General features: G+C 40.4%; 16 protein-coding genes and 1 long non-coding RNA gene across 47 annotated transcripts; 12 read left to right on the top strand and 5 right to left on the bottom strand.

The window, feature by feature from the left end:
* Positions 1-70,098: 70,098 nt before the first annotated feature.
* LOC124859558 lies at positions 70,099-70,696 on the bottom strand. The gene is made up of 2 exons (XR_007036141.1): positions 70,256-70,696; positions 70,099-70,160 (listed from the first exon to the last, which is right to left on the bottom strand). It is a non-coding gene; the product is annotated as an uncharacterized LOC124859558 (long non-coding RNA).
* A 46,544-nt stretch (positions 70,697-117,240) lies between these two features.
* LOC124859624 lies at positions 117,241-126,581 on the bottom strand. Its single transcript, XM_047352514.1, has 3 exons — positions 126,436-126,581; positions 120,077-120,443; positions 117,241-118,074 (listed from the first exon to the last, which is right to left on the bottom strand). Exons 2-3 carry the CDS (start codon positions 120,397-120,399, stop codon positions 117,759-117,761), a joined length of 639 nt encoding a protein of 212 aa, XP_047208470.1. The 5' UTR covers positions 120,400-120,443; positions 126,436-126,581; the 3' UTR covers positions 117,241-117,758.
* Positions 126,582-127,671: 1,090 nt separating this feature from the next.
* marveld1 (MARVEL domain containing 1) lies at positions 127,672-129,234 on the top strand. The gene has a single exon (XM_047352515.1). It carries the CDS (start codon positions 128,011-128,013, stop codon positions 128,506-128,508), a length of 498 nt encoding a protein of 165 aa, XP_047208471.1. The 5' UTR covers positions 127,672-128,010; the 3' UTR covers positions 128,509-129,234.
* A 9,899-nt stretch (positions 129,235-139,133) lies between these two features.
* LOC124858648 (phosphoglycerate mutase 1-like) lies at positions 139,134-143,851 on the top strand. Its single transcript, XM_047350740.1, has 4 exons — positions 139,134-139,438; positions 140,209-140,483; positions 142,410-142,590; positions 142,776-143,851. The coding sequence occupies exons 1-4, from the start codon at positions 139,300-139,302 to the stop codon at positions 142,943-142,945; spliced, it is 765 nt and encodes a 254-aa protein (XP_047206696.1). The 5' UTR covers positions 139,134-139,299; the 3' UTR covers positions 142,946-143,851.
* A 1,286-nt stretch (positions 143,852-145,137) lies between these two features.
* Positions 145,138-172,862, top strand: slf2 (SMC5-SMC6 complex localization factor 2). Of its 9 annotated transcripts, none has more exons than XM_047352226.1 (20): positions 145,138-145,330; positions 148,377-148,505; positions 148,732-148,803; positions 149,952-149,997; positions 164,252-165,609; positions 165,714-165,796; positions 165,890-166,000; positions 166,106-166,273; positions 166,636-166,738; positions 166,854-166,941; positions 167,031-167,172; positions 167,285-167,372; positions 167,625-167,801; positions 167,934-168,028; positions 168,340-168,427; positions 168,515-168,619; positions 168,714-168,791; positions 168,911-168,997; positions 171,922-171,990; positions 172,090-172,862. In XM_047352226.1, the coding sequence occupies exons 5-20, from the start codon at positions 164,254-164,256 to the stop codon at positions 172,483-172,485; spliced, it is 3,234 nt and encodes a 1,077-aa protein (XP_047208182.1). In that variant the 5' UTR covers positions 145,138-145,330; positions 148,377-148,505; positions 148,732-148,803; positions 149,952-149,997; positions 164,252-164,253; the 3' UTR covers positions 172,486-172,862. The 9 variants fall into 9 exon arrangements, with proteins under 9 accessions (XP_047208182.1, XP_047208180.1, XP_047208178.1 ...); XM_047352224.1 differs by lacking the exon at positions 148,732-148,803 and adding an exon at positions 147,904-148,292; XM_047352222.1 differs by lacking the exon at positions 148,732-148,803 and adding an exon at positions 145,896-145,927 and having other exon boundaries at positions 147,904-148,505.
* Positions 172,863-174,954: 2,092 nt separating this feature from the next.
* Positions 174,955-195,730, top strand: washc2c (WASH complex subunit 2C). 3 transcript variants are annotated; one of them, XM_047352163.1, is made up of 31 exons: positions 174,955-175,112; positions 177,482-177,625; positions 177,757-177,921; positions 178,018-178,086; positions 178,770-178,943; positions 179,033-179,126; positions 179,203-179,264; positions 179,352-179,408; positions 179,500-179,592; positions 179,716-179,800; positions 181,789-181,848; positions 181,960-182,105; positions 182,199-182,277; positions 182,354-182,404; positions 182,486-182,680; positions 182,767-182,921; positions 183,012-183,122; positions 184,378-184,470; positions 184,541-184,645; positions 184,729-184,836; positions 184,922-185,094; positions 185,247-185,364; positions 188,425-188,847; positions 188,946-189,074; positions 190,551-190,643; positions 190,747-190,821; positions 191,039-191,098; positions 191,565-191,768; positions 193,421-194,116; positions 194,215-194,383; positions 195,098-195,730. In XM_047352163.1, the coding sequence occupies exons 2-31, from the start codon at positions 177,482-177,484 to the stop codon at positions 195,241-195,243; spliced, it is 4,332 nt and encodes a 1,443-aa protein (XP_047208119.1). In that variant the 5' UTR covers positions 174,955-175,112; the 3' UTR covers positions 195,244-195,730. The 3 variants fall into 3 exon arrangements, with proteins under 3 accessions (XP_047208119.1, XP_047208118.1, XP_047208120.1); XM_047352162.1 differs by having other exon boundaries at positions 182,764-182,921; XM_047352164.1 differs by lacking the exon at positions 191,039-191,098 and having other exon boundaries at positions 182,764-182,921.
* Positions 195,731-197,875: 2,145 nt separating this feature from the next.
* On the top strand, positions 197,876-220,110 carry zfand4 (zinc finger, AN1-type domain 4). 4 transcript variants are annotated; one of them, XM_047351461.1, is made up of 11 exons: positions 200,459-200,596; positions 204,095-204,226; positions 204,353-204,451; positions 207,111-207,186; positions 207,749-207,816; positions 207,912-208,098; positions 209,588-209,729; positions 210,205-211,410; positions 211,911-211,965; positions 214,036-214,153; positions 219,052-220,110. In XM_047351461.1, exons 5-11 carry the CDS (start codon positions 207,786-207,788, stop codon positions 219,185-219,187), a joined length of 1,875 nt encoding a protein of 624 aa, XP_047207417.1. In that variant the 5' UTR covers positions 200,459-200,596; positions 204,095-204,226; positions 204,353-204,451; positions 207,111-207,186; positions 207,749-207,785; the 3' UTR covers positions 219,188-220,110. The 4 variants fall into 4 exon arrangements, with proteins under 4 accessions (XP_047207415.1, XP_047207413.1, XP_047207414.1 ...); XM_047351459.1 differs by lacking the exons at positions 204,095-204,226; positions 204,353-204,451 and adding an exon at positions 197,876-198,196 and having other exon boundaries at positions 200,291-200,596; positions 210,208-211,410; XM_047351457.1 differs by lacking the exons at positions 204,095-204,226; positions 204,353-204,451 and adding an exon at positions 197,878-198,196 and having other exon boundaries at positions 200,291-200,596.
* A 7,159-nt stretch (positions 220,111-227,269) lies between these two features.
* On the top strand, positions 227,270-334,231 carry marchf8 (membrane-associated ring finger (C3HC4) 8). Of its 5 annotated transcripts, none has more exons than XM_047351195.1 (9): positions 227,270-227,288; positions 258,513-258,710; positions 283,080-283,133; positions 302,689-302,739; positions 315,000-315,079; positions 325,208-325,388; positions 326,239-326,374; positions 328,655-328,669; positions 331,097-334,231. In XM_047351195.1, the coding sequence occupies exons 2-9, from the start codon at positions 258,615-258,617 to the stop codon at positions 331,399-331,401; spliced, it is 918 nt and encodes a 305-aa protein (XP_047207151.1). In that variant the 5' UTR covers positions 227,270-227,288; positions 258,513-258,614; the 3' UTR covers positions 331,402-334,231. The 5 variants fall into 5 exon arrangements, with proteins under 5 accessions (XP_047207151.1, XP_047207153.1, XP_047207152.1 ...); XM_047351197.1 differs by lacking the exons at positions 227,270-227,288; positions 283,080-283,133 and adding exons at positions 227,361-227,654; positions 316,072-316,944; XM_047351193.1 differs by lacking the exon at positions 227,270-227,288 and adding an exon at positions 227,498-227,654.
* Positions 334,232-336,669: 2,438 nt separating this feature from the next.
* alox5a (arachidonate 5-lipoxygenase a) lies at positions 336,670-351,627 on the bottom strand. The gene is made up of 14 exons (XM_047350883.1): positions 351,339-351,627; positions 349,858-350,056; positions 349,692-349,773; positions 349,482-349,604; positions 348,830-348,936; positions 343,067-343,239; positions 342,299-342,445; positions 342,015-342,215; positions 341,852-341,938; positions 340,886-341,064; positions 340,595-340,716; positions 340,283-340,383; positions 339,765-339,935; positions 336,670-339,644 (listed from the first exon to the last, which is right to left on the bottom strand). The coding sequence occupies exons 1-14, from the start codon at positions 351,486-351,488 to the stop codon at positions 339,465-339,467; spliced, it is 2,022 nt and encodes a 673-aa protein (XP_047206839.1). The 5' UTR covers positions 351,489-351,627; the 3' UTR covers positions 336,670-339,464.
* Positions 351,628-358,530: 6,903 nt separating this feature from the next.
* Positions 358,531-366,772, bottom strand: slc25a16 (solute carrier family 25 member 16). 8 transcript variants are annotated; one of them, XM_047352529.1, is made up of 11 exons: positions 366,636-366,688; positions 366,400-366,490; positions 365,965-366,114; positions 364,116-364,208; positions 363,896-364,029; positions 363,711-363,774; positions 363,450-363,571; positions 363,287-363,350; positions 363,016-363,178; positions 362,826-362,894; positions 358,531-359,040 (listed from the first exon to the last, which is right to left on the bottom strand). In XM_047352529.1, exons 3-11 carry the CDS (start codon positions 366,059-366,061, stop codon positions 358,884-358,886), a joined length of 963 nt encoding a protein of 320 aa, XP_047208485.1. In that variant the 5' UTR covers positions 366,062-366,114; positions 366,400-366,490; positions 366,636-366,688; the 3' UTR covers positions 358,531-358,883. The 8 variants fall into 8 exon arrangements, with proteins under 8 accessions (XP_047208485.1, XP_047208488.1, XP_047208489.1 ...); XM_047352532.1 differs by adding an exon at positions 364,515-364,679 and having other exon boundaries at positions 366,400-366,682; XM_047352533.1 differs by adding an exon at positions 364,515-364,660 and having other exon boundaries at positions 366,400-366,682.
* A 1,864-nt stretch (positions 366,773-368,636) lies between these two features.
* tet1 (tet methylcytosine dioxygenase 1) lies at positions 368,637-420,869 on the top strand. Its single transcript, XM_047351720.1, has 12 exons — positions 368,637-368,972; positions 369,498-371,642; positions 398,126-400,301; positions 410,152-410,242; positions 411,863-411,956; positions 412,131-412,339; positions 412,432-412,582; positions 412,909-412,998; positions 413,128-413,265; positions 414,014-414,190; positions 415,510-415,654; positions 415,767-420,869. Exons 2-12 carry the CDS (start codon positions 369,666-369,668, stop codon positions 416,777-416,779), a joined length of 6,261 nt encoding a protein of 2,086 aa, XP_047207676.1. The 5' UTR covers positions 368,637-368,972; positions 369,498-369,665; the 3' UTR covers positions 416,780-420,869.
* Positions 420,870-424,308: 3,439 nt separating this feature from the next.
* Positions 424,309-435,295, top strand: eif4e1c (eukaryotic translation initiation factor 4E family member 1c). 2 transcript variants are annotated; one of them, XM_047350732.1, is made up of 7 exons: positions 424,309-424,391; positions 426,291-426,376; positions 429,836-429,931; positions 432,395-432,458; positions 432,887-433,000; positions 433,144-433,283; positions 434,245-435,295. In XM_047350732.1, the coding sequence occupies exons 1-7, from the start codon at positions 424,374-424,376 to the stop codon at positions 434,357-434,359; spliced, it is 633 nt and encodes a 210-aa protein (XP_047206688.1). In that variant the 5' UTR covers positions 424,309-424,373; the 3' UTR covers positions 434,360-435,295. The 2 variants fall into 2 exon arrangements, with proteins under 2 accessions (XP_047206688.1, XP_047206689.1); XM_047350733.1 differs by lacking the exon at positions 424,309-424,391 and adding an exon at positions 424,414-424,647.
* Positions 435,296-439,754: 4,459 nt separating this feature from the next.
* Positions 439,755-445,087, bottom strand: si:dkey-228d14.5 (uncharacterized protein LOC796266 homolog). Its single transcript, XM_047352369.1, has 7 exons — positions 444,787-445,087; positions 443,573-443,620; positions 443,434-443,496; positions 443,277-443,344; positions 441,901-442,031; positions 440,681-440,858; positions 439,755-440,247 (listed from the first exon to the last, which is right to left on the bottom strand). The coding sequence occupies exons 1-7, from the start codon at positions 444,849-444,851 to the stop codon at positions 440,054-440,056; spliced, it is 747 nt and encodes a 248-aa protein (XP_047208325.1). The 5' UTR covers positions 444,852-445,087; the 3' UTR covers positions 439,755-440,053.
* A 1,545-nt stretch (positions 445,088-446,632) lies between these two features.
* On the top strand, positions 446,633-454,722 carry zgc:110319 (uncharacterized protein LOC796111 homolog). Its single transcript, XM_047351872.1, has 8 exons — positions 446,633-446,775; positions 447,224-447,306; positions 447,418-447,553; positions 448,883-448,949; positions 449,041-449,152; positions 449,236-449,299; positions 449,514-449,688; positions 454,063-454,722. Exons 1-8 carry the CDS (start codon positions 446,711-446,713, stop codon positions 454,129-454,131), a joined length of 771 nt encoding a protein of 256 aa, XP_047207828.1. The 5' UTR covers positions 446,633-446,710; the 3' UTR covers positions 454,132-454,722.
* Positions 454,723-456,796: 2,074 nt separating this feature from the next.
* ccar1 (cell division cycle and apoptosis regulator 1) lies at positions 456,797-477,010 on the top strand. Of its 6 annotated transcripts, none has more exons than XM_047351518.1 (26): positions 456,797-456,880; positions 459,256-459,415; positions 459,931-460,115; positions 460,218-460,361; positions 460,706-460,738; positions 461,192-461,388; positions 461,532-461,658; positions 465,191-465,307; positions 467,389-467,581; positions 467,787-467,931; positions 468,043-468,198; positions 468,343-468,568; positions 468,877-468,990; positions 469,319-469,485; positions 470,246-470,456; positions 471,641-471,724; positions 471,846-472,034; positions 472,531-472,722; positions 472,916-473,146; positions 473,221-473,350; positions 473,471-473,559; positions 473,632-473,772; positions 473,872-473,992; positions 474,081-474,263; positions 475,751-475,956; positions 476,033-477,010. In XM_047351518.1, exons 2-26 carry the CDS (start codon positions 459,304-459,306, stop codon positions 476,108-476,110), a joined length of 3,771 nt encoding a protein of 1,256 aa, XP_047207474.1. In that variant the 5' UTR covers positions 456,797-456,880; positions 459,256-459,303; the 3' UTR covers positions 476,111-477,010. The 6 variants fall into 6 exon arrangements, with proteins under 6 accessions (XP_047207474.1, XP_047207478.1, XP_047207476.1 ...); XM_047351520.1 differs by lacking the exon at positions 456,797-456,880 and adding an exon at positions 457,022-457,158 and having other exon boundaries at positions 473,245-473,350; XM_047351519.1 differs by lacking the exon at positions 456,797-456,880 and adding an exon at positions 457,023-457,158 and having other exon boundaries at positions 468,046-468,198.
* Positions 477,011-492,593: 15,583 nt separating this feature from the next.
* stox1 (storkhead box 1) lies at positions 492,594-523,131 on the top strand. The gene is made up of 4 exons (XM_047352526.1): positions 492,594-493,179; positions 514,149-514,301; positions 518,964-521,571; positions 522,343-523,131. Exons 1-4 carry the CDS (start codon positions 492,867-492,869, stop codon positions 522,494-522,496), a joined length of 3,228 nt encoding a protein of 1,075 aa, XP_047208482.1. The 5' UTR covers positions 492,594-492,866; the 3' UTR covers positions 522,497-523,131.
* Positions 523,132-536,128: 12,997 nt separating this feature from the next.
* LOC124859211 (tripartite motif-containing protein 16-like) lies at positions 536,129-540,604 on the top strand. Its single transcript, XM_047351849.1, has 7 exons — positions 536,129-537,958; positions 538,071-538,166; positions 538,256-538,489; positions 538,580-538,739; positions 538,833-538,955; positions 539,341-539,477; positions 539,597-540,604. Exons 1-7 carry the CDS (start codon positions 537,560-537,562, stop codon positions 539,978-539,980), a joined length of 1,533 nt encoding a protein of 510 aa, XP_047207805.1. The 5' UTR covers positions 536,129-537,559; the 3' UTR covers positions 539,981-540,604.
* Positions 540,605-550,516: the final 9,912 nt, after the last annotated feature.

The following is a 550,516-nucleotide window of genomic DNA, read 5'->3' as shown; positions in this document are numbered from 1 at the left end:
CTCCCTCCTAGTAAGAGACATTTCACATTTAAGTTCCGGTTTCGTTTACTGTGCCACTTACCTGTGGTTTTTCCTTACAGTTGTTCCTGCACACCATACCGATCCATTCTTCTTAAATACACCTTTTTCAAACTTGTACCCATTTCCCTTGAGCGTGATTCTGCATGTGGGTCAGAGCCATACGTAACACTGTGAAATTTTCCCTGCTGAGCTGGGTCCTAGCATTTAACGGGGGCTTGTCAGGGATCTTAATGTAATCCTGTGACTAAAAAGTGGTAATTGTTTTGCTAACTCACGTAAGTGCAAGGCTTTTGTGTGCGGCTGCCACTTGTGCTGTTTGTTTTGACATGACACAGTTTGTTCTGGAGTGTCCCTCTCTTGATCAGCTGGAGCTTTGCCATAAAGATGATTTGGCTCGAATTACATCTAATTTCTCCATTTCATTCCGAAAGCAACTTCTTAAAAAGGAGTTAAAGAACCTTGTTGAGAAATTGGTAGAACTGGGACTTATTGTGTTTTCTGAGATCTCTGTTGCTGAATCTGCTATGACTTCTGCTGCTGTGGTACCATTGGCTTCCTATGATGAGGGGTTCAGAAATGTTTTGGGTAAAACTCAAGCAGTCTCACCAGTCCCAGATGCAGCTGCTGAGGCGGGTGCAGGGATTAAGACTCCTTAAACACTCCCTTGGTTTGATCCTATCTCTGATGCCAGTAGTTCGGCTGGGTCAGAAGCTGATGCCTGGGTTAGAGTCTGACTTGCTACATTGCAACTTGAGGCCAGAGAAAAAGCACAGCTTAGGGAGTTCCAACTGGAAGTCAAAAAGTTGGAAATTGAAGCTGAAATTGAAGCTGAAAGAGCTGTCAGTTGGAGCTTGAATCTCAGGCTAGGGCTACTGTCTCTGGTATTCCAGCAAACTCCCCCAGTGATTCTGTTGGTTTTTCCTCTGCTTTCTCACCAAAAAGACCGTTTGATATCATAAAATATGTTGCTTTGGTGCGTGAATTTGGCGAAACTGAAGTAGATTGCAACTTTTCAGCTTTTGAGCAAATAGCACAAGCTTTGCAGTGGCCATCAGAGGCCTGGTCTCTTTTGCGACAGTGTAAACTCCATGGTAAAGCTCAAGAGGTTGTTGCAGCCCTCCCTCTTGATGACACCCTAGATTATGAAAAGGTTAAAGCTGCCATTTTGAAAGCCTATGAACTTGTCCCAGAGGCTTATCGAATAAAATTGACCTAAAATTTAAAAGACCTAAAAATTTAAAAGACCTACATTTGTTTTTAAGAAAAGCCCCAGTCAGACCTATGTAGAGTTCACCAGAGAGAATGGGACCATTTTTGATAGATGGTGTTCTTAATGTAAAGTCTCAAACTTCCCCAACTTAAGAGAACTACAGTGCCTTGCGAAAGTACTCGGCCCCCTTGAACTGGTCAACCTCTTGCCACATTTCAGGCTTCAAACATAAAGATGTAAAATTCTAATATTTTGTGAAGAATCAACAACAAGTGGGACATAATCGTGAAGTGGAATGAAACTTTTTGGATGTGTCAAACCTTTTTTAACAAATAAAAAACTGAAAAGTGGGGCGTGCAATATTATTCGGCCCCCTTGCGTTAATAATTTGTAGCGCCACCCTTTGCTGCAATTACAGCTGCAAGTCACTTGGGGTATGTCTCTATCAGTTTTGCACATTGAGAGACTGAAATTCTTGCCCATTCTTCCTTGCAAAACAGCTCAAGCTCAGTGAGGTTGGATGGAGAGCGTTCTTCAGCAGTCTTCAGCTCTTTCCACAGATTCTCGATGGGATTCAGTTCTGGGCTTTGACTTGGCCATTCCAACACCTGGTTACGTTTATTTGTGAACCATTACATTGTAGATTTGGCTTTATGTTTTGGATCATTGTCTTGTTGGAAGATAAATCTCCATCCCAGTCTCAGGTCTCTTGCAGACTCCAACAGGTTTTCTTCCAGATTCGTCCTGTATTTGGCCCCATCCATCTTCCCATCAATTTTGACCATCTTACCTGTCCCTGCTGACGAAAAGCAGGCCCAAACCATGATGCTGCCACCACCATGTTTGACACTGGGGATGGTGTGTTCAGGGTGATGAGCTGTGTTGCTTTTACGCCAAACATATCATTTTGTATTGTGGCCAAACAGTTCGATTTTGTTTTCATCTGACCAGAGCACCTTCTTCGGCATGTTTGGTGTGTCTCCCAGGTGGCTTGTGCCAAACTTTAAATGAGACCTTTTATGGATATTTTTGAGAAATAGCTTTCTTCTTGCCACTCTTCCATAAAGGCCAGATTTGTGCAGTGTACGGCTGATTGTTGTCGTATGGACAGACTCTCCCACCTCAGCTGTAGATCTCTGCTGTTCATCCAGCTGATCATGGGCCTCTTGGCTGCATCTCTGATCAGTCTTCTCCTTGTTCGAGATGAAAGTTTAGAGGGACGGCTGGGTCTTGGTAGATTGGCAGTGGTCTGATACTCCTTCCATTTCAATAAGCTTGGGAAATCTTTTTGTATCCAAATCCAGCTTTAAACTTCTCCACAACAGTATCACGGACCTGCCTGGTGTGTTCCTTGGTCTTCATGATGCTCTCTGCACTTTGAACAGAACCCTGAGACTATCACAGAGAAGGTGCATTAATATGGAGACTTGATTACACACAGGTGACTTCTATTTACCATCATCAGTCATTTGGGACAACATTGGATCATTCAGAGATCCTCACTGAACTTCTGGAGTGAGTTTGCTGCACTGAAAGTAAAGGGGCCGAATAATTTTGCATGCCCCACTTTTCAGTTTTTTTATTTGTTAAAGTTTGACACATCCAATAAATGTCATTCCACTTAATGATTGAGTCCCACTTGTTGATTCTTCCTAAAAATTTGAATTTTATATCTTTATGTTTGAAGCCTGAAATGTGGCAAGAGGTTGACCAATTCAAGGGGGCCGTGTACTTTCACAAGGCACTGTAATTTTGTTGGAGGAGTTCAAGAACTGTTTGCCCAAATGTATTGTAATGCATGCAAATAAACAGAAGGTAGAATCTTTATCTGCTGCTGCAGTCCTAGCTGAAAAATATGTGCTTACACACAAAATGGTTTTTCAGTCTGTTCCCAGTAAAATTCCTTCTGTTAAGGTAATGAGTGACAAAGCCAAGCCAAGTAAAATATGTCCAGTCAAAGCTCTTCAAACAGGTTCTCAAAGAACTAGAGGTATGGCATGCTGTTTCCAGTATTTATCATCGTTAATCTCAAGGGGGTTTAGAGCACTGGCATCAGACGTTAAAGTCTATGCTGCGAAAATACTGCTTTGAGGTTGAGAGAAACTGGGAAGAAGGCAAAGTTTTTATGCTGTGTGCATTATCCAGCACCCCCGACAGGGACGCCAAGAAGGCCGGGTACTCTGCACTACCACTCGGCCCATAGGCTGAAATGATAGTCGGAGACCTCTCCCCAACCCGAAGGCGTAGGGATACGACCCTCTCATCCACTGAGGTAAACCCCAACACGAGACGGCTGAGCTGGGGGGCAACAAGCAAACCCACACCAGCCCGCCACCTCTCCCCGTGGGCCACTCCAGAGTAGAAGAGAGTCCAACCCCTCTCAAGGAGATGGGTTCCAGAGCCCACGCTGTGCGTGGAGGCGAGCCCGACTATTTCTAGTCGATATCTCTCGACCTCCCGCACAAGCTCAGGCTCCTTCCCCCCCAGCGAGGTGACATTCCACTACCCTAGAGCCAGCCTAAGCATCCAGGGATTGGGCCGCTGAGGTCTCCACCTTCGTCCGCCACCCAATCCTCTTTGCACCGGTCCCTCACAGTTCCCCCTGCAGGTGGTGGGCACTGGGGGACGGCCTCGCGTCTCTCGTTCGGGCTTGGCCCGGCCGGGTCCTGCGAGGAGCAACCCGGCCACCAGGCGCTCCACGACGAGTCCCGACCCCAGGCCTGGCTCCAGGGTGGGACCCCGGCTCCGCCGTACCGGGCGACGTCACGTGCCTCGATATTTCTTGAACCACTCTTTGTCTGACCCATCACCTAGAGCCTGTTTGCCATGGGACACCCTACCAGGGGCATTTAGGCCCCAGACAACATAGCCTCTAGGATCATTTGAGCACTCAAACTCCTCCACCACGTTAAAGTGGCGGTTCAAGGAGGGGTACACAATTTATATGTATATAATTTTTTTTATTTTTTTTTTTTTTTATTATACACAATGTATAGAATTAAAAAATGCATCAGCCTGTTTGGGGCCAGTTTTTTATGTTTGTTTGTATGTTTGTTACAGTATTTTATAGAAAAAAAAAACTAATCATAAAATAACTTATCCTTGAAGAAAAATACAAAGAAATCTAGAGCTTCAATTAATAGTTTCAACTAAGCAGAAAATTACCTTACAATCCTGAACACAAATCAAATCAAAGGTACGTGCAGAAACAGAACAGCGCATTGGCTTTTTTAATGTATCAGCATTATGCTGCTAGAAATAGATAGAGGGAAAGGAGGTTGAACACACAGAGAAAGTAAAAAAAAAATTATATTTTTGCTTAAAGCTGCTGAATGCTGTATAGCACAGTCAGAGACACATTTCCTGCTGTTTTGCCCTGTGTTCTGGAACATGTGCTCATTGAAATTAGGAAATGACTAAAGTAAAGTAATGATTTAAGCTTTTAGAAAGTTAGATGCTGCTGACATTTCCTCTGGGTGAACTGTGCAATTTCTTTATGCAATTGTGTCCTTTTTTATCATTTATTCTTTCACTTAATAAAAATGATAGACTAAAAATACAACTGCTTTTCTACAAGGCAATGCTTAGGAAATAGAAAATAGCTGAGGGTGTTCACTCACTGTAGACTTTATATTTCACTTCAAATGGTGTTCAGCCAAAGTTACAAATATTATTATGCTGTGAAATAGAAGACTAACAAAACAAAAACAAAAAAAAACACCTGTGTCCAAATGAAGAACATTAAAGCTTAAAAGATGGACATCTATTTTTTATCGTCTATTTTTAAACATTATTATATTGCTTGCTGGCAGCAACATAAAGTACTTGAAGCAACAGCATACTAAACACAGTTCACACTGCTAAAGTAATTAATGTATTCAGGCAGTTAATTCTTTTTTTAAAGTATGTCTGTGCCATAACTGCATTACAACCTCACATCTAAACAGATGGTTTAGGTTAGAAAATAAAATCTAGACCCAAAATAAATGTATTTTGGCCAGTTGTTGCTGGGCTGGACATGGACCTGTATTTATCTTGCCGCCACACACAATGAGAAGCATAATAAGCGAGGTAAAAAAATAAAAAATAAATCTTTAAAGGCATTGTTGGAGAATTGAAATAAAAATAGGAATCTTAGATTAGCAAACTCTCCACAATTATTATCCAACTACCTGCATGCCAGCCAGTTGGAAAGAAAGCCATTTCTGTAGGGTTTGGCATAAAACAAATAGCGAAAATGTGGAAAAGCACTGAGTGTGGTGAAGGATCTGTGATGCTGTGCTGTGGGCCTGTTTCTCCTTCCAAAAGCGCTGAACTTTGTTAGAACAAATGGCATCATAAAGGAGATTGGAAGAAAATCTTATGGTAACCTGAAAAGGAGCCACTAATGAATCCTTTAAAAGTGTCAATCCAAAATATATGATCAAATCTTCATATAAATGGTTCACCTGACACAAAATCAGCCTTCTTTTTGATCATCACTGACCTGAGACTTAAATTATTTGGAAAGCCTGTGGGGTGAAATAAAGAGAGGAAAGCATGAGAGGACCCAGAATATGATTTAGCAATACTGTGCAAAGAGGGATAGCCAAAGATCCCTCTCTCTATATACTCCAACCTTGTGAAATAATAGAGAAGTCTTGTCCTGTTGACAAATTGGCAAGTATGTCTAATGGGATATTTTCCCTGCTGAACAAATTTACTCAAATTAAAGGCTGGATTTTTCTAAGATTTTCAGTTTGAGATTATTATTATTATTCTACTATAAAAGATGAATTTCTTTTAAGACTTTTTTTTAACAGGGTTGTCAGTTTATGTCAGTGAGGTGATGTAAGGATGTTGATGTTCTTTTGCTACACAGCATGAAGACAATTTGATCTGGTTCAAAGAGAAAGTTATCAGTGCCAGAGGATTACAAAAATAATTCACCACAGGACCATCTTTAGACTCATTACTGCTGAGGAGGGAAATAATGACAAAATCATCCATAAATTTGATAATGTCGTGAAGGATACAAATCACTGATCCAGATAGACATTAGGTCTAATTGAACAGCTGCTATCACTGTTTTGTACTTTGCTACATTATTTTGATTTTCCCCAAGATAACTTTATTGTGTTAAAGCAGTGTATTCTGGTGCCTTGCTAAAGTATTCACACCAATGAACTTAATGAATTTACATATTTTGGCAGGTGACAATAACAAATTTGTTATGTTGGCATTTTAGACGATTACAAGTAGCACATACTTCTAAAGTAAAAGGATGCATAGTTTTTAAAACTTTTTTCAAATAGAAATGTGAAAAGTGTAGCATGCACGTTGTGATGGAAATTCTTTCAGTAGGCATTCCACAATGTATGACCTTTGGGTTACCTCACTCCCCTGAACCTCTGTGTTATTGGAGAAAGCTGTAAAAGTCATTATCAGAAGTTTAATGGTTAAGGCCATTTTTTAGGGTGATGCCTTTGGGAGAGTAGATGGTTGTTCCTAGGTAACCTTGTCACCTTTGAACCCGAGAAGGGTCTAGGGTCGTAAAACACAAACTCTTTGCAGTTGAGATAACACTGTCTTGTTCTGGTATAAATACTGTGTGTAAATGTTGATCGGGGCTCTGTTTCACTGACTAACCTCAGTGTCAGGGTCTTCAAACGCTGAATGCCTTTGAATAAAACTTATTAAGACAAAGTCTGGATTTTCTCTTGTTATGAGTCAACTTCTACCCACTTTGATAAGAAAATTCCACAACAATTTTAGCGTCACGAACAGGATCTAACGTGCCAGAGGAGACCGCAGGAGGGGGACATGGACGCCTGGCCAGCCTGGAGACGTTGTCCTCAGTCCACCTCCATATTACGGTAGTGGAGTCCGGGTGTCCGCCTGCGGCTTCTGGCTGATTAGATCCGAACAATTTGTCGTCAAATATATCTGGGTGAGAAGTTGCTCTGTATGATATAATGTATATTATTATTTTTATTACACATTAACCATCATCTCCTAACTAATTAATTAGGTTCCAGAGTTGCGAGAGGGAGGACATCAGCTGAGGGCCCGGTTACCCTGCAAAAGGAATGGCAGGGAGGTTCTCATTGGTAACAATGGGATAAAGCAAAACACAGGGTTTTGCGGGTGGTTTTTAGCAATTTTCTACACCTCATAAAGGAGAAAAGCCAGACGGCAGACGTGCCGCTGAACGGGTAAAAAAAAAAAAATGGTTCCGGAACCTTGAGGCATCAGGGGTGTCTCCTTCTTCATACTCTGATTTATAAAATAATGAAAGGAAAAAGTGGGGATGATTGTGTTAAATGTGCTTTAATTTGGAAGATAAGTTTGGTTTTTCACAGCGTGGAAGTTTGAGTGTAAATAAGTTAAATAGTTTAAAAAGTTTCAAGTAAAACAGTTGATGGAAAAATAAATAAAAAAAAACATAAGAAAAGATTAAAAAGCACAGAGTGCATCAATTAAGGGGTTAAAGAGTTAAAACTTTCCTGAAGGAAGTTTTGTTTGTCTTAAATATTGCGATCAGTCAGAAAAGAAGGTAAAAGTGAAAAGGGACATTAGAGATGTGAAAAGAAAGTTGTTTTAGAAAGGAGTATAGTGCATGTTGTGGAAGGAAGTGACAGGCAGGGGGACAACTGACTGACTGACTGATAATATTTCTTTGTACAAAATCTGAACCTATACTAAACTTTTCTTTTGCCTCTCTCACACACAAATACACACATATATGGGATTTGAGTTCAACATCTGCGTTTTTGAGTCTGGATTTTAGAAACCTGCCCTTCCCATGGCTACTCCGCCAGAGACACTTCTCCAGAACGGCCTGAAAGAGAGAGATCTGCCTTCCTGCATGTTGAAAATCGCAGTGTGACTTTCTACAAAAAAACGAAACTCAGAAGAAGTCTGGACCCACTGAGATAGACAAAGATCCATGCTGTTTGCAAGAGCCAGAAGAGTGATACACTGGATTTATATTGAAAGCATCTTATGCGGGCAGAAGAGAAACCGGAGCAAAGTTTCTTCTTTCTCCCTCCTGGAGAAGTTAAAGTGGACAAAGAATGATTGAATGTCTCACCAACAGACCTGGGAAGGGCCTGGTTGTTTTTGGACTGATAGAGGACTGTGTGCCATGACAGTCTGACTCTGGAGCGATTTAGAAACTGATGGGGGTAACGTACAAACACACACACATTTGCATAAATCTTTTCCTATTTTCTGCAATGAAGAACGCTTATTAACCGCTGCTCATGTGACGCTTGCTTGACGTTGACAGATATAGCGGGTTAAAATATTATTTTAGGGTTAGAAAAGTATCTTTAAAAGGGTGATAACTTAACTCATTTGATACTTTCCAGTTAATTCTTTTAGAGAAACAAGTTCTCTTTTGTCGTGGAATATTCAGGGTCAATTATTATAGTTATTAAAAGTTATTAAAAGCAGAGGAAGTTACAACATCTCCAAAACTCAGCAGTAACTAAGTGTTTCTATGTTATTCTCAGGACAGATCTCATGAAGGAGTATTTTTAAAACCCAGCGCATGCGTAAAACCTGATGGGCTTCTCCTTCAGGCATTTTCTGTTGTCAGAGTTTGTATCCCATAAATCTAATGGGTAGAGACCTCATTAAAACAGGCTTAGTTCTACTGCAGATGGTCTTCATACAGTTTCTGACACAGTACTTCCAGTTTGGTGCAGTTTTTTGTCCGCAAGTGCTAACTGACGCTTATGGAAAGTACAAATTCATTGTTTTTCATAGCAGCTGCTGGGAAGAGGTTATATTAGGTTTTTTTCTTCCCTCTTCTGATTCATGCAGCGTGTTGATTTACACTGTACCTTATATCAGGTCCTGACAAAAACTATGAAAGGTTTGGTTCTGCAGGTTCTTTTTTCTCCCTTTGGAGAAGGAAAGGACACCTGATCAGTTCTGTGTTGCACAGAAATATTAAAACACTTGTTGTTTTCTAAGATATCACCAGCTAAAAACTTTTTAAACTTTTGAGAGTAATTGGTTTTGTTAAACACATTTTCCATGGTAAAACAAACCTTTAAAATGAGTATGAAAAAATGGGGTTACTTAGAAAGAATCTGATTGGACAGTGGTACCACACAAAAATTAAACTAATCTCATGCCTCCTAAAAGACTCTGCATGAAAAGGCCTTCAGAACTGTGGAGTTATTTTCCACCACAGCAACACGTTTTTTTTAAGCATGCTTTTTCTTTATTTTAAAACAGATCTGGTTTTTGTTCTTGGTTTTTTTAGCATAATGTTTGTCTGAAGCTTCTTATGAACTGGGTTAGAAGCAAATATGATCTGAGGTAAATTAGGAGCTGTGAACTAGTGATTTTAAATCTGATTATTGTCTAAGCAGAAATAATATATTTAGCCAATCCTTCAATCTCTGCAGAAAGTTAACACCATTGTTCAATGCAGTAGTACTCAACTTGTGGTTCCTGGACTCCTGAAGCCTGTAAGCCATAGATTTTGGGTCCATGAAATTATAATACTTAATTAAAGGTAGGCTGATTACTTATTAAAATAGATCTAAGCCAATGATGAGTTCCAGTCATTTTGGTGACTTTGAAATGCAATAATACTCAAAAATTTCTACTCTGGGGAACACAGATTGGGGTTGAAGAGTTTAGTTTTGGAACCAAGGTTAGGATTTTTATAACAGAATCAAGACAAGTAAAATCCTTCATTTTAGGAAAAGAAAAGAAATAAAGGCCCTCTTAACAGTAAGAGGATGGTCGGCTCAAACTCAAGTCTCCTTGTTTGATTTCTTAGGGTTTAAAGATTAAAGGAATACATAGGAGTACAAAGGTACACAAGGTGATTTCAGATTACTAAGAGATAAAATATTGGAACATTTATCAGCATTTGGATTGTAAAAGAGGGGTTCTAGTAATAAGTTCTCCCCAACTCTCAAAATTTAAATAGCCAAATTAAAGAAAATGATGTTTGTTCTTTTTTGAAACATTATGTGGGGAAAAGTCCAGTTTGGAGACAAGCTTCTTATCTTAATTTCTGATTAAGTCAAACACTGCAGTTTTGTTTAGTTTGGGTATAACATGAAAACGTCAACGCTGACTTTTCTAATTTCCCCTCGGGGATCAATAAAGTATCTTTGAATTTGAATTGAATTAAATAAAAAATACTTCTTTGCATTTAACTTGAAATTCTGCAATACAGCTGCGATCAAATTGAGCCAAACAAAAAGAGAACTATAACAATAACTCTCAGGATTGTAGTTATTATTACAGAGTTACAGTACAAAGAATTAGCAAAAGGTTTCAGCATCAGTAAATTTGGATTCATTTAAGAGAAAACTGTTGCTGTGCTTCTAAATAGTTTGAGATTTTTTGGACTATGTGCACTCATTTAAAAAAAAAAAAGTATCCTGAAGATTATCATAACAACATTGATCAATTATAGCATTAAAAGATATGGCTGAGAAAACATATTCTGAAAAGAGATTGTTAAAAATTTCTTTGAATTCTTGAAGTTTAAAATTTGGCCATTTGTCTGTCTTTGATGTTTTGTCTTTGTTTTGATGGAATGAATGTTTGATTATATGTTGCATTAAACAATAATCCATGTTTAGAATAATGTTTCTAAATCCCAGATTGATTAAAACTTTGAGTTTTCAGGAGAGTTAAGAAGCAGCTTGTTTCTGAGGTAGGTGCATGTTAATAGTTTTGCAGTTTAAGTTACACTAATGTGGGATGGGATGAAGAAACTGTGGGTCCGCCCATAGGCTGCCAATTAGAGGTTAGTTCTGCCTGACTCCGCCCACCTACTAGGTTGGTTCATGCCTTTGTTGTCATGGTAACGCTCAGCACCTCCCTTCCTGAGTTTTAACATTGTTTAAGAGACAATAGAATCAAAAGGCTTGTAGTGATTGTTGCCTTAAAAACATGTTTTGTTTTTTTTTTGTATAATGATTAAGGATGTAGGATGACTTTTAGATTTATGTGTTTTATTACTAAAATGTTAATGAAATAGTTTAAACTAGTTTGAAGAATTAGTTTTGCATGCAGAATCATTGGTGATTTATTAGATTGAAAGTTTCCCTGGTACCATTAAACTAGTTGACAGTTCAATATATGCAAAAGTAAGGAATATATTTTTGATAAAGAATCAGAGTCATGCCTTTATACTTGGTGGGAATTATTTATTAGATACAATTTGTAGGGTTTATTCATCCGAATTACATTGGATGTCCATTAATCTAATACTCATCTTCTTACAAGACAAATTAGGATGATATGTGATTAATTTCTAAGTGAAACATTGACAAACTGAATAACTAAAGTTTGTGTTTAGTTGTTAATGGAACTGAATTGCAGTTAAAAACATCTGGATTTTCTTTATGTTGCTTTCATTAAATTCATAGTGACACATAGTTATGTCAGAATTAATTTTTTTGGTTCTAGGTAATGTGATCTTGGTTACTAAAACATTTTTGTACAAACTTTTTGCTGGATTGTCGCATGGGTTGGACCCTGCGCCAGAAGAGGGGAATGTCAGAATAAAGCAACATGGGGTTCCAAAAGTTTTAGCACTCATGGGAAAAAGGGTAGCTCAGACCTCCAGTGAGGACTTAGTGACAATACGAGAGAAACGTTGTACTTTGTTTATATAAATGGTGCATAGCTCCCTAAGACCACATTCTGAAAACCTCTCTGAAATTATGGTGTTGATTCTTTTGTGAAATTTTATATCTCCACAGATTAGACCATTTTTGAAATTCTTTGTGGGTATTCTGAAACTATGAAATGTTGACCTGTAATCAGACCTTCCTCAAACATCATGTCACATTTTTGATATTCAGAATATTTAGCTGCTGGTCATTGCTAGTATATCAGGTGAAGTCAGAAGATCAATTCTTTGGATTTTGTTGGATGTTTTGATGAAGTTCATGTAGTTAAGCACTTAGGTTTGAGAATGGGACTTTGAATTGAAAATTAGCCAAGCGTTGTGAAGGCTCTACCTATGTGAGATTGAGAAAAATGACACAGGCAAATCTCAGTCCTTTTGAAGTGCTGTGTGGCAGGTCTCCTAATTTGGACATGGAGATATTGCCAAGAACATTTTCTTCCACATCTTTGTGTGAAGATAGGATGTTGTTTTACTGTCAAAACCTGTCCACTGTGTTTTCTCAAGTTTCACAGATGGTGAAGGCTGCATTACCAGAAACAGCCACTTCCACCCTCCAGTCCTTTATTCCTGGGGACTGGATTCTGGTCAGAGAATCTAGGAGAAAACACAGGAAGTCCAGGCGCTGGAATGGCCCATATCAGATCCTACTAGACACCCAGGAAAGCTGCAGGAAAGCTGCAGGAAAGCTCCAGCTCCTCCAGCTTCATCTGGCTTCCAGGACAAGTCATCTTCCAACTGGATCATCCACAGCTGAAAGGTGTGAGGACAGCGGACCACCACAAAACAAAGAACTGTAAGCTGATCACTGGCGAGTGATTGAACAGGTGGTTGAAGAACACTGTTCTTACAAGGGCACAATAATCCCTTGGGCAGTGCAACGTTATTTCAGAATCTACTTAAGGCCATCGCATTGCCTGAAAGTTAGAAATCATAAGGTCATTTGCCTCACTGCACACACACCACAGTGAGAGATTCTTTCCTCCCACTTTGACAGCGAAACTGACTCTGAGGAGGAAATCTCGGATGCTTTTATCTAACTTTTATGTTTATTGCTTGATATTTATCGTTATGGTATTATTACAAATTTGAATGTGTTCATTTCCACCGTTGTTCAGTTGGACTATGGAAGCCTAACTTCCAGCAGGTTAGAGTTCCTGTTTCTAAATATATTTCTAGAGGAGCTTCCTACAACCGCCCACCTGTACCAGACTGGTAACAGGGCAGCTTGAAGACACTCAGAAGAGTCAGCAGGATTTTTTGTTTTTTTTGTTTTTTAAGTTGTGTTTATAATTTGTTAATTTTCCTTTAGTGGTGATTATCTTGTAATCAGAAGAAAGGAGTGTGATGGAAATTCTTTCAGTAGGCATTCCACAATGTATGACCTTCACTGACTAACCTCAGTGTCAGGGTCTTCAAACGCTGAATGCCTTTGAATAAAACTTATTAAGACAAAGTCCGGATTTTCTCTTGTTATGAGTCAACTTCTACCCACTTTGATAAGAAAATTCCACAACAATGTGTAGCATGCAGCCCATAAAGTCAATACTTTGTATATAAACACCTATAGCAGCAATTAAAGCTGCTATTCTCTTAGACTATATCTTTACCAGCTGACGATTCTTTTTTAACAACATAGCTCATGCTCAGTGTCAATAGACTTTTGGTGAACATACATTTTCAAGTTATACTTTGACTGGCCCACACAAACATATAAACAGCCTTTGATCTAAGCCTTTTCATTACAGCTCTTGCTGTTGGTGGAAGGTAAAAAATCCACTGTGGTCCCAAGTCTTTTGCCCCTTTATTACACTATATTATAGTTTCCACAGGGAAACTTGCTATAAAAAAAAATACAATCACAGACACAATCACGCTACAACAGTACCCAAAGAAAACTCAATCACATTTTATGTAATCTAAATAACAGCCTGAGTAATGAAAGATTTTTCCATCTGTTGGTCCTTGCTTTAGGCTGTCTGAATCTCTTTCCAGATGGTAGGAGCTCACATCTGCCATAAAGTGGGTCATAAGGAGAGTAGAGAATGTATTTGGCCTTTTTTAATAACTCCTTTTAAAAATGTTTATCTTAGTTCAGGTAATCTGGTACCAATAATTTTGCTGGCCACGTTTAGTATTTGTTTTATCCTGTTTTTGTCTCCCACTGATAGGTTGCCATACCAAGTTATAAAAGCGAATGTAAGGACAGATTTTATCATAGAATTGTAGAAAATGGTCATCAACCTTTTACTCACTCCAAATTGATATAATTTGCAGAGAAAGTGTGATATTTAATGTGTTTTTTTGCTGACTCGACTTTCACTGAACGTCAGCTTCCTGTCAACGACAACACCCAGGTACTTATAACACTGAACCCGTCCCCACAGCATGATGCTGCCATCGCCATCAATAACAGGCTTCAGTAGAACAAGCAGGGTTAGATTTTTAACACATAATGTTTTACATTTTTACTAAAAAGGTCCATTTTGATTTCATCTAGCTAGAGCTTTCTTCCACATATTTGCTGTGTACCCTACACAACTTGTAGCAAACTGCAAACAGGACATTTTTTTAGCTTTCTTTCAACAATAGCATTCTTCTTGTCACTTTCCGATAAAGACCAGATTTGTTAAGGACAAAACTCATGGTTGTCATTTTGAGATTTGAGAGAATCTCCCACCTGAGCTGTGACTCTCTGCAGCTTATGGATGTATTGTGAAAACGTCAAAATGTTAAACAGGCATTAAATATTCTGTACGTTTTATGACTGGAAAAGCGGATGTTCTGTACCCACTTTGACAACCAAGAATTTAAAGCAGCTTCCTATGATAGACTCGGGTAAACTGGATGGAAAAATATGAAATAATACCTAACCGAAGTTAAAATGTAGGTGCTATTTGTTTCTATAATTCAGTTAAGTTTACAAAATTTATAAAAGCGACAAAATGACAATGCATGGGTGTGGGGCTTGATAAATATTATGTTTAGATACCATGTTGTTGGTTTTGAGGTTTTATCCTTCTGACTGTTTAAATGTGAGATCTTTAGACATTTTCCTAAATGCTTTAGATAGAGCTCAGCCATTTTGCTGACTACATATTTTATTTAAATCTAAAATCACATTTATGTGGCAACAAGAATGTTAAAAAAATGTTTTTAAAGACTTTTGATGTCCAGATAATCACACAGGCTACCAGAATGCCAGAAAAGATTGTGAAGACACTAACACTACTTGCTCAATAATCAGGATACCCAACATCCATGACAAAGTACATCTGTACAATAACTCACTAATGCCTTTCGTAACATAGTTTGACTTTAAAAGTTGCTATAAATTAATAATTAATCTCAAATGGATGAACCATACTCATCCTTACTCTCCCTTCTCTAAGGTAGAATACTTATGAGACTTGGCCTTAATCAGAAGCTGTTGTATAAGTGAACCAGATGAAATGGGTTAATATATGAAACCATTATAACAGAAAAGTGACTTCACAGCAATTCAAAACAGATTTGGTTATGGTAAATGTAAAAGGCTGGAAAAGTAACTAAGTTGAACTCTTCACAAAGAGAGACACATAATCCTTTCGGTCACAAAACAGAATGTTGCTGTCATCCCAGTGTATGTGGGATGAAAAGCACTCCAAGGGCTTCAGTGTTCTGTTAATGCATCTCAAGACCCGAGGGCGGATGCTGCCATTTGTCCTAAAATCTAAGCTTGTTTTGACGTCTGTGTTAGAGCAGTTGACAGTTTGCTTGCGTGAGTCACAGGCGTTACTTCTTCTCAAGAAACAAAAACAAGTTGAAGCAGTTTGGCTCCGAGTCTGGAACAAAGGAAAATGACAAGAGTACAAATTGTGCAAAGTATTATTGAAAGTTTCAAAAGAGTAATTCACATGAAAGCTGAAGAGTTACAAACATGCACTGACGTTCAAAGCATCCAGAGCAAGTGCCGTCTTTTTGTACAAAATGTGACGAAGTCTCTATATGTCAGCTGATGGGCTTTTTGGTCACCTAGCTGAGTAAAGACAGAACAAAGTTACTCTGACTTTCACAACAGCTTTAGATTCAGACGAGTTTTTGATACAGGCAATATCGCTCCCCGCCTAGGACGGCATTAACTAGGCATGTCTGCCTGGAACAAGATATCCATTGCTTTTTGGCAGGACTATGTTTGAGAAAATATGGCTTTACAATTCAGGTGGGTAATGAAGCTGAAATTAGCGTCTGATTTGAATCTTCCAGTTCAGAATAAATTAAAGAGATTTTTCATTATGAAAATCTGTAATTATCTCTAACTCAAAATGTATGCTATACTGGTCAATCTGAACAGTTTTTTCAACACTAGATAAAATCTGTTTAAAAGAGTTTGAGATGTATAAAAAACCTTTATTCTATTTGGCAAAACACAAAAATCTGTTTTAAATTTGTTTGTTTTTTGACAGCACAACCACCTATGATGGAAACTAATGTAAAAGCTTTAATTTAGCTTTAACTGTTTTATTTTATTTTAGTTTATTTATTTATTTTTGCAAAATGTGTTTTGTCAGAGGAGCATGTCTATGTTTGGTTATGTGTGGGGCGGAATGGGGTGAGGAAGAAAGGGCTTGCCCAGGGTACCATTTAAGCAAGAACTGCCTCTGTGCAGGAGCATTAGAGTTAAATGAAATTTCATGCGTGACTGTGTTTAAAATCTCCCACAAGACAACACTGTTGCCAGTTTTAATCATTTGCACCATAACAATTAAGCAACAGCTCATCAACAGCAACATTTATGTGATTGCATCTTTTTTCTTGCACTTAAACTGCTAATTGCAAACATATTTTGCCAATCAGCCTATTTATTTAGAGATAACTGTTTGCCAACAAGCGATAAACAGGAGCATTCATCTAACAGCGAAACGAGAAGCTCTTGCTTTGACTTTTCAAATGCGTCTCAATCAGAATGTTTAGATTAAACTGCTCTCCCACAATCACAACCTCCAAACAGCTTTTCAGCCTCTACTTATTCAGAATTCAAATCACACAATTGAATTTTAAATTGCATTCCTATTACATGTTTGACTGGTGACAAAGCTCCACAGAATGACTTAGAGGAAGGTGGACAGTCAGGGACAGAGGTGTGACTGTTAGTGATTGGACCAGTTACCTTGTGGGTACAAATAGCAGGAGAATGTGAGAGTGAGATGGGCAGGGAGAGTGCATCTTTGCATTTCAGTCTCGGTCACACACAGTTTTCTATTAGATGACAGATGACACGCTTCACACCCTGCACCCTGCAGATATCACTCAGCCCTCCTTCCCTCCCTTCTTTCTCACTCACCTCTCCATCTGGCTGCTGCTCCATCCTAATTTTACCGCCTTCCCAGCAGCACCACCCCCTACATATATCCACCATTCATTGCTTGTGTCTCTTCTCTGCCCAACACTGGAGCTCCAACCAGGTATGTTAATGTAGTTAATCGGTTGACACCTGAGGGGTATCAGCACAACTTCCAAAAACTTCTCACTTACTTAATTTAATCAGCAATTTCCAGTTCGCCTCCATGCTCTGTGTGTGTGTGTGTGTGTGTGTGTGTGTGTGTGTGTGTGTGTGTGTGCTTTTTTCCTGAGCCACATCACCAACAGTTTGGCAGAAATTACCTACAATCACATTAGCTAGTCTCCCTCTCCATCTGCTGCGAGCATAAATGTGGGACAGAATTAGAAGCAAGTTTCCCTCGTGGTTATCTAACAACTGTGAAGCATCATTACAACACAAAGAGAAGCTCATACATTTACAAATAATATGTGTATATACAGGGGTTGGACAATTAAACTAAAACACCTGTAATTTTAGTGTGGGAGGTTTCATGGCTAAATTGGACCAGCCTGGTAGCCAGTCTTCATTGATTGCACATTGCACCAGTAAGAGCAGAGTGTGAAGGTTCAATTAGCAGGGTAAGAGCACAGTTTTGCTCAAAATATTGAAATGCACACAACATTATGGGTGACATACCAGAGTTCAAAAGAGGACAAATTGTTGGTGCACGTCTTGCTGGCGCATCTGTGACCAAGACAGCAAGTCTTTGTGATGTATCAAGAGCCACGGTATCCAGGGTAATGTCAGCGTACCACCAAGAAGGACGAACCACATCCAACAGGATTAACTGTGGATGCAAGAGGAAGCTGTCTGAAAGGGATGTTTGGGTGCTAACCCGGATTGTATCCAAAAAACATAAAACCACAGCTGCCCAAATCACGGCAGAATTAAATGTGCAGCTCAACTCTCTTGTTTCCACCAGAACTGTTCGTCGGGAGCTCCACAGGGTCAATAAACACGGCCGGACTGCTATAGCCAAACCTTTGGTCACTCATGCTAATGCCAAACGTCGGTTTCAATGGTGCAAGGAGCGCAAGTCTTGGGCTGTGGACAATGTGAAACATGTATTGTTCTCTGATGAGTCCACCTTCACTGTTTTCCCCACAACCGAAAGAGTTATGGTGTGGAGAAGCCCCAAAGAAGCGTACCACCCAGACTGTTGCATGCCCAGAGTGAAGCATGAGGGTGGATCAGTGATGGTTTGGGCTGCTATATCATGGCATTTCCTTGGTCCAATAATTGTGCTAGATGGGCACGTCACTGCCAAGGACTACCGAACCATTCTTGAGGACCATGTGCATCCAATGGTTCAAACATTGTATCCTGAAGGCGGTGCTGTGTATCAGGAAGACAATGCACCAATACACACAGCAAGACTGGTGAAAGATTGGTTTGATGAACATGAAAGTGAAGTTGAACATCTCCCATGGCCTGCACAGTCACCAGATCTAAATATTATTGAGCCACTTTGGGGTGTTTTGGAGGAGCAAGTCAGGAAACGTTTTCCTCCACCAGGATCACGTAGTGACCTGGCCACTATCCTGCAAGAAGAATGGCTTAAAATCCCTCTGACCACTGTGCAGGACTTGTATATGTCATTCCCAAGATTAATTGATGCTGTATTGGCCGCAAAAGGAGGCCCTACACCATACTAATAAATTATTGTGGTCTAAAACCAGGTGTTGCAGTTTCATTGTCCAACCCCTGTATATGTTTTATAAGGGCCAGAAAACACATTGCATTTGATGTCAGATTTCTAATATCTAGAGACAAAAACCTTACTTGCATTGATCGCGTTTGTTATGGTTCCCACCCTGTAACTGTCGGAGTTCTGGGAGTTTTCTGTTCACCTGCTTTATCTGCTACTGACCCCATCCAACCTCTAGATGACACCAGACACACGGTAGGAGCTGAGTCCACAGGTGTTCTCCATCAGACTCATCAGGAGAGGAGCATAAGAACCCAACGCAACCAACACTCCGGTGCCTGAGTGTGAACCTGCAGTGGTAACTCTAGCTGGCCAAGACAAATCTCTTTGTGATTTTTTTCTCAGTACTTACCTTCTCGTGTCCTCCTTCGCAGGTTACCCCCAGTTCTGAGCTTCTGTACCCAGTCTGCTTGTGCAGAAAACCCAGACTTCACAGATTACCTTCTCAGTTGGCTGCATTCGGGTTTCAAGGCTCGTCAGGCTTCCTGTGAACGAACCTGGCTCACGCTCCACCGTGCTCCCCTCCAAGATTATCCACCTGGTGCCACCTCAACCTCAAGTGCAAGTAAGACAGGATTACCTGGACCATTCACTTACCTGACATATTCCCGGAGTTCCATCCATCTTGCTTCTCCTCCCCCCGGCGGATCTCCAAATCACCCTCTCGGTGAGTTCCTGGATTCTCCAGCATTCAATTATATTTCATAATAAACTTGTTAAACCTTTCCTGTTTCTTGAGTGTATTTCTGCATGTGGGTCAAAGCAGCTAGAAAAACGATGACAGAAAACTCAGGCCAATCTGACCCAGCAGATACACTCAGGAGGACTCTTTCAGATCACAGCCTCCAGATCCAGTCCCACGGAAACTCACTTCGATCCCTCCTGGAACAACAACGCCACACAAACCAACAGATTGAACAGATGTCCTCATTACTCCAGCATGCTCTAAACAGCCTAAGCCCCGCTGCACCCGATGTCATTTCCCCCAACCCGGAGAAGTTTTCCGGTGAGGTTGGTAGTTGCAGAGGTTTCCTTTTACAGTGCTCCCTAGTGTTTAATCGTTCTCCACAATCCTTTCCCCATGACGATGTTAAAATCTCCTTTATTTTAGGACTCCTGACTGGAAAGGCATTAAGATAGGCTGAAGCTGGTTTTACCGATCATAATCGCTTTGGCTGTACTTAATGTAATAATGATGTTATAAGTGAGTTCAAGCAGACTTTTGACACCGAATTAGACCAGGCCATTTGTGGGCATTAAAACAAGGAAATAAACCAATTTCAGAGTTTTCTATAGAATTTCGTACTCTAGCAGCTGCATCAGGTTGGGATACCTGCGCTCTTAAAGCCGCTTTTTTCCAGTCCCTTGACGAATATTTGAAGGATGAGTTAATTTCGCCAAATGAACCCAAGACTCTAAATGAGTTAATAGCTTTAGCTACTCGAATAGATAATAGATTGAGAGATAGAAGAAAGTCACGTTTTGAAAGGTTTGCTGTTAGATCACAGGCACCTCAGAGCACAGCTGCAGCACCTCCCCCTGAACCACTTTCACCCTCCCCAGAACCCATGCAGATTGGTCGAACTCGACTCTCCCCAGAGGAATGCCAACAAAGAATGGAGTCCAAGCAGTGTTTATACTGTGGGACACACGGACACTTCATCGCCTCTTGTCCTGTGCGACCAAAAGAGAGGGTCCGCCAGTTGTAAAGGGGAACCTGACAGACCATCACTTCACCCCTACCAATAACAGATTCACCATACCAGCTACCATCTTGTTTTCCCAAGACTCACTCCACTTATCTGCTCTCATTGACTAAGGAAGTGAACAAAATTTAATCGACCAATGCTTGGTGGAGCAGACTCAGATCGACACAGAACTTCTTCCTTTCCCTCAATTGGTTTCTGCCATTAAGGGTAAGAACCTTCAACACATCACACACAAGACCAAGCCTTTAGAATTAATAATCTCAGGCAATCATCGTGAACTGATATCCTTCTTCGAGTTTCCTGTTTCTCAGAACCCCCTGGCTCCAGAAACACAATCCACTCCTTAATTGGTCAAACTGTCAAATAAGTTCCTGGTCCACTGATTGCCTCTCATCCTGTCTACATTCAGCTGTTTTGCCCAAACAAACAGAACCTGATCCTGGAACAGTTCCCGAGGAGTATATGGATCTAAAACAGGTCTTCAGTAAAACTAAGGCTCTGTCCTTACCCCCTCACAAGCCATAAGACTGCGCCATTGACCTTCTCTCCAGGGCTCCTCTGCCCTCCAGTCGACTATACAATATCTCACGCCCAGAACGACAAACTCTCGAAAAATATATTATTGAGTCCCTAGCTGCAGGCATCATTCAGCTCTCATCGTCTCCTCTAGGGGCGGGATTTTTCTTTGTGGGAAAAAAAGATGGATCCCTTCGTCCATGCATTGATTACAGGGGACTCAATCTTATCACGATAAAGAACAAATATCTTCTTCCACTCATTTCTTCCACATTCGAACCTGTACAAGATATAACCATTTTCTCCAAACTCGACCTCCGAAATGCTCACCATCTGGTCCGAATCCACCAGGGGGGTGAATGGAAAACAGCTTTTAAGACCCCCATGGGACATTTTGAGTATCTTGTGATGCCTTTCGGCCTCTGTAACGGTCCAGCCGTTTTTCAGGCCCTAGTGAATGATGTCCTGAGGGACTTCATCGATCATTTCATCTTTGTGTATCTAGATGACATCCTCATTTGGTCAAAGAACCTCTCAGAGCATGAACAACACGTCCACCTGGTCCTTCAACGCCTCCTAGAGAACCGTTTATATGTAAAAGCTGAAAAATTTGAGTTTCACAAGACATCTGTTACCTTCCTCGGATTCATCCTAGAGGGTGGTCAGGTTCGTTCAGACCCAGATAAGATTAAGGCTGTACTCGAATGGCCCACTTCTGACTCACGTAAACAACTTAAACGGTTTTTGGGCTTTGCCAATTTTTATAGAAGATTCATCAGAAACTGCAGTCAAACTGCAGCTCCATTAACTGCTCTGACTTCCACTAAAAACCCTTTTGAGTGGACTCCACAGGCAGATGCTGCTTTTTATAGACTCTAGGACAGTTTCTCTCAAGCCCCCATTCTCATTCACCCAAGCCCTTCAAAACAATTCACTTTAGAAGTTGATGCGTCTGACATTGGAGCAGGAGCTGTGCTGTCCCAAGTTTCAGACTCTGATGGCAAACTTCACTCTTGTGCCTTTTTCTCCCGCAGATTCAAACCAGCGGAGAGAAATTATGATGTGGGAGACCGTGAACTTCTGGCAATAAAACTGGACCTGGAGGACAGGTGTCATTGGCTGAAGGACACTGAACACCCTGTTGTGGTATGGACAGATAATAAGAACCTGACCTACCTTCAAGCAGCCAAACGCATTAACCCTTGCCAGTCTCGTTGGTCCCTTTTCTTTTCCCGTTTTAACCTCTCGATCTCATGCAGACCTGGTTCCAAGAATATCAAGCCCGACGCCCTCTCTCGATAGTTCTCCCCAGAAGACTCTGACGAGGAACCTGCTCCCATCCTACCACCAAGTTGTGTTGTTGGAGCCCTCACGTGGGATGTGGAGAACGTTGGTTACGTTCTGTAACCCCAGATTCTATGAGTATAGGGACAGCCCTTTAAGGCTATTGCTAGTGGGTTTATCCCTTCACGTGCAGCGCAGCACTGAAACCTTTAATCCACGCCCACCTGCTGTGTGAGCCACACCCCGGTCCGTATAAATTACGGTGAGACTGGGCAAATGGCTCCCAAATAGATTTTTCTTCAGCCATTCAGGAACCAGTGAGGCCCAGAGCTTAAAGGGCTGCGCCCATACTCATAGGGGTTACAGTACGTAACCAACGTTCTATTTCCTATAGGCTCTGCCCTTTAAGGCTATCGCTAGTGGGTTAAAGGCGAAGCAGGATGTAGTCTATGCCTCACTGGGTCCATCCAGACCACAACCTGAAGCATCTGCTCGCATGAGTGAAACCAAACTCAGCCTTCTGAATGCGTAATTACGCACTCCAAGCATCCTGCGCATCACAATGAAGAGAGAAGAATATCTCTGGTCAGGGAAAGGCTGAGATAACAGACTTGCTGTTGTAAATAGGAAAACGAAGGTTACGAACTGTAACAGTGTAACGATGAGCAGAGCAGGTCAAAAAATCTCCAGGAAGGAACGTGGAGACAGATCAGCAGCTGGATCATGCGTAATGATGCAGAATAACAGCCTCGTGTGCCACAGTCAACACAACAGAGGAGAATAACCTCTGTTCACACGGAGGCTTAATGAAATACAGCGGCAGTGACAATAACAGCAGAAGTCACGAACCGTGGCTGATAATAATATTACAGCACCCTGCGTCTGCATGCAGGAAGGGTGACTCAATAATAAACGCAACAAAATAATAATCATTCTGTCAGAACCCTGAGAACAGAATGAGTCATGGAGAAACCTGACACATCTCGCAGGTAAAAACGAATAAATGAACATGGAGATGACCATGAAGCTGCTGTGCAAATGTCTTCCGCTGTCATTCTTCCATGCAGAGCCGTGGAGGATGAAATCCCCCTCATTGAATGAGCTCTGAGATTCTCTGGAGGATCCAATTCAGAGGAAATATAAGCCTGTGAAATAGCCTCACACAGAAAAAGTGAGAGGCGCTGGACAGATAGAGGACGTCCTACAGAGTTTTTTTTTGTAATGCACGAAGAGATGCTGGGAGCGGCGCAATGCAGCCGTGCGCGCTACGTAACATGAAAGCGCGCGCACGGGACAGAGGAGATGAGAGGTGGCCTCCTCTTCAGAGTTGTGAGGAGGAGGATAAAAGCCATCCAGAATTATCACTTTCGATCTGAACGAACTCGTGATGCTTTTAGGTGTAAAAGCGGGGTTAAGATGCAGCAGAGCTGAGCTGCAATCTGCTCGTATTCTGAGACATGAAGGAGCGACAGAGAGCGCAGATAAATCGCTCACTCTCTTTGCAGATGCCAGAGCTGACAGCAGGGCTGTTTTAAAAGAAATAATTTTAAGTGGACCCTGATCTAAGGGCTCAAATGGGGTCTTTAACCAGTGCGCACAGGACAAGCGCTAAATCCCACTGAGGGACTAGGGGGCGTGACAAGCGTCTGTGTCTACATACACCCCGCAGAAAACGCTTTATCATCGGGTGGTTAAAAACCGTTCTGTCACCAAAACCCTCATGACAGGAGGAAACAGCTGCAGCATAAATTTTAATGGTGCTGAAAGCTAAATTTCTGTTCATCAGCTGCTGAAAGAATGACAGTACGCAGCCTAATAGACATGAAATCGGAACCACGTCTTTCTCTGCGCACCAGCGCTGAAAAGATGCCCACTTTGATGCGTATGACGCTGTGGTAGAGGCGGCTTGTGCGCCCTGAATTGTGCGTACCACATCGTGCGCACCACATCGTGCGGGAGACCCAGCCTCTCTAAGCTCTCCCGTTCTGCGGCCAGACCCAGAGACGCTGACCTAACTCTGGGACGCTCAAGATTGCCCCTCCTGCCTGGAGGAGTGCATCCTCTCTCCACGGCAGCTGCCACGGGCGACCTGACACCAGCTGCTGCAGGCTCGGAAACCATGGCGCGCTTTTGCGCTCGAGGGCTACGAGAATCACTGTAAGCTGTTCCTCTCGGAATCGATCCAGGAGCCGCGGGATCAGCGGAACTGGAGGAAAAGCATAAAGGAGCGTTTTTGGCCACGGGCTGTGAGCAAAGACGTCCACTCCTAACGGTGGATCCTCCTGTGGGCTCAGTGAGAACCACAATTGGCATTGTGCATTTTACTGTGTGGAGGAAAGATCCACTGCTGCTTTCCCAAATCTTCTCCAGATCTGAACAATCAGCTCGGGGTGGAGACTCCACTCCCCAGGACAAGGACCACCTCTGGACATGATGTCCGCTCCTCTGTTCAGGACGCCGGGGATGTACACTGCTCTGATGGAGAGCAGGTTCATGCGCGCACAGCAGCCGTCTGGAGATGTTTAGCAGCTGAGCCGAGCACACACCCCCCCTGGCGATTTATGCTGCTGCCACTCTGTTGTCTGTGTGGATCAGAACATGCTGATCCCGTAGCAGAGGAGCAAAATGTGTCACCTTCCACACTGTGAGAAGCTCCAGCATGTTTATGTGGAGAGACATGTGGTCTGGCCACTGTGCTCCCACCGCCTGAGACTGACACGTTCCTCCCCATCCCGACAGGGATGCGTCTGTGAACACTGAGACATGTGATGCAGGTCTGCTGAGAGGAACTCCCTCTGACGAAGATGCGGGGATTTCCCCAATGGGCCAGGTCGGGTCCCACTGAAGGAGGGACTGAGATCACCCGCCTCTTCTGACGCACAGGATCTATGCGCAGGCGGATGAACCATCTCGATGAGCCGCTGACATGAAACATGAAAGTCGCCATTGCTTCTCCTTTGGAGGAAGACGATTGCAGGAAGAGCTGGTGGACTGCGAGGTCAGGGCCAGGTTAGCATCGGAACCGAGGCAGCCCTCGCAGATGGCATGCAGGTCGTAGCCCATAATGTAGCTGGTAATACAAGCCAGCAAAGGCGGATAGTGCCGACGCTAGCCATTGGTCTTGTAGTATCAGTGCTACTAAGCTGTCACTGAAGAAAAAATGGGAGCCGTTTGTCCGGTCTCACCGTAATTTATACGGACCGGGGTGGGGCCCACACAGCAGGTGGGCGTGGACTAAAGTTTTCAGTGCTGCGCTGCGCGCGAAGGGATAAACCCACTAGCGATAACCTTAAAGGGCGAAGCCTATACGAAATAGAACTTGGTTTCCCAGGCCCTCTTAATTAACCAGATCCCGGAACTGGACCCCCAAATCGGACTTACGTCCCATCAACTGTCCCGTCCCGCCTGATCCAATGGTTCCATTAATCCAAGTTCTCAGCCCATCCTGGCTCTAGTCGAACCATCGCCCTAATCTCCAGAAGGTTTTGGTGGCCGTCCCTTCATAGAGACATCAAAAAGTATGTACAAGCCTGTGCTATCTGTCTAGAAACAAGTCCTCTAACCAACCACCCGCAGGACTATTGCAACCCCTTTGTATTCCTAAGCGACCCTGTTCACATATTGCCCGCGACTTCGTCAACGGACTTCCCACTTCTAAAGATATGACCACCATACTCACTATTATCGACCGTTTCTGTAAGACCTGTCATCTTATCCCCCTCAGAAAACTACCCTCTGCCATTCAGACAGCTAAATTTCTTTTAAAACATGTTTTCAGACTCCATGGAATACCTCTGGAGATCCTCTCAGACAGCGGACCTCAGTTCACAGCTAAGGTTTGGAAACAATTCTGTCCAGCATTGGGAGCTAAGGTGTCTCTAACCTCAGGATATCACCCACAGTCTAATGGCCAAACGGAGCGAATGAATCAAGAACTGGTATCCACCCTCCGTTGTTTACCTTCAACCAACCCCACAGCCTGGAGCCAATTCCTGCCTTGGTTCCCTTTCCAAGCTTCTCTGGGCTACCAACCACCATTGTTTTCCACTGACGAAAGAGATCTCTGTCTCTTCAGTATGTCATCACATCCGTAGATGCAAACATATCTGGACAGCCACCTCACAGGCCCTTCAACGCACTGCAGAGCAGAGCAAAAGGTTCGTAGACAGGAAACGGGTTCCAGCTCCCCAAAACCAACCTGGTCAGAAGGTTTGGCTCTCATCATGTAACATCCCATTAAAATCAATGTCCAAGAAATTCGCCCCCAGGTTCATTGGCCCGTATGAGATTGAGGTGGTTATCAGTGCTTCCTTTGAGTCTCCGCATTTACCCAACGTTCCATGTTTCTCAGATCAAACCCGTCATCACAAATCCATCCATCTTGCTTCTCCTCCCCCCTGGCAGATCTCCAAATCACCCTCTCGGCGAGTTCCTGGATTCTCCAGCATTCAATTATATTTCATAATAAACTTGTTAAACCTTTCCTGTTTCCTGAGTGGGTCAAAGCAGCTAGAAAAACGATGACAGTAACAGCATGTTTTGTTAAGAAACAATACACTGATGCTCACCTGGCTTTCCCTATTCCCATAGATACCAATGTCTCACCATGGTCCTTCATCGTATGACTTAATGTTTAATGTGGGGGTTTGTGTAGATGTCACTGAGGTAGATTACTTCGTGCAAACATTTTACACATGCTAGTTGTTTTTTACATGTGTTCCCTGCCAGTGACCTTGCTGTTTCACATACTGTCTCCTTCTGTTTTACTGTCAGAGCTGTCAATCACATAACATCCTCAGCTCCCTGCGGTGTTGCCACTGGCCTCCTCTAACGAGCTACACGTCAGAGTTATAGGACAAATGCCAACAGCCAAACTATCCTACATGAAGAAAAGCCATGACTACATATCAGTGCAGACAAAAACAATGCTTAGACTTTTCTTATAGTTTTATTTAAAGGACTGCAAGATGATGTCTGTATTGAAAACCATCCAATATATCAAGTTGCTGTCATGCTTTTAGTGATCATCCCATGTCAGTTAAGGCAAAGGTTTTTTCAATCTATTCTAATTCTTTTTAAAGTAAAGGGTAAACAAGGTATTTTTGGATTGAATTTTTAAAAAACAATTTGTGTATTCCATTCTGTTGTGACTATGAATCTGAAAATATTATTTAATATTTAATATTAATATTTTAATATTTTATCAAATAATATTTCAGTCTGTTAAGGGTTGTCCTGTGAATACCAGCCCAGTAAGACGATGGTATTAGGACAAAATAGAAAAGGGTGAGCCAAGCTCTGACATTGAACATGCACACACATAGAATGAATTCACACAATTTCAAGAATTTATTAACAAAAATAAGTCAACTCAAAGTCAAACATATTTCAATCAACAAACTCTTTACCATGCTAAAACAATCCAACTAAACTAACAAGCAGAATTAAAGAATAACGAAGACTAATGGGCTATGTATAATATAGACAAGTTGATTAAAGGTGATTGAAAATCATGACCGAAAGAGTGATGCAACATTACCATGCAATGTTTATGTTTGAGAACCAAGGATTATCTTGTAAAATCTGGAAGTGAAGTTAAGTTAGTCTTGGAACCAACTTAGGCAATAATCAGTACACCTTTAGACAATCATTCACAAAGCAAGATCAGATAAAATATTATTTTAATAAAATAATGTTTTAAAGAATGATCTGCTGAATAAAACCAACCTTCTGGATGACTAATTCTCAACGGTGTCTCATTAGCTGCCTTTATTTATTAAAATAATATTTTAAGAAATATTATTAAGGAAATGGTAAAATATTTAAGGAAATATTTTGGAAAAGAGCCAAATCTTTCTGGAGAAATGGGGCTTAAGTATGCAAGCACATGTTCTTAGCTGTTACCAGTTAAAACTAACAAAAGAAGCTGATAACTTAGCACCAGAATCAAACACACACCTTTAAAAATACTGTCAATAAAAGGGTTAAAATGCATAAGCAAGGACGGTGCATTATGATCAATCTTCTGTGTTTAAAATCACCCTTCAAGTAAAGTTTGTCTTAACTTTAAAAATACACAAAAACAGAACACAAAACTGAGCACGTGTGCTACAGATAGCCTGCTAGCACTAAGATGGCTGAGTTTCACACAAACAAAACCAAAATTCATAAAATGAAAAACGTTTAGATCATTTCATTCTAAATCTTTCTCTGCCCAAACTCCTAACCTAATGAACCGTGCTGAGGAGGAGTTGTCCAGGCGACGACGATGTTTGAAGAAACATCCACTTTGAACGAAGATTAGCTTCAGCTAACCTCCAAAGCTGTTGGGGGGGGCGGCTCGCTGTCGGGCCGACCAAGCTGCACGTTACCACGGAGATGCGGTCTCTGTTGCCCTCTTTGAGATCGGGAAACTGCTCCACTCGGCTTCGTAGAGACAGCATCTCTGCAGGGAATTATCTGTTCCCCCCCACTCCTCAGTTGCTGGAAGTCAGTTAAATGCATTTAACCTAATTTATTTTTAAAAGATCCTGAAAAGTTTGTACTGCATCTTTCATGTTGTATCCATGGCTGTGGGTCCCAACAATTCTCAAAATTAACAAACAAATAAGGTTTAAATTGATATAAAAAAAAAAACAAATTTGAACTGACTGAAGTTTTTTTTGAGCAGTTAAAAACTCTAAAATATATTGCATGGTGTGGCAAAGTCTTTGACCCCATACACATTTCTTTTATTTTTGCTTTTTATGTCACACTAAAATGTCTGAGGTAATCAATTCAATTCAATTCAATTCAAAAATACTTTATTAATCCCAAAGGAAAATTAAATGTTGTTATAGCTCATATTATGTAGGTTTCTTCAAAGAGCCATGTAGATGCTGATGGCTGTGGGCAGGAAGGATCTCCTGTAGCGCTCCGTCTTACAGCAGATCCGAAGAAGCCTCTGACTGAAGACACTCTGTTGCTGTAGGACAGTCTCATGAAGAGGATGCTCAGAGTTCTCCATAATGTTCTTCATTTTATGAAGAATCCGTCTTTCCACAATGATCTCCAGAGGTTCCAGAGGAGTCCCCAGAACAGAGCCAGCCTTTTTTATCAGCTTGTTGAGCTTTTTTAAGTCCCTGGTTCTGATGCTGCTTCCCCAGGAGATGATGGTAGAAGAGATCACACTTTCCACAACAGACTTATAGAAGATATGCAGCATCTTGCTGCAAACACCAAAGGACCTAAGCTTCCTCAAGAAGTACAGTCTGCTCTGTCCCTTCTTGTAGATGGCTTCACAGTTGCATCTCCACTCTAGTCTGTTGTCCAGGTGAACACCGAGGTATTTATACTCCTCCACCACCTCCACTTCTTCTCCCATGATAGAAATAGTGTTTGACTTATTCCTGTTTCTCTTAAAATCTACAATCATCTCCTTTGTTTTAGTCACGTTCAACATGAGATGATTGTTTCCACACCATGCCACAAAGCGGTCCACCACCATCCTGTACTCAGCTTCTTGTCCATCTCTAATCCACCCCACGACTGCAGAATCATCCGAGTATTTCTGCAGATGACAGGAGTCTGTCTTGTACTGGAAGTCTGAGGTGTACAGAGTGAAAAGGAATGGTGAGAGTACAGTCCCCTGTGGTGCTCCTGTGCTGCTGACTACCTGGTTAGACTCACAACCCTTCAGTCTCACAAACTGTGGTCTGTTTGTCAGGTAGTCTTTGATCCAGGAGATTGTTGAGGCCTCCGCCTGAGTCTTCTGGAGTTTCTGACAAAGCAAATCAGGTTGGATTGTATTAAATGCACTGGTGAAATGAAAGAACATGATCCTCACAGTGCTGCTGGCTTTGTCCAGATGACAGTGGGTTTGTTGAAGCAGGTGTATGATGGCATCTTCAACTCCAACTCCACAGCGATAAGCAAACTGAAGGGAGTCCTGATGGTTTACTGTTTGCTTACTCAGGTGGGCCAACAGGAGTCTCTCTAGGACCTTCATGATGTGAGATGTCAGGGCAACAGGTCTATAGTCATTGAGGACTGATGGGTGAGTTTTCTTTGGTACCGGAAAAAGACAGGAGGTCTTCCACAACACCGGAACCTTCTTCTGGGCCAGACTAAGGTTGAAGAGGTGCTGCAGAATCCCACAGAGCTGCTCTGCACAGGCCTTCAGGACCCTAGGGCTGACATGATCTGGACCTGCAGCCTTATTCCTATTCAGTCTCTCCAGTTGTCTCTTCACCTGACTTCTTGAGACACACAGGTGGAAGGGGGAAGCAAAGGAAGCATCAGCATCTTCTGATATGGTTGATGGCAAAAATGTAGAAGGGTCTAGGGCTGAGGTGGAAGATAAAAAATGTGAGGTGTTACTGGACAGCTGTCTGTCCTGTGGGTCAAAGGAGGGTGGGATGTCTGTTTGGCTGTGAGCAGGAGAGGAGGATGCTGAGCTTCTTTCTGAACTGAACCTATTGAAGAATACGTTCAGTTCATTGGCTCTGTCCAGACCTCCATCGGTCTGATCATCCTTCTGCTTGAAGCCTGTGATCTTCTTCATCCCTGTCCACACATCTCTGATATTGTTTTGCTGGAGCTTGCTCTCCAGCTTCTTCTTGTACACCTCCTTGCTGTCTCTTATCTTGACTTTAAGTTGCTTCTGTAAACTCCTCAATAATTTTCTGTCTCCCTCTCTGAAGGCTCTTTTTTTCTTGTTAAGCAGGTCCTTCAGGTCACTGGTGATCCAAGGTTTGTTTTTGGGGCATTGGGGCATCTCACGGTTCTGGTGGGGATGATGTTATCCACACAGAAGTTTATATAGTCGGTTACACACTCAGTCATGGCATTGATGTCCTCTCCATGTGGCTGGCACAGTGCGTCCCAGTCTGTAGCCTCAAAGCAACCTTGCAGAGCTTCTTCAGCTTCCTGTGACCATTTTCTCATAGTCCTCTTTATTACAGGTTGCCTCTGAACAAGGGGCTTATATTTCGAGCAGAGAAAAACAAGATTGTGATCTGATTTGCCTAGCGGAGGTCTTGCTATAGAGATGTATGAGTCCTTGACAATTGCATAAAACAAATCCAATGTTTTGTTTTCTCTAGTAGAGCAGCTGACAAACTGTTGAAACGTTGGAAGTGTAGCAGAGAGTGAAGCATGATTAAAATCACCAGAAATTGCCACAAAAGCATTGGGGTTTTGTGTCTGTAGCTTAGCAACAACTGAGCTGATGGCATCACATGCAGTGTCGGCAACAGCGGAAGGTGGAACGTAAACTGTTGCCAAAATAACACTGGTGAATTCTCTGGGTAAATAATATGGACGAAAACTTACTGCCAACAGTTCAATATCTGGACTGCAGAGTTGACACTTCACAGTAAAATGTCCTGGATGACACCATCTGTTGTTCACAAATACTGCCAGTCCACCTCCTTTACATTTGCCGCTCCTCTTTAAGTCTCTGTCTGCTCGTATGGTTAAAAAGCCCGGCAGAGAGACGCTGGAGTCGGGGATATGATCCTGCAGCCATGTCTCAGTAAAGCACATGATACTGCATGCCCGGTACTCTGGCGGGGTCCTTTGTAGGGCTTGGAGTTCATCCAACTTGTTTCCCAACGATCTCACATTGCCCATCATAATCGACGGAAGAGATGGTTTGAACTTCCTCCTTCTGTCTCTTCTCTTAGCTCCTGCTCTGCATCCACGGCGTCTCCTTTTCAACTCATCAGGGATTTGGGGTTGTAGTTGAAGTATTATTTGAGCTTTTGAGATATTAATCAGCTGCTCCCGGTTGTAAGAAACAACCCCGTTGCCATGGCAATGCATCATAACAAATGTCCAAAAATAGAAAGTATCAAGAAAAATCCTCCAAGCTGCACAGCATCCGACACCGGAGTGGACAGTAGTCCAAAAAAAATCAACTGTATCCACCACAAGAGGAATAGTTCCCAAAAAAGAATAAATCAGAATCAAAAGTAACAGAGCTACTCCAACCTGCTGCCACCTTGCGCAGCGCAATTCTAGAATGTTAATATCAAACAAAAACCTGAGTAAATACAAAAAGTCTTTTTCAAATAATAATTTTATTTATAAAAGGAACTAAGTTTCTTTTAATATCCAAACCAACCTTCCTGACCACATGACGTAGGCTAAAAGAGCTCACAAAGCAACATATCGGCCTCGATCTTAAGAATTTCCAGAAAAAACATGAGAAACAAATTCACTGACACCTATCAGTCTGGAAAGCCATTTCTAAGGCTTTGGGACTCTAGTGAATCACAGTGAAAGCCTTTGTCCACAAACAGACACATTATGAATCAGTGGTAAACCTTGCCAGAAGTGGCCAGCCTACCAAAAGAGTGCATCGACAACTAATCCAGGAGTTCATAAAAAACAATGAACATCATTGCTCAAAACCCACCAATGTGGGTGAATTAACATGATTCTGCAATGAGGATCAGGCTGCAATTCTTTCACAGCCAGTTATTTCAAATGACAGAGGCTAATTCTTGTAACTAAGGGTGGCATGAGCAGGTAATAGGTTTTTGGTGACATAACTTTTTCACATAAGGCCAAATTGCTTTAAATAGGTTTAGAAATAATCATTTGATAATGGATATAAAACATTTACATCTGACAAAAAAGCAAAAACAGAATAAATATGTAAGGGGAAAATACTTTGCCACAGCACTGAACTTATTCCATCCAGTAAAATTTGTGTCTGCTTGGCTTACTTCTTCCAGTGGGAAGTGCCTGAAAAATTTTTTTTTTAAAAGCTCTACCTTATTGTGGTCAGGGGATTTGAGTACCCATATGATCCCGGTGTTATGTTGTCCAGAGTTTCATTCCTAGGTATTCCCATTAGGGGAGGGGGCTGATTAAGAGGGATTCAAGAATCTCAGTTACTATGGCAAACTTTGCCCAAATTTGCAATACCAGTGTTCCCACGTAAAGTCAGGCCAAAGGGGGTTGGGGGTGTGAGTGGTTGTTGAGTCTTCAGGTCCTGAGGCTCAACTGGAATAAGCACAAAAAAAGCTAGAGAAAACCTTTTGACATCTGGGCCAGGTGCCTCAATATGGCCAAAACAGTAGCCACATGGGCCAGAATCAAAAAATTAAAAGTACTTGTGGGCCACCACATTTTAATTATTGTTTTTATTATTCTTACCTGCTAAACAACAAACTAAGCATGCTTTTCTTTTTGTCTGTTCTCAACAAAAATAACAGGACATGGGTTGGACAGCAGTTGTTAAAAAACAATTGCTGTATTTAACAGAACTAAATGACTGGCTGCACCCAAGACTGCATTTTAGGAAAAATCGCTGGATGGTTGTGATCCTGTTCACTATGAAAATTAAATGAAAGCAAAGCTGTACTTAAGCCCAAAAGGGTTTTGTGAAGTTTGAACTCAAAATAACATGCGCAAATCTAACTGAATTTTTCTGAGAATTTACATACTCTGTCTAAACAATCATTATGTTAATAATTTTGCTTTTCTAATGGGAGTTATAATTCTGGCCTTTCTTTTGCTGCTTGTTGAGTAAAACCTGGGTGGATTGTGGCAAAATGTATTTTTTGGAATGCTGGTTGCGTGTGTAGAAGCAGCGTGGTGAACAGCTGAGACCGAGTTTTGCGGTAACATCGTTTTGTGGAGTTTGTTCATTTTCTGATTCAACTGCCTTTAGTTTTAACTGTTTTTGGTGTTTATAGAAATGGTTTATATCAGATTTTAGACAAGATTCTACTATTTCTGTTGATACCACATTTGTTTATGTTTAACTAATGGAACTTGCAGTAAAGAAAGTAGAAGAAAACAAGAGTTAAATTCTGCCCCCTGTACTGGGGGTTGGGCTTAAGCGGTTAAAAGACTTTGTGTTGCATAAAACATTCTGCATTTAAGATTTTAATTCATCAGTGAGTATCTTGCCCTTATTTCTTTTTAATAACCATCTTAATCATTTCCACCATTGATAAGTTGTGGCCACACAAAATCATTCCAAGGGTGCAATTGGCACACTGGCTGCACATTATACACCAATGAGCTAAAAGGACATGGAACTTGCAAAAAAAAAGGAAAAAAAAGCATTTGTTTATATTTCAGGATTAAGAAAAAAAAAAAAAAAACAGGTAAGTCAAACAAATATAAATGTGTGTCAATTCATCTGGATGGTCTCTTGTTTCACCTCATTCATTTATTTCCCTTGGTTAATTTATCCTCTTTCATACTTAGTTACTGCAGCTTGGCAGTACATGACATGACTGATTGTCTGTCTGCAGAAGCAATCATTAAGATGTCTGTTTGCATTCCAGGTTCACCAAGGTAATCTGAAACCCGCACTGATACACACGGTTAATTTACTGCTACATTTTTAAACCTTGCTCCCATTTTATTTTCTCCTCTTTTTTTTCTGTTTACACAAGACTCGTGCCTCTCATGGATGCTCACACACACGCTCACCACCCTAGTATAAACTGCATCTTAAGGTGGTCGATCAAACATATAATTTTCCTCCTGTGCTGACAGGGGCCTCTCGCCAGTGAACAGAGAAAGCCACTTTATTGACTGGCGTCCAGAGGGCCTCAGCAGCTATAATAGTAATAAGTGAGTGGACCAGTCAATAGAGTTTCTATTAGTGCACTGCTCCCTCAGCTCCACGCCAGCACACACAGAAAGCTTGAGAAAGAAGTAGAGAAACAGAGAATGGGGGAGAGGCTTGGAATCCCTATGAAGGTCAGGAAGGAGCAGCAAACCCGAGGGAAATTTGCATGTACCAGAGAGAGGATCACGAGTGGATCAATACGAAGAATAAATAGGCACTGACACACAGCTCAGATATCACCTGACATGATGCAAACCACTGCTAAATTAATGTATATCTCGTGTGTAAAACACGCACGTTACTCTGTTACTGATTGATCAGTTGATAACAAATGTGATGTTATTTACCTGCAGAATCATGTTAGTATCACTTTTAAGCCACCACACTCATATGTATATATAAATATTATTGGAATGTGATAGATAATACATGGCATGCAGCCAGGCTTCCATCACCTTGGTCCTGCTTGCTTGAAGCAAACTTAGACTCATCTAAACGAGCAGCGAGATTCTCATTTTGCTTCGCTCTAACAGAGGGAATAATTGCCAAAGGAAACACCCTCATTCATCTATGAACATCTCATATAATACCACCTTTCATTAAATTAATAATGCTACACTGCTTAAGTAGACAAAGATTAATCTGACAGTCCAGGAGCAAGCAAGTCAAACATAAAAAGAACTGATTCAGCTCAATAGTTTGCAGTAAAGAAAATATGAATAAAAGTTTACTCCAGATGCTGCATTTTATGTTTAGTCCTAATGGAGGTCAGTCTTTAGATATGTAACTAAAATCAAAACTTGACAAGAAAAGGCAAATAATCAGACTACCCAGCTGGTTTGTCTGAGTTAACATATAGATCATGCAGAATTATATTTTATTCAGTCAGTCAGTCATTTTCTACTGCTAATTCCATAGTGGGTCACAGGGGAGCTGGTGCCTATCTCCAGCAGTCTATGGGCAAGAGGCAGGGTACACCCTGGACAGGTCACCAGTCCATCACAGGGCAACACACAAACAACCATGCACACACTCATTCATACACCTAAGGGCAATTTAGAGTTACCAATTAACCTAACAGGCATGTCTTTGGACTGTGGGAGGAAGTACCCGGTGAGAACCCATGCATGCACGGGGAGAACATGCAAACTCCATGCAGAAAGACCCCAGGCCAGGAATCGAACCCAGGACCTTCTTGCTGCAAGGCAACAGTGCTACCAACTGCACCACTTTATTTACAAAGTTTTTTTCTAGATTTACATTATTGTGCATTGTGGTTTGTTCCTTACCATTCTTTAATACTATTTGCATTTTCCTTGGTGAAAGTTAGAAGATTAATATGCACTGTTTAATCAAATAAAAGAAATATGTGAAAAAAAGAATTTCTGTCTAATTTTAGTTTATGGATCTAGAATTTAATCGCTGGCTTTTTCTAGTCACAGAACGCAGAGCATCAGTTATTGCTTCAACATCCAATCAGTGTAGTCAGTCCATGCAAATGAAAGATGCTCCAATCATGCTTTAGCCACAATTTCTAAATAATGTATGACTCATGCTGCTGTATGTGTCCTATGAGATATGGGCCAAAGTCAGCCAACTTTGCATCCCATGTAGTCCATGTGCTCCAAGGTCCAAGGAATGAGGCCATCTGCATAGGATTAAAAAAATGCTTCATGCAGAAACTCAGGACAAATCTGATAAAATTTGTTGGAGTAAGGCCAAGTGCTTTTTAGAGCAAGGTCGTGTGTTGCAGTTAGTAATGCCACTTCTTTATTTGGGACACACCAGTCACTTATAAAACCATTTTCCAGCAATTAAAATGGTTATTAACCTTTGTGCAATGCCAAACTGATCTACCCAGATCTACCCAAGTTTGCAAGACATCTGGTTGTTTAGAAAAACAATGCATACATTTTTTATTTATTCAACAAAATCTAAAGTTAGGTTTAAGTTATTAATCTAATCAATACTTTGTAGCATAATATATTACCGCCATTTACGTTAGTTAACCCTTTAACCCCTTTATAAATATAAATAGGACTTATGCAATGAATGGTCAAGATTTGACTATTTCCCTCAGTTTGCTTTGACTGATGGTGGAAACTAAGGGCCTGATCTTCAAAGATCCCAAATAGCAGGTGTTAATTTGCGTGTACTATAAATAAATTGCACATGCAATAAGTGGGTGTGTTTCGTGCGATTTTCAAACATTACGCCTGCAATGATAGCAGGTGCATAACAGGCGCAGACCGCCCTATTTAAACAAGGCCATTGCTACTGGCTTGAACAAGAGTAAACAGATCCTCTGCTGTGTTGCTAGAAATATGCAGAGATTGTTACGCTGCATCATTATAAATGATCCAGTTGCTGATTTTTTCCTTCTGTTCCGTTCGGCCCTTGCTTTACTGGACTATTACAGTTAGTTAACTTTGGTTGTGCTACTCACAGCAGGTTTGTCATCTGCCCTGACGAGATTATTTCTCTTATCTTGCTTGATTTAACTCCCAACAAATTGGCCAATCAAAATTAACAGTATAAAAGACAAATATGTCTGTCAATTAATTCGTCTCCCTTGATCTTTTAATTCTTTTCAGAGACTCGCCGGGTTCTGTTGTTTTTTTGAGAGTATATGTTTGAAGAGTTCAGAGTTTATCATAAACAGCCAAAATAATTAAGCCTGAACATAAAATTAGCAACATAAAAATAGATTGTTGTAGGAGTTGGCAATCTGTATGTTATAGCTTTGCTCATTTTAAAACATAGCCTCACATAACTGTCCTGCAAAAAAGTTAAATCAAACATTTATGTATGTAAAAATAAATTATTTTCGAATGATTTTACTAAATTTGTTTTGTTTGTCTTGCCAATATTTTAACGATGCCAATGTTTGTTTGTTTAAATACTTTTTTGGTGACAAAAAATAATTTTTTACTGCGTAAACAAAAGGCATATCTTTACATTTAATCAAACTTATCCAGCTCCGATTGCTCTACAAGACTGTCAGTGAAGCAATGTGTTTAGTTTAGTTTAGTTTAGTGACAAGGATAAAGCATAAACACTGTCTTTGTTACCACATGGAAAAGCTGCCTTAAAATAGTGATTTTTCACCTGCTAAGAAGTGATTTAGCATCCAGTTTGCAAATGAAAGATTTAATCTGTCTTATAATGTCTTTAGTTCTTTCCTATTAATTATATTATCAACATCAAAGCACAGTTGGTCTATTGGATGATGTGCGATTACAGGCTGTGCGCGCTTCATCGGTTATATGCGCATTTTGCCATGATCAGGTTTGTGGACGTTCAGCAGTTGATCATTGACAGCAATGTTACGCTGGAATGATGTTAAATGAAGTTTTGCAAGGAGTTTTACCATAGGAGAAATATCATACCTTTTTATTGTGATTGGCTCCAAATCAGAGCTTAGATAATCCTACATAGAATCCTCTATTTTCATCTGTTTTTATTATTTTTTGACACCCCAAATCTGTTGGCACATGTACAGAAGATTCTCTCTCCTGTCATCTGTCATTCTATCTATGCCTCCTTCTGGCCAAACAGACATTTTTGTGTCCCAGTTAGCAAACGTGCTAAATCCACATGCAAAAATTGCTCCCGTAAACTGTTTCAGGCTTTGAAAATCGCATTGCAGGTGCTGAGGGATGACATTTGCATATCCCCCTCCCATGAATTTGCACGTTTGGGTCATTATCATATATGTTTTGCATATTCATGAAGGCAGACACGCTAAAAAGTTCGCGCCCGCAGTTCCGCTGACTTTGCACATGCAATAACCACCTCATTTGTAGATCAGCTTTGCTGACGCACAGAGGTTTGCGTGCGGTTTTGTACACACAAACCTTTTGAAGATCAGGCCTTAAATCGGAGCTTTTGTTTAGTTTCTTCCAAACAGACAATTGAGAAGAAGGAATTTCATCAGGGGTCTCATACACAAAAAATAACATAGCCATAAATTAGTATTGCAACTCATTTATGTTTATCCATTTAAATTAATAAACAAATTGTATAAAAATATAAAACTGTCCAGCATGTTACATAATAAAAAACGCAAAAGGCAGTTGCTAGGAGAGAAGCAAGAAGCTCAGTGTGCCTATGTGAAACCTCTGCCCACCTAATATGAAATAATAATAATTAATTCAATTAAAATAACAACATCAGTATATGAAGTTGAAACAGAATCAGAATCAGCTTTATTGCCAAGTTCGTACATACAAACAAGGAATTTGACTCCGGTACACTTTGCTCTTTGGTTTTGTTTTTGCATTACAGAATATACATATTTACAATGTACAATATACACGTATATAAACAGGTCGGTTTTTACACTAAATCTTAGCTTTGTAATGATGTTGTGCCATGTTAAGCATGATCCAGGTGTCAGTGAACGACTTCATCTGGTGAAGTCAGTGTAATTTATCAATGCGATCCTCAGATATGAAGTTGTGTTTTAAGCTTCTAAGTCTGTATTTATGTTTGAGACTTGTATTTTGATGTGAGAAACAAAGTAGTAGAAGCTTTCACCACTTTTAAATCATTTGTTTGATGCCTTTGATGGACACAGAAGATAAAAGGGTGACAGACAAGAAAAGAAGAATTTGTTTGCAATGTGAAAGTATCACATGTTAACTGGTAACTAACTATTGTTAGCATTTTCTTTGGAGCTTTGTATTAACATTCTAATAAGCCTGAACCTCATTTGATAATTTAGACTTAAAAATCTACAACACTTAGATTGATCAAACCTAAACGGGAAAATTCTGCAATCAATGTTAATTCCTTAAAACACTTTTTGGGATTTATGAAAGTTTTATTTTATGTATGAAAACACAAAAAATGTATTTTCAAGGCTTTTTTTCAAGGTTGCATTGGGACCTGTTTAGAATAAGGCAAGCATACAATTCACAGCATATGGATTTGTCAAACCTGGACTGGAAATGGCTAAATAAGCCAAAATCTTTACAGAAAAAAAAACTATCTAAATGATTTTTTATGCTCCCTAGCACTGAAAACAAGAAATATGCTTGTCACAGAACTGGAGAAGGCAAATCAGCCATTTACAAATGAGCACAGACTGAAAAAGCTCCATCCCAAAAGCACATCTGAGTCAACATTGTGGTGTTCAGTTGGTACAGGGGACAAATTATATAGCAAAACAAAGAACAAAGGAAGCGACTCATGTTCTCAGCTTGAAAAAATAGACATAAAATAGATCTGAGCATTTGGAGAGTATGAATCATTATGAAGCTGCCATCACTCGCAGGCCTCTTGACCTTAAAGTTTTTAGAACAGATAACCAAAGGCTGACCAACACTGTCCATTATCAGCTATAAAATGTCATCTGAGATTTAAAGAAACAGAATCTTTCATTTCAGAGTCATTCCTCTTCTTCTGAAGTAAAACGTTGCTGTAAGTAAAAACCAATGAGCCAATGTGTCACAAAAGCGCTTTGGCAAAAACCAAGTTATTTTATATTTTATACCAACTGTGGAGTGCATGTGTTGTCCAATTATGTGAGGACTATAGAAGCAACACAGTGCTTTTCAACAATTATTTTAACTGCGCTGAATTAACATCTTCCGTCAGAAGCCATTTGTGTTCATATTACACATAATCAGAGTGGGGGGCAATGCAGCTGAATACAAACTTGAACTGAAAGGGGGCAAAATTAGGGAAGGCACAATGAATAACGATTTCACTGTGGCTTGAATTGATCCTGACAGTTACTGAGACCTCAGATGCTGCATATGAGAAGCTGTAAAGAGGGAAAAACAAATTAAAGTAACAGAAGCAACTTGAAATAATGTCCAAAAAATAAAAATGCATCCATCTGTATTGAAGCATGCCCTACAATGTTACACAATAGGCAAAATCCATCCACCTATCAATCCCTACAGAGCAGTAACTGCATTAGCTCTAATGCTATTGACCTAGATGAAAATCAATAGCAAATACCTTAACGGAACCTTGCTTTGATACTTGTGACCAGTTTAAGAATTGAACAAAACAACAGCAATGTGCAAAATAACCCCAAACGTAAAATATCCAGTGTTTTGCTAAATAATTTTCATTACGGGTCTCCAGAGTCTCTTTTCTCTTTTTTTCAGGCACACATGTACGGTACAGTTTCTTTCTTGCACACAGTGGTTTCTGTTTGTGTGTGTATGTGTACCCACAGGCGAATATATTAGCAGCTTAATCATGCAGTCAGAAATGGGAAAGGCTCGGATAAGAGGGACAAGTCAGAAACACTGACTTGGACCTTTCTCTCACGGTCACAACACATTTGGAAAATACTTAGAGCTTGATGATATGGCTTAAAAATCTGTTCATTTTGCAGATTTCTCTTATTTTAAGTTGGCTTGAAAAATATAAAGTGCTGTGACATGATTTTTTTGACAATAAAAGTCTTTGCATGGCTAGACTAATGTGTCATCAATCATATAAATGATACACAATGTAGGGATCAAATGTTTCTGTGCATGTCATTGGAGTTCTCTGTTTTTCCCAACTAATGGCCCAAAGCAAAAACGTGTTCATAATTTATGTGTTCCTAAATGTAGATGTCACGCTTGAGCTTAAAAAAATGTAAATATGACTTTTTTATAGGGGGATTGGTCCTATCCTTAAGGTTAGGATCAGAAAAACAAAGACGTTCGAATTGTTTAAATGTCTGTATCATCACCTTACATTATGTCAATATCAAAATTTGAGGAATTATAATTTTTAGTGTCACATTCATGTGCTTGCAAGGATGTGCAGAGGAGTACAACTGTGTGCGGCTAATGAAACACCTGAGCCTATCCACTTGCTTGATCATATTTGCTATCAGGGAGCAAATGCAATAACAAAAGGATGATCTTAAATTCTAAGTGACAACCAAAGCCTAGGGGTGTCTAGGAAATTAATGAGGTGGATAAAAGTCTTCACAGAAAAACAAAGGCACAGAGAGAGCCTATCTATGACCTCACTGGAGGATCAGTAAGCTTTTTCCAGCTCTGATGTGACCCCAGTAAAGCTTACATCACTGTCAGTGTTTTCCTGGACTGGTCAGAGAGCCAAAGTCCACCATAAGTAACTAATCATAAATCCCATCTCAGAATATCTGCAGCTCTCTCATCATGAGACACTAGCAGCTGTTGTGAACTGAACAGGAAAGTTGGGGCTAATTGTTGTGAGTATGAGGGTAATCCTCGTACTTTTGAGCGTCTTCCCAAAACCAAGATTGGCTTGGCAAAGAGATGGAGACATTGTGAGCAGCAGGGATTGTGTGAGATTTTCCAAGTGAGGGTAAAAGAGAGAAAGTGAGAAAAAAAATGGGGGTTGGAAGATGGATGAAGCACAGGCTGCAGAAAAGAGGTGGAGTAATGGAAGGATGGAGGTATAAGCCAGATGAAGCAGAGAGAGAAGAAAGAAAGATATGGACAGGAAGAGCATGCCAGTCCATGTGAAGTGTGTGCATGTACGATTGCTCTTGTATGTGTGCACCAGACTAGGTAAGCCTCCCTTTATTTGTTGTAAGGATTAAGCGGACGGTTCCAACACATGCACATTCTCAGGCTTAATGTGGTGCCAGACTCTGAGGCACACTCACAAGGGAGCGCATGAGAAAAAAAAAAAACTGTGAGCACAACGGCTGCGGAAATGATGAGCACATTCAACAACTCTAGTTGAAGGCTTCACCACAGGAATGGATGTGAAGACAAGGACAGTTTATTATGTAGTGTGGGATATTGTAAATGCCAAGACATGGTGTTGACACTTTAGGAGAGCTGTTATGTGATTGAATTGGTGCCCTGCAGAAATTTCAACTGGGAATCTTGTATGTCTCTTCCATTATGTCTGAAAATTTCTGAGCCTCCAGAAGGCAGGTCCGTGTGTTGCTGCTAGGTGAGGAAGCTCAAGCTAGTGTTCTGGAATTTCCTTATCAAAGTGGGTAGAAGTTGATTCATAACAAGAGAAAATCCGGACTTTGTCTTTATAAGTTTTATTCAAAGGCATTCAGCGTTTGAAGACCCTGACACTGAGGTTAGTCAGTGAAACAGAGCCCCAAACGCTATTTACACACAGTATTTATACCAGAACAAGACAGTGTTATCTCAACTGCAAAGAGTGTTTTATGACCCCAGACCCTTCTCGGGTTTAGAGGTGACTAGGTTACCTAGGAACAACCATCTACTCTCCCTGAGGCATCACCCTAACAAATGCCCTTAACCATTAAACTTCTGATAATGGCTTTTACAGCTTCCTCCTCTAACAAAGATGTTCACTGGAGTGAGGTAAACCAAAGGTCATACATTGTGGAATGCTTACTGCAAGAATTTCCATCACACTCCTTTCTTCTGATTACAAGATAATCACAACTAAAGGAAAATTCTTCAAAACCATCACCCCTCTCAGCTAACAGATAATCCAAAGCCATTCAATTTGCAAACTCATCGTTCTAATAGCCTGCTGCTCCGTAGTTAGAACAGTGAAACCTTCCTCAGATAAAGCAGTAAGATTAAAAGTGAACACAAAGGGATCAGGAACCAAAGATCCTGAAATAGTATAAGGATCAGTTCTGATAGGGCATCACTCAAATTTATGTCTGTTGATTAAAGCACATAAAACAGATATAATAGGTTCACAGGAGGAAATAAGGTGTACTTTCCTCCTGTGTAATACAAATATCTGGATCTTTAATCGGATTTCTATTACGCCGAATTCTATAAAGAGTTCCTGTAGACGCACACGTTAAATTAGTCTCACTAGAAAATCTACTAACATTTCTGCTTTCCCTTACACTATAATTCCTCACAGTTTCGATGCATCATTTGCCACCAAACATTATCAGTATGATCATAGTAGTCAGAAAAGTGATGAATCTCTCTCTTTCCAAAGAAAACAAATTATAAACACAACTTAAAAAACAAAAAAAACAAAAAAATCCTGCTGTCTCTCCTGAGTGGCTTCAAGCCACTCCAGTCTGATACAGGTGGGCGGTCGTAGGAAGCTCCTCTAGAAATATATTTAGAAACAGGAACTCTAACCTGCTGGAAGTTAGGCTTCCATAGTCCAACTAAACAACAGTGGAAATGAACACATTCAAATTTGTAATAATACCATAATGATAAATATCAAGCAATAAACATAAAAGTTAGATAAAAGCATCCGAGATTTCCTCCTCAGAGTCAGTCTCGCTGTCAAAGTGGGAGGAAAGAATCTCACACTGTGGTGTGTGTGCAGTGAGGCAAATGACCTTATGATTTCTAACTTTCAGGCAATGCGATGGCCTTAAGTAGATTCTGAAATAACGTTGCACTGCCCAAGGGATTATTGTGCCCTTGTAAGAACAGTGTTCTTCAACCACCTCTTCAATCACTCGCCAGTGATCAGCTTACAGCTCTTTGTCTTGTGGTGGTCCGCTGTCCTCACACCTTTCAGGCCGTGGATGATCCAGTTGGAAGATGACTTGTCCTGGAAGCCAGATGAAGCTGGGGGAGCTAGAGCTTTCCTGCAGCTTTCCTGGGTGTCTAGTAGGATCTGATATGGGCCATTCCAGCCCTGGACTTCCTGTGTTTTCTCCTAAATTCTCTGAGCAAAATCCAGTCGCCAGGAATAAAGGACTGGAGGGTGGAAGTGGCTGTTTCTGGTAATGCAGCCTTCACCATCTGTGAAACTTGAGAAAACACAGTGGACAGGTTTTGACAGTAAAACAACATCCTACCTTCACACAAAGATGTGGAAGAAAATTATCTTGGCAATATCCCCATGTCCAAATTAGGAGACCTGCCACACAGCACTTCAAAAGGACTGAGATTTGCCTGTGTCCTTTGTCTCAATCTCATATAAGTGAGAACAATAGGTAGAGCCTTCACAACACTTGGCTAATTTTCAATTCAAAGTCCCATTCTCAAACCTAAGTGCTTAACTACATGAACTTCATCAAAATATCCAACAAAATCTAAAGAATTGATCTTCTGACTTCACCTGATATACTAGCAGTGACCATCAGCTAAATATTCTGAATATCAAAAATGTGACATGATGTTTGAGGAAGGTTTGATTACAGGTCAATATTTCATAGTTTCAAAATACCCAAAAATAATTTCAAAAATGGTCTAATCTGTAGAGATGTAAAATTTCACAAAAGAATCAACACCATAATTTCAGACAGGTTTTCAGAATGCGGTCTTAGGGAGCTATGCACCATTTATATAAACAAAGTACAATGTCTCTCTCGCATTGTCACTAAGTCCTCACTGGAGGTCTGAGCTACCCTTTTTCCCATGAGTGCAAAAACTTTTGGAACCCCATGTTGCTTTATTCTGACATTCCCCTCTTCTGGCGCAGGGTCCAACCCATGCGACAATTCAGCAAAACGTTTGTACAAAAATGTTCTAGTAACCAAGATCACATAACCTAGAACCAAAGAGATGAATTCTGACATAACTATGTGTCACTATGAATTTAATGAAAGCAACATAAAGAAAATCCAGATGTTTTTAACTGCAATTCAGTTCCATTAACAACTAAACACAAACTTTAGTTATTCAGTTCATCAATGTCTCACTTAGAAATTAATCACATATCATCCTGATTTGTCTTGTAAGAAGATGAGTATTAGATTAATGGACATCTAATGTAATTCAGATGCATAAACCCTACAAATTCGAATTTAATAAATAATTCCCACCAAATATAAAGTCATGAAAATTTCAAAAAATCAGCCCCAAGCCACGCTATGACCGAAGATTCTGAAATTTAGTACACATATGTAACGTGGCAGGACCTACAAAAAAGTCTCGTGGAGCATTGGTCCAAACCCCACAGGAAGTCGGCCATCTTGGATTGAATTTGCCATTTTGACCCTGTTTTGGCCGTTTCTAACCCGCATAACTGAGCGAACTCCTCCTACAGCTTTTGACTTAGAGACTTGAAAATCACTCAGTATACTCTTAAGGGATTGCGGATCAAAAGTTATCAAAAGCTTTTTGATACATGAAACCGTGTGGGCGTGGCAACGCCTCAAAATATGACTTCTCGCCATAAAAGACTAAATTGACATAGCTCCTACAAGGAAAGTCACAGACACATGAAACCTTCTGGGATTGATCTGCCTCTAGGCCTCAAAAATATTCACTGATCAGATGCTGACATCATCGAAGCCCCGCCCCCTGAGAACAGGAAGTAGCACGTTTTCCTTTACATAGTCAATGTTTGATGTTCTTCACCTAATCAGTGTGAAGCTGTCCCAAGTAACAGATAACATGATGCTCTTAGACAGTCGACAGTACTTACTGCTTTAGCTGGAGAGTGGGGCTATGATGGCGTGGCGTATTATGATGTCACTCCATGGCCATACGTTTGGCTTTAAATTACACATGCATGGTCCGATTCACTCCAAACTGAAAATGCTTGATCTTTGTCAGCCCCCAAACAGCTCTATTGGATTACATTTAAATTTGGATCAATAGCGCCCCCTAGGACACTTCAAGGGCTATATCTCCTTCATACATCATCGGATCCACTTGAAATGTAGTATACATGATCATGACTTAATGATGGACATGTTGACACAGTCAATTGATGATGTTGTTTTAGCCCCACCCACAAACAAACAAGTGAGTGCAGCTTCCATCTGGAAGGTCAGATTTACTCGAAATTTTGAATGCTTTTTGCCAGACTGAAACTCTGCATGACCGAAGATCATATTACATGTTGCTCAAAGTGCCACCTACTGGCGACGTGTTGAAGTGACGCGGTGTCATCGTATGTAGGAGGCGATGCCAGGCTCCTGCGGTCGCTCGACAGCCCGAGTTGCGCTGAGGGGTGCAAGGGCCTTCAAAGCTGCTTGCAGGTTTCTAGTTAAATATTATAATTTTATGGACCCAAAATCTATGGCTTAGGGGCTTCAGGAGTCCAGGAACCACAAGTTGAGTACTACTGCATTGAACAATGGTGTTAACTTTCTGCAGAGATTGAAGGATTGGCTAAATATATTATTTCTGCTTGGACAATAATCAGATTTAAAATTATTAGTTCACAGCTCCTAATTTACCTCAGATCATATTTGCTCCTAACACAGTTCATAAGAAGCTTCAGACAAACATTATGCTAAAAAGCCAAAAACAAAACAAAAACCAGATCTGTTTTAAAATAAAGAAAAAGCATGCTTAAAAAAACTTGGTACTGTGGTGGAAAATAACTCCACGGTTCTGAAGGCCTTTTCATGCAGAGTCTTTTAGGAAACATGAGATTAGTTTAATTTTTGTGTGGTACCACTGTCCAATCAGATTCTTTCTAAATAACCCAATTTTTCATTCTCATTTTAAAGGTTTGTTTTACCAAGGAAAATGTGTTTAGCAAAACCAATTACTCTCAAAAGTTTTAAAAGTTTTTAGCTGGTGATATCTTAGAAAACAACAAGTGTTTTAATATTTCTGTGCAGCACAGAACTGATTAGGTGTCCTTTCCTTCTCCAAAGGGAGAAAAAAAGAAACTGCAGAACCAAGCCTTTCATAGTTTTTTGTCAGGACCTGATATAAGGTACAGTGTAAATCAACACGCTGCATGAATCAGAAGAGGGAAGAAAAACCTAATATAACCTCATCCCAGCAGCTGCTGTGAAAAACAATGAATTTGTACTTTCCATAAGCGTCAGTTAGCACTTGCGGACAAAAACTGCACCAAACTGTAAATACTGTGTCAGAAACTGTATGAAGACCATCTGCAGTAGAACTAAGCCTGTTTTAATGAGGTCTCTACCCATTAGATTTATGGGATACAAACTCTGACATCAGAAAATAATACCTGAAGGAGAAACCCATCAGGTTTTACGCATTCGCTGGGTTTTAAAAATACCCCTTCATGAGATCTGTCCTGAGAATAACATAGAAACCTTTGGTTACTGCTGAGTTTTGAAGATGTTGTAACTTCCTCTGCTTTTTAATAACTTTTAATGACTAGAATAATTTACCCTGAATATTCCACGAAGAAAGAGAACTTGTTTCTCTAAAAGAATTAACTGGAAAGTATCAAATGAACTAAGTTATCACCCTTTTGAAGATACTTTTCTAACCCTAAAATAATATTTTAACCCGCTATATCTGTCAACGTCAAGCAAGCGTCACATGAGCAGTGGTTAATAAGCGTTCTTCATTGCAGAAAATAGGAAAAGATTTATGCAAATGTGTGTTTGTTTGTACGTTACCCCCATCAGTTTCTTAATCGCTCCAGAGTCAGACTGTCATGGCACACAGTCCTCTATCAGTCCAAAAAAAAACAACCAAGCCCTTCCCCGGTCTGTTGGTGAGACATTGAATCATTCTTTGTCCACTTTAACTTCTCCAGGAGGGAGAAAGAAGAAACTTTGCTCCGGTTTCTCTTCTGAAAAAGTACAAAGATTGCCTTTAAGAGTTTTCCAGTCTACACCGAGATTATTGCAGTGCCTCCCTCTTGCAGTGCTTTTCCTTTTGACAAGAGTGTCCATGTGGACCAGCCTACTGTTCATATTACCAAGTTTTTTGTCGAGGGTTCTCTCGGCTTCTACGCCACTCTCCAGAGCTCCATCGAGGGTTCCAGTATTCTCCCAGCACTGTTCTGCAGTGATCCTCTGAGGGTTCCAGGAGCCCCAGCAATGTTCTCCAGGGTTCCCTTGAGGGTCCTATCAGTTCCACCACTGTTCCCCTGAGTTCAATGGCTTCCATTCTCCAGAGCTTTACTGTGGGTTCCACTCTCCTTAAGGGACTCTTTGAGCCTCCTGAGTGACCTCCAGATAAGGTTCCCCAAGGTTTCTACCAGGTCTTGGCCTCCAAAAGAGGCTTTCTAATGGTACTCCATGCCTCCCGGTCTGCCTCCTAAGAAGGTTCTCCGAAGGGTTCTCCCTGTGTCTCTGTCGACATCAAGACCACCCAATTCGGTTGATTATTTTTGTTTTTTGGTTTCTTTCTCCTGCCAATGGGGTTCTATTACTTCCTCATCCATGTCTTTATGGACCTTGCTTCGTGCACCACTGTTTAGTCATGTTGGAACTGAAGGGGATTGAAGGGAGCTGAAACTTTCCCTATAAAGTTAAAAATAATAAAATTGTCTTCATATGCCGGTGCAGTAAGAGTTCCTTTCCCTGGAACTAAGGAGCTAAACCTAACCTGTGAAAAAAATCCCAAAAGTGTAGCAGTGGTAGCACTGTTGCCTTGCAGCAAAAAGGTCCCAGGTTTAAATCCAGACCTGGACTCTTTCTACATGGAGTTTGCATGTTCTCCCTGTGCATGTGTGGGTTCTGTCCAGGTGCTTTGGCTTTCCCCACAGTCCAAAGCCTGAATGTTAGGGAAATTGGTCACTTAAGAATGTGTGTGTGTGTGTGTGTGTGTGTGTGTGTGTGTGTGTGTGTGTGTGTGTGTGTGTGTGTGTGTGTTTGTGTGTGTGTTTGTGTGTGTGTGTGTGTGTGTGTGTGTGTGTGTGTGTGTGTGTGTGTGCATGATTGTATGCCCTGTGTGCCTCTATGTTGCCCTCTGATGAAATGGCAGTCTGTCCATGGTGTACCCTGCCTCTCCCCCAATAACTGCTGGAGATGTAGGCCATTCAACCCAACACTCAGCCCAGATCTATCCAACCAACACCAAACACCCCCATTAGCCATACAACCCACCGCCACCCCACCACCCACAATCATGACAATGACATAAGCAAGTATAGACAATGGGTGGATGGATGAGTGGAATTGATTCATATATCAGACTTACAACATGTTTAATGTTTACAATTGATTTTACTTTCATTTGTTTTTGTTTATGATCCATTGCCTGTAAGTTTACAGCATCAGTTGTGCCTGCTCTCAATTAGATCAATGGAAAATTGTTTTTATTTTAATAATTAAAAAACAATTTCAGAGGCTTCCCAGAGACTCACATTTCAGTCGCTGCAGGCCTTCACTAAGCACTGATATGTGTTTACTGCTTTCACTTCAGAGTGCAAAGAATTCACCCTATAAAATTCTGATAGTCAGACACACCAATAGACTCCAAATATCTTCACATAGACACATATTCATGTCCCTGACCTATATATGAGCAATTTGCCAGTGCTGCGTCTCTCCCACTTAAGATTCCAAACAGAGCCTGTTTCTTTTCTGTTTCCTGGAGCAACAGTGTTTGTGTTTGTAAAACTGTGATATTGTGATAAAAGGATTTAATCAGAAGAGTAAAAAAAGTCTTCCTCTTGTGCTGCCAGGAGTGGTGGAGAATGTCTGGAGAAACTTCTACTTTTAAATAAGCAATAAAAATATGTTTGGTATAAATTATTTTGTGCAAAATAGGCCTTTTTTTAGTTTTGGCATGATAATTAATGATACTTGTGCTATAGGAGGCGCAGTTCTGTGAAAAAGTATTTGCACTTCTTACAGATTTTCTGTGCTTTTGCTTTTTTAATACACTGTAAAATGTTCAAATTGTCACACAAATGTTAACATCAGCCGAAGAGAAAAACAAATGTTATGATTCTGGCACGTCTGCTCTACCCTGTCTCCCTGGCTGCAATCAGCAGATTAGATGCACCTGGTGGCTGCTGCGGTGTAGTGCAATCTGTGGAATGCCTAGCACCTGTGTCTTCCCTGATATATACTGACTCTGACAAGCAGACGGTGCCAGATTTTTGAAAGCCATTCGTGTGAGTAGATATCCAGCGTTCCTTCCTGTCTGATCATTGTTCTTGACCTTGCCTTGCCTTTCGGATTTATGCTTCTGCCTGCTCCCTGTCAGACTATTTGGATTTTGGTTGTCGACCTTGTTTCCTGCATCTGGTTTATGCCTCTGCCTGCCCCTTGCCTGACGCCTCTTGTTCCAATCGTTGACCCTGTTTCTGTCCTTGGATTATTGAGCCAGCCTAGCCCTCAGATTATTCAGCCTGGAGTCACTTCTTACCGGTGCTGTGGAGATCACCGCCTGCCGCCCACTGAGGTTGCCCCTCTGGGTTTTAAGTTCCACTCAAGACAAAAGTGGCTGAATAAACCTTTTAAACTTTCAGTACTGTGTCTGGCTGAATCTTGGGTCCGCCTTTTTCTGATTCATAGCTGAAAAATCTGGCCAAAAATGGACCCATCGCCAGCACAACAGTGGCGTACCCACGTTGATGAGACCCTTTCCTGGTTGGGTTCCGGCATGGAGGAAATTATTTCCACATTACGTTCTGGCAATCTTGTCTTCGAGCCGCCACCATCACAAAGAAACCACGCCCAAGTAACACGGACAACAGCAGAGGTAAGGGAGCCATGCCTCTCTCCGCCTGAGATGTTCAGGGGAGACTCAGACCAATGTCGAGCTTTTCTAACTGTGAAATTAATTTTGAGCTTCAGCCGTCATCCTTTCCCACTGAACGTTCCAAGGTGGCGTTTGTTATATCTCTGCTGGCAGGAAAGGCAAAACACTGGGGGACTGCTGAATGGCATAACAGGTCTGCATCTTGTAATCTTTATGAAACTTTTTACAAGGACCTCATTCGAGTTTTTGACCCGGTCATTCCAAGGATGAGCTAGCGACCCGTGACTTTCCTTCTTCCCTGAAACAACTCGAGAATTTGGCTGCTCTCATTGATATTCGGTTGGCAGAGAGAAGGAAGGAGAAGCGCCATGAGAAGGGTCGCTCATCATTAACTCAGGTTTCTGCACACCGGTATGAGAGAAGGAGTCGGTCACCTCTCACTGAGGAAAATGATAATTGTGAGCCCATGCAATTGGGCAGAACCAAGATTACCCCTGAGGAGAAAGATCGTCAGAGAAGATTCAAGCTCTGTTTTTATTGTGTAGAGAAGGGACATTTAGCACTCAGGTGTCCACTAAAAGGACAGGCTCAGCAGAGGAAGGGAGGTCTGTACTGAGCCGAAGTCAACTATCTGCCTCCTCCTTCTTGTTTCCTGCCCATTTTCAAACCTCTGTTTATTGATTCAGGAGCAGATACTGAATTCATGGACGAAACATTTGCAAATAAGAACGGCATAAAACTTATTCCGTCAGCTGACACAAGAAACGTGCTAGCTTTGGATGGTCACAGCATGAACAATTCACATCTCAGGACGGAGGAGATTACCTTAACAGTTGGAGGTAATCATCAAGAAAAAGTAACTTTCATGATCATTAATTCACCTGAACTTCCTGTAGTCCTAGGGGCCTCCTGGTTGCAGAAACACAACCCTCACATCGACTGGAAGAAAAAAGAAGTTCTGGGTTGGTCTGAGTCATGTTCCACTGACTGTCTTTTGTCTGCTGCTACAGAGGTCAGTGTGGAGAATGAGGTTGAGGAAACCTATCCGGATTAATCCAAGGTACCGCAAAAATACCATGATTTAAAGGAGGTTTTTAATAAAATCAAGGCCACAGCTCTGCCACCCCATAGACCTTATGATTGTGCTATTGATTTGCTTCCTGGCACATCACCCCCTAAAGGCAGAACCTATTCATTGTCTGGTCCAGAGCACAGGGCCATGAAGAGTTATGTTGATGAGGCATTAAAGGCAGGGCACATTCAACCCTCTTCCTCTCCTGCAGGTGCTGGTTTCTTTTTGTTGGGAAGAAGGTTGGTTCATTGAGACCATGCATTGATTATAGAGGCCTTAATGAGATAACAGTTAAAAATAGATATCCCTTACCACTCATGAACACAGCTTTTGATCAGATCCAGGGAGCCAAGATATTTTCTAAGCTGGATCTAAGGAATGCATATCATCTGGTCCGAATCAGAGAAGGAGATGAGTGGAAAATGGCTTTCAACACGCCTACGGGCCATTATGAATACAAGGTCATGCCATTTGGACTTACTAACGCTCCTGCAGTTTTTCAGTCATTGGTCAATGACGTTCTAAGAGACATGGTGGGTCAATTCGTATTTGTTTATCTTGATGACATACTGATTTATTCTCAAGATCTGGAAACCCACAGAAAACATGTCAGAGCTGTTCTCCTGCGTCTTCTCCAAACCAGTTGTTCGTCAAGGCAGAGAAATGTGAGTTCCACATAACTACCACTTCCTTTTTGGGCTTCATCATTTCCCCAGATCAAGTGCTTGTCGACCCCTCCAAAGTTAAGGCCCTATTGGAATGGCCTGTTCCAACTGATCGCAAGCAGCTTCAAAGATTTCTGGGCTTTGCTAACTTCTATAGGAGGTTTATTAGAAAGTACAGCCTGGTTGCTACTCCCCTAAACGCTCTTAGCTCTTCCAAGGTAAAATTTGTGTGGAATAAGGATGCAGAGAAGGCCTTCAATAGGTTAAAGGAACTCTTCACGTCAGCTCCAGTGTTACGGTCTCCTGACCCAGAGAGACAGTTTATTGTGGAGGTGGATGCCTCAAGCACTGGGGTCGGAGCTGTATTAAGCCAAAGAAGTGAGGATGATCGTGTTCACCCATGTGCCTTCTTTTCAAGAACTCTGTCACAGGCTGAGCGGAATTACTGAAGACACTCTGTTGTTGTAGGACAGTCTCATGAAGAGGATGCTCAGGGTTCTCCATAATGTTCTTCATTTTATGAAAAATACGTCTTTCCACAATGATCTCCAGAGGTTCCAGAGGAGTCCACAGAACAGAGCCAGCATTTTTTATCAGCTTGTTGAGCTTTTTTAAGTCCCTGGCTCTGATGCTGCTTCTCCAGCAGATAATGGCAGAAGAGATCACACTCTCCACAACAGACTTATAGAAGATATGTAGCATCTTGCTGCAAACACCAAAGGACCTAAGCTTCCTCAAGAAGTACAGTCTGCGCTGTCCCTTCTTGTAGATGGCTTCACAGTTGCATCTCCACTCTAGTCTGTTGTCCAGGTGAACACCGAGGTATTTATACTCCTCCACCACATCCACTTCTTCTCCCATGATAGAAATAGTTTTTGACTTATTCCTGTTTCTCTTAAAATCTACAATCATCTCCTTTGTTTTAGTCATGTTCAAAATGAGATGATTGTTTCCACACCATGCCACAAAGCGGTCCACCACCTTCCTGTATTCAGCTTCTTGTCCATCTCTGATTCACCCCACGACTGCAGAATCATCCGAGTATTTCTGCAGATGACAGGAGTCTGTCTTGTACTGGAAGTCTGAGGTGTACAGAGTGAAAAGGAATGGTGAGAGTACAGTCCCCTGTGGTGCTCCTGTGCTGCTGACTACCTGGTTAGACTCACAACCCTTCAGTCTCACAAACTGTGGTCTGTTTGTCAGGTAGTCTTTGATCCAGGAGATTGTTGAGGCCTCCACCTGAGTCTTCTGGAGTTTCTGACAAAGCAAATCAGGTTGGATTGTATTAAATGCACTGGAGAAATCAAAGAACATGATCCTCACAGTGCTACTGGCTTTGTCCAGATGACAGTGGGTTTGTTGAAGCAGGTGTATGATGGCATCTTCAACTCCAACTCCACATCGATAAGCAAACCGAAGGTGGTCCTGATGGTTTACTGTTTGCTTACTCAGCTGGGCCGACAGGAGTCTCTCTAGGACCTTCATGATGTGAGATGTCAGGGCAACAGGTCTATAGTCATTGAGGACTGATGGGTGAGTTTTCTTTGGTACCGGAAAAAGACAGGAGGTCTTCCACAACACCGGAACTTTCTTCTGGGCCAGGCTAAGGTTGAAGAGGTGCTGCAGAATCCCACAGAGCTGCTCTGCACAGGCCTTCAGGACTCTAGGGCTGACATGATCTGGACCTGCAGCCTTATTCCTATTCAGTCTCTCCAGTTGTCTCTTCACCTGACTTCTTGAGACACACAGGTGGAAGGGGGAAGCAAAGGAAGTATCAGCATCTTCCGATATGGTTGAAGGCAAACATGTAGAAGCAGAAGGGTCTAGGGCTGAGGTGTGAGCAGGAGAGGAGGATGCGAAGCTTGTTTCTGAACTGAACCTATTGAAGAATGTGTTCAGTTCATTGGCTCTGTCCAGACCTCCATCGGTCTGATCATCCTTCTGCTTGAAGCCTGTGATCTTCTTCATCCCTGTCCACACATCTCTGATATTGTTTTGCTGGAGCTTGCTCTCCAGCTTCTTCTTGTACACCTCCTTGCTGTCTCTTATTTTGACTTTAAGTTGCTTCTGTATACTCCTCAATAATTCAATATTCAATTAAATAGAACCTGTCTGACAGGATAAAATAGGCATGCTTCAAAAAGCAACACATCATGCAGCAATCTGAACAAATTCAAGAACAGTTGAGAAAGACTGAGAAAGTCAATTATATTTATCAGTATGAAAAGGGTTACAATGTTATTTCTAAGGCTTTTGGAACTCCAGTTAGCCACAGTGGGAATCGTTATTAACAAACAGAGAAAACATGGACCACTACTGATCCTTCCTAGGTGGTTTGCCCCACCTAGGAAGGTGGCCAATTACTCCAAAAGTGCATCGACTTCACAAAAGATCCCAGAACATCTGGCTTTATTAGCCTCATTTAAAGTCAATGTTTATGTTTCAAAAAGAAGAAAGAGCCTGCAGTTTGAAGGCAAAAAACTACTAGCAAAAAGAACACAAATGCCCCTCCAGGCCTTGTGCATCCTGATGTAAAACCAACAAAGCATTTTAGAAAAAGAACATCATACAATTTCAACCTGGAAAGACTCACAAAGAGAAGACAGGGATGCAATTAGAAAAGTTTATTAGTGAATATTTATTTCTTTGGCACTCGGACCCCAGTGGAAGACGTGAATGTTGAGAATGACATGCGTTTGAATGAACATCTTAGGGTTAGATTTAGAGATGTCTTCCCCCCCTGAGATCCGATCCTGGTGGTGGAGTGGAGGCCTGAGGAGATTTGGAAGGAGTTTGAAAGCCAAATGGTGGAGATGGGGTGGTGGAGGGTCAGCTGCAAAATGGGGGGATCCATGGATGAAGATCTTTTAAAGCAGAGCCTTGAAGGATGATTGGCGGGGAGTAATGCAGACTTGGCGCTGATTGGTGGAGCAGAGCCGAATTCAGGAGTAATTAGACGAAGCTGGAGGTTATGGTGAGTCTTCCAAGTTGAATTTTCTTTTAAACTCCATTAGTCATTCATGGTGGCGGTAGTGTAATCGCCAACAAAATCCTGAGGAAGAATCTCCAGCTCTCAGTTTATGACCTTTAGTTCAAATGCACCTGAGTTATGAAGCAGGACAATGATCCAAAGCACAACAGCAAATCCACCTCTGAATGGCTAGGGAACAAAATAAAACCAAGGTTTTGGTGTTGCCTAGTCAAACTCTTGACTTAAAAGGACTAGCCGATTTAAATGCTGTGGTATGACCATGAACATGTTTGTTCCCAAACTTGCCAGAGTGGCTGAATTAAAATAAATGTCCTTTTGCCAGATTTTGCAAATGCTTGCTGGGACACAACCAGTAATTAGATTTGGGGGGCAGTTACTTCATCACATATAGCCAGGATTGCTTGGGTAGCTTTTTTCTCTTAATAAATAAAATCATCATTGGAAAACTGCTTTTCTACACTAGTAAATGTTTCAGTGTGCTGAACTCAGTGGTACTTCAATTCGTTCTGAGGTCCTAAATGAAGACATGCACCCCAGCAATGGCATTGGTGTCCGAAGGTACACCACAAATCATTACCTAGCTGAATTGCTCAATTGTTTTTGTAACAATGTATTATTTTCCAGAACTTATATCACTAACATCCAGGTTTTTCAAATACTGACACACATCCCTGTTGCACTCCAAGCTCGAATGTTAGTTGTACGTGTGTACAACATAATGACCAGTAATCTTTGCTTATAAATAAATATCAAATTATACTGAACCAAATACATTTTAAATATCTTCATCCCAAACTTTATGTTTTCATTCTGTTTTTTTTATGTTTGTATCTTTGCTTCAACAAAAATATTAATGTATCTCACCTGCAGTAGATAGTTTTTGCTTTTTTGTGTGCGTAAATCAAGATTAGTGGTCATCCAAAAACTGTTTATTTTTCAAAATTAGTTTTTATTGAGCTGTTGTCACCAAAATATAAATACATAAACAAATAAAAACATATTTAAATCACTAAAGGGTTCATATTTTAAATTTTGCCTGGTGATTAATCTTACCGCTTTCTAATATATTGTGACAGGTTATGATAACCATGTACTGACAGCAAGTTTTAAGGCCATTTGCAGGATACAATTTTTGTCCCAAGAAAAAGCAGATGGTGGGCATTGGTCATTTGTCCAACAAATATCCTTGGTCAATGCTGTGGTTCATTCTGTCTCACATTAATATACAATCTTGGTATTATAACAACACAGCATGGCCAACAAATACACTGTTTATGTTCTTTTGCAGTATTTTATTTTCCTTTACAATAATTAGAAAAGGGGACATTGGTTTATGGAAACCAGCCCTTTGACTATTCACTTGAACAATACAGCTGTTAGTGAAGGCTGGTGGTTTTATTCCAGTCCTTCTAGTGTCAGAGCCAAGTATTACAAGAACAAACACTTAGAAAAGTAAGCCTCTGAAAAAAATATTCTCACGGCCTTTCAGAGCATCACCAAAAAAAAAAAAAAAACGTAGAATATACTTTAATGTAGATTTTTTTTTTCTCACTTGCCTTTCAGGGCTTCCGTACTGAAGCTAATGGCTTGTCCAAGAGAGGCATAGCCCAAAACATGCCAATCTCCAAACTGTCATACTGATTTACCCAAAACGCTATTTTAATAAACTTTAAACAGCTGTTGCATTTGCTTATTTATATATTATATATTATGTATTATTATATATTTGGTTATTGACTCAGAAGTTGAAGATTCAAAAAGTGTCAAGGGTAGCAGTCTGATAGAAAAGTAAGAAAACTAAAGTGAAATAAGGAAAGATAGGATTTATATAAATCACAGTAATATTTGGGATTTTTGCACCCTGTTGAGATTATTTGTATGATATATATTATTTCATATGTATTATTAATATTTAAATATTTTATTAAATAATAATTTGGTCCGTTAAGTGTTGTCTGGTGAATACCAGCCCAATAAGGCTGTGGTATTAGGACAATAGAGAAAAGGTGTGTGTCAAGCTCTGACATTACTGAACAGCAAAACTCTGCACACACATGGAATAAATTGAAACAATTTCTTAAAATACAATAATTTATTAACAAAAATAATTCAACTCAAAGTCAAACATATTCCAATCACCATCTCTTTACTACACTAGAACAATCCAACTAAACTACCAAGCAGAATGAAAGAATAAGGAGGACGAAGGACTATATACAATATTAACAAATGGATCAAAGATGGTTAACTATAACCAAAAGATTAATGCTCATCCATGTTGCAACCCATGGCTAGAGTCCCAACAATCGCTTTACTTTTAACCTGAACAATGACTAGAAAGGTTTTACATATCTTGTTCTCAGTAGCTATTTCATGTTGGAAGATCATTGGTCTTTCAAGAGCCCCTTACCTCCATTTTCTTCTTTGTAAATAACTGCTTAAAATCAAACATGATGACAAGGTTCATAAAATAGCATTCTCATAAACCACGTTTTTTGGTTTGGAGTTGTTTCAAGAAGTTGGAAGATATCCACATTGGTGTTGACCTCTATCAGACTAGCCATTCAGTCTCCAGGACCAGGTAATGTGGATATATCCAATTTACAAGAGACTTATCTATTTCAGATGATATTAACTTCTAACCTTTGAACAGAATATCACTTTAGAAATAATGAACTATTCCTTAAAGGAGTACTTATCAAATTAAACAATTATTCACTTAAATTAAATCTTCGGTTTTGTGTGTTTCCCCTCAGCTAATAATAATTATAAATAATAATAAAGGTATCCTTTATTAATTGCTGAAATCTGCTCAGTTCTTGTTATATTTTTTGTGATGGCCAGCTCAGATTTTCTTATTTACTTACAACTGTATGACATGACACAGATATGATGCCTCTATAGCTCATCTGTCCTAGAAAAAACTCATTGGCCTTTGTAGAAGGTGAGCAGATAAGTCTCCTACCAGCACTTTACTAAAGGTGTTAATATTAATTGTGATAACTAAAAGTGTGTTACGTTGGCAAAAAGTAAGTTTAGAAACCAAAGCAATGATCAGCTGTTGTTATAACCCAACATAAAAAGAGTGAAATATAAATCTCTTCACTTTGTAAAGAAAAATAGAAAAGGTATTTAGTGATGCTTTTGAAGGTGTGAGGGTGAGTCAGTTACATGTGATGCAAGTAGGCTGCAACCAGGGAATAAAAGAGTCCTCTAATCCAAGGAGCTTCCTGGCCTTTTCATCAAGCAGAAAGAGAAGATGCGGAAGCGGACAGGGACAAGAGCCAACTGGCAGCAAAGGCACACAAAACATTTTAAACAATCTAGAATGCTTTTAGTCTTTTGAACAGATAATTTGATTCTTGCTCTCACTGCTGCCAATTCCCAGTGCAGCTATAGTTTTTCCAAATCCTCAAGGTCATGGTGAGGTTAATGCCACCGCATCAGAAGGATGGATTTGGATTCTAACTCGTCATCAGGCCAGTTTTTCAGGAACCATTGTGGATTTAAAATACAAACAGAAAGAAACGTCTGCCTCTCTCAAGGTTATTCCGGTATATTTGACTTAAACCTTTACAATGAGAAAATATTGCATAGAATAAAAGCAAAGTTTCTTTTTACCTCCAGTCTAAGCTCCTGCAATAACTTATATCTTTCACTGAGAGGATTTCTGTCGCCTCACAAATTCCTGAACAAAGACACAAATGATGGTTTGTTTATCTTCAGGGGTCACTACTTTTATGAGTGCAGGTTTTTGGCACAGAAAAAAAGAGGCATTTGTTTAAAATAGGGAATGAAGGAGCGGGATGACAAATGAATATGGAGGGTTCAGAGTGCCAAATTACAATAAATAAATAAGTCATGAAATAATTATTTATTATATTATTAATTAAATACACTAATAATTTATTAAATATAGAATAAATTATATGTGCCTCAAATAATTATATTAATTTCACATTAAAAGCATAAGTAATTATTTAATGATTTAATAAATTATTTCATGTTCCTTCTTTGGAAGCACATCATGAATTAATTTAAACTGTCACTGTTACTCTTCAACACGCCCTAACGTTCAATTGGTTAAACTGCACAGCAAGGCCAAAGTAATCGATGCCAGAAAATGGGTTGACACAGAACCTGCTAATACATTCCAATTCTGTAGGTGGCGCTATTTACCACGAATTAGGAACATAGGTAACAAAAGCTTGCCCGCGTAAGCATTTGGAGAAATTTGTTAATGTTACCCCCCACCTGGGCATAATGAGCAAGGTTTCAAAATCATGTCCAGAGCTTCTGAGAGAAGCAGCAAATATGATTGATGAAGCTTTAAGAAAAGCGGCACAGCCCCTATAACTCTGGCAACTAAAGAGCAAATGTGTCCAAATTCACAGGACATATTATCCATGATGAGAGGAATAAACACAGTGAATGACTTCTTGAAAAATTATTTGTTCCCATGTTTTAGAGGGGGAACTGATTATTTCAGATGGCTGAAATATTCTATTCCCCCCTGTAACTCTGGCAAACAAAGAGCAAATGTGTCCACATTAACAAAAGTAGTTGTGTATGATGTGAGGAATGATCAACCCAAAATATAAGGTGATTGGTTAATCCCTGTCCCATGGGATAACAAAACATTACAAGGTGTGAGCGTCAGACTGGATTATTCTGTTCCCCTTTGATGTTCCTATAAACACATTTTCCCTCTTTTCAAAAGAGAGGACATATGTTCTCATACGACAGAGACAGTATGTTTGATATAGAAATATGTAAAGTACTTAAATAATACATGTGCTAGAGTTGATTATTTTAGACAAAACATCAAACATTACCAATCAAAAATTAGCTACTAAAAATATCTTTCATGAATCCAGTATTTTGTCATATTTTACATTAGAACACGATTTACCAGAATAATAAGCTACACTCTCATGTCTTCAGGAAGCCTGACTTTTTACGTCCAGAAGAGTGAGTATCCATTGCTTTATATCAGTAATAAAAAAAGTATAAATAAACACAACGTGCTGGAAAACAGTGTTTGGTGGCTGGCTGATGTCCGTCAGGTTAAAGTGAACATGATACAAGTTGGAAAACACATGGATTCATTCGGCGAAACAACATGAAGCTGTGCAACAACAAAAAAAACTCACATGATCATGTTCATGTTGTATTTTTGTTTCTAGGAGCTGTTGATTAAAAAAATAAAGTAGCAACCTTGACATGAATACGTTTCATCCTTTTACTGACAAACAACGGAGTTTGGATGACTTCTGTGGACTTCAATGACCATCCGGTCCAACTCCTCATCAGATAAACTTGAATAAAGATCTGCATTTTTATGGGGACATAACAAAAACATTATATTAAACTTTACTAATAAATGTTAGGAAATAAGTTTCAATTGATGCCAGCTAATAAAGAGCAGTGAATTAAAAATGCCTCAGGCCGGTTTCCCTCAGTCGACGCCTTATGGTCCTCGTTGAAAAACAAAACCTCGCCACTATTTTGGGAGCCGGAAGTCCAGAGAGCACATAATCCTCCAGAACAACAGACGGAATATCAAAAGCTAGCCATCCTGGACCGGGTGTGTATTGTTGGGGGGCTATGTTACCAGAAACGAGTTGGAGACCCTCTTCTCGTACTCGTATTCGTCGTCTTCCATTTATCCGGGACCGGGTCGCGGGGGTAGCAGATTCAGCAGACACACCCAGACGTCCCTCTCTCCAGACACCTGCTCCAGCTCCTCCGGGTGGAGCCCAAGGCGTTCCCAGGCCAGCCGAGAGACATATTCCCTCCAGCGTGTCCTGGGCCGTCCCCTGGGCCTCCTCCCGGTGGTACGTGCCTGGAACACCTCCCGAGGAAGGTGTCCAGGAGGCATCCGGTGTAGATGCCCGAGCCACCTCAACTGGCTCCTCTCGATGTGGAGAAACAGCGGCTCTACTCCGAGCCCCTCCCGGATGGCCGAGCTCCTCACCCTATCTCTAAGGGAGTGCCCGGCCACCCTACGGAGGAAGCTCATTTCAGCCGCTTGTATCCGGGATCTCGTTCTTTCGGTCATGACCCAAAGTTCATGGCCATAGGTGAGGGTAGGAACGTAGACCGACCGGTAAATTGAGAGCTTCGCTTTTCGGCTCAGCACTCTCTTCACCACAACGGACCGGCACAGCGTCCCCATTACTGTGGCAGCCGCACCAATCCGTCTGTCGATCTCCCGCTCCATTCTTCCCTCACTCGTGAACAAGACCCCGAGATACTTAAACTCTTCCACTTGAGGCAGGAACTCCCCTCCAACCTGAAGAGGACAAGCCACCCTTTTCCGGTCGAGAACCATGGCCTCGGACTTGGAGGAGCTGATTTTCATCCCTGCCGCTTCACTCTCGGCTGCGAACCACCCCAGTGCGTGGTGTAGGTCTTGGCTAGAGGGGGCCAGCAGGACCATGTCATCTGCAAAAAGAAGAGACGAAATCCTCTGGTCCCCAAACCAGACACCCTCCGGCCCTTGGCTGCGCCTAGAAATCCTGTCCATAAAAGTTATGAACAGGACCAGTGACAAAGGGCAGCCCTGCCGGAGTCCAACTTAGTGCCGGCAATGCGAACCAAACTCCTGCTCCACTTGTACAGAGACCGGATGGCCCCTAATAAAGGGCCCCCGATTCCATACTCCTGGAGCACCCCCCACAGGGCATCACGAGGGACACAGTCGAATGGTTTCTCCAGGTCCACAAAACACATGTGGACCGGTTGGGCAAACTCCCATGAACCCTCGAGTACCCTGCAGAGGGTATAGAGCTGGTCCAGTGTTCCACGGGCGGGACGAAAACCACACTGCTCCTCCTGAAGCCGGGGTCCGACTATCGGCCAGACTCTCCTCTCCAATACCCTGGCGTAGGCCTTACCAGGGAGGCTGAGCAGTGTGATCCCCCTGTAGTTGGAACACACCCTCCGGTTACCTTTCTTATGTAGGGGAACCACCACCCCAGTCTGCCAATCCAGAGGCACTGTCCCCGTCCGCCACGCAAGGTTGAAGAGGCGTGTCAACCATGACAGCCCCACAACATTCAAAGACTTGAGGTACTCAGGGCGGATCTCATCCAACCCCGAAGCCCTGCCACCGCGGAGCTTTTTAACCACCTCTGTGACTTCAGCCTGGGTGATGAAAGAGTCCAACCCCGAGTCCCCGGCCTCTGTTTCCACCACGGAATGCGTGATGGCAGGATTGAGGAGATCCTCGAAGCACTCCTTCCACCGCCCGATAATGTCCCCAATCGAGGTCAGCAGCTCCCCATCCCCACTGTAAACAGTGTTGGCGAAGCACGGCTTCCCCCTCCTGAGGCGCCGGACGGTTTGCTAGAATCACTTCGGGGTCAACCGGTAGTCCTTCTCCATGGCCTCACCAAACTCCTCCCAGGTCCAAGTTTTTGCCTCTGCCACCGCCCGGGCTGCGGCACGCTTGGCCCCACGGTACCCGTCAGCCGCCTCAGGAGTCCCACAAGCCAACCACATCCGATAGGACTCCTTCTTCAGCTTGACCGCGTCCCTTACTGCTGGTGTCCACCACCGGGTTCGGAGATTGCCGCCGCGACAGGCACCGCAGACCTTACGGCCGCAGCTACGGGCGGCAGCATCGACAATAGATGTGGAGAACATGGTCCACTCAGACTCTATGTCTTCAACATCCCTCGGAATCTGGTCAAAGCTCTCCCGGAGGTGAGAGTTGAATACATCCCTGGCCAAGGGGTCCACCAGACGTTCCCAGCAGACTCTCACTATGTGCCTGGGCCTGCCATGTCTGTCCGGCTTTCCCCTCCCCCAGCGGATCCAACTCACCACCAGGTGGTGATCAGTGGACAGCTCAGCACCTCTCTTCACCCGAGTGTCCAAAACATGTGGCCGAAGGTCTGATGATACGACTACAAAGTCGATCATTGACCTCCTGCCTAGGGTGTCCTGGTGCCAAGTGCACTGGTGGACACCCTTATGTTTGAACATGGTGTTCATTATGGACAATCCGTGACTAGCACAGAAGTCCAATAACAAAACACCGCTCAGATTCAGATCGCGGAGGCCATTCCTCCCGATCACGCCTCTCCAGGTGTCACTGTTGTTTCCCACGTGGGCGTTGAAGTCCCCCAGAATAATGGAGTGCCCGGGAGGGGCACTATCCAGCACCCCCAACAGGGACGCCAAGAAGGTCGGGTACTCCACACTACCACTCGGCCCATAGGCTGAAATGATAGTCAGACCTCTCCCCAACCCAAAGGCACAGGGATGCGACCCTCTCATCCACTGGGGTAAACCCCAACACTAGACGGCTGAGCTGGGGGGCGACGAGCATCAGCGTAATGCAATAATTGCATTGTAAAATAAACCATATCTTTGAAAGGCTTTCTCACCAAGTTTTTTATTTAACAGACAAAAAATTTTATTTTATCTTGTAAATTACCGGTAAGAATACAGATTTGACCCACCCCAGCCCGCCGACTCTCCCCGTGGGCCACTCCAGAGTAGAAGAGAGTCCAGCCCCTCTCGAGGAGATGGGTTCCAGAGCCCACGCTGTGCGTGGAGGCAAGCCCGACTATTTCTAGTCGATATCTCTCGACCTCGATGCTCCTTCCCCCCCAGCAAGGTGACATTCCACGTCCCCAGAACCAGCCTAAGCATCCGGGGATCGGGCCACCGAGGTCTCCACCTTCGTCCATCGCCCAATCCTCTTTTCACCAGTCTCTCACGGTTCCCCCTGCAGGTGGTGGGCCTACTGGGGGATGGTCTCGTGTCTCTCGTTCGAGCTTGGCCCGGCCGGGTCCCGCGAGGAGCAACCCAGCCACCAGGCACTCTCCGACGAGTCCCGACCCAAGGCCTGGCTCCAGGGTGGGACCCCAGCTCTGCCGTACCGGGCAACATCACGTGCCTCGATTTCGTAGTCGTCATGAGGAGTTCTTGAACCGCTCTTTGTCTGACCCGTCACCTAGAGCCTGTTTGCAACGGAAGACCCTACCAGGGGCATTTAAGCCCCAGACAACATAGCCTCTAGGATCATCTGAGCACTCAAACCCCTCCTCCACGTTAAGGTGGCGGTTCAAGGAGGGGGAGACCCTCTTCAAAAATGTAAATTACTCTGTGATCAAAATCTTGGTCAAAAAGAGCAGAAATAATTCCAAGACCATCTATAAATTCTTCAATTCTTCCTGCCACATAATCTGGAAGACCGTCACCCGCGTCTAATTGTCTGGCTAGGTTCAAAATATCTCTTCAAATCATTAAATCATTAAAAACTTCACTCCTCAATTCCTCCTCAATGGGCGCCGCCATGTTTCAACTTCAGACCAGAGCAACTATCCTTCCTCGATTGGCCTAAACTCCACCCCTCTGACTTTGATGGGTGTGTGACAGTTTAAATTAATTCATGATGTTCTTCAGCACAGGAACATGAAATAATTTATTAAATTGTGAAATAATTGTTTATGCTTTTTAAAATGAAATCAATTTATTTATTGAGGTAATATAATTTATTCTATATTTAATAAATTAGTTTCCAGTTTATTTCCAGTTTTATTAAATTAACGAAACATTTAAGTAATTAATTCATGACTTATTTATTTATTTATTGTAATTTGGCACTCTGAACCCTCCATAAATGTATACTGAAGCTGAATAATTTAATTTGTAGAGCAGAAGCGTCCTCTCCGTGGGGCCTCAACACTTTGCATGCAAAAGTGTTGTGGGTAATGAAGGCAACTGGAAGCTGAGAAATGGATTAAACAGAGGAGAAAGAGAGAGAGAGGCACAGAGAAACCCATTTGCCTCTTATGTTGTTGCATTAAAAATTTCAGAAGAGCTAAAAGAGAGCGGGGCTTCGGGGTAAATAAAAAAGAAAACCTTTGAGACTTGACATTCTGCTCAGCTTCCTGTCCCCGGCACATGTACTGAGACGATGATGTCTAGTTTTCTAGTATTAAATGTCTAGGTGACGTTTTTGGTTGGTTGTTGATTCGTTGTCCCCTCATCATTCTGTGTAGGGATGAAAGTGGCACCTAAAAAAATTTTCTGTCAACTGGATCCAAATTTGAGGACTATAAAGAAATAAGGCTGCACAAGAGGCTGGATAGTGACATTGAAGTAGGTTTCTGATTCTGGATTCCTACGTCAAGGCCTATTTCATTTTAATTTCTTTTTAGGAATCTGCTGATCATTTCTAATTCCAAATCTAAAATTGTCATAATGTGTAGAAGTCGGACCCAAATGCAGAGCTTAGTGGAATAAAAATGAAAAAAGGTTTAATAATAAACAAACTTAAAGGGAAACTAGGCACTGAAACACGGGCAGGTGTGGGACATGAGCAGGAAGTAACAGGATCATGGAGACAACGGATATGGAGCAAGCAACAAACAGGCGGAACCAGTGAAGAACAATGAAAACTAGAGAGTATAAATGCTGAGGGAGGGTGGAGAATGGACCAATGAACACAGGGAGCTAATGAGGGGTAATCGGGAGCAACTGGTGAGAGAGAGTAAGACAACTGAAGGAGGGAGGCTACTTAACACAGGTGAGCATGGAATCCAGGGAAACAACAAAACATCTAAGTGATCAGAAATAAGTAACACTGAAATTAACTAAAGAACATAAACAGGGCAGAGCCAGATCTACAAGGACATAAAAAGTGACATATCTAACAGAGGAATCCAAGAGAGTAATCTAAACACAAGAATGAAATGAATCTAAACAACATGAATGAACTGAAATAGCAGCAACTGAAGAACATGGCAGTGCAGAGGAAGCAGATAAAACCCAAACTGAAAAACCCCTAACACAGGCAGATTATGACAAAATACAGATGATCTGGATTGGATAATTCAAAGCTGAACCGAGATTTGTTGAAACACAGTGCAAGATTTAAGAAATCAGTATTCTAAAAAAAGAATAAAACAAGGCTCTTAAATTATTTTTTGACATCAGAAACAATTTACTTTGGGGAGAGGGTGTAAACAGTTGTGTGTAGACTGGTTAAACCTGGACTAAAACATTGATTACACTTTTGATTACAGATTTGTGGTGCGTGAAACTTTCTTGTGAAAACAAATAATGGGGATACTTCGTTTTCTCAAAAAATAGTTAAACCTTTTCACATACCCACGATATTCTCCATCCAGAAGGAGAGGCTTGCCCAGGACAACATTCATGCAAGAACAGCCACTGCCTCAATTTGACACACTCACACCGTTGCCATGTCTGTTCATCTTCACTAAGGTTTAAGAGCTTTTTCCTGATTCTTAGTGGCTAAAATGAGAAAAACAGCAGAGAATGAGTCATTTTATTAATGCAGCTCTCATCCCTGTTCCAATCTTTGATTCAAGTACCTGTCAAAACACAAGGTTCTGCTTAAACCTCATAAGCAGAGGTGCACAAATGCTGTAGCTACCAAGATACAGAATTGCACAAAAAAGTAAAGCCCCTAGATTAAAGGATTTGTGTTTTAGAGAAAGCAAAAACATATTTAAATTTTGAAGCCACAGAGTTCAACTGATGTGTAAAACTAATCTGTTTCTTCTCTGGCCTCTTAGACATACACAAGTGCCCCTTATTACCCTTCAGCATGTTTTACATTCTCACATTTATGAGTAAATATTGACACATTTATTTCTAGCAGTCAGCCTCTTGTTCTCATCAAGCAGAGTGTAACCCCATGTAGACATGGGGCAAATCCTGGGCTCTTAGACAGATTAGTGGCAAGTTATGTTGGCACCTGGGTGAAAAGCTGCCGTAATTCTGAAGCTCTCTCCATCCAGCTGATGTAAGTTATGTCAGCCACAGCTAAGCACAAGATTTACTCTGTCAGTGACACATGAATCAAGCCCTGGCAAAACCGCATCACAACAGTGACCTATTACTGGAGGGCTGGACAGGATTGTGTCAGCACACAGGCTTAGGAGACAGACTGCTGAGATTGAAGAGTGTGTGAAGTGGGCTTTATCCTCAAGCGCTGCTTGTTTGGAGTTTTGTTGCCCTCAACTTGGAAATTTGGAAAAACTTGAAAAAGCTAAATGAATGCAGTTAAGTGTGATGCTTAGAAAGGCAATCGGGTCAAAATATGGGAGTGAGTGGCCTCACTGAAGTTTTCAGTGAACGATGAATATTCAGTGAAGAATGTGAAGTGAGAATCATCTACTCAGATGCTGCATAAAGTGCAGTGCATAAACTGACAAAAATATCAGGGTTTTATGCAAATTATGGCTGCTCGGTTTGACAAAATAATGCTCAATATGAGCCTCATCTGCACCCAAGGTAAAAATAATACTGAAGAGAAGCATCCAGGCTACACTGGGGAAATATCAGTCTCTGACAGATAAGTTGACCTTGTTTCAAAAGACAACCATGAAGTGTAGTTGTTTCTTTTCTACCCTTAAGGTTTTTTTTCCTGTAGTTCCTTAGCATTACACTGTAATTTTACACATTTTTGAATTTTCAAAAAGAAAAGAAAATTTTAAAAACTCTGCACTTCTCAATTATGCTCTTTTTTGTCTAGGTCTATCACATTAAATCTTAATTAGACACATTTAGGTTTGTGGTTGTAACATAATAAAATGTGAAACAGTTTATGAGGTTTGAACACTTTTGCAAGGCAACCCTCTAACCAAGACTTTGCAAAGCTATACTTTTTATTTACTATTGCAGACTCTTTTACTCTCAGAGTAAAGCTTTTCATCTTATGTATTAACCTGTTTTAAAACCCATAGAAAGGTGGTAGCATCCCTGTAGCCATCCTATTTACAACAAGTGCTATTATGGATCCTCATAACAATTTCTTATTAGCAAACCTATTAACTAAGCTAATGAGTCCTTATTCATTACTAGAAAAAAATTATTCCTAAATAATCCTATTCCTTACTAGAAAAAAATAAAGATATATACCTTAGATTCAAACAAAACAAGACCGGAGTCAAGGTTTCGAAATTTCCAGCTTACTGTAAGATAAAGTAAAGTTTCCAAAAGAAATCTTCAGCTACATTCCCTTTGTGAATGTTGAAGTGTGTGAGGTGCTTCTCAGAGACTAGAATGAAGAATCGGGAAAGGTTGATTCTAAGACTAAAACAAGCCCAGAGGCTATTCCAGATGCTTCATCTGAATAAATGAGTCTGTTTAATCAATAAGTCATCTACCCTCTGTGAAGCATACCACACAGTCATCCAAGATAAATACACTCACAGACATGGGATGTTATTCATTTTAAAGCAGAAATACAGAAGGTAACAGAAAGAAAAAAATTCTCATTTTGTCTTCCAGCTTAAAGCCGACCTTGCTTCAATTTATTTTTTTACAGAATAACAGTTTTCAGATAAATAAATAAAATAGCCCAGCTGCCTAAAAAGTGAAATTCTTACAAAAGTTTTATATCTGTAGATTCTCAATATTGATATTTCTTTGTATTTCCAAGCTTGAGAATACTGTAGAAAGATATTTATTTTTACAAATTATCACAAAAATGTGCCAAAAAGAAAAAAAATCTGGGGATCAGTTTCGATCCCTCCTTGCTTTGCATTTATTTTGCTATTTTGTGGCAGTTTGAGATAAGCCTAACTTAATAAAGTTTCCATTTTCTTTGAGATAAGCTTGAACAAAACTCTTGAGCTCTTACAGATCAAACATAAATGCACACTACATACGCATGGCCTTTTACAGTTTTCTTCAATGCTTTTAAACAGAAATGTAGAAGTCTTGAGCCAAAGCTTTAACAAACGAAGAGTAAGTAAAAAACGGGAAAATTTAAGAGTAGAATTTATAGTAGCTGACAGGTGCAAAGAGGTCTATAAAACTGCAGTCTGCATTTATTGTAGCAGATGTGGTCAGCCTCTGTTTACCTGGCTGCAGTTGAGCTTTCTCAATTCTCAATTCTGCCGGTGAGGATAAAAGAGCAACAAATAAAAGCCAAGAAAGTGTCTGAAACCAAAATCCTGTCATATACATAACATTTTCACATGCCTAGCAATTTGTACTGATGACAAAAACAGCGATCAACAGGGGAATTATTTTCGTAATAGATCTGACCCACATACAGAAGAACACTCCAGAGAGATAGATTAAGTGAAATGATGTTTTTATTGTGCCAACAATCAGGAAACGAGAACTGAAGAATCTTCAACTGTACGGAAAGAGGGAAGAGAACTGGTGAAAACAGGGAACTAAATGAGACAGAGCAAACGACAAGTAATTCTGATAGTCAGGTAAACTGCTTACTAAGTGGATGCGGTCAGGTCGCCAGGTGTAGAGGGATTCGGAGTCCAGGTTGTCGAAACAGAAATTGTTCAGATGATTTCTTTGGTGCCGTTTGAGCTTGGTGATTTCAGGAGAGAGTTTAATGTGCAGATACTTGCGTTGGAGGGTGGACAGGGTACACTTAAGTCTAGGTCCAGGAAACAGAGGAAGCAGGAATTTGCCAGCTTGGTCTGAATCCAGATGGAAACAGTTGCTAGGAGACGAAGTCCTCAGTACATAGGTAATCTTGTTCGTCCAGAAACTTCCGGACACGAAGTCAGTGATTAGCGAAGTAAATCCAAAGTTCAGGTTTTCAGCCTACGAAGGAGCATAAACAAAATTACTTGGAAACGAAGAACAAAGCATAGACTTAGTGTTGGCTGAGCTTGTTACCACTGAAGACAAAACACTCTGGCATCGAAGTGCTGGCAGTCTCCTGCTTAAGTACTCCTCCAAGTAATCAGTGGAATAAGTCGCACCTGTCACCCAGCACACCTGAGAACTCCAGCACCATCTGAAACTCTGAACACATGTTGCAAGCAAAAAATACACAAAAACAACCCAGATCCCGACAGGAATATAGACGATATGTTGTCCTATACAAGTAAACATGGTCAGCTAAATGGCTTAGTGTCTATATGCCAATAACAACATGTTGCTGCATGCTATATCATATCAACCCAGAAGAAACAACAGCTATCGATTTAACCAATAGAGTCAAATTAATAGAGAACAAAGCAATTAACTCTATAAACAACTTTTAGTATGTGATGTAACCAAGACATCATGTGAAGCTCTTTCTTTCTGTGGCCAAATCTGTGGGTGTGCTTCTAGTATGTCATCTAAATGAAGCTGTCCTTTATGTCCAGTTGTCCCTCAGGCTATCTATACCAGCCTTGGTGCAGTGAAATCGTCACGCTCCCAATGCAGAACCCTGTAGGGGTGTATTGAAATCAAGGCGACTCAATGTCTTTCAGACAGAGCTCCAGAGATCTCTCACTGTCAAATGAGCACACAGTGTTCCTCATGGACACAAACACACATATAAAGGCTCTAAAAAAAGTCAGAAGAAAGATAATAAAATTATTAAATTGTAATTGTGTAGCATTTGAAAACTTTCATAAACCATCAAAGTTTGAGCTGCGTAATAATTGTTTTAAGCTGGCATAGGAATTTCATCTAGAATTAAATGTCCTGCTTTTTTTGCATGATTTTTCTTTCTGGTCTCACCATGGAAACACTGACTCTTCTTATGCAGCACTGTGGCCAAAGAGCAACCTAAACCCAGCTTATTTGCCACCTGCAAGGTATTTCCATTGTGCCTCCAGATGAGTCCTTATTTAGCTCCCAAGTCAAAACATTACAAATTCAGTAGTGGCTCCATTAATGCTGTTCCTAAAGTTTTACTGGAGCATTGTTGTTGTTGTTGTTGTTGTTCCTGTTGTCAAAAGCATAAAAAAGGCATTTCTTTTCCCTACATTCACAGAATATCTGCAATAATCTACTATTCTCTTTGTCGGCGTGTGTAGACCAAACATTAAAATAATAGCTTAACTTTCATGATTAGGGTTTTATTTGATTGTTCTTGAATGTGACAAGCAATCATTTGCAGCAATGTAACATCAACACGTTCATATTATGTGAAGATCAAACTGGGTTTTTCTTCAAAAATAAATCCTTTAAATGATAAGTTTTTCTTTCAGTGCAAAGAAGCATCTTGTCTTAATGTTGCTTATGTGAATGCACCTGGCACCTCTCAGCATATTTTGGATGCTGTCTATCATGGAGCATTACAGTTCATAACAGGCTATACATGTCTCACTTATCACTGTACTTTATATTCTTAAGTGGACTTGGCTTCATTATCAAGACTCATGTATTGGTACATACATTTTCATCCAGAAAGCTATCCTTGGACTGTTCCCACCCTATTTATCCTCCTACATGACACTTGAACAGTTCAGCCACAGACTTCACTCTCAAGGACATTATCTCCTTGATTGTTCTGTTAGCATGATCAGAATTTGGGGGAGAAAAAAAAGCATTTTCTTACTCTGCCCCATCATCTTGAAACTCTACAGCAGGATCTGAAATTATCCGTTTGGATGTACTTTAAGGAAAATAGAGAAATCTTCCTATGAAACTTGCCATTTAAAACCTATGAAACCATCTATGTTTGTGGTCGGAAATTATGTAAAGATTAGCATAAAGCCTGGCACAGATGAAAAAGATGTAAAAACAGCATTTAGATGGACTACAATACACCATTGCTATTTTTGCTGATAGCAAGATGCTTGTTGAGGACTGGATTCAGGATATGCAATATTTCCTAGAGGCAATAGAGCTTCCACTTCATCTCTGCTTCCCCACTGTTGTTTGTCACCTTAGCAAGGAGGCCAGGAAATTGGTTTTGAATCTACCCCCCCAAACCAAACCAAACGCCCTATATGGCATTTGAAGAACTGAGACCAGAATATGGTGACACACAGGGCTCCTTGGACCCACTAGCTGACTTTCATGAGCGTAGCAAGGTGGTAAGCCCTTCCCCAATCGTGACAGCAAACTCACCCGGCTGTTCTTAAGAGGACTTACTGATGAAGAGGTGTACATGAGGATTGTGCCTTCTGAGTTTCTGAGAGCTGCAAGCAGAGCTCAGGAATTTGACAAAAAAAACAAAAAAATTCCAGTCTCTAACCAGGTCCAAGAAGACCTATGCTCAGGTCCAGGTTTGCAGAGCAATATTCCTAGATTCCAATCTGACATGGGCTCCCCAGCCTAAGTCTAGGTCTTCTGTAGATGGAGATACACCTCTCTCAGCTCAGTCTTTAAATGGCTAGAGCCCATGGTAACTGGGGCACCTATGGGCAAGCAGTAAGACCCCCTGCTGCAGGTGAATTTAACAGGGGAGGATGGAGGACAGGGCACCCCATTAGTGGGCCCTAGGAATGAGGGTGAGGTAGAAGTCAATGGAGAGAAATTGAGGGTGCTCATTGACTCGGTGTCTCTGATAACCAGTATTACATACAACTGCAGCCACCCCATCCTGAAGAAACAAAGGCCCCAGCCCTCTAAAAGTCTTATTTAAGGCACAGCCGCTCAGAGTGTGACCTACCATGGTGTCCTGCACATTAACCTGAACGTGTTGGGGCCAAGTTCAAGAATGTGTCAGCTTTTTTGGTCAATGATTGATAGTACTGCTCATCTGTCCCTCTGCTTGTAGGGACTAATGTTCTCCGTGCTTCCAGAAGCCACTTCCAAGCAATCTATGGTCAGCAGTTCCTTCACCAGGTCAAAGTGAGCCATCTAGAGTGGTACACTTCTCTGCTGGAGATTGGGAGGGCTGAACTTTGTGATGTGGATGACATGGTGGGCCCTGTTGTGTACACCGGTCAGACAGTGCATATCCATGGGGGAAAAGAGATTAATTTGAGGTGCAGAATAAATGCTGGCCCACAAAGAAAGACTTACAATGCAATGACTGAAGGCCACTCCTCCCTGCATCTCCCCCAAGACCTCATAGTCGTTAAAGTCCTTGTCGATGTAAAAAAAGGAAGTGCCCATATCAGAGTGAAGAATCTGTCACAGCATGCTACTATCATCAAACCTCATACACATTTGGCCAACGCTTCCCTGGTGGATGGTGTTGTGGACTTTTCAGACAAAAAGCGGGGCACGAGTTACAATGGCTGAAGTGAAGAGGCATGTCTGAGTCTCAACCAAGTTGCAGTTAATTGTGGAGTGGATCTGAGTGAAGCAGCAGTAGGAGATGAAGACTACCACTCTCTACTTAAAGAACTTGTGGAGAGAAATGCAGGTGTGTTCTCTCAGCATCCCCTGGATTATGGCTATACTAAGACAATGCAGCACATAATCCCTCTGGTCAATTCTAAGCTCCTTAGGCTCCCTTACTGCAGGATAGCCCCATCCCAGTGGCAAGATGTAAGAAATTTGCTAATTGAGTTGGAGGCGGCAGGAGTCATTAGGCCTAGAAAGAGTCCACATTCTTCACTGTTAGTGGTCGTGACTAAGAAGGACTGCTGAGGGAGTCTGAACTGACCCACAGAAGATCAGCAGAGTTAAGGACTGGGTGAGGCCCAAACACTGCAAGTAGGTCTAGCAGTTCTTGCAGGCTACTACAGGCGGTTCGTGTGTGGATACTCTGCTCTACCTGCTCCTTTATACCGCCTCACTGCTGGTGATCCTGGAAAGAAAAAGAGGGGTGGAAGAAAAGTGTGGCACCCAACCCACCCTTTTTGTTCACTGATGAATGTGAGAAAGCTTTCCAGACCTTAAAGTCAAACTGACATGCACTTCAGTGCTGGGCTATCCTGATTACAGTCTATCTCTCGTCCTCCAGACAGACGTCTCGCGGATGGGGGGGTTAGGCGCCCTCTTAGTCCAAGTCCAGCGTGGCGCAGAGAGGGTCATAGCCTTTGCCAGCAGTGGTTTTTCGTCCAGCTGAGACAAGGTACCCTGCTTACAAACTCGAGTTTGTTGATTGAATGGGCAGTGATGGACAAATCTATGGAAGTAAGTCCTGACAGACAGTAAGCCCCTCAAGTATGTTATGTCTTCTGTAAAGCTGGATGCTACAGGTCAGCGGTGGGCTGACCTGGTCATCTCGGTTGGCTGCTTTTGATTTTGATGTAAAGTATAGGAGGGGCCAGTGCAACGCTAATGCCGATGCACTCTTCTGTATCTCCAACCAGGTGGTCTCAGAGGTCCTGCCTGCCATGACGAAACAGGAGATCCGAGCAACGCAGAAGGAAGATCCTGTTATTGGACCTGTCTTACACTATAAGAGTCTGAACTGAAAACCAAGCTGCAGCGAGTTGTCAGTTGTGGCGGGCCGCTGTCCCTTCTTTTAAAGGAGTGGAGGAGGCTAGTAATAAGAAATGATATTCGAGATGATCAAAGGGGAGTATTGGAGTAGCCAGTACTGCCAGAAAAGCTGCGTGAACTGGTCACGTCACTTCACGAGGACTCGGGACATTTTGGTTTTGAGAGGACAATGCAGATGATAAGAAAGGGATTTCACTGGCCACACATCGACTAGAACTTTGTCGTGCTCGCCTCCACGCACAGCGTGGGCTCTGGAACCCATCTCCTCAAGAGGGGCTGGACTCTCTTCTACTCTGGAGTGGCCCACGGGGAGAGGCAGCCGCCTGGGGTGTGTTTGCTTGATGCCCCCCAGCTCAGCTGTTTTGTGTTGGGGTTTACCCCAGTGGATGAGAGGGTCGCATCCCTGCGCCTTCGGGTTGGGGACAGGACTCTGACTGTCGTATTGGCCTACGGGCCGAGCGTTAGTGCGGAGTACCCAGCCTTCTTGGCGTCCCAGTTGGGGGTGCTGGATAGTGCCCCTCCCGGGGACTCCGTTATTCTGCTGGGGGACTTCAATGCCCACGTGGGAAACGACAGTGACATCTAGAGATGCGTGATCGGGAGGAATGGCCTCCCCGACCTGAATCCGAGTGGTGTTTCATTATTGGACTTCTGTGCTAGTCACGGATTGTCCATAATGAACATCATGTTCAACCATAAGGGTGTCCATCAGTGCACTTGGCACTAGGACACCCTAGGAAGGAAGTTGATGATCGACTTTGTTGTCGTGTCGTCAGACCTTCTGCCACATGTTTTGGACACTCGGGTGAAGAGAGGGGCTGAGCTGTCAACTGATCACCACCTACTGGTGAGTTGGATCCGCTGAAGGAGGAGAAAGCCGGACAGACTTGGCAGGCGCAAATGAGGGTCTGCTGGGAACATCTGGCAGAGCCCTCGGCCAGGGATGTATTCAATACCCACCTTCGGGAGAGCTTTGACCAGATTCCGAGGGATGTTGGAGACATAGAGTCCGAGTGGACCATGTTCTCCGCATGGGGAAGCATGCCATGGCCCGGGCTGTGGCAGAGGCACCTTGGTTTCAGGAGGAGCAGTGTGGTTTTCGTCCCGGCCGTGGAACACTGGACCAGCTCTATACCCTCTACAAGGTACTCGAGGGTTCATGGGAGTTTGCCCAACTGGTCCACATGTGTTTTGTGGACCTGGAGAAAGCATTCAACTGTGTCCCTCGTGGTGCCCTCTGGGGGGTGCTCCAGGAGTATGGAATCGGGGGCCCTTTATTAGGGGCCATCCGGTCTCTGTACAAGTGGAGCAGGAGTTTGGTCCGCATTGCCGGCACTAAGTCGGACCTGTTCCCGGTGAATGTTGGACTCCGGCAGGGCTGCCCTTTGTCACCGGTCCTGTTCATAACTTTTATGGACAGGATTTCTAGGCGCAGCCAAGGGCCGGTTTGGGGACCAGTGGATTTCGTCTCTTCTTGCAGATGACGTGGTCCTGCTGGCCACCTCTAGCCAAGACCTACAGCATGCGCTGGGTCGGTTCGCAGCCGAGTGTGAAGTGGCTGGGATGAAGATCAGCTCCTCCAAGTACGAGGCCATGGTTCTCGACCGGAAAAAGGTGGCTTGTCCTCTTCAGGTTGGAGCGGAGTTCCTGCCTCAAGTGGAGGAGTTCAAGTATCTCGGGGTCTTGTTCACGGGTGAGGGAAAAATGGAGCGGGAGATCGACAGACGGATCGGTGCGGCTGCCGCAGTAATAGGGGCACTGTGCCGGTCCGTTGTGATGAAGAGAGAGCTGAGCCGAAAAGCGAAGCTCTCAATTTACCGGTCAATCTACGTTCCTACCCTCACCAATGGCCATAAACTATGGGTCATGACCGAAAGATTGAGATCCCGGATACAAGCGGCTGAAATGAGCATCTTCCGTAGCACTCCTTTAAATATAGGGTGAGGTGCTCGGCCATCAGGGAGGGGCTCAGTGTAGAGCCGCTGCTCCTCCACATCAAGAGGAGCCAGTTGAAGTGGCTCAGGCATCTATACTGGATGCCTCCTGGACGCCTTTCTGGTAGGTGTTCCAGGCACGTCCCACCGGGAGGAGGCCCAGGGGACGGTCCAGGACACCCTGGAGGGACTATGTCTCTTGGCTGGCCTGGGAACGCCTTGGGCCCCCCCAGAGGAGCTGGAGGAGGTGTCTGGGGAGAGGGACGTCTGGGTGAGTCTGCTGCCTCCGCGACCTGGTTCCGGATAAGCGGAAGACTACGAGTACGAGTCATGACAAAAACAGCTGAAACGGTGCCTGACACATACATGCCAGGCCCAGATGTTCCAGAGCCTGCACCTGCTTCTTCTTGTAGGAATTTTTATAAACATTTCAGTAACCCAATTGGATCCCAGTTATGAAACACATATGGCCAAATTAAATATTGTATATATTATTCCACTTATAGTTATAAACTTGATTCATTCGCAGTTTAAAAAAAACAGTAATATGATGTGCCAATTATCGCATGCCAACAAATACTACATACTGTATGCATTTTAATACACAATGTTGTTGATACTGCTGCTAAATATTTTTGTGAAACACGTTTTAATGTTCAATAGTATAATTATACTTTAAAGGCCCACCAAAGAAGAAAATATGGAGGAGGTAACAGGATTCTTGGGAGCCCACAGAGTTCGAGAAGGAGATGTTGGAGGCACTAAAGAACAAAGCACCAACACCAACTTCCTGCTCGGAGGATGAACATTTCTTTCTCTCTCTGCTTCCTCTCCTGCAAAAGGTGCCCCCTCAGTTGAAAGACTTTGTAAAATTTAAAATTCACAAATCACTATATGAAAATAGCACCATTATGCTTAATGTGGAACCATTGGAGCCTATTCAGTAGTTTTTGATTATTTAAAATAGATGGCGTCTTTTGCAAGGGAGGGAACAGACTTTGTTATGTGTCCTTCCCTCTTCCACCGCACTTCCTCCAAGCAAGGTCTTATCAATTCCTGTTGTACATATTTGAAATAGTTTTAAAATATGTTCGTTTGGTTTTTAATTGTTGTTTTGGTTGTATATAAAATAGTTTTTATTAAATTTTTTATTACCTAAAGATTTGATCTGCTACTTCAAGCACACCATACTTATCTTTCACATTATGTCAATTAGTTGAAAAGTTAATTTTAGAGACTGTAAATATTTACCTTTTATAAAATATTATTTTGTTCATATAAGAAAAAACATACCACAAAAGAAGCATAGACAAGAGTCAAAAAGTTGTTGGCAGTGTGTGTACTTCCTTTCACACTATAAAAAAAGGGAGCCAGAGGTGGGGGTTGCCTTTAATCTGTCATGCTTCCCATCCAGGGCACCACAGCACAGAGGGAAGTTTACTTCTTTTCACCCTATGCTGTAGGGGCCAAGCTTTAATGTGCATGTAGTTAACTTGTGATTAACCTGAAGCCAGATGCACCAAAAGTCCAAGCAGCCATTTTCCGCAAACAAAAGGAAGACAGGAGAATGGCACAAAACTATAAAACAAATATAGATACTAGGCTCTAGGCTCTTAGTTTAATGGATGGCTCTCAAAAGGCCTGTTGTGGGTCGGTCCTGTGGAGGACATGACTACTCCATGGGCTGCCATGGCAGTGCTCCCTCTACAGTGGTAGGCCATGAATGCTTCTCTTGCTTCTGTTGCATCTCTGGCTGAATTGTTTGCCCCCATCCGCTTTACACCTGGAAGTGGTTTTTCGTTTGCGCCAACTCCCCTCAGTGCAGGTACATGCCCATCTGCAGAAGCCCTAATGAAGTTGTGGAGAACAGAAGTGGCCTTCACACATTTCTCTGCAACGTTTGGGTGGATTTCAAGCTCATGGCGAAACATTTACCACTGTGCAGACCAAATCCCAAATGCATCCTCCACCACCAGCCGAGTCCGGGAGAGACGGTAGTTGAAGACACGATGCTCTGGGGTGAGGACACGGCATCCAGGGAAGGGCCGCATCAAATTTCTACACAGTGGGAACGCCTCATCTGCCACAATGACTCTGTGATCAGCTCAAGGTAGGAGCTGTTCAGGAGGCAGATTGAGTTTGCCCTCACGCAGAGCCTGACCAAAGGTGGAGTTGGCCAAGATCCCCCCGTCACTTGTTCGGCCATATCCCCCAACATCTATAATGGACATCCCCAACAGCGAGAAGGACAATGGAGTGGTCTCCGTAGTAGTTAAATAAAGATAGCCAGAGGTGGGGGAGTGCCTTTAACCTGACATGTTTCCCATCCAGGGCACCACAGCAGAGAGGGATGTTCTCACCGCTCTGCAAACTCCTTTGCAATGGATCTCCAATCTTCCGCTCCTGGCACAGCCATGAACTCTTCCACTAGGCAGTCCCAGATAGCAGTCACCACATCTGTGATGATGGTGGAGACAGTGGAAATACCCACACGGAAGCTGCTTGCAATGGTCCGGTATGAGTCACCGGTGGCAAGAAACCTGCATAAATAAAAATACAACAGTAAACATCCAACTTGTTTACTAAAGTTTCATTAAAAAAAAAAGTTAAAACTGAATATCTGTTTCAATAATATATTTTTTGCTCTTAAAAATACATACATTTGATCAGCAGTTAGTGTTTTGTGTTAAATGTATAGCCCTAGTGTTGACAGATGCACCTGAACAGCATAAAACATGTTTTGACACAGTATTGTGATGTTACAAGATTATAATAAGTACATTTTAAAAGGATAAATATAATTAGAATCAGCTTTATAGCCAAGATTGTGCACACAACAAAGGAATTTGACTATGGTACACTTTGCTCTCAGTGAAGAATTATTATTTTTTTATAATAATGGAAAAAAGGGTAGCTCTTCCCAACGCACGTCTGTTGACTCTTTGCTCACGCCAACTTCAGGCGTTTGACACTCAAATTGCGTTTGGTCTGAACGCAACATAAGTCTGAACAAGTTTTCTTGTCATAATTGGGTTTTCTTAGACTCTGAGATACACAACCACGTGGACAAAGACAGTGTTTTAACAGTTTATTTAGAAATACGGATAAAGGTTGGACTGGAACTAGGACTGGAGCTGGCGGACAAACACAGGTTCTCTCTGAAGGAGAAAAACAGAAGCTGGTAAACACTCTGGGTGGAAACGGAGAAAATGTCAATGTGTTCTTTAGATGCTGACTTACAGGGGTGGGGTTCTTGGCAAGACCGGGGGGAAATAAGTCCTTCGCCACGGTGGCTTGAGGCTGACAGGCTGTGAACAGTTTTCGGAGGATGAAGTGCTTAGTTTCTTCTCTTCCAGGAAACTCCACTATGGTTGGAGAGTTTTAACGTTGGAGGGTGGACAGGCAGGTTGATGGGTGGTTCTCAGGTGGCTCCTGAGAAGCTGGGCTTGGAGTTGGAAGCAGAGAGGAGGTTCAGGGCTGAGGTGTCGAGGCTGGAGTTCCCAAACTCTTCTGAACATGACACAAGTGAAAACGGAGACCAGAAAGGTTCCACGACTTCCTTCAGCAAAGGGTGATCTGCAAGGCAGGGGGAGAAAAACAAGGAGATCAGAAATAACTGCTTGGTAGCAGGACTGCAGAGAAGCAGAGGTCTAGCTGTTACCATGAGAAAACGAGCTGACGCCTCCTTCTGGGTTTCCACTCCATAAGTAGCCCAGCTGTTTGCTCACAGATGAGCAACACCTGTGCAGCAGCACCTACCAGTCACACCCTGCACAGAGAGAACACAGCACACAAACACAGCCTGCATGCAGCCTGTACACAAACCACTGTGAATATGACATTTCTGTTGTGTATTGTAGTGGTCACTAACTTGTGTTTTGCACAATATATGAACTGAAGGAAAACATAACGGTACACTATGTCAGCTAATGATGCTCAAGTTAGTGTCTGGTTCAAGATTTTTTATTGAGACTAAACCAAAGACCTGTTTTACAGCTTTTAGGTATTCCAGAATGCATTTCATAGATTTTTGTGAAAAATCTAGAATATTTCAATCAAACTGAAAAGGAATATTCTACACCGTGCAAAGAATCTATTTAAAACACACTTTGAGATTTACGAAATTTGTATTGTTTTTGCCAAAACACAAAATGATAGGTTCTCATGTGGCATCGGTTAAAAGTTGGAATGACACCCAACAAGCATGGCTGATCAAAGGTTGGATAACTCCGATCCTAAAGGGGCCCCAGACAGGAGCTACCCAGTCAAACTGCTGACCAGTAACATGCTACATAGAAATTCCTGTTAGGCATCTCAGCAGCAAGGATGAACAAATTCATGAGCAGGACCCAGAAGGAAATTGGTTCACCTGGGGCAGCAATTAGGCAGGAACTACCACAGTCTAATGGTGTATGCAATTATTTGTAATTTGTAGAAATTTACAGCACAACAAAAGTGCTGCAAAACTGAAAGTGTAAATATGCACATGGAACCCCAGCCCAAAGGTCCTGGGATATACATACAGCAGGTGTGAAGCCAGTATAACTATAGTGATGATTTTACACCTGAGATGTTTGTCTCGAAGTTTCATCATAGTTCCAGTCAAATCTTGGGACCACCACTAAAATAACTGAAAATTTGCTTGCTATTATCTTCATCTCCATACCCTGCCGTGATCTACACCTTTACCAAGTGTTCAGAAACCACATAAAACCCTTTAGCAATTTTTTTCAAAACCACAATAATAATAATATGATTATTTTTGCGTTTGTATTGTAAAAATATGATCCCAAAACAATTTGTTGGATTATTATTTTTTATAAAACTGCACATTTTATCTGACACATAGAAGATCTGGGCTGCATGGTGGCGCAGTTGGTAGCACTGTTGCCTTGCAGCAAGAAGGTCCTGGGTTCAATTCCTGACTGTGGGTCTTTCTGCATGGAGTTTGCATGTTCTCCCCGTGCATGCGTGGGTTCTCACCGGGTACTCCGGCTTCCTCCCACAGTCCAAAGACATGCCTGTTAGGTTAATTGGTCACTCTAAATTGCCCTTAGGTGTATGAGTTTGTGCATGGTTGTTTGTGTGTTGCCCTGCGACGGACTGGCGACCTGTCCAGGGTGTACCCTGCCTCTTTCCCATAGACTGCTGGAGATAGGCACCAGCTCCCCTGCGACCCACTATGGAATAAGCGGTAGAAAATGACTGACTGACTGACATAGAAGATCTCATAAGTGCAGACATTTATGTAATTGATGGCTGTGTTCTACTCATCAGTCCTTGTGAATCCTTAGAGTAAATTAAATCATGCACAGCTTAATATTAAAACAAGTGAAGTGTATTTAGGGAATCTTATGCTTTATTATTTACAAGAGTGTTAGGATGACAGCTGTCACAGGCAAAAATATAAGGCTAAAGGACCCAGAAAGCCTCCAACACATTATTAACTTGACAAGATTCATTTTTTCCAAACACTTCCTGTTAGTTGTGCGTTTATATCTGAATCTTAGTTCTGATTCTAAAATTAGAAGCTGTTATACTAACAGCATTGTCACATTCAGATCATGAATAAATTATTCAAATACATGCAAATGTACTGTGAAAATATTTTTCAGTCTCACTGGCATGTCTAATTAAAAATCAAAACAATAGTGCCATGATTAAAAAACATCCTTACTTTCATTAATGTATAAAAAACCTTTTCAATTCAATTCAATTTATTTATATAGCGCCAATTCTCAACACATGTCGTCTCAAGGCACTTCACAAAAGTCAGGTACATACATTCCAATTAATCCTAACCATTGAACAGTGCAGTCAGATTCAGTTATTTATTCAAATTGGATAAAAAGTTTTTTTGTCTAAGGAAACCCAGCAGATTGCATCCAGTCAGTGACTTGCAGCATTCCCTCCTCCTGGACAGTCACTGGCGTTGACTTTGCAGCAATCCCTCATACTGAGCATGCATGTAGCGACAGTGGAGAGGAAAAACTCCCTTTTAACAGGAAGAAACCTCCAGCAGAACCAGGCTCAGTGTGAGCGGCCATCTGCCACGACCGACTGGGGGTTTGAGAGAACAGAGCAGAGACACAAAGAGAACACAGAAGCACTGATCCAGGAGTACCTTCTATGGGAAGGAAAAGTAAATGCTAATGGATGTAGCTCCTTTAGTCGTTTCATCTAGAAAGAAAGAACAGATCAACTCTGAGCCAGTTTTCAAGGTTAGAGTCTGAAAAGAGAGCACATAGAGTTAGTCACAGTAAAAGCTCAGTCAATTGCCATGTCTAGGAGAGAGACAGGGTTAAACGCTGAAAGACAGGGCCATGTGGATCATCGGTAGAGGGTGAGAATTAAGTTGTTGCCAGCAGAAGCTTGGACGATACCCCTCTCCAGAAAGGTGTCACAGGTAGACACAGAGTCAGGCCAGTTGTAGCTTCTAGGAAGAGAAAAGAGAGAGAACAAAGTTAAAAGCTGAAATAACAGCAAATAAAGCAAAATTAGAGAGTAGTGTGAGAATGTAGCGAAGAGGGTGAAAGTGGTCATTATGTCATCCAGCAGCCTGAGCCTATAGCAGCATAACTACAGAGATAGCGCAGGATAACCTAAGCCACTCTAGCTATAAGCTTTATTAAAAAGGAAGGTTTTAAGCCTAGCCTTAAAAGTAGACAGTTTGTCCATCTAGAGCCCACTGATGGCCATTGTTATACTAAAAACCACAAGGATTGGGATACATCCCTCTGTCAGATTGACCATAACCATTGGAAAAGAGAGGGGGTCATACAGGTAGCAGAAATTGAGGGTGTGTTTGCACCTCAACCATAACTAAGCAGGTTTAGGCTAAACCTGACCCCCCTTACTCCATCCAACAGGGAGGGAAGAAGATGGAGGTAAAAAATATATAGTTAGAGTGGCTCAGGATAACCTAAGCCACTCTAACTATAAGCTTTATCAAAAAGGAAAGGTCTTTTAAGCCTGTCCTTCAAAGTAGACAGGGTGTCTGCCTCACGGACTAAAACTCCACAGGAGAGGAGCCTGATAACTAAAGGATCTGCCTCCCATTCTACTTCTAGAGACTCTAGGAACCACCAGTAAACCTGCAGTCTGAGAACGAAGTGCTCTGTTAGGAACATACGGAACAATCAGATCTCTGATGTATGATGGAGCTAGATCATTAAGGGCTTTATATGTGAGGAGGAGAATTTTAAATTATATTCTGGATTTAACAGGGAGCCAATGAAGGGAAGCTAAAGTAGGGGAAATATGATCTCTCTTTTTAATTTTCATCAGAACTCTTGCTGCAGCATTTTGAATCAGCTGAAGGCTTTTAACTGCATTAATTACACTTATCTTGAAGCATCAATCATCATTCAACACGTGTTTGTCAGTAATGATGGTGCCATGTCTTGGAAACTAGCGCGGAGATACCACCAGTAGCAGAGGAGGAGAGAAAATGGCAACAGACAAACAGTTTGAAAGGGCAAGTGTTGAGATCTGATTTTTCCCCTTTCTTTAAGCAAAAAAAACAGGTGCAAGGCAAATACTGCTGTCCTGAAAGAGGGAAGGAACACTGGCTAAAAATGACAACAGCTTTTCCTCCTCTCTTATCTTTCTCTGCCTTCTTTCACCCACAGATAGCACTCTGTAGTCATGAATTTTTTATTTTCACACTTCTGAAAGAGAAGGGCGCTGCTTCTTCTTCGACTCCTCTGCATACTAACGAGAAGCTCTTTGCTGTTTGAGCAAAAGAAAGATTCTTGTGAAGTCGATAGATATGATGTGGAATTGAGAGTGAGGGATGAAGTAAGGAAGTGATGGTAGGAAGCACCATCAGCAAAATCACATTTTTCTCTATGATTGCACAACCTTGCAGCTATGACCTCACTTCATTATAACAGCAGGGCAAAGTTAAGGTCTTCCCTATTTGGCGTAGTGCAAGACTTTTCAAAGACAAATTTACAGTGTAAAAGTTAATCTGGTTTTGCGGATCATGAGCTTTAAGATTCATGCACAGAATCACTGAACCCCCTTTTTGTAATGTTAACAGTCAGGACAGACAAGTGTTTCCCCCAAAATTACACAGAAGGAGAAAACTTTATACCGTATGTCAAAACATTCTTTATAAAACCCCAGAATAGTTTAAATATGCATGACATCCACAATTATAACACAAATATATAACTGCAACTATAAAAGTGCAATTTCCTATCTTTGTCATTTTGTTTAAAACATCAAACATGAGAAGTCTAATTGTTTGCCCTACCTAAATGGATAGCTTGGTATATTTTAAGTATAAATCAGGGACCTGTAGTGAGGTTCAATAGTTCTGAGAAACTGGTTGTCAGAATCAGGTGTATTGTAGATAAAATAGGTTTTGGGTGCATGTCGGAAGTGGATGATCGGGTCAAAGATTGGGATAAAAGTCTTGCCAGACGTAATCTGGGGAGGATGAAAAACATCCTGCAAAAGACTTTGAAAACCCTTTCCCTAATGTTTTGACAGATTGCTATAAATATTTTAGGTGAACGCACTTTTGCCTGATCAGGGGGGATAAATTGTTGAGGGTTTCAATATGTATTTAGTTTTTTTATTTTATTTCAGTTTAAAGTAGCAGGAGCCATAAAAACATATAGAATAGAATAGAATAGAATAGAATAGAATAGAATAGAATAGAATAGAATAGAATAGAATAGAATAGAATAGAATAGAATGGAATAGAATAGAATAGTTTCATTGCACTGAAAACATTCAGCCATCCATTAATTTTCTATACCCGCTTGTTCCGTACAGGGGGGATCCGATGCTTATCTCCAGCGGTCTATGGGCGAGAGGCGGAGAACATTGCAGTCCATCGCAAGGCAACACAAAGACCCACAGGACAAACAACCATGCACACACCAATTCATACCCAAGGGCAATTTAGAGAGACCAATTAACCTGACAGTCATGTTTTTGGACTGTGGGAGGAAACCGGAGAACCCGGATAGAACCCACGCATGCACAGAGAGAAGATGCAAACTTCATGCAGAAAGACGCCAGGAGTCGAACCCAGGACCCTCTGTGCAACAGCACTGAAATCAATTCAATTAAATTTTGCTGGCATTACTCCACATAACAAAATTGTAAAGTTAGTAAAGTTAGTTTATAAAAAAGTTAATACTGACAATTGTCAATAAAATCTATGAAATAAAACTAGTGAAAATGAGTGTTAATTACGTAAAACATAAAAGTAGTCAAACATTTATCATTTTTAGTTAACATTTTTGGTTAAAAATTAAAGATTCTGCACTGAGAGCTTTAAATGGTAAAATGGTAAATAGCCTGTGTTTTATAAAGTCTGTGTCATGATATGACATCTTTGACTTTGTTGTGGTCTTGTGTTTTCAACTTTTTATTTAGTTTGAGATTTTTTAGTCGTGTTTGTTTATTTCCCTTTGCTCCCTGATAGTTTGTTTCCCTCTACCACCTCCTAGTGTTTGTTGGTTTCTTCTCGCCCTTGTTCCCTTGGTGTTGCTTCACTTAGAATAGTTGAATTATTATTGTCATTGTGATTATTATAATTCTGTATCTTCCTTGGATTCTCTGTGTTTATTTATGTTAGGCATTTTGTTCCCTCTCCTAGTTTAGTCCCTTAGGTTTAGTTCTGTAGTTCTAGTTCTCCCTCTTGTTAGGTCAGCTTTAGTTATTGTTTACATCTTTGTTTGTCCTCATGTTTCCTGCTTGGTTCTAGTTAATTTAGTCAGTGTGGTTTTAGGTTTGTTTACTTTTGTAATCAGGGTTTCCTGTAAACGGAGACAGCAGAGCCTTACAATCAGTGCCACAAACATTATACAACAATGTATAATGTTTTCAATGCTTTACAATGTTCAGCATCCCAAGTGTAATGGAAACGAGTAGTTATACAATGTGTGTTTATTGTGTTTCTGCAAACACAAATAATCTTTACATGGTACGTTCTTCATCTTCAGCGCCGTACTTGTTGCTTCCATTGTCTGAGACTTTGACCCATTTCAACCCTCCCCCGCGTGATGTCACGATTCGCGCAGAAGAACCAAGTATTCTGCGGTGCCCAGGTTGAACTAGAGCTTGTGCTTTGAAATCTCTTTTCATTGGTGGAAACACGCGTCACCAGTTCAAAATCGGAAAAGGGCTACGAACTTTGTTGGTGGAAAAGGGGTACCATTTATGTACACATTCACACACTGACAGTGGTAAGCTACATTTTTGCCACAGCAGCCCTGGGGCAGAACTTTCTGACCACTATCAGCATGCAAGGTGGGTGAAGTGCCAAAGGACACAACAACTGAGACAGACAGAGTGGGTGTTTGAAACGGCAATCCCCGGGTAAATGGGCAATTAAAAGATTTGTGTCAACAATGCAGAGATCTTATCTCAGCACTTTATATGCAAAGTTAAAAAAATCTCTGGATTAAGAAAACTGTGTGATTTAAAGGACATCATGAAATAAATTGTCATAAATTTGGAAAATAATCTGCAGAAATCAGTATAAAATAGAAAAACCACATATAGGTAAAGATGTAGGATTTAACGTTTAACTTTATAGTAAATGTCTTCTAATAAATATTCTAAAAGTCCAACCCCCACTGAGAATAAAACTTGAAATTCAGGTGCTAAATGACCAACTTTGATTTTCTCCTGATCTCACACTGTGCTCTGCAGTATACCCTTTCTTTGATGACCACCTTTTTCTATAATCATAGATTTAGGAAAGCTCAGCAACAAAACAGAAAATGAAAATATGCAGCAGAGGTCTGTGAGTGGAGTCTTATCAAGACAAAAAAGTTTCATTTGTAAATGGCCTGCACTTGTATAGCACTTTATCAAATACCCAGAGACCCCAAAGCAATTTACACTACAATCAGTCATCCACACATGCATACACTGACAGTGGTAGACTACATTGTAGCCACAGCTACCCTGGAATAGACTGATAAAAGTTAGCCAGCCATACAACCAGCGCCACCGAGCCCTCTGACCACCATCAGCAGGCAAGGGGGGTGAAGTGTTATGCCCAAGAACACGACGACTAAGACAGACAGAGCCGGGGTTCAAACCGGCAACCCCCTGTTTACAAGACGACCCCCACCACTGCCACCACCGTTACCCCATTTGTATCATTTTTATTTTGATTATGATACATTTCTGGTCTTGAACTGTAGCTGAACATGTTGGTTTATTAGACTGTATAATGTATCTATCTAAGAGCCTTGTTACATTTTTGTCTTAAATGCTGTGATTCAATTACAATCAGGCTGTAAAAAACATTTTTCTTCATTTATTTCTATGTAATGTGTAATTCTGTATTTCCCCTCAAAATTTCCTTCTTTTATTTTGTTTTTACTCTTTTTATCTGGAATCTGCTCATTCCCTTTCAATGCTTGCTGTGCAAATTGTTAGTCTTTTTCCTGGTTTGCATGTGTTTCATAAAATATCCAAGGACATCCTGTTTGTGTCCAAGGACAAGACCAGCATGGAGCTGCCGAGTCTTAAAAGCTGTTTCCTTCTCTTAATTAAACCATGGACTCCAGCGGCCCTAACTTATTAAAGACACAGTGTGCAACACCAACCTACACACTGACACACATAAACACGTCCATACGTGCACACACATCAGCTGATCCACTCCCACACTTTCTTTAAGCTCACAGCTTCCCGTCCTTAAGCTACCAATGACTTAATGCATCTCAATATTTCACCTTCCACAGCTGCTTAGTGACCCACTTGCAGAGAAATAAATTATTTCCTGGGATCTTCTAGTAGTTGCATGAAATTATCGAAGAAGGTTCTGCTGGAAAACTATCAAGAGAAGATTATAAAAATAGCTTTATTAAATATTTGCTTTATTTACTAGGTACAGTGCACACAGCTAGAAAGAAGGTAGAACTGTTTAAAGGGGAAAACATTTAGCTTGGGAGCTCACGCTTGCTTACAGTACAATGACTTTGTGGTGCACAGATGAGTTTGGCTTTGTCAAAAATAAGTAAAGTGGGATATGAAAATCCCACATTTAAAGATGAATGGACAGAAGCATATGCTTTCCTATTAACTTCCGTAGGATGTAAGGACAGTCTGCCTTATATGTTCGGAATCATCTGGACTTATAAAGAGTGGAAATCTAATGAGATATTATGAAACCAAACACAAGAACTTCAACCAAAGCTATCCACCTGGGTCTGACAGTAGGACAAGAAGAATAAATGAACTGAGGGGACAGCATTAGCGAGCTGCACGGCTGATAACATGGTCTCTTACAGCACAACAGAGAGCATAAGAGTGTTCACTGCGAGTACAGTGGATGTTAGCAAAACACAAAAGCCTTTTACTGACTGGATAATGATCAAAGAGTGCATGGAAGCTGTGGCTGAAACACTTTTAGAAGGAAAAGCAGGACAAAAACATAAGGAAAAGGTTAAGCAAATTGCCATGTCTGCCACAAGCACAACAAGAAGAGCAGAACTGTTCTACCAAGATGTACAGACCCAGCTCGACTGTGTCATTCACAGTGCGTTTAATACTGGTACTTAAATTGGATTGCACTTTTCTGTTCAGTAAATGATTCCATGGGCCTCTGAATAATTGATCAGTAGTATAAAAACAAAAAGTCTAGTGTTAATTAAATGTTGAATAAAGATGAAAGAAAATATATTTGTCAGTTGATTTAAAATGTTCGGACCCCAAAGTGTTTGGATGATGGAGGTAGTGGACCTCCTGCTATTTTAGTTGGGGACCCCTGTGCTACAGCTATCTGTTCAAAAAACTATACTAATGTATAAACAACATGGGAAAGTCCTGCCATTATATTATTCCAGTAGGAGAGAGTTTCTAAATCCCAGACATGAATGTGTTTGGTGCTAATGTTTGGTGCGAAATGTTCTAATCAACCCCAGATCAAAAGCAAGAGAAGCTTGCTGAGAAGCTTGCTCAAGCTGATAAGCGAGTGTCATTATCCACAACAAAATATGGTTTGGATCGACAAGGAATGAAAGGCCACTCAGAGAAGAAAAGGCCACTACTCCAAAAATAACATAAAAACCCAGGCAATGAGAAGGCTGCTTTTATGTTTCAACTGTCCAGTACTTATAGGCTTTCGGCTTTCTATGATATCGCATTTGAAGCATAGGCAACACAGCGGAGTGATGTTTCCTTCACAGCTAGAAGGTCAATGACTTTAATTTAACTTTGGGTCTTTCTCTGTAAAATGATCTCAATGTGCATTTTGTTTTTATCCACCTCTTCCAAAAACATGCATGTTAGGTTATTTTGGGACCTAATTTCCTCAGATGAAGCTACAAAGTGATGCAGCTGTTAACACCATTCCTCTCGGCAAAAAGAAGTTGACTGGCAACATGTTTAGAGCATCAAATCTCATCTGTTAACCCCTGGAGAGGCACAAGTTCAGCCATTACCCTGAAAAAGAATGTCATGATCTTGAGGTGTTTGAGTTTATTCATGGATCAGTTTCCTCCGTGTTGTTTTTGTTTTCTAGTTGCTGTTGTTTTAGTTCATTCATTGGAGTTTAGGTTCTTAGTTAATTCTTGTGTTTAGATATTTCGCTTACTTCCCGTTCATCTATGTTAATTAGCCTCCCTCCTTCAGTTGCTCTTCATTCTTCCTGCCACCAGCTGCTCCACGTTTCATCTGATTAGCTCTTCTAGTTCATTGGTCATTTCTCCATTCTGCCTCAGTATTTAAACTCTAGTTTTCATTGATCACCACTGGGTCCAACTGTTTGTTTACCTGCTCCATGCCAGTCCCTCTGCCTATGTTCTGTGTCCAGCTTTTCCTTGTAGGTTTTTTCCATTTCTGCCATCATTAGAACTTTTCTACTCACCATGTGGCTCCCACTCTCCTGTTTGCACATTGTTCCTTCGAAACACCACTGCTTTATGACAATAAGGGGGTAAGACAACGGATGGGGAGATGGATAAAACAAAATGGAAAACATGCTCCTTGTTTAATTCAATGTGCTACCCAACCCCCATAACCCCAACCCACCCCCAACCTGTCCCACCGCAAACTTCAGCCCCCTTTTTGCTTGACTGTGGTGTCAGAAGATATGGGAAAACATTCTGAGAAGAAAACATTAAGCATTTTATTTTGAAAATAATCAGAGCTGAATCCTGCAATATTTATATAATCAATTACTTTTCAGAGCACTTTTGAAAAGACTACTGTATTTCCTGTGTGTAGCTTTTTTGCAGCTGATGACCTTCAAATGTGTGCCTAATGGCATTCAGAAATAACTGATACAAATCACAGCAGCATCCTGATAATGTCTCCCAGATACTTACATTTACTTCATCTTATTTATAACATTTCCATTTACAACAAGCTGAAGATTTCTGCTGATACAACAAAATTTATATTTAGGTTTGCAAAGTTTTGACACCAAGTGGTCCCATTATGATGGCAATACAGTTTATAAAGTTTATAAATTGTCTTACGGTTCTCATTACCTGCAGCTTGAGCAATAATGCAGGACAGTTTGCATGTGATTTAATATCATTCAGAAACCTTCAGTTCTTACAAATTAAAGCAATAAAACGCTGGTAACACTGACCCTCCAGTGGTTGCTCCTCCATGAGATTAGTGAGGATGAATAAATCTGCACCACTCACTAAAAACTGAAGGTAAGGGTTAGCTTAATAGTTTGGATCAATAGTTTCCAAAGATTTTACCATTTTCAGTTTTTGACTTGCTATTGCTTACCAAAGTTTAGAGGCTAAATAATTTTTACAGCCACAATCCTAGAAAAAAAGATAGATAGATAGATAGATAGATAGATAGATAGATAGATAGATAGATAGATAGATAGATAGATAGATAGATAGATAGATAGATAGATAGATAGATAGATAGATAGATAGATAGATAGATAGATAGATAGATAGATAGATAGATAGATAGATAGATAGATAGATAGATAGATAGATAGATAGATAGATAGATAGATAGATAGATAGATAGATAGATAGATAGATAGATAGATAGATAGATAGATAGATAGATAGATAGATAGATAGATAGATAGATAGATAGATAGATAGATAGATAGATAGATAGATAGATAGATAGATAGATAGATAGATAGATAGATAGATAGATAGATAGATAGATAGATAGATAGATAGATAAAATGGATGATTGGTTAAGAAAAGAGTGCTGAAGGTCACACAGGAGACAAGGGATGATGCTACATGGGAAACCAAAAGACACAGAAGGATGAATCATACGTTTACTGAAAACAAAAATAGCCACTGAGCTTCACGAGTGGATTGCATGAGGCGGCTGTTTATTTTTTTATGTGCGTTTGTGTCAGGGAGGCGCTGGAGGAGACAGCAGCATTTGCCTCATGATGAAGCCATTCAGATTAGGGTGAAGTGAGAAGCCAGCTCAGATCTTATGCAGCAGCACTGTGTGTGTCACATTGGATCTGAAGGCAGGAAGTTAAAAGGGGAAAAAGCTGGACAGTCACATTTAACAGCATCTCCGTCCAGCTGATTATAGAACCATAGAATAGGTCAGGCACCATATTTTTTTTTCCTGGAAGAAGTTACAGGTTCTGTAATAATCAAGGTATAAATAAAAGTCAAGACATGTAAATGCATAATAATTATAATGGTACTCATACTTTACTCGTACTTGTCGTCTTCCGCTTCATCCAGGACCAGGTCGCGGGGCCAGCAGACTCAGTAGAGACACCCAGAAAACTCCTCCAGCTCCTCTGGGGGGAGCACAAGGCGTTCCCAGGCCAGCCGAGAGACATAGTCCCTCCAGCGTGTCCTGGGCCGTCCCCTGGTCCTCCTCCCGGTGGGACCTCCTGGTATAGATGCCCTAACCAACTCAACTGGCTCCTCTCGATGTGGAGGAGCAGCGGCTCTACTCTGGTCTCCTCTTGGAGGACTGAGCTCCTCACCCTATCTCTAAGGGAGTGCCCGGCCACCCTACGGAGGAAGCTCATTTTAGCTGCTTGTATCCGGGATCTCGTTCTTTCGGTCATGACCCAAAGTTCATGGCCATAGGTGAGGATAGGAACGTAGATTGACCGGTAAATTGAGAGCTTCGCTTTTTGGCTCAGCTCTCTCTACACCACACTGGACCGGCACAGCGTCCCCGTTACTGCGGCAACCACACTGATCCGTCTGTCAATTTCCTGCTCCATTTTCCCCTCACTCGTGAACACGACCCCAAGATACTTGAACTCTTCCACTTGTGACAGGAACTCCCCTCCAACCTGAAGAGGACAAACCACCTTTTTCCATTCAAGAACCATGGCTTCGGACTTGGAGGAGCTGATCTTGACCCCAGACGCTTCACACTCAACTGCGAACAGCCCCAGTGCATGCTGTTGGTCTTTGCTAGAGGGGGCCAGCAGGACCACGTCATCTGCAAAAAGAAGAGACAGAATCCACTGGTCCCAAAACCAGACACCCTCTGGCCCTTGGCTGCGCCTAGAAATCCTGTCCATAAAAGTTATGAACAGGACCGGTGACAAAGGGCAGCCCTGCTGTACTCCAACATGTACCGGGAACAGGTCCGACTTAGTGCCAGCAATGCAGACCAAACTCCTGGTCCGCTTGTACAAGGACCGGATGGCCCCTAATAAAGGGCCCCCACCTCCGTACTCCTGGAGCACCCCCCACAGGGCATCTTGAGGGACATAGTCGAATGCCTTCTCAAGGTCCGCAAAACACATGTGGATCGGTTGGGCAAACTCCCATTAACCCTCGCGTACCCTGTAGAGGGTGTAGAGCTGGTCCAGTGTTCCACGGCCGGGACAAAAACCACACTGCTCCTTCTGAAGCCGAGGTTTGACTATCGGCCATACTCTCCTCTCCAATACCCTGGCATGGGCCTTACCAGGGAGGCTGAGGAGTGTGATCCCCCTATAGTTGGAACACACCTTCCGTTCACCATTCTTAAGATGGGGGACCACCACCCCAGTCTGCCAGTCCAGAGGCACTGTCCCCGACCGCCACGCAATGTTGAAGAGGCCTGTCAACCATGAAAGCCCCATAACATCCAGAGACTTGAGGTACTCAGGGCGGATCTCATCCACCTCCGAAGCCCTGTCATTGTGGAGTTTTTTTCACCACCTCGGTAACTTCAGCCTGGGTGCTGAAGGGGTCCAACCCCTTGTCCCCAGCCTCTGCTTCCACCAGGGAATGCGTGACGGCAGGATTGAGGAGATCCTCAAAGTACTCCCTCCATCGCCCGATAATGTCCCCAGTTGAGGTCAGCAGCTTCCCACACCCACTGTAAACAGTGTTGGCGAAGCACTGCTTCCCCCTCCTGAGGCGCCGGACGGTTTGCCAGAATCGCTTCAAGGCCAACCGATAGTCCTTCTCCATGGTCTCACTGAACTCCTCCCAGGCCCGTGTTTTTGCCTCTGCAACAGCCCGGGCCACGGCACGATTGGCCTCACGGTACCCGACAGCCGCCTCAGGAGTCCCACAAGCCAACCACAGCCGATAGGAACTCCAATGTCCACCACAGGGTTCAGGGATTGCCGCTGCGACAGGCACCGCAGACCTTACGGCCACAGGTACAGGCACCAGCATCGACAACAGTTGCAGAAAACATGGTCCACTTAAACTCTATGTCTCCAACCTCCACCGGAATCTGGTCAAAGCTCTCCTGGAGGTGCGAGTTAAATACATCCCTGGCCGAGGGCTCCGCCAGACGTTCCCAGCAGACCCTCACTATGCGCTTGGGCTTGTCGTTTCCCACATGGGTGTTAAAGTCCCCCAGCAGAATAATGTAGTCCCCAGGAGGGGCACTATGTAGCACCCCCGACAGTAACGTCAAGAAGGTCGGGTACTCCGCACTACGGCTCGGCCCGTAGGCCGAAAAGACAGTCAGAGACCTGTTCCTGACCCGAAGGCGCAGGGATGCGACCCTCTCATCCAATGGAGTCACTAGTGCCAATTACAATGGTAATTTAAAAAAAGTAAGAACTAGAAAAGTAGAAATTGTATAAGCAACCAGATTGTGCACAATACAGCCCATCTTTGGAATCCTTATATCAACTTGGTATTTTTTTTTTTACCCTGCTAAAGGTTGGTGCTGTGTTCATAAGGCAAGACGTACCATGGTTCCAGCTGCTTCAAAAACATGCAGCATATCCTCCACCACTCAATGGGTTAGTCATTCAGAGTGATGAATTCAGTCCCCCATTCTGTAATCCTTTAAGTTTTATCGTTATGCCTTGGGAACTTTTCTCTTTGGAGCTCAATGTGCTCAACCATCTAGCCCTTTCACTACCACCTCAAAATTACTCAAACTCCTTATTTTACAAGAGGCGACTAGCAAGTTTCTGACCCAACAGGTATCTGGAGTTGAGTGCAGTCATCTACTCTGACAATGATCATACCAAAATGCTTTGAAGGAGACCCATTACTCTTTATTGGATAGGTAAATCGCTAATTTAATTGTCCTTGGTATTTTTTTGTATTTGATTATGACATCAAAAGACAAATGAACACAGTAAGGTCTGCAACTTGTTTTTATTTTTTCTTTGAAACAAGTTTGGAGAGAACCATCTGTACTAGTTGCATCGTATGCATCCGAGTTGCATCCGTATTATAATAAAAAATAAACACTTCTTTCTATTCTTGACACAGTGGTTTGGGTGTGTATTGTTGTTTTTATAATGCTGCAAACATGACATGTCTGGATTTCATAGTTTTTGTGATGAACAAAGATGCAATGAAGCTTGTATTTATGTAATTTTAAAAACATCAAATATGCCATTTTCAATGCCTTACCAAAAAAAATCCTTACCCATTTTTTCACCCAAATGTTTAAGTGTATTTTAATGAGTTTTCCTGTTATAGACCAACACAAAGTACTGTATCAATGTGAACTGAAAGGAAAAGTGTTTTCAGCCTGTTGCGGCAGGGTTTTTTTCCAGGTGTCCGTGACCTGTGGGAGTTTGTGTTTTTTTCATTTGTGTATGTGATTGGATTGTTTAAGTTTGTCTATCATTGGCACTTATAGTATTCCACATTGGTTCATTTCTCGTGTTGAGTTTCTAAGTTCATTCTTTTGTTCCATCCTCTATGTATTTTGGTTTAGACTTTTATTTTTCTTAATCTTTTTTCCTTTGGTTAATAGACCCTGTTTATTAGCCAAGTCTCCTCGGCTGCTTAATTTTTTTCTCCCGACTCAACTCCCGTTCTGTACTATACAATGTTTCATGTCACTAATCACACGTCCACTGTATTTAAACTTTCTGGTTATCATGCCAGAGAGATGGTATAGTAATTTACAGTCACACATGGTATTTTTTTGGCCATAAAGTTCAATTTTGGTCTAATCTGACATGAGCATCTTCTTTTGTGTGTTTGCTGTGTTCACTACAAGTCAAACTTTATACAGAACTTTTTAATGTTTTTCCCCAACAATGGCTTTATGTCACTGTTCAAAGAAGGCCAGATTTTTGGCGTGCATGGCTTATTGTTGTCCTGAGAACAGATTCACACTCCTGAGCTGTAAACTTCTGCAGCTCCTCCAGAGTAATAATGGGCCTCTTAGCTGATTTGGTGTAGGAATACTATTTCAAGGCGCTGGATGCTGTGCCTATTAACTTTTTTTCAAATCTAAGTCACAGTAGCAATGCACAGAAAAGTTGAAGACCATTACTTTAACTGACAGATAATCAGACTCTGTATAATCAGAATGATACATGCAAATCAAGAGTTCTATTTTATTTATTATGCACTTTTCATTCCATACCGTGAGAGTTGAAAATTATGATGCAATTATGTGAAAGCTCACCACTCTCAATCATTTATTTGACAGAGAAATGGAGATAGAGGAAGATTTGGCATCAGTCACACAGGCAAATATCTGGAGATGAACAAATCAAGAAGGCAAATTGGAGATGTTTGGAGGGAACGGGGGGAGAAAAGTAGGAGCTGGGTTGATATGCTAAGCATACCAGTATGTTCAGCTAAGAGTAATACTATGTGAATGTCTGATATGAGGCAATGGACTCTGATGTAATGCGATCACATGGTGATGAAAGGACACCACTGGCATGGGTTGGCTGGTGTCACCTTGGATTAAAACTGCCGGACAGAGGCAACAAATCCTGTAACCATCAAAATAATGAAATTATTCCAAACAAACCTCATAACATCCAGCACTCTTCTGTGAATTTTAGTTTTGTCTGTTGCTCTTTGCAGGCCTTACTGCGATTGCTTTAATCACAGAGATATAATTTAATAGTCCATACCTCTCCCTGGTTAGTTCATGGCATCAGATTCAGTACTCAGATGGGGGATATATTGAGACTTTTTGCTGTGTCTCAAAGAGTTCCCCAAAATAACAAAAAGATTTGACTTATATTCAGTCCTCTCCTGCAGTTTTGTGCCATATCTCTCTCCCTGCTGGTCCTTTTTCCTGCTAAAACAAAACCTCACGTGAAAAACCTTCCAATCTGAGTGAGAGTCCACATTGCATGTCTTTGTCAGAAAGAACCGGCCTGGCTCATAGCATTAATACACGGTTGGAGTAGCAGTACGAGTATAAAAGTGTGTGTGAAAGGATCATCACAACCAGCTTTTCCTGTGCTTCCAATCTTGGATCCACCTCAGGAACACAAGGACTTTGTGTTCACAGAACAGGAAGAATGTGAAATCTGGGAAGACATGATTAGCCTTTGCTTATATAAATAGTCTTTGTCATTTGAGTGCTGTTTTGTCAGAGTATTACTATGCATGTAGTGCTCAGTGGCTCAGTGCCTCACCTCATATAACCTTTAAGGCCAAACAAAGTCAGTAGAACAATTGTTCTTGATATTAAGTACTAGCCCCATAACTGTTTTTTATATATATTCTAAAAGCTCTAAATGATTTATAAGTCTGTTTCATCCACAGACCTTTCGACAACTGGGCCTGAGGATATCATGTCACAGCAAACATCACAGCCAGTGAGTGGAGCTGCAAATGATTAATAACTTAAATAAGGTTTGATCTTGTCACTCCCTTTTTCAAAATTTAAAGTTACTTAGTTGTCTGTTATAAATGGAGCTTGATTTTTATAAATGCAGTTTGAAAAAAACATGAATGCATTAATGCATTAGAGACAGTAGCATAATTTTTTTATGCTATTTTGGCCATATGCTTTCAATCATCGTGCTCATTAAAGACACCACAACGTTCCTTCTTCTTGTATTTTATGACGCCATGCCTTTTAACAAGGTACAGAACCTGAGGAAGAAAGCAGGCCGACAGCATTATAGATTCCCTGTGGATTTGTACTTAACAGTGGCCATGATGTGCTTTTCTAAATTTTCTTTTTTTTAAGTGTATTCATACTATTTTTAGCACAGTTGAACTATAGTATTTCTGACAAACATACAGTTTTCACAATAGCCTCGTAGGGGTCACTAATGATTTGTAGCTTCTATACTCAGAAAGAGAGAAGAAGAGAAGTCAAAATAAGGAACAAAGTGGTTTCTCACCAGGAAATCGATGCAGTTTTTTTGTCCATGTGGTTCTTGATAATAATCCAAGTAGTGAAATCAGCAGATCTTCATGTCTGACACAGCGAGCAACATTGATGTTTTTCTTCTTCTGGTGATGATTGGAATTGCCTTTCTCTGATGTGCGTTCGGTGCCATTCTTTGACAGCTAGTGTTGTTGCGGCTGGAGTGCACAATAAGCCTGTTCATAAAATCTGGGCTTCAGGAGGACATCCACATAAAGTCCTAACGCCATGAGAACCAGGTGTGACTAAAATGCAGATCAGGGAAACTGAGGAAAAGTGACTAATGAACAGAATAAACACAGGGAGCTGAACCAGAACATGAAATGATTTACTAAATAAGTCTCAACCAAATACACAAACAGCACAAACCAAGAAAGAATGCAGGAACTCAACACACTGATATAGAAAGATCTTAAAAGTGAAAATACACATCTAAGTAAGAACCGAAATACAAACACACATCGATCATGACACAGTGTGAGATTCTGCTATTGCAATAAAAGATTCATTTATTTTAAAGCTTTTTGCACATCTCTACCAAGGATGGCAATAAATGTGAAGCAATTGCAATACTTTAGGGAGGAGGTGAATGTTTTTTTTAATGAACTGGGTTTTTTTTCTTTGTTGTCTATTACTGGCATACTAATAATGAATAAAGAGGAAAAAAAAACATTTAAAGATGAAATTCGACAGTAAAGTATCTTTACATTTGCCAGCTCGGTTTTGTCCTTCAACCTGCCCTCTCTCCTTTTCACACTGAGCACAGCTCCCATCAGCAGACAACCACAACATCAAGGTTTGACCTCCTGAATCTTCTCCACTCTCAAACCACACGAAGCTACAACTCACAAATACCCGCAGTGTGAAAATCAGATCAACACCCTGAGTTTGTGCTGGTGTCTTGTGAAGATTCACAGTTTTATGAAGCGCACACACATTCTCACACACACTAATGATACAGCTGAATGTTTCAGTGTAATTAAAGCAGATTCGGGGAACTGTGTTGCATAGGAATATTTTACCAAAGAGAGCTAACTGATTGATATACAGTCAAACAGAGCAGTGGGAATGTGTCACAGTTGGTTGATATTCTTGCCCTGAATCTGAAAGAGTAAAAACATCCAAACTCACTATTGCTAAGAAATCAGTCCAGTGGCAGAGATTAAAGATTAAATAAAGGTGTAAACATAAAAACATTTCATCCCCTTTACCTTAAACAGTCAAATCTAAATTCCAGGCTCAACAACCACATGCTTTCTGGAAAGGAGATGGTTGAGTTCCTTTCTTTTTGTTTGAAACACATTTGTATGAATAAAACATGCACAGTAAAAAGCATTTGTCCCTGACGGTTTCTTCCGGTTTTTGTTTTCTTTAAAAAAGCAGTAGCACTTGTGTTTAGAATAATTGTTCTGCTGCATAAATTCACAAAGAGGTCCCACACCATCAAACTAACAAAACTGTTAGTTTGACTATAGATATGATGAGCCTCTCATAGTTTTACACCAGATGTAATGGAGCACACTTTGGCTTTGTCAGCTTAGAAAATGCTCTTTTAAAATCTTAGCTATGGTCGGGATGTTTGTTTTTTGGTAGATTTCACAGTTCTTTGTGTCCATTTTGGTCTGCAGTGGTTTTGGCTTTGGGACTCTTCCACTGATGCCATTTCTGCTCCGTGTCTTTCTAACTATTAAATCATGAACACTAAGCTTAACTAGAGCAACTGAGGGCTGCAGTGTTTTCTTTGTTGGTTGTCCACTCTTGAAAGGTTCATCACTGTTTTCATGTTTTCTCAATTTATGGATAATAGCTCTCTCTGTGGTTTGCTGGAGTTCCAAAGCCTTTAAAATGGAGTCAAAGACAAAAATTCAATCTGGGAGACTCACCCCTCCTCCAGCTTCACCCAATGGCTTCTCCGTGTGTCTCGGCGCCAACCAATCAGCCACAGGTCTGCAATAATCCTCAGCCAATGATCCTTCAAGGCTCCACATTTAAAGACTCCCATCCATGGATCTCTCAGCTGTCAGACGAGCTTCGACCCTCCTCCACCCCATCGCCTCCATCGGATTCTCAGTTCCATTACCATCAGGCCTCCTCTCCATCACCAGTACCAGATCCTAAAAACGTTCATCAGTTCATGCATTATCAGCATTCATGTCTTCCTATGGGGTCTGAGCACCAAACAAATAAATATCCATCGTGTAACTTCTCTAATTGCATTTTGTGTTTCTTATTGTGAGTCTCTACAGGATTGAAATAGCTTTGTAACCCTTTTATTGATGTCAAATTGTTTATTTCTCAACTGTTTCTTTAGATCAGGTCATGATATAATATTTTTGAATTCTGTCTGACAGATTATATTTAAGTGAATTCTTGATAATACAGATCTGGGAGTGAGGCAAGTGAAATTAAAATCAGCTTTTCAAAGGAGAAACGTGATCACAGTCAGTTGAGTTGACTTACAGGATGGGAGGACTTTATTTTACATATTACCAGGTTGGGTTGGATACCTTTTTGTATTAACTTTGATAGTAAAATTCTTGTTAACGTAAAAGCAGAAGAAATCTGAAGGGGTCAAGTTTAATTTTTTTATGGCACTGGCAAGTAGTATAGGGACATAATTATTGAGAGTTTAGATTGTGATTGTTTTAATATTGAAAGGAGATTGCACAGGAGATCCATGTGTATTAAATATTTCATTGAAGACAACAAGAATAATTTATATTTAATAATTAAATGTATATGCCAGTAATGATTTATTTGACTCATTTCATTTATCTTGGGTATTCTTTCAGACCAGGCCAGCACGAAGATAAAAAGTATTGTGTTACTCTTCTAGGACAAAAAGCTTTTGTAACACTGCAATGACTAAGTGTAAACAATGGCAGATGAATAAAATGGTTATATAACAGCTGAAATAGTTATCTTCTGCATTACTGACTTTGAAACAAAACAAAAAAAATAACAATTTGGTATCAGGCATACACAGTTACAGTATCTTTATGTAATTTTGAGGACAACTTTATCTTTTTGTATCCAGGGAACATTTTGCTCAGGTGACCAGGTTCTGCATTAAGAGTGAAAAAAGAGGCAGAACTCACACTTGCTTGTATTAGCATAACCTTCCAACAGAGCGTGAACATGTTCTATTTTGCTGATGCCCAAATTATTTTTTTCAATTTCCCTAGACTGACTGCTGTTTAACATCTAAACCTGAAACAAGGTACCTACGTTTTTTTGACCCAAAGCCACTGGACGCACAGAAGGATGGATGGACAAACAGACACAGACAAGCAGATTGATGACACATTTGAGACCATACACTGCATGTATTGTATAAAAGACAAAACATTTTTTCTCACTGTCTGAGATTAAATTAGGCACAACCTTCTCTGTTTTAGGTCAGGCAGCATTACATGAAGTATTTTAAAGATCAATTATTCTAATTGCCAGAATAATTAGGGTCACATGTAAGCTGTAAGTCAGATGCTAAGATTACTATCCTAATGTAAAAAGGAGATAAGCCCAGATGATAATTCATCACATTTGATTTAACTACAGGCACACATGTGAATGCATTTTAAGGCAACTAAAACACTCTGCTTCTTTGTTTGACATCCTGGAAAATGTAAAAGAAATTCTGCAAGATATCAGGAAAAGAACAGTGTACCTCCACAAGTCTGATAACGTAGCCATCATACCGAACAAGATGGGTTCTGTGTACCAGAGATGAATGTGTTTTGGTATGAAATTTCTGTAGCAACTGCAGAACAAGTGTCATTTACAGTGAAACAAGTCCAGTACCAACATTGGACCACTCAGAGAGGAAGAAGCTATAACTCCAAAAGCAATATAAGGGTGTATTCACACCAAGAAAGTCCTTTGGTCCATTTATTTGGTCCGGACCAAAAGCTAACTTTATTTTTTTCATTTGTTGCTGTTTGTTTTCACATTGTACTTTTTGCAAGTGAACAATTACTTGTAAACAAAGTCACGCGGGTGACGATCATTGTTCCCATTGGACAGAAATGACGGGGGCGGGACAGAGCGCACACCCGGAAATTTAGGAAAACAGCTGTAGACGTGCTGCGTGCAGCACCTCTGTTCTGCATATTTATGCCGTTATTACAGCTGCAATATTATTGTGAGTCAAGAGCAGCTTATTCAACACAAATTTTGAGACGCTCCATTTATAATTTTGGAACCCCGTCGGAGAATGCGTGCTGAACGCAGACGTTCTCTACGTGCAACAAGCCAGTAGCGTTGCTAAGCAACACACAGCTTCTCAGGTATGATTACCTTACAGCACACACCTTTGCTACCGGCTACGGTGGCTTTTTATGTCCAAAGAGAAGTACGCTTTTTGTAGTTGGTTCGGATCGGGGCCGGTTTGTATTCAGACATTAAGCGAACCGCACCAGAGTCCGTTTGGAAGCGGACCGAGACCACATCAAAAAGTGGGTCTCTGTCCGGTTGTTTGGTCCAGACCAGGGTTCGCTTGAGTGTATTCACACCTGCACAAAAGGTCCGGATTCCGGACCAAGGGGGGAAACAAATTCTGGTCCGTTTAAAGCGGACCAAAAGTGGCAAGTGTGACTTTGTAAATGGACCTTGATTTTTGAAAACATGTTTTGTGCTCTATTGAAACTAAAATTTTACTATTTTGCACATCCTAATTCATTAGTGAACTATTTACAACTTGGGTGCAAATGGGTGTTCCAAATGGACAGTGGGCAAAAATCCAAGCAAACTGCCTTGAGAAGTTTGTTGCGGGATACCCAAAACATTTGACCCAAGTAACACAGTTTAAAAGCCAGTTCCACCAACTTGTGTGACAGTGTTATGAAGGTTTAGTGTCAATGTACACTGACGATGTGGTTATAACTGCAAGACTCCACAGCAGGCTAAAAATGTGTTAGACCGGCAAATGGTGAGAATCTACCTATTCTTTTGATAGAACCCAAACTGCCCACATTTGTTTCACAATCAAGCACTAACTTATTTTTGTTATCAATCAGAATAATTTAAGCAAATTCAAAACACATTTGAACACTCCTCTTTATTATTAAGGGCCAAAGATTTGGTATAGATTGCCTCGGGTAATGCAAAAGCTGACTGAAGCCTTGGTGAAATAATGGCCTAAACAAAGACAAATCGAGACCGTTCAGTATCAATGTATGCAGATGATGCTGTCAGAGCTCTCTCCTCTTGTCAAGGTCACTAATGGGGCTGTTAAGGTCACACAAATCACTGGCACTATGCATTTGGTTCAATGTTTGGGTTTTTGTCACTTGATGATGTGACTTGATTATGTGACCTTAATGGTCCTGTTAGCGGACTTATTAGTGTGGTTGTTCTGACTACAATTTTTAACCTTGTCACAATGATCAGTTCTGAAGAAACAACAGAAGAAATCCAGGCAAGCATTTAAGGTGTTGGTGTCCTGGGTGACTGAGAATCTGCAACAACGTTTTACTGTTATTATTTTTGCACCAGCAAGAAAACCTTCAATTTTTATTAATGTAAGACTGTTTTATGTTCTGTCCATTATCAGATAAATTACATATGCACAACAGTATGATTCTCTTTTTACTGCATAGTTGTTAGAGCAAAATATGCAATGTTTTCTGAATATTTATGTAAGAGGGTAAAATATGGAGTAAGGGTACAGTTAGCGACAAAGCTGCTCTGATCACATTAAGAAGCCAGCCTGTAATACATTTTGCAAAGCCTGATCTGACCAGAGCTGAAAAAATATGACAACTACTGATGGTGAAAATCCTCCAACCCTGAAATCACAATGAAGTGACAGCTTCTCTCCCCACTCATCTCACAACGTAAGCGCCCCACTGCCCCCGCCTTTCCCAGTAAGTGAGTAGTTTATGTATCCCACTGAGAGCTACAGAATGATAAAGTAATAGTCATAAGTAATGCAAGAAGTCATTAGAGCCATCTTAAAGTGTCGCAACACATCATGACAAGCCAGAGATGAATCAGGTCCCACCAAAGAGGAGAGGGGTTGTGCTGGTCGATGACTGCCTGTAATTTAAACAAAATTATATGGATTGAAAGCAACAACAGGCGGGGACATAAGGCCTTTGGTGGCTCATTGGTTTAAACTTCAGATTGAGAAGGATTGCATGTAGAAAATGCAAATATAAAGCCTTTTGTGAAGCTGAGACTAAATGATTATCTTCGGTTCTTCATTCTGACAAATTCTCTCTCACTAAAAACTCCTGCATCATATTTGACTTTACCTTTGCTGCTCTTTTGAACTGACTCCTCATACTTAGTTACTTACTCAGCTAATTTCTTCTTAAGTGACAGCCCCTCTGAGAAACTGCTTTCCAACATAATTGCTTTTTTTCGCATTTAAATAAGCCACTTTGAAGACCATAATCTGAATGCAAAGAGATAGACTGGAAGATATGTCTTATGGTTGCAGGATTTGTATTATTTTTTTGCTACACACACAGTCTTTCTGTTCTCGTGTCGGCTCAGGTTTAGAGGTGCTGCAGGGCTCTTTTTCTATTAAGGATCTCATTCGTTTTAGACCTGTGTCACGTCCTTCCCGGCAGCTAAGCCAACATCAAAGGTGTTGGAGGAAACACTTTTACTGTTCAAGCCCTTCATCCTCTCAAGTGCTGGTTTACAGCATTGGCAGACTGAAAACAAAATGACTCCCCTGATATTTTTTTCTGAAGAAAGTTTGCAATCATCAGCATACACACAATATTGCTATATCTAGTGGCTGTGGTGTATATCCTAAGATTTTTAATGTTAGTGCATTTCCAGTCTGCTGCTGTTAAGCTGAGTAATTGCAATACAGTACATGCAGAAGTATTAATACCCCCAGAACTTCTCCATATTTTGTCACCGCTGTAAGCACCAACTTGTATGTATTTTTATTGGAATAAGTTGAAGTTGAACGAAACAGATACATGATATGTTTTAATGAAAAAATACATGAATGTTGTGATATGCATTTGTTTTTAGCACTCCTCTGTCATTACTTTGTCGTACCAACTTCTGCTGAAATTACAACTGCAGGTTTTATAGGGCATCTGTCTACCAGCGTTGAGTATCTAGAGACTTAAATGTCCCCCATTCTGTTGCAAAATAGAATCGGTGGAGAATAAGATTAAACTTTGTTCTAAAGCATTATCTTGTAGGTTTGGCTGCTTGTTTTGAGCCGTTGTCCAGCTAGGCGCGAACCTCTGTCCCAGTCTTAGATCTTATACAGCACTGAATAGGTTTTCTTCTAGAATTACCATGTGTATTGCTCCATTTATTATCTGATTCACTGTCATCATTTTCCTTCTACTGCTGAAGAAAAGCAACCTCACAGCATGATGCTGCCACCACCATGTTCCATTGTAGGGATGGTGTCTGCCAAACTTTGTGTTTTGCATGCAGGCCAAAACGTTAATTGGAACAGAGCACCTTTTTCCAGATGTTTGTCATGTCCCTGTCGTGTTTCTTTTAACAGTTCAACAGTCTTGCCTTTCATATTTAAAAGTCAGTTTGAAGGAGTAAACTACTAATAGTTGTCCTATTCACAGAAGGTCCCACCTCAGCTTGGGATCTCTGTAGCTCTACCAGAGACACCATGAACCTTTTGGTAGGTTTAGCATGTTGTTTCTCAGTGGGTCTGTAACGGTGCCATACTCTTTTAATTTTAAGATGATGGTCTGAACAGAGATTCACAAGATGTTTTGGCTTAATGTTTTAAATTGCACACACATGGTATCTATTTACTAATAGAAGGCAGGTGGTGACATCGGGTTTTATTTAAGGCTATCAGAGTAAAATGGGCTAATGCAAATTAAGAGCATACTTTACAGATTTTTCCTTCCATATCAGTTATAAATCCTTCTGTGTTGATAAGTCATAAAAAAGCCTAATAAAATATAATGAAGTTTGTGGGTATGGCGTGTCAAAAACTTCAAGGGGGTTGAATACTTTGCAAGGCATTGTAGCTGTTTAAAAGGAGCCTAATATTAACTCCCAATACACTTTATAAGCCCACAGAGCTCTGAATAGCCTTGGGTGGTGGCGGTGGTTTCCAGATGTTTTTGTTTAAAAGGAATTATGTTCCAGCTTTATGTTTGAGGTATTTTCCCTTTTAACAACATATATTAGAGGCAAGTTATCTACACTGGCAGATCATTTTATCTCGTTCTAGTTTGTTACTTCTCCACTGAGTACTGATACAAATAAAATATGTTTTAAAACTGGCAAATAATAGTTTTGATCTGATGAAAACAGCAAAGAGATTATTATTTGAGATTATGTTTACAGTGACTTGAAAGTCAGTACATGTCTCAAAAAATTTGTATATCATGAAAGAGTTCAAGAATTATTTTTCCTTTTTAAGTTTTTAATTTTGATGATTATGGCTTACAGATAATGAAAACCCAAAATACAGTGTCTCATAAAATTTGAGAATTGTGAAAAAGTTAAATATTGAAATATGTTTATCAACACTCTTCGCTCATACACACTCCGTTGCTTCCCACAAGCATGAACCAAGCACTGCTGCAGGTGAGGAGTAACCACAATAAACTGCAGGGGAACTCAGTCAGAGCCCGCATGTGGAGGCTAGAGATGAAGGTCAAGCCTTTGAAATGGTTCAGCTGCCAGAGGAATAAAATCTGTTTTAACCAAGGTTAGAAATAAGCAGCAAAGGAGCAGCAGAGAAGAGTTTAGAGTGACCGTAATAAATTCCCTAAAGTCGCAGACAAAGCCTCACTCCAAACCCTCCCTTTCCGAATTTTTCCATTTTGTCAGCTGCATCCTTATATTTTTGCTTTTCACTCTATAGGTTGCCTGTGTAATAGACTTTTGAACTGCTTCAGAAGCTAATTTTGTACCTCTACAGTGCTACACAGAGAAATATGATGTCAACTGTTTTTTGCTCTTGTTTTTAGGTAAAGCTACATCAGTATACACCATATTGCCAACAGTACTGGGTCAGTTTACACACACACGTGAACTTGAGTAACCTCTCGTTCGTAACCCAGGGAGTTTAAGAGGTTGGCCCACCCTTTGCAGCTATAACTGCTTTAGCTCTTCTGGGAAGGCTTTCTACAAGGTGTAGAAGTAGGAATTTATGATTATTCTTACAGAAGCACATTTGTGAGATCAGAGACTGATGTTAGGCTAGAAGGCCAGTCTGTGATCTAATTCATCACTGGATTGCACTGATGTTGGAACATCCTAAAACTGGTCCCGCAACAGGGAGAGTATGAAGTTTTCTAAATTGTCTCGGTATGCTGAAGAACTAAGTGAGTTCCTTTCACAAGAACTGAGCTCATATCCTATGTGCATCTCTCTGCATTAAACTTTACAGTTGACACTATGAAGTCAGACAGAAGACAGAAGGACAGAAGGAAATAATTTGAACATGACTGCCCTGCTCAAGAGTGCAGTGGCAACATGCTTGTCCGACACTTTGCTTTGAACTTGCTAAAGTAAGGCTTGGGTACAGCTTCATTGGAACACCATTCCATGAAGCTCTTTAAGCACTGTTATAGAGTTAATCAGAAGACCAGACGAAGTTTGGAGGTCTGTAACTATTTATGCTGCAGAAAATTAGCAACCTATGGCCACCGTGTGCCTCAGCATCCACTGAAAGTGATTTTACATAGCCTAGCGCTTCATGGCCGCATTGCTTTCATTCTCAATCATTTCCACTTTGTCACAATACCACAAACACTTGATAGTAGAACATTTATACCTATTCCTTATTTGTATTGACGAAATTTCCTAACCAGATTTATTGCACAGGTGGCTTACTAGCACTGTACCACTATAACAATTCAATTCAATTCAAAAATACTTTATTAATCCGAAAGGGAAATTAAATTAAATTAACAGTAAAATACAGGGTTCACCGGGCTCCTGAAAGTGACCTATTTTTACACAAATACTTGCACTAGCAGTCTGCCTAGGTGTTGTATTGTATATACTGTACATGTGGCTGTGGGAGTGATTGGAACATTTGAGTTTAATAAATTGAATGGGTGAGTGAATAATTTTGGTAGTAACATGTGTATTATGTTTCTTACATGTGAACCCATCTCTATGTCTGAGTCTGCAAACACTTAATTAAAATGTCTTGGAAAGCATCCCTGCTGGCAAAATAATCTACAGGGGTTGGACAATGAAACTGAAACACCTGTCATTTTAGTGTGGGAGGTTTCATGACTAAATTGGACCAGCCTGGTAGCCAGTCTTCATTGATTGCACATTGCACCAGTAAGAGCAGAGTGTGAAGGTTCAATTAGCAGGGTAAGAGCACAGTTTTGCTCAAAATATTGAAATGCACACAACATTATGGGTGACATACCAGAGTTCAAAAGAGGACAAATTGTTGGTGCACGTCTTGCTGGCGCATCTGTGACCAAGACAACAAGTCTTTGTGATGTATCAAGAGCCACGGTATCCAGGGTAATGTCAGCATACCACCAAGAAGGACGAACCACATCCAACAGGATTAACTGTGGACGCAAGAGGAAGCTGTCTGAAAGGGATGTTCGGGTGCTAACCCGGATTGTATCCAAAAAACATAAAACCACGGCTGCCCAAATCACAGCAGAATTAAATGTGCACCTCAACTCTCCTGTTTCTACCAGAACTGTCCGTCAGGAACTCCACAGGGTCAATATACATGGCCGGGCTGCTTTAGCCAAACCTTTGGTCACTCATGCCAATGCCAAACGTCAGTTTCAATGGTGCAAGGAGCGCAAATCTTGGGCTGTGGACAATGTGAAACATGTATTGTTCTCTGATGAGTCCACCTTTACTGTTTTCCCCACATCCGGGAGAGTTACGGTGTGGAGAAGCCCCAAAGAAGCGTACCACCCAGACTGTTGCATGCCCAGAGTGAAGCATGGGGGTGGATCAGTGATGGTTTGGGCTGCCATATCATGGCATTCCCTTGGCCCAATACTTGTGCTAGATGGGCACATCACTGCCAAGGACTACCGAACCATTCTTGAGGACCATGTGCATCCAATGGTTCAAACATTGTATCCTGAAGGCGGTGCCGTGTATCAGGATGACAATGCACCAATACACACAGGAAGACTGGTGAAAGATTGGTTTGATGAACATGAAAGTGAAGTTGAACATTTCCCATGGCCTGCACAGTCACCAGATCTAAATATTATTGAGCCACTTTGGGGTGTTTTGGAGGAGCGAGTCAGGAAACGTTTTCCTCCACCAGTATCACGTAGTGACCTGACCACTATCCTGCAAGAAGAATGGCTTAAAATCCCTCTGACCACTGTGCAGGACTTGTATATGTCATTCCCAAGACGAATTGATGCTGTATTGGCTGCAAAAGGAGGCCCTACACCATACTAATAAATTATTGTGGTCTAAAACCAGGTGTTTCAGTTTCATTGTCCAACCCCTGTATATTCAAAAGAACAAACCCTAGATCTTGTCATACACTAAAGCGCTTTTCATTTGTTTTACTTGGAATATTTGTTTTTTTATTGCAGGGTCTCTGTAAAAGCATTCACACCTGCCATATTTGGTCCGCTTTAAATGGACCAGAGTTCGTTTCCCCTCTTGGTCCGGACATTTTGTGCAGGTGTGAATACATTCAAGTGAACCCTGGTTCGGACCAAACAACCAGACTCACGTCCTCTTTTTGAGGTGGTCTCGGTTTGCTTCCAAACAGACTCTAGTGCGGTTCGCTTCTGGTGTAAATATGAACCGGCCCTCAACCACAGGAAAGATACGCCTTTTTGGACTTTATAAGCCACTGTAGTGAAAGTTGTGAATACTGAGTGTTGTACTGAAGTCTTTTGCTTAGCAACGCTGCTGCCAACACACTGTGGGTCAGGGCACCAGAGCACATTGTCTCCTTCGGCTTACAGCACACGTTCACATTCGATGTTGTTCCAAAATTAGAAATAGAACATCGCAAAACCTGCATTGAATGAGCTGGTACAATAACTGCACAAATATGCAAAACAGAAATGCTGCAGGTATTGCTTTTCCGGGTCTGCGCTCTGTCCCGCCCTGGTCATTTCTGTCAAATGGGAGCAATGATCGTCACCCGCGTGGCTTTGTTTACAAGTTATATGCAAAAAGTACAATTCGAAAGCAAACTGCACCAAACAAAAAAAAAATTAAGTCAACTTTTGGGCCAGACCAAACAAGCGGACCAAAGGACTTTCCTGGTATAAATACACACTTTCTCATAGGTCGTGACAAGCTGTGACGAACTTGGTGAACTTTAAAAGAGGCTGTTACAGAAACTTGTCCTGCACTCGATTTCGTCATGTGAACAAATGTTTATGCATATGCTGGAGAAAACAAAGCTTGATGAAAGTTGAATTTTCCTATGCAGCATGAGGGCCTAAGCTGCCTGATTCAAGTCTGTGCGCCCATGCATGTTATTACATACATGTAAGCAAAAGCACAGAGTTAAATATATAAATGGTTCTGCCTGCAATTTCCTTCATTAACTGAAGGTTACTCTGTGTGTAGTGTGTCACGGGCTCAGCGGTCTCTTTTAAAGTGAATTATTCAGATTTGCTCCCCCTCTTAGTTCCAAGCCAGTGGAACATGTTAATATGAGATTAGTCCCACTTTACTCTTCAGATCTTTATATGCACATGCTCCTGTCACGCATCACAGTAAACAGTGCCCTGCAAGCAGAAGTCTGAATAAATCAGGATTGCTTGATGATGAAGTTGTTTAAAGCCAACAATAACAACCTGCCACATTCAAACATTTAAAGAATGTTCAAGAAACAGGAAGGGGTTTACAAAATGAGGGGTAAAGGTCAGTTTAGAACCTTTAAAATCAGAAACACGAAGAAGACTTTCTGTATTTCCGTGTGTGGGGTGAAACTCTGGAACATTCTGAATGTGGAGCTATGGCAGTGTCCGAGTATTAAACTTTTCAAAAGAAGGTAAAAGAAAATGGTTAAGATGAATATGCAAAGTTTAATATTACCATTACCATTGAATTACTTATTGTAAATATGAACCATACTAAGTAATGTAATTTTATGTATGTGCAAACATATGGCTATATAAACATTGTAAAAATCTAAAAATATGAGGTGTAGTGGATTTATGGGAATTATGTAAAATTGTTGTTGCTAATACACTTATGTAAGCAGAAGCAGGTGGAGATAATATAGTATATAGAAAAGGAGTGGAACAAAATTAGTCTATACTTCTGCTCACGTCTTGAATATGTATATATTTGTATGTTATGTCATTCATTTCTATGGTATTTATAAGTTATTACTTGTTCAATAAACTTCAGTAAAAAATGTGCCCAGTTGATGCACGAATGAATTAACTGTTGTTGTTCCACGCAGGTTGTACTGATTCTGCACTGTGCAGGTAAGCCTCTGTTAGCAGCTTTTATACATAAAGTTATTTAGGTTAATTAACTTGGTTTTAAAGAATTTAGCTGTTATGTCAGAAATAGTTTTCTGTCGTGTTGTCAGCTTTTCTGATTTACTATATATATATATATATATATATATATATATATAATATCTGCACCCTTACAGACATTTTTAGATTTCCTTGTCACCCTTAAATGTTTCAGATCATTGAAAAGATTTTGATATCATACAGATGTTAACTAGAGAAAATACATAAAACTGTTTTGAAATTATCATTTCATTTGTTGATGGAAAAAGGCTATCCAGTGGGAGCCTAGATGGTGCTGGGCTGTTTTATTGCCTTACAATCAAGCTCACCTGGGTTATGAGGCAGAACAATGACCCAAAGCACACCAAAAGGTCCACCTCTGGATGGTAAAAAACCAAACAAAATTAACGTTTGGAAGTGGACTAGTCAGCATCCAGACTTAAATTAAAATTAGATATTGTGAAAGAACTTTAAACAGGCTGTTCATGCTCTACACCCCTCCAGTGGGACTAGATTAAAGCAATTTTCCAAAGAGGAATTGGCCAAAATTCCTCCACTGAGATGTAATGGACTCAATGGGTGGCCCAACCAGAAATTAGATTTAAACAGGGGCCAGGTTGATTTGGATGGCTTTGTTTTCTGACTAAACGAAATTATTATTTCAGAACTCCTGTTAGTACTTGCTACGATTATCTTTGTCTGGTAATAAAATTTGTTTAATGATCTGAAACATTCATGTGTGACAAAATATGTACAATCTAATAACTGCAACTGGAAAAGAACAAGTGTTTCTAATTTGGGTACAGAAAAGAAACAGAGAACAAAAATCCACAGATTTATCCAGCATGACCTTTTTATAAAGGTGATGATGCTGCTTGAGCAAATGTTGGCTGGCTCTGCTGATCTTAACGGTTCAAAATGTCAATGTGGCCGAAACGATTTGATATGAAGTTATGTTTTTGCACAGCCAGGATCTACCCTGAAGGTAGCCAAGGATCACGCCAAACAGAACGGTCTGATATGGAAGCCAGTTGCGGCCTATTTTATATCAGTGGCCTCTGAAAGGTTGCATTTTTATTTCACAAATACAGCTGGCACCTCTAGTTTTCTCTTTAGAGTTTGAATATGTAATCTTTCTTCTACATCAGCCAAGGGATGTTCATATCTAAAGTTAAAAAAAAGTAAATGATGCAAAGAAAAACGGTGACGCCTCCTGTTCACTCCCTTGTTGAATCATGTTTGATGTCTACATAACCCTTAAAAAGGAACAGGAATGGAGTGGCGTGCCTGTGTTTGGAGACTGCACACAGCAGCAAGAGCCTGAGCCCAAAATAAGAGCAAGCCACTGACTGACACACAGAGCGAGGATAAACAGTGAGAGCTGTGCTGCAGTGTTGTGGTGTTTTACCTTGAATGAAGATGCAGAGTGCAGCTCCATGGCATTGTGTTTGTATGTTACATATCATTATCAGAGCACTGGGAGCATATTCTGTATGTATTATCGCACAATTACTGTTCCCTGCTCTAATTATGGTGCAGCAGGGATACATTCAATTCTCAGATCCTTCCCTATCTAAAATCTCTCTATACAACTTTTTTTGTCAGTCACACACTGGAACACAAGGACTTTTATTTTCTTCCTTAGAAAAATCAGATGTGCTCCCTGTGCACCTGTCAATCATCTCTGTTCTTCATCGTTTGTCTGCTTTGCATCGACTCATCTGCACAGAAAATGTCTGGAAGGTGAGGCTAGAAAAGCAAGCATTTATTTTTGACATCAAAGTTTACGTTTCTGTTGGAACAACCTCATAAAAAATTATTGTCAATCAAAATGACATTTACTCAGCTGATTCATATGACAAGCGGGAGGCTAAACCTAATTTACGTACAAACACCACAAAGCAGGATTTAATCAAAATGCAGAGTGGTTGCAAAGTTAATCTAGTGTGCTGCAGAGTTTAGGATGAACTGCAGGAGATTAGGCAGTCAGTGTTTGTCACATTTCAGTTAATTTACTTCTGAAAATGCTGAGAAAGAGAATTAAAGACACTTGGTGTTTAAATACCAATGGACTAATCAGCGGACAGCTGGACGATAAATGCTTCTCTGCCAAGAACCAATATGCTGCCTTATTTTTAAGCACCGTTTTAATTTTCTTTGTGTTTGGAGAGTTCCAGAACAAGAGGCTTACACCCAAAACAATGCACAAAAAAGCTTTTTATGAAAAAACCCATCTGTATTTAGAATTTTGAAATCATTTAGATGTTCATTCATATGCACATAACTCAGAAAATTGTTAGGATGTGCCATGTGCCTGAAAGGCATCAGTGTAGCACAAAGGAGTCAAAGCTTGCTGCCATAATCCTACTGTGCACAGAATTATAAGAATAGAATTAAAGAAGTCAGCACAATTAACTGGTTTCTGCACCTCCATTAGGATTTAACCCAGATTTGGATAGAAAACAATGTATTTTTCATTGTCAACGTCAAAGGTCATACACTTCCATGCAAAAGTAACCTTACACACATTTCACTGTATTTTATTCGGATATTATAGGACAACTCAACACAAAGTGGTGTATAATTGTAAAATAAATAGAAAATGATAAATGGAGCAACGCCTGAAAGCCAATTCAGACATCCAACTCCAGCTGAGCTGCCACTTCACATGTGATCACACTTACCAATTATGCCCTACTTTGCGTTGCATTATTCCATAAAAACGTTGGTGGTTGTAACATGACAAAATGTAAAAAAGTACAATGGGGGTGAATACTTTGCCAAACACTTTAATTTAAACTCTAGATTACATTTTTAAATATTTTAAACATCTGTTAATAATCATTCTTTTGGGTATCGCATCATAATCACATTTATGCTGTGTCTCTTTGGATCTAAATATCCCAAATATTAATGAGTCAGCTAGAGAAGATGTTCCTATTTTAGGCTTTCACTAATCTTAGATATATGGTTTTAATTGGCTCGTTAAAACCAGTTTTAGTCTCTTCATCATGCTTAAGTTAACAGCAGCCATGAAACTGTCAATATAACCAGGGGGACTAATGTATTTAACTACAGACAAGCAGTTGGATGGCAGTTTAAAAACTGCTGAACAGCAAGTTCTCCGTCTACACTGAGAACAAATAAGCATTAATAGCACTTATTACAAGTCAAAAATGATCATTTTGCAGAAAGGAAACACTGCCATCTAGAATATTAAAAAGAGATGCATGTATATATTACTGCTGGATCATCAGTCCACATCTGAATAGTCTAAATAAACCTACATAGAAAGTAATATTTTCTGTGCAGTGTGCTTATTTTAATACAACAAGGTGAGAAGTTCAGCTCATAGAGGATTACCTCTGAGATGCTCAGTTGCTTTTTGTGGGTTTGAGGGAATCAGCTGAGCTTTCAGCACCTCACAAATCCACCCCACATTGGCCTCAGTCCTGTCAGGGTTCCAGCCAAGCAGGCACTGCCAAGTCAATCCAGGACAGACAAAGAGGACAGTATCCCAGATTCAGTATTACCCTCTTTCTGCCATGTGGCCATATCTGGCCTTACAGGGCAGCTTTCATACTGAACAGAATCTAAAGGGGAAAATGACTACAGTAAAAATATAAAAATGTATTGAATTAATTGTTTGAAGTTGCTTGTTCAGTCAGAACATTGTATGAATTCAAATAAACTATACAACTGGTCGTTTATTACAGATTTCTAAAATCTTCTATATTTATTAAATAATCAGACCTTTAGGATCAGGTAACTTTTTCATTGGAAAAAGGCTAGAGAAAATCAAAAATTTGAGTTAATTTTACTCTTGCTAGGGTCTCTCTCTCTCAAAACTTAACCTTTTGCGCCATCTAGTGTCTTAAACCTGACATAGCTATGTGATAAACGCAGAAACAAACATGACCACTAGAGGGCATCATTTGTACTCAAATGCAGAGCAGTTCGAGTACCCAGTCTGTTATTTCTGGTTAAATAAAGTATCAAAATAAACTAAACAAAAAAGAATAAATGCAGATGTTTATTAGACAGACTGACCTGATTAGGCTTTTTATTAAAATTCAGTTTTTGATCAGATTCTTTATCTCTACTTTTTGACCATAACACATATTGTCATTAACCAACCTTAGATTACAACACACTGAACAGAACTTTCACTGTCAGAGCTTTTACCAATCCCTCATCATGTAACCATTATTATGATAAGTATATTTGGCGATTTTCTAGAAAAGAGTTTTTATTTTTATAACCATTGTGAGTCTCTGAGATATAGATAATTTAAAAGTCCAAAAGAATGTATTTTAAGATTTATTATGGTAAAAAAAATAAGTTCTGGGTCTATAGCTAACCTTTAAAAAGATGTTTCTACTCTGCATAAATTAAGTATTTGTCTAAGTTAACAGTTTGATTATGGAAGTGGTTGCCTCCCAAAAATAATGTCTGTCAAACTATTTCTTATTTTATTTGAGGCTGGGATAACAGTTGAATATGATATGAAATGATGAGAACATTTTAGGAGAAGCTTAAATCATTACTGTATTAGGTTTTTTGGAGTTAATAATAAAACAAAAACTTGATATCAGTGGAGGAAAACTCTAAAACATGTTTTTATTTTATTTTTTTCTTTGAACTCCAGGTATAAAGTAGAAACAGGCTGCAACTCTGATCAACCCAAATGAAATGCCTTCTTATGCTTAATATGAAAATATGAGCTGGTTGTAACCATTGTGCTCCTTGGCACAAAAATATAACTTTTCATTATGTGTCCCTTTTTTGTAAAAAGCAGATAAAATAACAAGTAGAGCAGCCAGTAAAGAGGGCAGCCTTATAAAACGTGTTATCTTTGATTTCAAGTTTTAAATTTTGTCAAACATTTAATCTGAAAATCTGACTCTTCTCAAATTCCTTTGCAGTTTATTAGTTCCGAGCCTTATATACTCAGGATGGTTATTATTAATAAAACATAAAATAACACAAAATTAAAACAAGGTGTGATGTAAAGATCAGGAGAGTTTTGATTTATTCTGCAACTAACAGTTTCCACATAAAGCAGTAAAAAGGCTGATGAAAACAGTGTATGAACACAACAAACAAATATCGTTAAAAATAATTTAAAAAAGAGGATCTCTTTATTTATTGCTGTGTTTTGTGACAGCTACAAATATGACTACTACACTAAAAGTAGAAAAGACAAATATAAAATGTGGTATAATTACTGAATGTTACAACTGTTGTAATAAATGGACAATGATAGACATTGAAAATAAAACAGATTTTATTGAGAGTTCAAAATAGAACATTACAGGTTTATAAAAAAGAAATTGTAAAAATCCAGCACTTTTATGAGGTTTGTTTATGATCGTTTCTTTATTGTTTTATGAACATTGAATGCAGAGCATTGTTTTTGTGTTTTTTTAGATTGTCTTACTGTTTACAACAAGGCTTTCAACACGTTAAGTTTTCAATAACAGCTTTGGTGATAATTCTTTTCAAAAAACATAAAAGTCAATAAAACAAAAGCATGTTTTTTCATTCCAACTGTCTTCTCTTCCTTATGCATAATTAGTGTTACTGGTGATGTGAATGTGAGAACACATTAAATACGGCCGATTCTGAGCATCAATCGTTATTTAAAGCTTTGAGTTAAATTAAATCAGTCTGTGCTTTAGGCTCAGGTGATCTGGTGGAACTTTGTTTCCAACAAGTGAGAGTACCGTCAGGGCAACACAAGAAAGGCCCAACATTGTGAAATACTCTCTTCTCCAAGTTTCATCTCTAACATTTAGAACTATATGTGTCCATGTTCTGTCCAGGAGTTTTACCTTTTCTTTCGCAGCAAAGTATTCGGTGCAGGTATCTCTCTGGATTACTCTCTCCTGCCCTCCTCAGTCCTGAGCTGGTTGTAGCTGCTCTGTCAAAGGTTCTGTTAGGGTTTTGGCTCTTAGTTAGAGCCGATTCGGCATCGGTCTCTCCTGATGTTGCTCCGAATGAGGTGTGTTTGCAGGACTCTGGACTTCTCTGTGTTTCGGCCTTTAAATCCCTCTCCTCGCCAGCTTCTTTCCCTTGTCTGCTTGAAGAGCTCTCTCCAATCCTGAGCAACAAAGATTATTGTTAGAGACTAGAATAATTATTACTGTTGAATGTGTGGAATCATATATGGTAGAGATGCACGATATATTGACATTAACATCGGTATTGGCCAATGGTAGTCATTTTTAACATATCAGTATCCGTCCCATAAGCAAAACTGGGCCAATATTAATAACCAATATTTATGTCCATTTTGTTGCCCCATCTGTATGTGTTTCGGGAGGGGAGAGGGTTGGCCATGTAGTAATTTTTTGGTCATGTGACAGCGATAGTGATCCAACTCAGGATTGATTACTTTTTAACTAAAGCAGAGAAGCCATGTCAGAGGTGTGGTCATTTTTTTCACGGTAGGGTAGGGAAAAACACTGCTCAAAAACTAAAGGGAACACTTAAACACAATATAACTCCAAGTAAATCAAACTTCTGTGAAATCAAACTGTCCACTTAGGAAGCAACACTGATTGACAATTAATTTCACATGATGTTGTGCAAATGGAATAGATAACAGGGGGAAGTCTTTTGCGATAAGTAAGACACACTCAATAAAGGAGTGGTTCTGCAGGTGGGGACCACAGACCACTTCTCAGTATCTATGCTTTCTGGCTGATGTTTTGATCACTTTTGAATGTTGGTGGTGCTTTCACACTCGTGGTAGCATGAGATGGACTCTACAACCCACACAAGTGGCTCAGGTAGTGCAGCTCATCCAGGATGGAACATCAATGTAAGCTGTGGCAAAAAGGTTTGCTGTGTCTGTCAGCGTAGTGTCCAGAGCCTGGAGGCGCTACCAGGAGACAGGCCAGGAGACGTAGAGGAGGCCGTAGGAGGACAACAACCCAGCAGCAGGACCGCTACATCCACCTTTGTGCAAGGAGGAACAGGAGGAGCACTAACAGAGCCCTGCAAAATAACCTCCAGCAGGCCACAAATGTGCATGTGTCTGCACAAACGGTTAGAAACCGACTCCGTGAGGATGGTATGAGGCCCGACATCCACAAATGGGGGTTTTGCTCACAGCCCAACACCGTGCAGGACGCTTGGCATTTGCCAGAGAACACCAGGATTGGCAAATTCGCCACTGGTGCCCTGTGCTCTTCACAGATGAAAGCAGGTTCACACTGAGCACATGTGACAGACGTGAGAGAGTCTGGAGACACCGTGGAGAGCGATCTGCTGCCTGCAACATCCTTCAGCATGACCAGTTTGGCAGTGGGTCAGTAATGGTGTGGGGTGGCCTTTCTTTGGAGGGACGCATGGTCCTCCATGGGCTCGCCAGAGGTAGCCTGACTGCCATTAGGTACCGAGATGAGATCCTCAGACCCCTTGTGAGACCATATGCTGGTGCGGTTTGCCCTGGGTTCCTCCTAATGCAGGATAATGCTAGACCTCATGTGGATGGAGTGTGTCAGCAGTTCCTGCAAGATGAAGACATTGAAGCTATGGACTGGCCCGCCCGTTCCCCAGAACTGAATCCGATTGAACACATCTGGGCACCACAGACTGTCCAGGAGTTGGCGGATGCTTTAGTCCAGGTCTGGAAGGAGATCCTTCAGGAGACCATCCGCCATCTCATCAGGAGCATGCCCAGGCGTTGTAGGGAGGTCATACAGACACGTGGAGGCCACACACAATACTGAGCCTCATTTTGACTTGTTTTGAAGATATTACATCAAAGTTGGATCAGCCTTTAGTGTGTTTTTCCACTTTGATTTTGTGTGTGACTCCAAATCCAGGCCTCCATTGGTTAATAAATTTGATTTCCATTGATAATTTTTGTGTCATTTTGTTGTCAGCACATTCAACTTTGTACAGAACAAAGTATTTCATGAGAATATTTCATTCATTCAGATCTAGGATGTATTATTTGAGTGTTTCCTTTATTGTTTTGAGCAGTATATTATCTTACTAAAGATCAGTCATCAGCTATAACAGCAATAATAAAATTGGATATCCAAATCTCCATATCGGTCCATCCTTAATATATGGCAAAGAAGTGGTTGTACCTGAGGTGATTGAAAGCTCGCAGCCATTGCGAGCCTACCACATCATTCCCGTTAGTCCTCAGCCCTCTTCGATGACCTCGACTCTTCAGCGCTATTAAGGCCTGAGCCAGTTCAGCATTGTCTTTGTGTACCCAAATGAGCTGGGCCCTCTGCCTGGCGTCATGATCTCCAGCTGCCCTAAACAACTTCTGGAGCTGCCACAGGTTCACATTGCTGAAAATGTTCCCTGAGCCAGGCTTTCTGTTTCTCCTTTTGGTTAGACCCCACAGGGAGGAAGAACCCGCCACCACAGAGGGAGAAGGGGAGGCGGATCTGGTATCCATCGTGAGAGATGTGGGAGAAGTGGCAGACAGTACACAGGCTTACTCTGTGGAGAAAGGAGGAGTTGGTTCAGATAAATTTGTTGAGGAAAAAGTATATATAAAACATATATAACAAGTTAGGAGACTTCATCAGATTCAGCTGCTTCTGGTACGTTATCAGTGACAGAGCAGCCAGTCCTGAGCCAGGAAATGGGAACAAAACTACACCTTCAATCCATGGAAAGAATTAAAGCCACAAGACAACAGCTGCCAGTTGGCTGAGAATCCCATGCCTGCCCTGACTCTTTAATCCTACTTGAAGGCAAGTGACAATCAGCACTTTAAAGCCTGTTACACTTCAGATGTTAACTCCGTCTCTCTTTACGCACATACTTTAGAAAGTGGGACACTCACAACTCAGTGATTATTGAATGGCAAAAGTCACACCTGAGCAACTGCACTTCTGCTGAAAGTGCTTTCTGCTCAGCTTTTCAGATTAAATATTTTAAAGATATGGGACACAAATTTAGCTTTTATGCAACAAGCTATTAGTCCACTAACTCAAGTCAATTTTTATTTGTAAAGCAATTTTCAAGCTCAATAAGAAATCATTTGTTTTAATCTGGATGAGTGAAATTTAAAACTATTATGGATGAACTGGCACAACACTGATAATAAAGTCAAATACATAAAATTTAAACAGGAACATAAAGAAAAACGAGAAATTAATAGAGCTTGAAAACTAAAAAAAAAAAGCACATAAGTGACAGTCATTTAAAACCCTTTACTATGCAAATAAAGAGACAAGAAAAAAAAGTTTAAGTTAAATATAGACCAGATTAAAAGAATGAAGTTTGAGATTAGTCTTAAAAACAGAGAAGGTAGGAGACTCTGTTACCTAAAGTGGGAGCTGATTCCACAGAAGAAGAAATTTGTATGTAAAGTAAGGTTGGTTCCTAAAAGCTGTATTTTATTGGTGTGCATTTTGGAAGGAAAATTGTACATAGTTTTCCAATCTTTTTACAAACAAAACATTCTGAAAATTTTGACTTGTATTAACTCTGATTTACTCTGAAACCCATCGATAAAATCCAGCGTCCCCAATTGCCTTCAGAAAAGACCTAATAAATAGAGTCCTCCTGTGTTCTCAATATCAATACAGCTGTTCTGTGAAGGCCTCAGAGGTTTGTTGGAGAACAATAGAGAAGGAAAAGCATCATAAAAACCTAAGAAACTCAACAGACAAGAAGAAAGTTGTAGAGAATGTTAAAGCAGGGTTAGGTGGAAAGAGTATAACAAAGCTGCACACTTGTCAAGACATGGACATCCACCTAAACCAGGGGTCTGCAGCCTAAGGCTCCAGAGCTGAAAGTAACTCTTCCAGCCCTCCACTGTGGCTATAAGTTTTACCAGTTCTTCCATTTAAAACATTTACATCAATATTGCGCAACACTTTCAAACTAAAGATACAAGCTCAATTGTTTCTGCTGTATTCATATTATGTTATTAAACAAGATATTATATACTATAAACAGGCCATCTTCCCTAAGGGTGCATGTGTGGGTTCTCTCTGGGTACTCCGGCTTTTTTTGAAAGGGTAAAGATGGTTTTTCTGCTTCAGAAAAACATCATATAGCTTGTGAGGAGAACATTAATCAGAGAAGCAACCAAGCAGGTATGTTTCAGGTGGTAGAATCTATTAGTTGTACGCTCCACAAATCTGACCTTAATGGATGAGTTGAATGAAAAAAGCCACTGCAGCCATTACTAGGTCCCATGTATGCGACATAGCAAATATGTGCTGTGCTCAGGTGAAACTTACATCTAAAAAGATGTGTGTGGTAGAAAACTAACGCTGCACATCAGCCTAAAACAGATCATCCGCATGCTGAAAAATGGTGGTGGCATTATCATACTATGGGGATGCTTTTCTACTGCAGGGACAGGTAAGCTAGTCAGAGTTAATGGAAAGATTGATGAAGCTAAATACAGGGCATTCCTGGAGGACAACCTCACAGAGACTTAAGACTAGGGTAGAGGTTTGCCTACCAGCAGGACAACCACCCTAAGATCTCCAGTGAAATGGTTTTAATCAAAGCACTTTGGTGAATTAGAATGGCCCAGAGTCTAGACCTACAGTAAAACCAGCTGAGAATCTGTGACAACACCTGAAATTTGATGACTTATTTTATTACATAAAATCTAAATAAAATACAATGACAGTTTATAGTCAAGTCAAGTTTATCTGTATAGCGCTTTTCAGCAACAAGGCACTCAAGGCGCTGTGCACAAGGAAAAACATTACAATGATACAGAAAATCAAACAACAAAGATAATTAAAAAAATAAAAATAAAATAAAGAGAATATAATGATGGATAAGAAAATGAAAGGAAAATTGGACTGAAAACATAACTAATAATGTTTAGATGGCAAAGTCAATGGCCACCCTAAACAAATAAGTTTTTAATCTTGACTTAAAGCAATTTAGTGTTTCGGCACTTTTACAGTTTTCTGGGAGTTTATTCCAGATTAGTGGAGCATAAGAACTAAAAGCTGCTGCTTCTCCATGTTTGGTTCTGGTTCTGGGTATGCAGAGTAGATTTGAGCCAGAAGACCTGAGAGGTCTGGGTGGTTGATACACTGACAACTGACAAGTCTGTAATGTATTTTAGTGCTAAGCCATTCAGTGATTTATAGACTAACAGAAGTATTTTAAAGTCTATTCTCTGAGCTACAGGGAGCCAGTGTAGGGACTTTAGAACCGGGGTGATGTGCTCCACTTTCTTAGTTCTAGTGAGGACGCGGGCAGCAGCGTTCTGGACCAACTGCACCTGTCTGATCGACTTTTTAGGCAGGCCTGTGAAGACACCGTTGCAGTAATCAATTCTACTAAAGATGAATGCATGAATTAGTTTTTCAAGGTCCTGCTGAGACATTAGTCCTTTAATCCTGGAGATGTTCTTTAGGTGATAGATAGTTACTGTCTTTATGTGCCTCTGAAGGTTTAGGTCTGAGTCCATCACTACACCCAGGTTTCGAGCCTGACTGGTGGTTTCTAGCTGTATTAACTGAAGCTGTGTGCTAACTTTTAAGAGCTCTTCCTTTGGTCCAAAGATTATTACTTCAGTTTTGTTTTGATTCAGCTGAAGAAATTTTTGGCCCATCCATGCATTGATTTCTTCTAAGCATTTCCCCAGCGCTTGAATGGGTTCATAGTCACCTGGTGACATCGTAACGTATAGCTATGTGTCGTCTGCATAGTTATGATAACTTACGTTGTTGTTTATTAAAATCTGAGTTAAGGGGAGCATGTAGATATTGAATAGAAGGGGCCCTAAGATGGATCCTTGGGGAACGCCACATGTGATTTTTGTGGTCTCTGTCGTAAAGTTACCTACTGACACAAAAAAGTCCCTGTCCTTCAAGTAGGATTTAAACCAACTGAGTGCTGTACCAGAAAGGCTGACCCAGTTTTCCAGGCGCTCTAATAAAATGGAGTGATCAACAGTGTTGAATGCTGCACTAAGGTCCAATGATACCAGCACTGTGGTTCTTCCACAGTCTGCATTTATACGGATGTCATTGAACACCTTGACAAGAGCAGTCTCTGTACTGTGGTGAGCAGGAAGCCTGTCTGGAAGACATCGAAGCGGTTGGTCATTGTTAGGAAGTTGTTTAACTGCTGAAACACAGCTTTTTCAATAATCTTACTGATGAAGGGGAGGTTTGATAGAGGCCTGTAGTTCTGTAGTAGCAGCTTGTCCAAGTTGCTCTTTTTCAATAGAGGTTTGATAATTGCTGTTTTTAGGGCCTGGGGGAAAACACCTGACAAAAGGGACGTGTTTATTATTTGTCTTAAATCAGATGTTATTACAGGCAAAGCTTTCTTAAGGAAAGCTGTGGGTAAAACATCGAGACAGCTGGAAGAAGAGCTTAGTTGCTGTACGATTTCTTCTATGTTTTTGTAGTTTATTTGGTGAAATTGGGACATTTTGTCAAAATCAGTTCTAGTTGGAGACAACATTGGTACTGAAGTTGATGTGGATGTGCTGACTGCCCCTCAGATCTTTTGGTTTTTTTCAGTGAAGAATTTAGCAAATTCATTGCAGGCCCTGGTAGAGTGGAGTTCAGATGCTACAGTTACAGGAGGGTTTGTTAACCTGTCGACCGTGGCAAATAATGCACGAGCATTGTTAATGTTTTTGCTGATGATCTCAGAAAAGAAAGACTCCCTTGCATTTTTCAGTTGTAGGTTATATCTGTATAGTCTCTCTTTATAGATAATATAGTGAACCTGGATTCCAGTCTTTCGCCACTTGCGTTCAGCTTTTTGACACTCGTTTTTTTCACTTCTGGCAGGTAGAACACTTCTCCATGGAGACATTTTCTTCCCAGAAACGACTTTCACTTTAATTGGAGTAATTGAATCAATGATGTCAGAGATTTTAGAATGAAAGTTGTCTACCAGCTCATCTACAGTGTTACAGGGCAAAGTGGAGGAAGAAGAGTAAATCTGGTAAAAGGTTTCAGCAGCACCGTCCTTAAAGATGCGTTTTCTTATCATGTCTCTTTGGCAAACTGAGTCATTTCAGATGATGCTTTCAAAAATAACAGAAAAGTGGTCAGATAGGGCAACATCAGTTACAGATACCTTGGAAACGTTTAGACCCTTAGTGATGATCAAATCCAAAATATGTCTCTGTTTGTGCGTTTGCTGTTTAACATGTTGAGTCAAACCATAATTTCTAAGAGTGTCACATAGATCTATTGCACTTCTGTCTTCAGGATTGTCCATGTGAATGTTGAAGTCTCCCACAATAATTAAACAGTCATAATCAACACATATCACAGATAAAAGCTCATTAAAATCACTGAAAAAGTTTGTTTTGGACTTAGGAGGCCTATAAATATTCAATAACATGGTTCGGACCGGACTCTTTACCTGGAGAGCCAAATATTCAAAAGAGTCAAATTTGCCCAGAAATACTCTTTTACACTTTAGTAAATCTTTAAACAAAGTGGCCACCCCTCCACCTTTTCTTTGCTGTCTGCTCTCACAAAGAAAATTGTAGTTCGGAGGCGTCGCCTCTATCAGAATGGGAGCTTCATTAAATTCATGTAACCATGTTTCTGTTAAAAACATAACATCAAGATCGTGGTCTTGTAATGAAGTCATTGATTAAAAATGATTTTCCTGACAGAGATCTAATGTTCAGTAAAGCCAGTTTATATGACTTAGTTGCTGATATTAACTCTGTGTCTGGTTGTACCTGACAGTTTATGGCTTTTGTTGATTGTTTATTACTGTCTCTTTTCCTTTTGGCTTTGTTCTTTCTGTCACGTATAAGCACAGAGATTTTACAACTATCTCCTTTTAGGGGCCCAAGTTCGATTATAAAAACATTAAAGTCCTTTAGAAAAAAATAAAATAAAATAAAAATAATAATAATCCTTGGGAGTCGCTGGTAAGGAGTAGATTAGTCCAATATTTCAGAAATTTTGGCTAAGAGATAAAAAGTTAGGAGTAAAAGAATGAAAGCAAGCAGGTAACTTAGGAGAAAAGCGTCTGAGCAGGCAGAGAGTGCTAGAAGGTCAAAAATTCAAGGGGTTGAAATACTTATTGAGACACTTTTACCATAAATATTTAAAGTTATAAGTATTTTAACCACATTTAACCACATTACTCAAGCAGAGACCATTTTAAAGATTTACATATTTAAACTAGCTCCTCATTATTCACTAGTTTGTTACTCAAAATGAGTTTGACATCCTCTTTTAGCTGAGCTGCAAGCTGCAGTCTCCCTGTGCCCATAAGGGTTAATTCTGTCTTTATTATACATCCAACTAGTTTCTCAACTGGGTCAATGATTGGAATCGGTTCATGCAACATTTCACACTCGTGGTTTATTTTATTCTTCTCTTATATGTAAACGACTCTCCTACAAAATATTTTAATGGTGTTTGCGGATATAAAATACTATTCAACACGCTCCTATCATACGGAAAGGATGAGAAATCCGAGTATCACATGAAAGAATTAAATAACACGCTCTTACCTGAAGATTCAGTCTATCTGTCAGACTTCCCTGTGTTCCTCTCTTTTTTAAACAGAAGAGAACCCGCACTGAATGCTGACCCACTGTGGTATCTCTGTTTGTGGAGCTCTTATTTGGCTCCTTTCAGCCGAGCGTCATTTATAAATCAATGACGTAAAAATAGACCAATAAGAATGGAGGGACGCGCATGCGCCCGCCTCTCCAGTCTGGTAAAAATTCTCCTTTCCACCAATAAAGGGTCTGGTGGGGAGGGAATGGAGCTTGGCTTCTCCCACTGGCCACGTAGGTCGTTCAGGTCGTAAGCACATTGACGTCAATGAGCCGGGCTGGAGCGAGGAGCGTCTGTCATTATGGGAGAAAAAAAGTAACATGTGAGGGTCCTGCGCCGGGATGACGCATGCAAGACTCATGAGTACTGGAGCTCTATCAACAGAGCCGGTATTATTAACACAAATCCCACTGGGGACCAGTTAAAGAAAGACAGATACAAGACTGATTCACAGATAAGGTTTATATACTTTTTATTTTCTGTTTATAAAGATTCCAACAAGTTGGGTCAAGTCTCTAGAAGATGTGATAATAATAAAAATGACTATTATTATTGTTACATGTATAGCCCACAAAATTAGTGTACCCCGCCTACCCGCCCATAGACTGCTGGAGATAGGCCACCAGCTTCCCACTATGGAGAAGGCGGTATAGAAAATAACTGACTAGTTTAAACAAAAATTTCTGAAAAGTAACTCCATTTTTATTCCCCCGTTACTTGGTTGGGCCTTTTGGTTGAGATCTGTGGAGGTGCAATGTAACCCCATGCTGCTTTGAAAGCGGCTACAAAAGCTTGGAATATTTCAGTCTGTGTAATAATCTATACAATTTTCACTTTCACAAATAATTAACAAAGAAAAAACTATGACATTCTAATTTTTTGAGTACTTGTAATAACAATAATAATAGTAATAAAAATGATAATAATAGGTGGTTTTGTGTATTTTCAGAGTAAATAAGGACAACTAAGAACACGTTTTTCCTCGGTGATCACCATTGTTGGCATATATTATTGTATCATTCATCGAATTTGGTTGAACGTAACCTTAGTGTTTCTTAAACTTGAAAACCCCATTTTCCAAGCATAGCTATCCTACTTTCCAAGGCGATGTTGCCACTCCCAGTATGACTGACGGATCTTCTCTGTTCTTCTGACGAGTCCGGCAGAGGAGGAGCGGGGTTTGAATTACAAACTGCCCCTAATGCATCACCCAGCCCCTCTAACACAGACTCTGCATTCAACAGAGGAAACGGAAAAGACGAAACATAGCCTGCAAGAAGGTTTGTCATTTCAAAACCCCGGGGCTGTGGAAAGAACGGAGAATCCCTCTTTATTCCCACACTTTGGCTTCTTTTGTTGGACCTTAGATCTTCCTTCAAGCTTCATTTAATTCCACCACTTTTTTGACCATCGTTTCTCCAGCTGTTTGCAGCTGGCAAAAAGCACCCGCCCTGTTCAGGGAAAGAAGAAGCTTGAGACTGAGCGGAGAGGGGGATCGAGAGATAGACAGAAAAAGGGAGAGAGAGATGGCACCCCAACTTCCCCAACCGCAGGTGAGGAGCAACATCTCCAAGTTCCTCAGGAGCTTTTTGGGAATCGCCCGGATTCTGCAGATCGTATTTGGAGCCGGGCTGTGGATCACAGTCGCTGCCAACAAGTATGAGGGCTCTATCCACTTCGTCCTGTTCGTCGCTGTCCTCTTTTGGCTGCTCACCCTCGCCTTGTTCCTCATCACCCTCCTGGGCAAGCAGGACCTGGTTCCTCTGCTGGGAGGAGAGCGCTGGCTGTGCACCAACCTGACGCACGACGTGGCCGCCGCCGCACTTTACCTGCCGGCCATAGGAGTCATGATCTACAAGACTGAACGCAACTCCTACTGCAACCTGGACAGGTACCAGCACTTCTGCCTGTATAAGGTCTACCTGACAGCGGCCGTGTTCGCCTGCCTGTGCTGCCTGAGCTACCTGCTGTCGGTCATCTATGGGGGGTGCAGGAAGAGCCGAGGAGAACAAACTGTCATCTGATGGCACTGGATCAGGTTGTGATGAAGGATGGAAGAGGAGTATCCACTGCAAGATGAAGAATAGTCCCCTTCACTGTAATTTTACTCAACAGCCTACTGTCTCCCTCCTGGCTGTTGTTGCATGAAAAGCAGCTCCAGGTACAGAGGTTGATCCCAAGACAGGGTTTGATTGGTTGGGGTACAAGTCACAATATTAGCCTAACAATTTTGTGGCTATTTACTGCCATTTCCATCAAAGACAACAGTGTAAACATTAATGCAGAACTTTGCTAGAGAAACATTTTTATATATAATTAAAAACTATTAATATACATTTTAACTCAGTCTTAAATCATTGAAATGCTGCAGTTTTATAATACTAAATATTTTTTATCTTCTTACTAGGGATTCATCGATGTGAATATTTGGGCTTGTATCAATAACAGATATTAATGTCTGTTATATATTTTCTGATGCCGAAACATCGTACATCCCTACTTCTTACACGTTTTTATATGATGACAAGCTCTGCAGATAAAAGACATTGACTCTCAGCTGTTTTTGTTTTGTCTTCAACTCAAACATCCAGTTTCAACTTCTCTCAGATTGCTGTTTACTCAACAAGGTGGCGACAATAACAACCTCCTCTAACATGGATGTGAATGGTGCTGTAACATGTTTGCTGAACAAATTTGCTCCTAATATAATTTCAAAGAGTGGAAATAAAGGTGACCAGATTGAGAATCTATGAGGTGTTTTTATTTTACTTCACTAAATTTGTTTAAAAGCGGCAATGCACAGCAATCAGTGTAAACACTTCAGTCAGTCCTATAACTGTTACGGATTTTTTCCATAAATCTGCAGTCTCTCTGGCAGGTTGTTGACATTAAACAATATGAAAACGTAAAATCCAATGACGTATTAAACTACAAAATAGTGAATAAAATGTTACAATGGACAAAATGGAAAAAAAAAACATTGTCTATTGGCAGCGGTGTCTAGTCTAAATGGGATTACAGATTTGATACCAATCACCAATATATAAATTTAGAGGGTTGTTGATCCGGTGCTTCACTGATGACCTACCTCTGTGTGGGGCGCATGGCTGCTCTTGGTGCTGAGTGTTGCGGGTTTTCTCGTTCTTACCACTCTAACAACTACGCACCTCCCCTCCAGGTGACAAACTCGCCAGCACGCACCCACTCAACAAACACACACACTCCGCACCAATATACAAGTTATCCAAATGGTTGAAGATCATCCAAACACAGGTTACTATTACAAAAATATGGCCTGTCTACTTTGATGCTGGATGCAGTCTTGATTTAATCATGTCAGTCCTACAACTATTTTTTTGACTAAAACTGCTGAAAAAACTAAAGTCAACAGAAGAAAAATTGTTGAAATGTAATAACTTAACGGAAACATAAGAACAATTTTCAGCTTATCCTTATAAATAGCAAGACTATCAGGCGAAAATAGCCTAAAAACCTTGTTTCAATACAAAACACTATTAGCAGAAATGTCCAAAAAGCAAAGACAGAAAAGGCATCTCATCAGCAAACCTTTAGTTTAAAAATGATGAAGGTGAAGTTGATGTAAAAATAGTTGTATACATTTTAAAATATAGCAGCTACTCCAGGAAAGCAAAGGTAGAACTGATATTTGATCTGCTAAAAAAGGGGTATACTGCATATGCTGAAAAGTCTCTGAAAAAGTTGCACTCAATAGAAAAAAAACACTTGTTGAAATTTTAAAAAATTGAAAAAACAGAAAAGAAAATGCCAAACTGTAAGCTGATCTGCTTAAGTAAAACTTTAAATTTGATTAAAAAAAATTATATATTGGACTGAGTCAAAGGCAGATGTCCAGTGGGAAAAACTGACTTCAAACAAGAGTGCACACTGAGTCAGCCAGAATATTCTGTCATTGATTTACATTAAAACATAAATAAAAACTGCACAAAACTTAAATTGCACTTTTAGAAAAATCACAGCTGATATCAACAACTAAATCAATTGAAGATACTGTAGCCTAGTGGCTTGTGACTCATTAGAACTTTGAATGGAGTCTTAAACTTAAAGTAGGAGAACGCTGACTGCCATAAGGTGCTTTGTCTGTTTGGGACCTTACAGTCTTCTCTGATTACAGTTCTCGTGGGCAAATTTATATTTTGTTTAAGAAAGTTATTCAGTGGAGGAAGAAATTAACCATGTCAAATTTTATGTACTACTAAAAAATGTGAATATTGTTTATATTTTATTCCAAGATCGATAATCAAACCTTATCTAGTCAAAATTGCAGTTATAAAGTATATTTTAGGCTTTATGCGGAAAGTTGGCCACTTAATAAATTCTGCTTAGGGCCTTAGCTTGTTTACATAATTTGAGTCTAATGGTTCTAACAATTCATTTGTAACAGAAACATTGCATTCATGTACATCTGCAAAGCTACAGCAGTCAAGTTGCTTCTTCTATGTCTAAAATTTATAAAGTTTTCCAACTTTTATGACAGTTCTAAAAAATAAAAAATAAAGTTGCAAATACACAATTCTTCTTATTTATTTAGGATCCTGTGCATTTCCCAGCCACCATCTTTCGGTCTGGATATCTTACAGACCTTCGAAAGAGCATACATGAAATTTTATCAACACTGAGATCCAAACATGAGTTAAATAACCAGTCAGAGATTTTAACCATCATATCTAATGGTTCTACTGCTGCCTTCTGTTTTTAGATTTTATACAATGATTCCATCTGCATTCTAGTAACTGTTGGCTGTGGTCCCAACATAACATATGGCAGACAAAGTTCAAGGAAGTCAAAATTTGATACAAACTAATAAGCCCAAACAGGACACAGGCAAAAATGAGTCAGAATTCAGTGTAAAATGTTTTCTGATAATAATATATTATTAAAATTAATTACACAAGAGATTTGAGTATTTTTATGACAATTTTGCTTTATAATGCATGAAAATACTTAGCTAAAATGAAATGCTATGGTTAAGTACACAGGTACAAAATGGGTTGATTATGGATAAAATAGAGATGTAAGAAAGGACGAAATTAAAATGTGTCGGTACATAATGGGGATAGGAATTTGAGAAGGCACGAATTGACCCGGCGCCGTTCACCAACATTACGATTAATCATTTCGTACTACGAATATTTCTCATCAGATGCAATGTTTTCTGTAACTCAGATATGATTTTAACCATTTCATGCTTTAGCTGAAAAATACAATTTGATAACTGAGTAATAAGGACATTCAGGCTAACAATATCAAAGGCTTTCTTAGATTGAAGAAAGACAGTCCTACTGTTATCTATTTACTGTTGTTGTGATCCTGTGTTTGTGGATAGAAGTCTACACAGTTGCACAAGAGAAAAATTAAAAACCTTGATTGATTTTGTAAGCTGAACTGGACAAAGAATTGTTGTTTTTTTCCACATGAAGAACTTGTTTGGAAAGTTATTTGATTTTTTTTAAAAAACCCTCGTTGATTGCACTATATTGGAGGAAAAAGTCAACAGAGATTTTTGTTTGTAATACACAACTCAAACAGGGGAGTCAAGGAGCTGCTTTACTTATCTGTATTGATGTCAAAACAAGAGCGTCTCTCACGCAGGCATCTGACCAATGTGTGCATGAGAAGAAGAATGTGTGTGCTGCCTTTAAAATAATCTGGAAGGAGGCTTGGTCTTACCGGAATAGTCTGTTGGGGTTCTGGAGGTGGGCTAAAACTTTGGCCAATGAAAGTCCAGCCAAGTATAGATGATTCAGTGCCTCATCTTTTAAAGTCAGCATATGGCTGCTAAATATGCTCCAAATATGTTGCATTAACATAACTTACATCCATAAATAGCTGCAATGTTTAGAAACCTTTATACTTTTAGAACAAGATTAGAATTCTATCTTAAAATCTGTGCTTCTCTTTAATTGTTTGCAATAAAAATGCAGAATGTAGAGCAAAACAAAGAAGCTGCATTAACAACTGGACAAGATGAGTTTCAGGTCTCACAATGGGAAATGCAGGCTTTACAACCTGAATCATCTGTGTAAATGAATGCAGTGTACAACCTGAGCTGCAAGAGTGGTGCTGAGGGTTAATGTTAACCAGCTGCAGCACAGAGACAAAAACATCTGAAGAAGAAAATGAGCTTCTCCTCACACACACACACACTCACTCCCACCCACCCTTCTCCCTGTGGAGAGTTCTGCAGAAATGTTGTCCTGTTCACGTGTCGCTGCCTGTGAAAGCACAAGTGGTTCATACAGCTAAATGGAGGCAGTTAATCAGTCCTCTGTGTGCTGCCTAAACAAGGCACTAAATATGAGGTAATACGTCATTGACAGTAACCAAAGTAAATGATTCAAGTCTTATTTAACTCGAAACTATACTGGCAATTAAAACCAAACAAACATTCTCCAGGTTTGCCATTAAACTTATTGCATTAAAAGGGTTTCTGTTATTATACCCGCCAGTGTTTAAAGGTTGAGCAAATTTCACAGTTAAATCCTAAGCATTTATACCCCAGGTAATAACGGGAATTACCTCCACAAGGGGGCAGGCGCCATAAAAATGATATTTTTGTACTTTTCCCATCTGCACAGACAATAAAAAAGCACAGACATTAGTATAAGGGCTTGTAGAGACAGGCACAACCATGGAGTGCCAACTGTATGATTTCTTTTGGCTAGTCATCCAACGAGACATTTCCTGTACGGACTCTCCTACCCATATGCCCCTCCCTGGAAGTAGAACATCCTGTTGAATATAGCAGTAATGGTAAAAATCTGATAAGCATGCCAGTCAAAAAGTCACAATAAACTCATCATGTTTCTACGCAAATACTCAAATTTAATTTACAAGACTTGACATTTGCTTTGAATGGAATTTGGTTCATCTTCTGACTTAAATAAAATCAACAAGTTTTGCACTGGAATACCTTCTTTAAAATTATAATCATGATTTACCGTGAGTTTGTTTCCAAGGAAACTTGGCTAAATGTAAAGTGTAATTAAAACGAGTTGCATTAATTAGTAAATGTAAAAAGGCTAAAATGAATATTTGCTCAGATATAGTTGTTTAAGAAATTGACCCAGATTTGGAGACTGAAAACACATTCATAGGTTAAAAGGTAGCAGCAGGGGTATCAATGCTTTAAAAGTGACAAATGGATTAGGTATAAAAAATAAGTCAAAGTGGGGGAAGTTGAGCCAGAAACTCCAAGATTTCTGTATTAAGGAAATGTTTCAAGAAACGTAAGGCTATACAATGTAAAGATATGGGGTATTTTACCAGCCTGTACAAGACAAGATGAACAACTAGTTTAAAGATTTAAGAAAAATTTTTAAAACCTTAAATAGAAAATCCATGGTGGTCATCATGTAAATCATATAAACAAACCATACTGGAGATTCAGATAAATATCAAAAGTGAGAAGAAGCTAAAAATCTTTATTAAATTACCATAATCTTTTGACCCTGAGTCAGCACGGCAAAATGCAAAATGAACCTTTACCATAGAGTGAAAAAATATATGGTCCGCTGTAATGAATCTCAAAATATTGCCACCTAAACAATGAGAAAGTATTTTGTCTTTAAAACTCCAGCTCTACAGTTCAGCCCAAAATTACTAATACCCCTGGGAGATTTAGGTTTAAATGTTTTATTTATGCCAACATGTTTTTTTTTTTTCAATTAAAAAAATATAAACATTTTGGAGTAGTCCAGCCACAGTCCTTACACAAATCTGATGGAGAATCTGCTGAGGGAGCCAAAGATTAGGGTGATGACAGTTGGCGCTCATCACATAAGATAAATCATCAAAATATCTGGAGAAACATGCGGAAAGTTGGTCAGCAATAATAATTGCTGCACTTTAAATAAATACTCCCATTTCATATCACAAACGTCTAAGTTGAATGAAAATTATTTTAAATTCAAATCTACAAGGGATGTAAATACTTTTTGGCCTAACTGTATGTCTGCTGAAAAGCATTTTAGTGGGTCGTAATCCTTAAAAAAACGGAAAAACAAAAAAATATCCACTTTGTAAATGAAGCCACAAGATTCTGCCTTGATAAAAACTGGGTTACTGGGAAAATAGTGTATACAATTAAAAGGTTTCTCCAGAAATGACAACTATCAAAATCAGCAAAATGATATTTTTGATGTTCACTGGGCCAGGTAAAATCCTTTTAGCAGCTGTGCAGGTCTATGGAAATCTCAGCTATTCATCTACACCCAAGTATTTGGTGACTAACTCCTGTTGGAAGTGATCCACCTTGTCAGCCTGTTCTCCTCTTTTTTGTTTTCTTCCTGTCTGGCCCAAGTGCCTACATGTTCCCATGTAAAAGACGAAAACACAGACGCCCACACAGAAGTGCCCTTTTTAACCACACTTTCAACAGCTACTGCTGAGATGCACATTCCACTGCCATGGAGATGCAAAGACAGGCCCAGGCAACTGAATAAGTGAATGAAGAGAAGAAAAAAGCAAAAGGAGGGAAATTTGTGACAATATCTTAAAATAGAAATCTGAGATCCTCATTTCCTGTCTGTGTGAGGCCTGAATCAGCCTCGTGTTGGGATTGACAGCTGTGTTTTTCTCTGATACTCCATTTTATAATTTGCTGCTCACTTACATGCAAGGAAACCATAAACATCTGTTAGAGCAGCTTTTGGAAAAGCTATAACTCTGAATAGGCCTTGTGTCCATGTGTCGTGTGAGGGTAGTCAGTGGTAGGAAATGGTGATTGCTATTTATAGAGCTTTAAAAACACCACCACTTCCTTTAATCTTCCAGTCTTTGGTCAACTTTTCAAACAGAATGTGCTACAGAAAGAATAAGTCTGAGAAACCCAAAGCGGAAGGGAATGGCTCTGTAAAATTACTGATTTCCTGTTTCATGTATTAAAGTTTCTGAAATGCAAACTGTACATATTTGCTGCTGTACCTTTATCCACCATTCATAAAACTTTTACCTTATTGAAAGATCACACCTGGAGAAGCAAATTTTCATATGATTCTCTTTGGGTGTTGTTTGCCATTTTTTCCTGTATAATGCTCACTGACAGAAAAATTGCCTCCAGGTGTTGATTATGGTACTCCTGATAACAGTTAACAAGGCTGTGAACCGTTTCCCCACAAGCTTTGTCAATTAGGTTCAAGCGACATGAGCTAAACCCTCATTTAACAACAAAAAACTGTTGCAGACACAGAAGTTAAAAGAAAAATCTCTAAATCATAATGTTCACCATTCTGAAAAGAAAATATTTAAGAAAACATTCAATGTTCCAATTTAAGATCTATCTAGCAATTAACTAACAATAAAAAAAAACGTTCCTAATTCATTCAACAGGAAGCCACAAATCGAGCTTTTTTTAAAAGCTTTAACAAAAGTTTAATTCCTTTAATCTGTTTGCAATTATTCATTAATGCACCAGGTGGCGCCATAGAGCTGCACAAAGTTTACCTTTTGTTTTTGTGCTGTGAAAGAGTATTTTGTCGCTTACAGATTTCTTCTGTTTTAGCTTTTTTGTGACATTTAGATGTTTCATATCTGTTAACAAATTTGACTAAAGATAACCACTACATAGAACAATTAGTTTTAAAATTATAATTTCATTTATTCAGACAAAAACGCTATCTAAACTAACCTGGCACTGTGTGAAAAAGTAAACATAATAACTGATTGTGCTACCATTGTGAACAGCTGCCACCAAGCATTTGTGATAAGCATCAATGTCTTAATTTGCTGGTGGGGGGATTGTGGTTCACTCTTCTTTATAAAATTGTGTTATTTCAGCCGCATTGGATGGGTATTGAGCACGAATCCCAAGTTTAAGATCATGCAACACCATCTTAATCAGATTTAAATCTGATTAAGAGGTCATACTAACTGGTGTACTGGTTTCTAGCGATTAAATATATCCTTTTTTTTTTTTCAAACAAAGAAATTTTACTGTTTATTAAAAAACCAGCAGTCAGCATATGTAGCCATACTAAGCAAAGAATCAGAATCAGCGTTATTTGCCAAGTTTGTGCACACAAAGTAGAAATATGGCTTTGTTTCCACTTGTTCTCAATGGGGTTTTCTGAAATATAAAGGGAAATAAAATATATTTTTTAATATATATATAATGTACAGACCAAAAGTTTGGACACACCTTCTCATTCAAAAAGTTGTCTTTATTTTCATAACTATGAATATTGTAGCTTCACACTGAAGCCATCAAAACTATGAATTAACACATGTGGAATTATATACTGAACAAAAAAGTGTGAAACAACTGAAAATATGTCTTATATTCTAGGTTCTTCAAAGTAGCCATCTTTTGCTTTGATTACTGCTCCGCAGACTCTTGGCATTCTGTTGATGAGCTTCAAGAGGTAGTCACCTGAAATTGTTTTCCAACAGTCTTGAAGGAGTTCCCAGAGATGTTTAGCACTTGTTGGCCCTTTTACCTTCACTCTGCGGTCCAGCTCACCCCAAACCATCTCGATTGGGTTCAGGTCCGGTAACTGTGGAGGCCAGGTCATCTGGGGCAGCACCCCATCACTCTCCTTCTTGGTCAAATAGCCCTTACACAGCCTGGAGGTGTGTTTGGGGTCATTGTCCTGTTGAAAAATAAATGATGGTCCAACTAAACGCAAACTGAATGGAATAGCATGCCGCTGCAAGATGCTGTGGTAGCCATGCTGGTTCAGTATGCCTTCAATTTTGAATAAATCCCCAACAGTGTCACCAGCAAAGCACCCCCACACCATCACACCTCCTCCTCCATGCTTCACGGTGGGAACCAGGCATGTAGAGTCCATCCGTTCACCTCTTCTGCGCCACACAAAGACACGGTGGTTGGAACCAAAGATCTCAAACTTGGACTCATCAGACCAGAGCACAGATTTCCACTGGTCTAATGTCCATTCCTTGTGTTCTTTAGCCCAAACAAGTCTCTTCTGCTTGTTGCCTGTCCTCAGCAGTGGTTTCCTAGCAGCTATTTTACCATGAAGGCCTGATTCACACAGTCTCCTCTTAACAGTTGTTCTAGAGATATGTCTGCTGCTAGAACTCTGTGTGGCATTGACCTGTTCTCTAATCTGAGCTGCTGTTAACCTGCGATTTCTGAGGCTGGTGACTCGGATGAACTTATCGTCCGCAGCAGAGGTGACTCTTGGTCTTTCTTTCCTGGGGCGGTCCTCATGTGAGCCAGTTTCTTTGTAGCGCTTGATGGTTTTTGCGACTGCACTTGGGGACACTTTCAAAGTTTTCCCAATTGTTCGGACTGACTGACTTTCATTTCTTAAAGTAATGATGGCCACTCGTTTTTCTTTACTTAGCTGCTTTTTTCTTGCCATAATACAAATTGTAACAGTCTATTCAGTAGAACTATCAGCTGTGTACTGTATCCACCTACTGCACAACACAACTGATGGTCCCAACCCCATTTATAAGGCTTGAAATCCCACTTATTAAACCTGACAGGGCACACCTGTGAAGTGAAAACCATTTCAGGTGACTACCTCTTGAAGCTCATCAACAGAATGCCAAGAGTGTGCGTAGCAATAATCAAAGCAAAAGGTGGCTACTTTGAAGAACCTAGAATATAAGACATATTTTCAGTTGTTTCACACTTTTTTTGTTCAGTATATGATTCAACATGTGTTAATTCATAGTTTTGATGCCTTCAGTGTGAAGCTACAATATTCATAGTCATGAAAATAAAGAAAACTCTTTAACTGAGAAGGTGTGTCCAAACTTTTGGTCTGTACTGTACATATATTCAATATATATATATATATATTGCACATAACGGTCAAGGGTCAGGCCTCTGAAGGCTGGTTAACATCTATACATCCATTAAAACTAGAGAAAATTACTAAACATATGTTCTAGAGTACCTTCACTTGCATCAAATGCAATCTATTCCCACAGTTCACACCCTGGTCCCTTTGACTTTAACATATAGGTCTGGTAGGTAAACAACCTGCATGATAGCTGGACAGGTCAAGGACATTTCAGAGATCACAATTTCTTCCAGGCAGCTGCTGACCCCAGCAAAAGATTGAGCGCTTGCAACTAATTATCTGTCAGATGGAACTGAGGACACATCTTGTGGATAAAAGGTCATATTGAAATGTGTACTATTTGATAAGGTCTTGGCATGATGATGGTATTGTCTGAGATGGGAGAAGTTTAAATTGAATGAGATACAACAGCATAATTAGGACAGGGTGAAATTAGAACATGTTTAAATTTAGGCATATACTTACACTGTTTTATTATACTGTCATTAACAACAAAAGATAGATAGATAGATAGATAGATAGATAGATAGATAGATAGATAGATAGATAGATAGATAGATAGATAGATAGATAGATAGATAGATAGATAGATAGATAGATAGATAGATAGATAGATAGATAGATAGATAGATAGATAGATAGATAGATAGATAGATAGATAGATAGATAGATAGATAGATAGATAGATAGATAGATAGATAGATAGATAGATAGATAGATAATGTACAACATGAAGGTCGGAGAGCTGATGACGCTCTCCTCTGCCACTGGTTAAGAACTAAAATTGACGCAATCTCATTGGATGTAAAAACCAGGAAGTACGCAGATAACCAATCCGTAGAATAAAAACGTTTGACAACTAAGATTTGACCTGTCTGCTTCTTGGAGCTGCAAGCTCACTCTCCACCATCATCATCACCAGCACCAGCTGTTAGAACTAGTTGGATCAACTTATTTTCATTGATTAAAACAACCGAAGGTGACACATCCGTGTTCAACATGGCGGCCTACAAATTAGTGCTCATTCGTCATGGAGAGAGCAACTGGAACCAGGAAAATCGTTTCTGCGGCTGGTTCGATGCAGACCTGAGCGAAACCGGGGAGAAGGAGGCGAAGAGAGGAGGACTGGCTCTCAAAGGTGGGGGGGTTGACGTTTTATTGTCTGCAGTAATCCGGCCTGATATTATTCCATACATGCAGTAGTGAGGTGCATCATCGCAACTGCATGTATCAGGTCGCAAACCGACCGAACTATATCAAACGTCCTGTTGCGTTAAATAATCTTTGAGAAATGTTATGCAAACTCATTGTAATACATTGTGAGAAGAAGAGTCCTATTTGCAGCCCTAACTTTTGACGTAATATCTCGACACTCATATTTTTGTATTCATTCCTTAATTTTATAATACATGTTCAATGCAGCATTCATATGACCAATAGCGCTTTTAAAATAACATAATTGATCAAAATTGGAATTGGTGGACCAGAAAACTAGAAGTAGGTCTTGACCAGGAACGCTCTGAATGGTGCATCTGTTAAATAGAATCCAATTTGGTCTGAATTTAATTCAAATGCATCATTTCAATGCTATCCAAATCATTTAGTCAGATTTAGATCCAATTACTTTCAGTCCGAGTTAGTTCTGCCTGTAATGGAATACAATAATATTCTGTTGTTTGTGTAATGCTAACTGGCAAAACATCCATTTAAGAAAACACAGCTACATCAAATTTTACATTACTTCAAAGATAAGATATCTGTTGACAACAGAGATGCTAGATTGTGTTTTATGAGTAAAACACAGATTACACATTCTGCAAATTTGTCCAAAATGTTGATATCATGATGCTGATAAATGTAGTTGATGTTTAATACTACTGTCCTTATGTCTCTATTTGCAATTCTCAGATGCTGGTTTTGAGTTTGATATCTGCTACACCTCGGTATTAAAGCGGGCCATCAGGACCTTGTGGCTCGTCTTGGATGGCATCGATCAGATGTGGGTGCCAGTCCATCGGACCTGGCGGCTCAATGAGCGGCACTATGGAGGCCTAACAGGCCTGAACAAAGCCGAGACAGCTGCTAAGCATGGAGAGGCCCAAGTGAAGATCTGGAGGCGCTCATTTGATATCCCTCCTCCCCCCATGGGCCCAGACCATGACTACTACACTATCATCAGCAAGGTGAGATATGATTATCTACAGTGCAAATACACAGACATGCAGCTTTGCTGGCATGCAGGTATTGTACAAGTTGACCAGCTTAGTGCTTCCACTTTAACAAAATGGAGGCATGACTTGAACAATTTTTCAACAAGCTCTGAATGATAACTAAAATACTTGCAATGTGTAAAGGACAATATTGGATTTAAGGTCTTACACATACAGTAAAGAATGAACCATAACCACTGGGATTCAATACCCTTTTGTTCGCTAGCAGCACCCTAATGTTATTACCCAACAGTGAGAGTTAATATGTGACTGGCACGACTGAGTTCCTCTGGGTTTAAGTTCAAAGTTTAGTTAAGGTGGAAACCAACTGATCGTATCTTGACTTGGTTAGGCAGAAGTAAAGGGGAGGTTACTGGATCATTGTTACTGATGCGGCGACTGGTTTAAAAACATCTTGGTTTATTTATTTAATATGAGGCAATGAACATATATTATAGTACATCTGCACTGCAAGTTCAGGTTTTATAAAGTACCTTTCAAATATATTCATACCGGCTTAACATTTTACATTTTGTCACAACTAAAAACTTCAATGTATTTTGTAGAAATTTTATGTGAAAGACCAACACAAAGTAGCGCATAATTGTGGTGTGGGAAGAAGATTTGACCTGTTTTTCAAAATGTTTTACAAACATAAATCTGAAAAGTCTTCCACTCCCCTGAGTCAACACCTGGTAGACCTACTTTCTGCTGAAATTATAGCTGCAAGAATGTGGCAGTATGTCTCCACCAGCGTTGGACATCTAGAGTAGGCCTGCACAACATTAGGAAAACACAAAGTTGGGGTTTTATTGGTGAAGATTGCAGCGATGATGATATTGATTGCAGTTAATCCACATTTCCCTCACACTTGTTTTTTTTTTTTATAATCAGAAGACTCTTATCAGCCTCTGCGAGCTTTAGCATCTCAGTCAGTAAAATCTGTATCAGGTCTAGGAAATCAAGAAAATCAATCCAACTGGCCAAATACAATATGAATCCCCAAAAATTTTAAAATCTACCATATATTGCATCCAAGCAGTGCTTGGAAAGTACAGTTTTGCACATACTGATTGTGTGGTGTCAATTACAATCTAGTCTGTAATCTGGAGACTGAAGCTTTTGCCAACTCTTCTTTGCAAAATAGCTCAAGATCAGTTAGAATGGATGGAGACAGTTTGAGAACATTCATTTTCAAGTCTTACAAAATATTCTCAATTGAATTTAAGTCTGGACTTTGACTGAATCATGATAATACACAATTGTGCTTTAATCTACATTATTGCATCGTATCTGTATGTTTAGATTTCTTATCTTGCTGGAACCTGCACCTGACTCTCAAGTCAAAAATAATTTTTTTTTTACCCTTGATCTAGCTCTATCCAGTTTTGAGCAGTTTCCCTGTCATTGCTGAAGAAAAGGTAGCATGATTCTAGCTCTACCATGTGTCACCATTGCTTTCTTCTTTTCACTCTCCTTTAAAGGCCGGGTTTGTAAAGTGTAAAACTAATAGATGTCTGGGCAAAAGATTCTCCCACCTGAGCTGTGGGTGCAGCTGGTCCAGAGTTAGCATAGGCTTCTTGGCTGCTTCTTTGATAAATGCTCTCCTTCACCAACCTGTCAGTTTTAATGGGTGGCCATGTCTTGGTAGGTTTGCAGTTCTGTCATAACTGTGCCATTTTGAGATGACCAATTTAACTCGCCATTCTTTAAACATCTCCACAAATGATTTCAGTATACCAACTTGTTCCAGACAGCTTGGTATAATTACATTTGCACTGCACTAATTTGTATACCATTGGGAAACCTAATTATATCCAAAAGTTAGCAAAACTGTAGAGTTTAAATTTTTTCCTAATTTCAATCCAACCTTACATTCTAGTGTGGTTTTCTTTGCAGGATCGTCGCTATGCAGACCTAACGGAGGACCAGCTGCCATCTTGTGAGAGCCTTAAGGACACCATTGCACGTGCACTGCCTTTCTGGAATGAGGAGATTGCCCCTCAGATCAAACAGGGGAAAAGGGTGCTCATTGCTGCCCATGGAAACAGTTTGAGGGGAATTGTGAAGCATCTGGAGGGTGGGTGCTGATGCAACTCACAATTCACTGTAAAAAAGTATTTTTCATTATTTAGTGTCATTTTGTGTTCTTTGAGCACAAATGTTAACAACAAGCTGTAATAGCATGTAAACAGATTCCCATAAAACAGCGGGATACTTTTATCCACTCATGAGAATTTGCTTTCTGTGTGACACCATCTGTAGGAATGTCAGATGAAGCCATCATGGAGCTAAACCTGCCAACTGGCATCCCGATCCTCTATGAGCTCGACAAGAACCTAAAACCAGTGAAGCCGATGCAGTTCCTGGGAGACGAGGAGACTGTACGCAAAGCCATGGAGGCCGTTGCTGCTCAGGGAAAAGCCAAGAAGTAACAAGACGGGAAGAAAATAAATAAACTCTATTAATGTGTGATGGTATAAGTCATCCCTGAAAACTGACCTCAGAATAGTGTGTTTCTCAAATGCTAATTAATTTCAGGTTTTAAAATATATATAAAATGCTTTAGATTGTTCTCCTTGCTTGGTGCCAGCCAAGTCATAGCTATAGATTGATGCATTTCAGAGAAGTGGAAACCACAGCTCCCAAGAGATTGCAAATAATTTGGAAAATGATCATCTTCGGATAATTCTGATACAAAACTGACAAAATTTGTAGTAACGCGATAAAAATTACTGAAGGAGACTCAAATGTTGCCATAAGCTAGAGACTCATAAGATGTAGTTTTGGTTTTGATGCTCAACATGTATGCTAGGTCTGCAACAAGCCAAGAGTTACCTCCTCATCATGTGTTTATTCTCTCCTTTTAAGTAAGCCTGTGACTTTTGCACCAAGAAAACGTTGTTAATTAGAAAAAAAGGCTACTTAATTTTGCAATCTCGTGAGAGTGTGGTGGGAAATATTGAACAAATTGTTTTCTTTCACTACACGTCTTTAGGCTGTGTGCCACCTTCATGAATATCGTCTGTGTTTTTGTCTGGAATTTAGTCATTTATTTCTCTCATTTTGCACATATATTAATACTTTGCAAGTTTTGCACTGTATAGAAAAGGAAAATTCCCTTATTTTAATAAGGGTCCACAAATTTTACAGTGGTAAGAATAGAGGGTCTCAAAATGTGTTTTGATGTGTTTTCACCTTATTTTGGTCTGTTATTGGTTTTGTGTGCCTCCCACCATGTCTGACAGCGTTGTTGCTTCTTTTAATATATGTAATTCCTTCTGTCTTGCTTAAATGTACCATGAAAGCTATGAGTTAATAAAAGAAGAAATATAAGGCGATCACATTGTGTGTCTTTGCTGGCTTGCCTTGTCTTCATGGCAAGTACTTCTTTGAGTAGGTGAATATACATGTGCAGTTTTGCATGTCGGCCAAAAAAGTTCACCTTTTGTCTCATTTGACCAGAGCATGTCCTCACATTATGGCTTGTGGTAATCTGCAAACTGCTTCTTATGGCTTTGTTTTATTAATTTCTTTCCCTTCTCCCATTAAGGCAAGATTTGTATAATGTAAAACTAAGAATTGTCCTGTCAAAATATTATTCCAGCTGAGTTGTGGATCTCTGCAGCAGCTCCAGAGTTACCATAGGCTTCTTGGCTGCTTTTTTGATTAAGGCTCTCCTTCACTGACCTGTCCGTTTTAGTGCATGTCCATGTCTTAGTAGGTTTGCAATTCTACCATAACTGCCAACTTATTGGACTAAACATCTCCACAAATTTGGGTTTGTGAACCTGTTCTATACAGCTTGTAATACTTAGCACTGATTTGTGTACCATTGGAAAATGTAATATCTAAAAGTTAGTTGTTAGTTGTACAGTTCAAGATATCTATTTTGTTGTTTCTGTCCACCCTAATGTTCATACATACATTCCTTCCTGTTTTGTGTAAATACCTCACCCCATATGTTCTGCACACTGCAGAGATTTTTTAAATGTCTTTTTCCAGAGTCAGAACAGGAATATGGAAAAAAAGGTAAATATGGACCTCATTATCTGGAATAATGTGCAAAGGGAGCTGGAATGGTCAGAATTAGTTACTTTGGGGAGGTTTTGGTTGGTTTTAATGAAGTAAAACGAGTTCAAACCATCACTGATTTTAATGTTGAAACTTCTGCTGCTGTGCTGTTTTAGCAACATGATTTGTTTGTGCATTTGCTTTTGTAAGAATATGAGTTCAATTTAATTATGTTCAATTAGGAAATATTTAATTAATCCTGAAGGGAAGTACAATTCTCTAGTAACTCAAACTATACAAGTTTCTTCAAAGAATCATACTAAAGCGATCTGCATTAAAATGGAATGGAAGGTGTAGTTATTTTATATAGATTCTTTGATATCAATGCACTCTCTTGAAAAATAGAATTTGATGTCAAATAGATCTTGTACCTGGATAAATAAAAGTTATAATAATAATTATTATTACTAATCCAAAAATGTTGTTACTTTAATGTTATTTTTACCAAGATGCAGTGGAAAAAATCTAATGGTTTTTTCATCACGGAAATCCCACTGAGGGAAAATGCTTGACCCGGACTTCAACTTCCAGAATGCAGTTCGTGCACCAGTGATACGGTAGACGGCGGGAGGAAAACTTGTGATGAAACGGTTGTAGCACTGGAGGTCCTCAGTCCGTTTTGTTGTCATTCGAGTTGTATGTTCTGATTTAAAACCCTTTCAACGGAGAAGACTTCTGAAAATCAAGGACATACGCGGTAAAACAACCCTGTGGACAATGTTGTCACCACATGGCTAAGTTTGTAGGTGCGTCAACCGCCACCTAGCTTAAAATCACTTCCTGAAACGGCGCTTGATACTGTTCACTGTTATTCAGCCACCGCAAAACGTATATCTCCTTTTTAATGTTCGCATGTAAGACTGTTACTTCAGAAAGTGGTTGTAGGTCAGTGTAATGGACGTCAGCAAAAGAGTTACTGTCATGTTTTTATACAGATCTGTGCACTTTTAATGTTGTTTGCTAGGTAAGCTAGCTTTGTGTTCGTCTGTGTCTAAAACGTGACCAGACTATGCAGGTTCAGTTAATGTTAATATTGTCAACGCGTTAAAACACGTGTTAACGCCTAAACCGTTTGCTCGCGTTGTCATTCGCACAGCAAACTGTGATTAATAGTCATTATAACTGCAGTGCAGGTGTTTCCCCTTTATCAGTGGCGGAGGGAGTGTTCGGTCTGACGTAAACATGCGACACCTTGGCGGCCTTCACTTGTTTTGAAAAAAGTCAGTTTAAGTTGTATTTTAGTCGTCTTGGTGAACAAACGACCACCCTGATCGATTCACGAAGAGTTCTCCCTGTTTGACTTTCCTTTAGAAGACTTGAAGTCTTCAACCCGAAGCGCAAAGGTGAGTCAGAAGGACTGCTCCCACATTGCAAAGCTTTGCAGCAAAGAAAACATAATTCATGCAGCAAAATGAGGTTATTTATGTATTTACGACTTTAAGCTAATATGTGCATTTCATGGAAGTTCAAAAGATCGGTTTGTTTGAAGTTTATTTTTAAAATGTTTGCTTAATGATGACTAAACTTTGCTTGATGTCACTTTCTGGCCATATTAGATCTTAGTTCTTGAATATGGTCACATTTCTGTCCATTCTGATCTCCTAACTAACTTTGCTGCTGTATGTGCATACATGCAAGTCTTTGTATTATTATCGTCATTTTTGAATTCGCAACTGTTAATAAGAAATTATGAATTTCTCCTGCATCAGATTTAACCAGTGAGCTCTATGCTGATCACTTAACTCAATCAGAAAGGACTAACCACCCATTTCTCACCCACTTGTCTACTCTGGATAATCTAAACCCATTTAAAGCATCACTTTATGATCAGCTTAGGCTCCTTGGCTTGTCTGCAGTCTAATATGCAAAAAAAAAAAAAATAGCATTATAATTTATGTTCTGACATCTTTCCATCAGAAACAGCATTAACTTCTTCAACAGTTTCATTCAAACCTGAGAGATGGGATTTATTTTTTTTTTACCTGAGTTTATTTAATCTTTTACAAGTGAAAACCAAGAGACGTCTTGGTGGATTTCAAGAGCTGTCCTTTTGCCAGGAGGGCTCAATATAGAGATATATCTTTGTTTTGAATTAGTCAAATTCAATTCAGAAAAACTTTATTTATTCCAAAGGTAAATTAAACATTTTATTAATTTAGACTATCCCAAAGATTTGAAGGCCTGTGGGGAGGGATGATCTCTTGTAGCGGGCTGTGTTACAGTGGGTCTGAAAAAGAAGCACTCTCCTGGTCAACACCTTTCCACACATGAAGCCCTCCCTGCTGAGGGTTAAATCTTAATCACCACCAAACCTAAGCTCATGTTTTGTTGTCATTCGAGTTGTATGTTGTGATTTAAAACCCTTAAGTTTGCTCAAACTAGAGTCAATGAAGTTGTTTCAAAAAAAAAAAACCCAATCAATGAAAAATTTGTGATATAAAAAGTGCTAAAGAAATTACTGATTATTTATAAAAGGCCGCAGATAAGTTATTCTAATAAAAATCTTCAAAATGTTATAGTTTAATTTAACAAAAAAACAGCAGGATAGTGTTCACTCTTCAGACATAAAGCAGAATCAACAATCTAACAAAGGCCCCGCACAACTCTAACTCTTCTCTCAGAGGTGCCTGCTCACTAATAAGAACGGATACAAAATCAACAGTCTGTGAAATAGAAAAAGTTTACTGGCGTACCCTCTGCCTTATCAGGCCACAGACCTCATTTCTTTGCCTCAATGCATGTAGGCCACGAAAGATTCCCACTGTGCCAGGCAATTTCATTAACCCCCGAGCAGGTGGGCTTCAACACTCACTGAGTATTTGTGGAAGGCTTCACATTGTTGGGCTAAATAAGCATGGAAATTTGTTAGCATAGAAGCTAAAGTACTACCAGTCATGACCACACTCAGGGTGGTGTTGGTGGTCCATGAACCTGCAGCTCTCCCCTATAGCCTGGCTGTGCCTCTGCCATATAAACTCTGGTTTCCATCATTGACCTTCCTTGCTGAGAAGGTGGAAGTGGTTGCTCCAAATAAATTTCCATTTTCAGGAAACTGAGTTTTTGTTGAGTAACTTACGTCAGATCACATCTTTGGCTTTTGAGGGGCATTAGATCAATACTAAACAATGAAAGAAATAACAAAGTTTAGGGAACGCTGATTTGGGTTCGTCTACCACTACTATGAAAACTGCACATACAAAGCACAAGTTAAGATTTGGTAAAATTCTTAGATTCTTGGTTAAATTCAATCTTTAAAAAAATAAAAGGTGTTTTTTGTTTTCCCAGAAATGTGACAATACCTTTTTTCTTTTTTTTGCAGTGATGGATCCTGCACTCCAGAAGCACTCTCTTCCACATTTCTCATCTTTTACTCGAGAGACTCCAATCAAGCCTTCTCAAGTCCCTAACCTGCTTTCTCATCCACCACAGAGGAGACTATTGCCTCCCCAGACACCCAACGAGTGCAGTGTTGACATGTTAAGCCCACAGACGTATCCAGCGGGAATAAAATATCCATCACCGTTTATTCCAAATAGTTCCACAAACATTGATTCTTTGATTAAAGACAGACTTGGTGGTCTAAAGCATGTTCCTCCAGCTAATGGCCTTGTTCTGAGCCCGGTTAACAGTGTCACTACAGCCAGGGAAAATCTGGCTCTTCAGCACAACGTGATGCATTCGGGGCCAGGCTATATCAGTTCCTCTCAGGTTGTTCGAGCCAGCCTAATGAAGACTCATACCTCAGCTGAGAGATCTTTAATTCTCACTGTATTCAATTCTCCATCCTCTCAGCCAGGGAAGTCTTTAGGCAACCACCTCCCATCCTGCCACTTCAGGAGTGATCAAGAAGCCGAAACCAAAATCCCGTCCTCTAACTCAAGAAAAAACAATGATGTGTCACAAAGACAAGAACCAAATAAGGTAATTATTTCTCTTTTAAAATTGTGGATGTGAAAAGGTTCCCTAGGTGTTGTCTTTATAACCTAAAGCAGCAGTAGTTTAATGCTTAGTGTTTACAGTTCTTACCACTTATTCTGCCAGGCTCTGCTCATTCATGTAAGAGAACCTACATGCTGTTGATCGGCTGAAATTTTGTGTGTGTGTTCACTCTGAGGAGGCCTGAAAGTTTCCATGCATCCTTTTACAGACTCAAAGTGATCTATTCCTGGTGTCAAGCAAACGTCAGACACGGCGTCGTCGCTCCTAGACTTTTAAAAAGGTTTTTATTGGGTCTGTGTATTAACAGTTATTTTTTGGGGCCTTTGATTTAAAGTGAGTTTGGATTGTATCAAGGTATCCCAGGTTTCAGAAATGAAACATTTTCCCTCATACCGTTTCTATGATTTAAAGCCTTTTTAATTAGAGAAATTATCTGAATCCCTTGAAAATTTTCTCCAGCCATATGGCGCGTTAAAGTAATGCATTGTTCCCCCTTCCCCGCCTGATGATGTGCACTGCTCGTCAGCTGGATGAAAAGTTACTACAATTGAGCTATTTGGAAATGTTTCTGATTGAAACATTTTTGTTTTAACAACACAAAAGCTTCTACTACTTTCTTCTGTATTTCAAGTCTTATGTATGAAAATACAGTCAACATTGAATAAATGTTTTGGATATAATCACGATTATTTAAATTGCTGTGCTATTCTAGCAGCAGTAGGGGAAATTGTTGTTTTCTCGTTTTAAATATATGCGTTACGTTTGAACCAATACCTTGAAAGCATGAAACTGTGGTACTTTTCCTGTGACTCACTGCCCAATAACTTAGGGATCAGGTGGGTTTTGTGATCGGATCTCGAGTGTAAAGTGGATCAACAGAACTCTCATTGTACATTTTTAGTGTGCAGGGTTAAGTATTAGACTGACGAGAACAGTTAGGAACATTGACACTCCAAGGATTTACCATTGGTTTACAGAAGCAGAAGAGCATTCAACATTTATTATTAAAAATAATTTTTAAAAAAAGACGTTTTTCTTTGTCTAATCAGGACATTTTTATATAAAAGATCATGAATTATTCCAAATTATTTTGCTGCTGTTTTATGTCAGTGTGATGACGTAAAGTAATCAGTAATAATGTGAGCAATATTACACAGTAATATATTCAATGTGTTTGCTGGAGTTTTATTGCAGTAGATGCCCACATCTTTTAGAGGCCAGGATGCTAAATGTCGCAGAGTGTAACAAGTGTAATGATAGATGACAAGAAAATGTTACCATAGCTGATATTACCATCACAATATTCAACATTAATATTGCAGTTATATGGATTTTTCTAAGATTGTGCAGCCTGAGTTATTTAAAATGTTATTTAAAACATTTTTCATGAACCTTGAAGGACTAATTGTGTTTGCTTTTTTATTGTAGTGCCAACAACGTGAACAGAGACATTCAAGCGAAAGAACAGTTCCAGGTAATATTTTGAAAAGCAATAACAGATTTTTACTTCGATAATATATATATTTTTTCTTTGTTTTAAGACTTTGTCATAATGAAAATGATGTATTAACCTAAGTATGTAGTATTATCTCTTTAAAACTTGAGGAGTTTGATGGCAAATGAAAGAGCAATTCAGTTTCTTAGAAAATTAGAAAAGTACACGACTAATTTTGGAAAAAAGAGTTTTCAATACAGAAATCTTATTTTATTGGCTGCACTATAATGGAGAAGACTGCTGACTAACAAACAGTCACTGACACCCTGCACAGAGAGGGTAAGCCACAAAATGTTATTAGTAGGAGAGATGACTGTTCAGAGTGCTGTAGACTGTGAGAGAGAATTTAAGTACACCCTTTCATCAAACTTTTTGACAGGTGGGTGGGACTTCCGGTGAGGGCGGGATTTCCGGTGGGGGGCATATGGGCGCCATGTGGTTGCCACGTGGGCAGGAGGTCACGTGGTCAAGCAGGTGGTGTGTCCAAGGGGGGCGTAACAGTGGATGCTGATTGGTTGTCGTCATTAGGGGCAATACCTTAAATGAGTCAATTAAAACACAGGGGTGTGTTTGTTATAAATAGAACAAGACAAATATGGTATTATCGGAAACTGTTTGGCATCAGCACCAATTAAAAATAGAGGGGGTGTGTTTGTAAGCATCGTTAAACCTTGAATAACCCAATGAAAACAATAGGGCGTGCCTTAGTGTTTACTTTAAATACAGAGATAAAACTCTGCACTTTACATGCAGCATTCGTTGGAAAAAAAAAGGACACCCGTTCAACAATGGCTAGAGTTAAGAGAGTTTATCGTCAAGCGGAGGAGAAACGCAACGCGTGCCAAGATGATGATGATGAACAAGCAACTGCATCATATACTTCCTCAACGGAGATACCTATCGGAATTCCCGTCGTGACATACTCTACCGATGATGAGGATCCAAAATCAACTTCAACAACCATGGTTGAAAATCAGACCTCGGTTCGGCCAAGAGGTATGTCAGTTCTGTGCGAAACCCCAGTGACCGTCTACCAGTATTCATCCCGTGAATTGAATGCTCCTAAGAAATCAACATACTACATCTGCAGGGTACAAAGACCCCCGTTCAAGACTCTGCAGGAAGAATGGTCTTTGGAGCCATATGGCCTGGTTGGCAGCTGGGGTTATATTTTCATGTATGAAATAGGAGAGCTTTGCCTGTATCAATTGGATCAAGACGAGGTATTTAATGGATCACTGGCTCTGTGTACACTCACCCACAGCGACTGGGCTGTGTTAAAGCTTGCAATCCCGCACCTTAATGATAGCCCTGAAACAGTCTCAAGGCAGGAGAGGGAGAAAGAAGAAGAAGAAAATGAACTGTCTCCTCGACCTGTAAAACGGGCGAGAATGTTTCATATACCATCCGATGTTGAAATAGCTGAGAGAGAACCTCTCTTTAGCGCAGTGTGGGGGTCAAAAACCACAGCAAATGGCCGCTGGTCTTTTCGGGCAAGCAGACGCAGGAACAACCGGACGAGTCCCTCAGATCTGTTTGTGTTGGAGGCTTTCAATCAGGACTGCGGCGTATTCAAGACAATGCTGGCTCTGCCGTTTGAAGCTTGGGCAGAGAAGATGAGTGAAATTGGACATCGTCTTTCCGACCTTTTCCAAAAGTCACGAAGTTGGATCGATGTCATGTCAGTGAAAAAAACGCTGACGTTTCCTGTTTTACGTTTAGAACGAACCCTCTTCTGAGGACACGCCCCTTCCTATGATATATATACGGGGGGATAACTGCAAGCTCACAGACACTGAGAATCGTATCATGAGAATGAGTGGACCGACACCATACAGGGATCTCTACAACCACCGAGCAGAGATCTGCTTCTCTCCTGAGCACGATGAAAGCTTCAACATTGGACCATATCATCCGCCTTCCCCTGACCTCTTCTCACCATCCACCTCAACATCCTCATTCTCAGAAAACCACTACAGTCCTGCATCACCTACAGGATACAACATGAAATATCTACCGCTTTCTCCAGACCTCTGCTCACCATCACCGCTATTCATGGCTGAGTCTGTAGACGCGAATGTCCTGCCTGAAGACATGAAGGTGGTCGTGGAGGAGGAGGTAGCCACCGGCTACTCACCCTCTACCGAAGCCCCTACACAAACCCTGGAACCGATGGAGGACCCTCAGCCTTCAGCAGAGGATGAGAGTAACCAGGAGGACGAAATTGACGGTTGGTTCTCAACCACCCTCATCAATACGGTGAAAACAGCGATACTTCATTTATTCAACATAACCTCTTTGAACTATCTCAGAGAAACCTGCTATGGATGTATAACGAACCACCCAAGCCAGCGTCAACACCATTGCCTGGAGGTACTGGGGGAGGATTATTACCAAGTCAACTTTCAACGCATCGTACGACGACTCGTAACCCCCAAACTCATTCCTGCTATTCAGAATCTTCTGGTACTTCGAAGCATACAAGCGGATGACTTCAGAGTGAAGACGATTGCCAAGACGGTTTTATATGAACTGAAATCGGTACAAGGCATCCACAGTGCAATAGCGCACGTTTATGATCGCATGGTCGATGAGAAACATCTCAAACAACTTAACTCTGTTTCAGAGTGCTATGGACTGACAAACTGATCTCACATGTTTGATGACTTGTTGTTGTATCATTTTTTTTTTTTTAGTATTCCAGTACTTTAGTTAATCTGCATTATATGATTTTTCTTCTTTTTTCTTTTTTTACTATTAAATACAATTAAAGTAGGAACATAGTAACCTTTCCCAAAAAGTGTTGTTTAAAAAAGCTAGTAGTGTTTGAATTCATCTGCATTTTATCTGATTTTGTTTTCTGGTTGTTTTTTGTTTATATTAAATAAAAAATAAAAAAAAAATAAGGATAAATCTACCCTCCTGTGTGTTTTTTCTCATTATTTAACAAGTAATCGGCAGAGATGGCAGGAAGACGGCTGATGAAGAAAGTATATTATAGCCCTTCAAATCCGGGAAGTTTTGGGGGTGTAGATAGGCTGAGGAGGGTTATGCAAGATGAAACGGGAAAGAAGGTTGCGGTTGAAAAAGTTAAAGATTTTTTATCAGGAGAAGATACCTATACTCTACATAAACCTGCAAGAATAAAGTTCCCGAGAAACAGAGTTTTTGTCACCAGACCATTGAGGCAGTTCCAGGCTGATCTCTGTGACATGCAAGCTCTGGCCATGGAAAATGATGGTTATAATTATTTATTAACAGTCATTGACATCTTTTCAAAAAGGGCGTATGTACGAGTTTTGAAGAGGAAAACAGCCGCTGAGGTGGTAAAGGCATTTGAATCAGTTTTTACAGAAAGTCAGATTCCCAAAAAACTTCAGACTGATGCCGGTAAAGAATTTTTTAACAAGAAATTTAAAGTTTTAATGGAGAAACACGGTATTGAACATTTTGCCACAGCGAGTGAAGCAAAAGCTTCAGTGGTCGAGAGATTTAACCGCACATTAAAAACAAGGATGTGGAGATATTTTACAGCTAACAATACCCGGCGGTACGTCGATGTACTGCAAAACCTAGCTAGAAGCTACAACCATTCCTACCACTCCAGCATTAAAATGAGCCCTATGGAAGTGACCCCTGAAAATGCCTTTCAAGTGTTTCAGAATTTGTATGATGTCAAGTCCAACAGATATTGCAAGGACTCAGTGACAACGTTTAAACAAGGGGATCTTGTCAGAATATCCAAGGTCCGTGGAGTGTTTGACAAAAAATACGAACAGAGTTTTACGGATGAAGTGTTTACAGTCTATGACCGGATACCCCGTTCTCCTCCTGTATACAAACTCAAAGATTTGGATGGAGAACCTATCGAGGGTTCCTTTTACGCTGAGGAACTTCAAAAAGTAAAAATATTTAACGACAAGATGTATCAAGTGGAAAAAATATTAAAACGACGTACGGTCAAGGGAGTCAAACAGGTTTTTGTAAGCTGGAAAAACTGGCCTGAGAAATTCAACAGTTGGATCAAGTTTGATGAACTTCGAAACGTATAAAAAAGGTTTGCACTAAACCTCACAGTTGACACAGCATCATGAACCGTCAGGTAGAGGATGATGGCTTTTACGTTACTCTTCCATCTAATGCTAGCATGGAAGTGTTTAAAAATAATACCAGTTCAAGTTTCCGTGTAAATTTAGCTCAACATATTGATTTAGAAGGCCAATGGATGGTTGCATTAGCCGAGATTTCATACCCTCATACATGGCATAATTTACCGGATTATGATGCCTACTTTGAATGGAGGAAGGTTGGTGATGTGGAGATCAATACGCAAAGGATCAGAAGTGGCTACTATAACAGCGTTGTTCAACTCGAGACAGAGATGGAAATGTTTTTCAAAAAATTGAAATCGGGTTTACGCATTAAATTCAGCAAAGTTCAAAAGAGATTTGCATTTCAAGCAAATAGTCCGTATGAAATACGCTTCTTCAGCACTCTAGCTTATATGATTGGCGTGAAACCAGGGGAATGGATTCATGTTTCTGAACCAAAACTGGCTCCTTTTCCGGCGGATATAAAGGCTGGTTTCTATCACCTATACTGTTACAGCGACGTGGTCAGCCCACAAATAGTAGGCGACACTTTTGCACCTTTACTGCGGACCGTCAAAGTACAAGGCACATTCAGTGATATGATTACTCAGACGTTTAACCCCGCCCACTACCTTCCAGTCTCCAGAAGACATATTGAAAATATCAATATAGAAATTAAATCGGACCAAAACGTTCCTGTAAATTTCGTCTATGGAAAGACCGTCATAAGACTACACTTCAGACCGGTGATATCACAACGTAGCCTGAGATAAATTTTATTTGTATAAACTATTCCAGAGATATGTATATAACCTCTAAGATTGATTGGTTATCATTCATATTACGCTGGTCATTCAACACTGCATCAAGCAGGCAAGAGAGAACATGGCACATCTAAGTCTGAGACGTGATCCAAATCGCTTTGTAAATTACTATGTAAGTCAATCAGGCGGTAATCTGCCAGGGTTTTATGGGGCCCCGGTCATGTACGGACGCGGAATTGGATCATTATTTTCAAAATTATTCCGCTTCGTATCCCCTCTGGTTAAAAAAGGATTTGCAATTGCAAAACCCCATCTTAAAACGGCTGCATCAAATATCGCTTCGGATGTCATCGGTAGAGCCGTGAGTAAAATGAGTGGTTCTGCACACATCGACGGTCAAGAAGGTTCAGGAATTATGGTTTTATCCAAAAGACCCAGAACAAGACCCCCTGGTGATCGTTTAAGGACGGTTAAAAAACAACGACAAACGCGAAAAAGGAGATCAGTCGCAGCTGACAAACGAAGAGGAAGGAAGTCATCCGCAAGTTTTGATATATTTAAATAATGGCTCTTTTACATAACAAATCATCAGAGTGCACGCTGGCAGAGTTGGACTTATTTTCTGCCCCGATGACGCAGCTATCGATCGAAGATAAAATTTACACCGAGATCCAGCCTTTATCAGCAATCACTGATGGAGGCCCGATCGAGTTTTTCATTCCGGGAGATGGAGAAAAGTATCTGGATCTCAACGATACGCTGTTGCATCTCAGAGTGAAAATTACTAACGAGAATGGAACAAACCTGCCAGATGATGCACCTGTAGGGCTCATCAACTACCCGTTAAACACCATCTTCAGTCAGTGTGACGTCACTCTCGGAGATCGAATGATTTCACAATCCAGCGCTACACATCCATATAGAGCCATGATTGAGACATTGTTAAACTTTTCTGAGGATTCTTTAAAAACCCAGTTTAGCTCCGGTCTTTTTTATAAAGACACTGCAGGTGCTCTGAACTCTATTGTTACAACTAACGGCCCTAACCAAGGTCTTAACAGCAGAGCAGGCTTTACGGCAAATTCCAGGGAGGTACATCTCCTAGGCCCCCTGCATGCCGACATATTTTTCTGCGAGAGACTTCTTTTAAACTCTGTTGACCTTAAAATTAAACTTACAAGAGCCAACGATGCCTTTTGTCTCATGGGAGCAAGAGACTCCACTTACAAACTCAGGATATTAGGAGCATCTCTTTTTATCAAAAAAGTTGCTGTCTCTCCAGTTGTACGACTGGGGCACGCTTCAGCTTTAATGAAAGCAAATGCTCTGTATCCACTTTCACGTGTGAATGTAAAAACATATTCCATCCCTGAAAATTCAAGGGTATGCAACCAAGAGAATCTTTTCTTAGGCATCTTTCCCAAGTATGTGGTGATTGCGTTACTGGATCATGACGCTTTTACAGGAACACGCAATCTCAATCCGTTTGACTTTAATCATTTTGATATGGAATATTTAGCTTTGTGTAAGGATGGCAGACAAATTCCTGCTAAAGCCTTCCAGCCAAATTTTAACCAAGGTCATTCAGTGAGAGAGTATTACAACTTGTTTACGGCTACAGGACATCTAAAAGATCTTCCACTGAGTATATCACGTCAGGAATTTAATCAAGGATACTCTCTATTCACATTTAATCTTAACCCGGGTGAGGACACAGATGCTCTATCTCCAGTTTCCAGTGGGAATTTAAGATTGGAAATGCGCTTCAGAAACCCGTTGCCATATACCACCACGCTGATCATCTACGCTTGTTATGATTCTATTTTAGAGATTGATTCAAAGAGGCGTGTGCTGGTGGATTATTATTAATCTAATCAGGCATGAATAATCATGAAATTGAGAGCCTGATGCGTCATCTGCTGGGAGATTTGTTTTGCGGTGTGTGGCCGTGCGACCAGCTGCCGCTGCTAGCTGACAAATTCCCAGGGCCGGCCTACTTTATCGTGAATACACATCCTTCACACATGCCGGGGGAACACTGGCTAGCTCTGACATTGGATGAGAATGGTCAATCCAGCTTTTTTGACTCTTATGGATTCTCTCCGGATTTCGAGTTCTACCCGTCAAGCATCGTAACATTTTTAGAAGACAGATCCTCAAAAATATTGTATCATAATAATCAGCTTCAAAACACTTTGTCCACTGTGTGCGGTCACCATTGCATTTTTTATCTATGTCATAGAGCGTGCGGATTATCAATGCAGCAAGTGTTGTCGAAATACACCGGAGATGTGATTAAGAATGATTTAATGGTATCTAACTTTGTGAAAAAATATCAGAAATGTGTCATTAATCAAAGTTGTACATTTTATACTCACGGAACATGCTCTTTGGAGATGTTTCTGGATTGTTATGGAATTTAAAATGTCTTATTTTTTTTTCATTGTTTGTTTTTTTTTCTTCTTATGATTTAATATTTGTGTAATGATATCATATGTTAGTGTGTGAAGTAGAGAACGAAGTTAGACTTGAAAAATATAATCAATAAATATTTTATTGAATAAAAAGAAATAGGCTACATGTTTCATTTTCTTATAACGGTTTATGGTGAAAATGTAATCCATCGGGGTGGTAGTGTCGTCTTACGAAGAGACTTTTTTGATCTCCCATCAGCATTTTTTGGATCTTCCAGCTCAGATCTCAGATTGCGTGTTCCTGTAAAAGCGTCATGATCCAGTAACGCAATCACCACATACTTGGGAAAGATGCCTAAGAAAAGATTCTCTTGGTTGCATACCCTTGAATTTTCAGGGATGGAATATGTTTTTACATTCACACGTGAAAGTGGATACAGAGCATTTGCTTTCATTAAAGCTGAAGCGTGCCCCAGTCGTACAGCTGGAGAGACAGCAACTTTTTTGATAAAAAGAGATGCTCCTAATATCCTGAGTTTGTAAGTGGAGTCTCTTGCTCCCATGAGACAAAAGGCATCGTTGGCTCTTGTAAGTTTAATTTTAAGGTCAACAGAGTTTAAAAGAAGTCTCTCGCAGAAAAATATGTCGGCATGCAGGGGGCCTAGGAGATGTACCTCCCTGGAATTTGCCGTAAAGCCTGCTCTGCTGTTAAGACCTTGGTTAGGGCCGTTAGTTGTAACAATAGAGTTCAGAGCACCTGCAGTGTCTTTATAAAAAAGACCGGAGCTAAACTGGGTTTTTAAAGAATCCTCAGAAAAGTTTAACAATGTCTCAATCATGGCTCTATATGGATGTGTAGCGCTGGATTGTGAAATCATTCGATCTCCGAGAGTGACGTCACACTGACTGAAGATGGTGTTTAACGGGTAGTTGATGAGCCCTACAGGTGCATCATCTGGCAGGTTTGTTCCATTCTCGTTAGTAATTTTCACTCTGAGATGCAACAGCGTATCGTTGAGATCCAGATACTTTTCTCCATCTCCCGGAATGAAAAACTCGATCGGGCCTCCATCAGTGATTGCTGATAAAGGCTGGATCTCGGTGTAAATTTTATCTTCGATCGATAGCTGCGTCATCGGGGCAGAAAATAAGTCCAACTCTGCCAGCGTGCACTCTGATGATTTGTTATGTAAAAGAGCCATTATTTAAATATATCAAAACTTGCGGATGACTTCCTTCCTCTTCGTTTGTCAGCTGCGACTGATCTCCTTTTTCGCGTTTGTCGTTGTTTTTTAACCGTCCTTAAACGATCACCAGGGGGTCTTGTTCTGGGTCTTTTGGATAAAACCATAATTCCTGAACCTTCTTGACCGTCGATGTGTGCAGAACCACTCATTTTACTCACGGCTCTACCGATGACATCCGAAGCGATATTTGATGCAGCCGTTTTAAGATGGGGTTTTGCAATTGCAAATCCTTTTTTAACCAGAGGGGATACGAAGCGGAATAATTTTGAAAATAATGATCCAATTCCGCGTCCGTACATGACCGGGGCCCCATAAAACCCTGGCAGATTACCGCCTGATTGACTTACATAGTAATTTACAAAGCGATTTGGATCACGTCTCAGACTTAGATGTGCCATGTTCTCTCTTGCCTGCTTGATGCAGTGTTGAATGACCAGCGTAATATGAATGATAACCAATCAATCTTAGAGGTTATATACATATCTCTGGAATAGTTTATACAAATAAAATTTATCTCAGGCTACGTTGTGATATCACCGGTCTGAAGTGTAGTCTTATGACGGTCTTTCCATAGACGAAATTTACAGGAACGTTTTGGTCCGATTTAATTTCTATATTGATATTTTCAATATGTCTTCTGGAGACTGGAAGGTAGTGGGCGGGGTTAAACGTCTGAGTAATCATATCACTGAATGTGCCTTGTACTTTGACGGTCCGCAGTAAAGGTGCAAAAGTGTCGCCTACTATTTGTGGGCTGACCACGTCGCTGTAACAGTATAGGTGATAGAAACCAGCCTTTATATCCGCCGGAAAAGGAGCCAGTTTTGGTTCAGAAACATGAATCCATTCCCCTGGTTTCACGCCCATCATATAAGCTAGAGTGCTGAAGAAGCGTATTTCATACGGACTATTTGCTTGAAATGCAAATCTCTTTTGAACTTTGCTGAATTTAATGCGTAAACCCGATTTCAATTTTTTGAAAAACATTTCCATCTCTGTCTCGAGTTGAACAACGCTGTTATAGTAGCCACTTCTGATCCTTTGCGTATTGATCTCCACATCACCAACCTTCCTCCATTCAAAGTAGGCATCATAATCCGGTAAATTATGCCATGTATGAGGGTATGAAATCTCGGCTAATGCAACCATCCATTGGCCTTCTAAATCAATATGTTGAGCTAAATTTACACGGAAACTTGAACTGGTATTATTTTTAAACACTTCCATGCTAGCATTAGATGGAAGAGTAACGTAAAAGCCATCATCCTCTACCTGACGGTTCATGATGCTGTGTCAACTGTGAGGTTTAGTGCAAACCTTTTTTATACGTTTCGAAGTTCATCAAACTTGATCCAACTGTTGAATTTCTCAGGCCAGTTTTTCCAGCTTACAAAAACCTGTTTGACTCCCTTGACCGTACGTCGTTTTAATATTTTTTCCACTTGATACATCTTGTCGTTAAATATTTTTACTTTTTGAAGTTCCTCAGCGTAAAAGGAACCCTCGATAGGTTCTCCATCCAAATCTTTGAGTTTGTATACAGGAGGAGAACGGGGTATCCGGTCATAGACTGTAAACACTTCATCCGTAAAACTCTGTTCGTATTTTTTGTCAAACACTCCACGGACCTTGGATATTCTGACAAGATCCCCTTGTTTAAACGTTGTCACTGAGTCCTTGCAATATCTGTTGGACTTGACATCATACAGATTCTGAAACACTTGAAAGGCATTTTCTGGGGTCACTTCCATAGGGCTCATTTTAATGCTGGAGTGGTAGGAATGGTTGTAGCTTCTAGCTAGGTTTTGCAGTACATCGACGTACCGCCGGGTATTGTTAGCTGTAAAATATCTCCACATCCTTGTTTTTAATGTGCGGTTAAATCTCTCGACCACTGAAGCTTTTGCTTCACTCGCTGTGGCAAAATGTTCAATACCGTGTTTCTCCATTAAAACTTTAAATTTCTTGTTAAAAAATTCTTTACCGGCATCAGTCTGAAGTTTTTTGGGAATCTGACTTTCTGTAAAAACTGATTCAAATGCCTTTACCACCTCAGCGGCTGTTTTCCTCTTCAAAACTCGTACATACGCCCTTTTTGAAAAGATGTCAATGACTGTTAATAAATAATTATAACCATCATTTTCCATGGCCAGAGCTTGCATGTCACAGAGATCAGCCTGGAACTGCCTCAATGGTCTGGTGACAAAAACTCTGTTTCTCGGGAACTTTATTCTTGCAGGTTTATGTAGAGTATAGGTATCTTCTCCTGATAAAAAATCTTTAACTTTTTCAACCGCAACCTTCTTTCCCGTTTCATCTTGCATAACCCTCCTCAGCCTATCTACACCCCCAAAACTTCCCGGATTTGAAGGGCTATAATATACTTTCTTCATCAGCCGTCTTCCTGCCATCTCTGCCGATTACTTGTTAAATAATGAGAAAAAACACACAGGAGGGTAGATTTATCCTTATTTTTTTTTTATTTTTTATTTAATATAAACAAAAAACAACCAGAAAACAAAATCAGATAAAATGCAGATGAATTCAAACACTACTAGCTTTTTTAAACAACACTTTTTGGGAAAGGTTACTATGTTCCTACTTTAATTGTATTTAATAGTAAAAAAAGAAAAAAGAAGAAAAATCATATAATGCAGATTAACTAAAGTACTGGAATACTAAAAAAAAAAAAAATGATACAACAACAAGTCATCAAACATGTGAGATCAGTTTGTCAGTCCATAGCACTCTGAAACAGAGTTAAGTTGTTTGAGATGTTTCTCATCGACCATGCGATCATAAACGTGCGCTATTGCACTGTGGATGCCTTGTACCGATTTCAGTTCATATAAAACCGTCTTGGCAATCGTCTTCACTCTGAAGTCATCCGCTTGTATGCTTCGAAGTACCAGAAGATTCTGAATAGCAGGAATGAGTTTGGGGGTTACGAGTCGTCGTACGATGCGTTGAAAGTTGACTTGGTAATAATCCTCCCCCAGTACCTCCAGGCAATGGTGTTGACGCTGGCTTGGGTGGTTCGTTATACATCCATAGCAGGTTTCTCTGAGATAGTTCAAAGAGGTTATGTTGAATAAATGAAGTATCGCTGTTTTCACCGTATTGATGAGGGTGGTTGAGAACCAACCGTCAATTTCGTCCTCCTGGTTACTCTCATCCTCTGCTGAAGGCTGAGGGTCCTCCATCGGTTCCAGGGTTTGTGTAGGGGCTTCGGTAGAGGGTGAGTAGCCGGTGGCTACCTCCTCCTCCACGACCACCTTCATGTCTTCAGGCAGGACATTCGCGTCTACAGACTCAGCCATGAATAGCGGTGATGGTGAGCAGAGGTCTGGAGAAAGCGGTAGATATTTCATGTTGTATCCTGTAGGTGATGCAGGACTGTAGTGGTTTTCTGAGAATGAGGATGTTGAGGTGGATGGTGAGAAGAGGTCAGGGGAAGGCGGATGATATGGTCCAATGTTGAAGCTTTCATCGTGCTCAGGAGAGAAGTGGATCTCTGCTCGGTGGTTGTAGAGATCCCTGTATGGTGTCGGTCCACTCATTCTCATGATACGATTCTCAGTGTCTGTAAGCTTGCAGTTATCCCCCCGTATATATATCATAGGAAGGGGCGTGTCCTCAGAAGAGGGTTCGTTCTAAACGTAAAACAGGAAACGTCAGCGTTTTTTTCACTGACATGACATCGATCCAACTTCGTGACTTTTGGAAAAGGTCGGAAAGACGATGTCCAATTTCACTCATCTTCTCTGCCCAAGCTTCAAACGGCAGAGCCAGCATTGTCTTGAATACGCCGCAGTCCTGATTGAAAGCCTCCAACACAAACAGATCTGAGGGACTCGTCCGGTTGTTCCTGCGTCTGCTTGCCCGAAAAGACCAGCAGCCATTTGCTGTGGTTTTTGACCCCCACACTGCGCTAAAGAGAGGTTCTCTCTCAGCTATTTCAACATCGGATGGTATATGAAACATTCTCGCCCGTTTTACAGGTCGAGGAGACAGTTCATTTTCTTCTTCTTCTTCTTCTTTCTCCCTCTCCTGCCTTGAGACTGTTTCAGGGCTATCATTAAGGTGCGGGATTGCAAGCTTTAACACAGCCCAGTCGCTGTGGGTGAGTGTACACAGAGCCAGTGATCCATTAAATACCTCGTCTTGATCCAATTGATACAGGCAAAGCTCTCCTATTTCATACATGAAAATATAACCCCAGCTGCCAACCAGGCCATATGGCTCCAAAGACCATTCTTCCTGCAGAGTCTTGAACGGGGGTCTTTGTACCCTGCAGATGTAGTATGTTGATTTCTTAGGAGCATTCAATTCACGGGATGAATACTGGTAGACGGTCACTGGGGTTTCGCACAGAACTGACATACCTCTTGGCCGAACCGAGGTCTGATTTTCAACCATGGTTGTTGAAGTTGATTTTGGATCCTCATCATCGGTAGAGTATGTCACGACGGGAATTCCGATAGGTATCTCCGTTGAGGAAGTATATGATGCAGTTGCTTGTTCATCATCATCATCTTGGCACGCGTTGCGTTTCTCCTCCGCTTGACGATAAACTCTCTTAACTCTAGCCATTGTTGAACGGGTGTCCTTTTTTTTTCCAACGAATGCTGCATGTAAAGTGCAGAGTTTTATCTCTGTATTTAAAGTAAACACTAAGGCACGCCCTATTGTTTTCATTGGGTTATTCAAGGTTTAACGATGCTTACAAACACACCCCCTCTATTTTTAATTGGTGCTGATGCCAAACAGTTTCCGATAATACCATATTTGTCTTGTTCTATTTATAACAAACACACCCCTGTGTTTTAATTGACTCATTTAAGGTATTGCCCCTAATGACGACAACCAATCAGCATCCACTGTTACGCCCCCCTTGGACACACCACCTGCTTGACCACGTGACCTCCTGCCCACGTGGCAACCACATGGCGCCCATATGCCCCCCACCGGAAATCCCGCCCTCACCGGAAGTCCCACCCACCTGTCAAAAAGTTTGATGAAAGGGTGTACTTAAATTCTCTACTGTGGTAGATAAAGAAGCTCAAGCGACAGGCGCATTCAGGACATTAAATGGATGCAACTGTTGGGTTCCTTCTGTTAAGCCACTCCTGAACCAACAAGGTCAGAAGCTTCTTATTTGGGCTATGGAGATAAAGGGATTGGACTATTGCTTATTGGCCCAAAGCCCTTTTCAATGAATGAGGAAAGAGGCACAGAATCCAAGTTTCTTGATGTCCGGTTTCTCAGTTGCACATTTTTTAATCTTAGTATGCAATTTTTAAGAACTACCCTTTTGCCCTTACTGTAAATTCTCTTATTCTTCCTTGTTTGTTTTTATATTTTTACCGTTGTGTAAATATGCATGCCTCCATTAGCCTTTCAATTTGCTGCTGGTACACCTGAATTTCTCCACTGTGGGAAAATAAAGGATATTTCTATTTCTTTTTATAATGGTATTTAATGTTCAAGTTGTTGGAGAAACTGAATTATTGGTTTTCATTAGCTATAAGCCATAATAAGTAAAACAAACATGAAATAAATACTTGACAAACATCACTGTGTGTAATGACCTCATAAAATGATTTTTACTTGTTGAATTTGATACTGAAAAACAATTTTTTGAAAAATATTGCTAAGATGTGCCTTTAAGTAACACTGAATATGATTGAAAGGATACTGTCTGGTTCTGTTTTTAGTGATGGATTTGAATAGCACGTCCCAAAAGAGACACAGGGAGGGGGGGCCTTGCTTGAAGAACACCAAGAAACCATGTCTTAAAGGTAAAAACTATGGACCAACAGAGACGACCAAACACATTCCTGGGACGTCACCAAGATCTCCACTGGACCCTCAGCCATCCCCGAAGGGCTGTTCAGTCTTCGAATTATCACCTGAAACAACAGGCAGACTTCTCAAATCTGAGTCGGCATGCTCAGCGTTATCGTCCACACTCAAACCCTCGCAGTTAAACTTCAATAATGCAAAGAAAACACCATCAACAGGGGCAAAGCAAGGCTTTATAACCACTGAGAATAATATAATAAAATTAAGATTGACCTCAACTCTCAGTGAAGAGGTTCCAAGGAAGCAAAACGAGGAAAACCCAAAAAGGGGCAAATCAGGTTCTTCTAAAGTTCATCAGAAGGAATATAATAAACCTCCACATGGTGGTCCAGTCTGCAATAACTCTGATCACAAGGACTCTAGTATTCCAGTCAAGACAGAAAGTAAAAAAACAGATTGCAGCTCTCCAAAACCAGCACCAAAGCCTAGTTTGGGTTCCTTGAGTTGTAGCACAACTGAACGCAGTAAAGCGAGTCGTGTACGAAGACCAGTGGTGGTCCTTGAAGACGTAGATCTCCTCTTCACCCCTGATCCCAATGTTTATGTAGTTAAGCCTGCATGTAAGACTCCAAAGTCAAAGATGGAAGAACAGACGGTAAAATCACCCACTTCAAAGAAAAGTTTTAGCCCTACATCCAGCTGCAGTCCAACAGTTGCTCCTGTATCTTGTCCTGTCATGCGGCCTCCACGTGTAGCCTCCTCACCAGCACCTAACTTGGCTGCCTGTTTGCCAACTGTGGCTTTAGAGCGTATAAAACTGGAAAAATTGAGTCTTTGTTCTAAAGATAGAGGCATCAGAAACAGTCTTGTCACGTCTTCAGGAAGACAATCTAAGGATGAGAATATTAAACCTCTGCACAATGACTCCCCGACACCTAAAGCCAATGAGGGTTTGTGTTGCTCAGAGACCGACACAGCAGCCTCTCTACAGGAGACTTCATCTCCATGCATGAAGTCTACACCATTGGAGGAGGAGGAAAGCGAAGGGAGTAAGGAGGTGAAAGAAGACTCTATAGACGTTGAACTTGACCTTGGGCTGAGCATTTCATATGATATAGATGTAACCCAGAGCTCCGACAGCAGTGAGGAGGAGCCACTGATCTCCTTCCAGGAGATGATGGAGCGTGTAACAAAACCTCCAGACACACCACAGAAAGAAGCCTTCTCAGAGCCAAGCACACCGGGATGTCGTAGCTCTCACTCAAAAACTGTAAGCTCTATCTCATTTGTGTTGTTTGCATATAAGGTTGAAGATGCAAGGTAATTTGTGTTGTTTAAGAAATTATGTTTCAAGTCCCCTTTTATGTCCCTTAGCGTCTGCTGCCATCCACTACAAAACCAGGAGTCTACAAGAACAACCTGGACCAGATGCTGAAGGAGATTAACAGCAACAAGAAGTATATTATCCAAAAAGATTGACTTAAATGACTTTTCAGCTTATGTGCACACCTGATTTATTATTTTTATCTTTCTTAATGTTAATTTACCAGAGCAAAGGAGATTGAGGCACAGCTTCTAACTGCTTGCAAAGAAGACCTCTTGAGGTTAGCAGAGTATGAAGAAGCAGAGGAGAACCAAGTGGAGATAACCACTGAACACCAGTAAGAGAAGTAGAAGCATATTGGCATTAATACGTCTGGCTGCTGGGTTAAACATCACATGTGATTTTACTGTAAATTGAGACTGGTTTGTAATTTGTACTTCAGAGAGTTTCTGCAGCACTTCTCGTTGATGTCTGCTGCAATCAGGGAAATCCCGCCAGGGGAGGTAGTTTTTAACTTGGAAAAGTTTGGCCAGATATTTGACCAGGAGACACTGCAGCTCAGGCAGTGCCTCGTCAATCCACAAGGGACCTCACAGAAAACACTTCTTTGGTAAGACATACTTGTGTTTTTATGTTGATGAACACAAAGCATTCGATCAACATATGTTTACAATTAGCAATGCTTTGCAAGTGCTAGATTCTGTGCTTGAAAAGGAATAAGAGGATTTGACTATAAATTGCTTTTTTTTTTTTTTTTTTTGTCCGTCTACATAATAAACTAGATTTTAGGCATCATCACCATAAAGTTTATGGTTTTGACCAACTTCCTACCAACTGTTTTTCCTGCACTGAAGCTTGTATTCAACAATGTAACACCTGAACCTCTGTTGGTCATTAGCAAACTATTGGAGCTTTTTTACACGGGTTAAATGGCCATCTTGTTTATCTCTTTGGTCTCCTGCTTCCTTGTAGGTCCAGTCCTGCTCAGCTGAGACTGCACCTGAATATTGGTCTGTTTGAGGAAGCTTACAGTAGCTCACCTTGTCCAGCTCAGGTTACCCGCTTCCTTTTCAAGGTGAGCCCAACACACTCTTATAATAGCTGTGTCAGAGACATTTGGGAACTGCTTTTGTAATAATCCTTGTCAGTATTAAATTTTGCTGCTAGAAACAATTGTTTGTTGTTAACAGATGATGTCAGTCCATAGTGAAAAGATCGTGTCCGATAAGATCCTACATGCCCTTTGTGACATTGCCTGTTCTGCTGCTTATCAGATAGGTCAGCATCTCCTCCTCATTAGCTTCTTATTTTCCCTTACTGAAGGAAAAACACAGATGTTTCTTCATTCTGTCTGTACACATCCCCAGTGAACAATGAACATCAGCAGTTCGAAGTGTGGGTCCCCAGTTTGGCCGATGTGACGCTGGTCCTCCTGAACATGGGCGCTGCATTTGTGACACTCTTCCCCTTCGAGAACCTGCAGCCATTATTCACAGAGGGAGAATTGCTGTGAGTAACTTTGCTCTGTTGCTTCTTCTCCAGAAATAAGACATGAAACAATGAAGTCACTTTTATTTCTCTGTAATTACAAGGACATTACTTTGTTTTTTCCTTTGTGTAGAGAGGATGTCTATATTAAAAGTAAGAGTCCTTCCAATAACAAGGAAGAGATCATTTTCCCTGAACACAACTGTACAAACATCCTAAAGGTGAGATATATTTGGGAGTTATAGTGTTACACTTAATATTGAAACATCTCTTTACTCAATAAAGGTTTTTCCTAAATATAATTGTTTTTGTTAAATACATGTCTTAGCATTTTATGTTAGCGTTTAAAAGAAATACTAAGAGTTAAGTTTTTTATGCAGCTGATGTTACTGTAATGAGACCTAAAAGGAAAAAGCCTCGTCCAACCAGTTTCACCATTCCATCTTTCTTGCTTTTCTTGGTCCTTTTTACAGTACCTGTCTTACTGCATGGGCCTTTGCCCTCGTGCCTACAGTGACGACGAACTGCTGTTGCTGCTGACTGTGGTGGGAAGGATCAGCCTGGAAACACGGCGCATCCTCCAGTCCAATGTAGAAGTGAGCTGTCTGCTGTATAAAATGATCAACAACATCAGGGACTGGTCTTCTATGGTCAGTGAAGAAACACTTCTGACTCCACACATTTGCTTCTAAAGTGCTGCACATGTTGTGCTTCCTTCCATTTTGAGCACTGAATAAATTTGTGTGAATTAATCTGATTTCACATCTTTTTCTCCGATGTAGCTGCCCAGAGTCTGTAAGGCCCTGACTGTTTTGACCGATGATCACCACAACATGTGCCTGCTAGTTCAACTCCTGCCTGACAGTACACGTGGAAAGTAAATATGTTTATGTATTTCTGCATTTATTTTGAAATAGGTTTACCTTTGTTATATTAAAGATGTAAAGAGGTAAATGAAAGAACCATAATGTGCAAGTGAGATAAACAAATCTGGGAGTTTCTAATCCCATCATGCAGAAAATTACACAAACATCGGACCTACAAGCAAAGTTAAACAATGTAGAAGTCAGTATGTGCTTCTCTGTTTAGTTTTCTGATCTTTTTCTCAGTTATGTTTAAATATTAATAAAGGCCAAAGTGCCTCAAAATAATATATATATATAAATTCTTTTCGGTTTCTTTCTGTAGACGACTTCGCCGCCATCTAAGCCTGTGCTTTGTCTCCAAGTTGTTGGATGGAGATTGCACCTATAGCCCTATGGAGGAAGAGCTTCAGGTGAACTCTCTTAAGACTCGGTAAACATCTGTTTTACACAAGCTTCAATTCATTCATGTTAAAAAATCTCATTTGCATGGTGGGCAGCTTGCTGAGTTGAGGCCATATCTTCCCCAAATTCAACCCTCCGCCCTTCTCCGGCGTATACAGCAGAAGGACAAAGAAGAGGACCTGGCTACTCAGGATCAGCAGGTGAAGACTGGTTTAAGGAGTAATGTTACCACTAAAAAAAAGGATTATATAAATTTTATTTTTACACAAATTTATTTTGTTTAATGTGTTTCAGGCCTACTACCTGTGCTATAGCCTTCTGACTCTGACAAATGAGGCATCTAGTTTACAGGTCTTCCTACCTGACCAGAAGGTAAATTCTCCTTCCTTTTTCTTTACTCTACAGTGTTGTAGGGACTGAGTTTTAAAAAAAGCCACGGGAAGTTTCAGGTACTGCAATTCATGCTAAAGCAGATTTCTTTCTTTCTTTAGGCACAGCTGCTTGTTTTATCGTCAGAGCTGGAAACCCACGTTAAATGTGACATCAGGGAGAGCGAGAAATGTCTTTACCGCAGCAAGGTGAGGACGGCTTGAAAAGAGCTGAAGGATTTTGTGTGCATCTATAAAAAAACATATAGATGTTTGTGTACATCATGCTGTGCAAATAGATGTTTAATTTTGAATTTGTTTTTAATAAGTGTAGTTCAACAGTTTTTCCATAAGATGTTACAAAAATCACAACAATTGATTTCTAAGTACTGATTGGCAAAGCAAAACGTGGTGGTGAATAAGAAACAGCTGAAGGTGTCACATGTTTCTGCATGTTTTAAGTTGCATGACTAAAATCTATACATCACTGCTGTTAGAAGAAAAGCTGCAACAAAAGCACAAAACTCTACAAGTTCTTACTGTTGTTTTGTCATATCATTTCTTTTTTTCCTAAAATTAATCTCGATCAAACTGTTGAATAAAATGACAGTGGAGGGGATGGTTAGTTTTATCTAACCTATTTGGCTAAGATCCCAGGAGAACTGATACAGTGCTGCAGTTATTTTAGTTTATTCATTTACTGTGGGTAAAAACAAAGTTGGAAGAGGGTTTGAACTATACATTGTAATGCTGTCTGTAGGAGTCCTAACACCTGATCAGGAGAAAATAAACGCACAGGCACGGTGGTTACCTGTTTTTATTCATTTTCACAAGACTCTTGTGTGTCATCCTTAAAACCTCTTTCCGAACGTAGAGAGAATGGGCTCCACCTGAAAATCAGCTGAGGGATTTTCTCCTATTTAAAACTGCTGATCAAAATATATTCTCATCACCCAGAAGCCCCCTGGCTTGGCATGTCAGTTTGAAATAGTTTAACACAGCATCTATATAAAATACTTTATTTAGAAGTGCTTGTTTATTTCTCATTTTAAAAAAAAAGCATTGTTGCTTAAACCCAACATCAAACTATTAGTTTTTCTTCCGCCCCTCACCAACAGCAGCACCATATAACCAAAGCTATTTTGCACAGTATGTTAAGGCCATTTTCTCAAAAGAGTATCTCTGTACCGCCTTGTAGCACTGATGTGGTGATGCAACACTCCAGAGGGCAGATATGGTCTCTACAGTCAGCGTTTTAGCACATGTCAGACATTGACCGTTATAATTGTCATGTGTTCACCTCTGTTTGCAATGGCTGCAGTAATGGCTATTGTTAGCCCTAGGTATCGTTTAGCCACCTGAGGACTCCCACCCTGCAGCTCACATGTTTGGAACATTTTTTTTAGACGCTTAGATTTGTTATCTCCTCTTATGCCTTTTTAATTCTACAAAAACATTTTCTAAAACAGCAAATTTTAATAAAGTGATCTGTATAAACAGGTCTTGTTTAAGAATAATTGTGTATGGATCTTTGTGCATTGATTCATCAGGAAATAGTGCAAAAATTAGGCAGAATGTACATTGTGCATTTTCCTTAGTTACCTATTATCCCTTATTAACTCAATAATCTTTAGAACTGCCCATGCAGCCCACCCACTGTGGGCTGCACAGTGGCGCTGGTAGCACTGTTGCCTTGCAGCAAGAAGGTTCTGGGTTCGATTCCCGGCCTGGGGTCTTTCTGCATGGAGTTTGCATGTTCTCCCCGTGGATGCGTGGGTTCTCACCGGGTACTCCGGCTTCCTCCCACAGTCCAAAGACATGCCTGTTAGGTTAATTGGTCACTCTCAATTGCCTTTAGGTGTATGAATGAGTGTGCATGGTTGTTTATGTGTTGCCCTGCGATGGACTGGCAACTTGTCCAGGGTGTACCCTGCCTCTCGCCCATAGACTGCTGGAGATAGTCACCAGCTTCCCCGTGACCCACTATGGAATAAGCGGTAGAAAATGACTGACTGACTGACTTTTTAGAACCTGGATTTACAGATATGCTTAAAGTCTGCTGGTACCTCTGACAACAGTCCAGGTCATTTTTCCCCTTTGCCAATTTGCAACCCCGTTTCGCACCTATGCATTTCCATTTCATAGATAAGTGATCATGAAAATGATCAGCTGCCATGGATAATTTTAATTTAATTCTTTATTATCTCGAAATTTTGAATTAGACCCGTTTTCTATTGATTGTGAATGGGCCAGTTGACTCTTTTCAAATATGACATACTGTGACCCCTGGTCAAACCAAAATAAGAAAAGATGACTTCTTGCTGGTAGATATATATTCCTGAATTGTGCCGCTCAAAGTGGCAGCAGGTTGGAGGAGCTCAGTTACTCTTTCTAATAAATTCTTTTTAAGAACTCAAATGCTTCTTGCGGTGGATAGAAATTGATTTTTTTGAATGATTATCCGCTCCAGGATTGGATGCTGTGCAGCTATAAGGATTTCTGCTGATACGTTTTTACTTTGGGACATTTGTTATGATGCATCACCATAGCAACAAGGTGTTTTTTTTTTTTTTTTTTTACAACTGGGAGCCGCTGATTAATATCTCAAAAGCTCAAATAATATTTCCATCAGCATCTTCAACGGCTCTTTGAAGAAACAAACCTGTACATGAGCTACAACAACATTTAAATTCCTTTTGGGATTAATAAAGTATTTTTGAATTGAATATTATTCATTGGATTCCCTTAACAACATTTTCCTACGGTAGACTGTGGGTAGAACAAAGAAAATTACCTTAAATCATCGGTTGTCCATGTGGGAACAGAAACTCTACTTGGAAGGTACAAACTGACATACAATTAGCACGAAACATCCAGCAGTAGCCCTCATCCTTCATCAGTCAGGTATAAAAAAAACTGCAAAGGTACAAAATGACCAGAACCTCTTTAGGAAATGATGTTCCTTGTAATATCACTAATAAACTAATCCAAATATTTATTTCTGAACTTAAAACTTTAAATTGTTGGATGTGGCATCTGTAACAAGTGAGAGAGCTTTTAGACTGACATGCACAGACAATAAATGTATAAAGCCGTGTGTTAAATCTGTTTCTCAATCTTTATTTCTCTTCTAGGTGAAGGACCTGGTCGCCAGGATCTACACTAAGTGGCAAATGCTTCTCCAGAAAACCAGGCCTCTCAATGTACGGTACACATTATCACTTCCCTCACAGCAGTTTCATTGAATGTATTAACACAATTGCAGGATTCTGAACTGTCTCTGTAATAATTTTCTCTTGTAGGGTAAGCTGTATGATTATTGGCAACCTGTGGAAACCTTCAACACCGAAGACGACGGAGAGGCAACTTTTATTGAAGATGATGAAGACAAAGAAACTACATTAATTGATGAGAATGACACTATGATTACCAAAGAGGAAGAGAAAGAAACAGAAAAAATGGAGGTTAAAGAGGACACGGAAATAGTTGAAAGTCCGGGAGACAAGGAAGACGATACAAAGACAAGTGAAGTAAAAGCGGCAGTAGAAGAAGGGACTGATCACTTTAACCAAGCAATGCTTGTGATGCAGCCTCCAGCAATGGATGAGCAAACTGATCCCAGTCCTAAAGAATGTACAGACATGGAGAAGGAGACTCCTGGAAGGGAAGAAGAGTCCCCCCCTGATGCCATCATGTGAATCATGCAGTCGTGCATATCTTTTTGTCTGGGTGTTAAAACTTGATGCCTTAAAGTAAAGTTTATTTGCACTTTTAATTGTTGACTTGTCTTTTGTGAGTACTTAACTCTCAGGTTAGCTGTATGCAATGTAGGTTTTGTTAAATCTTTTTATACTGATGAATAACTTGTTTACAGAGGTCAGAAGTCTGGCAAACGTTTCGGTTCGTGCTACACACAAATTAAATTTATTCAGTTTGTTCATTAATAATTTACTGAAAAATGTATTGTCATTTTCTTTTTTTCACATCGGTTGTGTAAATGCCAGATTTAGTATTTTTTTTCTTGTTCTATTTTTATTAACTTTTAATAATAAATAAAATTTTTTCAGAAATGGCATTGGTTGGTAATACCACTTTTCTCCTATTAATAAAAAAAATGACCTACCTGTTCTCACTATAGCATGTTTGTATAAGAAGTTTCCCTTTGGAAAAAAAAAATGTTTCAATTATTAAAATATTTTTGGGGCTTCTACATACATAAAATTAATACATAATACATAAACGTATTGTGAATTTCCATAGTGTCCTTGTTTTTTATGAACTAAATAATTATTTTGGGGGTGTGGTTTTAAACGGACTCTATCTTTCTTGGGATCCAGTGGAAAGTTTGCACAGCTGGTGATAATTCAGGGAGAACTGTCATCAGCTGGTTCTGTTTCATTAAATCCAAAGTCAGTGTAGCGGTCAGCCAGGGAGTTTTGGAGCACTTCCTGCTTCCCTCTGCTGACAAGCTTTATAGAGATGCTCATTTCATTTTAGAGCAGGACTTGACAGATGCCCACACTGCTAAATGTAGCAATGCCTGGTTTAAATACCATAGTATCACTGTGTTTGAGTGGCCAGCAAACTTGCCTGACCTAAACACCATGGAGAATCTATAGAGTATTGTCCTGAGGAAGATGAGCGACACCAGATCCAACAAGGCTGCTGTTGAAGAGGCCAGGGCTTCCATAAAACCTCAGCAGTGCTACAGACTGATTGCCGCCATGCTGGATTACAAGAATAATTTGTATTAAAGGAGGCCACACTAAGCACAAAGTGCACATTATGCAGCACAATACATGGACATACTTTTCAGTAGGCCAACACTTGCACATAATCTTTTTTTATTTGTCTCATTTAATATTCAAATTCAAAAATACTTTATTAATATTCTACACCTCAGACATTTTTCAATAAAACAATTGTTAATTTTAGAGTTTTAATTTGCTGTAAACCAATATCAGAAGTTAACACTTCACTCTATTTCACTCTATGTGTGTAATCATTCTATATGAGATTCACTTTCTGAAATGAAAAACTGAAAAATTACCTTGTCTGTACCTCTCCATGTATTTGTTTCCGGTTCAGGTTAACTTAGAAAGGAGTAGTAAGAATTGCCTTTTCTCCAGTCTGAGATCTGACGTATTTCAAGAGTTTTATAGTATCTGTAAATCACCTGTTGTACTGGAATTAAATAGCATTGTAATGTGCACACATTTTCGTGTAACAGGGAGTCCAGATTTTGTCATGTAATTTCACCATAAAACATTAACTTATTCAATTCCAAAATACTTTATTAATCCCGAAGGAAAATGAAATGTTGTTGTAGCTCATCATGTAGGTTTCTTCAAAGAGCCGTTGTAGATGCTGATTGCTGTGGGGACGAAGGATCCCCACAGCAATCTAACAACAGATCTGAGGAAACCTCTGACTGAAGACACTGTCATGAAGAGGATGCTCAGGGTTCTCCATAATGTTCTTCATTTTATGAAGAATCTGTCTTTCCACAATGATCTCCAGAGGTTCCAGAGGAGTCCCCAGAACGGAGCCAGCCTTTTTTATCAGCTTGTTGAGCTTTTTTAAGTCCCTGGCTCTGATGCTGGTTCCCCAGCAGATGATGGCAGAAGAGATCTATTATATATTATAATAGTTAGAATATTCAAGAGTTTCTGGATTTAAATAGTATAAACCCATCTCTAGGTGAATATAGTCTTAATGTTTAAACTAAACATTAACACTAAAGTAACCATATGGGGAAAAGTCATTTATATATTCCATGGCATTAATTCCTGTTTGCCAAAGGCAGAATTTAAAGGGAGAAAGCATCTCCAAAATAGTCCCATTTGAGAAGAAACTGAATTCCACAAATGTTGCTAAACTTCTTTTTGGAAAGGTGTTTTATATTCAGGTTATTTAGAAATTTTATGAACCACAACATCTTAGTTACTTTTATGTTACATAAAAATTGAAATGTGTGTTTGTCGGGATAAAGTTCAATAAATGTTTAGTAAGACTTCTATACGTGCGGAAGGAGGATTAAGAAAGACTTTGATAGTAAAACCTTTCCTTTTAGGACTGTATCTTACCACATATTTCGCAGCAACTGTCGGATTTCTTCCCGCATTATTGGTTTGTTCCGCTCCGCCCCTCTCTACCGGGTTGCTATGCAACGGCAGTCAGGTGACTGTCTGCAGTCAGAACATGGCTGACCTGTCAGAAGACCAATGAGGGAAAGGCCAAATTTTGCATAATCGATCTTATTTTTTTTCTTCGTTTCTGACCGCAGTTGTCCGTCGGGGGCAGCGCTTGACGAGAGATATTCAAGGTAAGCTTATGTGCGGAGTGATTTATCCCTCAGCGTAACACGGAACAGCCGAAGCCAGTGTTGATGTTGGCTAGCTAAGTGCTAGCTGTTAGCCAAACAGCCCCCGCCTCCCCACCTCCGCTTTCACCCTAAAGAACCAAATTCTGGAGAAATTCTGGAAACTTCGTGGGGACGTATTAAATTACCTTTTGCAAATTTAGCAACGTCACTGTAAAGCCAGCGCTTTCTTGCTTTAAGTGTACTAGTTTAGCAGCAAATCAGAACAACTCCGTTGTGTTTTTGGGTAAGGAAACCGTGTCATTGTTATTTTAGATCATGCATGTAGTAAAGTTCTTGTTAAAAACGTCTCACGGTTAAACAGCTAGTAGAATACAGAGTTAATTATGAACACAGAGACTTAGAAGCTTTTACACAGTTATCTGTTTTTTAATGTAATTTACTTTGAAGAGCTTTAAACCTTTGACCCCAGAGCTAAACTTTTACTGGTAGTAAAGCTGTGGGATTTATTAAGCAATGATGGACTTCCTTGTTTTGATATCACAGTCAGTCTTATTCTTCAGGTTGGTTTTCCCCCACTACATATCTGGCTTTCAGAATATGTTGTCTTCATTTCTGAATGGCATACAGTAACATGTAAATTAATACCTCTTGAACTTGGTCATATTTTTTCACATATAAATACAGCTTTTAGTTTATTTTATTGGGATTTTATGTGATAGACCAAGACAAAGTAGTTTATAATTGTGAAGTGGAAGGAAAATGATTCATATGTTTAAAACAAAAAAGTGGGATTTAGTCTTCCCTTTCTCAATCCTCTGTAGAGTCACCTTTCACTACAGGTATGATAGTCTTTTAGGGTATGTCTCTACTAGTTTTCCACACGTAGAGAATAAGGTTTTGCCCCTTTTTTGTGGCAAAATAGCCTAGGCTCAGTCGAATTGGCTGGAAAACATCTGTGAAGGTGAACCTCCACTCCAGTTTCTAGTTTCATACGGCCTCTAAAAGATTTTCTTACAGGATTGTGCTGCTTTTAGCCACATCAATCTTCCCATCAACTCTTGTCAAGCTTCCCTGGCTCTGCTAAAGAAAAGCATCATAGTAGTATGATGTTACCACCACCACGTTTCATGGCGGGGATGGTGTATTCCATTCCACCACAAATAGCGTTTTGCATGTAGGTCAAAAAGTTTTATGTTGGTCTCATCTGACCAGAGCACCTTCGTTTACATAGTTGCCGGTACCCCTACATGACTAGTGAAAACTACAGAGGGGTGGTCTTGTAGGTTTCTTTTAAATTCAACAATCTTTCCACTCTTTAAAGCGAGTTGTATAGTCAATGAATTCACCCACCTTAGCTGTAAATCTCTCCTGTTCCTCCAGAGTAACCTTGGGCTTCTCAACTGCTTTTAAGGAGTGCTTTCTTGGCCAGATCTATCAGTTTAGGTGGATGGCCATTGTAGGGTTGCAGTTGTGTCATACCCGTTCCATTTTTGGATGATGGATCGAACAGCATTTTGTGAGATGCTTAGAGTGTGGAATATTATATTACAACCTAATCCTGCTTTAACCCTCTCCACTACTTTGTCCTTGATGCATCTGCTGCGTTCCTTGGTCTTTGTGATTCTGTTTGTTCACTAATGTTCCTTAATAGCCCTCTGAAGCCTTCACAGAACAACTGTACTGTATATGTACTGAGACTGAAATACAGTCTCAGAAAGGCACACCACATTGTTCAGATTTTGAGTCGTAAAAAAGTTTGAAAAACAAGGGGGCCTTTTACTTTACAGTTATGCATTTCTTTGCGTTAGTCTATCATGTAAAATCCCAATACAATGCATTGAACTTTGTGACTGTACTAACAAAATGTTAAAGGCAAGGCACAAAGAATGTATGATGTGTTACTGAAACTCTCTCTCAGTCATACATTGTCAGTGATATTTCTGATTCTTCTCTGATTGTTTAAGGAGTTTTTCAAACATTCATGTGGTTTTGGATCAGCTCAGTGATTCGTCATCTCTGCGTTTTAAAATCTGAATCACTTACCCTCCCATTGATCTTTTTAGATAGGGTAAATTATTGCATTTTTAAGGCATTGTGATCATTCTATGTAATGTAAAACAAGCAGCAACTATAGAGAGGCCAATCTCACTCTTATAAGACCTCTGATTCCTGTGAATGGTTCCATACATTCCAAACTTTATTTCCTCTAGTAAGTATTCTATGTTCATTTAAAAGGCATTTTTGTATACTAAAGTTACTCTTCTGTTACTTTTGTGTTTCTCTTTATATTTTAACAGGCACTGAAAAATCTGCATGAATTATTGATTTCCATCATTACAAGTTTCCTTTTTTTTTTTTTTTTTTTTTAGATGAGTGCTTTGCCAGTTGGAATGGCAAATGGCCCAAGCAGGAGTGAGACTTTTAGCAAAGACGCTCAGGTTTGGGAGAGACCATGGAGTCTTGAGGAAATACGACAACACAGTGCCAGCTGGTCCTTAGCAGCTGACTCAGGGGTAAGCTCTTCATGTTGTTGTAGTTTTAAAGTATTAGAGAAACACTGCTTCAGAACATTATTAAATGTGCTTTTAGTAATTTTTGTGACGGATCCTGTTTTCCTAACAGCTTTTTCTTTTTTGTTTTACAGCTCTTCCTCTTCCTTCAAGATTTCTCTCAGAGAATGCTGTCAAAGACACACGAGATTGAAAAGCAGTTGGACAGCCTTATCCGGGACACCAAGGCCACTGACAGCCGTCTGCACTCTGTCTTCAATGACTTTTTAATGCTTTCCAATACACAATTTATAGAAAATGTAATGTATCTCCTTAATGTAGTTTACAGCATTAACAGTGTTTAGGCTCCTTTGGAGTGGACACATTATAATTCAGTGCATCCTGTTCTGTTACAGAGAGTGTATGATGAAGAAGTGGAGGAGACGATCCCAAAGGCTGATGCTCCAGAGAAGCAGCCTGAGCAGGTACCTTAACTTCAAGCAAACCAGGCAACATCTCTCAACATCCTTGAACCTTGTAAAAGTATTCATAGCGCTTGAACTTTTCACAGTTTGGCACGTCACAACCACAAATGTGAATATATTCAATTGGAATTGTATGCGATAGACCAGCACAAAGTGGTGCATACATATATCATGTATAGTTTCAGTTTTATTACCACTGCAATTCTTATTTTATTTCATAAAGGCAAGATACGTGAGGTGCTTGACTAACCCTGCTTTAAAGGTCTCCTCTTCTTTCTCCCTAAACCTGTCCTAGTCTTCATGGTACATGTGTTTGTTCACTAATGTTCTCTTACAAACTTTGATACTTCACTGAACAACTGTTTATATGGTGAAAAAATCTCACCTCTACTTCCGAAGACAGTTGGTTGCACTGGATTTTAAAATTAATCAGGGGTATCATCGAAAACAAGGCTAAATACAAAAGCAAGTCACATTTGCATTTTCTTAATAGGAAAAAAAATTAAACCATGTATCCTTTTTCGCTTTATGATTATGAGCTACTTTGTGTTGGTCTATCACATAAAATCCCAGTAAAATACACTAAAGTCTTGGTTGCAACATGACAAAATGGGAAAAGGTTTAAGGGGTACAACTACATTTGCAAGTATTTCCACATTTATTTATCCATTTACTAACTTCAGGAGAAGACTCGAGAGCAGAAAGAGGCAGAGTTGATTCCCAAGATGCAGGAAGCTGTTAGTTACGGTCTAAAAGTACTGGAGTCGGCCTTTGAGCATCTGGACATCAAAGCAGGGAACTCTGACTCCGAGGACGAGGAAATCCCGGACAGAGTAGAGGCCATCCTGGAACCTAAGGTGCGTTGTTACTCTGAAAGACAATATTGCAATTCTGACTGGAATGAATGGGATAGAGTTTGCATGCCTGTTACTTATTTTCTTTTTAGGATCTCTATGTGGACAGGCCACTTCCGTATCTGATTGGCTCTCAAGCTTTCATGGAGCAAGATGATGTAGGACTTGGTGACCTGTCAAGCGATGGTAAGACTCTTACAGCGGTTCGGTCTGTACCACCGTGTGTGCAGTGTTGCGTTAATGATCCTAATGTCATTTTCAGAAATGTCAGTTGACAGTGACAGGGACAGTGTCATCGACAGCGAAGATGATAGAGACGAAGTTGTGAGATAATTTGTCTTGTATTATTCCACATTTTGTCGTGTTTTTTTTTTTTTTCTGGAAACACTAAAAAAAGCTTATTTTTAACAGCATTCAGATGATGACTTTTCCCAAGAGGAGCATGAAGCTCACAATAATATTCAGAAGGTATCTCAAATAATTGTTCTGCCTGCATTTAAAACAATAACTTAACACATAAAGCAATGAAGTTTGACATTTTGTCTTTGCTTCCATTTAGAAGTCGTCTGTGGATAGTTTTGAAGAAGATGAAGAAGAGGATGAGAATTCAGACTTATTTGAAAAATCTGACGAAGATGAAGATGTTGCTAAGGTATTGTTGGCTTACACAAAATAATATGGCTGCATCGGCCTAAAGTATCTGAGTTAGAAAAATATACTTTAGGTGTCAAATAAGTCAGATTAAGAATAACTCCTGATATTTTGTATGACACAGATCACAGGCCCTTCGTCCTTTGCTGATGAGTTAGCTGCCCGAATTAAGGGGGAACAAGTTCCCCGGCCTGATGGAGACCGTGCATGTAAGTCCCTGTCATTACCAGCTACTATACAGGACATCATCCCACTGTAGATTTCCAACTATGCATCTCATTGGCCCCCATGTATCACACGTTTGGTCATTTTCACACACTTTTGGGATACGTCAATTTTTTTTTACACTGTTCCTTACACAATTTCAGATTGGGTATGGATGTTTGTCAGTGTAGACCTGTTTTGCAGCTTGGGAGACCAAGCTCTGTTGCATAATTATTAGTCTAAGGGGCGCAAACAGCTAAACGTGCTGCAAACATATAATTTATGCAAACACCAAAACACACAAAACACTTCGTCTAATGCAACAGAAAAATGCTGCAAAGGAAAAGGCTGCAATCTCAGAATATAGACAGAAACAAAAGGAAAAATGTTGCAAATATAAAATAAAAAAAATAATAAAAACAACAGCAAGTTAACAAAAAGCTGCAAGCTCGTTCCACAAAACGGATGTGCCCCAGACCACTAGGGGCAGGCTAATATTATCTACGTAAATATGCTGCTGTTCTTTAATATTGTAACTGGTTACGGTCACGTGTTTTAAAAAAGATGTGAAGAAAAACGTACCTTTTATTTCTTCCCTCCAATTTTCTTGCCATCCTGTTACTGTCTTTACTGAGGGTTTGGTCACAAATGACTTGGTGGTTGACTCCCCCTAGTCTGGTGCTCCTCAGTTTTTATGGAGTGCACTTGGAGCTTGTCTATCTTGTTGTTTGTGGTAATTGCAGGATTTTCTTTTGCAGCGTTTTTCTGTTGTATTTGTTAGTTTTTGTGCTTTGGAGTTTGCATCATTCATGCGTTTGCAGCATGTTACACCATTTGTGGCGTGTTTAGCCCTTTGCACCTGTCAGCCGCACTCATGCAAAATCATGTTTTGCAGCACAAGGTTTCTAGTGATATGTTTATCATGGATTATATTTGATTATTGAGTTTTCTTTGTTTACTTGGAAAATTAGAGCCGATTGCATAAATGTCTCATATGCTATGGAAGGGTTTCATTGCAGTAGCCTAAACATGAGGGCTTGAGCAGAAAATAAAAAAACATTGTATGTTTATTTGAGCTTATGGTGGATACTGGTTAAAAAAACTACTTTTTTATGATAGGAAGTATTTTTAGACAGCCGTGGATGAGCTCAGGGTTTCTCACGAGGATGGCAGTTTTACTTAAAGCAGTTTCACAATATGAATCCAAACGTGCTCATGCGATTAATTGCTAATTATTGGCGTATCATTAAACCTCACAAGACAATTTCCAGCATATGTAAAGAGAAGGTATATGTAAGGATATCATTGGTGCAGGTGCCTCTTTGTAACTATGCTGTACATGCCTAAGAATGTGAGTGAAATTAGGTTTTCTACACTAGACAGTTGGGTTTAACGTGGTTCTCTGCATCCACATGAAGTGACATGGCACTAAAGGCTGTCAAAGGGAGAGGAATTTATCAGCGTTTCTAATATTTCACTGTTAAATGCTAATAGCCTACATGTTTTTGGCAAGAATGGTAATAAAACAACATCACACAGACTTTATTTGTATTGCCAACTGAATTTCAGGTTTTAAATTACTTTTAGTGTCAATATTTATCTGTTGTGATGATGTCACTTTTTTGTAACAATTTTATGTTCATCCATGTCACAAATTCTGTGGGCACGGCCCCTAAAACTATGCATAAATAGAGGTGAGCTATTTAAATTACTGTTTTCAGCCGCCACATTTATCAACACCTGATTGTTTGTGTGCTGGCATTGACCAGTGTACGCACCTTTTCATAAATCACATTTAAAACCTGTCCAACAATCATTTCTGAACCGAAATCTTCACCCACTTTTGATAAGGCCTGTTTAAGGCTTAGTTTTTTGTGAAATCCAGGCATTAAAGCTCTCATTTGTGAACATCCAGAGCAATTCCTATAAGTCTGCCATCTTTACACATGCATGTTTATGGATCTTTTCTTTCTGCCATTTCATAATTCTGAAGCATTGGCATCTAAGAAGAAGAGTAAAGACAGAAAAGAACCAAAGCCTACAAAACCACAGGGTAGGACACTCAGTCATCATCATTCCTCTTCATCCTTAAGTTTAGATGTTTCATTAATGTTTTCACAACACACCCATCAAACTTAAAACTGTTGGTGTAAATTTTTACCAGCGGCTGAGGAGGATAGTGATGATATGTTTAAGCCTCCTAAGATGGACGATCATTATGATGATGATGATGACGATGACTTCTCCCCGTTTGGAGGAAAAAGCGGCCTCTTCAGTGGTGGAAAGGGCCTCTTCGACGACGATGAAGAGGTAATGTGATTTTTTTTTTTTCTCATTTCATGTCTACATTACAGAAGCAGTGGAATCAGATATTAATGTTTCATGTTCTGATGCATTATACAGGGCGATCTTTTCTCTGAGGCACCAAAACCTAAATTGGAAGAGAAAAGAGTAATGAATGAAAGCATTAAAAGCACAGCAGGTAAACTCTAGAAATAGAAAAAGGTTGGTTTGGAGAGTGGACACAGACTTGGGTTAACATTTCTTTTACCATCCAGAATCATCCAAAGCTGATAAGATTCCAGTGGGTCCCGTATCAATATTTCCAGGTAGTAGAAGGGATCCTAATAGCAGCGTATATCATTGTGTTTCTATGCTTCACTATACTAAAACAAGCTTTCTCCAATCAGATAACAGCCTGTTTGGTTCAGGACAAAGCTCTGACTCAGAGGAGAGAAAAGAGAACAGGACCCCAGCTGTCGGGACCAAAGCAGCTCCCAAACAAACTGCCATCGGACCCAGTGCTGCTGGAATCGGGGGGCTGTTTGATGACGAAGACGACGATGATTTCTTTAGTGGTAAAGCGCTGAAAAAGCCAGACTCTGGTAAGAGAAAAAAAGGGGCACACCTAAGTGCTGCAGTTGTGGTTTGGTTGTGATTCCTGTTTGATTATTTATTTTATTTCCAGCAGTACAGGAGAAACCCAAACCTAAGAATTCAATTGACCTTTTTGATGATGATGATGATGAAGATGGTGACATATTCAGTGGCAAGTACAGCGCAGCAACTCCAACTCAAAGCCAGAGGGACGTTGAGGAGAAGAAAGATAAACCTCCAGAGAAAAAGGTAAATAAAAACAATATTTCTTAGAGATTACTAGTGTTCTATATTATGTTTTTAAAGTGTTACCATGGTGACGGTCATTCTCATGTTTAGATGCCAGCTGGGGCTGTCTCCATGTTTGGTCCTGCAACTAAAAGCCTACTAACCGAGGGCTTGAAAAAACGGCAGCCGTCTGCCAGCGAGGACCTTGAGAAATCCGAAGAGGTCTGGATAGACCATTGTTCACCAATTTAACTCTAACACCAATACATTTAGTTTGTTTTCATGGCAGAACTTCAGTCTGAAAGAGCATCATTGTCTTCAGTAGCCACAGTGTTCAGGCCATTTCAAGAAAGGTTTTTCTTCTAAAACAACTTAAGCCTGAATGAACATAATAACCTGATTGTGGAGCCAAAAAAGATTTGCCAAATCAACACTTTATAACAATTTGAGTTAATCATCCTCACCATGTCTACACTTTACTTATGGACCACATTTAAGAAAACATGAGGTTGCCAAAGTGCTGTACATAGATCATAGACAACCAGATATTCAAAGTACAATAATAAAAAATTTTATAGACTCTAAACCTGGAATGCTAAGAAAAAGGTAATACACTTAATTCAATAACCTGAAAAGAATAAGAGGGTACATTACAATAAAAGACAAAAAAAGGTTAGCAAACACAAAAATACAAACCGTAGCACACGCTTCTCAGTGGGTTGCTCATTGTATGCTTTGGATGCCAACATGTAGAAAACTTGATTACCTGTGGTTTATTTTCTTGTAGAAATAACAGGGAGAGACTGATCAGCTGTCCGTAGTGCTCTGGATGGGGTATACAACCTAACAAGCATGTTGACGTGCTCGTGTTAAAAGTCGAGCTGCTGCATTTTGTACTAACTGTAAGATTTTCAAAGTGCAGCCAATTCGTAATTTAAGCAATAATCACACTCAAAATTTTCCGAAGATAAAACCTGATTGAATTTTAGCTAAACGCCTTAGCTGATAAAAGCTGGATTTGCAACAGAATTAATCTGCATATTGGGTTTAAAATTGGTGTCTATTTTAAAACAAAGGTTTAACACGTGATTGTACCAGACCAAGTTCTGATGAAGAAGCATTAGGAGGCTGACAAACATGACCTCAGTTTTATCTTCATTTAAATGTAAAAAGTAAAGAGCCATTTAGTCCTTCATGTTTTTGAGGTATCTCGGTAGAGGTGTCAGAGAGGATTACTTTTAACATTTTTAAGGTATATAAATCTGAGAGTAAAAATACTTTCCCAAACAAAGAGGAAGGGAAAATAAAGAATAAGACTAAGGATTGAGCCTTGGGGGACACCACAAATAAACAACTGCGCTGTTTATTTAAACATGGTTTTGTTCCTCACAATTGAATCCTTTTTTGTTTTTTTTTAAACCATGTTTATTCAATAAAAGGTTTGAGTTCACAACTCTGTGTTTTTGTACAACTTCAGATTTCTCCTGCTGCTGATGTTGGAAAAGCTCCTGTTAAGCCAGCTGAAAAACCTCAGAGCACAAGCCTGTTCTCTGATGATGAAGAGCCTCAGGTACTGTTCTCAGTAGAAAAAAAAGATAAATCTGATTGCATTTTAAGTCACATGCTTTCTTTGGCTTCAGTTATTTTCAGGTATCACTAAGAGCCAGTCTAAACCTGAACCTCCAAGTCTGGGTGAAACCAGCAAGCTTCCTGTGTCATTATTTGATGATGAGGAAGAAGAAGAGGTGATAACAATTTTATTATAGCAAAAATTAAAATCCACTTTGTTTTAGGTGACATCACTACATGTATGTGTTTTACCTTACAGGATCTGTTTGCATCTGCTGCCAAATCTAAAGTTAAACCTTCTCAAGCTAAAGTCTCTGTTTCACAGTCGACCAAAGCAGCATCTAGCTCCCTTTTCAGTGATGACGAGGTATAAGAATACAAAAAATAATTTTGTTTCTGTTCAACATCAGTATTTTCCTAAATTTGAACTATATTATTTTCTGAAATGACAGGATCAGTGGATAAATTCAAAAAGTAGCACATCAAAGGCAGAAAATAAAACGGGAGGGATAAAAACCAGCGCCAGTGCCCCGTCAAATCTCCCAAGTCCTAAAATATCTCAGAAGAGCAGTCTATTTAAAGACAAGGATGATGATGACCTGTTTGCCCAGACAAAGATCTTAAGGTATGTAAAGTTGTAAATAATTTCATTAATTTATAACCTGAAAGCAAAGCAGCACTTTTCTGGCTAAAGTTACATTTGTTTAAAGTAACTTTTGATGTAGTATAGTGTTTCAAATCCTTACCCATCCTCTTGTTCTGTTGCTCTTCATGAAGTCAGAAGAAGCCCCAGAGGGTTGCTCTCCTTTTTGAGGACGAGGGAGATGATGAGGGAAAGGAATCTCTGTTTGGCAATAAACCTGCAGTTCAAACAAACACTGAAGCTCCAACTAAAGTGAGTGAATGGATATCTTTTTGTTTATCTGTGATTAAAGGCAGTTCTATTCAACTTACACAAACACTTATAGTCATGATAAACTGTTAAGTGTATTAATGTGCGTAAATAATCAGTATCATAATGAGTTTCATAATATATCAGAAATTGGTGTGAAGGATGAGTTCTTTCCTTTCAATTCGTTAATTTTATCCTGCTGGTTTAACTTTCATTAACATTTTACTGGACTCTCAGGAACATAAATGAAGGGGTTTTACAGAAAGAAAATTGATGTTCCAAGACCTAACGGTAAACTGAAAAACAGAGATAAGTTGAAGGTAAATAAGGAGGGAGAAATTTAACGTTTTTTCAGTCTCTGTCAGACACTCACCTGGAGCCAGCAGCTTCCAAGAAAGGAGTCATCACCAGGTGCCGATCAACCAATCAGAAGCGGACTCTCCGCCACATTAATGTTGCAATTCATGCAAAAAGATGCCCATTTTTGCCCACAATCCAGCTAAATAAAACATGTTTAGAGTCACAAATGTTACATGACCTTTTAGAACAAAAAATAATTTGAAGAACCAGTTTTATTTCTATTTTGAGACTTTAAAATAAAACAAAGAGCATTGGATACATTTTCTTGTACAAGATGTTAATATTTGTGGAAATAATATAAACAAAAAACAAGCTTCCAAACTAATACAAGACAAAACGTATTAGTTGTACTTCGTGTCATTCTGTTATAAAAATTCAATGCAATTATTCAATGAAGAAACTGATACACTGCTAAAACCTGCATTTGTTTTTATATCTACAGTACAGACCAAACGTTTGGACACACCTTCTCATTCAAAAAGTTTTCTTTTTTATTCATGACTATGAATATTGTAGCTTCACACTGAAGGCATCAAAACTATGAATTAACACATGTGGAATTATATACTGAACAAAACAGTGTGAAACAACTGAAAATATGTCTTATATTCTAGGTTCTTCAAAGTAGCCATCTTTTGCTTTGATTACTGCTCTGCACACTCTTGGCATTCTGTTGATGAGCTTCAAGAGGTAGTCACCTGAAATGGTTTTCACTTCACAGGTGTGCCCTGTCAGGTTTAATAAGTGGGATTTCAAGCCTTATAAATGGGGTTGGGACCATCAGTTGTGTTGTGCAGTAGGTGGATACAGTACACAGCTGATAGTCCTACTGAATAGACTGTTAGAATTTGTATTATGGCAAGAAAAAAGCAGCTAAGTAAAGAAAAACGAGTGGCCATCATTACTTTAAGAAATGAAGGTCAGTCAGTCTGAACAATTGGGAAAACTTTGAAAGTGTCCCCAAGTGCAGCCGGAAAAACCATCAAGCGCTACAAAGAAACTGGCTCACATGAGGACCGCCCCAGGAAAGGAAGACCAAGAGTCACTTCTGCTGCGGACGATAAGTTCATCCGAGTCACCAGCCTCAGAAATCGCAGGTTAACAGGAGCTCAGATTAGAGAACAGGTCAATGCCACACAGAGTTCTAGCAGCAGACACATCTCTAGAACAACTGTTAAGAGGAGACTGTGTGAATCAGGCCTTCATGGTAAAATAGCTGCTAGGAAACCACTGCTGAGGACAGGCAACAAGCAGAAGAGACTTGTTTGGGCTAAAGAACACAAGGAATGGACATTAGACCAGTGGAAATCTGTGCTTTGGTCTGATGAGTCCAAGTTTGAGATCTTTGGTTCCAAACACCGTGTCTTTGTGCGGCGCAGAAGAGGTGAACGGATGGACTCTACATGCCTGGTTCTCACTGTGAAGCATGGAGGAGGAGGTGTGATGGTGTGGGGGTGCTTTGCTGGTGACACTGTTGGGGATTTATTCAAAATTGAAGGCATGCTGAACCAGCATGGCTACCACAGCATCTTGCAGCGGCATGCTATTCCATTCAGTTTGCGTTTAGTTGGACCATCATTTATTTTTCAACAGGACAATGACCCCAAACACACCTCCAGGCTGTGTAAGGGCTATTTGACCAAGAAGGAGAGTGATGGGGTGCTGCGCCAGATGACCTGGCCTCCACAGTCACAGGACCTGAACCCAATCGAGATGGTTTGGGGTGAGCTGGACCGCAGAGTGAAGACAAAAGGGCCAACAAGTGCTAAACATCTCTGGGAAATCCTTCAAGACTGTTAGAAAACCATTTCAGGTGACTACCTCTTGAAGCTCATCAACAGAATGCCAAAAGTGTGTGGAGCAGTAATCAAAGCAAAAGGTGGCTACTTTAAAGAACCTAGAATATAAGATATATTTTCAGTTGTTTCACACTTTTTTGTTCAATATATAATTCCAAATGTGTTAATTCATAGTTTTGATGCCTTCAGTGTGAAGCTACAATATTCAGTCATGAAAATAAAGAAAAGTCTTTGAATGAGAAGGTGTGTCCAAACTTTTGGTCTGTACTATATATTTAAAATCAGTAGTTGGTTCTTTATCGTCTTCTGCCATAGTTATTAAGAGCCATTGTGGAAAGTCTAAAGAGTCACTTGCAGCTTCAGAGCCGCAGGTTTAGACCCGTCTTAAACCAACAACTTCTCTGTTCCATGCACATTTTCTTTTCTATGCTTTACCTTGTTTAACTTGTTTCTTTGTTTTCTTGTTGGTGTTGACTTTTTATGTTACCTTTTATTTGGCATAAAAAGTGCTCTAGAAATAAGGATTTTATTAATCAAAACATATGACCAAGTTGTGCTAAACATCCAAAAACAAAACTGGATTACATTATTTTTCATGTTTTTCCACCAAATTCTTTAGACTTTGGGAGAAACCAAGTACATAAACTATTCCTGTAGATAAAACCGTTTCATGCATGTTTTTTTTTTTTTTTTTCCAGACCTAAATGTCTAAATTACCAAAAGATTTTTCATATAAGAGCACTTTAATGCACTTTAACGTTGACGTGGTATAACTTGTGGTAACACAAACCTAAAATGTCCATCAAAGATACTCTCAAGGAACTTTAGAGGAAGCAGTTATTGACTTAGAAAGCTCAGATATGTGTATCCTCCACAGGTGTTTTATTATTTGTAATTTTTCCAGATGCCCTTTGCCACCCCGCAGTCCTCCCCAAGGTCAGAGGAGGTTCCGGTTTTTGAGGCCCCTGCAGAGGACAAGCCACAAGTGCAGCCGAAACCAGCTGAAAAGAAACCTGAATCGCTGCCAACTTTGCCATCACAGAACACCACTGAAATCAGAAAGAAGCCTGCTGGAGCAGTCAGTCTGTTTGGTGGTATCGACGTTCTGAGCAGCAAGCAGACTAAGGGTCCTCTGGATTATGAAGACCAGGATGACATCTTCCTCTCTAAAGGCAGCCCACCACCAATGTTTAGCACGGAGGAAAAGAAGGAAGAGAAAGGCCAAACAAAAACTGTCAGTCTGTTTGACGAGGATGAAGAAGACGAGTCAGAATGGAACGATCCAATATTCATGGCCAGTAAGTCCATGGGAGGAAAGGCAACAAAGGTTTGTCTGCTTTGTACTAGACCACAGAATGCGGTGAAAATTGATTCATTTGCATTTCTGTGTAGCTTCTGCATTTGAAATGTAACATTTTCCCACAGCCTGCAGAGGACCAACAGCAGAAAAAGAGCACCGGGGTTTTCCAGGATGAAGAGCTGTTGTTTAGTCACACACAGCAGAAGGACAACGACCCTGATGTTGATCTCTTTGCAGCCGCAACAGAAACTGAGGTCAGGACTTATGTTTCATTGTTGTGCAAGCACTCCCTTAACAAGAACTAGTTCCAAGTTCAGGGGTCATATTTAACCACCTAAACATTCTGAACTAAATTACCTGTTCCAGTATGAACAAATTCTTGTTCCTTTATGTACGCCATCAAGTTTTATGCCAGTTAGAAAATGATTTTGCGTTTTGCATCATTGGTCACCTCTTTTCCATCGGTTTAATTCTCTCCTCAGAAACAGAATCCACTTTACCGGCCAAGACTTTGTGCACAAACAAGAAATTGGACTTGGGTTTCAAGCACTCGCAGCGTACAGACATTAAGCATAAATGTATAAACTCTACAGGAAATAAAATAAAGGATTAAGGAACACTATGTATGTGTATGTACAGCCATTTATTTATATTAAGATAAAAAAAGAAAGGCAGGTTGTGTTCCTTGTTTTAATCAGAAAGACGGCCTGAGGGGAAAACTGTCTCTGTGTCTGCTGGTTTTTGCAAATAGAGCTTTGTAGTGTTGACCTGAAGGTAAAAGCCTAAACAGTTGGTGTCCTGGATGTGTGGGGTCTGCCGAGATGTTAGCAGCCTTTTACCTGACCCTAGACCTGTACAAGTCCCGGATCAAGGGAAGGTCAGCCCCAATGATCCTTTATGCAGACCTAATTGTCCTTTGTAGTTTGGACTTGTCCTGCTGAGATGGTGTGATGCTGTGATGATTCGTGTCCCTACGAGTCGTAGCAGCGTCTTTACTACTATGAATGATGCCCCAATGGATCTGCTCACAATGACCTATTTTCTTGCTTTAGTTGTCAGAAAGCAAAACGAGTCTGAAATTTTGACTTAAAAGTGTCCCATTAGCGCCACGTTCTTAGTTGTGGCCACTTTCATAGCACCACAATTCTGTTGTTCTTTAAGTTTGCCAGCTTACAAAATAATAACAAACTACACCCAGCAGTTCTATTACATATGTGGTGTTATTTTGACCCTACTTACCAGTATGAGAAAAGTTAGACGTGACAGAATGCATTAAGCTGCAACTTTATCCCTCATCTCGTATCTGCTGTACCTCGATTCACTCCCTGCCTGCAGCAGGCTCACACAGAACAACATTAGACTCAGGATGCAGAAACAACTCTGCACAATCAATGTTTCGATGGTTAGAGCATCAGCCATCAGTTTAAAGTAATTTAGCTTTTAAAGCAAGTGGAGACGAATGTACTATCAACAACAAACAGCCATCACGAAGTTCTTGCCTTAGAGTTTAAATTGAAAATATTTGTCCTAAAGTTGTGCAGGTTACATTTTTTGTTCGATCCATAACAGAGTGACAATTATTGACACAGTTCTCCAATGTTCTTCAATAAAGCTAATAAAGCTTTTATTTACTGTCTCTGCAAATAAAACATTCTTTTGTACGTAGTTGCAGATGTTTTCCACTGTATGTTTAAAAAAAAACTGCTTTGCTGAATTTTCTGAACTCTAAGGTCAGTTCGGTGAAACCAGTAGCACACAGTTTGTTTGCAGACGATGACGAAGATGATATTTTCAGCTCTACAACGGCAACACCTCCTCCTCTGGTAACAATAATTTTTATGTTTTTAGAAAATCTGCATATGTGTCTTTTTTATAGCTGTTGTAGTAAACAAAAATATACTAAACCTTTATTTATTTTTTATGTAGAATGTAGCAAAGAAACCAAGCAAACCTCTTAATAAAGCTCCACTTGCAAGCCCAGATCCTGTTTCAGAAATTCAGGTGAGTTCAGTTTAAATCTGTTTAAACAATTTTGTTTCAGTTTCATACAATCAAAATTATGTGGCCATAATTTACTGAATTAGGAGCATTAATTTGCTTTCCTCTGTTCTCAGTTTTATGTTTAGTTAGTTTAGTTTTGTGTTTTCTAAAAAAAAAAAAAAAGCTTTTTTTTTTATGTTTGATAAAATTCTGATCCAGATATAATTTGACTATACAGAAACCAGCACCAAGCCCTGTAAAACCTAAAGATTCCTCATCGAGGATTGGGAAACTTCAAGTAATTCTTTTTTTTTTTAACTGAATCAAAAGCCTTTAATACTGACTTTTCATTTCTGTTTTCCTTTTTTGGGAAGATCTTTATTAATGCTACTCTGACCTCTTTTTTTTTTCATCTGCTTTTCAATTTTCCATTCTCAAACTTTAGCTAAATCTTAGCAGCCTGGCTATCCTAATTAAAACAATTATTTCATTTTTTTTCACTAATCAAGAAAATATTTCTTGCTGCTGTTTGTAGTTTCAACAGTTCAATTTTTGCTCTTGCACCATTGTCATCCTCAGTCCTTCCCACAGCTTCTCATTTCTCTAGAGAGCTTCTTTAGAGATGTGATACAAATCTGTAGTTTTAGTTCACGGCTCTGTACACATGCTGAAATTCCTTGCTAAAAGTGCAGTTCACTATCATATAAAGAACTACACAGCTTTCACCTTAAGTGATTTTTTTCATTGTTCTTTTTAATGTTCAGGCCAGTCTGATGATCAACCCTGCTGCTTTGCTCCCTGGTGCTGTTTCCAGCATGTCAGGGACCCTGAGCTCCTCCTCTGGGGTATCCAGCTCCAGCCTGAGCCCCAGCCCTGTTTCAACTCCTATAGGAGGACATGATGAGAGTGAAGGGGCGGTGAGCTTTGATAAACCAGTCCAGGTCACAACTCTGCAGAGTGCACACAAGGTGGGTTTGGAGTTTAGTGCTTTCTATCCTGTTGTCTTTTATCTACAGGTCCTTCTCAAAAAATTAGCATATTGTGATAAAGTTCATTATTTTCCATAATGTCATGATGAAAATTTAACATTCATATATTTTAGATTCATTGCACACTAACTGAAATATTTCAGGTCTTTTATTGTCTTAATATGGATGATTTTGGCATACAGCTCATGAAAACCCAAAATTCCTATCTCACAAAATTAGCATATCATTAAAAGGGTCTCTAAACGAGCTATGAACCTAATTATCTGAATCAACGAGTTAACTCTAAACACCTGCAAAAGATTCCTGAGGCCTTTAAAACTCCCAGCCTGGTTCATCACTCAAAACCCCAATCATGGGTAAGACTGCCGACCTGACTGCTGTCCAGAAGGCCACTATTGACACCCTCAAGCAAGAGGGTAAGACACAGAAAGAAATTTCTGAACGAATAGGCTGTTCCCAGAGTGCTGTATCAAGGCACCTCAGTGGGAAGTCTGTGGGAAGGAAAAAGTGTGGCAGAAAACGCTGCACAACGAGAAGAGGTGACCGGACCCTGAGGAAGATTGTGGAGAAGGGCCGATTCCAGACCTTGGGGGACCTGCGGAAGCAGTGGACTGAGTCTGGAGTAGAAACATCCAGAGTCACCGTGCACAGGCGTGTGCAGGAAATGGGCTACAGGTGCCGCATTCCCCAGACCTGGGCCACAGAGAAGCAGCACTGGACTGTTGCTCAGTGGTCCAAAGTACTTTTTTCGGATGAAAGCAAATTCTGCATGTCATTCGGAAATCAAGGTGCCAGAGTCTGGAGGAAGACTGGGGAGAAGGAAATGCCAAAATGCCAGAAGTCCAGTGTCAAGTACCCACAGTCAGTGATGGTCTGGGGTGCCGTGTCAGCTGCTGGTGTTGGTCCACTGTGTTTTATCAAGGGCAGGGTCAATGCAGCTAGCTATCAGGAGATTTTGGAGCACTTCATGCTTCCATCTGCTGAAAAGCTTTATGGAGATGAAGATTTCATTTTTCAGCTTGACCTGGCACCTGCTCACAGTGCCAAAACCACTGGTAAATGGTTTACTGACCATGGTATCACTGTGCTCAATTGGCCTGCCAACTCTCCGGACCTGAACCCCATAGAGAATCTGTGGGATATTGTGAAGAGAACGTTGAGAGACTCAAGACCCAACACTCTGGATGAGCTAAAGGCCGCTATCGAAGCATCCTGGGCCTCCATAAGACCTCAGCAGTGCCACAGGCTGATTGCCTCCATGCCACGCCGCATTGAAGCAGTCATTTCTGCAAAAGGATTCCCGACCAAGTATTGAGTGCATAACTGTACATGATTATTTGAAGGTTAACGTTTTTTGTATTAAAAACACTTTTCTTTTATTGGTCGGATGAAATATGCTAATTTTGTGAGATATGAATTTTGGGTTTTTATGAGCTGTATGCCAAAATCATCCGTATTAAGACAATAAAAGACCTGAAATATTTCAGTTAGTGTGCAATGAATCTAAAATATATGAATGTTAAATTTTCATCATTACATTATGGAAAATAATGAACTTTATCACAATATGCTAATATTTTGAGAAGGACCTGTACATCTGCTGCAATAATAGCAAAAATCTCCCCACGCAGGACCGTGCAAAAGGTTCGGCTCTTCGGAGACCCCAGTCCAGAGCAGCGAGGCAGCAGGCGGCCAAAAAGTCGATAGGGGACACAAATCAGAGTGAAGGAGGAGACATTTTTGGGCCAAATCCCAGTGTTTCCAGTTTAGTGTTACCTCCATCAGACAAGACCAGCCTCACACCCATTAGCCCAACATCACCTTACTCATCTGAACTTTCACCCTCACCGATGCCCTTACCCTCACAGCCTTCTTCCTCCCTAAGCTCCTCCAGACCCTCTGAGCTGTCACTGCCAGTATCGACAAATGTAGTAATGAAAGACTCCAGTAAGAACAGCAGCAGTACAAAGAAACAACCAGAAGAAGATGACCTCTTTGGCTCAGACATTCTCTTTGGGCCTAAAGCGGTCAGTAACAAGCCCTCCCCGAGAGATGCCAAGAAGACCAGTGATCCACAGGCCAGTGGTGGGACAAGACTGAAGGAGGACAAAGATCCCAGCACCCTTCCATCTATTTTTGATGACCACACTGATGATCTTTTCCAAAATGTTAAGCCGCGATCAGCGACGAAGAAAGCTAAGGCCTCGCCCTTTATGGAAGATGATGACGATGACATATTTGGACTTAACAGCAGTGCCACTACCACGTCCAAACCTAAGAAGGAAATTAAGAATGATGGCAGTTTTTTAAAACAGGACATTTTTCAGGTAGTTATACCTTTTTATTTGTGGTAATTCTCGTAAGGTTTATCTGTCCTTCAGGTTAGGTTTGATCCCTTTTCTTGCTTTCTTCATTTCTGTTGCAGGACGAAGCCGGCATTGTGCCTAAAGTTGACAAGACACTCAAAGAGAAAAGCATTGATCCTACCTTGTTTGATAATGTGGACATTTTTGCTGACCTGACAGACACTTTTAAACCAAAACAGAAGTCCAAGTTAAAAGGAGAGACCAAGTCAATATTTGATGACGACATGGGTAAGCAGCAATGAGGTGTAACACATCCACAGTGCTTTGCCAAAGTCGAGTTAGAATGTTCAAAAAAGGAGTCCATGTCCTATCAAACTCTTATTTTATGGTGATTTTGTGTGATAAGCCAACCCATAGTGTGATAGTTAAACAAAATAGTCAAAACCAGATCTGAAAAGTGTGGCGTCCATTTTTATTTGGGTCCCTTTACTATGACACCCATTGATGAAATTTCTGTCAGAAGTCACATACTTAGCAAACAGAGTCCAGCTAGTTGTAATTTAACCTCTGTGAAAATCCAGTTGTTCTATCAAGGGATCAACGTTTTGTTAGAGAACAAACTGCATCATGAAGACCAAGGAACACAGCACACAGGCCAGGGAAGAACTTGAGTAGTTTAAAGCAGGATTATTACAAGCTTTGAACATCTCATTGAGCGCTGTTCAATCCATCATCCAAAAGTGGAAAGGTTTTGGCACAAATGCTAACCATCCAAGCCTCCAGAAGCCATGTTTAATTTACCTTCCTCTTCACAATTATACACTACTTTGTGTGGGTCTGTCACATTAAATCTCAATAAAATACATTGATCTTTGAGGTTAAAACGTGAGATCAAAAAAGGTACATTTGTGAGCCACTGTATAGTTTCTGAAGATTGTATGTGTTGCTTGGTATTTTTATTTGTCATATTTTAACATTTTTATACCTCTCTGCCCTTCAAAGATGACATTTTTACAACAAGCACAGCAAAGCCAGTGCCGAAGGCGCCTGATAAATCAAAGACAACTCCACCAGCCAAGGAGACCAGTAATGCACCAGATTCCATCAACATATTTGATGACCCACTTAATGCTCTGGGTGGGATCTAATGTCTTGGAGTGCCCTGGAATTTGTACAATTGTGGATTTTTTGTTTTTTGCTTCATCATTTAGTGATGAAGAAAATATATCTGATACACTGTTGATAGAATATTTATTGCTATAACATGTGGCTTATTTTCATCTGATAAAGATTGTAATTAATATGATTCCATTCATCTTTCAACTGTTTCCAAAATTATTCTGGCATCATAGTTAATATAACTGTTTAGTCTATAATACATTAAAGCACTTTATAAGCATACATTATGCTTAGTCTCTAGGCCTGCAGAAATTAAATGTTTTGTTTGGTTTGATTTGAATTGTTTGGCTTTGTCCTGTGAGATGTCATATCTTTAGGTTTGTGCCATATTATTCTTCCTCTCAAGTCATTTTTTGACAATGTTTTTATTAAGAATTTCATCCATTTCCTAACTTTGATTGTGATGATACAGACAATGCTTTTTTAATAACTAAAATGAATCGTATTTTATCTGAATTATGTGTGATTTTTTCCAATTGTGTTTTTTTTTTTTTTTTTTCTGTCTAGAGCAGGTGAATATATTATCTGTGTTTTTGGACCTAGTTTATAGTTTCTCTAGTTTTTTTATGAGAGCGGCAAATATTCAAATCACCCTGGACAGACCTATTCTGTGCATACAGTCAAATTAGAACACCATGAGCCCCCATTTGTTCCTCGAACATATTGGGACATATGGATATTAAATATCAGCAATATTGACAAATTCAAATACAATTGGCAAACAATTAAAACTTATGAAAATACCTGTTAAAATTTTTAAATGTGATTTTAAAAACATGCCACTTGTGGTGAGGATGAGATTGGGACTCCCGCTTTCATACCCTATTAAAATGGCTAAAATCAGACACAGAGATATCGTATCAGGTCCAAACCTCAGATATTTAGTTTAGTGTGATCCTCACTGTTGAAGTGGGGGTGAACCCAATGTTAAGATCCAAAGAGACACTGAACGAGAAACAGTCTACAAGTGAAGGACCTTCATAACAGCCAGCATGCCCAGGTCTGGCTGTCAACAAATTCACCCTAAAAGTCATGCTGAAAATGCTAAAAATTTCCAAAAATCTTGAAGAGGTGGATGCAGTAGGCGTTTTCACGGGGCATACAGCAGCTTCTTGCAACTGTTAACATGAAAGTGAAACCCTGTAAAATCAAAATAAAGAGGATACTCTTGGTTTCTAACTAATATTCAATAGCCAAACGGAAGTTTGCCACAGGCAATGTAGATCAGGACACCTGGAGTAATGTTTTCTTGGATAGATGGGTCTAAAATGTAACTAACTGCGCACCACAACAGGACATATTTAGAATAATCTAATTATAGCATTCCAGGAAAAAAGTCTCACATTACTTGTAAAGCATAGAGGTTGAAATATCATGATCTGGGAAGGGTTTGCTGCAGCAGGACCTGACCAGCTCACCATTATCATTTCTAATCTGTATCAGAGGGGAAAATGTGAGAACATCTGTTAAAATTAAAAGCTGGTGTAGAACTGGACCCTGCAACATGATAATGAGCTAAAACATAAAGACTGGCTGAGAATTAAGACATTGAAATCCAGGGCTGAGTCAAAGCCCAGATCATGATCGCATTGAGATGCTGTGGTGTGACTTAAAAGAGGCTGTATATGCAAGAAACCCATCAAACGAGTGAGGAGTGGGACAAACTTTCCTCAAACATGTCAGATTACTAGATGGCTAGAAAATACATGTCAATAATTATTAGGTAAAATGTTTTATCTTTGTCGTACAAGTGCAATTAAATCTCTTTCTAGTCTAGAGATAAAAAATAGACATCAATATCTGAACATTTCTGTATAAACTGAATTTTTATTGGGATGTCCTAAATTTTTCACTCCTGTTTGCAGTGCTGTGAAAAGTACTTTTTTTCCCCCCCAGATTAATATGTGTTTATCTGGGGCTTGTAGAATCATAAGAATGTGCTTTATTGGCCAAGATTGTGTTCACAAACAAGAAATCTGACTTTCAGCAGGACATTAAATATAAATATATAAACTTTAGAATAAGGATAAAAGGAAAGTAGGTACATGTATGTGTATGTACGGCCATTTCTTATATAAAGAAGAAAAAAGAAAGGCAGGTTGTGGTAATGGAAATAGGTTTATTTTGTTTCCAGCAGAGTAGTTTACTACCCAGGCTGTGAGGTGAATAAACACTCTGTGGTAGCTGGTTTTTTCAAGTAGCGCCGACCCGAAGATAAAATCCTAAACAGATTTTGTTCAGGATGTGTGGGGTCTGCAGAGATGTCAGCTTCCCTGTTCCTGACCCTCGGCCTGCACAAGTCCTGGGAAGAGGGATGGTCAGCCCGGATGATCCTCTCCGCAGAGTGTTTGTTGCAGTCTTGTATGCAGTGTAATGGATTTATAGCCAAAATGACAGCGATTTGTTTTTCAAATAATTTTTATCACCATGTTCACCAAATTCCCAATAAAAAAGCAGCCATTCCCTAATTAATACAATTGTGATAACAGACAGCAGAAACTAACAGCCAACCGTGCAAGTTATCTTTTAAGAGCACCGAAGCATGGAGGGAGGTTGAAGGACCTTAAGAAGGGGTCAGTTGGCCCTCCCACTTTGCCTTTCTCTATTGGTTCATTTCTTAATCAATCAAATTTGAGTCATGGAGGTGTTGTTCAGCTCTCTTTGACAGGTAAAAGATGTCGCCAACGAACAAAAAACGGCGACGTTCACCAATCAGTATGTTTCGATCCGTTTCGTGATTAGGCTTTACGGTCATACGTGATGTTGCTCAGTTGTGAAGCCCACAGCAGACGGACGGAGCCGAAGCCCGTGTTGGATGTAGCCTAGCAGCAGCCCGTGAAGGGAAGCTATTGTTTGAGTTGTTGGCTAACATGGCAACGGAAGCTAACGCTAGTAGCAGCGTCGGCTAGACGAGACTTACTGGTAAGTGAGAATTAACAAGAATATTATTTTAAATAAAGGGCCAAAAGTATACAATAAAGCCTGCATGTTAGAAAAATGCCAGTATAAACTGTTTCCGGTAAGGCTAAGCGTTGAAATAACAATGACACGATCTAACTCCATTCATCTCCGGTTTTTTTTTTGGTTTTTTTTTTTTTTTTTTACTCCTGGCACTTCTCCTTTCTAGCCTGTGGTTGCTGCTGTTCCGCTGCGGCCAAGCCCAGCATTTGCGTCTTATCGTCCTTAAATCCAGATATGGAAAATAATGGATCTAGTTGTCTGTAAGTTGATTAACATTGTTCCTTAGACAGTTCCTTAGGCCTGTTTTCAGCACAACAGCGGCCATGACATGTCTGGGCCTCGTCCCACTACAGAGACAATCTATCGGAAGGTTCATCTACAGTGTTTGGTTTGATTTCTGAGCTCAATAAGAAGAATTTTCTTTAACCACTTAAAATATACCCAATCATTTCTGTACAAGTTTTAAAGTCATATCACCTTTAAGGCTCAAATGGCTTTAAAACTTTAGATATTCTGTGTATTTTACAGCACATGGTGTTCAGTTTCTTTTGTGCATGGTTTTTTTGCTGCTGTTTTTATTTAAAATTTAAATCAAAAGATAGACGTGTAGAGAAATATTTTAGTCTTTTTATTTAGTAAATTCAAATCAGATTTACTGGGAAATTCTTGCTTTTTCTCCACTGGTAGCTTCAGGCTTTTCCTTGCTGACAACCCAAGGGGAAGGGAAATTATGGGCTGAAGCTGCTTTTATGGAGGTGGTAGAATCCAACAGAAAGTGAAGAAATTATATTATTGTGTCCTTAACCTTTTATCAGATTTCTTTTTAAACTTAAAAAAGTGCATCAGAGTTGGAGCTGCAAGATATTAGTAAAACTTGACATTTCAATATTAATGTGGAATATTGCTATGGCAATATCATTTGCAATTAACCACATTTTCCTCACTTAACTATTTATTTTCGTATGCGGTGTCCCCATAACTCTATGAGCTTCAACATCTCTGCCACTAAGATCCAGATCAGATGTGGACAATACGAACAATGAAAGTCCATAGAACTAGCCAAATAAACGGTACATCAGCCTACCAAATATGGCTTCCAAGCAAACCTTTGCAATTGCAGTTTTGCGCAAATTCTGTGCAGCTCTAATCAAAGTACATACTCTTGGTCGAATTGTTTCATAGACCAAAATGTCTTGGTTTTTATTTGTTTAGTGAATGGGGGAAGGTGGGTAATTTTTTTTTTTTTGTATAGAACCTGCTGATCACCATTGACAGCTGATCAAGGAAACATTGGCTTATTGATTGGTGCATCTTTAATTTTACGTTTATTGCAGCAGCATCGGGACAGTTAATTCTCCAAGTTTGAGTCAGGGTAAAATTACCTGTAAACTGTTTGTCATTTTGCATTCTAATATGAATTGAGCATGCATATGACTAATTTCAAACGGTAAACTTTTGTGTTTGTCTCCAACTTAATGTAAAGCGTGGGTGTTCTGTCTCCTATCCTCAAAGTTTATATCATGTAGTACATTGTTTTATTCAAGGGACACACAAGATGATCTGTCAGAGGCTTGGGTCAGCCTTTGGACACCTTATACCACCAATGAGCTTATGTAGCGCACCTGATCTTCTTACATTTTGGCCAGGGGCAGTGCTTGATGCTGAATGTTTAATAAGAAATTTGCATCTCTTTGCTGCCAGTGCTGGATTCACAGAGAGATTCTTGCTCTTTTCCACCGGTATATTTACCTTTTCAAATTGTAATTCTGTAAATATTATTGGTTATCTACTTCAAAGCGTGTTATCTCTTTGCTGCCACAGGTAGTATGCCTCAATTACACAACCGTTGCACTAAAGTTTAAATCTGCCTACAGAACAAATGTTTTTCAGCGATGATCATCATCGATCAGATGATATCACAAGAAAATAGGCCATTTATTTATCACTGACCGACTGATTGGTGCGGTGATTTTTAACAGGTTAATTCAAAATGTTTTCGTGCCACTTACCGGACGCTCACAGTATCGACCTTTTGTTTGTTGTCTCTACTCACAGCTGGGGTCGTCCTTCATGATGCGTGTCTGTAGTGCGTGGAGTGAGCAGTCCTCCTCTCCGTCACCTTGTGTTAGCCTCACCACTCCATCATCCCTCTAAAGTGCATCTATCATTCTCCCACGATGACCAACAGGAAAGAGCCCCCCTTTTTTAACGACGACAGCGTGGGAGCTTTTCAGTACAAGCTTCCCTTCTACGACACTATGGAGCTGTTCATAGAGACCCTGACGGGAACTTGTTTTGAGCTGCGCGTGTTGCCTTTTGAAGCTGTTGTTTCTGTCAAAGCGAAGATCCAGAGGCTGGAAGGTAAAAGACTCACTAATTCATTGTATCCATGTCTGATTCTAAGAAAATGTCTATATTTGCTAATTATTGTTCTCAGAACAATTATTTCATACCTGAGATAACAGTTGTCTACATTTTTTAGTACTATTAGTTTCACTGTCTGAAGAGAACATGGGTGTTCTACTGGATGTGCATCTTCCTGTTCTCCATTGTTCTCCACACCTTTCTCGTGACGTTAAATTGGATCACAGATGCTTACCATGTGTAATGTCTCTTTAGTTTCCTCTGAAATGTAATTTGTAGGTTTGAGATAAAGTGTGGTTTCACCTTTTTAAAAGTAGTCTGCAGTACCCTGCAGTGTTGTAAATTAGCTTCTCTTCTACTTGGACGTTCTATGGTTTTGACAGGTTTTGCATTTTAATGCAATAGAGTTCTGTTACCACATCGCAGTGCACCAATATTTCAATATGTCTGTGTCCTTATGACTGACATGACCACATATAAAATCTAGTGTAAATGATTGCCTCCCAGTACTGTGTATGCACAGGGAGAACATGCAAACTCCATGCAGAAAGACCCTTGGCCGGGAGTCGAACCCTGGATCTTCTTGCTGAAAGGCAACAGTGCTACCAACTGCACCACCTTGCAGGCCCTATTTATTCAAAATGAGTTCAAACTGTAGGGACCACATGACAGAAATTATTTGGGGTTTGGAAAAGATGACCTGTAACTCCCTGGGCCTAATGTAGGCTGTAAGGTGCATTTTCCTGTAGACTGTTTCATATATTAAATTACATTATTATTACTAATTATTACATTACAAATGGTCAAATTAGCATGGATTTTTTTTTATATATTTGTATTTCTTCCAAATATTGATTTACAGAATCAATTAATTGTATTTAAAGTGCTATGAAATTCATACATTTTATTTTTACTTTTTTTAATCACTTGTTTTAAATAGTCGATGTTCCCAAAACACAGGCATTGTTTTTGATATGAGATTACATTTTTGACTAGAACTCATAACTGTCAAGTTTTGGATTTGAAAATAAGGGAAATTTTCTGGGGACCGCTGTGAGCCATCCCACTACCCCGACCAAGCTCCAGTATCCCTTGCATTTTAGCACAGGTGTACAAGATATCTAAAATAACCACTTGTCAACCACTAACAGACTACAATAAGCCTACCTTTGTTGACACTGAATGCTGTGGACATTCCTATGTTATAACAGAGCCTAAATGAAACACAAAAGGGGTTAAAGCACATTTATTTATTTAACACATTTTCAGTTTATACAGGTCCTTCTCAAAATATTAGCATATTGTAATAAAGTTAATTATTTTCCATAATGTAATGATGAAAATTTAACATTCATATATTTTAGATTCATTGCACACTAACTGAAATATTTCAGGTCTTTTATTGTCTTAATACGGATGATTTTGGCATACAGCTCATGAAAACCCAAAATTCCTATCTCACAAAATTAGCATATTTCATCCGACCAATAAAAGAAAAGTGTTTTTAATACAACAAACGTCAACCTTCAAATAATCATGTACAGTTATGCACTCAATACTTGGTCGGGAATCCTTTGGCAGAAATGACTGCTTCAATGCGGCGTGGCATGGAGGCAATCAGCCTGTGGCACTGCTGAGGTCTTATGGAGGCCCAGGATGCTTCAATAGCGGCCTTTAGCTCATCCAGAGTGTTGGGTCTTGAGTCTCTCAACGTTCTCTTCACAATATCCCACAGATTCTCTATGGGGTTCAGGTCAGGAGAGTTGGCAGGCCAATTGAGCACAGTGATACCATGGTCAGTAAACCATTTACCAGTGGTTTTGGCACTGTGAGCAGGTGCCAGGTGGTGCTGAAAAATGAAATCTTCATCTCCATAAAGCTTTTCAGCAGATGGAAGCATGAAGTGCTCCAAAATCTCTTGATAGCTAGCTGCATTGACCCTGCCCTTGATAAAACACAGTGGACCAACACCAGCAGCTGACACGGCACTCCAGACCATCACTGACTGTGGGTACTTGACACTGGACTTCTGGCATTTTGGCATTTCCTTCTCCCCAGTCTTCCTCCAGACTCTGGCACCTTGATTTCCGAATGACATGCAGAATTTGCTTTCATCCGAAAAAAGTACTTTGGACCACTGAGCAACAGTCCAGTGCTGCTTCTCTGTAGCCCAGGTCAGGCGCTTCTGCCGCTGTTTCTGGTTCAAAAGTGGCTTGACCTGGAGAATGAGGCACCTGTAGCCCATTTCCTGCACACGCCTGTGCACGTGGCTCTGGATGTTTCTACTCCAGACTCAGTCCACTGCTTCCGCAGGTCCCCCAAGGTCTGGAATCGGCCCTTCTCCACAATCTTCCTCAGGGTCCGGTCACCTCTTCTCGTTGTGCAGCGTTTTCTGCCACACTTTTTCCTTCCCACAGACTTCCCACTGAGGTGCCTTGATACAGCACTCTGGGAACAGCCTATTCGTTCAGAAATGTCTTTCTGTGTCTTACCCTCTTGCTTGAGGGTGTCAATAGTGGCCTTCTGGACAGCAGTCAGGTCGGCAGTCTTACCCATGATTGGGGTTTTGAGTGATGAACCAGGCTGGGAGTTTTAAAGGCCTCAGGAATCTTTTGCAGGTGTTTAGAGTTAACTCGTTGATTCAGATGATTAGGTTCATAGCTCGTTTAGAGACCCTTTTAATGATATGCTAATTTTGTGAGATAGGAATTTTGGGTTTTCATGAGCTGTATGCCAAAATCATCCATATTAAGACAATAAAAGACCTGAAATATTTCAGTTAGTGTGCAATGAATCTAAAATATATGAATGTTAAATTTTCATCATTACATTATGGAAAATAATTAACTTTATCACAATATGCTAATATTTTGAGAAGGACCTGTATATACATTGCTTGTCTTTAGGTTAAACATTTACATTTTGTCTTCATTACACATTTTATTTAAATTTCTCATGTTCACTCAGGTGGCTCTCTGGCATTCACTAAAGACTTATTATACAGATTTGTTGCAGCCTTTGCATCCTTTAAGACTCGTTTGGATGGAGTGTATTTGTGGCCTGGGCCAGAGTGGTTGATTTTACATGACAGTAAAGCACAAACCGTGCTGTTGTCTAATGACATCCTATTCTCTGTAACAATCTTTCTTACCATACTAAACACTCTTTCAGAACTGGCATTGCTGTGGGGAATGCATAGTAAAGCCTTCATTAATCTTGGCAGCTCACTGAACCTCACATCTTTCCCTACCAGTCCCCAGAATCTGTCAGTTTTGTCTTCTTGTGGGAGATGCTTGCTATCTGTCACCTGGTAGTCAATGAGTTCCTCTCTCAGCCTATCCTCACTCAAGCTCAACTGAGGGAAAAGGGCCCCTAGCCTTGCCACTGTAATGTAAAACAAGTGTTTGACTGAACATTGCAGATCTAAACCATGCAATATTTATTTATTCATTTAATCAATGAGGAACTGACTCTAACATCTACCTGTCCCTGGAGTAATGTCAAGGCGAGCAGCAGGGTCCAGCACTTTCATGTCCTTCAGGAGTGGATGGTCAAGAGGAAAGGAGGAGAACATCTTCTGAAGCACTGCTTCATAAAATCTTCTCACAGATCTACAACAGCATAAGGGTAAAAACAGCATAAGAGTAAACAAAAAACACTACAGCCTATAATCTCATACTGTGAAAAGATGATATAATTAAATAACTGCTGGGTAATATACTCACTGAAAGATTTTCTTCTCCGCTGACACAGGGAGCTTTTTCCTTGCCATGAATGCCTTTGTTTCGGCTCCTATAAAGAGCTCTTCGTCAGCCAACTGATGTCCTTCTCCATACTCCACCTCCTTGAGAGGTACACCCATGATGGCCCTGGCTGGTATGAGGAACCCCAGGATCCTCTTGATCAGCCTGCACATCTCCTCTTCAAGTCTGTGAATCTGCACGGCCTCTGACTGAAGAAAATATAATTGGTCACACTGTAATAAAAAGGCTACAATAAGTACAACCATATTTAATTCATCCAATATGATTGACACCCACCTGGAAGACTATTAAATTTATATAAAGGCTTAAGGGCAGCACTCAGGAACATGAAGTAAGCCTTCACGATTGGATCACGCAGATGGCTTGCTAGATCGCGCACTTTGGCACTCCTCTCCACCTCCTCATGACTGTTAAAGTAGGCCTACAGTACATATGGACACAGGGTGGCAATTCATGGTTAAAATGGAAATCTAGCATAGTTAACTGTGTATATATCCGCTGGAGTTACCATCCTTACCTGCAGTGCATCCCACTGGTTCAACACTCTGGATGCAGGTTAGCAGACTCAGCCATCTGGTGCTGCAGTACCTGAGGAGCTTCAGGTGGTCTGAATCAGTGAAATCTACAAACCCTTTGTAGAGTTCACATCTTTTTGCACTGAAAGATAGAAAAATGTTTATAAGAATATTAACTGCAGACCTAGAAAAAATAGAAGTCCTATTTAATTTATTTGCGTCTACCTTTTATCAAAGTGGGTGTATATCCCCACCAGGATGTCTTCCACCGGTACCTGGGCTGCTCTGATGCCACAGCCAGTGGCCAGCTGTGCCAGGTGGCAGATGTAGCCGAGGTCCTGGACGTGGGACTGGCTCTGTTTCAGTCTGCTGATAACGGAGTTGTGTCTGCCTTTCATGACGCTCGCATTATCCGAGTTAAAGGCTATCAGGTTCTCCCATGGGATGCCCCTTTTTCTATGGATAACAGAAAGAAATGCCATAAAACCTATTAGACAAAACGTATGGTTATAATTACAAGCAAACTATTACACACGTCAACAACACAGTGGAGTTCCCTTACCTTAGTGCTTCACTCAGTTTTTCATACAGATTTTCTGCATTTCCCACGTTGCATACAGGCATCTCCATGAATCTTGTAACGACCTGCAGAGTGGCCTCATCGTAGAGTCTAGTTAGGATGACAAATTCTTTATTTCCTTTTCTGTTGTTCGATTCGTCGCACATCACAGAAAATGGCTGAGATCGGCATGTTTTGGCCAACTCGTCATCTAGCTCTGTTGCTATGGCACCTGTTGAGAGAGCCCAGTAATTAAAATTACCTAACCATTACCCTACAAATATGCATACGGGACATTATTAAGTAGGCATATGCATACACAATACTCATATTTAATTTGACTCAGCTTACCTTTGGTGAGTTGGTAGCCTTGGTTTTTCCCGCCGAGAATTTCCGTGCGATAGCAGAGTCCGGGAACATTTCAGCTACACACTTATTGAAGTCATCATAGAAGTTGAAAGCAACATTGTTTTTGGCACACAGCATTGCCATTTTAACCTCCGCATTTATGACCTGGTCTGCCTCGGTGGTATTTCTAGTCACAAATGTTGACATCGCCTGGGCATGTTTCTGTGCCTCTAGCCAGCGCTTGTGCTTGGTCGATTTTTCATGCTGACTGATGTCGTTCCTTCCCCCGTGGGAGACACTAAAATCGCAGTTACAAATATTACAGAACGCGTGAATGTGCCCCATCCTGCTCTTCTTTAGAAAAGAAAATTCGCTGTCCCATTTTTCAAGATATTTGCACGATGTCTTTCTCTTTCTGGCAGGAATGCCTTCCCTTTCGTCACATCTATCCATTTCTCTCCTTTGTTGTTCCAGGTTTGTTCCCGCCGACGGCATTAATATCGCGACAACTGCCACCCAGGCTACTGCAGGTGGCAGTTCTCACGAGGCTAGTGACAGAATTCAGAGAAAGAAGCAGAGGAATGTTTTTTTATTATTATATTGTAATACGGGAGATTTACGGGAGAATACTAATACGGGAGGACGGCGGGAAAGAGGTTAAAATACGGTAGTTTCCCGGCCAAAACGGGAGACTTGACAGCTATGCTAGAACTGCTACAAATGAAGAAAACAGAAACTGAGTGCTTGAACTGTTCTGCACAGATTGAAGTAGAAATCTCTTGAGTTGGTGTGTCTGCATGTGTTATTTGATTATTTTGACCTGTATAGGTTCTCGTGGTAGATCATAGTGACCTTCCATCCAGGATCCTCCCTACTGTTTTTAGCTTTAGTGAGAAAGTTCACGGTGCTCTGTGTGTGGGCTCTAAGAGGTTTCTCACAGAGCGTTCAGAGAGTTCACTCATACAGATCATTCGTTCACTCGATCCCATTTCATGCTGTGTGTTCTTTGGGTTCTCGGCTTGTAGATAAGTATTACTTTTTTGATCTTAAATGCGTTCAAGCCATCCTAATTTACTTAAAAGTTTCATTTATACTGATGGTGTGTTTTCAAAAAATAAACATTATATACATTTATTTTTTATGTTGTAAATTTGCTCTGACTGTACAGCAGATTCCTTATTTTTGTCTTTAGGGGGCATGCATGAGTCATTTATCACTGCATATGTAGGTCTTTTTCTATAAGCCAACCTAAGAAATGGAAAATCAACCGATCCTTGTGAACTTTGGTTATTCTCTCTTTTCCCTCTCTCTCTGACTGCTTTAAGGTATCCCTGTTGCACAGCAGCATCTTATCTGGAACAATGTTGAGCTGGATGATGATCATTGTCTACATGATTACGGGTAAATCAACACTTCCTGTCCTTCGGAGCTGTGTCATCTGTGCCAAATGGCACTTCCTAATCTGTGTACATTTAAAGTCATTTGCTTTACGTATTTTTAAAAGCTGCTGTACTGATATGGAGTGAAGGGGTGATTCTTTACGCAGTGTCAAATGTAGATAAGCCATAGATGTAGAGCAGTCCCATTTATATTTAGGGAACTTCCTCTTCCACTTTTGTCATTTTGCGTTGCAGCTTGCACTATTCAGTGCTGTGCCGGCTGCAGCGGGTGGTATATTTGTCATTTAATTTTCCACATGAACAGCCTGTTGTGGAATCTTGCCAGGCTCCTTTATCACACTACAGCATGCTTTTAGTTTCAGGAGCAGAATGAAGCATCTGCCCCAGTAAATTTCCCACTCTTGTGCTTGAGTTTCTCTGGATCTTATCCCGTCCCTTGGAATGTTTGCTTTGAGTCAGAGCATTTAGCTTTGTGTTTCACATTTGCAACAAATGTGTGTTTTTTTTGTTTGTTTGTTTGTTTTTTGTTTTTGTTCATTTAAATGTTGTATTTATTGTTACAGAATTGCAGAGGGATGCACACTGAAACTTGTTTTAGCCATGAGGGGAGGCCCAATTAACACCAGGAGGGGTACAGCTTTCCAAAGATCTTTTTTTAAATTAAGTTCCATAATCTAGACCATTTCCTCTTTTTAATCACAGAATCCCTCTTGCTTCTTTTATCAGTAACCTTGGAGGATCCGGTCAAAGACGTGGCGGACCTGATGGAGAGCACGAAGGAGGAGGGTTGGGACAAAAATCAAGCAAGTAAGCAGGTCACGTTTGTTGTGTATCGTGAGGGCGACCAGCTGAGCTTCTTCCGAGTGGTCGACAGGGGAGATGGAACCCTGACTCCCCTCTCTGAGTCTCTGAGGTTGGTTTTATTGTTTTACTGCCCTTTGAATCTATCCAAATACCAAATGGAGTTTCTGCTCATTAAATAATTGACAAAACCCAATGTTAACTGTTGTGAGGCTTATCTACTGTAAGAAGGCGTTACCAGAGTGGCAGGGTGGAATAACATCAATTTAACTTACTTTTGCTGTTAACTAAATGAAACATAAATTATTAAATAATTAGCGCGTCAAGCTGTTTGTCAAAATGTGTTCACATTGTTAATAGCCCCTTTTCCACCGAAAACCCCAGGATTTAAAGCCCCAGGATTTGTTTTACCCGGTTAACAGGAATTCCAGGGAATCTCGTACTTCCCTTTTCCACTGCAGCCAGACCAGCCTGTAAGCTGAGCTCCACTGCTCTGAAAACAGAAAAAAACATTTACCGGTAAATGTAGGCTCATTCTTCATTAACTGACTGCACAGATGAAGTTTGAGGTGTAGTTGCTCGCTTAAAAACATCTTAAAGCTACTTTACAAATGAAAACGATTCATTTGTATAGTAACCGGTGCCATTACTGAAGCTGCTGGTGCCAAGCCTCACTGCACACAACCCTGCATCTTTAACAAAGCCCGGGGAAAGCTGAAAACACCTATTCCAGTAGGTCCATTTACCTGTGAAAGTAAAGCCCCGGGAAAGTGAAAGTACCTGGGTAAAGTTGTATCGAAACACGACCTCGGCTTCTCAAAAGCCTGGGGCTTTGTATAGGGAATGGAAAAGGGGCTATTTTAATTCATAATAGTCTTAAAAGGTGTTAAATTCAACTTGGTGAAACCTCCAGAACCCGCTAAAATACAACAGTAAAGTCTCGATCCGGTCCCCAAATGACAACTGTGTGGTTTATTTACAAAATGTGAATAAAGTAATCTTTTCCGATTACTGCATTCTGAACTTTGCATTAACGTACAAAATAACCCAAAAGACAATGACTACACCTCGAACTCGTCATCTTCCGTTTCATCTTGAGATGATGTGGTCCTGCTGGCCCCCTCTAGCCAAGACCTACAGCATGCACTGGGGCGGTTCGCAGCCGGGCGAGGATGAGGATCAGTTCTTTCAAGTCTGAGGCCATGGTTCTCGCCTGGAAAAGGGTTCCTGCCTCGATTGGAGGAGTTCAAGTATCTCGGGGACTTGTTCAATCACTACACCTAACTCCCTAAAAAAAAGAAAAACAGGAGAAAACTGGTTTAAAGAAACTGGCAGTTAACCACTAGATCCTCAGTGATCTACAGACATGTTTGCATAGAAGGTGTCCTGGCTAAATGCAACATTTTACTTCACTTACATTCCAGGAACCTGTGGAGAGATATCTAGAGATCCTGTATGCTAAAGAAGCCACACTCGGACCTTAAAACAACCAAAATACGGCCAACGTCATAACCTGATGCTTAAAGAGACAAAACTGGTGTTTTTAGTTTATTGTTGTTGGATAACTGATTGGAATAGTTTTTACTTGCCATGTGTTTCAGTGGTGGCTCCCTGTACAACGTGTACACAGAGGAGGATAGAGAGAGTTCTGCAGCTGCACAGCATTGCCTAGAGAACTCCATCACCATGACCAAAATGAAGCTGCTCAAAGCCAAGATGGAGGACATGAACCTTAATAAAAAGGTAAGTGGATCAGGGAAGCTGTCTAAATGTAAATGTTTCTTTCTCTCATGCATTTTATAAGTGTATAGCTTAGGAGTGGAACATCATACTCTATATATTTTTAAATGTAAAGAATACTGATCGTTCTGCAGTGACTCCATATCTGCAGGTGTTTAAGACATTTTAGGGTTACTCATGTATGCTTTATTATTATTATTATTATTATTTTTTGTTATGGGAAGAGGGCCAAATTATTTATAATGTTGGTATCACATCATATTTTGCTCAACTGGACCAGAGACTGAACTCATCACCTGAGATGCATCATAGAAGCACAGTGGTTCACAGAGAGAAATTGAGCTTCAGGAGCATTTGACCTTTTTATCTTTGGTTTTACTTGTAATCAGATGGCTTACATGTAGTGCAGGATGACAAACTGTGTAAATGCAACAGCATTTAACAATCATCTGCTAAAATTTGGACACCTGTCTTCCAGAAGTCTGCAAAAGTAACACCGCTGGCCCCTGCTGACCCACATCCTGGCACCAGCTCTCTTGGACCTTCCAGCACACAACACCTTTATCGCCTCGTTCACTCCCTCCCACAGATCAACCAACCTTGGCAGACAAATGCCCCACTACCTCCCATTGTAGACCCCAAATCTACAGACCCCGCTCGTCCCCCCGCTGCTGCAACCTCCTCCCATGTAACTGTCCACAGACGCTGTCCTCCTTCTTTCTCATCTTCCTGTTACATGCTTCAGGAGGAGGAACCGTGGGAGGCATGCCCATCGTTTGCAAAGATCCGTTCCCCTCCAAAAGTGTCCCGAATGGACATTGGCAGCAGATTGATGAAAGACTGTGTTTACCCGCAGCTTCCACCACTCTGCACTAGGGGGACTCCTGAATCCCCATTCGAACCAGTTGAGCCTTCAGTGGAGGCAGTCGGGCTGAGTATACTTGAGGAGCCAGTTGGACTTGTTGTCCCAGCACAGCCTGGGACATCATTTGGAGAACTGTCAGATCCTCTGAGCTTAGATATGTCCATCCAGCATGAGGGAGGTCATCAGACCATTGATGTGGGGGCTCAGCACCAGCTGTCACACTCTCCCTGGACTCTTGGCACAAGCGATACACTCACCAGCAGAGCTGATGGAACACAGCTTGGCACTTCGGTACATATCAGCCCTCCTTGTCCATTAGCTGCTTCCCCCTCGCCGTCGGCATCAACCAGACTTCTCTCTCAGCCTTTTGATTCAACACTTTGTATACAGGCTAACCTACAAGCACAATCCTTAGCAAAGCCAGGCAACATATCCCCTCATCCTCCAGCCTCCTTGTCAACTCATCCAGCACGTCTTCGCGGTGTCAAAGTAGAGTCACCTGGCAAACGACCAGAACTCATTTCTAAAAGAGAAGCAAGAGGCATTACTAAGATGGTAAACCAAGCCTATAAGGAGCCAATAGGGTCTCTGAGCAACTCTGAGCTCTTTGCATCTCTTTCCACAAGAGCTCCAGACAGCAGCAGCATAGACAACCTTGGAGAGAGTCTGGGCTTTGCACAGACATTACCTCCTTCAGCCACTGCCTCAGTACACAGTGGCCTTGGCTCCAGGCTGCCATCCATCCCTACCAACAAGTTTCTTCAGGACGACCTCTTTAGACCAATGTCACCACTGCGCCGAGCTGCAGCTTCCTACAGGGTGAGCTCACAGAATCACTAGTAGCTGCTATTCGTGTATTTATTTTTGTTTGTGATGTATTTGTGGCCTATTTTTGATGTCTCCTTTATTGTAGTACCTCTTTCTTTTGCTATTCTCTTAACATCCTGTATTTGCCTTTTTTCTATGGTATAAAAAGTAACACCAGGGTACAATGGCTCAACCTATTTCCATTTATTTAGTTTCTCATTTCTGTTTGAGCCGATACAACTGAAATATGAATGAGGAGCCCTGATGCAACTAAAATAGCTCTGAGCAACCCCCACAAGTAGATGTCATAGAATCACATTTCTTTACAGTAGATATATATTATATATTATTAATATGATATATCATATATAAAATAACTTTGAAATGCCACACATTAGTGAACAGTAGTCATGGCTTTTTTTCTTTTAGACATTTTAATTTGATTTATTTAAAAGCACAGCAGTTTCTTCCATTAAAAGTTTCTAAAATGTTTCTTTTTGCTTTGTTTTCAGACCAATAACTGTCTTGCATCAGCTGGAGGGGTCATGAGTTCATTCGGGACAGTAGGTAAGGTAGATTTCCTTCACTTTTAGAAAAATGTGCGACCAGCCACTTAACTTATGGAGATTCCCAAAGAAAATCCATTTGTTAGACTACTAAGACATGTCTTGTGCCCCTTTTGAATCCTTCGATGTTTTGTTTAAAATATAGTTCTTTTTTTTTCTCTGAATTTTATCCAGATTTGGTGCGTAACTTACTCAATTTGACATCAGTATGAAAGGACTTAGCTATTGATGACCCGATCAGGTTTATGGACGATTTTCCTCATTTTGTAAAGCTTTGATCTGCCGGCTCTGATTTAGGTTGGGTCTAATTTCTCTTTAAGAACAGCAGTAGACGGTCTAAAATATTATTTTCTAGTCTTCATGCTGTCAGCATTTGGCAATAATTTAAATTGGAAGCAGAGGCAAGTGCCATCTCTTTTAAAATAGTGTTTTACTCTCATTTTACACTTTGTAAACAGTTTTAATGAACGTTAACATCGGTCACCTTGTGTATTCTCTAGACTATAGACACTTTAACTGTGAGATTTTCAAAAGGCCGATAAAATCCCAAATCCAGCATGTTCCATGACAGATGGAGGGTGGAAGCTCAGAAGGATAAAACGCTACATCTTTACTGTTCAGCCTTCCTGCTGTCAATTGAAGGCAGCTAAGGATTAATTCACTGCTTCAACAGTTTGATGAAATGCCTCCTAGGCAGGTACAAATTGACTTCCTGTGGCAGACTGCTCATTTTCATACCTTGAAAAAAATCTGATATGAAACAACCAAAACTGCCGGCGTATGCACTGCTACAGCTCTGTTGTAGGGGCCTGAATGAAAAAACAGGTTCTCTGATTGGAGAAAAAAAAAAATCCAATTTGAGTTTTTAATGCCAGTTTCTCAGAATCCAATCCTTAGATAGGTCTAGGGATGCACAAAGACAAGAAAATATAGGGAACCCTAGACTAATACTAAAATTAAGTCTGCTGAAAAGCAAAATATGAAACATAACCTGTGATCTGGCATGTGTTGAACCTCGGGTGGCTGCAGGAGCAATGTGACATACAGGAAAGAAAAGTCATAAACAAATAAAAGCCATCTCTGCAGCCAGTCCCACTTCCTCTGGCAGCTAACCTCGCTTCACTTTCATCAAAGAGCTGCTAGTTTTTCTTTTTGTATGAACCTGAATGCTCACAACTTTCAAGGCTTTCTTCCAAAAATACTGTCACTGGTGAATCTTTTCATTTCTATTAGTTTGTCAGGTTTCCTTTGTTAAACTGGACTTTTAAATGTTTTTTTTCAAACTGAAACAAATGTATAATGAAAGTGTTTTTAAAATATATATCTACATGTAGCTTAACTGACAACAAATGCATTACAATACAAACTTGAGTTCAAGTTTGGGCTGAAACAAACTAAAACAAAAATTTTAGCAGTTGACATAGATAAACAGCCTTAAAAATAGAACGGTATATCTGTTGTAATCTAACAAATCATTGTTTTACTTTCTGGTGTTTGACTGATATTTAGAATGTAGCTTATGCTGAAAGATGGGGTGGTCAATGATCAAAACACAGCTATGAGTAATGAGGGGGGGGTGAGACAAATATATTGCAGTTATTATCAGTTTTTAGTTTGTTGTCAACATCTATTTTTCCTGTTTACAGCTGAAGGAAACTGCTGCTTTCATTTCACACGATGCCTGAAAGCTCTGAAGAGACAGATATGCTTATTGTTGTTTTTATTAGTCACTTGTGTTGCACTAACCATTTTACTGCTTTATTTTTGTGTGATAGAGCAAGTAGGTGCTAATTTAAAGTCAGAGTGATTTTTAAACATGCAAATTAAAGCCAAAGACATTTCCTCTGATGTCATTGTCAAGAAAGGAACACATGATATTGTATGTTTATTTGCATGTTTAATATCACTTTAAAGTTAAAGTTGCTCCTACTAGTTGAATCACTATACTTTAACATATGCTGATGAACTGGTGTAAACTTGTTACACTGTGTGCATGCTGTAAATTTTACATGATGTTTTTAATAAGTGTTTTATTTTACTCTGACTTGTGTGAATAACATGTAAACCTCAGGCACTCCAACGTACCACCTACCTCCAGTTAAGGCCCCCACTGGCACCAAGAAAAAGAGCTCAAAGCACTGCTTCCGTTGTGGCAAAAAAACTGGACTCGCCACCAGTTATGAATGCAGGTAAACGTCCCAGATCCATTCTGCTCCTCGTTTAAACAGGCTTCCTGCTTGACTCTAAATCTCCTTTTTTTTTTTTTTTTTTTTTTTTTCACCCTTGTTCTTGAGCCAACCGTTTTAGTAGAAAGTGGTCCTTCCCTTGTTCTCTTTGTTTTCCTGCCATATGTCGACGGAAACTGGACGCCTTGCTTGTTTTCGTTTATTAGTCCATTCATACATCGTACCTTTTGGTTCAACAACTTGGAAACGTCATGCCACCCAGTTGTGTTCAGAAGGTCTTAGTGCTTATTCTGATTTGTAAACCGGCAGATTGGCATAGAATTAAACAAACTGAAGTAGAATTTGGTAAATAAAAAAGAAACTGCAAGAAAACATAAAAACAAAGATGGGATTATAGGGTGTATATCAAAATCTTTGCAAATTTTCCACTCGGGTTGTGTTCAAGCTGATTGCCCACAATGGTAATAATTATTTCCTTGACAGAAATAGAAAAAATTTATTTAACAAAACATGAAGAAGAAGCCAAAAGTTTCCAAACAATGATGCCTCCCAAGTTTGGAGTTTGGATGTTAATGTATAACACAATTTCCACCCAAGACAAAAGCAATATTAGCAAAGTCAGTTTAAATTTTAGGCCTGGGGTCAGGACTCGTCGGAGAGCGCCTGGTGGCCGGGTTGCTCCTCGCGGGACCCGGCCGGGCCAAGCCCGAACGAGAGACGCGAAGCCATCCCCCAGTGGGCCCACCACCTGCAGGGGGAACCGTGAGGGACCGGTGCAAAGAGGATTGGGTGGCAGACGAAGGTGGAGATCTCAGCGGCCCGATCCCCGGATGCTTAGGCTGGCTCTAGGGACGTGGAATGTCACCCCACTGGGGGGGAAGGAGCCTGAGCTTGTGCAAGAGGTCTAGAGATATCGACTAGAAATAGTCGGGCTCGCCTCCATGCACAGCGTGGGCTCTGGAACCCATCTCCTTGAGAGGGGTTGGACTCTCTTCTACTCTGGAGAGGCCCACGGGGAGAGGAGGCGGGCTGGTGTGGGTTTGCTTGTTGCCCCCCAGCTCAGCCGTCTCGTGTTGGGGTTTACCCCAGTGGATGAGAGGGTTGTATCCCTGCGCCTTCGGGTTGGGGAGAGGTCTCTGACTATCATTTCAGCCTACGGGCCGAGTGGTAGTGCAGAATACCCGGCCATCTTGGTGTCCCTGTTGGGGGTGCTGGATAGTGCCTCTCCCGGGGACTCCATTATTCTGCTGGGGGACTTCAACGCCCACGTGGGGAACGACAGTGACACCTGGAGAGGCGTGATCGGGAAGAATGGCCTCCCCGATCTGAATCCGAGTGGTGTTTTGTTATTGGACTTCTGTGCTAGTCACGGATTGTCCATAACGAACACCATGTTCAAACATAAGGGTGTCCATCAGTGCACTTGGCACCAGGACACCCTAGGCAGGAGGTCGATGATCAACTTTGTTGTCGTATCATCAGACCTTCGGCCACATGTTTTGGACACTCGGGTGAAGAGAGGGGCTGAGCTGTCCACTGATCACCACCTGGTGGTGAGTTGGATCCGCTGGAGGAGGAGAAAGCCGGACAGACTTGGCAGGCCCAAGCGCATAGTGAGGGTCTGCTGGGAACGCCTGGCGGAGCCCTCGGCCAGGGATGTATTCAATTCCCACCACCGGGAGAGCTTCGACCAGATCCCGGGGGATGTTGGAGACATAGAGTCCGAGTGGACCATGTTCTCCGCATCTATTGTCAATGCTGCTGCCCGTAGCTGCGGCCGTAAAGTCTGCGGTGCCTGTCGCCGCGGCAATCCCAGAACCCGGTGGTGGACACCGGCAGTAAGGGATGCTGTTAAGCTGAAGAAGGAGTCCTATCGGCTGTGTTTGGCTTGTGGGACTCCTGAGGCGGCTGACGGGTACCGTGAGGCCAAGCGTGCTGCGGCCCGGGCTGTGGCAGAGGCAAAAACCCGGGCCTGGGAGGAGTTCGGTGAGGCCATGGAGAAGGACTACCGGTTGGCCTCGAAGCGATTCTGGCAAACCGTCCGGCGCCTCAGGAGGGGAAAGCAGTGCTTCGCCAACACTGTTTATAGTGGGGGCGGGAGACTGCTGACCTCGACTGAGGACATTATCGGGCGGTGGAAGGAGTACTTTGAGGATCTCCTCAATCCTGCCATCACACATTCCCTGGTGGAAACGGAGGCTGGGGACTCGGGGTTGGACTGCTTCATCACCCAGGCTGAAGTCACCGAGGTGGTTAAAAAGCTCCGCAGTGGCAAGGCTTCGGGGGTGGATGAGATCTGCCCTGAGTACCTCAAGTCTCTGGATGTTGTAGGGCTGTCATGGTTGACACGCCTCTTCAACATTGCGTGGCGGTCGGGGACAGTGCCTCTGGACTGGCAGACTGGGGTGGTGGTCCACCTTCATAAGAAGGGGGACCGGAGGGTGTGTTCCAACTACAGGGGGATCACACTCCTCAGCCTCCCTGGTAAGGCCTACGCCAGGGTATTGGAGAGGAGAGTCCGACCGATAGTCGAACCTCGGCTTCAGGAGGAGCAGTGTGGTTTTCGTCCCGGCCGTGGAACACTGGACCAGCTCTATACCCTCTACAGGGTGCTCGAGGGTTCATGGGAGTTTGCCCAACCGGTTCACATGTGTTTTGTGGACCTGGAGAAGGCATTCGACTGTGTCCCTCGTGATGCCCTGTGGGGGGTGCTCCAGGAGTATGGAATCGGGGGCCCTTTATTAGGGGCCATCCGGTCCCTGTACGAGCGGAGCAGGAGTTTGGTCCGCATTGCCGGCACTAAGTCGGACCTGTTCCCAGTGCATGTTGGACTCCGGCAGGGCTGCCCTTTGTCACCGGTCCGGTTCATAACTTTTATGGAGAGGATTTCTAGATGCAGCCAAGGGCCGGAGGGGGTCTGGTTTGGGGACCAGTGGATTTCGTCTCTTCTTTTTGCAGATGACGTGGTCCTGCTGGCCCCCTCTAGCCAAGACCTACAGCATGCGCTGTGGCGGTTCGCAGCCGAGTGTGAAGCGGCTGGGATGAGGATTGGCTCCTCCAAGTCCGAGGCCATGGTACTCGACCGGAAAAGGCTGGCTTGTCTTCTTCAGATTGGAGGGGAGTTCCTGCCTCAAGTGGAGGAGTTTAAGTATCTCGGGGTCTTGTTCACGAGTGAGGGAAGAATGGAGCGGGAGATCGACAGACTGATCGGTGCAGCTGCCACAGTAATGGGGGCGCTGTGCCGGTCTGTTGTGGTGAAGAGAGAGCTGAGCCGAAAAGCAAAGCTCTCAATTTACCGGTCGGTCTACGTTCCTACCCTCACCTATGGCCATGAACTTTGGGTCATGACCGAAAGAACGAGATCCCGGATACAAGCGGCTGAAATGAGCTTCCTCCGTAGGGTGGCCGGGCACTCCCTTAGAGATAGGGTGAGGAGCTCGGCCATCCGGGAGGGTCTCGGAGTAGAGCCGCTGCTCCTCCACATCGAGAGGAGCCAGTTGAGGTGGCTCGGGCATCTATAGGATGCCTCCTGGACACCTTCCTCGGGAGGTGTTCCAGGCACGTCCCACCGGGAGGAGGCCCAGTGCACGCTGGAGGGACTATGTATCTCGGCTGGCCTGGGAACGCCTTGGGCTCCCCCTGGAGGAACTGGAGGAGGTGTCTGTAGAGAGGGACGTCTGGGCGTCTCTGCTGAGTTTGCTGCCCCCGCGACCCGTTCCCGGATAAGCGGAAGACGACGAGTACGAGTTTAAATTTTAATTTATAAAATGATGTATATTTCAATTTATTTAGAGAGAAGGAGAAAGTCAGCAGGGATGTTGTCTGAGAGCAGTGGCTTGCAGAACTAACAAACCGGCACCCTATGGAGGATTTTAAAAGTGCTCTGTTATCAGCCAGATCTGCCTGTAATTTACCACAGGGGAAAATGACTGCATATGTAAACCCATAACATGTTGGGAACATTCAGGTAGACAGGATTTCGTCTCTGTTTAGACCAGCATTGCTACCCTGACCCGCACAGGCGTATGTCCTCCCAACAGCTGTGTCATCAGAACACTTTAAACTAGCAAGCCATGCAGTTGTTGGCAAGTTTCCTTTTTCTCTTCATGTGTTTTACTTTCTCCTTCGTTTAGCCTAGACAGAGGAAAAAAACGAGTTATGTTAACTGAACATGCAGGAGAATTTTTTAGAGAGGACAATTATTGATTTATTGAAATCAGGGGACATTAGCAGACATTTTTGACTGATAGAAAACACAAACAGCTGCAGTTTCATTGGGTGATCTAGCTGTTTACCCCCTGCCCAAGCTTTCTGTCCCAATCCTAGCTGTGGCATAAACTGGTGTCCTCTTCTCTCAGCTTTTGCTTGTTTCTACCCTTAAATCCAAGATTGCAGGTATTTTATATTGCTGGGGCCAAAGAGTTTCCAACCATGAGGCTGTTTCTGGTGGGTATGGAGAAATCTACCCTCTTTACCTATTTACTTTGCCAGGACTCACCCACATTGATGACATGAATGACATGTTCAGTAAAAGTGCTCACTGCAGATTTTTTCTTTGTAGACAAATTAATAAAAAAAAATTAAAGAAAACGGTCAATGCCCTATGTACAACAATAGTCCACCAGAAACTGGATCTAGGCGACACGCTTCCTGTTATTATGGAAGTAGCTTCAGCAGGTTTTTTGCTGTGAAAAATTACAGATAAATTTCTAGTTTTGATTAGTTCTATAAATTAGATTATGTTTTATGCTAATTTTTTGTTTTATGGTTCTGAAATAATATGTGCCCTTAAATGTGAGATTAAATTTGTAACTAGCAAAGAAATGACTGAATGTGATGTAAAAATAAGCTTAAAAAAAATCATTTTTAGCTTTCTCATTGCCATATCTTCATTCTTTTAGGTGCGGGCACAATTTCTGTGCCACTCACCGTTACGCGGAGACGCATGACTGCTCGTATGACTACAAGACTGCTGGGCGGCGGTTTCTGCAAGAGACCAACCCTCTTATCAGTGCTCCCAAGCTGCCTAAGATCTAAAACACCACAGCCCCTCACCATTCACTAGGGACAAACAGAAGGAGGACAGCTTGAACAGGCTGAATGGGGAAAAAATGTTCAGCAAAGGCATTTCAAGAAGAAACACTTACACCACTGTGTGCTTTTTTTTTCTTTTTTTGTTAATCCGCCAAGGTTGCTTAAAATTTTAATAACTCAAGTGTGAAACACTAAAGAGTGGACTGAAATGGCACAGAACTAATTATCACCTTTTGACAATGTGACAATGTTTGTCTTTTGTATTTCTTACTTAGTTTATTCTTTCTGGTCTTTAAAATAAACTTTGCATGTATGTAGGTAGTTTTTACTCTGTATATCTGCTGCACGTTTTCTTAATTTGTTTTTTCCTGATAGGACCGCTGTTGACTTTTTTTTTTTCTTTTTTTTTTGACAAATCTTAAAACAGATGCACTTTAGAACTATATTTCTACATCTAACTTTACTTCTTAGTGAGGAAAGCTACATACATTCCTGTGCTTGTCTCATGAAGTGTTATTATCCAGATTTTTATATTCTACATCTAAATGTCTTTTCATAACCAGGCACATAAATGCATCATTTATAACTTTTTTTCTTCTTTTGAAAGAACAGTCCACCCACTTATTCATGAAATACTCTAATATTTATTAATTATTGCTACTTATTTAAATAAAGGCTGTTTTTGAAATGGTAAGTATGCAATGTATGTCAGTGTGAATGTCAGTAATTTGTCCACTTGTTGATTAAACTGTAGTAGAATGGGGTAGGTTATGGTAGTTGTGTCTACAGTGAGGTGGCTGCCATTAAGAAAAATGGTTTTTATTATTTTTTTTATTATTATTGCTTCGCTGTTGCAAAAAAAGAATGCTAAATGCTGGTTATGTATTTACAGGGGTTTGATCTAATAAAGTTTCCTTTCATTCAAATTCCCAGTCTTTAATTTGTATCACTTTCTAAGAAATTTACAGCTGAGTTTATGGTAAAGGAAATGTTGACTATCTCCACCTGCAGCTCTATAAATATTTTCTCAGTAGTGTTAAGAAACGCTGTTTCTGTTCCTCATTACCGGCACTCTGAATAGTTGTTTTTTTTTTTTCTTATCCTTGTGACCTCGTCTTAGCAAGTTTTCTGCTAACAGCTGAGATGAGAAATGATGTCTGCTTGGTGTCAACCAGTCTTTGTAGTAAAATCCCTTTCTTGATTCAGACCCTTGACTTGTTTCTTAGCAACAAGCTCATCATACCAATAAACCCATTAAACACTGGAAGTCCCACTTTGCTAATTTAAGCCAGAGGACAGCGTCTTCATTAGCGCTGGGTCACCACTTAATGACCACTTAATAATCTTCTTACCAGCTAAATCTAATTAATGTTGATCAGCAATACGTGTCTGAACCTGCAAATGTTTAAGCCTCTTCGGTAAAGTGTCAGTTTTAGATGTACAGGTCCTTCTCAAAAAATTAGCATATTGTGATAAAGTTCATTATTTTCCATAATGTCATGATGAAAATTTAACATTCATATATTTTAGATTCATTGCACACTAACTGAAATATTTCAGGTCTTTTATTGTCTTAATACGGATGATTTTGGCATACAGCTCATGAAAACCCAAAATTCCTATCTCACAAAATTAGCATATTTCATCTGACCAATAAAAGAAAAGTGTTTTTAATACAAAAAACGTCAACCTTCAAATAATCATGTACAGTTATGCACTCAATACTTGGTCGGGAATCCTTTGGCAGAAATGACTGCTTCAATGCGGCGTGGCATGGAGGCAATCAGCCTGTGGCACTGCTGAGGTCTTATGGAGGCCCAGGATGCTTCGATAGCGGCCTTTAGCTCATCCAGAGTGTTGGGTCTTGAGTCTCTCAACGTTCTCTTCACAATATCCCACAGATTCTCTATGGGGTTCAGGTCAGGAGAGTTGGCAGGCCAATTGAACACAGTGATACCATGGTCAGTAAACCATTTACCAGTGGTTTTGGCACTGTGAGCAGGTGCCAGGTCGTGCTGAAAAATAAAATCTTCATCTCCATAAAGCTTTTCAGCAGATGGAAGCATGAAGTGCTCCAAAATCTCCTGATAGCTAGCTGCATTGACCCTGCCCTTGATAAAACACAGTGGACCAACACCAGCAGCTGACACGGCACCCCAGACCATCACTGACTGTGGGTACCTGACACTGGACTTCTGGCATTTTGGCATTTCCTTCTCCCCAGTCTTCCTCCAGACTCTGGCACCTTGATTTCAGAATGACATGCAGAATTTGCTTTCATCTGAAAAAAGTACTTTGGACCACTGAGCAACAGTCCAGTGCTGCTTCTCTGTAGCCCAGGTCAGGCGCTTCTGCCGCTGTTTCTGGTTCAAAAGTGGCTTGACCTGGGGAATGCGGCACCTGTAGCCCATTTCCTGCACACACCTGTGCACGGTGGCTCTGGATGTTTCTACTCCAGACTCAGTCCACTGCTTCCGCAGGTCCCCCAAGGTCTGGAATCGGCCCTTCTCCACAATCTTCCTCAGGGTCCGGTCACCTCTTCTCGTTGTGCAGCGTTTTCTGCCACACTTTTTCCTTCCCACAGACTTCCCACTGAGGTGCCTTGATACAGCACTCTGGGAACAGCCTATTCGTTCAGAAATCTCTTTCTGTGTCTTACCCTCTTGCTTGAGGGTGTCAATAGTGGCCTTCTGGACAGCAGTCAGGTCGGCAGTCTTACCCATGATTGGGGTTTTGAGTGATGAACCAGGCTGGGAGTTTTAAAGGCCTCAGGAATCTTTTGCAGGTGTTTAGAGTTAACTCGTTGATTCAGATGATTAGGTTCATAGCTCGTTTAGAGACCCTTTTAATGATATGCTAATTTTGTGAGATAGGAATTTTGGGTTTTCATGAGCTGTATGCCAAAATCATCCGTATTAAGACAATAAAAGACCTGAAATATTTCAGTTAGTGTGCAATGAATCTAAAATATATGAATGTTAAATTTTCATCATGACATTATGGAAAATAATGAACTTTATCACAATATGCTAATATTTTGAGAAGGACCTGTACATTAAAACCATATTCTAGATTTGAATAATAGAAAAACTTTTTTTTTTTCTGACAAATAGGACTTTAAGTTTGGCTCTTGTAGAATAATGTGGAACTCATAAAAGCTTTGTTTACATTTAGAAGAACACCTCTGTTTATAATACCAGGAGGTCAGATAAATAACCAACCACTATGCACACATGCACAGAGCAGTAAAGTTGCAAATAGAAGATCTAGCAACTTTTATTGAACCCATCAAAGAAATGTAAACAACATTTTTTTTAAAGAAAGTGAGAGCATCTTGTATTCTCTTTGAATGCTGTTTCACGTCTCAGTGTTTTTATCCCCACTTTCCTCCTCCATGTTGTCTGGCTTTGATCCACTGTAATTGGGCTGTGTGGTAGATCCGCCTGGCACCCTGCTTGTTTTCTCTTAGAAGATAAATGCATCTCAATGTGGCAAAGGGCACCTTTTTCTGATTCAAGGAGCTTCACCCTCAGCTGAATGGTTAAAGTAAATCACACTGTTATTTTTAACTCTGAGAGTAGCTTTCTAGTCATGGTGAATGTATGAAAATTAATTTTTATTAAATAAAGTATGGAATTGCAAATGATTCACATGGATTCTATTAAGTTTGTCCAGAACTTTCATTTATGATCTAAAATCTCCAAATTAAAGTCATCAATGTAGGATTCAACAGGGCTGAACATTATAAAGTAAATATTAACATGGCAACACTGTGAACACAGCTGTTAAACAATAGCAAACATACAGTGTGTTAGAGGTTTTGCCGTCATATGATTGGATTGTTTTTATTCTTGTGGCACAGGGGGCAATAAGAATACAGAGCAGCTTGGTCTGACTTTTTGATTGGTTTTCTGGACTCCCATCTTGAACAAAAACATCAGTCAAATGTCCGTCATCTGCTCTGAGAAGCTCACAGCCTCTTTTGCAGCTCTGCCCAGTGCAGCAAAGCACTATTTTTGCAAAGACTGAAAACTGGTTGGTTTTCTAAATATGGCTTTCAGTAGAAGACATCTCGCACAATGATGGGTGCAGTGGCTCTCTTTCTGTCAGCAACCTGTAGAGGTTTGATTAGGATTTTCTTTAACCACAAGATTAGAGGTTTCCCATTTAATAATTACTAATTAGGAAAATAGAACTGAGAAATGAACAGAGCTCTGGAAAAGTATTCATACACCGACTTCTTCACATTTTCTCACAAAACTACCACAAACTTCAATGTATTTTATTGTGATAGAGCAATAGAAAGGCATGCATTACTGAGTATCTTAAAGCACAATTAGATGTGCCTGTATGAGCTTTACACATCTATTCACTGACTTTTTCTTCTATTTTTCTAAATAGCTCGAAATCAGCAGTCAGATTGGACAGAGAACCCAAGCTGTCGTGCAAAAAAGCCTCAAGTCTTTTGCAGCTTCTAACAGGTGTTTTTTCCAGGGTTGCTCAGCATTTAGTTCCATCTAACTTCTCATAAAGTCTTACCAGCTTCCCTGTTCCTGCTGGAAATAAAGAATCCCACAACAAGGTGCTGCCACCCCCACTTTTCAAAGTGGGCATGGTGTGTTTAAGGTGTCAGTTTTCCCCCACACAAAGCATCTTGCGTGTAAGACAAAAAATGAATTTCGGTCTGATCTGACCAGAACAAACATCTTTCACATGCACGTTTGTTTGCTGTGTTTGCCCCATGGCTTGTGGAAAACTGCAAATGGGAATTCTAGGTTTCTTTTAACAGTGCAACAATATTGCCACTCTTCCATAAAGGCCAGATTTGTGGAGTTCGCAAGCAATTGTTGTCCTGTATATGTATGTTGTCCATGTATTATTATTATTATTATTATTAGTTTTTATTCTTGTTGTTAAAATTATTATTTACCAATTAGGAAAATTCTAACAACAATTGTTAGCACTGGAGTTTATTTAGGGCTATCAGAGCATAAAGGGGCTAATTACAAATACAAGCTACACTATTAGTCTAACACATAAAACCCCGATAAAATACACTGAAGTTTGTGGTTGTAACATAGCACAAAAATTTTTTTCTGGAGGTCTTAATACTTTTGCCTGGCACTCTATATATAGTGCTGTGTTCAGCTAATTTACTTATCTAGTACAACAATTTGAGCTAATGCTTCACTCTGAAGTTTGCTGGTGTTGGCAGAAATAGGAACAGTGGTTTTAGGTGTAAACCAACACACTTGACAGACTAATTAATCCATACTAAGATTTGTTTTCACTAAAGTGAATCTGACAAAACAAGTAGCATTTATTTTTGCTGTAAACTTTAATGTTTTCTAAATCTGAAAGTCTTTGCAAAAAAAAACAAGCAAAAACGCTGCAAAGTCATCATGGACAAGTGTCAAACATTACCAGTCTGAGAGGACAAACACATGTGGTAAGAAAGCAGAAACTATGCATACTTGGAACATCATAGGGGTTCCTGTTACATTATCTCACCAGCCTCAGCTTTAACCTTTATATCCTGAAAGACCTGCTGAACTTTTGGGATGACCTCATCTCCCACTCCACCCTGGATTCCTAATTTGTTTGACCTCTCCTGTGAGGCCTGATGACTTTGCAGGGCTTGGCATGTTGAAGTGCTGCTCTTACACCATCCAGTCCTCCTGGTAAACACACCCTGGTCCATTCAGGTTCAGCCATAATAAATAATAAACAAGGTTTGTAAAGCTGGGTGAAACTGCAAGCACAGGGGGGTGTTACTGTTGCATTTGCCTATGAGAAATGGTTGTTTCTGTCTTAAGAAGCTGGATTCTGTCATCTGAATGTGGCAAATTGCTGTTTTAGTCTCAAGGGGAACAGCTGCTACTCCCTTGCGTGCCTCCCACATTTAACACATGAGCCCTAATCTTCTGTGGCCTTACAGAGCAACAGCCTGCTGTATCTCTGTGACGCAGAGACACATGCATGACAATTTCGGGAAACACTCCTGAGGTGCCCACTTTGTCGGGAAAGAGCACAGAGGCTCCGTTGTGCGACCCCAAGGGTGACGAGGCAGGCGGTGCATAAGTAATCAGCCCAAACACAATGACAGGTTTCACAGAGACAGAGCTGAGGCTGTGAGTCAACGGAGGAGCAGCGAGCTTCTGCCGACATGCTCTCTGAGCAAGGGGCTCTCTATGGTGTGGAGTTACAGGACATGTGGTGATTCACTTGAGCGAGGAGAGTCGCACAATAAACAGGCAATTCATGGTCTGAAATAATTACTACTGTATCAGAGTTCATCAAACAATCTTAAATTAAACAGCTCTTTGTATATATATATGTATTTTTTTTGCCTGTTGGCTCTAAACAAGTTCATTATAGCTGGTGGGAACTTAAATCTGATTCGGATCTACTGGTAACTAATCTAATTCTAACATATGTCTAACTTAAAAAAATAAAGAAAGTCAGCAACTTTGCTTTTTTCACATGTTTTTTAAATCACAAACAGAAATTTCAATGTATTTTATTGTGATATTCTGTGATAGACCAACACAATGTACTGTATATCTGTAAAGTGGAAAGAAAATGATACATGTCTTTGAAAATGTTTTACTAGTAAAAATCTGAAAAGTGTGGCATGCAGTCCCTTTTAAGCTGTCAGTCAGTCAGTCATTTTCTACCACTTATTCCATAGTGGGTCGCAGGGGAGCTGGTGCCAATCTCCAGCAGTCTACGGGCAAGAGGCAGGATACACCCTGGACAGGTCGCCAGTCCATCGCAGGGCAACACACAAACAACCATGCACACACTCATTCACACACCTAAGGGCAATTTAGATTGACCAGTTAACCTAACAGGCATGTCTTTGGACTGTGGGAGGAAGCCGGAGTACCCGGTGAGAACCCACGCATCCACGGGGAGAACATGGAAACTCCATGCAGAAAGATCCCCAGCCAGAAATCAAACCCAGGACCTTCTTGCTGCAAGGCAACAGTGCTACCAACTGCGCCACCGTGCAGCCTTTTAAGCTGATACCCATAAATTAAATCATCGGAACGAATTGCCTTTAGAAGTCACCTAATTAAATAGAGGCTACCTGTGTGTAATTTAATCTGAGTTTAAATATAGCTGTTCTATGCAGATCTCTGAGGTTGCTTAGAGTGCTGGTGCACAAACAGCAACATGAAGACCAAGAACACAGTGGACATGGTCAGTTTATAAAATCTTTAAGGAACTCTGTTTAGTCCATGGAAATAGAAAGTTATTGGCCAGACTGCAAAGCCAGACATGACTGACCACCTAAAGGAGAAGATTACTCAGAGAAGCACCAAGAGCCCCACTGTAACCCTGGAAGAGCTGGAGACATCCACCTGGAGACATTCAGGCAAGTCTGTCAACAGGACAGCTATTGTTTGGTCACTCCTTTAATCAGTCATTTAGAGAAGGGTGGCAAGAAGACCGTCATAAAAAGTCCTGTTTGTTGTATGCCACAAGCCATGAAAGGGACACAGCAAACATGTGGAAGAATGTGCTCTGCTCAGAGGAGGCAAAAATTCAGCTTTTTGGCCTACATTAAAAATGCTTTGAGTGGTGGAAATCTAATACTGCACACCAGCCTGAACACACCATCCCCATGGTGAAGCATCTTGGTAGCAGCATCATGCTGTGGGAAGGCTTTTCTTCAGCAGGGACAGAGAAGTTCAGAGTTGATGGGAAGATGGATGGGATTAAATACAGAGCAATCCTGGAAGGAATATAAGAAACAAAATGAACTGAACTGTCTCTTTATGTTATCCTTGGGGATGAATAAAGTGACACACCTTTATCTTGACAGGCACCTCATTGTGATTTCTTCATATCCTGTAAAAGTCACTGTTTCTTGTTTACTCCTCAAAAGTGTTGCGCATATGTTTTCAACACAAGCCAAACATACATGAGCATACAAAATAAACACCTGACAAAAACAGTTAGGAGCTTGGACAGTCCAATTTTCTCAATGCCAAAAAGCATTGTCTCCACTGCCATAGGTGGATAGTGACGTCACGGGATGAAGCCTTGCTTTGCTAACACAACTCGAGGTGTGGAGCGCTGGGACTATAAGAAAAACGTATGTAAAAAAACAGATGTTTCCTTTTTTCATTATTGGATAATACATTTTGATAAATTAAACGTGTCTTTTTTGTTGTGTTATTTATTTATCATCTTAAGCTTCCTAGAAATAAAACACTGATTAATTCCGATATGATTTTTATTTCAATGGTCCTGCTTGCTTTCTCTAATCTGTAATCATCACCCCCACCGGTGCGCCGCCTGTCTTTTAAATGTTCTTATTGCTCATGTCCTTGCGGGTGTTTTCTCCCTCTCTCTTGCGCTCCATCTCAACGCGGAAGTCAGTTACGTACGACTTCACACAGCTGCTCAGCGGGGACGACGAAATAAACAAGTCGTCGTGACTCAGTAGCCGAACGTAGCGGTGAGTCTCTCTTTGTGTGTGTTTTATGGTTCGGAGTAAGGGCTGAGGTGTCTGCTGCGCCTCTCTGCTTTATTAAATCCACCCGGAGGCGCCTGAGCTCTGTGTTGTCTGTCGGTGCTCTGCTACTCTGCACTGTTCTGGGATGTGATTAGTGTATCATGGCTTGTTAAGGGCGCCCCGACTGTTGGTCTCCGCAGCCGGTTGTCATTAAGGTAGGAAAATTCAATTTAACAGGACTGCTCTCTGCACTGCTCTGCAGCAGCGGCGCTCTTTGTGTCAGCTCGCATGTCTGTCCCTAATGAATTTACAAGCGGAGTTTGTTCATTAAGCGTGTTGCTTGAGCCACGGCTCAAAGACGTTTTCTGCTACCACTTAAGATCATGGAGATGTTGCATTTCGATTCGGATTATGATGGCATTGTTAAGCAACCTGCTGCAATGTGTTTGGGGCCAATATACCGTCATAGATTAACGGACATATTTCAGAGAAACACGGTGGGTCTGAGCGGAGTGGATCAGCGTCAATTCGCACTTCAGGTTGTTTTTAGCAGATTGCACTTCTAATGGATTGTTTTTTTAATTTTTTTTTAAATCATTTGTTAAAGATCTAATGAGGCACACCCATAATAACAACACATAAAGCCTGAGGAGCGCCCTGCATGGCTACACTGTTGCCACAAAATGCAGCCATAGAAAACAAAAGGCTATGAGCAGTTTTTTCCTCTACTTGACAATAGCCACACAATACCAGGAAAACCGACACCATTTGACTTTCCTGAGTGGTATTTAAATTGGAACCCACAATGGATTTAATCTGAATTACTTCTTGTTCCAAATCTCTTTCCTGTGGTTGCAGAATCAGATTTAGAGATGCAACAATGCATTGGTAGTTTTGCATCCAACAGACAACCATATGACCCATGGTTTCAATTTTACTTAAGCAAAATGAAAAGCATCAAGATACAAGCTAGTCAATTTGTTTATAGGACAAAAAATAGTTTTGGTGCATTTAGTAAAATAAATAATATTTTCTGTATTTGACTGATCAGTGAAAAAAATGTCAGATTCTGATCCCTGGCCTTTGATTGGTTGGTGCATCTGTAATCAGCTTTCCTTAGCGCATTCCCTGATTTAACAGAGTCTGGGCTTTTTGTACTGCAAATTCATGTGGTATAAATCTTTTTAAAGCGCTGCTGTACTGTAGTTTTGTGCTCTCACTTCCTTTTGTAGATTCCTACTGTGTGCATTCGCTTTGTTGCTGGTAGTGACCCAGCAACAAACCTTTTACAACTTCTTCTAACAAAGGTAACATACCGTGGCCTCCAGTCAGAAACCGATTCCTTAAAATACAATCTGTACTGTGATGTCGGGCTTGGTGTAGAGGAAAACTAGCTGTGGCTGACTGTGTTTGTGTTACATCACTGCAGCCTTTAGTGATGCCTTTGCCAGTGTCGTGAAATACTGAGTGCTTGTTGCAGTTTGAAGGCTCCATGTTCTGTTGTGTGCATAAATTTGCTTACAGTTAAATCAATTTTTTTTAAATTCCTTTTTTGTCTCCATAATCCTGCTTTCTCACATGGACCATGAAATAAAGATCAGCTGTTTTTTCATAAACAATTTTGACACAAATGGCTGTTTGAACAGATGTGATTGGCAGTTGGAGCCTTAAGTTAATTTTTGCATGACAAACATAATTAGCGATGCTTTTACTTGCAAGGAAGAGAATGTGGTGTCAAATTATGAGCACCTTTTTGTATATTATTTCTTTTCTTCTTGAAGTGTACAGATTCAACTGACAAACACAGCATAGTAATTTTTTGGGACTGTCGAAAGAGGCCCCACTAAATTTCCTTCTCTCTTTATGTGATGCCAGGGCATTTAGCCTTTTTTCTCTCCTGAAGTTTAGCATTACTGTCTTTACTGTGCTTTATAATAGTATTTATACCCCTTAAGTTTTTCAGATTTTGTCATGTTATAGACATCAGTGTTTTGGGAGGTTTTGTGATACAGCGACACAAAATTGTGCATAGTTAAATAGGTAAAGGAACTTGATGTATTTAAAAGAATTATGCATAAACATATTAAAAGTTTGTATTCTGCCCCCGGAAGTCAATGCTTTGTTGAACCACCTTTTGCAGTAGTCATAGCTGCAAGTCTTTTGGAGTATGTCTCGACCAGCTTTGCACAACTAAAGATTGAGTGATAACACTGGCCTGTCTGCTGTTTTCCTTTGTTTTTATGATGCGGTTTTGTTTACTGATTTCTGAACAAACAAGGGCTGCAACTAATTATTCATTTGATAATCAATTAATCTGGAATTTGGACCAGGTGAAGCTAAAGCTATGCCATTCGAGCAGTCCTGGATAGAGCATATTTACCAACAAAGAAATTGTTTTCATCTTAAATACAAAATGTAAATTTTTTTTTGTACAATTTTGGCCTAATTACGGCTCTGAGTGGGGTGTTCCCTGAGCAAATGGCATGTTTTCCAGTCTGTATATTCCAGTTATTTGATTACTAACTTAGCTGATGATTATTTAATTTATCAATTAATCTCAATTAATCCAATTTAATTGCATCAGCCCTAAAAACACAACCTCTGAGGCCATCAGAGAACACCTGCATTTATAATGAGATAAAATTGCTACGTGTTGACTCTTCTTATTTCTGTATTATTTCTATGATGTCTGAAGGCAGTAGGGTGCACTGGAATTTATTTAGGGGTATCAGAGTAAAAGGGATTCAATACAAATGCATTCCACACTTTTCGGAGTTCGATCCGTAAAAAGCTTGCATTATTTATCACATACAATCAAATAACATTTCCTTGATGGTCATGTTTTAAAATGATCAAACAGGAAATGGTTGCAGTGGTATGAAGACTTTAGCAAAGCACTGTAAATGAAATCCTTTATGAGGACCAAATTATGCACATTGATAATCGTCTCTTCTCCTTCTATCTGACTCTTTTTTTTTTTTTTGATGAGATTTCGCCTGTCACAGCCATCACGGCGTTGCGATGTGAAGCGTTGTCTATTTCGAGGTGATGCGAGCCGTCAGCAGTCTCCAAAGTCATCATTCGTTGTGACAAACCATCTGCAGAGAAGAAAAGCGAGTGTAACGCCATAGGCAAGAAGGAAAAGGTGGCTGTCGTTGTTAAGCTGTCCAGATCTGCAGTCATAATGGACTCTTGTCATTATCAGCTGGCAAATAGACTCAGCCTGTCTGTCTTCAAGTAAGGGTTCTAAGGAAAGTAATTGCAGGGCGGAACGAGTTCAGTTAAAAGTATCTGATGCTCAAATGGCAGCTTTTTGTCAATAATTGTTAGCGTTGCAGAAAACAATTGTTTGTCTGGGTGAAATGTGGCTCCTGCTTTATTCTACAATAGAAAACTGGGGATGGCTCTCACTGTCTCTGTTTTATTGTTTCAGTGCAACTTCAATCAAAGTCAATTTAACAAGAAAGCTGCAAACATTTTGACTTGCAAAATTGTTTTATAGTGTGCTCTGGTTCCTGCTCTGAAGCTTTTATTGTGTTTATGCCAGCTGGTTTGAAGGACTCACAGTAGTTCTTTTTTTTTTTCGGTCATTACTAATTTCATTTAGTTTTTTTTCTAAAACATTAAAGGATTTAATATGCCCTTTTCCCTAAACTGACACAATTTAGTGCATTTAAACTGGACAGCATTTTATCAACATGTGCATGTTTGCTGTTTGTCTGACTGACACTGGATTTAATAACTGGTAACTTTAACTTTTTAACTTGGTACATTTTAAACTCTGAGTGCGATGTTGTAATCCACTGCAAAGGCTAAAAATTTAGGGCTTATTTGGAAGGATCATTGAAAATCTGTGATTTATAAAATCTAATCTAAACAGAGCATTATTTTGCTGAAAATTAAATGTAGTATATTAACACAAATGCCTCATTTGGTGGTGGAGGTCTAATGATATGGGCTTGGTTTTGTTACAACTTGACCTGTCTCTTTTGATGTTTAAGTAAAACATTATTTCATCTGTTACTTACAATATTAGTATAGTATAAAACTGAACCCGTTTGTTTTTCAGCTGAATGTTTGACAAAATTGTGACATATGACCAAACAAATGTCATTAACACACAACTTAAATGACCAAAAGAACAGCGAAATATTATAAAAATTAATGCTTCACTTCCTTCCCTAAAAATCATTCAGTCCACATGGGAGTGGTGTTATGTAATTATGTAGAAATATTTTAGGTTTAGAAGCACTGAAACAATGTTTTTTCTAAAATGGATTCCAGACTAGGGCTGCATCTATATCGCAAATTTATCTTTATCACAATATCTGTGAACACAATATCAGTAATGCAAAGAACTGCTTGGTCTTCAGTAAATATCTGCTTGTCATAAAAGTACCAGCTCTGAATGCCAGTTTTATATTTGGTGATTTTTGTTTTCTGAATGCAGCAGAAATTGTTTAAGAGGGTATAATAAGTTTTTTTGTAAAATCAGTGAGAAACTGTATTGCTACACAACCAAGTTGTCAGAACAGCAGTTGTAGACAGATCCATGTTTTTAATAAAACACTGTTGCTGAAATAGAAACAACTAATTGAATTATTTTTTTCTTGAATCTGGTTAGACCATTCACCATCTGGGTACATGGGTTTGCTTGTTTAAGTCATGTCATCATCACAGCTTTCACCTACATTGATGCATAATGTATGCTTTCCTGATATGATGCAGGCCTATTCTAGAGCAAACAAAATGTTGAAAAGGCACTCTCCTGTTTTTGTGTAGCAGGAAAAATAGACGAGCTGCAAGATTTTGGCAAGTTTGACAGGGGTCAAATTATGATGTCTAGAAATCTGGATCAGAACATGTCCAAACCTACAGTGTGTGGATTGTTTCCAGTATGTTTTAAGCATTCTACAGAAAGAACAGTGGTGTATTGAGGCAGTGGCAGTTTTTGCATGAATGGTGCAATGAGCAAGCCCCTGCTGCTTCCAAAATGAAGGGAATCATCTTAGGATGCAATGCACTGCACGTAAGCACTAACTTGTGCCCCCCCTTTCTTATGCCGCCTTTGGCAACGACCCATATGCCCAGTGTGAAAACCAATCACTGGACAACACTGTCATTGGGGACAGAGTCATAGACAACCATGGTTCATTAATGCATACGGGGAGTGAAACTGTGTTGGATATGAGCACAAATTGTTCTGCAATCCATGTGGCTGTTACTTTGACATGACAATGTTCACCCTTTCATTGAAACAATGCTCCACGATGGCCGTGGTGTCGTTAAGCAAGATAGTCCTCCCTGCCACAAAGCAAGAATGGTTCAGGAATGGGTTGAGAAGCACAGCCAAGTTCCTCAAATATTCCAATGAAACACCTGGGTAGGTGTTCAAGAGAAAAGTCGCACCCATGTAGACCCCACCTTACAACTTGGAGCACTGAAAGGACCTGCTGCTAACATCTTGGTGCCTAATACCAGAGCGCTACTTCGGGGGTCTAGTGGGCACCATGCCTTGACGGACAGCTCAGGGCTGTTTTGGCAGAAAAAGGGGGGCAAACACATAATTTAGAACGTGATCATAATGTTATACCTGACTTGTGTAGCTACTCCAGTTTTGGCATCATTTTGGATGTGTTTTTGCAGGGGGAAAATTTTTTTTATTCTTTTAACAAAGAGCGTATTAAACATAACAACAAATGGATCGTTTTGGAAAAAACGTTCTTCAGGTGGACCAGGCCTAAATTCTCCGAACTCAGGAGCCGTGGCTAAATTACTGTAAAGCTCCCAAATGTTAATACAGTGAAGTAAAGCAGTGATGCAACATTATTGCTGGTAAAGGTAGTTCTTCAAGTGTATTGGTTTAATGTTAAATAAGTGCTGTATAATATGCTATGTCATGTTTATCTGAAGATGTGTTTTGCCTAATTCTAAGAACACGTGATACCAAAGCTCTTTACTCAGATCTGTTGGTAAAACCTTAGAATAGAAAGGCGGAGCTTATTTTTGCATTAGTGTTAAATGTTTTAATTTGAATCCACTATATGTTAGCTGGCCCTCGCACTTCCTTTATTTCCTCTGCTAATGTTCTACATAAACGCACCACATAATAAGAAAAACCATTACAAGTCAAGTTTTTTTTTTTCTTTTGCCTTGTTACATCTGTGGTTCTCTAATTAAGATAGTGACGTTTCAGAAGCACACTTGCTGCTTCGCAGTGTGTTAAGCTGCTTTAAGCCCCTGCTGCCTCACTCTGCTTATTCACTTGTAAGATAATATTGACTAGATTCCCCAAGGCGACAGGAAATGGCTGGAGTCAACAAAAGTCAATTTTCTTGCACATCTCATTCTGCTTTACAGGAGAAGGTGTGTGCCTGCATGCGTGCTTGCATGTGTGTTTTTCCAGGATGCGGCTTTTCCTGGACTCCAGTAACATTTTCAGTGGTTGGGATAAGAGCCAGTTTTTCACTCGATGAAATGACGGACAGCCAGTTTTCCTTCAGCTGGTTAGCCAAAGGTACAGTCACGGTAAAAAAAACCAAAAAACTGGTGGTTTACTTAGTTTTTCACAAAACAATCCATTTAGACCTTATCTGTGTCTAACAAATAATGATCTGGTTGAATATGTGTGTGTGGTTCTGCACACTTGAAGTTAGACTTGAATACATTTTGAACCTGGTAAAGACCAGATAAATATTTTTTAAAACCCCCAAACCGTTTTGTTTTTCTTTTTACCATAACTATATTTTAAGATATTTTAGAAATAGTATGATCACCTGGTAGCCATTTCCTGTGCTGACTGAGTGAATCCATTTTACACAGTCTGTCATCTGTTTCCAGGCTATAATAGCAGGACCGTGTCTCCTGCTCGTCTTGTAGCGTCAGTGTCTTGCTTGGCTGTAACATAATAAAATGATAAAGAAGCCAGTGCACTCCACTCTTCTGGTCTTTCTGTGTCTCCTCCTAGCTGTGTAAGGAACAAGAGCATCGATCCAATTTAATGACTCCTAATCTCCAATAGACAATGCCATACGTCCTGCAAATTAAACTTCAGAGTAACGCTAATGGATTCAGTTAAAAACATAAGTAATGCAATGAAAGGTCAATGTTTTTGTCGATATATTTTAGATGTCTTAAGTAGCTTTTTGTATTCCAACTTGCAGCATGTGTGTGCAGTTGCAAGCATTTGGGTGTTCCTTGGGTGCATTGAAATTATGTCTTATAAAAAAAGAGGAATGCTGCACTGCTACCATGCATCAGATGAGGACAGGTGCTGGCTCAGCTGAAAGGGCCATAGGATGTCACTGCTGCAGGAACACGGCGATCTTTTATGTTTTCATTAGTTTCCACTCAACCAAGGTTTTTGTTTGCTCATGACAGTGGAGCTCAGAGGTAAAGGGTGTTTTATATAAAAGTGGCATTCTTTTATTCAACTTTTTTTTTTTCCATGCTGTGCCTGTCAAAACTGTAAAATGTAGTGTATCTTATTGGGATTTTGTGTGAAAGACCAGAACAGAGTAGCACAAAATGTTTTACTGATACAAATGGATTTGTATCCAGCCCCCCTTATTCTGACACCTCTAAAATAATGTTGTGCAACTGGTTTAGAAGTCACCTACTTGGTAGATAGTCCACATATGTGCAATTTGTTCTCAGTATAATTGCAGTTGTTGTGCACAGTCCCCATAGATTTGGGAACAACCAGCCTCATGAAGATCAAGCAATACATTAGACTGATCAGGGGTATTGACCACAGTAAGCTGTCATCCAACAGGCTGAATATTATGTTGGTATGTAAGTGAGCTTGGAATAAAGCAGCCCTTTGCAATGTTAGTAGTGCACACACTCGTACTGCGATGAGGATATATTCTCAATATATAGTGCAGCCCTAGCCGAGAGGCCTATGGTGACTGTGGAGGAGCTGCAGAGATCCAAAGCTCAGAAAGGGGAATCTGAGGAGAAGACTGCTATTATTAATTTACTCCACAAATTGGGCCTGTAGGAAGAGTGGCAAGAGGAAAGCCGGTAACCACAAGTCACACAGGCAACATGTTGATGCTCTGGTCAGATGAGACCAAAATGAAGTTTTATAGCCAACATGCAAATGCTACGTGCAGTGGAAACTAACGATGAATACACCATCCCCACCATGAAACATGTTGGTGACAGCATCATGTTGTGGGGATTCTTTTTTTCAGATGGGACAAGGAAGCTGCTCAGAGCTGATAGGAAAATGGATGGAGGTATTATTTATTAAACAAAGAAATAAATAACATGAAAATTGTATAATTCCAGTTTATACTAAGGCACAGCTTTGTATTTGTTAATCACCTAAAATGTTAATTAAACGCATTGAAATTTGTTGTAACCTGACAAAATGTGAACATACTTTTGCCAAGTGCTTTATGTGCTCTCTCTGTTTGAGTCTAAATAATATGTTTTAAAGAGGATAACAGTATTCTGCAATTTTACAGTTATAAGCAAGTTCTTGAGTTGTGTTTTAATCATTTAGGTCTGGTTCATCTCTGTGTTTCATTCCTCGCTTACACAGTGGCTGGTGGAAGAATTTTTGGTAGTTGGGTGGGAAAAAAAATCTTTATTTAAAAATCTTGTGGTAAAGAAACGCATAAGGACGATTTCCTTACAGCAGACCTGAATCAATTATAGAAGATATAGAACATTTTGTTATGACCAGAGGTAGAGTGAGGGATCGACGATGCCTCTGAGCAGACAGAGAAAAGACTTTCTCTGTATGTGTGAATTGGGAGGCAGCATCAACACCAGCCTCCTGTGAGTTACTAAAGAGAACCAATGGTTGTTTAATATTATGTCTTGTTACTGTCAATAAGGTTTGTAAGACATGTTTGAAAATATCTAATGCTTCACATCCAAATAAACACTCTCAAGATAAGAAAAACCGTATGTTTTTTATTCTTTATACAATTCCTTTAAGTTAACTCAATGAGTTATTTTTTAACTATACAGTAACTTTTTCTAATGTTAATAATCCCTTACTGCACAGTCTTTTATTATATTGTTTTACTATTGTGTGTATCTGCAAACTTTCACTTTCCCGCTGATAAGTATGAATTTCCCCACTGTGGAACAATAAAGGATATTTCTATTCTATTCTAATCTAATATATTCTATTATTAGTAGATCTTTATAGAATTTTTTTATTCATATCTACTAATACTGAACATTTGAAGGAAACCACAGACACAGATGAGAACAATTGGGTTTAATTATTTAGCTTTTCTTGCTTGACAAAGAATGCAAAGTTCAAACTGTACATGTGAGGGGCAAACAAAGCTGGGGATTTCTTTAATAACAAACTTCTGTTTCTGCTTCATGGCCTGTCATGAGGGAAGCAGTTTTAATACTTTATAATGCACACAAAGAGAAACTGATTGGTCTAATTTTAGGTGTGTTTGTACATCACAAAGGCCTCGGAAAGCCCGTTGTCATCTCACACGCCGGTCTGTCACAGAAAGGTAGACTCCGAATGTAGCCACAGAGAGAGGCCTTCCTGCATCGATGCAGCACTGACTGCAGAGGCTTCAATCATATCGACCTCTCTTCAGGAACTAAATGATTAAATATTATGTGCTCCTTTGAACAACTATCAGATCAAGAATTACAAGATAAACACAACTTATTTTGAAATCAGTTAAATGAACATTAATGCCTGCAGCCTAAAATCTTATTTTGTTCAGTCAGGAGTAGTTGGCACAGTGTGTGAAGAAAGTCACTGTGGGGTCAAAAGGTGTTACATTGTTGGCATGTGCTGGTTACTGAGTCTCAGAGCCAAACTCTTATTTTTAATTCTTTGTTTTTGCTGAAAGTACATGCATTTTAAATGTTATTTTAATTGCAGTTTATTGCAAAAGCAATATCAGCACAACTGCCTTGAACCCAGATTTTTCCAGTAGGTTAAATTGCATATTTATGAAGTAACAGTGTGGCAGTCCTTAACATTTAAAATATCCAATAACACTCACTTGCAATGCACACATCAAACTTTTTTACAATGTTTCAACTGTGTTCAGGCTTGTAACAAACTCTACATAACTTTACTACCATGGGTGAAACTGAGAAGTATGCAACAAAGAATCACAGAAGAATAGCAAGCACAGGCAGCTAAGAACAGAGCTGAAAGTTGCCGAAAAGGCATGATATTACATTTGAAACACCTAACTTGGGCATCTGTACATAACACAGTGGCAACCCAAGACAAAAGTAGTGATATCAAAGTCTTCAGCTTAAATTAGAGTTCATGAACTAAGATTTCTATATCCATATATCCAGTGAGGAGAAAGAAGTCAGGAGAAATGTTCTAGCTTGGAGACCTTACAAATCGGCATTGTATCCTGGGATTTAAAAGCACTCTCTCATGAGCCAGGTGTGCCTGTAATTCACTATGTTGGTGGATGACGGCTTGTAACAACAATTGTATCAGGCTCCCAACAAGTCTCCCAGCGTGTGCTGTGAAACCCCTGCAGAAGGTCCAGAATGCAGTGCCATGTCTGGTCACCCCTCTGTTCATTGTGCTTCACTGACTACCCTCAGCCCCCTGGAGTGACTCCCATCTACTGGAAAGCTCTCTCCAATGCCTGTATCATGACTCTAGTCATCAAGATAATGTCAGCTAGCCGTGGCTAAACCATTTTCAAGACAATTCAACCTCTTTTATGTGTTCTTCCACGATGGTAGAATGACCTGAGCGCCATCAGAAGTCTATTAGTAAGAAACTCTTGAAGAACCCTCTCTTCAGAGATCATCTCCTACCCAAGCAGCTGCACATCCCTCTATGCCTGCACTCAAAGTATGTTACACCGTCACCTCCACCTTTGACACAGCCTGAGTAGTGCTCTGTTATCTTTGATGTTAACTCCATTGTTATATCCACATTTAAAAGTCATTATGAATAAAAACATCTGCCAAATTCATAAATGTAAACAACTTGAAACACAAACATCCCGGCAGCATTGAGATAGATTTGGTAATTTCTGGTCCAGTTCTTACAGGCATTATTTTAAAGCTTGCAGCCATACAGTACGTCAGCTTGTTCCTCCCAATAACGGTCACCAGAATAGCCTTCTTTATATTGGCGAGCCTTGCAGTGGTTGTGCAAATCTCGGTTTTGCTACACAATCCATCCGTGTTGTACTTGTGAGTTTAACTACACTACAGTAACGTAGCTGTCAAAACCTTATTTATAGGACACCACCAGCAAGCTCTTTATGTCTGCCTGCTGTTAGTTTTTCCACATCATGTTGTTTTGCCCCAAAAAAGGCAGTTATTGATTTTTGATCGGCTTTGTTTTGACATTTTTTTACTTTTTGAGGGTCCTCTACCATTAAAAAGCATCATCTTACCCTGATTAACTTTACACTTACAAACAGCTGCAGTTTGTCTGGCTGTTTACCCCCAGTCACCAGTCTGTCAAGCTTCTGAAGTTTGCGGACGACACCACCCTGATCGGACTCATCTCTGATGGTGACGAGTCCGCGTACAGATGGGAAGTGGACCATCTGTTGGACTGGTGCAGCCAGAACAGCCTTGAGCTCAACGCTCTAAAGACAGTGGAGATGGTTGTGAACTTCAGGCAGAACCCAGCCCCACCTGCCCCCATCACCCTCTGTGACTCCACAATTGACACTGTGGAATCTTTCCGCTTCCTGGGAACCATCATCTCCCAGGATCTCAAGTGGGAGCCAAACATCAGCTCCCTCATCAAGAAAGCCCAGCAGAGGATGTTCTTCCTGCAGCAGCTGAAGAAATTCAACCTGCCAAAGACTATGATGGTGCACTTCTACACAGCCATCATTGAGTCCATCCTCACCTCCTCCATCACCATCTGGTACGCCGCTGCTACAGCCAAGGATAAGGGCAGGCTGCAGCGTGTCATTCGGTCTGCTGAGAAGGTGATTGGCTGCAGTCTACTGTCGCTCCAGGAACTGTACACCTCCAGGACCCTGAAGCGGGCAGGGAAGATTCTGGCTGATCCCTCCCACCCCGGTCACAGACTCTTTGAGACTCTCCCCTCTGGCAGGAGGCTGCGGTCCATCCGGACCAAAACCTCACGCCACAAGAACAGTTTTTTCCCATCTGCCACCAGCCTGGTTAACAAAGCCCGGAAACCACCCTGACATTCCCCCTTTCCCCCACACCCCCCCTTTTTTTGCTGACAGGACACCTGTAAACTGTAACTCTATGTGTTACATTAACGCTCAGCTTGGACTCCTGCTTACTTGCACTGCTTTACTTGCACAATGATCACCTGCACTGTTGTATTGCTCTTGCATCTTATACTGCTCTATATTTACTCTCACTCACTTAAAACTGTGCACTTATATTTATATTATATTGTAGATATGTTTGTACTGTTTAATTTGTACTGTATTGCACCGACTACGCCAAAACAAATTCCTTGTATGTCCAAAAACGTACTTGGCAATAAAGCTTTTCTGATTCTGATTCTGATTCTGCTCAAGCTATCTGCCATTGCATGATCTATGCTGTGTCCTTGGCTTTGGGCTATTGATTTGCTCCGATCCATAATTTTCATTCTTCCTAATCCTTGAGTAAAAGGTGTTTCATTGCATTTTCAGTAATGACTATAGTGGGAAATCTACAAAGTGGCAAAACTTGTAAGTTTTTTTTTTTTTACTTCCTCTGGAAAATTCATTCAGTCATTCATGTGCAATTGACTTGTCTGTTTGTATATAGCACATGTATAATCAACTTCAAATGAACGAGAAATGCCAACAGCCGAATGTGGCCCTGACTGTGATTTCATTATAATTTTCAAATGAGTTTTCATCACTAATGGCTTTGCAAGCTTATTACTGTTGCTGCTGGCGTTTGCAGAGCTAGTGGCTGCTTTGCTTATTGTAATTTAAATTTAAGCACATTCATCACTTAATTCTTATCATAACACATCCCAAGCAGAATGAGACACTTACAGGAACAAAAATAAACCTTCAATCCCTGCTTTGGTTTTGAATAGAACACACTGCATTTCTTTGATTTAATTAGATTCTTACTCGGTTTTGGTTGGTATGATTTTAAATTGATTCTGCTCTAGACTTTATAAGCTTTTATTTACAACATAAAAATACTATTCAGTTAAATAAAAATGGCATACTCTGATTAAAAGAAATGTGCAACTGTGTAGGGTAATATAAGAAAATGTACATGTATTTGTGCATAAAAAGACTAAAAGACATAGAAAAATGTTTGGTGGTAGATGTTATCTGAAAGTTTTGAACGATGTGATGGCTGGACTTTCCCCTCTGTTATAATTTAGTTGTTCGAATGCATAAACGCCGCACTGTTAGGAATCTAGAAACTTTACCAAGAGATCAACCAAACTTGTTGGGCTTCAAAATTATTGGATTTTCTTTCCATGATCCCACTCAAGGAAGCAGCGTGCTTGAGGTGTTGCCTAAAAGATATCTACGAATGTGCCCCCATTTAATTTAAATGTTGTGAAATGTCTAAAGCTTACGAAGCCATGAAATCATCTTCTGGTTATTCCCAAATCTTTTAGAGACATAGTAATTTTGGTGTTTATATTTAAATGTCTAAATTAGAAGACTTTTTGTTTTTTTTTAGTTCTCTGAGAAATGGCTTACTCGTTATTCTGGCATTTAGCAAATAAAACAGTTGTCTTATAGAGAATGTTTAATGTCAGATTTTTGTTGTCAGCATGTGAATTTACCATAGTGTTAAAGGAATAAATGTAGTTTTAAATTGTATTAATCTGAAACAAAAATCCATCTGATGTTTTATTATTTTCTTTGTTTTACTTAAAAATCAACCCTTACTCTTAGCTGTAACTGATGTATTTTGTAAAGGGGATGCTTGGAACATTTAAATACACTTGGTTGCAGTGTAGGCCGTTCAGAACACTTCTTTTCATTGGACAGAGAAGAATAATGTGCAGGAAGGGCGTCCACAGAATAGAATCACAGGGCAATTCAACAACAAGGCCAGTTTTTGACCCCAGACCATGAGAACCTACAAAAACAGTTTGGGTTTTTTTCAGCAAAGGGTACTTCCAGTACAAATTAAGTTTCCATTTTCCATTAATCAGTGTTCCGAATTCTGATTTATTTTCTGCAATCTGCTTAGTCTTTTTTTTTTTTCCAGCAGTGATTCAGCTGCCTTTTGCTGCTGGATCAAGTACCAGCCTTTCAGACTGTCTTGGTGCCGTGGATTCCCGACATTGAGCACACACACACACGCACGCACTCACTGGCTCACATTTTACACATGTGCTGCTTCGTGGAGCAGCGCGGTGGGCTCCAGCTGCCCACCGGTCCATAACTCTTTCGCAGTATTGGATTGTGATGTGAAGCGAGGAGAAGACAAACACCAGTCAGGAGGACAGAAACACTTAGCTCCTGCTGCTGAAGTCAAAATCATTTTTGAGAGTGAAAAAGGTTTTGGTTTTTCCTCCAGTGGTGACTTTTTCATTTCCTCATTCCTACACTGAAGGAAGCCCGTTTTCACTTGAATGTTGATCTAAAAGAAACAATCCCCTTTCAGCAGCGGTTCAGAAAGTGTGCACGTATTCAGTTGTTTTGAAGCTGCCATCAACAAATACTATTGTTTTATAATTTTTTATTTTATTCAAAGTTAACTGCTTCCTGTTTGCTCAGGTTTTCCTAGGAACAAGTTTTGTGAAGTTTTTCATGGAATTAAACAGGAAAGCACATTCTTCCACATTTCTGCGCAGTTGAGACATTGTACGCTGTAAAACTCTGAGTCACTGAAACGGAGTGCTTTCTGGAAACAAGACGTAACAGTTAATTTGCATCAACACAAACTGGAAGAAAGATGTGCGTAAACATTTCAGGAAGCAAGCTTAATACTTAAATATTTTGCAGTGCCATAATTATTTAACAAGTTGTCTTTTAGACATACTTCAGAAAATTCACTTCCGGATAGATGTGTGTAGAATAATTAAACAGTTGTTTTTATATTAATAAAACATTCAAGTGGAACTGACAATACTCCAATAGGGAAAGGAAAGGGAAACATAGCATCTGAAGCTAATTTATGCCATCTCTTAAAAAGAGAATTAAAAAAGTATTCACACCCCTTGACATTTTTCTTCTTTTGTCACATTACAACCACAAATTTCAGTGTGTTTTATTTTGATTTTCTTATTTTTATTTATAGTTACATAGTTACAGCTGAAAGTCTTACAGGTTTGTTTCTCATAGCTTTACATATATAGAGACTTAGACTCTTCTTGGAAAATCCGGCCTTCTTTGTCCATTGTTTTTCTTTTAAGTATTGCCCCTTATACACAACTGGATTCAGGCATGGACGTTGACTGGACCATCCTATTACATGCATATATCTAAATGTTCTCTTTTTTTGTATGTTTAGTGCCACTCTTCTGAAATATTCTCAAGTCTCTAACGAGTTTTTTCCTGGGTTGCCCCTTTTTTGCTCCATCCATCTTCCCATCAACTCCGACCACCCTCCCTGTCCCCGCTAAAGAATCACCTCCCTGAAACATGATGCTGCCACCATAATGTTTCAGATGCAGATGGTGGTATTGGTTTTCCACACCTCATAAAATTTAGCTTGTAGGGCTAAAAGTACATTTTTGAGCTCCTTCTTATTTCTGTCGTCTACATGTCTTGTGGTACACTGTAAATGGTACTTCTTCTGGTTTCTCTCTTCTTGCAACTTCTGTCACACTCTTTTGATTTTCAGATGATGGATTGAACAGTTCTCTGTGAGATGTTCAAAAGACACTGTTTTATAACCTAATCCTGCTTTTAACCTTCTGACCTGCCTGCTCTGCCTGCTCTGTTGCTTGGTCTTCATTTTGCTGTTTGTTTACTAACAAAGCTCTTGGGCATTCACAGGGCAGCTGCATTTATACTTAATTTGTTAATTGTCTGTATAGTTTTATTTAATGGACTTCTGAAGGCAATTGGTTACGGTTATTTCTATTAAGTGGTATCAAAATAAAGGAGGTTGAATGCACACCACACTTACTACACTTTGACAAAAATAAATGTCTTTGGGGAGTTTTTGCAAACCGATCTTACGAAATCTGTCACAGCTCTGTCGGATAGGGGGAATAATTCCCGTTTTACTAATGAGACCGAGAAATTACCGTTTAGTTTGAGTTTCATTTTGAAGAAATGATGTCTGATGCATTTAACTTACAGTGAATTCTCTCAAATTTTTTCTCACTGACTTTCGATTAGAAATCAATGTTGCTTGTGATGGGTTTTTTTTTGTTTTGGTAATGTGTCATATGTAAAAACCTTCAATTGCAAAGGCAAAGTTGAGCTGAATTTCCCATCATGGCTAAAGAGCTGAAAATAAACTCAGTAGTGCAGTAAATTGGTGCCAGAAATAAAAGCTTCTACTTGTTGATCTTTATGGCCTTCAGACTAAGTGGCAGAATTGCTTTTCAAGTGTTTAGGCCAAACCATTTTTTTGACTGTTTGAGTCGCTGAAGCTGAACTAGTTCGCTACCTGTTGGTCAATCTGGATATCAACCTGTACTTGTGGTTTCAGGATTGCATCTGTGCCTTGTGCTGAAAGGTTACCAAGCTGTGTAACAAAGTGCTGCATCGAGATGCCTCCTGTTAAATTCATGTGCTTTATTATTGTGATTGGCTGCTCAAATCTGCCTGCGTGCAGTTTGGAGCTCTTGCTTCCTCTATTCTACTTCTCCCTTCACAGTATTTACTGGTACTTTGAGATTACAAAAGCTGCATTTCTGGTGTGTCAGTTTATCTATAGAGCCAGTTGACTGGTTGTCAAACTATTTCAGTTCCTGTCTTCATGGTGAAGAATTATGTGTTTGCTTTATTTTCTTCCTCACCAAATATTTTATTCTGCCATTTCATTGGAATCTCTACTCATCCCGCACTTCCAGAGTCTGTTTGCTTTTCTATTCTTTTCTCGTCAAACAACTCGTGCACAAAAAGATGTGAACAGCTTTGAGTCATAAAATTCTTTTAAAGTCTTGAAGCGACAGTGTTTCTTTTCTTTCAAACTGAGGCTTGTTTGTTAATGAGCCTCAAGTGACAGCACCTTTTTAAAAAAGAGAGAAAATCGCTTCATGCAGCTAGTTGAGCTGTTGCAATGTCTGCTGCTTCTGGAGTCTCTTGTCAGACACGTTTGAGTGCTGTAATTATCTCTAATGAAGGATAAATTGTCATCAGATTTGATTGAGTTAGATTTGCTTTAATATTTGAGAATTTGTTAAAAACTCTAATTGGCTTTGTTAGAGGCTGTAAAAAGCAGCAGTGTGCTTCTGTGGGTTGGTTTATGCTTGCAGTGATGCACACCAATACAAATTCAAGTTTGGCCTTTGGACAAGGTACTTGCAGGCTAAGCTAATATAATCTGCTCCTGGCATTGTTTCATTTCAGCTGGTGAAAGTGCTAATGCCGTAAAACTGCAAGGCAGTCATCCTGCAGGCTTTCCGCATTCCTTCATTTTGTTTGTTGTGTGCTGTGCTGAAACCTCAGAGTATCCCTGCACAGTTAAATAGGTGGATGAGTTAAACTCTTTTTTTTTTTTCTCCACTTTTGTTTTAAGCTGGCTATAGATGGATGGATAGATAGCTCTCTACTAATTACAGAAGATTCCTAAGGGAAAGAAAAACTCTAAAATGTTCTTCATTCATCTTCTACCTACTAAATCTTTTTCTTTTCTTTTCTTTTTTTAGCTGTCTCTCCATCTTTCTTATTTCTTTTTTATTTCTCCATCTTTCTGTCTCTCTTTATCACATCTTTTATGTTTCTGTATCTTTCCGTCTTTCAACCTTTTATCTGTTGTCTTTCTTTCTCTATCAGTCATGTATGTATTTAATTACCAAGCTAAGCCTTTTAAAGCCAGGGGAGTATTTCACTTCCGACAGCCAAGCCAGGGCAAAACCTTTTATTAGGTAGTTACTGGACTTTAGCTGCGTGTCAGAAGCTGGACATGAAACACTCGGGCTACTTTGTGTACTTGTCCCTTTGCCATATGTACTAAGAGTAGGAGAGTTAGCCCTCCTGCTCCTTGCAGGAGAGGAAATGTTGCCATCAAAACGAAATTTGGTGCTTTAAAAACCGCAGATATTCTTGCCTGCTAGTTTTGGTGGCATGTTTTTCTGTGTGCGCTCTGTTCGCTGTTGGGAGTGTGTTCACCTGCGTGCAAGCGCACATAACTCAGCGTTTGTTTTCGTCCAGCTTGTGTCAGTTTTGGCCATAGAAAGGAGCAACTACGCAAGGACATTAATCGCTCACGACATGAACTAATAAAATTAATGACATTAACTGTGAAAACGTACTATTACTACATGCCGTAAATCTCTTGGGGGGCAGGCGGTCTAGTTGGTGGGCCGGGATAATGGTAGGGGAAACGCTGGGTTGCAGTCATATCTCGTATTGCCAATAGTGGCAACGGGAAGTCATAGTTTCAGGAAAATAATGCATGTGTACCCCAAGGCTGAGTACTTGGTCCACTTTTTTAACTTGTATGATTGACTTGCCATTTTTGTGCCCTGGTGCATGTTTCCAGATGTATGCTGAAAACAAAGTTTTTATGTGTAGCTTGTTTCAGTACAGTATTTGGAGTCACTTGTAGCATTGTTTGATAAATTATGTCTCATATTGATTTGAAGGAGCATAATACATTGAACCCTGATCTTCATGATATCAATGGTCATGATATCTCAATCACAAACATCTGCTTTGATGCAATATTTGATTTAGTGTTTTATTGTCACAGCAGGGCTTTATGGTGATGCAGTGGTTAGCACTGTTGCCTTGCAGAAAGAAGGCCCCAGATTTTAATTCCAGCATTTTAGGTCATTTGGTCTCTGTAAACTGGTGCTCAGGTATGAGTATGTTCATGCATAGTTGTCTGTCCTGTGTGTCTCTGTGTATTCAATTTAGGCCCAGTTTATCTGCCTGCAAAAAAAGTTGATTTGGGGTTTAGTTCCACTTTAAAACTTCTCTGGGGCAAACAGCCTTTTCTGTCTTGGTTGACAAATGTGGAACATATGGAAGATTAAACCTGAACTCCAGCATCATTTTAGAGTAAAGCTGAAGCAGCTTTTCAAGAAGGACCAGTTGTATTGTCATATTTTGTTTCATTTAATGTTGTCTTAAATATATTTTACATTGTTGGGTCTTTTTGAGTGTTATGTTTTTACTCTGTTTTTGTTTTTGCATTTAAACCCTGAATTAATTTGATCTTTTAGTGTGTTAGCCAAAAGGCCACCTACAGACAGGCGATGATTTTTAGCTTATGCTATATAAGTAAAAGTGTACTGTATTTGTAAATACTTTTTAATATTTTACACTTGTCCCTCTAAACTAAAAATATTAAAATCCCAAAGGCTTTATGTACTTTTAAATAAAATGGTACATCTTTAGGTGTTAATTTATTGCATGTGAAGCTTTGCACTTTTTGTTGGCAAAGTAATTGTATTTTGCACAAGAAAATACGCATTTGAGGACGCTTGCTGCCAATAATTGTTATTTATGTTATTCAATACTACCGAATGCCATCGTGTTTGCCTTTTAATGATTAGAAATTTGTTGATTAACATGTTAGAGAGAAACATAGCTGAAAGCAAGGGATGGTAATTATGGCTTACTTCACCTGTAAAACAGTTTTATGTGGTGTTTCTCACATGAAAATGTTGAGATGTCAGCTTGTTGCCTGCCAACCTCATTATGTTGGCAACATGCGGGGAAGCTGTTGCAAGTACTATTACTAATAGAGTGGCAGGGTCCATAAAATATTCAGATCTGCTGCAAAACAATAATGAACTGTCATCTGAATTAAATGAAATCGGTCATACCAGAGTTATTGCCAAGATTCTTTTGAGAGCTTTGATGATTATTAATGTGTGTGTGTGTGTGTGTTTATTTCTTTTTTTTTTTTTTTTTTTTTTAGAAACCTCACATAAATTTCAGCTAGAGTTTTCAAGGTTTTATAAGACAAAATATTGAAATTTATTTTTCTGGCTTTGCAGAGAATAGCACGTTCTTCTGTAATTGTTTGGATTTTGGTTTAAATCAGCAGCCATTTCAGTAGTTTTGTACTGAAGTCCAACCTTGAAATAAATTGTCCAACCCCTATCAGTTCCTGTAAAATAAATTTAATGGATACCTTTTTTTTTATGATGAATACATTTTAAGATGAAGTGTCTACTAAATTAGTAATCTTTAGCTTCCCCTTTCTCTTGGGTATAAATGTGAAGTGACTACAGTCCATCTCCCTTTGCTATTCTTCAAAATGGGAAAGGAAAAAGAACATGCCTTTAGGTGAGGCAGGTTTCTATTGCTGAGTCAAAAAGTCGCAATAAAAAAAGCTACTTCCTGGAACTTGCAGTGATTTAAAAGTTTAAAACAACTCAAACTTTATCTTCTTTCATGTTTACCTTCTTTACTAAACTGGTTCCAGTGCTAAACTGGTGCTAAGTGCTTGCTTAGCACCAGCCCTTTTGTGCCTTCAGCTCTGCAAGAACAGTCTCTGGCACAGATAAACTGGTGCTAAACCAGCTCCAACTATGGGCTGGACCAAAGAACTGCATTCATTAGAAGCAGGAGGTGGGTTTGTGGAGACCAACCAATCGAATATATTTTCTGTTTTAAAACTCCTGAGGTAGTTTTATTTCTGATATAGGTTAAACAAGTCGTAATAGCGGGGAAATGGAGTAAGATTGCTGTCTCGTCTGCTGTTTATTCTGATATCACCCATAACCGTGATCAACATGCGCTCAGTACTTCTGTTTTCCACTAAATCCATAAATATCATGTCTGATTCAGTTTTCAAACATCAGTCTTTCAGTGTCATCTGTTGTTAGATGCTATGTGTAGCTCTCGTTTTCCAGCGCTGCTAGCATCAATCCTAGACAAGTGGTTGGGATTGTGAAGCATTCGTAAACACCACTTGTTGTTTTTGATTGATTTTCCTGGTGATATTGAGGATTTGTAGGAATACTGAAATGCATAATGTGGTTTGTGTGGTCAAACTGTCTCTCTGGAATCAGGTCATTCATGAAAATACTGAATAAAACGGGCAGAGAATAAAACTTGTACTACATGAGACATTTCTATAGTGATTTAATGACAGGGGGCCAACTTGACTCTCTAGTTTTGGAAACCAAAACTAGTTATTTTATATTACCGAAATAGAACTGACTTTCGCACCAACTCTGAGTAAGCAGTGAAACTGCATTGGTGGAAAAAGCTGTTATGTTAGGATTATGGTAATAGAGGTACAGCAAAAAGTGACTTCTTGGAATTAACAGTTTTCTATAGCAAACATAAGCTATTTGCAGGCCAACTGATGATGAGGCATGCCATTAAAAACATTTCTCTCCTACCATCACAAACATAACTATGGGGAGTTTGTAAAACTCAGAAACTTGAAAATACCTCTAATTGTTTGGTCTGAGTGTTCCAGCAACACTTTGTGTTTGGTGTGAAATAAAGGATGGAAACATAGAAATACACTTCATAGCCACTGTTAAGTACAGTGAAGCATCTGTGATGCTGTTGGACTGTTTCACTTGTTATAGTGCATGGTGTCATCAACCCTTTAAAAACCAGGAGATTTTAAATAAAAAATCTTTGTGGACTCTACTACTACACTGAGAAATGATCATTAACTGGTATTTAAGACTGAGAGTGACCCAAAACATAAGACCAGGTAAACGTAGAAAAAGTTTATCAGATGCAAAATGAACCTTCTGCTATTGCTGTCTACGTCTTGCAGCCTTAAATCCAGTAGAAAACCAAGGAGAGAAGCCAAGACTCTGCAACGATCCTCGTTTCTGTGGGCTGCAGCCTTTTAATAATAGAAGACCTACAGGGGAGCTTTTTTCTCCAATTAACAATAGAACCATTACTTTGAGTAAATGTATTTGAACTTTTTCAGTGTGACAGTGCAGCAGCAACAAAATGGTATTGGCCTTCTAACACATCTTTCCCAGTGGTGTCACTAAGTGTGCTGTATATGTGCTTTTATCAGGCCTATCTTTGTTTCCCTTCATGGCTGATCTCTGAGATAAAGTTTAAATAAGATACTTCTAACGTTGACTCGCAACTTTGATGAGTTTCTATTGATATGGATCATATGTTGTTACTGAGGCTTTGTCAATCTTTGTGTCTACTGAAGCATTTAGTTAAATCTTAGCTGCCAGAAGAGCTATCACCAGCAGTATGATGAAATAATTTCTTGTCTTCTCTTTGTAGATTTATTTTATTCAGTCAAAATGTTTCCAGTCTAAATTTGCTTGTCTAGATATGACAGCAGTAAGAAGTTGGGGCATACAATTCTTTGTTCCACATAAATTTATTTTAAAATCTGCTTAAACCAACCCATTTTCTATAGGTTTCCTTCCTAACCTGGCAACCCTTTGGGAACCCACCCTGACTGTGTCTGTACAGCAGTGATATTAAGACTGATTGATACACAGTAGAGCTTTTTCTGCCTGGATGCGCCTCAAAACTAGAGAACAGACCCTCACTCGTATCTTGGATCTTATCTGACAGAGTGATCTCGGAGGGGGCCTCTTGGCAAACGGAGCAACAGCAGAGTTCAGCTGAGCAGAACGTGGAGAAGCCCTGGCTGTGATTTACCTGGCCCAGGAGAGATGAAGATATGGAGGGGAGGACAAAATAGTCTTTGGTTGGATCACTGTCCTCCAGCTGGACAAATATTTTTTTCAACTTTCACTCCTGTTGATCATCTCACAATTTACACACATTTTGCAAAAAAAAAACAAACCCTAAATGTACAAGTTGGAGAAGAATGGTTGTTCATCTAAAAATGAATGGGGCTCCCAGAGAACAACACAAGCGATCTATGTAACTGGACTCAATTACTTAACCTGATGCAGCACCTCTGGTCACTTTTGAGTGGAATGACCTTTTGTGTTTAACTCTTGATGAATTATTTATTTAATGGAGGATCCACTAATTGAAAAGTTGTTTTTTTGTTTTTTTTTAGCTGCTACCTGAACCCCGGATCGAAATGGAAATAGTTTTGTTGAACAGTCTGAGCCAAAAAAAAAACCAAAACATGAAAACGCTAAGTTTTCCAAGGACCACTATCTTTGCAGACTTTTTTTTTAAACAGCGCTGCAGTTAATTGTTTTTTAAGGTATAAAAACAAAAGAAGAAAATAATTTAAAACAAGCTTGCACCACATCAGAGGTTAAGTAACACAGTTTAACTAGCTGTCTTCCATTTATACTTAAAAGTGAATTTTCCTGGGTACCTTAACAGTTTTTGTGGGTTTAGGGTAAGGGTAGGGATATTAAAAATTATTTTAATTCATAATTATTTGCCGTTGAGGTTTTTTTTTTTTTCCAACTTGGATCTGGAACACTGTTTGATATCAAGTAACTTAACCGGCACATGTCCTCCTCTACATCACAATTAATACATTCCTACTTAACTTGCAAATAATTAACACCAATGTTTCTTCCACTAAATGCAGCCCAAGTACACTACCAGCTGTGGTACTTGTAGCTCAGTTTAGGAACCAAGGTTATAAGTGTTCCCTGAACACAAGAGGCCTGGATCCTCACAAAAAAGATAAAAGTTCCCAATATTCATCACACAATAACATCCATCTCCTTTATGATCCACTGACAAACAAAATTAGTATCAAACTAAAAGTAATGCAACAACCACTTATAATTCCTCTGAGAAGTGTTTTTATTAAACTTCTGCTGTACAAAGCAGACGATTCTCTCAGCAGAAACCTGACAACATGACCTCAAATTCCAACAAAGGGACGTTTTCTTTGGCCTCACTTTGTTTGATCCAATCTAACAAAAACCCACCAACATTTCCACACCTGTTAGGTTATGCAGACTTTTGATGCTAGAGTGATGTTCCTACATGTAGAGCACTGCAAATATTTGTCAGGAACCATTTTATACCTTATAGCCTATTCTGTCCTTCTCCTATGTAAGTTTTTAAGGTGGAACTAAATTAATAAACAATGACGACGCAAGGTATATGGAGATTTTTACTGCCAGGTTTATGAACAGCCGGGGGTTGATTATAAACACCAGCCTAATGGTTCTACCTAATAAGCCTAAAGTACCTCTGTTTTTTCAAAGCCATCGTTCCCGACAACAGGCCAGTAAGAACAGGAACCGCAGGAATTCAGAGAAAGGTGGAGGTGCTGCTGTACTTGTAGTCTGTCAGTGTGTGGCAGTGAACTCAGTGACTGGCAGACAGCCTGGATGACCTACACACACACACACACACACACACACACACCTTGATCATACATCCGACGGACTTACTGACGGTTTGACAGAATGAGTTTAGCTTTATTAATCCTAAAAATATATCTACTAACTAAATGTTATATGTGGCAAAAGCAGCTCTCTGTCTAACAGACACATCTCTCTCCTTGTTATTGTCCAGCAGAGAGGCTCGACTTCGAGCACAATGCAAGTGCACCATGCAAATTAAGAGTGGAACAGACAATGATACTATGTTTTGTGGCTCTGTTGATATGAGGTTGCAGAGAAGATTGGTTCTGTTGCCTGACAGCAAGAAGGATCCTGGATTTAAATCTGTTTGATTGTTGCCTTGGTTAATGTTTGGGTTTGGTTTGCTGTACTGATTCATGCTGCATTCAGAAAATGTGTACAATAGGTAATGGGTTACAGTTAATTGCTGATAGATGTGAATAATAGGCCTGTGTTCCTGGGTTTGGGTCAACATGTTAGCCTTGTGATGAGCTCCAGCCTTCCACGATCCTCAGCATGATTAAGTGAAGTGCAAAAAATTGTAATTGTAAAGGTGTAATTTACAGGATTTATCTTGCTCATTCCTCTTATTTACTTCATATCACATCAGGTAGTTTGTGACTGAAACATTCAATTAAATTTCAATTCAGTTTTATTTATATACTGTATAGCCCCAATACACAACACATGTTGTCTCAAGGCACTTCACAAAGTCAGGTACATACATTCCAATTAATAACTAACCATTGAACAGTGCAGTCAGATTCAGTTATTTATTCAAATTGGATAAAAGGTTTTTCTATCTAAGGAAACCCAGCAGATTGCATCCAGTCAGTGACTTGCAGCATTCCCTCCTCCTGGATGAGCATGTAGAGACAGTGGACAGTCACTGGCGTTGACTTTGCTGCAATCCCTCATACTGAGCATACATGTAGCGACAGTGGAGAGGAAAATCTCCCTTTTAACAGGAAGAAACCTCCAGCAGAACTAGGCTCAGTGTGAGCGGCCATCTGCCACGACTGACTGGGGGTTTGAGAGAACAGAGCAGAGACACACAAAGAACAAAGAAGCACTGATCCAGGAGTCCTTTCTATGGGAAGGAAGAGTAAATGTTAATGGATGTAGCTCCTTTTAGTCGTTTCATCTAGAAAGAAAGAACAGATAAACTCTGAGCCAGTTTTCAAGGTTAGAGTCTGAAAGAGCACATATAATTTGTCACAGTAAAAGCTCAATCAGTAGCTATATCTAGGAGAGAGAAAGGGTTAAACACTGAAAGACGGGGCCAAGTTGATCATCGGTAGAAGGTGAGCATTAAGTTGTTGCCAGCAGAAGATTGGACGATGCCCCCCTCCAGAAAGGTGTCACAGGTAGACACAGAGTCAGGCCAGGTGTAGCTTCTAGGAAGAGAAACGAGAGAGAACATCAAGGTAAAAGCTGAAATAACAGCAAATAATGCGAAATTGGAGAGTAGTATGAGAATGTAGCGAAGAGAGTGAAAGTGGTCATTATGTCATCCAGCAGCCTAAGCCTATAGCAGCATAACTACAGAGATAGCTCAGGATAACCTAAGCCACTCTAACTATAAGATTTATTAAAAAGGAAAGTTTTAAGCCTAGCCTTAAAAGTAGACAGGGTGTCTGCCTCACGGACTAAAACTGGGAGCTGGTTCCACAGGAGAGGAGCCTGATAACTAAAGGATCTGCCTCCCATTCTACTTCTAGAGACTCTAGGAACCACCAGTAAACCTGCAGTCTGAGAACGAAGTGCTCTGTTAGGAACATATGGAACAATCAGATCTCTGATGTATGATGGAGCTAAATCATTAAGGGCTTTATATGTGAGGAGGAGAATTTTTAATTCTATTCTTGATTTAACAGGGAGAAAATGAAGGGAAGCCTTAGAAGGGGAAATATAATCTATCTTTTTAATTTTCATCAGAACTCTTGCTGCAGCATTTTGAATCAGCTGAATGCTTATAACTGCATTTTGTGGACATCCTGATAGTAAAGAATTACAATAGTCCAGCCTTGAAGTAACAAATGCATGGACTAGTTTTTCAGCGTCACTCCTGGATAGGGTATTTCTAATTTTAGCAATATTCCGGAGGTGAAAGAAGGAAATTCTAAAAACCTGTTTAATATGGGATTTAAATGACATGTCCTGGTCAAAAATAACACCAAGGGTTTTTTTTTTATTTTATTACCAGAAGTCAATTTAATGCCATCCAGGTTAAGTGATTGACTAAGCAGTTTCTTTTTCAAAGACTCCGGTCCAAAGACGACAACTTCTGTCTTGTCTGAATTTAGAAGCAGAAAATTTCAAAGCCATCCAAGTTTTTATATCCTCAAGACATACTTGTAGTCTATCTAACTGGTTGGGCTCATCAGGATTTATAGATAAGTAAAGCTGAGTGTCATCAGCATAACAGTGAAAATTTATCCAAAGCTGCCTGATAATTTTACCTATTGGAAGCATATATATATATAGTGAGGAGAATTGGCCCAAGCAACATGGTACAACATGAAACATGACAGAAAATGTAATGCTCCGAGATGATTCCCCCTGGGTTCCAACATTGTCCCCGGCCTGCTTTCATGAACTATAACCTATTGTTGTTGCAGAGTATATCTCTCTGTCCACGCTGTCCTGTACTCTTTGGCCATATCTGATTTAACATTTTACTTTGGTAAATTTTGGCTAAGGAGAAAATGAGTTTAAAGCTTTTAGCTTTGATGGCATAAAATCAGTGTTATGCTTTATTTAATTAGAAGTTAAAACTTTTGGAATTATCAGAAAAAGGAAGGTTTTCAGAGAAACGATGGATGAATAGAAAAAGCTTGTGTTTAATTGTAATTTATAATTTCTGCTTTTAAAATCTATTCATAGATCCACAGATTCTCAGTTGGGTTTAGTTCTGACTTTGACTGGAACATTCTAACACATGAATAAGCTTTGATCTAAATCAAGGGGCTCAGTCTCCAGTCCCCTAGGGCTCATATCTTCTGATGTGTCCCCTATCTATCACACCAAATGGCTGAGTCCGCCCCTCAGCATGGAATCAATTTGTACAGTCTTGCTAATGACCTACTTAGTTGATTTAGGTGTGTTAAAGCAGAGACATGTCTGGGTATGAATACTTTTGTGTCAATGACAAATACGGCCTTTAGAAAGGTATTTTTAAAGAGTATTTGTAAAATAAGTGTAATACTTTTTTCTTTTTTTTTGTTTGTTTGTTTAAAACAGTGAAAGACTTCAACTGAAACATGTTTAGGTACAAAGTATTTAAAATGAATTGTGTGCAACCAAATTAATTAAAACTTGCCTGACTTAATGGTTGCACTTGGCACATCAATCAAGTTATTTTTTAACTACAGGGTGACTCTAAAGTTAAATTCAGTGTTTGTCTGTGGTGTTCTCTTCTGAGAACATGGTTCTCCACTCAACCTTGCTGTTTAAAATCAATTAACTTAAGCTGATTTGAGGCTGTGTGGAGAATGCTTATAAAAAAACCAAAAAAAAAACATTTGACTTTACCTCCATAGAGTCCCCATAAACACTATTAACACCCAAAATTTATTTATTAGATGTTGGTGTGTAGCTTTGAGCTTTGATTAACCTCAGGCTCTTGTCCTTTTTTCCAGTCGCCTCTTTTGCTGTAAATGTGTCCTTAATCCAATTATTCTTGCCCTCTCCAATAGATTGCTTGGTAAAATGAGGCTGGTTTGTTTTAACTTTGTTCTTAATGACCATCTAAAGCTCATTTTCAAAACATTTTTGTTTGCATCATAAAGCATCAAGTTACTTGTGAATTTATTAATAGCCTGACACTTTACCTCAGTCATGACCAAACGCTTTTGCCACACAGGCCAAAATCTGCAAGCTCAAAAGTAGTCGCTCGCCACAAAATTGTGATTTTTGTTTTTAAATTATTTTTCTTTTAATGGTTTTATTTTATTAAAATTTTTTTTTAATCTTTACCTACATTTTAATTTGACAAAAGAGTAGTCTGATATTTGTAGAAAAGGGATGTTTAACTCTTTAATGAAAGACAAATGGTTTCGACACTTAATAGGGTCGATCATTTTCTATTTTGTTGATATAGGACAAAACTGTTAAATATGCTAAGCAGCAAGAAAAGAATCTGGGTCCCTCTATCAGTGTTTGGCCATTATTAAAAGTCGTTGGATGTTTGTGGTTCTGTTTATTATGAAATGAAAAGGAAAGTAATAAAGGTGGTAATAAAACACTTTGTGTTGTCCTTACATTTTAATAAGATTTTATATTGCCATGAAAAACATAAGTGTTCATTAATTACGGGCCAGATTTGTACTATTGTGGTTTCATGGGCTGCAAAAGACCCAGAAATAAGCCCCAGGCCACACCTTGGACATCCATGGTTAAGCTCATCTTTTTTATCCTTTTTTCACCTGAATAGAAATATAAAATATGTAAATATACACCTAGACTGATAAACAATGGGAATTCACATGAATGCTAGTTTGCTCTTTTTTATATAGGACCTGAGATCTCATTGGAAAATAATAAACAACACTTAATTTAAAAAAAAGTCTATATGAAATAACATAGAAATTAAAATGACTGTTTTTACAGAAGTTGTGATTTTGGCCCTAAATCTTTTTCTGTATTCCTGTTTAAAAGTGTATTCTTCTTTGTTCATAATCTCCGATCTCTCTTATTCTTCCCCATTCTTCCACGGGTTTGCAGGTTTCTTGGAGAAATTTGTCCCTTGAGATTTTCTTTCATTTTTAATAAAAATATAAATCAGACTCCCAGCTGCTGCACATGAAGCAGACAGGACTTTTCGTTGTGAGTTCATATCTGCTCTACATATTGATGAGTACTTGCAGAGACAGAGGAGAGATGAACTGAAGTGACAGATCTGGCTTCCAGTCTGGGTCCTAGCTGAACCCGTGTGGCATTCTAAGTCCAAAAGCCCACGCAGACACCTACAACCCCCCCGCTGCCATCAACGCTGGTTTCATTTTACTGACCTCCCATCTGTCCGCCTGCTTTTTGCTTTCCTAATCCTATCATTTTAATGTACTGAAGCTTGAGAGTCTGCTTGGCAGACTGGACTGTATAGAAGCACTTAGATACACACACACACACACACACACACACACACACACACACACACAGTCAGGTGCTTGTTGTGAGAAGAAGTAAAGCCTAATTGCTGTCAGTGGCAGTACAGATGGCTGCACTAAAGGAAGTTTAAATGGACAATCTGTGTAACTCACAACGATTGTTTCATGCTGCTGCTGCTGAAAACATCCAAGTATGAACCCCACTCACTACTGCTGCCTTCTGTGAAAATCCTACCTCTGATTTAACTCCTACACCTCTTCTTTGTGTTTTTTACAGGGATCCGCTCTTTAATTATTTCGTTTTTCTTCTTTTATATCTAAACTTGCATTGGGAAAACCCAGGAGAGGATGCTGTGACACTGCTGAGGTGTTAAGAAAGCTTAGCTTTTAACAGCTCATCTACATTGTTTGCTCTGGTGTCCCTCATCTTCCTCTCAACATTACTCCATAGTTTCTTTATTAGGTTTGATGACCAATGAAGCACACTGATACCATGGTCATTAGAGCAGGTACTTTTGGAGTCCAGACTGTGATCTTTACTTACTTTGATCTGAAAAAAGGACAATCCAGTTCTTTTTCTCCTTAGTCCAGATAAGATGCCTCTTAGACAAAGATGACTTTGTCTCTGGTTAAGGAGTGGTTTACTCAAGGAATGAGACAGTTTTAGCCCATGCCCAGAATACATCTTTTGTGGTGGCTCTTGAAGCACTGACTCCAGCTGCAGTCCACGTCCTGTGAATCTTCCCCAACTCCTTCCACTCAACATTCCACCTCTTTGCTTGCATACAGCACTCTGAACTTGCAGCTTCTTCAGCAATGATCTTTTGTGACTTACCCTCCTGGTGGAGTGTGTCGATGACGGATTACTGGACACTGTCAAATCAACTTTTATTTACTGTAATTGTGTAGGACAAAACATTTTTGTCTTAAAAGTCTTTTTTGTTGGTCTTGCATACTATTATAATTTTCCAGAAAACAGTATTTTGTGAACATAGATTAATAAATTGCATAGATGACATGTTGTTTGACACAGTTTCATATTTATTGTTCATGAAAATTCAAACATTTTTCTTCTGCTTGTGTCAAACACTGCTGAGCTGGATGTCACACTGTGTTCCTGTGCTCAAGGCAAGGTAATAAACAAGCCAGAGCATGATGTCAGTGTGAAGAACCATAACATAAGGGGGAAAAGGGGAGGTGTAAAAAACGGCATAGAAAAAGAAAACGTTAAGTTTCTGTTGAGTGGGATGGTTATCTATAGATAGCCTATGTTACAGACTCTCTACTTTTAACAGAGGGTTAACCTGTGATGGAATCTGATTTACTAATGTCTATCTCTTAATTAGAAAATGTTATTGAATCAAGCAAGCAGAAGAGAGGAACAACTTTGCTGCGAAAGTTTCTTGACAGTTTCCTACGTCTCCTTTCTTGCTGTGATGTTCAACATTTTGGAGCAAATTTTGATGCGATTTCTCTTCCCTGCAGGAAGGATCAGGCGAGCTGTTGCAGTTAGAACCATCATGCACTTTGCTCTAGGAGCAATAAAGGAAGTGTGTGTGTGAGCAACCCTGGTTGGCCCCTGCTGGGATGAACATGCCACTGCACCAAATCTCCGTCATCCCTCGGGATGTCACCTCCTCGCGGGTGTCGGGCAGTGGGAAAGCTAAAGACAAGGACAAGCAGGTATGGGGAGAGAAACATGAATCAGGTCGTTACGTCTCAAAGTTGTGCTGCATTATGAGAAATGTTTATCATGCACAATTATTCAACGACAGCGATTGTATTCTTTGTGCTGAAAGGCGCACATCACTGAGCAAACATTACACACAGCGTGAACAACAAAAACAGATGCCATGATGAACAGACAGAATCCAAATTAACTCAAGCTTTTTACTTTACGTAACATCTGCAGATGGGTGTCAGTGTGATTAGACGCTTCCCCCAAAGCAATGAGCAAATTAATATTCATCTGGAAATACCAGAACAGTTGCAGAATTTAAGATAACATCAGTCAGTCAGTCATTTTCTACCGCTTATTCCATAGTGGGTTGTGGGGGAGCAGCCTTTTCCTTTGTGTCTGAAATCACCTGTAGGCTCTCTGCTGTTGCATTTTAATGATGGCACTACAGGTCCTTCTCAAAATATTAGCATATTGTGATAAAGTTCATTATTTTCCATAATGTCATGATGAAAATTTAACATTCATATATTTTAGATTCATTGCACACTAACTGAAATATTTCAGGTCTTTTATTGTCTTAATACGGATGATTTTGGCATACAGCTCATGAAAACCCAAAATTCCTATCTTACAAAATTAGCATATCATTAAAAAGGTCTCTAAACGAGCTATGAACCTAATCATCTGAATCAACGAGTTAACTCTAAACACCTGCAAAAGATTCCTGAGGCCTTTAAAACTCCCAGCCTGGTTCATCACTCAAAACCCCAATCATGGGTAAGACTGCCGACCTGACTGCTGTCCAGAAGGCCACTATTGACACCCTCAAGCAAGAGGGTAAGACACAGAAAGAAATTTCTGAATGAATAGGCTGTTCCCAGAGTGCTGTATCAAGGCACCTCAGTGGGAAGTCTGTGGGAAGGAAAAAGTGTGTCAGAAAACGCTGCACAACGAGAAGAGGTGACCGGACCCTGAGGAAGATTGTGGAGAAGGGCCGATTCCAGACCTTGGGGGACCAGCGGAAGCAGTGGACTGAGTCTGGAGTAGAAACATCCAGAGCCACCGTGCACAGGTGTGTGCAGGAAATGGGCTACAGGTGCCGCATTCCCCAGACCTGGGCTACAGAGAAGCAGCACTGGACTGTTGCTCAGTGGTCCAAAGTACTTTTTTCGAATGAAAGCAAATTCTGCATGTCATTCGGAAATCAAGGTGCCAGAGTCTGGAGGAAGACTGGGGAGAAGGAAATGCCAAAATGCCAGAAGTCCAGTGTCAAGTACCCACAGTCAGTGATGGTCTGGGGTGCCGTGTCAGCTGCTGGTGTTGGTCCACTGTGTTTTATCAAGGGCAGGGTCAATGCAGCTAGCTATCAAGAGATTTTGGAGCACTTCATGCTTCCATCTGCTGAAAAGCTTTATGGAGATGAAGATTTCATTTTTCAGCACGACCTGGCACCTGCTCACAGTGCCAAAACCACTGGTAAATGGTTTACTGACCATGGTATCACTGTGCTCAATTGGCCTGCCAACTCTCCTGACCTGAACCCCATAGAGAATCTGTGGGATATTGTGAAGAGAACGTTGAGAGACTCAAGACCCAACACTCTGGATGAGCTAAAGGCCGCTATCGAAGCATCCTGGGCCTCCATAAGACCTCAGCAGTGCCACAGGCTGATTGCCTCCATGCCACGCCGCATTGAAGCAGTCATTTCTGCAAAAGGATTCCCGACCAAGTATTGAGTGCATAACTGTACATGATTATTTGAAGGTTGACATTTTTTGTATTAAAAACACTTTTCTTTTATTGGTCGGATGAAATATGCTAATTTTGTGAGATAGGAATTTTGGGTTTTCATGAGCTGTATGCCAAAATCATCCGTATTAAGACAATAAAAGACCTGAAATATTTCAGTTAGTGTGCAATGAATCTAAAATATATGAATGTGAAATTTTCATCATGACATTATGGAAAATAATGAACTTTATCACAATATGCTAATATTTTGAGAAGGACCTGTATATGTTGGAGCTTTGTTCTGCCATGTTACCTGTTTGGCGAGTTTTAAACAGATAAGTATAATCTCTTGTATGGGCCTTGTTTTCTCCATCATCTGTTTAGCTTCTTCTTTTGACATAAGATTTAAAACAGAGTACAGGGTTCCCTAGGAAGTCTTGAAAAGACGCAGTGAAGAAAAATGTTTCAGTTTGCAGATTTATTCCTTATTCTGCTGTCTAAAAATAAAAAAATTTTACTTTATTACAAATGTAGGCATCATTCATTGTTTTTAATATACAGTTGGTCAGCTGTGCTTAAATGTTATACATTTTCTGTTAAAATCTTTGTGTTAACACCATAATATTTTATATATTGCGAGAATCTCATCCTGGCTCATGCGTACTTGGATATTTCTGTGAATGGAGTACATGGCTAACACGGTTATGAGTTTTAGACCTCGAGAGCTGTGGAATTAATTTCCCTTTGGGATTAATAAAGTATTTTTGAATTGAATTGAATTGAATTGAAAGGTTACCTTGGTGTTTTAGACTATAAAAGTTTCTCTATCAGTCTTACTCTTCTTGGAGGACATTTAGTTTTCTGTTTTAATTTGCCAACAGTGTATAGGTCTGGCCCTGGGCCTCTGCACGGCATCACTTTCTCTATTTGCACGTCTCCTGGTGGCTTAGCCTCCAAATATAATTCCTACAGAGGAAATAAATGAATGAAGAGCAGCGATTTCTTCACTCCCTGTGGAACTATCAGCAGCATGTAGAAAGAAGAAAGCGAGCGAGGCAGAAGAGAAGTGAAGATGGCAAGCGCAAACCCAGAATGCTGATTAGCTTGAAGGTCCTGGAAGGGTGTGTGTATGTGCACCCAGAGTATAGTTTAGTCACTCCAGCCCATCTGGCCCTCTTACACAACATAACTGGTGCTTTGACGCCTCGAGGGGGGATAAAAAAAAAGAAACTTCCATGTCCTTGTAATCCAAAGCTGCTCTTTTAAAAAGGAAAAACATATGTTACTATTCCTGACCTCTTTTTTAGCTTTTTCATGAGCTCTACTTAAGATAGTTTGTTGAAATGTATTTTTTAGGTAGGTGACTCTGTGCACTTGTCCTCCAATTGAGAACTCATTGTTTGGATAGAGAAATCACCAGAGAAATGGTTTCAACTTTTGAAATGAGTGGCAAAGTTCCCGACAGTTCTGAGGTTTTGTGAGTAATGCGGTCAGACTTATTTGAGTCTGTGGGCTTCGATAAGAGATGCGGTGAATGGATTATGCATGAGGTGACAGTAAAGTAAGCCCTGACAGGAGTTGGAAGGTGGAAAGGGAAATGTAAACACTCACTGCAAGAATGCTTATTGGGCTGTCAGGTGTAATGGTTGTAGAGATGCTGCGATCCAGGATGTTTGGGTATAGGTTAGAGCGGCTCAGTGGTGGAAAATATTAAAATCAGAATTATTTCGGTAAATGATGAAATCATGAATGTTTAAAACGATTACTCGTTGAATTTGGAAAAACAATGCATGTTTTGTACTTGAGGATTTGTGAATTCCCCTCAACATGAAATTTCCCTTATACCTTCTTGTTGAATCTTCATGTAAAAATTACTGACAAAGCTTTATTTAAATATAGGATATTGTACAAAAAGAAATAAATATTATCAGTATTTTATTGGCCTTTTAACCATTACATTTCTAAAGACATAAAATTTGAAAATGTATTATAAATAACAATAAAATAATAACATAAATGTCACAAAAGTTATTTTGGACAAACAAATGAGCTCACTTTTTATTACACAAAGCTGTTGATACAGTTGTTTAAATTTATGCAAAATATAGTGTAGAGATTGAGAGAAGTTGCACCAAATGGATCAATTAAATGTAAGTGTACTTGTCTTTGAAACAAAGTCCAAAACACATGAATATTTTTTTTGTAGATTTATAAATAAATATTCGTCCAACAGGCTGCCAACATATTCCAGCTCCTTCACGCTCTGTGGTTTATAAAGTTTGAAACTCTGAAAAGGAAAATGGTCTGTCGTAGTTGGGTTTATGTGGTATGTATGGAGGCAGAAGCTCTTTTTCTCCTCAGGTATTATTTACTGTAACAGTCCGAAACACCTCCCACCGCTCTAAATGTTTGCACAAAACGCATCACAAATATCCGTCTTGTGTGTTTTACTTTTCAACGTTAAACAATCTCAGGAGAAAGGTGAGGCTAAATGCTTCTCCTTCCTCCACCAATATGTTTACCTTGAGGGAATCTGATTCATTAAAACAGATATTTTACATACAATGCATGAGATTACTATACACGTTTTATTTAGCTGTGCAACATTTTTTTTAACTATTTGTTTTGTTGTAAGCCTGAACTTCCAGAGCAAAATCAATCTGCCAGGATCAAGGTGTTTGGTTCAGTGGAATCATCCAATACAAGAATAAATCGCTATCAGGTCCAATAACAATATTAGATCGAATTACTGCATGTCTTGGACTCCATCTGCAATGATGCTCATTGAACAATGCCAGCATGGATAATGTCCAGTGAACCAGAGCAAGCATCAGAGGATGCAGTTGTGCCTTTTTTTTTTACCGCACACACTTATTTACATGCAGGACCTCACAGACACTGGCAGCATATTTAGCAGTTTATCTCTCCAACACTGTGCACTCACTTAGCAAAGTGGTGCATGAAGCCAAAACTTTTGAAGCTGCATGTATTTTTAATGAGCGCAGGGGGAGAGCTCTGGAGGTTTCATCTCTCAGTAAGTGAGTTGCAGAGTCAAGGACAGGCAAGACTGCCCATTTGTTTTTCTGATGTTTATCAGTTTGATAAGATCCGATGCCACAGAGCTGCCGGGCCACTGGATGAGAATTGACGGGCTTTGTAGAGGGCGAGATCAAAAACCCGACTGCTACAGCAAGAAACTTTTAACACCGCCTGTGGGTTAGATGAAGGACTGTTTAATGTGTCTGTCTTTGCTGAGTTAATAAACCACTTTAATTGGGGTTTTAAAGCAGGTAGAGGGGCTTTAGCCAAGATAGCAGACCTGTTAACCACATTCTCTAGAAAATACTGTTTATTTAAACCATATAAATATGCAGAAACATGTTTCTAATCCCTGCAGGCAAAAAAAAAACACTTCCCAAATATTTGATGTCCACCCAAATCAGTTTTGTCTAGATTGCTATGCCTCAAGGTTTGCAAGTGGAAAAACCAGAATAATTGCCTCTGAAGCCCCAAGACTGGATATAAACTAGGCATGAAATGCTCACTTATCAGAAAGAGGACTGCTGAATGTTGTGACACTTCAGTATTTAAGTTGTAAACTAAACGGCATCAGAATTCAACATGAAAATGTGATGGTTAAAGGTGCTCTTAAAAAAGTAAAGCACCATCAAATTATCTCTCATAAAGTATGCCTGTACAGCACATACATGTGCCATCTCATTGGCATTCCTGTTACACAAATGTAATCGTGTGTAAACTCAATTTCACTCCCGTCTCACTCGCATATAGGAATCTTCACACTGTGACACAGTTGAGTTTGTTGTGCTGGAGACGTTGCGAGTGTAAACAGGTGCACCAGCCTGTGCACGAAGCAGAATCTGGAGAGAGGAGATAACGCTTTGGCAGAATGGGGCTGCCTTTATTCTGGCTGCAGTTTTCATAAGGATAAGGATGTTGTGTGTCAGCAAAGTAACCTACTTTACATTTTACACCCAGTAAATTTGGAAACATTATGCAAACCTGTCTCTATGAAAACAATCATCTCTGTTGTAGAGGTTCACTTTGTTCTTGGTTTGGTTTGGATTGGTTTACCCTTTAGAACGAAGGCCAACTTTGTTTTGACATCAAACATCTACTCCAGACCGTAATGTTTAGCATTAAAACACAATAAGGTGGAATGACTTCTAAAGTAATTGTAGAGATGTCCCGATACTTCAATAAGGTGTCAGAAACATCCTTCCAAGGTGTTGGTCCATGTTGGCATGATGGCATCCTTCAGTGTGTAGGAGCCAAATAAGTACATTTAATGTGTTTCACCTCTTGAGTGCGCACTTGATCGGCACTTTGGTAGGGGTAGTGTGCTTTGTGTCTACATATACCTGCACGCACCTGTTCACTTTGCCCGGCTGGAGGAACAGTGGGGTGAACTCTACATTGAAAACTCAGTTGACAGCACACATGCAAATACTGTAACTATCCTGCTGTATTTGATGCTAACGTTGGGCCGACAGAGTGAATGTGTAGATATGCTTTGTGTCACATGGAATAATGCAAACACAGGAAATTCTGATTGATATGCTTTGTGCATCATCAGTTGAGTGTTGTTTTTAGTTCACAGCGGCATCAGTATATGGGGAATTTGGACATTTAGCCATACAATGGTTGCAGATTTATCAGTTGAACATACATGATGCACATCTTAACATCTGAATGTTGCAGCTAAAAATCAAGACTCATCAGAGCACACAACATTATTGTCTTCTGTTATTTATTTTTTTGTATACCTGTGTGAATTAAACAGCAGGAACTTTGCTGCAGCCATACACACTCTTTCACTCTCGACGTCATTGCGAAGGCTGGAAAATGCTAAAGATTGTTCGGACAAACCCAGATTCATTAGATCAAAAAAAAAAAAAAAAAAGACTATGTGCATGACCTCTAAGACAACTTTGCAAACTGTACACAAAAGTAGGCTACGATATATTTATTTATTTTTTTCAACTGTGCAACTGCATTTTAAATGGCCAGATGTGCAAGAACAGATACTGGAAGTTGAGTTTAGTCAGAACCTCTTTAACCATTTAAAACATTTATTAATATGTATTCCCTTAGAAATAAGAATCCCCTCATAAAGTACTAATTTTCTAGATGTTTGTCTCCAAAATGACTGATTAATCCTAGTGAATTAAAGTTTTGAATGAGGTAGGTGTTTTTTCTTTTATAAAGGCTCAGTTCTACCCTGTTCAGGGTTATATTTTATGCTTAGCCTATATCTAATGCAGTGCTTCATAAACCCTTTGAATTTAAACTTTGCTAATGCAGCAGAATAAGTTCTGGCTCAGTAGTTTTTCTGGAGGATGTTTGTCCAGCAGCTCCAGTTTTTACAGCAAATATGTAAATAAGCTAAAACCAATATCACATCACAGATTTTCATGGGGATGGTCTGGGTTTATTAGTTTTGGCACATTCTGGAACAACAATGCTTTCATCATATTCTTAAACCCAAAGAAACAATGACAGAAAACAGCTAAAACCTCCTCAGCTTTTTTGCCTTCGCTATTTAAAGGTTTTCTGCTCCTCTGTGTGCATTGCCGCCAGCACCTCTCTACGTTCTGTTTCTCAGTCTTTCTTTCTGTGAGCACACACACACCCACATTTAAGGAAGTGGGCTCTCAGGACAAGTACACACGCACAAAAGCTAGCAGCTGGTGTTACTCAGGCTGTCTGTTCAAGATTTGCATGAGTCTCCCAGGAGCCACTTGATGGTTAAGTGCAAGAAATGTAATTAAACGTGGAGGAGACGACATGACAGTTGGGCCTTTGAGGGCCTTGAGTGCTGTGAGGAAGGGCTCGGCTTCACCTTGTTAACGCCCCCCATGATGGGTTCATGGGGTGTTTTATGTTCTTTTTAGTAGCTGTGACAACCTTTGTTATATATATTTATATGTAAGTTTTACATACTTGAGTAAATTTGAGCCGTAGAGGCAAAAATACAGTGAGAGTTAATATTCACATGTCTCTTGGTTGCATTGGTAGATGGTTTTAGGCATCCTGTAAAGTTGCTGGAAATAAATGGTGTCTGCTTCTATCTTTTGGAGGTGAGCCGTTCCTTGTACTTTTACAATTTTTATTAAATTGATCAGTTTCAGCTGTTATAACCAATACAAAAGCTTTCACTCACATATGGAGCATCTTAATTAACCCTATAAAATAAGTTGCTGTAGAAAGTAAATATTACTATAGAGTAAGTATTTCAAGCTCTGTTTGAAAGAAATACTTTCTGAATAAGGACCTGATTATATACAGATGTTTTGGTGTCTCTTGTAAACTTAGGAATAGTCCTAAGAAGTTAATGTTTTATCGCAGTAGCTTAATCTCACCCTGAAAACCTTTTGAAAAATCCAGTCTTCATTTAAATTATTCATTCACTGACGAAAAAATCCCGAAGGTATGGATTGTTTTTAACAAAACTGTGGCACAATCTTTGCCAGTCCTAATTCCTATCTATTTGCCGCCTGATTGTTTAAGAGGCGTGACAGAAAAAATGCTTTTCTGATCTACAATCATGAATGTTATCTCTACAGCGATGTTTTGATTTAGGTCAGTTGAGAGTCAGGATGAGCTTTTCTGCTATGCAGAAGACATGAAACAGAAAATATGTGGAAAAGCACTTCATGCCCACTGTTTAAGCATGATTGAGGATCTGTGATGCTGAGGCCCTGGTTCTCTTTCAGAGGTCATGAGACACTTGTAAATGTGCATGCCATGATGAACTCCTTGAAATATTAGGAGATTTTGAATAAAAAGCTGGTGGACTGAAAAATGGGTCATTTTGTGTTTTTCAATGGGATAATAATCCAAAACATGCGATCAAATCTACAAATCTAGAAATGGTTCACCTGAAAAAAAAAACAACTTTCTTCCATCACAATACTAAATCACAGAGAAAACCTCTGGGTTGAGGTGAGGAGAAGATCATCCAGGACACTGGACTATCTAGAGAGATTGTTCAAAGAAGTTAAATTCCTTCATCATTATGTCATTCAGCTCTGCAGAAACCTAATAATGAGCCATTTATTGGATTCAGGTGTGTTGAAGAAGGGATGCACATCCAAAAGTTGCAGGATAGTAGCTTTCCAGGACTGGACCTGGGCACCACCGATATAGATATTCCTATTCTATTGTAGCTCTGGCTGACGGTTTGGGGTCATTGTGGTGCTTGGAAGTGAACCTTCACCCCAGTTTTAAGTATGTTGCAGCTTCTGACATGTAGCCTTTAAGTATTTAGCTCTATCCATCTTCTCATTAACTCTGAGCTTCCCTGCCTAAGAAACCCACCACCTTGATTGTTCTGGTGTTGTGAATCTTGTCTTCATAGTAATTAACGTTAACTAAACATAAATTAGTATTGTCTAAAGATTCACCTACCACGTTTTCTAAACCAAAACTGTTTTCTAATTTTTTTTTTAATAAAAAAAATAAAATAATAAAACCATAATAAAAAAAATAAATAAATAAACAAATTCTTCTAATGTTTATAACATGTATCAGAAAAAAAAACTGGGCTGCAGATTTAAGAAGGTAGTAGTTTTGATTTTTAGAAGGAAAAACAAGATTTCCCCACATTTTATGCCTAAAAATACAACTTTTATTAAACTCAGAAGAATAAATGCTGTAAATTGATTAGTGTTTGCCAAAAAAAAAAGATCTAATTTATCAATATTTGACCTGAAAGCCACCAGTCAGATACGAGCAAGGCCAAAGTGGTTAATTCCAATCTGGCTAATTGACTGGGGTATTTCTATTTAAATCCCACCCTCCCATTCTCTAAATTAAACATAAATTCAGTTTATGTGCACCTGAATCAGTTCTAGACAAGACATAGGCTAGTAAAATTAATGGATAGTGACACATTATCACATGTACGACTGGTCACAGCCTTCTGTCCAATAAATTGTGTGCATCATGCTCATCTTCTCCTTCCTTAACTTGTGGAAGGCGCTAAGGCAATACAAGCAGAATGAGAGAGATTGTTGGCTCCTAAATGCAGACATGCCGCAGCTTTGCTCCTGGCAGGGTTGTTGGAAGTTGCAGGAGCGCTTTGGTTTCCCACTTTGCCACATCAGTGAGTATTAAGGTAGTGTGCCCTTCGAGGACTGGCACGTCAGCCGTCTATTAAAACGTCCTAAAGTCTTCTCTCTGAAATCAAGGTGAATCCTATTTGTAAGAGCAGGAATTGATGTCAGCCCTCTGTCATTTTGATTGATGTGTTTGTTGGAATCCACAACACCTTCCAGGCAGACCCAAGATGGCTGGTGGGGATGCTCTGTTATCCTTAGCTTCAAGTGAGACAGCGATCACGCTGCCCTTTGAATGCATGCAGCACAAACACCTCTCCAAGGCTGTGGCCTTTGTCTAGCTTGGTAATAGATTACAATGGGGTACCAAGAACATCTCAGGACGGCAAGACAAGATAAACATGAGGCTTGAAAAAGCAGAGAGGATATGTCATCTGTATGTAGACCAGCTTCCTTGGACTTTACTGAGCTGCTGCCAAAAACAAGGTTTTTATCTCAACTTATAGCATCACATAGCTTCATCTACAAGTTCTCAACAGACATTTTTCTTATCTTTAGGTATAGCAAACACAGATCAAAATCTTTGTACTCCTATGTAGCATGTGTGTTTGTTGTTATTTCTTTTACTGTCTTAACAAATTAAGGCATTGCTTTCAGTTGCAGCTTCTTAGAAATAGGCCAGGTTTACTGGAATGAAAGAGGACTTCATCTCAGGAATCTGTGGGAGCAGGTATCTCTGTATTTCCTAAAGGCCCTTGTGATGCATAATAAAGTGGTATAACAACTGCATGATGAGGGCACAAAAATGATCACTACTTGTTTTATGTTTTTACTTTGAAAGTGATTTTCAAATCAATTTCAAACTATTTTTTCTGCTTTGACAACCAATGAGTTCTTCCAGCAGTTATAAAGGAGGATAGCTTTCTGAGAAAGTGCCAGTCTTACAATGTGTGCTTGTTTTTGTGCCATGTTTAGTTTTTCTGTGCTTGTTTGACACATTTCAAAACATTCTTCACAAACTGATCAGGCTATGTGCTAAACTGGTTTAGATACATATGTACATGCACATTCTTTCTCAGATTATAACAGCATCACTTACCATAAGGATGATGATGACACAAAACTTGGTTTCTTCAGTAGGTAAGAATATTGTAATGGTGCCTTTATGGGTCTATTTTCACACACAAAGAAAAGAAAACCAGCTGATTTGAAGTTGATAGCACCATGCAGTCTAAGTCTAAGACATGTGTTGACACATGTCTTGAAGAGGTTGATAACATTTTATTACTGGTCTGGATTAGGATCTTTTATACTTCTCCCAGAGTTCCCCAGATGCTGCTACTGTTCTCCCTCAGAGGCGGGGTTGCTCTGCTGGACACACAGGTCCAATTCATTTGGATTTTTGTTAAAAGATATTGCTGAGGTTATTAATATTGGATAACTTTCTTGTTTATGGTTGACATTGTCTCCTTTCATCTCCTGTTATTTCTAAATGGTTTATTAGGACTCCAGAATGTACAAAACAAGCATGCTTATTCAATTCAAATAAAAAAAAAATTTATTAATCCCAAAGGGAAATTAAATGTTGTAGCTCATTATGAAGGTTTCTTCAAAGAGCCGTTGTAGATGCTGATGGCTGTGGGCAGGAAGGATCTCCTGCAGCACTCTGCTTCAACTACAACCCCAAATCCCTGATGAGTTGAAAAGGAGACGCCGTGGATGCAGAGCAGGAGCAAAGAGAAGAGAGAAGGAGGAAGTTCAAACCATCTCTTCCGTCGATTCTGATGGGCAATGTGAGATCGTTGGGAAACAAGTTGGATGAATTCCAAGCCCTACAAAGAACCCCGCCAGAGTACCAGGAATGCAGTATTATGTGTTTTACTGAGACATGGCTGCAGGATCATATCCCCGACTCCAGCGTCACTCTGCGGGTTTTTTAACCATATGAGCAGACAGAGATTTAAAGAGAAGCGGCAAATGTAAAGGAGGTGGACTGGCAGTACTTGTGAACAACAGATGGTGTAATCGAGGACATCTAACTGTTTAGTGTCATCTTTGCAGTCCAGATATTGAACTGTTGGCAGTAAGTTTTAGTCCATATTATTTACCCAGAGAGTTCACCAGTGTTATTTTAGCAAAAGTTTACGTTCCACCTTCCGCTGTTGCTGACACTGCATGTGATGCCATCAGCTCAGTTGTTGCTAAGCTACAGACACAAAACCCCAATGCTTTTGTGGCAATATCTGGTGATTTTAACCATGCTTCACTCTCTGCTACACTTCCAACGTTTCAACAGTTTGTCAGCTGCTCTATCAGAGAAAACAAAACATTGAATTTGTTTCATGCAAATATCAAGGACTCATACATCTCTATAGCAAGACCTCCGCTAGGCAAATCAGATCACAATCTTGTTTTTCTCTGCTCAAAATATAAGCCCCTGGTTCAGAGGAAACTTGTAATAAAGAGGATTGTGAGAAAATGGTCACAGGACGCTGAAGAAGCTCTGCAAGGTTGCTTTGAGACTACACACTGGGACGCACTGTGCCAGCCACATGGAGAGGACATCAATGCCATGACTGAGTGTGTAACCGACTATATAAACTTCTGTGTGGATAACATCATTCCCACCAGAACCGTGACATGCTTCCCCAATAACAAATATCAGAGTAGACCAGATAGAATATCACCACAGAGCGACTTAGCACAAAATGGCAAAGATAGTGGAGTTTTTTTTATTTTTGAGCTTGGAGCAGAGCTGTCCTTGGTTGACTTATCTTTAAAAGTCATTCCTGTTTACCATGTTATCCAGCCCTCTTACCTTATTATGACTTTGACTCAAGGCTGAGAAAGGGGAGCCGACAGGTCCTGAGCTTTTAAATTGCTGAAGGAGTGTTTGTTAAACTAGTAATGTTACCTATGTAGTGAAACCGTAGTGGGCATTGCATTACATAAATAAATAAATACAACTTGTAAAAACTAAGTTTTAGCTTTTTAAACCCCCTGATTCGATGGGTGGCATCCGAGACACCACAGATGCCACAAATCTTCTTCAGACCAGTAGCAGACACTCCGGGACACCCACAGATGTTGCCTGTGCTCTAGCCAGTAAAATAGGACCCTGCATGTTGGCTGATCCTATAAGAAGGTGTTTGTTCCAGTTTGCTGCCCAAGCACGTTTTGGCATGTGCCCTAGCCAAAGATTGAACCCCTTGTCTTCTGATTAGAGACCACCATTAAGCCAAAGATGCCCCCAAAGAACTCACCCAGAAACTCCTACCATCTGCTTCCTTTTAGAGTCGGATCTCAACCATATTCCATCTGGAAATGCTTCCACTTTTCAAATATTTGCCCAAAGCAGACTGATAGCTAACTAAATATTAACCGGAGGAAGTGAGAGTGGAACAGTGATTGGAAGGAAGTCTGAATAAACAGAAAGGTGGTCAAAATGGAAGATATTTACAATGAGATGGGAAATGGAGAAATTATGTTTTCGATAGCAATGGAAATTGTTTAAACCTGCTGGGAGTTTAGTCCCCCCCCCTTTTTTTTTTCCATAAAATTGACTGTAAAATTCAGTCTGCTCCTCTACACACCTCATCTCCATCTGTCCATCAGTCTCTCCCCTCCTAACCTGAGGTGAAATGGAACATTTCAGCTCGATGGTCACAGTTTAATCGACAGGTTCCTTTGAGTTGCCGTCCTTTTTTCTTTTAATGTGAGCTGTAGCGGTTATGATGCTAAGCGTATTTGGTGTGTGATATTGTTGCTGTATTGGTTGAACCAACCCTCCAGGGCAAGGATGAGGAGGAAGGGTGAAAGCTAATCAACTTTGTCATGTAAACAGAGCATTGTGGTTTAAATTATGGTTCTGCTTTGGTTCCTGACACTATTTATTTCATCGTTGCACTACGTTGTGTTGTCATAAAGATGAGATCAGTTGATACAGATCATACCGCTGCAGCCCCTCAGCTGTTATAAAGGACTGAGCAACTTTAACAGGAATGTCAGATTTCAGAAGGAACAATAAGTTTTGTGAGTCTATCACAAGTTGTAGTCATCAGATGGTCTGTAATTATGTTCATATCAGTCATGCTTTTTTATATCTTTGTGTTCCACTTCAAAGGCTTTTGTAATTTTAGTGATTCACTACGACAAAGCACAGGATTTAAAATTGTTTATATGTAATATGGTGTAAGCATATTAATTTCTTAGCTCTATATCGGGGAGAGCAAACCTTGATCCAGATCAGAACCAAGTGCTTAATTGTTTCGGACCGTTTTCAGCTATCTTTACGGCCCTGTGATTTCCATGAGGTAGAAAGCGAGGAAGTGCTTGCGTAGGAAGTTGTAATTCTTGTAAAATAAGTCTCACAGCGTACTGTTTAACATTGATGTCCACAATAAAACACTAGTAAAAGAGCCTGTATTCCTAACCAATGCACCCTGTGTGATATGACCCCCTTAGCCGAGGCTCGACGTACGGCCATGTTGGAGAGACCTTAGCGCAGTCCAGCATGCAGCTATAACAACATTCAAAGCAAAGACAAGCCACATGATAAAGCTGTAATTCTTGCTCCCAACACACAATCAATTGAAATCACAAAGAAAACTTAATAAGCCAAACAATTCAGCATGGTGTGTGAAAGCACAGAGGAAGAGGGCTATTGTTATCTTGGCACCTCAGCAAACATCTTCCTCTGCAAACATCTTTAGCAAAGCGAAATGTGTGTTTACTGAAGGCCTTTTGAAGCAGAATCAGATCACTCTTTATCAAATGTCAACTCTAAATAAAGAATAAACCTCTGCTTGGCTATGGTGACGTGTTGATTGAACGTTAGAGCTTTCTCAAACACCGTTAACCCAGTGTTGGAGCCAAAAAGGAAAATACATCATTACTGGAAGGTTAAGCACAACTATGTTGTTGAAGACCATTCCCCCTGCTATGGAATGTAGTGTGAATTTTTAAGTTTATATCTGAACAGTGTTCATTTATGTACATTAATGCTAAGGGCTTGTCTTTTCCGTTAATGTGAGCTGTGTTCTTCTCAAACATACAGGTCCTTCTCAAAATATTAGCATATTGTGATAAAGTTCATTATTTTCTATAATGTAATGATGAAAATTTAACATTCATATATTTTAGATTCATTGCACACTAACTGAAATATTTCAGGTCTTTTATTGTCTTAATACAGATGATTTTGGCATACAGCTCATGAAAACCCAAAATTCCTATCTCACAAAATTAGCATATTTCATCCGACCAATAAAAGAAAAGTGTTTTTAATACAAAAAATGTCAACCTTCAAATAATCATGTACAGTTATGCACTCAATACTTGGTCGGGAATCCTTTTGCAGAAATGACTGCTTCAATGCGGCGTGGCATGGAGGCAATCAGCCTGTGGCACTGCTGAGGTCTTATGGAGGCCCAGGATGCTTCGATAGCGGCCTTTAGCTCATCCAGAGGGTTGGGTCTTGAGTCTCTCAACGTTCTCTTCACAATATCCCACAGATTCTCTATGGGGTTCAGGTCAGGAGAGTTGGCAGGCCAATTGAGCACAGTGGTCAGTAAACCATTTACCAGTGGTTTTGGCACTGTGAGCAGGTGCCAGGTCATGCTGAAAAATGAAATCTTCATCTCCATAAAGCTTTTCAGCAGATGGAAGCATGAAGTGCTCCAAAATCTCTTGATAGCTAGCTGCATTGACCCTGCCCTTGATAAAACACAGTGGACCAACACCAGCAGCTGACACGGCACCCCAGACCATCACTGACTGTGGGTACTTGACACTGGACTTCTGGCATTTTGGCATTTCCTTCTCCCCAGTCTTCCTCCAGACTCTGGCACCTTGATTTCCGAATGACATGCAGAATTTGCTTTCATCCGAAAAAAGTACTTTGGACCACTGAGCAACAGTCCAGTGCTGCTTCTCTGTAGCCCTGGTCAGGCGCTTCTGCCGCTGTTTCTGGTTCAAAAGTGGCTTGACCTGGGGAATGCGGCACCTGTAGCCCATTTCCTGCACACGCCTGTGCACGGTGGCTCTGGATGTTTCTACTCCAGACTCAGTCCACTGCTTCCGCAGGTCCCCCAAGGTCTGGAATCGGCCCTTCTCCACAATCTTCCTCAGGGTCCGGTCACCTCTTCTCGTTGTGCAGCGTTTTCTGCCACACTTTTTCCTTCCCACAGACGTCCCACTGAGGTGCCTTGATACAGCACTCTGGGAACAGCCTATTCGTTCAGAAATTTTTTCTGTGTCTTACCCTCTTGCTAGAGGGTGTCAATAGTGGCCTTCTGGACAGCAGTCAGGTCGGCAGTCTTACCCATGATTGGGGTTTTGAGTGATGAACCAGGCTGGGAGTTTTAAAGGCCTCAAGAATCTTTTGCAGGTGTTTAGAGTTAACTCGTTGATTCAGATGATTAGTTTCATAGCTCGTTTAGAGACCCTTTTAATGATATGCTAATTTTGTGAGATAGAAATTTTGGGTTTTCATGAGCTGTATGCCAAAATCATCTGTATTAAGACAATAAAAGACCTGAAATATTTCAGTTAGTGTGCAATGAATCTAAAATATATGAATGTTAAATTTTCATCATGACATTATGGAAAATAATGAACTTTATCACAATATGCTAATATTTTGAGAAGGACCTGTACAGTTTTATCTACAGGCTCTTAGAGGAGAAGGGTGTGCTGGTATTTACAGTCTACTCTGTGTAGAGGAAGCAGAAAAGAACTGAAAGAAATGGTAAAATATTTTCTCACCAGAATATTAATGCTGTTTTGGATCCTTGTTGTCCTTGAGACATAAATTATCCACACTGGGTTGCTATTTTTTTGTCTCTGGGTGTCTGTTGTCTTCCCTCAGTTCCTTTGATGTTTTAGTATCTGATTTAAATTCTGTTTATTTATTCAGTTTATTCTTGTATATAAAATGATAAAGTGCCATTTGGCCATTTTTAAATTGTAAGTAAATGTAGTAAGAGATTTTCTCATCTCTCGGTAGAAATGTTGACCTTAAATTAAATTAGCACCACTGAACAAAACCATTTTGAATACACTGTTTAAGTCAACATGTGCATGAATGATGCAGTGTCCACTTTGAGGTAAGGATCCGTTCATGACCATGTCAGCAGGGGGCAGTTATAAGCAGCTTTTTGTCTTTCTGTCCTTGCAAAACAGGTCGATTTGACCTTAAAGTGCCAACCAGTGTGGTTTAAGGTGGGTACAAAATGGAAATAGTACAAAATCATTTTGTTTTCTTTTTAGTAAAGAAATAAGTTATTTTCAATATTCAAACATATTTGAACTCAAAGCTTATTTTACTCAAGACAAACAATCTTTACGTGCAAATTTCTGCTTCTGCTTTGGATCGTATTGATTTGGGAGCCGAAATGAGCTGGAGCCTAAATTAGATTTTAGAGCAGTAGGTGCAGGACAGATTCATTGCTTCACGCTTCATTCTTCATCATCGTGCAGAGATGGATGAGGAAGAGGGTGTGTAAATCAAGGTTACTTGTTGAGAAAAGTGGATTGAGCTGGGTTGCAGAGCCTGAAACTATCTCAATTCAACTGACAAAACTGAGTGAAACAAAATTCTCTGAGGAGTCTTTTCATAAAGCCTTTTGTTTAGTAAAATACTAACACCACACATCTAATGGTGATGTCCCCCTGGTGGTAAGCGTTAATAGAATTATAGATATTCTTCCTCTTTGTGTTGTTTGCTTTTGTATGAGGAAGTGTGCACAGCTTTCTGTCAATCTTGAGAAACAGTTTTGTGCAATACTTCACCATCATTACTCCATAATTCCATCCATTGGCCACAATTGAAGGCAGGAATCCAAGGTTTACATGCAAGGGGGAGGAAGCTTTGCAATCCCAGTTGCTTTCATATGCCAAGAGCCCCCCCACGGAGTGGTGGTCTGCTGCAGGGATGCTTCTTACGACTCCTACATCCTGTTATGATCCATAAACTGAAGAAGAAGGAGATCTGAAGCTGTGGTGAAGTAGGAAGCTAACAAATTCTGAGGATTCCCACATTTGAAATATCCAAAGTAGTATATTTACAGAGCAGTTCTTCCAAACCTGACTGGGGTCAGCGATGAGGCACCATCTGTTTTAGCAGCAGGTGAGGACTGCTGATGTCATAGCGGGTGGACGATGGCCCTGAAGGGAGCAAGGTGGATACTGGAGGGGGAAAAGATGTAGCTCTGTTTTTATCTCTTTATATTGAGGTCACTCCTGCAGAGCCCAGTGCAGATGATTGATTTAATGGCCTTGGATAGAGCTTTTCTTTACTCCTTGAAGGGTTGAGACAAGCAATAAAGAACAGAGATGGCCTTTGTAACACTCTTCCAATTTAATATTTGAAAAATAAATGATATAACTGGTTTTCCCTCTTCAGGCTTTTGTCTGTATGAGAGCCAGATGGGAGTTTGCCTGCAGCCTGATCAGTAAGAAAAGTTATCAAAACAGCATACTGTTTCTTGGAAAAGTGTCCATCATGCGTGGAACATTTTCACATTTTATCACATTATGACCACAAACCTCAGGGTATTTAAAATGGGATTTTATGTTGTAGAGCAAGACAAAGTAGTGGATAATTTATGAAGTAGAAAGCAAGATGTAATGTTTTTTTTTTTTTTAAGGTGATTAGTGTGGCAGTAATTTTATTCAACCCCTTCTCTGACATATTTAGCAAAAAACATATTTTCTGCTCAGTTTGCACCTCCTGTCCACGTTAAAATGTTTGTTTTTTTTCTAGTTAGGAGAAATGACTTTTGAAAACTCTTTGTATTTGTGTACTGAATATCTACAAATAATTAAAAACAATGATGTACAAGCATACTTCGCTCATAACTGTTGTTGCTTTCACGACAAATGTCTTCTCAAAGCATTTTACAAGACTAACAGGTCCAATTTATATACAGAAGTATATAACCAATCAAATGAAGAAATTTAAATTTTACCTGTTGTAACTAGGACCTTTTTAACCTCTTGTGCATATCTAGCTGTTCTTTGAAGGCCTCAGAGGTTTATTAGTGAACATTAGAGAACCATAGAGAACAAACGGCATCACGAAGACCAAGGAACACAGTAGAAAAGGACAACAACCCTAAACATGCAGCCAGAGCTCTAAGGTATGGTTTAAATCAAAGCATATTATGTATGTGATAGAATGGCCCAGTCAAAGTCCAGACCTAAATCCAATTGAGATACTGTGGTACAACCTAAACGTTTCTTTGTGAATGTTCTCCTCCAATCTGATTGAGTTTGAGCTCTTCTGGGAAAGGGAATGAGTAAAAGGTTCAGTCTCTTGGTCTAACTTGGTTGAGACATAGAGACATACCCCAGTTAACTTGCAGATGTAATGCATACAACACTTTTCAGGTTTATATTTGTAAAATAAAACTGTGAAAATCGTGCCCTCCCACTTCACAGTTATGCTCCACCTTTTTATGTTGGCATATCATGTAAAATCAAATGACAATAATAGCAGGTTAGTACCTTTCACATAACAAAATTTAAATTAGTGCCAGGCATCTGAATGCTGTTGTAATGAACTGTTCATCAGTTGGCGTTTTGTTTCTAAGTCTTTGCAGAGTTGCACGCATTTTTCTCCTTCGAACCTGTTCACGCTAATTGTTTGATCTTGGAGACATCAGGTCAGCTGGGTCAAGGTCGTGAAGCATGATAAGCTCTGCCATAGATGCTCTGTGCTGCTGTCTGCATCCCAATAGCCAGTAATGACTCATCTTAGACGCACACTTGCATGTTGTGGAGAATTAATGAAGTTTGAAGCCCTTTGTTGCAATGTGAGAAGGAATTCAAATTACCCAACCTTTGCCATATGATGATAATGTACTGATAACGTCCCTCATCTTAAAGGCTTGTCTTACGTGTTTGATGTTGAATACTGATAGAGCAATAAATGCCGCAGGAGCTTTATTTCATGTTTTTTGTAAGTCTTGATAAAACACAAACACTAGCAAGCAGTTCACAGCTCTATGTAGCCCTTGGCAAGAAAATATTTGCATTTATGAGTCAATTTGATCTGAAATTTCAACAGATCTTCATCCAAGATGCTGTTTTGAATGAACACACAAATCAAACTCAAAGTCCTTTTTATTCAAGCAAGACGTGTGTGTTAGTGCTAATGTATTTGTATGCTCGCTGCAGCCAAACAAAATGTGAGTCATGCGACACAGAAAAGCACCCAGTAGGTTTAAGATCCAAAATTGTTGAATTGCCAGAATTAATTACTGTGAAACCTCAGTTTTAGCAATTATCAGTCCACAGTACGACAGTCTGAGTAACTACAGATGAGCAATTTGAGCTGAAGAAGAACCTCACAGGCAGAAAGTTACAGCAGGGTTTGGTTAATATCTAGTATTAAGTCTGCTGGGAAAGTCTTTCTGATGTGGCAACTTGTTCGAGGGACAAGATGCATCAAGTGAAGCAGAGCAGAGATATTGTTATGATGATGACTGCAGTGCCGTCTCTGAGTCTGAAGAGTCAGTTATCTTGCAGGATAGGCGAACATGAAACTAGTGAAATAATGATAGTCGTAAGGAGAAAGTTGTCAGCAATGTTGTGCAGTCACAGCTTACATTCAAGTATAAATGATCTTAAAATACTTTGTCTCCAATTTATAGCAGGTGCTACAACACTGCAAACTTGTTTGTAATCATAATTCTTCTAAGAACAATATGTTCTGCTCTATCCCACACAGTGGGTTGCTGATTAGTAAGATGGACCTTCGTGTGCTTGGTACTACAAATCTGAGGACAAGAAACCAGCGTCAGACGTCACCAGTGACATGTGAAAATTGCATTCTGAGAGCGTTTAATATTTTTGGCAGATTGTCATCAGAAACGGGTAAAAACAATGATGGTCATTGAAAAGTAGCAGCTTTTAAATATCTCAAAATATAAAGGAAATAATTGGCTCTTTAGGACAGTTTATTATTTAATTGATTTTATTTTTACCTAGTTCATTATGGTAATTTGTATTGACTTAATGTATATCCATTTTTTTAAATAAATGCCACAATCATCAGAATCAGAAATAGGAATCAGCTTTATTGCCAAGTTTGTACATAAAAGAATTTGACTCTGGTACACTTTGCTCTCTGGTTTTTGTTTTTTGCATTAAAGAATATACATATATACAATATACAAATATGCACATATATAAATAAAAAGGTACATTTGCAACATCATAATATCAGTGTTGAGTTATTAATGAGTAACATGTGAGATACATTTTCCAACTTTAAATCCATGTGAATGTGTTTTTACCTCTTTGGTAATATGGCCTTCTATTTGCTTTGTTATTGAATCATTGTAATTTTTCCTAATTTACAGATTTATTAATAATTCATTGTTATGTCTGCTTTTCCCCTTTGTGTCTTGCATTCCGACCCCTCCGTTCATCTTTAACTATTCATTATTTATATATATATAATAAATACTTGTACTCGTCGTCTTCCGCTTATCCGGGACCGGGTCGCGGGGGCAGCAGACTCAGCAAAAACGTCCCTCTCCCTAGACACCTCCTCCAGCTCCTCCGGGGGGAGCCCAAGGCGTTCTCAGGCCAGCCGAGAGACATAGTCTCTCCAGCGTATCCTGGTCCGTCCCCTGGGCCTCCTCCCGGTGGGACGTGCCTGGAACACCTCCCGAGGAAGGCGTCCAGGAGGCATCCGTTATAGATGCCCAAGCCACCTCAACTGGCTCCTCTCGATGTGGAGGAGCAGCGGCTCTACTCCGAGCCCCTCCTGGATGGCCGAGCTCCTCACCCTATCTCTAAGGGAGTGCCCGGCCACCCTACGGAGGAAGCTCATTTCAGCCGCTTGTATCCGGGATCTCGTTCTTTCGGTCATGACCCAAAGTTCATGGCCATAGGTGAGGGTAGGAACGTAGACCGACCAGTAAATCGAGAGCTTCGCTTTTCGGCTCAGCTCTCTCTTCACCACAACAGACCGGCACAGCGCCCCCATTACTGTGGCAGCCGCACCGATCCGTCTGTCGATCTCCCGCTCCATTCTTCCCTCACTCGTGAACAATACCCTGAGATACTTGAACTCCTCCACTTGAGGCAGGAACTCCCCTCCAACCTAAAGAGGACAAGCCACCCTTTTCCGGTCGAGAACCATGGCCTCTGACTTGGAGGAGCTGATCTTCATCCCACCCGCTTCACACTTGGCTGCAAACTGCCACAGTGCATGCTGTAGGTTTTGACTAGAGGGGGCCAGCAGGACCACGTCATCTGCAAAAAGAAGAGACGAAATCCACTGGTCCCCAAACCAGACCCCCTCCGGCCCTTGGCTGCGCCTAGAAATCCTGTCCAGCAATCCTGTGCCGGCAATGTGAACCAAACTCCTGCTCCGCTTGTACAGGGACCGGATGGCCCCTAATAAAGGGCCCCCAATTCCATACTCCTGGAGCACCCCCCACAGGGCATCACGAGGGACACAGTCGAATGCTTTCTCCAGGTCCACAAAACACATGTGGACCGGTTGGGCAAACTACCATGAACCCTCGAGCACCCTGTAGAGGGTATAGAGCTGGTCCAGTGTTCCACGGCCAGGACAAAAACCACACTGCTCCTCCTGAAGCCGAGGTTCGACTATCGGCCGGACTCTCCTCTCCAATACCTTGGTGTAGGCCTTACCAGGGAGGCTGAGGAGTGTGATCCCCCTGTAGTTGGAACACACCCTCCGGTCCCCCTTCTTATAAAGGGGGACCACCACCCCAGTCTGCCAGTCCAGAGGCGCTGTCCCCGACTGTCACGCAACGTTGAAGAGTCAACCATGACAGCCCCACAACATCCAGAGATTTGAGGCCCTCAGGGCGGATCTCATCCACCCCCGAAGCCCTGCCACCGCGGAGCTTTTTAACCACCTCTGTGACTTCAGCCTGGGTGATGAAAGAGTCCAACCCCGAGTCCCCAGCCTCTGTTTCCACCAGGGAATGCGTGATGGCAGGATTGAGGAGATCCTCAAAGTACTCCTTCCCCCGCCCGATAATGTCCTCAGTTGAGGTCAGCAGCCTCCCACCCCCACTGTAAACAGTGTTGGCGAAGCACTGCTTCCCCCTCCTGAGGCGCCGGACGGTTTGCCAGAATCGCTTCGAGGCCAACCGGTAGTCCTTCTCCAAGGCCTCACCGAACTCCTCCCAGGCCCAAGTTTTTGCCTCTGCCACAGCCCGGACCGCAGCACGCTTGGCCTCACGGTACCCGTCAGCCGCCTCAGGAGTTCCACAAGCCAAACACAGCCGATAGGACTCCTTCTTCAGCTTAACAGCATCCCTTACTGCCGGTGTCCACCACTACGGGCAGCAGCATCGACAATAGATGCGGAGAACATGGTCCACTCAGACTCTGTCTCCAACATCCCCCGGAATCTGGTCAAAGCTCTCCCAGAGGTGGGAGTTGAATACATCCCTGGCCGAGAGCTCAGCCAGGCGTTCCCAGCAGACCCTCACTATGCGCTTGGGCCTGCCAAGTCTGTCCGGCTTTCTCCTCCTCCAGCGGATCCAACTCACCACCAAGTGGTGATCAGTGGACAGCTCAGCCCCTCTCTTCACCCGAGTGTCCAAAACATGCGGCCGAAGGTCTGATTACACGACAACAAAGTCAATCATATCTCTCGCTGTTTAGTGTACTTGTCATGCTGGAAGGTGAACCTCCACCTTAGTCTCAAGTCTTTAGTTCCTCTAAAAGCTTTCATTCCTGTATTTAGCTCCACTCATGTTCCATCAACTCTGTGAACCTCCCTGCACCTGTCAAAAACACACCACAGCATTATCCTGCCACCAACATGTTTTATTATAAGAGTAGTGCATTTGGGGTGATGTGCAGTGTTTTCCACCATATTTAGCATTTATATGTCTGAAGGTCTGGCTTTTTTTTTTCAAAAGTAGGTTCTTTGTTGCCATTAAAAGCTACATTTCCTGCTTACGTGACTTGTAGTTTTAGTGTCAATAGATTCTCCCTCCTTAGCTGTTAAGTGCAATGCATGCCATCATAAAGTGCCCCATTATATAATCTGATATAGATAGGACATGTTGAACCTACAAGATATGAATACTTCTTCAAGGCATTATGTACTTTCAGTTTCTATTTGATTGTGTTTCATAATGAAACTAGTCTATAAGTTGCAGGCTTACTTTTTTAAATTCAAAACAAAACTTGAGAGCATTCTGCACCATGTATGAATCTGGCCTCACAGCCCAAACAGAACCAGCCCCAAAAGGGGACAACATTTGTACCCCTCCATCTCTGTCTGACCACCCTGCTGATGGTCACGTGCATTCTCAGCTGGACACCCTTTCAGCTGTCCCCATCAGCTTTCACAGTCTAAGATAGATGTTCTTCATCGTGTACCAGAATTGAAAAGAATGCGGAAACAGGGAAGAGTGGGCAGTGGGTTGCAGCTGAAAATCAATAAAGCTACTATGCAGCCAGCTAGCTGTTATTTTGGGATGATGAATCAATGCTTTTGTGCTGAACCCGTGCTGTTACAGTGATGGCCTACTTAATGTTTTTGCTTCTTCATTTTAGTGTCTGGAATATGTCCTGTGGATAGCAGAGGCTCGGGATAGCAGAGATGCAGAGGTACAAATCAAATCATTGCACATGATTCTTGCAACATATTATTCCTTCTCAGTTTTTTTTGGCTTTCTTTTCTTCTTTTTACTCATGTTTCTTTTGTCATGATCCCCTAATTGGAGGTGGATTTGAATGATGCAGGAGGAATACATGCTGCAGAGTTGTAGTTATCAGTATGCGTGAGTATATTTGAATATGAACTGAAAAGGCTATTACTGCTCAATTTCATGCCCAGCAGGGCGTCAGACATGTTCTTCTCTTTATAGAAATCAGACTGTCAGGAGTTCTCACTTTGCTTCCCATCTCTGCTCTGTCCCTTCTCATTTTACCTTAAAATTCTCTTTAACCCTACTCCTAGCTCTCAGACGTTTTATCTTCTCTTCTGCTCACTCTCTGGTTTTGCAAGGCCTCACCTCCCTCCCTTTAGACTCTGTCAAATGTGATTAGGTGGTTTGGAGTTATTGTCGCACACTCTGGTGTCTACTTCATAATAAATGTATGACATATTTCAACACTTGCAAATACATTTTTATTAATACCTCTTTAACCTTTTACATTTTAAGGTTACAACCACAAACTGCTATGTATTTTGAGTTTTTATGTGATACACTAATATAAAGTAGTGCATCTTTGTGAGATGGGCAGAAAATGATACATAGCTTACTTTTTGTACAAGTAAAAATCTAAAAATTTATATATTTCATCCATTTCAGGTTAAACCTCTTTACTCAAACACCCATAAATAAAACCCAGAGCAATTACATCTGAGCAGTGCTACCAAATTATTAAAAAGAGTCCGTCTGTGTATAAATTATTCTCAGTAAAAATCCAGCTGTTCTGCAAAGTCTTCGGAGAACATTAGTGACCAAACAGCAGACAGGTAAGGAGGAAGGTTGTAGAGATGTTTTAAGTAGGTTTGAAACAAGATCCCAAGCTCTGAACATCTCACAGAGAATTGTTGAATCCATCATATGAATAAAAGAAAGAGGTATGGCACAACAGCAGACCTACCAAGACATGGCCATTAACCTAAACTCACAGGCTGGATAAAGAAATCATCAATCAAAGAAACAACTAAAAGGCCCACTTTAGCTCTTGAGGAGCTGAAGAAACCCACAGCTCAGGTGGAGGGGTCTCTCAACAGGGCACTATTAGTTGTGCACTCCACAAATCTGACTTGCATAGAGTGACAAGAAGTAAGTCATTGTTGGCAAAAAAGACATAAAACTCCATGTAAACTGATGGCAAACGTGAAAGAAGGTGCTCTGTTCAGATATCAAAACTGAACTTGTTTCACCTGTATGCAAATTGCTATATGTGGTGAAAAACTAACACTGCACATACACCTGAACTCCCACTCTAAAACATGGTGGTAGCAGCATCATACTGTAGGGATCTTTTCTTTAGCAGCTACAGGGAGGCTGCTCAGAGTTGATGGAAAGGTGGATGGGTCTAAATAAGGTGCAATCTTGGAGGCTGCAACAGACTTGAGGCTCAACTCTTTTAATGTTTTTTAATACATTCCAAATATTTTTTTTATCTTGTCTTTCATTTAAAATCTTTAAACCTTTTCCTTTATCTCTTGGTTTATTAAGGTGTCGGTAAATGACAAAAACAGGCACAAAATAACGTCAGGTATGAAGGCTATAGAATGTGGAGCAAACATTCACAATGCTATTTAGACTAAGTCCAGAGCTAATCGCTGTTCTAAAGTTCCTGATTCCATGTTGAATATGGACAACAAACACAACCTTAAAGGCAGTTTTTTTGAGTGTTGTGTGAGTTCATCTTTTGTGTTTTTTTTTTATTTAATAATGATTTTTGTTGGTGATTGCATAGATTGGTAGGCTACAAATTAATTGCTTAGTGGGATTGATAAAGTTGTCTAAAACGAACTGAACTGATGCTATTTTGGAAGTTCGACTTACCGCAGGACAATGACACAAAAAGGTACTCCCAGCCCTATAGTTGAATGGCTCAACCCAGCAGACACTAAGTGCGATTTCCAAAACGGGATCACTACATGTCGTACTGCATGGGCTAGATATGATAGTAACTCCTGTCACCCTGCACAGTGGAAGATGCCTAACTGCACGACCTGCTGCATCAGCTGAATCATTTCAGACAGATTCAACAGAGATATCAGTCAAACAAAAATTGGATACCAGTCTACTGGTAGTAATGTATTTATTATTAGAGTTAAATAGAGGGAAAGGAGGATGCTATACAAGTGCCCCTGGCTGGGCTGGTCACAGAGGCAGCACTGCATGATTTTCCCAGAACATTTCTGGCACAGCTTGATATCTGTTGTAGGTTATCGTTGTTCGGCAGAGAATTGGTGGTCGGTGCATCTGTCACAAAGAGAGATCACAGACCATCAATTCAAGCTCACAACCAGAGATTTTCATTCAAGCAAGAAGACTATGGCTAAAATGGCCGATAATCGCACAGTGTGAACTCTGCTTAAATTTAAGCATATTCATCTGTTAGAAAGGCCCTGTCAAAGTCCAGACAAAGGCAAGCCTTGCAATTGGATGTTCCCAAAAGCCCTTAATTGATCCTGACTGAGCTTGAGCTGTTTTGTAAAGAAAAATGATCAAAACGTTCAGTCATTAAATGTGCTGAGCTGGTAGATATACATACTGAAATACTTCCTGGGGGAAAAAAATATGGTTTTCCAAAGTATGGCTCAGAGGGGCTTAACACATAGATTTTCATTTGTAAAAAAAAAAAAGACAACCTTTCCCACCACTTTATATTTATGTGCTACTTTGCACTGGTCTGAAATAGTAAGTCTGAATAATGTGTGGTTGATACATGACAGCATGTGAAAAGATGAAGGGGTGTAAATACTTTTGTAAATCCTGTAACCCCTGGTAGTCGCTCTTTTTCTCACCAGATTGCCAAACATTAACCGATCATGTCAAAATGGAAAGCCTAAACTTGTGTTTCACAGTAATCCAGGGTGGGCAGTGACTCTACAACAGCTATTCAAAAGCAGGGAACAAACCGGAAACTCTTCCAGCCCTCCTGTGAACTCAAACTCACACCACATGTGAATATAGATCCAGTTTATGTTGTCTTTATTGACTTTGACACATGGTACAAACACAAGGGCTCTTTTCTGTAATCCCTCTCTACTATTATCTTTGTGAAAAGGCCCTTCTGACTGTCCTGCTGCTCTGAAAGAACATTGTTTTTTCAAGTGAAATGGTTGTTAGCAGGCTGAGTCACCAGCTGGCAATCTTCTCTTTTGCGCCTTACTTTTGTCTGAAAAGTCCTGCAGACACTGGTGTTGACATTTCTGCTGTAAATTTGATGCAAACCATAATCCTCAGAAACCAGGATTTTTTTAACAATGTTACTGGCTGCAACAGCCTTTTGGCTAAGTGATATCATCAGCCCTCCCGTTTGCTTGGTGTTGCCTCATAATTCATCCAAGTTATTGCCTGAATTTAATTACACAGCATTCATTCACCAACTGCAGCCTGTAGTTTATTCAGTATTAAACAGTAGAAAAATGTCTGACCAGAAACCGGGTTCTGTGGATGTTTTGCTTCGAGCTATTGCAAGTACAAACATATCTGTTGACAACTGGCCTGGAATATTAGTTAAAGAAAAAATAACCTCATTAAAGAACGCTAGTTTCTTAAAAGTACTTGTAAAAGTATCAATACCCCTTGATCTTTTTCACATTTTGTCACATTACATATTTTATTCGGTTGTTTATGTGATGGTCCACCACAGAGTAGTATAGAATAGTAAAGTAGAAGAAAGTCCCCTTTACATTGATACCCAAAAAGGAAATCCTTTTTAACAAAGTGTTCAGAAAGCAAATACTTCCTTTAGGTCCCTATTATAACATATGGAGGTGGCAGCATCATGATGTGGAGATGTTTGCCTTCAGTAGGGACAGGAATGATGTTAAACATTCATCACCTATAGGTCTGTGCTTATACCACAAGAACAGAGAAATTAGTTATTTTGCTTGTGACTTGAACAAGAACAAATTTCTTTGTGGCAAGGACATTTCCTACTAAAGTACAGAACTCCCAGGATGTTTTTATAGGTCTGTCCCACTCCAGCACACGTGATACTTTTCAGACACCAGGCAAGAAAAAGGTTCTCCCTAGAATATGTGTCAAGAACAAGCTGCAAGAACTCCCAAACCAGTTGCAATAACAGAATGTTGTCAATTTTGTCCTGCATCCTGGGATAGACAACTTTTCTTGCAGAGTATGTATTAATCTTAATATATGTTGAACCTAGAGGAGGAGAAAAGGGCATTGGAGGACCAATCCTGCCATAAGTAAAAATAAATACAGAAATAAATGAAAGACTCGAAAAAACTAATTGCTGGGCCAAAAAGTGTCTATAAATATAAATTAGTGCACCAATAAATGCAACAAAATAATGAACACAAGAGATTTATTCAACAATGGATCAATTAATCAGATATAAAGATATATATTTTAATCCACTATTTTTATTTAAACACTAATTTCCAAATCATATTTTCTTGAACTTCTTTCTTTGTTTAATACAAGGGAATTTCTTGCCGTTTTATCTTTCCTACCCCTTTTATTTGTTTCAAAAATATTTAAAACATGTATTTTGCTGTTTTGCAAGTACTGATATATTTTCCCCCCAAATATATCCCTGTTGTATTTTTTAACCCAACAGAGCTCCCTGAGCCCATTTATTTCTGTCTCATTTTCTTAGACTCGTAATTGCCATCTCCCGCTTTATCCGGAACTGGGTCGCAGGGGCAGCAGACTTGGTAGAGACGCCCAGACTTCCCTCTCCCCAGACACCACCTCCAGCTCCTCCAGGGGGAGCCCAAGGCGTTCCCAGGCCAGCCGAGAGACATAGTCCCTCCAGTGTGCCCATGGCAGTTCCCTGGGCCTCCTCCCGGTGGGATAAGCCTGAAACACCTCAAAGGGGGAGGAGTCCAGGAGGCATCCGATACAGATGCCTGAACCGTCTCAACTGACTTCTCTCGATTTTGAGGAGCAGCGGTCCTTCCTAATCGAGAGCCGTCGAGAGCTCTTCCCAGATGGCTGAGCTCCTCACCACATCTCTAAGGGAATGTTCAGCCAACCTGCAGAGGAAGCTCATTTCAGCCACTTGTATCCAGGATCTCGTTCTTTCAGTCATGACCCAACTTTCATGCCAATAGGTTAGGGGAAGGAACCAACCAGTAGACCAACCAGTAAATAGAGGGCTTCTTTTTTTGGCTCTGCTCCCTTCACCACAACGGACCAGCACAGCATCCTCATTACTGCTGCAGCTACACCGTCTGTCAATCTCCCACTCCATTCTCCCCTCACTTGTGAATAAGACCCCAAGATACTTTAACTCCTCCACTTGAGGCAGGAGATCCCCTCCAACCTGAAGAGGGCAATCCACCCTTTTCTGGTCAAGAACCATGGCCTCGGACGTTGAGGTGCTGATACTCATTCCACCTGCTTCACACTCTGCTGTGAACCACCCCAGTGCATGCTGTAGGTCTTCCTCGGCCAGGACAAAAACCACACTGCTCCACCTGAAGCCGAGGTTCGACAATCGTCCAGACTCTCCTCTCCAATACCCTGGCATAGGCCTTACCAGGGAGGCTGAGGAGTGTAATCACCTTGTAGTTGAAACATACCCTTGGTCTCCCAGTCCAGAGGCACTGTCCCCGACTGCCACTCCAGAGTAGAAGAAAGTCCAGCCTCTCTCAAGGAGCTAGTTTCCAGAGCTTTCTTTTTTCCGTTGCGTCTTTGCGGGGCAATTTGGGGACTTTGCCATGCACGAAAACTCACACGATTTTGCCCAAAATTGTCCCCCACGTGAAATTCTTGTTCCTTAATGTTGTTGTCTGTGGGCGTGGCCAAACGGCTTTACAACGACCCTAAAGTGAGATAGACTGAACCGTAAGTTGTAGAGATCTGAAATTTGGCACACAGGTAGAGCTCCTCAAACCAAGAAAAAAAGTCTCTCGGGGGTATGCCCTAAAACGGACAGGAAGTTGGCCATTTTGGGTCAAAGGCCAATTTTTGGCCGTTTTTCACTTTTACTCACCTCGAACTTTAACAAACTCCTCCTAGGGATTTTGAGCTTTTGGTTTCATATTTGGTCAATATGCAGTTATGGCATGGGGGATTAAATGTTATAAAAATCAGGAGTTTTCAGCTATGTTTAGGGGGCGTGGCCGGGGCATGAAATTGACGTTCACGCCCAAAGTGAAAAAATGCAATAACTTTCCCAAAGAAACGCCAAATCACACCAAAGTGGGCATGAAGGAGGACCTTCAGGTTTCCGACGATCCTATGGGGTCATATGCTGACATCATCAAAGCCACGCCCCCTGAGAACAGGAAGTCACTTTTTTTACCGGGAAAGATCGCTATCTGGCTGTCTACATTCAATCAACTTGAAAATGTGTCAGGTGACTGATAACTAGTGCGTCTAACTTCATTTGAAGCACAGTGACTTTTCATAAAAGGGCGTGGCCGTGGTGGCGCGGCGCAGTTGGACGTCACGCCATGGCCATACGTTTGACTTTAATTTCCACATACATCATCTGACCTGCACCAAATTCAATATGATTGATCCTAGTCCAGTCCCCAACAGAGATCTGATGACATATTTGATGGGCGTGGCCTAATTTGTCCACAACGCCCCCTAGACAATTTCTAAAAATCAGCCCCGAGCCATGCTTTGACCAAGGATTGTGAAATTTGGTACACATATGTAACTTCTTTTAAGTTAATGATGGACATGTTGACACAGTCAATAGATGACATCACTTTAGCCCCGCCCACTAATAAACAAATGAGTGTAGCTTCCATATGGAAGGTCCGATTCACTCCACACTGAATATGGTTAATCTTTGTCAGCCCCCAAACAGCTCTATTGAATTACATTGAAATTTGGATCAACAGCGCCCCCTAAGACACTTCAAGGGCTATATCTCCCTCATACATCCTCGAATCCACTTGAAATGTAGTATACATCATTATGGATCAATGCTGAACATGTTGCCACAGTCAGTTCATGACTTTATTTCAGCTTTGCCCGCTGATAAAAAACTGAGTGCAGCTTCCATCTGGAAGGTCGGATTTCCCCCAAAATTTTCAATACTTCTCGCTAGACCAGAATTTTGCATGAGTGAAGATCATGACATAACATTCACAGTGCCACCTAGAGGCGACATTTGGAATCGAACGGCAGCTTCGTTGTGGCGTGCAGCCGGCGATGCCAGGCCCCCGCGGTCGCTGCACAGGCCGAGTTGCGCTGTGGTTCGAGGGCCTTCAATGCTCCTTGCAGCTTTAATTTTGTATTGTATTTTGTCATTATATCTGTCCACAAGTCATGAAAATCCTTCACTTGCTACACTGTAATTAGATGGGTAAGAAATGGTTTGTTCCAAGTATGAAATGGAAGTGGGAAGAAACTAAATCATAATGCTTGGATACATACTGGGGTGTAATTATATCTAATGTAAAAGATGTTGGTTGACTTGACTTTTAATTTTTCCTTGATTGCAGAAATGTTACATTTACCATAAGTTTTAATCCCCAGGTTTCCATAGTTAGGTTTTAAGAATCACATGGGATTATCTAACATCTGTGTGTGTGTGTGTGTGTGTGTGTGTAATGTAACCCAAACAGAAAAATAATTAGGTGATTGAAAGTGTTAGGCTTATTCATGCTCTGTTTAATAACATAAAATTAAGACAGTTTTACATTTTTCTCTGTGTCTTCATGGGAAATATTTCTCTTAAACTTTCTTGTGGCTATTTATTTTTTCTTGGCTGCACCTTGTGACAGAATCTGGTGACTCATGGCAATATAAAAAAGATGACCTGGTGTGTTTATTGGTGGACTTTGGCTTTAATGGCCTGCTGTGTCAGTATTAGATTGTTAACTGTGTCCTTGGCCACAGCTGTGAGGAGGATGTGCGTAATGAATTCCCACCTCTGTTAGCTCTGCTCCACCTTGCAGACTGGAGATTGGTGGATGTGGGAGTAACATAGGGGATGGGGGAGTGGGGGCCTAGTGGTTAGAACAGGAGGTTTGCGTTCCGGAGGGGACACAAGGGGCCGGGTTCGTTTCCCACAGACTGCCACTGGGTCCCTGAGCAAGACCCTTAGCCCCAGAATGCTCCCCGGGTGCCGCATAATGGCAGCCCGCTGCTCCCTATAAGGAATGGGTTAAATGCAGAGGACAAATTTCGTTGTAATGTACATGTGCAATGACCAATAAAGATGATTTAATAACAGCATCTGTGATTATAAAGATGATTTAATAACAGCATCTGTGATTGGGGGGCATCCTTAGCGGTTCTTCACGTTTTTAGGTAGCTGACTCCTTTGTCATAAATAAGTGGGGGGGATTCATAGGACAGCAGGCTGTGTTAATGTGTTTGGTGGTCTGGAATGGGCTTAATAAGGGTTATCAGGACCTCTTTAAGGTTCAGTTCAGTGCTCAGAGCAGTCTATTTAAAACCACCTCCTCCTTCTCTTGAATGATTTAACAGCAGTATGCCCCTCCCCCATCAAGATCAGCTGGCGGAAGTAGAGGCTGAACCAATGAGATTACAGTAGCAGACCTACACGGTGTTTGCCTTTGTGTTTGTGTGTTTCTGCGGCTGAAGCGGGGACAAGCCTGGTCAGGCGGCAGCAGATCAGTATTTATGTGTTTGAAAAGAAAAATATAGGGCAGCAGCTTGCTCCGTTCTCGTCTGCTGTGTCTCTTCCTGTCTTTCTCTTCGCCTTTGTTTCTGCTCAGTGACGGCTGACGTTGTCGCAGCTTTACTTCCGTATTTGCAAGGCTTAGCTCTCAGGTTCTCTGGAATTCATTCCCTTTTGATCTGGATTCACCTCAAGGATTTACAAACGGGGCATGTAAGACCCCCTGATCAGCCATCATCTGTGTGTGTGTGAGTCTGTGTGTGTGTGAGGGGATAAGGTGACTTAAAGATCCAGCAATGAATTCCTGTTGGAAAATGAAGATTCAGGTATGCATTCTTGATTTTAATGCTGTTGCTGTTGTTTTTGTTGATGATCTTATTGTTAATTGTCTTTAAGATTTCCTGATCTTATTAAAAAAAAAATCGCACATTAAAAGACATCATGCACGAAGGAGGCGAAGGCTTATTATGATTTTCCTTCAGTGGTTGTTATGGTGAGGCCTTCAGTCTTGTGGGGATACAATGCTTCTGAGATGCATGATTATTCTTTTTCAATGCCGGTTTAAGACAAAAAGGAGCTAATTAAGAGCAACAAGGACCAGAGATGGTGCATCTGCTTCCCTCGTCTTTATATCTTCAGAGCCTTTGTGCACATTCAGTGCGAGTGAGGTTTGTTTGTACAGTGTAGAGAAGCATCTCCCACCTCTTTAGGGTGAAAGGTTGACCCACTTTCTGCTGCCACTGCCCTTTCTTCAGAATGAGTTGGGGTTTGCCGATTTCTACTTGAAGTCCAACATAAAACATCAGAAAATACAGCTTTAAATTCAGTAGACAAAAACCCTCTGCCTGCTGCACGAGAAGGGTTTATTTCCTCAACCGCCCCAGAATTTAACTGTACTTGTATTAGAATGTATAAAGAGCTTGGAGATGTAACTGCAAACCGTCCAAACAAAACCACCGACCTCAGTGGCAGAACAGCCAGACGTGTAAAAATATTTTGCGGCTCTCACTGCACAGCTTAGTATGTCGCATCATCTACTAATGAACCAAATCGCGGAGCTTTGTGTCAGATCTGCAGCTGTTTGGAGGTAGATGGGGAGGGGGTGGATGGGATTAGGGAAGTCACATGTCAGGGGCAGAGATTAAAGCTGTTGGACAGGGGAGATGGAGAAGCAGCGGAGGAAGAGAAGATGAGTTGGGTATGAGAGTATGGTAGAGCTACATCGCCTTAAACATTTCCCATTTTGTAGTTTTACAACCAAAAACTTCAATGTATTTTATGTGATTAAACCAGGACAACGTAGTGCGTGGTGATGGAGTAGAAAGAACATGTTACATGGTTTTCAAATCTGTCTACAGTTTGGTGTTTATTGCCACAGTCTCTTAGTTGGGTTTAGGTATGGACTGTGCCTGGGCCATTCTAATCTACTAATAATATTTTGCTCTAAACCATTCCATTGTAGCTCTGGCTAAATGTTTAGTGTCTTCCTGCTGGAAGGGGGACCTTTGCCTCAGTCTTAACCTTATTGAGACTGCGAAAGATTTTTCTTTAGGATTGTCTTGTATTTAGCTCCATCCATCTTCCTGCCAGTTCTGACCAGTTTCCCTATTCCTAGTGAAGGAAAGCATTCCCACAGCTTGATACTCCCACTCTTAGGTTTTATCATAAAGCTGTTCAGGCAGTGCTAGTTTTCTATCAAGATTTGTGGAGTACATGATAAATATCCTGCTCAGAGATTCTTCCACCTGAGCGGTGGATCTCTGCAACTCCCCCAGAGTCAATCTGGCCCTCTTTGCTGCTTTTCTAATTAATGCTCTTTGCCTAGCCAACCAGTTTAGGTGCACGGTCATGTCTTCTTTGCAGTTTTGCTGTACTCTGTCCATTTTCAGATGGGGGATTGATCAATGCACTGTGAGATCTTCAAATCTTGATCTAACACATCAAATATCCCAATAAAAGGCATGTAGTTTTGTGGTAATGTATGACTAAACTTGAAAAGGTCACAAGGTATGAGTTATTTTGCAAGGCACTGTATGTGGTAAGGTTTTGGTTGATATTCAGCTGATTGTTTCCAACTAACCTCTGAAGACCCAGGTATTTCTTAATTAGAATGTCATTTTTTTTATACCCTACATACATACTTGTTTCAGGACTTGATTGACCCGAAACTGAAACATTTCACACGATTCATTAGAAGTTATGAAACCTAAAACCTGGATATGCCCAAGTTAAGCAAGAGGTCCCTGCTTGAAGTGTGGTATTGCATAGGACCGTTAATAGTTTCTCTGAATGCTTATTGAATTGACCTCCTGGTTTGTGTTTCTTCGAGCCTTTGAGCAAATAGTTTTATCACTGTGGGGAGTGTAATATAAATAACAATGATGCAGCTATTAGTCAGCACAGTGCTGGGCTAATTATCTGTATCTTGACTTTGTCACACTAGTCAGAAATAACATAAGGGATTGAAACTGACTGCCCTACTAATGAGGAAATGTGACTTTATGCGGATATTGAGAACCCTTTCCTCAGATCTTTGGGTGCATTTAGTCATTTTTGTGCAGTAGACCCACCTTCCTCCCATATCTCCTTCTTATATTTTACTTCTCTTATAACATACTGTACATCCCCTGAAAATTCACTATTGATCTTTCCCTGTTCCTCTGATTGGCTCTTATAAATAAGGTTTAGTAAGGCATCTTTAAGAGCCTTTCTGAAAAACCAACCTGATGGTCACTGTCTCATCTTTCCACATCCTGTTTAGACATTCTGATGTAATTATTCCTAAGATGAAGGGGATAATGTGCGGAGGAGGGTAGAAGGAGGAGAGGAAGAGGAGGAGACTAAGGTGGTAATGGGAAAACCACAAGCATACATCCTGCAGAGGATCACACAGACGTTCTTATTCATACAGAAACATCATCTCTCAGAGTCTTTCTTCACCTCAAGATAATGTGGTTTTATGACACCCACTGTATATGACTCCTTTAGGGCCACAGATTGAATTTGTTAAACAACAATACCATTTCATCCAAAAAACATGCTTTAAAAAAATGTTGAGCTGCTTTATAGGAAACTAGCACCTGGAGCATGTGTTTCATTTCCATCTCTGTCTGCTCATCCTGATGTCTCAGTTTATGGAGTCCATTTCCTTTACCTTCAGATGCAGCCATTGTTGGTTTTTTTTAGTTTAGTTTGAGATGTCTGTGGTCAGCCGAGCTTTGGTTGTTGTAGCTGCACATAGTTGAGATTTCTCATCTGGTTCTGTTCTGCTGTTCAGCTACAAATGGTCTGCATTTCCTCCTCAAGTGACCGCTGGACGACAGCACAAACAGAAAGCCACTAAAAGGGCCTAGTTCCCTTCCTGTAGTGTAGGTGCTCTTTGTTGTGGATTGCCATAATGTGCCACTTGTGCTCAGGGAGGAAACAATAAATGCTGCGCTTGCTTGGATAGCTCATATCTTTGTTTGCATGTTTGTTCATGGCGGCTGTATTTTCTGACCAACTATATTTAGGAAAGATTTTCTGTGCAAGTGGAGGGTTAGGGTAAGCGGTGACCTAATTTTTAGGTCTGTGTTGGACAGAAAGACCAGACACTGTGTACAGTCTGGTGCAAATCATAATCTTCACCCAGTTTCACCTATCAGAGTAATGTTGGTATTCTTAAGCAAATGGGTGATTCCATTTAAAGCAAAGTAGATATGTTAGTCTTATTGACTGGAGCGATGTTCCAAAGGTGCGTGTCATTCAAACAAGTACAGCAAGAAATATGTTTACGGCATATTTAGTCACAGTTCACACCCTTCATTGGGATTTTGTTAGGACTCTTTAGGAAAACACATTCCTATTATGCAATCAAACACTTGAAATCAACATTAAAATCTGTGTGGTTCATTTTGCTCCCTGTTTAGGTTTTCTAGACAGATTTAAGCATATCTTATCATTTTCACAGTCTGAAAGTCCTGTTCTAGTTTCCTGCAGAACAAAACTTTCTATAAAATGGTTTTAAGGAGCATTTGGTTTTTATTTTAATTTCATTTAAACATACAACAGAGGATGCAAACAACTTATAGTTAGGGCAGAGGTTCACCCTGCAGTTGAGTAACTAGCCACAGCTAGAAAGGCAGTTGTTTAAATTAAAGCATTATGTGTTAAAATGGCCCAGTCAAAGTTCAATAAATACAATACATTATGCAATAAAACGGAGTATCTAGCTTGCTTTGCCTGATCTTAACTGTTTGCTGTTGGGCTTTATTTTTTCTTACATATTTAGATTTTTATCCACTCGTAATCATGGTCTGCAGTTTCCCAGTTTAACATACTGCAGTTTGCATAAGGAGAGCCTGCTAATAGGGATCATAGTTGTTCCAGCTGTCCAAGTTGATGCTGTAGGAAAGCTACAGGTTATTTGAATTGTTCCTATTAGGTAATTCATGTACTGTAGCCTCTGTTGAATAAGGGTACATTGGTTTGCAGAAGCCTGTTGAAGACAAGCTATATTTACAGACAAAGACAGTGGAGGGTGTAATGAACTGTGTGCAAAAAAATAAAACTCTCTTCGTTCATTTCACTGATTTAATTTTTTGGACTCACACCTCATTATCACTGGCTGACCGCCGAGATTCTGCCTCTTACATTGTCTTTCTTTACTATATTCTCCTTTTCGCCTTCCTCATCTTGTTAGGCTTTCAGTTAGGGTTATTCTGTGGTCCTCTTTAGCAGAGGAAATGCCACAACACATATCTCTGTCTGGAAAACAAGATGCTTATTATAATGTCTGCCAGAAATAGCGTGTAAACAGCATTACTGAACATAGTTTTCTGATGGGGACGAGGGAATTTTTTAACAAGAAGACATTTTCACAGTTTTAAGCCTTTGCTGCTTTCCTCATTGGGTGGTTTTAAAGCTGATGAAACTGAGAACATACTAAGTTATGTCTCTGCGGTGCCTGTGCTCCAAGCTTGAAGCTTGTTGAAATATTGGTAATCTGTTTACTACTCATCAACTCATTTCAAAGTGGCTGAAAGTGGTGGATTTTTTTCCACTGGTGGACGCTTTCCTTACACTGCAGCTACAAACAAGAGGTAGCTGCTTATTTACAGCAAGAACAACAGGATTTCTGTGAGTCTTCCCAAGACCAGATGCTCGGCTCTGGAGAACAGATGAGACAAGTCTGGGCAAGTCCCAGTATGGGATGTTAGGATACTCAGGAAAATCATAGATTAAGACAGTCTAAAAAAAATAGCAACAGCCGAAACACAGCTGTTTAGTTAGATTTCTGTCTCATTTATTTTTTTATTTGTTAATTAAATAACAGCTGGTTTGAAATATAATTAAGGTGTGTTTATTTTTCTCTGGCATGAAACCTGGTTTCCAGGCATAAGTGTCTGGTAGCTGGATTCCCCTCTGTGGATCTAAATTTATTAATTAAAAAAGAGATTTATATTTTACTTTTCTGTAAATGCTAACATTTTAGATTTTTGTTTTTACAATCCATATAAAGACATGGGACACTAACATTATTGAACTTATAGTTTCTCCTCTAATAACTCCTATCTAAAGCATGACACCCGTGGCCTTGTTATTTTAAAAACAACTTTATTTTGGTGTATTCCCTTGCCTTTCCACTTTTGACGGAGAATACCGGATTAAAGTCAGCTATGAACAATTTTGTGTACATCGTTGTTGTGCTTCTTAAACCTTGGTTGTCATACCTTGGGTAATTGGATTTTGTTTTAGTTTGGTCACTGATTTTCTGAACAAATTGTACCCTTAGAGAGCTTTACTTGCTATTTTGTGGAAATTAAATTGACCAAATTGAACTAGTGAAGACAAAGAAAAGGAGAATACTCATTTAATTTGCAAGTACAGATAAAAAACATCAAAATAGCAAACCAGACGTTGTCTGTAGGAAGGTTCTGTTGTAAATGACTAATCTTAAATTTGTTAATTCAAACGTTTTTATTGGCATCAGAATAAGACAGTACACTTGAGAAAAGGGTACATAATGCTTTTCAAAATGAAAAACTAATAACAAAGAAAATGTTTAACTTCCCTATCAGCCATCTGTCATCAGTCTACCTCCTGGCTCTGGCATATCTGTGAACATGTTTGTTTTTGTCTTTTTCCATAAAATGTGAGGGTAAAACCAGCGGTGGAGTAATTTGTTCTCATATTTGAGCCCATTTCTTTTTTCTGAACAAAATAAAGGATAATATGTTATCATGTAGCCTTTAAAACACAAAAACAAGCAAGCATGAAAGAAGTAAAATCTGAAAGAAGATTGCCAGTGAGCCTTGCATGCCTTGCCTTTTAGTTGAAGATCTCATGCCATCTTAGATTTCACCAAAGAACAAAATGGGTCAAGAGGTTTCCAGACAACATATTCTTTGAATGTTTGAAATGAATATGCACAAATGAAGGACACATTTTTTTTACACTCTCTTGCAACCATTTTTTATAACTAGTCAATCCTCCAAGCAGCAACACTGACAGCCATGTCAAGCACAAAACCTCTTTTTCAAGCTTTAAGTAATGATGCTCGTAATTTGAGACTGCAGACAACTGTCTTCATTGTGGAAGCTTCATTTGATTACTGTTTTTTTTTTCTGCATTTTGCACTCAGAAATAAAATGTCTTGTGTAAACATTAGCACTAAGCCCAGAGAAGACTGTTCTCTCTATTTAAGAACTAACTATTGGCTAATTTCACCCATGATAAATCCTGACAGTAAGGAATTTGGTCAAACTGCCTGACAAGTGCATGGTAGAGCAAAAACTAGTGTCACTCTGTCACTTACAAGCCACTTTTTTAATGGTGGAGATACAAAGCTAAACAGTTTAATACTGGCAGTGACCAGGTCATGCTTGCAGTTGACATTTTTAGCTTAGTCAGCAGAGCAGCAGTAAAATATACTGATTTAATACTTCTTAGATGTTGGAAATATTTTCTTTTCTGACCAGATGATTGGAGAACATGACAGGTTTTTGTTTAACCAACCTCGCCCCACCGACCACAAATCAAATATTCTTTTTTTCCCCAGTAAGACCACATGTTTGTGCAATAGCTTATTTAAAAGGTTTGATCAGATTGATTAGAGGTGACTGTGGCTCAGAAGGAAGAGTAGTCCTCTTGCTATAAGAAGGTTGTGGGTTCGATTCCAGCTTCCTCCTTCCATATGTTGATGTGCCCCTGGGCAAGGCACTTAACCTCAGGTTGCCTACCGATCTGTATTTTGCTGTATGAATGTGTGAGCGTTAGTGAGTGTGATTGGGTGAAGGTGGCTCTAGTGTAAAGCGCTGTGAGTGGTCTGTATGACTGGAAAGGTGCTATATAAGTTCAGTCCATTTACCATTTTACCATTGGATCACAAAACAAATTTGACTTTATAATCTTGTCATCATTGTTGAGCAGCGCTGGTTTTGTTGGGCAATTTTGGTTCTATGTTTATAGGTCTGTGTACAGTCTGTTTTAACGCACGTGTTTACATGTCCCCATGCATTCAGTGGAAAGTAAAGACTGGGTTGGAGGATGGAAAGACTTGGCCCATTTAGTATTGCTATTGCCATGGCAACTAGACACAAATGAGTGAGAATTAGTAGCAGATTAATATATAGTTTCAGTGTGTAAGTCTGCCATCAATTAACATAAAAATGTGTCACATTTGCAAATGACTGGATCATGTTATGAACATGTGTGAGAGTTTTGAGATTGGTTAAAAATATTGGGAATCACTGCCCAGACTAAATATGGGAATGTAACTTACCACTATCATTTTGTGTTTTAAAGTCACTGTTCTTCATAAAAATATGTCAAAGTGTGAAGGGCCAAAATTAAACAATTAATTTACTGTTTATGTCCTAAGGCAAACCAAAACAGTTTGCTGCCTGCACACAAACAAGCTGGAAGGAACTCCAGCTTTTGTTGACGGAGCAGAAACGAGTCTGTAGCGATCCACCATGGTTTCTATTTCAGTTTTAATACCTGGGAAAATGGCTTTTGACTTAGGTGTTTTTCAGAGAAAAGTATGTAAAAAGAAATAAAGATTATAGAAAAACACTGTTTCCAAACTTGTTTTTAGTTATGTATTTATCGTCACCTTCCTCATAACTATATGTACACCTTTAACATTGTTACCATGATGTCAGCTTTTACTTTGTTTACTCCATCAAACCTGTTTCACTGTGAGGTTTCTGGGAAACTACAAAAGCAGGCAGGCACCTGCAGAGATTTCATAGATGTTAGTTGGATGATTGAACAGGTATTAAGAATTATGAAACGTTTGATTTTTTTCAACCATGAACCCAGGAATTAACAGAAGTGTTGTTTCTGGTTGGGTTTCTTTATATGTAACTAATTCAATTGCAGAAAGATATAGACATTTTACATATTGACATATACATTTTCTTTTATCTACCATGATAGTAATTTTAAAGCTACCCTTGGCCCCAGGTTGGTTTTAAACTTTACACACTCTGCCAGGAATAGTGCAGCCTAACCCATGGAACAGATTTCCACCTCCACTTGCTAGGATGGATCAATGGCAACAGTTTTATCCAATATGAAGAAGGCCTGCTGCAATACGACAGTAGAATTAGTTTCTAGACATGTTGTTAAATGCTGATGTAACTGGTGGGAGTTTTGGGGTGGTGGTCCCCCTTCATAAGAAGGGTGACCGGAGGGTGTGTTCCAACTACGGGGGGATCACACTCCTCTCCTCCCTGGTAAGGCCTACACCAGGGTATAGGAGAGGAGAGTCCGGCTGATAGTCGAACCTCGGCTTCAGGAGGAGCAGTGTGGTTTTTGTCCCGGCCGTGGAACACTGGACCAGCTCTATACCCTCTACAGGGTGCTCGAGGGTTCATGGGAGTTTGCCCAACCGGTCCACATGTGTCTTGTGGACCTGGAGAAGGCATTCGACTGTGTCCCTCGTGATGCCCTGTGGGGGGAGTATCCAGGAGAATCGGGGCCCCTTTATTAGGGGCCATCCGGTCTCTGTACAAGCAGAGCAGGAGTTTGGTCCGCATTGCCGGCACTAAGTTGGACCTGTTCCCAGTGCATGTTGCACTCTGGCAGGGCTGCCCTTTGCCACCGGTCCTGTTCATAACTTTTATGGACAGGATTTCTAGATACAGCCAAGGGCCGGAGGGGGTCTGGTTTGGGGACCAGTGGATTTCGTCTCTTCTTTTTGCAGATGATGTGGTCCTGCTGGCCCCCTCTAGCCAAAACCTACAGCATGCGCTGTGGCGGTTTGCAGCCGAGTGTGAAGCGGCTGGGATGAGGATCAGCTCCTCCAAGGCCATGGTTCTTGACCAGAAAAGGGTGGCTTTTCCTCTTCAGGCTGGAGGGGAGTTCCTGCCTCAAGTGGTGAAGTTTAAGTATCTCAGCGTCTTGTTCACAAGTGAGGGAAGAATGGCGCGTGAGATCGACAGACAGATCGGTGCGGCTGCCGCAGTAATGGCGGTGCTGTGCCGGTCTGTTGTGGTGAAGAGAGAGCTGAGCCAAAAAGCGAAGCTCTCGATTTACCGGTGGGTCTATGGCCATGAACTTTGGGTCATGACCGAAAGAACGAGATTCCGGATACAAGCGGCTGAAATGAGCTTCCTCCGTAGGGTGGCCGGGCACTCCCTTAGAGATAGGATGAGGAGCTCGGCCATCCGGGAGGGTCTCGGAGTAGAGCCGCTGCTTCTCCACATCAAGAGGAGCCAGTTGAGGTGGCTTGGGGAACCAAACCGGATGCCTCCTAAACCCCTTCCTTGGGAGGTGTTCCAGGCACGTCCCACCGGGAGGAGGTCCAGGGGACGGACCAGAACACGCTGGAGGGACTATGTCTCTCGGCTGGCCTGGGAACGCCTTGGCCTCGCCCCGGAAGAGCTGGAGGAGGTGTCTGGGGAGGGAGATGTCTGGGTGTCTCTGCTGAGTTTGCTGCCCCCGTGACCCGGTCCCGGATAAAGCAGAAGACGATGACGATGGTGGCAGTTTTTTGATATTGCTGCTAGTACCACATTATTAATTCAAAGAAAACCTCCGGACTGCTCTCCAACCATGTTTTAACGCAGCGATCAAATCATGAAGAAAAATAAACTGTGGTTAGGGTTTAGTGGCTTCTGATGTTTGGAATATTGAGTTGGTGTGTGGTGTGAAATGTGCAGGAGAACATTAGCAGGTAAAAAGTGTAATCAGGCTGATTTTTATCCCTTAACACTTTAATTAAGCCACACCTAACAGGGTAATGTTGATAAATGCTCCCACAGTGCCAATTTCTCTTAGAGAAGCTTTTTTGTGTGTGCTCGTTTACACATGCAGTCAAAGGTGACGTGAAATCTGCTTTATGTAATTATGATTGATTACTGTTTAAGAAAGCACACTCGCATTTAAAACTGATCCTGAATTAACCTGGACATGCCAGCAGCTATTTATCCCAGCCTCTGATGCAAGCTGAGAACACAGAGTGGGAATCATCAAATCTTCATAACACATCTTGACAGATGCTTCCCTGCTAATGATGCACATATTATGACACACATTATTTGAGTTGAAGTTAGGATGATACTCTGTGCAATTGTCTTGTCCTCCTTTGGTCTCGTGCCGTAATATGTTGATTTATCAATTCAAGACGCCAAACGACTAGGGTTCACTGAAACCCTCAGCTTCTGATGGATGCAGCTTGAATCAGTCCTCCGTGATTTACACTATAATTGCTTTGCGTCTGATGCCTGACGGCTGTTCCTTTAGCACTTTTCATTAGAAATAAAGTGCACTTCATATGGTAAAAATAAGATGTCTGTTCCTAGTGTAGAATAAGGATGCTCGCTGGCCTTTTTTTCTTTCTTCCCGATGTGTTTTTATTTACTCACTGAAAATGTCTTTGTTTTCTTCTTTTTTATAGAATGAAAAGCCTCTGGGTCATTCAGCAAGCAGATCTAGCAATATATCAAAGGTGAGTGACACTCATACAAATTAAGAAATCTATAAATTAAAAATGAAGGCACATAGCTAAGCGAGTGAAAACAGGTAATAGAAAAACGTATCTCAGATCACATGGCCCCAGCCAGTGACTCTGATCGGCCTCTGTAAATCTTTTTCTTTATCCCCTTTTTTCTCTTTCCTCTCATGCCACTGTACCTAAAGTCAGGCTCCTGTATCGAGTGAGTTGCCACGGTGTCAGTCAACACTCTCCTGAGCCTCTTAGAGTGTAAATGCTTTAGTTGGACTAATAGATGTCAGGATTATTTTGTCACCAGGGTACAGCTCCCAGCAGTTTTATTTGATTCACCAGCCACTGGTGGCATTTAATGCGCCCAAGTGGCAAATTTATTGCTCATTTTCAGGGTAATGGTTGTGGTTGGACATAAATACTGTCTTATAGGATTGGTGTTCAGCTTCATTAAGAAAATGGGCCCCTTTTTGGGATAAACTGTAAACTCACATTTCAGGTCATAGATGTATTTAATTTAAGATTATGAGGGCTGGTGTTTATCGGAAGAAGTCACTTGGCAGGTGGTATTTTACACCCAGGACAGGTCATCAGGGCAGGTTTAATATGCACAAAGTGAAATATTTTAAGTGTTTACTTCTGTGCATTTTAATCATTATGGCTTACAGTCATGGAAAGCCCACATTCAGTTTTCAGAATATTAGACCTACAAGAAGTTGTTTTAAAGACAGAAATGTTATGGCATTCTCACTCATGTGTAAGACTGCTGGGTTGACAGGCACTGAAACCTTTCAAAAAGCTGGCTCTTCAAAGTATTTTACCAAAGAGTAGCAATGAAAAGTTGAGTGGACGGATCCTCGACTTAGTATTGAGTGCAAATACTGTGCAGTAAATGGCCATACTTTTTAGCAGGCCAACATTTCTTATGTAGCCTATAGGTTATATTCAAAGTTTCTAGGAACCTAAACTTTGGGCTTTTAATTAGCTGTAAGCCACACTCTTAACAGAAATAAACACTGGAACTATATCATCCTGTTTAAATTGAATCTATATAGTAAATGATTATCACTATTTGCACTGAATTACTAAAAAAAAAACTATTTTTCCATTCAAATTTATTGAGATGTACGTGTAATATTGCAACAGTTCATGCTACGAGATCTTGCCACACCCTAAATGTACTGTAAACCCAGATAAGTAGAACTTACTTTAAGTAATCAAGGTAACTCGTTGCCTTAAAATGTTTAGGTAATGAAGCATTAGTTGAATGAATGGAGTGGACTACGTTCAATGTACTTGAGCCCCTAATGGAATGGTATAGAACATTTGAGTTCAATGTACTAGTAGCCAAGTTACATTAACTGAAGATACTTAGTTTAAACAATTAAATTAAATTGCTTATTCAAATTGACCTAACTTAACCTTTTTAGTTCCTGAAGTTCTAAATATGTCTTTCAGTCAATAGGACCGTGAGAAAAACATAAAAACTGCAAAAATGGAAACTGGCCTGCACTTGTATAGCGCTTTATCAAGTCCGAGGACCCTAAAGTGCTTTACACGACAATCAGTCATCCACCCATTTATCCACACATTTTTACACTGACAGCGGTGAGCTAGCATTGTAGCCACAGCTGCCTTGGGACAGACTGACATAAGGGAAACTGTCATACAATCTTTGCTACCCAGCCCTCTGACCTCCATCAGCAGGTAGCAAAGGAAAAGTGTCTTGCCCAAGGACACAGCGACAGATGGATGAAGCGGGGGTTCGAACCGGCAACCCACCAGTTACAGGATGAACCCCTACCACCGTCGCTTGAGTACCATTACAGTGTGGTTTTCCAAATGAACACAATAGCCAGCAAGCTAACATTAGTGAAGTTACTAAACGTTGAAGAGTTCCAACTTATTGTTTTGTGGCTGAAGTCACATCATTCACCAAAGGCTTCAAATTTGGGTCGAATAACTTGCTTGCCAGAACTTCACTTGTTAAAACTTTAAATACACTTGTTTGTTTCAGTTCTCTCTCCAAAAGTTCAGATCTCATCAGTGACAGAGTGTAAAAACTGGACTAGATTTTTGGCACATGGGTGAGGTCAATGCAGCTAGCAGGCAAACCTTGATATTGAGTTGTTTGAGCTCAAACATATAATTACAATAAGATATACTGTTTTAAAAAGTACAGTTTACTCAGAAATCACAATTAATGTAAATAAATGACACGTATTTAATGAATATGAACTCAGTTTGTTTGAGAAGAAACTATTGATTGTACTTAAAAATACAATTACAATGAAAAGGACATGAAGAAGTTCAGCTTAATCAGAAATGAGAAGTAATGCCAATAAATAAATAATGTTTGGAGGTAGAATTTGGAGGTACAATCCTCACTTTTAGGACTCTTCTTGACAAATTCAGACCATGATTTCCTTGGTTGGCAGTAAGCAGACACATTGTCATTGAATGTCCTACCTAGACCACCATTTCTCTGACAAATGTATGTGTTAAATGAAGTGATAGACATGAAGTATTAAGAATGCTCTTAAGTTTGACAGCTTTAATTAATATCCAGCAGTTGTGCTGCCAGATGGTGTTTCCTTCTCCCCCCCTTGAGGGAAATACGACTGACGGACAGGTTTTAAATCGGGATTAATTGTTCTCTGGACGGACGAAAACGCTCATCTGTTTTAAAAACAAGCGAGTCTGCACGATGGAGTAAAGGCTGGGCTAAACTCAAAATCCAGACAAAGTAACTCGCTAAGATTTTTAACAGATGATGCCAACAGTCATGCTCATTCCAGGATTATTATACATTACCCGTGGCACACTATCTTTTAAAAAACACGTTTCCTCCAAGCAGCTTCAAATAAGATCTGCAAGAGTAGAGAAGTGAGATTTTATTCATATATGCAGTATATTTATAAGTCTACTCACCCTCTGCTGTATTGGCAGGATGAGATGAAGGATTTTCCTTTTTTTCAGCAGTGACTCAAATCTTCCCTTTGCAGCAAGAATACAAAATGTAGGCCAAGTTAATTTGTCTTGCAACCCTGGATCACAGTGAAATACACCACTCATGATGTGTTCTGTTAAATTACACATGTACCTTGTTTGGAGTTGCTGCAGATAAATGTTTTCATTAATAATGATTGCTGAAATTTAGTCACAGTAACTCCTTTCCACATGAGCAGAAAAAAAGGACAGCTACATGTTGCTGAATAACATGGCTCAGATTCAAACTGAAATGCATTTCATGGCATAGAGATCAGCAAAAAAAGAAAAAGAAACAATGAATGCCCTTTTATCTAAATGTTGACCTACTTAACTGATATTTCTCTGAATAAATAACAATAGCTTCAGCCAGGGAGGAGCATTTCATAACAGCTTGGCACAATGGTCCACTTTAGAGCATCTTAGAGCTCAAACATACAAAGAATTAATTTAGCCTGCTCCACTTTTTGTGCTCATAACCGAACAAGATGCATGTGATTCTTCTTTTGAGGGCTGATCAGCTTTTCCTGCCGAGTTCACCACAGAAAGGCATCGAAGTTGCAGATATGCAGGTGTGTTAAAGGCTGCCAGAGGAATACCTGTTAGGAGAAACATGAGAGACTTAGAAAGCAGGAAAACATTTTAGCCAGCAGGTATACTCCTTCATAGGAGTGATATTGCCTCCATCAATAAACTTGTCACTCTGGGGTATAAAGGTACTGTAGCTATGATAAAAACGGATTATCTCTATTTGTTGCATTATTTACTCGATACGTGTTGATAAAGCTTGTTGTCAAGAAAATGATCAGAAAATTGTGAAAGTGGTCAGAGTTGAGTGTGTTTATACGTTTAGAAGCACCTCTGGACCGTTTTCTGAGCACATGGTGTGGGCTGAAGATTGCCCGACGATTTGGCATGAGATGATTTTCCACCCGGCGAGGTCAGAAGGCTTAGCTGGAGTCCTTTCTCTGTTTAGCACAGAGCCGGGAAACTGGCAATGCCTCCCACGCGGTTTTGGGAGCGAATTAAACTATTAACAGTCCTCATAAGCCCACAAAGCAGCCACTCAGGATTCAATGGACTGCCACTGATACTCAGGGAAGCTTCTGGTGAAGCTTTAAATTGAAGAACTGCAGGTTTGTCCCAGAATAGGCTTGCTTGCGTTAGTGTTCTGTACAGATCTTTCTTCCAGTTCTCCACAAGACTCATTGTCTTCAGCTTGGTGTACTGGACATACAACAGGCACTATATGCAATTAATTGTTCCCCGCTTCAAATCTGTTTTAATTTTTTTCCTCACTCTTGCAGCGATTTATTTTTTTTTTTCTGATCAAGCAAGCTTTGCTCCTCAGTGAAAAATTCAGCTATGCTGTGGAAATAATTATAGAGGATTATCAAAGAAAACAACCCCAACCCTGATGGAAATAGGCTACACCTATTGCCATATTCACAACTGATTTCACAGTTTAAAAACCGCTCGTCTTATGCTGCATTCAGTTTGCCTTGAAAATCGGAACTCTGATTTACAAGTCAGGAAAACCAGAACGATTTATTTGTTCCGGTGCTAACTGCTATGAGCAGTACAAGCTGATTGAGTATTTCTATTAATTACACATAATTATTTGTTTGTTCCAAGGCTAAAGGAGATGTAAAACAAATGTGCAGCACTAAGTGCGAAAATGGTTTAATCTGATGCAATCCATCCAGAGTGCAAATAACTTAAACCTGCAGCTTCCACAATGTTTTACATGAGTGTCGACCATTTTGGATATTGCCACTCCAGGAGGGGTTCATGTTATTTTTCCGACTGGGAAAATTCACTTTCCAAGTACAGATTGGGTTGCCCTGTGAAGACCTGGTGACCTCATGCAATGACCGCTGGAGATCGGCACCAGCTTCCCTGCAACGTTGCAAGTATAAGCAGGTATAGACATATGATGAATGGAAGTATAAATATAACATATTTATTGTGCCTTAAACAACGGTCACTTTTTCCTTGTGAACTTGCAATAAATATTTAACAATGTCAATAGCCGCAATCCTATAATGATCTCTTTAAATTCAGTTTATTCTAAGACATTAATCCTAAAATAGTCAAATTTCAGGAGAGAGAAAGCAGGCAACACTCTTGCTTGAACAAGAAAACAATTATCATTATTCAAAATATGTTGTATTATGATATAAATAACCTGTTTTAAAATATTCTCAAAAGCATTTGCAATGTTAGACTTCACAGTCGTGAAGACTGATCTGAGTTCAAGTTTATTATTGATTTTATTTAATATATTAGTTTTAAACATCATAAGACACATTTGTTTTTTTCCATAGTTTTGTTCTAAATCACTCATAGTTGCACGTATTGTGACATGAGTTTTGAAGCTCAGAACTAACCTACTCAGTTTTTAAAATAAACTAAAAACTTTTGTTTAACAGCAAGACTAGTTCATAAGAAGCATTTTAAGTGGATTTTTGTTGCACCTATATTATTTTAATCCTTACATCAGTAAGAATGGAAAACCACTAAAATCAGGTCTTTAATTTTTCTTAGCGCCAATTAAAAACAAATGTCATCCCAAATACACTGCTCCAAAAAATAAAGGGAATACTTAAACAACACAATTTAACTCCAAGTAAATCAAACGTCTATGAAATCAAACTGTCCACTTAGGAATCAACACTGATTGACAATCAATTTCACATTCTGTTGTACAAAAGGAATAGACAACAGGGGGAAATCTTTGGCGATAAGTAAGACACACTCAATAAAGGAATGGTTCTGCAGGTGGGGACCACAGACCACTTCTCAGTACCTATGCTTTCTGGCTGATGTTTTGGTCACTTTTGAATGTTGGTGGTGCTTTCACACTCATGGTAGCATGAGACGGACTCTACAACCCACACAAGTGGCTCAGGTAGTGCAGCTCATCCAGGATGGCACATCAATGCGAGCTGTGGCAAGAAGGTTTGCTGTGTCTGTCAGCGTAGTGTCCAGAGCCTGGAGGCGCTACCAGGAGACAGGCCAGTACACCAGGAGACGTGGAGGAGGCCGTAGGAGGACAACAACCCAGCAGCAGCACCGCTACCTCTGCTTTTGTGCAAGGAGGAACAGGAGGAACACTGCCAGAGCCCTGCAAAATGACCTCCAGCAGGCCACAAATGTGTATGTGTCTGCACAAACGGTTAGAAACCGACTCCATGAGGATGGTATGAGGCCCCGACGTCCACATATAGGGGTTGTGCTCACAGCCCAACACCGTGCAGGACGCTTGGCATTTGCCAGAGAACACCAGGATTGGCAAATTCGCCACTGGCGCCCTGTGCTCTTCACAGATGAAAGCCGGTTCACACTGATCACATGTGACAGAGTCTGGTGACACCGTGGAGAGTGATCTGCTGCCTGCAACATCCTTCAGCATGACCAGTTGGCAGTGGGTCAGTAATAGTGTGGGGTGGCATTTCTTTGGAGGGACGCATGGTCCTCCATGTGCTCACCAGAGGTAGCCTGACTGCCATTAGGTACCGAGATGAGATCCTCAGACCCTTTGTGAGACCATATGCTGGTGCGGTTGGTCCTGGGTTCCTCCTAATGCAGGACAATGCTAGACCTCATGTGGATGGAGTGTGTCAGCAGTTCCTGCAAGATGAAGTCATTGAAGCTATGGACTGGCCCGCCCGTTCCCCAGACCTGAATCCGATTGAGCACATCTGGGACATCATGTCTCGCTCCATCCACCAACGCCACATTGCACCACACACTGTCCAGGAGTTGGCGAATGCTTTATCCCTTTATTTTTTGAGCAGTGTATAATCAAATCCAGATGCAATTACTTGCAGTTCAGTTCAATCCAAACTATAATGGAATACAGCTAGATTTTGTTGATATATGCATATGGTATGTAAGACCAACTGATAAAAGGTTATCTAAGAGCCAAGCTGTTTGGGCTGAGTTGTTGACGTTCCTGAACATCAGTTAAACTCCTTTTAACTGGGAGAATCCACCAGCAGAACCTTGCATACTCATCAAAGGTTCTCTTCAATGACTCTGTCTAGAATGCAGCTTAAAACAGAAGCACTGAGCCAGGTGTACTTTCTATGGGAAGAGAAAACAAAAGCTACACAAAGCTAATACCAGACAAACGCACAACTAAACAGGCTCACTGGCCCAGGACTACTTTCTATGCAAAGAAAAAACAGGGAGAGAATAAAGACTCAAGTAAATGAAAGTAACGCATAGATGGAAATCAGCTCAATAAAACAGAGTGAGGAAAAGCGCTCTGAGGACAATCGGTACATAAAGGCAATTTAATGAATTTTTAATAACTTGGTGCATTCTCTCTTCTAATAGAGATCAAGCTGCCACATTAAGGTTTTTCCAAGTGTACAACAGTTTTTCCAGCTCACACAAAGTCTCATTTAAGGAGACAGAAAGCCATTGTTTAGGTTGGTGTTAAGTGCCAGAGTAATTATTGGCCAATCAAACCAAACTAATTTTGTCTTTAAATATCTCTCTAGTCTCTCAATGAGAAAGGAACACATTATTAATGACTTTAATTTCTAGAGGTGGCCCAGAACATACCTAGTTGACAGTAAACTCTCCTGTCTGCTGTCTTTGGAAAAGATTACAGCCGTCCTGTGATTGAGTTTCACAGAGACCTGCCTCAGGTTTTGGGATTATATAGCCTTGCTGTATAATCACTGGAATTGGCTTTAATATTTGAACAGTCACCAAACTTCATCTCATGTTTGAGCTGAGCACTTTTACCACAATACACCTGAGACATTGCTCTCCATTGACATCATATTGCAGTTTTATTGTCGTGTTTTTACTTGCTGGTATTGCACCTATAATGTGAAGACAGGCATTATTATTATCAGGTACCAAATACAGATCTGGGCTCCACATGTAATTGTATTAAGCTTTTTTTGGGGACTGAAAAAGATGTAGAAATAAACTGCAGCTTTGATAGACGGATTAAAAAGACTCAAATTCAAAAACTGGATGAATGAACTGTTTACTCAGGTCTGCTTAATGTTTCAGCAGAGTTATAATAAATTAGTTTCATGATGAATCTGCTTGAAGGTCAGAGATGGATGTTAATCTGTCCTAATCAGTTGCTGGCTCTGGCTTCAGGCCACACAGACCTTCCATCATTATATCTTGCTCTTGGCATCACGTTATATGTTGGGTTATTTTTTTTACCCCAGGAAACAGTGTAATGTCAACTGTTATCAGCTCACTGTCTGCCGAGAGGACCTCAAGTGTAGATAAACAGTTTTTAAAAACACAAGATTAATGAAAAGGGATTAAAACAATAGTGCTGAATGGCTGCCAGAGAGAGCAAAACTCTTGACAAAGCCATTTTCAGGCAACATAATCTGGATCTGCTAGAAGAGTTAAGGATTCTTCTTCCAAGCTTGCTTGATAACAAGTCTTATCAGTAGCTCTTATGTAATCTTGCAGACAGGCAGTGCTAAAAAGATAACCTCTGCCTCAGCTTTCTCCTTGAAGAAGTCATCGATAAAACTTTTAAATGAATCTGATGTGAAATTAATTTTGACAAGGCCAAGTTCACAGTGACACCTTTTCATGAACTTTGTGACATTCTTTAAGTTCTGATCCAGGAGTTAAAGTGGTTGCATATTACTTCAGCTAAAGTAGCAGCCTTCAGACAGTTTTGAGGAAGAAGGAAGGTATGACAAGTGGGGATAAAAAAAAAAAATTGAGAAGGGAGGTTAGAAAAGTGGTTATAACTCAAAATAAGCAGATTGTCATTTTAATGGACACAGAATGTTGGAGACAAAGAAGAACATTTGAGATGAGGTTTGATAAAAGTCCGAAGATATAGACAGATGGCAGGCAGTTAATCATTAAAATCTCAGGAATATTCTCGCCACCCTGTCGTCTGGCTGTTCAGTCACTGCTTGTTATTTATTGGCCAGTATACATGAGATGACTGTGTGAATGATTAACAGGAGCAAAGCTTAACAAAATGGCAAACATTTAGTAGCTGTACTGCAATCGTGGCACCAACCCCATGATGTTTTAGACAAATCATCTGTATGTATGCAGTGATCTGTTGTTGTTTTTTTTGTTTGTTTTTTTATATTCTATATGACAGAACAACACAAAGTGGAACATATTTTGTTAAGTGGAAGGAAAATAAATGGTTCTAAAAATTTTTGGATTGAGTTTGTATTGAGCTCTCATGATACATTGTTTTGTAGATCCATCTTTTGTTGCAATGACTGCTGCAAGTGTCTTGGAGTATGTCTCTACCTGCTTTGCTCTTATAGACAGTGGGACAAGAAGGGACATTCTGCCCCTTCTTTGCAAAAAGGCTCAAATTCTGTGAGATTTGGTTGATCGTGTCTATGAACATCAGTTTTCAGCTCTTGCCACTGCTTCTGAATTTTACTTTGATCTGAACTTTGAGCTATTCTTACACATTATGAATTCTAACACATGCTGTGTGTTTATAGCCGCTCTGCCTGAAGGTTAAAATCTGCCCCAGTCTTCTGCAGCGTCTAACATGTTTTATTTTCCAGGATTGTTCAGTATTTAGCTTTATCCATCTTCCCATCCTTTCCAAACAACTTCCTTGCCCCTGCTGAAGAAAAGCATCACCACGGCATGATGTAATATAAATGTATGCAAAAGTGCATTGGCAAAAGAGTGCTTCTGGACTTCAGTATTTGGTAGGCTATAACGTCTCATGCATTGAAACACTGCTATCAATATATTTAGCTATTTGTATAGAATTTATATTGTCCTTAAACCCCACATATGACATAGATCTTAGTGACTGAGATGTTAAAACTCAGAAAGATGTTTTAGGAACGTTGAAATAAGGGAACAGAAAATGAGGGATCAGTAGGTATAAGCATGTTCATCTCAACATTCAGCAATCCTATTGCAATTTTATGCTTTTCTAAAATTATGCTGCCATTTTTTAATATTGGTTTCCTTCTTACCACCCTTCAATAAAGGCAAACTTTGTAAAGTGCTTAACTGATAGTTACAGTTATGCACTGATATTCTCCCTCCTGAGCTTAGGATCTCTACAGCTCCTCCAGAGTTGCCTTGGGCCTCTTGGCTGCATCTCTGAATACTGCTGTCCTTTCCTGGTTAGTGGAAGGCCATGACTCGTTAGGTTTGAATTTTCGTATGATGGAATGAACAGAGCTCCATTAGACAGCTGGAATATTGTTTTGTAAACTAATTTGCTTTAAACCTCTCCAGAACTTTCTCAGTGATCTGTCTGCTGTGTTCACTGGTCTTGCAATAAAATAAATTAGTCTATGGTGTAACATGACAACATGGAAACAAGCTTAAGGGATATTAATACTTTTACAAAACACTGTAGAGTTATTAGTAAACTAACCTTATTGTGATCTTTAAACCTCAAAACAGTTAAATATTAAAGCAGGAGGAACAAGATAATTTGGTGAAACGGTAACCTTCGTAGGACAATTAAAGAAAACGAGAACAAAGAAAAGAGTTTGGCCTTTGGTGTGGAACTGAAAGGTTTTTTTTAAGTGAAACTCGCACATATGACACGTGGTGAAGGGCGTAGCTGGACATTGAATTTTCTATTGATCCACGTTGGGTAATGAGCTATAAATCTTTCTCTAGCAGGAAATGAAGTCAATAGATAATTGGTCTCATGTTGACATTGCCTTTTATATTAGTTACTCAAATTCCGATCCCACATTTTACACTTTATTTGTAACTATCAATAAACCGCGTGTGCAATTCTTGTAAAAGTGCAGTAAGAACCGAAAAAAGAAGTGACTGTCAATCATGGTATATAAGTAAGACATATATTGACTCTGGTACGATCAATAACGCTAATTTAAAGATGTGCAAATTGCATTTTGTTTCAGTGCTCAATCATTCACTCAAAGGAAAATTAAGTTTTGTAGGTGTCATGGTGAACCAGCAGCAGCTTGTGTTAAAAAGCTTTTTCAGTTACCTCCATCATTGATTTCTTCCAAATTTGTTGAATACCAGCTAAATGCTTGGCCTGTTAAGTGTTTCTGTAATCATTTTATTACTAATTTTCTGTCACACATAAAACATGGTAACTATATTGCAAATAAGCAAGTTTCCTTTTATGTCCATGGCAGTTCAGATGATTCCCATTTTGACACAAGGGTTGGCGGAAGCTATTCAGTGCTTTGCAATAGTATTCATTCTTAGTCATTATGTTATAGCTATAAACTTCAATGGATTTTGTTGCCGTTTTATGTGGTGGATTAGTTATGTATGATTTGTGAAGTAAAATGAAAACGATCCATGGTTTTTAATATTTTTTAACAAACAGAAATCTGCAAAATCGTGCTCCACAGTCTTCGGCCCCTTTTACTGTAAAACTTTTAAATAAGATCAAGGTCAAACAATTGCATATAGTCACCATAATAAATAATAAGCACACCTTCCCAGGAGAAGGCAAGGTGGTGGCAGCATCATGCTGTGAGGAGGCTTTTTCTCTGTAGGGACAGAGGAACTGGTCAGAGTTGAGGGGAAGATGGATAAAGCTAAATACAGGGGCAGGGCAGTCCTGAAAGAAACCCTGCTGGAGAATGCATAAGACTTGAGACTGGGGTAGATGTTCACCTTGGTGCAGGTAGCTCTTTACAGTGTTGACTTATGGGGGATTTGAATGCAAATACTTTTGCCTGTTTAAAATTTGGTTTGTAAAAAAATACATTGGAAAAACATACACACATTTATTTTTACCTCATTAAGCTGTATGATTTTTATATTTTTTTTATATTACAAGCACTATAAAGCACAGTAAGTGTAAAACTCTTGTAGCCTCTGGCCCATCTTTGAAACTTTCTTCCCATCCTCACCAACTGCAGCTCTGTCTTTCTTCAGCACCACATTTTCATATCTCTTGTCTCGTCAGCATGTCTCCTCGGGGTTGCCTAGTTATTTCACCTCCACTGTCTTGCTCTTAGACAGAATATGCGTGGCACAACTTTAATCCGATAGATTAACTGTCAGTGTTGGGGAGTCCCCCCCCCCCTCTTCTTTTTAATCCTCTGCATCAGTATTCAACATGCTTTGATTCCTTTTGTAAAAAAAAAAAAGAAATCTGATTCGGAAGCTGACAGCCTGGTTGTTGTCACCCCACAGGACTGCTGCAGTCACCACTAGAAATATAATTTGATGCGATGTGCTAGGTTATATCGTATTTAGGTAACATTGGAGTGTTGATGGTCACATGACTTCATTTTCAGCTTTCTTTCCTGTTTGTTTTTGTTCTCCAGGCAGGGAGCCCGACCTCAGTTAACGCCCCATGCAGTTTCTCAAGGACGTCTGTTTCCCCCTCCAGCCAGGACATCTGCAGGTACGGGCTGCCTCAATTCACTTCATTTACCCTTGTCAACAAGTATATGTGCAGCTGCAGGCAATAAATTTAAACTATTTCTCCAAACGTTACTGGTGAAGTTCCCTATCAGTGGGTGATGATGGCTTACCCTGTACCTTTTAAGCTACTTACCGTCACTGTGAGACTTCCTAGAATTGCTCGTAAAAGTGATGTAAAATTGTTTATATTGGATCATCAAGTATGAGTTCATCACTATAAATTGGAATATCATTAAAAAGTTCATTTATTTTAGTAATTGAAATTAAAAAATGAAGCTTGTGCATTGTATAGATTCATTACACAGATTGATCTATATCAAGGGTTTATTTCTGTCAATTTTGATAATTATGGCTTACAGCCAATAAAAATCCAAATTCAACTTCTCTTAAAATGACAGTATTGGGACATAAGGAAGACTGCTAAAGTTTGCAAAAGAAGCTGCATGTTCAGAGGTCTGTTTCCAAGTATATCAATGGAAAATTTAGTGGAAAGAAAATTTGTGCTACAGGTATATTTGCAGCCTTGAGAGAAGGTTAAGCAAAGCCCATTTAAGACAACTGTTGCATTCCTTAAGTTAAACCAATCTTGAACCAGAAATAAACATTTGAACCATCTTACCTGAGCTGATTCAGATGGAAATAAAGTTACCCAAAATCATCATTAATAACCAACATATAGGGTTATATTAATTAGATACAGAAAGTATGTAATATGAATTTAACTTGTTGAATTGCATTGCAAAAATAAATTAACTTTTTTATGATATTCTAGTTGGCGATCAAGCCTTTCGTTTGCTAAAGCCAGCTAAAATCAACCTCATCTTTCTTTTTTGTTGTTTCTCCATTTTAAAACACATGATTGTCCTTTCCATTTCTCTTTTTTGTCTTTTTCTCCACTTTCCAATCCCATTGTCTATCACATGATCTTCTTTCATAAACATGAACACACTTGTGTAAACATCCACACAACAGCAGTCGGGATCAGGACACTCAGAAACAGACTGCTGTGGTTCTGCTGAACTCCAACAGTAACACCTCTGAGGGTCTTTCAGTGACCACCCTCTGCGCAGACTCCCTGCAAGGCTCTAAGTGCACCAAACAGCGAGACTGGCTCTATTTACTGCGTCCCGCCTCGGTCACCATCCAGCCCAAAAACTCCCTCAGGTTTTCTCTGTCTCTGAATGATGTGGGCCAGCGTGTGGACAACCTTTGCCGTGGGCTGCATTTCATAGATCGTACGTGCTCAGAGGGAGAACTGGATATGAAGCCTGAGCATGCTCAGTGTCCCAACAGTAAGCTGTGCAGTGACAATCCGGTCGCCACCCCTACGAGAGAGAGCCCAGATGCTCCACTTTCAATCCGCACCAACCTTCACCTTGTCCCTTCCCTCACTAACAACCACAAGTACATGTTGGGCAATCCATCCGATCCAACTCCTGCTTCTCATCCCAACAGTCTCCTCCAGCCTCTTTCCGCTCCGGGCTCCAACTTCCTTCGTCTCCTCCTTCCCTTCTCCCGATCTTCTACCTCAGCCAGTCTGCAGTGCTCTGAGCTGGGAAGCTACGCATCCCACCTTCACATCACCAAGTCCTGCAGCACTCTGCTTGAAGGCACCGAGTCAGGCTTTCTCTCACAAGGAGATGACATGTTTGAAGTAGAGCATCCCAGATTGCCTACCAAGGGATTGAGCCAGATGGCAACCTCAGAAACGATCAGTGTGTCTGGGACTCTTCTAGCCCCGCTGTGCCATATGGACGAGGACACAGACCTGGAATGCTGTTCGTTGCCTTTGACGGAGAAATCAGAGCCACTGTCAAATTACTCTCTATCAGGGGACTGCTGCAGGTGGGTGATTGTCTGGTTGGTCTACAGCCCTGAAACCCTCCATCATACAGCTAATGTGGCAGTGCACCCCTGAGACCCATGAAGTAGTGTAGCGTTCTCCTCCTGTAGTGTAATCACCCAGCTCAGCAGTGTCTGTCCTCTAAGGCTCTGCTCAGAGTGGAGAAGTTAATCAGAACAACCCAGCCTAGTCCTTCAGTGTTAGTAAAAGGTATTTCTCCTCATCCAGGTTTCTTTTGTCTTTGATTTTTTTGCCTAAATTGTTCAGATCATAATTTTAATATGAGACGAACATAACCAGAATAAATACAAAAGGCAGTAACCGACTGTGATTAACCACATTTGTTTTGGTTTAATTTCACTAGCCACATCCAGCTATACCTGTGGAAACAAGCAGTAAAATAAAACCTGTCTGCCAGCATGAAACAGATCTCTGAGAGCAACACATCATGCACAGATGAGAAACAAAGCCTTTTGCATCTATCAGTCTGAAAAGGGTTACAGGTATCTTCTCAGGCCTTGGGACTACTTCAAATCAGGGAGAGCCATTATTCAAAAATGGAAAAAAACATGTAACAGGGTGAACCTTACCAGGTGTACCTGGCCCACCAAAATTACTCCAAAAGCACATTAACGACTCAACCAGGAGGTCAAAAGACGACCCAGAACAACATTTAAGGTTCCTGCAGACCCGATTTGCTTCAGTTAACAACAGTGTTCAGGATTCAAGCATAAGAAAGAGACTGGACAAAAATAGCATCCATAAGAAAGTTGCAAGACAAAAAGCACACCAAATTCATGTATTGACCAAAAAACATCTTGATGATTTCCGAAACTTTTAAGAAAATTATTTGTGGACTGGCGAGACTAAAGCTGGCATTAACATAACGGCATTACAGGAAATCAGTCAAACCAGGTGATTTAAGTGTGACGGTTTCAGGGTGCTATTGTGCTTTTAGAAGCTGGGCGACTAGCTTTAATTGATGAAACCATAAAGAAGAATGGCTGGCCAGTGGCTCATGACCTTAAGCTCAAGCACTTTATGCAGCATCACAGTGATCCAAAGTACACCAGCAAGTCCACCTCTGAATAGCCCAAAGTATATGTTTGGCCTGAAATCCTTTTGAGACCAATTAAATAGGCCAATAATGTTAACAAACCCTCCAGTGTAGCTTAATAAAAACAATATAAAAGACTTGATGGCACAACCACATATCAGGTTTAGGTGGCAGTTACTTTATCACTTAGGGGCCTATTTAGATGGCTTTACTCTTCTAATGAAAACTACATTTTTTATTAACTTGGGCTGCCCTCGTTTGATATAAATTTTCTTTGTCTGAAACCCTTAAGTGTGACAAAAGAACAACAACAGAAGAAATCTGTTAGGGAGCAAATACTTCTTTACATTGTTGAACACACAAACACCTCATCTCCTTCCCAATTAGATTTTTTGTGTGTGCTTAGAACAATAAATTTGTTCATTTCATCCCATCTCATTTCACTACACTGTTAACGCAGATCTCCGGCATGTTTTTTTTTCTCCATTTGTGCTGCCAAACCATGTTTTTAAAATAATTTTTCATTTTGACTAGATCGATGGTGGGGTAGAGTATCTCTATAGCCTCAATGAAAATGTGATTGATTTCGCTGAGACGTTTCACGTTCTGCAGTGGGAATAAGGGCTGGCGGGAATGTTCAGGAATAGATCGAGGGCAGCAGGTCAGTGCTGAAAATGTAATAGTTTTGATGTGTGGAGCGTGTTTCTGTGGTTAACAAATAGACAACAGGTTTATTTAACACGTCTTTGTTCATAAGGCCAGCTATGTGCAGTGACTGGATGCATTGTGTGCAGTATTTGATTGAAGAGCAGGCCATGGCTACATGAACCTTGTTGATGAGCCTTTGTAGCAGTAGATTAGTTGCCACGAGCATGACACTGCGCACCTCTGGGTTACAGTATCCATTTGTCAATATGGTGACAGTTCACTGGACATCTTTAGCACAGTTCAATACAAATTATGTCCTCATTGCCCCCTCAGCTGTGGCCTGTGCTAGTGCTGCTCTTACTTGATTACACTAAAGGAGAAAAGCAACTTGAGCTTAGATGTGGGCAGGCACAGGTCAGAAATCAACAGAGATTATGGGCTTCAAATAGCCTCTAACTGTACACGAGTATTACACAAACACACTGTTCCAGCCACTCTATCAGGTGGCCTGGAATGTGAGCTTAGACCTGAGTTCACTTGAGGAAGTATGTGAGAGCCTGTTTTTCCACTTCAATCTTTAGCCAGCTCTTTTATTGACATGTCACAATGTAATCTAATAGAAGGCTCATAAAAAATTTTCAGCGTCCTCTTGGAGAACCAAAACACATTAACATACTGAAGTTTCCTTCATTGTAAAAAGCTTTCATTTCACATTTAAAGACAGGCAATCTATGCATCTCTCTACATGTTGGCTTTAAATCATATTTCATCAGGCTTACAGTTACACTGCTTATAAAGTTGCTACTACAGGGAATAAAACTGTCTTTCTTCTAAGTGTATTTATTTCATTTGCATCACAAAAAGCTTGATGATTTCCTCATCTTTACATTTTAAGAGTTGTTTGTTGTGACCAGGCTGCATTCATTTGTTTTATTCTACACTTGAATGAATTAATGTGTGAATAAATGCTTTGTTAACGTAGTAAGTTGATTCAGTTTTCAACACACTAATTTACAGCCTTTAGTTTTAGAAAGAATATCTATGCAAATTTTAAATGGAGACTGTAATTTTTCCATACAACTTACAACTGATTTGTATTTATTAGCTTGTATGCATTATATGAGGTTGCCTGTTTTTAAAATTTGATTTATTTAGATATTAACATTATTTGTACAATTAAATTTGACCAAAATGGGACGAGGTAAAGTTGATTTCATCAAGTCTGCACATTAACACGTGTGCACAGCGTTAAGTAATCAAATGTAGGTCCAAGCAGTTCCATACACTCTAATTCTGGGTAAAACGTAGCAGACCGACAACCAGCGTAACTCTGCAGAGTGTATTTAGAAACTTGACGTTTTATTCTCTGTCTGCTCATCAATAGCCCCTCTAGGGTAGTTGCTTCACTTTCTTTTCATACATAGTGCTTGTGTTGCAGCAAAGCCTTACAGAGCATCTAACTTCAAGTACCCCCATACATTAGATCACTTGAGGCTTTAGGAACTTTGAAATTATTATTATTTCTTTATCCAATTCAGGTGCTTTTGCCACCATGTTTGTTTTGCAAGCTAAACTCAAACAGAGCCAACCAGTTTCTGAATTGAAGTATGCAGCCTGCATACGCCTGGACAGACACAAGCCTTCAGACTGCAGCTAGGGGACTCTCCATGCATTCAGATATTTGGTGGAAAACAGTTGTTAACTTTGTTAAAAAAAAAAAACTAAAAAAACCCAAACAGCAGCTCAGACATTTTGTGAATGCCTCGGGAGAAAGGTATGAGGAAGCTGAAAAGGTGCAAACAGGAAGAAAGCGAATGCCTCAGCAGGGACGTACTGTACTCCAGCCGAGTTTGTTTCTCTCTTAGCTTGCATTCCTTGTGATTTCCCAATTCTGTTTTGCTTCTCACATTTTCATGTGAGAAGCAAAACACTCCGGCGTCGCCTCTATCTTAAAATGACTGCAGGAAGTGAGGTTCACTGTGGCTGCTAGAGTGATAAAAATTTAAATTACAACTTCCTCTGCTAAATGGATTCTTTCGTGGGCTGCTGGTGGCCCAAATCCTGTTCGTTTTGCTGCAGACTTTACGAGACAGTTTTGCTTCTGTACAGATGTGCATCACCTTGGATGACGAAGCTGATATTAGATTTTTATCTTTTCAGACTCAAACCTGTCAATTTCAGCACACGAAGCCTGTATTTCTGACCAGAAACATTTTTGCTCTGTTTTATAAGCTCTTCTGCTTCATATGGAGGTTTAGGCATTTTATTGTGATTGTTCTCTCCTACGTTTAAAAACAAAACTCTCCATCAGCATAATAATTTCTCATTTATGTTCTTGTCAAAAGACAGGAATTCTTCATAAAAGAACCAAGATGGACCATTTCCCCTGGCTAAATTTTTTTAACAGTACACTACGCGTAGGATGAGAGTCTGTAGTTCATCATCTTATCTGTGGAAAATGAAAACAAATAAACAAAACAGCCCACCCCTAAGCTTAAAAAAAGGCCTCCGCTAGAGATGCAAATTGCTCCTCCTCTCTGCTTAAATCCTTTGCTCCTTCCACCTCCTCCTCTGTGGTAAATTAGCTATTTTTATCCTCCTTTGTTCACTTTGTCTTTTAATCTTGTAAAGCTTTGGCCAGATCAGGCATGGCTGTAAATAGGTATCATCCTGCTTGCACACTTCACTTTCTAATAGTGTGGGCACACGTGCTTCTCCTCCTGCTCTTATCCTTTCCTGAACTGTGGGATAAAGACAATCCATCTGAATGTTACGCTCCCACTGCAATCTACACCTTCGCTGTTTGTTTCCTCCTTGCTCCACAAAGAGGAGTCCCGCTGCTCCTTGCAACATGCAGGAGACAACACTCCTTCTTACATAACTCGGTGTAAAATGAGGACATGGAAAATTGACTGATATGTCTTGTGGGTGTCTGTTTTTGATCTGTTAATCAATGCAGCCTCTATGGAGACACCGCTCATGTTAAAAAGCATCTTTTAACTACTCCTGTTTCTTTTGAGTTGTGTGACCATGTTACTGTCCAGCAGCTGGTCTGTCAAAATATTTTCTGCTGTCTCATCTTTAATATGTCTATGAAAATGGTTTGATAGAGATTATAAGCTGCCATGATAACTTGTTTTCCATCTCTTTTACTGTTTATTTTTATTTACATTTTAAGACCCCGACTTAAAGTGGATAAGTGCGTGACGTCTGCAGTTTTGAGTCCTTCTCATCTGCACACACGCAACACTGAAGTAGCAAATGGATACCTCTTTAATATGGATGACTAATCGCTGCAACCAGATGTCCTCCTAATCATTATGCTTAGCCTTGAAAAACAAGGCTGCTTCAATCAGGTTCTAACCAGCACAGGAAACGCCTACAGGCAAAAACATAATTATTGATACCCTTACATGAATAACCTACAATGGTCACTGAAATGTATCAAAACTGACAAAAGTAGTAATAAAAAAACTATTTCTCAAAATCAATAATGAAAATTCAGCATTGTTTTTGAATTTTGGATCAACAGAATATTAATAAATCGTTGAAATCCAACCATTTCTGTAACCCTGAGGTCCTGCTGGGTATTAACATATGTCCTGGCTGATCTGGTTATAAGTCTAAGTCAGGCATTAAAATGTGATCCCATCTCAGGTAATCACTTTACATGCAGATAAAGACATAGCCATGTCAGTACATGGGTCGTCAGCTTAGAAATTAACAGATCAACTGTTGTTTCTCAAATGCTTTCAGTCACTTGAATTACGTTAGGATTTAGGTATAAACATGCCCGAGATTCATCTGAGTCACAATTCCATTGAGTTATTTTGGCTACAGACTTTTATAAGGTCTACTGTGTAACTTAAGATGTGATATGAGAAAGGAAACTGAGAATAAATGGACTAATGTGGGACTTTGTAAAGCTCACCATCAGCAGGCAGATTTTAATCCATAAAACAGCATTGCAGTAACACAAAAAAAGCTGCACCAATGTGACTTGGCATTCCAGAGGCTTTGTGCTTTGAATAAGTAATTTTATAATGAGTAGACCGCAGCAGGTTCAGTCAGGACAGTTAAAAAATATTAGAGAGAAAGTCACTAACTCGTGTCTCTGAAGATTCTTAGTCATGGCAACTACTAGAGGCTTAAATCGAAGGCAACTGCACTTTCTCTCATTTTTTCTGAATATATTTTGACACCTATCATGGAGTCTTTGTCAATTCTGGAGGCTCGCAGTTGATCAGCCTGAGGTTTGGGAGCTGCTGTTCTTAAGCACATGGAGGCCAATCCTTCTAGGTGCATTCCAACAACCAAAAGAGATTTCTGAACCTATTCACAGGTACTTGAATAGGTTCTAAGGTTGTCTAAGGTTTGAAGGATGCCCTCTCCAGACTGCATGGTTCTGTGCATTTTTGGTCATTATGCTGTAGTAGGATCCATGATCTGTGACAGACCTTTAGACAGTAGGCAGCACATTTGAAAGACAATCAAGAAAAGCTTGATAGTCTTAAGTCATTGTCCCCTCCACAGATTCAAGTCACCATGTGCGAGATGAAGCAGAGCTGTTCCAGAACATAATCAAGCCTGTTTTACTGTACGGCCAGTCTGTGAACATAGAGCTGTTGTGATTGGTGAAAAAGCTCCAGTTTTGTCTCATCTGTCCAAAGGACATTGTCCTAGAAGCTTTGTGGTTTATTGACGTGCATTTTGGCCAATTCCAGTGTTGTTTTTTTATTAATTGCTGTTAAGAGTGTTGTCCTCCTTGTGTGTCCTCCATTAAGTACACTTTGGCTCAAGCAGAAAAAGATTATGCATTATGATGCTGATGCACCTTTGTCCTGGAGTTCCCCTCTGATCTTTTTGGGAGTTCTTCTTGGCTCTTTTGTTACCTTTACCATTATTATTATCCATCTCTTGAATTTGTCATTAAGTTTCCTCTTGTGTCTACATCCAGGAAGGTTGTTCATCTGTAAATACAGGAACGTGTAGCTGTGTGGAGATAGTCTCGTAGCCTGCCCCTTTAAAAAAAAAAAAGAAAAAAAACCCTAGCCCATTATTTTATTTCCAAGCTCCTAAGATAACTCTCTCCTTAGCTTTCAGTGGTTTATCATGTTCACTGTGCTTACAAACCAAGATGCCAAACTGACTACACAGAGACGTTTCACACTTTTAAAAAGATGGACTGGTTGATTACAAGATTCAAGCCACCAGTATTGCTAGTTGCAGGACAAACTTTAGATCAACATCTCCCTACAGTCAGTTATTTCCTGTTAGTAGGATAGCATTATTTTTGTTCAGGCCAGTTTCATTATTTAGTTTTGGATTTATTTAGATTTGTCACTTTGAAGGTATTTCAGTTTTTCCCTTGTTTAATGGAACTCTACCAACAACTGTGCCATTTTTTGCACTCTAAATGTCTTATAGAAAGCTTGTTTAGATATTGTTTTTGAAAACTGAAAATTGTGAAGAAATATGTTGAAATATTTATATATATAATAATAGGAAATAACGCTTTTCGTGGCCAACATGTTTGGCAGTGTATTTCAGTGATGCCCAACTAAGTTTTACATTGATATATCACATGTTTACGCAGTTTTATTTAAATATTTTTAGTTCTTCTGAGCAACAAAACAAAAAAAACTTTCTTAATTTCTAAATGCTTCGCAGCACTGGAATATCACACAAAATACACCATTCATGGTGAAATTTCGCTGTAAATTGAAAACAAAGAAACAGTGTTCATAATTTCACAGTATTTAAAAAACATTTTACCAAAAATGACATGATGTAAATATTTTCATTTAAAAGCAGAAATGTGCCATATACTCCTACTGACATAACATGTTGGTTTGATCTATAGCATTTAAATGATGAGTTTGATACAGATAAGGCTCTGGCTACAGTACTGGTCCCTAGATGTACTTTTTAACTGAATGTGCTTTTTGCACAGAATAAGATTCCTTTTTACATTTTTGCTCTTTATGGAATAACACTGAGAGTCTAATAAGCTGATATTGGTTGGTTAGTAAGTCAGTCTGTCTCCTCAGGAAGCCAGCCTGCAGTCTGCTGCTTAACAAACATCCCACACGTTAACTGCAATCTTAAAGCACTTTTTCTTGAATTCGAGTGATGCATGAAGCTCCTTTTAGTTTCCACTTCATGTTTTTTGCAACCAGATATATTTCCATTGAGTTGAACGTCTCTTGTTTTTTCTAAAATAGGGAATAGTGTAGTTGACTTTTTTCAGCCAGCTGTCCAGCAGTGTGAAGCCACAGGTGTTGGTAGGGAGATGCTACATTACTCTATACATGCAAAGAAGACTCCGGTCATTCTGAAAATTTCGCTGGCATCTGGTTGAAAGGACTTTGAATTGTGGGAACAGTATGATAAAAAATTTTAGCTATCCAAAGTCTAAATGGTACGCAACATCTTTAAGCGTTGCAACGTTTACCTTTTTGGATTTGTCTTATTTAAATTTCCTCACCCACATCTTTATTTTTGTCAGAGCTGTCTTAAGTCCAGTTTTGTGTTGACTGCATATTCTTGGTTTCCAACAGGATTTGTCACTGTGAGGGAGATGACGAGAGTCCTCTGATCACACCGTGCCACTGCACAGGGAGCCTGCGCTTTGTCCACCAGGGCTGTCTGCAGCAGTGGATCAAGAGCTCAGACACCCGCTGCTGTGAGCTCTGCAAATATGAGTTCATCATGGAGACAAAGCTCAAACCACTGCGCAAGGTACAGCTGTGTTTACATTCATTTAAAGTAGAACCCAAAGTACCCCACACTGTTTCTTTTATTAATTCACTCAGGGTTTTGTTCTGGCTTCATTTTCAAGTGTTCTTACTAATTTGACGTCCCGTGAAGTTGAAAAACTCTCTCGAATCTGTCAAACTGATAACACAACCATGACTGTGAGCTTTGAAGCTGGGTTCACAGTAAGAGAGGGAGATGATTCATATGAAATTATTTCAACGAGGCATACATCCTTTTTAAAGGTTGTAATCAATTGCTGTGGTCTGAAGATAGCAGGACACTCTAATTAAAAATGTTCCACCCCTCATTAGCTGCACTATAGGCCTTGAACAAATGGTGCTCTCTTAATAGCTTCTCAGTCCCATGGGTGAACGTTGACATTTTTGACACATGAGTGTGCAGAAAAAAACACGATGAAACGGGGATGATGGTCACATCGTGGGATGTCTTTCAAACTGTGGATTCAGGTCGTGCTGCAACATGCTTTTAATGAAACCTACCCCACAATTGGACAATTTCATGACCGGAGTAATGGATTTGGATTGTTTGAAAAAAACACTATTTATTTACACACATACAGTTATTTAAAATTGCTGGGCTCTTTAAAAGCATTGTTAAAACCTGGGTGCTCTTCAGTGTGCTGGGTCGTACTGAACCCCTCATTTTCTGCATCTATTCTCCTCGCCAATTGGCACTGTGTAGCTCAGATCCTCATCTCAGCATCTAAATGCTTTACATCCAACATTTATCCCCTAAAAGTGTCCAGAATAAGTGCCCAATTTAAATGAATGCGTCTGTTTTCTGTCTGCATGTAATTTTTCATCTGTTGCAGTGGGAGAAACTACAGATGACAGCAAGCGAGAGAAGGAAGATTATGTGCTCAGTTACCTTCCACGTCATTGCAATCACCTGTGTGGTTTGGTCGCTCTACGTCCTCATCGACAGAACAGCGGAGGAAATAAAAAATGGTCAGCAGAGTTTCAGATACACACAAAAAAAATACTAAAGACTTAATGTAAAGACCATAGTCTGTGTGTTTGTGGTAGACCATGCACCGTGTTGGATGAGCCATTCAAAAGCAATTTATCATCATCTGCCTGTCACTCATTCTCAGAACTAAAGATAGCCTGAAAATCTTCCATGTGGTCAGAAATGTGTGTAATTCACATGCAGAAACTCAGCAGAAAACAATGTATTTTCATTAGTGATTGAAAAACACATTTATTCACATTTTATCTTAAGGCTCATGGAAAAACTATTTAATAAAATTACTGTTTAAGCGGAGGGCTAAAAGTCTATCCAGGCCCTTTGTTTGTAAGGGCAGTTCACGGTGAGCTGGTGTGAAAGGAAGGAGTGGAGTCAGCAAAACATCCTCACAAGGACAAATATGCAGGGCGGTGGCATGACTTGTGAGCATGTGGTTCTGAACATGCATTATGCGTCATCTGTGTGTGCCAGAAAATATTTCATCTGTCATTGTGACACATACATGCATGTTAACCAAAGCTGAACAGAGTGGCTGACAGACAGTCAACATACAGGAAATGTAATAATTTATGGGAAACAAATCAATTTAGAGGAGCATTTTCAAGGAGAAGATCAATGCCATTTTGATAGCTTTAGTTAGCTGCCAGTTAGCTTAGCTCCAAATAAAGACTCTAGCCAGCCTATATGAAGGAAGTTCACTTATCTTTTAAATTATCGACTTATGGCATAATGCCAGTGTGAAAGTGATATTCATTGTTTATAGTTAAAAAATAGCTTTTTAAAAGTTTATAGTTGAATTTTATTTTTATTTGAAGGGCTAGCTTGCCTATTCATTCAACAATGTAGTCATCCAAAATAAGTTTGGGCACATTTGTTTAAACTGACTGAATATTCGGCTTTATTTTGTGAAGAAATCTTCTCTAACAGAAGAGAATCACTTTGAGGAGTGCCTTTTAGGATACGATTTCTAGGAAAACCTCTTCTCACCAATGATTGTCATAAAACTGTTCAGTAACAAGTCAAACAAGCTGCTTTTTTGTTTTGTTTTTTTAAAACAAAAAGATAATATGGCATTTTTATTCATATCTTATGAGCCTAATGTGTATAAGAATGAAAATAAATAAGTTGGTTAAAGAAGTTGGATGGGATGCTTTTGCATGTTTCTTGAGCTGCTTCTTAAATCCATCCTGAGCAAGTGGAACAATTTACTTTAAGGAGCACTTTGAAGGTGAAGGTCAGTGCCTTTTTCAATCACTTAGGCTAGCTGCCAGTAAGCTCAGGAAGGGATAAGTGAAATGGAAAAGAAAAAAAAAATTTTTTCCATTGTTAAAATTTATTTCTACGTAGCTTAACGCATATCAGAAAGTGTAAATTAAACGTTTGCAGTAGAAAAAGGGCTTTTTAGGAATAGCAAGCTCCATCATCTTGTTTTTGGTCTTAGCTTTGACATCAACATGCTTACAGATAGGATTGTGGCATAAAACTTCTCATCTAAAACAGTTCTCTGAAAACATTTGTTCAAACATGTTGATGACTGAAAAATCTCTTAGCTTTTATAATTTCTTGATTTTTAAAAAAGGAATGTGGATAGTTTTGTCCTATGACATGAGGAGATGAACCTGCATCTCACCAGGGACAGTGAAACATCGTCCAGCATGAGATGAAATGGGCTTTCAATTTAGAAACTTGATGAAATAAAGTAGTAGGTTAGGACCTCTTTTACATGTTCCATGTTCTGCCTCTCTAATCCATCCTGAGCAAACAGACAGAAGCACTCTGTATCATTGACAGCAGCAGCAGAACCTAAAATGTAGATGGATGCATTAATGCAGAGCCATTATGGCCTCGGCTGGCAGTACATCTTCTGTTACTCATCGCTCCATCCCTGGCATGTACAGCATTACTGAGACGGGGTACAGATGGAGCAGCAGGGTGTTTGTTAAGCCCAACCTGATGAATCAGAAATGTCTGAGGCTCTGAGGACTGTCAGGTTGAGTCACCATGGTGATGTACAGTATTTTCTCACCAGTATTGCTCCTGTGCTGCTGTCATTTGCTCAAACGATCCGAGGACAAATCTGATATGCCTGTATAGCTAAACTCCCTAAAACATTTGCTCATGATGGTAATTGATGAAACAGATTTGATAGATGAGCTAAATTCTCAGATGTTACCACTGTAATGTTTGACCTAATATTAATTTTGGAAATCTGTTTTTGTTTTTTGTAATACGTGACACTTACACTCTCTTTACTCATGCAGCCCGAAGAATCCCAGGTAAACATTTCCACTTTGGCATTTTGACTTTCCGAGTGTGTTTGTTTTTTTTGTCTTTTTCCTCTGTCAGCCTTTTTGTCAGTTGTATCCAGCTCTTTTCCAACTGCACTTTACACCCCAATCCCTCCTCTTTATCTCCTTTCTTGTTTTAATTTAAGGATAAGCAAAATCTCTCCTTAGCAGAACCCAGACAAAGCCAAAGAAAAACATGCTGTGATTTATATTCTTTGTTATACATTATGACTAGAGGTTTTCATTAGACTAGACAACTCGACCATCATTTCATGCAAGAATACCTTCATTTACAATTTTTCATAAAGCGAGGCTTATAATAAAGGGCCTGACATTTCTTTTCAACTTGGATCATGCAGATATTATGTACACCTTTTCACAGGTGGTTTGCATATTTAAACTGTTATAGAATTTAACCCAGAGGTTGTCCTGCATGTTTTAGATGTTTCCCTGCTTCAGCACACCAGATTTCCATTGATGGCTGATTAACAGGCTTTTGCTGAATGGCAATTACCCGAATCAGGTGCGTTTTAAAGCAGAGAGACATCTAAAACATGCAGGACACAGGCCCTCGAGGGCCAACTTTGGACACCCCTGATTTATCAGTTTATTAAGATGAATATTTTAGCACCAAAGATGAGGTTTAGTAACTACATCATGAAGCTTTATGCCCCGATTTAGCTGTGAGACAAACATGTCATCTTATCTGCCTTATTCTATTTCAACAAATATTTGTTTTTCAGTTGTGTAAAACCCCTAAGGCTGCTTGTGGGAGGTAAAAAATAAGTGTTGAGCTCAAATGCTGCAACTGCTCCTAAGGCCAACAAGATGTTTGTGTATTGTGGGAAATCTACAGCAAATACTGTCCATCACTCTAACTGTAGCTTCCTTATTTCATTGTTTGGTATTTCCTCTATTCAGACTGTAAATAGTTAATTTTTTCTAGATTTTAATATTAGAAATTAAGACAAGGATGTGGAGTAGCATTTCCAAATTTCCAAAGCACAGGTTTCTGTTGAAATAAGGTGAAATCGGACACCCAGCTATTTGGCATGTATTACATTTATGCTTTTGAATTGATCTACCTTAAGCATTGATGAAAGTTAATATCAGCCAAAACTTTATACTGAAATAAAAGTTTGTATAAATATATCATGCTGGTTTTACGTCCTATGAATTAGGCTTCAACCAATGCCACAGTTGACCTTTAACACTGTGTGATGAGAAAAAGATCTATTGTGATATCAAAGAGTTGGAAAACTTTCCTAGTTTTTGAAAAATTCAGCAGATTTTCATACCTTTCCTTTAGATATTTACAACTAGGACGTACTGCATTGCAAGTATTGAGAACCCTTGATTTTCTTATTTCATTCACTTTTTGTCAGGTTATAACCACAAATATGAATATATTTTATTCAGACCAACACAACGTAGTGCATACTTCCTAAGTGGAAGGTAAATGGTTCATGGCTTTTATGTTTTTTACAAAATAAAATCTGAAAAGTGTGGCATGCATATCTGTTAATTTCTGCTAAGTAAACACTGTTAAATCTTCTTTTGCTACATTAATAGCTGCATGTCTTGTTGGGGTTCAGGTTCAGCCCTGCATTTAGCTCCATATATCTATACATCATCCCATTATTGCTGATCACCACCATGTTGTATTGTGAGGATGGTGTCTTCAGGGCGTTTTGTGCGTATGTCACAAACTTTAATTTTTGTCCTGTTTAAACAGAGCACCTTCCTCTACATGCTAGCTGTCCCTACAGAGGCGATCTCCTCTTCCTAATCCTTCCATAAAGGCCAGATTTGTGGACTGAACTACTAATAGTTTTACTGTCCATACCTGAGCTGTTATGGTAGCTCCTCTAGAGTTACCAGATAAACATTGGCACATTCTCTGATTAATGTTCTTTCTCTGAGAATATATTGAAAATGAATTATACTAAGGTAAACTCTGTTCACTAATTAGGTGACATTTGAAGGCATTGGGTTGAAAGGGATATTCTTTAGGGGTAAAAGTATGAAAGGGGCTAAATATATCATGCATGTCGCACTATCCAGATTTTATTCATAAAATATTTTCTTATTCTTTACATTTTACAGTTATGGACCACTTTGTGTTGATCTGTCACATATATAATTTGACAAAATGTGAAAGCTTCTTTAGCGAGGCTCTTTATGTGCTCTGTTTGAGTGTTTGCATTTAATAATATCATTCAACTTTGATCTGTTTTGCTTTAAAAGCTTCATCATGCCATCTTTATCTCTGTTTTTAATTTTTTGCTTTCAAAGCTCAAATGACTTAATAGAAACTTTTGATTCTCTTCTATCTTTTGGCACCTTTTTTTGCTTTCTGCTGTGTGTTTGACTTGTGCACATGATTTCCTTTTTGTCTGGTTCTCTCATCTTCAGGTATCTTAGAATGGCCTTTCTGGACCAAACTTGTGGTGGTGGCCATCGGCTTCACGGGTGGACTGGTTTTTATGTATGTCCAGTGCAAGGTCTACATCCATTTATGGAAGAGACTCAAGGCCTACAACCGGGTCATATTTGTGCAGAACCGGCCGGACACATGTAAAAAGCTGGCGCTGGAGAAGCCCCCGCTCATGGAGCCGAGCCTGGAGAGCAAGGAGGCACTGGCCCCCACCCAGTCAGACACAAACTCCTCCCAGTACACAGAGACGGAAGAATACAGTATGGAGGTCCTCCACGTCTGACACAAGGTTCGTTTCATCGGCTCCCCTACTTGTGCTCGCAGAAACAGGCTTGAGGGAAGAGTAGCGCTCGACGTCCCCCTTCTTCTGATGGTAGACTTGAACTGCTGTCCTCTTCTAACTCCACCTGCACTCTTCATCCACACTCTGACCTTTCCTTCCCCAGGACCGGACTGTTTGTACTGACTTCTATAAATGTCACAAAAGGCCTGGAGGTTGCCACTCTACATGCACTGTTCACATTTCCCTTCAGTTGAGCAGATCAGAGACACAAAGACTCCCTGAAAGCCCATCCTTGGTGCATTGTTTTTGGACTTGGTAGAATTTCTTCACTTTTACCTCCTGTGAGTGTTGGATCAATACATCACCATGCATCAGATCTGTTCAACGTTCCACATACTGCCATCTCTGCACTGGTCTGACTGATCGGGCCTTGGAAATGCATTGAAGCACTTTTTTTTTCTGAAGCTCTACAACACCTCCTCTCCTACCTTTATAGGTCTCATCCCTTTTTTATTTTAGAAGGACCTAAATCTTGTATTTTGTTCATTGGGAAGAGCACAGTGAATTATTTTCCTCAAATACACATACTCCAACAGACGCACCCTTCACTTTGATGGCAAACAAAGGAATCAGGGTAGGGAAAAAAAGAGGGAAACCTGCTGAAGGAAACAAAGGGTTAACACCTGTCTCCTCTGCCCTCAACAAATGGACTTTCTGAAGGCTTTGAGAATGTAATCTTTTCTAAAAATGAATAAAAACATAAATAAAATTTAAAAAAAATATTTTTTTTACTAGAGACTGGACATTGCAAGAATAATTTCCATGTCTCGACAAGGTAATGTGAGGCCACAGGTATAAAACAGCATTACTTTTTTGTTTTTTTTTGGTTTAATATCTTGTGAATGACACAGTATTTACAATGTGATATTCCATGTGCTGTTTTTAATGTGAGCTGATGTTTGCTTAGTCATGAGACATTACCACTTTATGCCTTGAGAAATTAACAGCTTACTGTTTTCAGTTTCCTTTTTTGTTATCTCCACCACGCAAATGAGGATTGATTAAACTTTCACAGCTGGCTCTGATTAAGAACCCACCAGATTGTTAATGTGGCTTAGTAAAATTTGCCTCATTTTCGCCTGTGCAGGTCTCGACATTTAGACTCCACCCATATTGTTTGTTTATATTTCAGCAACAAGCTCTAAAAGAGGATTTTTAGAGGATTGGAGCAATTGCATAAACTGTTGTTGGCTTGTTTATTTTCCCAGACTCTCTCACTTGCTCCATCATGTGTGTTTCAGTGTTTTATCACCAGGCTGCCAGCATCATGCCTCTCATTTCCTGCCCCTTCTTTATTACATCTTGCTACATGTTCATGAATTTAAAGGGAATCCTTATTTTTTCTTACAGTCTGATCATTTTTCACGGAAACCTTTACGTTTGCAGTCTTTGATGGAAAAAGCATTATTAATGAGCTGGCTGTGTCGCAACCTGCTGGTGTGCAGCTGAAATAGCACTCTGAAAAAGGCAGCAGTTGATTTCTCTTGGCTTTACTTCTTTCATTTGTGGAAACTCATCAATGCAAGACTCTACAACCATTCAAACAACATTTTCTTAAAAGCTGTCACTGATACCAGAATGCTTTCTGTGACCAATAAGGATGAGTTACTGCTCTGCAGCAGCAATAATCAAAAAGCACATTTTTTCTTTTGCTTTTTTTTGTGAGAATGCATACTGTATTTACATACAAGCCCGTGGCAATTAGAGATCTGTTTAAATAGAAAACATGAGCCAAAGGAGCCCTCATTGCCGCCTATTAAGTTTGATTAAGAATTAGTGTCGCTTCCCAGAATACCCAGCAGGCTCAGTGCAATTAGACAGATTATAAAAGTGCAATTAAGTTTTTCTGTTCTTATTATACAGTAATGGTAAAGGTGTTTAAAGGTCAGGGTGTCCTCTGGGTGGAAAATTAAATTCTTTATTTTTGTGTTTGTATTTATTTGTATCAGAAATAGGGTATCCATTTAAATCCACCCTTCTTTAAGCAGTTTTTATGCAACTTACATCTAGTCTCTTTTTTTCTGGACATTTACAAGAGACAATTTCTTGACACACTTTTTCAGTCATATATTAGTGTTTTTCCTCTTTTTAAAGCATTTGTTAAAATTTGCTTTAAATATGCAACTACAACTAAAACCACAGCATGTAAATTTTTGAAATGAAAACTACTAAGAATAAAGCTGCAGTTTCCCTGAGATGGAGAATTAACTTTGTTGTTTTCATTTACTTTCAACTGCCAGGAGCCGGCTCCTTTCATGAAGTTGACAGTTTTAATATACATTTCTCTTTGATAGTATTTTGCTTTTTACTTAAAGTCAGTCAGTTTCTCAGATAAACATGAAATAGCCAGAAAATGTAATGATCTCCACTTGACAACTTTATAGTCTATTAATCCTAATTCATGTCCGGAAAACTGAGCCTTACTTTCATTTAATGCGACTCTCAACCTCAATATTTTACTCTCAACTATTTTCCCTATTTTTTTATGAAACTGGATCATGTCTGGGACTAGTGGAACTTGCATAAAAAAGCTTCATTTGTTTACTACTGACTGGACTTGAACATATATGACTGTTTTCCCCCCATCTTATATCATTCCACATGTTTTTGTCTGTGAATTTGCTTTGAGATAGTAACTGTAAAGAGTTTGGTAAAAGTGTGTATGTTTTTAAGAGAAATCTTGATGTGTTTTCAGTTGATTTCCAACGTTTGAACAAATATGTAGAATTAAAAAGAACAACAAAATAAAAATTAAGTTGGGTCTTTTTTACTTCGTGTGCTATGATTGTTTATGTAAAGCTAACAGGATTGGTGCGATTTACACAAATGCTTGGACAGGATTAAAGATGCACCACTATTGCCAGATGGGAAAAAAAAAATGTGCCAGTGCAAACATGATTATATGGATTTAAAAAGAGAGTTCGGTTTTTCAGTCAGAATGTGAAAAGGTTGGATTACACTTGTCTCGTCCATAATGAGGCTTTATAGGGAAAAAATTGCTGTTTTCTGTTTATTTATTATTGCAATTTATTTTTATCACTGTTATGCAAAAGCATTCAAACAGGAGACATGGCAGGGCATGGGGCAGCATCATAAAAATCATACCACAAGATTAGAAGAGAATAAAAATAAGTGTACAGATATAAAAATAACCTTTAAACGAAAGAGACTTTCTCGTACTACAGTAGTGAAATGTTTTCTGACAATATCTCTGCATTACTCTGTAACATTATCCTTTTTCTAACCTCAAGTTTGAATGTATGATCACAAATTCAGGCTTAAATGTTTTGTACCTAAATCCAACTTTAACTTTTTACATAAAATACAGGACAAATTAACTCCCTTGTACAGTACTGTTGCAAATTCACCTAGAACCACACCACAGACTAGTTGGCGCATGTACTGGTCCTTCTCAAAATATTAGCATATTGTGATAAAGTTCATTATTTTCAATAATGTCATGAAGAAAATTCAACATTCATATATTTTAGATTCATTGCACACTAACTGAAATATTTCAGGTCTTTTATTGTCTTAATACGGGTGATTTTGGCATACAGCTCATGAAAACCCAAAATTCCTATCTCACAAAATTAGCATATCATTAAAAGGGTCTCTAAACGAGCTATGAACCTAATCATCTGAATCAACGAGTTAACTCTAAACACCTGCAAAAGATTCCTGAGGCCTTTAAAACTCCCAGCCTGGTTCATCACTCAAAACCCCAATCATGGGTAAGACTGCCGACCTGACTGCTGTCCAGAAGGCCACTATTGACACCCTCAAGCAAGAGGGTAAGAAACAGAAAGATATTTCTGAACGAATAGGATGTTCCCAGAGTGCTGTATCAAGGCACCTCAGTGGGAAGTCTGTGGGAAGGAAAAAGTGTGGCAGAAAACGCTGCACAACGAGAAGAGGTGACCGGACCCTGAGGAAGATTGTGGAGAAGGCCGATTCCAGACCTTGGGGGACCTGCGGAAGCAGTGGACTGAGTCTGGAGTAGAAACATCCAGAGCCACCGTGCACAGGCGTGTGCAGGAAATGGGCTACAGGTGCCGCATTCCCCAGGTCAAGCCACTTTTGAACCAGAAACAGCGGCAGAAGCGCCTGACCTGGGCTACAGAGAAGCAGCACTGGACTGTTGCTCAGTGGTCCAAAGTACTTTTTTCGGATGAAAGCAAATTCTGCATGTCATTCGGAAATCAAGGTGCCAGAGTCTGGAGGAAGACTGGGGAGAAGGAAATACCAAAATGCCAGACGTCCAGTGTCAAGTACCCACAGTCAGTGATGGTCTGGGGTGCCGTGTCAGCTGCTGGTGTTGGTCCACTGTGTTTTATCAAGGGCAGGGTCAATGCAGCTAGCTATCAGGAGATTTTGGAGCACTTCATGCTTCCATCTGCTGAAAAGCTTTATGGAGATGAAGATTTCATTTTTCAGCACGACCTGGCACCTGCTCACAGTGCCAAAACCACTGGTAAATGGTTTACTGACCATGGTATCACTGTGCTCAATTGGCCTGCCAACTCTCCTGACCTGAACCCCATAGAGAATCTGTGGGATATTGTGAAGAGAACGTTGAGAGACTCAAGACCCAACACTCTGGATGAGCTAAAGGCCGCTATCGAAGCATCCTGGGCCTCCATAAGACCTCAGCAGTGCCACAGGCTGATTGCCTCCATGCCACGCCGCATTGAAGCAGTCATTTCTGCCAAAGGATTCCCGACCAAGTATTGAGTGCATAACTGTACATGATTATTTGAAGGTTGACGTTTTTTGTATTAAAAACACTTTTCTTTTATTGGTCGGATGAAATATGCTAATTTTGTGAGATAGGAATTTTGGGTTTTCATGAGCTGTATGCCAAAATCATCCGTATTAAGACAATAAAAGACCTGAAATATTTCAGTTAGTGTGCAATGAATCTAAAATATATGAATGTTAAATTTTCATCATGACATTATGGAAAATAATGAACTTTATCACAATATGCTAATATTTTGAGAAGGACCTGTATACCAGTCATGCCTGTTGATCCACTACTGCCATCTCGATGTCATTTGTAATTATGCCTAATTTGCATACCTAATATCTAAATGTATTTTTTTTGTTCATAGTATATTTAAAATAACAATCCCTTTATATTTAAAATCTGTCAAAAAAAAAAACAACACATTTTTATATAGCTAAATAATGTCAAGCAGTACAAGATTAAGGTTAAATGGAATGAACTGCCATCCAACTTTATTTATAAAGCACTTTAAAAACAGCAAGCACTGACCAAAGTGTGGAACAAAAAGAATGATTAATATAAATTAACAAAACGTTTGAATTTAAAACAAACAGAATGATTAAAGGTCAGAAACTAGAAATCGGGTCATTGATGCAGGTCAGCCTATACTGATGAGCCATACTCTGGATGACTTCTGACCACTGCATGTCAGCAGCTGACGGGGTGAGAAACCATGTGGGAATTCCAAGCTGGCGCACCATGGTCTGGCAATGATAAAGAATCCGTCAAGAAAATCCTAAATCCAGATGGCGCACCGCATCACCACCAAGATGTAATTATCTGTTCCTTGTCCTAATATGCACCTTGTCAGAAAATGTTATCCAAATCTGCAAACAGACGGACGGGCAGGCAAAAACAAAATTCTTGGAGAAAGTAATTAAAGCAAAAGTAGCAAGAAAATACGCCATATTAACTATTTAATACCAGATCAGCAACCAAAGAGAAGAGGTGGGTCTTAATAAGAGATTAATAAGAATAAGAGATTTAGAAATGGCTAGTGATAACCTGCATAAAAACACCATCAAAATACACATTTTTAAAATACACGATAAACATAAAGCATCCCATAAAAAAAGAAATGTTAAAAGGCTGCTTCATAAAAATAAAAAAAAGAAGTGATATCAAGTAAATGATGAGGCAGTCTTTGGCCTGAGGGAAACTGAGGTAAACAGTGATGTTTTCAGCCCTAAATTTAAAGGAGCCAACAGTTTCTGCACATCCTGGGTTTTCGGGAAGTTGATGCATGAGCTGAGGAACATGAGAACTGAATGGTTTCGGTCCTGGGAGTGCGGACTGAACATGTCTCAGATAACCTGAGGGGCCAACATGGTTCATTCCTGGCGAAAAACTCCAAGACCATTCAATGCCTTAAAGGCCATCACCAGGTTTTTTTAAATCTCTCCAAACATGGGGCCAGTGCCGTGATTTGGGGACCGCTGTGGTATGATCTATTTTCCTGGTTTTCGTCAAGGTTCCTGTGGCAGAGTTTTGGACGAGCTGCAGTTGCCTGACAGATTTTTAAAGAAACTTTATTGACATCACTGCAATAATCTAACTTACTGAAGATAAAGGCCTGCAGCAGTTTTCTGTGTAATAAGAAATTAATAAATATAGTAACATTTTAAAGGTAGAAAAAGGCAGAATTAGTAACAAATTTTTTATAGTTGTTAAAATTCAGGTCTGAGTCGATAACACCTAGGTTTTTGCTTGCTCTGTGGTCTCTAAGTTCTAACCTAGTATTCTTGGAACCAAAAACAAGGTCTTCTGTCATCTCTATTAAGCTGGAGACAAGGTTGACTCTTCCCCTGGTGGATATTTTAAACACAATGAGTCAGTCACCGTAGTGAACAGTCAAGTGATGGTACACTCAGAAATAGAAAATTGTCTATCATCTGCACAGAGATTTTGTGGTACTCCATAATCTGAGCTAGGGGAATTTTGTATATGTTGAAAAAAATGGCCTGACTATGAAAACAAAAGAAATGGCTAGTGAAGAGGACTTTCTCATATCAAGTGACAAAGCATTCCATAGTTTGGGAGCTGCAACGGCAAAAGTCAGATCTCCCTCCAAAGCTTCTGCCGTGTCCTTGGCACCTCCAGCAAAAGCTGGCCAGCTGATCTGAGTGACCGAGACTGGGAGGGCAGGTGCTCAGAAAGGTAGGGAGGAGCAAGACCATTTAAAGCCTTAAAAACAAGAGCTTCAAAATGGACAGGCAACAGGTGCAGAGAGTATCAAATAGGAGTATATGCTCTCTCTTCTGCTTTCTGTGCATCAGTGTTTTGCACAAACTGAGGGTGTGACAAGGATGATTTACTAACTCCAAGCTACAAAGAGTTACAGTAATCCAGCAGAGTTGTAACAAAGGCATGAATCACTGTTTTAAGGTCATCTTTCCACAAGATATTTTTCATCTTGGCCAGTTGCCTCAGTTAAAAAATCTGGATTTTAAAAACCAAGGTTTGTGACAATAGGTCACAAACAACAGCAAGCAGGATGGTTCACTATAAGTGAAGTTGTCTGTAGCAAACTGAATTCTTAAGTTACACACAATCAAAGTTTCATTTCTAGAGCACATACATCCAATGCTATTAAACTGCAATATCTTTTTACAAAACAGAAAAATAAGATTACTAATCCATAACATTGAGCTACTTTTGAAAACAGAGTAAAAAATATTAGCAAAATTTGCAAAGTGATGACTTTGAGCTCCTATTTTGTTCACTAATAGTAATTGTATTATTACAGTACTTTATGTCTTAGCTTATTGCTTTGAAAATCTCACTTGATCCAGACCTTCAATAAAACATTTTGACTAGAAGTCTTTTTTTATATTCTGATTTATATTCTTCAGATAAATATGAAAATATCAACAGCGATAAACCAAAACAGTTTGCTGGATGGTTTAACCTATTGTGGAATTCATATTTCCAGGGTCCCCTCTTTTGATTGGTCAATTTGTTTAGTCACTAATTGTCTGAAGCATCAAGACTGTGTTAAACGTCGCACTTGTATCTCAAAATGGGAACCTGCAGAAGGCAGTTAAGTTTTAAATTTATAATCTCTCCTTTATATCTGTAACACAATGGTCACAAACTAGACAAAACTGAATCACAAATACACATTTTTCTATAGTTGCAAAAACCTCAATTTCTCATGCTCTTTAACACAGCAGTAGAAAGCTAGATTAGATATAGATGAGGTGAGCTTTACTCCTCAAACAGCAACACTGTTTGGGATTTTGTCTGGAGACATGTTGTAGTACGGCAGCTTCTTTTCCTCGTTCCTCCTTTTGATGAGGCTGCTTATCTCTGCCAGCTGCTTCCTGAACCTCTCCATGGCCCCCTTCACTGGACTCTCTATGAAGTGTTCATCTGGATACATACCCAAATACAGCTGCATAAAGAGAAACATATTATTTAGCCTAGAGGCACACAGCAATAAATAAATCTAGAAATTAAGATTTTAACGCTCTCATCTATGCTGCTTAAATGGCAGCCTGTATGCTTTGCAAACCTCATTCTCCTGGTACTGGCTGAGGGCCCACACGGCCCCCAGGTGCCAGCTGGAGCGGCCACGATCAGGGAGGCTATCAATGATCGTTTTTATATCTGCCTGCCCTTTCTCCTTCGGAGGGGGTTTCCGCATGGTAGACGGAGCATTGGGGATCCAGGAGCACCAGTCATACTACACAATGCATACAAAGATGCAGAATATGTATAAGACATACAAAACATCCATACAGAACTACTAGCAGTATTTATCCTGCATGAGTACAACTGTGCAGATACAGATACAGACAAAAAATAAAAAGAAAACTCTTTTTTTTCTCACTGATATTAAATCAGACTAAACTTTCCTGTTGGTTAGGAATATTATTTATATTTGCTAAATGCTGGAATAAAAAGAGCATTTGATAATTTTCAACATTTTTTGTAGTATTTACACTTACTTGTTGACATGGAAAATATTTTTCTAATTTTGTTTTGAAAAGTAGAAATACATTTCTCTATTTATTTTTTTCAATGACCAACCTGTCCGAAGTTTACTGCAGCATGCTGGGCCGAAGCAGTGAATATAACAACAGTCAGGTACTCTATCAGTTCATCACGTGTCTTCAGAGACTTTGGAAACTCTAAGCACAGATTGGAGGCAAACAGAATTGACAAAGCAGTCTTTACGAAACCACTCTATTATTTTGCAAGCTGTGCTGTGAAAAGATCCTTGCACAAATGATGATAAACTACCGGATGATGTTACAACAGCAGGCTCCGGGCAATGTCACCATAAGTCGTCTTTTCTGCACTTTCAAGCTTTGCTAACATATGTTTGTAGGGTATACATACCGCAGTGATCGAAGTCCTGCATACCAAAGCTGCACACGTCTTTGACAAAGGCCTGGATTTCCTCGTCTCCCTGCACTCTCTCGTCACTGGTGTAGTAAATACCCACCACATCAGAGACAAAACTGCCAGGAAGAAAAAAGAGGAAAAATATGTTTTAACTCCTCTGTCTTTAATTCTCTGTCACACAATACAACTTATTAAACTTATAAGTGATTTTTTTTCCCTTCTTGTTTCCTCAGAAGCACTTACTATTCATCAGTGGTAATAACTAGAAAAAAAACTTGTTCTCACCTTTTGGTGGCTTCCCACACCTTGTAGCCATCATCCCTGTAGAAATAGGTGGGCAGATCCTCCGTGCTGTCCACGCCGCGGCTCTTGATCATGTCGGGGAAGCAGAAAGACCTGTAGGTAAGAGTCTTCATGGCCTTCTGGACAAGTTGGACGTGGCCACCTCCACCTGTTGCATTTGCCTTGATGAAGTGCATAAAAAGTATCTTATCCTTCAACAGAAAATGATCAATACTTGAAAGTTGATTCTTGATTCCTATATTTGCATTTGTTTCATGCATGCTTCATTTTAGCTTTAAACCAAAACACTCAGCTGATCAGCCTTATCTGATTTGAAACATGGTGTTTTTAAAGATTCAGTGTGTTTTCCTGCAACTTTATCGGGGTGACATTCTTGATAGAGAAAAGTTTCTAAAATATTTGTAAAAAACAAAACCAAAAAGATATAATATATTTGTCTATAAATGAAGTCTCAAACAATACCACCTGTCACAACAAGCAAGTATTTGGATTGGCTAATGTGATTTCCTGAAGACTTGAGGTGTTGTGAAAAATCTGTTGCAACAGGTTCATTTAAGGTAATTTCACCAAAAAAGAAGACGACTAAGGAAAAAAAAAAAAGAATAAAATCCCTGCAACTAAATTTGTAAGACTGAAATATAGCTGCAGTTACTGCTGCACAATAGGTCGCATAAGCCTCTTAGAGATTTATAATTTTTAATAACTGGCTTTAATAACGAAATAAAGCACAATAAATTAGCCTCAGTTGGCTATTTAGGTGCTCTTTTAGAAACTGTTAATCTGCAGTCTCTTCTGTTTAACTGTATATAGTTCTACTTTTGTCCTCCGCATTCTACTTTCCTCATGTTTTAAAGCTCATAATTGTAAAATATTTTATCAATCTCTCTTCTCTTGTTTGCAGACAGATTTTGTGCTTATTCCACATTATTTTAATCTCCAAGAACTAACCTTGTCAAATATCCCGCTCTCACAGATGAGCTGTTCTCTGGCCTTGGTATTGATCGCGATAGTAAAACGAATGTGTGGGATGAGCAGCTGAGAAAAGACAGAAAAGCAATTGACAACCCAACCAGCTGATCCATCAATCAACAAATGAACCTGCGAGTTATACCTTAAATGCTGGGTGAACAGCCGGAAGCTGTCTGTACATGGCGATACCGAACACCTCTGTTATCAGATGTGTCCTGAGCAGGTGTGAGATGGTCTGGTGGTGTTGGAAGTCAGCTGATCGTACCCAGATCTTAGCCAGCATCCAGTCATACTTACTGTCAGTGGGAAGGAAGACTGGATTTTCATCCGGATTCTGGCCCAGCTGCAAAAGAAACAGCCAGTGTTCAATTACAGTCATACATAACCTGAAAAAGTCGCACCTGCTGTGGCCCAGCTTCACTGTACCTGTATGGCTATAGGCAGGATCTTGTTCCGTACGTTCTTGTATAGGAGACACATTGGAGCAGCCAGGTACTGCTGCGTGTTTGGGTCTGTGGAGTTCGCATTAATGCCCTCTAACATTTCATAGTCAACGATGTATATGTTACCTGCCTGGAACCAGAACACTGCTTTAAAGTGCATATCAGATGAGACGATCAAAGAGAGTCACAATTGCTCTCCTTGCCAAAGGAAAGCCAACCATGACTTTCATCTTTGAAATGGAAAGGCATGTTAAAAAGATTCACAAAAACAGACAAACGTCAACCTTAATTTCCTGAATACACTGTAGACACTTTGGGGTTGGGGTGGGGGACACTCTGCTGTTAGTAACCAGTGGGATCTCATGCACCCCAGCCACAACCTAATTTTAATGCACATTAGACATACACATCTGCATCCATCAAAACGCACACATTTTCACATCATCACAAACACACCCACGCACTAACACATAGATAATCCAAATGGTTGAAGGTCATTCAGACACAGGTTACTATTACATCAATGTGGACTGCCTGTTCTGATGCTGGATCCACACTGGATTTAATGAAGTAAATCATGCAATTAGAATTTCATCTTGAGATATCCTTTTTGTAGAGCAAATCTGCCCTGGGACATATAGCCAACCAGCTTCTCTATATGACATGCATGAATGTCAAGACAGGGCACACACGCACACACGCACGCACACACACACACAGACACACACAAAACAAATAAATGAATAAAAACCTTAATTTCCTGCTCCAGGGTCAGATCCCTTTCCAGGCTGACAGAAATCATCTCATCAGTAACAGGGAACTTGTCAGGAAGTTTGGTGCATTTGGAAATCAACACTGGGTTACAACCATTCAGAAACTGGTATCCAAACATGAAATCTTCTTCCCAGTGTTGCATCACATACTCTGAAAAACAAACAAAACAAACATATATTTATACACTATATTGCCAAATGTATTTGTCTACTTCAACATAGATTTTGATGACATCCTCTATAAGGTCCAATATTTTTTGATTAAGCCACCATTGCCAGCAATAGCATCTTTAACTATTCTGTCAACATCTTCGACAAGCTTTAAGAGTATCTTCATAGTTAGATGAGAAAACCAGAAATGCAGCCTCTGCTTTAACTCATCACAAAGGTGTTCAAGAACTTACAATTACATAGCCAAGCATATCTTAGCATAGCATAGCTTATCATAGCATAGTTTAGTGTACTGTAATGTTACACAGTCTAAAAAAAAAACAAACGAAAAACAAACCATAGAATAACAAACAAAAGCATATAGCACAAGATTAGACATGGTACAACACAATAACACAACACAGCATAGCATAATGTCACCAGTGTTGCCAGATTGGCTGTGTTTCCAACTAATTGGGCTTTATTTGAAAATGTTGGACTGAAAGAATTGCTTGTTAGGTTGTTAAAATTTAATCTGCCTTTCACAACATTTGGTGGGTTTTTAGAAAGTATTCATGGGAAAACGTATATCAAAATTGTTTTCACTGTGTGAAAGAAAAGGTACACATTTCAATAAAAAGTTGTACTTGCACTCATATTATTAGTTTTTTTTTTAAGTTCGAGAATCTGTGGAACTTAACATCTTCAATCAGTGATAGTCATTGTTTAATCAAGTGTCACTGTGAAATAATATTGGTCAATGTCAATAGTCGGCCTAAATGGGGTTAAGAGGTTAAGTAAGCTTCAATGAGGTGGGTTGGCCTGAAGCCCTTGAGAGACATTGAGAGAATACAGTATAGAAATAGGAGGCTGACCCAGAGCTAAAATCGTGGACTGCCCCTGTCCTATAGGAAGATCCAAAGATTGCTGTAAGTACTGTCATACAGAAATCTGAGCGCAACTTCATATTTTAAACAAACATGGCGCCACGTTCTTTATTTTGCATGTCATAGTTTCTTGTTTTTAACATAAGGTTGAAGAGAGGTTGAGATTTGGACTGTTTTTTATTGAATTGGGTGGGTTTTGCTATGTGTTTGGGCTGGAGACAGTCAGGCTGATCTGGCAACCTTAAGCAAACATAGTTTGGCATAGCACACTAAGGTGATGTAGTGTAGCACTGCACAGCATTATGTTAGATAAACTGAGCTTAGCATAACATACCCTAACTTAGCAGAGCGTAATGTATTATAGTATAACATAACATAAAATAACAGCATAATGTAGCCAAGTATGGCATAACATGACTTAAAGTAATATAGCATTTTTATAGCATAGTTTAGCTTAACTTTCCTTAACAAAATTATTGTAGCATTACGATATGCAATATAAAATGTGTCATAAAACATAGCATAGCATAACATTAAACAGCACAACACAGAATAGAGGAGAATACAACATAATATATTATGTTGTGTAGTATAGCTTAGCATAATTTACATAGTACAGATTAGCATTTTTTAGCTTAGTTTAACATAATTCATCATAGCATAGTATACTGTGATGTAATGTAACATAGCATTGAGTGGTCTATTGTAAAAAAAATAACATAACATTACATAAAATATTGAGTAGCATAATATAATATACATCCCTGGCCGAGGGCTCCGCCAGGCATTTCCAGCAGACCCTCACTATGCGCTTGGGCCTGCCAGGTCTGTCCGGCTTTCTCCTCCTCCAGCGGATCCAACTCACCACCAGGTGGTGATCAGTGGACAGCTCAGCCCCTCTCTACACCCGAGTGTCCATAACATGCGGCCGAAGGTCTGATGATACGACAACAAAGTCGATCATCGACCTCCTGCCTAGGGTGTCCTGGTGCCAAGTGCACTGATGGACACCCTTATGTTTGAACATGGTGTTCATTATGGACAATCAGTGACTAGCACAGAAGTCCAATAACAAAACAAAGCTCGGATTCAGATCGGGGAGGCGATTCCTCCCGATCACGCCTCTCCAGGTGTCACTGTCATTTCCCACATGGGCGTTGATGTATTCAACTCCCACCTCCTTTGACCAGAGCTTTGACCAGATCCCGGGGGATGTTGGAGACATAGAGTCCGAGTGGACCATTTTTCTCCGCATCTATTGTTGATGCTTCGGCCGTAAGGTCTGCGGTGCCTGTCGCGGCGGCAATCCCAGAACCCGGTAGTGGACACTGGCAGTAAGGGATGCTGTCAAGCTAAAGAAGGAGTCCTATCGGCTGTGGCCGGCTTGTGGGACTCCTGAGGCGGCTGACGGGTACCGTGAGGCCAAGCGTGCTGTGGCCCGGGCGGTGGCAGAGGCAAAAACTCGGGCCTGGGAGGAGTTTGGTGAGGCCATGGAGAAGGACTACCGGTTGGCCTCGAAGCGATTCTGGCAAACCGTCCGGCGCCTCAGGAGGGGGAAGCAGTGCTTCGCCAACAATGTTTATAGTGGGGGTGGGAGGCTGCTGACCTCGACTGAGGACATTATCGGGCGGTGGAAGGAGTACTTCGAGGATCTCCTCAATCCTGCCATCACGCATTCCGTGGTGGAAACAGAGGCTGGGGACTCGGGGTTGGACTCTTTCATCACCCAGGCTGAAGTCACTGAGGTGGTTAAAAAGCTCCGCGGTGGCAAGGCTTCGGGGGTGGATGAGATCCGCCCTGAGTACCTCAAGTCTCTGGATGTTGTGGGGCTGTCGTGGTTGACACGCCTCTTCAACATTGCGCGGTGGTCGGGGAAAGTGCCTCTGGACTGGCAGACTGGGGTGGTGGTCCACCTTCATAAGAAGGGGGACCGGAGGGTGTGTTCCAACTACAGGTGGATCACACTCCTCAGCCTCCCTGGTAAGGCTTATGCCAGGGTATTGGAGAGGAGAGTCCGACTGATAGTCGAACCTCGGCTTCAGGAGGAGCAGTGTGGTTTTTGTCCCGGCCGTGGAACACTGGACCAGCTCTATACCCTCTACAGGGTACTCGAGGGTTCATGGGAGTTTGCCCAACCGGTTCACATGTGTTTTGTGGACCTGGAGAAAGCATTCGACTGTGTCCCTCATGATGCCCTGTGGGGGGTGCTCCAGGAGTATGGAATCGGGGGCCCTTTATTAGGGGCCATCCGGTCCCTGTATGAGCGGAGCAGGAGTTTGGTTCGCATTGCCGGCACTAAGTTGGACCGGTCCTGTTCATAACTTTTATGGACAGGATTTCTAGACGCAGCCAAGGGCCGGAGGGGGTCTGGTTTGGGGACCAGTGGATTTCGTCTCTTCTTTTTGCAGATGATGTGGTCCTGCTGGCCCCCTGTAGCCAAGACCTACAGCAAGCACTGGGGCGGTTCACAGCCGAGTGTGAAGCGGCTGGGATGAAGATCAGCTCCTCCAAGTCCGAGGCCATGGTTCTCGACCGGAAAAGGGTGGCCTGTCCTCTTCAGGTTGGAGGGGAGTTCCTGCCTCAAGTGGAGGAGTTTAAGTATCTTGGGGTCTTGTTCACAAGTGGGGGAAGAATGGAGCGGGAGATCGACAGACGGATCGGTGCGGCTGCCACAGTAATGGGGGCGCTGTTCCAGTTCCGTTGTGGTGAAGAGAGAGCTGAGCCGAAAAGCAAAGCTCTCAATTTACCGGTCGGTCTACGTTCCTACCATCACCTATGGCCATGAACTTTGGGTCATTACCAAAAGAACGAGATCCCGGATACAAGCGGCTGAAATGAGCTTCCTCCGTAGGGTGGCTGGGCACTCCCTTAGAGATAGGGTGAGGAGCTCGGCCGTCCGGGAGGGGCTCGGAGTAGAGCCGCTGCTCCTCCACATCGAGAGGAGCCAGTTGAGGTGGCTTGGGCATCTATAACGGATGCCTCCTGGACGCCTTCCTCGGGAGGTGTTCCAGGCACGTCCCACCGGAAGGAGGCCCAGGGGACGGCCCAGGACACGCTGGATGGACTATGTCTCTCGGCTGGCCTGGGAATGCCTTGGGCTCTGCCGGTGGAGCTGGAGGAGGTGTCTGGAGAGAGGGACGTCTGGGCGTCTGTGCTGAGTGTGCTGCCCCCGCGATCCGGTCCCGGATAAGCGGAAGAGTACGAGTACGATAATATAATATATCTTCACATAAAACATAGCATAACATAAAATATAAATAGACATAGATGTAAATTTCAAACCTTAGCATAAAATATCAGGGTAGCAGAAAAAAACATTACATTACATATTATTAGTGTAGCATGCTTAGCCTTGCATTGCATAACATAACTTAAATTAACTTAGCCTAGCATAAGTACAGCTTTGCAAAGCATAATCTAACATAACATAGCCTAGTGTAGTGTGGTTTAGAGTAGTGTTACACAACATAAAATGTTGCATAAAAACATGGAGCACAGCATAACACAATATAGCAAAGCATAGCAAAGAATGGTAAATGGACTGACCTTATATAGCGCTTTTCCAGTCATGCAGACCACTCAAAGCGCTTTACACTAGAGCCACATTCACCCAATCGCACTCACTAACGCTCACACATTCATACACCGATACGCAGATCAGTAGGCGACTTGTGGCTAAGTGCCTTGCCCAGGGGCACATTGACATTTGGCAGGAGGAGGCTGGAATCAAAGCCACAGCTTTCAGATTTCTAGATGACTACTCTTCCTACTGAGCCACAGTCACCTCTACAAAGAACAGCTCAGCATAGTTTAGCATAGCAAAGCATAGCTTAATGATATAACATTTAAAAAATAGCATAGCATACCATAATTTGATTTATTGTAGCATGGCCTAGTCTAGTATAATGGAATGTGACATAAATTAACATAGCATAACAAACTAGTGTAGCGTAGCATAACATAATATGTTATCAATCATCAATCAAAATGTATTTACACAGCACTTTCAACAGTCCAGACAGTGCTCAAAGTGCTTTACACATCAATATAAAAGATATCAAGACAAAAAGAGGTAAAAGTCAAAAATAAGAAAAATAGATAAATAAAAATGCATTGTAGCACAATTAAAAGATGAAATGTAAAAAGATATACAAGGATTTTAGAAAATATTTATATAAAAAGAAATGTGGCCTGCCTATTATGATATTCTATGTAGCGTAGAACAATATACAGCCTAACATAGCATGACATAACATCACATAACATACTACAGGGCAGGGGTTCCCAAACATTTCAGCTTGTAACCAAAATAACAGTACCAGAGACTGGTGACCCCCTACTGGTGACCTGGCGACCCCTAAAGATCAAATAATTAATTCACTCTATATTTATTTATTTAATAAATAAATATAGTATTTCTTAATTTAATGGTATATTTAATTATTTAATAATGTATTAAATAAATAAATGGTACAATTGAATTATTCAATAGGGCAATTAATGACACATTGATTTATTTCATGGTACATTCATTTTTTTTAATAAAATATTAATAATTCAGTTTTGTCCCTTTTTGGCCCTCCATACCCCTCGAGGGTAAAAATCATCTTACTATCCCTGCTTTGGAAACCCTGGATATGATGTAGCACAGCAGAGTATCGCATAAAATAAAATAAAACAAAAGAACTAAACATTATGGCTGACCTGAGATTGTGTTTTTGATTCTCACAAAGATTTTCTCAAAGTCTGCAAGGTCACTCCACGAAGACTGAAACATGTTCATGAAGCTGTTCACACACAGGTTCTCTATTCTGAAAAGACATCAACATGATCTTTAATTTATTCATATTTCCAGACCAATAAAATTTTTTTTACTTATTACTAATGCTAATACATTTGACACTTCAATCATATTTTAGATATTTTGTTGATTACATGCTGTGAGTAAAATGGGTAAATGTGTGATCTTTTGAAAATATGCACCTTTTCTGTTCAAGTTCTGATTTTCATTTCACTGGTGATCACATATTTTACACGATACAACATTTTTAAAATCAGTTATTTGTTATTGTACCTTTGAGCAAGTGCAAACATCTGCCTGAAAGCACAATGCAAATATCTCTAGTGATAAACATACAATGAGACTCTTTTTTTCAAGCTAATGCTGAGGTTATTAAATAGAACCATGCTCTGAGGCATCACTTCTGCATCGGGTTTCATGAATGCCTAGCATTGTAAAAACAACCACAGGGGAAATTTAGGTTCCACAGACATCCTCTTTATCATGCTGACACAGCATCTGATATCACATTTACTGAACCCTGTTCCTTTATTTAGGACAGATGGCTGTACGTACGCCTTACTGTAGTTTAGTATGAAGTCCACTCCCTTTTCACTGTCAAACTGGATGTCTCTGGGCAGGTCCCTGTGTCTGTTTGCATCTATGCTCATAGGGAAGCCTGGCTGCCACTCCTTCCATCTACAAAAATAATAACGTTATTTTTGTAGATTATGATGTCATTATAATACCTCAGCATCCTACACTTTATGAGTAAAGTGAACTTACCTGTAGGTTTTTCTTCTCTGATCCAACTCTTTTTGTCTGTGCTGCTTTACTAGGCTGGTTTTATCATCCTGAGGCAGAAATGCTAGAACAGACACAGACAAAGTGAGAGATACAGCAGACTAATGAAGCAAACAGGTTTTTTTTAGACAGATGGATCGGTCAATACCTCGTCCATCCCGCAGGATCACTTCTTTGTCATCCACCAGCCAGCGAAAGCAGGGAAATTCCACATAATCTCCACATGGGGTCTTGACAGTGACATACCTGCAGTACCAGTCATCCAGCATCCAATATTTCTTCTTTTCAATCTTAACCAGCATGATATCACCCAAGTTCTCACCAACTTTCACATCATATGAGTCTACCTGCAGTTTAAATAGAGGCTTCTGTCAAAAGGGGGTTGTGTAAATACATTACATTACATTATAGAGTCTTAAAATTGTAAAATAACATTAGTAATACTGTCAGACTTGTTTTGAAAGCAGTATGAATCTACCAAAATGTTTAATGAAACCTTGCATAAATCTTTTCTAGCCAGGCCTGCCAACAGGTGGGGGTTTGAGGGGCTTGGGGTGGTGGCAGGGCTCCACCTGTAGTCTGAAAGTCAGAGCAGAGCAGACAAAAGTGATGCAGGAGGGGCTGCCGCAGAGAGACAGACTGTGAGAAGAGCTGTGAAAAGACCTCACAGAAGAGCTCGCCCTAGATATCACTGAAAGTGTCATAGAAGGGGCTGCAGTCAGAAAGCTTGAACAATAGAAAGAGGAGAGTTTTATGATGAGAATCGGGTAGGCGGGGGGTATAGGTTGGTGACGGAGCTGGCTGTGCCTCCCCATAGGGGTGGGGGGTAGTCGCTGCTGAAAGACTCTGCTCTCCTGGCCCTGGCAAAGCTGTCAGTGGGCCTGAGTACAGCTAATTTCATAAATGAAATTATTTCTACAAATGTTTTGGCTTCGTTGCCTTATACTGAAATTAAAAAGCATGCAGGACCCTATTTTTTTTAAGTTAACTATCCTACTTCTACCTCACTGCACCATCACTGCATCTGAAGCAATGCAGAGAAAACATGACTGTTACGTTGTCCATACTCAGTCAAATTGTTTCCTTGAATTCAACAGTCTGAGATTACATTTACATTCGCCAGCTGCAGAAATCCAATAAAGTCCCAGACTAAAAATTGTCAGAATGAATTTTGGACTGAAAAACAGAATTAAGTCTTTCTCATGTTCTAAACCCCCAAAAAGAATGAACTTTCTTATAGTTCCTATTATGTTCTCATGCAATTTGTCCCTCTTTATGGTAAAACATTTTGTGATAGCTTATCTGGAAAGACCTGCAAATATAAGTTGTATCAAATACAGCTAGTGTTTAAAACTTATATTAAAGGTTACCATTACTTTAAATTTTCCCTCAAAACATGGTCCTTTGTTTTTAATTGTAAACGGGTACTATATAAATAATCAGAAGAGAGGTGTTACAGAAGTTCACGTGTTTCCTCAAATATTGAGTGCGCTTTATTAGACATTACAGCTTCTGTCTTTTTCAACTACCTGTCTGTTCAAATTTACAGTGCATTTTTGCGCTGATTATCCAAAACTCTAAAAGAGATTTGTCACACAGCGATCCCCACTTCCCAGTAGCAGCACTTACCGCCCCCCTCTCGAAGTCGTTATAGAGGGGTTTGTCCAGCAGTGTCCTCTCGCTGCATCCCTCCGTGCCCACCAGCGTGATGTAGACATAATCATCTGTCCCTGCAAACCACTGGTTCCCTGTGGCTATAGTTACTGTGTAAGATGGCATGGCAGGTCACAAAATAAGAGAAGGACCAAAAATGTCCAAATGTGCCCTCTGAAGATGAAGAAACCAGTTGGAAAAACCCCCACAATTCTGCTGCTCTTGAAAGGTGTTGACTCAGAATGCAGCTCTGTCTTTCACTGAGGTAAACCTATCACTTCAACTTTTGCAAAAACTCTAAAGCAGTGTGTAATCAGCCAAAAGAGGAAGGTGAATTAGGATAGCAATCTAGTTATGAGTGTCTCCTCCCATAAACTAAAAAAAACCCTCTCTGGATTCTTATACATATTCCTATAGATATGATGTCACCAGCTTGGAATAGCGTAGTAACAAAAGAAGAGGGTCTGCACACCTTCAGAGGGGAATTTTGCTATTTAGGATAATGAACCATGCGGAGGTGAGGAAGTTTAGGGTGTCAAAGTACAAAAGTAATACTGTCAATTTGTTTGAGAGGGAAAATAAACACAAACACAAAGGCTCTTTGAAGATCATAAGGAAGTAGTGAGACAGAAAGCAAAGAAAAAAGGTGGACTTTATGATATACAAAACTATCCCACCTGAGTCACTAGATGTAGATGGTGAGAGATGCCAAAAACAACAAATAAATAAAGACAACCATATATTTTTTTCTGGATTTTCCTCAAAATAAGGAAATTAAGATCTTTTGTACACACTAATTCATTTACCAGTCAAATTAGTACATGGTGCTGAACAACAACAGGCAGTGTATTCCAGTTACAGTAAAATAAATGCAAATGTGTCAGACAGCCACTCCGTGGTTTTACTCATAAAACCATAACATAAAAAGTAACAGGAGTCCGCTGTGAGTCAGAAACCCGGTAAAATGGAAATAAAGAGCAGGTGGGACGAGTGACAGAAAGGAATTAAGGTTTCCCACCAGTCAGCAATAAAAAAATAAAAAATAAAAAACAAATGAAGAAAAGCCAACTTTGTTCACATAATGTTATTCACACACACCTGACACACCTGATAAATAGCACATTCCCAATATCACAATGTTCTATCTTGTTTAAGTGACATTAAACAGATGAAACAGGATATACATTTTACTGACTAAAGTTATTGAGTAACTTACCAAACTGAATTGGGTTTGAGACTTCGGTCTCACCGAGTCAGTGACCCAGAGTGTCACACAAGTTCCACCCAATGCTTGTCCCCACTAATCCATACTGCTAAAACCATTGATTTAAGACAGGAAAATAAAAGTTCCTCCTTAAGGGAAAACCTATACAGTACAGACCAAAGGTTTTGACACACCTTCTCATTCAAAGAGTTTTCTTCATTTTCATGACTATGAATATTGTAGCTTCACACTGAAGGCATCAAAACTATGAATTAACACATTTGGAATTATATACTGAACAAAAAAGTGTGAAACAACTGAAAATATGTCTTATATTCTAGGTTCTTCAAAGTAGCCACCTTTTGCTTTGATTACTGCTCCGCACACTCTTGGCATTCTGTTGATGAGCTTCAAGAGGTAGTCACCTGAATGGTTTTCCAGCAGCCTGAGATGCTTAGCACTTGTTGGCCCTTTTACCTTCACTCTGTGGTCCAGCTCACCCCAAACCATCTCGATTGGGTTCAGGTCCGGTGACTGTGGAGGCTAGGTCATCTGGCGCAGCACACCATCACTCTCCTTCTTGGTCAAATAGCCCTTACACAGTCTGGAGGTGTGTTTGGGGTCATTGTCCTGTTGAAAAATAAATGATGGTCCAACTAAATGCAAACCGGATGGAATAGCATGCCGCTGCAAGATGCTGTGGTAGCCATGCTGGTTCAGCATGCCTTCAATTTTGAATAAATCCCCAACAGTGTCACCAGCAAAACACCCCCGCACCATCACACCTCCTCTTCCATGCTTCACGGTGGGAACCAGGCATGTAGAGTCCATCCGTTCACCTCTTCTGCGCCGCACAAAGACACGGTGGTTGGAACCAAAGATCTCAAACTTGGACTCATCAGACCAGAGCACAGATTTCCACTGGTCTAATGTCCATTCCTTGTGTTCTTTAGCCCAAACAAGTCTCTTCTGCTTGTTGTCTGTCCTCAGCAGTGGTTTCCTAGCAGCTATTTTACCATGAAGGCCTGATTCACACAGTCTCCTCTTAACAGTTGTTCTAGAGATGTGTCTGCTGCTAGAACTCTGTGTGGCATTGACCTGTTCTCTAATCTGAGCTGCTGTTAACCTGCGATTTCTGAGGATGGTGACTCGGATGAACTTATCGTCTGCAGCAGAGGTGACTCTTGGTCTTCCTTTCCTGGGGCGGTCCTCATGTGAGCCAGTTTCTTTGTAGCTCTTGATGGTTTTTGCGACTGCACTTGGGGACACTTTCAAAGTTTTCCCAATTGTTCGGACTGACTGACCTTAATTTCTTAAAGTAATGATGGCCACTTGTTTTTCTTTATTTAGCTGCTTTTTTCTTGCCATAATACAAATTCTGACAGTCTATTCAGTAGGACTATCAGCTGTGTACTGTATCCACCTCCTGCACAACACTACTGATGGTCCCAACCCCATTTATAAGGCTTGAAATCCCACTTTTTAAACCTGACAGGGCACAACTGTGAAGTGAAAACCATTTCAGGTGACTACCTCTTGAAGCTCATCAACAGAATGCCAAGAGTGTGTGGAGCAGTAATCAAAGCTTAAGGTGGCTACTTTGAAGAACCTAGAAAATAAGACATATTTTCAGTTGTTTCACACTTTTTTGATCAGTATATAATTCAACATGTGTTAATTCATAGTTTTGATGCCTTCAGTGTGAAGCTACAATATTCATAGTCATGAAAATAAAGAAAACTCTTTGAATGAGGTCTGTCCAAACTTTCGGTCTGTACTGTATATGTATTTCTTTCTGAATGAAACAGTAGATAAAGTATGTCAAAACAAACATTAGAGCATATCTCTAGTGATAATGGTAACAAAATAAATAGTGTCAATTAAAAAGGCAAGCAAAAGGCAGGAGAAGCAGTGAGAAATTATGGGAGGTATTTTTCCTTGAAACAGAAGCTCTTCCAGCTGAGAGAAGCTGACATCCCATCCACATGAAGAATTCAAGCAAATAGGCTGAGCGGTTAGCGCTTCGTTTGTACTGGTTTGTGCCGTTAAAGTTATTGTTTGCATTACTATGGTTTCTGAGACATTAAAAATTATTTCTTAGGTCATTCACAGGTCACATCCCAGTTTGCTCCAAAATGAACCAGAATGGTCTACTTTCTTAGTACTTCACTTGTTGCTGGTTTGTGCCATTAAAATTTTTGTTTGTGCTGCTATAGTTTCTCACATATTATTAGTTTGAATTTCGGTTGATGACATTAGTTATTACAAAAGATGTGAGCATTAAGTTGCAGATCATAGACATCAAGATCCGATCAAGGCATGTGCAGGCAGCGAGTGTTGCCAGATTGGGCAGAAATCTGGCATTTGCCATTTATATCAGCCAAGTGACGTTTTGGGGAAGTTGTGTAGAAAACTGCACTACACCTTCAGTCCAACAGAGGGCATTACTCCTTTCCTCCCTTTAAAAGACTCTTAGCTAAAACTGTTTTGTTTAAACTGATAAATAATAGTAGAATATGAGCAGCTTTAGAGTTTTACAGTTGATTAATTCCTTCCATTATTCCTTAAGTTGCACTGCATCCATAGGCAAGAAAAGTTTAAATGATTATTTTACTTTTAATTTTTTTAACAACCTGCATTTGAGTTCTTGGTTTACAGTAGCATGATTCATTTACAATAACCCCTAAACACTGATTAACACACTTATTTTTCTTTTATTATCATCAGGCAAACTCATGTCAGAGATTTACAGCACCAACAGAAACGTGTTTCAGTAAGAATTTTATTTATTAGAAAAAACAAAACTCAGATAATCCATCCAGAAGTGTAAGGAATTGATACCTTGACCGTCTAATTATAAACAAATATTTATATAAAGTAGAAGATCTGTAGGCAGCAGAGTAGAGGATGGAAGGACATGAGGGTGAAGAGGATCACTGGGAGCTTTTGGTTATCTGCATACAAACCTGGAACTGTGGTCTCTCCTCCTGCAGAGCTGTCTGCATAAAACTATCAAAATTATTCACACTCCACTAAGTTAGGTTTACATGAAATGTCAGTCTTAGGGAAATGTGTATTTTTTATGTACAAGGACCTTTTTAAATGCTTTGTTTGATTATATTCAAAATAGTAATAATAAATAATAGAATAGAATTAATGCCTACATTAACTTAAAATATCCAGGGAATAACATTGCATTTTATCATTATGGCACTTGCAATTATTTACCACACCTACTAAACACTTTATAATAACTTTTAGCGCAACAAACAGATAACAGGTGGCGGGAAATCCCACAGTTAAGGCAGGGAATTCCCACTGCAACTGCCCAGATAGTTTAGCTTAGCAGCCAGACAAGCCTGTAACTGGACCTCTGCTCCGAAAACTTTGAAAGAACATTTAAAAATAGGCTAATTGTTGATGAACTGACTGCACCTATGAATTTTTGAGGTCTACTTTCTGAAAAACATCTTAAAGGTGCTTTTTGTTACAAATCAATGGTATAAAAAGGATAAATTTGTATTTTCTACTGATATTTGCAGTATGCTTCAGGTTATTGTCCTGCTGGAAGGTGAACCTCCATCTGGGAGTCAAATCACAGGCAGACTGACATAGGTTTTGCCCAAGAATATCCCTGTATTTAGCACCATCCATTTTTTCCTTGATTCGGATCAGTTTCCCTGTTCCTGCTGCTGAAAAACATCCCCACAGCATGACGATACTTAGAATTACCTTTTCCTGCTCAGTCAGACTGGAAGAGCAACCTCTGTGAACAATACATGTCAGGTCTTGTGCCGATTTCTAAATGAAGTCAAAGGTTCAGTCAACGCTGGACATTTGATTAGGCCATTTTAATACAATATTGCTTTGATCTAAAGCATTCCTCTTTTTTTACAGTCACTAGTCTACCTGAATGTGAACAGTCATCCCAGTTTTTTTTACACCCTAAAAAAGTTTTCTTTCAGAATTGGCTAGTATTTACCTTCAACCATCTTCTCATCTACGCAGCTTTCATGTCCCAGCTAAAGAAAAGCATTTACACAGCATGATGTTGCAAACACCATAACTTACAGTGGGGATGGTGTGCTCAGGGCAATTACATTAGCCATGTAGGCCAAAACTTTGGTCTTATCTGACCTGAACACCTTTTTGCACATGTTTGCTATGCCCACTACATTGCTTGTAGCAAACTCTGAAATGGTCTTCTTATTGCTTTGTTTCAGCAATGGCTTTCTCCTTGCCACTCTACTACAAATGGCCTATATGTTGAGCACATAACTAATATTCCTGTCAACAGATTCTCCCATCTAAGCTGTGGATCTCTGTAGCTCCTCCAGGGTTACTCTGGGGCTCCTAGGTGCTACTCTGATTAATCCTTTCCTTTCCTTTCTTCACTGGATTTCACTTAGAGGCATCAGAGTGAGTATCAGGCTGATTACATATGCATGCTGCACTTTTCATATTTTTATTTTAAAACCATGTTATCATTTGCCAAGTACTTCACAATTATGCTCTACTTTGTGGTGGTGTATGACAAACTCCTGATAAAATACATAAAGGTTTGTGGTTAGTGTGGTGACAATAAGTGGGAAAAATAATGGTGTATAAATACTTTTCCAAGGCACTGGAGTTCATCATTTACTGACAGTTACATACATAATCAAAGATTAGATTTTAGGTTAAAGACTGTTTTTTACAACTCAGAAGATGTTACTATATGGACATGTTTTATAATGTTGGAACTGTTTTATCAAATAGCTTTTACTTGATAGAAAACCAACAAAATACCTCAAGTTTGCAGAAAGGTTTCGTTTTTTATTTCAATATAGCCCACTTGGTGCTGCCTAAAATTATTAAAAGATGAAAACTAAACAAAAACAGGAAATGACCATTGTTAAGAGACACCAACTCCTAGATATGATCTCCTTTCCTGTTCATCTGAATGTGGATCAACCAGCAGTAAAATCTTTTTCTTTGAGGAGAGAAGTATATATTACAAATGAATGGCTAGCAAAAAAAAAAAAAAGGCTCTCAGAACAAATTCAGTTAACTTTGAAATCCGAGATTAAATTTATTCAACAAAAGTCAGTGCAAATAGCCAGGAAAGAGCAGTAATAAGCGCTATAATGTAATACGTTTTTTTGTTGTTGTTGTGTCAGATCAGGCTCAATCAGGTATCCAATGGAGAAGAGCTGTATGAGGTTTGTTGTGTGCTGGTCTGGATAACCATTAACATTGTGTATCAATACTGCCACCCAGTGGCAACATGTTACTAAAGCAATCAATAAAAAGCTTCAGTGCAATTTAAACCCGAGTTTCCTCTAAAAAACATGTCAAACTAACAAGTAATCTGTCGAAATATTTAATTAATTAATATTTACATTAAATGCACGTTAAGCAACACAAAAATATGTTTTGCAGAATCTGAACACCAAAACAAACCGCTCCATTTAAAACCTGAAAATAAAATGGAAGGCCGTTTTGAGATATAATGTGGCTGGCGCACACACACACATCCGTGTTTTACTATCTTTATGAGGACTTTTCGGTTACTTCCATTGACTTCCATTCATTTTCCTTGATTTTGAGTGCCTAACGCTGACCCTAACACTAACCCTAACAATAACTCAATTCATACCCTAGTCCTAAACCTAACCCGTCCCAAGAACGGAATTTGAAAAAGTGAGGACCAGGAAAATGTCCTCACTTTGCAATAAAAATACAAAACATGGTTCTCACTCAGCGACAAGTACAAGAACACACACACACACACACACACTATTTAGACTTATTTGCACTGAGAAACCAAAAAACGTTTTTTCCAAAAGTGCTGCATTGCAAAATTAACACACTAAGCCTTGGATGCACAAAGAAATATTAAATGTCACCATTTAGCAACATGTTACAACCAAGTTAAAGTTTAAAGAACAAAAGCAAATTTTTAATTCAATAGTGTAAAAAAAATCGTATTTTGATTATTTTATTCTTAAAATGAAGTAAAATTGTGAGAAATGATCAAAATATGATTGCTAAACATTCTAGGGCTGCTTTGATGCTGCTAGAATAACTGATCATAAAATCCTAAGAATCTTCTAAACCAAAAATGTCTTCAGTGATGATGCAGGTGACAGGGAATGACAGTCATTTGTTCGACACCAGACTTCCTTTTTTTCCTTCTTTAAATGACTCCTTGGGTTTCTTTAGGGAACTCAAGGAGTTTAAGACGTATGGAGTGATTCCCTGATGGAACGGTTACTCCATCTGGGAAACATGGAGGTTGATCAGATCATTCAGGCTCAGGAGGAGAGTAGTTCAGATTAGTTCAGATGGAGGACCTGCTTCATGAACTCATAGGTGGTGAAGGCCATGGCCTGTGAGGGCACACAGCGGATGTAGTTAAGAGAAAGGCCTCTGTATAGTCCTCTCTTGATCCCGTAGTTCTCATACACGTACTTCAGAGTCTTGATAGGTGATCTGTACACATGCAAGACAAAGAATTCTGTTATTTACTTATTTCCTTATAAGATTCAAAGAATGTAAAATAATAATAATAAAAAAACATTAAGCAAAGCTAATTCTTGTTTGCTTTGAGAGCAATTATTTTATGTACTCAGTAGATAATTTGGAGTCCTTGAAACATATTTGAAGAATTAAATGAAATCTGTTCACACTAATGAGACTTCACCAGCTGATGAAAAACAATTATTTTCCAATTAATGTGGATGTGAAATTAGGCGAAAATATCAAGGAAAAGCAGCTAAAGGCATAATGAGATGCATAAACTTTTTCAGGGATTAACGGCATGTTGCTGAAGCTGCTGAAGTGCAAGTTAAGAATGGGCTTTTAGCCTGCTTTGTAAATGTAAAAAGATCTCAAACTTTTAGATACAGCGGCTTGCAGAATTATTCACACCCCTTGTACTTTTTCACATTCTGTTACAACCAATAATCTTAATGAACTTTAAGCGATGGAACAACACGAAGTAGGACTGCAAGATACTGGGAAAATGTGCCTCATGTGATAATGTTGGTGGATCCCAAATAGCTATATATGACTTGAGATAAAGAGGCAAACAAATAATTAAACAATTTCAGTTTTGGGTTCATAGCAAACATAAACCCCCAGAAAAATGAGTCATTTATCCAGCTGCTAGGAAAAACAATCATAAATTCTATCTCAACATCAGGTTTTATTTAAAAAGTTGCTGTTGGCTGACTTCTGCCGTTATGTCATAGAAACTACAACTTGACCACCTTACAACCACTTTACACTCATGTGTACAGTGATATTGCTGCAGTTACAGCTGGAAGTCTTTTTGGCGTGTGCCTCTACCAGCGTTGCTAATCTAAGTTATGGGATGTTGTTCAGCTGGAAGGTGAACTTCTGCCCCGGTCTCATGTCTTTTGCAGGATCCAACAGGTTTTCGTCTACAACCCCAAATTAAATGATGTTGGGACGTTGTGTAGAAATTAAATAAAAACAGAAAACAACGATTTGCGAATCCTGTTGAACAGGTACTAGACTGGCCTGCCTGCCTGCCTGCAGTCCAGACCTGTCTACCATTGAAAATGTGTGGCGCATTATGAAATGCGAAATAAGATAACGGAGTCCCCGGACTGTTGAACAACTGAAGTTGTACATCAAGCAAAAATGGGAAAGAACTCCACCTGCAAAGCTTCAACAATCATTGTCCTCAGTTCCCAAATGCTTATTGAGTGTTGTTGGAAGGAAATTGCGATGTAACACAGCGGTAGACATGACCCTGTCCCTGTTCCTTTTTTGGACCATGTTGCAAGCAACAAATTCAAGATCTCCCATCATTGTTTTCTGTTTTTATTTACATTTTACACAACCTCGCACCTTTATTGGAATTGTGGTTGTAGGATTGCCCTGTGTTTATCTCTCCATGCCTGCTGAAGAGAACCTTTTCAGTCTGGCTTCCGTTCAGATCACAGCACAGAAACTGCTCTCCTCAAAGAATGATCTTCTCCTTTCCTCAGATTCTGATCATCTCAGCATTCTTCTCTTAGACCTCACCGCTGCCTTCAACACCATTAATCATAACATTCTTCTCTCCCGCCTAGAATCCTCCCTCAGCATCACTGGTACCGCCCTCTCCTGGCCACAGTCATATCTCACAAACAGGCAACAATTCATCAGTATCAATAACTGCACCTCCTCCACTGCTCCTCTATCACAAGGCGTCCCCCAGGGTTCAGTGCTTGGCCCCCTACTATTCATCCTGTACATGCTACCCCTCGGTTCTATCATCTGCAGCCATGGTCTTCACTTTTACTGCTATGCTGATTATGTCCAACTTTACAACTCCACCAAATCCATCACAACTGGAACTTACTCCACCCTGACCAGCTGCCTCACTGAGATAAAATCATGGATGGACTCAAACTTCCTCAAACTCAACTGTGACATCAGTCAGACATCAAGTCAGACATCATCATCATCGGTCCCAAATCCCTCACTAAAACCACCAACAGGTTCAGTCTCACCACTGACAACACCACTTTGTCTCCTTCCACTCACATGGGAAACCTTGGAGTCATCTTCAACAGCAACCTCTCCTTTGAACACCACGTCAACCACATCACAAGAACTGCCTTTTTTCATCTAAAAAATATTGCTCGTCTCCGCCCATCGCTCCCCTTCTCGGCTGCTGAAATTCTCATCCATGCCTTCATTACCTCCAGACTTATGGTTCATCATCCAAAGTCCTCGATAAACTCCAGCACATACAAAACTCTGCTGCTTGCTTGCTCACCCACACCCACGACCACATCACCCCAGTTCTTCAGAAGCTCCATTGGATCCCTGTCCTCCAGCGCATTCATTTCAAAGTCCTCCTTCTCACCCACAAAGCCCTCCATAACCGCACCTCAAGCTACCTCACCAACCTGCTCCACTGTCACACTCCTTCCCGCAGCCTCCACTCCTCTGATGCCAACCTCTTGTCTCCGCCACTCAGAACCAAGCACTGGACCTGGGGTGACAGAGCCTTCTCCGCAGCTGCTCCCACCCTCTGGAACTGTCTCCCCAAACACATCCGTGACTGTACAGACCTATCCACATTCAAATCAAATCTCAAAACTCACCTTTTCAGAACAGTTTTAATGTATGAGTCATGTCCTGTTTTATGGGTTTTTTTAATGCCCAGTGCTATGTATTTATTGTGTTTTATTCTTCCTTCATTTGTATGATGTACTTAACTGCTCTTTTTGTAATTTTGCTTGATTCTTGTAAAGTGTCTTTGAGTTTTTAGAAAAGCGTTATACAAATAAAATGTATTATTATTATTATAATATTATATAAATAATATTTATGGCTTTCTTTTAACGATAGCCATCTTCCTCACACAGGCTTTCATTAAAGTCAGATTTGTGCATGACTAATGGTTGTCCTTTCCACAGATTATCTCAAACGAGCTGTGGATCTCCTTCAGAATTACACTGGGCCAATTGACTGCTTCTGTGATTACTGTGATTCATCTTTTCTGATCTCTCCATTTAGGTCAACGGGCATGTATTGGCAGGTCTCCTATTGTGCCATACTTTTTCCATTTTGGATGATCGATTAAATAGAGCTCCGTGAGCTGTTCAAAGTTTGGAATATTGTTTAATACCCAAACCCTGCTTAATCATGTCCTAAATGTTTTCCTTGTTTAAAGTTATTTTTAGGCTTTAGTGGCCTTTATTTTTTTGACAGTAGGTCGACAGGAAATGGTGTAGAAAGAGTGGGGTACGGGAGCGCAGAAAGCTTTAAAGGGCCGGGATTTCATCATGCGTCGAGGACTGAGGGCTCTGTACATGGGTCGCGCGCTTAACCCCCTACGCCACCAGCGCCGCGTAATTTCTCAGAGCGGTCTGCTGTATTCCTTGGTCTTTGTGAGGACTTCTTAAGGCAGATGGTTGTACTGGATTTTGGTTAGGGGTACAATGAGAAAAGGGGTTAAATACAAAAGGAAAAATACTTTTCAGATTTGTTTTGAAAAAAGTTGCTAAAGACATTGTGTGTGTCCACTGATTAAAACCCCGATGACATACATTGAAGCATGAAAATATGTGGAAAAAAAAGGGTTGTGAATACCTTTGCAACGCAGTGTAAATATTCTTTAATTTGAAGAATTAAGTAAATAAATTTTGCTTAAAAAATAGTAAATGTGGAATGCCCCACACACATGAACAATTATGATATCACCTCCCCTTAAAAAACAAACAATGACCAGTGGAAACAGCACTGATACTCACCCACATTTATCTGAGTCCGGAAGCACAGTCCCCAACTGCATCCTTCTCCTTGCCACATCCAAGGGGTAGCTAGTAAGTAAAGTCCCAATACAGCACAGAAACCATAAATTATCAAGCAGAATTATAAAAAAAGAAAAACTCTGACTCACTCAGGAGCTTAAAAAAATAGGTCTGTGAAGACGGTACTTACGAGACAGTCTGAGCAAAGGCTCCTGCAATCCCTCCACAGAGCAGGTTGACGTGGGTTTTCAGAATGAGCACATCCGGGTTGTCTGACGAGGGGCGTCCCAGCTGCTCCGGGAAATGCTTTAAGCCGAGACTCTTAAGGGTGCCAAAGGTGAAGAAGGAGAGACCTGGGAGGATGCAGATAGAAATAATAGACTAAACTTGTGAAGGAGGACACTATGCACAAAAAGTTTGTAAGTAACTTTGAATAACAACATAAATGCACCAAAAGTCACCTGCATAAGGCGCCATTCCGATAAGAGTTGGAGTCAGGCCCCTGTAAAATCCAAATGCGCCCTCCTTTGAAAAAGGGTTAACAGGTAAAAACAGATTCTGCAAATCTTTACATTTATTTAACATTTTCGTTTAGGTTCAAAAAATTCACCAATTGCAAATCACCTTCCGATAAATAGAGCGGAAAACATCAACAATTCCAGAGTATTGATGATCTCCCTTCACCTGGAAGGCCAGCCGGGCTCGGACCACGTCCAGAGGGTAGGTGCACATCACCGCAGTCATGCCTAAAAATGCACAAAATATCACAAAGGTCCTCTGTTATTGACCTTCCAAATCTATGGTAATAAAGACAGCAATACAATTGCAATATCTGTGGCAGTTAAGCATGGGACACCCAGATAAGAAAGCAGGTCTTATCAATACCTGCCATAGATCCTGCCATGAGGCGATGGATGTGTCCAGAGATCCCAATCCGTTTACTCAGCAGCTATGAAGAGATCACCAGCAATAATGCATCAAAATAATGCAGAAATACACTTATAAACATAAAGCAGGCAAACACCGTTGCCCATTGAAACTGTTATTTTATTATAAAATACTCACTGCACCTTTTTATATTTGTCAAAGGCCATGAACTGAATGGCCCCATAAGGAAATATCCTGACCATCATTGCACCATTGCCCTTATACAGGCCCAGGATGCCTTCTTTCTTTGGCACAGCGGTGAATGTGGAAAATACCCCTACAGAGAAAGTTCACAAGAATTAATCCAAAGCAAAACAAATACTTGTCGGAGTCCCTTGCTTGTTTGGTGGCTAGTATTTTTACCAAGATGTTTGTAATGTGGGCTCTGGCCCTGAAGAAGAATCTTGACTCTGTCCAGGGGGGCAATGGTAGTCTTGGCACAGCATGCTGCTACACCTACACATAAACAAAAAAGGTCCTCACACTTGGAAAAAAAAGGTTGGGTTTAATGCATAAAAATACACAGGGTTACATCACAAGTTGTGCAGCAAAAAACTGAAACATAAACTAGAGTCGTCAGACTCAAATACGCTCACTGACAAATAAATTGACACCAGAAACAGAGAGGTTTAAACGAACAGATACTACAGCTACTAAAAGGTTATGTGCCTGTAGAACAATGATTATGATATCAGATCAAATGGATAACAGAGCTGATAGAACAGCCACTCTACATGGTAGGATATCCTTAGGGTGGGTTACCTGTTAGGCCTGGAAACAAAGGGCCGGCCAGCGGAACAGCAGCTGATCCCACATCTTGGCTGGCAAAGGGAGATCAACATGATACAGGCTGTCCAGAGAGTCCTTGCCGAGCTATCAGGGGCCCCTCAGTCGCTACCATCGCTGATCTGAAGTCATAACCTATGGCTACATCAAGTGCCGATAACACTGTTGAACATGTCCAATACGGAACTGAATGTGTCTGCTGACACTCACTCCCTGTTTTTAGTGCTGATTGTTTGATGATCTGAAAGCCGCCTGATAAACCCTATTGCTTCACTCATGAAGCCACCAACTGTGTCCTCTTTTTTTTTTTTTTTTTTTTTTAAATCAAATCGCGTACATACCCATCACTGCCTTGCATGTGCACAAAATTATGTCTAAATGGAACCCTTCTGGATTTTAGCTGCATTTGTAAGTGAGGCTATATACAGGATCCCTATAACAATGTTTAACCCATCATTATTTATACAGGGCTGATGTCAAACTAAGCCAAAATGCTGAACATAACAGAAAAAAAGCGAAAAACGAAACATGTATGCAAAACTGGCATGCATGAATGGACAGGAATACCAAGGCTTCAAAAAGCTACGGCTTTTAAACAGCTTAACGCTTCAATCATGCTGTAATAATTATACCTGTATAATGATATAAATAATATACACAAGTGAAATAATCAATCTATTATTTTAACAGCAACATTTGTTTTCTTTTTGTTTTAAACAAAATAAATGATCTCATGTTGCATATTTTTCTTTGAAATTTGTGGTGTAAATACTGTGATAGTGTGGCATTTGATCTCAATGTGAGAATCTTATTTTGCACTATGTTTATATTTATTTCAAAGAGCTAGCCACTGAACATCACTACTCTGTGTATCTAGATATTCTTAGTTATAAAAAAGGAAAAAAAAGAAATATACTCCAGGGTCAAAGGGTTTGTTTACAACATATCAAAGGGGAAAACTCTTTAACGAGCTGTCACTAAATTTTATATTTAACTGATCACTTTGGTTGCAGTTTTCAGTTGTTTAATGGTAACGTATTCTAGTTTAATCTGCCCACCAACTCTGCTGACTGATCTGCCTGTTCCAGAGCTCTAGAACCGACAAAAAATCCCATGTCTAAATGAATAAATACTTCATCACACACTACCTCTTGTTTATGTGGGCCAAATAATGGCTATATGTATAATCTATTGGAACAGATTTGTATGGGCATTGGGCTTAACACTGTACACTGGCAGCATGAAAGGCTTGTTATATTCAGTGCTATTCCACTTTACTATTATCTGACAGAAATTGTGTCGCAAAAGAATATCCATTCCTGCATTATGTTAGAAGGGTGGAAAAACCACCGAGGAAGTGATTTAAACATAATAACACCAGTGCAGACGCTGACAATGATTAGTAAGCTGATGCTTCAGATCTTACCTCCAGCTACAAAGGAGCGAAGCCAGTAGTAGTCTCTTTTAGCAGGGTTGCTGCTGCTTGTTGGGGAGGGTGTGGAGACAGCAGCCTCCGATGTCATCTTCTCTGCTCAGGAATCTGACACATCCATGCCTGATGAGCTTGGTGAAAACACTGTGAAACAGATGGGACTATGAGCTGTTGGATCTAGACAAGGCAGGAAACACAACTACCAAAACAGGTGAATTATCCTAATTCAGAAATCAGAAACGTTTCACAACGTTTCTTATATAACATTAGCAACAAAAGGCGGTTGCAAAGGTGTTGTTACTTTCATCTTAAAAAACACGTTCTTAAAACACATTAATTGAAACCCAACATTAATTGTTACTCTCAGGATACCATCTATGGAGCTTTAACTATACGGCAACACGATGGCTGCTATAAAAGGATACTTACAAACTAAAGTAAGCAGTCCGACGAGAATCAACAGTGAAATTTAACGGCTGAAAGCCACATCTCCACTTTTCAACCTTTTGCCCATCCGCTGCTATATTCCCGGTGGTTAAAACGAAACGAAATAAGGAATAAAGATCCTATGAGCTACTAGAGAGTTCGTGTCGATTACGTCGAAAGTCAAATATGTGATAAAAACGTTAAGAAATTGAGTAATGGCTGAAAATGTGCACAGTTACCACATCAGTGCCCTTCGCCCGCAGATGAATGACGGCTGTCGGATATAAACAGTCGCAGGATATTGACGCAAGATGACGTTTCCGGTTGCTTAGAGCTGAGGGGAAATGGGAGGGGCCACAGCCGAGTGCGCAGTGGGTGGGTCTGATGCTGTTTGACAAGTGGGACTTCAAACTCCCCCAATTTTAGACAAATATTTAAACTAACCTCAGATTAAGTAAAATACTTTTAAAGCGTGTCGTCTTTTGATGTCAGCCCATTAAGATGAAAATGTGCTGATCTGATGTTTGCAGTTAAGCACTATGTGTTCTCTGTCCGGCTCTAATTTTAATTCAGATTGGTAAATACATCCAGGGAGACTTGGAGGTCAGATATGGAGGGTCATTGAATAAATCAAGTCATCAAATGAATATTCATATACGTGTGATTTTCTTTACACAAAAAAAAAATCCATTAAATAAATGCATTTTTGTTTAGATGTTTATTTTTTTAAATACATAATTAAGCATCTAAATTTGTAAAACTATACATTTAAAAAGATATAAAATTTTAACTCAAAAATGATAAATTCTATAAATATATCTGTATTTATTTAGTAGTATTTACTCAATATACTTCTTATAGTTATTCAGTATTTATTTAACAGTCCTGCATTGCAGCAATTCATGAATTTATCTGGGTACCACGATATAGAAATGCAATGTTGATAATTTTGTTAAATATTGCAATGACAATTTAGTTGTGATAAATCAATGATCCCAGCCCTCTCACTATCATCTTTGTCAGCTTTCAGTCATAGTCTGCCCAACAGGATGAATACCATTTCTGACACTTGTAATGTAAAAGCCAACAAATATTGCATTCCACACATTCCTTCTTATATCGCATACACTGACATTGCAGAGATAGTATATTTGCTGTGTAAGGTGCAGCCCTAGAACCCAGCCAAAACCCAGTTAAACTGTGTGTGCAGCTGTATACAGTCCAATAATCTAATGTCCAAGACAGCTTCTCTTCGGCCTGCTGTATGTTTTTTTTAATTCTTAATAATAGGGTTCCCATCTAAATCCTGTGTTTTATTCAGACTACACATTTTAAACAATTTATCACAGTTTGGTGAACTGATCCCCATACCCATTAAAGAAGAACAGCTCTTTTGGGGAGGAGTTTCAAAACACTTCAGTTTTTTTTTAACAGTTCCATCAATATTTCCTTTTTCTATCTCTGATTTCTTCTCCCTTCTGTCATCTTTCCACGGTGGACAATATTTTCTATTAACCTGAGGTTTCATTGATTAATACTCTGCAGCAGCAACAAAGCAAGCTCTATGAAAGAACAGGAAAAGATAATTCCAGTTAAAAGGTCAAAAATACGATATTAATGGCGCCTGGCGTGGCGGTGGAGCGCGCGACCCATACACCCAGGCTGCAGTTCGTGACGTAGCTGTCACTGGTTCGAGTCCCGACCTGTGCTATATGGCTCCTCTGGTGCCGCAAAACTAAAAGCATTCACACCCCATTAACTTGTTCATGTATTTTTTTTATGTTTTGACGCGATGGTGGCCTCCATTTGCAGCAACATGACAGGAAATGGGCAGAAAGAGAAGAGGGGAATGCATGCAGCAAAGGTCCCAAGGTCGGGACTCGCTCCAACACCCCCCCCCCCCCCCCCCCCCCCCCCCCCCCCGCCCACCCCACACACACACACACATTTTGTCATGTTTAACGACATACTCTAACGTACTTTACTGACGTGTTATCAGTAATCAGTAATTGTAAGGTGGAGAAAAAAAACAAAAACCTTTTACAACTTTTTGTCCAGGTGCGTCACAAACAGATAGATTTGACAAATTATGCTTAAAAATGACCCTTTAACCTTTGTAAGGTTATTTGGGTGACCCATTATTTTTGACACAGTCCTGCTGCGTTCACGTGTTTGACAGACTGCACTCCACCCCGGGTTTTCCCATCACCCCTCACACGACGACGAGCTCTCGGCCAGCGCAGAGACCGTGGGCTGCGTCTGGTGGAGGCAGAGAGAGCGGGGCTGCCCTGAATGGATTGACATAAGAGGGATTTACATTTCAACGTAGCGTCGTGCTCCGAGAAGACTTTACATTGTAGCACGGTTGGAAAAGCGGCGGTTCTGCTCGCTTCCCGTCCACGGCTTGTTGGTGCTGGTATCATGTCCATGTGTCATCGCCGGGAGAGGATTGAACTTAGCAGCGGTCTATATTTACCGAGGAGGGAAACCAATACAAGGTCTCGCCGTCTCGCTGGAGCAGAGTATTATTAGCGGTCCAGGCAGTGCAACTGTCTCTCCCTCTCTCTCTTTCTGCGGTATGTAAACGTGTAAATAAAAACCCACTTGGAGCAAAGCATTCGGCGCTTAGGGAATCAAGGTTTCCAGACACGCCGTGCTTCGTGTAATTTAAATGACAGCGGTCAAGTGCAAAATAATAATAAAGAGCGACGCCGAGGGCGGTTTTTACACGGTAATAACCCCCTCTTCCGCCAGCCAGGAAGACGAAAACAGGATCCGATCTCCGGACAGAGCCCTCTCTCCTCGACGGGCATGCCCCTTTAAACTGTTTAAGCCTCTCCGCGATTGTTTTATGCGTTTAATCTGATTATTTCTCGTGTTTTTATTGTTTACTGCTTTATTGACGTCAGTCCCTCGGCACTTGCACGTCGAGTGGTCATTTAAGGAGGGGCAAAAGTGTCATTAGTGGTTGACAAAGTAAAGACAAATACACTCAGGTTTAAACAACTGAGCTGTAAGAAGTTATTTACCTTTTCGTTTAAACTGCATTTAAAGTTTGTGTGGCTGTATTCTTATTTCTTCCTGTTCTTCTGTCTTTATAGGTGATGCATTACAATTACCTGCTTACAGCAATCATAATTAACAATTCGAGGACAAATCATAATAGAAAAAGAATATAAGAAAGTATACATATTTTTCTGAGCAAGAGATAAACAATCACCTAGCTCCCATGGTGGCTGCCAGAGGTCCTCTCCTTTACACCTTTAGCCATGCCTGCACCTACCAAACCAAACAGGAGACAGACACCTGCTCAGAGAAAAAAGACCCAGAGAGGGACCAGCATCAAGGGCCAAACCTGTAACTCCCAGAAAACACCAGCAGAATCCACAAGGTCATCAGCGAGAACCAATCAGGTCAAGTCAGGCCGAAGTCCACGTGGAACCGGGAAGGATCCCGGGAGGTCTCCTGGCAGTGGTAGCCATGCTGTAAATGTAACGGGATCTGCTCGGCTTAGACGGTCGAGCAGTCTGCCTGACAGCTCCCATGGGCAGAGGAAGTCCCAACGGGGATCGCGAGTGTCTGTTGCTCCTTGCCAGTCTCCTAAAGCGTGCACAGGAGGGAAAAACAGCAGGAGGGGGAGCAGTGGGAAAGGAGCTGCATCCCGGCAACAAAAAACAAGAAACAAGCCCTCAAGCATCAGCATAAACAATCCTTCTCCTGGAGGACAAAATGAGAGACCCGACAACAAAGAAACCCCCAGATTTTATCATGAGGATGGCGTTGAAGACGCCGCAAGTCTTGAGCCAAACGACGCTACAGAGGGTAGCTCTCTTAAAGCTAACACACAGAGAAGCAATGTGCAGCACAGCTGTGACAGCCTTACAACTGAAGATGAAAAGTCTTTCAGCAATGACAACATAGGTGACTTGAAGCAAACTGCCGGGGCTGCATCTTGTGATGACAGTGATGGGCAGCTAGGTGACGGGAGTGGAGATCGCACCTCTGACTCCTCAGAGTTAACGAGCAGTGGTTCGCCGGGGGCGCAGGGCAGCCGTGACAAAAATGACACTTCATCTGTCTGTGGTAGTGAGCTTGATCATCTTGTCAGCAGTGGTAAGCAAGATGACGGCAGCACTTTCCAACCAGATGGGGTTAAAGAGCTGGCCTTGAACGCGAGCAGTACAGATGAAAGCGTGTTGATGGTCACAGAGAAAGATGGTGAGAGTTTGGATGCAGAGACCAAGGTTGAGAGACAAGATGAGACAATGAGAGAGAAGGAAGAAATTGCTGTGAAGCTGTGTAGTGGTGAGAGTGAAGATACTGGGGAAAAAGAAACCCAAACCAGCACTCCAACCTGTCCAACCCCTGATCCGCCTCATTGTAACCCACTGACAGCACAGCCAGGGTCACCTTTGCGCGTATTCTCCAACGCAGTTACCTCAAATCCCACCAAAGCTCTCTCTGCCTCAAATTCATGTGTGCTGGAGGTTGTGAGCCAGGCAAAGACAGATTTTCAACCTACCGTTCATGGTGCTAAACCTCAACATGCAGGATCCTTGACTATTCCCGATGCCGCTTTGAAGGTGCAGACTGTGATAGTGACCAGAAATACGCCGGTCATTATCTGTCGGGAGTCCCTGCAACCAAGGAGTCTGGGGGAGTCTGACCTAAGAGAAACGCCTGCTGCTGGGGGAGAGAAGCAAGCTTGCACACCTTCAGAGACCAAAGACAAACGTGAAGTACATAAAAAAGAGATGTCTTGTTCGTCCTTTTCACTACTTATTGAGTCAAACACCAAACTCCTCACAGGAAAACATGAACCAAACCACATAGTGGACGGCGCTCAGGTTGCCATGCAAGAGCATGACCCAGTGCCAAAGATCTCGACTCCCTCTGTAGACAGCTGCTCCACTTTGTCCTGCAGCTCAGAAAGCACTCGGTCCTCGTTTTCCTTTGACACAGAGTCAGAGACGGGGTGCGGGGATGCCAGCTTCTCCGCTCTGCCCGGATCCTGGGGGCCAGAGGGGACGGGCTTCCTCTCCTACCAGACTCTAAAACCACAGAGGAAGGAGAGGAAGAAGCGTAGCAGGTGCGGGGCGTGCGAGCCATGCCTCAGGAAGATTAACTGTGGCCAGTGCAGCTGCTGCCTCAATCGCAGGACCGGCCACCAGATCTGCAAGCTTAGGAAGTGTGTGGAGCTAAAGAGGAGAGGACACTCATCTCTAATCAGTCGATGCGATGCACAGGTAGGGCAAATAATAACTTCTTTTCTCAGTCTGAATAACTAAACTTATGTAAGAGAAGGGATTTTATGCAGGAAACAAAGTGAATTTACGCAGAAAGTCCTTTCTGCGTAAAATTCTCCACAACAAACAGCTGTTATGAGGCAGTTTCTGCCCTGTGGCATCTGTTCTTTTGATCTCTGAGGTTTCCCGCCCACTGATAACAGCAATGAGCGAGAGTTACTGGACCCAAGCAGTTGAAACAGAAGTTTTCACTTTCAGATAGTGAAATTTATCCGATGGTGAGCGACTTTGTGGTGTTTTCCTGTTAAATGTTACGGATGTCACTCAGGGAAAGGGGAAGTACTTGCCTGTGCATATGTGTGTGATTGGAGAATAGAGATCCAACTGTTGGAGGGGAAGCCACTGGCACATGACTGCCTGCAGTTTAGCACATGTTTAAAGTATAACCCTGTTTCACATGGCTGCGTGAATGACTGTGTATGTGTGTGTTTCCTCAGTGTTGCAATCACGAGAGTAACTTTCAGCAGTGTGTGAGGACAGATAATAAAGCCTCCAAAAACAAAAGCACTCATAACTTGTATTGATAAATTATATAAAGAAAAACACAAGTGAGTCTACTCTCAATTTATACACAGCATTTGTGTTTTGGATTTAGGCTTCGGTTGTTTCAGGTTTTTCAGGCTGGCAGCCTTGATGAGATCAGGGCTTTGTGGCCATCTGCTGCCGGACCTTTTTTCTTCCTACAGCAGGATTACATTTAACTGGCATAATCACACACTAAGATTGTGATTGTAAACTACATCATCAGCACTACGTTTATTGGCACCACTGGTGTTAATATTTTGCTAACTGGAAAGTGCTTAGTCTTCCCATTTATCATTTCATAAGACTGGAGAATCCAGAAAGATGGACCTGAGATGGCTTGAGAAAAACCTGATTTTCTGTCTGGTTATGCCCATGCATTTTAGTTTCGTCCCTACTTATCCCCATTTCGTACCCATAAACTCACCCATCTCTCCCTGCGTTCCTACTATTTGATACCTTGCATGCCAACTAATTCTTGATGTTCTTGACGTGTTTACCTCATTTTACTGACATATTTGCCATGTCTTTATACATCTACTTACCCTTACCGTAGAGTATATTTCTGTTTCTCTGGGTCAAATATTTTGCTGTTTTATAGAGATAAATATTTGTAAAAAGATAAAAAGAAAAAAAAAACTAATTTGTAACCACCACTTACTGAAATAGCATGCATAATAAATGACTATAAAAAGGTATAATTTTCAAATTTTCTACATTAAAATAATTGTTTATGGAGCTGATTTGGCTGTATCTTTTGAATCATCAAACACAATGATAAGCCATTTTAGTTTGACAATATCCGAAAGTGTCTCGGTATTTTAGAGTTCATATCGCCGTGCTCCGGAAGAAACAGGCCCTCAGCATCCCAGATCATCCACCATACCTAACAGCGAGCATTACGTACATTTCCACATATCCCTTCTTTGTGTTATACCAAACTCACCTGGAGCTTTTGATTCTAAAAATCTCAACCTTAATGGCGTTTAAACAAAATACACAGCTCATCAACAGAATGCCAAGAGTGTGCGGAGCAGTAATCAAAGCAAGAACCTAGAATATGACATATTTTCAGTTGTTTCACATGTTTTTGTTCAGTATATAATTCCACATGTGTTAATTCATAGTTTTGATGTCTTCAGTGTGAAGCTACAATATTCATAGTCATGAAAATAAAGAAAACGCTTTGAATGTGAAAGTGTGTCCAAACCTTTGGTCTGTACTGTAGACACTCTATTTGTGAGCATGTTCCTTTAGTGTTTGAACACACACATTGCTATTAGGTTGTATTGCTCATAGCAACTATACTGGTCATTAAGTACACAAACAGGCAAATTTGACAGGTTTTCCAAATTGCTGACTTGCAATATCAGCTATCTTGGCCAAAAAGAGTGGAGGACCCTAAATATTTAGGTTGTTAATATTTTGCTGTGTTTCATTGAACTAATCCCAATCATAGACATGATAGGGATAGGAAATACTGAATTTACATTTACATACTGATGGCTTTGGTTGACGTCTTTACCTGCTTCTTCATCATGATATATTTACCTAGAAAAAAAGACTGAACTCTCCAGTAAAGGATACAGTTGTAGGTATATCATTCAGCATAGACTCTGTATGGATTAAATATAGTAGCAGTTGTGTTTTCAGTCACATCGTGCACCACTGTCTTCTTTCTTGTGAATTAATTTGCAAATGTGAAGAACCCATTTGAGTTTTCTCTCTCTCTGTCTGTGTCACTGACCCAGTACCAGTTCAGGATGTTGAGTTGGCTGAAAAACACATCTATCGGTTAGTCAAACACCCTACATACAACGAAAAAAGACACTCACCAATGCTTCCAATATCCCTGACAGCCACTTGTCGCTACAAAATCATAATATAGCGACAGTATTTCAGGCTGGTTAAAACCTAATGTTGGTTATAAAAAGAGGTAAAGTCCACTTATCTTCCAATGAATGCATGTCATGTTTCTGGAAACTTATTTATTATTGTTTTGTGCTCACTTTTATCTTAAGAGTAACAAAACTATCAAAGGTTTTTATTTTTCATGTTTTTACTATTTTAATTTTATTGGTTTTTGCTTTTGAAGTCGTTCCCAGATATTTAATTGCAAAACACTTGCAAAAACGGGACAGAAGGGACATGGATCAGTTAAAACGCAGCATACATGTGGAATCCTACAAAAGGAAGGCCATGAATTATATTGAAAACTGGGAGGCAGCAACCTCTATATGAGTGTTTGCAACGTTCACCGTTGTCCGTGCGCATGTGAGAGGTGTGTATGAGTGTGAAATTCCACGTGTATGCTGTATACAAGCGTGTACACGTGGACGTACTGACTCATAAGAGTTGTAGCAGCGACTGTAGTAGATTAGGGCTGATTATATAACTGCTGCCAGGTTTTTTTTTCTTTGTGGGGATCTTTGTCCACTATGTCTGAGTAAAACGGGTTTAGGAAGGAATGATCTGTCCATGCTAAGATTCAGAGACATATATTGTGGATTACTCTGAATTGCGGGTAAGTTTGTGTGAGTAATCTGATTCAGTGACACACTAATCTGGTTGTGAGTTTTAACACAGCACATACATGCAGCAGTGTTTGTATGAAAGGGCCCTCACACAGAGTCACGCTGAACCGCTGATCCGCTCTGATTGAGGCCGCACAGCCGGGAGTTGTTTTGACCTGACTGACATCACGTTAGCCTATGTTTACATACAGAAAAGTGTGTGTCTGTGACCTTAAAACTGGTTTTCGTATTGTTGTGCGCTTCTGCAGGCGTGGAGTCTGCTTCAAGAGCTGTGAGCTCCCACAGTCAGCCGTCTATGTACTGTTTTTCTGATCTTTCATCAAATCCTACAGAGAGAGCAGGTAGAACAAGTTTACCTGTGGTCCCTTACAACTATCTTGTGTGTGTGGGTTCAGTAAAGCTGTGTTTATAGTGTGAGTAAATTTGTCAAAATGCTTACTGACCTTTGGGGCAAGATAACTGTCAAAAACAACATATGCGTAGGTGTCCAAATTTGTAAATGTAAATAAATAAACATAAATAAATTTAAGATTTGTATTTGTGCCTTGTTGCCAACTTTAACATACATGTGACATCAGATGTTTAATCTGTGAGAATACAAGTTTTCAAGTTACGAATACAAGTTACAAATTTACAACTTTGCAAGAATATGAGTACAAATCACAAATTTACGAAGACGAATCTAAAACCCCTGATGAAGCTGTTACACTCCTTACCAGTTGGTGGCAGTAATGCACATGAAAGTTGTTCACCAGTCCCCGTTATACAAGAAGAATAACAGGAAGCGGATCTTGTGCTGTTCCCCTTCGAAGATCTCTTCCCCATGTTTTGTGGTTGTTGTTTTTTTACACAGTTGTCTGTTGTTTTTGTAGAAGGGGAACAGAATATGTCAGCCTGACACTCAAACCCTGTAATGTTTTGTTATCCCATGGGACAGGGATTAACCAATCATTTTATGTTTTGGGTCGATCATTCCTCACATCATACACAACTATTTTTGTGAATTTGGAAACATTTGCTCTTTATTTGCCAAAGTTATAGGGAGGGGATATTTCAGCCATTTGGAATATTCCGTTTCCCCTGTAACTATGGCAAATAAAGAGCAAATGTCTCTAAATTAACAGGACCTATTATCCATGATGAGGGGATAAATACAGGATAAATACAGTAAACCCCACAAGACCAGGTTTATTTATTTTTATTTTATTCCCTTTGTGTCAGGAGCCACACAGGGGGAACAGATCTTCACAGGGGAACAGCACAGGACTCGCTTCCTTTTCTTCTGTTTAATGGGGGTTGGCGAATAACTTTCAGGTGCATTATAATCACATACTGGTAAGGAGTGTAACAGCTTCATCAGGGTTTTAGATTCGTACTCGTAAATTTGTGATTGGTACTTGTATTGTTGCAAAGTAGTAACTTTATAACTTGTATTCGTAACTTGAAAACTTGTATTCTCACAGATGAAACATTTGTCACATGTATGTATAAGTTGACAACAAGGCACAAATACAAATCTTAAATTTATTCATGTTTATTTACTTACATTTACAAATTTAGACACTTATGCATGCATCTTTTTTGACAGTTATCTTATCCCATACCGGCCAGTCCTGCTTATCAAGCTCACACACCCTTCCAGTGAATGTTTGAAACTTCAGAAAGGTGCAGATGCCCGAAGAGGACTTCATGTAGGGGCATGTAGATCCTGTTACTGGTTTAACAATTTTTTAGCTGTGCTACACAGCCATGAAATTTAAAATATACGCACAAAACACCTGTTAAAATAAACACAAAACATTGTTTAGATTAGAGTGAAAAGTGTGGCTGATTGGAATTTGTAATTTTTTTTGGTAGACAGAAAAAGTTTTTATTTTTTGTAAATGTCTATTTCTTGTCTGATTTGATGCCTCACCAGTGGCTTTGGCAGTGAGGACAAGATTAAGATTCAGCCCTAAACACACCTTCTAAAACATATAGAAACAGGATATTTATATATTAAGGTCCCAGAGTACCAAAGGCTCCTTTTTGTGTATCTGAGTAAAACAGTCCTGACATGTTCGGAGCTGTAGGCTGATTGTTACAGCCTCACAGTCAGTCCCAGTTCTGACAGAAGAAATTTATTTTTTTATTTTGTCCTCATGTGCTTTTCAGATTTTCTACATAATGAAATTGATAAATAACTGCAATATGCAAGTTGCGCTGTTTTATTTATTCACTGTATTTGTTCCCCAATTTTATTTAAATGATTACATATCAAAAATATGTTTAAGGACATATTTATTATTTCTTTAAATTTGGAACTCGGTGCATGTTTTTCCAAACATAACCTGCATGCCTCCACCTGGCATGAAACCCTGATCCAGCTTCTCCTGCAGAGCCATTTATCTGTCACAGTTTCTACCCTCCTACTTTTGTTGCAGTGCTGCATTAGCTGGAGGAGTGGTCCAGCTTAGATATCAGGTGTATCAGAAAAACACTCTTGTCAGAAGGCTCTTATTGCAAGGACATGCAGTTTGCTCCACACAGCTTTGTATTTGTGCTATAGTAAATATTTTCACCTGCTTGCAGTGCAGGCCCCCTTAAATCAACTTACTCATTGTTCTCAAATGGCAGGACCTTAAAGTAAGAGTCATATGTCCTGGCTGGCCCTCTTCCCCCTCTTTTAATAGATAGTGGCGGGTGTCTTGAGCCTTTACAGTTGCTATGGCAACCTCTGTGTCTGCCTGCGGACATTTGACCTGCAATGATTGTCGGATGCATTATTCTCAGGGTCATAATGAGGATTAGTGGAGATAACCAGTAGACATGTGCAACTCTGGGTTTAAGGCTGTAGACTCACTAACGCACATCCTGGTAATGAGGTTAACCTACTCATATTATCCAGCTCTTTGTGCATTAGTAAGCTAAGGTTTTGTTACACAAGGGATGAACCAACTGAGAAAATACACATATTTCTTTTGGATAGCTTCCTGTTGAGGAGTTGCACTTCATTAAGTTATTCAGTTCAATTCAATTTATTTATATAGTGCCAATTCACAACACATGTCGTCTCAAGGCACTTGTCAGTTTAATTCAATCAGCCAGAGTCCAAGTCAGGTACATACATTCTAATTGATCCTAATTATCAAACAGTGCAGTCGGATTCAGTTTATTATTCAAATTGGTTAAAAAGTTTTCTGTCTAAGGAAACCCAGCAGATTTCATTGCTGACACATTCAAGGCCAAAAGAAACTGCATTGGGAACGTCAGCATTAAAGATGAACAACAGAGCAAAGAAGAAGGTAGTCTGGTTGGTTCCATTGACAATTATTTCTTGGAAAATAGAGTTTTAACCTTGGGAAAAAGACAAGTCTGTAGGATTAATTAGATGTTTTAAAGAGAATAAAGGACAAAAATGCTCCCATAGATCTGTGTAGACCTGCTTCATGCATCATTCAAACTTTTCCTTATCCATGGATGTCACCCAGGCGCCTCATGTTGATAGTATAAATTAGTAATATGTTGATAGATAAGCCATTTACGGGAAAAGAAAGTGAAATGCAGTTACAAGTGTTGATCAGTTTGAGCTTCTCCTCTTGAAAATCTGTTTCCATGCCATAACTGAGTTTGTTGTTAAAATATGTTCTCACAGAGTCTGCAAGTGGGCACACTGGAAGTGAGCTGAGCGGAACAATGTGTGGAGGACACAGCAAACATGTCCCTAACATGGCTTGCAGGGGACATTCATAACATGTTTGTGAATGAAAACTAACGCTACTCATCGAAACACTGTCCTTACTGTGAAAAATGATGGTGGCAGCACCATGATGTGGGATATGTCTTTCATTAGCAAGGAATGTGAAGCTTGTCAAAGTTAATGAGAAGATGAATGGAGCTAAATACAAGGCAATGCTGGAAGAAAACCTTTTAGAAGCTGTAAAAGACTTGAGGTTTGGGTGGAGGCTCACCTTCTAGCAGGACAACAACTTTAAACATGGAGCCAGAACTAGAGTGGATCATCTTATATAAAATAATATTTATGTGTTAGAATGTGATGCTTACAGATGATTTCCATTCAATTTGACTGAGTTTGAGCCATTTGCAAGGAATGGGGAAAAATTCACTCTGGATTTGCAAAGCTGGTAGAGACAAACCCCAAAATCCTGTAGCTGTAACTGCAGCAACACATGGTTCTACAAAGCATTGCCTCAGGGTCCTCAATATAAATCTACACTGTTTGTTTTATCTGTATAAAAAAATTAAAACCATATATTATTTGTCTTTCATTTGACTATCATGCATTTCTTTATGTTGGTCTGCCACAATAAAATAAAATAGATTGACATATGGAGTTTTGATACGAAAACGTTTCTCATGCAAGGCACTTTGTTGCTGCTACTTTCTTAAACGAAGCCTCAGCTGAGTTATAAAAATAGTTAAGTTAGCATTTATCTAACTGCCATATTTATTAGATATTTGTTTAACTTTGATAGCACTATTTCAGTGTTTCTCTCTGTGAGTCTGTGCCCTGTCCTGAATGTTGGGAGCTTTTAAGTCCCTGGATAAGCTTTGAAGTCGTGCCACTTGGTTTCTCTGGGTGAAAAGAAATCATGACTTTGCCCCCTAAAAAGAAATGCCACTCAAATCCTGCCAAGAGCTCAGAATAGTGTTTTTTTGGAAAACCCAGAGAACTTGCTCAAAACACAAACTCAGTCTGTCCTATATACAAACAAAGAACATTTGCACCCGTATTGTGTTAAAAATTGTGTTAAAGGATCCGTTTCTCAAAATAATATCCTCCAAATTAAAGAAATATATAACTTTGATGTTGTTTTTCTACTCGTCCATTTTTTCTCTTAGCTCAGTCTGTTATCACTCAGCAAATCCTGTCTCTCTTTCATGCTCTGGTGGAGGATCCAAATATTTTCTGGACACATGTGGGTTTGCATGTGTGACCGTGTGTGTGTGTGTGTGTGTGTGTGTGTGTGTGTGTGTGTGTGTGTGTGTATTTGTAGCAGTTCATAAACTCATACACTCATGGTCATACAGCCAACACACTTGTTCAGCATGCCTGAAAAGCAGTAATTTGGGTGAGCCTTTTCCTGCCTGATTGTGGGAGGAACAGAGGCCTCCATCCTGCTCTGTGTTTGTGCATGGATGCGAATTTGTGTTTACACACCTTTTTTCCTGTTAACCCTTGCTAAGGTGTCCACTAAAGCTCAACGTTTTAGGGTTAAGGCCTGTTTGTTTGCTACTCTGGTCATATATATTTTTTATCAACTGGTATAGACTCAACTACAAAATAGCGATGAGATCAAATGAGCATTTTAGGCTGAAAAAATTCAGATAAAATATTCATCCTGGACCAGCAGGCTACAGTAATGCCAACAAACACTACTAGGAAGAATAGTTTGAGCATGATTCATCAAAACTGCGTAGCTTGTTTAATTTTTTTTAATTGTTTTTTTATTTTCAACCCTTTTTTTTTTATTTCCAGCCTAAACCGAAGCACAATGAACAGGTTAAAGCTAGTCAGACATGAGTCGATTAGAGTGAAATCTGGAATAAATTCATACTTGTGAACCCAGTTTTTGTTTAAAAATCATTGAAGTTGAATGTCTTATATTTATTCCACCTTCAAAAAATGAACAGCTCAACCTAAATTAATAACGGCTAAGAAATGATAACTGTATCCATGACTTTCACTTTCACTCCAGCAGAATGAGTGTAAGCCTGGTTCTGCTGGAGGTTTCTTCCTGTTAAAGGGGAGGTTTCCTTTCCATTATCGCTACATGCATGCTCAGTATAAGGGATTGCTGCAAAGTCAATGACTCAAAGCAATCGACTGTTCCTGTCTCTACATGCTCGTCCAGGAGGGGTGAGTGCTGCAAGTCACTGACTCAATGAACTCGACTGGGTTTTCTTAGATAGAAATCGTTTTACCAATTTGTATAATAAACTAAACTTGACTGCATTGTTTGATAACCAGGATTAATTTGTAATGTGTGTAACTGAAAATAAACTTGACTCTGTATGATTGGAATGAATTCACTGTATATGACATTTTTTGTGAATCAAAGCTATATGAAATAAACAGAATTGGAACTATTGGTAATAAAGTAAAAAACCTTGGTGTTATTTTTGACCAGGACATGTCATTTAAATCCCATATTAAACATGTTTTTAGGATTTCCTTCTTTCATCTCCGGAACATTGCCAAAATTAGAAATATCTTGTCCAGGAGTGACGCTGAAAAACTAGTCCATGCATTTGTTACTTCAAGGCTGGACTATTGTAATTCTTTACTATCAGGATGTCCACAAAATGCAGTTAAAAGCCTTCAGCTGATTCAAAATGCTGCAGCAAGAGTTCTGATGAAAACTAAAAAGAGAGATCATATTTCTCCTATTTTAGCTTCCCTTCATTGGCTCCCTGTTAAATCCAGAATAGGATTTAAAATTCTCCTCCTCACATATAAAGCCCTTAATGATCTAGCTCCATCATACATCAGAGATCTGATTGTTCCATATGTTCCTAACAGAGCACTTTGTTCTCAGACTGCAGGTTTACTGGTGGTTCCTAGAGTCTCTAGAAGTAGAATGGGAGGCAGATCCTTTAGTTATCAGGCTCCTCTCCTGTGGAACCAGCTCCCAGTTTTAGTCCGTGAGGCAGACACCCTGTCTACTTTTAAGGCTAGGCTTAAAACTTTCCTTTTTGATAAAGCTTATAGTTAGAGTGGCTTAGTTTATCAGGGAGGGAGCCTTCCTCCCTCCCTGTTGGTTGGAGTAAGGGGGAGTCAGGTTTAGCCTAAACCGGCTCAGTTATGGTTGAGGTGCAAACACACCCTCCATTTCTGCTACCTGTATGACCCCTTCTCTTTTCCAATGGTTATAATTAGTCTGACAGAGAGAGGTATCCTAATCCTTGTGGTTTTTAGTATAACAATGGCCATCAGTGGGACCCTTTGTGGGGTGCCTTGAGACGACATTGTTGTAAATAAGCGCCGTTTAACTAAATAATCTGAACTGAAACTTTCTGTGTAGTTATGCTGCTATAGGCTTAGGCTGCTGGAGGACATAACGACCACTTTCACCCTCTTCGCTACATTCTCACACTACTCTCCAATTTTGCATTATTTGCTGTTATTTCAACTTTTAACTTTATGTTCTCTCTATTCTCTTCCTAGAAGCTACACCTGTCCTGGCTCTGTGTCTACCTGTGACACCTTTCTGGAGAGGGGAATCGTCCAAGCTTCTGCTGGCAACATTTTAATGCTCACCCTCTACCGATGATCAACTTGGCCCTGTCTTTTAGTGTTTAACCCTTTCTCTCTCCTAGACATGGCAATTGACTGAGCTTTTACTGTAACTAATTATATGTGCTCTCTTTCAGACTCTAACCTTGAAAACTGGCTCAGAATTTATCTGTTCTTTCTTTCTAGATGAAACAACTAAAGGAGCTACATCCATTAACATTTACTTTTCCTTCCCATAGAAAGTACTCCTGGATTAGTGCTTCTGTGTTCTTTTTGTGTCTCTGCTCTGTTCTCTCTAACCCCCAGTCGGTCGTGGCAGATGGCCGCTCACACTGAGCCTGGTTCTGCTGGAGGTTTCTTCCTGTTAAAAGGGAGTTTTTCCTCTCCACTGTCGCTACATGCATGCTCAGTATGAGGGATTGCTCCAAAGTCAACGCCAGTGACTGTCCACTGTCTCTACATGCTCATCCAGGAGGAGGGAATGCTTCAAGTCACTGACTGAATGCAATCTGCTGGGTTTCCTTAGATAGAAAAACTTTTTATCCAATTTGAATAAATAACTATCTCTGACTGCATTGTTAGGATTAATTGGAATGTACATACCTGACTGTTGTGAAGTGCCTTGAGACAACGTGTTGTGAATTGGCGCTATATAAATAAAACTGAATTGAATTGAATTGAACCGGTCAAAAATTATTTTGCCAGTGACACTTGAAATCAGTAAAACAGCCTTACAGATTTTAGATCCAAGCAGTACTTTGCGACTGTCATTGTGCATGTTGGAACTGCGATTTGATGTATTGTGCAGCTCTACTAAATCCTTTCTCGTTTGACTGTATTCATTTTCTTGTTTGAAACATATTTTTGTAACTTGGCCAAATACTATTTTAAACCAATTTTCATATCCCTTGTTCATTGGTTGAAAGTCTTAAGTACCAATTCATGAAGCCAAGAGAAGATCAACAATAATACCAGACTACACCAAATGAAACATTATAATTGATTATTTTGACACAAATACATTTTACTTAAATAGTTACTAGTGCTAAACATACATCAAAATGCAGACATTAAAATGTCTAGTTTAGCACTGGAAGTGGTTTGCTGCAAAACCCCCCATTTCTAACCAAAGCTTCAGTACTTTAAAAGCCTCAACAGCAGTAGCTACTAAAGACTGTTTTTACCCAATCACCTCTGGCAGATAGGTTGATGAGGTCTAGACTGTCTTGAGACAAAATTCCTTTGTTTTCACTTGCAAATAGTCAGACGGTCTGTCCTAAAGATTGAGCCACGTTTCCATGCAACCTGCACGTTTAGAACTACCCCTCTCCTCTTTTGGACAGATTGGAGAAAGTGACCTGATGTCCTCTTTATGTTGACCAGCTGCTGCTGGCCCCTACAGTGTGGGCTTAGGGTGTGGTGTTGAGAGTTGCATATTTCATTTCAAAAATTGTCTTGTAGTCATATAATTCAGTCTTATGAGATGGAGCAGTGACTGAGAATCCATTCTCTCCCTAAAATAGCTTTACTCCTAGGCACCGAACTATTCAGACAGGAAGTCCGTTTGTCTGTTTCTGTTTGTATTTAAAGGTTGTGGGTGGGTTTGTAGACAAAGAGGAGAGCTCGTTAAGGAATGTTCTGAAAGTCACAGTGTGGGCTTTAAGTCACAGTCCTGAGTCTGCAGATGCAGTCATGTGAGCTGCCCATTTTCACTATGAGAACAGACACCTCCCCAGCAACCTGGACTTTAGTTTTCACATAAGATTTCCTTGTTACTGTCTGAATGTGTCTGCGTGTTGGTTTTTGGCCTTTGACCTGCACACAGAGATGTTTAAATGTGGGTGTTTGGTGGGGAGGGAGTGCATGCTTCAGCAGGATGAGCAAAATGTCACCCTGGCTTCTCCATTTTCCCATAGTTGTTTTCCTCATTTTGTCTGTAACAAACATACAGAAACAAACAAACAGATACTTCTCTGCGCCTAATTCTAGCGTTTGTCTTTTCTATGAACTCAGAAGGTTCAAACTCATAACTTTGCACACCAGAAAGAACACAAATTAGCCCATAGTCGGGATCTGAAGCATTTCGATATAATCGGAAGACAAGTTTACATTAACATTAACTACAGTAATGGCTGTAATGACCAAGCTTAGCAACATTCCCGTTTGGCATAGACCCATCACTGGGCTGGTTTCCAGTAGGTCAGCTGCTGCATGTGTCAGAGACACTTTATGATTGTGTTGGAGAACGACTTTCTGTACTTCTCTTGCTGTGTTTATGTACCATTACGTATGGTGATTAATGTCCAGACTTCTTGTTCTTAATGTAAGCTTGGCTATTGATTAAATATGTGGGACTCCTAAAGAGATGAAGTCGGGGCTCATTTTAATCCGTTGCACTGTAGATTGGAAAAACACCGTTGTGTGTGCTTATGGAGTATTTGACATTTTTTTACAGTTTGGTGGAAAAAGATATACATTCTAAATCTATTTTTATTACATTTAAAAATGTAACGATCAGAGATATATGGATGATTTTTAACTTCCATTATTTATAAAACTCAGACCTGCCAACACCGTTTTATTTAAATTGCACTTTCTCTGTAACAACTATAATATAAGACATAAGAACAGCATTGTGCATATTTTTTCTAGCCATTCTGTCATAAGCGGTCATTTATTGTAAAATATTAGAGGCAGAGGTGACATTGTGCAGCTGTGTCTGACACCAGTCACTGGGATTTACTATTTTAAAAACATACAAAAATTTTCAGTTTACCATTTAAATTGGGTTTACCACTTTATATTAGTGTTTAACATGGCTATTATTAGAAAAAAAGCTGTCTTCATCAGCATAACCTAGACATGTAGATCTTGACCCCAAATGCTATGTTCACACTGCAGGTCTTGGCGCATAATTCCGATTTCTTGCTGAAATCCGTTTTTCGTGCATCATTGTTCAATACTATTTAACCATCATGACCCCAAAGCGACCCACATGCTCACTTCGAGAATGTACATGTCACACAGCAGCAGACTGTATACGAAAGTAATAATGGATATCGGCTTCTCTATGTTATTATTAAGTTGTTGAGCAATGGGAGCCGACAATATTATGACCACATCATAACAGGAAAGGTAAGAAAACAAAGAGCACAACTCTTAACAATGACCTTCTATGGAGCAGTGACTGCTATGTCTATAGAGAAGTCTGTGTGGAGGCGTAGTCAGAGCCAGGACAATGATGTTAAAGTTGGATGAAATGCAACATGACCGTTCAGACGGTGGACGCTTTGGAAACCATTGAACACATATCCAATTTAGTACCACATATAAGAGTGGTACAAAAGTCGAATATGGGTCTCATATGGGCAAAAACAAATGGGACTTGGGAAGTATTGGCCTGTTTTGTGAACACAGCCTTTGATATCCACAAAAGCAGGCAGAGGTTGAAAGTTCTAAAGGATAGAGGAGATCAATCTTTCTGTACTTCTTTCATCCTTCCTGTTTTCTGCTTGAAGTCTTGCTCTCTCATTTTCTTGCAGCCTCAATGAGCTGCAGACATGTCTACGTTTTGTAGGAATACCTTTTCTTTACATCTGTGCTTTCACTGAGGTCAATGAGGGCAGTAGAGCAATTACCTTATCACACTTGCATACAATAAATGGCAGTAAAGCATAAAACAAATGTAGATAATGTAGAAGTCTTTTGTAGTGTTTTGTAAAATGCCAAGAGAAAAACTGTGAATTCCCAGAGCATTGCTTGCTGAAATTAGAGCCTGGATGATCAAGTCAAGGATGATTTATTTCAGGTTCCAATCTTTTCCAATTTTATTTACCGTATTTATTATTTTTTTTAAATTATTAGCTGGCACACCTTTTGAAGTCCCCTTGGGGGTTACAGATTACTAATATACCTAAGTGCTGTCTTTGTATTTTTTTTATAGTACAACTGTCTGTAGGAGATGATGTAACGAAGAGTCTAAAGATCCTCAGTGTTGGATAGACACAATACTGGTTCAGCTCCTAAAGCTTAAGGGACTATTTTAATGCTTGAATAATTCTTAGATACGTCTTATTTAGTTAGGGTTAGGGTTAGGGTTAATTAGTTTGGATGCATGAAGGAAGACATGACATTATGTGCTGATGTTATTGGATAAAAGCCTGAGAAGCATATGTTGTTTGATAGGAATGTGGTAACAGTTTTAGGTGTGTATTTTATTGGGGTTGGTGTAACGTGTCTGAAAAGTCAAACCTGTTGGGTTACTTGTCAAGGCGTAACAATTGGAATTATAAACCCCAAGAAGGCCTTAATGTGCAGTATATGTTTCTGATTGGGACATAAATATTTCTAAGGCCCAGAAAGCCTTGTAAAAATGTCCTCCTTTATGATTTTTGTCAGACATTTCTTTGTGAGTGTCCCGTTAATAGTAGAAGACTTCAGTTTAATCTCTGAATCCTGACTGTCTAGCATGATTCTGTGGTGAGATACTAACATATGTAAGAGGAATGCAGTGTATGCATTATAGTGTATTGCATACAACAAATGTATCAGAGTTCGGTAATTTTAGGATGGCTTCGATGTGAATTCATATCTTCTGGTGTTGCTGGACGCTGTTGTAAATTCTGAACCTGTTGCATGAATCAGTCTTGCAATTGAAAATAGCTGTAAATTCGTTGTTATAATGTAGGTTTCTGTTACTAGGTCAGATGTGTGCTTTAAAGAGTTTAGTCTATAGAGGAGCTTGTTCTTCTGTTTTGGGTCTGGTTCATAGATTTTAACTATAAACAAATGAAAACATTGGTTAGGTGGTTGAGCACCCAGGGATCTACAACAACTATTTATGCTGCCTGTATCTCGCTGCAATCCTATTTGCTGGCGTCAGGTTTCAAAAAATGTTTGCTATGAAACCACACATGTGTGCAGCCATGCAGTGCAGGAGTTTGACTCTGATAAGTTGAAAGCATGTAACTGACAAACCGATGACTTCACCATGATGAAAACAGTCCAGCAGGGAATGCAGTACACTCACTTTATCAGAACGTACACCTAACTGTTCAAATCTGTGCTATTACTGTTGGAAAACACACATAACTAAACTGTAGTCTGCAACGAAATGCGCACAAATCTCTTATCCAAACCACACTGTTGTCTGTCATTTGGTCCTGGTTATTATTAATTGTCCCGCAGTGTTTTTTGCACTCTGCACACTGGACTCGTAGTTTTTACTGTTCAGCTAGCACTATCTTGCCCCACAGTGAAGCACATGGCTGAGCCTGGCTGCTGGAGTGTTAACGACAAGCCCTGGCTCTGACGGCACTTCAGGCTCCTTTGTCCCGGCGTGACCCCAGCTTCTTGGCCTCATCATCTTGTTGAAAAGGAGGGGTTGCTTCATCCTATTGTAGCTTGCCTGCTCTCTCAGGCTTTACATCTTCCTGTGTTTTTTAACTGCAGCTTTTTCTCTGGGAATTCTTTCAGGGGATGAGAGAGGGGAAAAAAAGGGGAGGAATTAAGTTTATGTTGCTGCCCAGAATCCTGTCTTAAACATTTCTAGATCTCACCAGAATTTTTAAATGCTGCAGCTGAATGCATCCCTTGCATATATTACTTCATGGAATAATTTAAAAGCAAGTTAAATTAAAACGGGCTTCCAGCTGATATAACAGAGTGCAGGACTTCCTCATTACAGATCACGTGCTTCAAAACCCAACAAGTGTATTTGAAGGATGGAGTCTAACTGTCTAACTGTCATGTGGTGCTGGCTTCTTCTACAGAGAATAAACATGTCCTTAGTTTGCTTTTAAACAGTGTTTGCACAGACTTACAGCAAAAAAATTAAGCCTGAGTGTCCTTTAGTCAGCCCCCCCCCCCCCCCCCCTCAGCAACATGTTTGTTGCTGGGGGGGGGTTAACTCAACATCAATAATATTAACAAATGTTAACAGAAAAATGTAGGTATAAACGTTTAATACAAATACAAAAAATAAAGAAATCCCTTTACTTAACATGATATTTAATTTGTGTTTTCCTTTGACTGTTTTCCAATACAGAATCAGAATATCTTTTATTGTCTTTGTAACAAATACAAAGAAATTGAGATAAAAAGCTGTACATAGTCTGTACATGAGCAGACTATGTTGGTAGAGCAGTTGGTAAAAAGATCAAATAAAAATCATCTACACACATTCATACTGATTGCACATTCCCATTATTGCATCTCCCTTTACCTTCTGGCTGTGTTGAGTTTAGCTATCGCTGTTGGATATAAGCTGTTGTTGAATTTGCTTGTCCTTGCTTTAAAGCGATCTGCTGCATCTGCCTGACGATAACAGTTCAAACAGAGTGACCCGGATCAGAAGTCTCCTTTATGATGTTTGGAGACAACAGGAACTGTAAAGTTCTTCAAGTGTGAGGTGAGGACAGTCAACGATCTTTTGGGCCGCGTTATGACCCTCTGGAGCACTTTCCTCTGAGCCACACACACAGATGCAGTAGGTCATTATACAGGTCCTTCTCAAAATATTAGCATATTGTGATAAAGTTCATTATTTTCTATAATGTAATGATGAAAATTTAACATTCATATATTTTAGATTCATTGCACACTAACTGAAATATTTCAGGTCTTTTATTGTCTTAATACGGATGATTTTGGCATACAGCTCATGAAAACCCAAAATTCCTATCTCACAAAATTAGCATATCATTAAAAGGGTCTCTAAACGAGCTATGAACCTAATCATCTGAATCAACGAGTTAACTCTAAACACCTGCAAAAGATTCCTGAGGCCTTTAAAACTCCCAGCCTGGTTCATCACTCAAAACCCCAATCATGGGTAAGACTGCCGACCTGACTGCTGTCCAGAAGGCCACTATTGACACCCTCTAGCAAGAGGGTAAGACACAGAAAGACATTTCTAAACGAATAGGCTGTTCCCAGAGTGCTGTATCAAGGCACCTCAGTGGGAAGTCTGTGGGAAGGAAAAAGTGTGGCAGAAAACGCTGCACAACGAGAAGAGGTGACCGGACCCTGAGGAAGATTGAGGAGAAGGGCAGATTCCAGACCTTGGGGGACCTGCGGAAGCAGTGGACTGAGTCTGGAGTAGAAACATCCAGAGCCACCGTGCACAGGCGTGTGCAGGAAATGGGCTACAGGTGCCGCATTCCCCAGATCAAGCCACTTTTGAACCAGAAACAGCGGCAGAAGCGCCTGACCTGGGCTACAGAGAAGCAGCACTGGACTGTTGCTCACTGGTCCAAAGTACTTTTTTCGGATGAAAGCAAATTCTGCATGTCATTCGGAAATCAAGGTGCCAGAGTCTGGAGGAAGACCGGGGAGAAGGAAATGCCAAAATGCCAGAAGTCCAGTGTCAAATACCCACAGTCAGTGATGGTCTGGGGTGCCGTGTCAGCTGCTGGTGTTGGTCCACTGTGTTTTATCAAGGGCAGGGTCAATGCAGCTAGCTATCAGGAGATTTTGGAGCACTTCATGCTTCCATCTGCTGAAAAGCTTTATGGAGATGAAGATTTCATTTTTCAGCACGACCTGGCACCTGCTCACAGTGCCAAAACCACTGGTAAATGGTTTACTGACCATGGTATCACTGTGCTCAATTGGCCTGCCAACTCTCCTGACCTGAACCCCATAGAGAATCTGTGGGATATTGTGAAGAGAACGTTGAGAGACTCAAGACCCAACACTCTGGATGAGCTAAAGGCCGCTATCGAAGCATCCTGGGCCTCCATAAGACCTCAGCAGTGCCACAGGCTGATTGCCTCCATGCCACGCCGCATTGAAGCAGTCATTTCTGCAAAAGGATTCCCGACCAAGTATTGAGTGCATAACTGTACATGATTATTTGAAGGTTGACGTTTTTTGTATTGAAAACACTTTTCTTTTATTGGTCAGATGAAATATGCTAATTTTGTGAGATAGGAATTTTGGGTTTTCATGAGCTGTATGCCAAAATCATCCGTATTAAGACAATAAAAGACCTGAAATATTTCAGTTAGTGTGCAATGAATCTAAAATATATGAATGTTAAATTTTCATCATGACATTATGGAAAATAATTAACTTTATCACAATATGCTAATATTTTGAGAAGAACCTGTACTCTGAATAGAGCACCGATAAAAGGACACTAGCAGTTTCTGCTGGGCCCTTTTCAGCAGCTCAGAGGTGTTCATGTTCCAGGTTAGGTTCTCCTTGATGAGGACTCCCGGGAAGCGGAAATTATCCACCCTCTCCACACAGTCCCCGCTGATAATCACTAGTCAAATGTCCGTCCTCTTTTTCCTGTAGTCCATTATAATCTCCTTGGTCATAGAGATGATGAGCAGCAAGTTGTTCTCTCTGCACCACACTGTCAGCTGCTCCACCTCATCCCTATAGGCAGACTCATCCACCCCCAGAGATGAGTCCCTCCACTGTGGTGTCATCTGCGAACTTGACGATGGTGTTGTTGTGGTGAGCAGTGGTGCAGTCGTACCTGTAGAGGGTGTAGAGCAGGAGGCTGTGGACCCACATGCCTGTAGAGTGTGGCAGTCCTATGTCCATTAGTATGTGGGGGATGATGGTGTTGAACGTTGAGCTATAGTCCACAAAAAGCAGCCGCACACAGCTACCTGTCTTCAAGACATACCCATTGTGTACCTTGAGGACAAGCTTAACGTGCAGAACAAAAAGATTATTGTCCTTGGTTCAAGCAGAAGTAGTGGACACACATTGTGTACGTCATCATCTTCTTTTAGTATATTGCTTTCATCCACATTCTTTATATACAGCAAAACAGATGCTCAGATTTTCTCCAAAAAAGCTCTTCTTCCCCTTAAAAACAGTGGTAAAGTTAAACATCGTTCTTCAGTCTGGTTAGTAAATTGATGTTTATTTGTACTTTAGCCAAGGAAATAGACAGAAGGTATGTTTTAGTAGTTATGTATTAGAAATGCACCAATCAGCCTATTATCCCTTGATCAGCTCTGATCAGTGATTGGTAAGGCACTTTTTGTTCCCACCTTTTCAGTTTAATAAATCAGGTTAAAGTTTGGGACATATGCTTTAATGCATAAATTGGGATTATATTGAAACGGTTTAATTTCTTGTATGATTGAAGCTGCACATTTTCATCTTATAAGTGTTACAATCCGAAGGAAAAAAGCTGTTCGGCAGATCAGACCTCAAAGAAAAACAAAAATAGGTATTGTCCAGAAACAGTGCATCTCTATTAAACATAAAAATGTGATCAAGTTGAGGTAAAGCCTTTTAGTTTTTTTTACCCAAACGTCTGGGACATAAATAAATGGAGAGAAGTATTTGGGATGGCAGCTAATTTAAAACAAATCTAAATGTTTCACTCAAGCATCAAGAATATTGGGGGTCAGTGTTTCAGCTGTGAGCTGTTTTGTGTGATCCAGATCCAGTTGCACATGCGTCCACTCCACAACTTTCCTGCTGTCTCTGTGCGTAGGGTTGGAGTAAAAAGCCCACATAGGGGATCCTTTGTTTAGGGAGAGTCTAGTCATGGAAGATAATTTACAAGCTTCTGAGGTCCTCATCCCATTGGCTAAAGATGCTCGGTCTGCATCTGCAAAAGGCATCCCATATGTGTGTGTGTCTATATGTATGTGTAGAGCATGGGGAGTCCGACCACGCAGCACTTTTTCACAACTGCTCTCAGTCACCTCAGTCATGACTCCCGTGTGTTTGCCCATTGCAAGGCTACTGTAGCCAGTGTTTTTGTTGAGTCTGGAGGAAGGCATAGCAAGATGGCCACCGGTACCTTTTAGGAATATCAAGCCTTAAACCTGAGGGGCTTTTCCAGCTGAGGACAGATGAGGTAAAAGCTGCTGGAGCTTTTTACCCTGAGGCGCTTTGTCTAGCTGCAGAGGAGCTCCTCTGTTTTATGTTTTTGTCACCCTGGAATCAGCTGACACCAGCGCTCTGTTTGGAAGCTGGTGTTTTTACTCCTGCTAAATCACTGAGGACTTCTCTGTGTTTTCTTGGGAAGTTTACTTTTGTAAGCAACAACTGCTTTTAAAGTTTTATTTTATTTTTATTTTATGTGGTTGTAGGCTTTTGCGTTTCTGAAGAGCCCCATTGCTTCCTCTTTTGTCTCGAAATATTGTGGTCAGCAATATTTCTGCACATGCTCTTTTTAGCTACTTAGCTGATACAATAAATTAAGGCTTGAGTTGCCTCTTGTAACTTGGCGAACCTTACTTATTTGACTGCTGTACTATAAAAAGCTATTTACTAGGCAGTTTGTCGAGAATGTCTTTCTATTACCTATATCGGCCAAGCCTTAATAATTTTACAACTGACTGAGCGGAGTTCTCTTAAGCCTCTGATGTTTACTGACACCTGCATAAATCTGTCTTTGTCTCTGTTTTGTGGGTTTCATGTAGTGTTTTGAGCAGTAGACTACGTGAAACCCGGCTCAACCAGACAGGAAACGCTCGCTGAATGAATGAAGGAAATTCTCACATGTTCAGAGAAAAGCACATGAAACACTACGCTGTAAGCCAGGAAGGAAGCATACTTTTTCATTGTTTCACTCTTAGTGTTGCAAAGTGACAGCTAGAGCGGTGTGATCTCTGTGCACCCACAACGTGAGGAAGGTGAGCATAGCTGAATGTGAGTTTTTGAATTGAAAATGTTCACTTTTCCCAGTAAATTGGTTTAGTTTGTCTTTTTTCTGTTCTTTTGTAAATGAAAGCATTTTTGTGCAAGCCTACTTGGAGACACATGACTCTCAAGATACTGTGGCTGGTTAGGAATCACAAAGTGGTCACACTTTTGTTGCCTTGTTAAGCCTCTAAATGCCTGTTTGTGTGCATGAACCTCTCATCCTTAGCTGCTCTTGCCTTCCTTGGTTTTACCCTTCAAAAGAAAAATTTCAAAATTTTTGCAGCTTTTCATATTGAATTGTATTTTTAGCTTGTAGCCAACATTAGTTACATACATTTCCTTGAAGAAATATTTTTAAAAGAGAGCTCAAGACAGTCGAGAACACTGCTGAAAATTGTCAAAGATTAAATATCTTACATTTGTAACAACAAACTTCGATATCAATACATAACATGATGGCTTTCAGAGACAAAAGAGACACTCCTGCTCAGATTTAAGTTCATAAAGTGAAGATTTATGTGGCAATTAGTCAGGAGAAGTGTTGTCTGAAAGCAATAGCTTGGAGACCTAAAAAACCGGGACTCTATGCAGAGATTAAAAAGTACTTTTATGAAGAGACCAGTCTGCCTATATAACACCACATTCTTGAATGGCCGCTTGTAACCGAAACTGTAATTGAAAACATTAAACTGTACTCCAGTTTTGACGTCATTTAAAGCTGATGCAACACGTGGTATATAGAAGGGAAGTTAAAATATTAATATACCACCAGAGTGCAGCCACACACAAACGCTCTCTCCTTCATGTAAACAAACATGTTGCAGCTTACTGTCATGACTAAATATGTAAGAGGATTGTTTAGAGTGAGCGGTTATGGATTTAAAGTGACCTATGTATATCAGCAGATGTACTGAACTGACACGGGACAGAAATACAGTAAAAACCACTGTCAAAGAAAGCATTTTCTTCTCTGACAAATTGTTTACTCCCTGCTCGAGCTTAGTGGCAGTTCTTGCTCTGATTGAGCCTTTCCTCATGTCGCTCTGCAGCCAATTAAAATCCAAGAACTGATCTGAGATTCTGAGGTGGTAATAAATGCAGTGCAGTCCCACAGAAAGCGCATGAACTAGTCTCCCTATTCTCACCAGCAAACAGGGGAAGTCTACACAGCACATAGGGGTACACGTCTGACAGCTAAGTTAGGTGTTATCATATAGTGCTTGTGCATCTCCCTTTCTAATACCACCCTGGGCAACTGCCCATATGGCCGGTCATGTCAGAAAATGCCACTTTCAATATTTATGATTTTATGTCTCTAAAATACAGTGATACTGTAACCACTCATATTTGACCTTTACAATTATGGCAGACCTAGCATTTGGACTAACAACAAAACTAACAGACATGTGTTTGCCTTTCTAACAGTGTAATACTTCAAAGTAAGAGTAACCTCAGACAGCCTGAGGCAGCTCGGCACAGAAACACAGTTCTAACACATCGCAGACCCAACTGTCTCTCCAGGGACCCAGTGGCTAAATGAGAACACATGACTCCTCATTTACATCCTCCATTTGGCTCTCTGTTATCATAAAGTCTAATATAACATAACAAAATACAGCAGCTCTGCTTTGATGTTGTTTTAAGATGAAAACTCGAATTGTTGCATGCACATGCATGCTGACACGTGTGAGCCTGCTGCAGTGCTGGAATACTTCCAGTTATGTTTAGTCAATGAAAATGGCACTTTGTGACACACTACCTCTTCCTCCTTCTCGACTCGGTGTGTGTCTCCTCTTCTGCACTTTTATTTCAATATTGCTGTGGCCCATTTCTGCATGCAAATACCTTAACTTCAATTTATTAGTAAATTTCTACAAAGTTTAAATTGAAGACAGCTTCAAGGTATCAAATAATCTGTTAAAATTTCAGTTCAAACAGTTCAAAAGCAGAAGATGCTTTCTGCAAGAGATTCTGACCAACCTGAATGAAAAAAATCATAACAGATATAGACAAAATAAACAGAATCTACTCAATTTCAATTAAACTCTTGCAATATAAAGAGGATTGTCGGTGGATATAAACATTGTACATATTATACAATAAAAATACCCCATGATTGGGTTCTGAGCATCTCCAAATCTGCAGCTCTTGTGTTTTTTCATTCTGCAATGGTGAGTATCTATCTGAATGTGTCCCAAGGAAGCAATTGTGATGAATTGGCAGAATGGTCAGAGGCAGCCAAGATTCACTGAGGCAGTTGGGGAGTGAAGGTTGGCCCGTTCCAACAGACAATCTCCTATAAAGGTTAATGCTGTTTCGAAGAGAAACTTCTCAGAACGCATTGTGCACTACAATTTGTTGCGTTTTGGGCTGCATAGCTCCAGACCAAGCATGCCCATGCTGGTCATATGTAAACACACAGACTGCACTGAAAGAAGTCTCCCAGAAATGGGGTATTGTTCATTATTAATCCCTTCAGATCTCAGTTCTCCCTTTCATTTCTTCTTACAGTTCCAGATCCAAGGGCGAAACTTCAGCTTTGGGTGAATGTGTCCATTTTGGAGCAGGGTTATATTTTTTGGTCAGCACCCTTCAAAACAGTGTGGAAGGCCACACTGGTGTTCCAGCAGTTTCCAGTTTATGACAGATTTGAACCATGATGGTTACCAGAACTATTCCAGAATCTTATTGATGGCTCCAAAAATTATTTTACCTAAATTCAAACTTGTGCTTCCAGTTCTTGAGTTGTTTGTTGTATAATCCTTTCACCATGAAAAAAAGAATGCTTCAAATATATAATTAAAGGCCTTAAAAATAATAAAACACTCATGTCCGTGGTGAGTGAATGAAAGCTTTTATTGGAGCCGTGTTTCCTACCAATGATGGAGACCTTTAGCTCTGATAAGATACAGTGAATATTCATCCGAATGCATGGGGACCCTGAAGTGATCACATGTGGGATATCACAAGGCTCAACTTTTTGTACACCACATGCCTCCATAAACCAAAACACACAGTGTACATCACAAACAGGAAATATCTGATATGTTTACAACGGGCCAGCTTTGGGTTTTTGATATTGCTGTTTTTTATATATCGTTAAAAATCTCTTTGGCTTCTTTTTGTATTTGCTTAAATACAACAAAAGCTCTGCACTGCTGTAATACAGCATCACAGTCAACTTGATCCAGATGGAAAAATGTTGATAAAAAAAAAAACGTAATTATGTGGTCAGTGCATGTGTTTTCTATTTGTTCTGTTAGTTCAAAGGCGTCTGGTTTCTATTGAGAGGCTGTAAGGCTGGTGTGCACATCTCCCTCTAGAACACTTTTAAATCAGTGACCATAGAGTTTAATGAGAGTTTACGCCAGGTAAATGGTGACGAAGAACATAACTCAAGCTCCCCTGCAGTCCAGCTACTTCATTACAGTGCACTTGGGGGTTTATAAAATTACATAAGACGTGGTATAATACTGCACGATAACCTCCAATTAAAACCCTAGCAGCAGCTTAGTTTTAGCACATTAGTTACCAGTTAGTTATCTAATCCACATTTTTACCATAAGAATGTCTCTGCCTTGTTTCCACCATCTAAAACAAAACAAGACTTCCACAGACACTACAAGATGTGGGGAATGATTGTTTGCACGTAGTCACAGGTTACTTTGAGTTTGTGTTTACCCAGGCTTTTGGGGACAATCAATGTGCGATGGTACTTTGGACCTTTGGAGTATTGTTACACTTTTTGTCGTCAATAGTCTTGAATGATGGAAAAAGCTGTGCTGCACCACTCAAATGACAGGGCATATGGGTGAACATGGTCTGTGTGAATGAGTGCGTAAATTTGCACATTTTGTTGCATTCTCAGGGAAACACCTCCATGTAAAGCCTCGAACACAAGTGCATACTTGCTGCATACACGAACTCAGTGAACCTCAGATAGCAGCGCTGTCATGAACTGTGATTCTGAAATGTTTACTCACTGGCTCTTGGCTACCTGTGGGTCAGCACCTCTAAGCAATCTACGGGACATCTGATTCCTCACCTCAGTGGTGGACTAATACAATTACATATTGTGCCTTGCAAAGGTATTCATACATCTTGAGCCTTTTCTCATTTTGTCTCATTTGCATCCACAAATGTCAATATATGTTATTGGAATTTTATGTGATGTGTCGTGTAATTTTATAGCTGAAGGAAAATTATACATGGTTGTCCAATTTTTTTACAGATAAAAATCTGACAAGTGTGGGTTCATTGCACAGGAGTCAATAGGTGTGGTGCTGGTGGTGTAGAGGTTAAGCGCGTGGCCATATATAGAGGCTATAGTCCTCGATGCGGCCATCCCGGGTTCAAGTCCTGGACCTGGTGACCTTTGCTGAATGTCTCCGCCTCTTTCCTGTCTGCCTACTGTTGAAAAATTAAAAATAAAGGCCTCTAGTAGTGAAAAAATATCTAAAACAAATACAGCTGCAAGCCATTTGGAGCATGTCTGTGTCAGATTTGCACATCAAGAGATTGAAGGTTTTAACCATCAATTTTGAGGTTTGCTACAGAGTTGTTTTACTGTTTAGATAATGTGTTGAGGGGAAAATGCATTGTTTTTTCCCTACACATAGTTGTTTGCAGGGAGGCCATAAGGTTCAGGTTTGGTCTCATCTTCAAGAGCACCTTCTTCCACATGCTTGCTGTGTCCCCTACACACCTTGTAACAAACTGCAAATGGGGCTTCCTATGGCTTTTTTTCAACGATATGTTTCTTTTTGAAAGTCTTCCCTGAAAGCCAGATTTGTGGAGGGCACTACTAACAGTTTTCCTATCCAATTCTCCCGCCCAAACTGGATCTCTGTAACTCCTTCAGAGTTGCCAGCAGACCTCTTGGCTGCTTCTCTTAATGTACTACGTGTAATTTTAGTTGAACTGTAGTTTGCATTTGCTCCATATTCTTAGTTTTCAGAAGATGGCTTGAACAGTGCTCCATGATAAGTTCAAAGTTTGGGTTATAACCTAACCTTGTTCTCTAACAAACCTCTAAATTACACAAAAGTAACCTCTACAGTCTTCACAGAACAGCTGTATTTTTACTGAGTATTAGAGTATTTTTACTGAGTATTAGAGTAAAAGAGGCTAGATAAAAACTGTGCACAATGTTCCTTACACTTCATAATTATGCACTACTTTCTGTTGCTTTACCACATCAAATCCCAATAAATGTTATTGCTATGTGAGGTCGTACCATGACAAAATGTGAAAAAGTTCAGGGGGTGTGAGTACTCTCACAAGAAACTGTAAATCCGCATAATTAGCAGGGTTTAAAGCTTCAGCCTTATTTACAGAGAGCAGATTCCTTGTTTGCCATAATGTGTCTGCAGCGGATGCTCGTGCCATACTGGGAGGCAGTCTGTTGCGCTGTGTCATGACTGTTTAGAGCGAGCTGTATCAGTGTGTTATGTCTGAGCTTGTTGAGTCACCTCACTTCTTCATGTTTCTCCTCTGCTTTTCAGGTGGCTCCAGAAATTGGCTCGGTAAATGGCAAACGCAAGGCACAGATGGATAATACCCACATGGCCGCGGAGGAGGACGCAGAGGAGGATGGCCACAAACGTCATACTGAATCTCCTCTTATCGTCCATTCGTCCCCCATCCAAGGTGGACAGCCGGCACTTATTAAAAGAGAATCAGAGTTGGATTTGACCAATGGTGCACTTCACCGACACATATGTTCTTCTGTCACTTATCAGAATGGTTCTGATGAGAGTTTTACAAATCCTAATGGTGCTAATATGAGCAATGGGTCTGAGTCTGATCTTAAATCGGCATATAAAAGGACCACAATGGGATCAGAGCTTCAAAGGACTATATTTGCTGCAATCCCCAACGACAGCTCCGAGAATGGGCCCAGAATGTCTCCAGATGACATGTCAGCTCCACTAAAGAAAATCAAACTGGAAGAGCCGTGGCTGTGGATCACTGAACAGACTACCACGCAGCTGAGTAGAAAGGATGATGATACGTGCGAAGACCCACTATCGATGCTGGCGGCGGTTGTGTGCCTGTCCGTCACAGAGAGGAAGGGACTGGAGGAGCAACTTCTCGGGACACGTTCTTCCATTCTGCGCTCCATCAAAACAGAACCGCCAGATTTGCACTTTGTCAAAACAGAAAAAGATGAGTTAAAGAAAAGCACTCCGGCTAATTTGCAAAGGACTCCCCAACCCATCAAAAGTGAACCTCCTCAAAGTGTCCTGTTACCCAGTGTGCAGTGCTTGGCAGAGAGAAGAAACCTTAGTTTTGATCAGGCTATTGCTATCGAGGCCTTGACTCAACTGGCAGTTATACCTCAAAGCTCCTCGGGTCCCATTAAAGTTGAAAGTAATGGTGAACTTCCCATTTCTTCCTGTTCCCCAAGTTTCAGCACAAATCCTGCACAGCAAGAAGCTAAACCTGCATCAGCCATTCACTACAATAAAGTCTCGGTCATCAGCTCACCACTACACCAGACGTCAGTGATACGCCCTCCTGTGGCCAGACAGGGGAATGTCATTCAATGTTCCCGAAGGTTGAGCTCCGACACACATCCTCCTGTGACAGATATGGGCTCAAACTGCAGGGGCACAGAGCAGCGTCATGCTCCTTATGTCATCAATTCACAGTGTAGCTATAGGGAGTCCATTCAAATACAGTCCCACAGGGATCATGAGCGGCTGGTGGAGGACAGAGAAAGGTGTGTCATTAAAGTGAGGAGGAACAGGGATGAGGAGGAAGTGGCAGCTCAGCTGGCCGATCTGGCCTTCATTATCCAGACGCGACACAATCAGCAGTCAGAGAAAGACCCCCCTAAAGGAACCCCTGTTTCCGCTATAAAGTACACCTACAAATCCCAGCAAACCCCCTGTCAGAAAAAGCCCCCCTTAAAAAAGATCAAAACTACACCCTCCAAGCCCAGGAAGAGGAAAAACGATGGATTACAAGAGGGAGCCAGCCGTAGGACCCCCCTCTCAAGAGGCATGCCGGACAGGAGCAGAGGCCAGAGTGGTCTCCAGCATGGGAAGTCAAGCTGTCACCGCAAGAACAACTTATTTTTGCCTCTTGCTCAAATTGATCTGAAGAAATACCTGACTGAGGCTCAAGAGGGAAAGAGGCAAATGATCCATCAAAGTAACACTCACAATACAAGTCTGTCTCAAAATCCCAGCACTCTGTTAACTACAAACCACACTGGTGCTCAAGAAAGCCAGCCATCGTCTGATTCTAATGGTCTTCCTCACCAACACAATCAATGCAATGGTTTCATTGCAAGACCAGAGGAGTGCCATGTGTTATCTCAGGTAGAGCCGCCTATTGGTGAGCTGCGGCACGGTGCTATTCCTGACACCAACCCTGCAAAACCAGCTTTTATAAGCAATGTCAGTGGGTTCCATGTTCTGACTAATGGCTTTTCAGGACCTCCTGATTCCCCTCCTCCAAGCCAACAGAGCTACTACAAGTTAGAGAAGTCGGGGTCTGTCACTGTCTTGTCCACAGCTACTGACGGGGCTCATCCTGCAGAATCGACTCCAACGAGGACCAATTTCAACAGCTTTCTGGACTCTCCGATGAGTTTTCTGGAAACCCCTATCAAGAACCTGCTCAGCACACCTTCCAAGAAAATGGCAGATCTTCCATCCTGTCAGTGTGTGGGTGAGTTTCTTCTGCTTCTAATCTTCACTGCATCATTACAGTGTCCTTCACATATATCAGCACCCATGGTAATCTTTTGTTTGAGTACATTTATGGGGGGTGGGTGGTGTTGTAGCTTTAATTTAGCTCTACAGTTCACACTTCTTCTACAGATTTTATCACCCTTTGCTCCAGTTGCTGCTGAATCCCTTTTAGGTTTGTGTCTCTGTCACCTTTGCGCAGCCTAATACTGAATTAGTTTCCCCATTCTTTGCAAAATAGCTCAAGTTAAGTCAGACTGAGTGGAGATGTCTGGGGTTATGATTATTGATTGATTAATCTTGATCAATAATTATAATTACAAATCATAATTTGACAAAATCAATTTCTTAATCAAAATCCTCATTTATGAATTGAGACCAGAGATGTTTCTGGTGTTGTAATTGCGGCTCAACGCCTTTGACAATTACAACCGTTAACTACTCCGTAATAATTAATAACTATTGCCGGAGATGTCACTGTTTAATCGACCGTTTCTGCCGAAACGTGTGGAACTTTACCTTATCTTGACTGACAAATCACTTTTTGCACACAATGAACACAACTTTATCTATGAACTCTCTTTATCTATGTGAATATTTATTAATCTTCACCTACTTAACATGCAAAGTTCTACAAACACAAGGGTAACACATCTAACTAAGCAAAATTCAACAAACGGCAGTGGGTATGTATTGAATCAACCAGCAGTTTATGGCAAAAACAGAAGAAGGAATGAGAATATGAAAAGGGGTGTGGTGGCGAGTGGGGGGGGGGGGGGGTTGGAGCGCAGCTCCGACTGTACTCAGTGATGTCCGATCATAAAACTTCCCCCCAACTCCTGAGCACAAAGGATTCTAACTTTTGGCGGCAAGCTAGCACAGTGAGGTTGAAGACAAAGGAAAATGGTAAAATTCACCACGAGGTTATTTTAACAGTCCAGTCTTGGGTTGCGTTGACTCTCAGATGGTGAAACACGCACAAAGCTAGGAACACAGCAGCTCCAGACATCAACACATCAAAGTTTCAATAACAAAGTTACATGCACATATCATTCAGAGCACATGAGATCCTAACTAGCGATTCTGATCGCTCTACAACCTCTGACCCTGCCCAGGCTTTCTAATAAAGAAAGAAAAAAAGGAAAGTTTTTACTCGTTGTCGGCTCTCCTCTGAGCGGGGTCGAGCGAACAAGGGGGAGTTGGTTAACTGCGCGTCCACAGTTAACTTCAGGGAAAACGGTCAGACGTCATCCTCCGGCTTCTTTGGCGGAAGGGAAGAATATGATCTGACCATCAAAAGTCAACGTGAGATGAAACACGGTGGCGGTTCGACTCCTCGAAACTCTGTGTTCTTAGTTACGTGTTAAGCTCACGTCTTCGATTGGCAAAGTGAAATTCCTGGCCTTCTCATTCCGGAAACCTCAGTTATGAATTGTTCGTTGGCCAACGAGAGAGAGAGAAATAAATGAAGACTCCACGTGGGATCTCTTCTTCTCCAGAGGATGCTCCAGTTGCGTGGTAACCGTGTCAAGATTTCCAGCTGAAAGCGAGTTTTCGAAAATGTCCGCCTTCCTATATAGCGTCTTGTGACGTCAGACTTGGGACGCCCCATCATATCAGTCGTGATGCTTGACGGGATATGGAGGAGCGGACTGTCCTGGATACAAAATGGCCGAAAGCATCAGGAGGCCCGGTGTCTGTGCAAGTAGTCCAATATTCAGCAACAAGTGGTCCAACAGAGACCTACTCTCAAGTTTTGCTATAGGTTCTCAATTAAATTTGGGTCTGGGCTTTGACTGGGCCATTCTGACAGATCATTATTCTTTGATCTTAACTTGTCCTGCTGGAAGATGAACCTCTGCTCTTTGTAGCCCCTAAATGTTTACCCTGTATTTAACTCCATCCATTTCCCATCTACCCTGACCAGCTGTCCCTGCATAGAAATGCCCTCCAACAGCATAATGCTGCCACTACCATGTGTCACTGTGGGGTTGGTGCGTTCGTAGTGATGTGCAATGTCAGTTTTCAGCCACACATGGCATTTTGCATGAAGGCAAAAAAGTTCTGATTTGTTCTCATCTGACCAGAGCACCTTTGCCTTACATTTTTACTGTTCCTTACATGTGCCAAACTGCAGACAGGACCTTTTAGGGCTTTCTTTCCACAATGGCTTCATTCTTACCACACTTCCTTAAAAGACCAATTTCCAAACAGCTTGTCAACACTCCCACCTGAGCTGTGCATCTCTGCAGGTCCTCCAGATTTATCAAAAGCATCTTGGCTGCTTCTGTGATTAATACTCTTCTTCTCTGTCATTTTAGCAGGACGGCCATGTCTTGATATGTTTGTGGTTGCATCACACTCTGATGATGAACCTAACAGAGCTCTGTGAGATGTTTAAAGCTTGGGGTGTTATTCTATAGTCTCACCCTGCGTTAAAGTTCCCCACAACTTTATTCCTGACCTGTCCGCTGTGTTCCCTGGTCTTTATAACAGTTTTTGATCACTAATGTTCCCTTACAAACCTCTGAGGCCTTCTTAGAACACATTTTATTACAATCCGTTGCTCTAGATTTTATTTATGCCTCTTTTCCACTGGCCCGATTTGGCCAGCCTGGAACAGCTCCGCACATCTCTGCACGTTGGGAGTTGCATTTCCATAGACCCGCTTTTGCTCCGCTGAAGGGAACACCTCCTGGAATCGCGGCTTTAAAGAATCATGTGTCGTGCTGCATAACCGCGAATGAAACACCCAACCGCCAATGTAAAGAAGAAAAGACCGAAACGCGTTACAAAAACAAGAAGTCACTCGTATATTGCCTGGGGATTAAATTTGCTGACTGCATTGACAATCATATTTGATGAGTAGGATTTTGACATCCGTTTTATTATTATTATTATTAAAGATTTCACTTTCCCTTTAAGAGATTTGGAAAGATTTGAATTAGGTCCCATTTCATTTCTACTAGTTGTTGCCTATATATTTATTCAGCTGCCACTGAATATTGCAGTCTCCTATGATCGCCAGAAAAGCTAGCACCTCGTCATTCTTCCAAGGGGTGACTTTTCCGGATAACTGTGCGGACTCCATCATATGTTCTATTTCGTATAGGCTTCGCCCTTTAAGGCTATCGCTAGGGGGTTTATCCCTTCGCGCGCAGCGCAGCACTGAAAACTTTAGTCCACATAAATTACGGTGAGACCGGACAAACAGCTCCCATTTTTCTTCAGCGACAGCTTAAGAGCACTGATTCAAGAAAAACCATGGCTAGCGTCGGCACTATCCGCCTCTGCCCGGCTTGTAACACCGGCTACATCATGAGTTATGACCTGCATGCCATCTGCGAGGGCTGCTTCGGTCCTGATCAGGCAAGCCTGGCCTTGACCCTTCCTGCAGGCGTCTGCCTCTGGAAGAGAAGCAATGGCAGCTAGCCATTTTCTCCCCGCTAGAAGGTGAATTCCCCGTAGCGGACCAATGCTCCCTCGAGGAGGCATTGGACATCTTTGGTGTTGGGCGGGAATTGGACGATTCCGCCCCAGAGACAGCGACTGATATCTCCACTCCCTTCCTCCGGACGGAGGACGCGGAGGCAGATACAAAATCAGTCCAGGCTCAGGGCCTCCCGATGTCAGCGACCACCCCCTTTCCGGCGGTGGGCGCACTTGTTAGCGCGCTGCCGGACATCATCGCGAAGGTAGCTGAGGCCAAAGGTGTCCCTGTTCCCGCGCCTTTAGCCCAGCTCCCGACTGATGACCTGGCGGGAAAATTCGCCCCAGCTCATTTAACTCGCCGAGATCCGGTTTGGCCCCGTTTTCCGGCGGTAACTGCTTACCTGTCGGGAGCAGTGGCAGAGCCGCTTCAGCTAAAGGCACCGGTCTCCACCTTCACACCCATCACGAGGGTGGAGTCCCTGACGTATCAGGGGTTTCCCCCAGCTCCTGCTCTGGAGCCTAGTCTGTCGGCAGTTTTTGGGGTTAGGTCGGCCCGGCGCATTGGACGACGGCCTGTGCCCCCCTCCCCCAGTGATCAGATCACGACCAGACTGACTGATCGCTCCCACCAGTGTGCCGCTCAGGTCGCTGCGGCGACCAACAACACCGCCTTCCTGGCCTACGCCATCTCCAAGAAGGCTCGGGAGATGGAGCTGCCTCCGGAGGATGTGGAGGAATTCTGCAATCTCGCAGACACCATCCTCAACCTCTGTGCGGCGTCGGCTGTGTGCTCCTCCCGCATCGCTGCCTGGCAGACCTTGCTACAGCGACAGATGTGGCTTCGGCTCTCCTCCATCCCTGAGGATTTTAAGAGGGAGTTACTGGAGGGACCGATGAGTCCGGATGGGCTGTTCGGTCCTCATTTCCAGTCCGTGCTGGGCCAGATGCAGACCTCTCAAGAGGAACTTGAGCGGGTCAAGAGACATGGGTCTCTTAATCGCTCTGGCTTCCGGTCGTCCCATACCACCGGCCGCTGGCGGGATCGCCGTGATCAGCGGCAGCAGCAGAGACACTCCACGGCTGCTGCCGCAGCTCCCCGAGTTCCTCCGCCCACTGCTCCGTCTACTCAGCCGCAGCAGCAGCGCAGAGGTCGGCAGTTGGCGTGCGCCTGGTCCAACCCTCCACAGGAGCCACGGTGGAGATTTAAGAAATGACTGGTGGGGGGGGGGATGTGTGTAAAACTGCTGATTGTTTTGAAATAAAACACATAAATTTCTCTAAGAGCAAGTTTCCATTTTATTCCGGCTCAGCCAGATTGTACGATCTCGCTGTGCTTTCCTCACACACATCCCCCACTCCTAATGAGACGGCCGTTTAAGAGGCCCCACGATCTCACAGTTTCAAAGCATGACTCCACGAGAGCATCCTATGCTGTTCCGGTAGAGCCACGCTCGCTGCCTTCTCCCTCCTGTCCTCCCCAGCTGTCAGTGGGTGAGATCACAGAGGATGAACAACAGCAGCTCCCTACGAAGCGGCGCATCAGTGATGCCCCCGCTCAACACCAAGCTGCGAGCCTGGGTGAATATTCCCCTGGTGAGGCTGGTTTACAGCCCTTTCGATCCGAGCCCCCCATGGGTTACCTCCGATCAGAATCCGAGTCGGGTAACGGCGGTAGGGGCTCTAGCCTGGCTCGTATCCATGAGCACCACGGCACCACAGATAAATGCGCGGCCGCTCTCAGAGCACTACTCAGAGTGGCGGCGCGTATGTTCCCTGGACAGGTGGATGGACAGACTGATCAGCAGAGGTTACACGCTGCAGTTCCTGTCTCTGCCCCCACCTTTCAGAGGGATTTTGGAGACAGTCCTGTCCTACCCGGAGCAGAGCTTCGTTCTCATGTCAGAACTGCAGGAACTCCTGATAGAAAACGTCATTTCCAGGGTTCCTCGCGGAGAGGAAAACACTGGGTTTTATTCTCGATATTTTCTGGTTCCCAAGAAAACAGGAGGAATGAGACCGATTCTCGATCTGTCTCTGTTCAACAAAGCGATCATGGAGAGACGTTTCCACATGCTGACAGTCAGACAGGTGATGGAAAACGTTCACCAGAACGACTGGTTCACCTCCATAGATCTGAAGGATGCTTATTTTCACATCCCCATCATCCCGAAACACCGCAAATATCTGCGTTTCGCTTATCAGGGGATCTCATATCAATACAACCGCCTGCCCTTCGGTTACTCTCTCGCCCCACGCACGTTCTCCAAATGTTTGGAGACGGCGTTGTAGCTGCTGCGCTCGGCAGGGATGAGAATCCTCTTTTATCTGGACGACCTGCTTTTGCTGGCTCGGTCCAGAGAGGAAGCAGCGGTACAGACAAAGAAGCTGGCCGCACATCTGACAGTTCTGGGGTTTTCAATAAACTGGCAAAAAAGTTCTGTTTTCCCATCCTGGATGATCGTTTATCTGGGGGTGGAGTTAAACTCAGCCACAATGAGAGCCCGGCTCTCTCAGCCGAGAACAGACGCGCTGTCAGCGCTTCTCCTCCGTGTCAAACCCCACAGCTTAGTGACAGTTCTGTCACTTATGCGATTACTGGGAATGATGTCAGCAGCTCACATGGTTGTTCCGCTGGGTCTGCTTCATATGAGACGTCTTCAGAGATGGTTCATCCGCCTGCGCATAGATCCTGTGCGTCAGAAGAGGCGGATGATCTCAGTACCTCCTTCAGTGGACCCGACCTGGCCCACTGGGGAAATCCCCGCATCCTGTCAGACGGAGTTCCCCTCAGCAGACCGGCGTCACACGTCTCAGTGTTCACAGACGCATCCCTGTCAGGATGGGGAGGAACGTGTCAGTCTCAGGCGGTGGGAGCACTGTGGCCAGACCACATGTCTCTCCGCATAAACGTGCTGGAGCTTCTCACAGTGTGGAAGGTGACACGGCATTTTGCTCCTCTGCTGCGGGATCAGCATGTTCTGATCCACACAGACAACAGAGTGGCAGCAGCCTACATAAATCACCAGGGAGGTGTGCGCTCGGCTCAGCTGCTAAACATTTCCAGGCGGCTGCTGTGCTGGGCGCGCATGAACCTGCTCTCCAACAGAGCAGTGTACATCCCCGGTGTCCTGAACAGAGGAGCGGACATCATGTCCAGAGGTGGTCCTCGTCCCGGGGACTGGAGTCTCCACCCCGAGCTGATTGTTCAGATCTGGAGCAGGTTTGGGAAAGCAGCAGTGGATCTTTTCGCCACACGGGAGATCGCACAAACCAGTTGTGGTTTTCACTGAGCCCACGGGAGGATCCACCGTTAGGAGTGGACGCCTTTGCTCACAGCCCATGGCCGAAAACGCTCCTTTATGCCTTTCCACCAGTTCCGCTGATTCCGCGGATCCTGGACCGAATCCGAGAGGAACAGCTCTCAGTGATTCTCGTAGCCCCCGAACGCAAAAGCGCGCCATGGTTTCCGAGCCTGCAGCAGCTGGTGTCAGGTCGCCCGTGGCAGCTGCCATGGAGAGAGGATGCACTCCTCCAGGCGGAAGGGGCGATCAGGAGCGTCCCAGAGTTAGGTCAGCATCTCTGGGTCTGGCCGCTGAACGGGAGCGCTTAGAAAGGCTGGGTCTCCCACACAATGTGGTGCGCCCGATTCAGGGCGCACGAGCCCCCTCTACCACAGCGTCATACACATCAAAGTGGGCAGCTTTTCAGCGCTGGTGTGCAGAGAAAGGCGTGGAGCCTTTTTCATGTCCATTAGGCTGCGTGCTGTCATTCCTCCAGTAGCTGATGAACAGAAATTTAGCTTTCAGCACCATTAAAACTTATGCTGCAGCTATTTCTTCCTGTCATGAAGGTTTTGGTGACAGAACGGTTTTTAACCATCCGCTGATGAAGCGTTTTCTGCGGGGTGTACGTAGACACAGACCCGTGTCACGCCCTCTAGTCCCTCAGTGGGATTTAGCGCTCGTCCTGCGCGCACTGGTTAAAGCCCCATTTGAGCCCTTAGATCAGGCTCCACTAAAACTTCTGTCTTTTAAAACAGCCCTGCTGTTAGCTCTTATATCTGCAAAGAGAGTGAGCGATTTATCTGCACTCTCTGTCGCTCCTTCATGTCTCAGAATACGAGCCGACGGCAGCTCAGCTGTGCTGCGTCCTAACCCTGCTTTTACACCTAAAAGCATCACGAGTTCGTTCAGATCGAAAGTGATAATTCTGGATGGTTTTTATCCTCCTCCTCATAACTCTGAAGAGGAGGCCACCTCTCATCTCCTCTGTCCCGTACGCGCGCTTTCATGTTACGTAGCGCGCACGGCTGCACTGCGCCGCTCCCAGCGTCTCTTCGTGCATTACAGAGAAAACTCTACAGGACATCCTCTATCTGTCCAGCGCCTCTCACATTGGCTGTGTGAGGCTATCTCACAGGCTTATATTTCCTCTGGATTGGATCATCCAGAGAATCTCAGAGCTCATTCAATCAGGGGGATTTCATCCTCCACGGCTCTGCATGGAAGAATGACAGTGGAGGACATCTGCACAGCAGCCTCATGGTCATCTCCATGCTCATTTATTCGTTTCTACCTGCGAGATGTGTCAGGTTTCTCCATGACTCATTCTGTTCTCAGGGTTTTGACAGAATGACTCTTATTTTGTGCATTTATTATTGGGTCACCCTTCCTGCATGCAGACGCAGGGTGCCGTAATATTATTATCAGCCACTGATCGTAACTTATGATGTTATTGTCACTGCGGCTGTATTTCATTAAGCCTCCGTGTGAACACAGGTTTTTCTCCTCTGCTGTGTTGTCTGTGGCACACGAGGTTGTTCTGCTGCATCATTACGCATGATCCAGCTGCTGATCTGTCTCCACGTTTCCTCATGGAGATATTTGACCTGTTCTGCTCATCGTTACACTGTTACAGTTCGTAACCTTCGTTTTCCTATTACAGCAGCAGGTCTGTTATCTCAGCCTTTCCCTGACCAGATATTCTCTCTATTCATTGGGATGCGCAAGACGCTTGGAGTGCGTAATTACGCATTCAGAAGGCTGATTTTTGGTGTCATTAGGCGAGCAGATGTTCAGTTGTGGTCTGGATGGACCCAGTGAGGCATAGACTACATCCTGCTTCGCCTTTAACCCACTAGCGATAGCCTTAAAGGGCGAAGCCTATACGAAATAGAACGTTGATTCTGTACTGTAACCCCAGATTCTATGAGTATAGGCGCAGCCCTTTAAACTCTGGGCCTCACTGGTCCCTGAATGGCTGAAGAAAAAGCTATTTGGGAGCCGTTTGTCCGGTCTCACCGTAATTTATACGGACCGGGGTGGGGCTCACACAGCAGGTGGGCGTGGACTAAAGTCTTCAGTGCTGCGCTGCGCGTGAAGGGATAAACCCACTAGTGATAGCCTTAAAGGGCTGCGCCTATACTCGTAGAATCTGGGGTTACAGTACAGAACCAACGTTTCTCAGACTTGCTTGAATGCACGTTTGAAAATGCTGGTTGTTTTTTTTTTACGCTGGTCGACTCTTACGGCTGGTTGCGCCCACGGCCAATCAGTGAACAGCCGTTTGTTCACGTCACACAGGGTATCGACTTGGCCTCGCTTAGCCCTGCTAAGAAGGAGGTACCAAAAAAGTAGGTACCGGTACTGAAATAACAGTAAAAGAAATGCTCGCAAAGCGAGCCGCGTGGAGCGAGTCGGGCCAAATCGAGCAAGTGGAAAAGGGGCATTAGAGACGTCAAGTTAACTTCAGATTTTCATTTGCAAAGATATTTAAAACCATGTATCATTTTTCTTTAAGTTCCTATTTATGTGGTCTTTAGTGCTGGCATGTCACATAAAACCCGTTAAGATCATAAGAAAATGCTCAAGGTAGGGCTGAAATTTCGGGGACGTAATTGATCAATTGCAGTTAATGCACATTCTTTATGTTCCATCTTTCTAATTTGCCCACCATTTTCTCAGCCACTAAAAATATACATTTGCTTTGGACAACAAAGGCAGTTAGACACCAGTCAATGGGCCAAATATATTACTGGCATGCAAGGTATGAATGCATGGAACCTGATATATGATATCCTTTCAAATATTGCTTCCAACCAGTGCTTTATGATTGCTGCATTGTAAACACTAATACTGCGATGAGAATTGCAATTTGATATATTATGTAGTTCTAGTTAAAGGGGTATGAATACTTCTGCAATTTACAGCTTATCCACAGTAACACTGCATTTCTCTGTCATGTCTAATGATCCATTTGACCGGGAATGAAAACTTCCAAAATGGTTTATTTTGCTCTATATGTGGTTTCATAGAAACTGAAGGCAGTCTTTAACCTGTGCTACTGTGTCAGTAACCAGTCAGATGTTAATAAAAACACATTTTCTTTGTCTTTTACAGACCAAATCAGTGAAAAGGAGGAAGGCCCTTACTACACTCATCTTGGAGCGGGACCCAACGTTGGTGCCGTGAGGGAAATGATGGAAAACAGGTAAACTGACCTGATTTAACAAAACACAATTTGAGAACCTCCTGGGTAAGAAGGAAGCTTGGTTAAGGTAGTTTAACACTTGCACTATGTGTCACACTTCATCACATATGCACAAAACACACAGAAACACACAGCATGCTGAAACAGGAAACCCCTGAAAATGAGACCAGGGGGCCCATAAGCTAAGATGATGACTTTCAAACGTCTTTGGCTCCATCTCTGTCCAACTGACAGCCAGATCCTTACTGGAACAATAATAAATAATTACTACGTTCAGAGAATGTATAGCAGCAGAGTTAGGATGCAAGGAGAGTTTGAGTAAACTAACAGAACAAGTGTCAGTATAGTGATGTCTGGTTATTGTGGTCAGAGCCCTGAACAAGAGCAACAAATATAAACTAATGGTAGCTGTGATGGAAAAGAGTCAGAACAGACAGTTTATTACAGTCCGCTGTGAACAGAGACATGTAGGTTCTAGTCATGAAAATGTCACTGATTTATACTACAATTGTGATTACATTTGTTAGTTAGTAATCCTGTTTTAAAATGAAATTACCATTATAACCCAATGAGTTAACTGCAATATTAAAGACTCCACTATCTCAGATGCTAATCAGGAACGTATTAACCACCAAAAAGCTCAGCACCGAAAATGTTGCTGGTTTTTCGTTTTTTTTCAATGCACAAGGACGGATTTCTGTAGATGTTTTTGTTTTCCCTACATGCAGAAAGAAATAACATGGCTAGTCCTCTGCTACTTGTTGACTATTCACTAATGCTAAGTGAGTTGACTTTTAGCAGTTAAAACACAAGAGTCACGATGATGGGTGCGTTGTGGAATCAGTCTACTGTGACTTCATTTAAAGGACAGTTGTCAAATTTGTTAATATATGTGATAAAAAATTACTACTACTAATTATTATAATAATGGTTTTATTGATATGGTATTAATTACATTTATGCTGTTGGCTTCAGTCTGAAAAAGTATGGAATTTGCTTCTGTTTTTAAGGTCTGGAAAAGTACAGAGAAAAGAAAATTGAATATTTGAGTTTCCAGATTTTATTCCATATCCTATTTTCAAAAAGATAAAAATGAGAATTTCTTAAAAATACAGTTCTTTTCACAACACAGTAATGTTTTTTTATTTTTTTATTTGCTGCATCAGACCAGTCATACAGCAGCAATTTTACTTTTACTTTTTTTCTTACAGACCAATGCACACTCCTTCAAAAATGATAAGGGTCTGTTAAACAGGGACTGTTTAAACAGAACTATGTGGTATGTTAACTGGGTTTGGCTTTGAAGCCAGAAAAACAAGACATTAAAACAAATATCCTTTGAGCTGTTACGAACAGTGCAAATGAGTGATCACCAATTGTGCTTTAAAACTCTATAGGTAGCATTAAATAATTTAGTCCTAATTGGACAGCTTTAAACGCTATTGATTGAGGAACAGAGCTGATCTAAGTTGGTTCAGATACCAAAAAACTGTGAAATGTGCTTTTACCACATTTCCAAACCAGAAGTTAACTTCAGATGTGACATATATTCAACATAGAATTTAATCATGTGGTTGTTTTACATGCTGAGGATAACAAATGTTTGTTTTTGTCCCACAGGTATGGTGCCAAAGGAAATGCAGTGAGGGTGGAAGTTGTTGTTTACACTGGGAAAGAAGGCAGGAGCTCCCAGGGGTGTCCCATTGCTAAATGGGTATGTGACTGCTGTAATGCTCATGATCCCATATTTTTCCTCACTGTGATTGCATGTTGAAGCCATTGTATTGAAGCCATGTATTTGGGGAAAGAGCATCTGCCTTTTGAAACATGATTTTGTGTCTGTTGTCTGCCCACCATCTGACTCGTTTTCGGCCTAATCACCCGGCAGGTGATCCGACGTGGGAGCGAAGAGGAGAAGTTGCTTTGTTTGGTCCGCCAAAGGCCAGGGCACTACTGCGAGACGGCCGTATTGGTGATCCTCATCCTGGCATGGGAGGGAATCCCTCGAGCGGTGGCAGATCACCTTTACCAAGACCTCACGGAGACCCTCTTTAAATATGGCTCCCCAACCAGTCGCCGCTGCGCCCTCAATGAAGAGTGAGTTCCTTTTATCCTCTGTTTTCCTTTGTAGCTTACTTCATCTCGACTGTTTCTGTTTCCTCAATGACCTTACCTATCTGTCTCTGCAGTCGCACATGTGCATGCCAGGGTTTGGACCCGGACACATGCGGCGCTTCGTTTTCCTTTGGCTGTTCCTGGAGTATGTACTTCAATGGCTGCAAGTTTGCCCGCAGCAAGGTGCCACGCAAGTTTCGTCTGCTCGGAGACCTTCGGGAAGAGGTTAGGGGGTGTTTGCTCATTTGAACTGTTAAAGCTCCTAAAACACTAGGAGAACCCACCAACCCTGTTTGGTGCTGTAATGTTTTGTCTGTGTAATCAGTGTATGTTTAATTTGTTTTATGTTGTAATAAACAACAGTTTCTCATAATAAGTTGCATTTCATTTGCTATAAATAAACACCTTTAAAACCAATGAAATGTTTTCAAGTATTTTGCCTCCTGGTGGCCGATGCTGAGTATGTCATTTTAAGGCATATAAAGAAAAGTTCAAATAAAACAAATTTTCTCAGCTACCAAAGAAAAAAATCCAAAATCTGTTGCTTTTAGGAGGAGAAGATCGAGAGCAACCTTCAAAATTTGGCCAGTGATCTTGCTCCACTCTACAAAAAACTGGCTCCTGTGGCGTTCCAAAACCAGGTATGAAACATTAACCAGCTAAACATACCTGATAATTATAATTTTTACATACAACCTTAGAATTTGCTCCACGTTTTTTACTGCCAACACTGTGTATAAATGCCTTATTTTCATTCGATCCCTTTACAGGTGGAGTATGAGGCAGCAGGGGACGCTTGCCGGCTGGGCAGGAAGGAGGGGCGTCCTTTTTCAGGGGTCACGGCTTGTGTAGATTTCTGTGCCCACGCTCATAAAGACACCAGCAACATGAACAATGGCAGCACTGTGGTAAGTGTGCTTCATAAGTTGAGAGACCTCCATCAGAACTGATATTAGGCTGTTTACCAGCAATGCTTTACAATAGTATTCATAGCTCTTGGACTACAAAAACTAAAACTACAAAATTTATTGTGCTTTGTTGGGATTTTTATGTTATAGATCAGCAGGAACTACAGCAAAACTGAAGTGGTAGGAAAATAATTCATGGTTTCCAAATTCTTTTCACAAAAGAAGTCCGCGATGCATTCGTATTCAACAACCCTGAATCACTCATTTCTAGAAACAGTGTTGACTGCCATTAAGTCTTTTTAGGGTATGTCTCTACCAGCTTTGAACATCTGGAGGCTGAGAAGTTTGCTAATTCTTCTTCACAAAATACCCTAAGCTTAGTAATATTTGAAGGGGAATGTCTGTAAACAGCAATTTTTAGGTCTTGCCTCAGATTCTCAATTAGATTTAGATTTGAACTTTGTTGGGGTCATTTAAACACATGAATCTGCTTTGATATAAACCAGTTTTTATCAACTAGTGGGTCCCAACCCAAACTTGGGTCACGACTAATTTTCAGTGGGTTGCGGGCCTTTATCGGGTCAACGGATCCAGAGGAACTCGCTTTACATACTCCTTACAGTAGGTGGTGATCATGTCCTGTAGTGTCAGTTGACACTGATAATTTGACACCATAGAAGAAGACACTGAAAATTGTAGTGTTCTGTTAGAATGAAAAACTTGACCTCTGTCTTATATGCTTTTTCAGGTGTGCACTTTAACAAAGGAGGACAACCGTGCGGTGCGGAACATACCTGAGGATGAGCAGCTTCATGTGCTCCCGCTTTACAAGATCTCTGACAGAGATGAGTTTGGTCAGGTTGAGGGCCAGTGGGCCAAGATCCAGAGCGGTGCTTTGCATGTTCTCTCCTCCTTTCCCAGAGAGGTAAGTGAACAGTAAAGCAGTATTTGACATCTAGGAAATATTTTTTGTTAGGTAACAGTTTCATAAAAATTTATTGTTATTACAGTATGATAAAAAGAAGTCCTTTAACCCCTTTAACATTTTTCACATTTTGTCATGTTACAATTTTAATCTAAATCAAATCCAATGTATTCTAGTAGGATTTGACTTGGCAAAGTAACCTAAAGTACCAGATAATTGTGGAGCAGTACGAAATTGATACAAGGTTTTCCACGTTTTTACAAATTATAATCTGTAACGTGTGGCATACATTTCTATTCAGTCCCCTTTATTCTGAGAACATTAAACAAAATTTTGTGCAATCATTTCTGTTTAAACCTCACAAAATAGTAAACAGAGTCCACCTGTGTGTAATGTAAACTCAGTGACTCTGGAGGAGCTGCAGACATCCAAGCTTAGAGGAGAGAATTTGCTAACAGAACAACTATTAGTTGTGCAATCCGAAACCCTGCCCCTTATGGAAGACTGAGAAGAAAGCCTCTGATTAAAGAAGGCCTAAGAGTCATGTTTGCAGTTTGGCAGAAGCTATGTAGGAGACACAACAATTATAAAAGAAAGTTATCTGGTCAGCTAGATCAACACGGATTTTTGCCTGCATGCTGGCAGCATCATGCTGTGGGGATTCATTTCCCCAGTAGAGACAGAGAAGCTGGCCAGAGTCAACAGCAAGATGAATAAAGCTAGATAAAGGGAAGTTTTGGAAAAGAACCTGTTTGAAGTGGAAGAAGACCTGAGACTGAGGTGGAGATTTACCTTTCAGATGGACGACACTAAACATAGCCAGAGCTCCAAGGGAATGATTTAGATCAATGCCAAAGTACAGGCCTAAATCCAACTAAGAATCTTTGGCAAGACTTGAACTTTTATGTTCACAGACAGTCTTCACTCAGTCTGACTAAGCTTGAACTATTTTGCAGATGAAGGAAAAATCTCAATCAGATATGCAAAGCTGTTATACATACCTCAAAAGACTTGCAGCTCTAATTGTAACAAAATGTGGTTCTACCAAGTATCGAATCAACAGGACTTAATTGGAAATGCAAGCCAAAATTTTCAGAACCATATTTGACAAAACATTTTAAAACCATGTATCCTTACCGTCCAGTTTTCAATTATGCATTACTTTGCATTTTGTTTGTCACGTAAAATCCCAGTAAAATGCTTAAAGGTCTGTGTTTGAAACTTGGCAAAATGTGAAAAAGTTAAAGAGGTATAAATACTAAATGATAAAATAATAATAATAATGGTTTTTCCTATTCTTTGGGGTAATTTGTTTTCAGGTGCGTCTGCTGGCTGAGCCTGTGAAATCTGCTCGTAAGATCAGACAAGAAGCTCGTCTAAAAGCTCAGTCAGAGAAGATGGAGAAGAAGCACAGGGTGTCTTCTCTCACTGCTGGTAAAGTCAAACCTGAAACACCCAGTAAAGGTAGTATATCAAAATATCTGATTGTTTATGCTTTTATAAGAAAATTACAAAAACCTATAGAAATTATTTCATAATTGCGTTACAAAAACATGTCCTTTATTTGCCCAAAAAGAGCCACACGGCTTCTACAGAGTACCACCGAGACCTGCCAGTGTTGGTAGATCCCCACCAGAGAGAAATCAAGCCAATGCTTACAGCCAGAGCATCAGCAGGTGCTCTTCTGCAGGTGCCGGGGTCACTTCACCGAAAGAGGTCCTCCCCTCCAATCATCATGGCATATCAAACCTCCAGTTTGAGCAGAATGGCATAGCTGTCGGCTATCATACAATGGGTAACACTATGAGTGGATTATCTCCAGCTTGTGGTCAGCAGGGTGCTTTGTTAGAACATATACCTCCACCGAACATCAACAACGAATATCCCTTTAAAGCAGAGCCCAACGAGGTGCACTGCTCTGCTCTACACAGAGTGCCCCTCTCCTCCTTCTCCCCCAGACCTACCTCTGAGGGCCTCTTTAGCAGGCTCAATGGACTTCTTCGGGCGGCAGAATGTGTGGCAGGAGAGGTCAGGGGCCATGACCTCCCTCCAGGCCAGCCTCTCCCATTACAAACTCCTCCCCTCGAACCGCAAGAGACGAAGCAGGAAGAGGTGTGGTCCGACAGCGAGCACAACTTCCTGGATGAGGACATAGGTGGGGTCGCTGTGGCACCATCACATGGTTCAATTCTGATCGAATGCGCGCGGCGCGAGCTCCACGCCACCACCCCCATCCTCAAGCCAAACCGCCACCACCCCACTCGCATCTCCTTGGTCTTTTACCAGCACAAATCCCTGAACGAGCCAGGCCATGGGATGGCGATGTGGGATGCCAAGATGGCAAAAAGGGAGCGGGAGCGGGAGGAGGAGGCAGAGAGACTGAGAATGGAGGGAAGCTACGGTGCGGGGAAGAACAGAAAAACATCAGGGGGCGGGGAGGGAGAGGAGGACGAGGATGAGGAGACAGAGACAAGAAGGGTAATGAGTGTCCCGACACGGCAGGCTTTTGCTGCGCCGACAGGCAGCGTTATCACCATGTCTCCTTATGCACTTACACATGTGACAGGCCCTTACAATCGCTGGTCCTAGTCGGCGTGTTTCAACAGACTCATTCAAAACTCCTACACCGTGGTTCTGCCTTACCTCATTCAGCTTCAAACCGCTACTCTCATTGTTATCTTGTCGTTTTTAATGTGCTTTTCTAATGTCTGCTAACTTTGTTCTTCTTGGAGCCTTCTTTGGCGATGAGAAGGACCAAAGGTTGTTGGCTTCTAACTGTGAGTTTCGGTGCTGGTTTTTAATGTAAAGAGATGGTGCTTTGAAGCAATATGTCTTTAAGCTGGTTTTATACACATAATTTAGAAGACAAAAAAAGATGTGATTATTTATTCTGATCATAACAATTTCTATTTAATTTTTCATGTACGCCTGTTTACTGCAATATGTCTATGATACCCTGCTTTATATTGTACAGTAAGAGTGTACTTCGGTGCCATTCTCACTGTATCTTTGGTTTAGCAACTTCTTTGCTTCACATAATTTTATTTACTACAGATTGTCACATGTAGCATTGTGCTTTCTCCTCCCTCAGTCTACTGTTGGTGGTTGAAGAAAGAAATGTACTTTTTTATTTGTTTTCTGTGTTTTTCCTTAGTTAGATATTTTATTTCTCCAATTCACAGCTATAGATGGCATATTAAGAAGCACTTTTTTGGTTTCCCATAACTTAACTTGAAAAACAGTGCGTTGACCTGTGACAGAGATACTATACAGTAAATATGACAATTCAGCAGAGACCATGTTATTTCTGCAATATTTTGCTTTTTATTCAGTTTCTTATAAATGGAACGCGTATCTGCTCAAATTCAGGATTCATCACAATAATGAATCATTAGAAACTGCAGAGGTTAGATGCCTATCAGTTTGACCAGAGCCAGTCCAAGGCCATTTGAGGCCCTAAACAGTTAGATTTGGGGCCCTTTCAGCCACCATCTGTCACCACAGCTCAGCCAATGTCCCTTTTATATATTCCATGTTCAAACCTACATGCATTAACATCTAAAGGAACCATTATCCTGTGAATGCTATAAAGCTTTTTCTATGTTTTTGGCCTCTACTGGTGCAACCATTTAAAACCATTTAAACATTAAAAGATTCTGCTCTTTTAGGACATGAGGACCTCGACCTTCTTTAATTATGACTAATTAGGTTTTTAATGTATCTATTTTTTTCCAAACATTTTTCACCATAGAAATGAATGGGGAAACGTTCAAATAATGCAAACGCGTTTTGCTCTTTAAAGTCTAACTACTTCACGATAGCAAGAAATAATCCGATCTTTCACCATTTTTATAGTCACAGTTTAACCTAGCTTGTATTTTATTATGCTAACATTAGTATATTGGCTAATGCTAATACTACCCTCTACAAGCATGTATGTTAATTTTTGCTATTAGCTACCGTGCCAATATTAGCCTGTTAGCTAAAGTTTAGATTTTAGCTAAGATATTGCATTCTTTAGCATAGCAGGTAGTGGAAGATTATGGTAGCTAACATGCTTGCATAGTAGCTAATGTTAGCTTGAGAAGGGTTTCAGTAAGCTTTCAAAATGTTATTCTCACTCTACATTAAACAATCTCTTCCACTTTTGCAATGCATTTCTCCAATGGATTTATTTCGTAAATTGTTCTAATATTTCTTTCCCTTTTTTTTTAGAATAACCCACCTATTCAGCTTAAAGCATTCACTTTAATGGAGTACATGCAAATATTTTTAGTTATCATTAAAGATGGTCACTGGACAATTTTCAGCTCGACTAGTGATGTGGATGTTGTCACATTTATAGCAGTTGACAATTAAAGCGATGTTAAAAAGTTTTTTTTTAATTTAATCACTGTGGTTTTTCTTATATTTCAGTAACTGCCAACAGTCAGATACAAATCCCTCTCTAAAAAATGTACTTGCCCCTTACTCCTTATCGGCGCTAAAGGTAAACGATATTAGATTTGGTCATATTTTGAATTACACGTGCAGCAATTATTGATGCTCTCACTGAACCAATAGTAAGATGGAAAAAACGTTTAAACAGCCACTGTAACTATCCGAAATGTACTGTCAGATTTTGGGGCTTTGCAAAGTTCATCAGTGAGAGGTTCTCATCACTATTAGATGGATAATTCTTATCTATATCTACATTTTCCTCATCCTAACGATAAACAATACAATCATAACCCATCCCTACTAATCCTTGATCAGCTGGAGGGAAATTTAAAAAATCAACATTTTTTTAAATCAGTAAACACATAAATAAGTGTTACCAGTTTGCACTGTCAACAGCCTTCCTCTATGTGCACGCTATTTTCAGGATCAGTGAGGAGCTTAAAACTAGTGATGCTCTAAGAGCCAAGGAGCCAGATTTAAATACCGGCATGTTTTAATTAAAATGTTAAACTACAATACCTGTATTTTTTATATAAAGTAAAGCTTTTATGAAAATATTGAATAAAAATTCTTACCAATAGGCAAAATATTAATAATTCCAAACAGAAGGCTTTGAGTTATACTCAGTAAAGTGTAATTTAGAATTAGTTAGGGAGCTGGGCCAAAAGAGCAGAATCTTTGACAAGAGCTGGACTTCCCTTTACTTAATAAAACTGGAATTAGAGGTGTAATCTGTCATTTAAAAGGAAACTGTAATTTTGGCAACATGTCAGGACCTGTCTGAGGTTCATTTAAGACATGAAAAAGCTAGTGAGAACACGATTTTCAACAAATAACAGGTTGGTTGAAACTATTTGAGCTTTGTTTTTTTTTCATTTTGAGCTTCCCACATCTGTCTGTTATGTAACAGGCTGCCTTTTGGAAATTAATATAAGGATCTACATTCACTACCAGCACAAACAGAGGAAGCTGTTTTAGTAATTCAAACTGTGCTAACCTCGCTAACTGTTACTATAAGAAGCTAACAACAGTTGAAATATTCAACTGCATTATATTTTTGTCTCGCATCAAAACCTCTCTCACCCTAAAATCCTTAGGAGGGGGACGTTTGCAGCTGCTGACGTTTTTTTTCTTGGGCCAGCTCTTGGAATGGGCATCTTTCAAAGGGAACACGTGTAATTATAGGAATTCAGAAGCTAACTGTACACTTTATTGGTGCTATCTTACCAGAAACTATATAAGTGTGTCAGATGTCAACACAAAGCTGTCTTAGCAACTGCTGAATCATACTTCTCCCTGTTGTTATAAAACATTGTAAAACCACTTGAACACCATGTCGCATTTAAGATGTTTTTTATCAGGTGCTCGGCTCCTGTAAGGACCTTTGTTTACAGGTATCTTCTTACAGGGTCTCATTAAAGAGGTTGGGATTAGCTCCTGGTAATTGTTTGTACCCATTAAAGAGAAGCTCTTTTTTTTTAGGAAAATAGATGAATGCAACTTTAGCACAACTCGTCGCTCACATTCACACTAACACTGATGGCATTACATTTTCAGCTGAAACATTTTGGTCACTTGCTTAAACTTGGTTTTGGTGCTAAAAGAAGAAATGTCAAAGTACAGACACTGATTTAAACTGGTTCTAAACTGTATAATGGTGCTTTTTCTAAAACTCATCCTTGTGGTATGTGTTCAACAAACATTGCCTGTATCCTTTTCTGTAACGAATAATGTCAGACTAGGGACAACAGAGAGAAGCATTAATAAGTATTTTTTCTTGTTCCAGTTTAAGGTGCGTAACGGTGCAGTTTTAATGTCTTCCACAAATAAAGATTTCCCAAGCAGCTCTTAAAAAATCAGAACCTACGTGCAAAAAGTTAATGAATGTAAACTGTTTAGAATCCACAGAATTTTAAACATGATCACATGATAAAGTGAAAATTGTAATTTTTTTTATTGCTTTTGGAGGGACATTTTCAGTCGATATGGAACATTTTTGTAACAAGCACCAGCATTGAGAAAACTGTAAATATGTATGTGAACCACATTGTTTTTACTTTACTGTTAAAGCTGTTTTAGACAATGGGTGATCTTGCTTATTTTAAAACTGAATTACTGTATGTTGCTAAAAGTATATCCAGTTTAGACTTAAGAAGAGACTAAATTTAGCATTCCTTTTATGGATGGCTGAGCTCTTTTGGGATTGTGAAATAAAGTCATATTTATATTTTGGACCTCATCTTGATTTACTCTTTGTTTTTATTTCAGTTTTCCACACCAGCTTTATTGCTACATTGCTCACTGATATGTTCCAATGTGTTTCCTGTTTTAGGTCAGTTAGGAAAACCAAAAGGATTTCTATTTGCTACATTACAAACTATTACAGGCATTTTTTATTATTTAAAGTTTAAATGTCAACATACACTAAGGCTACTATTCATTTAAACAATTTGTGATAGCTTAAGTCAAATTTATTTCTAAAGCCCATTTCATATGACAGTCATAGACTCAATAGGCTAAAAGCAAGCAATACACATGATAAAACAGTGATAAAATAATAAAGATAGCACAATTCAAGTACCATAAAATCAAAAATAAAATAAAGGTAATAAAAACGGGAAAGAAACGCAAGCCTAGATATAGGCTTGAGAAAATAAATATGTTTTAAGTTTGCTTTTAAAGCTGGACAATGTTGAAACTAATCTGAGGTTTTGAGGAAGGGAATTTCAGAGAATCGGACCATAATGACTGAAGGAGCCAACAGCTAGTCTAGAATTGATTCTAGCTGTGACCAGAAGAAGCTTACTAGAAGACCTTAATGGCCTGATGGGGATATAATCAATGAGCATCTCAGAAATATAAGAAGGGGCAACATCTCAGACAACTGCTTTTTGTGGGACATCATAGGGAAATTAAAGCAAATTCACCTAGATATAGCAGAAAAATAAAAGTAATGTATATGTTTTATTGCACACAGTACCAGCCGTGTAGCGACAGTACGAAACATCATTTTTGCTGTGTGCACTAAATCAATTGGAATGAGTTATTTTTTATAAGTTATTTTATCTCCACATCAGTGTAATGTTACAGTTGCAATTAGCAAAACTGATAAGAAATGTATGCACCACATTAATAGAGCCCCATCCTTATTTTCAGTCCTGTGCAGTGAGTTGTATAAGTATTCACAGCCCTTTAGCTTTTTTTACATTTGATCACATTCTACCCATAAACATCAATGTATTTTTCTTACAATTTTATGTGACATACCAACATAAGGTGGCAGGAAAATAATCAACAATTTATAACATTTCTTTCTAATAAAACTCTAAAAAGATTGATGTAGGTTTGTATTCAGCCCTTTTTAATGTGATACTTCTACTCGAGATCCATAATAATAATGGGAAGACTGTAGTATAACTGTGTACCAGTCAAAATCTAGATGCAAAATTTGAAAACTGCTATTTACAGACATTACCCATGTTCAATCTTACTTATCTTGCCCTATTTTTCGGTATGTAGATGTGCGCAAACCTGGTAAAGATATGCCCCAAAAGACTTTCAGCTATAATTATACCTAAAGGTGACTATACAAAGTATTGAGTAAGGGGTGTGGGATTGTTTACAAATGCACTTCACATGTTTCAAATTTCCTTTTATAAAAAAAGAGTTGAACATCTTATCACTGCCCTTTCACATAACAACCATGCACTATTTTGTGTTGGGCAATCACATAAAATCCCATCCATTAGGGTCTGCGGATATAACATGATCAAAACTGAAAATGTATACTTTTGCAAGGCATTGTATTCAATATCTTAATAATGTTTTGCACTAGTAATTTAATAACCTTTGCGCACCAAAAATATTTAATGGGAGAATATTTAGGTATGCAAAAACATTGAACAATAAGGATCTATAAGTTGTGGGGAAAGGTTCCCTGCATAGTACATGCCCAACAATAAAGAGAACTGGTAGCTTACCTGTAGAAACAAAAGTTAGTGAGTGATGGACCAATACTGTCTTTAAAATCTTTGAATGCTTACAGCTAGCATTTATCCTCTACTCTTTAAAAAGGGCTGGCGTTGCTGCTCGGCGAGAAAAGTGGTCGCTAAACACAACCCCAAAAGTCAGTCTACATCGTCAACCCAAGTCCACATAACAAAGTGTCCTTTAGACTGATGCTTTCCTGAATGTGTTTTTCTTTTTTAAGGCAATTTGATTAAAATACTCTTTCTAATCATTAAAATAATTAAGTAAGCATTTTCATAGCATAACATGCTACACAGTGGACAAAGTCAAATCAAAATGTTATGAAAGGACAAAAAGGATTTATAACATAAACTGGGGGACATAACAGTTCTAAATAATCTATCTTCACCTGGTTTTTGAAAGATTTAACAGAATCAAGCCAGCATAAAGATGGAGATGAAATGCATTCCACAACCTGAGGCCAATGTATTACAGGATCTTTCTGCTCTAATCTTAAATTGAGACCAGGAGATGATCTCAGACTTGGATTTCTAAAAGGTCCTATATGTACACTGGAGCCGGACTGCATAGGGCTCTGAAAGAAAAAATTTAAATGGATTCTAAAAAAAATTAACAATTACTAGAACTGAAAGTACTAGAATCAGCATAATGTGTTGCCTGATGATGAGGTAAAAAGGTGAAATTAACAGTTTAGATCAATAGGGTTTAAATGCAGGGGCAACAACAAAAAACAACTAAGGATCGTAAGTCAGGTGATGTTAACAAAATGTTTTATCATGTGTATTATGTCAGATTCATATGTCTTTTTATCAGCTTCAGTCCTGGCTAGTGGTGGAATGTGTGATCACTAACAAAGACAAATGTGACAAGGCTACCTCTCAGGGGTAATAACTACGGACGGAGCAGACCTCCAGACACTAAGTTCCAGGTTCATGTGGTTCAAGAGCTCCTAGTCAAGTCAAGTCATGACAGATCTATGAGGTGAAACTATCTATACACAAGGTGAGAGAGGTTTTACATTTTGCTAGCTAACTGTAGATTCATGATCAATGGTATCAACTCTGAAATATTTAATTTAATATCAAATTTATATTTTTAAGTGGCATTCAAAAAATAATATGTCATTAAGTTACATTTAAATTTGGAAATGATAAAAAAAACATTAATATTTTGTCTTTGTCTTGATTTTCTTTTTTTTTACTTATTTATTTTACATAGGCTACTGTATAAGTCGAAGGCAATTCTCTTGTTTCTGGAAAACGTTAAATCTTTAGTCTTTTGGATGAGAGGAGAAGCGTCTTCAAGAAACAAGATATGCATTTATTTATGTCATTTTTATTTATTTATCTATTTATTTGACATATTCTAGTTATATACAAACTCTTTCATTTGTTGTTTTTTGTTGTTTTACAAATTATTCTATATTTACACACATTTGTTTGTCTATTTGTTTCTTTTAACAACAAATTTATGTATATACATTCTTATTTATTCACTTACTTTTCACTATTATTACATTATTTTAGCGACTTACACACCCAGTAATCATTTTTAAAGTAACTTTAATCTTTTGTCTTACGTGAATCATTCCATTCAGAAACACATTGGTCTAAATTTTATTTTATTTAGAAATAAAAATATGCGAAGCTTTATTTTGTCCATTCGTTAGGTCACTCAAGTCAAAGTGGACCGAGGAGGCTTCCGTAGTAGCGGATTGAAGCGACGTACGGTCAGATCATTTCTATAAATCAAGATGGCGACATCGGAGCCGGTAAGAGAGACGAGATACGGATGAAAATAACTGACTGATGCGCACGGAGAGGCTTGTTAAGCATGCGCTTTTTCAGTTAGATTTAATACTCAACGTTTCCATGTTGAAAATGATGCTTGTATTTAGTATAATAGACGGTGTTTCCCTTTAACAATATCGGCGTGGATTAGCGTTAGCATGCAGTGCAATGTGCCTGACTTTGTCGGCAGGGAGGGACTGATTGACTGAACGTCGTTCATTCATACTTCGCACAATGGTTTGCTTTACTCTTACTCGACATTATACTCAAAGTGCATTGGTGATCGTTGTGAGAATACTTATATCTCGTCCCTCCTAATTTATTGGTGCATTTTATGACGATAAAAACACGTGTGTTTCGAGCTTGCAGCTAGCTTAGCACGCCTGCTAAAAGTAATGCTAGCAACCCTTGGTTGTGAACTGAGCTCAGGTTTGACTTTTTTTGGCACATATAAGGAGACATTTCGGTTTTGTTTGATCTCTAGTTGATTAAAAACGTTCAGCTTGAGATCATTATGCAAATATCTGTCCTTCAAAAGCAGAGCTTGAAATATATTGTAAGGTTTGAATGTACGGCCTGTAAATGGCAGAAGTCTTCCATGATGTAAAATGTTTAAGACCTAACATGTATTTCGAGTTCTGATGTATCAATGTTCTGCGTTGTGGACAAGTCCATGGCGCTGTCTTTGCTGCTGAAGAAAAACAGTTTGCAACCTAGATGTGGACCTTTATCTGTTATGACATTTCATGATAGATATCAAAGGGAACATGCACAGTAGTTATATTGCAGGAGATGAAATCAACTCTAATTACATTTTTTTGCTGCGTTTTGACAGCAGAAAAACAGGGCATCTACGCAGTAAGGAAAAGTTTGGAAACATGGAATTGGATTGTTTTCCCACTTGTTGAAAGAAAACGGTAGAAAGAGTAGGGAATATATTTCCCCAAACTCATTTTCTAAAGGTTGCGCTCCATTCATCCGACTGTTCATCCTTCTATCAAACTCTTATCAGTCTGTTTATCAATCTATTCATTCGTCCATTTGCCCATTATCTATCTTCATCCCTTTTATTTGTCTATTTTCTTCTATCCTTTCGTCAATCTCTAATTATCTTTCTCCAATTCCATCATCCATCTTTTTTCATCAGTCAATCCATCCATCTAGCCAGCCAGCCATCTATTACCTGCAATCTATTCTTTCTTTCATCTGTCCATCTAATCTGTAAATAATATTGCCATCTTTTCTTTCATTCGTGTGTCCATCTATTCTTTATTTTGTCTGTCGGTGGCAGTGGGCAAAACATCAAATCTCCAAAGGAAGGCCCTAAAGTGGATAGTGATCAAATTATCTAATAAATACCCAGAATGCACTTGCAAACTGTTGGTGCGGCTCAGTCTGTACTGACATCTATAGTATTTGGAGAATGTTGTATGATCGTTTCACACCAGTTTTGTCCAGGTAGATCATTAATCTGCATCTGGAATTTATTGGTATCCTTAAAACTTGTGGAGGACGACCCGGAAGTTAAATTCTCAATTTACAAACTCTGATTATGGTTTAGACATACTCATACTGTACTACAGAGAATAAGAAGCCAAGTTTAGGGTCATGCTTTTAGATGTCTGTCTCGTTATCTCACTGACCCAGTTGTATCATGTCAGATGTTTAAACCTATATTGTCTAATCAAGTTGGCAGGACTTACGGGCTAAATTGTTGTTAAAATGTTTTAGTAAGCATTACCACTGTTTTGTAGCTCTGATAAAATATTAATTTGTGTTTTTCTTGTCCACAAGAAACTATGATGCAGAAAAATCACTGCCGGATACTCATACAAATATATGGATTTCTGTGCAAATATATGATGTGTTTGTCTCTTTAGAAAGCAGCTGAAACTGAAGATCAACAGGCTGATGGTCAGGTTGTTGCAAATCCTGAGCAGTATATCAAACATCCTTTGCAAAACAGGTGAGAATAAAAAACACTGACTTAAATGAGTAAATGTTGCAACCAAAAACTGTCAGTACCTCTGTTTACATGCGCAAAACTTCTTGATTGGATTCAAATATGTTCGGATTGAACAAAAATAAATAAATTCGAATACACTGTTTATTTGGGCGCAAAACCAAATTATCCGATCATAAGGTGCGTTTACATGGAGCACACTTAATTCAGATTAGGAGCACTTTGACATCTGCAGAATTGTCAAATTCCCCTAAAACAACCACAGAATAAGTTGTACTTCCGATTGTGCTGGGAAAAAAAAGAACTACAGAAGTGTGTTGGTTTTAAGAAATACGTCAAGTTGACATACCAGTCAGGTCGGTTTGGCCCAATCAGAGTGAAAACGATTTGGACACGTGTTTACATGGACGCGGTTCCGATTGGGGATCGGTATGAACCACCCTTCTCGTTTGGAGTACAATTTCTTTCAGATGAAGTAGAATCAGATCAGAATATTCCAATTGGCGTGTTTACATAGCACATTTTTACTCCGATTGGCCCTTTTTTCCAATTACTTATGTAAACATGCCTAGAGCTTCCTCTTGCTGAAATAATATAACAGCTAAAAACACTGAGTATCAAACTTGCTCTGTTCTACTGAGACCATTTAATGCTCAAATTCATACATTTATGACTACCGTATTTTCCGCACTATAAGGCGCACCGGATTATAAGGCGCATCTTCAATGAATGGCCTATTTTAGAACTTTTTTCATATATAGGGCGCACCGGATTATAAGGCGCATAGAATAGAAGCTACTGCAGTCAAACGTTTGACTGGGGTTGCGTTATGCATCCACTAGATGGAGCTAAAGAGAATGTCAACAAATAAGTCAGTCAGTCAAACTTTATTAATACACTACAAACCAGCATTCTGATAACTCCATTCACTCTCATGGTAAGGTCTCCTCTACATAGAATTCTATTGAATAGAGCCAACCACACGTTAGGAATGCATTGGAGTCTATGAAGTTGAAGTTGAAATCAAACGTTAGTTAAAACGTGAAAGGGAACTTTTCCCTGATTCAGTAAACACGTAAAAGAAACAGTTTGATGCACTAAATCAAATGTTAGTACTGTTAACCTTTCCTGTTTCTGTCCCCTGACCGTAGTCTGATGACACAGGGGAGACGCTTTCTCCAGGGCTGAAGTTACTAGTTTCCTCGGGGTTAACTCCCTCACTCATACGTTGCTGAGTTGAGCATGAAGAAACAGCATCAAAACACTGAGTTGTTGATGAGATTCGGGGTTCTTTTTAATGACTTTGCAGCACGTAAAAACACAGGGCTTACAGACTCATACACCGCTGCTCCGGTCGCCGTCTCTACCCACCCCACACACACAATAATACCGACGTCACTCCTTCACTCTTGATTCTCAGCTACGGCAGCACACAGCGCCACCTCTGTCCGGAGGAGTAATATCAACATCTTCCATACACACACACGAAACATACACCCCACACACTGAGCTTCTAATCACATATAGTTCAGGCAATTCCTGCAACAGTACATTCAAACGTTATACACACACAAGTGGTGTTGGACTAGGAGTAAGCACAGTACAGGTGTTTACCGCTATTACTTCGGCGACGCCCCTGACTACGGTAGCCGTAATGCTGCAAGCGGTGCGGCTTTGTAGTTTACCAGTCGTACTGAAACATTTTGACAGAGCGCCGTGTACAACCAGTATGGATCAACCAATTAACCAATTGATCCATATATAAGGCGCTCCGGATTACAAGGCGCACTGTCATTTTTTGAAAAAATTAAAGGTTTTTAAGTGCGCCTTATAGTGCGGAAAATACGGTAATTTAACTGAGTTGGTTAACTATCTGGATTCTTCTTGTTTGCCATCACAAAGCATTTGTTAAACCTGAGTTCAAGAGTAAAATTTGCCTGTTTCTGTGGTGGAACTAAACTTGCTACTTTGTATTTTATCCTGTTTTTTGTTCGTTTGATACACTTTTAGATGGAACAGTGTAGCTCAGTTACCCCGTTGCAACATAAGGAGACAAGATGATCTCCTAAATCTCAAGTGATGCAACATTTTCTTATAACACATTACTTGAAACTAGCAGCTGCTTGAAAGTATGAAAAACCTGTTGAGTTTCTGAGAACATGTGCTATGTTGGGTGAAAAAAGAGAATTTGCCAATATAGATGCAGTTGAAGTAAAGGCCTTAAAGAAATTCATATAAAAATGATATATGAAATTAAAATGTTATTTTTAAACCTTAATTTTTCTTTCTTCAGATGTCTTGAGTCAAGAGAAGCTAAAAAGGGTGTAGATTTCCCAAGGAATGTCAATAATTTGTATTTATTTGTATTAAACTGCTACACAAAACTATATTGGTTTTGCTCACATAAAAAAGACCATTTAAAGTTAATGTACCCTGAAAGTGATTTTCTGATTTTATGTATGAAGAGAAAAACTTCAATCTAGTTTGCTTAATTTTTATTAATCTTTACATTGTGTATGAAATTACTTTAAAACACAAATTATTTGAGCTGTTTTGTTATTTAGTTAATCTATATCTCATTTTTTTAAGAGGAGAGTTTACCCTTTTTCAAGAATAAATAAATATACTTTTGGTTGTATGCAGTATTGAAAGACCTGGGAATTATGTGATTTAATTTTGTAATTTTTCAAGTATGAAGAAGGAAAAAAGTGCCGCTTTCCAGTATTTCTTCATTATTCTCGTAATTATGTAATGTAAATATGTAAAAACAGGGATCTTGGGGAAATAAAATCTTTTTTTTAATTGAGTTGTATTTAGATACTGTCCTTTATTTGGATTTGCCACCCAGCTTGAGTTTTTGTACAATGTACAATTGATAAATTATTAAATTGCTGAACAACAGATAAAGGGACACTAATTTTAAAAATCCAAAAAGGACAGATATAAAAGTGTTTTCTTCACACCGCTTGGATAGAATTTAGTGACACCTTTTAACAAAATTCTAAATACATTAATGTTTACAAGTGGTGATAATGACTCAAACTGATACCAAGTATCTGCTACAAAGTATAAATAGGGTCTTACTGTGTGGTACAGCTGCTGATGGGTGTGTTTACTCTCACAGCTGTAGGGGGTGGGGGCATTGAGTTCGCCTGGTGTCCCCAGACTGCCCTCAGCCCTCCCCAGGCTAGCACCGCCCCTCCTGGAAACGTGTGAAAGAATAAATACACCCATTGTACACAAAGGCTGCGTTTCTAGTGCTGGTTTTCTGCATTCATGCCTGCTTTTGTAAGAAGCTGTTGTGTTCTGTTGTGAACTGAGGTCACACAATTACAATACGAAGTTAAAAGCCTCTTTGGACAAATTCAGGATATATTTAGTGATAAATATTAACTAAAGTGTATTGTTTGTTAAAAGTAGCCATACATTGTCGTGTGAAAATAAAATTCTTTCCTTTTTCAGATGGGCCCTATGGTATTTCAAAAATGACAAGAGCAAAAGTTGGACAGAGAACTTGCGTCTTATTTCCAAGTTTGACACAGTTGAAGACTTTTGGGCGTAAGTTTTCTTCCTGTTTTTATTGGAATATCCAAACTCTTACAAAAATGATTCGGGATCAAGGATGTTTACTTCAAAAAACTTCTTTAAATAAATTATTTACTGGGTTAAACCTTTAATTTACTGTGAGTTTTTGTTAGTGGTGCACTGATTGCAGTTTTTTGACCGATTACCAATCTTTCAAAAGCCTGACCTGCTGATTTCAATTTTTGACCGATACAGTTTTAAAAAATTTTTTTATAACTGACTCTGTCAGGTGTTATAAGGTCACAATACACCTTCTGTGTTCTGGTCTGTCAGTCAGCCCTCTGTCACGGCAGAGTTAAAGGGGAGTGTGGCTGATTTTCAAACGTTTGCTGTGGTAGATAAGATCGGTTTCACATACAAGCATCGGCAGTTTGCCCAAAACTAAGGAAATTGTAGCCGGCCGATCAATCGTTGCACCCCTAGTTTTTATGAAGAATGTTTGAGAGAACAAATAATCCCTCCCCCTTTTTTGTTTTCATATTTATTTAAATATTGTGATGTACAGATCATATTGAATGTTCCCATGATAGTCCATGCTGAATGTATGTAACCTTCCAGCATATTCCAGGTGTGAACTTGCGTTTTTCATGCTGATGTAATATTTAGCCAGTTAGACAGAGTCTCATATCAGCAGATGTTCTCACTGGAAACAAATGACATTGACCAAAATCCTAAATGTCCCAGACTGGAGGAAGCACAGATGAAAAAGAGATGCAAGAAGAATTATCGCCATTCCAAAACGTTCTAATATTGTGCAGCCCTGCTTAATACAGGTCCTTCTCAAAAAATTAGCATATTGTGATAAAGTTCATTATTTTCCATAATGTCATGATGAAAATTTAACATTCATATATTTTAGATTCATTGCACACTAACTGAAATATTTCAGGTCTTTTATTGTCTTAATACGGATGATTTTGGCATACAGCTCATGAAAACCCAAAATTCCTATCTCACAAAATTAGCATATCATTAAAAGGGTCTCTAAACGAGCTATGAACCTAATCATCTGAATCAACGAGTTAACTCTAAACACCTGCAAAAGATTCCTGAGGCCTTTAAAACTCCCAGCCTGGTTCATCACTCAAAACCCCAATCATGGGTAAGACTGCCGACCTGACTGCTGTCCAGAAGGCCACTATTGACACCCTCAAGCAAGAGGGTAAGACACAGAAATAAATTTCTGAACGAATAGGCTGTTCCCAGAGTGCTGTATCAAGGCACCTCAGTGGGAAGTCTGTGGGAAGGAAAAAGTGTGGCAGAAAACGCTGCACAACGAGAAGAGGTGACCAGACCCTGAGGAAGATTGTGGAGAAGGACCGATTCCAGACCTTGGGGGACCTGCGGAAGCAGTGGACTGAGTCTGGAGTAGAAACATCCAGAGCCACCGTGCACAGGCGTGTGCAGGAAATGGGCTACAGGTGCCGCATTCCCCAGGTCAAGCCACTTTTGAACCAGAAACAGCGGCAAAAGCGCCTGACCTGGGCTACAGAGAAGCAGCACTGGACTGTTGCTCAGTGGTCCAAAGTACTTTTTTCAGATGAAAGCAAATTCTGCATGTCATTCGGAAATCAAGGTGCCAGAGTGGAGGAAGACTGGGGAGAAGGAAATGCCAAAATGCCAGAAGTCCAGTATCAAGTACCCACAGTCAGTGATGGTCTGGGGTGCCGTGTCAGCTGCTGGTGTTGGTCCACTGTGTTTTATCAAGGGCAGGGTCAATGCAGCTAGCTATCAGGAGATTTTGGAGCACTTCATGCTTCCATCTGCTGAAAAGCTTTATGGAGATGAAGATTTCATTTTTCAGCACGACCTGGCACCTGCTCACAGTGCCAAAACCACTGGTAAATGGTTTACTGACCATGGTATCACTGTGCTCAATTGGCCTGCCAACTCTCCTGACCTGAACCCCATAGAGAATCTGTGGGATATTGTGAAGAGAACGTTGAGAGACTCAAGACCCAACACTCTGGATGAGCTAAAGGCCGCTATCAAAGCATCCTGGGCCTCCATAAGACATCAGCAGTGCCACAGGCTGATTGCCTCCATGCCACGCCGCATTGAAGCAATCATTTCTGCAAAAGGATTCCCGACCAAGTATTGAGTGCATAACTGTACATGATTATTTGAAGGTTGACGTTTTTTGTATTAAAAACACTTTTCTTTTATTGGTCGGATGAAATATGCTAATTTTGTGAGATAGGAATTTTGGGTTTTCATGAGCTGTATGCCAAAATCATCTGTATTAAGACAATAAAAGACCTGAAATATTTCAGTTAGTGTGCAATGAATCTAAAATATATGAATGTTAAATTTTCATCATGACATTATGGAAAATAATGAACTTTATCACAATATGCTAATTTTTTGAGAAGGACCTGTATCTATGTTTTGATATTGTAGATTTTGGTTAAAAAACTTTTCTGATCTTGATTGCAGGTTATATAACCACATACAGCAACCAAGCAAACTTGGCTTTGGTTGTGATTATTGCTTATTTAAGGTAAATTTAATCCTGTTTTTTCTTTGTCTATTTGTATGAATTGTTAAAGCCTACAATCTATTGCTCCTACCTTGTTACCATGTGATGATGATTGATTTGTTTAATTTTTTTAAATAACAAAATAAGGCAAGTGTTTTTTCACTGATTTTATTGGTTGCTTTAACCTGTGCCATTTAGACAGTTGGTTTTCATACATAACAAATAAAAGCTCATTATCAGAGGCATAGTTTTATTGTTAATAATGGACTCTTTGCTTTTAAGAAATATAATGAGCAGATGAGGCATTTTGGTAAGAGTTCATCTGAAAACAACAGATATTTTAGTTTTCTCAGACTGTGATTACACCAGTTAAATGAAGAAAACTGCAACTGATCAGTTATAAGGTCTGGATGCAAATTTCCAGTTGTAATTTCCATTTTCTGTGCCAGGATGGGATTAAGCCAATGTGGGAAGATGAGCGGAATAAGCTGGGGGGTCGATGGCTGATGACTCTCAACAAGCAACAGCGGCACAATGACCTCGATCGCTACTGGATGGAAACGGTAACACTGACGTTTTGTTTTGTTTTTGTTTTTTTTGCTCCTCAAAATGACTCCTGGACAGCAGAGCCGTCTTCAGGTGGCCATCGTTTGTTTAGAAAAAAACATGAAATAATTAAACCATGTGGTCATGCTGAATTTTACAGCTCCTGTGTTTAGTGGGTGAGTCATTTGACGAGGCAAGTGAAGATGTGTGTGGAGCTGTGGTCAACGTCAGACCTAAAGGGGACAAAATATCCATTTGGACAAGCAACTGCCAAAACAGGGAAGCCATCATGACGATAGGGTAAGAAAAAAAGTCACATTACTCCTAACATAAAGGGGCATGCAAAAATCTTCATACACTTTGGGGGTTTTCACATTTTGTCCTCAAACTTCCATGTATTTTGAGATTTTATGTGATAGAACATCACAAGGTAGAGCATAATTGTGAAGTGGAAGAAATTATTCTTGGTTCTCTTTTTTTTTTTTTTATATATAAAATTCTGAAAGGAGTGGGCTGCGGTTTTTTCTGAGGCCACTTCTCTCAGATACCCCTAAATAAGGCCAGTGTAGCCAGTTATACCAGGGTTAGGTCGTAAAACCGTATCCTGAGCTTTGAACCGAGAACAGAGCTTATTCAGTCCATTGTGGTTCAACCACAAACACACCAAGACATTGTCCACCTACACCAACCGGCCGCACAAGCACAGCATTAATTAGAGAAGCAGCTAAGAGGGCCGTGGTAACTCTGGAGTTGCTGCAGAGATCCACAGCTCAGGTGGTATAAGGTGCTGACATTACAATTATTAGTTGTGCACTCACAAGTCTGGCCTCTATGGAGGAGTGGCAAGAAAACAACCATTGCTAAAAGAAAAAGTCCCATTTGTAATTTATTCATCCGTTTAGGGGACACAGCAACCATGGGACAAAGTGGCCTGGTCTGATGAGACCACATTAAACTTTTTAGCCTGCAAGCAAAATGCTGTGTGGGGGAAACCTGGTGCTGCACATTGTCCTGAACACACCATCCCCACCGTTAATCTGCATACCTGCTTTTCTTTAGTAGTGGTCAGCGTCCATGGGATGTAATTATGTCCCACCTTAGGTTGGTTGATCACATAAAATCTCAGTGGAATACATTGAAGTTGGTGGTTGTTTTGTGAACTAGTTTAAGGGGTCAGGCATCGTGTTAGATGGCTGAATTTATTTGCTGTTTCTGACCATTAGATGGTGACTGTGAGCTTCTTCTCCTTCTTGTTCTACAGGCAGCTTTACAAAGAGCGTCTGAACCTCCATATAAAATCCCTGATTGGCTACCAGTCACATGACGACACGTCCAGTAAGAGCGGCTCCACCACCAAGAACATGTACTCCGTTTGAAAAACCTTCCCCTGTTTCCACTTGCTGTAGATTTAAACAATTACCAGTCTGCATCATCACATTAACTTTTTGAGTTAACTACTATAGTGTACTTTTTTTCTTTTTTTTTTGCAAACAAATATTGTTCATAGTGTGTACAGGAACCCGGCTGGGTGGAGAGTCTGGCTCAAGATATCTTAACTGAGCAAAAGAACATAAATGTTTTCCATTTTAGAGTTGAGTTCTGTGAGTTATATAGTGACCTCCCATAGCTATGCAGAGATGCTTTGTCAGTACTTAACTACTTTGAAATGGGAAAGAAACCCCTTAACTTTTTAAGGCCTTATTCTTTCCTGATTCTGAGTTCTACAAGAAAAGATTATTGACACATTTTCGTTACACAGAGAAAGTTTTAAGGACAGATTTTAACTTGATTTATCCAGGAGCGTAGAGCATGCATCAGAATGAAGAATAAACAGTATCTGAAAGGTTTGGAAAAGCTGTGGCCACACTCCAAAGTGGAAGGTTTTTATTTAAGGCCACTTATTATTTCAGCCACGCTGGAATTGTGGAATACTGCTTGTAGTATTTTTTGTTTTGTTTTGTTTTCTTCCATTTACATTTATTTATAATGTATGCATTGCAGTTACTTAGTTGAAAAACACCAATGAAACTTTTTTTTTTTTTTTTTTTTGGTTAAAGTTTTTAGTAAGGACTACTGCATATAGATAACATTTCACTTTGTTCCATACAGTAAAATGCTGACAGGTGTGCTTTTCACTGTTCTCTTCCTAACAGCAACTGTAGATTATGTCGCACTACTCTTGGTTAATGCGAAAGAAAGATGATATTCATTGTGAAATGATTTTGCTCATAATGTATCTTTAATATCTGTAATTCCAGGATGTATATTACCTTCTTTCAAGTAAAGGTTAAGTGCTTTGCATTAAACCACAACTTTGTTGTCACTTTTGTGAAGAGTATGGGTTCTCAGTGAAATTAGAGTCTTAGTCATTTAAAATAGGCCTTTCCTTATATTAACCACTGCAATTATTGGTGATCTGGGTAACTAGTTCAAAAGCTGTGAAATAAATTGCTGTAATGGAGATTAGGTGAAGATGTCAATTTTGCTGAAATCTGGTAACTACAGGCAGAATAGAACAGAAATATCCTTTTTTTATCCCACAGTGGGGAAATTTACAGTATGGGCAAATTTGCAACATTTGAAACATGTTGTATGTTTACTAAAAATAGGATACTCCGATGAAAAAGAAATGTGCAACTGAGTAGAGCAATTTAAAACATTTATAAAAGGTTCATGTATATTTGCATAAACGGCAAACTACAAGATGTGAAAAAACTGCAAATGACAGCAGGGATGTAAACAAGTATATTGGGAACAGGGATGGTTATAAACTTAACAGCTGCTGAGAGGAAGGATCTTTGATAATGCTCCTTTGTGCACCAAGGACGGTGCACAAAGGATCAGTCTGTCAGTGAAGGAGTTCTCCAGTTCTGCAACAGCTTCATGCATGGGATGGCATGAAATTTTCCACCAGTGATGTTATGTTTGCCAGAGTCCATCTGTCTCCCACCACCTGCACTGGGTCAAGGAGGCATCCTAGGACAGAGCTGGCCTTCCTGGTGAACGTATCTAACCACTTCCTCTCAGCCGTAGATAAGCTGCTGCTTGAACAGACAACACCATAGAAGATGGATGGGATGTTGCCACCACAGAGATCTTAGCATCTCAAAAAATTACTCCTATTTAGATTCATTACACAGAGTGAAATATTTCAAGCCTTTATTTCTTGTGATTTTGATGATTATGGCTTACAGATAATGAAAACCCAAAATTCAGTCTCAGAAAATTAGAATATTGCATATCACCACGTTAAAAAGTTTTTTTAATGTAAACATGTAATGTTATGACCATACTGTGGCCTACACAATCATTGGGAAGACTGCTGACTTGACAAATGTCCACAAGGCACTCAATGACAGCCTTGCTAAAGAAGCTGGTTGTTAACGGAGTGCTGTATCCAAGCATATTCATAAAAAGTTGAGTGGAAGGAAAACACATTAGGAAAAGGTGCACAATCAACAGGAATGACTGCAGCCTTGAGAGGATTGTCATGCAAAATCCATTCAAGAAATTGGGGGAGCTTCACAAGGCAAATCCTACACATGGGCTACAAATGTTGCATTCCTCAACTATAGGCAACGCCAGAAGTGCCTTAACTGGGCTAAAAGGAAAAAGAACTGGACTATTTCTCAGTGGTCCAAAGTCCTCTTTCTGATGAATGCAAAGTTTGCATTTCATTCGGAAATCAAGTTCCCAGAGTCTGGAGGAAGAGTAGATAGGGACAGAGTCAACGTTGCTTGAAGTCAGGTGTGAAGTTTCCACAGTCAGTAATGATTTGGCTGGACCAACACCAGCAGAAAACGATACCTGGTCTCTGTGTGGTGTTCATTAACATGGATTAAATAATGTCTGCATCCATCCATCACTATTTTATGAAATATGTTTGTGTTTTCTGATTAAATGCAAAACTATATTTATGTAGAGAAAAATAACATTTGATGAACTGAAGTAATAGTCCAGTTTAATTATATCACAGCTTTGTGTAAACACAGCTGGATTCTTGTAGGGTTGTTGTCTTCTACAAGCTGAGGACAAGAAGTATGAAAAAGACTCAAAAACAAGCATCAGAGGTTGAAGAAAGTTGAAAGTATTTTAAAGAGAATCGCTGAGGACCTGGCAATGACTAGCCACACAACCGAATCAACCGTGTGTACAAGGATTCAAACATAATAAAACACATCAAGAGATCTGAATCTCATTTTTCCATTAAATAGAGGGATTTTCTGGTTCTGTGTGTTGAGTACATGTTTTTCCAGCCATAGACATCTACTTAAACCGGTGAGAAAAACAAGGACTTCACCAGACATGAAGATGCTTCATCCATGAAGGTTCTAGTACTCAGTAAAGAACAATGTTTTTGCAGAGTTTGTAAGTCTTGTTCCAGAAGAAATTACAGATACACACTGGGAATGTACCCGAACGGAAACTGACAACACCCTCTGTACTGAAGGAAGGCAGCAGAGGTGATGATGTCTGTGTTTTTTCAGTGAGAATGAACCACGAAAGGTCGTTCAAAACGTCACTCTTCACTTGTCTAGTCAAACAGGATCTTAAGTAGCCACTAAAACTCCACCCTTCTCCATCTGAGAGCATCATAACTAATCCTGTCTATCAATACAACACATGTAACGACTTCTTAATTTCATTAAAATGCCTAAGTTTCATATTTTTACTGAGCTACAAGAGAAAATGTGTTTGGTGGTATTCTGTCCACTTTCAAAAGGTTATTGCACAAAAAGAAACCAGATAAGCTTCAAACATTTTATCAAAGCTTTACCTCAGAGAAATTCTTTCCAGTAGGTACTGTTTACAGACCCATGAAAAACTATTCACTCCCCGTTCACATTTTTGCCACAGTACAACCACAAACTTTAATGTATTTTATTAGGAATTTATTCCTAATAAAATACAACAGAAGCACTGATCCAGGAGTACTTTCATATAAAGTACTCCTGGATCAGTGCTTCTGTGTTCTTGTTTTGTCTCTGTTCTCTCAAACCCCCAGTCGGTCGTGGCAGATGGCCGCTCACACTGAGCCTGGTTCTGCTGGAGGTTTCTTCCTGTTTAAAGGGAGTTTTCCTCTTCACCTTCGCTACATGCATGCTCAGTATGAGGGATTGCTGCAAAGTCAATGCAAGCAACTGTCCACTGTCTCTACGTGCTCATCCAGGAGGGGTGAATGCTGCAAGTCACTGACTCAATGCAATCTGCTGGGTTTCCTTAGACAGAAAAACGTTTTAACCAATTTGAATAATAAACTGAATCCGACTGCACTGTTTGGTAGTTAGGAGTAATTGGAATGTATGTACCGGACTTGAAATCTGTATGATTTGATTTGATTGACTTTGTAAAGTGCCTTGAGACAACATGTGTTGTGAACTGTCGCTATATAAATAAACTAAATTGAATTGAATTATGTGACAGACAAACACAAAGTACCACATCATTGTGAAGCAGAGGGAAAAATGACACATGGTTTAAAAATTTGTAGCAAAGTATGACATTTGTATTCAGCCCCTCTCCCTCCGATTCCCTAAATAAGTCCAGCCCAAGCAATTGCCTTTGGAAGTCCCCAATTAGTAAGTAGAGTCCATCAGTGTGCAACGTATTGCCAGTTTAACTACAGCTGTTCTGTGAAGGCCTCAGAGGTTTGTTAGAGATCAAGGAACACAGCAGACAGGTCAGGTATAAGGTGTGGAGAACCTCTTAAGCCCAACACCCAGAACTATGGGCAAATTTAACTTTTGTTTTCTTCTACTTTTTTAACTGCAAGTTCCATTAGTTAAACATAAACATATGTGGTATCCACAGAAATAGTAGGATCTTGGCTAAAAGCTGATATAAACCATTTCTACAAACACCAAAAAACAGTTAAAACTAAAGGCAGTTGAATCAGAAAATAAATAAACTCCACAAAATGACACAACCGCAAAACTCGGTCTCAGCTGTTCACCACATGGCTTTTACACACACAACCAGCATCTCTGCTATATAAGCTCAGATTCCAAAACATACATTTTGTTGTAATCTACCCAGGTTTTACTCAACCAGCAGCAAAGGAAGGCCCGAATTATTACTCCCATTTGAAAAACTAAATTATTAACATAATGATTGTTTAGACAGAGTATGTCAATCCTCAGAAAAATTCTGGTAGATGTGCGCATGTTATTTTGAGCTCAAACTACACAAAACCCTTTTGAGCTAGGCTGTTACACCTGAAAGATCCCTGATAAATCTGGTGTCTAAAAACGAATTAATTATTGCACAGCTGTAAACCTACCAAGATATGCCTGTCCATCTAAACTGACAAGCTGGGCAAGGAGTCCTGTGATAACTCTGGAGGAGCTGCAGTGATCCACAGTTCCAGTGGGATAATCTGTCTACAGGACAACTGTTAGTCTTGCTCTTCATTCATCTGCTAATTCCAAAGACAAATTTGAGGCAAGACCTAAAATTTCCTATCCATCCAATCAGACTGGGCTCAAGCCATATTGCACAGAAGAATGGGCAGACATTTTAGTGTGTAGATGTGGAAACCTCGTAGAGACATACAACCAAAACTACTGCCGCTGTAATTGCAGTGAAAGATTGTTCTACAAAGTACTGACTCAGAGGTGCTGAATACATATGCACACCTTACTTTTCAGATTTTATTGGCAAAATGATCTGAAATACGTAATTTTCCTTCCACTTCAAAATTATGCACTACTTAGTGTTGGTCTGTCACATAAAATCCCACAAAAATACATTGAAGTTTGTGGTTCATGTGAAAAAAATTTGAAAGGTTTCAAGGGGTATGAATAATTTTGCCAGGCATTGTACATACAGTACAAATACATATTTTGTTCTTTTGCTGTTAAAGTTGGTGTATTTTAATAAATATATTACTTAAGAAACAAAAATGCCCTATCTAAGGAAACAACAGTATACATAAACTAAGACTAAAACAATAAAATAACATAAAAACACTATTGAACCTTCAGCCAGGGCCCGGCCACTGTTGTTACTGATGTCCTACGCAGTCCTTCATCGCTGTTCGTGGTTTCATGCTGGACCCTGGCTGCCGTATATCAGGACATGGTCAATATCAAGGGCTTTTCCTCCTCGCGTTTGCTCAGCAGATTCGAAAGCATGAAGGATGAGAAGAAAAAAAACTCCACAGCATAGGTGAGCTCAAACATCTGGAGGTTGACACTGAGGGTCCACTCGAACACAGCAGAAAGATGGTTGTAAAAGTACTCCTTCTGGATGAACAAAATGGTATCTGCAGGTTGTCGAGTTAAGGATCTGCACGATAAGGTTAGGTGCATGATGATTACTGCAAAGATTCATGATTAGCTGAAAACTGAATTTATCATGGATTAAATGGCCTTTTTGCTCTTATTCACTCCTGCACTGAACAGCCCTAGGAAGGTGTTCTGTAGAATATTAATCTATTAAATTGTTATGCTGTGTCCCTTTGGCATGCATGCGGTTGTGGTCAGTCCCACTTAGTAAACACAGTAGCACTTCAGGTCTGTAAAAAACATGGAGGCTATAACTCAGGTCTCACTGCTATAATCTGCCTCCAGAGATAATTTAATCTCCAAACTTAATCAAACCATATAATCATGAAAATGATAATCATTATTTTACCAACAAAAACATGTCTTTACTGAACAACAGCTGATTTGGCACAACGCACTCTGAAAGGATACAGCCGACAGTCACAATGATTTGAACCACTGTGAAAACGACGCGCAGAGGGAAGAGAAACCTTTCAAACCCGGTCAGAGTACACTTCCAGGTCAGGGCGGAGAGCAGGACAGTGTAGAAACAGGCACACGTGAAACTGACAGCAGCTCCGAGGTAGTGCATGAGTGTCACGTCACCAGGCTGTGGAGAGCAGTAACAGTTGTTTTTTATTATGAGAAGATGGATGAAGACTTGAATGCAGGGCTGATTTTGTTAGCACAAATATTTTTAGATATAACTAGATGTGCACATGCCATCATTTAAGCACATTTTAGCACTACTTGTCAAAAAATTGACCTTTAAACCCATCAAATGTTTAAAACTCCTTTTTTTGTAAACGTTTGCCTATGGTTTAAGATCAATCACTATTCATGTGTTAGAATGGTGTAGCCAAAGTCAAAACTCAAATTCAATTGAGAATACGTGGCATGATTTGAATATTGCTGCAAATAGATGTTAATCTAAAAAGTGGGCATACAAAGAACTGACCCTGAGGGATTGAATGCAAATGCACATTGTACTTTTCAGACTGTTCTTTGTAAGAGATCTTGAAAACTAAGTTTTATTTACGTTCTACTTCACAGATAAGCACAACTTTGCATTGATCTACCTAATTAAATCTGCATAAAAACATTGAAGTTAGTGGTTGTAACATGAAAAATGTGAAAAAGTTTAAGGGGTATATTTACTTAATATACTTGCTAAACAATTTACTAAAACGAATGCCATTAATAGCCCAGAGCATCAAAAGAACAATATTGGTCAAAGAACTTGATAAATCACAGTGTTTATCTCCTACTGCTAGTAGTGAATTGTTTTCATTAATTGCTGTTTAGCTTGGTCTTTTCCTTATGATGGTCATGTCTGCATATCAAAAAGAAGGCACATGACACAATCATAAAATGCTCTGGTTAATAACAGGTCTTTAATACATAAATCTAGAATAAAAAGTAAAACATTGGCTTTTGTGCAACATTATAAGCTGTGTAAGAGATTAAAATACACCTCCTGTGCTGGAATCTTTATAAAGCAAATAGTGACCTTCCTTTATTTGCTCTTTCAACACACGTTATGGATTAAAACAGTTTAACTTTTATATAGGTAAGTCATCAAAAGATCTCTTTGTGCAATTTAGCACACTTTAACACTGCTAAATATTACTAGCGAGTAATGCACAACTTACGTTACAGTTTCCAGCAACAAAGGCCCCAATGGTTGCCACCAATCCAAAGGCTAATGCAATTTTGCTCAGCATGGAATAGCACATGTGTCTCTCCATTATATGGGCATGATGGAAGATGGTGAACAGCAGAACTAAAAACAAAAGTAGAGTTAGTGTGGCACATATCAGAACATGCAGTACACTGCCTTGCAAAAGTATTCAAACCCCTTTAACGTTTTCTTGTTGGGTTTTTATGGGATAGAAAACATAAAATAGTGCATAATCTGAAAAGTGGGACATGTATTTGTATTACCTAATTATTAAAGACAGTAACCATGGGGATTATTTATTCTCAGTATAAATGCAGCTCTTCTGTGAAGGCCTCACAGGTTTGTTAGAGAACATTAGTAAACAAACAGCATCATAGAGACCAAGAAACACAGAAGACAAGTCAGACATAAAGGTTTAGGTTTTAAAAAACTATCTCAAACTTTGAACATCTTAAAACGGATTAAAGATTTCACACTTACAAACCTCCAACATATGGCTGTCCACTTAAACTGACAGGCCGGGCAAGGATAGCATTTATCAGCACATATCAACCAGCCACTAAACTGTGGAGGAGCTGCAGAGATTCAAAGCTTAGACGGGAGAATCTGTTAACAGGGCACCTATTAGTCATGCAATCCACAAATCTGGCTTTTATGGAAAAGTGAGAAGAAAAATCCCCTTGTTGAAAGAAATAAGAAATCCAGTTTGCAAGTGAAGATGATTCGGTCAGATGAGACCAAAGTTAAACTTTTTGTAAAGGCTGTGTCAGAAAATTGTGCCAGCATCGTGCTGAGGGTAGTGCTTTCTTTAGCAGGACCAGGAAAGCTGGTCAGAGTTGTTGGGATGATGGATGTCGCTAAATACAGGGAAAAACTAGAAGAAAAAAAAACTGTTAGACGCTGCAAAAAACCCGAGGCAGAGGTTCACCTGTCAGAAGCACAATGACCTCAAACATACACACAGAGCTACAAAGGAATGTTGCAGATCAACATTCCTTTGTAGCACATTCATGCATTAGAATGGCCCAGTCAAAGTCCAGACCTAAATCCATTAGTGGTAAGACTTGAAAATTGACATCCATTCGTTCAGACTGAGCTTTACCGTTTTGGCAAATCAGAATGGGCAACATTTTCTCTCTTTGCATATCTCTTGATATGCAAAAGAGATAAAAACTAAAATACTTGCAGTGGTAATTGCAGTGAATAATAGTTCTACAAGGTACTGAGTGGCTGAAAAAAGGGGCTTTTTAAAAAAATATTTGAAAACCCATGTTACATTTCAAGGGGTATGAATACTTTTTAAGGCACTTTAAATATAATGTATAGGCATTTTGATGCTGAACTCACACAGAAAGGTCCCAGCGTTCATTGTTGCTGTAAAAAGTGAGCTTTCTGGAGCAAAGGTCCCACTTCCACTAGAATAACAATGCTTGTTTAATTATTTATGTCAACAATTCAGTGCTTTCGAAGACAAAATAAGATGTTAAGTATTCTGACTTTTCACCTGATTGTAGGAACCAAGCAACATCCCTGGGTCCCATTCCTTCCGCAGTAATTTTTACCGCTCCTGAAAAGAAAGTAAGAGCTTGTTAGTTACCATTTAAAAATAAATGGTTAGAACACATAAATGAGCTTCAACTCACCAATCACGGAGCGAGCACACATGATTGTTGGAGTAGGCCAAGCCATATCTGAAAGTACAAGTTGTAATAAATTTAAATTTACTGTATTACGGTTGTATTCAACCTATGAATGGATTTAATATTTAACTTGCTGCCCAGCAGGTTTGTGACGGTTTAAACAAATCACAGATTTGTTTTTCTTTCTCAGTCAGTCATTTTCTACCGCTTATTCCATAGTGGGACGAAGGGAAGCTGGTGCCTATCTCCAGCAGTCTATGGGCGAGAGGCAGGGTACACCCTGGACAGGTCACCAGTCCATCACAGGGCAACACACAAACAACTATGCACATACTCATTCATACACCTAAGGGCAATTTAGAGTGACCAATTAACCTAACAGGCATGTCTTTGGACTGTGGGAGGAAGCCGGAGTACCCAGTGAGGACCCACGCATGCATGGGGAGAACTTTCATGCAGAAAGACCCCCGGCCAGGAATCGAACCCAGGACCTTTTTGCTGCAAGGCAACAGTGCTACCAACTACACCACCATTTCTTTCTGTTTAATCACATTAAAACACATTTATTAAGCCAATGGAAACATTAAACCAGAATAAGGAAACAAAATATTGTGCCTGTCATTGACATTTACTGCTAGAACCAAATACAAAGGCATAAAAAGTAGAGTAGAGTTTAAATAGAGTTTAAATATTATGAACATAATTAACAAATGAATGTCTCTAGGCTTTTCCTGCCTAGCCAGTGAGCACACCTTGTACCACACTGAACAAGCCAGGTGACATATTTTCAGCCTTCTGTCTCAAGAATACACACAAGGGACATCTAACGTCATTTGTGCCTTTGTGTTCTAAAACTGCTCTGATTTCAATGATCTTTTAAAGATTATGCAGTGCCTAATCTACACAGAATCATGTCTGGGCCAACTTTTATAAATGTCAACCTGTGAGTGTTTAATTGTTTTTATCCAAGAACATGCAGTCTGTGTTATCGTCCTGATAACAACGTAGTCCTGACAAGCTGTTTTCTCATATTATCAGCTATCAAACAAAAAGCTTTGAATCTGTGTGTGCTCAGAACGTGAAAAACAAATAAAACTATTGTAAATCTGCCATTTAAGGCAAGTACACACAAAGCGGCAGACTGGAAGCTGTAAAATTTAAGTGTTTTCTTTAACCAGGATGTAAAGTCGTCACAGACAATGTCAATAAAAACTTACACGCTCCATGTTCCAATGAAGGACACCAGTGATAGTGAGATGGGAAGGATGATCCAGAGCACCATGTCTTAGGGTTAAGAAAGAGGAATAAATTAAAAACAAAGATTCCTGATGTCTTAAACACGCTTCGTGTCAGGATTCTGTGGATTCTTCATGGAGCCATCATTAAAACCTCAGGTGAAGTTTGGTAACAAAACCATAGACAAAAAAAAAAAAAAACCTTAATGATAAACAAATGTATGGTTGCTTTTGTATAAGCAGTTAGCCCAGTGAAGTTGAAGAAAGTCCTCTACAGTCAAGAGTACAGAGCTGCTTCATATCAGTCTCCTTCTGTCTGTGTCTGCCACTCCTTTGAAGCACCACCTTGTTCTGGGAGAAGAGCGTTGGGATTGGCCTTCTTTCTTTTACCACATTGTTTGTTTTATTCCAAACAGACTCCCTGTTCACTTAGTGTTGATGTGAACCTTCTGACATCGATACAAAATGACTAACAGATCAGGATCGTTAGAATCATGCTGTAAATTATGAAGCTGAAAATCTGGTATTGTTTTGTACATTTTGAATTCTTTAGACTGTTTGCGCAATTTTCCTGTCACTCAGTGATGGAAAAACTGTTATGTAACACTTAAAATTTCCTTCTGTATTTGATGTGATAGTTAACAATTTGAAGATATTAGATTTTCCAAATGTTACATGTATGTCTTGTGTGTAAAATGTTTTTTTTAAAACATTTTTATTCTTAAAACCATTTAAGTTCTGAAACTTTAAACTAATTTAAAGCAGAAAGCCATCCATTCAAAATTTTCCATGTACTTGTGGACTGTCATGTTTTGGGGAATTAAAAATCCTCCATTAAACCTAGTACAATAACTAATTTTCAAAAATAGTTTCAATTGTTTTCTAGTAATTATCAGATCTACAGTCTGGGTCAGAATCCCTGACACATCTGCATTATTTTCTAAATATTCAATTAATCAATCAATCAATATGCATTTATATGACACTTTTTGTACAACATACAAACAAAGTTTGGTTATTTATTTATGAAATCAACACTCATCAGACAGGTGCACCTGCATTAATTGTAGCCTTGATTTCCTGTTCTTAGCTGATAGGAGTGGCACCCAGTAAGGTCTTCTGCTGCTGTAGCCCATCTGCCACAGTGCTGTATGTTTACAAATGGTATTCCACATATTTTAGTTGTAACAACAGGTTATTTGAGCTGCTGTTGCCTTTCCATCATCTCAAACCAGTCTCCTCTGCCCTCTGACATCATTAAGGCATTTTTGCCCACACTGGATGATTTTTTTTTCTTTTAAAACCTTCGGATAGTGCAGATCAACAGCTTCTGAAAAACTCAGACCAGCCAGTCTGGCATCAATATTTATGCAGTTAAATCTTATTGAGACACAGGGTTTCATTTTCAACAACAAATTAGCTTAAATTTTAAAATAAAAGTAGTAGACACTATAATAAAACAGGGACAACCATCCTGTAATAATTTTCCCATTGTCCCTAAAATGTGTTTAAAATTCTTAAGGTGAATATATATACACTTCTTCAGGTCCTGCTGTTGTTTGTTCCAAGGGAAATTAGTAGTGGAATAGCAGACTTGTGGTGTATTTTTGACAGAACATAATAAAAAAAAAATACTGTAAGTATATTTGCTTTTATTCCCCAGGTTCCTAACTTTTGGAAACAAAATTCAACTATTTTATTCATTTTACTCTAGAATTATCTGTACGTAAATTATTGTCATATTTTTATTTGATTGATTTTAAAAATGTGTTTTATAAATTATGCCTCAGTGATTTTAACATAGGATGTGTAGTGATGAGCGGAGGATGAGAGGAGAAGACAGGCAGCTCTGATCAGGCAGACGTGACTTGGACCACATGGGGTCCTCAACTTCAAAACAAACAAAATGTCGGCACACATCAGATGGGGTCTTCAGCGGCTACTAATGGCCCGAAACAAAGCTCTCTTCAGGTTTGCCTAGTGTCATCTGTCTCCCATTATTGTGTTACGTGTGTTATATAACTGATATGATGCGTAGACATGCTTGTTAACGCTTATTATTGGCCACTTCTTTGTGCGGGGGAGATTTAGCAAGCTGCTCGGCTAACGACCGAACTACGAAGCAAACAACCGATTTAACCCCTTAACTTTATCTCGGTTTATGCCAGAACCGGTTTAAAATATGTCAAGCCATGTGATGTCACTATGTAACATAAATGTCATATGTTTTTGACGATTAAAAGAGATTAGCTTATCTGCTAGAAGTCAGCTAGCACAAATTGTCGAGTTTACTGTCAGCTAAGTGATTTACTTTGATTGCCTTTTGTTAAATATGACCCTAGAAACCCTAAACTAAAAGCTCAATCATCACATATCCCATCTAAAAAGGTGTATCACACACTCTTCACGTTTCTACCAGGTTACCAGATCGCTCACAGACTTCAGTATTAAGCTTCAGAGGGCCCCCGCGTCAGGCAGGGGCAGGAACTACATACTTCTCAGGTGAGACACCTGCCTCTGGACTCACCTGTTGTATCATGTAGGCGATGATCTTGTTATTCAAGTAGAAAGGGTTGATCCCTAACAAGCAGCTGGGTTTGTGACGTTTTTCAGCGAGAAACCTGTCCATCCAGACTCAAGATACGCCAAACCCAAGAAGCTTGAAGTTCCTCCCTGGGAAACCCGTCCTGGGAAGCGGTACACTGGACTTTCCTTCTCCGAGCTCGGCTGGATCCTCATCTTTAGCCCGGTAATGGGTCTACTGCTGTACTTTGCTGCACTGATTCAAAATGGGATCCCAGTAAATAATAAAATGTAACAGTAATATAGTATGCAGTGTTCTGATTTTATTAATAATTATTTCTATCACTGTTAGCAATTCTTATGACCAGCAAACAAATAAAACATGTTTATTTCTGAGCACATAAACAATGGCTGTTTTAAAAGGGAGTGTATAGAAAGCAACTAAACAAAGACTGCAATTCTTAAAATACACATGATATATTTGTCTAAAAGCTATACAGTATATAGTATGGACAGATTAAGCAAAACAGTATGACCAGCTGCTTTAACAGTTTATTGGTCCTCCTTTTGCTGCCAATAAAGCTACTAGACCTCTAAAGGTGTGGTTTGTTGTAAAATTATAAGAATAAGAAATCACAATTAAAGGTGTGTGTGTGTGGTGTGTGTAGGTGCATGAGAGGAACATTGAAATTAGCTGTATGTTTTAAGGAAAACTGAGCAGTTTGCTCACCTAGTTTGCAGCTACGCACCTATAGGCCACAACTTGAAAACTTTATGCCTCACATTGTAAAGATCAAAGCAACATTAATCATTAAATGCCAGAATATGGTGTTTAGGGACTGCCAAAGTCACTGTTACTGTATGTGAGTCCATGGTTTTAATGCTGTGGCTAATTTGGTTAAATCATTGATTTCCTCATTTTCCGACTGTGATGGGATGGTCGCATGCTTTCATTGGACATACATTAAAATCAGAGTGATACAGTTTTGGAGATTAAATAATATTACTATTAGTCAGGGTTTCTGAAAAATAAACATAATATGCTGCAGCAATGTGTTTGTTTTTGTGACTTTTATGGCTGCAACTAACAATTATTTTACTAATCAATCTGTTGACTATGTTTTTGATTAATCGATTAATAATCGGATTGCAAAAGGTGCTTAAAAAGAGATTTTTTACAGAATTTAAACAAGGTGAAGCTAAAGCTATGCCTCTTGAGGAGTTCTGAAAAGTGCACATTTGCAGACAAAGAAAGTTTTTCATGTTAGATGAAAAATGCATGTATTTTTTTTACAAGAATTTGGCCTAATTACTGCTCTTAGTGGGTTGTTCTTTCAGCAAATGACATGTTTGAGAGTCTGTATACTCCAGTTAACGATTATTCCATTATTAAATTAGTGGACAATTATTTCAATAATCGATTAATCCGATTTATTATTTCAGCCCTAGTGACTTTATAATCCTAGTTGCAAACACTATATAGGCCATAACATCCTCATAATGTTATATGTGCTTTTGTTTTTAGTCTTTATTAAAGCACTTGTGTCTCCTTCAGGGACCTGTTTGAAATTGAGGGAGTAAAAAGTGTGTTCTTTGGCCCGGACTTCATCACTGTCACCAAAGTAAGTACTAAATATACTCTGACTGCTCATCTCAGTGAGGGTATTGTTTGTGAGGGGATAGATTATGAGCTAACTTTGTTTTTACTGTCAGACAGACGAGGAAGTGGAGTGGACGGACATTAAGCGTCACGTTTTAGATGCTATTTCAAAGTTCTTTGAGAGTGGGGATCCGATAACAACAGGAGCAGTGCATCATGAAAGCAGTGAGTTTTCTTTAAATATCACATCCAAACTGTGACACTTTAATGTTTTAACGATGCTGTATTATTATTTTTTTTTGGTACAGGTCTTTCTGAAGACGATGATGATATTGTAGCTATGATAAAGGAGCTTCTGGACACCAGAATAAGGTACAGAAACTACCAACTGATCCCTGTTTACATACAGTATATATGTTCAAACTAACCTAATGACTGTGTGATTATGTAGACATTTATTAGAGAAGAAAAAAGCTCATGTTGACAATTTTCCTTCTGCTGTTATGAGATGCGTAACATTCTTAATCAGTGTGTCCTCCATGCCCCTGTTCTGTACCAATTCATGTTTTCTTCTTATCTCAAAAAGACCTACAGTGCAAGAAGATGGAGGTGACGTCATCTTTAAAGGTTTTGAGAATGGCACAGTGAAGTTAAAGCTGGTTGGATCCTGCACAGGGTGTCCCAGTTCGACGGTTACACTGAAAAACGGCATTCAGAACATGCTGCAGTTTTATATCCCAGAGGTGGACAACGTTGAGCAGGTCTTAACTGAATAACATTTTTTTTCTGTGATTTGTTTTTCTGTGTGAATAAAAAGGAATATGAGATACAGCCGATGCATTTGAACAGGTTATAAACGCTACATAATGGGCACAAATGTTTTTTTTACACAAATCCCGAGGTTACCTCTTCAACTTACCTTAGTAATACATATCATTATGTTCAGATACAGTCCCATTCAAGAAATTTGAAAATTGTTGAAAAGTTCATTTATTTCAGTAACTCAATTAATCAAGTAAAAAACACTATATAGATTAATTACACACAGACTGATGTTTTCGAGCCTTTATTTCAGTTAATTATGATGATTTTTAGTTTACAGCCAATGAAAGCACAATAGCTAAGATTAGAATATTACATCTGATCAATTAAAAACTACTTTTAATACATAAATGTGGGTTTAATGAAAGGTTTGTTTAAAACCTCGTACTCGTACTCATCGTCTTCCGCTTATCTGGGACCGGGTTGCGGGGGCAGTGGACTCAGCAGAGACGCCCAGACGTCCCTCTCCCCAGACACCTCCTCCAGCTCCTCCAGGGGCAGCCCAAGGCGTTCCCAGGCCAGCCGAGAGACATAGTCCCTCCAGCGTGTCCTGGACCGTCCCCTGGGCCTCCTCCCGGTGGGACGTGCCTGGAACACCTCCCGAGGAAGGTGTCCAGGAAGCATCCGGTATAGATGCCCGAGCCACCTCAACTGGCTCCTCTCGATGTGGAGGAGCAGCGGCTCTACTCCGAGCCCCTCCCGGATGGCCGAGCTCCTCACCCTATCTCTAAGGGAGTGCCCGGCCACCCTACGGAGGAAGCTAATTTCAGCCGCTAGTATCCGGGATCTCGTTCTTTTGGTCATGACCCAAAGTTCATGGCCATAGGTGAGGGTAGGAACGTAGACCGACCGGTAAATTGAGAGCTTTGCATTTCGGCTCAGCTCTCTCTTCAGCACAACGGACCGGCACAGTGCCCCCATTACTGTGGCAGCCGCACCGATCCGTCTGTCGATCTCCCGCTCCATTCTTCCCTCACTCGTGAACAAGACCCCGTGATACTTAAACTCCTCCACTGGAGGCAGGAACTCCCTTCCAACCTGAAGAGGACAACCACCCTTTTCCGGTCGAGTACCATGGCCTCGGACTTGGAGGAGCTGATCCTCATCCCACTCTTGGCTGCGAACCGCCACAGCGCATGCTGTAGGTCTTGGCTAGAGGGGGCCAGCAGGACCACGTCATCCGCAAAAAGAAGAGACGAAATCCACTGGTCCCCAAACCAGACCCCCTCCGGCCCTTGGCTGCATCTAGAAATCCTGTCCATAAAAGTTATGAACAGGACCGGTGACAAAGGGCAGTCCTTCCGGAGTCCAACATGCACCGGGAACAGGTCCGACTTAGTGCTGGCAATGCGGACCAAACTCCTGCTCCGCTCGTACAGGGACCGGATGGCCCCTAATAAAGGGCCCCCGATTCCATACTCCTGGAGCACCCCCCACAGGGCATCACGAGGGACACAGTTGAATGCCTTCTCCAGGTCTACAAAACACATGTGAACCAGTTGGGCAAACTCCCATGAACCCTCGAGCACCCTGTAGAGGGTATCGAGCTGGTCCAGTGTTCCACGGCCGGGACGAAAACCACACTGCTCCTCCTGAAGCCGAGGTTCGACTATCAGCCGGACTCTCCTCTCCAATACCCTGGCATAAGCCTTACCAGGGAGGCTGAGGAGTGTGATCCCCCTGTAGTTGGAACACACCCTCCGGTCCCCCTTCTTATGAAGGGGGTCCACCACCCCAGTCTGCCAGTCCAGAGGCACTGTCCCCGACCGCCACGCAATGTTGAAGAGGCGTGTCAACCACGACAGCCCCACAACATCCAGAGACTTGAGGTACTCAGGGCGGATCTCATCCACCCCCGAAGCCTTGCCACCGCGGAGCTTTTTAACCACCTTGGTGACTTCAGACTGGGTGATGAAAGAGTCCAACCCCGAGTCCCCAGCCTCTGTTTCCACCAGGGAATGCGTGATGGCAGGATTGAGGAGATCCTCGAAGTACTCCTTCCACCGCCCGATAATGTCCTCAGTCGAGGTCAGCAGTCTCCCACCCCCACTATAAACAGTGTTGGCGAAGCACTGCTTCCCCCTCCTGCTTGGCCTCACGGTACCCGTCAGCCGCCTCAGGAGTCCCACAAGCCAACCACAGCCGATATGACTCCTTCTTCAGCTTGACAGCATCCTTACTGCCGGTGTCCACCACCGGGTTCTGGGATTGCCGCCGCGACAGGCACCGCAGACCTTACGGCGGCAGCTACAGGCAGCAGCATCGACAATAGATGCGGAGAACATGGTCCACTCGGACTCTATGTCTCCAACATCCCCCGGGATCTGGTCGAAGCTCTCCCGGAGGTGGGAGTTGAATACATCCCTGGCCGAGGGCTCCGCCAGGCGTTCCCAGCAGACCCTCACTATGCGCTTGGGCCTGCCAAGTCTGTCCGGCTTTCTCCTCCTCCAGCGGATCCAACTCACCACCAGGTGGTGATCAGTGGACAGCTCAGCCCTTCTCTTCACCTGAGTGTCCATAACATGCAGCCGAAGGTCTGATGATACGACAACAAAGTCGATCATCGACCTCCTGCCTAGGGTGTCCTGGTGCAAAGTCCACTGATGGACACCCTTATGTTTGAACATGGTGTTCGTTATGGACAATCCGTGACTAGCACAGAAGTCCAATAACAAAACACCACTCGGATTCAGATCGGGGAGGTCATTCCTCCCGATCTCGCCTCTCCAGGTGTCACTGTCGTTCCCCACGTGGGCGTTGAAGTCCCCCAGCAGAATAATGGAGTCCTCGGGAGGGGCACTATCCAGCACCCCCGACAGGGACGCCAAGAAGGCCGGGTACTCTGCACTACCACTCGGCCCGTAGGCTGAAATGATAGTCAGAGACCTCTCCCAACCCGAAGGTGCAGGGATACATCCACTGGGGTAAACCCCAACACGAGACGGCTGAGCTGGGGGGCAACAAGCAAACCCACACCAGCCCGCCGCCTCTCCCCGTGGGCCACTCCAGAGTAGAAGAGAGTCCAACCCCTCTCAAGGAGATGGGTTCCAGAGCCCACGCTGTGCGTGGAGGCGAGCCCGACTATTTCTAGTCGATATCTCTCGACCTCCCGCACAAGCTCAGGCTCCTTCCCCCCCAGCGAGGTGTTTAAAACCTGCTTAAAGATAATTATTTTCAAATGATGCTTTTAATCTGACATACGGGCCTTATCGGAACGCATTTTCAAATGTGTTAAATATGACTGTATATAAGGTTGATTAACAGAAGTTATCTGTGATGCACCACATGGTTCTGTGCTTTGTCCTAAACGTTACATATTGTGCCCAAATTACATTATGAACCAGATCAGTCTAAAACTCACATTATTTGCAATGAATGGAATATTAGATTCCCCTAGTAAAAGTTTGGAACAACAGTAGTTTTAAAGAAATAGTTTGACATAAATTACCAGTAAATTTTAGCAAAAACAAAATTAAGAATATGTAGTAATGGGAAAAAAAAAAGGTCACTGCTACCATAAATGATGTTCAAACTGAAGGAGTCTGAAACCAGATTTGTAGGCAAGATAATTGACTTTAGTGTTGAAACCCTAATATAACCAGCATGAAAAGTGAAATGCTCAAAACTATCACAGTACTAGATAAAACCAAAGACATTTTAGAACATAAACATTATACATGTTATACTGTTCACTACATGCCTTATGGTGTGGTAGTATAAGGTTAATACGTAATAAAACTAATAATAAACCAGTATTTTTGCTTCAGAAGAAAGCAGTAACAATGATAAATTATTTAACCAATTATGATCCACCTCACAAAATATTAAATTGAAGTCCTTAAAATTGTATGATTTAGTAGAATTTAGTACCGAGGTAAATAAAACAAAAAAGGTGTGCATCTTTTATAGGGGTGTGTGAAATAACTGTGATAAGCCATTAAGAATTTGTACTTCACAATCTTAAGTTTTAAAAATAATGCATATAAAACAACTGGTGACTAATTATAAAAATGAGGTTTTGTTACCATTGTCAATGAGACATAATTTGTCCCATTTTAAGTACTTTTAATATATTATTTTTCTGTTCTAAATGTATCAGCTACTATTTATACTGATTGTACAAAAGTGTAGGTAGGTATAATAAGTTTCTAGTTCTACTTCTACTAATCACTCGTTTACATTTACTCAAAAAATACTAACACTGACCATAAAATAATTCTGTCCTGACAACTTTCTTGCAGATTTAGTATTTACAATGTAAGGTAAGGCAACACAACAGCAATGACATTAATAATGTTTAATCTTTTGCCTAGGTGGAAGACAAAGTGGATGAAATTAATGCAAAGGTTTTTGCAGAAGTGGAGCGTAAGCTACAAAAATAAGAACTTCCTCAACAGACAGCGCGGTTATGGACTCTGTCAGAAGAAAAATGTCTGTAAACACATGATAGAACAGTGTTCCTGTTGTTCATCGTAGTGGGTCAAAAGCTTTAAGGGAGAAAATTATTTCTAGATCTTTGTTTTGCCCCCATACAAAATATTGTATCTGTAATTAGCATGCACATACTGTGTGCCCCTATTCCTACAGAAATGTGAGATACTGTATACAGAAAACAGTTTTTTTTTTGTTTTTTTTTTGCTATGGTTGTCGTAAATGTTGTATTTATTTCTTATAAATGTTGTACATTAAGAAAGAATATTTTGCTAAGATGATGATTTTGTGAACGTTGATGACAATGGTTTGTGTCTTCCAGGAAAATGTAACAGTTATTTCCATTTGCTACTGCATTACACATAACAAAAGAAAGTTAAAGATATCATTACATTATTTAATTCAATTAAATGGTGGGAAATGGATTAAATTACCTACTGCTAGGAAGTAGGTTTACAATACGACACTTGAAAGGATATTTACATGCATTGTGCTCCACTCTGTAGTTTTACTATATAACATTAAAGTTCATTTTGACTTTGCTATTTGTCCTGTGTGTATCAATTATATCAGTAAGTTCATCGTAAAGATACATGATCAGAATGGTTTTATTTTAAGAAAGTAGCAGCCCAAGTGGGAAATTTGCAGAGTAAAGTAACCTATGTGACGATGATGATGTTCTTGTATGCACAAGCGATAGGTATTTTTATCCGGACAGTTTGAGGTGACCCTGCTGTTAAGCCAAAGCGGACAAAGGTTAAGTTGGCATCTAAAGGTGAAAGGTAAAAATCTTTCTCAAAATTTCCAAGCGCAAGTTGGTTTAATGTAATGTTCCCACTTTGCATATTTTAATGAGGAATTGTTTTTGCCAATAAATGTACCTGACATGAACTATAGGTCCTTCTCAAAATATTAGCATATTGTGATAAAGTTCATTATTTTCCATAATGTCATGATGAAAATTTAACATTCATATATTTTAGATTCATTGCACACTAACTGAAATATTTCAGGTCTTTTATTGTCTTAATACGGATGATTTTGGCATACAGCTCATGAAAACCCAAAATTCCTATCTCACAAAATTAGCATATCATTAAAAGGGTCTCTAAACGAGCTATAAACCTAATCATCTGAATCAACGAGTTAACTCTAAACACCTGCAAAAGATTCCTGAGGCCTTTAAAACTCCCAGCCTGGTTCATCACTCAAAACCCCAATCATGGGTAAGACTGCCGACCTGACTGCTGTCCAGAAGGCCACTATTGACACCCTCAAGCAAGAGGGTAAGACACAGAAAGAAATTTCTGAACGAATAGGCTGTTCCCAGAGTGCTGTATCAAGGCACCTGAGTGGGAACTCTGTGAGAAGGAAAAAGAGTGGCAGAAAACGCTGCACAACGAGAAGAGGTGACCGGACCCTGAGGAAGATTGTGGAGAAAGGCCGATTCCAGACCTTGGGGGACATGCGGAAGCAGTGGACTGAGTCTGGAGTAGAAACATCCAGAGCCACCGTGCACAGGCGTGTGCAGGAAATGGGCTACAGGTGCTGCATTTCCCAGTCCTGGGCTACAGAGAAGCAGCACTGGACTGTTGCTCAGTGGTCCAAAGTACTTTTTTCGGATGAAAGCAAATTCTGCATGTCATTCGGAAATCAAGCTGCCAGAGTCTGGAGGAAGACTGGGGAGAAGGAAATGCCAAAATGCCAGAAGTCCAGTGTCAAGTACCCACAGTCAGTGATGGTCTGGGGTGCCGTGTCAGCTGCTGGTGTTGGTCCACTGTGTTTTATCAAGGGCAGGGTCAATGCAGCTAGCTATCAGGAGATTTTGGAGCACTTCATGCTTCCATCTGCTGAAAAGCTTTACGGAGATGAAGATTTCATTTTTCAGCACGACCTGGCACCTGCTCACAGTGCCAAAACCACTGGTAAATGGTTTACTGACCATGGTATCACTGTGCTCAATTGGCCTGCCAACTCTCCTGACCTGAACCCCATAGAGAATCTGTGGGATATTGTGAAGAGAACGTTGAGAGACTCAAGACCCAACACTCTGGATGAGCTAAAGGCTGCTATTGAAGCATCCTGGGCCTCCATAAGACCTCAGTAGTGCCACAGGCTGATTGCCTCCATGCCACGCCACATTGAAGCAGTCATTTCTGCAAAAGGATTTCCGACCAAGTATTGAGTGCATAACTGTACATGATTATTTGAAGGTTGACGTTTTTTGTATTAAAAACACTTTTCTTTTATTGGTCGGATGAAATATGCTAATTTTGTGAGATAGGAATTTTGGGTTTTCATGAGCTGTATGCCAAAATCATCTGTATTAAGACAATAAAAGACCTGAAATATTTCAGTTAGTGTGCAATGAATCTAAAATATATGAATGTTAAATTTTCATCATTACATTATGGAAAATAATGAACTTTATCACAATATGCTAATATTTTGCAAGGCAAGTGTCAGTAAGTACTGACACCAAAAAAAAAAAAATGCAATGTATGACTTTTTTAAGATATATAAATGTTTTTTTTTTTAGATGGTGGATTTAACTGAATGAAATACATATACCGGTATTATAAAGCGTCGTAGGAACAAACGAATTTAAGGTGAACCAGTGTTTTCTGACTTGACCACATGGATCGGAGTTATCCTCCTGCGCATGCGCAATTTGCATTAACAATCGCCAGAGGTACGTCGGTGAGTGATAGTATTTTATTGAACCAATATTTTATTTTGCGTTCTGAACATTTACTGTAATCATTATAAAACCGCACAGGAAGGATGCTGTTGCTTTAAGTCTGATTTTAACTGTTTTAACCGTTATCATTAACTGCAAACTGCCAGGGCCTCGCGATCGTTATCAGACTAGCACGAGGCTAACCTGGCAACAAAGCTAACGGTCTGGGAATGCTAAGCGTTAGCCACCTGTTTTGATTCAGCGATTCCATTGTTGAATGTGTTTAGAGCTAAATAAGGTGCGTTCGGACAATGCAGACGGAGTCCTAAAAACGTAGTGTGCAAAAATAATTGAGTAACGTGTTCGTGAGTACAACAGTTGCCGCTTTAACTTGCCGGACAAATGTGAAAATTCGTGCTACTTTATGTGCTAACGCTTTTCAGCTGTGTCAGTCCGTGGCTAATGTTAGCTAGACCAGCCGTCGAGTTCGCCTCTGTCAGCCCCTGTTGAAATATTAAAACATATTGATAAAACATATAGAGTGCTTCCAAATTTCTAGTTTAATGCTACAATGGGTTATGGTATGGAAGAATTACGGAATAAATGTAATTATTTTGATATTTGCTGCGGTAAGTCTTGCTTATTTGCGAGCTTTTGTGTTAAACAACTTATTTGTATGCATTTTTGGAAGAAATGCAATTCATCTCTTCAAAATCGGTTAAATGCATCAATGTAAAAGCATATTTTCTAATGGTTTAAATGTTGTCAAAAACTCGTGAAGCTTTAACTTACTGTTAGTTCTATACCAACACGTACAGTAATAAGCTGCTGTTTTACTTATAAACAGTTCATCAGTAACTACATATAACAAGATGTATTTTTGATGAAATAGAAGCATTAAGAAAGTGTCTAAAATAACAACAACAATTGTACTGCGGTACAACTACCTCCACTAATATATGTAAATAAACAGAATTACACTTAAATTACTTTTTTCATTTAATTGCCAGTGGCATAGTTCAGTATTTACAAACTTATAGATGGTTGAATTAAAAAGGGTAGCATGTTCCTTCTTTGTTGATAAAAGAAAACCATGATCGTAAATAAAAATGCACTGTGACGCTACTGTCTTTTTAATTCTGTGCAAATTCTTTTTGTAGATCAGTGTTGTTAACATTGGTGTGCAAAATTAATGTAGTATTATGTAATTAAAAGATGAAGGAAGAAAAATTAATAAACATGGCATTTTTGCTAAACGTAGAAAAAGATAAATTGTTTTCACCTGGGAATTATCTGGGGCGTGCATAAAAAATGCGAATATGCACATTTCTTGTAACAAAATTAAATTGACATGAGCATTAAGTACATTAAAGGCCTGGTATAACAGTTATTTTAGCTTTTTTACATATATGCTCCACTGGGATGGTGCAGTGGTAAAAGGAGGACAGAAAGCATGCATTAGAATACATGGCTCCCTTTGTTTTAAATTGATCTTTAATTGCCGTTCTTTTATTGGTCATTTACTTCAGAGGTACTGGTCATGTCACAGCTCTAATCTCTTGATTTTGATGCAAATTATGTTTCTTGAGGTCATTGCATCAAGAATAAGTTTTATGCTAAAGCTGGGCGGTATGACCCAAATTTTATATAAATTTTATATTATTATTATGGTATTTGACGGTACTTTTCTTTTCGTGGATACCTGTGTGTGTTAACCACATTTTTTCCAGACTGAGAGGAAAACTACTGAATTACATGACTTGTACTTGAAGGCAACGTTTTAATAATGGCTCCAAAGCCTTCTTTTTTCACAGTGCTTAACGGAACCTTGTCTTTAGCCACATGAAAAGTGATGCCGTTTATTTCCACCCACCGCTTGCTTGTTTTGCTGTAGGGAGTACCTCGGGCGAAACTGTCTGCAAGGAATTTTCCAGGTTTGGATGTAAAGGACTTTTAATTTTAAAAGTCTTTGTATTCTAAGATGTTTGCAGCTGAGATGGTGTTTTAAATAGCTGGTGTTTCCTTCATTGGCAACAACTTTCCTTTGACAGAGTTTGCAAATGACCGTCGTCTGACTGGTGTCCGAGCTTTTAAAGCCAAAATACTTCCATATTAAAGAAACCACCTATCTTTTAGGCACAAGTTCTTTGCTATCACCTTTAACTGATACATCTGCCAAAACTTCTTTTGCTCTACTTTCTTCTTCCATTGGGGTGTAGTAAAGGTTAATGGTCGCGCGCATTCTGAGGCTAAAAAAAAATGGTGGATGGTAAATTCATATAACAAAAATAAAAACCGGTTTTGGTTATGGACCGGTATAGTGCCCAGCTCTATTTTATGCCACACTAAACATTGTTTTAAACTGCAGTATGTCTCATGTTTGATCTGTTTTCAGCAACACATTGAGCTGGTAAACAGAGACTGCCGTAACCCTGAATGAATCATGGCCCAATTCGGGGGACAGAAGAATCCGCCGTGGGCAACTCAGTTTGCTGCCACAGCTGTGTCTCAACCAGGTCACTCAGGACAGTCCCTTGACCTCAACAGCCTGCACTGTGAGTACAGCAAACCTAAGCCTCTGGGTTGTTAAAGCTCTTTCATTGGTTTCTAAATGATATATATGTTTAATGTGCTAAGTAATATTTCACTTCAGCAGTTTTTACTGGGGTAAATTTCTATAACTTTGCTGTTGTTGCTTTGAATTAATTACACAACTCCACTAAGAAAAATGTTTTTTTTGTTTTAGATAAATCAGTTTGTGCATGCATTTACCAGCAATTGAAAAGCTGGAAGGGGAGTATAGATGGAGGTTTACGTAATTGTCCTGACAACAGTACACATAAAAGCACTTCAGATGTCTTTTTTTTTTTTTTTTTAAGCAATGGCAGGTACAATAGATAAACTCTCAATTAACAACTTGTACAGTCTCTTGAAGCCAACTGTTTGCTGTTTGGCATCAATTGACATTCCTTCAAATTGGCATGTTCAGGATTACATCAAACCATGGTATCAGCCACCTTATTTGTTTTTTATCATCATCAATATTATCATTATTGTTCAACCTTTGCAGCTCTTGGGGTGCAACAGCCGTCTCTTCTAGGAGCGTCTCCCTCCTTTTACTCTCAGCAGTCAGCCTTGGCTGCGGCGTCTCTTAGTAACCAGTCTGCTGCAGCAAACTATCAGCTGTCTCAGCAAACTGCTGCGCTGCAGCAGCAAGCTAACGCAGCCGCTGCCGCTGCGGCAGCTCTACAGCAGGTCAGTCACAATGGTTGTCCAGAGCTCAGGCAGCAAACAGCTCATCTTGTCATTGTCACATGTAACACTAACTGTTGAATATGTTCTCTTCATTGTTTGCAGTCTCAGATAAATTCAGCACTTCAGCAGTATCAGCAGCAACAACAACAACAACAACAACAACAACAACAACAACAGCAGCAGCAGCAGCAGCAGCAACAGCAGCAGCAGCAACCACCTCAGCAACTGTATAATGTACCTCATCAGGTAAAGAATCTGCTTTTGTGTGACATTTATGAGTTTCTGGACTTATCTTTTTCAGAAATATGGCAGTCAGAAAAGAGATATATTATACTATACATTCTATAAAAAAATGTGTAGTTTCATAATATAACGTGGCTTTCTTTTATGCATTTTATGGTGTTAATATGTAAGATCATTTATAAGCAAGAGTTGTCAATATGCAAAAAAAAAATAGACAATACAGGATTTTATCCTGTGGCACTTTGAGATTTTTAAATGTAAAGTGCATTACAAATATAATAAATTATTATTGTTGCTTTAATTCAATAAACTGATCACATTTGGCATTTCCTCTGGTAATTTTACAGCTTCCTCAGCCTCAGCAGGCGCTGATCTCTCAGGTAAATCAAATACAAACAGACCATACAAACTGGGCTTTAGTGCGTGCGGGAGTCGGGAGATTTTTCCCGATGTGCTGTATTTGAAGTGTGCGCCTTTATGCGCAAAACGTGCATAACGCGGCAGAGAAATTAAGAGTTTTGGCCCATACAAGCTTCCATCAAAGGCCATAAACCACCACAGTTGATTTCTCTTTTCCTCTTTGCTCTGTGTTCTCCAACATTTTTAATAAAAAAACATTTGAAAAAAGATTTAATAATTACTACATGTTGTGATTTTCTTGAGGGGGCATGTGGCTCTGTTAGTGGGGCCGAGCGCCCACCTTGGATAATGGTAGGGAAACACTGTAATGTGTCGCTTTATGCCCTTGTAGCTTTTAAAGTGCCAATTTCAAGACATGCAAGGAATGTGTCTTTCTTGGTGAGAGTTTTCAATAATCTCCATCTAACCTTCAGCCCCCCGTCGCACTGCCCACCAGCCTGAGCTTGTCCAACCCTCAGCAGACGGCCCAGATTACTGTGTCGTATCCAACACCACGTTCAAGCCACCAACAGCAGACGCAGCCACAGAAGCAACGGGTCTTCACTGGTGTTGTCAATAAGCTACACGACACGTTTGGCTTTGTAGATGAAGACGTCTTCTTTCAGCTAAGGTGGGAAGGGTTGTGGGAATATGCTTTGTTGCTTGATGGAACTAAATCTAGTATTTACTTTCTATGTGTTTTAGACTAATAAAACATACAGTTTTTTTTTTTTTATGAGTATGGTTTAAATGTATTTGTTTCCGTTTCCATAGTGCTGTGAAGGGGAAAACTCCCCAGGTCGGTGACAGAGTCCTGGTAGAAGCTGTGTACAACCCTAATATGCCCTTCAAGTGGAACGCCCAACGCATCCAGACTTTACCTCAGTTGACAAATCAGTCGGTGAGAACATTTAGAGCTTTTAGTGCTTCGTAAGACATTTTAAAATAAATTGAGGTCATTCCAGCTTTAGTCTTTTTTATTATTTATCTCAGTGTCATTACAAGCAAACTATTATATATTGAACACTCAGCTTCATACTATTATATAGTAAAAGCTGAAGACAGAAGAAATTTCAATAACTTCAGGTTTTGTAAATGATTTATTAGGTTATTACCTTTTAATTACATTCATGATGTCTTTTACTTTAAATAAAATCTTATTGTTGAAGAACATGTAAAAATAAGGACATAAAAAACAACTTATTATTTGAGACTGGTCACTTTGTAGTGTTTGTGTGACTATTTGCTTTAGTTTGCGTCTTTATTAGGCCTGAGCAGGAAGGCCTGCAAGGGCCTATTGGAATCAATCCTAAGATTTCTTATTATTTCGTTGCGTCTTTGCGGGACAATTTGGGGACTTTGCCAAGCCCCTAGATGCACACGATTTTACCCAAAATTGTCCCCCGCGTGAAATTCTTGTTCCTTAATGTCGTCGTCAGTGGGCGTGGCCAAACCACTTAGCCAAGCCCCCAATCGTGAGATAGGCCGAACCGTAAGCCGTAGAGATCTGAAATTTGGCACACAGGTAGAGCACCTCAAACCAAGAAAAAAAGTCTCTTGGGGGTATGCCCTAAAACGCAGGAAGTTGGCCATTTCAGGTCAAAGGCCAATTTTTGGCTGTTTTTCACTTTAACGAACTCCTAGGGATTTTGAGCTATTGGCTTCATATTTCGTCAAAAATGCAATAACTTTCCCAAAGAAATGCCAAATCACACCAAAGTTGGCATGAAGGAAGACCTTCGGGTTCCTGATGGGGTCATATGCTGACATCATCAAAGCCACGCCGCCTGGGAACAGGAAGTCATTTTTTACTGGGAAAGGTCGCTATCTGGCTGTCTACATTCAGTCCGCTTCAAACTGTGTCAGTTGACTGATAACTAGTGGGTTTAACTTTGTTTGAAGCACAGTGACTTTTCATAAAAGGACGTGGTGGCGCCGCGAAGTTGGACATCATGCCATGGCCATACGTTTGGCTCTAATTTCCACATACATCATCTGATCTGCACCAAATTCAATGTGATTGATCCTAGTCCAGTCCCCAACAGAGATCTGATGACATATTCGGTGGGCGTGGCCTAATTCGTCCGCAGCGCCCCCTAGAAAACTTTAAAAAATCAGCCCCAAGCCATGCTTTGACCGAGGATTGTGAAATTTGGTACACATACAGGTCCTTCTCAAAATATTAGCATATTGTGATAAAGTTAATTATTTTCCATAATGTCATGATGAAAATTTAACATTCATATATTTTAGATTCATTGCACACTAACTGAAATATTTCAGGTCTTTTATTGTCTTAATACGGATGATTTTGGCATACAGCTCATGAAAACCCAAAATTCCTATCTCACAAAATTAGCATATCATTAAAAGGGTCTCTAAACGAGCTATGAACCTAATCATCTGAATCAACGAGTTAACTCTAAACACCTGCAAAAGATTCCTGAGGCCTTTAAAACTCCCAGCCTGGTTCATCACTCAAAACCCCAATCATGGGTAAGACTGCCGACCTGACTGCTGTCCAGAAGGCCACTATTGACACCCTCAAGCAAGAGGGTAAGACACAGAAAGAAATTTCTGAACGAATAGGCTGTTCCCAGAGTGCTGTATCAAGGCACCTCAGTGGGAAGTCTGTGGGAAGGAAAAAGTGTGGCAGAAAACGCTGCACAACGAGAAGAGGTGACCGGACCCTGAGGAAGATTGTGGAGAAGGGCCGATTCCAGACCTTGGGGGACCTGCGGAAGCAGTGGACTGAGTCTGGAGTAGAAACATCCAGAGCCATCGTGCACAGGCGTGTGCAGGAAATGGGCTACAGGTGCCGCATTCCCCAGGTCAAGCCACTTTTGAACCAGAAACAGCGGCAGAAGCGCCTGACCTGGGCTACAGAGAAGCAGCACTGGACTGTTGCTCAGTGGTCCAAAGTACTTTTTTCGGATGAAAGCAAATTCTGCATGTCATTCGGAAATCAAGGTGCCAGAGTCTGGAGGAAGACTGGGGAGAAGGAAATGCCAAAATGCCAGAAGTCCAGTGTCAAGTACCCACAGTCAGTGATGGTCTGGGGTGCCGTGTCAGCTGCTGGTGTTGGTCCACTGTGTTTTATCAAGGGCAGGGTCAATGCAGCTAGCTATCAGGAGATTTTGGAGCACTTCATGCTTCCATCTGCTGAAAAGCTTTATGGAGATGAAGATTTCATTTTTCAGCACGACCTGGCTCCTGCTCACAGTGCCAAAACCACTGGTAAATGGTTTACTGACCATGGTATCACTGTGCTCAATTTGCCTGCCAACTCTCCTGACCTGAACCCCATAGAGAATCTGTGGGATATTGTGAAGAGAACGTTGAGAGACTCAAGACCAACACTCTGGATGAGCTAAAGGCCGCTATCGAAGCATCCTGGGCCTCCATAAGACCTCAGCAGTGCCACAGGCTGATTGCCTCCATGCCACGCCGCATTGAAGCAGTCATTTCTGCAAAAGGATTCCCGACCAAGTATTGAGTGCATAACTGTACATGATTATTTGAAGGTTGACGTTTTTTGTATTAAAAACACTTTTCTTTTATTGGTCGGATGAAATATGCTAATTTTGTGAGATAGGAATTTTGGGTTTTCATGAGCTGTATGCCAAAATCATCCGTATTAAGACAATAAAAGACCTGAAATATTTCAGTTAGTGTGCAATGAATCTAAAATATATGAATGTTAAATTTTCATCATGACATTATGGAAAATAATTAGCTTTATCACAATATGCTAATATTTTGAGAAGGACCTGTATGTAACTTCTCAGGCCCTACAAAAAAGTCTGTTGGAGCATTGGTCCAAACCCCACAGGAAGTCAGCCATTTTGGATTGAAGTTGCCATTTTGACCATGGATTTGCCCTTTCTAGCCCGCATATCTGAGCGAACTCCTTCTACAGCTTTTGACTTAGAGATTTGAAAATCACTCAGTAATACTCTTAAGGCATTGGGGATCAAAAGTTATCAAAAGCTTTTTGATACATGAAAGCGTGTGGGCGTATTGCTCACAGTGCCACCTATTGGCGACGTGTTGAAGGGAGGCAGTGTCATTGTCGGTGGCGTATACGTGGCGATGCCAGGCTCCCGTGGTTGCTGAACAGGCCGAGTTGCGCTGAGGTGCGAGGGCCTTCAATGCTGCTTGCAGCTTTAATTATAATTATATTTAGTTGAGTAAATATTGTCAAATTTGCTGACCGTCCTCGTCAGCATGGCTGATTTAAAGAAAATTACAACATATTTATTTTATTTCTGAATATCCAGAATGGGATTCCCCAGGTTTACTTTAAACTTTGGAGATCTTACCTTTGTCTAACATAATATTGCATTGCATTTATTTTCCCAGTTGTTTTTCAATTTTGATCGTATCCTTAAACCTTTCTGACCTTATACTGTTGTGTTCTCAACCCCTCCTAGCTTCAGCAGCAGCAGCCTTTACCTCAAGCTTCCCAACAGCTCGGCAGCCTTTACAGTGACCATGGAATGCAGCTTCGCTACACAGATATGCACTCTGCTATGGACAACAGACAAAATGTAACCGTCTAGTCCTGAAATACACACTCAAACGGTCACTTTTCCTGCTCTCTCATTACATTTTTGCCTCTGTTTCTTGACTTTGTTTTACCTGCAGTATTTATGGGCCATAACAATCACTGTTGTTTTTCTCTTAACAGTCCCTTTTTTGTTTCTACATTTCTCCTACAGAAGTTGCTGGTTTACTGTCATTGTGGAGTGGGCTGGGCAGGAGCTAATTTTTCTTTAGATGTTAATGTAAAATGTAGCAATTGTTTCTACTGGAAACATTGCTGAAGAGGAATAGTTAGTTTTCTAGAAAGAAAGTCAATACTTTATAAATTCAAAGATTCAGTTTGAAGCTCCACTCACATCAATACTCCTTATTGAGTGAAGGTGTTTCTCAACTCAGTCATTGGAATCTTGATTATTTCTACGTTTTTCCAAGGAATTACAATGTTTTTTTGCCAAAGGGTCTTTAGGATTTCCACTGATGCGGATGTATAAGGCTAATTACATCAGATGTGCTGCTCTTTTCTGATAATCCATGTCATAGTTTTGATGCTGACTCCATTTTCCTTAATTAACCCCTAGACTTCCCTGCATTCCTTTGCACAAACTTCAGGAACTGGTTAAAACAATCGGACATAAAGAAACTGCCCAACACATCCAGTTCTCACCGAGTCCTACTGCATAGAATTAAAAATGACTTAATATGTGAGCAGCAACTGTTCAAATACATGCATTATTAAATGCAAACATTATTATTTGTTCTTTTTTAAAAGAAGAATACAAACACGATGCCAGATTTACCCAATAGTAAAACCTTTTGCTTTGGGAATATACTTACAATATATTGCATGATATATAATTGTTTTCAAAGTAGGAGGCAGACTTCAAGAATTCAAATAATTAAATGTGTCAAAATGTTAAATACTTGTATCAACCTAGTAAGAAATAAATGTACCATCTTAATACATCAAACTAGAAACTGCACTGGTTTTTGGTAAGGGCTAAAAATTGTGGGACGTGGGGTAAAATGGCATTTGGCCTTGGAACCTGCTCCTCTGGTCAGAGTTTACTTTGACAAGAAGCTGAGACCAGTGCACATGATATGTATGAGTGCAAAAAAACAGCTGGTGTTACACTGTTCTGCAAGTTGTTGCTTGAGGATGTGATGTAAAACACTCATAGATACACACCTTGTTGTTAGAGCACGTGGTTTCACAGTGTTAACACATCAGTTTCAGTATATAAGAGGCTATGGTGAACTTTAAATGTGTGATAACTGAGACTGAAGGTTGAAAATAAATAATTACCAGTCCTGCTCCCCACCTGCACCACCTTTCTACCAGGGTTATATTTAGGGATCATTTTTCTTCCACAGAACCTGATCATCTCTGGTTAAAATGGGGCCTGAGGAAGGGACCTCCTAAAAGACCTTAGATAAATGCTCAGCAATTGTTTTCTGTTTTGTTGTAGTTGTGAAGGAGTCTGCATTGTTTCAGTATACTTTAGCCAGCTGTAAGTTATTTGACACTGAACAAAGCAGAATAAATACCAGTGTGTTTAACACCATGTGCAAAATGGCAAATGTTACTTTAGTGTGAGTTGTGTTTGTTTTTCACTGAAACCTTCTCCAGAAAGGAATCTTTACAGCTGTTGTAGAAAGAAATCTCTCCTAACACACCTCAGCATTGAACTTTCTAACAGATAACATCTGCTGCATTTATTTTAAGTAAAAGCTAGGCATTGATTTCTGCGAGGAGTTAGATTCACTAAATTACCAAATGCAAAAGTACTAGTACTTATAATAATGTTCACAAAGTAGGATTAAGAATAAAAACCTAAAACTTTGTTTTCTGTTTTTAGGACATCCTGTATGAAAAAACAGATTTCTCCAGGTCTTTGTTTCAAGCTGGCCGTTCAGACTTTCTCCCAGCTTCTGTCCTCTAAACAATCACTGATCAAGAGTTTGTCTGTTTTAGCTGTTGTTTTGTGCAGTCTATGGAAAGTTCGAGGTTCTTTCTGTTCAACCTTTTTATGCATTTAATTTCCAGGTTTAAAATATTTTCATGTTTTTTTCCCCTCCTTTGCTGTAGAACCAGGGTCAGGCTTCTAACATGATCAAGTCGGCTCCAACCATGATGCAGTCGATACCTCCACCAACTACTTTCAGTGTTCAGGCACAGGCTCCTCCAACCTCCCTACTGCAAGCCCAGCTTTCTGCTGCCTCTCTGGCCCCTCTCCTCCAGAACCCCCCTCAGCCTCTGCTCCCACAGCCTCCGACCAAAGGTAAAAACTCATGGCTTTGTTGTGTATGTTTTAAAAGCTGATGGTGCATACAGCTGTTATTAAATTATTGTATTTTTTATTTTTATGTGATAGAAATGTGTTTTAAAGCATTGAAGTTGTAACACGTTGAGCACATGAAAGAAGCTTCCTTTGTTTAATGTATTGATTGTTAACACCGTCTTTGCATTGTTACCTTTGTCCCTAGATGTATTTGCAAGTGGTCTTCTGCAGCCCCCTGTAAGAATAATGCCCCAGCCGCAGAACATCAGACGAATGGAGCCTCAAACTCGTTTCCCTACTCGTGGCGATCGAGGTCCTGAGCTCATCCTCAGGAATAAAGAAGAACGCAGGTTTGATGTTTTATAAATTGAATGTACTGTGGATGCTGGCTGTGTCTCTTCTAGATAAACAGGTTTGGTGAAATAATTTAGTCATCGGAGTGTTTTCATGTTATTCTTTAGCAGAGCCAGAGACCGCGAGCGGAGGCGATCTAGAGAACGTTCTCCCACCCGCAAACGCTCACGAGACCGCTCCCCAAGACGGGAACGCTCCCCAAGACGTCCTCACAGGGTCGCTCCACGCTACACAGTCCAGTTTTCCAAGTTCAGCTTAGATGGGTGAATATAATTCATATATATTTAATATAATTAATGTGGAAATTGATCCTATTAGTATCAAATGTCACTTCAAGAACTCTTCCCCAGTCTGTCAAGAAGGTGTGTTTTACTGATGTTTTAACTGCCCATTATTTTATTCTTCAGCTCCAGTTGTGACTTGATGGAGCTGAGGCGGCGCTATCAGAGTCTCTACATCCCCAGTGACTTCTTTAACGCAGTCTTCACCTGGGTGGATGCCTTCCCTCTTACAAGACCCTTCCTGTTTAGTAACGCCTGTAACTTTCACATCTTGCACAAAGAAGTAGACCCTCCAGTGAAAAACGCAGCTGTGCTGGACCCTCCTGATGTTAATCACACCTACAGTGCTAAGGTATAGTATGCAGTGATAATTATGTTGTATTCAGTTTTATTCTTCACTGCTGAAGATAAGCCTACAAAACAGTTAATGTAAAGAATATTCACACATTTAAAAGATTCTTTATTTAGACATTTTGTGTTGTTTCTTTGCTCATTATGTTTTAATTTTGGTAAATGCTCACTCCACACTCTGATCTGGGGGTAAAACTGTGGAGCGACACTTCAAATGACAAATTTAACCCATTCAGTCCCTAAATATCAGCTGATTAATGGACAACTGTGTTTTAAAATAAATTAACCCAACATGGTCTTTTGGTTCAGGTGATGCTGCTTGCTAACCCTAGTTTAGAGGAGCTTTATCACAAGTCGTGTGCTCTGGCTGAGGACACTCAGGAAGTCAGAGACTCCTTTCAACATCCTGCTAGGCTTATTAAGGTATGTCAAACCCTTTTCATGGTTGGACATTCTGCAGAAGCTGACAGTGATGCAGTCAACCTTTTCAATTGCTGAGTAGTTGCTGTGTGGAAAGATGATGACTTATGTTGGCTCTCTGAAGTGAAAAACCAGTTTTCCTTTGTAGTTGTGGATCTTCGGAGGTATGACTATTTCTTCTACCAGCTGACTGTTTTTTTTTTTGTCTGTATTTCCTCCCCCCTCCCCCCATTTCCACTCATTTAACATATTTACCTATGTTTCCGTTCCTCATTTCCGCCTAACCTGTACTGTGTGGCTTTCCTTTGTTGCCTTATCTCTTTTCCTCCAGTTCTTGGTGGGCATGCGAGGTAAAGACGAGGCTATGGCCATTGGGGGTCATTGGTCTCCCTCTCTGGATGGAGCCGACCCAGAGAAGGATCCATCGGTCCTAATTAAGACAGCCATACGCTGTTGCAGGGCACTCACAGGCATAGACCTTAGTCTGTGCACTCAGTGGTAAGTACTGCTGTTCTAACTTATTTATCCTGTGTTAAAATTATTTTAACCAGGTTTAAATCTTAAATTATTTATAAGTGATAGATTTGATTTCTTACCACCTTAATATAATATCTGTTGAATATTTCTTGTCTCTCTTCTGTATTAATATTCTGTTGTTAATTTGCAGTTTATTATTATTATTTGTCGTCCTTTTGGGACTCGTGTGTGTCGTCTTGGCTCTCTCTGTGACATTCTGCTCATACACAAATTTTTTTTGTGATAAAAACCAAACGCATGGACTTGGTGGCTGGAAGCTGTAGCCTGGAGCAGAAGACCATTACTCTGTGTTTTTATTTTGTCATGTTTCTACTCTCCCTGTTAAATATCTTATATATTTAACTGGCTTTCAGTGTCCTTTTGATTCTGTCTGTCTTCGCACAACTCTAATGTAGTGCATTAAGTGTATCCTAGGTTTAATGCAGAACGCTCATCCAGTAATTGGCTGAAACTGTATTGGGGTTGAGTTTTGTTATTGTCTGTCGTTGTTTTCAAAATGGCTGCCGGAACCTGTGACAACAGGTGAAGAGCTGCAGACTGGGACCATTTGTCTATGCTGAGTGTTTTGCGGGAGCCGGGTCAATGTAATGATTTCTGCAATCATTCTGTGACCGAATGGGAGGGGAGAAGCTGTAGAAGGCTCGCCCTAACAAGGCGTGCCTCTTATTCTGTGCCCTGACCAGAATGTTTCTTTCCAATGCACCCTCTTCCTTTGCGACAGGTATCGTTTTGCAGAGATTCGCTATCATCGGCCGGAGGAGACACACAAGGGGCGGACAGTCCCTGCTCATGTGGAGACAGTGGTTTTGTTTCTTCCGGATGTTTGGCATTGTCTTCCTACCCGCTCAGAGTGGGATGTGCTGTCACGGCGACTCCAGGAGCAGCTGGCTGAGAAGCTGTCGGCCGAGCGAAAGGAGGCGGATGGAGAACAGGCACTGAACCGCTAATCCTTCTCTTCTCATTTCCGCTTCTCACAGGAAGGCACAGGAATTACAAACAAAAAAAAACACACATCCCAGATAAACAACAGACACAAGGCACACTACAGCCTACATACACATCAGTATGAGCACAGGCATATTAATGTTTTACCAAACCTCACCTAGACTTCTTCTGTTTACTCCTTTTCCACCTGCTCCCCTTTTTCCTCCGCTCGAACTCTTCCATTCCTCCATCAGCACCTCCACCTTCCCTCACATCCAGCAGACACATACAGTGGAAGCAGTGAGACTAGGTTGTGTTGTGCAGGCCCCAGTCGCAAATGGTAAAACAGCTTCCAGCTCCTAAATCACCTTGTAATTGGGTGTTGATCTGATTAGTCTGAAACCATAGATTTTCTCATGTTAGTTTGGATGGCCTAATTGGGCTTTTAAAATGGTTCTGTGGGAATTGGTTTAACCCCCAACTTGTTCCAGTGGTCAGTTCTTGACACGGGAACTTTTAATTTCAAAATAAGCTGGAAACTGTGGAGCCACTTGCGTGCACATAATGTTTGTTGTAGAAATGTGTATATTCATGATTTTTGTTGTTTTCTTCACATCAATTTGATACCTTCTGACAACGAAAAGAGAATCTCCCCAAAGTCTTGTTGCTTGTCTGTTCTTATTGTTGAATTCAACACTCTTATTTGGACTTTATATAGAACTTGGTTTTTCCAGGGCTGGTTTTTGGACAGATGGCTCCTATCTGATGTAGACATGTAAAACTCATAAATATCAGTATCCCAGACATAGAGCATGTTAGGGCTACTGTATCCTCACTCCATTTGGAGGCCAGCCTCAGTTCACCTGATGTACCCACATGCCTTTTGGTCATACCTCTTATTGATTTTTGACCTTTTTTGTGTTCCACAGATTGATTGATTGGCAGCTGGGGAAAATTTCTGTTGGTTTTTAATTTTTGTGTTATAAGAGCTAGAGAGCTTCCCTGTGTACGCTTCAGTAGCAGTGGACTTAAACACAGTCAAGCTCACTAGAGCAAGGCAGTGAGAGACAGATGAGACCTTGCTTCTTGCACGGATCAACTTTGAAAGCTCACTAAATCCATGGCATGTATGCTGACTGTTATCCTACCCCCCTTCTCTGCCTTTTCTCTATTTAAATCAATTTCTATCAAGGAGGAAGAGGAAAAGGACGAAGAGGAATCTAAAGATGTCACCATTCCAACTCACTGGACTAAACTTGACCCGAAATCAATGAAGGTGAGGAAAGGAATAATAGAACAATGATTGAGGCACAAGAAAACAGATTTTTTTGTGCGTTTGCCTTATTTCAGGTTAAAAGCTATAATATCAGACGTTATCATGTTTGCTTCCGTTGTAGGTCAACGACCTGCGTAGAGAACTTGATTGTCGCTCTGTGAGCTCAAAGGGATTGAAATCACAGCTCATAGCTCGCCTCACCAAGCAGCTGAAGGTGGAAGAGCAGGTGGAGGAGGCCAAAGAGCCCGAGAAACCAGAAACTAAAGTCGCAGAGGAAGAGGAGCCACCTCGGCCTGAGGATGACAAAGAGGTACTTGTTTAACTGGAGGAGTTCAATAGGTCTGAAGATTTCCATGAAAGTCTTCTTTAAACTTATTAACATCAACAAATGAAAACAGAATAAATAAATGTATTGTTTATAGATTGCATTATTACAAATGTAATATGTTATTTTTGTAGCAGTATAATTATTTATTTTCCATTTTTCCTGTATGTTTTTTAAAAGCTTTATTCAAAAACGTGGAAACTTCTCATGTCACAATGATCGCCTACTACTAGTGAATATGAAAACATAGTAGTATTCATTCACTGATAAATCAGATATTGTAAATATGACTCTAATCAGCCAGAGTTGTGCTGTTTGCACTTGGTTTTTTTCTGACAGTGTAAAAGTGATCTTTATCTTACGGTTTCAACAGCTCTCTTATTACTTTGTTTGAAATGTATCTAAGCTTTAGAAGTGAAAATCTATATTGGATTTTCTGTCTTTTCAGAAAAAAAACACTTCTGATGTTTTTCTTTAATAGGACGATGAAAAGAAGAAGCTGGAAGAGCTTGAGCGTCAGCGGAGAGAAAGGCGCTACGTCCTCCCCGATGAGCCCACCATCCTCGTCTACCCCAACTGGGCTGCCAAGAATGGCAAATTTGACTGCAGCGTCATGTCCCTCAGTGTGCTGCTGGACTACAGACTAGAAGACAACAAGGAGCACTCTTTTGAAGTAAGGCTTTCTTTGCCTTTTAATGATTCTAGAGGATATTTTGACAAAGGAGCAGCTCCCATATAAAGATAAAATGGACAATGGACAAAAACTGTCTTTATCCCTCAAACAGAAAGCATGTATTTGAAGAAGGGGTGGAATGAAGATCCACTGGACACATTCTTACTTGTGCAGTTGTCCCGTTTCCGCACAGGTTTCCCTGTTTGCTGAGCTGTTTAACGAGATGCTGCAGAGAGACTTTGGCTACCGCATCTACAAAGCGCTTGCTTCTTTGCCTGCAAAGGACGAGAAGAAGGAAAAGAAGGCCAAAAGGGAGGTAGATAAGAAGGACGCGGAAAAACGTGAATTAAAAAAGGAAAAAGAGGATGAGAGTGATGAGCCAGCAGTAAAAAAGAACAAAGATGATGACGAGGAGAAAAGAAAGGTTGGTTTTAAAACCTTCATTTTTTTTTTCTTCTGTTAATTGCTTTATACATAATGAGTTATGTTTTTAACAAGTATGATGACAAAACCATCAAAAAGGAGGAGTCTCGGGATGAGGATGAAAATGAAGACGAGGGTAGCACAGCTAATGCTGATGAATATGACCCCATGGAGGCTGAAGATGATGATGATGATGACGATGATGGTAATCCACACATCTTTTCTTTCTCCCGTTTAAATGTGAAACTACTTAATTTAAGTTTGATGTTGGTTTTCATAAAACACGCAAAGTAAATTAATATAGATGCCTCTTTTCTTTCGTAAGACAAAGACGACGAAGACTCCAATGACCGAGACAGAAGAGAGCGCAGAGAAGACCGCAGACCGTCGAAGGAAAGATCCTCTAAAGACAAGGTTGGCTTCTCTTCATTACAGCTAGACTACTCTGTAACTGAAGTAAGTAAACGTTGTTGTTTCCTGCACCAGGAGAAGAAACAGATGGTGACCCAGAACAGGGACCTGCTCATGGCGTTTGTATACTTTGACCAAAGCCATTGTGGCTATTTGCTCGAGAGAGACGTAGAAGATATCTTGTACACACTGGGCCTGCATCTTTCTCGCGCACAGGTGAACATACACTCACAAAGAAACGATGTCTGTTATGATTCTGGCTGTTTAAATATTTTCTACTGTCAGTGTAACTCTGATGTGGATTTCTGTTTTTAGATAAAGAAGCTTTTGAACAAACCTGTGGTTAGGGAGTCTTGTTACTACCGAAAACTGACAGACAGGGGAAAGGATGAAGTCGCGCCCTCCTTTAATGAAGCCCATATAGAAAACCTCACAGGTGAGTGTGTTCAGTGTTATGAAACTTTCCAACTGATCGGTGTCTGTAAGGCTACTAATGCAAACAGCTCCTTCTCTCTTCCTGTCAGGTAACCGAGCACTGCTTCCTAGTCCGAAAGCTTGTGCTTCGTCAGAGGCCAGTGAGTCAGGTAATCTGATCGTGTACAACGGCGCCATGGTGGACGTCGGCAGCATGATGCAGAAGCTTGAGAAGAGCGAGAAGGCCCGAGAGGAGATCGAGCAGAAGCTTATTACTCAGGATGCCAAAATGGGTAAACATTGAATTGTGCAACCTCTTACAGGGGTTACATTCTCTCAGACAGACACAAAATAAATCTAATTTGTTAATTTGAACATAGCACCTACATTAGATATAAATCTGGGTATTTAGTAGACAAGCTTGTCAAATTAAGCATAATTTCGCGTAACTCATACCAATAGATGGAGGAAAGTGATTCCAACATGATATGTGTTAAGACAGGAAGTGTGGGATACTAACGGCACCTTGGCTGTGGTGGTTTGAGGTAAATTGGTGGGAAGAGAGAAATTTAATACAAAAAATGTATGCAGTGATACACTTACTTTTCTTTTAGTGCTTAACTACTCCATGCAAACAACTGGTTCTCCTGGAGCTTTCTCTAGAATCTCAGTAAAAACACTTTAAACCGTAGGAATGACGAAACTTAAGCTGCTCTCAAACCATAACGTTCTTAAACTACTTTTAAAACCTCCACATTAGGGTGTTTTTAAATGAAAGAATGCTCAGTGTTTTTGGAGCAGTCATTCTAATGTTTAAATGGTAATTAAAGGCAGTATTTTGTGTGTGTTTTAGGCATCCTGACAGTCAGATCTTTGTTGGGAGTCTGCAGCTTTTATGACCGTTCGGCCGCCTCGGTGTGTGTGTGTGTGTGTGTGTGTGTGTGTGTGTGTGTGTGTTTGCTTGCTTGCTGTAGCTAAGAAACCATCCCATATAAGAGTGCAGCAGTGTTTTGTTTTGTCAATGCTTTCCAATAAAGATTACTCTGACTGTGAAAGCAAATGTAATGGGTTTGATTACTAATGTAGATTTTTGAGCAGGAGGCATAATAAACATTTTTGCTTTAACAACTTATTTACTGTAAAGAACAAACTTCCATTCCCAATTTCTTTTTATTAATATTGTTTTTTTTTATAGTAGTAATGATAATTGAATGGACTTGTTCCAATATTATTGCTATTGCTTCCTTTTGTTATTTAGGAAAGAAATAGATAAACAATTGTCATATTTTATCAATTTATAATAAGCCACATACACCGTCTTCTTTCCTTCAACAGCACTTTTACTGCAACACAAAGACATTTAAATTAATTTAACTATTCATACCACTGCTGTTAAAATGAACCAGGATTAGAACGGGTAAACAAATGATCCAAACCAATTTATCCTAAACCACTTTAAAATGACTGGATCTCAGATGGTTGTTTAATCTAACCAACACTGTTTAGGCTCGCCGTCGGGTGGTTAAACTCGCAATGGAAATGTGTCTTTGTTATAAACAACAGAGACTAACTTCATCCTATCATGTTTTTGTTAGCAAAACAATTATTAACCTAACAAAGCAAAGATCTCTAACACAATTTCATTGACTAAATCAGAAGCATTTAAATTGTCCAACTTCTTTCTTACCTTGTGTTTTCTGTTTTGCTAAATTTAAGTTCAGATTTGGCAAAGATTATTTAATTTCTTGCCCTCTTCCTCAAATCTGATCTTGATTCCCAGAGGAGGATGCAAAGGTTACAGGTCATTTAGAGCAAGCCAACCAAGCCCTAACCAAGGAGCTCGAGGAGGTGACAAGCACCCTCAGCCGAACTGAAGAGACGCTCAGAGCTGTGAAGCAGCAGAAAACCATCTACTATGACCTGATGAGCACGTCAGCCAACTCCTTGATGACCACAGTCAATGGGCTTTTGGATGTACTAAAGAAGGTGTGCAGTGTTCAACATGAGGTTTTATCTCTATAATAAACTCACAGTCACTGATTGTTCTGTTTTTGTTTTTCAGGATCAAATAGGTGGATCTGGGCTGAATGCTGCAGGCAATCAGATTCAGACATCTCAGACCAACGGCGCTGATGATTAACTTTCTGATAAATGAAGCCAACCTGGAATATTGGTTTTAAATTGTAAATATTCCCTGAAAGTGTCACTTGAAGTCTGTTTTCATTTGAGCCTTTTGTCTCCCAAGTATGTGTATAATTTAACAGAAGTTTAGATCCCCTGCGTGGAGTTGACTCCCTTTTTGTTAACTTTTCCTAATGAGTGGTTTTAACCAGGACAAAGCATTGAAGTGCTTATTTTCAATCTGTCTTAGGTTCAGTTGCTAACATTTTGTTTTGCCGTTGCTTTAGCTTTGTCAAGGCCATTGAAGTGCCGTATTGTGGATTTAAATGCCAGTATGTCTGAGTGGTACTTAAGTTGATTTTTAATTTTTTTTTTTTTTTTTTTCTTTACAAGCAATAATTATGCTATTTATGTGTTGGAGAATTCAGAAAACTATAATAAAAAATAAAGTGATTGGAGTGAGGATCTTCTTGTGGTTTGGTTAAGATTTCTTTCCCCCTCCATGGTTTGCCTCTTTGATGTTTAACATTCAGTTTGTAGTTCATCTGTTTGACTAGTTTATCAGGTTTCTGCTGTTTTTATTAACACACATGGCTATGCATGGCTTCTGCCTCTTTTGGACCTTTGTTCTGACCGTCTCCATCCACTGACTGCTCTGCCAGCATCTGCTGATTTTCTGATGAAAGGAAACTAGACATGAACCCAAAGTTAATCTTAATGAATGTGTGTTCAGCTAAAGGAATGAGTCTCAAAATTTTGACATCCATCTCTGAACTGTGTGTTGGGTTCGGTTGTTTATAAGAATAGAAAGGAGGCTTGATTACATTTAATGTTCTCTGAAGTAGGCAATTTTATTTTTCTATTGACAATGTACCTTCTGGATGTCTTGTGCAAGAGTAAAGTGGTCCTTTTAACACTACAGTGTGTGTGTTTCTTTTTGTTGAATAATAAAATATAGTCTTCATTTCATTTTAAAACCTTTTACAGTGAAAAAAGCTATTTGTAATTCAAATAAATTGGTAGAGAAAATAGGGATCAGGAGACACTTCTCACCAGAAGATGGCAGCAGAGTTTACGACCTGTGAAGAAGTTGTGTGGGAAGCTCAGGGTTTATAGCATCTTAGAAATGTCAGATCACCTCTTTCCCCCTCTGGTTCTTGCCATTTTCAAAGAAACGATTAATTATTTATGATTCGTTTAATATATCACTGACGTATGAATGGTTCAACCAAGTAAAGAACCGAACTCAGAAGGAACTTTGCCTGGATTCAAAAACCTTTAGAATCTAGTGGGACAACAAAGGATACAAACCAACCTGGACCTGTGTGAAAAAATGACTCCCCCCTTGTTAAATTATGAATCACCTGTGATTAGCAACATTTTTCATTTCTGTAGCCACACCCAAGTGTGATTACTACCTGACCTTTGAATCAAAAAAATCAGTTAAATGAAAACATGAAGTGGGCTAAGAGATTTCAAAAAGCAACACATAATGTCTTGATTTAAGGAGATTCAAGAACATATTGGAAAAAAAGGTCATTTCTGAGGTTCTGGGTTTCTAGTGAAACACAGTGAGAGCCATTACCCACAAAAGTGGTGATTCTTCCCAGAGGTGGCCGACCTACAAAACGTACTCCATGAGCAAGGACTCATCCAGGAGGTCACTAAAAACCCAGAACATCTAAAGCAACGCAGATCTCTTGGCTCAGTTAATGTCAGTGTTCATGATTCAACAAAATCAACAAGCAGCCTTTATCAAAGTGCCTAAAGATCCCACTTAAAGTTAATTCTCTGTTGTGTGCAAACACAGCAACAGTTCATTATGTTTCGCTGCCTTTTGCTTCAGCAGTTTGTCAGGCAAGTTCAAGTGGCTTGCAAATCTAAAACACGCCTGTAAAAAGTGCTAGGTATTAAGACTGAACTGAAAATGTGTTTTAAAAAGTAGCAAATACTCAAGCAAAAAGGAAATGATTAATGTATGAACTTGTACATCTTATGTTCGTTTTACTGTTGGTGTTATAAAGAACAGAAATTGGTAGGTGCAGGGCAACACTGAGCAATAACTGTTTATCCAGGTTGGCTGTGCTGTTATAACAGCAGCAGCATTTTGTGATATTAGCTGAATTCTTGATTCACATACTGAGTATTCACACACACTGTAGACGGCTTAAACGCACTAGTTGAATGACACATCGTTTAAACAGGTGGTTTCCTCTGGACCAGAAATGAGACCAGAGCCTCAGTTCCTCTTTGCGTCGGTCAGCGAAGCTGTTGTACAGATGTGAGAAAGTCTGGTGTTTGTGGTTCTTTTAAAGGTCAAGACCACAGGATTTTAGCCTAGACTGGCAGATTGTTTGAGAAGACAAACCCAAGTCTTCGCTGTCTTCTTTGTAGAACAAAAAAAACAAAAACAAATTTTCAATATTTATTGACAGTAATGATGTGTACTAACCATTTATGTTGTATGTAGTAGAAGCGATTCAGCTGAAAATTAGCTTATTCACAACCAAGTCAAGGCTGCATGTTGGAGCAGTTGTAAGAACTTTTGCCTTGCAGCAAGGAAGGTCTGGGGTCTCTCTGCATGGAGTTCGCATGTTCTCCTCATGTTGCATGTTCATCCTCCCACAGTCAGAAAACATGCATGTTAGATTAATTGGTCTAAAATTCCCCCAGGAGTGACTGTGCATGCATGGTTGTTTGTCTTGTGTCTCTAAGTGTTGCCCCATGATGCCTGTCCATCGCAGAAGACACGGTGTATAACCGCCCGGGAATATCTTGCACGGATAGGCGGGTGTAGACAATGGATGGCTTTTTAAAATACGCACATAAATTGTCTCTTTTGAAGGACTCTTCGTAAGGAATTGATCCACATCAGACTCCCTTCACGGAGCCCTAAATCTTCTCATCAAGCAGCTGCTTGAATTTACAGCATCACCCACCTATGATAGATCCAAATGACAGACAATGAAAAAAATAACTAAATGTAATTAGTTACATTACTATGTTAAAGGAATTGAAAAATGTACACTAATATAACATTTTAAATGGAGTAACTTGTTACTTCTATCAGTTACATTTTCAAAGTGACTTACCCAACCCTGCTTACAGACTAGTTTAAAACTAAAACTAGGGAGACCTAACTATTTCTTCTAATCTAAATGTCAAAGTAAATTATCAGTTTTGTTGTGCCACCAACAGATTATTGGTGCCCCCATCTGGCCCACAAAACCGTGCCATGAGACAAAATGTTTTCTGTATCGTCAGACCCGTGACTCCAGCGTGAGAGATTGTAAAAGGTCAAATCATTTATCAGTAACATTACCCCTCAAGTTGGAGACACATTTAATGGATGTGAGTAGATCCATTTCAGATGAGGAGTATCATTAATGCTGCATCTTGTCAGAAGAGGAGCAGGGAGGTTCCTGCCTGTCGGCCTCTGGCAGATCACTTACCTTTGAAGCTTTTATTTCCTCTGACATGAGTTGCTGTTTGTGTAAAGTGTAGTTTGTTTCCCACCTCCTTCGGTCACAGGGAGAGACACAGTGACCTACCCCTTCCTCTTAAAGCATACCTTTAATTAAAATGCCATCAATTCTTAGCCAATAGGTTAATTATCCCATCCTATTTTACAAATAGAAATATGCAAAATGTGGTTTGTCCTTGTATTTCTTTACTCTGATACCTCTGAATAAAATCCATGCAATTAGTTTCCTTCAGAAGTAACCTAATTGGTAAATACAGTCCAGTAATCCAAGGATGAAATGAAAACGGCACACTTGAAAAACCTGCCCTAAATGGACCAGAGAAGTGGCCGAGAGGACCATGAAGGAGCTGCAGAGATCCACAGCTCTGGTGGTAGAATCTGTGAACAGAGCAAATGTTCATAAATCTGGCCTTTTTTAATGAATGGCATGAAGAATGGTTACTCTGGAGGAGCTACGGAAATCCTTAGCTCAGGTGGGAGAATCTGTTCACATGATAACTACAAACAAAAAAGTTTTTCTGAGTGCATAAGACATCTGTCATACAAAGTCCTGTTTGCTGTCTGGCACAAACCATGTAGAGGACAAAGCAAGCATGTAGAAGGTGCTCTGATCAGACAAAACTAGAATTAAACCTTTTTGACCTATATTCAAAATAATTTGTGTGGTTGAAAATGAACACTGACATCATCCTGAAAACATGTCCAACAGTGAAACCCAACAGTGTCAGAATCATGCTGTGGGGATGATGGGACTTGTTGAGTTGATGAGAAGATGCATGAAGTCAAATACATGGAGATGTTGGAAGAAAACCTGTTAGAGGCTACAAAAGACTTGAGACCACGGTGGAGGTTCACCGTCCAGCAGGAAAACAACCCTGAATACAGCCAGGGCTACAATAGAATGGTTTAGATCAGGGATGTCCGACATGTGGCCCGGGGGCCATTTGCAGCCCTCGGAATGATTTTTTTTGCAGCCGACAACCGCAATTTAAGAATGATAAAAGTTTGGCTCGCCAGTAACATTTGAGCAGGTGGATGGCTGTAAAACAAAATTCACGGTGGACCTGTCAAAAAAGACACATTGAGTCCAGCTGTTTATTAAAATTTGTAAAATGCAGCACATTTTCAAAGGAAAAAAACGTCATATCCTGTTTTTGTTGCTGAGATTTCACAAAAAAAACTGAAAATAGAAAACAATTGACCCAAATATTTTAGGAAGGTACAATGTTTTACAGATCCCTTTTCTACAAAAATCTGACTACTTCGTTACTTAAAATATTGTATGTTTAGTTGTATGTATGAACAGGTAAAAACAAATCACAGTAAAATATTCCTATTTTTATTAAAATAGAATTGTGGTCCACAAGACTTTTTATTGCAACCATTCTGGCCCACGTGGCATAAAGTTTGGACACCACTAGATTAAAGCATTTCCATGTATTATTGGCCCAGTCAAAGTACAGACAGTCCAGTTGAAAATCTGTGGCTTTCTATCTAATCTGACTGAGCTTGAGATATAAGAAAGGGAAATAAATGCAGTTTGCAGTCTCACCTCTCTCTGCACACTGTTTGCAGCAAGAGCTGGCCCTATAAAATATTGACTCAGAGGTCCTGAATAAAAACGCACACCTTGCTTTTCAGATTTTTCAGATTTTATTTATTTAATTCTAAAAACAACTCTAGTAATTTTGTGAGGCACTGCTGCTCTGACCACATCAGAGGTGCAGCAGCTGGATAATGGGCTACTAAATGTCTTCCCCTGACAGATTTAGACTGAATTAATGTGTTAAAATCTATCGAGGAGGAAAAGTGTTTGTGTATTTTCTTGTGGTTTTTCCATGGCACTTCCTCAATCTACCTCAGTTGTATCAGACATGAATCACAATCCTCTCCTCTCACACCCCTGCTGCAGCAGTGTGTGATTGTGTGCTTCTTGAGTGGTCATGCATGGGTATGCATACATGTGATGTGTGAAATTAGACCCTACCGGAAAGGACAGGCCAGGTAACCCCACGCCCAGGCAGTCACAGAAGCCTTTTGTGTCTCCTTCCCCACCCCACAGCTTCTTTACCCCTCACTGGTATCAATTGAGCTGCAGGTCTGTTGACAATCAGGCAGTTTCACTGCAGGACCAAAGCTTCCAGGGGTTGGTGGGGGGTCCGGCAGACGTTATTAAACAGGCAGTTCTAGTTCAGTCACTGATTACTTCTCAACATAAATCAGAGCTGTGACGTCAGAGGCTGCAGCTGTGGAGCATGTGCAGAAGCATTGTGAGCTTAACCTGATCTACTGATACCAGACGTTGTAAAAGTATGCCTATACATTCCACTTGTTAACATTTTGTCAAGTGGACAGAAATTACACATGTTTTTTAAATATTTTCACAACAAAATTCTAAAAAGTGTGGTGTCCATTTGTATTCAGCCTCATGTAGAGAATCACTTTTTATATTTTAGGGTGTGTAACTGCCAGATTTGCACATATAGAGACTTAAATTGCATTTTGGCCCATTATTCTTTGCAAAATAGCTAAAGCTCAGACAAACTGGATGAAGGGCAAAAGAACAGCAATTTTCAAGTCTTGTCACAGATTTTCGGTTGGATTCCAGTCTGGACTTTGACTGGGCCATTCTAGCATATAAATAGGCTGTGATCTAAACCAACTCATTGCAGTTCTGTTTGTGGTTTCGGGGTTATTGTCTTGCTGGAAAGTCAACCTACACCTCAAGTCTTTTACATCCTCTAACAATGTTACTTCCAGGATTGAACAATATTCAGCTCCATTTATCATCCCATCAATTCTTCCCAGCTTCTCTGTATCTTCTGAAAAAAGCATCTCCACCTCATGAAACTCCCTCCACCATGTTTCACTGTGTGGGTGGTGTGTTCAGGGTGAATGACACAGTGTTAGTCTTCTGCCACATATAGTGTTTTTGCATGTAGACCATATCTTTGGCCAACTCATGCCTCCCATTTATCTGAGATATGCATCCCTATTCTACGTGACACCCTCCAGCTCATTCTGTGGGATTCCAAGGTGTTCTGAAGTTAGTAGAAATGTATAGTCCTTCCAATGAGTTCTGGGTAAGCCCTACCGTTGGGCATGCCTAAAAAACCTCCAGAAGGAGGTAGCCAGGAACTTCCTCACAAGTTTGGTGTGTACCCTAACAGGGCTTGCAGCAAACTTATAATAGGAATTTAAACCACATTCTTTCAGCAATGGCTGTGTAGAAATGGACTCGACATTTTTCAGATATTTATTTGTTAAAATTGGACAAGCGGCTCCTTTAGCCACACCCCCTTGTTTAAAGTAGAATAATCCAACTGATTATACGTTTTAGACTGAAAAATAATGCATGACAGATTCCTTAGAAGAAACTATGATATAGCTCTTAAATGTATCTGCAGCTTTGTTAGGGAGCTGCAGCGTACAGTGAGATTTTCGTAAAGTACTTCCACTGTGCACACAGACTCTATTCTCTGTTTAACTGACATGCCACCCTGGGCTCTGAGCAATAATGACCGTATCAAAATCTGCCACTGCTCCCACATACTTAACATAAACCCATTGGGATTGCTTTCTAAAACGTGTTTGTTTGCTCTCTGCATTGTTCCTGAGCAGTTCCACCTCTAGTGTTAGCTTCAAAAAACATTTAACATAAACAATGGCTGAAATGAAACTATACGTTAAACTTTCTGGGTCAAAAAGTGTTCAGTTTAACTCACACAATAGTCCCAATCTTTGTTTAATATTTAAAAACAGTATTTTATCTTGCTGCATTGTGTAGCAAAGAATTGAATTTCCTCTGTGATAAATATAGGTCATACAGATGAAAAATGACCCAGCTTCCGCGCCTCACATCCTCTGAGATAAACCGACCTTTTCTCACCCCTTCCACATCTCTGAGTTTACTCAGGAATCTCTGTGACCAAAGTCAAACAAACAAGTCAACCACCCCTCTTACGCGCTGTTTGATTTTTTTAGGTAATTGATACATAAGAGGATCCATTGAATTGGCACTGCTTGTGTTCCTCAGCTACCTGAATGGGCCCCTGCAGGAGTGGAGCGAAGGAGAGGGGGGCCCCTGTTCAGCTGGAGCCGAAGGAGCTCGGCTTGCTCGAGAGCGGCCCGGCAAAAGTAGAGGAGTTGTTGAGGAAACCATCCAGCTCTAAAAAAGCCTTTCACTGGGAATACTGGGTTACACTGTGAGAACGTTCCACGCCTGGATTTGTTTTTACAGTGTGTCTCTGGGGAGCTCATGAAGGCTTCACCTCTGTGAATGACCAGCACAGCATCGGCTGTCCACTCCACAAGTGTTGCTACATGCGATTGGACATGAGAGACAGGTGGAACCATACTGCAACTTTAAACCATAAAGCCTGTTTCCCGTTTCACCACCTAACAAAGTTAAACAAAGCAAAGCATTCACCTGAGCTTTACATCTACACTTACAGTTGGTAGAAAAGCAGATACTCCCTAAATACTACTGCATGCTGCCCTGAAGGGAAATATGTCACTCAATAAGATAATTATACACTGGAAACCATAGATTGCTGGTACCAGCTCGCAATCTGCAAAATCAAACGTTTCCATTGTAAAACTGCACAGGAGGCTGCGATGCAGTGAGAGCTAACAAGAGGAGAAACAACTTTATGACAACAAAATGTGTGTGGTAAAGCCAGGGACCATTAACAGTGAAAGCTGCAGATGCTCAGTCAGAAGACTAACAACTCAAACCAAATAATTCAGCCTACACATGTTATTTTATCTAATGATGCCTCTTTGTTTGAATAAATTGCCAGGTTTGGTCTGTTTTGTCAGCTGAACCCTTAGTTAAGACTGCTTCTGGCATCAGATTTCTGACATATCTCTGTGTGGTGCACATGCAAACACCAACATCTACAGTGTATCACATACCACCATGCTCGTCCGTTTGAGTCCAGAGGGTTTTAGTATTCCATGAACATGATCAGGTTAAACAATAGCTCAGGTGGGTGCGCAGTTGTCTCGTCCATCAGCATGGCACACAGGATGGTGTCCCTACTTGTGCAAAAGATTTGGCTGAAAACCTTAACTAAACGGAGGTGAATATCATAATTAATTTAAACCAAACCTTATAAATAGGCTTATCACAAACAGTTATTTAATGTGCTTTTGGTTTATTTTTTTTCTTTGTTGTATTAATGCGTCTGGGCGGTAAATGTTATACGTTTTGAAAGCCAATTTATTTCTATTTAAAAGATGACACATTTGCAAGGAAAATGCATGTATGGGTTGAGAAGCAGAATTTTGTATGCCAGCTGTGCTAGTAAGAAAATACATGCCAAATCCAATTTCAAACAAAGGTGGAGGCACTGTGATGGTGTGGTGTGGCATCGCCCTTACTGGACAAACAAGGCCTGTTATCATTGGAGACCAGCAGATACAGATACCAAGATGAGATTCTGCCACCAGTTGTCATCCCATCTCTCCACTCTTAGAGACCAAACTCTATCCACCAAGAGGTCAATGTATTTATCAGACACAGAATCTGAGTGGAGAGGATGAAAACCAGCAAGAATCAGTAGCAGAATAAGCTGTTTAGGCTGAGCTGTGAGTTGTGTATGTTTTTCATGGGCAAAACCCACATACTGGACTCTTCTGCTCAACCCACAAAAGCGTTTTCCTTAAACATACGGCATCATTTAAAGGAAAATAAACTGGCTTTCCATTGGCATAAAAAGTATTGCCAAAATAACTTCCTATCTGAAAGTCAGGGTAAAACAAACTTTCTTTTGATTTTGGCTTTAATTGTCATGTTTTGCGGTTGTAAAAGGCCCAGACGCAGGCAGAAGACAGGCAGGATGATATTGTTGTAGACTCTAATGAACAAACTAAAACAAAGAAGCTTGCAGAAAATGCAGAACACTTAGACGGAGGGGTGGAGGGGAACAAGCAAGTAAGTTGGACCCTGAAAGAATGCAAACCAGGAGTATAAATCAAAAGGAGAATAAAACGTGCAGCAATGAACAGGTGAGTGTGATTAACTGCATGAGCAACAGCTGTAGAGGAGCACAAACTGAGGAACAGGGAGAGGGGTTAAAAATGACACAGAAACAGTACAAACAACAAAGGGGAATAACTGCTGAATTTAACCAAGCAATTACAAAATGAATGGATTTAGTTTTGCATTTACTTAGTAAACATTACAAGTTTTTTAGGTCATATTGTTCTGATCTGAAGTGATCTATTATTGAAAAAGGAAATAAATCAAACTCTTGACAGAGGCATCCTCCAGCTTTCTGTCCAGCATGTCTTCCTGTGTAACAGCTCAAACCACCATGGAAACCACCAGGAAACCACCATGACACATTTCCTGCATATTTCACATCACCTTGAAGGAGGGGCCGCAGTGGAAGCAGGCTCTTCCTGATGGCCTTATTCCCTGTTTGTGTTATAGTGTGGGTATGTGGTACTTCATATATCCTCCTCTGGCTGAACAGTATGTATTTTGGTCCCTTTAATGAAGCTCATATGCTGCGTATGTCTTTGATGTTGCATTACCACAGAGACTTATAGGCTCTGCTCGCTCGGTTCAAAGCGTTGCTCCTTCAGGTTCCGCTTCAATTTAGTTTGGGTCTGTCTGGAAGTTAATTTGGTGACAGGTGACACATCACAGAGCAAAGTGAAGCCTTGATGATGGTGGAGTCATCAGCCTGCTGACACATCTGATTTCAATGTAGGATAAAAATTCGTGGCCAGTGAAACATAAAAAGTGAAGGAAATAGATTTGCAATGGTTCTTTGAAGATATGAAATTAACAAGGGCAGCTAATCAAGATGCAGAGAGTCCATTTTGTCTTACGAACAGAGATCCATTTCCACCTCTTCACTAATTTCCACAACAGAAAACCTTCTGTTTTATGCCCTACGCCATGATCCTATGACAATCCTCTTTTTCACTTTGAAACACAGACTTTAATGTTTTATTTATATAATAAATGTTCGATGAGGTTACAAAATATTAGTTATGATTTCATATGCATTGAACTGGATCTGTGGAGCTGCACAGAATGATAACTTTCCCCACATTTACTATGAGCAATCTCTTTTGAATTACGTTTTCTCATGTCACTGTGTTATCAATAAACCTGATTAGCTGTGAGATGTTCAGGTGGGTCTTTACTTAGCATCAGACGGTTGTTACTGTCATTACTAAAGAACAATGGCAGTGACAACTACTATTAAAATCCAATCAGTATATACTATTATAAAATCATCTTTTGGATCTATTGTCAGTAGCAGAATAAGCTGTATCTATATTTTGCATGATGATCTAGTAACTGGGAAGTTTAAATCAGTTGCATTGGGTTTCTGTTGGAGTTTTACTCGCTTTTGAATCGATTCACTTGTTAATAATCAACTTTCATGGACTTTCCTTTGTTTTGCAAGTAATAATATACAGTGTTAGTCAGAAGCTCACACACCATGAGCATTAATGTCATTGTCATATTAATTTTGGTGCTTTCATTGATGCATTTGAACTGTTCTATTTCTAGGCTGGAACAACTGATTTTTAAAAACAAGGACTGTGGTCACAAGTTTGAATTCATTTTAGATTTTCTTTAATCCACATGCAGTTAAAATTATGCAGTACATCTTGGCTCAAATATACAATACACCTCCACTAATATTTGGTAGGTGTTCTTAATTGCACCTTGACTAGATGCTTTTAGAAGCCAACAAACTTTTGCTATAATTCTGACGGGACTTTGGGCCAATCCTTTAATCAGGATTGGTAGATTTCATTTTAATTAGTTGGTTTCCTGGCATATACCGATATATACTATGTAGTCCACACTTTTATAACAGGGTTACAGTTGGGCCTCCTCCCTAACCCTTGACTGATCTCTCTAAATTGCCCTGAGGTATGAAGGTGTGTGTATGGTTGTCTCTGTGTTGCTTTGTGAAGGACTGGCGACCTGTCCACTATGTACCCTGTCTGTCACCCAATGAACGCTGGAGGTAGGCACCTACTCCTCTGTGACCCTGCACATGAAGTAGCATGAAGAGATGGATAGTTGGATTAATAAGTTGATAACAATAATAAAAATAGCTATTAATTTTTTAGAAGGGTCATTCTTGTAATATTTTCATCTGTTGTGTGTTTAATAGTTTTGTTGTTGTGATTAATCAACCAATCAGTCAAAGAAACATCTGAAGCTTTATCCTGCCTTCACTTCGAGTGTTGAAACCATGTTAATTCAAAGAGAAGTGCTTCACACTGTTTATAGTCCTTTCCTTTAAGACTAATAAATGAAGGCAGTGATGTTAGCCTCATCTTGAATCCTAATGTTTGCTGTCTAGGCCTGCACTGTTATGTCTGCTTGCTGTTGCTTTCTGGATCTCATGGGAACACAGAGAGCTGTTTTAAAGACGGGGACTGTTATGGTGGGGTCAGTGTGTCGGGACAGTCCCGAGCACCTGTGACTGTGTACATGTTTGGTGTACCTTCGGTTCAACAACTCCACCCAGCCTGCATTAGAAAGGCAAAATTACAGAAGCTGTTCGTTTCACACAACGTCAAAGTGCAGCTGGAGACATCCTTCACATGGCTGTGATCCTCAGCATGTCAACAGGGTCTGTGTGTTTATGGTTTATGAGTATGCTGGTGGGATCCATCAGTCCCCACCTTCTAAAGCACAGCACTGTTTGAGTAGTCAATATAACTCTATTTTCTTCTCTAAATGAACAGAAATCAGAGCCCTTTGTTTCTAAGAACTTTTTTTGGCCTCCTTCTCTGTCCAAGTTTTATTGAAACAACACGCCACTATTATAGTCCTGACTCAAGGTAATCATGTTTTATGGGAAAACCACTATCATTATGTTTGTCTGGCCGCCTGGTGATCCTATGAAGTGAGACGCTCATGCAGGTTTCACTTAAGATATGCATTGATTTGTTCTCTGAAGCACTCAGGCATGCACACGCAGCTCATTTAAACGTCTCTATGCAGTGCAGAGACAAAAAGGGACTCTGAAGTAGACCTGCTTTGATTTCAGAGTGCTGAAATAATGAAATTGTAATAACAGAGTATCTTGACTGATGCAGAGACATGTTCGTTCAAGCATAAAGATTGAAAGACATCTTGAGGAGAGAAAAGGTCCTAACAAGAGAAATTAACCAAAGAGATCAGATCAGTAAAATAGCTTCACAAACTTTAGTGTTTGGTTGTTTCTTTGAATAGTAGTTCTGCACTTTGGAAAGTATCTTAATTCATCCAGGAAGTTGGAAAAGAGGACTGACAACGCTGTCATAGCTTGTAGTTGAGCTCACAATGCCTTGCAAAAGTATTCAAACCTTTACACATTTTGCCAACATTACCAACACAACGTTCATTGTATATCATTGGGAGTTTATGGGATGGACCAACGAGATTGTGAAGTGCAAGGAAAAAGATGCATGGTTTTTACAAACTTCTACAAACAAAATTCTGAAAAGTGGGGCCCCAAGTCTTGTGATGGAGACAGCAAACAGGTGGAAAACGGTGCAGTGAGATCAAAATCTTTTGGCCTACATACAACATACTATTCCCCGCGACCCACTATGGAATAAGCGGTAGAAAATGACTGACTGACTGACAACATACTATGTGTGAAGAAAAACACCATAAATACACCAACCCTATGTTAACACAGGGTCTTGGCAGCATCATGTTGTGGAGAGGCTTTTCTTTAGCAGGACAGGGAAGCTGGAACCAGTTGGAAGATGGATGGAGCTAAATACAAAGCAATGTGGAAACCATTCCACTTTCGCAGAGCTACAGATCAATGCATATTCATGTGTTAGAACGGCCCAGTCAATAATTAATTGATCTCACAGATGCTTCCCATCCAGTCTGACTGACCTTGAGCTATGTTGCAAAGGAAAATAGCCTAACCCTAACCTCCAAATTAGCAAAGCTGTAGAGTCAAACAATTAAAATTCATTGAAGTTGGTTGTGGTAATGAGACAAATGTGGAATAGTTAAAGGGGTCTGATTACTTTTGCAAGGCACTGTAACTTAAAGCAGAGGTTTTCTGGGTATTTTCTTACCTTCCAACAACATTAAATCTATTGAACTCATTGTATTCTGCTTGTTTAACAAGGAGGTTTAGGATACTGAAGAAATCCCCTACAACAGACCTGCTAATGACCTTTGACACCCAACATGTGATGCAGAAGGGACCCTTTCAGTTTCTCTGTTAAGAGTGATTGTCTCATTGCCATCCCAACCCAAGCAAGAACGTAACACTCCCTCCAAAATGCATGTAAAACTTGTTCAAGAGAGGGTTTTCATTGGTGCAAAAGTTATTACTTATACATATAGGCGCACATACAGGAATTGCATGTCTTAGGAATGATTCAGGTCATATTTAATCTTGGCTCTGGGTCTGAGGGAGAGTCTTGTGGGGTTGTTCTGGTCCTCCGAGTCAGCCTCCTATAGCAGGACCAGATGTTTCAGTTTGTATGTGGAGACGCGAACCTAAAGCTCAGGGCTGTGGTTCCCTGAAATTATCATATGGAAAATATACATAGTGATCACGCTGAGGCCGTTAGAACTTCCAGGACATCTGATACCACTTTGAAACTGGTTCAGTCACAGCCAGAGAAAGACATATGTATGTTAATTAAAAATCAGGGCTTAGAGTGCAGAATTTCACATCCTTATTGTATCTCAGTGAACCTTGCTTTATAATAATCAGTCCTGCCAGCAGACTAAACATTTGGAAAACAAAACTTTCACATTCTGAATGCGGTTAAGAACCTATTGTCTATTTTCAAGCTAAACAAAGTGCGTGCCAATATTTTTATCTGAAGGAAGCTTGCAGCAGCGAACAATACTGCATTTCTACAGACTTCCACATAAAGCAAACAGTTTTCATATTGTTTGGTGTCATCGCACATGCGTGCTATTCCCTAAATATGCTTTCTGTGTTGAGAATTCACTTTATTTTTAGTGAAAGGATTGCTGTGCTTCACAATAATAAAAAAAATTGTAAATATTTAAAGAAAAATGATTGTTCACCATATGAGGAGAATGTTTTAAAAAAAAAAAACTTTGTTTTCATTTACTGCAAACACCTTTAGCTGAAACATTTACTGATTAAGTGGAATAAAATTGCTTAAGATAAAATAACTTTATCGTATAGCATTATCTCCCTCAGAATATTTAACAGATAAGGACTTCTCTAATATTCTAATATTTACAAAAGTTGAAGCATGCACAGGGAAAGATCTTTGAAAATTCTCTAGATCATCCAGAGTCCTTGGTTCCCTCCTTTGCTCTCTTCTCCTCAGCTCAGACCACAGGTTTTTTACAGGTCTGGTCCAGAGATACCCTTGGAAGAAGGTTGATTATGTTTCAGGTGAAATGTTTCTGTATTGATTTGGCCATATGTTTTGGATAACTATCCTGCTGAAAGACCTAATGGTGGCTTGTTTTCGGGTTTCTGGTAGGGGCACCAAATTTTTTTTATCAAGATCCCCTGGTATTTCAAAGAGTTCATGATGCCACATCATGTAACATGGGAGGAGAGGCAGGCCCACAGCATTACAGATCCTTAACAGGACAAGCTTTCTCTATATTCCTTCAGCTTTCCTCTCTGTGCGTGTTGAAACAGACTATACACAATTCATCCTGTGCAAGCTGAGGTGATGTACAGAGGAAGCATAATATCCTGTTCCTCCAAAAGCTCTAATGCCACACCGAGGCTCATACTGGCCCAATGCAGACCTTTCAGGGGCTGAAGTGCTGCTGAAATCAAAGCTTCTGGCCCCTCTGAGATAAAGTGTATGTCTGTGTGCATTTCAGGCTCAATCCCCGTTTCAGCATCAGAAAAAAAACTGTGCCTAATGGGGTTAAGAGCATGGGAGGGTATGGTTCTCATTTTAGCAGCAAATGTGCTCCCTGTGGCCGAGGCTCATGCTCTTTCACTGAAGCAGCATTTTCTCCAGTGGGGTCATTGTTGTGAAATGCACTAAGTCAAGTTTCTGTCATGTTTATCCATGGGAATTCATTTTTCTCATGAGATCACTATGTCTTAAGTTAACCAGTTTGTTCTGGCATCAATGTTAAATTATTTATATATGACAGTGACAAAATAAGTCATGAAGAGGGAGACACATAAATCTAATGAACCCATGAATTTAGATGACTCACACAGCTTTGAGTTTTGTTTTTTGAAGATACTCATACTGTTAGGGGATATTTATAAAAATAAAACTGTCTGAGAAGTAAATATGTTTTCCAGAGATACAGCACGTTGCAAAAATATCCATAACTCTTTCTTCCAGCACTGCCCTGCATTTGGCTGCATTCATCCATCCCCACAGCATGATGCTGCCACCACTGGGTTTCACACTGGTGTGTTCGGGGTGATGTGCAATGTTAGCTATCTGTTTTTGAAGTGGACAGTGTCCTGTAAGGTGTTTCAAGCTTGGAATATTGTTCTATAACCAAGCCATGATTTATACATCTCTACAACTTTCTCCCTGACCTGCCGCTGGGTTTTCATGATGCTATTTGTTTACTAATGTTCACTAACAAAGTTCTGAGGCCCTCACATAAATCTGTTAGGCTCTATTTACTAAGTGGCTTCTGAAGGCAATCGGTTCCACTGGATTTTATTTAAGGGTATCAGGAGAGAAACTGGCAGGTTGTTCAGATTTGTAATTATAGAATGATTTTTTTCTGGACTCCTTTTCTAATAAAAGTAATTTTAAATCAGAGTTTATCTGTGTTGGCCTTTTAAGATTATTAAAATATATAACTGCCAGTATTTGATTGCTGAAGTGTCTTTAACAAAGCACTGGCTGACTGCCAAATAAAACCCTGCTTACAGCAGATGTAGCCGAGCTTTGATACTTAAAACGGAGCTGCAGCATAGTTCGTTTCTCCTTTAAAGCATTTTGTCATTTCACTGTAATTCGCTTTAAAAATGGTTGAAGCGGAATTCCCTTTGACAGCAGACACACACCTGTGAAGAGTCGGTGGGAGGTCCACCTGTGTGTGTCCCTGCAGCAGCAGCATTAGCAGGCTGAAGAACCCTCCTCCTCTTCCTCCTCCCTGCCACCGTCACTCGTTCCCCTGGAAGCCGACACAATCAGTCCGCTCTGCTGCGCTGGCTGCAGGGTTCGGTACCCGTCCAGAGAAATGCATGGCAAAATCCACCGTGCATTGGGCATTTTATGTTGGAAACTTGTGTTTTAAAGACAGCATTTCGATTTAGACCATGACCGCACCCCTCTGAGCAAGATAAAAGGCTTTTCAGACATGTCCCACCAGCAGCGGCTCGTCCAGCTTTCCGGAGCTTCGCTCGCCGTGGTCTTCGGCCCGGACGATGAGAGTTTACCCAAAGCAAATGCTCCGAGTGGCCAGGAGATATTTGCTGACTTTAAAGCCCAAAACTCGCGCAGTTTCTGGAATAAGAGACTCGTTAAGGCCATGGCTGAGGTATACTTTCAGGGATGGATGGAAAACTTGGTGCTTTTCATTCAAGGGAACGCAAACAACTTGGAGGTGCTGAGGGAAGCGTGGATGCGCAGGGCTCTGAGGTCACCAAAGGGATTCATTATTAAAGCTGTTGGTATGTAACTGCCCTGCAGTATCTGCTCTCCTAGATGCATTTTATGTCCACACAGTTGCTAGAATCACCAGAAAAATGCATTAGAACAAGGTGACTTTTTATTTGAGTCCCATTAGTATTTGTTTATAAGAATGGAAAAAGTGGGTGAAAGCTATAAACACAGACTAACACATAGGTATCAGATGGAGCACTGTTGCTTTCTTTGGAGTTTTATTGGATAAGCCACAAACTTCAATTAAATTTAACGGCCAAAGGCTTAGTTTTACAATAAAAGTGTGGTTTTCTGTTTGGAAGACATAGTAAAGCATGTCTACATGGTGGTATGCATTCATGGGCTGGTGGGAGATTCTCACAACCTGATAACCTTGAGTAAAATAGCACAGTTTCATGGTATCATGGTGTGAACTAAATATTATTACCAAACAATAAAATATTACCCAAACACCTTTATTTATAGCAGAGAAGCAAATTTTACTCCTGCTGCTGCTATAATCATACAACAAAATAACTACAGTTATAAACAGATGATCTACATTGTATTGTTTTAAAACAAATTTTGTTGCAGTTTTTTTATTCTTCTCCTCAAGATCTGACCGTTTTGTTTCCTTCATCTGTTGTGTGCTTAGCGCCACCTTCGCGTTGAGGTTATTATTGGACTTTCCAGCATGGACAGGCCCTCTACATGCAAAAACAGGGGAGGGGCTGCAAGTGGATGTTCGTAGAGAACCTCAGCAGACCCGGCTATCTGGTCGAGCGGACACTAGAGCAGACTGGGAGATTTGAAGTAGGCCCAAAACAGACATGCTGGTCTTAAGCTGGCTAGGTGTTGATTTGAAATTGAAGGTATGGCTTCCTGCCCAGGCCGGTGTCCTGCCATGGGGCGGCTCAAGCAGTTGTGACGAAAAGTAGTTTTCTGTTTCTTTTTTGCATGTTCAGTCAATGGGGATCCATCCTGCATAGTGTAAGCACTATAAACTATAAAGCAATCACCTCTTGTATAAAATATAAAGCTGTAGTCAAACCTGCATTAGGTTATTACACTGAAGAGATAATCTTTAAAACACAAATTATGAGCGCTCACATAGGAGGTTGAAAGAATTTTTACTGCCCAGTGTATTTTTTTAACATTTTTGTGGCACTAGTGGCCTTTATTTCACAGTATATAGACAGGAAATGGGCAGAGGGAGAAGGGGGGAAGACATGCGGTAAAGGTCACAGGGTCGGGAATCGAATCCTGAATGGTTGCGCTGATTCATAGCCTATATGCATATGCATGCTCTACCTCTACACCACGCCCCGCCGCAGCCCAGCGAATTCTTGATCGAACAGCATCCCTTAGTTGTTGACACAGTGAGTTTACCAAAGCTTGTTACCAAAGCTCAGTGTAACCATTCATAATTGTTCATATTTTCTGGCTGTGTTTTAAAGCAGAATATAGCTGAGATGAAACAATGAAGTAGGGATGGAAACCCTTTATTGGAGCCTCCTATAGCCTGATCTCATAGGTTGTTAATGTGGAGAGCACGCACTGCAGCAGAAAATGACAACCTTCTGTGGGTCTTAGACCTAATTATTATGAAGAGATACACATGGTTATCGCTTTTATTTTCTCACTTTAAAACTGTAATTTGACTTTCCACTCAAAAAGCAGATCTAAGGTTCAGATTTTGTGATGCAGAAAGGTTAGATCTTGGATATTTACTGTCCTGGCAACACTTGGAATATGAAGGTTATGATGTTTGATCTTTACCATCTACTTGCTGACTTTGTGTCTTGGCTCTGCCAAGATTTAGCAGTGCATAGACAAGTCAATAAAGGAATGCAAAGACCACACAGAGGGAGACCTTGGGAGGGCGTGGAGTGGGAGAGGAGGGGGTGAGGCTGACACGTCGTCCTGGTGGGAGACAGTTTGTGACCCTAAACTTCGATTTAGCTAACAAACAAACAGCAAATAGGCCAAAGGTGAAACTGAACTTGCTGTCATGAACACAGACATGGTTTACCTCAGAACTGAATGCAAGGGAGACATCAAAATGTCAAGTTGTTCTTGTTTTAAATTGACAATAATTTGAATGCTAATGTCACCTTTAACTTGAGATGCAGAGTTTGCTGACTGATTTCCGATCTACAGTTTTTGTAAATCTCTGGGGTCTCATTTATACAAGTGGCGTACACACAAATGAGGCCTAAAACTGGCATACCTCACTTTCCATGCAAAGGTTGTGATCTGTAAAATACAAACTTGATGGGAGAATGTGTGATCCCTCACGCAAACTCTGACCCATATATACGCTTGTTTTGGAGACGGGAAACTGGCAACGCAAATGGTGAGCTCACACTCACACATTTACTCAATATTTAATTTTAATCATAGATCGACTTCATCAAGTGCAAGTAAAACAGCAGTGTTATTTATGCTTGTGGTGGTGAGCCCCAACTATACAACCTTTCAAATAAAAAAAAAAATGCCTATAAGTCAAGTTAAATCTTAAATCAAAGTCGGCACATCTCATCAGTTTTCTCCCCATCACATTCCTCTCCCCGATGATCACCAGGGTGATGTGTACCACAGATTAACACATAAATTGTGACAAGGTGTGGGGCAATAACGCGGAGTGCTGTAAACATTTAAATACGGTGGAGACACAACCCTTCCTTTAAATGGTAGCGCCGCTACTGTGGCTACCAAACATGGTATTTTTTCGACTCTCCACCTCACATACCAACATATCCATTTCTGTCTTTCTTTGCGTTTCTTTGCTCTTATCTCCGTGGTTGCCAATGTTAACCATGAAATAACATTGATCAGATGGGTAATTTAAATACACATAGACATTCATGAGGTGCTTTGCATTGACCATTTATGGTTGAATGTGGGCTTGTAGAGGGCGGAACATGAAGCAGAACCACGTTGAGGTGCAGCTATGATTTATGAAGGGGAATATGCTTACTGGTGTGCGTGCGCATGGTTTTTTTAAGTCTGGATTTTGTTTGGCGTACGCCATTCTTTGCTTTTGGCTGTACATACATTTTAGTTTAGATCATACTCAATGTTTTATAAATGACACCCCTGATCTGCCGAAACCAATTTTGGCAGATTTTGCTGTTCTTCATAAGAACTCCAATGAAGAAAATAGGAACAGCACTTAAAATCAGTTTTTTAGCCTTGCTTTAAACTCCCGTGTGAGAGAGAGAGAGCGGTCGATGTAAAACAGGGTGTTACTAATATTTTCAAAATGAGGGCTATATGATTACAAGTTGACATTAGCAGTTAGCACAGCTAGCATTACTAAAACAGGTCTGTCTATTTTTTTATTATCCAGAGAAAGTTTTATCATGACTCAGATATTTTGAAAAGGCTGCTACCACTTCCAAAACCAACTTGTTCCATTGAAACCTTAAAAGGAGAAAGAGCAATTTTGCTGTGGCCTTCCTGTTACCCGCTGAAGTCTTTGTCTCTTTTTCTCTCTCACAGCTTGAACGAACTGCAGACATACAGGGGTTGGACAATAAAACTGAAACACCTGTCATTTTAGTGTGGGAGGTTTCATGGCTAAATTGAACCAGCCTGGTAGCCAGTCTTCATTGATTGCACATTGCACCAGTAAGAGCAGAGTGTGAAGGTTCAATTAGCAGGGTAAGAGCACAGTTTTGCTCAAAATATTGAAATGCACACAACATTATGGGTGACATACCAGAGTTCAAAAGAGGACAAATTGTTGGTGCACGTCTTGCTGGTGCATCTGTGACCAAGACAGCAAGTCTTTGTGATGTATCAAGAGCCACGGTATCCAGGGTAATGTCAGCATACCACCAAGAAGGACGAACCACATCCAACAGGATTAACTGTGGACGCAAGAGGAAGCTGTCTGAAAGGGATGTTCGGGTGCTAACCCGGATTGTCCAAAAAACATAAAACCACAGCTGCCCAAATCATGGCAGAATTAAATGTGCACCTCAACTCTCCTGTTTCCACCAGAACTGTCCGTCGGGAGATCCACAGGGTCAATATACACGCCGGGCTGCTATAGCCAAACCTTTGGTCACTCATGCCAATGCCAAACGTCGGTTTCAATGGTGCAAGGAGCGCAAATCTTGGGCTGTGGACAATGTGAAACATGTATTGTTCTCTGATGAGTCCACCTTTACTGTTTTCCCCACATCCGGGAGAGTTACGGTGTGGAGAAGCCCCAAAGAAGCGTACCACCCAGACTGTTGCATGCCCAGAGTGAAGCATGGGGGTGGATCAGTGATGGTTTGGGCTGCCATATCATGGCATTCCCTTGGCCCAATACTTGTGCTAGATGGGCGCGTCACTGCCAAGGACTACTGAACCATTCTTGAGGACCATGTGCATCCAATGGAGGAGCGAGTCAGGAAACGTTTTCCTCCACCAGTATCACGTAGTGACCTGGCCACTATCCTGCAAGAAGAATGGCTTAAAATCCCTCTGACCACTGTGCAGGACTTGTATATGTCATTCCCAAGACGAATTGACGCTGTATTGGCCGCAAAAAGAGGCCCTACACCATACTAATAAATTATTGTGGTCTAAAACCAGGTGTTTCAGTTTCATTGTCCAACCCCTGTATGTTGACATGTTGTAAAAAATACGGTTTCCTTTTAAATTGCTTCTTACATCTCTGGGATTCTTCCTACTTTATTTTAAACAACTCACTGGAACCTGAAATGGCCTATTTTGAGTTTTTAGTAATCACATTTACACCACAGAGTGCCACCTGGTAGAACTAACGTGGTCGGAAAGAGATTGGATTTTGAGCTTTGTACTAGTCGATCAATGATCAGGATCAAGCTGAAAATCGTTCGATTCTGGTCACCAGCTTATTTCTCAGTACATCCCTACCTATAACTACACTTTAAGCTAATTCTTTGCAGCAGTTTGTATGGAAATCAGCTTTGGCCTGATGTCACAGCCTGGTTTATGGCCTTCTCATTGGGAGCTGGTCAGCAGTGAATCACCATGCAACTGGCTGCCGACTGCAGCCGCTTATCCTGCTACCAGGATTAATACCCTCTACGTTTCACAGCCGGTCAGGGACTGTGTGGAAGTCCGACTCCTAGATTGATATCAGGCAGGGAATTTCAAGGCCTTGACATTGTCCTGATATAAAAATGTCAGCTGCAAAAGAGAAATGTTATGAGTTATGCGCTACAGTGCATTTTCAAACAGCCCTATTTCCTTTCCCAGGACGGAGCAAGGTTGGGACGTGCTTTTACTGCTCCACGGAGTTAAGTGGCTTTTTTAGGCGACGTAAAGCTGAAGCAAGCCAGATGTGGCTGAGGTTAGTTGACATAACTGAAGAGACCTCCAGTCCGAGAAAAAAGCAACAACATAACTGATTGAATCTTGGATAACATCTTGCTGGTCGTGTCTGATTATCAGAGTTAGCAGCCTGAGTCTGCAAAGATTGTTGCTCCACCATCTACAGTATGATTGGGGGAAGTGAAGGCAGGGTGGAGGGGAGTTGTGGTGAGGCAAGCAGACAGGAGAAGGAGTTAGTATGATCAGGCTGGGTTGTTATCATTGTGGGAATGGGCCCCAGTTGTACTGGGAATGACCTCTCTGCTTCAAATCAGGTCAGTGGGGTGTTTCTCATTCTTCTTTGTTGGCTTGTCTCTTCATCCATCCTATAAAATTATGTCAGTAATGACCAGCATGACAGTTTAGACAGCTCTAACTGTACCGTGGATAATAAGCTAAAGTTTTACAGTAATCCTGGTTAGATGACATATTTATTATTATAAACACCTGGGATCCATAAAGAAAGCACAGAGTATGAGGGGCAAAACAGAAGACATTTTATATTCTTTTTTGGGACTTGTTTCAATAAATAGTTCTGATTAACTTTTATATCAGCAAAGTTGTTTGATCTTTATTAAATCCAGCAAATGTTATGGTTTTTTACAACATAAACAGACTAAATTGGAGACTTTTGACAGAGCGAATGTGATGATTACGTTTTTTACAGAGACCAGGGAACCAGGTTTAAATACTGCTGTCTGTGAAAACTTGGGTGTGGAACTCAGAAAAACCTATTAAAGAACTGAAGCAAGATCCCTTTACCCTAGATTTAGCAAAAAAAAGTTTTGCAGATTTAGGTTGCTTAATTCATCTTTCTTGGTTATTCCCTCCCTTCTCAAAATTGTTCAAATATCGCAAATACAAATGTTTCAAATTTGCATTCTCTGCAGGGTGGTTAGATTTAACTTGAGATGTTCCACATTCAGAGCCTGCTGAGATGGTTCAGATGCTTGATTACAATGCATCTCTCAAGAAGTTTACTTGGCACGGCCTGCTGGGTAAAGGCCCAGGGGGAAACACAAAGATTATAAATCCCAGCCGGTCTTTAAGTGACTGGTAATCCCCCCAAGAAGGGGCTGCATGAAGAAGGAGCTGTCTGCTTCTATGTTAGCAGCAATGTGATGCTGTGATATATCAAATATATATAGATATATCATCCCTCACCACTTGCATGAAAGTTTCTTCATGTTTCCCTCACAAAAGCAATTCACAAGAAACAAAGACAGCGATAAAGCAGAAACTAAAGGACTGCCACTCTTATTAAGGTAACGCAGTTTTAAATCTATAGTTGGTAAGCTACGACTGCAGGCTGGCTACCTGAGCAGACAGTGCCACTAAGTATTCAGTTAATATTAGCTTATTATTTCTGCTGTGTATCATATTAAAAAATAAAAATAAATGTTGCAAATACCATTTACATTACTATTATAGCTGTAATAATCAGTATGTTGTATTAGATGAGCAGTAGTAGGAATAACAGTTGCATATTTTTGATCGGTATCTTGCACCTTGGTTATTTATCGTGCCACATAGGAACATTGTCATTGTGGTTGGTATTGTTTTTACTCCACCATCCTCATCTTTAGCAAAGCTCAAAATACTCTAAAGGTTATTTATGTTGAGAACACCCCCACATAAGGTAAATTAAGACAAACTTGCATGTCCTCTGGTCGGGACTTGAACCGGAATCTGTTGCTGCAAGGCAACAACACTTAAAGCTGTTCCACCGTGCAGCCATTTAGAGATAAAAAATTAGTATAACCATGATATACCTTGATAATGATAACGCCACTGTTTGGACAGTTTTAAGGCATAATCATACCAACTGCTAATTCCCTGCCATAGTTGGAAATGGTCTGTGTATTCACACTGGAAACAATGTCATTGACTCTCCTTTTGCAGTCTGAGGCTCTTTGACATTAAATGGTTGTATTTAGAGTGTTACCACTGTCTTAGTGACAGGAGGAGCATGGATTCATGTAGTCACCCACGTTAGTAAGGTTTCCTGTATCATTTTTATAATCATACTATTTCTTGCTGAACATTGACGAGTTCTGATTTTAGTTATAGACAACACTGCTTGGCATGCTGTACGTACCCCCTCAAGTGTGACTTTGGATGACTAGAGCATGGCTCTGCACCCCTTTTTAAGCCTGGTTTGCTTTTCAAAGAGTATGTTTCATTTACCTCTCCATACCATGCAGCAGTGAAACATTCCTGAAATGCTTCATTTAGCCTTTAGATCATTTACTTTGCTTATACCACAGTAGGCTTCATTTCTGCTCTGTTCTTTTTACTTGAAAGTGTAGTTTTAACACTGGGGGTGTTGCCTTTCATGAAGGTGTTTGGTCAAAGTCTCATTGCGCTCCACTAATGGTTATAACTCTTCCAGATGTCAGCTTATTAACCATGACACCCCCTGCTGAGCTCTACCGGCTCTAAATGGCCCACCCTGTCCTAACTGAACAGCAGGGGTCAAAGGGTACAACCTTGCTGCTAACAAGCCACCCTGAGGTCATTTGGCTTCAGAGGACTTATTTCAGAGAGCAAATGGCGCAACATACATCAATATAGTACCCAGGTGTTCTTTGCTTATTGGGCACTTCTGCATCTCCAGTTACAACCTGTCTGAGCAGCACATAACCCGCCATGGTGACCACTTTCATGGCCGCATTTAAAATATATGACACACAATTGTCACATGACTGTTGACTGTTCTAATCAAATCTTCAAAATTAAGGTCACTCTTGTAACATTTGCTTTTACTGATACAACTATTGCTGTTGCTGAGTCTAGAAATGTATTTTTTGAATGGGGATCCGTCATCTGTTGTATGCTGTTGTATTAGATACTGAGACTTTTTAATAAATGTCTGACTTTATGTTATTGAATTGATTAAATGATTTCACTATATTTCTGACTGGAAAGTAACAATTAAGTAAAACCTGGGAAGTTTTAACACAAATGTGATCAAATAAAAGTCAGTTTTTTCTTTGACTGACAGTTTTAAATTGTACTTTCTAAGGTTGTTGCTAGAAAGACTTAATCAAATAGCACTGTTTTCTTTAACCTGATGTTATGCCCAGTGATAGCAGTCCAGGCTGATCCCACACCCAGTCCCCTGAAAAACCCTATTGGGATATTAAAAAAAAAGACTTTCTATGGTGGAGCTTATCGGAAACACGAAAAAAAGACCTTAAAATAGTTGATGAAAAATTGAAACAACATATATCTGTTTTTGAAGGTGTTCCTTCAGTGTCTGAACACTATACTCTTTTATTAGCTGAATTGCTAAAAACAGCTAGGTCCACAACAATTTGCAGATTTTGCAGTTTGTATACTTGTATCTATATCTTACTTAACCTGCATGCAATGCCATCCCACTTCCAACACACAAAACAAATAAAATCAGCATCTGCCAGCAGCGACTGGTGGTTTGTTTCTGGGTTAGAATATCAGCCAGCCTAATTTATTGGCCAGTCAGTATGTTGGTGTACCTCTAATCCTGTCAGCAGGTTCTTGGGTTTCTCATAAAAGACTTATCTTTAAGTTCTTATATTGTTGCTGTGAAACTGTATTGTATTGGATCATGTATTACTTGTTTCTGTGATCAGAAAGAACGCTGTGTTTTGTGGTTAAACATCAAAAAAGGCTCAGAAGAACCATTGCAAACTGCTTATGGACCAGTTGTAGGACATTAAAAAGCAATGCATCACATAGCAGGTACTGGATGGGAGTGCTGCTCTGAAAACTATGATAATAAACACAGGGATCTACTGCAGCATGAGCCCAGTTAAACCGCAGGAAATGGGTTTCATCTGCAGCCAATGAATGTTATCACTCCTGATTAATAGTTAGCTGAATCCAACCTTTATTGTGCGTATCTTTGTTTTTGTGGTGAGGTGTCGTAGGAGAAATGCCGACAACTTGCAAACAGAGAAGCCTAGGTTTTGTTTCAGGCTGCACTTTTATTACATTTTCTTTCTCTGCTCTCTCTTTTCCTCATCTCCTGTCTTTATTTTCTGTATTTATTTAATAAAGACAACAGGCCTATAACGGCTAGAAAACAAGAAACTATTTGGATGTTTCATTAGAACAAAACATGACATGGAGATATTCATTCTCAGTTTGATTTTACCACCACTGAAATAAGCAGAGGAGAAGTATAGAAATGTAATAAACCAGTTTGTATAAAGCTTACAACTAAATGTGTTTGTCATAATTTGTGTGGGTTTAGCTGGACTAAAGTGCAAACAAGAGTTCGGAGTTGAATATTTAATGAGGAGGAATGGTAACGTACAGGTGAGGTCATGAACAAAGGCAGGGCATCGGATATGGAGAAGGTATAAGCCAAGTAGCAAACAGGGTAACATACAGGGTAGACATCAGGGTGGAAATCTGGAGGAACCTGTGGCAAACAATGAAAACGAGACAGGATAAATACTGAGGAAAGTGGAGAAGGACAAATGAACTGAGGAGGCTAATCAGGGAGAGAATCAGGAGCAGCTGGTGGAAGGGAGACTGAAAAACACTGAGGGCGAGAGAGTAATTAACACAAATGTGCAGGGAGGTAACAGAAAAACATCTAAATGAACTGAAGCAACTAACTAAAGAACAAACAAGGGGGAACCAAATCTATCAGGAAAATATAAACTAACACATCTAACCAGGGATGTAACAACAAACCTAAACAACAGAGTGAATCTAATAAACTGAAATAAAGCAAGTGCAGAACATGGCAAAAACCCCGAACACAGAAAGTCATGACAGTGTAAATTAGGAAAGATATGGGAACTGGGAAAGCAGAGCCATGGGAATGCATTTTGTTACGAAAGACTAAATACAATATATGCTATATATATCTATATCTATATACAGGGGTTGGACAATGAAACTGAAACACCTGGTTTTAGACCACAATAATTTATTAGTATGGTGTAGGGCCTCCTTTTGCGGCCAATACAGCGTCAATTCGTCTTGGGAATGACATATACAAGTCCTGCACAGTGGTCAGAGAGATTTTAAGCCATTCTTCTTGCAGGATAGTGGCCAGGTCACTACGTGATACTGGTGGAGGAAAACGTTTCCTGACTCGCTCCTCCAAAACACCCCAAAGTGGCTCAATAATATTTAGATCTGGTGACTGTGCAGGCCATGGGAGATGTTCAACTTCACTTTCATGTTCATCAAACCAATCTTTCACCAGTCTTGCTGTGTGTATTGGTGCATTGTCATCCTGATACACGGCACTGCCTTCAGGATACAATGTTTGAACTATTGGATGCACATGGTCCTCAAGAATGGTTCGGTAGTCCTTGGCAGTGACGCGGCCATCTAGCACAAGTATTGGGCCAAGGGAATGCCATGATATGGCAGCCCAAACCATCACTGATCCACCCCCATGCTTCACTGTGGGCATGCAACAGTCTGGGTGGTACGCTTCTTTGGGGCTTCTCCACACCGTAACTCTCCCGGATGTGGGGAAAACAGTAAAGGTGGACTCATCAGAGAACAATACATGTTTCACATTGTCCACAGCCCAAGATTTGTGCTCTTTGCACCATTGAAACGACGTTTGACATTGGCATGAGTGACCAAAGGTTTGGCTATAGCAACCCGGCCGTGTATATTGACCCTGTGGAGCTCCCGACGGACAGTTCTGGTGGAAACAGGAGAGTTGAGGTGCACATTTAATTCTGCCGTGATTTGGGCAGCCGTGGTTTTCTGTTTTTTGGATACAATCCGGGTTAGCACCCTTTCAGACAGCTTCCTCTTGTGTCCACAGTTAATCCTGTTGGATGTGGTTCATCCTTCTTGGTGGTATGCTGACATTACCCTGGATACCGTGGCTCTTGATACATCACAAAGACTTGCTGTCTTGGTCACAGATGCGCCAGCAAGACGTGTACTAACAATTTGTCCTCTTTAGAACTCTGGTATGTCACCCATAATGTTGTGTGTATTTCAATATTTTGAGCAAAACTGTGCTCTTGCCCTGCTAATTGATCCTTCACACTCTGCTCTTACTGGTGCAATGTGCAATCAATGAAGACTGGCTACCAGGCTGGTCCAATTTAGCCATGAAATCTCCCACACTAAAATGACAGGTGTTTCAGTTTCATTGTCCAACAGCTGTATGTATGTATATATATATATATATATATATATATATATATATATATATATATATATATATATATATATATATATATATATATATATATACAAACATACGGTTAAACATTTTAGAACGCCTTTCTCTACATAGATTCTCACTGAAGGCATCAAAACAATAAATGAACATATATGGATTTATGTAGCAAACATAAAATTGTTAAACCTTTAAATATGTTTTATATTTTAGATTCTTTAAAGTAGCCGCGCTTTCCTGTGATGAAAATATAAAAATGTTTAGTTATTTCACACTTTTTGTTTACTACATAATTCCATGTGTGTTCACTCAGTTTTGTTGCCCTTGCTACAATTTAAATACTCATGAAGATAAAGACTCCCATTAGGTGAGAAAGTGTAGCTAAAACATTTGACCGGTAGTGTGTTTGTGTGTATATATATATATATATATATAAACCACTGAAGGCCTATACAGACTCCTGATTAATTTCTTGGTCCATAAAAGCCAAAGAGAACCAGATACTAGGTGGGGTCCATTAACTCTGAAGAGGACTGAAGTAAAAAAGATGTTGTAATGTTGTGCTATTAATGTGTCTCATGGCATTGGGTTGTTTTAGTATTAGGTTACATAGTAGTAAATCAGAACTTAAAGTTCTTTGAAACACAATGCAGTCGTGTCTTCTTTACTATTGTCTCCAGTCTCTGTTACAGATCAGGTAAGTGTAAGAGATTTCTGCACACTAAGTCATATACAGAGTAGATTGTACTTAAATTGCTTTTAGAGTGAATCATGTGTTAAAAAAAATATTTAATGAGATTACAGCTCCGGGGGTTGGTTGCAGTTTGTCTGTGGAGACAAACTACGTGAGCAGAGTGAGTATTAGTTTTAGAGACGTCTGCTTGTTTACTTTTGCCAGCACAGATCAAAATTCAAATGCAGCGGTTTAACAAATAGGCCTTTATGCTGGATTTCAGACACCCATACTGCCCCTCTAATGCTGTTCCTTTTCCCTCTTTGTCTTTGTATTGCATTTGGCAGGTCACCGCCATGCTTAAAGGTTTCCATGGTGACATGAATCAACACAAACCTGACCTGTGTTTCTTTTCACTGACCGTAGCTTTTAGCTCATGAAACTTTCTTTATTATGCTATTATCTTGATTTTTTGTGTTATTTCTTCTGCTGTTAGTCATACTTTTAGAATAAATGAAAAAGGAACACATATTGAAGTTCTGATTAAATAGAGGACACTTTGGAAATATTCATACTATCTCAACACTTCTCTTAGTGTTTAAGCGTATTTACTCCCTTATGAGATGCTGAACCATCAATAGAGCTGAATATATATTTCCCTAATGACTAACATTTAGTCTAAAATGCTGCTTGTATTGCTGGAAATCAATCAATACAGCTGGAAAGATACTCGCCCTTTTATCGGTTATTGATGAGTCATGAACAATTGTGTTATTTTGCTAATTAATTGCTTTCTACAATCGATATTTACTCCAAGTTGTGCTAAAACGGCTTTCATGAAAGAAGGACAGGAAAGAGTTTGTGTTGGTCTGCTTGTTGAGACATTTGGGCTCTTGTTGCTTTCTGAAGGGATCTTTTCACTGTGTTTATTAGGTCATTTAACTGCAACGCCCAAATCTGTGTGTTGTTCTGCGAGTGAAAGACACAAACTCGTAAAGAACTTCAAAAACACACTCCACACAAACACATATCAAATGGGAGGTTGGGCTAATGGAAACAAGTGGGAATTGGTTTTGGTTAAGTGTAGGGGCATAAATTATCGCTAGCATTTACTCTCATTACACAAATCTGACCATAGAAAGGTTTGACATTGTGCTGATGGAGACTAATCTCAGATCTTGCATGTACAATCTGTGGATACACTGAAGCATACTGCTCACAAGGTCTCAGTCAATGGGAGTCAGGGAGGGAGTCATGTTGAAAGTGGGGCTGTGTGTTCTTGATGAGGGAGAGAGAAGAGATTATGTTGTTGGCTAAGTGGAATCCAGAAGATTAGGCGATAGCAGGATAAGATAAGAGGGTGTATGTTTGAGAGCATAAGTCTTCCCAGAGGCCTTGGAGTGAGAAAAACAAAGCTGATATTTCAGTTAGGCTTCACCTGCAACAGCATAGAGAGAAGAGGGAAGGAGTCAAGAGTTTCCTTTCGTATTTTCCCATAAAACAACCACTGTAATCCAATATTCTCTAATACTAATGGGATCCATTTGGAGGTAGGATAGGACAGCAGCCAAAAGTTTTTTTTTGTTGCAAACAAATGTAAGAAAGAAGCAATGAAGAAAGACTTCCTGCTGACCAATTTGGGAACAAAAAAAACCCCATTTAAAAATGCCACAAAGACATGCAATCTACAGCTGCACACACACCAGTCTATGTACCACTCAGAGAACTAGAATATGGAAACAAAACGGTGTCTGTATAAAGTCAGGTTAGTTTTTGCTCAGTATCTAGCATAATTCTGGCTCAGTTAGGCAGTGTTTGTATACAACTAAAAATACATGGAAAATTTAAACAAAATTCGTTTGGAATTTTGAGTTTCGGACCGGTCAGCGATCAAGGCCAGTGAAGTTGGAAATTAGCGGATTTTGTCCACCAGCCAGGTTCTTGGTGCATCTGTAAACAAAACCAGTGTAGACTAACTAGTTTAGTCAGGAAATCCAATAACAGTTATTCAACATGTCTTGATCAAACCCAAGTTTGATATTTAAGATCTGATGACAACATCTTCTTACTGCCTGAACTATTTACAATTCTATCAAATATATGAAAGATTTGTATTTTTACTATTAAACTAATTCTAAATTAAGTAAAGATTGTTAATTTGTTTATAGCACACAAAATAGATATACATTGTGATATTTAGTATGGAAATTAGCTAATTTAGACATACCTAGGCTTACCTTTAACAACTAGATGGCTATAAAGCGCTTCCAATATGATCATTTGTATGTGTTGAATATGCATCAACAGGTATTTGTGACATACTGTTCACATGCCACTCTAGCTGTGTGGTGGTGTGAGGCAAATTCGGGACAATAGTCTACAAAGGGCTCATTAACGCTTTATAGACTACAGACGGAGGCGGATGTTAACCGATTCAAACAAGTAATTTCATTACATTTGCTGAAAAACTAGTTATTATAAACTCCTTCATGATTCTCAGGCATTAATAGTTCACAGCTATACCAATAATTCATGTATGGATAATTAAAACTGAGGGTATTTAATGTGAATTTGTGCTGTTAACCCTCAGACTTACTCAAATGTCTCAAAAGCCCAAAACAAGTATAATAATGTGACTTGATGAAAAATCTTGGATCGCCCAAAAATCTGCTCTATAACCTTTTTTCAAGAATTATTGCGATGTTTGAGTCAAAACCACAGTTGGTGTCTAACAATGATTTCCATCAACGGAGAATTAGGGAATGATGCCAACACTGGGACTAATAAAAAGAATACAAATCAAATTAATGTGCAGCGTGTTAAATTTTATGAGGATCTTGCTAAACTGCATGGCACAACAAATCTAAGTGAGTCTCTTGCTGACATGGTTTCTGTTATTAAAGCCTTGTAATGATTCTAAAACAGAAGATGTTTCTAATTGTGCACTCGTTCACAAAATGTCAAGTAAAAAAACCAGGAATAGCAGCCAGACGGCTGAGTAATGCTAAGTAAGTCAGAAGTTTTATCTCTTTGCTGTACTGTGTGTTGGTATTGAGCCTGCTTTTCTAAATGCTTGTTTGTGTGCAAACAAAACATTTATTCTTTTATTATATATATACATCATATTGTTAACACATTTGCTTCAGTGGATTGTGATTTAGAAAGGTAATCTGGTAATTCTTCAAATCATTAGTAATGACTCAATGTAATGTTAAAAAGATAACCCAAGATTTGTAGTTTTCAGGTCATGTCTAGACAGTTTTCACCTTTTCTGCTTTCAGTTTAGATAATCTAGACATATGTCTGGATCTGTACAGTTAAAAGAGGGTCTAAATGATGTTTTGAGTTTTGTTTGCTGTGGTTTTTTTTTTCTTCAATTTTTTTCTTTTCTTCTGGGGATTAAACTTAATGCAATCACACTTGAAATAGGATTCATGTGGCTCCGAGGCCTGCTAACCAACACAGCCATGTGAATACATGTGGCATTGATCAGTTTCAGCAGCCAAACACATTTCAGTGGGGAAAGAGGAGAGAAGGTCTTTGTCAATCATCTCTGTAACATGAACAGTCAGCTTGAAATTCTTCATCGTATTTCCCGGGCAGCAGTTTATGAAACCCATAGTTTGACGTGGGAAGAAATTTGTTTTTGTCTATGCAAGGCAAAAAAGATAGTGGGATCTTTGCGATTGTGTGTAAAAGTTCATACTAAAGCTTGTTTATTTGAACAGTTTCACACCAAATCAGTATTAAGGTAGAACATTTGACAGTGATGAGGTCGCTGATGGTAAAATTGACTGAGGTTATCCAATACTGATAAACAAGAAATTAATGCCCTATATTTACCTCCTTCTTGACTTGAACTACACATATATTGAAGCATTTCTTCACATTCATTCTTTGTTTTTAATTTTAAGTGTTTAGGAACCATTATTAAATGACCCTTCACTTCCTGTTTCAGTTGGCCAAAAATGTGCGACCTATTTCTATAAGGCACTCTACAAAATGGGAAACACAAGCAATCGTGCCGTTCAGGTAAGGCACATGTGGTTGGATATGCATAAATCAGAAAATGGGTCCAAGAACAGAGCTTCTTGCCAAGTGCCAACTCTCCAAAACTCATTGTTAGAGAACTGCAGCAAAGACTGGCATCAAATCTCAATAACCACAATTTATTTTAGGACTAAATTGGCAGGGGAGTCAATAATTTTGAGTGGTACTTTAACTCTCTTTGCACCTTTGATACAGTTACAGGTCATGTTTGCTTAAATATTATAGATTGACAACATCTTAGACATGCAAGAAAAAGTACCAGTTAAAGTTCCAAAAAATATTTGATATATTTTCTGAACTTCAGCCCAGTGGCTAATAAGTACCATCAAGTTTGACCCAATAAAACCATTTTATAAAAGGACTGACCCTGTTTGAAATGGTTAATGGTTCAGGAGAACCTGACTGGAAGGTCCACTGAGATGTAATACAAATATGACCAAACATTATTTTTAGGTCGTGTCTTTACAAGTACTCTTAGTAATAAACCCGAAGGTTAACTCCAGCCTCCTTTTCTTCTTGCCCTCTTGTTTCCCCAGTTTCATAATGAATATCAGTTTAGATGTGTTCAGTTGTTCAACAGGAAGTCTGGTGTTTTCACATTTGTAACATTACAACCACAAACTTCAAAATGTTTAATTAAAATTTTATGTGACAGATCAACATAAATTTGTGCAAAGTTGTGGAATAAACGGAAAATTACGTTTGGGTTTTAAATTTTTTTACACAATGAAAGTCTAAAAAGCGTAGTCAGTCAGTCAGTCAGTCATATCTACTACTTAGGGAGTTCTGAATGGAGTCGGTTGCACTGAACTGTATTTATATGTTTAAAAGTAAAGAGAGCTGAATATAAATTCATACATATAGTTTTTGATTAAGCATGTTATGTGTAGACCAAATGTGCCTCTTTGAGGGGCTCCAGTGAATTGCTGCTTCCTTGCTTTAACACAAGTCCCATCCTGTTTTGACTCTCGAGTTGCTGTTCCTCCCCTCCCATTGTGGATCAGGATTGTGTTGCCATGGCACTCAGCTGGGTATTAATGCCAGCTATGACAAAGGGTGTAATGTTGGATTCCCAGTCTTGAATTACAGCAACAGAGAGGTCAGTTTCCCCTGGAGAGGAGACGGTTACAGCAGTGACCCTCCCTGGCGGTCATGCCTGCTAATGTTAGATTCAGCAAACCCTAATCCTATACCGGCCCGTTCTACTGTAATACTAAATTTTTCCCTCCAAATAAAAGTGTTTATTTAATGTTGCATGGCAAGTGTATGGCAACTAGTACTTTTTCCTCTCCAAAAATCATGGGTCATGTTTGCAGGTATTTGACAGGACTGTTTTTTCTGTCATATCTTAGCTGATCTTCCTGACTACTGAGAGTGGTAATACATTGCTGCTTTATGTGCACAGCCTGCCAGACATTCCTATATGAACTTAATAACAATGAGGAGCTAAGTCAGCAGCTTTAATTCATTGCTGAGTGCAGCTGCTATAAAAATATCTCTGCTGAGGTTCAGGCGCTTAATGCCTTGTCTCAGCTGAGGGAGCGCAGATGTTTTCTTTCGCTTTTTTTCTTTTACAATCCCTCAGGATCAATTTTATAAAGAAGTAACCTTATCTGTAAGCCTTGTGAGTTTTCGGAGAGCTTGCTTTACTGATATTTTACTATACTGGCTAATGTGGCATATTTTTTATGTAGGTTTTTTATTTAAACTAAAAACCTAACACATTTTGGAGAGCAACATAGGATTGGCTTTGTTGCCATTTTAACAGAATCCCCCCCAAAAAATTATAATTATATGATTTAAAATAACAAAACAAAAAGCTTTTTATTGAACATATTTGCTGCAAATATGTTTCAACCAATGCCCCAACCCCACTGCACAAATGACCTAAGTCAAACAGAATTGGTGTCAATCAATCGTTTTACATTTGTGCTGGCTTTTGTTGCTTAAAATTTAATTTGTGCTGCTTCTTATTAAAAGGTATTGATGGAAGTTTAAGAGTCAATTGAATAATTTAGATCTAGGCATGTTCATCATATGCTAGAAGGGCCCATTCAAAGTTAAGACTGAAATTTAAATGAGAATCTGTGGCAATAGTTGAAAACTGATTTTCACAGGACCCCTTATCCATCCAACCGACCAAGCTTGAGGTATTTTGCTAAAAAAGAAAAATTTTAGTCATCAGATGTTCTGAGCTGGTAGAGACATGCCCTAAAACACATGCAGCTGTAATTGTAGCAAAGGATGAAATAAACACCAGATTTTTAAAATTTTTATTTGCAGAAAAAACATTGAAAAACCATGTATTGGTTTCCTTTCAATTCACAAACAGGCAACACTTCTATCACATAAATCCCAATGACATATATTGAAGGTTGTACTTGTAATGTGATGAAACATGAATAAGTTCAAGGGGTGTGAATACGTTTACTGGGGACAGTAACTTGTTAAATTTGCATTTTTTTTCTAACAATGGACAATTATATGTTCAATGCACTGTTATTAATAATCATTTCAATCATTTTTTTCTATGTGTAAAAAATATTGTGATTTTGTTTTCTGGTAACTCTGCAGATTTTATATTTTATTTGAGTAATTATAGTCATGAAAATCTGGCAAAACTATTGTAAAACTGGAAGATCTGTCCTTTGTTTTTAGACTTTTCACTGTGATCTGTCAGTACCAGTGTCATGGGTGTGTGTTCAATCAGACTTCACCATGGCACACATTTGATTAGTTGTATATTTTTCTGCCTTGTCTGTAAGTGGCTCAAGTGTGAGGGCTGTAAATGTTTAGTTTACATCAAGTGTGAGCTCGGGAATGTTTCTGGTAACCGGCCCGGGGGGCTGAAGGGAAAATTGCTCACTGTCACACAGACACTGCACATGTTTAAGCTTTACTTTAAATTCGCACAGTTTATACATAAATATCCCTCCCGACCACAACTACAAAACTTAAAAACACACAAGAAAACTTGCGAAAAACAAAAACAAGTTGGAGTTCCATCTGGTTATGTGGTGGGTTTCAAATGTCTGTGTGGTGTAGCTGATTAACAAAAACCAATTTTCCAGTCTTGTGGGTAAGGTTATGTTCATCCCCTCAAGAGGAACGTTTGAGGTAACCCAGTCCCTGTGCTAATCATTCATCAGTAGAACAAGCTGATTTGTTTTGGTCCTTTCCCTGCTTTCTTGTTAGAATGTCAGCTATTTTGATCATGGGGACCTTAGAACAAGAAATACACAGTAACTAGTTCAAAAAGTTATGTATATTATCACTTAGGGAATAGTAATTAATTCCCATTGCAACACATTCTTATTCTAACCATAACATCAAAGAATCACTGATCTTAACCTAATCACATTCAGTTCTACTTAAACTATGTAAAACTAACCACAAAACATTTGTGTCTAAAAAGAAATTGGCATTTCAAAAATAATTTTTAATCACAAGTGCCCTGATTTACAACAGCTCAGGGATACAAAACTTGAAATCTCTGTCAGTTCAAAGTTCTACTCTTTGTCGACGTCTCCATTAGATTCTGTTTGGGAAGCAAAACGCCACCTGGGATGAGCCATATCTCCCTTTTAAGAGCCCTCAACCAACCCAAACAGCATTGCATTTTTGAATTCCTCCCATGTTTTTGCTTCTGCAACCAAGCTGCAGTCTTTCCAGCTGCCTATCTGCTTGTTTAGGAGTCGACAGAGAAAACCAAGATCTAGAGGCCTTCCTCTTTAGTTTGATAGGCTTTATCGCCATAGCGGTCTACCAGCTGGTCTTCTGGTTGTCCTCACGACAGCACCAGTGACCTTTAGACAACAACTTCTGGAAGCTACATCTCCGTTGGAGACCATGAACATGCCCATTCAGAATCAGTGTCACCAAACCTCCATCAAAACAAATAAGAAATTCTCTCAGAGATCTCCCAATGGAGGGTCGTCTGCTAGTCATTCCCAGTTCACCTTCACCACTCGTTTGAGGAGCTTTTTCTGCCATCCAACTAGCTACCAGGTGGTGATCAGTTGACAGTTCTGCCCCTCCTTTATCCGACGGTTGAAGGTTCTATGCTGTAGCTCTCATGATATGGTTTAAAATCAAACTTTGGCCCAAGGTGGCCTGCTGCCACTTATGATCACTGCTCGATTTCAGATCCTTGAGGCCAATTACACCCTACCAGGTGACCACATGGGAATTTAAGTCCTCAAGGAGAATGACAGCATCCCTAGATGAACCAAATCACCCTTTAATTAACTGAATTTAATTAGATTCTAGTTTGGAAGTCAGACAGGGCATTTTTTACTGTAGTTTCAAGCTGTCTGTAACATTTTGTGAAATGTACATATAAAGAAAGAGTTAAAAATTTTACCAAGTGAAGTACTTTTATGAGCTTTCTTTGTGTTGGCAACATGTTTGTGTAAGTGCTGCTCCTGGGGGTGTAGGTTTATGTGTGTCATGGGGGGCGAGATATCTAATCTGTCCAGCAGGCAGACCTGTGATCGTTTATGTGGGAGTCGGGGAATTCCGTGGTCCGTCTCCGTACTGCTGGAATTTCAAAAGCAGTCAGGCACGGTTTGTATAAATCAGACAAATAGACCACCACGGTCATGACTTAGAAGGTGGTTAGGACAGGAATGTCAACTTCGGTACTTTGAGTTGTTTTCACTGGCAGCACCATTTGGAAGGAGACCTTCCCTGACCCAGGTGTGTTTATATCTTCTGAAGCAGGCCCCACCTGTTTCACCCAATCCTCAAAGTGATGTGTGTGTTCGTTTCAGGTGACCTCTCCCCGGTGCAGATGTCCTCGGTTCCTCAGTCGCAGTTCATTCCCTTGGCTGAAGTGCTGTGCTCCGTCATCTCAGACATGAACTCTGCTCAAATCACCGTCACCCAAGAGGCACTCGTCAACTACATGAGCAAAGCCCATCCAGGTAATTCAGAAAATATTTACTCAAGTTTCTTATTTAAAAACTAATTTATTTGTGTGAATAATTAGGTAACCCTACAGCAGCCTGTGTTTCTTTTCCTAACATTTTTGATGTTTAGTAACAATTTTAACTGAGAAATTCAAAATAAAGTAAATATATTTTAAAAATTCTAGGACCTGTTGAACTGTCGGGGGGTAGGGTGTCCTAACTTTTCCTCATTTAGAATGGACTTTTTTTTCCCAAAACTGTCACTTTTGTTGTTTACCTGTAATTAAATCACTTTATTTTCCACAGATAAATAAAAAAGGATTATACAACGATATGTGAACATTTTGAAAGAACTGAATATTTATCAGGGTGTTCTAATTTTTTCTTGACTGAAGATTTTTGGCAAGATACTATGTTTCAAATATGTCCCAAAATATAAATCCATAACTATGTATATTGCAATAAATACCTAAAAAAAAGACAAAATAAAAATGTTTAGGCTAATAAAAAGTACATTTTCTTATCAGCATAATTTTCTGAAAAAAGGTTATCAATCCGTTGCATCTCCTTATTGGTAACTGAGGAGGACAAATGCTGCACTATTAAAAGTTACATTGTGTTTCCAGTCTTTTGTAAAGATTCAGTTTGATTTACATAAGAATCTTATTTATCAAACTTCTAAACTGTGTTTAAAATACTGAAAGACTCATTCAGTACAAAGCCCTTTTGTGATATGTGCAAAAAGTGTTTTCACGTTGTCTTGCATCTTTCAACATTAATGTTGCTGTCATAATTGTGCATATTACCCATACTCTAATGCATGTCCACACCTTTAATGGTGCGTTGACACCGAACGCGGATTCTGCGATAGGAGCGGCCGATTTACATGTTATCCCTATGTAGAGGCGCGTTCAGGAGCGGAGCAGCGCAAGGCGGTGCGAAGGAGACGAAGGACGCGGTGCGGAAGGCGTGCCAAGCGAAGCGAGAGCGATGGACAAGTTGAAAAATCTGAACTTTTTCCTAAATTCGCGTTGCGTCAACCAATCAGGGACTGGATGTGGCTGTGACGTAGGGTGAAGGACCGTAGCGGAGAAGAAGCGGTTGTCAGTGAAGATGGAGGACTAGATCATAGTGGCGTTGTGCGGCAAGCCAGAGTTGTATGACTCAACTAATTACTTTTACCGAGACAAGTACAGAAAGGACCTGGGCTGGTTATGTTTAGGCACAAATATCTTATATGTAGGAGATGTAGACATTAAAAATCGGCTGTTTTTTTATTGAGCTGAGATTTATTATTCACCGAAGACAGATGGACAGGCGTTCAGCAGCGGGGATACAGCGCCGGTAGTTGGTGTCCCGGAGGCCAATTCGTCTCCCAACGCGGGACAGCAGATCTTCGAACTGGGTCCTGGATAGACGGAAGTACCACTGAAATCGACCGTCATCCAGACCCAGCTCCTGGAGTAGGTGGAGGTACTCTCCGAACTGTTCCCGTCCCTGAAGAATCTGGTAAACCCAGGGACGTCGGCGCCGGTTTTTGGCTCTCCACAGGTAAAACACCGTAATTAGGTCTGTGAAATCCATGTCCACCATGTTCAGTTGAAACCAGCAAGCAGCAGATGGAAGCTCTTCCTATTTGATGACACGGCGAAGCGTTGCCGTTTGTTGCCATTTGGCAACGCGGAGTTCACGTGGAATGTGAAGCGAGCAACAGCATACAAATGACGCGAAATATTCGCAGAATCCGCGTTGGGTGTGAACGCACCATAAGGATGTTGCCGGTTCAGTGAAAACACAGTGGGTCTTACCCAAATCCAAGATAGACAGTGGCTTGCAAAAATATTCATATCCCCTGGAGATTTTTATATTTTATGTTACAACCCCAAACTTCTATGTATTTTACTTTTGCGATAGGCTAACACACAGTAGTGTGTTATTGTATTGTTCTTGTGAAGTGGAAAGAAAGGTTTTTACCAATGCAAAGTATGAAGTGCATTCATCACCACCAAATAAAATCCAGTGCAACCAACTGCCTTCAAAAGTCACAGAATTAGTAAAAAGTCTATCTTCGTATTTAATTTAATCTCAATACAAATACAGGTCCTTCTCAAAATATTAGCATATTGTGATAAAGTTCATTATTTTCTATAATGTCATGATGAAAATTTAACATTCATATATTTTAGATTCATTGCACACTAACTGAAATATTTCAGGTCTTTTATTGTCTTAATACGGATGATTTTGGCATACAGCTCATGAAAACCCAAAGTTCCTATCTCACAAAATTAGCATATTTCATCCGACCAATAAAAGAAAAGTGTTTTTAATACAAAAAACGTCAACCTTCAAATAATCACGTACAGTTATGCACTCAATAGTTGGTCAAACTGTGTCAGTTGACTGATAACTAGTGGGTTTAACTTTGTTTGAAGCACAGTGACTTTTCATAAAAGGACGTGGTGGCGCCGCGAAGTTGGACATCATGCCATGGCCATACGTTTGGCTCTAATTTCCACATACATCATCTGATCTGCACCAAATTCAATGTGATTGATCCTAGTCCAGTCCCCAACAGAGATCTGATGACATATTCGGTGGGCGTGGCCTAATTCGTCCACAGCGCCCCCTAGAAAACTTTAAAAAATCAGCCCCAAGCCATGCTTTGACCGAGGATTGTGAAATTTGGTACACATACAGGTCCTTCTCAAAATATTAGCATATTGTGATAAAGTTCATTATTTTCCATAATGTCATGATGAAAATTTAACATTCATTTATTTTAGATTCATTGCACACTAACTGAAATATTTCAGGTCTTTTATTGTCTTAATACAGATGATTTTGGCATACAGCTCATGAAAACCCAAAATTCCTAGTTAACAAAATTAGCATATCATTAAAAGCGTCTCTAAATGAGCTATGAACCTAATCATCTGAATCAACGAGTTAACTCTAAACACCTGCAAAAGATTCCTGAGGCCTTTAAAACTCCCAGCCTGGTTCATCACTCAAAACCCCAATCATGGGTAAGACTGCCGACCTGACTGCTGTCCAGAAGGCCACTATTGACACCCTCAAGCAAGAGGGTAAGACACAGAAAGACATTTCTGAACGAATAGGCTGTTCCCAGAGTGCTGTATCAAGGCACCTCAGTGGGAAGTCTGTGGGAAGGAAAAAGTGTGGCAGAAAACGCTGCACAACGAGAAGAGGTGACCGGACCCTGAGGAAGATTGTGGAGAAGGGCCGATTCCAGACCTTGGGGGACCTGCGGAAGCAGTGGACTGAGTCTGGAGTAGAAACATCCAGAGCCACCGTGCACAGGCGTGTGCAGGAAATGGGCTACAGGTGCCGCATTCCCCAGACCTGGGCTACAGAGAAGCAGCACTGGACTGTTGCTCAGTGGTCCAAAGTACTTTTTTCGGATGAAAGCAAATTCTGCATGTCATTCGGAAATCAAGGTGCCAGAGTCTGGAGGAAGACTGGGGAGAAGGAAATGCCAAAATGCCAGAAGTCCAGTGTCAAGTACCCACAGTCAGTGATGGTCTGGGGTGCCGTGTCAGCTGCTGGTGTTGGTCCACTGTGTTTTATCAAGGGCAGGGTCAATGCAGCTAGCTATCAGGAGATTTTGGAGCACTTCATGCTTCCATCTGCTGAAAAGCTTTATGGAGATGAAGATTTCATTTTTCAGCACGACCTGGCACCTGCTCACAGTGCCAAAACCACTGGTAAATGGTTTACTGACCATGGTATCACTGTGCTCAATTGGCCTGCCAACTCTCCTGACCTGAACCCCATAGGGAATCTGTGGGATATTGTGAAGAGAACGTTGAGAGACTCAAGACCCAACACTCTGGATGAGCTAAAGGCCGCTATCGAAGCATCCTGGGCCTCCATAAGACCTCAGCAGTGCCACAGGCTGATTGCCTCCATGCCACGCCGCATTGAAGCAGTCATTTCTGCAAAATGATTCCCGACCAAGTATTGAGTGCATAACTGTACATGATTATTTGAAGGTTGACGTTTTTTGAATTAAAAACACTTTTCTTTTATTGGTCGGATGAAATATGCTAATTTTGTGAGATAGGAATTTTGGGTTTTCATGAGCTGTATGCCACAATCATCCGTATTAAGACAATAAAAGACCTGAAATATTTCAGTTAGTGTGCAATGAATCTAAAATATATGAATGTTAAATTTTCATCATTACATTATGGAAAATAATGAACTTTATCACAATATGCTAATATTTTGAGAAGGACCTGTACAGCTGTTCTGTGAAGGCTTCAGAGGTTCATTAAAAAAACATTAAAAAAAGCATCATGGAGACCAATGAGGTTTAGGTTGCAAAACAATATCCCAACCTTTAAACATACCACAGATTTTCTCTTCCACTTCACAATTATGCACTACTGTGTGTTTATATATATAAATACATTGATGTTTGTGTTTGTTACATGACAAAAGTTCAATGGGTGTGGATACTTTTGTAAGGCACAGCACTTAATTTGAAAGCATCAGTTTCGGAGGGAAACATATCCTGGCTTTGTTTCAACATCCCTTAAACAACGACTAAACATTTTCATGAACTTTTAGAAATACCCCCTTACAGCTAAATTAAATTCCTCCTCTTTGCTATGTGCTGTCTCTCACGCTCTTCTGTATCTGGTATCTTAGGGATAACCATTCCCACGCAGGAAATCCTCTACAACGCCCTTGGAACTCTGATCAAGGAGCGTAAGATTTACCACACAGGTGAAGGCTACTTCATCGTTACGCCTCAGACCTATTTCATCACCAACAACTTGGTCCGAGAGAAGAACTGGTGGACCTCCGCTTCAACAGATGACCCACCTTTGGCCCCTCCTGTTACTTACCTTCTGAACAATGAAGTCTGTGTTGAGGATACTCAAACAGTCCCTGTAGCCCACTGCAGGTCATGCAGCTGTTTTAGCCCTCACCAAAATTCCTCCAACACCGCAGCCACAACTGAAACGCCCACCATCCCTCCCTCCACTGTTCCTGACCAGCATTCTGTATCTGTGTCCATAAGCGAATGCACGGGAAGAAGCTTAAAGTGGCCCCGGGCATCAGATCATAAACCCTCAGTGCAGAATCAGTCCACATCCACAGCTGCTGATTGCCAGACTAGTGAGATCAGCAAAACCTCTGCTACTACAAACGCCACAAATCGGAAAGAAAAGGATAAACCTGGGAGGAAGTTTGGTCTTAGCTTGTTTAGGAGGAATGGAGGCAAAAAGGAGAAGCCAAAGAAGGAGTATGCAACATTTTCAGGCCAGTTCCCTCCGGAGGAGTGGCCTGTAAGAGACGAGGAAGACTTGAACAACTTGCCCCGAGACCTGGAGCATGCCATCATCAAACGCATCAACCCTGAACTGACTGTGGACAACCTGACACGCCACACAGTCCTAATGAAGAAACTGGAGGAGAGAAAGGAAAAGGGAGTGGTTCTGGATCGAGGTCTGGACAGTAAAGACAAGGGAGTAGACAAGGGAATGTCAACCGATATTTTAACTTTCTCCAAACACAGACATCACCAATTGTCTAAAGCGGGTGGAGGGAAAAGATTGTCCCATAAGGCTTCTCGCAGCAAGAGGAGGATCCACTCATCTCGAGAAAAGCAAAGGGAAAGGGACAAGGAAAAGATTAAAAGCAAGGCCCCCATGTGTTCTGACATTTATCCAGATGAGGATGATTTGATTCCAACACGGCTCAGGGGAGAAATTCCGGCTGATACTACAGATCAAAAGGAGGAACCTGGGAATGCTGAGGGAAAGTGTTTTTACAAAAAACGCATTGACAATCCTTTCCAGACTCATCCAATCAAGGATGGTGAGAATATAACTCCCACCAACAGGGAGCACAGAAGGCGAGACGTCAAAGAGGGCAAAGCATCTGTGTCTGGAAGAAAGGAACGAACCAGTCACCGCTCCAAGTCATGGGACCCTCATCGGGCAAAACTGATGGCAGCGACTGGAGAGAATGCCCTGAAATTCCCATTGTATGAGGACAGATACAACTGCGACCACGAGAGGGACTTTGTTGTTGAACGTCTGCTCCAGCCGGACAAAAAGCTCAGCAAAGAGCTTGGTTTGGACTACAGCTCGGCATATCTACATGGCAGCACGCTCAGGATAGACGACAAAGTTCGGTATCAGGATGAACAAAGCAGCAAGGAGATTTGGGAGAAAGAGGGCAAACATGGACATTTACAGAATAAGCAAGAGTGCAAAAATGTGCCAGACCAAAGCAAAATACAAGATAACAGTCTCATTAACATCCAGCAACACTCCCATATGAATACTGTTGTCCCTGCGTATTCCTATCAGCCCGTCATAAACCCCGCACATGGTCCAGATCTGCCATGGCCCAAGCCGTCTTTACAGCGGAAACATTCCCTCCGACTCTCCAGTCAACAAAAGGATGAAATTTCAAAGCCGAAGGAGCGCTCCGTGACTGCTGAGGATCAGCAGGAGACCCAATCAGCCAGTAGAACCATTAACCACAGGGAGGTTCTGGAACTGACAGCTGTCAACACACCGCTGATGGCAAACAATGATGGTTTTATAGAGGATGACTGTAGGCTGTATCAGACAGCAGGACCAGAGGAGGAAGATGCTTGCAGCTCCCTGTGTCTGAGCACCGAGGACATGATTGATGCAAATAATTACAGAACTGATGGAGTAGCAAACTATCACGGTCACCGGCTGGTTTACAATAATCATGAATCTAAAATACATCAACATTCCTATTATAAAGTCATGTTCCAACAACAGCAAGCTGCCTGCAAACAAGACTCAACAGATAGCACTTTAAAGGATCTAATTCCTCCCACAAGCCAGCGGGAAGCCTCCCTCATATCCACAAGACCAGCAGAGAGCAGCTGGAGACTGCATCATCAGAGAACTAGACCACCAAATCCCATAAGGGATCCATTAGTCCCTGGGGAAAAGGGGTGTGGATCTATTCTGGATGCAGACTGTTCAGAGGCATGTGAAGGTGCAGACAGCAGCATCTTTGACTACTGCCAGGCCAGCGAGCTCGAATCGGACACGGAGACTGTCCGAAAGTCAGCCGACGAGGGTGATGGCGAGTCGGCGCACTGGGCTGTGGATGTAGAGGAAGTGCGGAAGGATGCCTTGGATAAGAGTGGTGTTCCTCAGACCCACAAGGCCATCCAGAGCACACCCATTGGAAGTAGAAGAGCAGAAGAAATGGTGGAGAATCAGAGCATTACTGGAGACAGTGGCATAGATTCCCCTCGGTGAGTGACTATCTTTATTTTTTTCTGTAAATGTTATTAAAGCAATCTGAAATCATTTAGTATTTCCTTGCAAAGACCTTACTCAGAGCGATCGTGTGAAAGCCACTGAATAGCAACATACCCCAAGTCTTTCAGCTGTAATCACTGCAAAAGGTGGTACCTCAAAGCATTGACTAATGGGAGCTAAATATAAATGCACTCCACACTTTTCAGATTTTTGTCACAATAGATTTTGAAAACTACGTATCATTTTCCTTCTTTCACAAATACGCATTACGTTGGCGTTATCTGCAACCTTAAAGGCATAGAAGATTGAGGTTGTAATGTGATAAAATGTAAAATAATTCTAAGAGGAATGAAAACGTTTGCAAGGCACTGAACCCATGTATATGTGCGGCCACACACCACACGCCTCTCTGAGGTGCTTTTGGCCAGTGTAAACATAGAACTGACATTTAACCCTGGGGTTGGAAGTCTGTGGTTGGCCTTACTCCCAAAATATGTCATTTTACTTGTAAGGTAATTTGCAATAAAGCTGAACAAACACCTTGTGGCCAATTATAGCATCCAGTGTTTGAACAGAAGGGAGTCATTGCTAATAATTAAGTATAATTGCTGTGCAGCACTTAAAAACTCATTTTAAAATTGGAGAGGAAGAAAAGAGTTGCTTTCCTGGCATTGAACTCTCTGTGCACCTGGTCATAGGTAGATAGTGTGCTGGGATGGTTGACGTGTCACGTTACCAAAGTGGTGTTTTTTTGGCCCTTACAGGACCCGTGTCAGTCTCGCATCCAGCAACACTGTTATCCTGGAAGGCCTCAAGAGAGGGGGCTTCCTGCAGAACCTGGAAAAATTGCATTCAAAGAGCAGCACCATCCGACCACAGAACTCACTGCTACAGCTGACTCCTGTAATGAACGTATAGCAGGTCCTTGTTAACGCAATGCAGACGACACTTCTCTGAGGTGCATCAGAAGGCTTGAACCACATCCTTGATGTATGCAAATGCAAGAAAAGGGATAAATGAGGATCTGTAGTTTGGTGCCTACCTCCACATATTGACACCTATGAGAACATGGGTCTGTGTAAAAATGTTCAATGAACACAATGATTGTAAATACTTTACAGAGAAATCTGCTAAGATATATCTAGACTTACTTGTGTATCTGCTGTTATATAGTTTGCATTTTATGTAATATAAATGCAGTTTTGTCAGTCTCTCACTAGTTTTTAATTTTGTTTTCTCGTCATCAGTTACAAAAATAAAATTATATATCCACCAAGATGTCTTTTGTTTCCATGATATATATGTATGAGCTTAACTGGATTTGATATATTTCTTGGGAAATATGTTTTTATTAAAACAGCTGCTAGACTTAAGGTGTTGCAAAGCTCAACCAGCATAGTCACTAACGTCATGTAGGACTTTTAGGCCTTTTACATCTGTTGACTAGGGATGGGCACCTATCGTATTGTTTATTGTTATCGGGTATTATTTTATTCTCAAGAATTTTGATATAACGTGACAATAAACTAATAAATGTTTGCACACCCCGAAAATCTAAGGTATTGTTGGGATTATTTTAAATACTGGTATCAATAAAGATGATTTAATGGATCTTTGTGTGATTTGCAGCTCTAAAATTAGACTTTTGCAATGTAATGTAATGTAAATGGTTTCCTAAAATAGCCTACTTAATAATTGGGACATTCTTCTTTGGTAATGTTTGTTTATTAAGTCCATATCACACATTTCTACTGCTGCTGAAGGTTTAAAAGCATTTCTTTTGGTACAGAATGTCACTCTGCACTCTGAGAGCTGAGCACTTTCTGTAATTACCCAAACTATTAAAACTCCTTGAACCTTTTCACATTTGGTCACATTACAATAGCGATACTCAATCCATTTAAAGACGGAGAATATGGTAAGAGTGCAAAACCTACCAACGTAAACCAACAATGTGGGCAAGGAGATTACTACTCAGAAGCAGCCAACAGGCCCATGGTGACCCTGGAGGAGCTGCAGATATTTTCAGCTTAAAAGGGGGAATCTGTCAAAGGGACACTCCAGAAATCCTGGCCTTTATACAAGAAAGCCAAGAAAAAAGATGAAGGAAAGCCATAAGATGTACCCTCTGCACTTTTTTCTTCCACAGCGACAAGGGAGCAGGTCCAATTAATGGGACAATCCTGAAAGCATCTTGTACCGTTTGTGTGGTCCACTGAAATCCCAGACCTAAATCCAGCTGATCATCTGTGGCGAATCTTCAAAATGCATTAACATCTCTCCGCCCAACCAGACAGCCTGATTTTGTAGTGACTGGACAACTGTTTTAATCCAGATATGGAAAACAAACCTCAGAATTCTAACTGTAGCAAAACGTAGGTTTTTAACTATGGGATTGCACACCATTTTAAAAACCTGGAAATAATTATTCTCATTTTTACAAGTATCCACTTTGTTCTAACCGAAAATGTCATGTACAGGGGTTGGACAATGAAACTGAAACACCTGTCATTTTGGTGTGGGAGATTTCATGGCTAAATTGGACCAGCCTGGTAGCCAGTCTTCATTGATTGCACATTGCACCAGTAAGAGCAGAGTGTGAAGGTTCACTTAGCAGGGTAAGAGCACAGTTTTGCTCAAAATATTGAAATTCACACAACATTATGGGTGACATACCAGAGTTCAAAAGAGGACAAATTGTTGGTGCACATCTTGCTGGCGCATCTGTGACCAAGACAGCAAGTCTTTGTGATGTATCAAGAGCCACGGTATCCAGGGTAATGTCAGCATACCACCAAGAAGGACGAACCACATCCAACAGGATTAACTGTGGACGCAAGAGGAAGCTGTCTGAAAGGGATGTTCGGGTGCTAACCCGGATTGTATCCAAAAAACATAAAACCACGGCTGCCCAAATCACGGCAGAATTAAATGTGCACCTCAACTCTCCTGTTTTCACCAGAACTGTCCGTCGGGAGCTCCACAGGGTCAATATACACGGCCGGGCTGCTATAGCCAAACCTTTGGTCACTCATGCCAATGCCAAACGTCAGTTTCAATGGTGCAAGAAGCGCAAATCTTGGGCTGTGGACAATGTGAAACATGTATTGTTCTCTGATGAGTCCACCTTTACTGTTTTCCCCACATCCGGGAGAGTTACGGTGTGGAGAAGCCCCAAAGAAGCGTACCACCCAGACTGTTGCATGCCCAGAGTGAAGCATGGGGGTGGATCAGTGATGGTTTGGGCTGCCATATCATGGCATTCCCATGGCCCAATACTTGTGCTAGGTGGGCTGCCTAGGACTACCGAACCAAACCATTCTTGAGGACCATGTGCATCCAATGGTTCAAACATTGTATCCTGAAGGCGGTGCCATGTATCAGGATGACAATGCACCAATACACACGCTTCGTTCATCCTGGTCGGTGTTTACATCCCGCCGCAAGCTAACATGCAGGTCACACAGCGCATGCTCGCCGACCAGATACTGAGTGTGGAGCGGACCAACCCGGACTCATTAGTTATCGTGGTTGGCGACTTTAACAAAGGTGATCTCACCCACGAACTCCTCAAATATAGACAGTTTATTAAATGTCCGACCAGAGAAGACAACATTCTGGATCACTGTTACACCACCATCAGAGACGCTTATCACGCCGTCCCACGTGCTGCACTGGGCCAATCCGACCACATCATGGTCCACCTGATTCCTGCATACAGGCAGAAACTAAAGCTCTGCAAACCTGTTGTGAGGACGACAAGGAAGTGGAGCAGTGAGGCTGTGGAGAATCTCCAGGCGTGTTTAGGCTGTACAGACTGGGATGTGTTCAGGACTACTACCAACAGTCTGGACGAGTACACAGAGGCTGTGACTTCCTACATCAGCTTCTGTGAGGACAGCTGTGTACCATCATGCACCAGGGTGAGTTACAACAACGACAAACCCTGGTTCACAGCTAAACTCAGAAGGTTAAGACTGGATAAGGAAGAGGCCTTCAGGAGTGGGGACAAAGACATATACAGAGAGGCAAAGTACAAGTTTGGCAAGGCAGTGAAAGAGGCCAAACGACTGTACTCTGAGAAGCTCCAAAACCAGTTCTCAGCCAACGACTCTGCGTCTGTCTGGAAAGGGCTCAAGCAAATCACCAACTACAAGCCGAAAGCCCCCCACTCCATCAACGACCGACGCCTCGCCAACGACCTGAACGAGTTCTACTGCCGCTTTGAAAGACAAAGGGACAGTCCTGCAACCATCCCCCACGACGCCCCCCAACAGCTGCGGCCACAATCCACCACCCCCACCTCAAGAGGGGCCTTGGCACCTCCAACCCCCACCCTGAAGTTCCCCCCCACCAGCCCCCTACCCACGCCGAGGACGGCTCTTTCCATCCAGGAGAGGAACGTCAACAAACTCTTCAGGAGACAGAACCCCCGGAAAGCTTCTGGACCGGATTCTGTCTCACCAGCCAGCCTGAAGCACTGCACTGATCAGCTGTCTCCAGTCTTCACAGACATTTTTAACACCTCACTGGAGACATGTCATGTGCCAGCCTGCTTCAAGTCCTCCACCATCGTCCCTGTTCCCAAGAAGCCAAGGACTACAGGGCTTAATGACTTCAGACCCGTCGCCCTGACTTCTGTGGTGATGAAGTCCTTTGAGCGCCTTGTGCTCTCACACCTAAAAGACATCACCGACCCCCTCCTGGACCCCCTGCAGTTTGCCTACAGAGCCAACAGGTCTGTAGATGATGCAGTCAACCTAGCCCTTCACTTCATCCTCCGGCACCTGGACTCCACAGGAACCTATGCCAGGATCCTGTTTGTGGATTTCAGCTCTGCCTTCAACACCATCGCCCCAGTTCTGCTACAGGAGAAGCTCTCCCAGCTGAGTGTGCCCGACTCCACCTGTAGGTGGATAACTGCCTTCCTGTCTGACAGGAAGCAGCGCGTGAGGCTGGGGAAGCACGTCTCTGACTCCCTGACCATCAGCACCGGTTCCCCCTAAGGCTGTTCTCTCTCCTCTGCTCTTCTCCCTGTACACCAACAGCTGCACCTCCAGTCACCAGTCTGTCAAGCTTCTGAAGTTTGCGGACGACACCACCCTGATCGGACTAATCTCTGATGGTGACGAGTCTGCGTACAGATGGGAGGTGGACCATCTGTTGGACTGGTGCAGCCAGAACAACCTTGAGCTCAACGCTCTAAAGACAGTGGAGATGGTTGTGGACTTTAGGCAGAACCCAGCCCCACCTGCCCCCATCACCCTCTGTGACTCCACAATTGACACTGTGGAATCTTTCCGCTTCCTGGGAACCATCATCTCCCAGGATCTCAAGTGGGAGCCAAACATCAGCTCCCTCATCAAGAAAGCCCAGCAGAGGATGTTCTTCCTGCGGCAGCTGAAGAAATTCAACCTGCCAAAGACTATGATGGTGCACTTCTACACAGCCATCATTGAGTCCATCCTCACCTCCTCCATCACCATCTGGTACGCCGCTGCTACAGCCAAGGATAAGGGCAGGCTGAAGCGTGTCATTCGGTCTGCTGAGAAGGTGATTGGCTGCAGTCTACTGTCGCTCCAGGAACTGTACACCTCCAGGACCCTGAAGCGGGCAGGGAAGATTCTGGCTGATCCCTCCCACCCCGGTCACAGACTCTTTGAGACTCTCCCCTCTGGCAGGAGGCTGCGGTCCATCTGGACCAAAACCTCACGCCACAAGAACAGTTTTTTCCCATCTGCCACCAGCCTGGCTAACAAAGCCCAGAAACCACCCTGACATTCTCTCCCCCCTTTTTGCTGACAGGACACCTGTAACCTGTAACTCTATGCGTTACATTAACGCTCAGCATGGACTCCTGCTTTACTTGCACAATGATAACCTGCACTGTTGTATTGCTCTTGCATCTTATACTACTCTATACTTACTCTCACTCACTTAAGACAGTGCACATATACAGGTCCTTCTCAAAATATTAGCATATTGTGATAAAGTTCATTATTTTCTATAATGTCATGATGAAAATTTAACATTCATATATTTTAGATTCATTGCACACTAACTGAAATATTTCAGGTCTTTTATTGTCTTAATACGGATGATTTTGGCATACAGCTCATGAAAACCCAAAATTCCTATCTCACAAAATTAGCATATTTCATCCGACCAATAAAAGAAAAGTGTTTTTAATACAAAAAACGTCAACCTTCAAATAATCATGTACAGTTATGCACTCAATACTTGGTCGGGAATCCTTTTGCAGAAATGACTGCTTCAATGCGGCGTGGCATGGAGGCAATCAGCCTGTGGCACTGCTGAGGTCTTATGGAGGCCCAGGATGCTTCGATAGCGGCCTTTAGCTCATCCAGAGTGTTGGGTCTTGAGTCTCTCAACGTTCTCTTCACAATATCCCACAGATTCTCTATGGGGTTCAGGTCAGGAGAGTTGGCAGGCCAATTGAGCACAGTGATACCATGGTCAGTAAACCATTTACCAGTGGTTTTGGCACTGTGAGCAGGTTCCAGGTCGTGCTGAAAAATGAAATCTTCATCTCCATAAAGCTTTTCAGCAGATGGAAGCATGAAGTGCTCCAAAATCTCCTGATAGCTAGCTGCATTGACCCTGCCCTTGATAAAACACAGTGGACCAACACCAGCAGCTGACACGGCACCCCAGACCATCACTGACTGTGGGTACTTGACACTGGACTTCTGGCATTTTGGCATTTCCTTCTCCCCAGTCTTCCTCCAGACTCTGGCACCTTGATTTCCGAATGACATGCAGAATTTGCTTTCATCCGAAAAAAGTACTTTGGACGACTGAGCAACAGTCCAGTGCTGCTTCTCTGTAGCCCAGGTCTGGGGAATGCGGCACCTGTAGCCCATTTCCTGCACACGCCTGTGCACGGTGGCTCTGGATGTTTCTACTCCAGACTCAGTCCACTGGTTCCGCAGGTCCCCCAAGGTCTGGAATCGGCCCTTCTCCACAATCTTCCTCAGGGTCCGGTCACCTCTTCTCGTTGTGCAGCGTTTTCTGCCACACTTTTTCCTTCCCACAGACTTCCCACTGAGGTGCCTTGATACAGCACTCTGGGAACAGCCTATTCGTTCAGAAATGTCTTTCTGTGTCTTACCCTCTTGCTTGAGGGTGTCAATAGTGGCCTTCTGGACAGCAGTCAGGTCGGCAGTCTTACCCATGATTGGGGTTTTGAGTGATGAACCAGGCTGGGAGTTTTAAAGGCCCCAGAAATCTTTTGCAGGTGTTTAGAGTTAACTCGTTGATTCAGATGATTAGGTTCATAGCTCGTTTAGAGACCCTTTTAATGATATGCTAATTTTGTGAGATATGAATTTTGGGTTTTCATGAGCTGTATGCCAAAATCATCCGTATTAAGACAATAAAAGACCTGAAATATTTCAGTTGGTGTGCAATGAATCTAAAATATATGAATGTTAAATTTTCATCATGACATTATGGAAAATAATTAACTTTATCACAATATGCTAATTTTTTGAGAAGGACCTGTATTTACATTATATTGTAGATACGTTTATACTGTTTAATTTGTACTGTATTGCACCGACTACGCCAAAACAAATTCCTTGTATGTCCAAAAACGTACTTGGCAATAAAGCTTTTCTGATTCTGATTCACAGCAAAACTGGTGAAAGATTGGTTTGATGAACATGAAAGTGAAGTTGAACATCTCCCATGGCCTGCACAGTCACCAGATCTAAATATTATTGAGCCACTTTGGGGTGAGGAGCGAGTCAGGAAACATTTTCCTCCACCAGTAACACATAGTGATCTGGCCACTATCCTGCAAGAAGAATGGCTTACAATCCCTCTGACCACTGTGTAGGACTTGTATATGTCATTCCCAAGACAAACTGACGCTGTATTGGCTGCAAAAGGAGGCCCTACACCGTACTAATAAATTATTGTGGTCTAAAACCAGGTGTTTCAGTTTCATTGTCCAACCCCTGTAGGTTCATGGTTGTAATGTGAAAATGTTCAAGGAGTGTGAATACTAGTACTATATATTCAAAAGGTCACACCAACTGAACATCCAATCCTTGACCCTCTGCCTCAGCCTGAAATCAGCCTCCAGCTGTGAACAAATGTAAACTGGCATAGTGTGAAACGTGTTTTTATTTAGGTCATAGGTGATTCCCAAGAGCTTCCCTCACACATTCAATCACAGCTTTTATTACTCCCCTACACTGGTGCGGTACGTATTCATTTAAGACAAAGCTGACTACGCTGTCCTGTTTTATGGCAGAGTGACACCATGTGGTCAAAAAGTGTAAGCGCAGGGGTCAGAAAAATCTTTGGTACTTTTATCCCAATCTTACTTGCAATAAGGTGTTTAAATTAGCACCATTAGGACTTCAGCACTTAGTTTAACCACTACCCAGAACCACATTAATTAAACACCATGAGAGAGAGTCAACAACCTTTATTTATCCATATATGTGCCACTCAGTTGGGGAAGATGTGTTACAGGATTTGCCCTTAAGAATAGTCTATATGGATGTTTTACACCGTTTTCTCTATGAGGCCATTGACAAAAATCAAGAGGGGGAAAAAGAAAATATAGTTGTAACAGTGTAAACACATTGCAATATACATGAAAGCAAAAGAGGTGACAAATTAAAATGTAGAGTAAGTTAAAAGTAACAAAAAAAAATAGTCCTGAAAACCCTAACTTCTCAAATAACAGCTTGGCATACATTTCTACATTGCATGCATTAAGGCACCTAACTAACACAAGGAAAAGAACTATGCTACAGTGTGACGCACAACTGTTATCCAAATAAAAAGATATTGCTCAACAAAATGTTCAACTCTCATAAAATCCTTGTCTCTCGTTTCCCTTTCATTAAACCCAAGCCATATCTAAAAAAATACGTCAGTTTGTAAAAGATACTTTACACAGAACAGTAAATAGAGCGCAATCCATTGGACTTCAGAAAAATCTTGTAAAATGAGATTCTCATGTTTTAGTATACACAACTTTTTTTTGTTTTAGATCAAACAACGAAAGTCTGCAGGTCAACAAGAATATGTGTTACCTATAACTCTATACACAGGTACATAGTTTCCAAAGCAATAATGTACATTTAGATCTTAGGTGTAGTTGAAACCACGCAGTAAATAATTAGGACACGTTATGTTGCAATATGCTACCCAGAGGGTTTTTATTTTCTAATATGCGTTTTCTCAACGCTAAATTGCATGTCACAATAGACCCGGGTGTTGACCAGTATTGCTTTCTCTACATTTTACGAAGCCGTGCTAAACCACCGGAGACATACAAAAATTCATTTTCATAAATATACAAGATGGCTCATGTTAACGGAGCCCAACTTCAAAAACAAGCTTCGTGGAAAAAATCTGCAAAATTTCTCTTTACGTTTTCATGTCGAACACTTAAAACAAATTAAAGTCGGGGAAAAAAATGTGGAGACAGGGTGAATTTTGCTATCAAAAACTATCTTCTGGAACAGCACACTAGTTAACTATACACATATATATATATATAAAAGAAAATCAAGAAGTATCTACATTGATTTTTTGATATTTGCTTCAGAAGTTAAACAGCTGAAAAAAATATTTAAATGGAGGCAACAGTTCAATTGTATGTGATGCTTTCAATAAAGTTGTAGCTGAAAAGCAAATGTGCACACCTAGAAATGCATAAATGGAACTATGAAAAAGATGAGTGAAGTATATTTACCCAAAGTTACCATTTTAACTTCTAGATTTTATTTTAAACCACATTTGTTTTTCTTTTAAAAGAGTCCTTAATGTCCTGGAGCGAGTGAAGCAGAATCACGAGAAATTTCTTCACAATATACTATTCCACCCTGAAGCCGCCAACATAGCCTTGTGGATTTAGTTCTGAGTTTCAGTCTTTCTGGATGAGTCCCCGCCTTTTGAACAAATGTACATCATTGTCAATTTATTCTGAGCTGATCCACTTAATCAGAGCAATAAGCTGACATGATCTCTTTGTCTGTAGAAGTTGGCCTACCATTAGCTGTGGTGCTGTTATTCAGATGTGAGGTTTTGGGGAACGGAAAGAAATGAAAAATTTGGCGGGGGTGGGGGCGGCGTACAGGGCTGACTAAGGGTGGGGCTCTGGTCTGTGATCTACGTGGATCCTATAATGTCTGGATAGAGAGGAAGAATGGTTAAAGCCTTTTCCGCAGTGAGCGCACCTGTATGTTTTTTCGACAGACAGGATAAGCTGTTTTGGGAAGGCATTGTTGGAGAAAGCCTTACCAACGGGGGTGGCGGTGTACTGCTGCGGTTGTGGTGTTGGTGGCTGTGGTGATTGTGGTTGTAGTTGCTGCTGTGGCTGTAGCTGCGACGAAAGCACCTGATGCTTCTCCATGTGAACTCTCTGATGCCTCGCCAGAGAGGACGAGTGATTAAACTTTTTGCCACAGTGACCACAGTTGTAAGTTGTTCCATCCGAGTGGACTCTTTGGTGCCGTGACAGGGAGGAGGAATGATTGAAGCCTTTGTCACAATGGTGGCACATGTACGGCTTTTCTCCTTCCTGTAATATCCTTTGCTTTGGGGGGTTGACAAAAGCAATGGTTTTCCCAGGCTGAGGAGAAGAAAACACTGGATTCTGTAGGTGGGTCTTATTATGGCGAGACAGAGATGAGGAATGGTTGAAGCCCTTGTTGCAATGTCTGCAGGTGTAGGGCTTTCCCCCAGCGTGGACTTGCTGATGCTTCTTCAGGTGACGTTTGCGGACAAAACTCTTCCTACACATGTTGCATTTGTAAGGCTTTTCACTCGAGTGAATCCTCTGGTGCTCCCTCAGAGTCGCAGCGGCTGCAAAACACTTTCCACACTGCGCACAGCGGTGCGGTTTATCTCCAAGCACAACTGCTGCGTGGGTCTTTTGGTGCTGCTTCAGGTTGGAAGTTGTAGCGAATCCTTTGCCACACTGGCCACAGGTATATGGCTTTTCACGTGCATGGACTTCCTGGTGCTTCTTTAAATGCCTTCTACGGACAAAGCTCTTTCTGCACTGTGTGCACTTGTATGGTTTGTCCTCAGAATGCATCTTCATGTGTTCTCTCAGTGTTATGGCAGCTGCAAAGCTCTTGCCACACTCCGTACATCTGTGTGGCTTGTCGGGCAAATGAATCATCTGATGAGACTTAAGGCTGTAGGCATCAATGACATCTTTACCAATGAGATCGACTCCTGGGGGAATATACGGCTTTTCCTTCATGTGAATTTTCATGTGTTGCTTGAGGCTGGCCTCCACAGCAAAACTCTCGCCACAGTGCACACAGATGTAAGGGTTGAGATCTTTGTGGATCTCAAAGTGTTGGTGGAGATCCGCTATGCTGCCAAAAATCTCCCCGCACTCGTTACACTGTAGGCCATGAGCTTCGTGTATGATCACGCCGTTCTCAGACTCCACTGTCAACTCCCCGCCATGATCAGACTCCATTTTTACTACATGCTCACCATCTGCCTTAAGCAGCACCTCTCCCAGCAAAGTCTCGCCTGTTTCAGTCTTGATTTCGGCTGCTGTGAAGCAGTGCATGTCTGCGTGCTCCACCCTGATATAGTCATGGTCTGTCTCAGCAACGATAGCATCCACACATGCAACAGCTCCAAGTTCTCCCCCGAGCCCTTGGATTCTTAAGCCTGAGCCGTGGATCTCCAACTCCAATCCACGCTTTTCCTCTGTCATGATCTCCGTTTCTGCTCCGTAGTGAAGGTCGACATGGCTATGGGCTATGACACACTCCGACCCAAGTGTGTCAAGTCCCGGCGTGTCACATTCAGTCTCTGACTCAGCCATAAGAACACACTCCAGCCCCACAGCCTCCGTTTTTCAACCGGATGATGACCAAAGAAAGAATCGGGGTTTTATGTTGGGTTTTTTCCTGCCTGTGTCGGTGCTCGTGTCAGCAAGCTAACCTGAAATAAAAGGGGAAAAAAAACAACAAAACAACTTATTAACAAGCCAAACCAGGTTGCTTTTCTTGGAATGGCCAAAACATCGACCAACAAATGTTATCTCAAAACATACAATCACACAGAGGAGGGTATAGGTTATTGTAGGATCTATTTTTCTTGCTTACCAGCCACCCGCAAATAACTAGCCAATTTGGTATTATTTAGCACAAGACATTAGGCAAGCATGACACTGAAAACTGCGACGACGATATCTATTGTGAATAATCAACATTTTTAATTCCCCATCGCCGTCCAACCACTTTATTTTTCTTTTCTACTGGAACATTTTCTGAATTTCCTGCTACTTCTTCTACAGAATGACAAGGCTACTACATTTTATATCTGTTGTGAGTTTATCAGATAACAAAGCTTAACTGGAACGGCTCGATGTGTTACTGGAAGAGCCTGGTTCCCAATATATTGTACCCCACCAAATACAGCATCCAAGCAGCCCTAAGTGATTGCAATATCGCACACAGATCCTATGCCAGTGGGCAGCTCTGCTATTATCTGAGACAAGAGGTGAAAAGTTAGGGTTTACCCATCAACCTTTGCATGTGTTTTTTTTTTAATGATATGGACTAATTTGGTCTGAAATAAAAGTGAACAATATGCCCTGCGTTCACACAATTACAGTTAAACTTCAAACTTTAAAATAACACATTGTCCCAGTGCATTTAGTTTGAAACTGTTTTAACAATTTAGTTTCAAGTTGCATACACACATTGCTGAGAGACAACTTAATACGAACTAAAAACAGCCTTCCTAATATGCAAAAGATTGATTATTATCAAATTAGTTTCATTGATAACTTACTGTGTAAACCTAGACTATTAAAACAGCAGAACAATGCCAACAAAACCACAACAGCTATGGTTTGAGGGGTGTCATAAGCATTTAATTATATATAAAAAGTATAAAATGATGTATAAAGTAATTATATTGTACAGATATGGAAATAAAGGATACCCGAACAAGCCAGGTAATGCATTTGCTGACTACATTACCTTACAAGCTTCGCTTCATTAGCCATACTTGAGTGATCATAAAACAAAGTTAACCATGCAGCTCCTATTCTATCTTAATCTAGAAATGGTCGCCCAAATTGGCTTTACAGCGCCCATCTATTGAAATATATTAGTAACTATCTGAGCGTTTGAACAACGACTTTTTGTTATTAAACATTACAGTTTTGGCTGTTAGCCTTTCTACAACGGCTACAAATAGCCGTCATAGCCGCTAGTTAGCTGCTTATGGTGGCCAGGCGACTGGTTAACGACAAAACAGCATTGTGTTAGCTGCTAATGCGTTTGCATTTTAGCCAGCTAACTAGCCTGAAGGAAGAAACAGACGTAGGTATTTTGGTTTGAGGACTTCAGAAACAACAAATGCTTACAAAGAAACGCGCGGTCAGACCGGGTGTATAAGCGCCACTTAAGACGACGAAACGACGCGGAAATTCTTCCAGTGCGATTATTACCAGGCCATCTTGTTGTGCCACACCAGCACTTCCAGCTAGTCTAAGATGGCTGCCGCTGGCTAACGTTATCCGCCTTAGCTTTCGTCATACACAATATATTTAAACGGGGCGGGCAACAATCACAAAACGAAGCAAAAATTGGAAAATATCTCATTTAGACGATCCAAAACAATCATTAGACATAGTGGTTACGACACTGGGTTGGCTTTTAGGCTAACGTAAAGTAAAATATAGCACGCTAAGAGTCACCTATAATTCCAAGCAGGAGTCCGGTTAGCTGAAACAAAGATGGCTAGCCGGAGACGGACGCCGTCGAGCGAAAAGCCCGGGAAAGAACGCGTTTAAAACACACGAAGCAAAAAACTCACTGATTAAACGCGGTCAGAACAAGCCCCTCCAGTTAAAAAACAACCCCTTTGTAAAACGATGTTCGAGTGAACCAGATTGACCTGATCTACAGTCTTTCACTGCGGCAGCAACAGAACAACTACACCGCAATGGCGGCCTGGATTGTATTAGCAGCTACTGAGCATGCATGCCGCAGCTACATAGCCATGATGCCGAGCTAAAAACTCGGCTAATCCAGCTTGTTAGCTCGGCTAAAGCAACCGTAAACATTCAGATTGACATAAATTCACATTGTAAAACACTGGATCAGAAGCTTTATGAAATCAATCATCCGTGGATTTTAAAACTACATTGTGCAGATACATATTAAGGCAATTACAACAGAAATACAGATTAGACTGCAGGCGTCAATTAGATGTAAGGATAACATAGTTCCTTAAACCTATGAGTTCCTGGGCTAGTCTGCTTTTAGGGCATTACTGTTACGACCTATCGCGGGACAAGGCCTGTATTTTCCCATAGTTGTAAACTGCTGTTGAGCTATTGCCACCCTATACGCATGATATTTAAAAACCAGGTACACAATGTCTATATTCATCTGAACACAGACGTCCATCTACAAAGCAAATATGCCTGAGAGTAAATTGCACCTAAAAGGATGAAGTGTTCGCCGGGATTAACGTAAAGAATAGTTAGAATACAAATCCTTGCTTGCACACACCCACCTTTCCGTCGCTTTACTTTCTGGTTGTTGCAGAGAGAAAAAGAAGGAGGGTCGTTTCGGGATTTAAAATAGTGGGCTGAGGAAAGCTTTGCAAGTTTTTCAGTGAGCCTCGTCACTCTGTCCCGCTCCGTGTCTTCGTTTCCTCTCACAGCTGGCGCCACAGCTCATCTGGCGCCAACGTTGGACCTCAGACGCACTTTAGCGAAAGCAACCATTGTCACTTCCCATCAGCACATACACCACCATCTCCCTCTACAGGCTGGGAGTCCAAAAGCACAGAAATGACAAGAGACTTGCTACTCCATAATGCCACTATAATGCACAAGTTATTTCAAAATCGGTGGTTGAAAAAGCAAATGCAAAGTACTGTAATTACTCTCTAAAGAAAGATGAAACCTTGCATTTCTGCCACAATCTTTCCAAGAAAACAGTAGTTTTTCTTGTGTGTGAGTGTTTTCACAAATCTGGCTAGAATTGTGTCAGAGGCTTGTTGATGAAAATGTCATTAAAACCAGGTGAATGACAGATTAAAGAACAAATAACCTAACTTTTTCTCAGCAAATCCCTGAAACCAGTCCAAATTAAAGAGCCCATATATTTCAGCAACTTAGCTCTTCATCCTTTTAGAATTCCTAGCTAAGTGTTCTATATGTAGTGTGTTTTAAGTACTCTTGTTTTTTTAATCAATTTTATATAGCTGCATGTCGTTGTTTTAGCACGTTACGCAGCATTTTAGCACTTTCCATTGAACAGTTCTAAGTCATTTTTAACTATAGAGATAATGTGATTTCTGGACATTTTGAGAAAGGGTATGTATTTGAGGGTATGTAATTTTTAGACTTTCAAATGTAAAATGTGTATTTAGTACATTTTCTTATAAAACGTTAACAGTTCTAACACGAGGACATATCTAAATAGAGGAATATGAAGTTGTTCATTTTTGCCACTAAATGGCAGTGTTTCCCCTTTGACTTTTTTAGTTATGGATCCGGTTGTGTGGGTTGTTTAGGAGATTAAAATACATTTTGACTAACAAAGTGTGAAAGAAAAGGCGAAGCATTTGTTAAATAAGACATTGAGTTTTATTTTAAAAGTACAATTTTTTCCTCACCTTTGTAAAAGTTGCAGACTCTTGCGTGCATTTCTCAACTGTTAAAGGTCCAACCTGGAATACTGGTTTTACCTTGGGAGTAGACCACATAGCAAACATTCTGTCACACAGAACGTCATTCTCACAGTTTCACTAGAGCTGTTCACTTCAGAAACTCAAATATCAATACTTGATCCTATTTACTTTTAGTCTTTTTTGTAATTCATCGACCTGAGCAGATTTGTTAACAGGATAACACACTGCTCTCAAGCTGTTCTGCCAGTGGATTTTAGTTTTGGTATCTTATCTGCTGGATTTATTTCGTCGTCTTTTGGAAAAAATATGTCTCACTCAGGCAGTCTGGACTTAGACAGATATACCAGTTTGGACAAAACCCGCCGGTCAACCAGTCGGAACCAGCCCAGGCAGAGTACAAAGTATGGGGAGGTCCTCTGTGACTTCTGCACTACAAGAAAGCAAAAGGCTGAGAAGTCCTGCCTGGTTTGCCTGGCGTCGTACTGCTTGGAACACCTGCAGTCACACTATGACTACCCCACGCTGATGAAGCACAAACTGGTCAAAGCCACTGGTCAGATGAGAGAGAAGATCTGTGCCCAGCATGACAAGCTACTGGAGGCCTTTTGTCGCACCGATCAGACATCAGTATGTGTCCTGTGCATGATGGACGAACACAAACACCATGACATTGTCCCAGCTGGAACTGAGAGGACCGAGAAACAAGTGAGCATTGAACAGAACTTGTCATTCTGTACTTTGAACTCAGAAAATACTGTATATGAGTTATTATTAGTTTTGGAGTATTCTAATTTTCTTTTCCTTGCGTTTTTTGTAGAAACAACTCAGTACAACACTGCACAAATCTCAACAAAGGATTGACCAAAGAATTAAAAAGTGGCAGGACCTTAGACAAGCTGTTGAATCAGTTAAAGTAAGTAGAACATATCTTAGTTATATGAGCGAAAGGTTTTCTGGTCTGAAATGTAATTATTTTCTATCCATTCACCTGTATCTCTATAGCACTCTGCTCAAACAGTACTTGAAGAAAACGAGCGGATCTTCACTGACCTCTTGAATTCTATAGAGAGGAAGTACAATGAAGTCAAAGAGATGGTTCGCTCCCATGAAAAGACCACCGTAAGCCGGGGGGAGCTACTCCTGGATCGCTTGGAGGAGGAGATCACTCTTTTAAGGAAGAGACACACCGACCTAGAGAAGCTCTCCCGCACTGATGATCACATTCACTTTCTGCAGGTGAGGCTGATCTGCCCAAAGTAACACCATGTATTTAGAGGTTTGTGGGGTCTGTATTCTCATCTTTATGTTTTTTTTTATGTTCACCAGAGCTGGCAGTCTCTGTCGGGCCCCTCCGGATATGAAGACCTCAATAACATCACCGTTATACCCAATTATTCCTTTGATGCTGCCAAGCGAGCCATTGCTGCCCTGAAATTTCAAGTGGACGAAGTCAGCAAGACAGAAATGATGAAAATCTCTGGAGCAGGTGGACATAATTGTCTTTTTTTCCTCACCAAATTCACCCAAAACTAAATTGTCTTATGACTGCCATGTTTTTTTTTCTCCACAACTTTCATAGTGAAAGAAGTGTGCATCACGCAAGAAGCAAAGGAGGTTGAGATAAAGTCAAGAAGAGAATCAATTGTGAGCGTTGATGCAAGGATCGGAGAAGAACCGAGGATAAGAGAAGATTTCTTGAAATGTAAGTAACTTGAAAAGTAAAACCAATGAATTATCTTCTAGCAACAAAACACATTTTGTAACATCTGGGCTTGAAAAGGCCTGGTCTCATTGATAATCAACATCCCTGCACCTCACAAAAGGCTAAGTCCACAAAGTAAAATGGCTGAAACTTGTATTAAGTTATTCAGCTTGCTTAACTGGTTTGTCCATGTATTGGATGTCTTTCTCACCATTCAGATTTAACGAAGCAAACACTGGTGTAGCTGCTTTGTTACACCATAATGTAAACACACTCACACACATCATGCCACACCCAGTTCCACTCTGCTCAGTCAAGTTAAATCAGATAAGACGTTTTAACAAGCACCAAACTGCGGACTCAAATTAAATCTTTTTCTTTTTAGATTCTCATGAGCTGACTCTGGATGTCAACACTGTCCACACAAACCTTCACCTCTCAGAGGGAAACAGAACAGTAACGATGAAAAGTGAACCTAAAAACTACCCTGATCATCCAGATCGGTTTGACCACTGGCAGCAGGTGTGGATTTACAGTTTGAATAATGTTTTTATTTCTTGCATTATTTATAAATAAACGTATTATTTATTTTGCTTTGGGTCTTTGGTCAGTTTGGTCTTTTTATTATCCTTGACCTTTAGGTGTTGTGCAGAGAAAGTGTGTACGGGTCTCGTTATTACTGGGAAGTAGAATGGCGAGGAACAGAGATTGATGTGGGCGTTACCTACAAGGGAATCCGCAGAAAAGGAAACGGCAATGACTGCAGCCTTGGCTGGAATGACAAGTCCTGGAGTTTGTACTGCTCTGAGTCCAAGTTCACCTTTGTGCACAACAACAAAAGCAAAGACCTCTCTGTCCCCGTGTCATCCCGCGTCGGCGTCTACCTGGACCACGGAAAGGGAATACTTGCATTTTACAGTGTCTCTGATAACATGCGCCTTCTGCACAAAATTCAGACTCTATTTACAGAGCCACTCTACCCTGCTTTTAGTGTGTGGGGCTTTGGCTCTACTATAAAGCTGTAGGAAAGGAGCCATAGGATCAGATATTTTAAATCACAGACTAACAATATTTTGAATATTTATAGGACAGATTAAATAGATTGTAGGATTTGGTTTTTATTTTATTATGTTTGAACTTAATTTGTTTTGTTTACCTATTCAGGAGTTGAGGACAGTAACACATTTTATTGTATTTTTTATTTTTTTTGTATGTTGGTAAAAAATTTAAAAATAGCTGATCCTAGCATTTACTTGTTATTTTATCATTTATTTTATCAAATCATGCCATTTATGCTGGTTGTTTAATGTGGTTAAACCATGACAGAAAAGGAAAATGAACAGTACCTTTGGGATTGTTTTTTTCTACTGTATCAGAAATGTGAAAGTTAGAGGAGAGAATTCATATATTTACATTACAGTTATGCAGCACCACACAGTAATAAATTACATACATTTCTTGCTCGAACTTCCTGTTATAACAGCTATTATTGGATTAAAAAATTAAAAGTAATTTTTTTGAGAAAACCACAAGGTGTGATTTAAAAAATATATATTGATCTTTGATATGCCTTTCCTAGTTAAAATGGAAACAAATGTACTAAGCCTAAAAAGTCAACAACAATAAAATAAATAAATCATCACATTCGAGTTATTGTTGAACTTTTTTTGGGCTTGTCAGGGGTTTTAAAAATTATAAACTTATTAAGAAACTGACACAAATCATGGTAGCAAGGTAGCAGTTTAGTCTGCACCTGCCTTTAATTAGAGTATTTAAAATGTATTATATTATTCACTTGAAATCAGATATTTACATACACTGTAAAAAAAAGACAACATTTGCATTGTTTCTGTCAGACATAAAATCATAATAAACTTAACCCGTTTTAAGACAGTTAAACTTATTTCTGTTTGCTAAATGCCGAAAATGTGAGAAAGAATATCTTTTACATTCTTTTTGTCATTTTCTTTACATTTACAAGTTTAAAGTTGAGGTCGGCTGGAGCTCTGGGTAACGTCACTTCCTGTTTTCGCTGTTGCACTTGGTGAATTGTTTGGTTTGTGAAGGCTCTCTCTTTTGATCTGATTTCTCTCTACTGTGATATCTCTTACTTGTTATAATACATATTCACGTTAAAACACATACTTTCTGTTGCTGTATTTAACGTTTGGGGACTCTCCGTGTTTTACACGGTTTTTCTAGTAGTGGTAAGGGGTCGCTAGCTTAGCTTTAGCTCCACCATGGCTACCCGTTCTGCTGTTTCTCTCTCTGAGTCTCCTCCTTTCTCCTCCTTTCTCTGTCAGATGTTCAGTTACTCCTCTGCCTCCTTTAGTGATAATGGTACGTGTAATAAATGTAGCATTTTTGTAGCATTGGAGGCGAGGGTGTCGGAATTGGAGGCCCGGCTCCGTGCTGTTGAAAAACCAGCAGATAGCCGAGGCCCCTTAGCCAGCGCGGAGCCACCGAGGGTAGCTCCCCGTAGCAGTCCTCCAGCAGAACCCGCGCAGCCGGGGCTTCAGGCCGGCTGGGTGACGGTACGTAGAAAGCATAGTCCTAGATCCCAGCCCACAGGTCACCACCACAGGTCTGCATTTCTAACAGATTTTCCCCACTCAGCGACACACCTGCTGAGAAGCCAACTCTGGTAATTAGCAGCTCCATAGTCAGAAATGTGGCACTAGAGACACCAGCGATCATAGTCAAATGTCTGCCAGGGGCCAGAATGGGCGACATCAAATCCTACCTGAAACTGCTGGCTAAGGATAAGCGTAAATACAGTAAGATTGTTATTCAAGCTGGCGGTAATGACATCCGGTTACATCAATCGGAGGTCACCAAAGTTAGTGTTGCTTTGGTGTGTAAGTTTGCCAAAACAATGTCGGACTCTGTAATTTTCTCTGGTCCCCTCCCCGATCTGACCAGTGACGACATGTTTACCTTCATGCTGTCATTCAACTGCTGGCTGTCTAGGTGGTGTCCAGAAAACAATGTGGGTTACATTGATAACTGGCGAACATTTTGGGGAAAACCTGGTCTGATCCAGAGAGACGGCATCCATCCCACTTTGGACGGAGCAGCTCTTCTTTCTAGGAATCTGGCTGAATTTATTAGTTCTCCAAAACTCTGACAACCCAGGGTTCAGACCAGGAAGCAGGGTCATAGTTTAATACTCCTCTCTGCAGCTTCTGTACTGCTACCCACCCATTACCCTATTAAGACAGTGTCTCGCCCACGGCCAAAATTGAATAGATTAAAAAATAATCTAAAAGGAGGAAATCAGGAAAATCTCATAAAAATAAAGACAACTCAGACCGAAAAGAAAAATAAAACAATTAAATGTGGCTTACTGAACATAAGATCTCTCTCTTCAAAGACTTTGCTAGTTAGTGACCTGATTTGTGAGAATCAGATTGATTTATTTTGCCTCACAGAAACCTGGCTGCAGCAAGAGGATTATGTTATTATAAATGAGTCAACTCCTACTAATTATTTAAATTTTCACATTCCTCGAAATACTTGGCAAGGAGGAGTAGCAACCATCTTTCAGTCCGATTTACTGATTAGTGCCAGACCAATCAATAGCTACAACTCTTTTGAATATTTAATCCTTAGTTTTCCTCATCACAGACGGATCGGTGCGGCTGCCACAGTAATGGGGGCGCTGTGCCGGTCCGTTGTGGTGAAGAGAGAGCTGAACCGAAAAGCAAACTCTCAATTTACCGGTCGGTCTACGTTCCTACCCTCACCTATGGCCATGAACTTTGGGTCATGACCGAAAGAACGAGATCCCGGATACAAGCGGCTGAAATGAGCTTCCTCCGTAGGGTGGCCTGGCACTCCCTTAGAGATAGGGTGAGGAGCTCGGCCATCCGGGAGGGGCTCGGAGTAGAGCCGCTGCTCCTCCACATCGAGAGGAGCCAGTTGAGGTGGCTCGGGCATCTATACCGGATGCCTCCTGGACGCCTTCCTCGGGAGTTGTTCCAGGCACGTCCCACCGGGAGGAGGCCCAGGGGACGGCCCAGGACACGCTGGAGAGACTATGTCTCTCGGCTGGCCTGGGAACGCCTTGGGCTCCCCCTGGAGGAACTGGAGGAGGTGTCTGGAGAGAGGGACGTCTGGGTGTCTCTGCTGAGTCTGCTGCCCCTGCGACCCGGTCCCGGATAAGCGGAAGACAACGAGTACGAGTACGAAAAAGAAAATCTTTGACATACTCCCGAAGATGATTACTTCATCCTCAGCAAGTGAGACAACATTGGAAATAACTGCAGAACCTGATTTGTGTTTAGACTGTTTTGATCCTGTGAAGCTTCCTGAGTTATCAGAAATATTAGCTACAACTGAACCTTCAACTTGTATGTTAGACCCAATCCCAACCAAATTATTTAAGGAAGTGTTCCCTCTGATTACCAGCCCCATTTTAGATATGATTAATCTATCTTTAGTAAATGGATATGTACCACAGGCTTTTAAGGTAGCTGTAATTAAACCTTTACTTAAGAAACCTTCGCTTGATCGAGATGACTTGAAAAATTACAGACCTATATCCAATCTTCCATTCTTATCTAAAATTCTTGAGAAAATAGTTGCTAATCGAATGTGTGATAATTTACACAGCAATGACCTGTTTGAAGAGTTTCAGTCAGGCTTCAGAGCTCATCATAGCACTGAAAGAGCTCTGCTGAAAGTCACTAATGATATTCTTATGGCCTCAGATAATGGACTTGTGTCTGTACTGGTTCTGTTAGATCTCAATGCTGCATTTGATACAGTCGATCATAATATTCTCTTAAAAATGCTGGAATATGCTGTAGGGATCAGGGGAACAGCGCTAGGCTGGTTTAAATCTTATCTGTCTGACAGATTCCAGTTCATGTAAATGATAAATCATCTTTAAACTCCAGGGTTAATTGTGGAGTGCCACAGGGTTCAGTACTTGGGCCAATTCTCTTTACTATATACAGTGCCTTGCGAAAGTATTCGGCCCCCTTGAACTTTTCAGCCTCTTGCCACATTTCAGGCTTTAAACATAAAGATATAAAATTCAAATTTTTTGTGAAGAATCAACAACAAGTGGGACACAATCATGAAGTGGAATGACATTTATTGGATGTGTCAAACTTTTTTAACAAATAAAAAACTGAAAAGTGGGGCGTGCAATATTATTCGACCCCTTTACTTTCAGTGCAGCAAACTCACTCCAGAAGTTCAGTGAGGATCTCTGAATGATCCAATGTTGTCCCAAATGACTGATGATGATAAATAGAATCCATCTGTGTGTAATCAAGTCTCCGTATAAATGCACCTGCTCTGTGATAGTCTCAGGGTTCTGTTCAAAGCGCAGAGAGCATCATGAAGCCAAGAAACACACCAGGCAGGTCCGAGATACTGTTGTGGAGAAGTTTAAAGCCGGATTTGGATACAAAAAGATTTCCCAAGCTTTAAACATCCAAAGGAGCATTGTGCAAGCAATCATATTGAAATGGAAGGAGTATCAGACCACTGCACATCTACCAAGACCCGGCCGTCCCTCTAAACGTTCATCTCGAACAAGGAGAAGACTGATCAGAGATGCAGCCAAGAGGCCCATGATCACTCTGGATGAACTGCAGAGATCTACAGCTGAGGTGGGAGAGTCTGCCCATAGGACAACAATCAGTCGTACACTGCACAAATCTGGCCTTTATGGAAGAGTGGCAAGAAGAAAGCCATTTCTCAAAGATACCCATAAAAAGTCTCATTTAAAGTTTGCCACAAGCCACCTGGGAGACACACCAAACATGTGGAAGAAGGTGCTCTGGTCAGATGAAACCAAAATCAAACTGTTTGGCCACAATGCAAAACGATGTGTTTGGCGTAAAAGCAACACAGCTCATTACCCTGAACACACCGTCCCCAGTGTCAAACATGGTGGTGGCAGCATCATGGTTTGGGCCTGCTTTTCATCAGCAGGGACAGGGAAGATGGTCAAAATTGATGGGAAGATGGATGGGGCCAAATACAGGACCATTCTGGAAGAAAACCTGTTGGAGTCTGCAAGAGACCTGAGACTGGGACGGAGATTTATCTTCCAACAAGACAATGATCCAAAACATAAAGCCAAATCTACAATGGAATGGTTCACAAATAAACGTATCCAGGTGTTGGAATGGCCAAGTCAAAGTCCAGACCTGAATCCAATCGAGAATCTGTGGAAACAGCCGAAGACTGCTGTTCACGAACGCTCTCCATCCAACTTCACTGAGCTCAAGCTGTTTTGCAAGGAAGAATGGGCCAGAATTTCAGTCTCTCAATGTGCAAAACTGATAGAGACATACCCCAAGTGACTTACAGCTGTAATTGCAGCAAAGGGTGGCGCTACAAAGTATTAACGCAAAGGGGCTGAATAATATTGCACACCCCACTTTTCAGTTTTTTATTTGTTAAAAAAGTTTGACACATCCAATAAATTTCATTCCACTTCACGATTGTGTCCCACTTGTTGTTGATTCTTTACAAAAAATTATAAATCCCATATTAAACAGGTTTCTAGGATTTCCTTCTTTCATCTCCGGAACATTGCCAAAATTAGAAATATCCTATCCAGGAGTGACACTGAAAAACTAGTCCATGCATTTGTTACTTCAAGGCTGGACTATTGTAATTCTTTACTATCAGGATGTCCACAGAATGCAGTTAAAAGCCTTCAGCTGATTCAAAATGCTGCACCAAGAGTTCTGATGAAAATTAAAAAGAGAGATCATATTTCTCCTGTTTTAGCTTCCCTTCATTGGCTCCCCGTTAAATCAAGAATAGAATTTAAAATTCTCCTCCTCACATATAAAGCCCTTAATGATCTAGCTCCATCATACATCAGAGATCTGATTGTTCCATATGTTCCTAACAGGGCACTTCGTTCACAGACTGCGGGTTTACTGGTGGTTCCTAGAGTCTCTAGAAGTAGAATGGGAGGCAGATCCTTTAGTTATCAGGCTCCTCTCCTGTGGAACCAGCTCCCAGTTTTACTCCGTGAGTCTACTTTTAAGGCTAGGCTTAAAACTTTCCTTTTTGATAAAGCTTATATTTAGAGTGGCTTAGTTTATCAGGGTGGGAGCCTTCCTCCCTCCCTGTTGGTTGGAGTAAGGGGGAGTCAGGTTTAGCCTAAACTGGCTCAGTTATGGTTGAGGTGCAAACACACCCTCCATTTCTGCTACCTGTATGACCCCTTCTCTTTTCCAATGGTTATTATTAGTATGACAGAGAGAGGTATCCCGATCCTTGTGGTTTTTAGTATAACAATGGCCATCAGTGGGACCCTTTGTGGGGTGCCTTGAGACGACGTTGTTGTAAATAAGCGCCGTTTAACTAAATAATCTGAACTGAAATTATCTGTGTAGTTATGCTCCTATAGGGTTAGGCTGCTGGAGGACATAATGACCACTTTCACCCTCTTCGCTACATTCTCACACTACTCTCCAATTTTGCATTATTTGCTGTTATTTCAATTTTTAACTTTCTTCTCCCTCTTTTCTCTTCCTAGAAGCTACAACTGGCCTGACTCTGTGTCTACCTGTGACACCTTTCCGGAGAGGGGAATCGTCCGAGCTTCTGCTGGCAACATCTTAATGCTCACCTTCTACCGATGATCCACATAGCCCTGTCTTTTAGTGTTTAACCCTTTCTCTCTCCTAGACATGGCGATTGACTGAGCTTCACTGTAACTAACTGTATGTGCTCTCTTTCAGACTCTAACCTTGAAAACTGGCTCAGAGTTTATCTGTTCTTTCTTTCTAGGTGAAACGACTAAAGGAGCTACATCCATTAACATTTACTTTTCCTTCCCATAGAATGTACTCCTGGATCAGTGCTTCTTTGTTCTTTTTGTGTCTCTGCTCTGTTCTCTCAAACCCCCAGTTTGTCGTGGCAGATGGCCGCTCACACTGAGCCTGGTTCTGCTGGAGGTTTCTTCCTGTTAAAAGGGAGTTTTTCCTCTCCACTGTTGCTACATGCATGCTCAGTATGAGGGATTGCTCCAAAGTCAACGCCAGTGACTGTCCACAGTCTCTACATGCTCATCCAGGAGGAGTGAATGCTGCAAGTCACTGACTGGATGCAATCTGCTGAGTTTCCTTAGACAGAAAAACCTTTTATCCAATTTGAATAAATAACTAACTTTGACTGCACTGTTCAATGGTTAGGATTAATTGGAATGTACGTACCTCACTGTTGTGAAGTGCCTTGAGACAACATGTGTTGTGAATTGGCGCTATATAAATAAAACTGAATTGAATTGAATTAAATTTACCTTAATAAATGGTGGATTTGTGTACGACTCTTTTTGTCACAAACACCTTTTCATCTGTGCCCACAAATGTTCAGTGGCACGGAGAACATAATTTTGTGAGGATCGGAGCAAATTTGGGGTATGCTTAGGGTCATTTTGTGTTTGGAAGACCTATTTGTGCCTAAACTTTAACTTCCTGGCTGATGTATTGATTTAGTGCTAAAAGTTTTGAAACCAATGTTCTTTCCTCATGATGCCATCGGTTTTGTGAAGTGCATCAGTTACTCCTGTAGCAACACACATCCATGGAATGATGCTGGCACCTTTGTACTTCACAATTGAAATGTTGTTCCCATGCTTGCAAACTTTCCCCTCTTTTCTCTAAATGTAACAATGGACATAATGGCCAAAAACCCTTATTTTAGTTTAATCTCACAACAGGACATCTCTCCAAAATGTCCCTGAGAGCATTTTCAAACCGTAATCTGGATTTTTTTGTTGCTTGTGGTGTAATGGCTTATTTCTTTCTGAGTGGTCTTTCAATCCAGGTCTTTAGATAATCACACTTTCTTACCATCTTCATTCAGTATCTATACAAGGTCTTCTGCTTTTTTTAATTGGGCTGATACACACATTTTGCACCAAAACATCTTTATCTTTGACAGAAAACCTGTCTCATTTTTTAACAAGATCATGGGTGGAGATTCCCAAGTTGTTTGTACTTGCATAAAATTGTTTGAACAGATGAATGTGGCACTTTCAGGCACCTGCAAACTGTAGCTAATGAAAGACCAGACATGTGGAGGTCTACAATTCTTCTATTAACTATATGAATGCTGTGGGAAAATTCAGGGGGGCAAATTATTGCCCCAATGGAAAACCTAAAAAAATTGCAAAATTCAGCAAAATGTTTGCGGTCTTTTACAAATAACTACTTCCACATACTTTAAGCTAGAAACTCCGTTCAAATTTTAAGCAATTCACAAAACCTTGAATGGACATGTTTTAGAAGCGGCAATAACTGTCTTGATAGCTTTTACAGTTTAGTCATGAAGTAGGTTTGTTCCAGAGTACCACGTCCGTCTTTCACTGAAACAGCTTCATATTTAAAACTTTCAAATTGATTGACTTTTCTTTTTTTACCTCATCACACCTCCTAGATGGATTATTGTAGACACATGGAAATTTACCTTTGACACTACCTATATACCCAATCTTGTGCCTTTACAGTTTTGTGCCAATACAGTTTTTCTCAACTGCTAAGACACGTTTCTCGGAAGCTGCTCCTCTTTTCTCCAAACTGTGAAAACAAAACCCAATTTTCAAGCTACATTCACAAAACCTCAGACTCTTCTTGCAAAACCAAACTCTCCCCTCAAAACAGTTCAGTCTGTGCTCAAAACTGAACCAAATTGTGCCCTGAGTCAATGAAAATCAAAACTTGTCTATTTAGCACTGGTACATAGAAAAAAAAAAGTACAAAAAACAGAAATCCTGTGCATTTAGCACTTGTAAATATAAGTCTACGTAAAAATAAATTACAAAATATACACATGAGAAGTGCACTACTCAGCCACAGCATTATTTCTCTGTATTGGGTCAGGCCACAGGGCTTCATCCACATCACAGGCCACATTTTGTCTGGCCAGGCAACGGGGGAAAAAGCCCCAGGCATGCCATTTCCAGGGTTGGCATGCCTCCACACCTATGTGGACATAGATGGGATGTTCCTCCTGCTGCCCTAACAGAGCATCTTGCATGTGATGGAGGAACATGAGGAGCTGGTGAGTATTGTAGGGCCCCACATTGACATTGTGGTGGACAACCTCATGATTGCTGATGGCAGCAAACAATGTGACATTGCCACCACGCTGCTCAGGGACACCAACAACGGCCCGTTGGCCATTCACACTATGGCCTCTCCTTCTTTTGATGAGATTAAACCCAACTTCATCCAGGTAGATGTATTCATGGCTTCTTTCCATTGCATCCAGCTGAAGGACTCTCTGTACAAATGGATCTAGTTTTGTCGGTGATATAGAAAAAGTGAAAAAGTGAATCACTACTTACAGTAATCAACATTGAATGTTTCTGGATATGTGCCAACCTGTACGTACTGGAAGCTTTGCTCTTTGACTCTGTCTAAGTTGTGATCAAAGGGCACGTACAGCTGTTTCACGTGCAGTCTGTTGAGCTTGACACGATCAACAGTAGAGAGGCTGACATTGTTGATACTCTGAAAATGTATTTGGTCCTCAATGATTTTCTGCTTAATTTCACACAGTTTAATGGTGTTGTTCTCACGGACCATGTATTGTTCCGTTGTCCAAGAATGATGTTGGTAGCCCTTAAGGTTATGGGAAGCAATTTGGGAGCATGTCCCATCATGTTAAAAATGCAGGGCTGACAGGGGGATATGATGATATCATGATGTCAAGCAGGCGGACACAGTACCTGAGTATGGGCGTCCCTCTCTCTCTCCTTCTCTATTTCTTTCTCTCACTCTCTCTGTCTCTCCATCACAACCAGGTACAAATCTCCATAAGAACCAGTAAGAAACCTCTGTCAAAACCTGGTACAAAGCTCTATCAGAACCAGGGGGAAACCACTACCATAGCCACGTACAAACCTAAATTAGAACCACGAGGAAACCTCTATCAGAATCAGATGCAAACGTCCATCAGAACCAGGAGGAAACCTGCATCAGAACCAGGAAACATCTCCATCAGAAACAGGTACAAACCTCAATCAGTACCAGGAAGAAACCTCAATGAAAAGCATGTACAAACTTCCATCAGAACCAGGAACTAAACACTAAAAGATTCACAGTAAATTTCCCTTTGTGGTCTGATAAAATCGGTCCAAGAATGATGTTGTTAGACCTTATGGTTCCTAAGGTATGGACTGCTGTTGGAGACGACTCTGTCCTGTCACTGTAATTACAGTAGCAAGTCCTTGTGCATGCAGAGACTAAGAAGTGCCATTCTCCATTAGATGGCATGAAGAGCATAGATGAACATAATTTCTCAAGTCCACCGATTCCCAATTGGATTAAGATCTGAACTTTGACTGGACCATTCTAACACAGGAATATGCTTTGATCTAGACCATTACTGGAGCGATGTTTAGTGGTGTTGCCTTGCTCCTTTAACTGTGATCAGTTTCCCTGTTTTTACTGAAGAAAAGCATTGCCACCACCACCACCATGTTTCAATATGAGGATAATGTGTTCAGAGTAATGTGAAGTATTGGCTTTCTGCCAATGGGAGTTTTTGTGACTTTGTTAACTTGCTCTCCCATA

Source organism: Girardinichthys multiradiatus, chromosome 22 (genome assembly GCF_021462225.1).
Source record: "Girardinichthys multiradiatus isolate DD_20200921_A chromosome 22, DD_fGirMul_XY1, whole genome shotgun sequence".
NCBI lineage: Eukaryota > Metazoa > Chordata > Actinopteri > Cyprinodontiformes > Goodeidae > Girardinichthys > Girardinichthys multiradiatus.
The sequence above is the reverse complement of the archived record's forward strand: the minus strand, read 5'-3'. Positions and strand labels throughout refer to the sequence as shown.

Excerpts from the sequence above, each read along its gene's own strand:
- LOC124859624 (XM_047352514.1), bottom strand. The coding sequence starts at position 120,399 with ATGGATACCAGATCCGCCTCCCCTTCTCCCTCTGTGGTGGCGGGTTCT. Across the intron at positions 118,075-120,076 it reads CGAGCTTTCAATCACCTCAG|GATTGGAGAGAGCTCTTCAA; the intron begins GTACAACCACTT and ends TTTGTTGCTCAG.
- si:dkey-228d14.5 (XM_047352369.1), bottom strand. The coding sequence starts at position 444,851 with ATGGTGCTCTGGATCATCCTTCCCATCTCACTATCACTGGTGTCCTTC. Across the intron at positions 443,621-444,786 it reads TTCATTGGAACATGGAGCGT|ATATGGCTTGGCCTACTCCA; the intron begins GTAAGTTTTTAT and ends TTGTACTTTCAG. Across the intron at positions 442,032-443,276 it reads GAACGCTGGGACCTTTCTGT|TTCTGCTGTTCACCATCTTC; the intron begins GTGAGTTCAGCA and ends TTTTGTTTTTAG.
- marveld1 (XM_047352515.1), top strand. The coding sequence starts at position 128,011 with ATGGCACCCCAACTTCCCCAACCGCAGGTGAGGAGCAACATCTCCAAG.
- tet1 (XM_047351720.1), top strand. The coding sequence starts at position 369,666 with ATGCCTGCACCTACCAAACCAAACAGGAGACAGACACCTGCTCAGAGA. Across the intron at positions 413,266-414,013 it reads TGAACAATGGCAGCACTGTG|GTGTGCACTTTAACAAAGGA; the intron begins GTAAGTGTGCTT and ends ATGCTTTTTCAG. Across the intron at positions 415,655-415,766 it reads ACCTGAAACACCCAGTAAAG|AGCCACACGGCTTCTACAGA; the intron begins GTAGTATATCAA and ends TTGCCCAAAAAG.
- alox5a (XM_047350883.1), bottom strand. The coding sequence starts at position 351,488 with ATGCCATCTTACACAGTAACTATAGCCACAGGGAACCAGTGGTTTGCA. Across the intron at positions 341,939-342,014 it reads CTGTTCACCCAGCATTTAAG|CTGCTCATCCCACACATTCG; the intron begins GTATAACTCGCA and ends GTCTTTTCTCAG. Across the intron at positions 341,065-341,851 it reads AGAGCGGGATATTTGACAAG|GCAAATGCAACAGGTGGAGG; the intron begins GTTAGTTCTTGG and ends CACTTCATCAAG.
- slc25a16 (XM_047352530.1), bottom strand. The coding sequence starts at position 366,061 with ATGACATCGGAGGCTGCTGTCTCCACACCCTCCCCAACAAGCAGCAGC. Across the intron at positions 363,351-363,449 it reads TCCGCTCTATTTATCGGAAG|GAGGGCGCATTTGGATTTTA; the intron begins GTGATTTGCAAT and ends CCTTTTTCAAAG. Across the intron at positions 362,895-363,015 it reads GCCTTTGCTCAGACTGTCTC|CTACCCCTTGGATGTGGCAA; the intron begins GTAAGTACCGTC and ends TTTACTTACTAG.
- eif4e1c (XM_047350732.1), top strand. Across the intron at positions 433,001-433,143 it reads ATCGCTACTGGATGGAAACG|CTCCTGTGTTTAGTGGGTGA; the intron begins GTAACACTGACG and ends TGAATTTTACAG. Across the intron at positions 433,284-434,244 it reads GAAGCCATCATGACGATAGG|GCAGCTTTACAAAGAGCGTC; the intron begins GTAAGAAAAAAA and ends CTTGTTCTACAG.
- zgc:110319 (XM_047351872.1), top strand. The coding sequence starts at position 446,711 with ATGTCGGCACACATCAGATGGGGTCTTCAGCGGCTACTAATGGCCCGA. Across the intron at positions 448,950-449,040 it reads ACTTCATCACTGTCACCAAA|ACAGACGAGGAAGTGGAGTG; the intron begins GTAAGTACTAAA and ends TTTTACTGTCAG. Across the intron at positions 449,689-454,062 it reads AGGTGGACAACGTTGAGCAG|GTGGAAGACAAAGTGGATGA; the intron begins GTCTTAACTGAA and ends TCTTTTGCCTAG.
- ccar1 (XM_047351518.1), top strand. The coding sequence starts at position 459,304 with ATGGCCCAATTCGGGGGACAGAAGAATCCGCCGTGGGCAACTCAGTTT. Across the intron at positions 460,362-460,705 it reads TGTATAATGTACCTCATCAG|CTTCCTCAGCCTCAGCAGGC; the intron begins GTAAAGAATCTG and ends GTAATTTTACAG. Across the intron at positions 469,486-470,245 it reads CTTAGTCTGTGCACTCAGTG|GTATCGTTTTGCAGAGATTC; the intron begins GTAAGTACTGCT and ends CCTTTGCGACAG.
- LOC124859211 (XM_047351849.1), top strand. The coding sequence starts at position 537,560 with ATGTCTCACTCAGGCAGTCTGGACTTAGACAGATATACCAGTTTGGAC. Across the intron at positions 538,490-538,579 it reads ATCACATTCACTTTCTGCAG|AGCTGGCAGTCTCTGTCGGG; the intron begins GTGAGGCTGATC and ends TATGTTCACCAG. Across the intron at positions 538,740-538,832 it reads GATGAAAATCTCTGGAGCAG|TGAAAGAAGTGTGCATCACG; the intron begins GTGGACATAATT and ends CAACTTTCATAG.
- LOC124858648 (XM_047350740.1), top strand. The coding sequence starts at position 139,300 with ATGGCGGCCTACAAATTAGTGCTCATTCGTCATGGAGAGAGCAACTGG. Across the intron at positions 139,439-140,208 it reads AGGAGGACTGGCTCTCAAAG|ATGCTGGTTTTGAGTTTGAT; the intron begins GTGGGGGGGTTG and ends TGCAATTCTCAG. Across the intron at positions 140,484-142,409 it reads ACTACACTATCATCAGCAAG|GATCGTCGCTATGCAGACCT; the intron begins GTGAGATATGAT and ends TTTTCTTTGCAG.
- marchf8 (XM_047351197.1), top strand. The coding sequence starts at position 258,615 with ATGAACATGCCACTGCACCAAATCTCCGTCATCCCTCGGGATGTCACC. Across the intron at positions 302,740-314,999 it reads GATCTAGCAATATATCAAAG|GCAGGGAGCCCGACCTCAGT; the intron begins GTGAGTGACACT and ends TTTGTTCTCCAG. Across the intron at positions 315,080-316,071 it reads TCCAGCCAGGACATCTGCAG|CAGTCGGGATCAGGACACTC; the intron begins GTACGGGCTGCC and ends TCCACACAACAG.
- slf2 (XM_047352219.1), top strand. Across the intron at positions 166,739-166,853 it reads TTACCCGCTTCCTTTTCAAG|ATGATGTCAGTCCATAGTGA; the intron begins GTGAGCCCAACA and ends TGTTGTTAACAG. Across the intron at positions 167,373-167,624 it reads ACTGTACAAACATCCTAAAG|TACCTGTCTTACTGCATGGG; the intron begins GTGAGATATATT and ends TCCTTTTTACAG.
- washc2c (XM_047352162.1), top strand. The coding sequence starts at position 177,482 with ATGAGTGCTTTGCCAGTTGGAATGGCAAATGGCCCAAGCAGGAGTGAG. Across the intron at positions 179,265-179,351 it reads AAGATGATAGAGACGAAGTT|CATTCAGATGATGACTTTTC; the intron begins GTGAGATAATTT and ends TATTTTTAACAG. Across the intron at positions 183,123-184,377 it reads ACCTTGAGAAATCCGAAGAG|ATTTCTCCTGCTGCTGATGT; the intron begins GTCTGGATAGAC and ends GTACAACTTCAG.
- zfand4 (XM_047351457.1), top strand. The coding sequence starts at position 200,413 with ATGACCAACAGGAAAGAGCCCCCCTTTTTTAACGACGACAGCGTGGGA. Across the intron at positions 209,730-210,204 it reads ACATGAACCTTAATAAAAAG|AAGTCTGCAAAAGTAACACC; the intron begins GTAAGTGGATCA and ends CCTGTCTTCCAG. Across the intron at positions 211,411-211,910 it reads GAGCTGCAGCTTCCTACAGG|ACCAATAACTGTCTTGCATC; the intron begins GTGAGCTCACAG and ends CTTTGTTTTCAG.
- stox1 (XM_047352526.1), top strand. The coding sequence starts at position 492,867 with ATGTCCCACCAGCAGCGGCTCGTCCAGCTTTCCGGAGCTTCGCTCGCC. Across the intron at positions 514,302-518,963 it reads CATGAGCAAAGCCCATCCAG|GGATAACCATTCCCACGCAG; the intron begins GTAATTCAGAAA and ends CTGGTATCTTAG. Across the intron at positions 521,572-522,342 it reads AGTGGCATAGATTCCCCTCG|GACCCGTGTCAGTCTCGCAT; the intron begins GTGAGTGACTAT and ends TGGCCCTTACAG.